Genomic DNA, 576716 nt, shown 5'->3' on the forward strand with positions numbered 1-576716 from the left:
ACTCCTACATGCCAGGCCGATGCTCTACCGCTGAGCCAACTGGCCAGGGCCAAGGAACCTATAGTTTTATGAGTCTGGCTCATAGTTATTAGTTCTCCTCAAACTTCCAAAGTAGAGATACAGGGACAGGGAATGTCATAACAGAAGGTAATTAACTACATGGGGTTTAGAAAACAGATAACCAAAACATAAATATTTTTTGCCAGTCATTTAGCCAATAAGATTCACAGGTATTTCTTCAGCTATTTATTGAGCCCGTATTGTGTGCCATGGCCTTCATTAAGGATGGCTTCAATGGATCTAACGGGAAAGAAAAAAAAAACTGTATCTAGAAAAAGACACACACTCTTTAAGGGAGAAAGGCTAACTTTCAGCTTGGAAGTAAATTCCTCTGAAAACTATATTTTTTTCTTTCTTTCAAAAGTGCTTCTGAATATTAACTATTTTACTTTCCCAGAGACTTTAAGGCCAAGAAGTAGATATCCTGTAAGTGTGGTTATTGTGAATTATTTCCCAGATTTTGGGCTTCCATGAAAAATTACTTTTCTAAACTTGCAAAGATGAAAAACAGATCGAACCCTGATACTTGAGCCTGCTAAGAAGCAGACAGCCGACCCTGTTCAGATACAGGCACAACCCTTGGGGCTCATCCTCTGTGCCAGGCACTGGGCTAGGCACAGGGAGACCAACAGTGAAGCAGATAGGATGGCCCCTGCTCTTTTGGTACTTAGTCCATATAAATTACATAAATAGTCATGCAATGACAAACTGTAACATGTATTCTGTAGGGAAAATGTAGGGATCAAGGAGGTCATATAATAGGAGGCACTGACTAAGTCCAGGGAGTGTAGTAAGGTTGTTGTGAGTAAGATCCCACTTGAGCTGCGATCTCAGTAATGAGTAGTGGTTGACTAAGTGAAGAAGAAAGGAGGGAGCAGATTAGGCAGTGAGAAAAACATAGACAAAGGCCCTGTGGTGGGAGGGACCAAGGCCTAAATACCTGTATCCTCAGGTGTGTGAGAAACATATAACACCTGTAATCTATCTTCAATACAAACCAGCTGATTGAACAAATAATGTTAATAAAAACTGATCTGGTCTGACCTGTGGTGGCGCAGTGGATAAAGCATCGACCTGGAAAGCTGAGGTCGCTGCTTCAAAACCCTGGGCTTGCCTGGTCAAGGCACATATGGGAGTTGATGCTTCCTGCTCCTCCCTCCCCCTTCTCTCTCTCTCTCTCTCTCTCTCTCTCTCTCTCTCTCACTCTCTCTCCTCTCTAAAAAATTAATAAAAGAAAAAATTTAAAAATAAAAAAGCAGATCTGAATCCTGCCCACTACACCAGATGTAATGCCAGTGGCTGAGGCCAGGCAGGTGCACATTGGATTCAGGCAGACGGTAGAGAAACTGCAGAACCAGAAAGCATTGGGCCGTTCCTGTTTAACAGAGTCTCACAATGGTAGTCGAGTAAACAGTCAGAGGAAAACTGCTTCTCCAGCAAACAAAGAGCAAATGAACCCACACAGTGCTGGGCAGGATAGAGGAGTGGTCATTGTTCTCCAGCGTAGGGTTCCCTGTGGCTGTTCTTTTGGGGGCTTTGAGCTGTGTGTTCTTCACAGCCCTGTGAGCAGAAACTAAAAGCTCTGTGAAAGAGACTGCCCGAGGCCAAAAGCTCCATGATGAGCTGCAGACTGAGCGCCAACAGTGGCAGAAACTGCAACAGTTGCTGGGGAAGGAGATTGACCAGGTTTTCAAGCTGCAATTTGTCCTAGAAGCAGAATGTTGGCCCTGGCAGTTGTTAGAGAAACAACTGCAAGTTCAAGAGCTTGAGTTTCAGCTTCAGGCTGAGAGCCGGCAGCCGCAGGAGCCAAAGTGGGCATTGAAGAAGGAGCTGCATTCATGCTGGCGGAGTGGTTCTGAGTCAGCAATTGTAGTAGTTTCTGATTCCCCTGAGGAGAAGGTTTGGGATGAAACTGCCACCTGCAGGCTCAGAGCCCAGCTGGTGGTCACCCAGAAGTTAAAAACCCAGCAGCCAAGAGTCCCTCAGGGGCAGCCACAGCCCTCACCACAGGGAGTGGAGCACTGTGTGGTCTGGCCCTACACCCAGGCAGAGCTGATGGAGTTGGGGGTGAAATTCAGGCAGAAACCCATCAAGCCCCTGGCAGCTTGGCTGCTGTGGTTGTGGAACATAGGGGTGGATGGCATCATGCTCTCTGGAATAGAGATGGAGAAATTGGCTGCCATTACCAAGCACTCCTCCTTGAGGCAGTGTCTTCAGAATTTCCATGGCAACCCAGGAAACCGTACCCTATTAGAGTGGGTGATGGCTGCTATTTGTACAGCCTGGCAGAATGCTGGAGGCTTGCTGAGGGCAGTGAGTCAGTGGCAGCCATATACAGAGCTATAACGAGTCCTCTGGGAACTAGATATGAAGAATCCTGCTTTCAACCTGAGGTCCCATGGGCCAGATGAGTAAGTATTTACAGCAGGGGTGAGAAACCTTATTCTCTGTAGCACCTTGTCAGCCCTTTTTGGGTCATGAGTGACTATCTTGGGCCCCTCTGTGGGGCAGCCCATCAGTGCAGTTACACAGATGGTAGCAGATTTGGGTGAAGTGGAGGCAGCATGAAGTCATAAAGCTGTGGGGGCTGCTGCCTGTACTGCTCCCCTAACAAGAGAAATGGGCCTGTAACGTTTACCCAAACACAGATGTGGGCAGATTTGATTGCAGCCAGGACAAATAGGGAGAAATTAGATGGCAAGTCTAAGAAAGTCCTTTTGGAGTGTTGGCAGCAGCTTAAACCAGAACAGAGGTTCCAGCCGCTGAGACAAATGGCCCCAGCAGCTACCAATAAAACAGTCGATGTGCAGGTAGCACGTTTACAAGATTTTATGATGGAGACAGCTGAGGGAGAGGAGGATCCCCAAGACCAGTTACTCCAGTTTAAATAGGGGGAAGGCCGAGGGACCCATTCAACAGGGACAGGCGGGGAGGGGGAGCAGAAGCTCCATGTGGAAGTGGCAATCCATTGATCCCCTTCTAATGTGCAGCTGGTGTTGGCATTAGAAGGTACTAGGTGCTTCTTTTTTTTCAGCAGCAGCAGCAGCAAAGAGAACTGTCGAGGCAGCACAGGCCTTGAATATGTTTGACTCCACCAGGACCTGTGAGCTTGCTGAGGGGTTTGGATGGAGCTTGTGGCAATGGACAGAGCGCTTATGGAAAGGCGCTGAGGTCTGTTATCAAAGAGCTGCAAGGCTAGTTGCCTGTAATAGATTTTTACCTTGGGTAATTTGCACAGACAGCTGGGCTGTCTATCATGGACTGATCATTGAGTGGTGCAATGGACTCTTGGACTGCGACCAGAGGGGGGCACCAGCTCCCTTGCTGGATGGACATGCCGCTTGAGAATAATACTACAAGAGACCTTGATAGGGGGCCATGGCACCTGTGGAGGCCCTCTTGGACCGGGAAGCTGCTCTCATCCAGTTGCAGAGATGCACCAAGGACACTTTCTTCAATGGACATGGCCCTGTACTATACAGGCCTCCCACTTACTATGTGGTAGGGGGTTAGGTGGGCCTCCCATTAACTCTTTGGGCAGAGTGCTCAGGGAGACATTGTGAAAGGCACGTTTGCAATTATTGTAATTATTGTATAACTTGTGCTGTTGCCGTAGTGTCTGTTTATGTAATGTACCTTACTACACACACGGGAACCATTGTGGAAGATACCTGTCACGTAGATTGTGAAGCAAGCAACCCTAAAGGGGTGGAATATTAGGGAAACAGCTATGTTAGGCTTGCTCGCTTGTATTTTCCCAGATTAGTGTGTGAGCACATGGCAGTGCCACAGTGTGTATGGTCTGTGTAAGGCTATGGGTGCCTGCCCTCAGCACAGATTGTGGATTGCCTGCCCACCACTGTGAGGGTCTGTTTTTGCTGTTTGTTTGCCGTTTTGCTTGCCTGTTTGCTCATCTGCCATTGCAAGAGTCTAATTAAATGGGAATGGCTCAATGCTTTCTGGCTCTGCAGTTTCTCTACTATCTGCCCAAATCCAATGTGGACCTGCCTGGCCTCAACCACCAGGGTTACCAGTGTGGGAGGAGATACTTATATTGTTCAAAGGGAGTTAAAAGTAGGTTGAGAAACTGAATAAAGATAGGGAGTAATTTATAAGGGGCTGGATTTTTTGTGGAGAAAAAATAAAGGAACAGGCACGATTCCTTCCTTTTCTTCTTCCCTCAACCTCACTACTTTTCATATTTTCTAAACTCGATGGAAACTTCCTCTTTAGACTTCGGTCTTTGGAGCAACAAGATTAGGGAAAGAGAAGATGATTTAGAGGGAAACCAAGGAGGCTCTTAAATATGTATAATAGAAAGTTGCTTAGACCAAAAGGGAGAAAAATTCATCAGAAGCCAAATGGCATGCTTTCTGGCAGAACCCAGACTTACAATCAGGCGTTAGAAAGTGTTACTGAGAGATTAGAAAGTCTACCTAAGCACCGACAGATTCTAGAACTGACTTTCAAAGAAGGAGGAGCTCCTTAGTGGTTCAAGGTGTGACAACTCTGGACAGGGCTTGGAGATTTGGAACGGTGAGAGGAGACAATGAATAACAAAAGTAGACAGACTTATTGAAGGCTTCTACGCACACAGACTGCAATGTGCATTGTAGCACTCCAGTCCCTGGGAACTACTAGTGTCACATGGAAGAAACCTACTCAAGACACAAACTTATGTCCAGAGGAAGAGGGGGAGGCCTGCCAAGGGAGGCAAAGAAGACGTCCTGAATCTCCTCCTCCCTTAGCTTTTATTGATCAGAAGCAGAACAGAGGTAACAGGATTTCAAGGGAGGGAGGCCAGGTGCTAAAGGTGAAAGAATGACTAAAGGCCATTTTGCTGACATGGAGAAAGGGCTAATTTGGGTCAGTACATTCTTTTCTCTTGCTAATTAACAAGCACAAAGGAAGGGGCAATCTAGAACCTCTAGGCTAATTTTCTAAAGCCCGTTCACACACATTCCTTTGTGTCTGCACAAAGGTTACTCTCTCACACAGTTTCTTGGTGTTTGCACCCAAGAGACATTCTCTCAGGGCTTTTAACTAAAGTTCCCCAATCCAAGTCATAGAGGGTTCAAGGTTAGATGGGTGATTCCCTATAATGCATTTTATCTGTTTTTAATCATCGCAAGATTTCCATGGAACGTGCACCTCTGTTTGCCCCATCTGCCAGAGGGCACACTGTTGGCAGGTGCTCACACTGGGATTTGGACCCTCCTGGCCCCAGACTGAGTCCAAGCTAGAATAGACATGCCTGAGCTGCATGAAGGCTTTATTAAATGCTGGTGTTTGTGCAATGGAAACACACAGCACAATCAGTTAATTATTTCCCTTCGTCCGAGCATTAAATACTTTCTCCTTCACTTTTGCTGGGCTTCTACTTGGAGAGAGAACCTTTGCCCCTTAAAAAACAATCTGCTTGTTTCCAACTGGAAAGCTTTCTACTCATGGCCAAGGTGAGCCAAGTGAAAAGTTGGTTCTGTTTTCTTCAGAGAGTGACAGTTCACTTAATTCCTGCAATAAACTGCCTTCCAGGGAGAAAGGACTGTTTAAAGGTCTGTGTCAATTACATGGTAATTATGAAATTCATGATATGACTAATCCAGTGGCTGATCCTATGATTATCTGCCATAACTCAATCTATCGTGTCACAAGCTCTGCTTCCCATTGAAGAGAAGTCAGTCTGTGTCTGTGACTATGCTACATACAGATGACTGCCCTCCTTTCTGAGCTCTCAGTGCGTATTTATCGTACGGTTTGGTTTCTGAATTTAACTCAGTGTCCTGGAAGTTATATGAGCTATTTTTCATAAAGGGCTTAAGGTTTGGGAATTCTGGTGTTTTGCCTTATGTAATTCGAAGTGCTGTAAAGACCTTTGACCTTGAGAACTTCCCTTCAGTGATTTGCATATCCTTGCCTGTACTTGGATTATGCAGGATTAGACTACAGTCCATCATGACAAATCTGTGACTTCCCAAAGCATTCTTTACCTTTAGACATTTTATCATTTTTTTTCTCTTAAGAATACTTTGTAGCCTGACCTGTGGTGGCACAGTGGATAAAGCGTTGACCTGAAAATGCTGAGGTCGCCAGTTCGAAACCCTGGGCTTGCCTGGTCAAGGCACATATGGGAGTTGATGCTTCCAGCTCCTCCCCCCTGTCTCTCTCTCTCTCTCTCTCTCCTCTCTAAAATGAATAAATAAAATAAAAATAAAAATAAAAATAAAGAATACTTTGTAAATGGTAACTAAAACCCATTTGAACAAGCACCTATAAACATGCCAGTTTTTAAAACCAGGGAGAAAAAATTATTGTACAAACCCTGAGATCACTGACATTGTTTTTGGAGAGAAGTCTAATGACTTCTAAAACCTCTTGCCACCTCTCAGCCTCTTTCAGAGAAACACGTCTGTGGTTCCTGTGCATCAGGGGCCATGGTTTGAGTCCTGTGGCCATACTTCCATGGCCAAAGCTGGTTGGACCAAGAATTGGTACCTGATTCAAAAGTTGTCCTCTGTTAGTAAGACAGCAGCCAACGCAGCATCCTGATACAAACGCCGGGCAGAAAGAGAGTGCCTTCTGCAGGATGGTATCGGGCTGACTCAGTGGGACTGCAAAAGATAGTGAGATAATCGGTCAGAAAAAAGAGGGAGTAGAGACAGTCATGCTACAGGTTGGAGTCTAGAGTTTCATGCAAAAAGCACCTGCTGCTGAGAGCCCAGCAAGATGAGCAGGTATCTGTGTTGTATCCCAAATGCCAGTTGGTTTTCTTCCTTAATTTTCTATTTTTTTCACTTACTTCTCCTCATAACCATATAGTATGCCCCCACTGGCTAAGGAAACATGGCTAGAACTGTTTCTTGCCACCTGTGGTAATCTAAATAAGCCCTTCCCCTGATATGTCCATATCTGAATACCCAGAGCCTGTGGATGTTACTTTATAGTGCAAAAAATTATTTGAAGATGTGATTAAAGATATTGAGATAGACTATCCCAGGTTATCCAGTGGGTCCACTCTAATCCCAAGGGTCCTCATGAGAAGGAAGCAGGAGAGTCAGAGACAGTAGGAGGAGTTGTGACCATGAAGACAAGCAGGTGAAATGGTTTGAGGCAGGGGCCAGGAGGCAGGAAATGCAGGTGGCCTGGAACACTGAACAGGGCAAGGAAATGGATCCTACCCTGAAGCCTCTGGAAGGAACCAGCCCTGCGGACACTTGGCTAAATCCTAGTGGAACTGACTTCAGACTTCTGGCCTCCAGAGCTATAAGATATAATAAGATAGCTCTTTTCTTGAGGAAGACAGAGACAATGAGCAACTTAAACACTTGACACTTCTGCCTGTTAGTTTAGGGTCATGGGAAGTTCCCTGATCTTATCTGAGGAGATCATTTCATTTTGCCAGAAGGATATAAAGGGGGGGGTATGGGAAATTGGGTATTAAATAAAAATGACAAGGATGTTGTCAATGAGGCCACAGTCAGAGAACATGCCATAAGAGTAGTATTTGTAGAGAGAAAGAACTTGACGTTATGATTTAAAAAAACAACACAAAGATAGATAGATGAGAGACCTGGTAAAAACTGAAACCTTACTTCACCCAGGCCTGTAGCCATCAAAGTCATTTTTCATTAATTCAAAATCTGTCTGGAGATAGAGCTCCATGCTCTTGTTAATTACTTTTTTGAAGGCATTCTCATTGTTGTAATTGAGCACACTCCTGGGTGCCATCCTACAAGTGAGTACATTAATGATCTTATACAACATACTGAGCCAACTACATACTTACACACATTAACTGGCTTTCCGCACACCTTTCAACTCTCTTATTATCATTTATAGAGAACACTCTGCCAGGTAGGCTCACCTGTTTTCCTCCATAAAGACCCAAGTGAGAATTCTCTTCTGTAAAGCTTCAGGTTGTCTAATCAGTTCATTCTGTTAGCTCCTCACAAAAGGCTTTCTACTGCCAAAGGAAATTAAGCCTGAAAAATAAGTTTCCCTTCATGTTGTGTCTTTTAGAATACAAGGCAAAGACTAGGTTTTTGTACATGCTGTTCTTTATCCCTTAGTAGCCTAAATGTACTTAATAAAAGAAACATTTTGACATAGTAATTAAGATTATTCTGATAATTACTGTATCGATCATTTTGATAATTACTGTGTTCTTAGTTGCAGATAAAAGAATTCACTGTAGCTACTTTTAACAAAACAGGATTAGAGTGGGGTATTCTGTAGCTTAGAGGTTTTCCAGCAATGCCAGGCAAACAGGCTAGGATCCCACACAGCCAGAACAATCCCAGGAGAATTGCCCAACCATGAACAGTACTGTTCTCATGGAAATGCCATTGCTGCTGCTCACCACTCAACATCCGTGATGCTAGAAGCTGGACACTGATACTGCTATCAAAGTTTCCCCACCACCATGCTTGCAATAAGACAGACCCACCCACGTGCAGCTGCGACTTCATTTGAATCACTTTCACCTTTCTGGGATACATGTGCATCTACTTGGCAGTTTTTCAGTCATATGCAGAGCTCTAAGTATAAAAGAGTCCAGGCACTGTGGGTCTTAAGAAAGGGTTGGGCCTGACCAGGCAGGCAGTGGCGCAGTGGATATAGCATTAGCCTGGGATGCTGAGGTTCCAGATTCGAAACTCCGAGGTCGCCAGCTTGAGTGTGGGCTCACCAGCTTGAGCTCAGGATCGCTGGCTTGAGAGTGGGATCATAGACATGAACCCATGGTCACTGGCTTGAGCCCAAAGGTTACTGGCTTGAATTCCAAGGTGCTGGTTTGAATCCCAAGGTTGCTGGCTTGAGCCCAAGGGTGCTAGCTTGAGCAACGGGGTCATTGGCTTGGCTGGAGCCCCCTGGTCAAGGAACATATGAAAAAGCAAACAATGAACAACTAAGGTACCACAACATGAGTTGATGCTTCTCATCTCTCTCCCTTCCTGTCTATCTGTCTCTGTCTCTCTCTCTTGCTAAAAAAATAAAATAAAATAAAATAAATAAAAGGTTTGGAGTAGATTTTGTGTGGGCTAATCTGTGGAATTTGTCACAATGACCATATCTAGTTCAGGTAATTTGTATGACAGAATGGTGGCTATCATGAGGGTCACAACGTGAATAACAGCTAGCATTTTTAGAAGGTTTTCTATGTATCCAGCACTGTGCTAAATACTTCATATGCATGATCTCATTCAATACTCAAAGCACACCTATGAGGTAGGTAGTATTTGTATCCTTGCATTATAAGTGAAGACATTGAAGCACAGAACATTAATGAACTTGCCCCAAATTTCATGGTAAGTACAGTCAGAATTCAAATTCACGTCTGTCTAAAACAGAAGTCTATGCTTTTCAACTAGAGTATTGATAATACAACTTTATTATCTTTTTATTATCTTTTTAGTCTATTTGTGAGGGCCAGCTTGACTAGCTCATCTCTGTTCCCCAAGTTTCTGAAAGGCTTTAGCAAACACTGGGATTCTGATACTTGTACAACTGAAAAAAAATTTAGATATTCTAAATGTGAAATGCAAAGGAAGAAGTACATCCATCTCACCTGTCCTGGATTATGTTATCTTTGTGACAGATCTAAGGTGACCAGCCAATGATAGGAGATGAACCAAATGAGAGAAGTCAGCTGAAAAAATTTATCTTTGAAGAGGATGGAAAAAGCATTAAATTTCTGTCTCTTTGTTCGCTTTGGCAGCACATCTCCTAAATTTCTGTAGCTAGTACAGTCTATAGAAGTTGCTTTACCTGAAGTGGGGTGGGAATGGAGGGACCCTTAAAAATATTCATCTTAACTCTAAGCAAAACTTAAATGATTTTTTTCTCTTTCTTTTGTTGTTGTTGCGAGAGAGGAAGAGAGAGAGACAGGAAGGGAGAAAGATGAGAAGTATTTTGTTGTAGTTGCAGCACTTTAGTTCATTGATTGCTTCTCATATGTGCCTTATTCAAACCAGTGACCTTGGGCTTCAAGCCAGCGACCTTTTGGCTCAAACCAGCGACCATGGAATCATGTCAATGATCCCACATTCAAGCCAGGAACCCCGTGCTCAAGCTGGTGAGCCTGTGCTCAAGCTGGTGAACCTGCACTCAAGCCAGATGAGCTCATGTTCAAGCTGGCGACCTCGGGGTTTGGAACCCGGGACCTCAGGTCAATGCTCTATCCACTGTGCCACCACTGGTCAGGCTCTTTTTATTATTATTATTTTTAATTTTTTATCAAATTTATTGGGTGATATTGGCTAATAAAATGATATAGGTTTCAGGCGTACAATTCTATACTACATCATCTGTATTGTGTGTTCACCACCTAAAGTTACTAAGTCTCTTTCCATCACCATTTATTGCCCTTTACCTTTTCCTCTTTCTTAATTTCTAACGCCAGAGCCAGCCAGACAAAACAGGGCTTGTCCTGTTGCACAACACAATGATCCTGCTACATTGTGAGCCTTGGGGCTGAGGAGCAAGTGCAATTAACATTCCAAGGTGCGAACCATTCCCCCACCATATGAGCCTTGCGGCATCTATGGTGACTACAAAGTCTGGGCAGACTGCCGCTTTCTTCACGGAAAGTGTAAACATTAAAGATTTATAGGAAAGTTCTTAAAATTTCTAAATCCAGATATCACATAGAGTATGAAACACACTGAATTATAGGACGGGAGCATGTGGTTCAGTGTCTTCCACCTTTTGTTTAAAGTTAAAAAAAAACTGAGACAAACCTACTCCACTGTAGTCAAGCTTTCATCTCATTCTAAACTTGTGGCATCCTGTTGAATTGAGGCCCACAGGGAGCAGGACACAGAACATCCCCAGACCTCCCTGGTACTTGGTATAGACGCGGTTCCTGCCTGAAATCAGCTTCCTTAAAGCTATTTTCTCTTTTGCATACAGAGTGGTATTTTCCAAAATGAAGTATGAAAATGACCCGTGTGTGTGTGTGTGTGTGTGTGTGTGTGTGTGCGCGCGCGTGCACGCACACGTGCACACATATAAATGGAGTTTAAATGATACGTGAAAAAATTTATTTTTTATTTTCATACTTGTTAGTTTAAAAGTATAGTAAGAAAAATATATAATCTCCAATGTGCCATTCATGAACATTTTTACTTATAACAAGGCTAAGATTTAAAAGAGAGAGAGGATTCACTGCAAAGAACTATAATCACCAAGTAGTGGTTAAATAAATAAATCAAATGGTACTCTAGTTAGCAAAAACAAAAATTATTCAGATGGTTCTCGAGTGATGGAAGTGTGGGAAAGGGTCAAAGGGAACAGCCCTGGATCTAGGTGCCTATTCCATTGTTGTCAAGCTAGGGAGATCTTGAACAAGTCGCCACTCCTCATCACCCATCTTTGCAGGAATTTCAGGCTGTAAAACTAGTGTGTTCTTATTCCAGGAGCCCAGGGCTCCCCAAGGTATCTCAGGTGCTAGCTGAGGAGGAAGGGTGAGGCCAGCTGTCCAGACTGACTCCTGCATCCGAAGCCTCAGCCAAAGCAGCTTGCCTTGGTTTACATGTCAAGCTTCTAACAGGAGTTGCTTTGAAAACAGATTTGACTGATTATTTTTAAAGTCTGAAAATGTTCCCCTCAGCCTAAAAGGATAATAATATTTTTATATTTTGCTTTTTAAAAACCACAACTAACCAAAAAGCTATTGGTATATAAACAAGCTCAATAAGAGTGAGGTTTGTTTCAGGAATTCGGGCCAAATAATAACAGATAACATGCTTTGATCATGTTCTATATACCAGGCACTGTGCTATACAGCTAATGCTCGACTTACAACCACAATTGGTTCTGACAGACCAGTGGTAACACGATTTGGTCGTAAGTTGAGTAGGCTATATGTATAGTACTGTGAAATGATGTTATAAAAATCTTTAAGTCATATTTTATCATAATTTTCTTTCATTATTATTATATATCATAATTTTCTTTGTTCATTTTATGCCATTTGTATCATCTCTACATCATTTTGTTTCTTTCTTTCCTTCTTGGCAGGCTGAGGTGCAAACAAAGACAATTTCCTCTTGGTAGACATCTTGGGAGGGGTTTGATGAAAAATATCCAAGACACAAAACACAAATTGCTGTACCCAGTCTGGGATAACAGTTGAAATGGTGCAGGCGGAGATGGTAGTGCTACCGGAAGCTGGTTCGCACTGTCCTACGCCCAGCTGGGCAACGCTTGCGCTGCCAGACGCGGAGCAGTCGTGGCTAGCGATTGTGGTCGTAAAGTCGAATGGTCGTAAGTTGCATAGGTCGTAAGTCGATCAATACCTGTATATCCAAATGAACCTGCAAAATACAAAAATGAGAGCAAAGGAAGTCACCACTATGAGGTAAGTTTTATAATAAACTCTATTTAATGGATAAGAACACTGAGGCTCAGAGAGCTTATGCACTTGGGCTTAGGTCACCCGGTTTGTTCATGGGCAGGATACAAACCTAGGCAGTCTGATTCCAAACCCTTAACCCATACTGCTGATGCCTCCTGGGAAGGAGAGTCAGGTGCCCTAGTCCCAGGTCCCAGTATTCCTAGGTTGGAGATCTCTGGCAATACAACACACGCAGTCTCACTCACTTTGATTTCATACACAGCTGCTATGCACATTTCCAGTGACCTTGCATTTGTGACCCAATTTCCAAAGACTCTACCCATTCATCTAGTTGTTTGGTAGTTGTGCCCCATGCATGCTGTTTTTAGTCAAACCAGGTTGACTTCCGTTTTGTGTTAGTCTGTGCTCTGAGGGTTCATCTGTGTGTGAGCTCATTGGCTCCTTGCAATGAAGTTACTTGTGTTCTGAAAACTCTCTGGGTTCTCTCAGGCTAGGTTCCTTGGTCATATTCTGGGGACCCACTTTCTGACCCATAGTGACATCCCTGCTCCTGATGTCACTTTGTTTCCTTTTTCCCAGACATGTCACTCACTGGAACATGATTTTCTTTTCTCTCTCCACCCCACTCTCATTCTACTTCTTCTGGGGTGGGGGAGGGGAGCAGAGAATCTCTGAGATTTCCAAAGTGTTTCTTTTCTACTAGTAACAATGAAAGGGACATATCAAACTTTACAATAAATTCATGGATTCCTTATAACACTCCTATGAAGTACTATCATTATTCCTATTTTACAGACGAGGAAACAGAGGCAGAGAGGGGTTAGGAAACTTGTCAAAAGATCCCTTGACTATTAGGTGACAGATCTTATATTCAAAACCAGAATTGTCTAGCTCCACTGTGTTGATGCTTCCCAAGAGAAGTGGATAAACAAAAAGTAACAATCTTCAAGAGGTCCAAAGTTGAAAGTTGTCTTATTTCAGTTTGTGCTGCTGGGCTGTGGATTATTGCTTCACTGGAGTGCCTTCCACTTATTCCCCAGGGAAGGGGTTGTGTAGACTTTCATTAGAGAGGATACCTTTACTGGTAGTCTGCCCATATCCTCCCAGATCTTCTGATCATTGGTCATTTCTCCACAGTTTCAAGTGTGCTTTTGTTTACAATGGCCTGCACCTGTGACTCTTCCCTGGGGACCTGCCCTGGGGTTGCTGGAGCCACTCTTCCCTCCAGGGCAAAGTTCTAGAAGCGCCTAGTAGTTTTCATTTTCCTGAGGAGTGGCCATTAGTGAAAGCCGGCTGGTGGGGGGTGTGATTTCCTGTCTTTGGTTGAAACAGATGTGGGAGTGACTTGCATCCAGTGTCCCCTTAGCATATGGCTGAAAAGGCAGCCATTTTGGATTTTTTTTTTTTTTTTTTTTTGTATCTTTCTGAAACTGGAAACGGGAAGGCAGTCAGACAGACTCCCACATGCGCCCGACCAGGATCCACCTGGCACGCCCACCAGGGGGCGATGCTCTGCTCATCCGGGACATCGCTCTGTCGCGACCAGAGCCACTCTAGCGCCTGGGGCAGAGGCCAAGGAGCCATCCCCAGCGCCTGGGGCCATCTTTTGCTCCAATGGAGCCTTGGCTGCGGGAGAGGAAGAGAGAGGAAGGAGAGGGGGAGGGGTGGAGAAGCAGATGGGCACTTCTCCTGTGTGCCCTGGCTGGGAATCGAACCCGGGACTTCCGCACGCCAGGCCGACGCTCTACCACTGAGCCAACCGGCCAGGGCCTCCTTTTTGGTTTCTTTTCCTTCCCACTCTCCCCATGCCTCTGCTGATTGCTCCAGGGAGCCCTTCCTTCATAAACCATGGTGGCGCACAATTCCTCACCTTTGCTTCTGGGAAACCAAACTTAGAAAAAGAGTTTAAAAAAAGAAACACGCCCTGGCCGGTTGGCTCAGCGGTAGAGCATCGGCCTGGCGTGCAGGAGTCCCGGGTTCAATTCCCGGCCAGGGTACACAGGAGAGGCGCCCATCTGCTTCTCCACCCCTCCCCCTCTCCTTCCTCTCTGTCTCTCTCTTCCCCTCCCGCAGCCGAGGCTCCATTGGAGCAAAGATGGCCCGGTCGCTGGGGATGGGTCTGTGGCCTCTGCCTCAGGCGCTAGAATGGCTCTGGATGCAACAGAGCGACGCCCCAGAGGGGCAGAACATCGCCCCCTGGAGGGCATGCCGGTTGGATCCCGGTCGGGCGCATGCGGGAGTCTGTCTGACTGCCTCCCCGTTTCCAGCTTCAGAAAAATGAAAAAAAAAAAAACCTAAAAAAAGAAACACACCTTTCAGTTTAAAAAGAATCGTTACCCTGTTTTCAATGTAATGTTAGAGAGTCAGGGCTGTTCTTTCTTATCATCCTGAAGGATTTAATGCTCAATTTAGCATTTTATTTAATTCTCATTTATCTTTTTAAGAGTTAATGGTGTGCAGTCTTTATGTTGCTCTTTCATTTCTTTGAAGGGTTTCTGCAGTTCTTCCTCTCTCTAGGGCAGGGGTCTCAAACTCAACTCAGCATGTGGGCCGCAGAGCAAGATCACAGCCGTTCGGCGGGCCGCACTAGGTCTACAAAAGGCAACTGTTACGCAACACTTTTCTCACTGCAGTTGAAAACAAAAAAAAATCAGTACAACAAGCACAATCATACATGCAGTTTACTCAGTGTCACAAAACGACCAGAAACTGTAGTTCGCATCACAGCTGCTGTTAACTAAGCTAATATCTAGCTAGGATGCTAGAGAAATGAAAAATACAAGTAGGCCCCTAGGCTTACTTAATTTTATCCAAAATATTTTGAACTTCGTGGATTAGTCTGCGGGCCGCACAAAATTGTTCAGCGGGCCGCATGCGGCCCACGGGCCGCGAGTTTGAGACCCCTGCTCTAGGGGCTAATTGATATTGATTGTCTTAAACAGGAGTTAAGAATTTGTGTTGCACCAAATCCCCTGCCTTTCAGGAAGCAGCATCTCATGTTGTCCTTTGCCCCCAATACATGTACTTATGCACATGCATGTGCATATACATGCCCATGTGCACACATAAACATCAACACACATGCACACATTATATGTGCACACCCAGAGATCATGTACATGTATGCATATACATATAGACACACATATTTACACACATAGATGCACCACAGTTAGGATATAGTCTTCTGCCTGACTGCCTGCTTGCCTAAATAGTTCTCTGAGAAATTTCTCAATGCTTTTTACTTGTATAGCTTCCCAGCAGACTAGGAAGGACTCTGATGGCTGTCAACAGTGTCAAGTCTAATTCTGGACCAAATGACATAATCTTGAATATAATGAGGAAACTAGAAGACACTGAGAAAAAATGAAGGCAAGTTGTAAAATTTCTTTAGGCAGGTTTGAAACACAACTGGCCTGTTAATCATCCTAAAAGTTTTTCTAAAGTCTAAAGTGACATACAAAATTACTTTTAATTAAATGTTTAGGATAGCTTATATAATTAATGTTAGGTCACACTTATAATACAGTATATTCTGGCCCTGGCCAGTTGGCTTGGTGGTAGATTGTCGGCCCGGCGTGTGGATATCCCAGGTTCAATTCCAGCTCAGGGCACACAGGAGAAGCGCCCATCTGCTTCTCCACCCCTCCCTCTCTCATTTCTCTCTTTCTCTCTCTTCTCCTCTTGCAGCCAAGGTTCGATTGGAGCGAACTGGCCCTGGGAGCTGAGGATGGCTCCATGACCTCCACCTCAGGTGCTAAGAAGAGCTCGGTTGCTCCCGAGCAATGAGCAATGGAGCAATGCCCCAGATGGGCAGAGCATCACCCTTAGGGGGCTTGCTGAGTGGATCCTAGTCAGGGCACATGTGGGAGTCTGTCTCTGCCTCCCCGCCTCTCACTGAATAATAATAATAATAATAATAATAATAATAATAATTCAGTATATTCTGGCCCTGGCCGGTTGGCTCAGCGGTAGAGCGTCGGCCTGATGTGCGGGGGACCCGGGTTCGATTCCTGGCCAAGGCACATAGGAGAAGCGCCCATTTGCTTCTCCACCCCCACCCCCTCCTTCCTCTCTGTCTCTCTCTTCCCCTCCTGCAGCCAAAGCTCCATTGGAGCAAAGATGGCCTGGGCACTGGGGATGGCTCCTTGGCCTCTGCCCCAGGTGCTAGAGTGGCTCTGGTCTCAGCAGAGCGATGCCCCAGAGGGGCAGAGCATTGCCCCCGGTGGGCAGAGCGTTGCCCCTGGTGGGCGTGCCAGGTGGATCCTGGTCGGGCGCATGCGGGAGTCTGTCTGACTGTCTCTCCCCGTTTCCAGCTTCAGAAAAATACAAAAAAAAAACTAAAAAAAAAAAATAATAATAATAATTCAGTATATTCTGAACAGAGCTATACAGGGGGCAAAAGTAGGTTTACAGTTATTTGTATGGAAAATACTACAATGATTAATAAATAACAATATATACAAGAAAAAACTGTTTTGCACAGTCACAACTGTGAACCTATTTTTACCCCACCCTATGTTATGTTGTCTGTACATTTTTAAGTCCTTTGAAGTCCCCTGCATGTGTATTCATTTTTATGGAGCATAATTTTACATTTTATAAGATACAGAAGTTTATAGTTGCTATCTCTGTTTTTCTGACACATTGCTGATCATGTCAAAAATTTATTGGCTTTGTAGTCCTGAGTTAAGAATATTACTTCCAATTATTATACTATTTAAATGAGAAAATGTTATCTTACCTTATGACATTTTTTAAAAAGGTATTATTTATTGATTTTTAGACAGAGGAGAGAGAGAGAAAGGGGCGGGGAAGGAGTAGGAAGCACCAACTAGTAGTAGCTTCTCATATGTGCCTTGACTGGGCAAGCTCAGGGTTCCAAATGGAAAACTTAGCATTCCAGTTTGATGCTTTATCTACTGCATCACCACAGGTCAGGCACCTTATGACATTTTGGCACAATACCTAAATGCATTTTAAGATTAGAGTGTTTTGGTTCAAATCTTGGTTCTCACTTTCTACTATGAACCTGTCTGTCTTTAAATGTTATTCTCCTAAAAGGAACCCTCATTCACTGCTGGTAGGAATGCAAATTAATACAACCATTATGGAAGAGAGTATGGTGGTTCCTCAAAAAACTAAGGCTAGAACTACCATATGACCCAGCAATCCCTCTACTGAGTATCTACCCCCAAAACTCGAAAATGTTGGTATGTAAAGACACATGCACCCCCATGTTCATTGCAGCATTATTCACAGTGGCCAAGACATGGAAACAACCAAGGTGTAACTCGATAAGGAATTGGATAAAGAAGATTTGGTATATGTACAATGGAATACTACTCAACCATAAGAAATGATGACATATTGACATTTTCAACAACATGAATGGACCTTGAGAACATTATACTGAGTGAAGTAAATCAGAAAAAGCTAAGCACTGTATGATTTCACACATAGGTGGGATATAAAACTAAGACTCATGAACATAGATAAAAGTGAAGTGGTTACCAGGGGGAGAGGGACATAGCAGAGGGGGATGGGGATGAGCGTGGGGGGAAGGGTGTAAAGAGAGACAAATATAGGGTGACAGAAAATGATTTGACTTTGGGTGATGGGTATACAACATAATCAACAGTTCAAATGCTATAGGAATGTTTACCTGAAATGTATGTACTCTTATTGATCAATGTTACCCTGTTAAATTTAATTTTCTAAATAAAATTTTTAAAAGAAATAAATATTACTCTCCTGACCTATGAAATAGAGATAACAACGATCAGCACAGGGTTGCTGCCATGTTGCCTGTAGACTACTCAGCATAGTGCTTGGCAGCACTGAGCGGGGTGATGTTATTGATGATATTGATAGTGATGAGAATTTCTCACTGCCTATTCCTCCTTTTTTTTTTAACTTTCTTCTCCATATGACTCACACCTTTCCTCCTCTCACTCTGAACACTTATTTCATTACTCACATTTTTAGTAAGGTATTATTTATTGATTTTAATTATTTTTATTTATTTATTCATTTTAGAGAAGAGAGAGAGGGAGAGAGAAGGGGGTGAGGAGCAGAAAGCTTCAACTCCCATATGTACCTTGACCAGGCAAGCCCAGGGTTTTGAACCAGCAACCTCAGCATTCCAGGTCGAGGCTTTATCCACTGCGCCACCACAGGTCAGGCCTATTTATTGATTTTTAGACAGATTTTTAGATCATTATCACTCATAGTCACTCTTTATATCATGATGGGGTATTTGATAATAATTTATTTAATAAGTTAATGATACAATGTTTCAGGCCCTATAGATTTAGACTGTCTATGTAAATAAGACAGGCAAGTAAAATGAAGGGAGTAAAATAAACATTGAGTTTGATGTTCCTCAGAAGTTTACCTCGCCTGACCAGGTGGTAGCTCAGTGGAGAGACAGCATCGGTCTGGGATGCTGAGGACCCAGGTTTGAAACCCTGAGGTCTCCGGTTTTAGCGCAGGTTCACCAGCTTGAACGCAGGGTTGCTGGTTTGAGCATGGGATCATAGACATAACCCCATGGTCCCTTGCTTGAGCCCAAAGGTCACTGACTTGAGCAAGGGGTCACTGGCTTGGCTGGAGCCCCTGATAAAAGCACATGTGAGAAATTAATCAATAAACAACTAAGGTGCCACAAAAATGAGACCCTTTCTCATTTCTCTCCCTTCTTGTCTGTTTGCCCCTGCCTATCTCCTCCTTCTTTCTCTCACTAAAAAAAAAAAAATTACCTCAATTCAATTATTGGACCCCTCTTATGTGCCTAGTTCTGTGATGGAGAAACCTATTGTCCCGAATTTAAGAAGCTACCACTACTTTAAAATAATCTCGTTTATTCACTTAGTATAATAATTTCCACATCCATTATGTTATCACAAAAGGTAAGGTTTTCTTTCTTTTTTTAGCTGAGTAGTATTCCATTGTGTAAATGTACCACAGCTTTTCTATCCACTCAGCTGCTGATGGGCACTTGTGCTGTTTCCAGATCTTGACTATTATAAATAGCACTGCAATGAACATAGGGGTTCATATATTCTTTTGAGTTAGTGTTTCAGGCTTCTTTGGATATATTTCCAAAAGTGGAATAGCTGGGTCATAAGGTAGTTTCATTTATAAATTTATGAGAAAACTCCATACTGCTTTCTACAGTGGCTGTACCAGTCTGCATTCCCACCAAAAGTGCATGAGGATTTCCTTTTCACCATATTCTCACCAACACTTGTTTGTTGTTTTATTGATGAGCGCCATTCTGGCAGGTGTGAGGTGATATTTCATTGTGGTTTTAATTTGCATTTCTCTGATGACCAGTGAAGTTGAGCATTTTTTTCATATGTCTATTGGCCATCTGTATGTCCTCTTTGGAGAAGTGTCTATTCTGATCCTTTGCCCATTTTTTAATTGAGTTGTCTCCTTGGTGTTGAGTAGTATAAATTCTTTATATATTTAGGGTTTCTTATCAGATGTATTATTAGCAAATATGGTCTCCCATTCATTGGATTCCCTTTTCATTTTGTTAATGGTTTCTTTTTCTGCATAGAAATAAGCCAGTCAGAGAAAGACAAGACATATGTAGTGCTGTGTTAGGGTAATATTGTAACACCAGTTCTTTTTGTAGCACTTCCTAGAGTCTTTGATAAGGTGTTAATATGCAATGTAATTCCCTAACAGGGGGTGGAACTGTGTTTGCTGAAGTTATTTTATCCTTTTCTGAGGAGTATCTTTTGAAGGAGAATCCCATGGACCGTCCCCCTGGGAATGCTAACCTACTTTCCCCTGGGACCTGCATGCTGCTAGGGACTCAGTTTACTTAGTTTGTTATGTGACACTAGCATTTTCCACAAGGGTGACTTCCTACTATAAAGATGATTTTTAAAAACCTAAAAGTTCTCATTGAAGAAAAAAATTTTTTTGCTAACTTTGAGAAATGGATGTTAACTAAACTTACTGTGGTCATCCTTTCACAAGATATATGTGTTAAGCCATTATGCAGTATACATTAAATTTATACAGAGCTGTATGTCAGTTATATCTCAATAAAACTGGAATGGGGGGATAGCATTAAAATTTTTGTTGGTAGAATTCCAGATGAATTAAGCATTAAAGAGAGAAACGTCCATTGAACACCTAAAACCTGTTTAATTATGTTAATCAGCGTTACCCAGTAAATTCAAACAAAGAGAGGGGGAGAGACGTCCACGTGGTGAATGTTGTAGAAGGAGATGAATCTTCTTGGGGGGTGCTGCTTCTCTCCTACCCCATGAGGACCAATAAGTAATAATAAGGAGGACTCTTCTCCCCCACAGGGCACTGTGCTAAGCACTTGACACAAGTTGTCTTAATTCTTACAGCTCTGCTACATGGCAGATGTCATTACTCCCATTTTATAATTTAAAAAATCAGAGGGTTAGAGAAAGCTAAGTAACTCACTTGAGGTGACCAGCAGTTATCTGGCAGGTCTGGATTCGGTCCAGATCTCTTGCACCAAAGCCCATGGCCTTAAATAATAAAACAGGGAAAAACACAAGTATGTATAAGTGGACATCTAGATATTTCTTTACCCCTGTGTGGCTCTAGCTGCCTGGATTTAAAGAAGGCCAGGTCCCTCACGGTGTATGGACCAAAGTGACTGTGTTAATTTCTCATATCTTGGGGTGTGTCACTTAATGATAATAGCTGATAGATCCAAGCACTATTAAGATCTTTACAAGCATTACCTTGCTTGAATCTCAAAGTCCAAAGCTCTGAGGCAGGTACTCTAATGACTCCATTTTGCAGATAAATGTAGGCTGAGAGGGGTTGATTCGCTTGTTCATGGCCACACAGCTAGTATTCAACAGAACTGGCTTCATACCCTGGTCTAATGTGAGTTCAAACCTCATACGTAATCCACTCTTTTATACTACCCCCCAAAGTACTAAGTAAGACAAAATGAATAGTCCACATCTTAAATACGTCCCTTAAAAACCTACCATGTCTCCGAATTAAAACTAGAAGAGTATAGAAATATTAGTCCGTTACATATATAGTGAACACACACATATATATAGTGAACATTTTCTTTCTTCCTTTTTCTTTTCTTTTTTCTTTCTTTTTTCTTTCTTGCCTATGCAGCACCTAAATGTAATACCTATTTAGTGGGAATTCCACTCTTTTGGAGCCCTCAATGACATTGCCACTGCCTTCAGAAGCTAAAACATGCCAGACATTCCCTGTCCTGCCTCTTGATTCGGCCAATGGGATGCCTGCTGGCAATGATAATTATGGACGGAGTGATGACGCAAAGACACAGACACCCTCAGAGAGCACTCAGCAGTGGCTGGGGAGTGGACTGGCTGGTGGCTGTGCTGTGAGTAATGTTCCTGTGTCACGTCTTGGCTGGGTTTCCTGCTGACTCACTTTTACTGGTTCCTGCCTGTTTCCTGGGGCCAGTCCCTCAGCTTCCCCACCTACACTGTGACCCACCAATATCCTTCCAACACACCCCCTATCTGTCTAGGTAAACTGGCGGTGGCTTCCAAGGTGTGCAACCAAGAGCCTGACATGCACAAAATTATTCATGCATTTGGAATTTTATAGTTGAAGCCAAAGATACACCTTTGTCTTGGACTTCTAGAGATGATAGGAAATGTATTCCTTTCTGAGATCCAAGGCTAAAGTCATAGGTGTGGCTTTGTACTTGAGTAACAACCATCTTTTATACATCAGGGTCATGAACGGTGAGATTTATTTTTTCAGCCAGGCCTCCAGGGCTTGGACCAGAATGGCTCCGTGCGTGCTCTATTTTTTTTTTAACTTATTCATTTTGAAGAGAGAGAGAGAAACATTGATTTGTTATTCCACTTATTTACACATTCATTGATTAATTCTTGTATATGCTCTGACCAGGGATTGAACCCACAACCTTGTGTATTGGGATGATGCTCTGACCAACTTAAAACTGGCCAGGGAGCATGCTCTATTTTCTACCCTCCTAGACAAGGCCTATACTCTAGCCAACCTGGCCTCCTGGCTGCTCTGCCGCCATGTTTTGCATTTTCCAACCCAAATATTCACTAGCCCTCTGCAGGTCATCTTCTAACACAGAGAGATAAATGGAAAGTTTGATATCATATATCTTGACTTGTCCATTTGTGAGCACTTCTTACAGTCATGATTTCCCACAGCTCCCAGCTCTGCTGAGGACCACAGCTCTGTCCTCAGCAGTCCGCTAACTCCAACTCCAGGCCTGAGTTAGTCCTCTTGACAGGAGAAGAGCCGAGTCCTCTCTTCACAGGCCTCACTGGGGAATGGGAGAGGGGGCAGCTGTCCTCCTTCACCACAGCCACCCCAGACTATGCTGATGGAAACAATTTGCCTTAATGGCACATTGGGACAATTGCAAAGAGAATTAAAATTTAGTAGAGGAAAAGTTAAAGCTCTTGGGGAATTTGATTATCCCAGAGTCACTAAGGAAGGTAGCACAGGGTTAGGCCTTCACTGGGTTGGGGTGGAGAGTCCTCCTGAGGTTTGGCCCCATGTACCCCACTCTCTCAACCATCTACCATAAGATGCTTAGGGAAACCACTTCACTTCACTTCACTGGGAACCATCCCCATTCTCCCTCCAAACAATTCCTCAGTCAGACTGGGGAAGACGCAGGACTCCCAGCTATGCTTAGCCACATCCGGAGGCCCTGGCAGAACTGGGAGCAGCTGGGGAGGGGCTCTGGCTCCCCAGGGCCTGGGGCTGGGGATGGGTGTGGGTCATTTGTGTCAGATTATCTTCTCGCTATTCCCTTCAGTGGGAGCTGCAGCAGACGTGACTATGTCAGTAATTTTGGAGCTTGCTGGATTGGATGCAATGGAGCTTGCTAGGTTGGATGCAATATCTCCCAACGTAGTCATTAATTAGAGAGGAAACTTCACTAATGGGTGCTTTGCCTTTCCCTTGAAGTCCCTAGGTTCCATTATAATGCACAGTAGGGGTTAGTCTCTTTCTTATTTTGCCTATGAGAACAAAGAGTTACTTTTTAAAAATAATTTTTGTTGAGATATAATTAATGAATGACACAAGTTGTCCATTGAGAGCATACAATTCAATGGTTTTTAGTGTATTCAGAATTATGCAACCATGACCACAGTCAATTTTAGAACATTTCATCACCTGAAAATGAAACCCCACACCTACTGGCCACTCCTCATTTCTCCCAAACCCCCCAAACTTAGACAACCACTAACCTATGGATTTGTCTTCTATAGACATTTCATATAAACAGAATCACACAATATGTGGTATTTTATGTCTGGCTTCTTTCACTTAATATAGTGTTTTCAGCCTGACCAGGCAGCGGCGCAGTGGATAGAGAGTAGGATTGGGATGTGGAGGATCCAGGTTTGAAACTCCGAGGTCATGGCTTGAATGCAGGCTCACCAGCTTGAGCACGGGGTTGCTAGCTTGAATATGGGATCACAGACATGACCCCATGGTTGCTGGCTTGAGCCCAAGGTCACTGGCTTGAGCAAGGGGTCACTTGCTCTGTTGTAGGTCCCTGGTCAAGGCACATATGAGAAAGCAATCAATGAACAACTAAGGAGCCACAATGAAAAACTGATGCTTCTCATCTCTCCCTTCCTGTCTATCTGTCCCTATCTGTCCCACTCTCTGACTCTCTCTTTCTGTAAAAAAAAAAATTAAATAAAAAAATATATATAGTGTTTTCAAGGTTCATCCATGCTATAGTATGTGTCAGTATTTCATCCCTTTTTATTACTGAATAATATCCCAGTGTATGAATATACCATATTTTGTCTATCCTTTTATCAATTTATTTGGACTGTTTTGACTTTTTGGCCATTATGAATAATGCTGCTATAAATATTCACATACAAATCTTCTGTGCACATGTTTTTTCATTTCTCTTGGGTATGTACCTAGAAGTGGAATTGCTGGATCATATGATAAGTCTATGTTTTTGGTTTTTTGTTTGTTTCTTTTTTTTTTTGTTTTTTGTTTTTTGTGTTTTTTTAATGTTATTTTTTTTTAATTTTTATTTATTTATTCATTTTAGAGAGGAGTGAGAGTTAGAATGAGAGAGAGAGAGAGAGAGAGAGAGAGAGAGAGAGAGAGAAAGGGGGGAGGAGCAGGAAGGATCAACTCCCATATATGCCTTGACCAGGCAAGCCCAGGGTTTCGAACCGGTGACCTCAGTGTTCCAGGTCAACGCTTTATCCACTGCGCCACCACAGGTCAGGCTCTTTTTGTTTTTTTAAGTGAGAGGAGGGAACATAGAGACATAGGCTCCCGCATGCGCCCTGACTGGGACCCACCCAGCAACCCCTGTCTGGGGCCAATGCTTGAATCAATCAAGCTATCCTCAGCACCCGGGGTCGATGCTAAACCAACTGTTCCACTGGCTGCGAAAGGAAAAAAGGGAGAAACAGGGGACGGGGTGGGGGGCAGAGAAGCAGATGGTCACTTCTCATGTGTGCCCTGACAAGGGATCAAACCTGGGATGTCTGCATGTCAGGCTGATGCTCTATCCACTGAGCAAACTGGCCAGGGCCAAAGCTCTATGTTTAATCTTTCGAATAACTGTCAAAATGCTTTCTCAAGTGGCTTCACTATTTTACATTCCCACCAGCTGTGTATAAAGGTTTCAGTTTCTCTACATCCTTGCCAATGTTTTTATCTGTCTTTTGTGTGACAACCATCCTAATAGGCATGAAGTGATTCCTCATGTGGTTTTGGTTTACATTTCTCTGATGGCTCAAAAGGTGGTAAGCATCTTTTCTGGTGCTCATTGGCCATTTGTGTATCTTTGGAGAAATGTCTGTTTAGATCCTTTGCCCTTTTTTTTAATTGGGTTGTTTGTGCTGTTGTTGTTGAGTTGTAACAGTTCTTTTTTTTTTTTTTTTTTTTCATTTTTCTGAAGCTGGAAACAGGGAGAGACAGTCAGACAGACTCCCGCATGCGCCCGACCAGGATCCACCCGGCACGCCCACCAGGGGCGATGCTCTGCCCACCAGGGGGCAATGCTCTGCCCATCCTGGGCGTCGCCATGTTGCGACCAGAGCCACTCTAGCGCCTGAGGCAGAGGCCACAGAGCCATCCCCAGCGCCCGGGCCATCTTTGCTCCAATGGAGCCTTGGCTGCGGGAGAGGAAGAGAGAGACAGAGAGGAAAGCGCGGCGGAGGGGTGGAGAAGCAAATGGGCGCTTCTTCTGGGTGCCCTGGCCGGGAATCGAACCCGGGTCCTCCGCACGCTAGGCCAACGCTCTACCGCTGAGCCAACCGGCCAGGGCTGTAACAGTTCTTTATATAGTCTGGATACAAATCTCTCATCAGATATATGATGCGCAAATATTTTCTCCCATTCTGTGAGTTGTCTTTTCACATTATTGATGGTATCTTTTGAAACTAAACAATTGAAAATTTTTCGATAAAGTCCAATTTTTCTATTTTTGTTCTTTAATTGCTTTGATTTGGTGTCATATCTAAGAAATCATTGCCTAGTCCAAGGTCATGGAGACTTACACCTTTGTTTCATTTTAGGAGTTCTAGAGTTTTAGCTCTTACCGTTAGATCTTTGATCCATGTTTCGTTAATGTTTGTATATGTGTGAATTAGGGTCCAGATACACTCATTTACATGTGGATACCCAGTTGTCCCAGCACCATTTGTTAAAAAGACTATTCTTTACCCATTGAATTATCTTGGCATTCTTGTCAACAACAATCAATTGACTATAAGTGTGAAGGTTTACTATGGACTCTCAATTCTATTTTATTGCTTTATATGTTTGTCTTTATGCAGTAGTTACCTTTTAATCATGGTTGCTCTCTTTTCTAACCCTAGCAGAGCTTGTTAACAGTTTACTCTTAGAAAGGGGATATGGCCAGAGACAGGAGAGGCAGTCAATTCTTTATGTCTGTTCTTGTGCTGCTCTCACTTCTCCCAGAGGGGGATCCACAGCATAGAGGTGTTGTCAGTGATGCTTCATTCATTCTTCCATTTGTAATGTAGTATATAGTTTATGTGTACCTAATTAAGTAGATCTATAGATTATATTATCTAGATTCAAATAAACTATATGCTGAACTTTTCTGTGAAGGCCAGAAGCTGTCAGGAATACTCTAAATATTATATTAAAACACACACACACACAGAGTAAAGATATTTGACAATGATTGAGAGAGTGACTAACTGCTTTCCTACAGAAACATACTATGGAGAGGGCATTGTGAAAACAGATCTTTAAATATTTCACAATTATGTGGTTTGTTGCTAAATAATTTCAGTGTGCACTTATAAAAATTCTGATAGCTTCACACTTTTGAAACTGGAAATAAAAATTTCTAACCCATTTAAGGTTAGAAGAAAACGTCTCAGTGACTTTTGAACCCATTTGCTGGTTTAAAACAACAAATTAGGCCCTGGCCAGTTGGCTCAGTGGTAGAGCATCGGCCTGGCATGCAGAAGTCCCGGGTTCAATTCCCGGCCAGGGCACATAGGAGAAGCGCCTATTTGCTTCTCCACCCCTCCCCCTCTCCTTCCTCTCTGTCTCTCTTTTCCCCTCCCGCAGCCGAGGCTCCATTGGAGCAAAGATCGCCCAGGCGCTGGGGATGGCTCCTTGGCCTCTGCCCCAGGCGCTAGAGTGGCTCTGGTCGCAACAGAGCAACGCCCCGAGGGGCAGAGCATCCCCCCTGGTGGGCAGAGCTTTGCCCCTCGTGGGCGTGCCAGGTGGATCCTGGTCGGGCGCATGCGGGAATCTGTCTGACTGTCTCTCCCCGTTTCCAGCTTCAGAAAAATAGAAAAAAATAAAATAAATAAATAAATAAATAAAACAAATTATTGTCCTCAGGAAAAATGGGATATGCAATAACTGCTTTACAAAAGCAACAGCACCCTTGCAGAGTTAGTGAATACAGCTCAAAAACTAATTTTATTACATAATAAGCTCAGCCAGTGACAACTTCATCCATTTTTGTAAATATACATATATCTTTTAGAGGGTACTTTTCAGGCATGGTTGCCATTAAAGTAAGAAAAAACTGAACTGTAGAACCAGAACTTTGCAAAACAATAAGTCAAGGTACTGGAAAATAATAAAACAAGTCCAATCAAAAGGCTCTTAGTAAAAATGTTATTATTATAAACAACATTACTAATATTTCATGTTTTATTATATATTAAATATCACTAATAATATTAATATTAGACATTTTAGTGAGAACAAAAGCAATATATTATTAAATAAAATACAGAATATTTTAGAATATGGGTAGAATGTTTAAGCAAATAGACTTATGTACTGGGCATAGGGACTTAATTTTTTTTCTGATAGAAATTTGCCTTCAAAAAGAGTTTGGGTACCACTGGCCTAAACTATTACATTATAAAGCAGGATTACACAATACATTGCCAATAAGGAGTAGGGTGAGTAGCATTTCTCAAACTCATCTGACCATTGAAACATTTGGAGGAGTGAGTATTTCAAGAAAACTTCTTTGGACAATGCTGTATGACGGTTAAAAGCATGAACCTGCAGTCAGAGTTGGACTTACCAGCCTCATCACATATAAGCTGGGTATTACTACATCTTTTTTAACTTCTGTTTCCTTACCTATATAAAAGAACTAGTAATATCCACCTCATATGCTCTTATGAACTTTAAAAATGATATTGTATATAAATGCATAGCATAGTGCCTGACAGTTCATAACCAGTTCGTGAAAGGAAGCTTCTAGTACTCTGTCACCTATGATAGTTATTTAGAGACCTGCTTTATCTTTCATAACTACACTTCTTCAGAGCAAGGATTAAAACTTTTTACTACAAGTCCCATCTGATACTTAGCTGCAATAGATATTCATGAGTGAAAAACAGAATGAATGACAGAAGGAGAATTCTCTGAAGCCAAAGAGTGGGAGACTAAGTTTATTACCAAAGACAGAAGGAAAAACATTAATTACTCAGCTGTTTGTAACTCGCTTTTTAATGACTAGACTAGAACACTCACAGAGGATGAGTCCTCATAGCAGCTTTTGTTACCAAGGCAGTTGATAACAATTAGCCAGTAATTAATTGTTTCCAGCTGCTCCTCTTTGATTAATCACTCCAAACAAATTTATCATGGTTCTCCTGTGGTTTGGTATTGCTCGGAGCTAGAAGCCTAGCCCACCTGAGCTGAAGGCAAGATGACGCCGAGTGTTTAAAAGGTCAGGGAGGTAAGGACTGGAGTGGCCAGGGCGAGTTCAGCCATGGGAGGATAAGCTAGGCTTCTTCCCACCCTAGCTTTGAGACATACTTGACAAACAAAACTATAATATATTTAAAGTGTACAACATGATGATTTGATTTCGATATATATATTGTAAAATGACTACTGCAACCAAGTTCATCGTTAATGAACAAATCTATCAGCTCGGTTACTTTTCTTCGGTGAGAATGCTTAAGATCCACTCTCTTAGCAAGTTTCAAGTATAGAATGCAATATTATTAACTACAGTCATCAGGCTGTACATTAGCTCCTCACAACTCATTCACCTTATAACTGAAAGTTTGTACCCTTTGATCAACATCTCCCTACTTCTCCCTCCCCCAAGCCTCCGGCAGCTACCATTCTACTCTGTGCTTCCATGAGTTCAACTTTCTTTTTTTTAGATTTCACATATAAGTGATACATACTGTATTTGTGTCTTTCTGGCTAAGGTAGGCGTTAAAGGATTGGCAAAAGACAAATTATTTCAGGCCCAGATGACAAGAGTAAAGGCATTGATAGAGTCTTATTATTTTAATTTATGCCCCTTCCTCCATGTTCCCATTGCAGGGTTTTGTTAGAATAGTCCTCACAATACTACTACTATTCCTAATGACATCATTATTTAACAGTAACTAACCCAAAGAAGTCCTAGGCCTCACGTGCCCAGTTTTGGCACAGTACCGCATTCAGAGAAAGAACATGGCGACCCAAAATGAGGGTAACTCCTATATATAATACATTATTCAATTTACAACCCACAGGAACACTTGGGAAAGTCACCTCCTGTTCCACCCCTTCAGGTCTCCATTCGGCAGTGGCTTACATACACACACACACCCCTTGTAGTTCTTACTTGCCACTGGTATCAGGTAGGGCTGCATTCAGTGGCATAGTGGCATATAACTGAAACATGTATGCATATGCTTAACAAAATGGAGGTTTCATTTTTCTTTTGTAACTGGAACTCCAGAGATAGGCAGTTCAGGGCTCCTATCACAGCTTGAGGAAGTGTCAAGGACCCAGCCTTTCTCTAGTTTCCATCTTTTGTAGAATGTCTGCTTTACCTCGGAGCTTTGAATCTGTCTTGTCAGCGGGAAGAAAAATGAAAAGCAAATGACAAAAGCTTTGTGCATGCCAGCTGAGTTTTTTCCTTTTAAAATCAAGAATATAATAGTTTTTTGGAAACCTGACCCAATAGAGTTCTGTTTATATCTCCTTGGCAGAATTGGATCAATTGGCCATCTTTAGCGGAAAGAGAGTCTGGGACAGATTTGTGTTTGTTTATGTTTTTTTTTGTTTTTTTGTTTTTTTTCTGAAGCTGGTAATGGGGAGGCAGTCAGACAGACTCCCGCATGCGCCCGACCGGGATACACCCGGCATGCCCACCAGGGGGCAATGCTCTGCCCATCCGGGGCGTCGCTCTGTCGCGACCAGAGCCACTCTAGAGCCTGGGGCAGAGGCCAAGGAGCCATCCCCAGCGCCCGGGCCATCTTTTTGCTCCAATGGAGCCTTGGCTGCGGGAGGGGAAGAGAGAGACAGAGAGGAAGGAGGTGGGGTGGAGAAGCATATGGGCGCTTCTCCTGTGTGCCCTGGCCGGGAATCGAATCGGGACTCCTGCACGCCAGGCCGACGCTCTACCACTGAGCCAAATGGCCAGGGCCTTTGTGTTTTTAAAGTAGGCACATTTTCCCCTCAGAAGAAACCTGGAGGAGAAAAGAAAGAATGAAGGCTAGACAGCTGGCAGTGTGTGCTCTATTTCTCCCCACCAAAGTGCTCCCGGAACTTCCTTTAACATGTGTAAACCATTTCTTCTTGCCCTCTCTTTCCACTGCTATTCCTCTTTTCTTTTTTCTTTCAAGGTCAAACTGGATCTTTTCTCTTCCAGCTTTGAGGGTGTTCCTCTCCTCATCTGAGAAACATCTACCGTATTAAGGTGACCAACCTTTTTACAACGAAAAGGATAAAAATAAATTGAAGAAAACAATATTGTAAATAAAAGAAACATTTTATTCATTGCAATAATACACGATAATATGATAAATGCATAATGAAGACATTTGTAATATTTTATATTGTAATTATGCTTACATGCCTATTAATTTTTAATAATAATTGTAAGAAAAAAGTACCCATTTAGATACAAATATGTCACATCACATGCAATGGACTGACTCCGCATCGATTGAATATAGACATTTACAGATTAGTCTTCCAATATCAAAAAGGAGGACAGGTAGGAGGACACTTTTCGAGGGAGGATGGAACTTACAAAAAAAGGAATGTCCTCCCTAAAGGAGGATGATTGGTCACCTTAACTCTATGCCAAGCACTGTGCCACACCCTTCATAAGTATTATTTTATTTAACTCATGACAGCCTATAAAGCAGGTACTTTTATTATCGTCCCACTTATAGATGTGGAAAGTGAGGCGTAGAGGGGTGAGTTAACTTGCCAAGGTCACACCATTAAGTAATTTGAACCCAGATATCATGGGTGGAAACTGACTCTGAGATGGAGATTTGTAGACAGGAAGTTCATTGTGAAGTCCTTTCAGGATTAACACCTGTCGGGGAGCAATTAAGCAGGATTGGCTAGAGGGAGAAGTTAAACTAAGACATAGTTACAAGAAAGGCTTCAGCCAATCACACAAAGAGCTTTGGAGCCGAGAAGGCCCTTCAGCATCAATCCCACCTTGAGGCAAAGGGGCCAGGCCTTTATACCCTTGCAGAAGTGGGGATCCCCAAGACTTGGAGTGGGTTCTTTCTGACCCTGGGTGCGGTGGTTCTCTTTACCTGATGGCAAATTCTGGAGAGGGTCACTCATACTGTCAGCTGTTCACATTCCCAGCAGCAGGGGTGGGGTGGGAAATGAGGGGTTCAGTCCTGAAGTAGACACTATGGCACCTTATACTGCTTAGATCCACTTTCTTCATTTAATAAGTTCTGGGAACAGTTCCTACAAGATTCTGGTTGGTCTCTTCCCTTAGGGAAATTTACAAGTGTAAGGTCAGTAGGGTGAGTTATAGCCCTTGTCACTGTCATTGGTCTTAAGACTCTAACTGATCATCCCCCTCTTCTACCCTTTCTAGATTCCCTGACCCTGAGTTAGCATTTCTGCTGGTCTCAGTGACTTTCACGGTAGGATAACCCAAACCCACATACCTTAGAAGGTTTGAGCTCCTAGTCACCATGTTATTTTTTTTTAGATGTGGCTGATGAACTTGTTTTTCTACCATTATAATCAAACAAGGGAGAACCAAGAGATACCCCATGAATCATCAAACACATTCTTCTCTGCCCCTCATTGTATAATAGCAGCTATAATAATAGGTGTATAAAAAGTGTATAACAGATCACTTCTCAATGACCAGTGTCAATTATTCCTGCAGAGATGATAATGTCTTTCCTTGCCTGCTGATGTCTTTCCTTATCTGCTGGTGTCTTAGTACAAGGAGCCCAAAGTGCCATAACTTAAAGTGAATGGGACTGTTGCTGTGTCCCCTGATGGAAATGTTCTCCCTTTGGGAACCAGGATGTATAGACCTGCAGAGCCCAGAGTTATGGGGATGGGAGACACAAATTCTCCAAGTGGATCACTGGAGACAATGTTAAGCAGGGTCACACCTTCCATCCCTCATCTCCAGGATCCATGAAGTCTATCTAGTGGGGACATAGCACTACATAATCATCAGTGATTAGGGTACATTCTGTGTCCTGGAGAATGGTGCGCTTTCTTCTCAAGGCATCATCTTTTAAGCTGGTCACCTGTTGTGTCTTCAATAGGTCATTCCATCACCATATTGGGCCAGGAGTGTCTGGCTACCATGGTATGTTTTAGGACCAACAGATACAATGGCCATGTACCCAATGCTGCACACACCTCTTTTGCTGTGAGGGGGTTTCCTTGGTCCAATGTTGTTGTATAGGATCCTGTGTCAGTAAATCAAATATCCTGTTGGCCCTTAGACAGTGGTGCTGGCTAAAAACAAACAGCTCCCCCAAATAAACAACAACAAAATACAAAGCTGTGGGCATGAAAAGCAAACCTATATCTTGAATGTGTGTCTATTCAGATCAAGATGAATTATTCTTCCTTCTAGGGTAAAAGAAGACAACTTGCCATGACTGGCTGGATTGTTTCTTGAGGGATAATGGTGCTCTATCAGGGACTCCCTTTTGTTCTCTGTTGCTACTAGGTTGGGTACTTGGTGGCATCAGTAGCTAGACCAGCTGTGGTGAGTTGAAGCCCATGCTGTTGGGCCTACGTGTAGTTTGCATCACTGTGACAGTGGCTACCCTGACCATGCACTCCAATCTCTGATGCTTTCCCAGGGGAATTGGATTTTTAAAAATTTAGAATCTTCAGACCTGACCTATGGTGGCGCAGTGGATAAAGTGTTGACCTGGAACGCTGAGGTCACCAGTTCGAAACCCTGCACTTGCCTGGTCAAGTCACATATGGGAGGTGATGCTTCCTGCTCCTCCCCCTTTCTCTCTCTCTCACTCTCTCTCCTCTCTAAAATTAAAAATAAATAAATTAATAATAAAAAAGTTTTAGAATCTTCACCATGTTGGCAGGGGCCAATCTCAGAATCTTCCATTTGACCTTCCCTACTATGACAGCTCTCAACTCACAGGCAAAGGACATCTGCCAACTACCAAGTATGTCTCTATTCATTACATTCAGGGAGGAACAGAAAATTCATTATTATATATACTTGCTGGGAACCCAGTCTTCTTTTAGTCATCAGGTTCTGGGTCTGAAAATTGGCTGCGGTCCAAAAACCTGTCAAGGGATTATGACTTTTTATTGGGGCATTTTTCTTCAGCCTCTTTCTCGTCTGTCCTTGAGTTTTAAAATGTATACACATTGTACCCTGGTTGGCTGCCCATCTCGGTTTCCTCTAGGTACACAGTGTTCTATTAACTCTATGTGGGTCACATCCCCTTGGTTGCTGCTTAATTCTTGCCACTCAGAACAATGCCGCTTAAACTTGCTTCTGCTGGTTAAGCACGGACACCTGTGTACCTAGGTCTATAACAACATCTTCTACCACCAGCCCCTGCCTCCGGAGGAGAGCCACCACTGAGCTTCTGATTGATGCTAAGGTCCCTTTCACTAATACATTCCTTATTCCTTGTGATATATGGCAAGATGTAGTCAGCTGGTGGGACGTACATAGTAAATCCACTCTCGCATGCCCCCTTCTCTGAGTCTTTTGTTCCCCTCTTCCTTTGTCTGCCATGATGACTCTGGCCTTATTATTTTGCCTAGGGTGGGCCATTCCATTGCATTCTCCAAGTTCCCTAGAGCCATCTTAGCAACCTGTTAGCATTGTATCCTGGGGGCCTTGCCAGGATGCAAATATTGTTGCACAGGGACATGCTCATACCAATAAACGGCTTTGTCTGTCTAGCATTATGCTTTCTTCCTCTGCCTTCCCTCCCCAATTCAGTACTCTGGGACCCAATCCCGTACATACATACACATGCTCCCAGCTTCTGCAGGTATATTTATGTTAGCTCGGTGTAATGCTGGTGGTTGAGGCCAGGCAGTTTCACATTGCATTTGGGAAGTTGGTAGAGGAACTGCAGAGCTGGAAAGCATCGGGCCATCGCCCATTTATTGGAGGCTCGCAGAGATGGGTGAGCGAATAAACAAAGGAAAACTGCTCGTTGCAGTGGAGGGCAAGGAAAAGTGGCCCCCATGGTGGCGGCTGAGGGAATCAGGGAACTGTACCTCGCAGTGGTTGGAGAGCCATCTGGGAGAATCGCCCTCGAGGGAAAGCACCCATAGCTTTTCCTAGAGACACACACCTGGCTTTCTGCTAGGTGCTCGCGCACTAATCGTGCAAAGTGCTTGCAGCCGGGAAACCAGCAGCAAGCCTAACAGCTGTTTTCCCCACACTAGGTCCTTTAGTTTTTTCTGGATATAGTGGCTTTTTTCCTCTGGCAGGGCCAGCATTCCCTCAGTGAAATCAATCTTTGTGACTTGACCTTAGTTATTGGTCTGGTAGACAGGAGGAAAGCTGCAGGTGGAGGCGAAGGAGGGTATGAATTGCCTTGCAAAGTGGATACTTCATTTCTAAGCAAGGTGGATGGGGCATTTGAACAAACCCAGAGTGTTCTGGGTGATGTAAGGTTTTAAGTTTTTAAGTGCATCAACCCAGAGCCCTATCCAAAGTGTCAGGACCCCCCTCCTCCAATGACGACCCTGACCTTGGCATAAGCAGACTTGCCAGAGCTGAGAAGTCACCTTTTTGGAGTTCCACTACTCTTATTAAGTCCTAGGCCTGACCCTCAGTTTTTTTCTGTCCCCATTTATATATGCTAAGGAGGTTCTCTAGCTTTCATCCTTAGCCTTTAATTGGTGACTCATCACCCTTAACTTTCCATTGTCTTTCCTCAAAGCATAGATTTACTCTATCAATACCTACCCAATCCCACAGTTCTAAAATTGCTATTTTTCCCCATATTTAAAAAATGCCTGATAGATTGCACCTACCAGTGCATTGCTTTTTCTTTTTTGTGTGTGTGACAGAGACAGAGAGAGGGACAGATAGGGACAGACAGACAGGAAGAGAGATGAAAAGCATCAATTCTTTGTTGCGGCGCCTTAGTTGTTCATTGGTTGCTTTCTTATATGTGGGGAGCTCCAGTAGAGCGAGTGACCCCTTGCTCAAGCCAGCGACCTTGGGCTCAAACTGGTGAGCCTCGCTCAAACCAGGTGAGCCTGCACTCGAGCTGGTGACCTCGGGGTTTCGAATCTGGGTCCTCCATGTCCTGGTTCGACGCTCTACCCACTGCGCCACCGCCTGGTGAGACTACCACTGCATTCTTGTACCAGTATTCCATCCCATCTGCTAGAAAAACAGTTGTGTTAGGCTTGCTTACTTATACTTTGTCTGATTAGTGTGTGAACACAAGGCAGCAATACGTGTGTATAGTCTGTGTAAGGCTACAGGTGCTTGCCCTCAGTGCAAATGGCTGATTGCCTGCTGGCTACTATGAGGGGCCATTTTTGCTGTTCGTTCGCTTGCTGCCGTAAGAAGCAGTTTTCCCCTGCCTGTTTGCTCGTCCACCATTGCGAGACTATTAAATGGGAATGGCCCAACCCTTTCTGCCTCTGCAGTTTCTCTACCATCTGCCCAAATCCAGTGTGGACCTGCCTGGCCTTGGCCACCGGGATTACATCTGGTGTAGTGGGCAGGATTAAAATCAGACTGGTATGAAGCCACCAACACCCTTGAAGGGTGGGGTGGAGGGGTGGTCATTGTTCTCCAGCATATGGTTCCCTGTGGCTGTCCTTTTGATGGCTGTGGGCTGTGTGTTTTTTACAGCCCTGTAAGCAGACACTGAAAGCTCTGTGCAAGAAACTGCCCGGATTTGAGACCTCCAGGATGAGCTGCAGACTGAGTGCCAATAGCAGCAGGAACTGCAACAGTTGCAGGCTGACCACCCTTGAGAGCTGCAGTGTGAAATGTAGGCTGAATACCAGTGGTGCCTGGAACTGGAATGGTTGCTGAAGAAGGAATTACAGGTTCACAAGCTGCAATCTGTCCTAGAACCAGAACGTTGGCAGCAACAGTTGTTGTAGAAACACTGTGGTTTAAGAGCATGAGCTTTAGGCCTGACCAGGTGGTGGCGCAGTGAATAGAGCATCAGACTAGGATGTGGAAGACCCAGGTTCAAAACCCTGAGGTTTCCAGCTTGAGCACAGACTCACCAGCTTGATTGTAGGGTTGTTGGCTTAAGCATGGGATCATAGACATGACCTCATAGTCGCTGGCTTAAGCCCAAAGGTGGCTGGTTTGAGCAAGAGGTCACTTGCTCTGCTGTAGCCCCTGGTCAAAGCACATATAAGAAAGCAGTCCACCGGACTAGGCAGTGGTGCAGTGGATAGACCATCGGACTGGGATGCGGAAAGACCCAGGTTCGAGACCCCGAGGTCACCAGTTTGAGGGCGGGCTCATCTGGTTTGAGCAAAAGCTCACCAGGGTGGACCCAAGATCACTGGCTTGAGCAAGGGGTTACTCGGTCTGCTGAAGGTCCATGGTCAAGGCACATATGAGAAAGCAATCAATGAACAACTAAGGTGTTGCAACAAAAACTGATGATTGATACTTCTCATCTCCCTCCGTTCCTGTCTGTCTGTCGCTATCTATCCCTCTCTCTGACTCACTCTGTCTCTGTAAAAAAAAAAAAAAAAATAGAGAAAAAAAAAAGAAAGCAGTCAATGAACAACTAAGGAGCTGCAATGAAGAATTGATGCTTCTTATCTCTCTCCCTTCCTGCCTGTCTGTCCCTCTCTGTCTCTTTCACTGTCTCTGTCACACACACACACACGCACACACACACGCACACACACACACACACACACACACACACACACACACACACACACAAAAGAGCATGAGCTTTTGCTTCAGACCAGAAGCTAGCAGTCCCAGGCGCCAAAGTGGGTACTGAAGACAGAGCAGTATCCCTGCCAGTGGAGTGGCTCTGAGTCAGCAGGAGCAAGTGTTTCTAACTCCCCTTCTAACGAGGAGGTTTAGGCTGAAACTGCCATTTGCAGACTCAGAGCCTGGCCAGTGGTTGCCCAGAAGGTAAAAAACAAAACAAAACAAAAAACCCCAGCAGTCAAGAGTCCCTCAGGGGCAGACACGAACCCCTCCACAGGTGGTGGAGCACTTTGTGGTCTGGCCCGACACCCAGGCAGAGCTGATGGAGTTGGGGGTGAAATTCAGGCAGAAACCCTCCGAGCCCTGGCAGCCTGGTTGCTGCAGTTGTAGGACATAGGGGGCAGATGGCATCATGCTCTCCGGAACAGAGAAAGAGAAATTGGCCAACATTACCATGCACTCCTTAAGGCAGTGTCTTCAGAACTGTATGGCAACCCAGGAAACCATGCCTGATTAGAGTGGGTGATGGCTGTCATTCGTACAGTCTGGCAGAATGCTGGAGACTTGCTGGGGGCAGTGAGTCAGTGGCAGACATATACAGAGCTACAGCAAGTCCTCCAGAAATTGGGTATGAGGAATACTGCTTTTAACCTGAGGAACTGTGGGCCAGATGAGGAAGTGCTTACAGCAAGGATGAGGGACCTTATTCTTTGTAGTGCCCCGTCAGCCCTTTTTAGCTCACTATCTTGAGCCCCTATGTGAGGCAACACATCAATGTGGTTACACAAATGGTGGCAGATTTGGGGAAGCTGGAGACAGCATGGAATTGTAAAGTTGTGCAGGCTGCTGCCTGTGCTGACCCCCCCCCCCCCGCAACTAACAAGAGAAACTGGCCTGTAAAGATTACCCAAACACAGATGTCAGTAGATTTGATTGTAGCTGGGCCAGATAAAGAGAAATTAGATGGTAGGTCTAATAGAGCACTGTTAGAGCTTTGGTGGCTCATTAAGACACAACAGAGGTTCCAGCCACTGAAAAAGTGGGGGAAGCAGGCGGTCTATTAGCTGCCAAGAAAATGGTTGGTGTTCAGGTTGAATGTTTGCAGGATTACTTGTTGGAGACAGCTGTGGGAGAGGAGGATCCCCAAAAGCCGTTATCTTAGTTTGAATAGGGGGAAGGCCAAGGGACCCATCTAACAGGGATGGGCAGGGGGCCGGAGGCCCCATGTGAAATTGGCGATCCACTGGTCCCCTTCTAATGTACAGCAGGTGTTGGCATTAGAAGATAATACTGTAGGTGCTTTTTGCAGCAGTAGGAGCAGCAGCAGCAGCAGCCAGAGGTGGATTAAGGTCGGTTGAGGCCCCAGCACAGAAGAAAATATTGGGCCCCTTAAAAAAAAGAGAGGGATAGGGAAATTAAGAATAGATGTTAGTGCAGCCCCATGTTCATTGCAGCATTGTTCACAGTGGCCAGGACATGGAAACAACCAAAAAGCCCATCAATAGATGACTGGATAAAGAAGATGTGGCACATACACACTATGGAATACTACTCAGCCATAAGAAATGATGACATTGGATCATTTACAGCAAAATGGTGGGATCTTGATAACATTATACAAAGTGAAATAGTAAATCAGAAAAAAACAGGAACTGCATTTTTCCATACGTAGGTGGGACATAAAAGTGAAACTAAGAGACATTGATAAGAGTGTGGTGGTTACGGGGGGGAGGGGGGAAAGGGGGAGGGAAAGGGGGAGGGGGAGGGGCACAAAGAAAACTAGATAGAAGGTGACAGAGGACAATCTGACTTTGGGTGATGGGTATGCAACATAATTGAACAACAAGATAACCTGGACTTGTTATCTTTGAATATATGTATCCTGATTTATTGATGTTGCCCCATTAAAAAAATAAAATTATTTAAAAAAAAAGAGAATATATGTTAGCCATATTTTTAAATAAATACAAAATATTATGTACTATTAATGTTAAAATTGCACATATGAAACTAAACTTGGTGTCATTAGAAAAAAGTGTCAAGTTGGGGTTTTGTGGGGCCCTTCAAAAGTCGGGGCCCAGGGCATGCGCCTGGTGTGACCACTGTTAAATCTGGCTCTGGCAGCAGCAGCTAAGAGAGCTATCAAGTTGACACAGGCCTTGAATGTGTTTTACCCCACCAAGCCCTGTAAGTGTGCTGAGGGGTTTGGATGGGGCTTATGACCATGGACAGAGCACTTATGAAAAGGTGCTGAGGTCTGTTATCAAAAAGGTGTGTGGGATGATTTGCACAGACAGCTGGGCTGTCTATCATGGACTGATCATTGAGTGGTGCAATGGACTCTTGGACTGCGACCAGAGGGGGGGGCACTGCTCCCTTGCTGGATGGACATGCCGCTTATGGACAGTACTACAAGAGGCCTTGATGGGGGTGCTGCGGCACCTGTGGAGGACTTCCTGCACTGGAAGCTGCTCCCATCCAGTTGCAGAGACACACCAAGGACACTGTGCAGTTTCAATGAACACAGCCCTGGACTATACATCCCCTCCCACTTACTGTTGGGTAGTGGGCTAGAGATGGGCCTCCAGTTAACTCCCTGGGCAGAGTGCTCAGGAAGACACCATGAAGGGCACCTTTGCAATTATTGTATAACTTGTTCTGTTGCTGTAGGCTCTATTTTTTTTATGTAATGTACCTCATTCCCTGCATAGGAATCATTGCGGAAGATAACAATCATGTAGATTGTGAGACAAGTAACCCTAAAGTGGTGGAATGTTGGGAAAACAGCTGTGGTAGGCTTGCTCACTTGTACATTGCCTGATTAGTGCATGAGCATGTGGCAGCACCACGTGTGTATAGTCTATGCGAGACTCCAGTGCTTGCCCTCAGCGCGGATGGCGGATTGTGGATTGCCTGCCCGCTACTGTGAGGGGCCATTTTTGCTGTTCGTTCAATTGTAGCTGTGAGAGCAGTTTTCTCTTGCCTGTTTGCTCATCTGACATTGCGGGACTCTATTAAATAGGAATGGCCCAGTGCTTTCTGGTTCCACAGTTTCTCTACCATTTGTCCAAATCCAATGTGGACTTGCCTGGCCTCGGCCACCAGCAATCCCCTATCCACCCATCCATCACTGCTGCTGAAAGTTCTCACAGTTGTACCACTCCAGCATGCCAGGGCCTATCAGGGCTTCACCTGGGGGCCTTGCTGCCATGCCAGCTGGCCAGCAGGTGACTCAGCTCTATAGGATCAGATCACACTCTTGGTCTAATTGATTTAATTCAGATTCTCTGCAAAACCAACTCTGAGATGAATATTTGCAAGCAGGACAATTTATTAGGTAACACTCTGGGGATCAACGCTGTGTGGGAGTGAAAGGAATAGGACTGAGCAGAAAGAAAAATTGAACTACATGTAGTCACAGCCAAGGCCTCAGCTGTCCCCTAGGAGCTGATCCTTTAAGGAAAAGCCCTTCAGGGTGGTTCCACCTTGAGGCTTACATCTACCAGCCATGTGTGCATGCTCTCCTGGCTCAAGGTAGCTCTCTTGCTGAGGCTGATTTTGGAAAGAGACTCATTTGAGAGCTGTTGGCCACTGCCATTCCCAGCCGCTGAGAAAATGGGCACTTCAGTCCTGGGAAGTTGAGTGCTCCTTGCGATGATGAAGGCATGAAGAGTGGGTAGAATGGAGGAAATGCTACCAGAAGAAGGTGAAGAAAAAACTGACAGAGATTGTTGTGTGGCCAAAAAAACAGAGGTTGGATGAACGAGATCTTTTTTAAACTACTTCAAACACTAGTAGTTTCCCTGAATATTCCTGTGTTGGACAGTGTAGATTGGGGGATGTTAGGATACAAATCTGTTCTACTCTGCACTTGATCTTAGCCAAAAGGCCAAGAAGCAATAATTCTATTCTACTCTGAAGCCTGTATCTTTCCATTAGACTAGAGGTGGTCAAACTGGTGCTCCATAGGCTAAATTCAGATAGCAAATACATCTTGTTTGATTGCACAGTGTTTCAAAAAATGTGAATTAGCTGCCACTATGTAAAAATGGGAAGAGTTTATATATAAATTCAGATCTCCAGTTTCTCTTCAGTAAGATCTAGTAACATTGTGTCAATATCCTTGCATGGCAGTAACTGATTGGAGTTGAGTGACAGCTGTCCCATCAAATAGGGGGATGTGCTCCTTGGTTCACTAGGGTCTATACATTTCCTTCTTTGGCATTTTTGGTTGAAATTGCTGCTATACTCTGCAATGCCTATCACAGTGCATGATACATATAATAGGTGTTTGAATACTGAATATTGGTTTAGCACAATTGAATGAATTTAATTGGAGAAGAAGTTGGAATGAAGTCTTGACCTCCAAGTATAATGAGAGGGTTGACACTCAGGAGAGGCAAGAGGACAACAAATGCAGATTAGGATGAATTAATGATGTGTTGGCTACAGCCTGAATAAAGCAAGAAGAGCAGAGGACGGAGGCCTGAAGTTAGGATGTCTTACATTAGAGTTAGGAATGGGGAATCAGGGAAGAAATCAGAAAAGAAAGAGAAGCATAGAGGGACCTTGACCATGGAATACCATTGGAGTCAAAGGAGTCAAGGGTTTAGGTAGCTGCATCCAGTCTAGTGAAGATGAAGGGAACAGACAAAAAGCCATGGCAACAGGAAAGTAACTAGAGACTTTCAGAGGACGTGTGAGAAAATGAAAGAACAATTGAGGGTCTGGAGTTTAGCAGTGACGAAGAGGCACTGGGGTGCTCTCTGGAGTATGAAAAAACTTTTTCAGAGGTCCTAGTTGGGAAAGACATAGATGAACATTCACTTAATAATAATCCTTTTCTTCAGCATTGTCATCATTTCTGACATCATCTAAAAGAAATTAGTATTCATGTTTCATTTTTAAAGAATGAACTAAAGAACAATCCAGACCCTGTACTCTTGCTCTAGTGGAATGAAATATTAATATGCATTTTGGACAATTGCCAGCCATCAGAGATTGGACATTTCTCTCATGGACACATGTATGTATTCATGGGCTATTGGATTTGTGGCTTTTCTGTGATAAAATTTAAATTCTTGCTTTGCTCTGCCTTTTCGCTCAGTATTCTTCTCTGTGGCCTAACTGGCTACTAATTAGTGTGTGCTCAGAATGTGTGAACTCACTTTAACATTGGCGTAAGTAAAGAGTATAGAGGAAGATAAACTTAAAAATAACTCATTCCAAAGTTCACGTTGGATACAAATAGATCATCCATTGTCTTGAATGTAATCCTGAAAAACCATCCTGACCAATTCCACATGGAATCATTTCAATTCCGGTATTAGGGGCAGAGGGAACACCTTTGTTTCAGGAGAGCCACAGTCTGTTTCTCTTGTCTTTGGTGTCAAACCACCTGGGTTTACATCCTTACTCTGCCACCTACTAACTGTGACTTCTAGCAAATCACGGAAGCGCCCGTAACCTAGCCTTATCAGTTAGATGAAGTGGATACCTATTGGAAAGGCTCATTGATTTAAAAGAGATGATGAATGTGTCGACTTAATGCATGTCAAAGCCCTGAAAGGCTTTTTGAGGGTGGTGAAACTTGAATCTTTCTATTATCAACCTTGTAAAAGTTTTATTAGCTTGGGTGCCTATCAGTCCAACAGAGGAAGTCTGCACTGGGATTCCGGAGTCTGAGTTTTTTGACTACCATTGGGGATTTAAGAGACCGTTTAAATAAATAAATAAATTAATTAAAACATAATCACTGATTCTCTCTTGGCTTTGCTTCTTTCTTACTGTTCCTCTTAGTAGCTACGAAGGACCTGGAAACCTGAGGCTGTGTGTCTTATCTTTTGGGAGCTTAACACAGAGAGAAGCTCGGCACAGGCCTCCCCAGACCAGCGACAGAGGTCTGCACACTGGGAGAAATGCTAGCCCCAGGGCGCCCTAACTTCCAACTCAGGGAGCAATCCAAACCCGGAGTCCGGCGGGGGAGGGGAGTCTGCTGTGGCCTTGGGGATGGAAGCGGATGCCCCCGGGTCAGCTCACACTTTCGCCCGCTTAACTCGGAGTCCAAGTCTAGGTGAGTCTGGCGGCGATCAGGGACTCGCGCCTCCGGGCCGGGAGGAGTTAGATGACGTCACCTCGAGGAGGACTCGCTTTTTTCATTAATGAAACCGGCCGGCCGGCGCGGACGCATGCGCGGCAGGTCCCCTTCCCTCTCGCTTCCCCCTCCCCTTTCCCAGCCGCGCTCTTAATCTCTCTCTCTCGCTGCTTCTCCCTCTCCCCCGGCCGTGGAAAGGATCCCACTTCCGGTGGGGTGTCATGGCGGCGTCTGGGGCAGTGATGGCTGTGGGGAGACGGCGCTAGTGGGGAGAGCGATCCAGAGGCCCCCTCCCCTCCCCGGGCCCCCCTCCCCCGCCCCCCGCCCCCCAGCCTCCGCGCCAACGCCCCCTTCCCCCGTCCCCCTCCCGGCTCCGCGCAGGGCCCCCCTCCCCGCCCCCGTGGGAACGTTTGGAGCCCGCACTCCTCAGACCCTCTCCTCGCCTCTGCCCTCACCTCAGCCCGCGTTCCCCGCCCTCCGCCCGGCCCGGGGCGCCGGCCGACCCGTCCCTCCGCCGCCCCCCGGCTGCGGGGAGGACATGGCCGCGCACAGGCCGGTGGAATGGGTCCAGGCCGTGGTCAGCCGCTTCGACGAGCAGGTAACGGGCCCCGCGGCGGGAGGTGGGAGCGGAGTGGGGGTGGGGACGGAGTGGGTGCGGGGAGGAAGGAGCGGCGCCTCCCCCGCGGCCGCCTCGGGCTCCGGAGGTGAGGAAGGGGGTGAGTGGGGGTGGCCGAGGGGGAAGTGCGGGCCCGGAGGGGAGCGCCGGCAGCTCCGGAGCCGGGGAGCCGGGCCTTCCCCCCGCCCACCCCCTCGGACCCTCCGTCCCTGTGATCCCGGCCCATCCGCCGGCTCAGAAGGATGAGTGACCTGGGGGCGCTCTCTGGGGCTCTCCATCTGGCTTTAATCATGCCCCCCTTACTTTGTTTTTTTTGGGTTTTTTTTTGAACGGAGGTAGGTAACATTGAGAGGTTTCCTCTCCCCTCAGTGGAACTCGGACTGAGGGCGAGTGAGGAGAGGCAGCTCCAGGCCGGTCGGGTGCACCCTCAATGGGAGAGGATAACGCCCCTCCCCCCGTTCCTGCAGCTTCCTCTCCGGGAGAGGGAAGGGGAGAAGCGAGCCGGGAAAGCACAGGTTTTCTTACTTTCTGCTCCATCCTCTCAGCTTGCCCCTGGAGCTCCAAGTGCACATACACCGCACTATTTTTTTATTATTATTATTTTTTTTGATGCCCACCCGGGCACCCCCCATATCCTCATGAGACAACGCTGGCTTTTACATTACTGTTTGAAGTGGAAACCTGGGTTCTTGACCCCTCCTACTTCTGAAATACTTTTCCCGTTTTTCCTTCCTTGATAATTGCAGTTTCTCCCTTATTAGTATATTATTACTTTTTTTTTTTTTTTTTTTGGCCAGCGGTCTGAGAATGTGAAAAAAAATTTTTTTTTCTTTTCCTTTAGTGAGCTTCTTGGGGAGTAAGGAGAAGGGTGAAAGGGAGAGGTGGGAAACTGCTGCGGAGTCACTGACAACAGAGCAAACAGTTCGGATATGGTCCTAGAGCCCAAAATTCTGCTGGTGCTTTGGTATTGTTTTTAACTCTCACCTCTTGGTTGACAAGAGAACTTTCATTGAGAATATGTGGGATGGAAAAAAAAAAAGGTTTCTTAGTTCTGGGAGGTGCCTTTTTATTCCCTGAGCTTCACACAGTAAATCCTAGGGCTGGTTAGAATGAATGCACACGTAGCCTAGTCAATGGGAATTAGTTTAACTTTGTGTTGCTGCAGGTAAAGTTGGGGATGGTTTAAAGGGATGCTTTTTCTTTTTCGCTACAGTTCTACCACCGGCTTTTGTGATGAGGGCGAAGTGGCCCCCACTTTTATTTGATCCATAAACATTTCCTTACAGGACTCATAATGTTTCTGACCTACCTGAAAGATATTTGGGAATAGGCAGAGGAATTCAGGAGAAATTTAAGAAGAAGCTACATAGATAAATAGAATTACAAAGGTGTCAGTGACTTGAAAGAATTGTTTCAACCATCCTTCTGCTTCCAGACCGAAAAGCATCTGTACTGCTAATCTATCTGAGGAAGTAGAATGTTACTGCATATATTGGATTATATTATTGACAGAGCATTAGATTTAAAATGATAGAAAAGACTTTCTCTGCAGTTTTAAAAAAGGCACAAAGAAGAACCCCAAAGCTGAACCTTGTAGACAGCATAATCTGGATGCAGCAATTTGAAGGATTCACACCACAGTTGTTCCCAATTTTATTTTAGAGGTTTTCTTTTCTTTTTTCCCCATTTTTTTAAATTAAAAATTTTCCCAATTTGTAAACTTTATTTCTTGTTACCTGTTGATCTTTAGGCTTATATGCCACATACAAAAAATACAGTTTTCTAAATTTCCAAAGAGGAATGATTTTGATTATATTCTCAGTAATAGAAGAAAATGTTTTCTTTTTTGTCACAAGTGTTAAAAGACCTTAGGGTTTGTTGTTTGCTTTGTTATTAATATTGTGGATCAAACTCACTACCATCTGTTAAAAATTAAGGACATGACAGTTTTAAACAAGCATTTTTTATATATTCCTTATATTGTAATTAAGAGAAAAATACATAGAACAACTTTATTCCTCATACTTTTCTCTTACAAGGGTAAAGCCCACTAACTTTGAGATGCAAAAGCATAAGAGTTTCAGCGTTTAACATAAAGTACATTATATACACTAATTTATTATAGAAATAATGTTTAATTCAAATTGGAGTTTAGCCCTGGCCGGTTGGCTCAGTGGTAGAGCATTGGCCTGGCCTGCAGGAGTCCTGGGTTCGATTCCCGGCCAGGGCACACAGGAGAAGCGCCCATCTGCTTCTCCACCCCTCCCCCTCTCCTTCCTCTCTCTTCCCCTCCTGCAGCCAAGGCTCCATTGGAGCAAAGTTTGCCCAGGCGCTGAGGATGGCTCTGTGGCCTTTGCCTCAGGCGCTAGAATGGCTCTGATTGCGGCAGAGCGACGCCCCAAGATGGGCAGAGCATCTTCCCCTGGTGGGCATGCCGGGTGGATCCCGGTGGGGCACATGCGGGAGTCTGTCTGACTGCCTCCCCGTTTCCAACTTCGGAAAAATACAATAAATAAGTAAATAAATAGATAGATAGATAGATACAATAAATAGATAGATAGACAGACAGACAGACAGATAGATAGATAGATAGATGATAGATAGATAGGAGTTTACCTTGAAGTGAAAAAGCAAGAAATTGAGGCACAGAGACTTGCCAAGGTCACATAGCATAGATAATAACAAGAGCCCCAATATGACAAGTATTGAATGTGGGATAGTCAGGAATATATTTTTCTGATAAATATCCCATACGATTAAAAAGAAATAATCATTAAGTATTGATAAGAGAGAAGTATTTGTATTTTTACTAAGAGGAGGAAAAGGCTCTACATGTAGTGAGAGATAGTTTGTATAAGAGTCTTAAATGTTTCAAGTATTTCTAAAAGTTTTACATTTTGGATACATGGTATATTCTTTGTTTCCCTGGGTCCTAAAAGTTTTACATTTTGGATACATGGTATATTCTTTGTTTCCCTGGGTCCAGGGAGAGTCAGCTAGCTGCTTTCTTTTATTACAACCAAGACACTGAGTATATATTGAGCATGTGCATGTCTAAAGATGGGAACTCTGTTTATGATTGAATTGATGTTTTGGTTGGACTTGGAATATTTGTGGCGATTAAAGAAGAAATGTCACTAACCACTGTATTTTATCCTGATGGGTATTGCTCAGCAACTTGGTGCAGTAGGTCCAGTTAAAAGGAGTTGGTAGTGTTCCGTCTTGACTTGACAAGCTCAAGTCCTTGTTTCTAGATGTGTAAAATAAAATTCTCGTAACCTGCTGGGATTGTACCTAAACTTAATATTTATGACTTAAGTTGAACTAGTCTTAACCAATTTTAAAAGTAATTACCTCGTTGATTAGGGAAATGGCAGTTGTAAAGGTGGACAGGCAGAAAGCTGAATATATCAGTTATATACTTAACCTGCTTTTATGATGCTCAACAGTAAGTTTCTGAGTTGAAATTGGCAAATTTTAGGTCTGTATTTTTAAATTGTGTTCATTAGCTGGGTTCCTTAACAAATTAGAAACATCATAGATGCCTCACCTAGTTATGCTCTCCAGTCTGTGGAGCTTTGATTCTGAAAGAGAGTAAAGGAAAACTATGGTTTATGAAGAGATTTTTTTTTTTCTTTTTAAGAAATTGGGCCCTGGCCGGTTGGCTCAGTGGTAGAGCGTCGGCTTGGCGTGCGGAAGTCCCGGGTTCAATTCCCGGCCAGGGCACACAGGAGAAGCGCCCATCTGCTTCTCTACCCCTCCCCCTCTCCTTCCTCTCTGTCTCTCTCTTCCCCTCCTGCAGCTGCAGCCTTGGCTCCACTGGAGCAAAGGATGGCCCAGGCGCTGGGGATGGCTCCATGGTCTCTGCCCCAGGCGCTAGAGTAGCTCTGGTCGCAACAGAGCGAAGCCCCATGGGCAGAGCATCGCCCCCTGGTGGGCATGCCGGGTGGATCCCGGTCGGGCGCATGTGGAAGTCTGTCTGCCTCCCCGTTTCCAGCTTCAGAAAAATACAAAAAAAAAAGAAAGAAAAAAAAATTGAAAAAAGGCTCCCCCAAATGATGTATTCATTTCAGCACTTATATATACTGCTTACAAAAATTAGAGGATATTTCAAAAATGAATATGAAGTGATAAAGTATCCCCTAATTTTTGTGAGCAGTGTATTTTCCATATCTCAAGTAAAAAGATTATATAAAAGCCTCCATATCAGAGAATATACTCTTGATTTTTGATTTGTTACATAGCATATTAATTTTTATAAATTCAAGACAAATTGGAATGTTCTTTGAATATGTGGTGTAAAATTCACTGTAAAATGATTGACAAATGTCTTTGAAGTTACAAGCCACATGTTAATTGGCCAAATAGATAGATTTGTTAAACTTTGAGGCTGTTTTGGATTTTAAAAAGTCTGCTAGCCAGCCCTGGCCCATTGGCTCAGTGGATAAAGCGTAGGCTGCGGATGTCCTGCGTTCGATCCCTGGTTAGGGCACATATGAGAAGCCACCATCTACTTCTCTTCCCCTCTCACTCTTCTCTTTCTCTTGCCCTTCCCCTCTTGCCTCTGTTGCTTTGAGCTTTGGCCCTGGGTGCTGAGGATAGCTTGGTTCATTTGAGCATTGGGCCCAGATGAGGATTGCCAGGTTGGGGCCCATGCGGGAAGTTTATCTCCCCTACTCTCACTTAAAGAAAAAAAGTCTGTTAGCTTTGTTTTTTTGTTTTGTTTTGTTTTGTTTTAGGATTTTATTTTATTTTATGGGATAAGAGAAGTGAGAAGTATCAACTTATAGATGTTTCACTTTAGTTGTCAATAGATTGTTTGTTGTGTGTGCCATGACCAGCCAAGGCCAGGGTTTCAAATTCACGACCTCAGCGTTCCACGTTGACACTTTATCCACTGTGCCACCACAGGCCAGGCCTGCTAGCCTTGTTCTTAAATGGTCTGCCATTTTGAACATGACTACTCTTGGCAAAGGGTATTCTATGGTGATTGAGAAAAAGTGCTTATTCTTTATTCTGGAAGTCATTTAAAAAAAAAAAAATTCTTCCTACTAGTTCTCAATTAGTTCTCCATGCTCCCACCTACCCCCCACCTTATCTAGCATCTCATTTAGTCTCTGTGTGATCTCCTTTCTCTACACCTTAATGCTTACTAAGATTTTTTTTTGTCTTAAACATTTGGTTGGTCCTGTAGCTTTCTCTCAGTGGCTCAATCTTTTTCTTCCTCTTATTGCCAGATACCTGTTGCCTCTACTGTTTACCCACCCATTTCCTTTATAATGCTGAAAACTAGCTTCTGCCTCTGCTTTCCTTCTGGATTGCTGTTTTCTTGAAAGTGATTCCTTCTGGCAAAACAGTGGTTTTTTTGCTCAATTGTAATGCCACTGTGGTGTTCCATTACCCCTGGAACCCTGTTTCCTTTAATTCCCAAGACAATGCTTTCTTGTATGTATGCTTGCAGATCTTCATTTATTGATGTTCTCATTGACTCTCGGTCAGATGTGCTCTCTTCATCATACTGTGTTGCCTATTATTGAACTGGGGCTCCTAAGCCATGGCCTGAGTTTTGCTCTGCTTTTTCCCGGCCTCTGTCCTTCTGCTCGCCATTAGCTCTCTATGGATCCTAGATTTCCTCATCTGTCAGAAAAGAATTGTCTAGCAAATCATTAAGGTTCTCTTGCTAGTTTAAATATTCAACGATTTTAATATTTTAATAGGATCTTCATGAGCCACATCAGTCTGTTGGGAGCTGACCCCACTTAATTTACCAAACTATTTCTCATTATGCCTCAGCATGCACCTGTGTTCCAGGCAGGTTGGCTCAGTCTCTTCTGCTTATTTCTGCTTTTCTGCTTCTCAGCCTTCGTTTATGCTAGCCCTTGAATGATTTCATCCCTCCTTTGTGCTTTTCTAATTCCTGTCCATCCTTCAATGTGCAGTGCAAGCTTCATTTTTCCCATGAAGTCTTCCTGGGCTAAACTCACTGCAGTCTCACTTCTTGGTGTGCTTGTCACCCGGGGTGCTACAGAACCACCTGTTAGGGTTTCTTTCTTCAGGAGGGTTCATTGAACACAGCTTAGCATTGTTTTCTTGTCTCTTATCTTTTTTATCAAATAGAGTGTAAACTTTCTGAAAAGCAAGAAGCCTCTGTTAGAATTCTCTTATAGTCACCCTAGTGCCCAGCACACTTATGAGCGTACAGTGTGTCATTGGTGGAATGTTTTTCACAGAATTCTTGGTTGAAAGGTAGACTGGCTAAAATAAGTGGCAGTTTTCCTGACCTGAGGTGGTGCAATGGATAGAACATCAACCTGGAATGCTGAAGTTGCTGGTTCGAGACCCTGGGCTCGCCCAGTCAAGGCACAGAGCAGAAGCAACTGCTATGAGTTGATGCTTCCTGCTCCTTGCTCCCCCCACCTCCGGTTTCTCTCTCTCTCTTTTCTCTAAAAATAAATAAAATCTTTAAAGTAAGTGGCAGTTTAGGCTTTGTTATATTTATTAAATAACCAAATTATAATTTATTTTTTATAATAGCTTAAGTGTTATAAGTGGTATTTTAACTAGGAATAGGTTTATTTTTTTAAAGGCAGTCTAAGGAGGAACTTGTACATAATTTGTATGTCCTCCCTTAGAGCTAACATTCTTTTTGAATCAAGTTTCAGATCTGATTAACAATTGTGATCTTGGATTTGTCTCTTATTTTTAGTGATAAATAAGTTTCTACATAACAATTTCTTTTTATAATGGTCTGATAAAATAATGAAAATAAAATACTTTGAAAAGTTTTAAATTATTCAAATGTAAGATTTATACATTTTTTTACTATTTTGTTTTCACTAAATAAGGGAGATTGACTAGTCTCTAGAGCAGGCTTCCCCAAACTATGGCCCCGCGGGCCACATGCGGCCCCCTGAGGCCATTTATCCGGCCCCCCACCACACTTCCAGAAGGGGCACCTCTTTCATTGGTGGTCAGTGAGAGGAGCACTGTATGTGGCGGCCCTCCAATGGTCTGAGGGACAGTGAACTGGTTCCCTGTGTAAAAAGTTTGGGGACCCCTGCAGAGCCCCTGTAATATGTACTTTAGCTGATATATACCTTACTTTAGCATTCACTGACAAATATTTAGGTAACATCATGCATGGTAACAAATCCTTATGTAACATATCATGGATGTCCGTAATCTATCTGTTTTCTTGCTTCATCATCTAGTTGTGGCATACATATCATAATATAGGTCTTCAAGTTTGGGAAGTGTAATAGAAAAAGCCATAGAGATGTGTGAATTAGTCCAGCAGCATTGTTACAGTAGATTTTTAAATATTCCTACACTTCTTTTTATTTGACTTAAAAAAAAGTTTTTTTAATTGATTTTAGTGAGAGAGGAAGGGAGGGAGAGAGATGGGAACATCAATCTGTTCCTGTATGTGCCCTGACCTGGGATCAAATTGGCAACCTCTGCGCTTTGGGACGATGCTCCATCCAGCCGAGCTATCCAGCCAGGACTTTAATTGACTTTTTGACCAATAGGAAATTAAATTCTAAAATCTGCTAAAGTGTTTAGTATGGAGAATTTTGTTCATAAAGGAAAGGTTAGTGATATAATAGGTAATCATGCATTATTTTTACATCTTTTTCTTTGAATTACTCAGACTGCTATGGGGCATTTTTGTTTTAGCCTCTCAAATCTTTCAAATTTGTTGTTATGGGATTCTATATACACTATATTGTTGTATTATAACAACATGCTTTGTGAGCAGTATATTAAAAATGTGTTTTACACATGTTCTTCATTGGGGGTTTTGTGTGTGTCTGTGTTTGTATAAGACAAGGGACAGGAGGTATACAGGACGGCTCATTTTTAAAAGAAAGTTTAAGGAGGAGAGTGTGCCCTGGCCGGTTGGCTCAGTGGTAGAGCGTCGGCCTAGTGTGCGGAGGACCCGGGTTCGATTCCCGGCCAGGGCACAGGAGAAGCGCCCATTTGCTTCTCCACCCCTCCGCCGGGCTTTCCTCTCTGTCTCTCTCTTCCCCTCCCGCAGCCAAGGCTCCATTGGAGCAAAGATGGCCCGGGCGCTGGGGATGGCTCTGTGGCCTCTGCCTCAGGCGCAAGAGTGGCTCTGGTCGCAACATGGCGATGCCAGGATGGGCATCACCCCCTGGTGGGCAGAGCGTCGCCCCATGGTGGGCGTGCCGGGTGGATCCCGGTCGGGCGCATGCGGGAGTCTGTCTGACTGTCTCTCCCTGTCTCCAGCTTCAGAAAAATGAAAAAAAAAAAAATAAAATAAAATAAAAAAAAAAAGGAGGAGAGTGTTGTATAGAAGTGAAAGGGGAGGTTTGTGGTCAGCTTAAACTGTTAAAAGGCTTAGAATCAATATTGAAGTAGAATATGGGCATCTTAAGCTCTTTCTTTGCTGAGGATTGACTTGTTTTTATAAAAGTATTGGCTATTTTATCTGTCATCTTTTAGAATAACCTGTTTTTTTTTTGGGGGGGGTCGAGAGAGATAAGACAGAGTGACCTTGAAGAATAGAAAAATTAAGGCATTTTACATTATGGTGACTGTATCAAGTTTAAAGTTTCAGTAATTTTATCATACTATGTGGTAGAGTGGTAGAACCTTTAGTAAAACAAGCACTCAGGTTGTGCTGAAGAAAAATTTTAACATCATTGTAAATAACTGGACTTGATAGTGCCCGCATTAAAGTTTCTTTAGGTGAATGCATATTTGACCACTTCAAGTGGTGTGTGCCTGTGATAAAGTTATATTCCTTTGTTCTCTGAGTGTGGGTTTTGAGCCATTGACTATATTATCAAAAGAGCTTCTGTTGAGACAAGAAAGCCCCAAGCTAATATGGAATCTCATCCAATTATAATGAAGAATTGGAATTATCCTCTAAAATCTGACATATTTTTACTATAAATGGTATTAATTACTTTGCAGTAGCAGTAACTTGAGGTGCAAACTTCCAGATTGCATATTTCCTTTAAACCACAGCCTGACACTCTTTCGGTTTGGCTTAGGGTTTGTCACTACAGCCTGCAAGCTATTGCCTGCCCCGTTCATATTTTATAGCTTCAAGTATCTTACCCTATTGAATTTCAGGGAACATACTTTCGTGATGAAATTCTTCTCCCCTCTACTTCACATCCCCCAAGCAGGGTGTTGTATTTAGTGCAAGAGGCTTTAGCGCATAGTGGGACTTTTAGAAACTCTTTTAAAGGACATTTATTTAATTTATTAATCATAGTTTTGTAGCCAGATAATGACCATGTAGGTAATTATGGCTCATCACAATGTTAAGTGACCCTTTTCTGTTTAATTGCTAACAGCTTTCCTTGGGTAATCTTCATAGTAATTTGGACATGAGAAAACAACTCTTACCACCCCCGGTTTGTGATGGCAACATATTACATAGTAAGAGAAAGAGCTTTTGGCTGTGCATTGTTCCCTGTGGCCTTGGGCAAGCCAGTTCACCTCTCTGAACTTCAGTTTTCTATGCATTCATTGGTAAAGTGGGGATAATTCCTCCCTTACTCACATCATGAGCTTGATTAGTATCATAGGTATGAATCTTTTATATGAAAGGAAGCTGTAAAGTTAGTAATAAAAGTTTATTACCATGATTAGCCTGTGCAGTATTTTTTCAGTCAGTTATTATTATTTCTATTATTTCTATTATTATTTCTGTATGAGAAAAAATAAAACTAGAGAGGCAAAATAACTGTTTCATAGTCATATGACATGTAATTAATTGAGTTTAAACTAAAATATAGGTATCTTAATCATTAGAGCAGTAACTTTTCAATAAATAACAGCTTGACAAAAAAATTAAAATTTCTGAACAACTAGCGTAAATAGGTAAAGTAAGGGATGTATTTTTGATTCTTAAAGATAAGATATTACATTTTACCTTTTATGTTCATATGAGAGTATCTAGAAATCTTTTGATTGGTCACATGAGTTAGAAATAGACATGAATTTTGAACATTATATCTTTGATTTCAGTATTTATCATTCTTTTCACCTTATCAAAGCTTCTTGGGTTGTTAGAGGAAGTTGTAACATTGCTCACCTTTTATTTAGTTTTATAACATTGCACTTTACTTACTGCAGATTTTAGGTGAGGAGAGCTGAATTCTGAAGGTAAGAGAATAAAATTTGTGAGAACATCAGTAGGAATTTACAATTATAAGTGTGGAATTATATATTTATTTTATTATTTCATCTTGGCATTTCACAGTCCAGTTTTGTAAAGTTGATTTTCATACGTTAAGACATTCCACTTAGGATTTGATTAAATTTGAGGCAGTCTTTCAGATTTTGGTAGTATTTGTCGGCCTCGTCCTGTTTGGTTCCTCATTGTTTGTTTTTCTTTGACTCTCAAATCTTTCATCTTGTCTTTTGGCATATCTTTCTAACTCTCCTGTCTTTACCAGTGCCTTTTAATTCTATCCCAGCTCAGGGCTGGGAAAATGTTTTGCCTTTATGCTCCAGAGGTCTTCTTCCTTTTGGACTGAGAGGGGAAAAAAAGAAGCATTTGTATTTCCTGTTATGTTTCTGTTTTTGGCTTCTAATAACTGAATTTTCAGTTGGGAATAACAGAGAGATTTTGTTTTGGTCAACCATTGGCAACAAAGATCAATGAAGACCTGTGCTCTGGTTTCTGCCCTGACAAGAACTACCTTTGCAATGTTATATAAATCCCTTAAATTTTGAGCTATTTCATTATCTATAAAACAGGGGAAAAAATGATCTGACAGTCTAAAACTTTTATAATTCTAAAATGGATTGATTTTTGTTTCATGTTTTAGATCAAGTCCTCTGACTGAAAAATTTATTACAGTCACTGATGAATTAGTGATCCTTAGTTAAATGGGATCTGAGATTATTTAAATCCACTTTTGCCATAGTCCTGGCTGATGATTATCTAACCTCTACTTAGACATTTATTTTAAAATACAGTGGTAATTCATGTTTAGGGTCGGAATATGGAAATGCAGCAGGATCACAAAAAATAAGTAAAAGCCATTTATAATACCATGACTCAGAGAGCCACAGTTAAATTTTGGTGTATATAATTAAATGTGCTCATTCTGAAATCAGACTGCCTAGGTTTGAATTCTTGGGTTCAGGCTATGCCACTGCCTACTAGCCCTTGGTTAAGACACTACTTCTTCAAGCTGCAGTTTCTATATTTGTAAAATAGGGTCAATAATAGTATCTACATAGAGATGATTTAAATTAGGGAATATATGTAAAGTGTGTGGCACAGTTCCTGTGGCACAGAAGGAACTCAAAAATGTTAACTACTGTTACTAAGATCAGGTTGTTGGAACTGAGTGAGAAACTTTTTTTTAATTAAGCGAGAGGCGGAAAGGCGGAGAGACAGACTCCCGCATGCTCCCTGACCAGGATCCATCCTGCAAGCCCCATAGGGGGTGCGCTCTGCCCATCTGGGGCTGTTGCTCCATTACTTGGCAACTGAGCTATTTTAGTGCCTGAGGCAAGGCTATGGTGCTGTCCTCAGTGCCTGCGGCCAAGGGCCAACTTGCTGGAATGAGCCATAGCTGAGGGAGGAGAAGAGAGAGAGAGAGAGAGAGAGAAAGAGAGAGAGAGAAGAAAAGAGAAGGGGTAGGAGTAGAGAAGCAGATGGTTGCTTCTCCTGTGTGTCCTGACTGGGAATCGAACCCAGGACTTCCCTACACCAGGCTGATGTTCTGCTGTTGAGCCAACTTGCCAAGGCCCACATTAAAAAAAAAAAGATTTTTATTGCTTTTAGAGCGAAGGGAGAGAGAGAGAGAGAGAAAGGCGGGGGTGGTGAATAGGGGGAGGTACCTTCACTGGGCTTGGAACCAGTGACCTTAGCATTCCAAGTTGACACTGTGTCACCACAGGTCAGGCAAGACATTATTTTATCATCTCTTTTAGCGTAACAGTGTAATATGAACATTTGCCTATTTAATTAATTTTCTTTACATTAAAAAAATTTAAGGGATTATATATAATTTTTATTTTTCCTTAATATTTTAAAAATAAATTTTGATTTTTTTCTACTGAACATTCTGTTTTGCCCTCAGGGTGACCAGGGATACATCTCAAGATTACTCAGTCTATTGGTAGAATTGTAGTTGTTAGAAACTCTTCTCTTAAATAGAGCCTGATTTGTCTTATTAACACTTAAGTGTCTGCTATTTATGGTGGGAAAATATTGGGGAAATAAAGACAAGACATGGTTCTTGGTCTCAAGGAACCTAAAGTCTAGTAAGAGAAACAGACAATAAGAAAATTATGGCCTAACCTGTGGTGGCGCAGTGGATAAGTGTCAACCTGGAATACTGAGGTCGCTGGTTTGAAACCCAGGGCTTGCCTGGTCAAGGCACATATGGAAGTTGATGCTTCCTGCTCCCCCTCTTCTCTTACTCATTCCTTTTCTTTCTCTCCCCTTGCCTCTCTCCTCTCTAAAATGAATAAATAAAATCTTTTTAAAAAAGACAATATTATGGTAAATATATACATATGTATAGCAGCAGTAGGTAAGTAAGATGTACACAGTATGGGTATGTAAGAGGAGCATTTAATTTAGACTGGGCATTTAGAGTGAGCTTGTCAGAAAATGTGAAGCCTGGATTGAGCTGTGAATCTTGTAAGATCTTGTCTGCTGTACTAAAATGTTTAAACTCTTTTGAAGGCTTTGGGCAAATACAATTTCACTTAATGGCCCATCCTTTAGTGCAGCGGTTCTCAACCTGTGGGTCGTGACCCCAGCGGGGGTCGAACGACCAAAACACAGGGGTCGCCTAAAGGCCACAGGTTGAGAACCGCTGCTTTAGTGGAAGAGACTGAAGGATATGATAAAGGGAAATGATGGTATGAGGTACCATAGGAGGTAGAGGAAGATAGGGATCTAAATTCGGGTGGTGGAATTAGAGACTGAGATGGTAGAGAGGGAAAGAATGGGTTTGATTAATAGTAGTTGTTGGGTTGAATGAGAGAGTTTAAGGAACACATCTGGATTTGGAGATTATATATTTGGTATGGTCATAGTCACTAGAATTGAGGCTATCAAGGAAGGTTGAGGACCAGAGGTGGATAGGTGCTCCACCTTGACAGTGAAGTCATCGAGATTAGGTTTGCCAGATTTAGCAAATAGAAATATAGGGTGTCCAGTTAAATGTGAATTTTAGATAAACAATGAGTAAATATTTAGTATAGGTATTTCCCCAATATTGCATGGGATATACTTATACAAAAAAATTACTCATGTTTATTGAATTCAAATTTAATTGGGAGTTCTGTATTTTATCAGGCAACATTAACCTAGATCAGTGGTTGGCAAACTCATTAGTCAACAGAGCCAAATACCAACAGTACAACGATTGAAATTTCTTTTGAGAGCCTAATTTCTTAAACTTAAACTATATAGATAGGTACATTGTTATTAACTTAATCAGGGTACTCCTAAGCTGGCCTTGGTTAAAAAAGTCCTTAAATCTGATTGAACTGCATGTGGCGCGGAGCCGCGGTTTGCCGACCACTGACCTAGATGATACCTAGGTGGTGGTGGATGTGAGGTAGAGGAGAAACTGAGCCTGGAACTAAAATTTTTTGATGATGGGGGAAATATCTAGAAAGTTGGTAGGTGACTGTGACAGTGTTGGTTAGTGAGTAGCACATGAGTCATGAGCCTTAAGGAAGAGTGGGAAGAGTAGGAAAATGGGATTTGGCCTCCTTGAGTCTTCTATTCATTGTTTCTAATTCTGTCCTCTGTAACTCTTCAGAATAAGTTTGTCCTTTTACTTGAAGACAAATCTTAAGTACTTCCTAGGGGTTTTTTTATTTCCAGAAAAATACACATTCAACTATTTCTTATAGGACATTATTTCAAGACATCTTGCCATTCTGGTTGTTTCCCTCTTGGTGCACTCGTGGTGAATACTCAGGTGTACCATTTTTTAGTCCTTCTCTCAGTATTTTTATATAGGGTGGTGTTATGTAAGACTTGAAAAATGGCTTCAAAATGTGAGCTACAGTGCACTATATTTTTGGTGTTCATCTGATTTACTAGTACAGTATACCTATCAGACTGTTAATTGGCATATGTGTACATATCTGTTTTTAAAAGTTTTATTGTAAAAAGTTTCAAACAAATCAAAAGCGAGAGATGATTGTAAGTGAATCCCCATGTACCCATTACCCGTACTACTCAGTTTTATTTCATCCATACTCCCACTCATTTCTTTTCCAGCACCCCTCCATTATTGTGAAGCAGTCCCAGTTACTATCTCATTTCAGCATGACTTTTTTTGCTGCTCATTTTCATTTTTTAATATTAAAATTTTTTTTCAATTACATTTTGCATTTAATATTATTCTATATTAGTTTCAGATGTACAGCAAAATGGTTAGAAAATCATGTACTTTACAGAGAGGTCCCCCACTGCTTCAAGTACCCACCTGACCCCATACATAGTTATCACAATATTATTGACTATGTTCCTTGTACTGTAATCTACATCTCTGTGACCGTTTGGTAACTCCCAATTTGTACTGCTTAATCCATTCACCTTTTTCACACAGCCTCCAAATCCCCTCCCCTCTGACAACTGTCAGTCTGTTCTCTGTATCTGTGAGTCTGTTTCTATTTTGTTTTGTTTTTTTTTGTTTTTTGTTTTTGTATTTTCTCTGAAGCTGGGAATGGGAGAGACAGTCAGACAGACTCCCGCATGCCCCCTACTGGGATCCACCCGCACGCCCACCAGGGGCGAAGCTCTGCCCACCAAGGGGCGATGCTCTGCCCCTCCGGGGCATCGCTCTGCCTCGACCACAGCCACTCTAGCGCCTGGGGCAGAGGCCAAGGAGCCATCCCCAGTGCCCGGGCCATCTTTGCTCCAATGGAGCCTTGGCTGCGGGAGGGGAAGAGAGAGACAGAGAGGAAGGAGGGGGGGTATGGAGAAGCAAATGGGCGCTTCTCCTATGTGCCCTGGCCGGGAATCGAACCCGGGTCCCCTGCACGCCAGGCTGACGCTCTACCGCTGAGCCAACCGGCCAGGGCCTTCTATTTTGTTTATTGTGTTTATTAGATTCCACATATAAGTGAAATCAATGTTATTTGTCTTTCTCTGTTAACTTATTTCACTTGGCATAATACCCTCTAGGTCCATCCACAGCATGACTTATTAACTTACGTTGACTTTTAGAGCTATGTTATATGAAAACAGTACTCAATTTGGAATCAGAAGACTTGAGTTTGTGTCCTCATTTTCTGAAGGAAAAAGAAGAATGAGTTCACCTGGGCAAGTCAGGCTGTCTGAGCCTTAACTAATGTTTTGAAGAGAGTATGTGTGGGTTGTGGAGGGGGTAATGACCATAAGCTACCTGCTTTTTTTCTACAAGGCCCTGTGTGAACCAGAGACATGAAGGAATATATGTGAAAATACTTTGCAAACTCAACTTAAAGCGAAAGCATTTTACTCCAGTTATATAGTTCATCATTGTTAGTAGATGATCCTTCTGTAAGTGCTTAAAAGTTATCTGCATCATAATGTCTTAAAATTATTTGGATGTTGACATTAAATTAAGTACATAGTCCTGAAATCACCTTTTCCCTTTATCCACCCTTGTGTTTTGACAATTGGGGCAACATTTTGTAATTTCCTATGTGGCACGTTTCTCTTTTTCATGATTTCTCAAAGTTTACTACAGCATTTTTCTTTATCACTTGTCTAAATTTTCATCTATACCCTTGGATTAATTCATGTAGACTTGAATTCAAATAAAGCAGGTGAGATCTTTAAGCTTTAAAAGTTCTGATGGCTCTCAGCAGTGTTCTTCAAATTTGAAGATCATTTTGTTTTCTGCTATAACAGAAGTAAAATTGAATCAAGTAGTTCTGTGTTTAATCTCCTGTTGGTATTATACATGTACTCAAGTGGTTCATGTCTTTCCTCCTCCTCTTGATCTTAATATAGTTTTAAAAGCCTTTAAATATTTATTTTAACATATTATCTTTAAAGTTTTTAGTTATTCTGAACTTTTAACTATTTTTATACTATACCATCAATTTGTCCATTGTATATAGTGGAGAGAGAGAATATAGGAGAGAGAGAATATAGGAGAGAGAGAAAAAGCTTTAACTTGTGGTTGTGGCATCTTAGTTGTTCATTGATTGCTCTCTCATTTGTGCCTTGACTGGGGGTGTTCAGCCAAGCCAGTGACCCCTTGCTCAAGCCAGCAACCTTGGGCTCAAGCCAGTGACCTTTGGGCTCAAGCCAGCGGCCATGGGGTCATGTCTATGATCCCACACTCAAGCCGTCGACCCTACGCTCAAGCTGGATGAGCCCGCACTCAAGCCAGTGATCTCGGGGTTTCGAACTTGGGTCCTCAGTGTCCCAGGCCAATGCTCTATCTACTGCACCATCACCTTGTCATTTCTTTCTTTTTTTGTGACAGAGACAGAGAGAGGAACAGGTAGGCACAGACAGGAAGGGAGAGAGATAATTCTTCCTTGCTGTACCTTAGTTGTTCATTGATTGCTTTCTCATATGTGCCTTGACGGGGGGTGGGAGTCAGGGGCTCCTGCAGAGTGAGTGACCCCTTGCTCAAGCCAAGGACCTTGGGATTCAAGCCAGCAACTTGGGCTTCAAGCCAGCAACCTTTGGGCTCAAGCCAACGACCATGGTGTCATGTCTGTGATCCCATGCTCAAGCCTGCGACCCTGTGCTCAAGCTGGTGAGTTCGTGCTCAAGCCAGATGAGTCTGCACTCAAGCTGGCAACCTCAGGGTTTCGAACCCCGGTCCTCCATGTCCCAGTCCAGCTGGACTGCGCCTGGTCAGGCTGTATGTTCATTCTTAAAAGTCCTTATAAATACTGAACTCTGGGGGTAAGGAAGAACAATTGGTACAGGCATATTAATTTTTTTAGATATGCCAGCTTTACTAGATCACTTAAAACTTTTGTTGAAAGTACAGATTTTCTAGCCCTTCTGAACATCTAGGAATTTTACAGGTATAGATAATAAGTTGTAGTTTTAAAAATCTTCCCAGGTTATTTTGATGTAAAACTGGGTTTGTGAATCATTGTTGTATGACGTGCAGGGAGACTTTAGTTTCTGGGTAGTTATTTAGTAGGTTATAGCACAGTCACCTATACTACTGTGACAAATAGAAAAAACACTAGGTGAAGTTTTAAAACCATATTTTAAAATGGAGGGCTATAGAAATAATGATGAATTGATGAATTTAAATTCCAGATGTAGAAGAGCCCTTTAGGTGAAAAGCAGATTGCTGGCATTTGTTGATTCTGGGCACAGACTAAAGAAAAAGGATGAACCAGAGGTGAACCCAAGTCTTATTAATACTGCAGTATAGCTCTTACACAGCTCAATTTCTGGATGGATTGAAACGATCAGCCTCTCTCATCCCTTTTGCCTAATAGAGTACATAGGGAACTCTCATGGGAAGACATTCTGGAGTTTTTGAGGTTCTTTCATATATAGTGTCAAGCATACAATGAACAACTTCCAAAAATTTGAAAGGGTAGGAAACTGTGACTCATAATCAAAAAGAAACATAAACTATAAAAGTAGACCCACAGGTAATTGAAACGAACAGACAAGGACTTTAATATGCTAAAGGATATATAGGAAATGATGGACAAAATGAATGAAAGATTGGAAAATTTCTATACAGAATTGGAATAAAAAAAACAATCTTGGCTGCTTAAGGTCTTTCATTTCTATATTAATTTGAAAACTGTGGTGTAGGACTTTAGGATCTTATTCCACTGTTTGCACTATTCTTCATTGTTCTTAAAAAAGTGGGAAACCAGGTCAATTGAATGTATACTATTTAATTTCTATGAAGCAAGGATTATGTCTGTCTTGTTTACTGCTTTACCCTAAGGGCTTTAGTACAATGCCTGCAATGCAGAAAACAACCCCCAACAGCAAAGAATTATCCAGTCCAAAATGTCAGTAGTGCTGAGGTTGAAAATCTTGATTTAATAGCACAGAGCCCATGTGATCATGAAACAGTTTCAACTTCCAATTCAGTGGACTGTGATGAAATCATTCTTTCCTTGGGAACCAAGACCTCAAAACCAGCAGATAACATACGAACCAGAAGCAAAAATTATGCTAATGGGTTTTTAAGGGTAATGAGAGAAACCACTTCTACCTATGCTGCTTGATTCGCAGACACATGTATTCTCGCTATGGAAAAAACAAATAACGTATATTGGTTGTTAATTCAAAGCGTATACTTGAAGATTTGGTCCAAATAGCACTGTAACTGAGTCTTCAGCAGGCCATTCTATTCTGTTAGGCCAGCTGCTTCCAGATGTTGAGTATGTAGTAAGACCAGTGAATTCCAAGGTTCATAGTCCATTCCTGCACTTCTTTTGCTGTAAAATGAGTTGTTTTATTTTGCTTGTAGGGGGACTATAGCTTATATATTTAATTTTACCTTTCTTCTGCTCTTAAATTGTTGTCTACTAATGGACTGGAGAACATTTCCACATCTCCAGTTTGATTTACACATTAGTTTTCAGATAAATTGAAGACTTATGTACGCTGCTCACAAAAATTAGGGGATATTTAAAAATGAATATGAAGAGATAAATAATCCCCTAATTTTTGTGAGCAGTGTGTTATATAAAGTGTGTATTTTATAATACTGATTTTATTTTTTTCTCATTGACTATAATACAATCATTTTGGCATAAGTAGGAAATAGTTAAAAGTAGACTAATCATGGCTCTGGCTGGATGGTTCAGCTGGTTGGAGTATCATCCGGATATGCAAGGGTTGCACGTTCAATCCCAGGTCAGGGAAAATACAGGAACAGATCAATGTTTCTGTCTGCCTCTCTCTCTCCCTTTCTCTTTCTAGAATCAATAAATAAGTTAAAAAAAAAAAAAAGAAAACTACAGTGGGTCATCTCAATATTTACCTGGAAGGTGAATTTCTGTTGGCTGTATCCTCTTTGTGATAATTTCGAGTTTAATTTGATCTGTGTCTTTTTTTAATGAATGGAATTCTTTCATTCAGCCTCATAGTAGCAAGTGACCATTAGTACATCACTAAATAGCTCAGGCTTATGGCTTGAACTAAGTTAGGTTGTAAACTTAGCACTGTGGCAGGTGCTTGAACTGTGTTATGTGAAAATTCTCTTTCTTCCTTTGATGAATTTAGGATTGTTTTCTATGTCATGCTACAACTAACACATAGAATCTTTGCCATTCAAAACCTGTTTTCTCAGCCTCAGGAAGGAGGTGAAGCCTTGTTTGGAATCTTCACTGACTGTACTAACTTCTGCACTTTTTAATTTATTAAAAATTTTAATTTGCGAATTGTGCTAGAATATTTTTTACTATGATCTTAAAATTTGAATCCCCAAGGTGAACATCATAGACATTTAGCTGTGCCTATTTGGACTCTACTATTTGGATATCTATTTTCATTTTTTACATCAATTGCATTATTTTTTCACATAATTAGGAAAGGATGATTCAGAAATTTGATTGACAGCTTTTTAAAGAATTTTGTTAGGAAAATAATTTTCACAATTGAAGATAATTCATATATTAGCTAAAATGATGACCTGGGGGCAAATTGTTTTGGTAGGTAAACACTACCTTAGAGATCTGGGGTTGCCAGTGTCACTTATGTACTTTTACTTTTTTTTTTTTTGTATTTTTCTGAAGCTGGAAACGGGGAGAGACAGACAGACTCCCGCATGCGCCCGACCGGGATCCACCCGGCACGCCCACCAGGGGGCGATGCTCTGCCCCTCTGGGGCATTGCTCTGTTGCGACCAGAGCCACTCTAGCGCCTGAGGCAGAGGCCAAGGAGCCATCCCCAGTGCCCGGGCCATCTTTGCTCCAATGGAGCCTCAGCTGCGGGAGGGGAAGAGAGAGAGAGGAAGGAGAGGGGGAGGGATGAAGAAGCAGATGGGTGCTTCTCCTGTGTGCCCTGGCCGGAAATCGAACCCGGGACCTCTGCACGCCAGGCCGACGCTCTACCACTGAGCCAACCAGCCAGGGCCTGTACTTTTAATTTTTTAAATAATTTAAAACTTATAGAAAAGTTGCAACAATAGTATAAAAGCCCCTTATAGTCTTTACCAAGATTTACTATTTATATTTTACTACATGTGTTTTATGTTTTATTATTTGTTCTCTCTCTCGCTCTCTCCTTCTTCCTCTCTCCCTCTATTTCCCTTTCTCCTTCCCTGTCTCCTTCTCACCTTCTCTTCTTCTCTCCAGTGTGTGTTTGTACATGGAGGAGGTTTCTGACAGTAAGTTGTAGGCATTAAATTCCTTTACTCCTAAATACTTCAGTGTGTCTTAAGAATAAGGAAGGACATCTCTTACTTAACTATAGTACAATTATTGAAGTCAGGACGTTTAATATTGATAACAATATTCTCTTCAATACATGGTCTATATTCAAAGTTCATCATAGCATTGCCCAAATAATTCATATACTTTAAAAATCTATTTTTTTTTGCCAATTTACTGTTTTATTTCAATAGTGATTTTTGAAGTGGCACTTTTTTTTCTTTTTTAACCTTTGGGTTGCATATGTGGGAATTAATATTCAACAGTGTAAACTGTACATAAATTACATAGCATGTTTTTATGCTTAGGCATGTGCAGAGGCATGTTAAGGTCGATTGAGGCCCCAGGCGCAGAAGAAAATATTGGGTCCCTTAAAAAAAAGAGAGAAGGAAAATAAAAATACATGTTAACTATATTTTTAAATAAATAAATATGTACTTCTAATGTTAAAATTGCACATATGAAACTAAACTTGGTGTCATTAGAAAAAAGTGTAAAGTTAGGGTTTTGTGGGGCCCAAGGCGGGCACCCCATGTACTTGCAATTAAATCTGCCTCCGGGCATTTGTAGCTTAAGTCTTAGTGTGCTAGGCTCCAGCACTTCAGAATACTTTGGCCAGTCTTTTTGGAACATGATTTTACTTAAAACATTTTTTAGAAAAAGATTTTTTTAATTCAAACAATATGGCTGTATTATGTAATAGAATGCAAACTTGACATTTATTTTTAAGGTAAAACATGAGATTTCAAAGAAGTTATTTATCTGTCAATAATTGAGAGTCAGGATCAGGCCAGATTTCCTTAAGGTCGGGGAAGTGTCTCCTAGGTGAGGTTGGTGAAGTGAAGGTGGGGAGAATTGATTGATATCATTTTGATATAGAGGCTTGCTTATTGTATAAGTAATTTATACAAAAAGTGTACATCAAGTGTCAGAATTTTTGTTGCTCTTTGTACTTGATAGTTTTTTTTTGTTTGTTTTTTTACAGAGACAGAGAGTGAGTCAGAGAGAGGTATAGACAGGGACAGACAGACAGGAACGGAGAGAGATGAGAAGCATCAATCATTAGTTTTTCATTGCGCGTTGCAACACCTTAGTTGTTCATTGATTGCTTTCTCATACGTGCCTTGACCGCGGGCCTTCAGCAGACCGAGTAACCCCTTGCTGGATTCAGCGACCTTGGGTTCAAGCTGGTGGGCTTTTGCTCAAACCAGATGAGCCCGCACTCAAGCTGGAGACCACAGGGTCTCGAACCTGGGTCCTCTGCATCCCAGTCCGATGCTCTATACACTGCGCCACCGTCTGGTCAGGCTGTACTTGATAGTTTTTAAAATTGCATTTTCTGAGTGTTTTGTATAGAAATGTATTTTGTTTTTGTATCCAGCAACTCGTCACTAAGTGACTTATCTCTAGAATCTTTGGATTTTCTGTATTGATCTATTACCTGTAAATAGTTGCAGTTTTATTTCATAATTTTCAATCTTTGTAGCTTTTTTCTTTTACTCTGTGAACCATTGAGGTTTTTCAGTGTTGAATAGGAGTAAAGGTGTTGGCCATCTGTTTTATATCTTAAAAGGAAAGATTAAATACAATGTTGATAAGTTTTTTAAGAAAATATTATATTAAGGGAGCTTCCTTGATAATTTTCTTGGTAATTTTAAAAATTCTTAAGTGGATATTGAGTATTATTAAATGTTTATTCAGCCTTCTTTGAGGTATAATTTTTTTTTTTAGTCTGTTTATACTTATTATTTTCTGATTTCTAGTAAATTAACCTTGCATTCTAGAGGCTGTTCTTGGTTGAAATGTATAATTAAAAAAAAAAATTATTGCTGGATTAAATTTGCTGACACTTTTGTTTAGGATGTTTGTACCTATGTTTAGTAAGGTCTATTTGTAATTTTCCTCTCATATATATAGCCTTTGTCTAGTTTTCATATCAAGGTTATTTTAGCTCTGGCTGGATAGCTCAGTTGGTTAGAGTGTAGTCTGGATATTCAAAGATTGCTGGTTTGATCCCGGGTCAGGACACATACAGAAACAGAATGATGTTTCTCTCTCTAAAAATCAGTAAATAGAGGTGGTGGGGGCTTGAGCATGGGTTTGCCGACTTGAGAATGGGATCATAAACATGACCCCCAGGGTCTCTGGCTTAAGCCCAAGGTTGCTGGCTTGAGGAAGGGGTCACTGGTTCAGCTGCCCTTGTCAAGGCACATATGAGAAAGCAATCAATGAGCAACTAAGGTGCTGCAACTATGAGTTGATGCTTCTTATCTCTCTCCTTTCCTGTCTGTCCTTCTCTCATGCTCTCTCTCGCTTAAAAAAAAAATCACTAAATAGTAAAAAAATAATAATAAAGGTTATCTTTTTATGTTCTCTGCATGTTTATGTAGTATTGGAATTATATGTTGATTCAAAGTTTGGCAGAACTCTCCAGTAAAACCACCTGGGTTCAGTACTGTCTTGGAGGGGAAATTTTAATGCACTGAATTTGTTTCTTAAATTATTGTGAGACTATTCTTATTCTTTTTCTTAAATCAGTTTTTAAAAAAGTTTATTTTTTATTAAGTGAGAGAAGGGGAGACAGAAAGACAGACTCCTGTATGCACCCCGACCGGATCCACATGGCAAACCCCCTACTGGGCCATGCTGCCCACCTGGGGTGTTGCTACGTTGCTTGGCAACCAAGTCATTTTTAGCGCCTGAGGCAGAGACCATGGAACCATCCTCAGCACCAGGGCCAACTAGCTTGAACCAATCAAGCCATGGCTGCAGGAGAGAGAGAGAGAGAGAGAGAGAGAGAGAGAAAGAGAGAGAGGAGGAGAGGGGAGGAGGGGAGGGATGGAGAAGCAGATGGTCGCTTCTCCTGTGTGTTCTGACCAGGAATTGAACCCTGGACATCTACATGCCAGGCTGATGCTCTACCACTGAACCAAACAGCCTGGCCTATTTTATTGATTTTAGAGAGGGAGGGAGACAGGAAGAGAGAGAGACAGGAACGTTCTGTTCCTGTATATGCCCTGACTGGGAATTGAACTGACATCCTCTCTGCTTCAGGATAATGCTCTATCCAACTGAGCTATCTGGCCAGGGCTTTAGTCAGTTTTGATAAATTGTATTTATTTTTAAGACTGTCCATTGCAACTCAAATTATTCGTGATACTTTTTAATGACTTGCTTAATTTTAATCTCTCTGGGAACTGAAGTTATATTCTATTTTTCACTCTTATTGTTTGTTTATTCCTTTATTTTTTGATTGATTTTCTGTTTGTGTATTTGATCTATATTTTCAAAGACACAGTTTTTACTTTTGTTTACTTGTCTGTTTTCTATTTTGTCAATTTTGCTCTTATTTTTTTTTCCTTGGGTTATTCTGTCATCTTTTTTGAGTTTTTAATTTTATTTTTAATTGTGGTAAAATATATATCACACAGATTTTACTATCTTTTTTTTTTTTTTTCTGAAGCTGGAAACGGGGAGGCAGACCTACTCCTGCATGCGCCCAACCGGGATCTACCCAGCACGCCCACCAGGGGGCGATGCTCTGCCCATCCGGGGCATCGCTCTGTCGCGACCAGAGCCACTTTAGTGACCAGAGCCACTCTAGCGCCTGGGGCAGAGGCCAAGGAGCCATCCCCAGCACCTGGGCCATCTTTTGCTCCAATGGAGCCTCGGCTGCGGGAGGGGAAGAGAGAGACAGAGAGGAAGGAGAGGGGGAGGGGTGGAGAAGCAGATGGGCGCTTCTCCTGTGTGCCCTGGCCAGGAATCGAACCTGGGACTTCCGCACGCCAGGCCGATGCTCTACCACTGAGCCAACCAGCCAGGGCCAGATTTTACTATCTTAATAACCATTTTTAAGTATAAAGCTCAATATATACTTCAGTATATAGTTCAGTATGTAAGTACATTCACATTGTCGTGCAACTAATCTGGAACTTTCTCATTTTACAGCACTGAAACTGTAACCATGAAATAACTATATACTCCTCATTCCTCCTTCTCCCAGTCCATGGCAGCCAGCGGTCTACTTTGTGTGTGTCTGAATTTGACTACTCTAAGAACCTCATATAAGTGGAATCATATAGTATTTGTCTTTTTGAGGAACAACCTTACTGTTTCCCATAGCAGCTGCATCATTTTGCATTGCCATGAATAGTGCACTAGAGTTCCAATTTCTCTACATTCTCCCCAACACTTATTATTTTATTATTTTGTTAGTAGCCATCCTGTTGATTGTGAGTTGTTTTTTCTGACCTTTGAAGTTGGATTTTAGCTTATTAATTTTGAATGTTTATTTTTGGATTTAAGTATTCAAAACTATAAATTTATTAAATGCTACTTTAGTTGTATCTCACAGGTTTGATGATTGGCTTTTCATTATTTCTTGATTCTAGATACTTCTGTTTTCTATTATGATTTGTCCTTTCATCCAGAGTGTTTCTTAATTTTGTTTTCCTAGTTTTTTGGTTATTAATTTCTATCTTTATACTATGACCAATGAGTATGGTTTATAAGATCCTAGTGCAGGGTTCCCCAAACTTTTTACACAGGGGGCCAGTTCACTGTTCCTCAGATCGTTGGAGGGCTGGACTATAAAAAAAACTACGAACAAATCCCTATGCACACTGCACATATTTTAAAGTAAAAAAACAAAGTGGGAACAAATACAGTATTTAAAATAAAGAACAAGTAAATTTAAATCAACAAACTGACCAGTATTTCAGTGGGAACTATGGGCCTGCTTTTGGCTAATGAGATGGTCAATGTCCGGTTCTATATTTGTCACTGCTAGCCATAACAAGTGATATGACGTGCTTCCGGAGCCCTGATGGGTGTGTCCTGGGTCACCAGAAGTAGTACTGTACGTGAGCGACGACACGCTTTGCGTGCACATCCGCATCCTGTGCTCTTCTCACTGACCACCAATGAAAGAGGTGCCCCTTCTGGAAGTTTGGCGGGGGCCAGATAAATGGCCTCAGGGGGCCGCATGTGGCCTATGGGCCGTAGTTTGGGGCCCCTGACCTAGTGCATTCAAATTTGAAGTTAGCTTTATTGACTTGATCATTGCATTAGTTATTACTATGTAATAAATTTCCCCAAATGTAGCAATTTTGAACAACAAACATTATCTTAAAATTTCTGAATGTTGAGAATCCAGTAGTAGCTTAGCTATGTATTTCTGACTTGGACTCTTTTTTTTTTTTTAAGTGAAAGGAGGGGATAGGGGATCTAAAGAGTTTTTTTTAAGTGAAAGGAGGGGATCTAGAGAGACAGACATCCACATGTGCACCAACTGGGATCCACCCGCAACCCCTGTCTGGGGCCGATGTTCAAATCAACAAAACTATCCTCAGCGCCCGGGGCTGACACTCTAACCAATTGAACTTCTGACTAAGACGGGAAGAGAGAAAAGGGGGAGAGGGAGGTGAAGAGAAGCAGCTGGCCACTTCTCATGTGTGCCTGGACCTGGGATTGAACCGTGGATGTCTGCATGCTGGGCTGATGCTCTATCCACTGAGACAACCAGCCAGGGCTGGCTCAGAATCTTGCATGAGGTTGCAGTCAAGCTCTTGATTTGGGCTGCAGTAATTTGAAAGCTTGAGTGGGGCTTGAGGATTCACTTTTCCTATTTTTTTTTTTTTTTGGTAGTTTTATTTAGACAATTAATTTTAATGGGGTGACATTGGTCGACTAGAGCACATAGATTTAGAGAAAACATCTCCAGATCATTTTGACATTCGATTATGTTGTATACCCATCACCCAAAGTCAAATCGTCCTCCGTCACCCTTCATTTGGTTTTGAGGATTCTCTTCTAAGCTAATCATTTGCGCAGTTCTTAGGAGGCCTCAGTTATTTGCTAGCTGTTTGCAAAAGTTCTTTCTGTTCCTTTCCACATGGTCCTCTCCACAGTGCTGCTCGTGACATGTCAGCTGGTATCTCCCTGAGTTAGTGATCTGAGAAACAGAAGCCACAGTCCTTTATGACTCTTGGAAGTCACATGCCTTCACTTCTGCCATATTATATTGGTCATACTGAACAACCCTGGTACACAAGGTGAGAAAGGTTAATACAAGGACATGGATAATAAAACTCAGGGATCATTGGGGACCACCTTGGAATCTGATTACCACTCACATACAGTCCCATTTTTATAAATATTCCATGAGTTCTTAAAAATAATGTGTAGTCCCTAGTTCTTGGGTATGAGTTTTACCAATGTCATTTTGATCAAGTTTATTAAGCAGGTCAACTCTTCTAAAGTCCGATTTTATACACACACACACACACACACACACACACACACACACACACACACACTGTTGGGTAAACAAATGTTTTTTTAAGTTTGCTCGCTTGTATTGGGGCAGCGTCCTGTGTGTATAGTCTATAGAAGGCTGTGGATGCTTGCCATCAGGGCGGCAGATTGCTAATTGCAAATTGCCTTCCTGCTTGGGAGGGGCGATTGTTTGCTGGAGAAGGATTTTTTCCCCAGCCTGTTTTGCTGGAGAGTGCAGAAAGAAAGAGAGAGAGAGAGAGAGAGTGTGTGTGGAGGGTGAGTCTAGAGAATGAGTCCAGGTTGTGGAACCGGAGACCTAGTCGGGACTTGGGATCTTGATTTCCAGCTGGCCTGTTTGGCTGGGGAGTGCTGAGACTGGTGGGGTCCTGAGATGGGAGAAAGGGAGGCGGTCTTCCCTGCCTGTTTGCTTGTCCGCCATTACAAGACTCTAATAAAAGGAAAGCCCACCATTTTCTGGCTCCACTGTTCCCAGATCCAATGGGAACCTGCATCTGCATGGCCATGGAAACAACCACTGCCCCCATGTGTATGTGTGTGTATATATATATATGTAAAGTTTTTGTTGTTTGCTAGATTTTATTACTGAGAGATCTATACTAAAACATCTTTCTTCTGATAGGTTGTGGTACTGTGGGTAGGATGTCGATCTGGGACCCTGAGGACCCAGGTTTAAAACCCCAAGGTCACCTGCTTGAGCATGGGCTCATCTGGCTTCAGCATAGACTCTCTAGCTTGAGCACAAGGTCACCAGCTTGAGTGTGGGATCCCACGATTGCTGGCTTGAGCTCTAAGGTCGCTGGCTTGAAACCCAAGGTCTCTGGCCTGAGCAAGGGGTCATTGGCTCAGCTAGAGCCCCTTGGTTAAGGCACATATGAGAAAGCAATCAATGAACAACTAAAATGATGCAACCATAAGTTGATGCTTCTCATCTCTTTCCCTTCCTGTCTATCTCTCACTAAAAACAAAACAAAACAAAAAACACTTTTCACTATGTTAGTGGATTTGTAACCTTTTTGCTTCAGTTGTAGGATGTGTTTGTGTGTTTTTAGACACATAGAGATTTATTTATTTATTTATTTTTATTAAGTGAGAGGCAAGGAGGCAGAGAAACAGACTCCCACTTGCACCCAGACTGGAATCCACCTGGCAAGCCCCCTTATCAGGTGATGATGCTCTCTCCACCTGGGGCCACTGCTTCCTTGCTCTGCCTGAGAGGAGACCATGGAGCCATCCTTAATGACCTGGGCCAACCTGCTGGAACATTTGAGTTATGGCTGCAGGAGGGGAAGAGAGAGAGAGAAGGGGGAGGGGGAAGGGTGGAGAAGCAGATGATCACTTCTGTGTGGACTGGGAATGGAACCTGGAACTTCCATGTGCCCGGCCATCGCTCTACCCCTGAGCCAATCGACCAGGCCCAGACACACACAGGTTTAAAATGACATGCTCCAGGTGATTTGATATTCTTGTGTCTTTATGTATTGATCCTTTTTATTCCTAGTGATTTTTGCCTAAGTTGGTTCCACTTTTCTTTTGTTATATTTGCTTGGTAGATCTTTTCCCATTCTTTGACTATCAATCTTTCTCTGCCCATATATTAGTCTCTCTAATAAACAGCACACATATAACCAGTTTGAATTATTTTTTCCTCTGTGGAGAAAGTTTAGCCCATTATATTCATTGTGATTGCTGATATATTTGGATTTACCTACATCATTTTATTATGTGCCTTTTATTTGTCCAACTTAACTTTTTTTACTTGAATCTCAGACTTTCTTTCTAGGTTCATTTTTCTTCTGCTTGAAGCATATTCTTTAGTTTCCTTTAACGAGGGTCTGTTGTGGTTATTGTTCTTATTTTGCTTTCTTGGAAAGTATCTTTACTTCCCCTTATTTTTGAATGATAGTTTTGCTAGATATATAGAGTTCTAGGGAGTGTTTATCTCTCAATATGTTAAAGATATCATTTAACTATCTTTTTGAGCTCTTTCATTGCTGTTGAGAATTTAGTTGTCAGTAATTATCATTACCTTATGGTGATATTTTCTCTCTGGCTGTTTTTTCTTTGTTGCTCTGAAGTTTCACTGAATTGTTTGCAGGTATAATGGGTTTCTTTTTATTTATTCTGCTTTGGATTTTTGGACTTCCTGGAGCTGAGGATTGTCATTGTCTAACAGTTCTAGGAAAAAAAATTTTTTTTTTGTAATTGACCTTGTCTTTTTAAAAATTTTATTTTTGATAGCAGTTTTAGGTTTATAATAACAAAACTAAGAGGAAGATAAGAAGAGATTTCCCATATACTTCCTTCTCCCTACATGCATTGTTATTAACAACATGCATCAGAATGATGTTAATAACATGAAGTTACATCAATACATCATAATCCATTATCCATTATAATCAACCCCAAAGTCTAGTTTACCTAGGGTTTACTCTTAGTGTTTACTTTCTACGGGTTTGGATAAACATAATGACATATATTCATTATTATAATATCAGAGTATTTTTATGGTCCTAAAAATCTGCTTTGCCTGTTTATTACCCAACCACCAGCCCTGGCAACCACTGATTTTTTTACTGTCTTTGTAATTTTATATAATATATTATTGAAATGTCATATAGTTGGAATCATACAATAGCTCATTTCTTTTTAGTGCTGATTAATGTTCCATTGTCTGGTGGTACTACAGTATTATTTATCCATTCACATGCTAAAGGACATCTTGATTGTTTCCCTGTTTTGGCAGTTTTGAATAAAGCTGCTATAAACAAACATCCGTATGCAGGTTTTTGTGTGGACGTACGTTTTCAACTCCTTTGGGTAAATACCAAAGAGCACAATTGCTGGATCAAATGGTATGCCATTACCTTTTTCGACATTGCCTCTTCCCTGTTATCTCTGTTAATCTCCTGGGACTATAGTTAAGAGGTATATAATATTATTTGATGCTTAGTCAAGTAGTGTATGGTGAATAAGTTTATTTGTACAACTTTTTGTACCTCCTAAAGTTGATAATTGCTTTTTTTTTTTTCATTTGCTTTGTTTTTTATGTACCCGTTGTTAGTTCTTAATACCATTGACATTTTCTCCTGTGTTTTTCTTTTTTGGTTGCACAATTTTAATTGTTATTTTATTATTTTAAAATTAAAGTTAATTTCTTACTGACTTTATTGGGGTGACATTGGTTAATAAAATTACATAGGTTTCAGGTGTACAGTTCTAAAATACATCATCTGTATATTGTATTATGTTCACCATACAAAGTCAAGTCACCTCTGTCACCATTTATCTCCCTTTTACCCTTTTCCACTCCCTCCACCCTTTCCCTCTGGAATTATCACCATACTGTTGTTTGTGTCTGTGAAGTGTTCTTTTTTATTACTAAATCCCTTCACCTTTTTCACCCAGCCCCCCACCCCTCCCACCCCCACCCCCTTTAACAGCTGTCAGTCTGTTTTCTGTATCTATGAGCCTCTGGGAAATTTCTTATATTAATTATTTGGTAATTTATTTGTTCCTTGTGAATTTCTTTTTTCCCTTTACTTTTTTACATGTTAGAATTGATTGATCACTTGATTAAGATGGTGAGACAAGCTTCTCCACTGTGAAGTTATTCTTTCTGCCTTGTGTATATACCCCCCCCCCCCCTCTGTATTCTGTATGTGGGTTCTTAGATAGTAAGTATCCCATTCTCATCAGGCTTTCAGTTTAAGTATTTCTATGAGTACAGACTAAGGGTTTTCTGTTATTCAGTGAATGATTATCTGTTTTGTCATTATTTGTTTCCATGTTCAAATTTTTCTAGATTTGGCCAGTGAGAGCCCTTTAGTCTGGCTTCTTTGTCCTTTTGACATGTCTGTCATTCTTTGAGCATTTCCTTTCTTCCTGTAACAACAAAATATTCCAGGCTTCTTAGAACTTTCCTTGTGTCAGGTCTGGAATTAGCTATTTTTCTAAAGAGCCCTGATTTCTTTTAATGGAGAATAGTATTGAGAAACCAAGATCTGGGGGTAGGTGTACCCATTACTACTGAGCTGTCATTGTTTCTAAGGGAAGCATGTATTCATATTCATCTGTTTGTGTGTACAAACTTATACTAGTATTTAATTTTTTATCTCTCTATATTGAAAGCTATGTTTATACCATCTCTAATTTTAGTTCAAAACCAGAGAGGTCTTTGTAAATTTCCCCCTTCTTTATTTGTAGCTTCTGTCTTTGATAGTAAGAAACCTGGCTCTTACTGTTCTTGTATATTTATTTATTTGATCAGTTCCCCTTTACATAATCAATCTGTTATTTCATTTCCCCATAACCACCTACCCCTAAGCACAAATGCCCTACTCAGGCTGCTTGGGTTCCAACACGCCTAGCTATCCCTTAATCACCCCAAACCCTGGTGGAATATCTTCTTTCTTTTCTCGGGCTTATATACCCTATTCTGTGCTGTTTCCCTGTGTGAACATCCTCTTCACCCTGCTCACACTCTGTGCTAGAACATCCCCCTTCCCACCATGCTGAAGCCCAGTACAGTCTAACACCCCTTGCAGGGCCCTACTTTTTTTTGTCCTACTTATGCTTTGACATCCAAACTGTGGCCTGTCCTCCTGATGGACACCTTCCTTTGGGCTCTGACATCCTAATTGGTCTGCTCTCCCATGTAGATAACCTTTCTCACCCTGCGTGGATTCTGACATCCTGTGCCTGGCTTTCCTCTATGGGAGTTTCTCATCCCATTCATGTTTTGACATTCTTTGCTGGGCTGCCCTCCACACGTGGGTACCCTCTTCACCCTTTCATGCTCCATTTCATCCACATGAATGCCTTACTCATCCTGCTCGTATCCTACATCCCATCTCTTTGCCGAACACACACAGATGTCTACCTTGCTCTGTCCTTCCTAATGGTTTTTGTATTGAATTATTACACTGAAGGGAAGGGAGAGGAGGAAGGGAAAAGGATGAGCCAGCATTTTTTTATGGGAACAGTGTTCGACAGAAACAAACTTTTCGTTGCTTTGGTAGTAGATATCTGGATTACCCGGCAAGGGCACGTGGGAATCTGCTTTTGGAGCTTCATTAGTGGTTGGGAGTACTGGTATAAATAGGTTCTTATTTGTGAGTCATGGGCTTCTATGTATGGAAAAATTGGGGTAGTCTATAAGTTCAGAATAAAATAAAGGGAAGAAACTAAGGCAGGAAGTATGATGAAATTTATTTCTTGGCAAGACTGGCTTGACTCTGTGCTAATCTCCTTGCCCCCAAATATCTTTAGAGCATTCTTATTTAAAAAACAACAACAACAACAAAAACCTAGTTAATTATTTAATTGTTTTATGAGCTCAGTATTAAATTTCAGAATGTTATTACACTGTTTCCCTAACGTTAGTTATTTATGTCCTGTATTATTTACTTAGCTTTAACTTTAGATTGGCTTGCCTTTTTCACTTAGCCTTGTCAAAGGAACATCTTTGTAATCATAGGTTCAATATGCTAATTTTATTTTTAAAATCACATGTTAAAATGAATGTAAAACTTAAAAAGTTTAAAGTCCATTAGATGCCACTAAAGTCATATTACATACCAACGGTGCAGAGTCCACCTTGGGAAATGTGTCAATATAACCAGTATAAATATTTGATCCATTTCCTGATTTATGTTATTTGGTATTATAGTTGATGAGCCTTTTTTCTCTAATATGATTTTTTTTCTAGGTGCTTTTCCCCTCTACTATGATTTTGTAGCATTTTGTCTCAGTTAGATTAAAGTTTATATTAAGTGAATTTTAATGTCATCCCCACCCCCTCCATGTCTGAGGGGCCTTTTAGATACTGGTTAAAATGTACACAGAACCAAAGATTTTAGCCTGTGACCTTTGAAGAATTTTCTGAGTGCAACTAGAAACAAATTATCCATTGTTCACTGTACTTTGCTTAATGTTATGCCTTTCTTTTGCTAAATCGTCTTATTTGTTGAAATCTTGTATCTGAAGTAGCTAACAGGTTGTTAATAGAGATCCTAATTAAAAGGTGATTATTTTTCTTTATGTAGTTTAGAGCCTTTACATTTCTGCCACAATATTCAAAGATTTATGTATAGTAGCATGAGATGTTTAAAAAAGAGCTTACTTTACTTTTTACCCAGTTGGAAAAGGAATGCATGCCAACTGAAACTAAGAGGAACTCATAAAAGTAAAGAAAAAGGGAAAAAAACCCTCATTCTTTTCTAATACAATTACTCTATCATTTAAAAATTATTTTGTTTACATTTTATTTTATATTTGATTTTTTTTAAAAATATCTATTCCAGGCATGGTCATTTCCTTATAATTATTCCTAATAGTACTTAGCTTTATTTTTTTTAAAAATGTTGAGTACAAAAATGGACCAATTTTATTTTGTACTTTCAAAATTATTACTGAAATGAGCATATTTTCATATATATATTTACAGGCCACTCATCTTCTGTGGATTGCTTTATATTTCTTCAACTGTTTTTCATTGAATAGTCTGATTAATATATAATACAACCTTATGTATTACTTATGTAAACCTTTAGCTGTTTGTTTTTGCATGTTCTTTTACCTTCTGTTTGTTACTTGTCTTTTTCTTTCTTTTTTTTTTACAGAACTTAGACATTTTTATGTAAGAAGATATGTCTGTTTTTTTTCTTTAAAGCTTCTGGATTTTGTCATGCTTAGGAAAATTGCCTTACCTCAATGTTATAAAATTATTTTTTAGTATTTTTTCTAATAATTTTATGGCTTTTTTTCATATAGATTCTCCTTCCCCTCTCTCTCTTTCACACACACACACACTCTCTCTCTTTAAAATTTGATAGAAGGTTTTTATTTTCCAAGATGGATGGAGAGTTGATCTGGTAATGTTTTATTTTTAATTTTTATTTTTTTAAGTGAGAGGAGGGGAAATAGATAGACTCACGCATGAGCCCCTACTGGGATCCAACTGGCAACCCCTGCCTGGAATCAATGTTCAAATCAACTGAGCTATCCTTAGCACCTGAGACAAACGCTCTGATCAACCAAGCTATCCTTAGTGCCTGGGGCTCATGCTGGAACCAATCAAGCCACTGATTGTGGGGGGGGGGGGGGGAAGAGAGACAGAAGGGGGCGAGGGTGGGGAAGAGAAGCAGATGGTTGCTTCTCATGTGTTCCCTGACTGGGGATTGAACCTGGGATCTCTGCACCCCAGGCCGACTCTATTCACTGAGCCACCAGCCAGTGCTTGGTAATGTTTTGTTGACAGATCAATTAATTCTTTTACCACTAATTTAAAATGTTACCGGCCCTGGCCGATTGGCTCAGAGGTAGAGCGTCGGCCTGGCGTGCGGGGGACCCGGGTTTGATTCCTGGCCAGGGCACATAGGAGAAGCGCCCATTTGCTTCTCCACCCCCACCCCCTCCTTCCTCTCTCTCTCTTCCCCTCCCGCAGCCAAGGCTCCATTGGAGCAAAGATGGCCCGGGCGCTGGGGATGGCTCCTTGGCCTCTGCCCCAGGCGCTAGAGTGGCTCTGGTCGCGGCAGAGCGACGCCCCGGAGGGGCAGAGCATCGCCCCCTGGTGGGCGTGCCGGGTGGATCCCCGTCTGCGCATGCGGGAGTCTGTCTGACTGTCTCTCCCGGTTTCCAGCTTCAGAAAAATACAAAAAACAAAACAAAACAAAAAAACCTTAAAATGTTACCTTTATCATTAAATTTCTATGTACGTACTAATATCTGCTTTCCTCTTGGTTTATGCTTAAAATATACTGGTTTTGTTATGAGAGCTCAATAGACTATTTCAGTACAGTACCTGATAATGCAAATCTCCTCTTGTTCTTGTTTTTAAAAACTTTATTGGGCATTCTCACATGTTTATTTCTTGTGAACTTCAGAATCAACTTGCCATTTTAAATACCACCTCCATCTGACAAATCTATTATAATGTCTTCTCAGTATTTCTCCTCTACTCTTTTTTTTTTTTTTTTTGTATTTTTCCGAAGTTAGAAGCGGAGAGGCAGTCAGACAGACTCCTGCATGTGCCCTACTGGGATCCACCCGACATGCCCACCAGGGGGCGATGCTCTGCCCATCTGGGGCATTACTCCACTGCAGCCAGAGCCATTCTAGCATCTGAGGTGGAGGCCATGGAGCCGTCCTCAGAGTGCAGGTCAACTTTGCTCCAATGGATCCTTGGCTGCGGGAGGGGAAGAGAGAGACAGAGAAGAAGAGGGAGAAGGGTGGAGAAGCAGATGGGTGCTTCTCCTGTGTGTCCTGACTGGGAATTGAACCCAGGACTTCCACATGCCAGGCCGACGCTCTTCTCTACTCTTATTAGTCTAATTTAAGCTACTTTTTTCTCTTGCCAAAACTATCTTCTGATATACAGCAGCAGGAGGCGCTTTTTAAAAAATATAAATCAGTTCATGTTACTTTTTTGTTTGCATCCTTTCAATATTTTCTTTATTTCTTTTCATTATCTACTGCTGTATAACAAACTACTCCAAAGTGTTTTAACTTAAAATAGCTTGTTTTGCTCACAGTTTTGCAAGTCAGAATTTCATGACAAGTTCAGCTGAGTAGTTCCATGCTGTTGGGTGGCATGGCTGGGCTAGCGCATTCCTTCCAGTGTGACTTCTTTTATCACATGTTTGGTACCTCACTGCTTCTTGCTGTCCTCTCTACATCACATCTCTTTCTTCAGAATCTTTCCCTGTGAACTGGACTCTGGTTTCTACAGCCTGGTCAAAGGGTAATCACACTTTTTACATGGTAGCTGGCTTCCGAGAGGAGGTAAAGAAAAACTGTCAGACCAATTAAGGGCTGTTCCTAGAACTGGCACAGTGTCCCTCCTGCCATATTTTATTGGTCAGAGCAGTCACTAGACCTGCCTAGATGCAAATGGAAAAATCGACTCCACTTCTTGATGTGAGAATGGTAGGGTCTTATACAGGGGAGCGTGTGGGATGAGAGATACTGTGACCATATTTGGAAAATATAACCTGCCACATCAGCAAACTCAAAATATATTCAAAGCTTTTAAAATAAGGTTTTCTATGGCCAGACCCACCCGTTTTTCTCACTCACCTTATCTCCTGTTTTCTTCTTTTATTCCCTTTGGTTTAGCCATAGTGGACTCTTTGCTAGGCTTTGAATATGTCACACTTACTCCAACATCAGATCTATTTTACCTGCTGCTTCTGCCATGAGTGCTTGCTCTTCTTCAGATCTTTGCATGGGTCTTCCCATTCTCTTGCTGACTTTATTTAGGTCTCTGCTCAAATGTTACATCTTTAGAAAGCTTTCCCTGACCACTTTATATCTGATAAAATCTTGGTCACTTACTACCCCCTCTACATAGATTTTTGTGCTATTATGGAACCCTAAATACTTGCCTAGCTTCTGAACAAGTCAAGAAATAAAAGAGTAAAGATGGATGCCAAAACACATATGAAATAAATAAATAAAATTTTTACTGATCTGTATGATTATAGAGACCCAAATGAGATTGTTACCTACATCTCAGAGTTAAGGAGACTTGTCCATCCAGCCCCAGGCAGTGTTGGTCACTGTCCTCTGCAGTGCTGGGTCCCTAGGTCCCTGCTCAGCTCTCAGCATGTTGACATAGAGGCAAATTCTTTTAGTCTGTAGCAAGTCTGTTCCCAAGTAAAGAAGGGTAGTGCTGAGTTGTGCACGCCCAGTTATTTGTCTTTTTTTTTAATCAATCAGACTGACTAAAAGGGGATGAAAGGAGATGAAACAGCCTCCTTTTGTTTTGTTTCCTAAAACAAAAGAGGTGAGAAACAGCATGGATCGTGGTACTCTTTACTAAAAGAAGAAACATGGTAGGAAGATTACAAAGTAAGTTTTAGGAACACTGAGTTTGAAGTTCCTTCAAGATACCCATGTTGAGATATCAAATAGGTATTTGGATAGAAGATACAAATTTGGTAGTTGTATTAGTTTTCCATTGCCTGTAACAAATACTGTAAACACAATGGCTTAAAAAACCCCACAAAATTATCTCACGACTTGTGGGTTAGGGATCTAGGTGTTGCTTAGGTGGGTTCTATGTTCAGGCTTTTACCAGGTTGAACTTGAGGTGTTGGTTGAGGCTAAGAGTTTATCTGAAGCTTGGGGTCCTCTTAAGCTCACTGGCTGGTAGAATTTAGGTTCTTACAGTTGTAGAACTAAGGCCCTCAGCTTGTGGAGGCCACTGGCTGTTTCCTGCCATGTGGGCTTCCCCACAGTAATGTAGTTTGCTTCTTCAAGGCCAACAGAAAGCATTTTTTTAAAATTTATTGAATTTAGAAAGAGAGGAAGGGAGACAGGCAGACACATCAATTTGTTGTTCCACTTATTTATGCATTCATTGATTGATTCTTGTATGTACCATGACTGGAGATCGAACCTGCAACCTTGGAGTATCAGGACACACTCCAACCAACTGAGCTATCCCATCAGAGAGCATTTTTGCTGCTTCAAATCTCTATGGCTCAGCTGGTTAGAAAAGGTTCATTCAAGGTGATCGTTTGATCAACTCCAAGTCAACTGGTTAGGGACCTTAATTGCATCTGTAAAGTCCCTTTTGCCATTATAATAGGGAATATGTATATATATATATATTTGTGTGTGTGTATGTGTGTGAAGAGATTTATTATAAAGAATTGGCTCATGCAGTGGTGGGATTCTGCTGGTTCACACCAGTTCAGCAGAACTGATACCTAATTTTTTGTTGAGTTTGGCGAACTGGTTGTTAAAATGACACTTGTAATCAGGGTTCTCTAAGGTGAGCACCTGGGCAGCCGCCCAATGTGGAAATCACAATTTTACATTCCTCACTCTTTTTTAATGTTCATCTGCACAACAGCATATTTTAAGTGCTCGTAGTAATGTTCATTCTGTCCATAGGTGAAAAAAATTTCAAGTGAGGACTCCAATCAAGAAGCAATATGGAAATATCTTAAATAACAGTTGTATTGTTTTTTGTCAGGTATTATTTAATATTTTTTCATTAAAATTTTAGAACTCTTATAATCTAGTTTTGTGTACCTCTTTTATTCCTGTTTAAGTATTAAATGCATGAAATAATAAACTACCCTTCTGTATATCGTTTTTTTATACTTAAAACAGTCATTAGGGCATAGAACTGGTTGTTAAATTATTTGAATCCCACCACTGGGCTCATGTTGTTATAGAGGCTGAGAAATCCCATGATCTGCCATCTGCAGTTTGAGACGTGGGAAAGCTGTTGTTGTAATTCAGACTGAGTGCAAAGGCCTGAGAACCTGGGGAGCTGATAGTGTAGATTCTAGTCTGGGTCTGAAGATCTGAGAACCAGAATTGCCCAGGGCAGGAGAAGGTCAGTGTCACAGATCAAACAGTCAGGTGGACCAGACTAATTCATTCTTCTTTCCTCTGCCTCTGCTCTGTTCAGGCCTTCAGTGGATTGGGTGATGCCCACCCACGTTGGGTGGGGATGGGGATGCAAACTGCTTTACTGAGTGTATCTATTCAAATGCTAATTTAATTCTGGAACACCCTCAGAGACACATCTGGAAATAATGTTTAGCCAAATACCCGTGTACCTTGTGATCCAATCTAGTTGACACATAAAATTAACCATCACAAAGGGATTTGGGGAGAAGAGTCACAGCTACATTACAGCCACTGTCATCTTCTCTTGATCTTTCAGATTTTTTCCCTTTGTAAACTTTATAGTTAACATTATCTAATTCTGTAGCTTCTATTCTGCCCCTCCTCCAAAGTCTAAAAATGCTTTTCCTCTTTTATTTAGTATTTCTTTACTATCAGATTAGTCACCTATTATTAACTGACTAAGCAAACTTGGGTATGCTGCTCAGCCTCTTACTGCCTTTAGTTGCACCATTTAGAAATAGAAAGCTGGACTGAGTTTTGTTTTTTCACAGAGGAACCTTACCAGTGTTCTCGGTTAGCATTATAAGGGTCTAATATTTAAACAGTAAGTATGTTCATGGTACTTTTAACACAGCATGCTACTCTTGAACAGAGCAGACATCAATGTCTTGGTAATGTAGCTTAACTCATTCACAGATGAAGGTAAATGTGGTCCCCTTAAAGGGTATTTTTTTAAATGAGATTTATCTTTGTTCCTGGTTTGTTGTACCTGAGAGTGGCTATCTTACCTGATTCAGTCTTACTCTGTTTATTCTGATTTTTGAAAAATGTGCAGGCCCTGGCTGGTTGGCTCAGCAGTAGAGCATATTGGCCTGGCATGTGGAAGTCCTAGGTTTGATTCCCTGTTAGGTACACAGGAGTAGTAATCATCTGCTTCTCTACCTCACCCCTCCTCCCGCAGCCATGGGTCAAATGGTTCGAGCAAAGTTGGCCCTGGTCACTGAGGATGGCTCCATGGCCTCCCCTCAGGCACCAAAATAGCTCTGTTACAGAGCAATGGAGTGGTGGCCTTAGATGGGCAGAGCATCGCCCTGGTAAAGGGCTTGCTGGGTGGATCCCGGTCAGGGTGCATGCAGGAGTCTGTCTCTCTGCCTCCCTGCCTCTCACTTAATAAAAAAGAAAGAAAGAAAGAAAAATGTGCCATTATTGACTGGAGGTATGGGGCATAGATTTTTTTTTTGTCTGTTTTTGTTAATGCCTCAGTTCAATGTATAAGGAAAAGGATTGTGTGCATTTTATTGCAGACATTCTCTGAAATAATTTTTAGCTGCAAGGAATTAGCTCTATTTCTGTGAGTCATTCTTTCTTATATAGAACTGGGTAGGGATTTAATTTTGTAGATAGAGATTTATGACTTCCAGAAAGAGAGCTGCAAAAATTGAAATTTCCAAAGGGTTTTAGATTTGCTATAAAAGCTATTATATATAAAAAATTGGAACTTGAGATAGTAATATAGTTAACTGTGGTTGATGAATTTTTCTAAAATCTCATGATTTTCATTGTGGAATGGAGTTCTTTTTATTCATTTTCAAATATAAGCTAACTTTTTGTTTGTTTGTTTGTTTTTAGCTTCCAATAAAAACAGGACAGCAAAACACACATACCAAAGTCAGTACCGAACACAACAAGGAATGTCTTATCAATATTTCCAAATACAAGTTTTCTTTGGTTATTAGCGGCCTCACTACAATCTTAAAGAATGTTAACAATATGGTAAGTAACTGGGTTACTGCTCTGTTGGGGAGTTTACTTGGACTTGTTTTTTATTTAAAAAATTTGGATTAGGATATTTTGAAGTACGGAAAGGCATTTGCTATAAACATTCATCTTACTTCACGGATCAGGACAGGTAACCTTTATACTTTCATTTTTGTTTTTGATTTTTTTTTCCCTTATATACTTCTCTTATTTGTGACTTTATTTCCTTCCCATTATTTTCCTGGAATTATGATTTCATATTGATTTTGTGTCATACATGAATTGACTATAGTAATCTGTTATAATTCCTTATCTTCTTATTTGAACATTTACATACCAAATTATCCCAGTCCTAAGTAGATGATAAATAAAATATGACCTTGTCCTAAAATTTGAGATTGCTTTTGTGAAAATACTGTTTTATATCTTTCTTCCTTGTAGCTTGTGACAGACTCTATAGTAGTTAGAGAACTTGTTGCTGAAGTGTCCTCAAATAGCAATTTGACAGTTACTCTACTGTCAAAAGCTTACAATTGCTTCTTTCCCCCCATTTTATAAAATCTGTTTACATTTCCTAAACTCCAAGGTACTCCTACTGTTCTCTCTTTGTACCTTTGAACATATTTCTCCTTTCTCTTTCTGGTAATTCCTTCCTTTCTGTGAACCCCTATCTAAAATTTCCTTCATATTCACTTTAAATCAACTAATCTGGATATTTCTTGACTAAACTCAAAAAGCTCTGATTGTCTTTAGTATTTATAATCACAATTGGTATTGAACTATGAAACTGACTTGTTGTAGATTGTGAAAATTAATCCTATTTTTATAGTCACATCATCTTTGGTGTGTTTTCTTTTTAAAAAGCTGATTAGACAATACCCAAAACTTACAAAATTGATAAATTGGAGGTGTGAACAATCATTTGCCTTACAAAGAAATTTTCTTTTTATGGAAGAAAAGATTTTCTGAAAAAAAGCAGGGCTTTTTATAAATATGTAAAGTGATATACAGAAATACATTCAAGATTTTCTGGAGCTCTTCTGTTACACAGTGTGTGGGGCACAGTGGTAGAATTTTACTTACATAATAAGTGGCTGTGTTCCCAGTTACATCGAAAATATTTTAATATTTTGACCCTTTTTAAAACAAAAACAGTATTATGATACTGACATTCATTTAGTTCTTATTGAGTAAATTGAATTGTGGAAACCATAGTCTCTTGTTGGTAAACAGTGTAGTATTCAATTTAAGAACGATGAATACTTAAAATTCACTGTAGCTGGTATTATAGTGATTTTTGCTGTAAGAATTTAGACTTTGATTATTTTGTGGCACCAAGATATAGTTAAATGCTCCATTCAAGATTCTTGGGAAAGATCTAGATGTGTATGTATATCCTACATATTTTTAAAGTACAAATCTAAGTATCTTTTACTGTTATAAGGCTAATGGCAGACTTTAATGAATGCCAGCAATTTTATTTGCTCGATAATTTATTTTGTGAGCATTAGTATAAAGTCAGAAATAGTAGAATTAAAAGTCATATAATCTGGAAGACTTAATTTTTTTGATCCTTAGTCTCTCATTTTTCAGATGTGTTCTGTTTGGTAGAAGAGAGTAGTAACCAACTTTTAGTGTTCTGAATATCTTTTCTTCTTAGAGAATATTTGGAGAAGCTGCTGAAAAAAATTTATATCTCTCTCAGTTGATTATATTGGATACACTGGAAAAATGTCTTGCTGGGGTAAGTAAATCTATTCTTAAGTGGGCAGGTCTTGTGAATTTAATTTGATCTGATGTACCAAAGTATAGGTATACTTTGAGTTAATCCAGGGTCAGAACAGTTGCATGGACTTTCTGTCTAAGACATGCATATGAAATTTAAAACAGGAGATTGGGTGGCATGAACGAGTTTTCAAGAGAAAATTATTTTCTCATCTTTTGTAATTAGTTTAATTATACATTGAGCCACAAATATCTCAGGTTTTTTAAGAAAAGATTTTATGAAAAAAGGCCACTATTTGATTTTATTAATTTCTTTAGCTATTGTTAGGCCTGTAGCATTGCTTAACTTTGAAAGGATGTGATGCTAAAGACCAAGAGGAGTCTTGTTTCCCATTGTGAATATAATTTTAACATTTCACTTTTCAAGCTATATAAAAACGATCTTAAAAATGAAAACTCTATTACTGATATATCCTACCTGAAGAACTCTTGTTATTTGTAAATATGAACATATAAAATAGACATATAGAGGATTCGTTGAGTACAAAATAGTTCTTCCTCAGGTGTCTTTAAATAGTTATCTTAGTGTATTTTAATCATGAGTTAACTGGAATTTTTTTCAAGAATATTTCTATTGTATAAAGCAAAGTGTTTCTATATTTCAATAGCGTGAATTCTTCCTGGGACATGGTAGAAGTTTATATAAATAAATAAATTTATAAATACCTCCCATTTTAAAGATTTGTCTATCAGTATATATTGGAGTCAACTTATTCCTTATATTCTGTCTTCCTTTGGCACATTACTTGCTTTTATTAAGAATTACTTCTTTTTTCCATATATGTTACAATTGTCCTCTAGTCAACCTAGATGGAAGGGACTTTGCTAAGGGAGGGCTGATTGTGTGGTGAGAAGAGAGGGAATGATCAGAAGTGTTTGGGAGGGGATATAGTAAGGAGTTGGGAAAAATAATTACATTCACACAATACTATATCCTTAGGGAAGAGAAGTATTTAAGATTATAGGTCACAACATGTAAGCATAATGTTTTAAAATTCTTTTATTGACCCTTGGCTATATTCCAGAATTGTGAGATAGTGTTTTTAAGTTTTTTACTTAAATTGAGAGTGAGCTAGTTCTGTTTTAGCTTGGTGCTTTCTATTAATTTGTGATGTGCTGTTGTTCCTTTGTAAAATTGAATAAAAGAGCAAAGAGGTTGTTAAATAGGATGGTGGCATTGTGAAGGTAGATAATTTTTTAACTTCTGAATCAACTCTTTGTAGTAGACATATTGCTTTGATTATATGTACCTGTATATCAGCCACTTCCATGTTTCAATGCGGGGAGGGTGGTTTATGGCCTCTCTTAGTTCTACAGCTTTGCTCTGTTAACATTTATAATTGAGAGGTAATAATAAATGCTTTGGAGATATTATTGGCCTCTGTTAATTTAATACTCTTTCAAAATAGCCTAATTAAAATTCTAATAAGTGGGCATAGTGTAACTTGTATTACACATAAAATGTCACCTTGCTCTGCTCTATGATTGAAAATATGTATGTTTTTAAAAATTAAACTGACAATTTTATGATTTAAGAAATGATACAATTCAAATTATTGAACAATTGTGTTTTATTCATAAAATCAGTGATTTTATGACTGTCTTGATTTTTGCTTTTAACTCAAAGTAAGTTGAGGGAATTTGAGATGAACTGAGCCTACAAGTACATGCTTATCATATAAGTAATTGAAATAGCTAATGAAAGGGAACAAATATTTATTATCTTATTATAAGTAAAATTTTACAGAGTTTTGAGGAATCTTAAATATTTGTTTCTGTATATATGACCATTATTCAAAAGAATAAACATTTACACAATTTTTATTTGTTTATAGTTGGAGTCATTTTCAACATCTGTATTGTTTGGTTAGCCTATAAATGAGGAAGGAATAGGTCTTGTGACTCAAATTTTGTACTTTTTGGTATCATCTATTTATTTACTGTCCATATATTTCAGTGCACGTATTTGAATCTGAAATCACACGGGTTGTAATTACAGTATGGAGCATAGCACACAATTATGAAAATTTTGTTCTGTTATTATGCTTGGCATCATCAAAATTATCTTTGGTACATAGATACTAAAACTGTTAGGTGAAATATTGATTGGAACAGTATAGCTGCAAGATAGTTTATCCATTGATTGTTTTGTTAATTGTAAAGTAGAGATTTATATTCTAAAGTAGAGATACATTTTACAAAGTAGAGATTTCCATGTTAACACTGAAGTTACAAACAGTGTCATTTACAGTGAGGTTAACTGGCATTAAGTACTCCTGATATGATGTAATATGAATTACCTGAAATGTTTAATACCTGAATGTAATCAGACCTAGGTTTAGGCTTCCCACCTTACAGAAAATACAGTAGCTAGAATATAACAAGTTAAGTTACACCACTAAAATAAGTCAATAATATGGAATATTTACTAAGGCAACTGGACCATTTAGAGAAACTGTCAATGTTATGGAAAATAAAGATGATATAGTTTTAAAATAAAGAGACTAAAGGAACATAGCAATCCTGCTGTATGTAAGCTGTGAACCTTTTTTGAAGTTATGAAAGACATTTTGGGGGCAGCTGGGGAAATGTACAGAATGGGTGTTAGCTGATACAGGGGAATTGTTTATTTTTCCTTGGCGTGAAGATTGATTGAAGTTATATTGCAGAATGTCCTTATTTTAAGAGGTGCTGAAATATGTATGGTTGAAACATTATACTTGTAACTTACTTTGAAATGGTTCAGACAAAACAAAAATTATTTCTAATAAATACTATTTATCTGTTTTGGTCAAACTGCTCAAAGGCAGGTGTGATTGTCCATCCAGGAAATTATTTGTCTGTTGGAACAGATGACACAATGCCTTCACTAAAGAATATGAGTAATGATTATTTAGAACTCGCAACAAACTGTGGATTCCCAGGAGGGGGAGAGAAGGGCTTATGTAGGGATTTGATGAACAAGGACAGGCAGGAGTGGGTGTGGGGGCTGGGCTTTTATTGTGGTGAAGAAGCAAAAGGTGGAACCATTCTCTTTATTAGACTAACTGTAGATATAGCAGACATGATGAAATATGAACTATTGAATCTAGGTGATTAGTGTATATATGGTTGTTCATTATTCTATTTCAACTCTTAGGTGTATTTGAAAATTTTTATCATAGAAATATTTACTTGTAAATTTAAAAAAGTTTTAGGATTATGTGATTATTTCTATTTTAGCAACCAAAGGACACAATGAGATTAGATGAAACAATGCTGGTCAAACAGTTGCTGCCAGAAATCTGCCATTTTCTTCACACCTGTCGTGAAGGAAACCAACATGCAGCTGAACTTCGGAATTCTGCCTCTGGGGTTTTATTTTCTCTCAGCTGTAACAACTTCAATGCAGTCTTTAGTCGCATTTCTACAAGGTCAGTGTATAAATTTACATAGGACTGTTGTAAGTAATATATATTTTTGATGTTTTTCTTTAATCTATATAAAAATTAAAGGTGAAAGAAATGAGTTTGACCTGGGCTTTTGTAGAAATTTTATGCATTGATTTCTTTGAAATTGTGGTAGTGGTTTGTACAATTAAATATAAGTACTGTTATAAAATCGGAACTCTCAATTTTAGGAAATATCACCCATGAATAAGCTTTTTTTTTTCCCCCTAAATACTAGGTATGAATTTTTTACTTTTTAACATACTATTCCTTTAAATGAAATTAGCCTATCAGAGAAAATAATTGATAAGAGTAGTCAGAATTCTAAGGGTTGTACAGCTCTGCTCCTTATCATAAGATCCTGAATTACCAAAAAAACCCCAAAACAAAAATCCCCCGAAAAACAAAAAAATACCAGAAATATGGAAACAAAAGGAAGTGAATAATTGACAAATAGAAATCTGCAAAAAGTGGACTGTGTTTTAAGTATATGAACTGTAAAAATTCTCATTTGTTGGGCATTTTTATAGTATATACTGTGCTGTTTTATCTTCTTAGTATCTTTGAAATGTATGTGATACTTCCCCCGTTTTACAGGTAAACAAACTAGCACCCAAAGAAGTAATCAAGGTGATTTGCCAAAAGTGGAGGATCCAAAATTTCTAAGACAGACTGGTTTCACTGTCTATTAGTTTTACTATACCAGGTTTGCTACTTCCCTATACTTCTGTTTTAACCACAATTTGATGACATTTCTTCTGTATATGTACTGCTGAAGCAAGCACAATGACATTTCTTTTGTAATACATGCTGCTTTGCTTTAAAATTGTACAATAAATATAATTTAAGCTTTTACTGATAATTAAAAATCCTCATGTGATCATCAGTTGTGGTATGCTGCAGATGGAGAAATTGGTATAGATGGTGCTTAATGAATAGACTTATAACTGACAGTAGCCAGTAACTCTGGCACTTCCTTTCATGCATATAACTTGCCTTTCTCACGTAAGTAGAATCAAATGGGTCCTTAATTATGACCCAGTAGGAAATATAACATGAATCACTTCTTAGTGATTCAGTGAATCAAAGAATAATACTAGAGAAAACAATTCTCTTTGCTTATTGGAACCTACATCTTTTGACTTGTTTATATTGTGTGAACAGTGGACCTGTATTAGTCAGATTTGTTTATTCTTCTGTTGTTTTCCAATAGGTGTAAATGAGAACATGCATCATCATTTGAGAATTTGTGCTGTGGTATTTGGAGGAATTCGCTAACTTCAAAAACCTGCCATCTCTTAAATAAAAAGCGACATTTCAATAATCATGATGCTAGACATTACTATTCTTTAACCACTCATGCCTGGTGCAAGGAAAATTAAAATTTTATTTAATGGTACAATATGATTAATAATGTTTGGTAATGTTTATACAATATACAGAGTCTTCATGAAATCTTTTGAGTGATGACATTTTATATTGGAGGAATAATACACTGATTAAAGCAGGAAGGTAACAAACACCTAGGGAATAGGAGGCACAAAAGTTAAAAAAACAAAAAACAGCCCTGGGTTGGTGGGTAGCTCAGTTGGTTGGAGTGTCATCTGGATAAGCCAAGATTGTGGGTTTGATTCCTGGTCAGGGAACATAATAGAATCAAACAGTAGCTTGCCTGGTGGTGGTGCAATGGATAAAGCATCGACCTGAACACTGAGGTAACCAGTTGGAAGCCCTGAGGTCACTGCCTTGAGTCGGAGAATGGTCCACATGATCCCAAAGCTCACTTGCTTGAGCCCAAAAGTTGCTTGCATGAAAAGCTCAAGGTTGTTGGCTTAAGCAAGGAGATGTTGGCTCACCCTAATCAAGGCACATGCAAGAAGCAATCAACGTACAACTAAAGTGAAAGTAACTCCAAGCTGATGCTTCTCATCTCTCCTCTCTCTCTCTCTCTCAAAAAAAAAAAAAAAAAGAATCAACTAGTAGATGTATAAATAAGTGGAACAACAAATCAATGTTTCTCTTCTTTCTCCCCCCTTCCCTCTCCCCCTCTCTCCTTTCCTCTCTTTCTACAAAACAAAACCCCTTCTTTGTTTAGATGACTAAACCAGCCTTACTATTTGAAATAATCTTACACTGAAGGTAGAAGATGATCAAAAATCAAAAGAATACCATGTTTTTTAGTCTATCCAAATATGAGTTATTTATAAAACAGCAAATATGTAGATTTTAAAAACAATATAACACACAAAAAATAGATTTCTTTACACTAATGTAAAAAAAAAGAAATTAAAATTTTCTTCCTTTTTTCAGTAACAACTACAAACATCAGCTTTTCAAAAGATGGCATTTGCTAATCTTTTGAATAGTGCTTTCTAATGAGTATGCCTCATTAGAGGCATAGAATTGAATCACTGATTTTCAGAAACTATAGAGAGAGATATGGTACAAAAGTACAAATACTACATGAATTTATTCACAATATTAACTCAGATTATAACCATTTTAGTTTAAAATTGGCATCACATTAAACCTTCAGTTGCTAAAAATGAAATCAATCATATTCTCAAATTCTTACACTTGCTTTGGCCTACAGGTGTATAGCTAACATTAAAATTAAGCACACTAAAGCTTAACAGGATAAGAAAAGTTTAGCAGTTTATCACACTGGGAATAGAAAGTTCCTCAACACTTAAACAAATATGCTAAAAATTCCACAGCTGATGCAAAGAGCCTAGAAATATGAGATGTGACTCCTTAGGAAACACAACTTAATAAATCTGAAAAGCTGGTTCTTGTGGTTGTGAAAAATGGAAAGTTTAACTCCTCATATAATCAGTTATTTCCATAAGGAAAGGGGTATTTTGTGAAGTTTAAATGTCATTTCTGAAGCAGAGAAACCAAAGAGTGGTTTGAGCAAAAGAAGTGAAGTAGAAAACCTGTCAATAAAACATCTAGAAAGACCAGGTAAACTGAACAACAGAAAGATATTTAAAATGTATAGTAATAAAGTGAAACAAACAGCACTCACCAATCCATGCATCCAGGTCCAGAATTGAAGAGGAAGGTGAAAACCAGAGATGGTTTTGAAGGCAACACAGGAATGGTGGGAATGGTTAGATATTTTTCTTCTCTTAAGCCAGGTGTTTAGGCTAACATCACATGGGACTGTATACAAGGCCTTGTACACTCATAATGCAGGGAGTACTGGGGCCTTGTATAAAACATGACTAGAAAGAGCTATGTACTCCCTCCAAAAAGAGAGAGTCAGAACAAGAAATAAAGGAATCAAGTGGAGTGAGGGAGGGAGGGAAAGAAGGAGAGAGAAAAGTAGGGAAGGAGAGAATAGGGAAAGGAGAGAGGGAGGGAAGGAAAAGAAATAACTACCAGCACAAGAATTTTGTCTGCTTTGCCTAAGCTTAGGGTAGGGAAAATGTTGCCCAGGGCTATTACCTTATATTAGATTTTGTGGTCCACATGTATACTATCCATACAATCTGGGGCTCAGAAATGAAAAAATATGTCCAGAATTGGGCACCTGGCAAATGCAAATGCAGATCTATCACTAGGACACTCCTACAGCCCCAAACTATAAGAGATTCCCAAAGAAAGTACAGACTGAACTAGAGATGAATTTGCAATCAGTTTACAAAAGAAGTAACTTCCAGTCAAGATGGCGGCCATAGGTAAACAGTACTCGAATCCCCCCCACAACCACATCAAAATTGAAACTAAGCTACAGAACAACCATCATTCAGAACTGCCTGAAATCTGGCTGAATGGAAGTCCTACAACTAGGGATTTAAAGAAGTCACATGGAGACCGGTCAGAGGGGCAGAAACACTCCATACCCAGAGATGGTGATTTGGTTTAAAGTCGGCAGGGATATCTTGATTTCTTGGCTGCAGAGGTTCCCCTAAGGAACAAGGGGTCCCTGCCCCACACCAGGCCTCCTAGAAGGGTTCCAGAGCCAGGAAGACAAGTCCTCATAACTTCTGGCTATAAAAACCATTGGTATTGTGTCTGAGTGAGATGGAGAGCTTCAGGAGTCCCAGGTGTTCCTCTTAAAGGGCCCACACACAGACTTAGTTGGACTTACTGTCTCTGCTTCAGCACTGGGGCAGCAGCTCAAAAGGAACTAGGGATATATAAGGGGAGGGATTGATTGGCATCAGGGCAAGTGCTGGGGGGGGGCAGTTTTCTGCTAGTTAAAAGTGCTGGCAGAGGCTATTGTTCCTTTTCTGAGCCCTTCCCTCACAGAGCCAGCAGGTGAGCACCTTTTCTGAGTCTCCATTAACCTGGCTCACACCGTTTGCATCACACAGTTGATTCCCTGAGATCCTGCCCCACCCAACTTATGGGCCCACCCAAGTCCTTTCTAGTGGCTTCTCCGTACTAACGGCTTCTCTTGTCTCATTCTTTGGACTTCCCTAAAATCTCTCAAACAAGCAGCATTGGATCTCTTGCATACCCTGTATTTCTTCCTAAGTGGCTCCTGGCCTGGCACTAGTGGCAGCTGGCCTTAGTTCACAGCTTGGCCTCTTCTGGGCACCTCCATGCCCAGAACAAGTAGCAGCCATCTGCAGATCACTCTGTAGCTCATGCTGGGTGGTCTCAAGTGGGGTATTAGGGGTGGCTGGCCTTGCACCACTGGGAAGTCTCAGAGTCAGTGCACCTGTGGACAGCTTCAGACCATGCGCGATTACAACCCTACCACCTCCACAAGTGACACACCCAAGAGGCTGACAGTAAGCATCAGAGCCCCACTGAAGCAAGTCCTACTTTATAGGGTTGATTCCTCCTGCACAGCAGCTCCTCTGCAGTAGTTGCAGCTAGTCCTCGCAGCTGATTAGCCTTGGGGTCCGTATCTCCCTGTGACCCCAACACCAGTCAAGGCTCAGTTACAACAGGACAGTGCACATAGCCCACACAGTGACGCATCTGGAGCGCCCTGCTCAGATGACTGGGGAAACTGTGCTATGTGCCCTACAGGACACCTATTGTACAAGGCCATTCTGCCAAGCTTGGGAGACATAGCAGCTCTACTTAATACACAGAAACAAATATAAGATAGCAGCCAGAATACAGAGACCAAGAAACGTCCTAAATGAAAGGACAGGAGAAATTTTTAGAAAAAGTTCTAAACAAAATGGAGGCAAGCAAATGATCAGATACAGAGTTCACAACATTGGTTATAAGGATGGATGCTCAAGGAACTTAGGACATAGAAATCATGAAAGAGAACCAGTCAAAAATGAAGGACACACTAACTGAAATGAATAATTTATAGGGAATCAGCAGTAAATGATGAAGTAAAGCAGAGAATGAAAACCGATTTGGGATATAAGGGAGCAAAAAACATCCAATCAGAACAGCAAAAAGAAAAATTATCCAAAAGGAGGCAAGTGTAAGAAGCCTCCAGGACCACTTCAAGTGTACCAACATTCACATCATGGGGGGTGCCAAGTAGAAGAGAGAGAGCAGAAATTGAAAACCTGTGTGAAATAAATGACAGAAAACTACCCTAGCCTCATGAAGGAAATAGACATACAAATCCAGGAAGCACACAGTCCCAGACAAAATGAACCCAAAGAGGCCCACACCAAGATACATCATAATCCAAAAGGTTAAAGATAAAATCTTGAAAGCAGCAAGAGAAAAGAGGTTAGATACCCACATGGGAGCTCCCATACAACTGTCAGCTCATTTCTGAACAGAAACTGCAGGCCAGAAGGGAGGGGCAAGAAATATTCAAAGTGATAAAAAGCGAGGACCTACAACAGATTACTCAACCAGAAAAGCTGTCATTTGGAATTAGAGTATACATAAAGAGCTTCCCAGACAAAAAAAAAGCTGAAAGAGTTCATCACCATGAAACGTTAAAAGGTCTTCTTTAAGAAGATGAAGAAGAAAAGGTAAAAAATGTGAACAATAAAATGGCAATGAATACATAGTCTATCAATAGTTGAACCTAAAAAACAAACTAAATGAACTAGCAAATCAGAAACAGACTCCTGGATGTGAGGCTTGGGTTCAGGGCTCCTTTAAATCCAGAGCCCCTTTAAAACTCAAAATTCCCCTCACCCAACCTCCCCCTCTCCTTCTACCACTTCCCTCACAAAGCCTTTGGTTCTGAGAAATGTCCTTGGGACAAGGCCATCAGGAGGGCCCTGAGGGTTGGGAAAGGGAGACAGTCTGTGACCAAGGTCACAACCCAGGATGTGCTAGTCTGGGCATGTCCAGGTGCAGTAAACACCATGCCAGCAAATGCCTGCAGCAAACCCTATATCAAACACCCCCTTCCTGCAGCTTGGGCTAATGCCACTAGGGTCTCAGCCCCTCTGTTTTGCAGATGCATAAATAAACTTACAGAACTCATCAGGCCTGTATGTCCCTCCTTCTGCCAGCCTAACAATAGATAGAACATTTTGATAGTGGCCAGATGGGAGCAGGGTTGTGGGAATGGGTGAAAAAGGTGAAGGGATTAAGAAGTACAAATTGGTTATTACAGAATATACTCAATAATAGTCTAATAAGTATGTATGGTGCCATGTGGGTACCTACAAATATATGAGATCATTTAACAACCTTTTTTTTCTTAGTCGAACTTAAAACTAATACATAAGTTCTAAATTTTTTAATTGAATTTATTGGGGTGACTTTGGTTAATTATACAGGTTTCGGGTGCACAATTCTATAAGACATCATCTGTATATTGTATTGTGTTTCACTATCCCAAGTTAAGTTTGAAATGATTAGAGTCATATAAGAAGAAATTAAAAATGATTAAAAAGAATGAGAAACCATAAAAATCCCAGCAAATTTCTAAACAACTTAAATAGAATTTTTAAAGTCATTGAGCCTTATGCCCCTGTTGGTATGTCAAATTAGATATTCCACAGAGCCCTCCTATGAAAAACAATTAGATTGAGTACAGTTGTTCAGTAATTCTGTGGAGAAAGTAGCTAATCCTCTATATCAGAATATGCCACAGCACGTGGTGTGCTTTGGCAGAATAATAGTTATCTTAAGATCTGCATCCATATTACCTTCAAGAAAAGCAGAGGACTGGAGTATCAAAAGCTAATGTTAATCCTAAAAGAGAAACATCTATACACAGGTAGTCAAACACAACAAATTTTCATAATGTTGATTCATTATTGTATATGAGATATAAAATCAATCTTTAGAAAGAACTGCTATTCTAGATACTTGCATAATTTATATCACCTAATGCTGTGACAGCAATGTCATAAGATATTTCCATCTAAATCAGGGGTCTCAAACTCAACTCAGCATGTGGGCCGCAGAGCAAGATCACAGCCCTTCGGCAGGCCGCACTAGGTCTACAAAAGGCAACTGTTACGCAACACTTTTCTCACTGCAGTTGAAAACAAAAAAAAATCAGTACAAAATTGTTTGGCGGGCCGATTTTTTTTTTTTTTTTTGTATTTTTCTGAAGCTGGAAACGGGGAGAGACAGACAAACTCCTGCATGCCCCCGACCGGGATCCACCCGGCACGCCCACCAGGGGCGATGCTCTGCCCACCAGGGGGCGACGCTCTGCCCACCAGGGGGCGATGCTCTGCCTGTCCAGGGTGTCGCTCTGTTGCGACCAGAGCCACTCTAGCACCTGGGGCCGAGGCCAAGGAGCCATCCCCAGCGCCCGGGCCATCTTTGCTCCTATGGAGCCTCCGCTGCGGGAGGGGAAGAGAGAGACAGAGAGGAAGGAGAGGGGGAGGGGTGGAGAAGCAAATGGGCACTTCTCCTGTGTGCCCTGGCCGGGATTCAAACCTGGACTTCTGCACGCCAGGCCGACGCCCTACCACTGAGCCAACCGGCTAGGGCCTTAGGGTGAATGATATTTTAGCTTCTGTTTCTGGCACAAGCTAAATGAAATAGCTCATGTAATTGTCTGAAATATGTATCTCGTAGATCCCATGCCTGAGGAGCTGTCTGTCCCTTGAAAGCTAAAGGAACTGGTTTATTCCGGAGACAGAGACACTTAACTTCTGTTCTGGAACCAGTGAACTAGATTCAGGAAATACACAAAAGTTGTCTATTTTTACATGTGCAAATGTTGCAAAATCTTAGACAAAGGCCTTTGGTGACAAGAAAGCTTGAGTTTTCAAAGATGACATAGCAGATGGCACAAGATTTCATCATGCTTCACAGAGCGTCATACAATTTAAAACTTAGGAATTATTTATTTCTCGAATTTTTCATTTAATATTTTTTGGACTGTGATTGATCTTGGGTAACTAAACTGCAGAAAGTAAAACTGCTGGTAAGAGGGACTACTGTACCATTCATGTTTCTGAAGTCTAGTTTATGCGAATAGATGTTAATAAAATTTATCTTTATTTTACTTATAATTTGAAATTTGAATTTTAAAAACTTTAGAACAAAATTAAAGATACACATAGCAAAGAAAAGAGTATTTTAAATGCTCATGTATCACTGTGCTTCAACAGTCATCAGCTGTAATGATTTTTCAAAAAAAATTATATATATTTAAAGTATACAACGTGATTTGATATACATATACCTAATGAAGTTTATTATATCATGTTTTTTTCTATCATATCCTCTAAATGATCTTTCTTTAGATTTTCACAAGAAATATTTTTTCTTTTATTTTTATATGTGTATTTTCTCTTCTAAACTCATCATTGGGGTGAGAAGAATCTGTAGAATTTAGAATTTTTGACTGTCCTTAGACTTAAATTGATAAATTATTTTTGGTTTTTACTTTTCAGGTTACAGGAATTGACTGTTTGTTCAGAAGACAATGTTGATGTTCATGATATAGAACTGTTACAGTATATCAATGTGGATTGTGCAAAATTAAAACGACTCCTGAAGGGTAAGTTTAAATTAATGCTATATTTGAATAATCACTGTGGGTAAAGGTCAGTATTTTGAATGTGTTTTTGTGATGAGCTGGAACATCAAACTGGTTTTAGGCCCTGGCCGGTTGGCTCAGCAGTAGAGCGTCGGCCTGGCGTGCGGGGGACCTGGGTTCGATTCCCGGCCAGGGCACATAGGAGAAGCGCCCATTTGCTTCTCCACCCCCCCCCCCTCCTCTCTGTCTCTCTCTTCCCCTCCCGCAGCCAAGGCTCCATTGGAGCAAAGATGGCCCCGGCGCTGGGGATGGCTCCTTGGCCTTTGCCCCAGGCGCTAGAGTGGCTCTGGTCGTGGCAGAGCGATGCCCCGGAGGGGCAGAGCATCGCCCCCTGGTGGGCAGAGCGTTGCCCCTGGTGGGCGTGCGGGGTGGATTCCGGTCGGGCACATGCGGGAGTCTGACTGTCTCTTCCCGTTTCCAGCTTCAGAAAAATACAAACCTCCCCCCCCCCAAAAAAAAACTGGTTTTTTAATGCAAATATCCCTGTGAAATGGATGATAATACTTCTAGTTTAATAATTTTTGAACCTTTGAAAGCCATAGAGTAGAGAAAATTATAGCTTATATCTTGGCAATGGAAAGTTCCACTTTAACTACAATTTTTACTTTTAATAAAGAAAATAAATGGGTGTTGCTATTTAATGTATTTAGAATTTCATCTCTTAAGGATGGATAGCTATAGGTTTTAGAAATTACTGTTTAGCTTTTAGTGCCAACAGCAGATAGTTTAGCAGAATAACAATTTTATTTCAGAAGATGAAGGAACCAGAAGATTGTGATCTTATGATGAGAGGAGTTGAATCAGAAATCTCATTTCTTTCTTTTAAAAAAAATTTACTGACTTTATTGGGGTGACATTGATTAATAAAATTATACAAGTTTCAGGTGTACAACTCCATAACACATCACCTGTACACTGTAGTGGGTGTTTATCCCCCACAATTCAAGTCCCCCTCCATCACCATCTATCCCCCCATTGCCCTCCTTCACCTCCTCCTCCTCCTCCCTTTTCCCTGTTATCTCCACACTGCTGTCAAGTTTCTATAAGTCCTTTATCCTTTGTTTAATTCCTTCACCTTTTTCAGCCAGCCCCAGATCCCCATCCCCTCTGACAACCATCAGTGAGGAATCTCATTTCTATCACTTCTGTTTTCAGCTGTTATTTACTTACTGACTTTGCAGTATTACAAAGTCTCTTATGCTTTTAGTGCCTAGTTAGGCTTCCTTGTAGGACATGTCAATAGTAGTCCCACATAGGGATATTATAATTCCTCATTTGTGATTATAAATCTTTGGGCAATGCTTTTTATGATTATGTTGATTGAAATAAACTGTCAGAAAGAATTGAATCTTTGTGGTAAGTGAGGAAGTGTTGATATAAATCAAATATCAATGAGCAATATTAATAATTTGAGTATAAATACCTAAATTCATTTCACACAAAATATTTATTCTTAGTTTTATGTAATATTGGATCCTGGCTAACTCAAAAGTGAAATGTTATGAATCACCCTTTTTATTTTATTTTGTATATTGATTAAGGAATTGTCAATAATGTTTTTAATGTTTGACCTAAAAGGAGATTTAGTTATATTAATTTTGAAAACCTCAACAGTTCTTTGATGTAATTTTGAAAATATGTTGTTCAGTTTTCTTAATATTTGCTTTAAACTCAATCACTAGTTCATCAGAGATCTAAAGAGACTATGTCTATATAAATGAATATTGTAAGACTGTGTCCATCTATATTACCCTGGTTCAGAATTTATGATTTTAGGTCATTACCATTATAAAATCAAGCAACAGTTAAATCACTTTTCAGTAACTTTAATAAAGGAAAAAATGAATTTTAACTATCTCATCAAGATTTGGACTGTTGCTTAGCAATTATTTTAGATTATAATGCATCACTCAATTAATAGTTGAACTTTCCAGATTATAGTATCTATCATTAAACATGAGAAGTTTAGGAAGTGAATGATACAATTTAGAGATTTCTGTTTAAAATTTAAGAAATGTAAGTGGGATTTTATGATTTTTCTTAACTTTTTAGAAAAAACTTGAATATAAATCTAGGCCAGGCTGCCCATGAATAGGTATTTGTTTAAAACCTCTCTTTTCTTAGAAATGTGTAATCCATAATAATTAATTGAGATAGTTCTACATGTCCAAGTAAGAGAAACTAAATGTGTGGATAAATGACTGTTTTTATTGTGGTAAGGTATTTCCATCGAATACAGCTTTCTCATGAATATAAATTTAGAGTGTATGCTGATAAATGTGTCAAGTATAAAGCCAATATTAAATTGACTAGCAAAAGATGGCTCTAGGTGACAATGGTAAAAGGAATGGAAATTTTCTGTAAAATGAATAGTAAAAAAAATAATGTGTTTTAAGTTCTGTTCAACAGCATGTTGAGAAACTATGGAAGAAACCATGCCAAGTGCTGGGTTTACAAGGATTAATATCAATAATGTAGTGAATCTGTCCCCATAGAGCTCATGGCCTGGTTGATGAGGCAAAGATTTAATTATCAGATTATTTACAAAGCAATGCGGCAAACTCAAATAGGGTGAGCATAAAGTGAAGGAAGAAATATATATATTTGTTTGTGGAACAAAGAAAGGGAGGTACAAGAGTAGATCAGATTATATTAATAAAAATATAGTAATATTTGTTGCATTTTCAGTATGGTCCACATATCATGCTCTGTAGTTTACATACCTTTTCTTTTCCATCTTCACAGTAACCCTATGAAGCAGGTAGTAGTATTATCATCCCCTGTACAGATGAGGAAATTGAGGTTAGGAGATATTTTTCAGGTCATAGAGTTAGTGAGTAGCAGGGTAAAAATTCAGTTCACATCTGTCCATCTCTAGAGCCAGAGTGCTTAACTCCTACACTGTTGTGTTTATGGCTTATGAGGCTTTAATTTAGTGGCTATTAGAAGTGATGAAAAGGCTTTAAGGTGGGATTAATATTTTATTTTAGATAGGCCATTTTGCTTAAAATTTGCAGGATGGCTTGGTAAAAGGTTATATGAAATTCTGGGACTTAGTTGTGTAGTAATGTGAGTGAAAAATGATGAAGATAGTGGAGGTCTGCATAGAATTTGGGAGTAGGGGGACCAATTTGATTTGATATTTAAGAAGTAGAATATATAGCATTTAATAAATACATCACATAACATCTGGTGATTAATTTAGATATCTACTATTGTAGATAGAGCCATCAAATAAATTTATGAAGAATTTTTAATGCTATGAAAAAGGTTAGGATACTATGTGAAATGAAAAGAATAGGTTTGATAGCTTATATGATCTGTTATGGTAAATATATTTGTTGTTTAGGTGCATACGAAAATGGATGTAAGAAAATTCACCAAACTATTAACTGTGATTGTCTCCGAGTAGTAGAATCATGGATGATGTCTTAAATTTCCCTTAGACTATCTTATACTTTTTGATTTTTGTACAATGACCACGTGTTTTATATTTCTTTCAAAAAGCAAGTTATTAAAAACAAAGGAAGAAAAACACATCAACCTTTGAAGTGAAAGGCATATTTACTTTTTTTTTTATTAATTAAAGCTTCAGGAATATCTGCACATACACATTTACATTCAGGTTAATAACATTAATAGTTTAGCCCAACTTGTGGTGGTGCAGTAGCTAAAATGTTGACCTGGAATGTTGACTGAGATCACTGGTTTGAAACCCTGAACTTGCCTGGTCAAGGCACATACTGGCAGCAACTACTATAAGTTGATGCTTCCCACTTCTCCCTCCTCTTTCTCTTTCTTTCTCTCCATCTCTCTCTCTCCTCTTCTCTCTCTAAAGCCCAATAAATAAAATCTAAAAAAATAGTTTAACTTCAATACAAATTAATGTTAAAGAACTCTTACATTTCAAACATGGTCATATATACATGATGTTCGGAATTCTTTTTTATTTTCTAGATACAGATCTTGATAGTGAATCTGTTGATGGCAGGTGTGTAGCTAGCTTGTCCCAGAACTCATGAAGATAATTGTGTGTCGGACAGATATAGTAGGAGATAAGTGGACGGCTGCAAGACAAGATCTCCATGCTCCTCCATAACTGTATTTAGGTTTTTTGGTAATTTCTAAGGCAGATTGCAAGCTCCTCCATTATTTCACAGCAGCTGGCTATGTCAGAAGTCCCTCCATCTGAGATTGGATGATGATGATGAATGATAATTCCCTACTGCTGGTAGAGGTCCACAAGGTTTGGGACTCTATATTTTGACAGTTCCTTTCTGGTGCAGAAAATGATATGTATATCAGAGCTCTTTAGTTCTTCTGTATCTTTTTGAATATTTCTCCTATTATATTTAAATTTACAACTTAGAAGAGCACATAAACCAAGAAACTGAAAACAATTCACCTGTGACAGAGGTAGCCATGATATCTGACTAGAGTCTTTTCATAGGCTCTTCCTCTGATGAATCAAACTAACTTGTTTGCAGTGAACTAGGCTGCCCCATATCTTGACTGTTCATGCTTACTTTTTATGGAGTTTTGTTTTTAGTGGATATAGCCAGTGAGTTTTTGGTTTAGATTGTTTTTGTCTTAAAATAGCTTACAAATAATCCTGGAACAAAAGTGTTTTCTTTGTTGTTTTTTTAACTAGTAGCTCTGAATTGCATTTATTTTAAATAATTAATCTAGAGTTAATTTTAAATCTTTTTCCCCCCTCAGAAACAGCATTTAAATTTAAAGCCCTAAAGAAGGTTGCACAGTTAGCAGTTATAAATAGCCTGGAAAAAGTAAGTTATAACATCTCTGGTATTAAAATTTTGTTAATTTTTAGCTATAAATGTTGCTTTCTTTATGATTTTGATAATTTTACATTAATTTTTTTGGAAGATGCATTGCAATATGCTTATAAAGGAAATTTGAAGTTTGTGATATAATTGGAGTTGTGTGACATTTTATTTACTATGTTAAGAAAATATCCCTGCTTTTATATAAAAATGTATGTTTTATCATTTGCAGGCATTTTGGAACTGGGTTGAAAATTATCCAGATGAATTTACAAAGCTATACCAAATTCCACAGACTGATATGGCTGGTAAGGATAAGATTGTTTTGTTTGTTTTTGTCTTTTAAACTCTTACTTATGAGGTAAAAACTTAACACTTTTCTTTTTCCTTTTTTTATTTTTAATTTATTAAAAAAATTTTTTTAAGTGATAAGCAGAGAGGCAGATACAGACTCCCACATGCACCCCAACCAGGATCCACCCAGCAAGCCCACTAGGGGCGCAGTGCTCTGCCCATCTGGGGCCATTGCTCTGTTGCTAGGCAACTGAATTATTTTTAATGCCCTAGAGCCAACTTGCTCCACCTGAGCCATAGCTGCCATAGAGAAAGAGAGATAGACAGAGAAGGGAGAAGGGGGAAGGGTGGAGAAACAGATGGCTGCTTCTCCTGTATGCCCTGACCGGGAATCAAACCTGGGACATCCAGACACTGGGCCGACACTCTACTGTTGAGCCAACTGGCAAGGGCAGCTTATCACTTTCCAGGTTTTTTTTTTGTTATTAAGGAACTTTTTCATGTTGTCAACTGATATCAGGTAGGAAATATTATCTTCCTCTTATATTTCTGCGTTAGCCTCAACACTTTCTTTTCCTTGAGCAAATAGATAAAGACATTTGAAATGAAGCGCTACTCTTCAGTTAGAGTTGTGGATGGGATGTTTGATGGCTCTTTATTGTAAAGAAGTACTTTATTGTGCTCTGAGGCTTTATTTTGTATTTAGGGAGGTGTATGTAAAGTAGTACTGTAGTTTTACCTAGAATTCTCCAAACACAACAGCAAGGCAGAGAATACAGATCCCTGAAGCAGTCCATCTTCGCATAAGAGCCTGTTCATCAAGACTAAACAAAGTTTGGCCATTCTAAAATGGGGGTTTTCTAGGATGGATCAAGACAGCTCTTCTAATACATATTGCTTGTCTGCTTGCCTGAATGAATTTGTTTAATTGTTTTAGTGAACTTCCAAGTTTATATTCTAAAAATGTAGCCTTTGGATTTTTGGAAAATGCCAGCCTTTAATTTAATGCAAGAGATTTTCTCACCTAATAATATAATTTAATATTTATATTTTTCACATAGAGTGTGCAGAAAAACTGTTTGACTTGGTGGATGGTTTTGCTGAAAGCACCAAACGTAAAGCAGCAGTTTGGCCACTACAAATCATTCTTCTTATCTTGTGTCCAGAAATAATCCAGGATATATCCAAGGATGTAGTTGATGAAAACAACATGAATAAGGTGAGGAAGGCAAAATTATTTCATATGACCAGATGTGAAGCAGTTTATTTTACTCAAAGTGTATATTACTTCAGGCTTAGCATTCTGTAAGCATGATATTTCAGGGGACCATTTCTAATTATAATCATGTTAGGTCTCTATGTGTGCTGTCCTTATCAGAGACATACTTGTACCTAAATTTATTTGGAGGTAAAATAAATGATACCATTTATTAAAGATTTAAAACAATCCTTAGTTTATTTATTTAACTACAAAAGACGAAATGATACTCTGTCAGTGTTAAGCATAGTTTCTCTTACAGTCACTTGCAAGGGTTGCCCTACTAGCACTCATCACTTTTGTGGTGTATTTGCATCTACTCAGGTATGTGTTCACTCAGTGCTAATGAAATTGTCTAGTAACTCCTCTTAGGTATTTTAGAATAGTTGTCAAAGCATTTATTTGGGTAGGACAGCAGAATACCACATATGCCACTTATAATACAAGTGGCACTATAACAACTAGTAATTCTAATGGCCACTATAATTTTTAAAGGTTAAGACCTGGATATTAATCTTACTGTTTTATTTGAATTTCTGTGTGCCATTTGTTTTGCTAATACATTTTTTTTTTCTTTTGCCGATTTGGGAGAAATACTCTTAGCTGACTAAACATGAAATGGGCTTCTGAATGACTTGCCATAGATGATGTTCAGACTCAGCTGAATGAGTCAATACTTTATAGAAATCTTGGACAGAGAATTTATGCATTGATGAGTAAATAAATGAACTCTGCTCCTTGAGAGTCTGTGTTGCTGTAGTACTCCAGTTAGGTCTGCATCTCACCTTTTCTATTGTGAGGACACCATTGTTCCTGGTAGATTGTTTTGGAGCCCTTCAAAATAGTAATTTTTGTTATTCATTGGGAAAATAAATGTAGGCAAAAAGCTAATATAAATTTAGTAATATTTCAGTGAATTTATATTTTAATAATTCTTAATAATTACAACTATATTTTTCCAGGTGTTAATTGATGATTTGTATGTCTTCTGTGAATTTCTCATTTTTACTTAGTTTCTCTTTGTAAACTTTGTGGGTTTTTGTTTTGTTGCTATTTAGATATTTCAAACATGTATGTATTCAACTTAGTCTTGCTTTTTTTTTTTTTTGGTCTCCTAGCTTTTTTTGTCAGACTTCTCCCTGAGGTTTATATTTATTCATTTTATTGAGGTACAATTTATGTGCCATACAATTTACCCTTTTAAATTGTACAGTAAGGGGTTTTTAATACATTCACAAAGTTGTGCAGCCATCACCATATCTAATTACAGAACATTTTCATCGCCCCACAAAGAAAGCGCGTACCCACGAGCAGTTACTCTTTGTTCCCAGCTCACCCCAGCCTCTGGCAGCACAGATCTACTCTTTGTCTCTGGATTTGCCTCTTCTGGACATTTTGTATAAATGGAATTACATAATATGTGACTTTTGTGTCTGGAACTTCCCAAGATATTTTGAAATAGACTTTTACAATTTTCTCTAGTCCATTTTTAGGTTATAAAATTTAGATTTTTAAATCTTTCTGGATTTTAAACAGTATTATTTATTTTTTATGTATTCTCTCTTCTAGTCACATTTCTTATGAATGAGCCAGTGTTAATGGTTGATATGTACCCTTCCATTCAAAACTACTTGTTTGTACAAACATTAATATGAAAATAAACATACATATATAGGGTGGTGGTTGATTTTTTTCCTCTTATTTTCTATTCTCCATTTATCTTTGCTCTGAATCTTTATTATCTTCTAGCTCTAGGTTTTGTTTGCTGTTTTTCTAGTTTTTTAAGGTATACAGTTAAGTTACTGATTAGAGAACTTTCTTTTTTAATGTGAGAGTTTCCAAGTATAAATTCTTAGCACTGCTTTCACTATATCTCGTAAGTTTTATAGTAGTTGTATTTTCATGTTAATTTATCAAGCTATTTCCTAATTTCCTTTGTGATTTTTTTCTTTAAATAATGATGTTTAATTTTCACTTATCTGTGAATTTTCTAGTTTTCCTTCTGCCGTTAGGGTTTCTAGTTTCATTTCATTGTGATCAGAAAAGATATTTTGTATTATTTTAATCTTTTAAAATATGTTAAGATTTGTTTTGTTGCCTAACATCTGGTCTGTTCTGGACATTGTTCCTTGTGTACTTGAGAAGAATGTATATTTTGCTGCTGTTTGGTGAGTTTAGCTTTTGACATGTTGTGCTTGCGAATACACGTAAGTGGAGATACGAACTTTTCTTTTAGGGGAAAAGCCAAAGGAAGAAATGTGTTAGTACAAGGAAGGTTTGAGATCACAAGAAAAGATACCTTTTGTGAGGAATAGAATTTATAGCAATAGATCAGCCTTAGGTATATTCTTAGAAGGCTGAAGGTTGAATATATTGTGGAGTTTTAAATAAAAATGAACAGTTTGGCATAGACCATAACCAAGACAGTATAATAATTAGAAATTAAAGATAAAAAAGGGAATATGATTAGCCGAATTCTGGGTTGAGAAGTCAACTACCTTGTTTGGAAAGGATTGTTTCTTATGTTTCTTTAATAATTCAACAAAGAACATGAAGAAAAGATTCTGCTTTCTGTTTTTTGGATTTGAGAAATATTTAAATGACAGCTACTTAAATTGAGAAATTAAAACCCACAGATATTATATATTTTTAGAGTTCTTAGAGGCTGATAATTTGCTACTCAATTAGATAAATCTGAAATGGAGAAACTTCCTATATTATTTTTTCCCTCTATTTGAATTCTCTAGAAGTTGTTTCTGGACAGTCTGCGGAAAGCCCTCGCTGGCCATGGTGGGAGCAGGCAGCTGACTGAAAGTGCTGCAATTGCCTGTGTGAAACTGTGTAAAGCGAGTACCTATATCAATTGGGAAGACAACTCCGTTATCTTCCTACTTGTTCAGTCCATGGTGGTAGATCTTAAGGTAACATGCTTAGTATTTCTTTACTGTAAGCTTTAAGAAAATTAAATGAGAAATAAACTTCAAGTATAAGTATTAAACTAAATCATTGTCGAAGATCATAGCTAACACTCAAGTTGTGAGTCTTCTTTGATAATTATTCACAGGACCTGCTTTTGTTGTTACTACGTTCCTCGGGCCAAATAAAGTGATGTAGAATAAGAAGAAAACAATTAACCAGTTTTCTTAAATTAGCCTAAGTATTCAGACTTAGTTTTAAAATAATATATAAATTAGGACCTAAAAGGAATTCTGTATGGTTATAGTAAGAATTTTATCAGACCGATGAACCACAATATTAGTGCTTCGTGCTTCTTTGACTACTGACTGTTCCTGCCATCTGTGTGGATGAGAATTTGTTATTTTAAATACTAGTAAAAGAAACACCGCATGACTGTTTAAGGTTTTTGTTTTCTTTTGGGATTTTCATAGAACCTGCTTTTTAATCCAAGTAAACCATTCTCAAGAGGCAGTCAGCCTGCTGATGTGGATCTCATGATCGACTGCCTTGTTTCTTGCTTTCGTATAAGCCCTCACAACAACCAACACTTTAAGGTAAGCATTGCCTTTCATTCAGTTATATTTATTGATGTTATTGATCCTTTATCAATGTGAAAAGACTAGAAAAATGAATAGGTTACACTTGCACTGGTATTGCTCAATATTATATACCATTGTTAATTTCAAGACCTTACAAATTCTATTTTTTAAAAAATCTTTGTTTTTCCTTTTGCCCTTATTTGTGTTACTGAATATTTTTCTCACAGAAATAAACTATTTTTTCCTTTCCTCTGTAGATCTGCCTGGCTCAGAATTCCCCCTCTACATTTCACTATGTGCTGGTCAACTCCCTCCATCGAATCATCACTAATGTAAGTCCAAAAGGTATTGCTAAATCACTTAAACTTTTCTCTTTTTTTCTCTATTTCTTTTTAAGAAAGATGTTCTTCATTTGCAGAAGATTCTGAATTTAGATGTATGATATAGGGAGATTTCTCTCAAGTGGTTATTTATATCTAGTAACTTAAATACAATTGTATTTTTATATTCAATCTTGACCTGAGAGCCCTCATTGGAGAAGGGGGAGTTAATAGGGTACTTGGGTACTTCAGTAAGATAAAGCCCAAAACATTTTACGTATTTGGATCCAAAGTCCTTGAGAACAGTGCCACTGAAAATGTAATTTAACATTTTCATCCCAAAGCATATCACATATTGTTTTAATATTCTTAGCTTTTCCAAGTCAGGTGACAAGTAAGTCACCTTACTATTTAAGTTAAAAGTAGTAGTTATTTATGTTGTAGGCCAGGATGGCACATTAAAAAAATGGTGAGACCGCCTGGCCTGTAGTGGCGCAGTGGATAGCATCGACCTGGAACGCTGAGGTTGCTGGTTCAAAACCCTGGGCTTGCCGGGTCAAGGCACATATGGGAGTTGATGCTTCCTGCTCCTCCCCCACTTTTCTCTCTCTCTCCTCTAAAATGAATAAATAAAATCTTTAAAAAAATGATGAGACCATATTTGATTGTACTTTTTAATCTTCCTTAAATAAGTGAAATATTAACACTTAAAAAGAAGTGTTTACATGTTACAAAACCATATCAGAAAAAATAAGCAAATTCATTGAAAGGCACTTGTGAAACCTTCAACTCTGATATGAATATATTCAATAGAAAGAGTGAAACATTAGATTTGGACCGTAGACTTACACATACAGATCAATAGAACAGAACAGAGAAACCAGAAATAAACCCATGTTGTTATGGTCAATTAATGACAGAGGAGGCAAGTATATACAATGGAGTAAAGACAGTCTCTTTAATAAATGTTGTTGGGAAAATTGGACAGGTACATGCAAAAAAATTAAACTAGACCACCAAATTGAACTAAAAAGCTTTAACACAGCAAAATACACCATTAACAAAATAAAAAGACAGCCCACTCTATGGAAGAACATATTCACTGATATGTCTGATATGAGATTAATAACCAAAATTTATAAAGAATTCATAAAACTTAACACTAGGCAGGTAAACAATCCAATTCAAAAATGGGAAAATGCCTGACCGGGTGGTGGTGTAGTGGATAAAACGTCAGATGGGGATGCTGAGGTCCCAGGTTCAAAACCCCAAGGTTGCTGGCTTGAGTGTGGGCTCATCCGGCTTGGGGTTGCTGGCTTGAGTGTGGGATCATAGACATGACCCCAAGGCCACTGGCTTGAGCCCAAGGTCACTGGCTTAAGCAAGGGGTCACTGGCTCAGCTGCAGCTCTGTGGTCAAGGTACATATGAGAAAGCAATCAATGAACAACTAAGGTACTGCAACTATGAGTTGATGCTTCTCATCTGTTTATTCCTGTCTGTCTGACCCTGTCTGTCTCTCCTTCCCTCCCTCCATTTCTACTTCTCTCTCTCTCTCTCTCTCTCTCTCTCTCTTTCACTCTCACTTTAAAATAAAAATATGGGCAGGCCTGACCATGGTGGCGCAGTGGATAAAGCGTCGACCTGGAACGCTGAGGTCGCTGGTTCGAAATCTGGTTTGCCTGGTCTAGGCACGTGTGGGAGTTGATGTTTTCTGATCCTCCTCCTTTTTCTCTCTCTCTCTCCCCTCTCTAAAATAGATAGATAGATAGATAAATTATTAAAAAGGCAAAGGACCTGAATAGACACTTCTCCAAAAAGGACATACAGATGGCCAACAGGCATATGAAAAAATGCTCAAAGTCACTAATCATTAGAGAAATGTAAATTAAAACCACAGTGAGATATCTTTTGCCAGAATGGCTATCATTAACAAATCAAAAAAAAAGTGCTGGTGAGGGCTTAGAGAAAAGGGAACTCATCTGCTCTTCTGGTGGGAATGCAGACTCATGCTGCCATGGTGGAAAACAGTATGGTGTTTCCTCATAAACTTAAAAATGGGACTGCTGTATGACCCAGCTATTCCACTTCTAGGAATATATCCTAAGAATCCTAAAATACTAATTGAGAAGAAGATATGCACCCCCATGTTCATTGCAGTGTTGTTTACAATAGTAAGATCCAGAAACAGCCCAAGAGTCCATCAGTGGACGAGTGGATAGAAAGGCTGTGGTACATTTACACAATGGAGTACTATGTGGCCATAAGAAAGAAGGAAATCTTAATTAACCTTTTGCGATAGTCTGGATGGACCTGGGGATTATTATGCCAAATAAAATAAGCCAGGCAGAGAAATACACGTACCATATGATCTCACTTATATGTGGAATCTAATGAACATAATAGACTGAGGAACAAAATAGAAACAGAGGTAGGGTGAGAGGGAACAGATGGACACCTACCAGTGGGAAGGGGGAAGAGGGGACGGGATCAAAGAAAGTGAAGGGATTGACCAGAATCATATACATGTAACATATATACAGACAGCAGGGTAGCAATAGCTAGAGGGAAAGGGTTGTGGAGGTAGGGGGAGGGGCAGAAAAGGGAGGAAAGAGACTTTGCATGGGGCACTGGGGCAGCACGATGAGGGATGTAGAGGCTGTTATGTTGAGTGGGACACATGACACCATGTTAATACAATAAATTTTAAAAAAGAAAGGCAAGAACCCAGAGAGGAAAGCTTTGGTCATCTTTGTCCTACAGACATTTTCCCAACCCCAGGGAATTTGTACAAGGATTCCTTGTCCTTATGGGGTAGACTGACAGTAGACAAAATCCAGCCTTTCATATAGAGAGACTAACAGACATAGTGTCTCAACATAAACCTGAGAAACCAAAATCAATGAAAAAATACCTTCCACATGTCTAGAGAAAAGAAGAATCATTCAATTATACATCCAGAGAAAAATATCTTTCTGGTGAGTAAAATGTAAAAAAAATTAGACTAAAAATAGAAGGGGCTTGACAAACACCAGACCCTTGCCCAGAGAAATTCTCCAGGATGTACTTCAAACAAAAGAAAGTGACTCTAGTTGGAAAGTCAGAGATAAAGAATGGAATGATAAAGCAGTAAATAAAACATTTGACTGTATAAAATAATAACAGCATCTTCTGTTATAAAAAAGAACAGTATGTCCAAAAAAAAAAATCCTGTTCTTCTGATTATGAAGTCATGTTTTGAAGGTTCTCAAGTGTTATTTACCATAGCTCCACTTTTATCTATTTATATTATAGATATAATCACATGTATGTAAATTGGCTAACTTACCCATTTTCCTCCTTTCAAAAGAACTTTAGTCATTGATGACTTAGGTGTATTTGTCCTCTTTATTATCATCAGATTACATTTTAACAGCGAGTTAAAAATACATCTTCATCTTTATTTGCCTTGGATTCTGTTGGGTTAAAGGAAAGTCTGCCCAAATTTTCTTTTATCCATTTCTGCAGGGGTAAAATAACTATTAATAAAGCTGCTTAGTGACACATTTAATTTTTTCATGGGGTACTAGTAGCATTTTGGACAGGACAATCCTTTTCAGGGCTGCTTTGTGCGAAGCAAGATGTTTAGCATCACTGGTCCGTATTTCATTAAAATGCTATTTCTGCCACTTCCCTCTTCCCACACCCAGACATTATGAACAAGAAATTGCCTGAAGGAATACTACTTCCCTCAGTTGAGTACCAGTGAGTTAAATTACAGGTAGGAGTAACATTAAATACAATTTGTCCCAAAAGGGATAGTTCAATGAATCTAATTGCAGATAAGTTATGTTTGTATTAAAAACTTGAAAATTTTTTACTTTTACCAATGTAATGAGACAGTACAGTGTACCCTCAGGGTTTGCTTTCAAGGCCATTAGGAAAAAAAAGATCATTTCCCCCTCAATTTTATGTGTAGTTCAGAAATAAAGTATTACTCCCCCTCACCCTTTGGCTTATAATACTAAAAACGTTTCATTTATTAGAGTGGATAATTTTACATAAATGCTTAAAACTTGTATTTAATAAATCCAAGTGTGTACTTTTTGGATATTTTATGGCTAGTTACTTTAATTGTAAAATATTTTTGTCTACAATTGAATATATAGAGCACTTTCAAGCATGGACTTGGCACTGCTGTAAGTGGCTGAGCTGCTCTGTGGGTTAAAGCATGCCTGGAGCGGTACTTCATGCATGCCTCTGTGTGGACGGTGAAGTGGTCGTGCATCCTCCTGTACTCTTAACGGGTACTGCATGTGTGAAGGTGGAGTGTGTCTGTATCAGAAGTCACATCAATAGGACATTTATTTTTATAAATAAAGACCTATCTTGACTCATTTTAAAAATATTAAGCATCAGTAACCTTTCAATGACTAGCTTAAAAAGGAGTATAAATTTGATGTATAGAGTATCTTTTAAAGTTATACCTTTGATAATGATACATTATAATTATAGATTGCCTGATAAATTGTTTCTTTTTGTTTTTTTTTTAACTCTTTGGTTTGAGGCTAATAGATACTGAATCTGAAGTACACTGACCAAAAGGACTGTTTGTAATGCAAATAGGTAAATTTGTGGAACTGATTATTATAGAATCTCACTGGAGACAGGGATGAAAATATTTTCTCTTGAAATCACTTGAAAATTTTCTTAGACATTAGACTCCTATTCTTAAATTCATTTATAGTGTGAGATTTCCTTTTAAATGATTTTTGGTTCAATACACCTCATAAATTTTTTTCTTCCATGGTTTTTTAGCCAATTCATAGATTAAAAAAAATACTACTACATTCTTATATAAAAGTTTTACTGGTGTGTTTTGAGAGTTTATTTAGGAGTAGTAATGGTGTTTGCAGTTTTGTTTTTGCTTTTGTGAAACATACTCATACTTGTTCATAAGTACAGTGTTTAGATCTAAAAGATTACACTGTTTCTTCTGAAGAAATCTGAAAGTCTGTTCACTATTTGAAAATTATTATAATGTAAGCTTTCATCAGTTTCTAAAACGGTACTCTTAGTACTGTCACCTTTCTTATTATGGCATGTCATAAGAGATAAATTGTAGTTACAAGATCTGTGTTAAGTTCTTACTCTTCATAAGCTTCTTTTAGGCTAAATTAGATATATTGTTATAATTGGGAAATTAAGGAAATAAAATATACCTATATGAACCAAATATCTTAGTCATCAATGGAACATGCTAAAGCTGGTGTAGTATTTAGTATTCTGTTTTTTCCTTTTGGCAATTTATTGTAGTTTATTATGGATAGTTCAGATATTGCGAACGAAGTGGGCTCTTTCTCCTGAGAGGTTTGGTTGAAGAAATTATTTTCAAGGCATTTGAGAATTTATATAATCTCTTGAAGTACTGCCACATAGTTTGATCAGATTTTAAAAGTATTGACATTTGTTTGGTTATAAACAATGTTTTCAAGGAAAAAAAAGGAATGGCTACTTTAACTGACTAGTTTTAGAAAGTACACATTTAGTAACTGCTTCAAACAAAAAATTTTGCCAACTACATGATTTCTAGTTTTTAGTGCCTGTTTGAAAGTGTATCTAACATTTACTTTAAAATGAATTAATTTATAAATTATGAAATGTAGAAGTTATGAAAATCACCAAATCTTGTTAAAATTGTTTTATGGCATCACAATACAATTTCAGTAGCTATCAAAATGGCTCTAATTTGAATGAATATATGTACCCCTATATTCACTGAAAAATTATTTACTATAGCCAAGATCTGGAAACCCAAGTGCCCATCAGTAGATGAGTGGATAAAAAAAGCTGTGGTATACTTATACAGTTGAATACGACTTGGCCATAAAATAAAAGGAAATCTTGCCTTAAAAATTTTTTTTAATGTTTATTTTATTAATTTTTAGAGAGAGGAAGGGAGAGGAAGAAAGAGAAGGACAGGAACATCGATCTGTTTCTGTATGTGCCCTGACTGTGAACTGGCAATCTCTGTACTTTAGGACAATGCTCTAACAAACTGAGCTATTGGCCAGGGCGAAATCTTACCTTTCATTACAGCATAGATAGACCTGAAGAATATTATGCTAAGTGAGCTAAGCCAGTCAGAGAAAGACAAATATTCTGTGATCTCACTTTTATGTGGAATCTAATAAATGAGATAACTTAAAAAACTAAATAGAAGCAGAAGCATAGATACATAGAAGAGACTGACAGCTATCAGAGGGTAGGGCTGTTGTGGGGCTGTGTGAAAAAATGATGAAGGGATTAAGCAAAAAAGAAAAATATGTGTATGCTTGAGTGCGCATGCATGCACGCGCGAGCGAGCGCGCGCGCACACACACACACACACACTCACCCCAGTATGGTGATACCCAGAGGGAAAATGGGGTGGGGGGAGGTGGAAGAGTGCAAAGGGGGATAAATGGGAGCAAGAAAATTTATTTTGGGTGATGGGCGCACAATGTATTATGCAGATGATGTTTTGTTGAGGTGTACACTTGAAACCTGTATGGTTGTTAACCAGTGTCACCCCAATAAACTCAATAGAAAAAGACAATTTCAGTAGGATGTTATATGGAATGCACATCTCTTTATAATCAGTTTCTGACAAGATATTTTGGGGTCAGTAGAATGAGGAGGACCCTTATCTAAATGTATTTTATGATTGTTGAGCCTTTTTTATTTTAAACTGATTAATGCAAGCTATATTATTAGTAAATATATGGAAATCATACTATATTGATGACCAAACTGACCAAAGTTTAAAGAATCCATTATAGAACAAACTAAAACTTGATCATTTGTTAAGAATTAGCTTAAATAAAGAGTTGAGGGAAAAGCAAAAAAAACCGTATTATCTCCAAAAATGTATTTGTTTCCTTACCATTGTAGAGTCCCTCCCTTCCTCAGTGTAGTTCAGTATTCAAATTGAGTATTCTAGGTTGGTTGTATAATATCCTATTGAGTAAATGCAGTTTGTAATTTAGAGTTTTAGGTTAAAGTGATTATAAATTGATGCCACTGAAAACATTCTGAGAATTATGGATGAAGAAATTAAATGTTGAGAATTAAACTACCTTAGTTTTGAATAAGAAGGAGCCTGTGAATAGTATGTGAAGGTATTAAACCCCCCTTCTTTACTAGTTCAGTTCTTTCAGGTGTTTTCAATAGCAGGAGTATTACAAATTGCAAGCCTATGTTTTAAGTCATTGTATTCCTTACATACTCTCCATATGTGAAATTTCATCTGGTCATTTATGTGGTAACTGATAGACTTTATAGTTTTAGTGATTTTCACAATTGTCACTTTTTGTAATATAGTAATTAATTAATTTTAACATAAAAGTTAAAGATATACTTTCAGATAAATTAGGCATTGCAAACTAGAATCAAAACTAAACTGGTTAAGTCAAAATTAAAAATATTACATAAAAAGTTGTTTTTTAAAAATATTTAGCTATGATTGGTTTGTCTTTGTGGTGATCATTAATTAGTCTTTTCGTGTATTGTACCTTCACTGCATATTAGTTTAAGATTATAGGTTTACTAATGCCTTTATCTCATTTACTGATTTTATGTTGTAATTATCATTGTTTGTAAGCATATAAGTAATTGTTTTCTACATATTTCTTCAACGTGTGTTGAACCACTAATCTTTTTAAAAGTTTTGATAATCACATTCTTACCTGGGAAAATACGTACTATATATGCATATGTTTCTGAAATGTATAAAACATTAAACTTACAAAAGAAGATTGGCTACAAATTAGCTCTGTGAAGACTTTTTCAAATTCATTAACTTATCAATGAGAAGAGACAATTTGTATGCCATGAAGCAGATAATTTGTCTCATGTTTGTTATTATATTTTTAAATAGATGTATGGTTCAAATTAAAGATATTATTTGAAGACATTGGAAATCATGGTGTGTGTTTGCATGATCTTAGAAAGTTTCTTACAAAAGGATAAAACATAGACTGCAGTAATAACCAGAGCATATAACTCATGTAAATTTGTACTTTTTCTTTCGTTTGGTCTCTGTCCAGTCTGCATTGGATTGGTGGCCTAAGATTGATGCCGTATATTGTCACTCAGTGGAACTTCGAAATATGTTTGGTGAAACACTGCATAAAGCAGTGCAGGGCTGCGGAGCACATCCAGCAATGCGAATGGCGCCAGTAAGATTAATCATGAATTTTGAATCACATCTTCTTCCTATTGCATTTTCAATATCTTTATCCCATTCCTTTATTCAATGTCTTTTTCCCTGTTTTAATTATTGTAGAAAATCCAATGTATCCCTACTGTTCTGTAAGTATTGTGATATGTTGTATACTGCAGTGTTGCTACAATACTAGTTTGTGATGTTGGTTTTTTACTATTTCAGTGAGTTGGACTTGTTTTTCTTACAGAAATTTTCTCACAAATGCTGTTAAAATCTTAATGTCAATTTTTTTCCTTTAATTTTTTCTTATGAATCACAATAATTTGATTAGCTCTTCATCTTTTGGGGTTAAGTAGGGGAAGCTGACTTCTGGGTTAGAGTGAATGTTCCTATTAATGCACATTTTACCATTGGATGCTGAGTATCACACATAGGAATATAGAAATAAAATTTTAAGTTTGTACTTGAAATAAAAATAATTCAGCAAATGTGCTTTGAGCATTTAAAAACTGATAGGCACTTTGATACTGAAGTTTGACTGTATTTAAACTTAATAAAAACAGACTTTTCAAATTAGGTATACTAACAAATTAGTACTTAAAAAAATTTTTTAATGTATTGATTTTAGGAAGAGAGAGAACATTGATTTATTGTTCTCTTATTTATGCATTTATTAGTTGCCTCTTGTATATGCCCCGACCAGGGATTGAACCCGCAGCCTTGGTGTATTGGGACGACTCTCTAACCAACTGAGCTACCTGGCCAGGGAAAATTAGTACTCTTAATATGGAATTTTAAAACTCATGGGGAATCTATTTAAACAGACATAGGTTTGTAGAAGTCATATATTGCTATTAATGTATAGCAAGAGAATTATACATGGCAACTCTTGACATTGATTGGTGGTGCTTTGTCTTCTGCTTCTTATTTTCTATTCTTATTGGCTGCTGTCGCTCACATGATCAGATGCCAACCAGTCACTGTTTTGCATGGCAGTGGGCTTCTGTGGCTGTAAGTATGATCCATTGTAACTACCTCAGAAAAGTCCTTGGTTTCTTTGACTTTTCTGTGCTTAGTTACCATCATAGTCACAACATGTCATTTCAAATGAAAATGTAGCATGTTTTGACCTGTTGATTTTATCGGGTAAACTAGCCACTTCACACTTAGAAGATAATTTAAACAGCTTCTTCCTTGGCATGTCTCTCTTTTTTCCAAGTTTCTTTAGTCAATAAATTATTTTGGTTTTGTATAGTTTTAGTTCACTCTTATCCAGTTGTCAGTAGTTGTTGTGGAGGATTGTTTATCTTAGATGTTCAAATAGAGAAGTTTGCTATGCCATATGTTTGGGGATTACTACAGCCAAAAGAACATGACAATGATGCTTTATTAAATAAAATTCGAGGTTATTTTAGTTGACTTTTTGTAAATGCCAAGTATTTAATTTTTTAAGGAATTAAAATTTTAATCCAAGTATATGGTGAACATCAGTAATGGCTATATTATTTAACTAGATATCATTTAAAAAATTTTTAGAAAGTGATTTGCAATTTATTGTTTAAAAATTATTTACTGACCTATTTAATCATTTCAGATATCTTCTGCAAAATTATAACTTTATTTGACTTTTTGTTTTAAGTTTTCTACCTTTTCTGGTAGAAAATTAATGGCCTCCAATAATACAAATTGGTGGAAAGTTAATACTTGTAATTTAACTTCAATATCGAGTTTACCAGCTGTTCATAAATTACATATTGTGGGTAAGGACTGAAAGAAAATGAAACTAAATTATTCTTTTGAACAAAGACAAAATTTGATTCGTAGTCTGAAAATATTCCTTATATTTAGAAGTTATGTTATTTTTTAACCCTAGTTATTAACTGATTCTAGGAGCTACACACACACTATGCTATTGATAATTATTTCTTATCCCTAACTAGATCTCCTTTGGTCCAAGGATGCCTGTAATATAAATTTAATTTTTACTTCTAATTATTATCTAAAATTATCAGTATACATTTGATTATCAAAATCATTCTTAAGCTGTTTATATACATAGTTATGCATTTATATATGTATGAAATTTTGTATGTATATATATTTGTACATAATTGCTAAAGGACAACTTTCTGGCTATTTTTACCAGGGAAAAGAATTAGGAAATTTGATACAAAATCATTTTTTAGAATAAGAACATTTTAGAATTTGGGTGATTCTTAAGGCAAATCTTACCTCTCTTAAACCTGGTCTGGTAAGTGAACAGTCAAACAACAGACATGGAAGTACTGAGCTCCCACTGGCTGCCAGGCACAGTGTGAATGCCAGGGAAGCATGATGAACTAAACAGACAAAGCACTTGCCCTCATGGTGATGCCAGTCTTATAGCTTTTGTTTGAAAACTTGCGAATAAATAGATCACTACAAGGTGTCATAAAGTCTGGAAACACAGGTGAATATACATAATAAATGGTTTAGAGATAATATGATACATCAGGATGTCTCAGCCTTAGCACTATTGACATTTTTGGAATGGATAACTCTTTGTTGTAGGGGACTGTCCTGTATGATGTGGGTGGTATTAGCACCCCACCGCCTGTCACCCCCCCAATCATGAAAACCAAAAGTATCTCCAGATATTTTCAGATATTCTCTGGGGGACAAAATTGCGCCCAGTTGAAAACTACTGTATTACATGGTCTGTTCAGGGGTTGTCTTCACTTACGTGCCTCAGATGATATGTGGCTTTGATAAACTGGAGCCTTTAGCTTGCTGCAGAAGTGGCAGTCAAGGTGTTCAGTCTGTAGAAAGATAAACTAATGCCTGTGTTTCTAGGCTTTCCAACCACCCTATATTTTGGAGGTAGATATATTTCCTATTGGAAAGAGCTATTTGAAAACTTTTCTTTAGCCAAGGTAGACTTATATTCCTATCAATCCCAGCCATCACTGATCCCCGCTTTTTCTGCTGCTCCATAGAACTGGTTCCTATACTCCTGAGGGTTCTTTGTATTTTTATATCATTTTAACATTGGAAGGGCTTTTATTATTTCACTTTTCTTTGAAAGTGTACATGTGTGTGTATGTTTTGGTTTTATAGCTACGGAAACTGAGGCACAAATATTGTTAAATGAATGGATAAATAGTAATATGTTTAGTGAATAGTCAACATTCACTCCAGTGTCCATCTGGTTCTTCAGCTGTCTTTCCTCACTGCTGTGTTAGTTTCATGAAAACGGGAGTTTTATTTGGCTTGTTCATCACTGGGTTCCTTGGCCCCTAGACAGTATCTGGCACATAGTAGGCATTTAGTACATACATACTTGTTGAGTGAGTAAATGAATTGACCTGCTTTCAAAATCTTTCTCCATCTGGTTTTCTTCTCTTCTGGAAATAATTCAACCTAACTTTTTTTTTCCAATTAAAATGACATATTAAGATTTGATTTTATTATTTCAGATGTGGTGTAATAATTGGTGAAATCTGTTAACCTGCTATATCTCACACTATATTTCTTATAGACAGTCTAAAGTAGCATTATTATCTTAGTTTGAACTTTTAATCATTTAAACTCTAGCCTTTTTCGTATGAATATCGAGCCATAGCTTCCCCATTTTGTGCTTTTGTAATATTTGCCTTAGCACAAATCATTTACTGTTTTAAAACTAAGATAGCCTGTTAATATTAGATGTATGGGTTTTCACAATATGTATAATTTCTGCACATTTTATTTACTTCTTAAAGTAATACTGGCTCAGCAGATGCTCCTTACATGCCTGTAATTTAGTCATGGTCTTAAATAACTTAACAAATGGTTTGGGTTCTTAATAAGACACCTATGTACTCTGATTCATGAATTTTCTTTTCTGGGCATGACAGCCTCTTTTCTTTGACCAAAGCTCATGTGTTTGGATTCCTACTGATATCTGCATTATGGAAGATCAATTTAAAAAAATAATGAATGGGTTATTTTTCTTATATTTCTAGTTAAGAAATATATTCTTTAGCAAGTTGACTAAGAAGTCATTAACTAAGAAGAATTTGAATTGAAAAACTTATTTGAATTTTTCAAGTCTTATATATCATATTTGGCAGTTATACTGGAACAAAATTTATATGCTGATACCTGTGATTAAGAGATGACATAATTAAACTATTATTTTCTTTTCAGAAAGGATTAAGAGATAATTTTTATATCTGTTCATTGTTTTCGGATCTGCATTCCTGTGCAGTGGCCACATCAAGGAAGAGTACTTACACTTAGTTACATCTTAGTAAATAAATTTGTTTGATGAAAATTTCACCTTGATCTAAGATGTTACCTCAACTTAGAATGAATTAAAAAACAGTTTAACAGGAACAAACAAAAATAGAATTTAATAAGTACATTTGGTAAGATGTTTGCAGTCAGATTATAAATACAAAAAGTAAACTGCATTTGTAAGTTTTGTTATTTCTTCTGTGTAGTGACGTTCTTGAGTATTAATATGTACTTTTCTTCCCCTCCGAAGACCAAAAACCTTCAGTATACTTGGGCATAATAACAAATATATTTCTCATACTTAAACACTGAGAATAGTGGCTGTGTGTTATATAGATATTCATCTCTACTTTTTACCTTTGAAAGACAGCCTGTTTACTTGGAGATTTTTATTACAGGTGAATAGATGCTGGATATTCCATCTATTTGTGTGCTCTCATAAAGGCATACATGCCAAAACATATTTTTATGTTCTTTTAAAGGAGAAGAGGAAATGTTGGATAAAAACAGAGAGAAAGGTGGTATTGGATCCAGAAGATAATTGTTGGAGTTTTGGTTGACTAACTAACATCTATAATTACTGTACCAGTACAGGATCCATCATAGTATCTCCATAATTGAAACACATTTTCCATGAATTAACCTTTCTCAAAAAGTTCTTTCTCTGTTTTCTCATTGTTCTTCAGGCAAAATATATATATTCTATAACTTGAGAGAGATGGAATGCTATTGAAGGAAAAACCAAATTTACATTAAACTATTAAATACAGAGGTTGCCTATATAGCATATTTCACCAATTCTCAGATACACTTATTTTTAGTTTTTAACATCTCTGAAATTGAGAGTGCATCTTATCTTTCTGGTCTCTGACATTGTCAGATGTTTTTATTCCTTGTACATTCAATAATGATGCATTTACAGTTGATAATGTCATAGATTCTATGAAATATTTGTGTCTATGTAAGATAAATGTTTGTTAAATGCATTACTCAATGTATTTTGAGAGCTGTAGACTAAATATTTTGTCCCTAATGTTTTAACATTTTGGGAATTGTTTTTTATATAGGAGTCAATCTGATATTAGAGCTTTTAGTATTTTAATGTATTTTCTCTTAAATTTTATTAAATAGATTACATAAGAATAATTACAGTATTGCAAAACTGATTTTTATTTATTTTTTTAAGCTGAGTAACATTAACTTTATATTTATTATAGATTGTTTCTACTAATACCACCCATTTGGTGGTATAAAATACTTGTATATTTTCAAAGCTTTTTTTTTAATAACTTAAAAAGTTGGATGGCTATTATCTTGAACAATGTCTGATTATTACAAGATTATATAATGTTTTTGTTTTTAGAGTCTTACATTTAAAGAAAAAGTAACAAGCCTTAAATTTAAAGAAAAACCTACAGACCTGGAAACAAGAAGCTATAAATATCTTCTCTTGTCCATGGTGAAACTCATTCACGCAGATCCAAAGCTCTTGCTTTGTGTAAGTATTTTTATGAAACCCCTTGAAATTCTTGCACTAACTTAGTTTGTTTTAACTGAAATGCCTAGACCTTGGATATAATTGTTAGCTAAAGATCACATACTAATCCTTTCTGATCATGCTCAAAGACATTCCTAAAAAAACTAACAGAGAATACTGATATAATTAGATCAGATTTTTATTTTACTTTATTTTCCTTATCATTAAATAATATACTTTGGTTTGCTCTTCTGTCCTCACCTTTTAACAGATTATATATTATTCAGGCATTATCCTAGGATGGGGGTGAAGTTAATGAAACAAACTAAATATGTACGAGTGCTTTTTCCATTTATATGGTTGGTTTTTTAAAAACTCTCAACTGCTATTGCCAAACCATTTAGCTTTTCTATTCTCTTTTCTTCCTGTCATCAGCCTGTGTTATTACTGGCTTTGCCTACAAATTCTGTACTGGAAGGAAAAGATGGAAATGGCTGTGGTTATTGTCTGCTTGGCTTTTAATGGATTCCAGAAGATAGCATTAGATTCCAGAAGGCAGCAGTACACAAAAGAAGTAGGAACTAACAGATGTGAATGAGTGATAGTTATCTGAAGTGATTAAAAGCATGGGCTCTGGAGACAGACTAGCTGTGTGATTTGGGTGAATAATCTCTCTGTGCTTTAGTTTCCTCTTGTGAAGTGTTGTGATAATAGTTTTTACCTTAGATCAAGAAGATTGAGATTGAATGTGTTATGTTTTTAGAAACAATGTATAATGCATAATAAGGACAAGTATGTCTTAGCTAGTGTTACTATTAATAAAATAGCTAACATTAACATTAATATTATTAATGCCCCATATGTAAAGATAATATATTGTGAAGTTCATAGGATAACATGTTTAAGTTTTGTGGTGTCTCTCCAGTCTCTGGAGAGCAGTGTCCAGAAAGCTAATTCTTACTGCTTTGTTCAGCAATAGGCCTTGTAAGTGCTAAGGGACTTTCAATTTTGGTGGCATATTTTTCACATTACTATTATAGGAGTTTATAACTTGATATCCATAGTTGCAAGAGTTTTCTGAACCCCCTGAATTTTAAAAGAACATATGTATTTGTATTTTTTCTGAAGAAAAGAGAAGAAAAGGAGACAGAATTCCTCAAAGTATTAGTGATCCCAAAAGAAGGCCTGTGATGTTTTGAACTCTTTGAAAAGCCCATCCCAATTTGGGGATCTAATAGAATAAATTGTTAGAACTTAGGCATGGAAAAATGTCATGAAAACTCTCAATGAGACTCTATGAAAGTAACAAAATACCGTTTTCCTTATTTTTTTGTTATGTAGCACAAGTTATTTCATCATTTGTGTCGCATATAATATACTAGCACCACTTTGTTTGCATAGCTATAATTCAGGATCAGAGAAGACACCAAAGTCATTGGTGCCTTATGTGTTAAATATTTTATTGCTGAAAGAACAAGAATTTAAACAACACTTGCAGTTTTCCAAGTTCAACATTTAGCAAACACAAAAGGGCCATTTAAAACTGAAATTATTTTCTTTGCTGCCATCTAGTGGTTAGACAACTTTTCTCAGAATAACCAAAGGTAAGTTAAAATAGATTCATTGATTATTTCATATTTTATATATAAAATTTCTAAATCTTAGTAAATAATAGAAGTGTATGAATAACTGGTAAATGTTCTTAATCATGTTATTTTTAAAGTAATGCAATTTTATTATCTTTCATCTCTACCATGTCTATTCTAATCCATATTACTGTCAGTTTTTTGAGCCTCCTAATTGCTTAGCTTGCATAGTCTCCTACCTCCTTCTCATCTTTCTGCACTAAACTTATGTTGATCTCCTTAAAAGTAAATCTTATAATGCCCCTGCCTAGCTTAAAACCTTCTACTTGAAATTGATCTTGGGATAAAGACTGAACTTCAGATAGACCTATGAGGTCATGCAGAACCTGACTCCTGCCTACCACCTCTGGCATTGTATTTATCTTTAGTCATGATGGCCTGTTTTTCCATCCATCTTACTTACCCCATTCCTCTATACCTGCCCTTATGCTGCTGTTCCCTCTGCCTACTGTATGTTTCCCTCTCCTCTTGACCTAGTAATTCCTGCTAGTTCTGAGCTGTTATACTGCCCTCAGGAAGCCTCTCTGACTCTGCCGTATTTTCCTGATACAAGTGCTTATAGCAAATATGTATCTTCATAGTTCTTACCTCACTTGTAATCTAATACTTCCTGGTCCGATTATTTTATTGATGTTTGTCTTTCCCACCAGACTGCATACTCCAGGAGGGTAGGAAACACATCTTCTTTTTTACTTGTGTCTTTGGTATCAGGTATTAATGATTGAATATAAATAAGTGTTATTGGGTTGTTACTAATTGAATATGACATTAGAAAATAGGCTAACAGTATTTGAATTATGGATATACTAGGGTGAGGGCTTGCCTTAATTATTATGTTGGGAAAGAATCTATAATTAGCAAAATAAAAATATGTTGCACTGGTCTCACTTAAATGAACCATATATTCTTTTTTTTTTTTTTTTTTTTACAGAGACAGAGGGATAGACAGACAGGAACGGAGAGATGAGAAGCATCAATCATTAGTTTTTCGTTGCAACACCTTAGTTGTTCATTGATTGCTTTCTCATATGTGTCTTGGCCGTGGGCCTTCAGCAGACCAAGTAACCCCTTGCTTGAGCCAGTGACCTTGGGTCCAAGCTGGTGAGCTTTTGCTCAAACTAGATGAGCCCGCGCTCAAGCTGGCGACCTCAGGGTCTCGAACCTGGGTCCTTGGCATCCCAGTCCAATGCTCTCTCCACTGCACCACCACCTGGTCAGGCGAACCCATTATATTCTTTTTTTTTTCTTTTTTTTTTTTTCTGAAGCTGGAAATGGGGAGAGACAGTCAGACAGACTCCCGCATGTGCCCGACCGGGATCCACCCGGCACGCCCACCAGGGGCGAAGCTCTGCCCACCAGGGGGCGATGCTCTGCCCCTCCGGGGCGTCGCTCTGCCGAGACCAGAGCTACTCTAGCGCCTGGGGCAGCGGCCAAGGAGCCATCCCCAGCGCCCGGGCCATCTTTGCTCCAATGGAGCCTTGGCTGCGGGAGGGGAAGAGAGAAACAGAGAGGAAGGAGGGGAGGGGGTGGAGAAGCAAATGGGCGCTTCTCCTATGTGCCCTGGCCGGGAATCGAACCTGGGTCCCCCGCACGCCAGGCCGACGCTCTACTGCTGAGCCAACCGGCCAGGGCCCCATTATATTCTTGAAGTATAAATAGATGCTTCCAAGTTTCAGGAAGCTTTTTAATCTCGTTAAGTAGATAGTCATTTGCATTTATATACACTGTGAGTTTACTTTTCTTAGTGCACAGTGTTCCACAATGAAAAGGACTGAGGTGTGGCTATCTGAAGGTATGGATTCTGGCCCTGTATGGATCTGGGTAGGTCCTGTGTGCTGGACAAGGAGCTGCACGAGATAATTATGCAGTCTTATCCAGCATGCATATCCTTTGCCTTTGATCACAATCATTTATAAGATCAAAACCATTAAGTTCCAAACCAGAGGTATATTATGTAGTCATTGTAATGTGCTAAAAAAAACTATTGATACGATTTCTTATGAAAAGTTAATACTTAATTCATTTTCTTTTAGTTAAGATATTTTTCCTGGACATTATTTACATTAAAGACCAAGTACAGATGTAGACTAAGAATCCTTAACAAAAGCAGTTTCGATTTATTAAAAAATTCCACAATTATTTTTGAGATATTCACATACTATAAATTCACCATTTAAAAGTGTACAGTTTGCCCTAGTGGGTGGTGCAGTGGGTAGAGCGTTGTTCTGGAGTGCCAATGTCACTGTTGTGATCTCAAGAGTGCCAGCCAGACCCCAAGGTCACCAGTTTGAGCCCCAGTCAGGGCACATATGAGAAGCAATCAGTGGGTATATAACTAAGTGGAACAAGGAGTTGTTGCTTCCCCCCTCCTTCCCTCCCTCTCTCCTTTTCTCTCTCCTTCCCTCCCTCTCTCCCTCTCCTTCTCTCCCTCTCCTTCTCTCTCTCTCTCTCTCAAAAAAAGTATACAGTTCACTGTTTTTTAGTATATACAAGGTTGTGCAGCCATTACTGCTATCTAGTTCTAGAACATACTCATCATCCCCAGAAGAAACCTAGTACCCATTAGCTGTCATTCTACATTCCCTACTCCTTTTAGCTTGTCTGATTATTATTTTAATTGAAATTTGTTTTTTACCTTTCAGAATCCAAGAAAACAGGGGCCTGAAACCCAAGGGAGTACAGCGGAATTAATTACAGGGCTTGTCCAACTGGTCCCTCAGTCACACATGCCCGAGATCGCTCAGGAAGCAATGGAGGTAAGAGAGACATGGTTTCTGTGCTCTTGAGGGGAAGACTGGAACTGTGTACATTCTTGACGTTTCTTTGACATGTGGTTTCTGTGGGTGATAAATGTAATTTCTGCACAGCTGTAATGACAGAGATGTCATTGCTGGAAATGGTATGTTTTTCTCTACCCACTGTTTTATCAACTCCATGGAGAAAGAAGGGGTTTATTTGCTTTATATCACACATAGAAAAACATTGTATACATTTTTTTTTCTTTTTTTTTTTTTCTTTCATTTTTCTGAAGCTGGAAACAGGGAGAGACAGTCAGACAGACTCCCACATGCGCCCGACCGGGATCCACCCGGCACGCCCACCAGGGGCGACGCTCTGCCCACCAGGGGGCGATGCTCTGCCCATCCTGGGCATCGCCATGTTGCGACCAGAGCCACTCTAGCGCCTGAGGCAGAGGCCACAGAGCCATCCCCAGCGCCCGGGCCATCTTTGCTCCAATGGAGCCTTGGCTGCGGGAGGGGAAGAGAGAGACAGAGAGGAAAGCGCGGCGGAGGGGTGGAGAAGCAAATGGGCGCTTCTCCTGTGTGCCCTGGCCGGGAATCGAACCCGGGTCCTCCGCACACTAGGCCGACGCTCTACCGCTGAGCCAACCAGCCAGGGCTGTATACATTTTTATACTTAATGAAAAACTCAAAGTTTTCTAATTGTAGTTGTCATTTTTGAATTTTAAATCCAGATACAATTCATGTACCATAAAGTTTACTTTTTTTTTTTTTTTGTATTTTTCTGAAGTTGGAAATGGGGAGGCAGTTAGACAGACTTCCGCATGCACCCGACCGGGATCCACCCGGCATGCCCACCAGGGGGCGATGCTCTGCCCATAGGGGGCGTCGCTCTTTTGCAATCAGAGCCATTCTAGCGCCTGAGGCAGAGGCCACAGAGCCATCCTCAGCGCCCGGGCCAACTTTGCTCCAATGGAGCCTTGGCTGCAGGAGGGGAAGAGAGAGACAGAGAGGAAGGAGAGCGGGAGAGGTGGAGAAGCAGATGGGCGCGCTTCTCCTGTGTGCCCTGGCCGGGAATCGAACCCGGGACTCCTGCAGACCAGGCCGACGCCATAAAGTTTACTATTTTAAAGTGTAAAGCTCAGTGCTTTTTAGTATATTCATAATGTTGTACAACCATCTCCTGTATCTAATCTCCATTCTCCATTCACCCCAGCTGTGCCAACCCCTAATCTGTCTTCTGTCTTGATAGATTTGCTCATTCTAGATATTTCATATAAGCAGGATCATAATGTGGCCTTTTGTGTCTGGCTCGTTTTATTTAACATAATGTTTTCAAGGTTCATCTGTATTTTATTATGAATCACTACTTCATTCTTCATTACCAAATTTTTCATTGTATGGATGTAATGCATTTTTTTGTCATCTACTCATCAGTTGATGGATATTTGGACTGTTTCTACTTTTTGGCTATTATGAATAATGCTGCTGTGAAAATTTGTGTGAAAGTTGTGTGGACATTTCTCTTAAGTCTATAGCTAGGAGTGTAATTGCTGGGTCCATATGGTAACTCTGTTTAACTTTTTCAGGAACTTCCAAACTCTTTCCAAAGGAACTGCATCCTTTTATATTCCCACTAGCAATGTATAAGGCTTCCGGTAGCTTTTTCAGTACTTGTCATTGTTTGTCTTTTTGATTATAGCCATCCTAGTGGGTGTGAATATAGTCAACTTTTAAAAAATTATTTTACATTGATTACTTGATTTACTTTTTTTTTTTTTTTTTTTTTCATTTTTCTGAAGCTGGAAACGGGGAGAGACAGTCAGACAGACTCCCGCATGCGCCCGACCGGGATCCACCCGGCACGCCCACCAGGGGGCGACGCTCTGCCCACCAGGGGGCGATGCTCTGCCCATCCTGGGCGTCGCCATATTGCGACCAGAGCCACTCTAGCGCCTGGGGCAGAGGCCACAGAGCCATCCCCAGCGCCCGGGCCATCTTTGCTCCAATGGAGCCCTGGCTGCGGGAGGGGAAGAGAGAGACAGAGAGGAAAGCGCGGCGGAGGGGTGGAGAAGCAAATGGGCGCTTCTCCTGTGTGCCCTGGCCGGGAATCGAACCCAGGTCCTCCGCACGCTAGGCCGACGCTCTACCGCTGAGCCAACCGGCCAGGGCTTGATTTACTTTTAAGAGGAGTTATCAATTCTTATTATTTGTTCCAAACAGTGTTTCACTGGAATTTTAATAAAAGGCTTCAAAGCCGAGTCAAGAATTGCCATATACGCTAAGGACTGAGAGGAATGTGCAGGGCTCAGCAGTGTCTCTGGGGGAAGTAGAATGCAGTTAGGGTAGGGCTGGTTTGAAGGAAGAGGCTAGTTTACTCTTTATACCTTTTGGAGCTGTAATTTATTTCATAATAGTGTTTTTTGTATGTTCTATATTTCAAATTAATTATTTCCTTTTTATTTTCTGTGAGCCAAATTCCAGTTTCAGTTCTGTCAATTGAAATATTTTAGAATGAAATATTTCATCCTAAATATGAAATGCAAAGTCTATTTTGCTCTCCTCTCTCTTGTTTTTGAAAAATAATTTATGTTTTCTGTGTTTGAAAAGAATTTGTGGCAAGGTATCTTTTACTTTATCTTTTGGCCTAGAACTAAAATATTGTTGTATGTATTAATTTTGCAAGCTCTCCTTACTTGGGGATTGATTTTATGTTTCACAGAGTTCTTTGATACTTATTGAAATTGTTTGTATCTGAAAGCAGCTTTTAGTTGTATATGTTGGTGTTCTGAATTCATCATTTAGCTTCATACATGTATGCCATTCTAAGTAAGAGTGATATGAATAGAATGATTTAGTTATATCCACATACATATGCGTGAAGTTAAATACATATATTTTCCCTTAGAGATTTGGGTTCTGAGTTTTTCTGTTCTGCCTTACACTGTATATATTGAGGCTACAATTAAATAGCTCGATTTGTTGTCATTTGTAAAATAAATAGTCTAGTGTCATGTTTACCAAATATTTTTTGAGTAAATCTTCTCTCTCTTTTTAAAAAATCAGGCTCTGCTGGTTCTTCATCAGTTAGATAGCATTGATTTGTGGAACCCTGATGCTCCTGTGGAAACATTTTGGGAAATTAGGTATATGGACTTTTATATTTTAGTTCAATTTAAAATTTTATATTTTGCCTTTAAGTATTAACTTGGCTTTATTGTAAAACTTTATTCACTTATACCTCCAGAGGTTTTATGGTTTTGTTTTTTATTTGACTTAAAATTATCAGATTGTTTCTTGTTTAAACTGTGGAAACAATGTCAACAGTAATGTAGAAAATAAATTTTTAAATGTTATTACCCAACCATTAACACTGTTATTTGGTATATTCTCTTTTATTTCAGATTTCTATGTAGTTACAACTGTATTTCAAATTGACTTTGTGCAGTTATAAGTTTATAGAGTTTTAAAATCTTGTAGCATTAATAGTTTCTGGGTGTTCTTTTTGTTTGTTTTGTTTGTTTGTTTGTTTGTTTTTTGTATTTTTCTGAAGCTGGAAACGGGGAGAGACAGTCAGACAGACTTCCACATGCGCCCCACTGGGATCCACCTGGCTCGCCCACCAGGGGGCGATGCTCTGCCCCTCCAGGGCGTCGCTCTGTTGTGACCAGAGCCACTCTAGCGCCTGGGGCAGAGGCCAAGGAGCCATCCCCAGCGCCCGGGCCATCTTTGCTCCAATGGAGCCTTGCTGCGGGAGGGGAAGAGAGAGACAGAGAGGAAGGAGAGGGGGAGGGGTGGAGAAGCAGATGGGCACTTCTCCTGTGTGCCCTGGCTGGGAATTGAACCCGGGACCTCTGCATGCCAGGCCGACGCTCTACCACTGAGCCAACCTGCCAGGGCAATAGTTTCTGGTTTTTAAAACTATATGATCTTTCATACATTTTTAATACCAGTGTTTTTGATGACTGAATTAATAATGAACATCTGCTTAGAAGGCAAAAACGTACAGAATTTTATAATTTATTTCCTGGGCCCTATACATTATTCCTTTTTAATGAGCACAAAGGCAATATACATTGAAGACAATTTATGCTCAGGTTTTGTCATTCTCTTATTGCATAACTGGGTGCGCTAAGCCACTCGGCGGCTGAGATAAGTCCTCTACTGTATAGAGCTGTGTTCTTCAGTAGTAACATAATGTAAACCACATGTATACTTTAAAATATTCTAGTTGTCACATTAAATAGTAAAAAAGAAGCAGGTATAATTAATTTTAATATATTTTTAACTCAGTATAACTCTAGAATATCATTTCAACATGTAGTCAATATAAAAGATATTAATGAGATGTTTTACATTCTTTTTTTAATGGTCTTCAAAATTTAGTGTGTGTTTCACACTTACAGCACAGCTCAGTTTGGACAAGCCACATTTCCAGTGTTCAGTAACCACCTGTGGTAACTGGCTGGTAGCTACTGTGTTGGACAACACAGCTTCAGATTAAGGATTAGTGAATTTTTTCTGTAAAGGGCCAGGTATTAAATGTTTTAGATTTTGTAGGCTAGATAGTCTCTGTCATAACTATTCAGTTCTACTATTGAAGCATGGAAGCAGCCACAGACTACATGTAAATGAATAGGTGTGGCCATGTTCCCCTAAAACTTTATTTACAAGAGCAATTGATGGACTGGTTTTGGCCTGTAGGTGGTTGTTTGAAGACCCCCGCTCTAGAGCACTGGGTTTACGTAGTCTGCTGTACACGTGGTCTGTCTTTTTTTTGAGTCCTCCACAAGGATTAGATACATGAATGAAGTAATTAGGAGTTTGGGAAATAGGGGGCTTAGAAGTACTTGATTGGTTTTTTGTTTGTTTGTTTTTTACATATTCTATAGATGTATTTCCTTTGATTGTCATGCTATTAGCATTTTGATAACCATTCTCTAAAACAAATCATACAAGGCAAAATAACCTTCTCTAAACTCAGATTATTTATTGACAATGCTGGTAATAATGAACTTTATGTTATTGCAGCTCACAAATGCTTTTTTACATCTGCAAGAAATTAACTAGCCATCAAATGCTTAGTAGCACAGAAATTCTCAAGTGGTTGCGGGAAATTTTGATCTGCAGGAATAAATTTCTTCTTAAAAATAAGGTAAGCAAAATGACATTTTTAAAAAGGGAAGAATATTTAGAATTGTCATGGGAAGAGATTATCAGCTCCTCCCTCTTACAGAATCTTCAAGGGAAATATGGGCAGAGGCCAATGACTAACAAATCAACATTTAAAAAATTATTCTGAGGCTTTGGTATTAGAGTCGTGATCCTGATTGATTCTAATTGAGTTAAGCAGGTCTCTATGGGCCAGGCCTAGGAGGAGTGGGGGGGCTATAACCAAAGTAGACTGAGGAGCATATTCTTACTCTGCTCGCAAGTTCATACCTAAGATTTGGATCTTATGGCTGTACTAGATCAGGGGATCTTATCTATGAAGAAGCTGAAGGTGGCCTGACCTGTGGTGGCACAGTGGATAAAGCGCCGACCTGGAACACTGAGGTCGCTGGTTCAAAACCCTGGACTTGCCTGGTCAGGGCACGTATGGGAGTTGATGTTTCCTGCTCCTCCCCCTTCTCCCCCCGCAAAAAAAAAAATCAATCAATCAATACATAAAATTTAAAAAGAAGCTGAAGGGGACAGGTATTTATTTATATTCCTGCCATCAAGGTTTCACCTTGAAAGTATCAGGAGCCTTCTTCCTTTGGGTCGAGTGAAAAGTTTGATTCTGAACTTTTGAAGCGTAATAACAAGGTTTTAGCCCTGGCCGATTGGCTCAGTGGTAGAGCGTCAGCCTGGCGTGCAGGAGTCCTGGGTTTGATTCCCGGCCAGGGCACACAGGAGAAGCGCCCATCTGTTTCTCCACCCTTCCCCCTCTCCTTCCTATCTGTCTCTCTCTTCCCCTCCCGCAGCCAAGGCTCCACTGGAGCAAAGTTTGCCTGAGCTCTGAGGATGGCTCTGTGGCCTCTGCCTCAGGTGCTAGAATGGCTCTGATTGCAGCAGAGTAACGCCCCAGATGGGCAGAGCATCGCCCCCTGGTGGGCATGCCGGGTGGATCCCAGTCGGGCGCGTGCGGGAGTCTGTCTGACTGCCTCCCCGTTTCCAGCTTCGGAAAAATACAAAAACAAAAAACAAAAAACAAAGTTTTAGGGGATAGGGAAGAGCCTTGAATTTCTTTTAATATAAGTTTCTATAATTAGTCAATTAAATATTCTCTTATGGGTAAATATGGGAGTTGATGCTTCCAGCTCCTGCCCCCTTCTCTCTCTGTCTCTCCTGTCTCTCTCTCTAAAATGAATAAATAAAATTAAAAACATTTTAAATGTTCTCTTATGGGATAGTTTTATAAGTACTTGATTCAGTGAATTTTTATTTATTTCTAGAGTCATAGCTATGAACAATCTTAAATGTAACAAATTCATATGCTTTTCAGTTGGCCATGCAGCTTGTTAAAATTTTTTTTGACTCATGGTGAATTGGGTTTATTCACATCTGGCTTATCTTACTATGTTAATATAGTGGAATTTGGCATTATTCTAGGATGAGGAAGAACATTAGACTTCAAAGTTTTATGCCTTTGCCTGTGGTAAATTTCTCCACAGTACAGCATTAGCAGTCCAACCCAGTAATAAATCTGTACTACTTTGGTCAATCAAGTCACTCTTGTGACATACTTGGCATAAATGTCAGTGTCAGTTACTGGTCCAGAGGAATTTAATCTCAGAAGAGTCAAGTACCAATTATCCTGACATGGCCGAGATAAAATCTTGTGGAAGAAAATCTTGATAAGTCATTTTTAATTGACTGAGAAGTACGTGTTGATGTTTTACTTGTGTCCATGTTAGATTGAGAAATGTTAATTTATGTTTCTAGAATTTATTGTTTCTGATGATTTGAAGGGTGTAAAACAGAGGTGTTTCAGAGATATTGACCAGATGTTATTTGTGCTCTGGGGTTTCTAGTGAATGCTCTTCAAAGGGAGAGCTGGGCGTTGTGAGGAGAAGTTGTCCAGGGTAGTCTCAAATAGGAAGATAACTTGTATTAAGTATTTATTTCTCTTGGTTAACAGTGCTTCAGAAAGGCTTACTTATTTCTTTCTAGCAGGCAGATAGAAGCTCCTGTCACTTTCTGTTCCTTTATGGGGGATGTGACATTCCTTCAAGTGGCAACACCAGTCAGATGTCCATAGACCACGAAGAGCTACTCCGCACTTGCACTCCTGGAGCCTCTCTCCGGAAGGGAAAAGGAAGCTCATCCATGGTAAGCAGCTGCTTTTCTAGTTTTCCTGTATTGTCGTCGGTGCTCTGTATTTTCTTCCAAATGAACTTTGGTAAATTTCAACTAGGTAATGTAGCATGGTAGAGAACTGCTTAGCAGGCATCCCCAAACTATGGCCCGCGGGCCACATGCGGCCCCCTGAGGCCATTTATCCGGCCCCCTGCCACACTTCTGGAAGGGGCACCTCTTTCATTGGTGGTCAGTGAGAGGAGCATTGTATGTGGCGGCCCTCCAACAGTCTGAGGGACAGTGAACTGGCCCCCTGTGTAAAAAGTTTGGGGACCCCTGGAGAGTCTAGCTCTAGCACAGCTCTCTGTGGAAACTGATACAGGTTCCTAACATATCTGACTCAATTCCTCAAATTTTAAAATAGAGATAACGATAATTCTTACCCCAGAATTGTTGTAAGGATTAAATGGAATCATTTGCAAAATTTGTAAACAGTAGTTGATCAAGTATTTGAGGCTTATGAGCTATAACTGACAGATGTAATTATTATTAAAGCCCACCTCATAAAAGAGACCATTTAAATCTCAGAAGTTTAAAAGTTGTACCAACTTTGAAAAGTACAGCTTAACCTGACTGGTGGTAGTGCAATAGATAGAGTGTCAACTTGGGATGCTGAGATCCCATTTCTGAAACTCTGAGGTCGCTGGCTTGAGCACAACTCATCCAGCCTGAGCATAGGCCTGCCAGCTTGAGCGTAGGGGCGCTGGCTTGAGCACAGGGTCGTCAATATGATATCTGGGTCACTGGCTTAAGCAAGGGGTCATTGCTTGGCTTGAGCCTCCCAGTCAAGGCACATGTGAGAAACAATCTGAACAACTAGTAAGTGACCCAACTATGAGTTGATGATTCTCATTCCTCTCCTTTCCTCTCTCTCTCACTAAAAAAAAAATAGTCCAACTTTACTGGGAGAAAGAAAGCATTTTTCTTCATGTTACAGATAAACGTTTCTATGATTTAGTTGTGTGATTCATTTTAAAAACAAATCATAGTATATGCAGAACATTAAAATCATTAAAATCAAAAAGAGTTTCTTTTCCAGACTAAAGCTTTTTTAATCCCTAATTTTCAATACAACTATAACAACTATACAGTATAGTGTTTATAATTGTCTACCTGCAGAATTTGCATTTGTTTTCTAAATGAGGATTTTTCTATTTCATGCTTTGGGAATATGTAATCCAGAATCACGTATCTTCTACAGCAATATTTAATTCTTGTTTATACCCTCATTTCAGTCAGTATTTCTTCCCTCCAGTAGGTAGATAGAATTTCCTGTTACTTCCTCTTCCTTTGTCATTTCTATTTGGGAAGTGCTTTACATTTTTATGTTGTGGGTGGTTTATTTGTGTTCATGTTAGATTTAATCTACATTTCTGGAATCTAGAATAGGATAATACTCAGTTTGAAATTGGACAGATAAACCCTGGCCGGTTGGCTCGGTGGTAGAGTGTTGGCCTGGCATGTGGGAGTCCCGGGTTCGATTCCTGGCCAGGGCACACAGGAGAAGCGCCCATCTGCTTCTCCCCCTCTCCCCCTCTCCTTCCTCCTCTCCTTCCTCCTCTCCTTCCTCTCTGTCTGTCTCTTCCCCTCCCGCAGCCAAGGCTCCACTGGAACAAAGTTGGCCCGGGCGCTGGGGACGGCTCCATGGCCTCTGCCTCAGGCACTAGAAAGGCTCTGGTTGCAACAGAACAATGCCCCAGATGGGTAGAGCATCGCCCCCTGGTGGGCATGCCGGGTGGATCCCGGTTGGGCACATGCGGGAGTCTGTTTGACTACCTCCCTGTTTCCAACTTCAGAAAAATACAAAAAGGAAAGAAAAAAAAAAGAATTTGGACAGACAGTAGCATTATGTTGATCGAAATAAATAATCTCATTTCTTATTCAGACAAGATATTTGGAGGTTTGAAAATTCTTATCATGTTTAAAGGGGAACGCTTGTTGCATTTTTGGGTTTTATAAGTAAAATGACCTACTTAAAAATACATGCCTGTCACCTCTGACTCCAGGATAGTGCAGCAGGGTGCAGTGGAACCCCACCGATATGCCGACAAGCACAGACCAAACTGGAAGTGGCCCTGTACATGTTTCTGTGGAGCCCTGACACTGAAGCTGTTCTGGTCGCCATGTCCTGTTTCCGCCACCTCTGTGAGGAAGCGGATATCCGGTGTGGGGTGGACGAAGTATCGGTGCATAACTTCCTGCCCAACTATAACACGTTCATGGAATTTGCCTCTGTCAGCAATATGATGTCAACAGGTAAATATGTATGTTTCTTTTCACTGCCTTGAATCACATGATACCTGATTGTGCTAGGAATGCAAGGATGCATTTCAGATGACTACTTTGCAAGTTTACAGGGCTAACTCAGAAGCTTAGCCAGATTTTTTTTCTGCACAGGTAAGGTGAAAATAAATAGCATTTGTAATAAATTGTTAACATCTCACTGAATTTTTAAGATGATCTACATTTGTGTAAAAACTGGCAGTGTAAATTGCTGGCAGTAAATATAATATCATTTACTTGGCCTGAATTGTATGTAGGGTGGCGAAAAGTAGGCTTACAGTTGTGAGTACATGAAACTCAATTTATTCTTATATTCTTATGTATTATTGTGTTATTTTCCATAACTGTAAATCTACTTTTGACCTACCCCATATAATGAAGTTTTAAATACAGTGGCATGTGTTTTCAGTAAATACACGTGGGAATAGCTATTTTATGCTATAGATATCTGTGGTGTCCAAGTGAAATACTTTTCTGGTAAGAGAGATAAAAGGCAGTGTTCAGCTTTTGCATTTGAAGCCTTTATTCCACTCCTACTCTGCTTTTGGATTGGGCCTGCCAGGTTCTCCATCAGCAAGCAGGACTCTAAGTGCAGTAGGTTGACTTCCTGTTGTCTTTGTTTAGGAAGAGCAGCACTTCAGAAAAGAGTGATGGCACTACTGAGGCGCATTGAGCATCCCACTGCAGGAAACACTGAGGTATGCCCTTAGCAACAGAGCATCCCTCCCAGGCCCCGCCCTCAATTTTAGAAGTCTCATGTTATGTGTATTTGACTAGGAATAGCTTTTGAAGCAAATATGCATAAAATATGTGCATATTACAAGTAGGATATTATATTTATGATATGCACCAAGTTTGAGACCTGTCAGTTACTGATTGATTTTTAGCTCTAGGTTTAAAGTTGCTTTCAAGTGGTAATTGCCTTCATTTTAGGCTTGGGAAGATACACATGCAAAATGGGAACAAGCAACAAAACTAATCCTCAACTATCCAAAAGCCAAAATGGAAGATGGCCAGGTGAGTTTGAAGAGTTGATTTTTGTCTACTAATTGATCTGCTAAACATACCTTTACTTCAGTAATCTTTTGTGGGTTACTCTTAGTATAATAAGCATACAGTTGCCTTAAGACTGCTGTTTAGCCTGACCAGGCAGTGGTGCAGTGGATAGAGCGTCAGACTGGGATACAGAGGATCCAGGTTCGAGACCCCGAGGTCGCCAGCTTGAGCACGGGCTCATCTGATTTGAGCAAAAGCTCACCAGCTTGAACCCAAGGTCACTGGCTCCAGCAAGGGGTTACTCGGTCTGCTGAAGGCCCGCGGTCAAGGCACATATGAGAAAGCAATCAATGAACAACTAAGATGTTGCAACGCACAATGAAAAACTGATGATTGATGCTTCTCATCTCTCTCCATTCCTGTCTGTCTGTTCCTGTCTATCCCTCTCTCTGACTCACTCTCTGTCTCTGTAAAAAATAAATTAAAAAAAAAAAAAGACTATTGTTTAGTTGTGCTTCATCTAAATCTACACTGTCTAGTATAGTAGCCACTAGCTACATTGGCTACTTAAATTTAAATTGAAACTGAACTTACATTAATTAAAATTAAATACAATTAAAATTCAGTTTCTTGGTCACACAGTAGCCACATTTCAACCGCTCAATAGCCACATGTGACAATTGGCTACTGTGTTGGACAGCACAGATATAAAATGTTTTCATCGCAGAAATGTTGAGCTGCAGTGAGCTAGAGATGATTTATGGTAGAGACCATTCTTTTATCCTCTTTCTTCTCTTTCTCCATCAGAGTATTTCAAAGAATTTTCATGAAAGGTACAACAGAGGTAGAGAGAAGTAAATTAAAATTGAAGCAATACATTTTACTAAGATATTCTAATTAAGAGATCTGGTCAGCAGATGATTTGAACCTATAGGTTAAATGAAAATTTTAAAACTTAGACATTTAAGCCTGACCAGTGGTGGCATAGTGGATAGAGCGTCAACCTGAGACACGAAGGTCCCAGGTTTGAAACCTGAGGTCACTGGCCTGAGTGCAGCTCATCTGGCTTGAGCGCAGGCTCAACAGCTTGAGCACTGGGTCGGCGGCTTGAGCGTGGGATCATAAACATGACCCCATAGCTGCTGTCTTAAGTCCAAAGGTCATTGGCTTGAAGCCCGTGGTTGCTGGCTTGAGCAAGGGGTTACTGTTCAACTGGAGCCTGCCTTCCTACCCACCCATCAAAGCACATATGAGAAAGCAATCAATGAACAACTCAAGTAATGCAACTAAGAATTGATGCTTCTCATGTCTCTCCCTTCTTCTCTCTTTTTTTCTCTCTAGCAAAAAAACCCCCAACCAAACAAAAAAACCTTGGACATTTAATTCATCAGCTGTTAATCTGTTACCCTGGAAATAAGCAATTAATTGATATTTGTGCATATTTGATTTGTAATAAGCATATTGCTTTCATCATTAGGTGTTTTAGAAACCTGGTTAGTCTCCTATTGCTTTTTCTTGTCATGCTTAATTAGAGTAACAACAAAAAAAGGTATGTTTTTGTAAAGCGAATTATGTACCTAATATCATTACTTGGAGATGGAATGTGGCTTCAGAGTGAAAGCTTTTTTTTTTCTCTTTGGTAACTCTATTGACATCTAAGTCACATACCATGCAATTCATCCATTTAAAACCTAGTATAGTCACAGAGTGTGCCACCATCACTAATTTAAAAAAACTGCATAACCTTTTGCTGTCATTCCCTAATTTCCATCACACCCCCTCACACACCACCCACCTTCTCCCAGCCAGGCCTGGGCAACCACTAATCTACTCTCTGTCTCTGTAGATTTGCCTCTTCTGGACATTTCATATAAATGGAATTATATGTAGTATGTGGTCTCTTGTGTTTGGTTTCTTTCACATGGCATAATGTTTGCAAGGTTCATTCATGTGAATCAAGCTTTTTAAAAGAAATTTTGATATTGTAAGTTGATAATACTAGTCTAATGACAAAAATATATCAGTGACTCTTTAAAAATGTATATGGTAATCATAAGTTTGGACTTTTTTTTTTTCTTTCTTTCTTAAGCTGGAAACGGGGAGAGACAGTCAGACAGACTCCCGCATACGCCCGACCGGGATCCACCCGGCACGCCCACCAGGGGCGACGCTCTGCCCCTCCGGGGCGTCACTCTGCCGCGACCAGAGCCACTCTAGCGCCTGGGGCAGAGGCCGAGGAGCCATCCCCAGCGCCCAGGCCATCTTTGCTCCAATGGAGCCTTGGCTGCGGGAGGGGAAGAGAGAGACAGAGAGGAAGGAGGGGGAGGGGGGTGGAGAAGCAAATGGGCACTTCTCCTATGTGCTCTGGCCAGGAATCGAACCCGGGTCCCCCCCGCACACCAGGCCGATGCTCTACCGCTGAGCCAACCGGCCAGGGCCAAGTTTGGACTTTTTTACTTTAGTTTTTCCACCTTTCATATAGTGTTTTTAGTTTAAGCATAACAAGCCCCAGCCAGTTGCTCAGCAGTTAAGTGTCAGCCTGGCATTTGGATGTCCCAGGTTTAATTCCTGGTCAGTGCACACAGGAGAAGCAATCACCTGCTTCTTAAATTTTTTTTTTTTTGTATTTTTCCAAAGTTTTAGAAGCGAGGAGGCAGTCAGACCGACTCCCGCATGTGCCCGAGTGGGATCCACCCGACATGCCCACCAGGGGCCGATGCTCTGCCCATCTGGGGTGTTGTTCCATTGTGGCCGGAGCCATTCTAGCGCCTGAGGCAGAGGCCATGGAGCCATCCACAGCACCCAGGCCATCTTTGCTTCAATGAGGCCTTGGCTGTGGGAGGGGAAGAGAGAGATAGTGAGGAAGGAGAGGGGGAAGGGTGGAGAAGCAGATGAGCACTTCTCCTATGTGCCCTGACTGGGAATCGAACCCAGGACTTCCACACGTCAGGCCAACGCTCTATCACTGAGCCAGCCAGAGAGGGCCAATCTTCTGCTTCTTGACCCCACCCTCCTCTCCCTTCTCTCTCTCTCTCTCCCTCTCTCTCTCTCTCTTCTCCTCCCATAGCCATGGCTCATCTGGAGCAAGTTGGCCCTGGGCAATGAGGATGGCTGCATGGCCTCACCTCAGGTGCTAAAAATAGCTTGGTTGCTGAGCAGCAGAGCAGTAGCCCCAGATGGGCAGAGCATTGCCCCATAGGCAGCTTGCTGGGTAGATCCTGGCTGGGGAGCATGCAGGAGTCTCTTTGCTTCCTCGCTTCTCACTTAAGAAAAAAAATTTAAATGTAACAAAATCATCTATTAATCCAAATGACAATTTAAAATATTAGGTGGTGAACATACCTGTCCAAGCAGCACCCAAATCAAGAAATGAATCATTACCATTATACCAGGAACATTCATTGTGCCTCCTTCCAGTTATTAACAACGCAAGAGAAACCATAATCCTGACTATTAAATACGATAGTTTGACTGTTTTTAAACTTTATATAATTTTATATAAATGGCGTGATACAGATATACACTATTTGGCTTCTTTCACGCAACATTTTTTGTGAGTTTCATTCACACTATTCTATGTATTCATTGTTATTGCTATGTAATATTTCATTTGACAGTCAATAACTTAATTTTTCTTTTGACTCATTTTTGGTATCAGATAGCTATGCAAAAAATATGTTATTTTGAATAGTGCTGTTATGAACAGTGGTGGGATTCAAATAATTTAACATCCGGTTCTCTGTCCTAATGACCGTTTTAAGTATAAAAAAAGATATACTAAAAGGTAGTTTATTATCTCATGCATTTAATACTTAAATAAGAACAATAAAAGATACACAAAACTAGATTATGTTATAAGAAAGAGTTTTAAAATATTAATGAAAAAGTATTAAATAATGCCTGACCAAAAAACAATAAAACTGTTATTTAAGGTATTTCTAATGACAGCTTGTCACTCCCTAGTTGTTTGGCACTTATTCTCTTTACATTATATGTTTGTTTACTGAAGTAACAAATGTGAGGGAATTAAAATGTAGTATTTCATCAAAGGTTTAATGAGTTTTATGAAATGGATAAATAAATATTACAAGCATAGTTCCATCAAATTTTTTTCACCTATGGATGGAATGAACATTACTATAGGCGCTTAGAATACGCTGTTGCGCAGATGAACGTTAAAAAAGAATAAGGAGTGTAAACTTGTGATTTCCACATTGGGCGGCTGCCCAGGTGCCCACCTTAGAGGGAACCCTGATTACAAGTGCCATTTTAACAACTGGTTTGCCAAACTCAAAGGATTAGGTATCGGTTCTTCCGAACTGGTGCAAACCGGCTGAATCCCACCACTGTTTATAAACATTCTTGAATGTGTCTTTCCCTGACCATCTGGATGTATTTCTGTAAGATATATACTTAGCAGTAGAATTACTAGATCTGGGGTATGCAGATGCATATATGGGGGGAATGTGAATCATTACAGCCACTTAAACAAACTGTTCATTGGCTTCACAATGACTTTAAAATTAACTGTTATTCCTATGTAAGTAATAAAATATCATCCAGCCATTAAACACTTTCTTTTTAAAGAATATATGCCAGATGCGGCAATTGACCCACTGACCAGAGGGCTGTTCGTGGTTTCTGACACCTGCATGGAAGCAGTTTTTCTATTGTGTTTGTTTAAATTATAGCCTTTTGAAGACCAAAAGTAGAAAATAAAATATTGCACATACTTTTCCTAATGCAATTAGGTAAAATATTTTGAAGCACTTAAATATTTAATAAAATTAGATGTATCAGACCTGGGCAGAGGTAACCTGAAAATAATATATGATAAAATAAATATAATATAAATTCAATTAATAACTGAATTTGCTACATCAACATTATTAAAAGCGAGTGGAACAACATTATCAAAACAGTGTGAGACAAAGGAGACCTAAAATTGTACCAATGGAACAAAACCAAAATTAAAGAAACTTGTGGTAATCATTTGAGCCCCAATAGGAAATATATAAATATACAGCAGAATTCACACTAAAGAAAAAACATAAACCTGATTCTTTATGCGCTACAGAAGTCATAGACACAAAAGATCCACCCAGTTGGAAGAACAATGGCATATCAAAATTCTTTATATTTCAGCTTAAATTTAACTTCACGTAGCTTATTTAACTTCCGTTATATATAGTTACAGTTCAACAATATTTAACTGTGATTTTAAAACAGAGTAAGCATCACTGTGTTCCGAGTCGAGAAGAGAATAGTAATTATTATTCCTTTGTTTCTGTTGAAGGAGATCTAATCAGTAGGGCTAACAAGTGCTGAAAAAAAGCAAGACTGAGTGATAAGATATGAACTCTGTGAGGGAAAAGTCTTTAAACCTAATATGAAAACCACAATTACTAAAAAAATAAAAAAATAGGTTGGTCATGGTACATTAAACTGATAAGAACAGATACTACACTTGATCTTAGCCAAAAGGTCAAGAAGTGATGGTCATGGTACATTAAGTACTATGAATCTACCACACCTAGTCAATAAAAGTACACAAAATGAACTTTGACTAATGCAGAAAAAATTTTAATTCCTTTTGACCTGTTGTTTCCTAAATTTTTATGGGAACCTTCAGTGAATCTTACTAAATTCTCTCTGTACATAAACCAACATACTAAGGAACAGAAAAATTTCTCTGCTTCTTTTATTAAGCCTTCAGAAAGATTAATTACATCATCATCTTGGACAATATCTCACAACAAAGTGTTTTCTTTCTTGCAAACATTATCCAAATTGATGTCTGTCACAGCATTACTGTTGAATTGATGTTTATGAACTGCAGACTGTAGACTAAGATGTTCATGGTAAATAGATATAAATTGGGAAGATGTTAGCTCTGCATGTGAATTAATCTGAACTAGTTCCTCTTCACACCCAGATTCTTCACCATCAAAATCAGCCATATTTTTTTTTTTCCTAATTTTGCACTGACCTGGGAGCTACTGCGACTGACATCATTTGCACTTAACATATGACTATATTTGCCTATCATGGTGATTGTGGAGGGGGTGATGCTGTGTGCTCCAATAAACTGCTAACAATTTAGCTTAAAAATAATCTATTCCCAGTCATCTCCCCAGAAAATCCCCAGTGCATGTAATACAAGACGAGCAGCAGTCATTTCTCCTGAAATACGTTCTGGGACTTCAGAGTGTGAACAGACATCAAGCATTTGTATTAGATTATCTACCAATAGCATTGACTTATGTTAAAAACCAGGTCCTTTCCTGTTACCTTGCTTGTGCCACTTCTAAGTATCCCCTAAGTAACTGCTGGACTTTCTAACTTTCTGTTTTGAAAATCTTTATCACAGCTGCTTTTAGGAGGATTTTGACTGTGATCATCATCTTCAGTTTCTTTTTTAAGATCTCAATATCTGCAGTGTCTTTTGACTATACCTCACTGCCAGGGCTCCCAGGTGACTGGCTTGCATGGTTGGGATTCACCTCATTGCTAGATCCATCACTGTGTCCTCTGCTGCTGCCAGAACCACTCTTTCCATCTCCTCACTGTTGTCAGTTTCTTCAGACCTTTCCTGCATGGATTCCTGTGTCTGAAAGTTGCTCTTGTGTATGTTGGTCCTATTAATAAGTTGTTCATCCATTTCCATGTCACTGCCTCCACTTTGATGGATTTCACATATTACTGCTTTCAGGACTAGTTACAGGTAACCAAGGTGATGGAGCTGTTCTTCCAAGCTCTTCTTTCTCTTTCTTATTGCAGTGGGAAGATTAGCATTTGATAAAAGACATGGAAGAACTCTAGATAGCTGAGCTTTAACTGCTAGTTCAATATTCCATAATGCTTTAATCAATATCAATGCCAAGTACTCTGTCTGTTCACTTTGAACACTTGGCTCAGGAGCTAAGACGAATTAAGGAGGGATCTAAGTGGTTCTGTATTCAAGTTGTTGATGAGTGAAGGAAGTAAGTCAGATATGTACCAAGTACAGTGTTTCAACTGTGCTACAGCCCAAGTGCAGTCAGTATGCTGAGTATTCAGTTTGTCCTTCCACTGCCCAAAAATACAAAATCACTTGGCACTCTGATAATCTGAATATATAAATTTGGTCCAAAATGTATGTTCTACTACATTGTTGCTACTAAGCTAGTCTGCAAGTTCTTTTGCTTTGGACGTTTCTGTGTCTGATACCAATGATTCATTATTGCACAGATCATTGAAGGTGTGAAGTTGATTTGTTATCTGACTTAGTTCAACTAACCTCATAGTCAAAGTAGGTAACATAGAGCACTTAAGTGCAAGCTCTAAGCTTTCTTTATTAAAGCATAACGCTATACCCAGTGACTTTTTCTCTGTGTTCCAGACTAAGTCAGCCATATTGCAAGCCACACTCTTGTCTTAACTCCTGACCAAAGAGCTTGCATACCTGATCACAAAGGTCCTAAAAGGGGTAATGTGCTGCACAAAAACAGGGATATAGCACCATATTCTAACAATAGATACAATTATTTTAAAAACATGTACTAGAAGAAATGACAGGCCCTGGCGGTGGTTCAGTGACCATCTGCTTCTCCACCCCTTTCCTTCCCCTTCTTTCTCTCTCTCTCTCTCTTTCTCTCTTTCTCTCTCTTCCTCTCCCGCAGCCATGGCTCAGTTCAAGCAAAGTTGGCCCCAGGCACAAAGGATGGCTCTATGGCCTCACCTCAGGCACTAAAATAGCTCGGATCAATGGACCCAGATGGGCAGAGGAGGCCCCCCTAGGGGACTTGCCGGGTAGATCCTAGTCGGGCGCATTCGGGAGGAGTCTGTGTCTCTGCCTACCTGCCTTTCACTTAAAAAAAAAAAAAAACAGCAAAGTTTTAGGAGTTCATATTCAAAGCAATTCTTCATAAAAGGAGGGCCATTTTTCTCACAAAACATACATAAGAAAGCAATACAGTGGCCCTGGCCGGTTGGCTCAGTGGTAGAGCGTCGGCCTGGCATGCAGAGGTCCCGGGTTCGATTCCCGGCCAGGGCACACAGGAGAGGCGCCCATCTGCTTCTCTACCCTTCCCCTCTCCTTCTTCTCTCTCTCTTCCCCTCCCGCAGCCGAGGCTCCATTGGAGCAAAAGATGGCCCGGGCACTGGGGATGGCTCTGTGGCCTCTGCCCCAGGTGCTAGAATGGCTCTGGTTGCGACAGAGCGACACCCCGGACGGGCAGAGCATCGCCCCCTGGTGGGCATGCCGGGTGGATCCCGGTCGGGCGCATGCGGGAGTCTGTCTGCCTCCCAGTTTCCAGCTTCAGAAAAATACAAAAAAAATAAAATAAAAAATACAGTGATGCTTCTACATCATTCATATCACAGAATGCCCCAAATATATTCCTTTCTTGGGTTAATATATTCACTGTGGTAGAATGAGTATTATGCTTATAAGCAGCATTAAGGGAAATTGAATTTGAAAAAAGTTTTGCCACACATAGTAAGAGTTTTTCCTTCTCGTTTCTGCATATGTATGACATTTAGATCAGGCAGCTTCATCTCGCTGTGGCCTATCTGCTGTGTGTTGATTCCAGATGTATTTTGTTCTTTGTACAGATTTTTTTTATTTTTGAATTTTTTAAAAAATTTTATTTTATTTATTCATTTTTAGAGAGGAGAGAGAGGGGGAGAAAGAGATACAGAGAGGGAGAGAGAAGAGAGAGAGAAGGGGGAGGAGCTGGAAGCATCAACTCCCATTTGTGCCTTGACCAGGCAAGCCCAGGGTTTGGAACCGGTGACCTCAGCATTTCCAGGTCGACACTTTATCCACTGCGCCACCACAGGTCAGGCCTCTTTGTATAGATTTTATTGACTGACAGCAATACTCAATTTGTAGAGCAAACCATAGCTATAATGAAGAACTTACTAGTAATCATAAACTCCATAAACTAACAGGACTAGAACTTTGAATATTTCTCCTCAGATTATAGATTCTCATAGAGTGTGATTTTTTTTTCTATTGATTTTTGTCTTCCTGTACTTTCTCCATTACATTCTCTGTGTTAAGTGGTTCTTCCCCTTGATTACTCTCATCTTCCCACATGGACTCTGTATTAATAGTACAATGTTTACAAAGCTGGCCACAGAGCACTTGAACCTAGGCAGTCACTAAGTTGGTAAGGACATACACTTCTTGGTTTTAAGTCTCCAAATACTTATATTCCTTGAAGCTTGAAGCATCATAGACATTGGTTCTGTGTCTAGGAATTGATATAAGCAAATACACTGCTCACAAAAATTAGGGGATCAGAGAATATGTAGATATACTCCAATACTTTCAGCCTTTTGTATAGTTCATGTTCATCAATGGAATAAAAGTTGGTTTTGCATCTCATTTGCATAATCAAACAACTTTCTTTGACTTGTTTGCTTTTCTGATGTTCTTGTTTAACAAAAAAATAAAATGCTTCTTTTTTTCATTGCTTCATATTCATTTTGAAATATCCCCTAATTTTTGCGAGCAGTATATTTCGAGACTTTGTTTCTTTCTGAGCTGCAGTCCATCACCACCTTCTTTGTGTGTGTGTATGTGTGTGACAGAGAGAGAGGGACTATAGGGACAGACAGACAGGAAGGGGGAGAGATGAGAAGCATCAGTTCTTTGTTGTGGCACCTTAGTTGTTCATTGATTGCTTTCTCATGTGCCTTGATCAGGGGGCTACGGCAGACCTAGTAACCCCTTGCTCAAGCCAGTGACCTTTGTGCTCAAGCCAGCGACCATGGGGTTATGTCTGTGATTTCACACTTAAGCTGGTAAGCCCACACTCAAGCCGGATGAGCCCACACTCAAGCTGACGACCTCGGAGTTTTGAACCTGGGTCCTCTGTGTTCCAGTCCGACGCTTTATCCACTTTGCTACAGCCTGGTCAGGCTTACTTTCTTTATCTGATACTGTACCTGTGCTTATTGCTACCCCCAATTCTGTAAGGCTCATCCTCCTTCAAAAGTAAGAGACACCTTGATGGGACTAGAAATGGCAGAGTGAAAACTTGGATTTTTAAAATGTAAGATACGTGTTTTTGTCATGGAAGAATTGTTGGATAAAAATAATTTGTCAGGTTTCTCAATCAATTTAGGATGAATTTATGCTTCCCATAAAAATTTTGTGTTTAGGCTGCAGAGAGCCTTCACAAGACCATTGTCAAGAGGCGAATGTCTCATGTGAGTGGAGGAGGATCCATAGACTTGTCTGACACAGACTCCCTACAGGAATGGATCAACATGACCGGCTTTCTTTGTGCCCTTGGAGGTGTGTGCCTGCAGCAGAGAAGCAATTCTGGCCTGGCAACCTATAGCCCACCCATGGGCCCAGTCAGTGAACGCAAGGGTTCCATGATTTCAGTGATGTCCTCAGAAGGAAATGCAGATACACCCGTCAGCAAATTTATGGACCGACTGCTGTCCTTAATGGTGTGTAACCATGAGAAAGTGGGACTTCAAATACGGACCAATGTGAAAGATCTGGTTGGTCTAGAATTGAGTCCTGCTCTTTACCCAATGCTGTTTAACAAATTGAAGAATACCATCAGCAAATTCTTTGACTCACAAGGACAGGTAAAGTGTGCTCTGCTTAATTTTTACACCTTTCCCTACGAATAGATTGACTTGTTTAAAATAAGTTTTAGAATATTTTATAAGATATAGGTATGAACATTCACAAGTTTTAAAAGAAATACGGTAAGCAAAAATTTACAGAAAAATGAATGATCTTATGTGGGATCAGTCTGCTTTTTAGGAACTCTAGTGTATGGTATGGGGGTTATAAGTAAGTGTATTGGGTATGGGTATGAGTGTCTCTGTGCCTGGTTGGATGGATGCCTATGGGGGCATTTCTGCATGTGTGTGACATTTAGATCAGGCAGCTTCATCTCACTGTGGTCTGTCTGCTGTGCATTGATTCCAGATGTATTTTGTTCTTCGTATAGGTTTTATTGACTGACACCAATACTCAATTTGTAGAGCAAACCATAGCTATCATGAAGAACTTACTGGATAATCACACTGAAGGCAGCTCTGAACACTTGGGGCAAGCTAGCATTGAAACGATGATGTTAAATTTGGTCAGGTAAGCATTCTACTGAAACGTAGCAGCAACACATTGGTATTAGTAGTTATTAGTGAAGCAATTTGCCATTCTTTTCTTTATTGCTCCCAAATTAGGGTGTGATAATAAGGTAACCAGAAGTTATATATGTTCTCTTTATAAGTAAAATAAAAATCTTGCAGCTTTATTTTTAGTAATTTTTCTAAGAAATTAAAGCATTTATAAAACCTTCTCTTTTGTTTATGTCATGATTTTTTTTTAATGTTTCTGTGTCCAAATAGATATGTTCGTGTGCTTGGGAATATGGTCCATGCAATTCAAATAAAAACAAAACTGTGTCAGTTAGTCGAGGTAATGATGGCAAGGAGAGATGACCTGTCATTTTGTCAAGAGATGAAATTTAGGTGAGTTCTTAAAAGAGCAAAGTAGGGTCTTTTAAATCTTATAATGTTAAATCAAGTGCAGGAAACAGTAGATACCTGGTTATTATGGGAAGCAGAGGGGGGAATGGATAGAAAAGGAGCTTTTTAAGTGCTTGTTTTTCTCTTCATGTCTTTTCACAGTTCCCAAAGCTTTGTGCCCTTGACAGCATTAAAAAAAAATAATATTTTACTATCTTTGAGCTAAGAATTTGGTTCTGTTTCCAGATTGCTGCTAGCTAAGGGCTAACAAGGAGGGACAGTATCCAGGTTGCCTGTGTTTGGTCCTTTCTGTTAGATTTGTGATAGCAATATCTCTTTTATAAAATTGTCCTGTTGCCTGGGTGATTTTGACACATTGTGTGCACTATTAAAATGGTGTATTTATGACTTAAAAAATTGTTATTTTCCTTTTCTCTGCCATTCTGTAGGAATAAGATGGTAGAATACTTGACAGACTGGGTGATGGGAACATCAAACCAAGCAGCAGATGATGATGTGAAATGTCTTACAAGGTAAAAAAGAGAATGGCCTGTAAGCACTAGCAGCGTTGCTCTTGGCATTAGTCTTGCTTCAGTGTAGCTGTTGAACATATATTTTACGTGTATGGAAATTGTTCTTTTGGATATCAACTTTTGCATTTTAATTTTAATTATATACTATTTTTTTTAACTGAAAGACTGACAGTAAAAGTATGTGAGAGTGCTGTTTGGAAAGTTAGTGTTGTCTGTTTAGGAAGGATACTATACAGTTATTGGAAAGTAAAATATATGAAGCTCTAGATTATATTTATTTTGTGAATAGATACATAAATGTATTATTGAGGAATTTAATTATTTTGAGTCACTTTAAAAAGTAATTCACTTTGCTCTAATGATAATAAATACCTATTGCATCATATCAGAAAATAATTAAACACTATGAACTACAAAATAACCATTTACATGTATTTCTTTGGCCAGGTTTGGTTTTGTAGTGCAGTCTTTTGATTTAAGGTGATCATTTTGCCAAGATTACTCTATAGAAAGTCATTATCACCCTCTCCTCAACTTGAAATGTTTTTTATTCTGGGTCTGCATATTAACGCAAATTATTTAGGTTTTTATTAACACTTTGTTTAATGAAGTTGGTAGTTCCTAAAGTTTGTGTCTGTTAGGAAGAAGTTTATCTGAGGGATGGTGGAGTGGAAGAACCTAAAAGACTCATGGTCTGTAAATACTTTTTCTTCAGAGACTTGGACCAGGCGAGCATGGAAGCTGTAGTCTCACTCCTGGCCGGTCTCCCGCTGCAGCCTGAGGAAGGAGACGGCGTGGAATTAATGGAAGCCAAGTCACAGTTATTTCTTAAGTAAATTTCAGTTACCAAAAGCACAAAGCAAAAACCAACTCCCACACAGCAAAACAAAGAAAGTGTAATCAAAGTGCTAAGTGATTCTATTTAGAACATGGACATCACTGCTTTGGTATTATGGCCGTCGGCTGTTATCTCATAAAGTATCACATGTGCATGAAGCCAATATTCCCTGTGACAGGAGTGGGATAGGAAAATAGCTGTTTTGTGGTTTTCAAAGAAAACTAATCAGTGAATTTTTATCGGCACTATAACCCAGATTGCCTTATTAACGCAATATAGCTCAGATTGCCTATTTGGACCACTAATTTTATAGGTTAAAGATGAAAAATGATGCGTTTACGTTGCATCTGTGTGGTGTTTGTGTGATGAACTATGTATTGGGCTTTGCCAGGATGAAATCATATTCAGCAGAGCACACTGCATGATGAACCACACTGGCTGATTACCCCAGGACTGGAGAGAAGCAGATACCCAAGGCCCACTCATTTGTAATACTCATGTGATTTCAGAATGTCTGGTTAGTTTTCTGGTTTATGTGGCTTTCGCTATATAAAAGTCAGTCTTTTTATTTCTCAGGTACTTCACTTTGTTTATGAACCTTTTGAATGACTGTAGTGAAGTTGAAGATGAAAACGCACAAACAGGTGGCAGGAAACGGGGCATGTCTCGGAGGCTGGCATCACTGAGGCACTGTACAGTCCTTGCAATGTCCAACTTACTCAATGCCAATGTGGACAGTGGCCTCATGCACTCCATAGGTGAGATAAAGTGAGAACTTCATATAGAAATTTAAAACTTAGAGAATTGGCATGTAAGACCAGTAAATCTTTTCAGCAAGGTCATGTTAGTAAATTTGCACCTATCTGTCCATATCAGGTTTAGGTTATCACAAAGATCTCCAGACAAGAGCTACATTTATGGAAGTTCTGACAAAAATCCTCCAACAAGGCACAGAATTTGACACACTTGCAGAAACGGTGTTGGCAGATCGGTTTGAGAGACTGGTGGAGCTGGTCACCATGATGGGTGACCAGGGAGAGCTCCCTATAGCTATGGCTCTGGCCAATGTGGTTCCTTGTTCTCAGTGGGTAAGTTGATTGAAAGTGGGAAACAGAAAGTGCCTGCCACGTAGCTGATGGTTCAAAATTCATGTGTTCAGCGAATGTTTATTGAATGAGTTACTAAAACTTCAGAGACTGAAGAAATTTCAGGTATTATTTGAGTGGTTTTCAGTGGTGGGGAAGTGGTTGGAGCTTCTGGTTGTCACTAGTATCATACCTTAAGTGTAAAATTCAAACTCCTTATATGTCCCTCTGAAAACTTTCATTTAAACACCAATTAAAAGAAAATTAAAACCATTGATCTGGGCCTGACCTGTGGTGGCGCAGTGGATAAAGCGTCGACCTGGAAATGCTGAGGTCGCTGGTTCAAACCCTGGGCTTGCCTGGTTAAGACACATATGGGAGTTGATGCTTCCAGCTCCTCCCTCCTTCTCTCTCTCTCTCTGTCTCTCTCTTCTCTCTCTCTCTCTCTCTCTCTGTCTCTGTCTCCCTCTCTCTCCTCTCTAAAAATGAATAAATTTAAAAAAAATTTTAAAAAAACCCCAAACCATTGATCTTCATATACTAAATTAGTGTTAAATATCATATTTAGCTGTTGGTAATGCTAGAACTAGAATTCAATGTGCCTATTTATTATCTCCGATTTATAACTTTTTAAATGATGCATTATATAGTTTTTAAAAAATTTAAGTACTATTTGCGTTTGAAATTCTGATGTTGCGTGTTTTAAACACTGGAGACATACTATGGCTATTTGGCCTCTTAATATAAAATTCTATAAAATCATATATTTATTTATTTATTTATTCAGTGACAGTTGGGGAGACAGAGACAGACTCCTCCTACATGCGCCCCTACTGGAATCCACGCAGCAAGCCCACTAGGGGCTGATGCTCTGCCCATCTGGGACGTTTCTCCATTGCTCAGCAACCGAGCTCTTGGCACCGAGGCGGAGGCCATGGAGCCATCCTTGGCACCCAGGGCCAACTTGCTCCAGTAGAGCCATGGCTGCAGGAGGGGAAGAGGAGGGTGAGGTGGAGATGCAAATGGGTGCTTCTGTGTGCCTTGACTGGGAATTGAACCCAGAACATCCACACACCAGGCCGATGTTCTACCACTGAACCAACTGGCTAGGACCCAAATCATATTATTATTAATAATATATGCTAAAAATTTAGGAAGTCATATCCCTTTCTGTGTTAAAAGGCTATTTCATTTTATTGTACCAAAAATGATCTCAATTTAAATTATAACTAATAAAGTAATCTATCATTGCCTGTAGATTTATTTCCACTTAAAAGCTGTAGGATCTTACTCCTCATACTTAAAAGTAAATCTCAAAAGTTTGGTCTAAAGTCCCTACTCAGTCTGGGTCCTACCTCATCTCTGACATCATCTTATGCCATTTTCCTTGTTTGCCAAACTTAAACCACACTGGCCATGAAACACAGTAGGGTTATTTCCACCCTTGAACTCTCTTCCAGCTGCTGCTGCCTGGAATGCTTCCTCCCTGCCCTCTTACATGGCTGACTTCTGGTTATTCAAGTTTCAGTTCTGATGTCAAAACCACACCCACAGTCATTCTGTCACATTACCTTGTTATATTTTCTTTGCAGCATTTATTCACTTTGTGAAATTAATGTGCTTACTCAATTACTTATTCTAATTCCACCAGAATGTGAGCTCCATGAGAACAGAGACTTTGTCTCCTCCTTTCTCTCTTCCCAGAATGTATGGTTCACCAGTGATTCCTGTCACATCATTTTTCTTGAGTGTACCCCCAAAATACTTTACTATGTAAAATTATGAGGGTTCTCATTTAGGTACTAGATAGGAATTAGCCCTCTACCCTCACTTTGTACATAAATCTTGCTAATTTCTTGGATCTGAGTGCACCAGGTCTTTTTCCTGACTTCCTGCAAGTCCTGTAGTCTTTTCATTGTTGTTGTTTTTCTGCCTTGCCCATGTTCAGATCTTACTGGGTTTCCCCGGCCATGTGAGGAGAGAGTAGAGTTCTTGTTACCAAAGTCTTACTCTTACTCACTTGTTTTCTGAGAAAATGACCTGTGCATATCAAACTAAACTCTTTGCTGTCACCTTCTATTTCTACTCTTTTATTTTTGTCATACATTTTAAGCTGAATCTGGATTTTTTTTCTGTCGTTAAAGCTTAGTCATCTCTTAGCTTTCATAATTAATCCTTAGAATTAATAGCTACTGTAAGTATGTGGGAGTAGTCATCTATTATAGACATATGTACACAAATAGTTCCCCAAGGAAAAATTATCAGTCACCATTTACCTCGATTCAGCATGTGGTTGTCAGTGTTGGATTTGCCTTTGTTTCCTGCTTACGAAAAAAATGGGATTGTTCACGCTAATACAATTTGTTTTGTTCTCAGGATGAACTAGCTCGAGTTCTAGTGACTCTGTTTGATTCTCGGCATTTACTGTACCAGCTGCTCTGGAACATGTTTTCTAAGGAAGTAGAATTGGCAGACTCAATGCAGACTCTTTTCCGAGGCAACAGCTTAGCTAGTAAAATAATGACCTTCTGTTTCAAGGTTTGTATCCGTTTATCTGTTTATGTGTGGAGGTATGCCAAACAGTGATTGTGTATAGCATGTACAGAGCAGAATGTCTTTAATGCAAGATACTGATTCAGGCATAATAAAGTCCTGCTTGTGTATTTCTTTAGGTATACGGTGCTACCTACCTACAAAAACTCCTGGATCCTTTATTACGAATTGTGATCACATCCTCTGACTGGCAACATGTTAGCTTTGAAGTGGACCCTACCAGGTTTGTCATCCTTTCATCTACAACTGCTCACTGTTTTTTCACTACCACTACAATGGTAGGGTCTTGGTATAGGCACTCTATAATAGTAGACCTTTGCTTCACAATTTCTCCCCTGACTTTTTTTTTCCTTTTCCAAGTGAGAAAAGGGAAGATAGACTCCCACATGCACTCCAACCGGGATCCACCTGGCAACCTCCATCTGAGGCCATGCTGACAACCTAGCCATTTTTAGCACCTGAGGCAGAGGCTCCATGGAGCCATCCTCAGTGCCCCAGGCCAATGCACTTGAACCAGTCGAGCTATGGCTGCAGGGGTGGGGTGGGTGCAGAGAGAGAGAAAAGGGGAGGGGGAAGGTAGAAAAACAGATAGCCACTATTCCTGTGTGCCCTAACTGGGAATTCAACCCAGAACATCCACACACTGGACCGATGCTCTGCCAATGGGCCAGGGCCCTCTCCTTGACTCTTAAAATTAGTCTTTAATTATGAAAGTTACCTGCAAATACATTTTTCTAAAAAGCAATTGCAGGTATTATTAAAGGTGTCTGAATACTACTTGTAGAACTTTAGCACTGTTGCTACTTTAGCCTGTTCTTCTGTTCTTCTTCAGTGCATTTGCATGTAGATGTAGTTATGGAAATTATTATAATGTGAGTGTATAATATAAATGGTAACATTGTATAAGTGGTTTTGCAACTTAATATTATTTATTTATTTTGAGTGTGTGTGTGAGAGAGAGAGAAGACAGGAAGGGAGATGAGAAGCATCAACTTATAGTTGTGTCACATTAGTTCATTGATTGCTTTCTCATATGTGCCTTGACCAGGCGTGTCCTGCTGAGCCAGTGACCCCTTGCTCAAGCCAGTAACTTTGGGCTCAAGCCAGCAACTTTGGCTTCAAGCCAGTGACTTTTAGGCTCAAGCCAGCAACCATCGGGTCATGTCTATGATCCCACGCTCAAGCCAGCAACTCTGTGCTCAAGCCAGATGAGCCTACACTCAAGCCGGAGGCCTCGAGGTTTTGAACCTGGGTCCTTAGCGTCCCACATTGATGCTCTATCCACTGCGGCATGACCTGGTCAGGCTTAATCTTTTTAACTTAATCATGTTGTACATCTTTCTCTCTGTGTGTGTATCTTTCTTTTTAACTCTTGCATATTATTTCATAGTTTGGCTACATGATAATTTATTTTGGCAATACTATATTGATCCCGTTGACTTTGGCGATAACTCCCTAATTACTGTCCCAGATTTTTTTTTTTTCATTTTCAGGTTATTTGCTGTAGGAATTGTCCTGAAACACAAATCTTCTTGTCTCTTTTTTTCTTAGAAACCACCAGTTGTTCCTCATTGACTTCACTATGAAGTTTAGAGTTGTCTGCCTATAATCCACCATCACTTCTTCTTGTCATTCTTTCCTATGTTCTGTGTACATTAGCTCCAGTGAAATATGTCTGTTTTATATTTTTTAAGTGGCTCGACACATGGGGTTTGTTGGGGTTGGAGATGCCTAATAAATAATTGTCCTCTTCTCTGGCCAAGTTCAAAACTGAATGAGTAGAGGGAGGAAGGATAGGGGAAGCACTCACAACTCAGCATCCCTTTATTATAAAAATGTTTGGAGAATGCAGCTTTGGATCATGTGGACAAATAGGCTTTCTAAAACTTCACCTTGAATTAAATTCATCTACCCCATCCCTTATACAGGTGGATAACTTCAAACTTCCCTCAGAGTGGCTGGCAAGCTTTTTACCACACAAGGGGATAGCAGAGCAGAATACATCTTTTCTGTAGGCAAACATATTTAGTTAGAATGAAGAGGATGATACTGAGCTGGGCATACTTAATTATCTTCTTTTTTCCTCTTTCCTCATATAATGAGGAGTGACTTAGGGAAAGGAAAAGAGGCTGAAGGGTAATGCAAAGTATAATTTTAAAACTACCCTCTCTGTGAAGCTTTCTCTCTGTCACCTGGTGTCACTGTGTTCACACACTACACATGAACAAATAATCTTTGTTCTGTGTTCTATATCATCATTGTAACAATTGTGTTGATGTATTAGAAATTTATTTCCCATCTGAACTGTTGGCTCTTTTACATTTTGTACATATTCCTATGAATATTTATAGTATCTGGCTTATAGTAGACATTTCATAAATATTTGTTGATTGAGTGAATTTTAAACAATTATGTTATGCTTGCTTTTTCTAAGCCACATCTGTCTGTCTTTCAGTTAGGACCTTAACGTTATTGTTTTAGAGGGATACCTGTAACAGGCTGCAATGTACCTACTACTAAGTTGACTCATTGAGAAAAGTTCCCACAAAGTAGACAAGAACTGTCAAGGTTTCTAGGAATCTCTTCTGGCCTTGTTAAATAAATCGCTATGTTGTTGTTCATCTGTTCTTTAAGATCATAAAACTCCTTGCCCTCAGTAGCTCAGATTTGAATTACTCTTATAGCTTCTTAACTGATCTCCCTGCACACAGTCCCCATATTCAGGCCAGTCTCTTTAGTTCTCCACATATTTCAAATTCATTTTCTGCCTTGGGCTTCCCAGCAGCCAGCAGCCATGCAAATTAATCATATCTGTCTTTGGTTTGCTCTTTTGCCTTTATCCTTGAATTATTGTACTCACTACGTAATGTGTGCATGCTTTTCACCTCTTTGAGAAGATCAGAGGCCAATTATTGTTGAATTCTCTGCGCCTGGCACTAAGATGGCAAATAGTAGATGTGTGTAAATGTTTATTAGATTGAATTAAGTACCCACTCTGCCTAATTTCTTTTTCTGAGATGCCTTTACTTTTTGCCTGTGCAACTTCTGTCCCTCCTTTAGAACTCACCTATCTCATGAAATCTTTTCTGCCTGTATCCACATTAATTTGTCAGCTCTTACTGCATCCATACGCTGTACCACACAGCTGCAAGGACTCCAGAGTGATGACTTGAATGTCCCAAGCATTTATGTAATGTGTAAATTAGTATATAAATAGAAGTTACTAGTTAAGAGATTGAAATCAAGTATTTACTCAGTACTTGCTTGGTAAGATGCTAGTTTTTGAGGGGATAAATATGAATCCTTCCTTCAAGGAGATTAGGGGAGGTAAGACATTTAACAAATAGTTAAGTAGTGAGTTTCATAGGGAATGTGTTGTAAGAGTTCAGATTATGTCATTTGGGGAGCCCTGGGTAAAGCTTCATGGATTTGATAGCTATTGGATGAAATTTAAACCCCATAAAGTAGGCAGGATTATTATTCTTGTTTTATTGATAAAAAAATTTGAGGCACAGAGAAGTTAAGTATCTTGACTAAGGTCATAGTGATCAGTAGTGTTAGAGCTGAAGTTTGTCCTCCAAATTTCTTATTTTCTTAGTGAGAGAGAGAGAGGGACAGAGACAGACAGGAAGGGAGAGAGATGAGAAGTGTCAGCTCATAATTGTGTCACCTTAGTTTTTCATTGATTGCTTTCTGAAATGTGCCTTGACCTGGGGGCTCCAGCTGAGCCAATGACCCCTTGCTCAAGCCAGTGACCTTTGGGCTCAGCCAGTGACCATGGAGTTATGTCAGTGATCCCACACTCAAGCTGGCGACCCTGCAATCAAGCTGGTGAGCCCACACTCAAGCCAGCGACCTCGGGGTTTCAAACCTGGTTCCTCAGCATCCCAGGCGGATGCTCTATCCACTGCTTCACTGCCTGGTCAGGCTTCCTCCAAATTTCTGCCTTTAATCATAATCATTATTTTATGTGAAATGCTACTTATAAAAAAATGCTAAAACTTTAGAGGTCACATCGAATTAGCAGCCCTGATTGAATGTGGGAAGTAATGGAGTACAGCAGGCAAAGGTGACATCAGAGGTCACCAGCGTGATGTGCTTGAGACAGTGGTGGTGCCATTGGCCACATGGGGAGCTCAGGGTAAGACAGAAAAGTAGGAGGAAATATCAATTAATTTTGGACAAACTGAATTTTAGGTACTGGTGGGAGGGACACTAGAAGTTAGAAATATCAGACTGGATATACAAGACAGTTCAAAATAAGGGAACCATGAATGGCCACAAAATGTGTGAAAGCATGTTTAACTTTACCAGAAGTCATGGTAATAAAAGATAAAGATCTCATGAGCCCCTTTATATTTAAAATTATATACTGAATTTGTAAGACTATAAATAATAATTTTATACACAATTTTCAATATTTTTTTTTTTTAGTTGTTCAGATCAGGATGCCAGCAAAGTCCAAACATTGCATTTGGCTGAATATCTCTTAAAGAGGGTTTTTGTTTGCTTTTCATTTATTTTAAACCCCCCCCCCTTTTTTTTGTAGGTTAGAACAGTCAGAGAGCCTTGAGGAAAACCAGCGGAACCTCCTTCAGATGACTGAAAAGTTCTTCCATGCCATTATCAGTTCCTCCTCAGAATTCCCCCCTCAGCTTCGAAGTGTGTGCCACTGTTTATACCAGGTATGCTTAAGGGTAGAGATTACCATTATTAATCCAAGGCTAAATTAACAAGAAGGCTTTACGAAAGAGGATTTTAGCTTCTGTTAGTGGATAATTGGTAATACTGAGCCAATTTAAATGAATAACACATTAAAAATTATTGTTGGAATTGGCTTTGAAAAATATTTAAATATTGCTTAGGAGACAGTGTGAAGTATTTTAAGGAGGTACTTTAAAATAATAACATTTTCTTGCATTGAGAGCAGGATTAAAACGCACCGAATCTATTGGGTATAATGAATGTGGTTGAAATGAGATATATTATGCAATTTTTTTGTTATCTTTTGCCTAAATTACTCATAGGGTCTATAACATATGAGACAGATCTGCTCCCTGCTTTTTGTATTTTGAAGCTTGAATTATTTTGATTTTTTTCATTAAGATATAATGTGTTTGTGTTAGGTTTTCCAGGAAAGACTGACCTGTTTATTTTATGTGAAATGCTACTTATAAAATATATTGCACTGTCATTCAGATCAAATTATTAGACTCTAATACTGGCACTGCAAATAATACCTCTGAGTTCAGCTACTACTTGTTGAGGAAATTGTTCTTTTATGACTTCCACTGTGTTTTTGAATTGCATATGCAGTTTCAGGAATGATTTATTCATTCCAAGGGAGATGAATGCAAATCCACTTAGCCTGTTTACACTGTGATTCTGGAAGAAAAATTAGTAGATCTAGAATTTGGGGCTCTAGGAGAAAGAATGTATGCATTTACCAAAACCCATGCCTTTGTATCTCTTTCTTTGCAGAGTCATCCTCAGCCATTTGTGTTTTAGCACAGGGCTTCAGTTGCCTGGAGACATTAGCAGGATTGGTGAAATTACCATTTAAAAAAAGCTGTTTTAGGCTTTATTTATGTCAAACAAATAGAGTTTAAGTCAAAATAGAAAAAAGAGACAAGAAGGTCATTATGCAATGATAAAGGGGTCAGTATACCAAGAAGATGTGTAGTAATTATATATTTATGTGCCCAACATTGGAGCACCTAAATACATGAAGCAAACTAACAGATCTAAATGGAGAAATAAACAGTAATACAATAACAGTTGGATACTTTAATACCCCACTCTCAACCATGGATGAATCATTTATAGACTCAGTAAGGAAACAGCAGATTTCAACAATACTATATGTATACCAGATAGACTTAACAGACATATACAAAACATTCTATCCAACAACAGCACAATACATATTCTTCTCAAACACATGTGAAATGTTTTCTAAGATAGATTATATGTTATGCCACTAAACAAGTCTTAGCAAATATAAGAAGATTGAAATCGTACTGAGCAAGTATCTCTTTTTTTTTTTTTAATGTGAGGAGGGGAGACAGATTCCCGCATGTGCCCTGACCAGGATGCACCTGGCAAGCCCCCTACCAGGTAGGGATGCTCTGCCCTAATATGGCTGTTGCTTGGCAACCAAGCTATTTTTAGCACCTGAGGTGGATGCTCCATGGAGCCATTCTCATCACCCTGGGACAACTTGCTTGAACCAATTGAGCCATGGCTGCATAAGAGGAGGAGGGGAGAGAGAGAGAGAGAGAAGAGAGCAGGGTGGGGTAGAGAAACAGATGATTACTTTTCCTGTGTGCCCTGACCAGGAATCAAACTGGAGACATCCACACACCAGGCCAACGCTCTACCACTGAGCAAACTGGCCAGGGCCGCAGGTATCTTTTTAGGCCACAATGGCATGAATCTATAAATCAATCATAAGATGAAAACTGGAAAATTTGTGAACACATGGAAATTAATCAACACTCTCTTGAACAACCAGTAGATTAAAGAAGAAATTAAAGGGTAAATGAAAAGGTTTATTGAGATAAATGCAAACAGAAACACAGTATACCAAAACTTGTGGGATTCAGCAAAAGCAGTTCTAAGAAGGAAATGCATGGCGATAAGCACCTCCATTAAAAAGCAAAGAAGGCCCTGGCCGGTTGGCTCAGTGGTAGAGCGTCGGCCTGGTGTGTGGAAGTCCCGGGTTCGATTCCCGGCCAGGGCACACAGGAGAAGCGCCCATCTGCTTCTCCACCCCTCCCCCTCTCCTTCCTCTCTGTCTCTCTCTTCCCCTCCCGCAGCGAAGCTCCATTGGAGCGAAGATGGCCCGGGCGCTGGGGATGGCTCCTTGGCTTCTGCCCCAGGCGCTAGAGTGGCTCTGGTCGCAACAGAGCAACGCCCCCTGGTGGGCAGAGCGTCGCCACTGGTGGGCGTGCCAGGTGGATCCCGGTCTGGCGCATGCGAGAGTCTGTCTGACTGTCTCTCCCCGTTTCCAGCTTCAGAAAAATACAAAAAAAAAAAAACAAAAACAAAAAGCAAAGAAGATCCCAAATGAACAACTCTATACCTTAAGAAATTAGAAAAAGAACAAACTGAGCCCAAAGTTAGCAAAATAAATAAGTATTAAGTATAATAAGTATTAGAGCAGCAGTAAATGAAATAAAGGACAGAAAAACAATAAATAAGATTAAGCAAACTAAGAGTTAATGTTCTTTGTTAAAGATAAACAACATTGACAAACTCTTAGCTAGACTAAGGAAAAAAGAGAAAGGACCCAATCAACAAAAGTATAAATGAAAAAGGAGACATTATAACAGATATCATAGAAATTCAAAGGATCATACACTAACAATTTAGTAAGACTGAATCCGGGAACACTTCTATCCCAATAACCTTTCTAAAACAGAGATGCCTTGCTAACCATCTGTTGAAAACTTGTGCTGTTTCTCTCTTGTCTTCCAGATAAATCCACACTTTTTTGTATAGCATACATGACCTGGTCCTGGTAGGTTCTTTAAATAAATTAATTTAGACTGTCTAGTATGTTGTATTGAGAATTGTTAGACTGTGAGGAAGTTTATGAGAAAGGGTGCTGCTATCAACTGAATGTTTATGTCCCTCCAGAATTCATATGTTGAAGTCTAACCTCCAATGTGAGAGCATTTGGAAATGTGGCCTTTGGAAGATGCTTATGTCATTAGGGTGGAACTGCATGAATGAGATTAGTGCTATTATAAAAAGAGACCCCAGAGAGCCCCCTTACCCCTTCTACCATACAAGGACACAGAGGAAAGATGGGTCTTTCTAAACTAGGGTTCTTACCAAATGTCGAATCTGCATGTACTTTCATCTTGGACTTCCCTGCTTCTAGAACTGTGAGAAATAAATGTTTGTTGTTTAAGTTTAAAAAATAAATTAAAAAAAGACAATCAGAAGGAAATAGAAAATCTGAATAGACCAATTGCTAGTGAGGAGATTGAATCAGTAATTAAAAGCCTCCCAATAAATAAATGTCCAGGACCAGGTGGCTTCACTGGTGAGTTTTACCAAACACTTAGAGAAAGAACCATTCCTTCTTGTCTTGGCCAGGTAGCTCAAATGGATGGAGCTTTGTCCCAATGTATTGAGGTTGCGAGTTCAGTCCCCACATGCAAGAATCAACCAATGAATGCATCAATAGGTTGAACAACAAATTAATGTTTCTCTTTTTCCCTGTCTCCCTTCCTCTCTCTCTAAATTCAATAAATTTAAGAAGCAGTCATTCTCAAACTCTTCCAAAAAATTGAAGAAGGCCCTGGCCAGTTGGCTCAGCGGTAGAGCGTCGGCCTGGTGTGCGGGGGACCCAGGTTCGATTGCCGGCCAGGGCACATAGGAGAAGCGCCCATTTGCTTCTCCACCCCCACCCCCTCCTTCCTCTCTGTCTCTCTCTTCCCCTCCCGCAGCCAAGGCTTCATTGGAGCAAAGATGGCCCGGGTGCTGAGGATGGCTCCTTGGCCGCTGCCCCAGGCGCTAGAGTGGCTCTGGTCGTGGCAGAGCGAGGCCCCGGAGGGGCAGAGCGTCGCCCCTGGTGGGCGTGCCGGGTGGATCCCGGTCGGGCGCATGCGGGAGTCTGTCTGACTGTCTCTCCCCGTTTCCAGCTTCAGAAAAATACAAAAATAAAAATAAAAAATTGAAGAAAAGGCAATGCTCTCAAACCCATTTTACAAGGCCAGCATTATTCTGAAAAAAAAAAAAAAAAAACAAAAAAAAAAACACCCCAGAAACTAACACCAGTAGAAAAGAAAACTACAGGCCAATATTCCTGATGAATATACATGCAAACATTCTCAATACAATACTAACAAACAGAATTCAGCAGTACATTAAAAAGAAGGTGGGTGTGACCCTGAGATGCAAAGATAGTTTAACATATGCAAATCAATGTGATACATCACATTAATAAGAGAAGAACTATATGGTTATCTCAGTAGCTACAGAAAAAGCATTTGACAAAATTCAGCATTCAGTCATAAAAAATAACCTCTTAAAAATTAGGCATAGAAGGAGCATATCTCAGCATAATAAAGTTCATTTAGGACAAGCCGAAAGCTAAGATCATGCTTAGTGATGAAAGGATGAAAGCTTTCCTTCTCAGATCAGGAACAAGAAAAGGTGCCCACTCACCGCTCCTATGCAGCACAGTACTAGAAGTTCTAGCTAGAGCAGTCAGGTAAGAAAAAGAAATAAACGGCATCAAAAAAAGGAGTAAAATTGTTTCTATTTACAGATGACATCATTCTATAGATAGAAAATCCTAAAGACACAACAAAAAAATAGTTCAATCTAATCAATGAATTCAATAAAGTTTCCTGATGCACAATTAATACAGTATTCAAAAATCAGTAGTGTTGTTTCTGTACATTAAAAATGAATTTTTCTGAAAAAGAAATTTATTTCATTTACAATACCATCAAAAATAATAAAATACTTAGGAATAAATTTAACAAAGGAAGTGGAAGATCTCCATACTGGGAACTATAAGACATTAATGAAAGAAATCAAAGAAGATACAAATAAATGGTACAGGTATTCATTGTTCATGATTGGGAGAATTAATATTGTTAAACTATCAATACTACCAAAAGCTATCTGTAGATTTACTGCAATCCCTATCAAGATTCCAAGGGCATTTTTTTATGGAAGTAGGAAAAACACTCCTAAAATTTATACGGAACCACAGAAGACTCCGCATAGCCAAGGAAAACTTGAGAAATATAAATAAAGCTGGAGGCATCATACTTCCTGATTTTAAGCTATACAATAAAGCTGTAGTCATCAAAACAGTATGGTATTGGCATAAAAATAGACAAATAGACCAATGAAAAAGAATCAAGAGCCACGAAATAAGCTGAAGTCTATCTGGTCAACTAATATGTGAGAAGGATAAGAATACTCAATGGAGAAAAGACAGTCTTTTCAATCAATGGTGCTGGGATAATTGGATACTTACATGTTAAAGAATGAAACTGGACCCATAGCTTTACCACTCACAGAAATGAACTCAAAATGGATTAAAGACTTAAATATATGACCTGAAACCATGAAACTCATTGAAGAAAACATAGGAATTAAGTTTCTTAACATAGATCTTGGTAATGATTTTTTGGCTATGACATCTAAAACACAAGCAACAACATAAAAAATAAACAAGTGTGATTACATCAAACTGAAAAGCTTCTGCACAGCAAAAGAAACCATCAACAAAATGAAAAGACAATCTAGAGAATGGGAAAAAATATTTGCAAACTATTTATCTGATAAGGTGTTAATATCCAAAATGTATAAAGATCTCGTGTAACTCTTTAACCAAACAAATAACCTAACTAAAAAATGGGCAAGGGCCCTGGCCGGTTGGCTCAGAGGTAGAGCGTCGGCCTGGCGTGCGGGGGACCCGGGTTCGATTCCCGGCCAGGGCACATAGGAGAGGCGCCCATTTGCTTCTCCACCCCCCCTCCCCTCCTTCCTCTCTGTCTCTCTTCCCCTCCCGTAGCCAAGGCTCCATTGGAGCAAAGATGGCCCGGGCACTGGGGTTGGCTCCTTGGCCTCTGCCCCAGGCGCTAGAGTGGCTCTGGTCACGGCAGAGCATCGCCCCCTGTTGGGCAGAGCGTCGCCCCTGGTGGGCAGAGCGTCGCCCCTGGTGGGCGTGCCGGGTGGATACCCATCAGGTGCATGCGGGAGTCTGTCTGACTGTCTTGCCCCGTTTCCAGCTTCAGAAAGAAAAAAAAAAATACAAAAAAAAAAGGGCAAGGCCTGACCTGTGGTGGCGCAGTGGATAAAGCGTCAACCTGGAAATGCTGAGGTCGCGGGTTCCAAACCCTGGGTTTGCCTGGTCAAGGCACATATGGGAGTTGATGCTTCCAGCTCCTCCCCCCTTCTCTCTTTCTGTCTCTCTCTCCTTGCTTTCTCTCTCTGTCTCTCTCTCTCCTCTCTAAAAAAATGAATAAATTAAAAAAATGGGCAAACAACCTGAATAGACATTTCCCCAAGAAGATGTATGAAAGGCTAACAGGTAATAGAAAAAGTGCTCAACATAGCTAGTCATTCGGGAAATACAAATTAAAATCACAGTGAGATATTACCTCATGCTTTGTTAAAAGTAGCTGTAATAAAAAAACTAAGATAAGAAACACTGGTGTGGATATGACAAAAAGGAAACTTTTGCCTTGTTGATGGGATTGTAAATTGGTATAGCCATTATGGAAAACAGTGTTGGAGGATCCTAAAAAATTACAAATACAATTACCATATGATACAGCAATTCCACTCTGGGAATATATCCAAAGGAAACAAAAACACTAAATTGAAAAGCTATCTGCTCCCCTGTGTTTATAGCAGCATTACTTTCAATAGCCAAGAGGTGGAAACAACCTAATATTCATCAGTAGATGAATGGATGAAGAAATTGTGGCATATACAGTGAAATATTATTTAACCATAAAAAAACAAGGAAATCCTACCATTGTGACAATATTGGATGAACCTTGAAGGCATTATGCTAAGTAAGCCAGATAGAATAAGACAAATGCTGTATGATCTCACTCACTTACATGTGGAATCTAAAAAACAAACTGATAAGATCAGACTTGTGGTTACCAGAGGCGATGGGGTGAGGGAATTGGAGAAAAGTGGTCAAAAGGTACAAATGTTTAGTTATAAGATGTGTAAATAAGCACTAGGGATATAATGTACAACATGATGACTGAGGTTAACACTGCTGTGTTATATATGAGAGAATTATTAAGAAGAGTTCTCATCCCACACAGAAAACAGTTTTTTTTTCTTTATATTGTATCTATATGAGATGGATGTTAGCTGAACATAAATCAAACCATTATGCTGTATGCCTTAAACTTATACAGTGCTATATATCAATTATTTCTCAATACTGGCATGGGGGAGGTATAATATGTTTGTGGCAGATTTTCCCAGGATAGACTGAACTGTTTATTTTATGTAGACTGCTACTTATAAAACATATTACATCATTCAGATCAAATTGTTAGTCTTTCTCACACTAGTACTGTAAGCAATGCTTCTCATTCACATGTCCATAGTTATTTCTACTTGATGAGGAAATTAGGTCTGTTTTTTTATGTCTTCCACTGTGTTTTTGAATTGCATATTCAGTTTCAGGAATAATTTATTCATTCCAAAGGAGATTAATGCAAATCCAGGTAGCCTGTTTATATTATAATTCTGGAAGAAACATTAGTGGGTCTGGAGTTTGTGACAGGGGTGGATACAGGAGAAAGATTATGAATTTATAAAAATCCATGCCTTTGTGTCTGTTTCTTTGCAGAATCATCCCCAACCACTTGTGTTGTTTTTTTTTAGCACAGGGCTTCAGTTGCTTAGAGACATTAGCAAGATCAGTGAAATTACCATTTTAAAAAGCTGTTTCAGGCTGCTCTGTGTGAATTTTCTCCCATTCCTATTTATAAAGATGTATCTGTGGTATCTATAAAAAACTTTTCACTATATACATAGATGGTAAAGTATAATTAGCATTAAAACTCTTAATTTATCAGACTTTTTTTGCCTTTTCAAAATAGCTCAAGGAAGCTCAGGAGAATCCTACATAATTTTTTCTGATAGATCTCAGAATAGAGGTTGTTAGTTCTAACATGAAGCTTCCAACAGTGAATAATATCCAAAGTTTGGGCATTACTCAGGTTTCTCTTTAATTCAGTAGTTCTTCTGTTTAAAAAACAGACAAGAAATGAGCACATGTTAAAAATAGTCTGGGTCAGCTTCTTGGTTAACCTAGTGGTAACTCTTTTCAGAGAGCAGATGGATTTCTAAAGAGGCAGGGGCTTTGACTTTCTCTGGTTAAAAGTGAGTGGGTACTGACTACCTGATTTCTTGGTCTAGTAGATTTCAGTAGAAATCTTTCATGTAAAGATTTCATTTATCATCAGCAAACTTGGAGTCCAGTTTAAGACCATGCTTCTGATAAGGGGAAAGGAACAGGGCTTGACACTTAGTAAGTACTCAGGAAACATTTAATGAAGGAGTAAATTCCCGTATTCCTCCTGTCCAAGTAAACAAGATTCTTAAGAAAATAGTGAAAATAATTCAGAAAATAGAGCCAGATGGTACATTGGTGGCTTGTTAAACACTTTGTGTTGTGCTTTTTAAAGCAGTCCATAATAAAATATCCTGTATTATAATAGACCTAACTTATTACATTAAAATTTTACATAAAACTTTTTTTGATAATACTCTTTAAATGTTGTGTTGTTTTGAAGTATTGGGTAAACTTATTGGAATGTAGAGTGCTATGGAGCAAAGGTATACTATGTTTTTTTTTAAAATTATTTTTTTAATAAGTGACTGATAACAGGCAATTTATATTTACTAGTTAAAAGTAAAGATAGGGAAAAAAACCTTGATCTTAAAATATTCTTTCATTGAATCTTCTTCCAATTGTAGTTTTCTCTTTAGTTTGCTCTTTTATTTTTATTCATTTTCCCCCTTCTGGCTTTTTCCTACCATTTGACTTTGGCAGTAACATAATGGTACCTTTGTACTTTTATGTTCTGTTGGGAGGAATAGTAGACAGTTGTTTTTTGTGTTTTTTTTCCTTCCTGTTGTAAACATGGCTCCTACTTTGGGACCTATTGGGAAAATTTTGAAAGCTAAGTGAGAATTGCTGCTAGCTAATAAAATTTTCTGAGCTTTAGCTCGCTTTATTTGAGTTAATATTTTTGACTATTTAGTCTTTTCAAAATCACGCTTTAACCCAATCTCTTGTTTTATATGCTTTCTTGCTTCGTGGACTGGGTTAGGGTTATATAAGAAGAGCCAGACAACTGTGAACAGTGGAGATTTATAATTAAGGCATTTTTTTGTGCATTTATTTTCACTTTTCTTCCTGGTAGTTTTGGAATAATAAGAAAATAATTCCCAGAACAGATATTCTTAAATTACTCCTTAAATTAGTCTGAGAGAATTCTGAAAAAGAGATAAATATTATGAACCTAAACAAATACTATCTTTTCCCAGAAAATCGGCATCTCCAAACAGAAGTAGTTTATACAAATTTTTTTTTTTTTTTTTTTTTTTTTGTATTTTTCTGAAGTTGGAAATGGGGAGGCAGTCAGACAGACTCCCGCATGCGCCCGACTGGGATCCACCCAGCACGCTCACCAGGGGGAAATGCTCTGCCTATCTGGGGCGTTGCTTCGCTGCAACCAGAGCCATTCTGGCACCTGAGGCAGAGGCCACAGAGCCATCCTCAGCGCCTGGGCCAACTTTGCTCCAATGGAGCCTTGGCTGTGGGAGGGGAAGAGAGAGACAGAGAGAAAGGAGAGGGGGAGGGGTGGAGAAGCAGAGAGCGCTTCTCCTGTGTGCTCTGGCCGGGAATTGAACCCGGGACTCCTGCACGCCAGGCTGACACTCTACCACTGAGCCAACCGGCCAGGGCTAGTTTATACAAATTTTTAAGGCAATAAATGATAGTTACATACCATAATTGAAAAAAGTATATAAAATGGCTTTTTTGTGATATGTTTAATTACTATGCTTTTGTAGATAAAGTTTGTACCAAAGCTCCATAAGAAAAGGACTGTGTCTTGTTTTACTGTTGTCTCCCATTGCCTGGAGTAGTATCTAGCATGTAGATGCACAGTGACTACTTGGGTGGGTGAATGGACAGAGACATGAACAAATGTCAAACTAACTTTAAGCCCAAGTTATGGTGTTGGATGCACAGAATTCTTAGAATAAAATGCCATGTATGGTGGATTAAATGATTCTAATTTGGTTTTTAAGATATTTTAAAAGTCATTTTGTGCCTAGTATAGTCCAATGAGGAATCTTTTAGTTTTAAAATAACTCTGACCTAGAAGAAACTCTGAGCAATGGTTGTTGTTGTTTTGTTGTTTTTAAAATAAAGACATTCTGATAAATGGTGAAATGTAAAAAATTTTAAGTCAGATAGAGAGAGAGGGATAGATAGGGACAGACAGGAATGGAGAGAGATGAGAAACATTAATCATTAGTTTTTTGTTGCAACACCTTAGTTGTTCATTGATTGCTCTCATATGTGCCTTGACCGTGGGACGACAGCAGACCCAGTAACCCCTTGCTCAAGCCAGTGACCTTGGGTCCAAGCTGGTGACCTTGGGGTCTCGAACCTGGGTCGTCTGCATCCCAGTCCAGAGCTGTATCCACTGCGCCACCGCCTGGTCAGGCTACAATTTTATTCTATAATTTTCTCTGCAGTTTCTTCACTTTAATATTAATTAATGCTTATTTCTAGTTGAGCTGATAACATTCTTCTCCCAAATGTTGCAGAGCTTTTAACCTCTTCTGATTAAAACTATTTCAGGAAGTAGCCTGGGAAAAGAAAATTAAAAAATTTCAAGAGTAATTTGTCTTAGAGAGAGAGAGAGAGAGGTGTGCATTGGCCAGATGTTAGAACATCATCCCGAAGCACAGAAGTTGCCAGTTTGATCCCTGGTTAGGGCACATACAAGAACAGATCAGTGCCCCCCCCCTCTCTTTTTCTCTCCCCCTTCCTCTCTCACTAAAATAAATAAATAAAAATTAGAAGAGAGAGGCAGAAAGAGATTTTTAATTCAGAATCTCAAAGTCAATTTTTCTATTGTATTTAGTCATTTAATGTTTAATTTTTAATCAGTAGACTTAAATTAAATGTCAGCTATTGAAAAAAGAACTTTAAGTCAATTGAAGGATACACAGAGAAGTATTTATGTATCAAGAAAAATCATATAGACACATAGAAGTGTTTTTATAGTGTGATCTATTTTTATTCAACATTATATATAAAATTTATCCAAAGTAGGAATTAACTGAAATGTAAATATTAAATATCCTCAAATACACTTGGGGAGAGCTTTTCTGTGATTTATAGCCAGAAATAGTAGATATGATTGTCTCAACATTTCTTGCTGTTTATTTAGTGCTTTGGCTTAAAAAAATGTATAAAAAATTGAAATCCAGAAATAAAATTCATCCCTCTAAATTCAATTGATTTCTAATTTTTTTTGTTGATTCCATTTGTGTTACATTTGATGGTGTAATTTTATGTACAAGCCAACATTGTTTTTGTTGCTGTATGTAGTTGGTGCTGTGACTTGTTTGTGCTCATCTCTGTTCTGTAGGCAACTTGCCACTCCCTACTGAATAAAGCTACAGTAAAAGAAAAAAAGGAAAACAAAAAATCAGTAAGTTTGGAGAACTTTTTATTAGCTGTTTTCTTTCAAAGCAAAACAAAATCTTTTGCTGTTTGTTAAGAACATCTTCACTTCAGCCTATTTGACCTTCACTGTAAAATCATTCTACTAATTCTGGCACAAAATAGCTTTCATTTCAATTAACCCTGGAATTAAGTTACATTGAAACATTCTCTGTGTTCCTTTGGTTTGATTTATCCCAAAAGCGTTTTGGGGGCATTTGTTGCATTGAATATCCCTGGTCTAATTTTACTATTGTTAAAAGAATGCAAAAGAAACTTAATTTCAAGGCCTTAGGAAATGCTGACTCTCTTCATTCTTGCTTCTTATTTGCAAGTATTGTGAGTGGTTTCTTTTTCTGGAGATGAAAGTTTTTCTTAATTGAAAGAAGTATATGGAGGGAAAGTATCACTTTCTAAATTTACCTAAAAGTTGCTGAATTTTATTTTTTAGTTTCTATTTTTATAATCTAGACCATCCTAAACCAGAATTTAGATAATTGTACTTAGACTATAAAAATCATAATGGTGAAACCAGTTTCACCTTAGAGAAAAATCATTATTAAAGTATTGGGACTGAGAACTTCATTACTTTTAACATAAAGGAAAACTCAATGAGTCCATATTTGTAGAGAAATACCCCATTTTGCAAACATAATATGAATACTGCCTGCTTCCATGAACTTACCCTAATTAAAAAGGAAGAAAATTAGGGTAGTCAAGATTATTTTCTTTCCATGAATAGAATTGGTCCAAAATATAACATGAGTTCATTTTAAATTTGCCATTATCTGTCAGTATAACTTATTCTTACCCAGCAAGATAAGATGTGTATCTTTGTACATACAGTCTAAATGATTTTATAGAAAGAGGTAAAGAAAACCTTTAGGAGTCATTTAAGTAGTTTGCTTTAAAAGGTATAATATAAAATTTAGTATACATCTGGTTTCATCTTTCATTCCTTGTCCAAGCTGTACATATAAATTTCTGTTTTAAGCTCTGAACTAAATTAAAATTTGGAGACACATGCTTTTGAGTCCATTTAAGATTTACTTTTTGAGTTTGTTAAGTAAATTTGATCAGCCATGAGCAAATGAATTGGATTGGATGGCCATCTTGCTTAATACAAACATTTCTTTCTAATGCTTCATTTTCAGCCTTTTAATTCTCAGCATTCATAGGTTTAACATAATTTACACCATCACTGTTGAAATTAATTTACTGTTTCTAACACTCTTGTTCAGTGTTTTACTAATGTCATTGTGTAATGTATCACAAATTAAACTTCAGGCTTTCTGTGTTTCTTTACAGCATGGTTTCTAGCCTTCCTAACATTGCTTTATTAAGATTTTGTCTAAAATTGTTCTTGAAATGTTTTTTTTCCTACTAGTGTTATTTTCAGATTTTTTTTTTTTAAGTTTCCGAGTGACATTAAGTTTTGGAATATATTTCTCAATGCTGGTGATATGAGGTCCTCATGAAAAGAGGGGTTATAATTTGAGATAGTTTAGAATATGTTCCAAAGAATAAAAATAGTATAGTCATTATAATTTTAAATGTTGATTTATAGAGTTATTGGCTTAACAGAACCTAATGCTCTTTGAAAAGCAAGCTAACTTTCTTATGGGGGGGGGGTGTATCATGGATGGGAATGTATAAAATATATGGAGAAGGTTGAAGGTTCTAGCTTCTGATATATAGCTTTGTAGTCATATTATAGATAATTCTGTTTATTATACTCAAATATGTAACAAATATAGATTTCCTTTGAGAAGTTAATTGTCTACCTAATCCAGGTAATTAAGTATACATATATTGGAGTAGTGATCCTCTTGCTAATGTATAGTTTATGACAGCATTTATTTGTTACATGTAGTTCAGTTTTTACTAAGGAGAATAAAGCCAACATTTGACTGGTAACTGATTTCAGCATACAGACTGGCCAGTCTTTGACCTTTATACAGAATGCCTTGGATCCAAATTAGATTTTTACAGATTTAAAAAAACAACAACTAAGTATATGTATAATATGAGGTAAAATTAAATAGGTGTTAATTGGTGGTGAAAGAAAAAGAAGTATTTATTGATATTGATTCTATTTTATCAGGTTTTTGTTTTAAAATATACTGATACTATCATCAGTGAGATACATAATTGAATGATACATGAAACAATGTGTGTTCCTGATGTGTGGATTCTTTGAGTTTTGATGTAAATTATTTTTGAAGATGTGGAAGATATAGTACTTTTTATAAGTTTTACAATATTCTCCCTTTGGGAAATAATTTGCTCAAATTTTCATTAAATTCTGAGACCGAGTAGTGTAAAGTGTAAGTCAGGTATAATTGTGAGTCATACTTTAAAACTTTTTGTTGTAGAGAAAACCAGTAAATAGCTACTTTCAAAATGTATTTTTAAAGAACTTTCCATATATGTAGAAATTATTAATTTTTATAAGACATTTTCACAGCAGATTAGTATTTTATAAATTAACTGGGTCTTTGGAAACCAAACAGTACCTTTTAGATTTAAAAAACCGTTTTAGGATTTTAATGGATTAAACTTACTATATGCTAAGTTTTAAAAAAGTAACCTATTTATAGTTAAATATAAAGTAGTTTATAATCTTCTTCCTTCTTGCTAACTCATTCCTGAAGGCTTTAAACTAGGTTTGTTGATATGTTTCTTGTTTTAAAATTAAATTTTGTGAGTTCTAAAAGAGCCACTCAGTAGCAATAGTGGTCTATGAACATTCTGAAACTTTGTGAAGAATTTTGTCTGTGTGTATATATATATTCATTTTTCTGTTCCTACTCCACCAAAGGTTAAACACTGTGCTAGAGTATAAAAGCACTTGAATCTTCTTTTTAATTCTATTTCTAAAATTTTATGTCAGCTAAAAATAACTCTAGTACAATATTTAGGTTTTAAAGCCATTCTACTAAGGCTGCTATATTTAGGTGCTTTCTCCAGTTTCCCCTTATTTAAGAATAAAGTTGTTCTTCATGCAGTGGCACTCCAAGTACTGTAACACAGAGAAAGCTTTCAGAGCTATGTATCGTAAGTGAAGGTGAGAATGTATTAAGTATACGTAACTCACCTCTGTTATCACCTCTCACAAAGGTTTTCTTTTGCTTAAAAAATCATTTTCTTAAGTCTTATTTATATTAATTCCTTATCAGATATGGTAGAAAATTATTTTGAGATTTTAGTGAATAAGAACACATTTAAAATGTATACCACTAAAGAAAATAGAATGAAATAAAATCAGCCTTATTCTTTCCAGAGTTAATCTGGACTCAGTGAGCCCTGTCAATTCATAAGGAGACATTACTTCATTGAGACATTGTGAAGAACACTAGTTACCATTTCTCATTTTCCCCCAGTATCCTTTGAAATGCAGGTTTATCCCTGCAATCCCAGAATACTGGAGTACTGTGGCTTTGCCATCATAGTTAGCACTGCTTTAAGCAGCATTTAGCCAAACTAAGCAAGAAAAATTGTAGAAATTAAAATGTTACCTAAGTGTTCTTTTAAAATAAATGTATTTGTAAAAAAAAAAATAGGGAAATTTCATAATAATTTTCATGTTAACTTCAAGCAGGAGGTAGTAGGAAGGGATGGGAGCTGAGCCAGTTTCATAACACTTTCCCCAATCTAATCTATTACTTTTACCTTCAAAGTAGAATGTTTTATAAAGAGAAAATAAATTCATTTTAAATATTAGGCTCACATTGTTTTTCAGTGTGGGCAACCATTTCTTGAATCCTTAACTTTTTCAATGTGTATATTTGACAGAATTATAAATTGCGGTACACATAGGGGTTCTCTTTTCTGCTGGAGGGATTTCATTTTCTTTTAGGACCCAAGAATTCTCACTCTTCCTTGGTTTAAATAATAGGTAGGTCCTTATATTATAGAGCATTCTGGTGAAGAAAGGGAACGGGCAATAATGTTACTTGTAAGTAAGTTTTTTCTTTTGATAGGAATCTAAGAAAACTAAGTTTTGTATTGTACATGGGAAGCATTTTACTCAAGAAATTTAATTGTACCAGGTATACAACAAAATGTAAGTATTTTTACTATTAGGTATTAGATGTTTAAGGGCTGTGCTGTTGAAAACTTAGCTATGTCTTATGAGTTGACTGTACTCTCATGTCTCTTAATCTTAGTGAAAAATGATTATCTTTGTGTGAAAATTTGGTCTGCTTTTGTTACTCATCAAACCAGTATAAACAATAATAAAAATTAAAATCTTTTTTTAGGTCTCTTCTACAGAACTCATTCATGAGATTTTTCTTTTTTCTTAGATATCTTTCTGGTGCTTTAAAATGATGGAAGGCAAGAACTAAGGATGAACTCTATTTACTGATGTTTTGGGAGTCAGGAAAAAATAGAAATGCATTGTTCACAAGGATTGGTCTAGTCAGAGCTTTTGTGCCAAATTTGACCTTCAAGTTCTTTCTTCCCATTTCCTTGTTGTAATTCAAACCACATATTCAATTCTCAACTCCTTGTTTTTAGGTGGTTAGCCAGCGTTTCCCTCAGAACAGCATCGGTGCCGTAGGAAGTGCCATGTTCCTCAGATTCATCAACCCTGCCATTGTCTCACCGTATGAAGCAGGGATTTTAGATAAAAAGCCACCACCTAGAATCGAAAGGGGCTTGAAGTTAATGTCAAAGGTGAAGAATTATTTTGATAATCTGTTTTAAGTTTATCTTTGAACTAAAATTTCGGAGTTTTATATTCATTGTACTTCTTCTTGAGTTTATTTTTGAAACACCCTGTAGTTTTCAGTTACATGCTTTTGTTTTATTTTTGTCTATATTATAAGAGAATTTATTAGACTGATGCCTGGGTCTTTTTATCATGAGCAAATATTTTAGAAAATGTCTTCTTAAGATAGTTTTTTATGTAATTGTATTGGAAAATTTGAAATGGAGACCAAAATATGTACTGAATGGTTTTTTGTTTAAAAAGACATTTAAAAATTTTAATACCTATTTTATATGTGTAAATATTTGTATGTATATATAATGCTAATATTTATATTAAGGAAAGAATAGAAACAACTCCTAGTATTTATAGACTAGAATGAGGAATAATTGATTTTAACCACCAGTAGAAATTATATCAGTGAGAAAATTTATGTTTTTAACGAACATACAAATGTGCAGACTTCATTCAATAAATAATCTGATTCTTTATAACTTTGTTTTATTGTGTAGATACTTCAGAGTATTGCCAATCATGTTCTCTTCACAAAGGAAGAGCACATGCGGCCTTTTAATGATTTTGTGAAGAGCAACTTTGATGCGGCACGAAGGTAAGCAGCTGGCCACGCAGCTGATGCTCTGTTTGATTCAGATACGTTCAGTTTCACTAAAGTCCATGTGCTGGGTGTTCGTGAAGCTCCCCTCTCTAGGTCAAGAACGTAATTACTCTTATTTTGTTATAAAAGATAGTGATGACATAAATCCATGTTCTTTATTATTTGATAGTGATTTCCTATTTCAAAACCCAGAGGGACCAGCCCTGGCCGATTGGCTCAGTGGTAGAGCATTGGCCTGGCGTGCAGGAGTCCCGGGTTCGATTCCCAGCCAGGGCACACAGGAGAAGCGCCCATCTGCTTCTCCACCCCTCCCCCTCTCCTTCTTCTCTGTCTCTCTCTTCCCCTCCTGCAGCCAGGGCTCCATTGGAGCAAAGTTGGCCCCGGGCGCTGAGGATGGCTCTGTGGCCTCTGCCTCAGGCGCTAGAATGGCTCTGGTTGCAACAGAGTGATGCCCCAGATGGGCAGAGCATCGCCCCCTGGTGGGCATGCCAGGTGGATCCCGGTTGGGCGCATGCGGGAGTCTGTCTCACTGCCTCCCCATTTCCAACTTCAGAAAAATACAAAAAAATAAAAAATAAATTTTTTTTTAAAAAGTAGAGAAAAAAAGAAAAAAAAACCCAGAGGGATTTTTGATGTATTACTAAAAGGATTTAAGGTTGCTACATTATAGAGCAGAGGAAGAATGAAAGGATTCTTTTCAGTAAAAACTACAACCAAAATGGTACAGATAATATGTAACTGTAAGATCCCATTTTTTTATGTTAGAATATTTTTGACACTTCAACTTGGGAGTGTATCTGAACTAAAATGTTACTTTTTAAATCAAGAAATGCAGATGTATACAATTTTGTTTTCCTGAGTAACTCGACAACTGTTGAACTTTTATGGTTTTAGAAAATTTGAGGTCTTTTTAGGTTTCCATAACTAAAGAGTTGCTTTCCACTTATCTCTCTGAGTTGTTGGTTTATCTGTAAACTAGGGATTATACTATATTTGCCTGTCTGAGTTGATTTTAGAGAAATAAATGAGATATATTATGATATGAGATAAGTAAATGAGATATATTATAAATGTAAGTTAATGTCCAGAATTCTATCTTTCCTACAATGTGAATCTAACTGATCTGATTTATAATCTAAACTAGATTGTATACTCTCTTCCAGTTTTTCATTATAATTTATATCAATTTCTTTCTAATTGGAGTTTAAAAGGTATATTGTTCAGCTGCAAACCATATTGTAGAAAAAGTGAATGTCAGTATAGGACTCGTACCTAGCAGATTGGCTATTCATGGGAAGTTAAAAGAGGCAAGGCTCTGATCCTGGCTCTGACCTAACAGGTGATTTGATTCGGGAGAGGTCTTTTGTCTTGTCTGGACCTTCATTTCCTTTTCTCTAAGTTACTGACTTCTCTCCAAAGTCTCGTCCATCTAAATTTTGTTTTTGTCTGACTTCACAGCCTACTCTGAAACCTTAACCAGCTATCAGAAATGGAAAACCCAATTTTTCTTTGTCCCTTCTTTTCTTGTTTAATGACAGTCGCATGTGTGAATAAGCCCTCCATATTTGTCATCTGTTATTTCACAAAATCACTTTATATAAATTTAATTCAGACATAGATCTGAGTGTATCTCGTTTTGAAAATTCTAATGATTTTGTATTTTTTGAAGGTTTTTCCTTGATATCGCATCTGATTGCCCTACAAGTGATGCCGTAAATCATAGTCTCTCCTTCATCAGTGACGGCAACGTGCTGGCTTTACATCGTCTGCTCTGGAACAATCAAGAGAAAATTGGCCAGTATCTTTCCAGCAACAGGTAGGATTTCCTAGTCAGGGGCATACTGAAAATTCTCAGTTTAAATTGATGTTAATAAAACTGTTGGTCACAAATAATGCTTTTTACTTTGTATCGCTTTAGAATAAGAATTCTGGTTTGAAAAAGAAATGTAGAAATGTAGACTCTTTCTAAAAATAGGTAGGCAAAAAGGTTAAGTCATAAATGCTCAACAGGCCTACCTAAGTGCTGCAGAGGTTTTAATGTTAAGCCAGAAAATGACAAATTAGCCCTTTGGGTTTTGGTTTTCAAACTATACAAAATGTGCTACAGGACAGAAGTTTAAGTTTACTAGAAGATCAAATGAGTATTGGCATCTGAATCTGAAGAGCAGCTAATTCTTAGTAGTTTAATAATGAAAACATAACCAATGTTTAAATTTTATAATAACCCCATTTGTGATACACTTAAGTATATGCAAATAAAACTTTATATAGAAAATACTCAAAACTGAAAATTATTTATTTGGCAATTATTTCATTAGCTGTTTAATCTTTTATAGCCTGAATTACTTGCTGTTCTTTCTAGTTATATATGTTTATAAAGAGCCCAAATTCCTGTGTATGAAGAGTTCTTTTACAAAGGTAAAATGAGTCCAGATTATTTTTAAGTGCCAATAAAAGTGGTTTGCTTGCTCATGGGACAGGTAGAAGACCATGAAACTAAGGCTAACTAATAATTAATTACGAGATGGGAGTGTAAAAGAGACCATTTTAACACTTGTGAACTGTTAATGGACTGAAGTAGGCATGGGCATGACAGACGTGTGCTCTCATATAGAAAAATGAAGATACTGAATCTGTGTGACATGAAGTAACTGTGGAGCTTTTAATGGAAACATTTGTTTCTCTTATGTGATTCTCATACATATTTATGTAGTTTGATGCTAGAGTTTAAAATATTTTTAAAAACATACATTTTAAACATACAAAAAAGTATAAAATATAAAAGAGATCCATGTCTACCACCTAGCTTTAACATTTATTTTGCTATATTACTTCAGATTTTTATGTCATTTAATTTCTTTGGGGGGAAAATATTATTCTCTTTATATAATTGACAAAAGGAAATTTTAGGTGTCTATATCGTAGGTATATAATATAGTTTTGTGTGTTCTCAAATTTCATAGAAATGATATATTGAATATAGACTCTTCACAATATTCTGTGAGATTTCTCATTTATTTAACTTAAGTTAGTATTTCATTGAATGACTATTTCACAGTTTATTTTTGCATTTCCTAATTGATGAGTACTTAGGTTCGTTTTCTGTTTTTTACTGTTTCAAATAATGGTGTAATAAATATTTCCATACTTGGCTCCTTGTGCATTACCCAGATGTGTAATTGCTGCATTGGGGGGTGTACACAGCCTCAACTTGACTGGATGCCACTGCCTTGTTTTTCAGAGTGTGTGCGGTAACTTACACTTTGACCAGCACTGCTGAAAGTATCTCTCTATATGCATTCTCACCAAAGTTTGGCAATAGCAATCTTCATATTTTTTGCCAATTTGATGTTTGTGAAATAGTATCTTGATATTCTCATACAGTTTTAAATATTTAATAGTTATTGAAAATCCATATTTACCATGGCTAAGCAGAAAATTGGTATCGGAAAATATGTCCAATTCTTAAATAGGAATTTCTCAAAACGGATTAGTTTCATCCTGAGAAAAAGTGGATCAAAATGTTATTTTTACTTACTGATTGCCCGTTAAATGGTTAAGAATTCTAGGGATGGCCCTTGCCAAATAGTTTAAGTAGTTCAGTGGTTCTCAAACTTTTTGAAGTCGGGCACATTTAAAATCTTACAAATAATTGTAGGCACACTATATACAAATTTCTGAGAAATATGTTATAATAATTAAGTCAAATATTAAAGAAAAAAATATAAAGTCCAAGTGTGCTTTTATGGTAATTAAACAAAATAAATATGACAAAATTAAATTTACTCTGACATTAAAAACATTTTTATGTTATATTTTTTGAGATATGCTTTTTAGAGTTTGTAAAAAAGGGGTTAAAAAATAAAAAAATGATAGCCTGACCTGTGGTGGCGCAGTGGATAAAGCGTCGACCTGGAAATGCTGAGGTCGCCGGTTCGAAACCCTGGGCTTGCCTGGTCAAGGCACATATAGGAGTTGATGCTTCCAGCTCCTCCCCCCTTCTCTCTGTCTCTCTCTCCTCTCTCTCCTCCCTCTCCCTCTCTCCCTCTCTCTCTCTCTCCTCTTTAAAAAAAATGAATAAATTAAAAAAATTAAAAAAATAAATAAATAAAAAATAAAAAAATGACAAAAAAGTTATCTTTTTATATATATAGGTACATTCTTAGTAAGATTTAGTAAATTTGGCAGGTCCTGGCACAAATGTGTTAGTTTTTTTCATTTTTATGTATATGAGAAACATGAGCCTGATGTGTTCTAGCAATTTCTTCAATGTTTGGGCATATATTTGAAAGACAAACTCTCATTTCCTTGTCAATACATTGAAGAATTCTTATCTTTTTACTCTTAATTGTGTTGAGTGCAGAAAACCCCCACCATACAAATCATCTTAACTTTACACCAAACAAAGGATAGAAGAAACTTGCCTCCAGTCTTTCCTGGGAACATGGGGGGTAGTGTAAACAATCCAGCACCACAGCTTAACAGCTGTTTGTAACCTAATCAGGCAAGTGAGGTAGGGGGTTGGGCAGACTGTCAGCTTATAGCCAATTCCCCACACCTCTGTCCTCCAAAAATCTAAACTCCAAAAACCCTGTTGGTTTTTTTGGTCCCCAACAGGGACATATTTCTCTGGAATACCATAGGGTGCACCTGAAAATCTTCTAGGGTGCACACTTTGAGAACCACTGGCTTAGTTGATTTAAGCAATGTCCTGAAGCACAGAGGTTACCAGTTCAATCCCCAGACCGGACACATACAGGAACAGATCAATATTCATGTCTCTCTCTCTCTCTTCCTCTCTCACTAAAACCAATAAGTAAAAATTAAAGACAGGCCCTGGCCGGTTGGCTCAGCGGTAGAGCATCAGCCTAGCGTGCGGAGGACCCAGGTTCGATTCCCGGCCAGGGCACACAGGAGAAGCGCCCATTTGCTTCTCCACCCCTCCGCCGCGCTTTCCTCTCTGTCTCTCTCTTCCCCTCCCGCAGCCAAGGCTCCATTGGAGCAAAGATGGCCCGGGCGCTGGGGATGGCTCTGTGGCCTCTGCCTCAGGCGCTAGAGTGGCTCTGGTCGCAATATGGCGACGCCCAGGATGGGCAGAGCATCGCCCCCTGGTGGGCAGAGCGTAGCCCCTGGTGGGCGTGCCGGGTGGATCCCGGTCGGGCGCATGCGGGAGTCTGTCTGACTGTCTCTCCCCGTTTCCAGCTTCAGAAAAATGAAAAAAAGTAAAAAAAAAAAAAAAAAAAAAAAAAAAAAAAAAAAAAAGAAAAAAATTAAAGACAAAAAAGAAATCTAGGGACAAAAGAATTATGTAAATTTTGTAGTTTAAAGAACAGTTATATTTCTAAGATGTCTCAGTGTAGAGTTACAATCGCTGACCTCTTTTTGGTGCTATTCACAAATCAGTAGAAACACCCAGCTGACAGTAAAAAGAAAAGTGGTGAATGACAACCTGAAGAAATGTGTACTGCTAAATGTGAACTGCTGCTTTTTCCCTAAGTAGTTTGTTCTATCTAGGGATCACAAAGCTGTTGGAAGGCGACCTTTCGATAAGATGGCAACACTTCTGGCGTACCTGGGCCCTCCAGAACACAAACCTGTGGCAGACACACACTGGTCCAGCCTTAATCTGACCAGTTCAAAGTTTGAGGAATTTATGACTAGGTAAAGTACCACAGTGATTGCTTTCTATTTGGTTAAGGTGCAAGATTTACTGCTAGGCTAGTTGTTAGATACCCTTGTATTTTTTATAGAGGATTATCAGGAAAGATGTACTTAATAACCACATTGCCATGGTTTGGGATTTAACTTTTCTCTTACCCTTTATATTGTTGAAATATGCTTTGTTTTATAATTGATTTGCCTATAAAAATAGTAGTATGTTATTGAATATACTTTGTCTTGTTGCTTTGAGGTGTTTTTCCATTAATATATATAAGGGAAGATGGATAACATTTTCATATTATAGTTAAAGGAACTATAATAATATTTTAGTAACTATTTATGGGGCCAGGTGGGTACTTGAAATATTGGGGGGACCACTCAATAAAGTATGTGATTGTCTAAGGACTACACTGTACACCTGAAACTAAAACAGAATAATATTGACTGTGAACTGTAACTGAAATATTTAAAAAATATAAATGGCTCAATATGAAGAACTAATTTTCTGAAGATTCCATATCTGATTCATATGTCCTTTGATTCTAAGTGCTGAACTCTTTATACCACACTGCAACATTTTTTAGAACCTTCTAAAAGTTAATGGTATTTAGATTGAGACTCAGAAAATTAGTATATTTCCATATTGCTCTAAAATTTCTGTGGACACTTGTTTTGAATATCATTTAGGGGGATTTAGTTTGTGAGCTAAAAGATCTTATTACATGTTCACCTCCATGTCATTACAGTAAAGGTAGTGCCGAGCCTTTAGTCTATAAGGCACCTTTCATAGTCCTTTACACTAAGTTCCTTAGTATGTGCCTCATAGTGAGTGTGGGTGAAGTGTGTTCATAGCATGTGCCAGAAGCAGAAAGAAAAAAGCAGAATCTGACATTCAGAAGTTAATTCATCTGAAAGATTTGCATATAATGTGCCTTGCATTATAAGTTTCTGTTATTAATTGTATTACATATACGGTAATCCTCTCTTATCCATGGTTTAACTTTCCACAGTTTTAGTTACCTGTGGTCAAATGCAGACTGAAAATACTGAATGAAAAATTCCAGAAATGAACAATTCATAAGTTTTAAATTATGCACTGTTCTGAGTAGTGTGATGAAATCTCAAACAGTGCTGGTCTGTCCTGCCTGGGATGTGAATCATCCCTTTGTCCAGTGTATCCACACTGTATATACACTACCCACCTGTTAGTCACTTAGTAATGTCTCAGTTATCAGATCAACTGTCCTAGTAGTGCAGTGCTCCTGTTCAAGTAACCCTTATTCTACTTAATAATGAACACAAAGCCATTTTTATAACTTTTATTATAGTATATTATTATAATTGTTCTATTTTATCATTAGTTATTGTTATTAATCTCTTACTATGCCTAACTTATAAATTAAACTGTATTACAGGTATGTATTTATCAGGAAAGAACATAGTATCGATGGGACTTGGTACTATTTATGCATTCAGGCATGCGCTGGGGGTCTCAGCACATATGCCCTGGAAGTGATGGGGAACTGCTGGAGGTTGCAGTTCTGTACACACGACTCCAATTCTTTGATATTGTTACAAAAATGTATGAGTATAAAACAATCTCCTTTCCAGCTTAATGTTTATCTTTAGTTCTATTATATTTTCTCAGTGTAACAAATATTTATTTTTTTACAAATATATATTTCTATTAATTAAAGGAATATTTTCCACACAAAACCTTTATATTACTTTATTGAAAGACACATAATTCAAAAATATAAAACATTTTTATTGAACATTACTGAGAATGTTCTAACGACTTTTCCATTTTTCTAAGGAAACCTCCTATTACCCCTTTTACCTATTGTGGTAAAAGGGTGACACCTTGAACATTTGGGGACCTGTTGCCACATTGCCCTTTAGAGAGGGGGTGAAGGACACACTGTCTACCTCTCAGTATTTTGTCATTTTGAGTATTTTATCATTGATCCAGTTGTAGGCTTTTGTAAGTACTCAGTGGGCAACATAAAGCCTATGACTTACTCTGTTCTTTTTTTCTTGCAGGCATCAAGTACATGAAAAAGAAGAGTTCAAGGCTTTGAAAACGTTAAGTATTTTCTACCAAGCTGGGACTTCCAAAGCTGGGAATCCTATATTTTACTATGTTGCACGAAGGTAAGAAATGCTATATTATAGTTTCTGTTAACAGAATTTTAAAAATGATAGAAAATGTAGAGAGACAGCAAGTTTGGATTTCCCTACTTGACTTTGGTAGAACTGAAAACAAGTTTACCCGGAAGAACATAGCTGGGTAAATAACCATCTAGTCCCCAAATAATGCTCAGTATATTCGATATTGCTTTTCCATTATCTTCTAAAAAAATGCTACCTATTTTCTATTGGCTTCTCTCTTCTGTCAACTTTCTTTATATTACCTACAATGAGTTAATTACCAAAGTAAAAATCACAAAGGTTCTTTTGTTTTCAGGTATATACTGATGAAATAATATCTACAACAGGAACTTTATCTATATCTATAATATCTATAACCAAGAACTTTTTTTAAAGAAGGAATGGAACTTTAAGTGTCTGTTTCTGAGAACTTTTAGTAATATGCTATGTAAGACTGCAGCAGTGTGATTTAACAAATAATTCAGAGAAGCTGTGGGACATTTCTATAACGATGGCATATGTGAATTGATTGTGTTTATTCGTGGTGTCTTCAGTTAAGGCTAGTTCCTAGAAAGTTTTATTTTGGAAATGCAGTGAGCTTCTTCTGAACAGTAGGTGTGATGATTGCCTTTTATCCCCTTCCATTGTTTTTTTTTCTTTGTCTGGTTTTTTTGTTTTGCTTTATTCTGCCTTTCTTTTGAGAACTTATCTGTGACATTTAGTCAATTTTACTTCTCCAGTTTAGCGTGACATAAACTCATGGTTAATTGAACCTTAGAAATAATGTGATGTAATAGACCACTGGCTTTGGAATCTCAAGGACTATTCAGTCTTACTTTTGCTATTCACTAGCTGTAGGAATTAATCTGAGGTCCTGAATTTAACATAAATTGAGGAATTATGTCAGTAGCCTTAATAGCTATGGGTGGCAAAATCTTGGCAGTGTGTGGGAAACAAATGGAGGCTGAGAAATAATGGGAAAGGAGTAAAAAAAAAAAAGCACTGCAGAAGATGGGAAACTCCCTTAATCCGATAATTCGGGTGGCATTAAGATAGCGCAGAAACCTGCAGTTATCCTTAGCTTTCTTTAACAACTCTGAGGAACATCTCTTCACCTTCCCGTGAAAGTCTTCTCTCCAGTTGCTTCTCTCAGTTGCTGCTTCTAAATTGCTTAAGGCAAATTTTTTTAATTTTTAACAATTGAGATGAACTATATTTATACTCCATCCCTAATCTTTAATACAACCAGTGTATTTTGCCTTTCCCTAATGGCTAGGTAATGAAAAGTGAAATGTTGGTGAGAGGGAGATAGATGTGTGTACCCCTCCCTCTGTAATTCTTACTCAGTGTATCAGTAAGGAAGATTTCTCGGAGACCTCAAAGCGGGATTTTCCTTCAGGATAAGAAACTGTAAGATTGTGTTCCTTCTCTGTGGTGATCTGGAAAGGCCAGATGAAAGCAGGATAGGCTAGACACTCCCTGGGGTTTAATCAGTGGGATTGCCAGGAAACCTGTATAATATGGTGACTTGAGGGTGTTGAGGATTCCCAGCTCTACTGCTTGTTAGCTGTGTAATTTTAGGATTTTTTTTTAAAAAAGAGAGTCAGACAGACAGACAGGGACAGACAGGAAGGAAGAGAGATGAGAAGCATCAGTTCTTGGTTGCGGCACCTAGTTGTTCATTGATTGATTTCTCATACGTACTCTGACCAGAGGGCTCCAGCTGAGCCAGTGACTCCTTGCTCAGGCCAGCGACCATGGGGTCATGTCTATGATTCCACATTCAAGCTGGTGACCCCACGCTCAAGCCAAATGAGCCCATGCCCAAGCCAGCAACCTCAGGGTCTCGAACCTGGGTCCTCCTACTCCCAGGTCGATGCTCTATCCACTGTGCCTCCCCCTGGTCAGGTGAGACAAGTTATTCAAAATCTGTTTTTTCATATGTTTAAAAAAGGGGAGGGGTGTGCATATAAAAACTATTCCATCTACCTCTCCCATGAAGTATTTTATGACCTATAAAATTCTGTAGAGTATGTGTGAGGTTTTCTTTTATTATTTTTTGTTTGTTTTTCGATATGACTCTGCTGCTAACTTTAGATTTTTCAGTTCTCTCAGTTTCTTCTTAGACTTAGTAGAGCTCTTCCTGGCCTTCATTTTTACCTGGTGTGAAGCCTTAGGTCTAGGACGGAAGAGCACACAGTGGTTCAGAGCAGAGGGCGGCCCAGTTCCTCCACTGCAAAGTTCCAGAAGGTAGTGAGGGCCTTGTCTCCATACAGCTGACTTTGTTGGGGAATGCTTGGGTTTGACTTTTCTCTGATATTCCTGTGTTCCTGTGACTTAGACAACCACGTATTAGTGCTTACAGATAATCCACAGACATTTCAGTGTCCAAAACTTAATGCAGGCTGTATTCAGATCAACTTCTCACCATATTTTCTTTCTGAATAGCATCACCATCTGTCTCTTCCCACTCTAGAAATCCTAATCATTTAAAATTCTTCCTTCTTTCTTTTATCTTCCTCATTATCAGTTACCAAGTTTTGATTTTGGGAATGAGATCTTGACAGATCAGTTAAGTTGTGTTAGTTAGGCCTTTTGAGATAATTCTCCTGAAATCATTCTCTCATGAAGCTAGGTCTCAGGAAACACATACATTAAGGCAGATCCTATCCAGGTGCAGCCAGAAATGGCTGTCGGTTATGCCCTTTGCTTCTCTTGGCTTCATGGGCTGCTCTGCATCATGATTTTCCTCTTTACGTGTCTTTTCAGCTTTAGCCCCAGTTAATAACTCCTGTATTACTGCAGCACTGAACACTGTGAATTCCAGAAAGAGAATGTGGTTCAGCTAGAAAATATCTCAGTTTGGCAAAACATTTAATGCTAGGTGCTGGCCAGCCAATAGATTTCTGGCTGCCTCTAAGTCAAGAACATGCTCCTAGCCCAGCAGTCTGGTGATTCATAATGACCTAGTGCTATTCCTTCATTAGGAGCTATCCTGAGGTATGTATTTCAATTTTTGCTCTTTTTAAATTGGATCCGAATGGTTTAAAATTAATTTTAGGTACCTTGCAAGCGTGTTTTTGTTTTTTTTTTCCCCAGGGACAGAGAGAGAGTCAGAGAGAGGGATAGACAGGGACAGACAGACAGGAACGGAGAGAGATGAGAAGCATCAATCATCAGTTTTTTGCTGCGACACCTTAGTTGTTCATTGATTGCTTTTCTCATATGTGCCTTGACCGCGGGCCTTCAGCAGACCCAGTAACCCCTTGCTTGAACCAGCGACCCTGGGTACAAGCTGACAAGCTTTTTGCTCAAGCCAGATGAGCCTGCGCTCAAACTGGCAACCTCGGGGTCTCAAACCTGGGTCCTCTGCATCCCAGTCCGATGCTCCATCCACTGAGCCACTGCCTGGTCAGGCAGAAGCGTGTTTTGAAACCATTTTTTCCCCACTGCCATCACTGAGACTCTCTTATTAACTCTTACCTATAATAATGCAACATTATCCTCTACTCCCTAATCCCCAGATAACTACGTCCAGTTCATCTTGACATCATTTCTGGAGGAGGTTTCCAGTACAAGACCTATCTTGTCTCTCTTAGAGTGTTAATAGCACCATTGACTCCCCTTATAAAGCCCAGGTTCTGTAATCGGGCATGCAAGGGGATCCTTAATTTTGACCTTATTTTCTAATATTTTCATGCTATTTGTTTCCATTTAGCTCCCATTTACTTATGCTCCTGGCCTGTAGTAGTTTACCACAAAGACAGGGACAATTGTTGCAGTGTTGCTCATAGTGGCAAAAAAGAAAAGAAAGAAAACAGTATAATTACATTTTAAAAGGGGAATTGTTGAATAAATGATGACAGGTCTGAATTATGGAGTAATATACGATACATTGTGTTAAAGTTTATTTTACTTGTTACAAGGACAAAAACAAAATTGAAAGTTGCGTAAGCCAAAAGGAATATCAGTCGACACATGTACCTAAGAAGATCAAGAGATAGACTGGCTTCTTACATGGCTACATGCAGAGCTTAGAACAGTGCCATCTGGAGAACATCTGTCTTCTCTGACTCTTGACTCTACTTTCTTTTTGTCGACTTTACTCCTAAGCAGCTCTTCCTAAGATGTGGCCTGCAGTGGTTTGTGTTCTCCCAGCTTAACAAACCTGGTGGAAAAATACCGGCACCTGTTTCCCTGTAGTTACAGCAAAATACTGATCTCATTGGCCTGGCTTAAGTCATATGCTTGAGGCAATCACTATGGCAAGGGGGTGGAATTTCATGGTTGTGTAGGCCTGAATTTATGTGTCCATCACTGGAGCTCAGTCATGAACCCAACCCTACTCAAATTTCATGAACTGAAAAGATTATGGGGCAGGGTTTCCCAGGGGAAAACTGGAATGAGGAAAAATGGATTCTGAGCTGGTGAAAGTAGAAGTCCTCTTAATGCTACTTTTTAAAAGAGCCAGAAGGATGATTCTGATGCTTACTCAGGCAAGGTACATAGGTGTGTGTGTGTGTGTGTGTGTGTGTGTGTGTGTGTGTGTGTACTTATATGTATAGACTGAGAAATTTGTGAAAGTATATACATGAAACTGCTCACATTGTTTGTATCAGGGAGTCTGATTGGAGAAGTGGAGGACCAATTATAATGTGTTTTCTATATCTCTGTATTGTTAGACTTGTTGCCAAGAGCACGTATCATTTTTGTAAGGCTAATTAAAAATATAAAACCTAAAAGTTACAATGAAGAGTCTTCCTCTTGAATATTGTAATACCTGGTAATTACTTTTTGGGTTCTAGTAGTAGAAGTAGTTAACAATAATAGCTAATGTTTACTGATTGCCTTTTCTGCATCAGACAAACTGCATATTACATAATTTTTCATTGAACCCTCATAATAACCTTCTGAGGTATTATTAGTAACAGTAACTGGTAGGTGTATAAACAAATTTAGAGAAGTTGTTACTCATTCCAAACCTAGCTATCAGAATGACTAGGAGAATTTAAACAAACAAACAAACAAACCCCTCATCCTACTTTGGCTGCCAAATCAAAATCTCAGGGATAGAGCCTAATCTATATATTTAATAGGCACCTCAAGTGATTCATTTGTAGTCAGTTTATTACCAAAGTTTGTTTGGGAATCCCGCTTGTTCATGTATACTGCTCACAAAAATTAGGGAATATTTTATAGCTTCATGATCATTTTTTAAATATCCCCTAATTTTTTGAGCAGTATATTTAACTCATGGTAGCACAACTAATGAAGAATCAGAGTTAGGTTTCAGACCTTAACAACTGCACTATTAATAGCATGGTTATTGTCACTATTGTTTTTGGGTTAGATTACCCTTTGTAGAACAGCATGAAAATATCACCAATAGTTATAAGGTATATTTGTATAGGGAGGAATTCTGAATTCTAGGCATCTGATTTACAAATAACCTTTTGAAATACAAAACAAAGGTTTACTTAAAATGAGAATCTTTTCATTGGAGCAGCTGAATTATGCACTACAGAGGTATGCAGAATAGATACCATTTTTACTGTAACATTGCTATATGAAATATGATACAGGTGTATTGTTTCATAGAACACTATAGTTTCTACTTATTAGATTAGTATCTGTTTGTCTATTTCATAAAAAATAAACTAATATAAAAACGTTACTCCTCATTCTCCACCCCCATCTCTCGCTCATACACACAGAAGCATACTTTAGTTAAATACCAACATAATCTCTCCCCTCACACCTTTAATGTAAAAATCTGATTTGCAATCAATTTTGCACACATCGATATTTTGTGCCTTTTTTAAAGCATTTATTAGGAAGGAAACAATATTAAAAATTAGGCTTATACAATTAAAATTTGCAAACAATCAAATTAAGCTAAGATAATGATAATTTCCTAGAAGTTAGTTGAAATAAATTTGATTTTCCTAGTGTTCCTGTTATCACTGAGCAGATGACAAAGAACTGAGATAGGAATGCGGATAGTTTAAGTCCATTTCAGCTTCAGAGCACACAAAAGAGCAAAAATATTACATAGAAAAGAACATGAGTCCTTTGGACTCAGTGTGGTGCCACCACTTTTCGTAGTCGCTGTAATCATGGTGGTGGCTATTTTTGAGGCCATGGCTGTTTTCAGAGTTGAGGTTGCCTTGGAACTCAGAGTTGTCTTAGAATTTGGGCTCATCTTGGAACTCAGGGTCATTTGGAGCTTTGGAGTTGTCTTAGAATTTGGGGTTGTCTCAGAATTCGGTATTTTCTCAGAATTAAAACTCATCGTGGTAGTCAAGACTGTCATAGAATTTGAGGTGGTCTGTGTCCCCGAAAAGTTAACAGCAAACAGGAGGAAAAGGCTGGTGAGGAATAGCTTCATCATTTTCCTGTTTCAAAATATTTATAGAAATTTAAGACTTGGATCACAAACAAACTTAAGAACTAGATTTGTTAAAAGTAGGGGGGAAATGAAGTAATGAAGTAACCTTCCCAGCACTGGGGAAATGCCAACCTTTTGGTCCATAGTTTTAAGATAGTAGGGAATTTAGAAGTGATCAAAGTCAACCCCTTTGTTTTACAAATGGACTGAGACAAAAGAGCATAACTTGCCTGAGGGGATATATCTAAAAAAAAATGACCCAAATTAGAATCTGAGTCTTAGTCTGGTGTTTTTTAATTGTGAACTCTGAAGACATACTATAGTTATATGCCAAAACTTTAATAGTAAACCATTTTTAAATTAAAGGCTAATTTTCTTTTATTCTATATTCAAATCTTATAGTTTGCCACATTTGAGATAATTCAGTTAAACCATGTTGAGCATGGCTAACCTTTTTTTAACTTAAAGCTCAAATTTAATTTTAGAAATCTAATATATACTAAAAGTTACATTTGATTTTCATATGTAATTCAGAAAATTTAAATTTCACATTACCTTTTCATGTTTTTCTTTGAAGATTAAAATTCAGGCTTTCTCCAGTGTCCTAGGTAGAATCTAATTTCTTACTGTGTGCTATTTAAACATAATTAGAGAGGAAATCACATGGTCTCAACTTGACCTGCCATTTGCTCTTTGGAAATAGCCTATTGAGTATTGAGTATTTTTTAAACAATTGTTGTCAACGGATGGACTTTGGCAGAGATCAAGGGATTCAAGTAATCTTACTGCTATGATGATGTTAAAATCAAGTAAATACATTAGAGATATTGATTTTTCCCCCCAAAAGCATGTTGTATATATATATATGTTTATAGGGTAGCTTCTGGCCCTGGTTATTTTGAGTATGAATGTAGCATTCTAGCATTCCAGGAATTTTATTTCTAGTAAATAATTAACCTATTTGAAAATGTTAAGCTTTATTAATATAAAACTAACTTAATAAGAAAATGATCGCATATGAAAGTGATACTTTCATGCTGAGTTTACAAAGATTGTTTTAATACATTAAACCAAATTGAAGAAATTTAAGTAAATTCTTTAAAGAAATTTTGTCTTTTGATCATTCCCTTTTCTTGATAACTAGCCCATAGGGAAGCTGGTATTATGCTAATGTTCATTCGCATTTGCCAGCACTCTTTAAAAATTGCAGTCTGTGAACAATGGCTTTGACATACAAGGAAATTGCTACGTTAATGGCCCAAGCACGCGTCAGTACATGTTCTTACTTGCTTTACTTTGCTATGAATTTTTTTTTCTCCCAAAAGAATAGAACCAGTGCTACCTAAACCCCATGTACACAGTACATATATAGAACGTTATTTACCTGGAGGTTAGCATGATCAGACCTAAGAAGTAAACATTAAAAGACTCTTAGCAACCAGAGTAGATACTGAAGTCAGAGTACTAAGATAATGCACAGATAACTTTGTGTCGTTTCAAACTCAACATGTTTAAAATTCAACATTTCCTTCTTTCCATTCTGCTACCTACATATATTCTCATTATTTCTTTCTCAGTCAGTTGCATTATTACCTAGACAAACAGCTCTCCAGCCTTGGATTTCTCATTATCTTTTTCTTACTGATTTTAAGCCGCACAGACAACCTGATAGATAATTGAGTAACATTTAAAGTTCTGAACTTTCCAGCACTCAAATGCTCTCAAACAAAAATCACTTGCCATTATTTAGACCTCTAAATACCTTCCACCTCTGTATCTTTGCACAACCTTCCCCACCTGCCCAAAGTACTTCTTCCTCATTCAAAATGCTGTTCTTCCTTTGGGGTCTAACTTCGATGGCAGTATCTTCGATATGAGCCTTCTCTAATTCTCTTCTTTCCATCAGTCATTTTAGGACTTCATACTTTTAGAGCACTTAAGCGGACTCTGATTTTTACTATAGGTGTATCCTAAATCTTTCTTCCATCATAGTCTTTCTTGTGGTCGGGTACTATCTTTTATTCTTTATTTTGCTCCACCTGCTGACACAGTGCTTGTACAGAATTGGACACTGTAAACACTGAAATTTAGACCTCCTCTTTGTTTCTTTATCTCTGAGGGTTAATATCGTGAATGATGTATAAATTAATAAAAGATATTTGCTTATTTGCAATTTTCCTTGCATCATAAGCATTAATTTACAAGTCACAGGCTGGAGTTTAAGTTCCATTTCTACTTTCTGGCTACTGTTTTGAGAGGATTTCTTCATTTGTGTAATATGAATCATAATGTACATTCATAATCCCTTACCTGCAATTCTGAAATCTAGAATTTGATGAAAACGGTAAGTTTTATCAAAAAAAGTTTGACACCAAAACTTATTTGGTGAAAACACCTAACCTGCATTGATGTGAGGCTTTTCATTATCTTTATTATTAGCATCTGTATTTGTTCCACTTAATGTGAAGAAGATTAATGTTTCACTACAGAAATATCATTGAGATTGATTTTGGGTTGTTATCTTGCCACTACCAATAGACTTGTATTTACATTTGAATTTTTCCTGTTCCTTCTGAGCATATCATCGTACCAGTTCTAGCATCCTTATAGTTAGATGGTGCGATATGACTGAGTTCTCATCAGTAAAATGTAGGTTCCAATAAGGTATGTCACTTCTAGGCCTGGTGTCTTAACTTCTCACCAGTGAGCTTGGGCTTCAAGCCAACGACCTTTGGGCTCAAGCCAGCAACCCTGCGCTCAAGCTGGTGATCCCACACTCAAGCCTGATGAGCCTATGCTCAAGCCGGCGACCTTAGGGTTTTGAACCTGGGTCTTCTGCGTCCCAGTCCGACGCTCTAGCCACTGCACCACTGCCTGGTCAGGCTGTTCCTTAGCATCTTCTACAAGTCTATAATCCTTTATGCTATTCAGATTAGTGCCAAGATTGCTGAACTAAAGCAGAAGATTGAGAGTCATTTTGGTAAGAGGCTAGATGCTAGCCTGTTTCAGAAATCTGATGATGCCACCATCATTGATGTTGTTCTAGCTAAGCCTTATATGCTTTCTGGGCTGTTCTCAGAAAAAATGTGCTCATGCTACATTGCTGAGGGCAGTTGTCAAGAGGACTTTTAGGGGCTGGCAAGGCCACAAAGTCTGCCCAGAAAGCTCAGAATGCCAAGTGAACATTCTGTACATCACCGCCACTAAAACCATTTGTCGCAAAAGTTTAATAATAGGAAACTAGTCATCACAGCTTGTAGGACATTTTAGAAGAATGCTTCAGATTTTGTGTTCTATGCCTCACCTTTGTTTCAGCCACACTGACCATTTGACCATTGCCCATGCTGCTATCCCCTGGCGCCCTGGCATGCCTCTATGGTTTTACCATCAGCTTTGGATGCCCTTCATTTAACATAGGGCCGACTTCTACTTTTGATTCAAGATCCATTCTAATAATCTGATTGTGACTAGGCAAGCTAAAAACAAAATAATAAATAACAGCTTTATTGAGCTGTAATTCACATATTATAAAATTCATCGTTTTAAAGTGTACATACAGTTCAGTGGTTTTTAATATAGTCACAGAGTTGTACAATCGTCATCACTATAATTTTAAACATTTCATTACTCCCAAAAAGAAACCCTGTAGCTATTAGCAGTTGTTTCCCATTACTCCTTCCCCTAGTCCCTGGAAACCACTAAGCTACTTTTGTTTCTATGGATTTGCCTCTTCTGGACATTTCATGTATATGGAGTTGTACAATATGTATTCTTTTATGTCTAGCTTCTTGTACTTTACATACTATTTTCAAGGTTCATAGATATTGTAGCATCAGTACTTGATGCCTTTTTATTGCTAAATATTCTATTGTGTAGATTAACCACATTTTTTAATCCATTCATCTGTTAATGATTATTGTTTTTTTCTTTTTGGGGCATGCTGTTGTGAATCATGCTGCTATGAACATTCATGTACAGGTTTTTATGTGGATATCTGGTTTTGTTAAATGCTTAGGTATATATCTTATGAGCAGAATTGCTAGGTCATATGGTAGCTTGATGTGTATTTAACCTTTTTAGGAACTGCCAAACTGGTTTCCAAAGCTGCTTTATCATTTTATAATTCCACTAGCAGAATATGAACCTTCTAATTTCTCTATATCCCAACCCAACACTTGTTCTTATCTGTCTTTTTAGGCAAATTTTGATAAATACCTTCTTATTAAGCCATTGCAAATCTCATTACTATTTAAGAATGACCATGTTGGAATATAATTTTTCCTTTTTTAAAATTGAGATATAATTGACACATAACATATTAGTTTCAGGTATACAACATAATGATTCGATACTTGTATATATTGCAAAATGATCACCACAAAGAGTCTAGTTAACATCTATCACTACATGTAGTTACAAAATTTATTTTCTTATGATGAAAACGTTAAAGGTTTACTCTCTTAGCAGCTTTCAAATATATAATACAGAATAATTAACTGTAATCACCATATGTACATTACATCCCTAGGACTTATTTTTTAACTAGAAATTTGTATCTTTTGGTCACCTTCACTCATTATTCTCAACCCTCCATCCCCATCCCCCTGGCCAGCCAACAATCTATTGCCTGTATCTCTGCGTTCTGTTTTTGGGTTTTGTTTTTTGTTTTTGTTTTAGATTCCATGTATAGTATTTATATTCTGTGACTGACTTATTTTACTTTGTATACTACCCTCAGGTCCATCCATATTCTCACAAATGGCAGGCCGTTTTTCTTTTTTATGACTGAATAATATTCCATTGTAGCTGTATACCACATTTTCTTTATTCATTCATCTATTGATGAACACTTAGGTTGTTTCTATGTCTTAGCTATTTAAAATAGTGCTGCAATGAACATGGGGGTGCACAGAATATAATTTTTTTTATTCATGTATTTGGACGTATAGCCCCTACATCTTAGATGTCTTTATATGGATTCACAGAGAATCTATCAGAGCATGTCATAGAACATATAATAAGTGAACCTAGCTTTTTTTTCTGAAGCTGGAAACGGGGAGAGACAGTCAGACTCCCGCATGCGCCCGACCGGGATCCACCCGGCATGCCCACCAGGGGCGACGCTCTGCCCACCAGGGGGCGATGCTCTGCCCCTCCGGGGTGTCGCTCTGCCGCGACCAGAGCCACTCTAGCACCTGGGGCAGAGGCCAAGGAGCCATCCCCAGCGCCCAGGCCATCTTTGCTCCAATGGAGCCTTGGCTGCGGGAGGGGAAGAGAGAGACAGAGAGGAAGGAGGGGGTGGGAGTGGAGAAGCAAATGGGCGCTTCTCCTATGTGCCCTGGCCGGGAATCGAACCTGGGTCCCCCGCACGCCAGACCGACGCTCTACCGCTGAGCCAACCGGCCAGGGCCTGAACCTAGCTTTTAATTATTATATATACATAATCATTTAATGATAGTATTAAAACTAATCACCAGTTTTAATTATAGACACACAACTGTAGTTTGAAGGAAGAAAATTTGATTTAAAAGAGGGATTAGAATTGGAGTTCTGGGCCCTGGCCGGTTGGCTCAGTGGTAGAGCATCAGCCTGGCGTGCAGGAGTCCCAGGTTCGATTCCCAGCCAGGGCACAAGGAGAAGCGCCCATCTGCTTCTTCACTCCTCCCCCTCTCCTTCCTCTCTGTCTCTCTCTTCCCCTCCTGCAACCAAGGCTCCATTGGAGCAAGGTTGGCCTGGGCACTGAGGATGGCTCTGTGGCCTCTGCCTCAGGCACTGGAATGGCTCTGGTTGCAACAGAGCAATGCCCCAGATGGGCAGAGCATCGCCCCCTGGTGGGCGTGCCGGGTGGATCCCGGTCGGGTGCATGCGGGAGTCTGTCTGACTGCCTCCCCGTTTCCAACTTCAGAAAAATACAAAAAGAAAAAGAAATTTTTTAAAAAAAGAAAAAAGAATTGGAGTTCTGAATTTAGCCAAAAGATTTCTTGGGTGGTTTTATTTTCTGTGATACTTGGTTTATAGAATTGTAGTGGCCTTGAGTGTTAGTTAAACAAAAGTTTGGTTTGCTCATCAAAGAAAATTTAGTGGTTGATACCTACTAAATAATATGATGGTTTTGACTTGACTCGTACTCCTAGAAAAGATGGTGAGTGGCTGCAGTTTATCTATTGCTATGGAAAAACAGCTGTTTTTTTTAATCAATTGTGGTTCACCTCTTTTAATATATTATGTAATCCTTAAAATAATTTTGAGATATACTCATAAGGTTTGATTTCATAAACAACGTGGAATAATTTTAAAACAAGCATCTAAGATTAAATACAGCCAAATGAATATGGTTCCCTTTGAAGAGCCACTATTAGAGGTGCTGTACTTCAAACCTTGCTGCCTTTGAGCTCAACATTTTAGGGAAATACATTTTTGGAAATAATTTCAGATGACGCATGTTCTTTTTAAATGTGGTAGGAAAATTTTTTTCAATTAGGAAAGATTTTATTTCATATAAGCAATGTACCAGTGGAGAAGGTGCTGTGTGCTATCTGTTGCTCAGTTGAGCCTGTGTATTAGTTTGCTACACTGTGTACAAACACAGTAGCTTACAACAATACCCTCTTACATGCTCACAGTTCTGTAGGGAAATTTTATACTTAAAATTTTTTGACAAACAAAACAAAATTTCAAATTTAGTAATACTATTTTTTTGTTTAAAATGAGTTTTTTCTTTGTGTGACTTATAAACTGGCCCTTAAGTAATATTTGAAAGGAGAGGGGGCCCAAAAGATATTTTCAATAATGACATGTTCATTGGAATGAGTTTAATGACTCAGGCATGACTGATTTGAAGAAAAATACAGAAATTTAAATGTTTCACGTTTAAGACTAAAATCAATTTATAGGCAACACATAGTTAATATATGAAGATGTTTTCCTAGTTTCAGGTGACTCCTGATCCTTTGGTTAATTTTAGTATGTTTTAAAGACACATTAGCTTTTACAGTATATCTCTTAAGTTCATATATAATGTCCTACAGCTTTTTAAAAAATTAGTGTCAGGGCAAGAGATTCATAATACTTCATCCAAGTATACTCTGTTAAAGCAAGAAAGATTTTATGTATCATAATCATTGTAGAAAAGCTGTACCATGAGAAATATTGGAGCCTATAAATAGATGAAATTATTTTTAAACATTTATTTGCTTTCTTGAATTATCTGTCATTGGTATGAGGAAATAGAGCGGCGTTGCTGATGTCTGAGGAGTAGAATGGTGGGGCTGTGGCTGTGTGCCAGGTACTCTGAACCCGTCAGGTGTCTGAGATGCAGCAGTGGTTGCTGAGGCTTCCGCTGGCAAACAAAAGCCTGCCCAGTGGTTATTGTGGTGTATGGCTTTCTTGTTTTCTCCTACTGATGCTTTCTTTTTTTCTTTCTCGATGAAAAGCCATTATATCTTTGTTTATTTTTGGTTGAGGCAAGCACTTGACAGGCATTTGAACTCCTGCAGCTTTCCAGAGTGTTCAGTTTGTTTGAACTGTATCTATGAGCAACAAAATAACACAGAGTGAAAAACTACATTTCCTAGTATGGAGTATTCTGTCAGATTTATTTGATACTTGATTTTTAGATATCCATGTGAAATTTCAGATATCTAACTTTTTTACTGATAAATTATATTTCTCATGGGTTAAATAAATAACAAACCTTATAAACTAGCTATTTGAAGTATAACTAAAGAGAATAGATATGTGGGAATTATGTACCATTGGGATTCAGTCATTTCCATTTCTGATCTTTCTAATTACCCAAGAATCCCTTAAGGAATAACAGTAATTTTTAAAATTTTTATGTAGCCCCTACAAAGTGCTTTAACATACATGATTTTTAAAAAAAGATTTTTATTTATTTTAGAGGGGGGAGAGAGAGAGGGAAAGAAAGAGAGAGGGAGAAGTGTGTGGGAGGAGCAGGAAGCATCAACTCGCAGTAGTTGCTTCTCATATGTGCTTTGACCAGGCAAACCAGGGGTTTTGAACCAGTGACCTTGGCATTTCAGGTCCATGCTTTGTCCACTGCGCCACCACAGGTCACACTTAACGTTCATGATTTAATCTATTCTTTAAAATACTGATATAAATACTTGTTCTTAACTATGTAGATGTGTGTGTGTGTGTGTGTGTGTGTGTGTTTCTGAAGTGAGAAGCAGGAAGGCAGAGAGATAGACTCCCTCATGCTCCTGACCAGGACCACTCAGCATGCCCACTAGGGGGCGAAGCTCTGCCCATCTGGGGCATTGCTCCATTGTAACCACAGCTGTTCTTGCACCTGAAGTAGAGACTATGGAGCCATCCTCAGCACCTGGGCCAACTTTGCCCCAGTGGAGCCTTGGCTGCGGGAGGGGAAGAGAGAGACAGAGAGAAAGAAGAGGGAGAAGGATGGAGAACTAGAGAAGCAGATGGGTGCTTCTCCTGTGTGCCCTGGCTAGGAATTGAACCCAGGACTTCCACATACTGGGCCAGTGCTCTACCACTGAGCCAACCGGCCAGGACTTTTTATTTATTTATTTATTTTAAACAAAAAGACACATATAATTACTTGCCCAAGATAATAACACAGGTTATAAAACCTTATCTTATGATCTTGCTATTATACCATAGTGTGCTTTAAATACACCTAAAATTGTTTTGATCTGAAAAGAACTATATAGTTTTGCTGTTTTTATTGTGTTTATAGATATTTAATTTCTGTGCTTTGAGCTTATTAGTAATTTCCAACAAATTCAGAGTATCAGGCCACCGTTTATAGAAAAGATAAGTGGGTGTACTGAGCATGTATCTCAACTGGTTCTTAAATATGTTGAACAAAATTGGGGCTGGCAAACCAAAATGGCATTTTTAAAAAGTTGAGCTACTTAAAAACCTCACTTTGTACCACAGGTTTTCAAAGTGTGAAGCAAACTAATCTGCTTAACACATTATTAGCACAGTGAGGTGGCATTTGTTTGTACTTCCCTGACTCATTTCCCTTGAGCAATCTATTTGTGCTAAATTGTTCACAGGTATTAGAATGAACCTTTCTCTGAAAATTGTTCCCCACTGCCCAGAACTAATTTCTTATATGACAAGTACCAGCCTAGCCGAATCCTCCTTCATTCTTAACTTTTCTTTGATCTCTCTTTTCTCTGGACTGTGAAGCTATGACTTCAACCTAATGGAAGAAATTTAGACTGTAGAATAGGACTTGGAGGTCTGACTTAGCCTGTCTTAAGGAGGTCATTCATTGTAAGCCCACCAGACACATCTTTGATCTGTATTAATTCATTCTTTTATTTATAAATTCAGGTCAAGGTGGTCAAAAAATCTAAACTCCTAAGAGAAAGTGATATCTAAACTGAAATAAAAAGGATGAATAAGGGTTTTCTAGGGAAAGAAGAGGGAGAGAAGTGAACCAAAGGGTACGTACCTGCATCATCTCTGAACGCTGGTAGCAGGGGAGAGCAGGTAGATTAGAGGGACAAAAAGACATTTAGTTTGAACTAAATAGTGATGGAGCAGGAAAATTTTAAGATGCTACTGTAAAGGAAGCAAGGCCTGGTTTTACAATAAGCCATATTAAGAGTTTAGATTTTATTCTGGGACATGGGAAATTATTGAAGATTTTTTTTTTTTTAAAGGAGAGGAAAGAACTTCTCTGGTCAGATGGGGAAGAATCCTGACAGCAATGAACATGTATAGCTAAAGTAAGCTAATGCAATATAGAAGTGCCTCCGAGAATTCTGGTAGTGTTTTTCTTACTCTGTTATTTCATGAGACGCTCTAGTTTCTTGACTGCCTTACCTATGCACAGTGCATTCTGCATCTTCTCATTTTCCTGTTTTCTACTCAGCCTTAGATCTCTTGGACAGCTATTCTAGTAGTTCCTTTCTTAGATCTATTGCATTTTCCAAGGACAAAGTAGGTAGTAAAACATATTTGATACACAGTATTAGCATTTTGCTATACATCTCTTACATCTCTCTCTTTCTTTCTTTTTTTTTTTTTTTTTCTTTCCTTTTTCTCAATGAGAAGCGAGGAAGCAGAGAGACAGATTCCCACATGTGCCCCTACTGGGATTCACCCAGCAGGCCCCCTACTTGGGTGATGTTTTGCCCATCTGGGGCCGTTGCTTAGTTGCTCAGCAACCGAGCTATTTTAGCACCTGAGGAGAGGCCATAGAGCCATCCTCAGCACCCGGGGCCAACTTGCTCCAGTTGAGCCATGGCTGTGGAAGGGGAAGAGAGAGTGAAAAAGAGAGAGAAGGGAGAGGGGAGGGCTGGAGAAACAGATGTTTGCTTCTCCTGTGTGCCCTGACCCGTCATCAACCTGGGACATCCATATGGCAGGGTGACGCTCTATCACTGAACCAACTGGCCAGGGCCTACTTCTCTCTTTTTGTTGTTTTTGTACATAGTTCAATAAAGATACATGTTTATATCCTGTAATTTTTGCTTATCTTTATAGTATTTGCATTTTCTACATTTCAAACTTAAGAAAAGCTCTTCATACAAATTTTTATTGGACACATAATATTCTTGTCAGTGGATCATTTAATTAACTGATTTTTTCCTAGCTAATAGAAAGAATGCTGTGGTTTACTTAAAAGTTAAGATATTTTAGGTTTTAGATGTATGAGGAGGTGTTGCTCCACCCCCCCCCCCCCACCACCACCATATCTGGTGTATTAAGTATACGCAGCAGGCAGCTCCCTCGGCACCCTCATTCCACTTTGGGAAAGTGAAAATCCTAGAGTCTTTTGATTTGAGGGCTCACACAGAGAAAGTAAAGTTAAAAGATTTATTACTGTCTGACCAGGCAGTGGCACAGTGGATAGAGCGTTACACTGGGACACAGAGGACCCAGGTTCGAGACCCCGAGGTCGCCAGCTTGAGCGTGAGTTGATCTGGTTTGAGCAAGGCTTATTATCAGTTTAAACCCAAGGTCACTGGCTCGAGCAAGGTGTCACTCTGTCTGCTGAAGCTCCCAGTCAAGGCACATAAGAGAAAGCAGTCAGTGAACTCCCAAAGTGCTGCAACAAAGAATTGATGCTTCTCATCTCTCTCACTTCCTGTCCGTCTGTCCCTATCTGTCCCTTTCTCTGTCACACACAAAAAAAGGACTTACTACTTACAAATCATATCATATGGCAGGGACCACAGTCAGCCAGGTGAAGAGTATTCCTCCATCTCACGTCACACGAGTGGGCAAGGTAGCGAGCACTTATTACTTACAAGTTGGTTCAGGTAGTGGTCACTAACTTGTTGAAAACTCTGTTTATTTTAGAAGGTATATCAGGTGAAGCAAAGTGGAAACTTGTGGTGGGAATTCTGAATTCAAGTCCTTATTTAAATATCCAGACTCACCTGACCAGTTAGCTGGGTTGGTTAGAGCATTGTCCCATTACACAAAGATTGCTGGTTCGATCCCTGATCAGGGTATATACAGAAACAGATCAATGTTTCTCTCTCCCTACCTCTCTCTCTCTAAAATCAATAAATATATTAAAAACAGTAAGTTAATATCCAGACTCTGCATATATACAGGTTTATTATACTATGAAATGCCTAGGCAGCAACTCAGGATAGCTGTATTCTTATCATAGTAGCCGGTTGCTGTCCAGAAGAGTTATACCAATACAATGTGGCTATTCATTTTGTCTTCACCAGCATTGATTTTTATTACATTTTAAAAAAATTACTTGCTGATTTAATAATGAGAATGGTATCACATTTTATTGTATTTCTCAATTATTATATGATTGGCTATATTCCCATATATTTATAAAGCACTGTGCTTCCTATCTTTTAAATATTCTGTTTGTGTCCTTTGCCCACTTATCCATTGGGAATCTAAATATTTTTCTTATCATTTTTGAGAGTGTTTATTAACAGTCTCCTTTATTTTTTTGAATATTTTTATCAGGCTCATTGTTTCAGCATAAAGAAATTTTAACGTTTTAGATGGACAAATCTATTGATGATTTCTTTGTGGGCTTTTTTTTTCTAATCAAAAAAGCCACCCAGAGATTTATGTGTATCTTTAAATCTGGCTGTTGGTTTTAAGACTTCCTTTTTTAATGTTATCTTTCTTAGTTTGCTATGTAGGCGTAGTACAGAAGTGAATGTTAAATTGAACTGTTTTTCCAGTTTTCCCAGCATTGCTTATTCAATCTTTCCCTTCCTCTTTGATTTGTGATTCTTTTTTTCTGAAGTTAACAGTGTTTGAGAGCTCACTCTGGGGTGAGCTCCGTTGCATAGCACTAAGCACTTTACGTGTATTTCTTCATAGTCCCTCACAACGCCTCATAAGGAAGTAGAGTCACAGAGAATTCTTAGGTGTACTGTGCTCTCATTGAGCTACTGTTTCTACATTGGGTTATCTTCCTTTCTATTTTATTTATTTATTTATTTAAAAATTAATTAATTAATTTTTTTCAGAGACAGAGAGAGAGTCAGAGAGAGGGATAGATAGGGACAGACAGGAACAGAGATGAAAAGCATCAATCATTAGCTTTTTTGTTGCACATTGCGACACCTTAGTTGTTCATTGATTGCTTTCTCATATGTGCCTTGACCACGGGCCTTCAGTAGACCGAGTAACTCCTTGCTTGAGCCAGCGACCTTGGGTCCAAGCTGGTGAGCTTTGCTCAAACCAGATGAGCCTGCGCTCAAGCTGGCGACCTTGGGGTCTCGAACCTGGGTCCTCCGCATCCCAGTCCGACACTCTATCCACTGCGCCACCACCTGGTCAGGCTCTTCCTTTCTATTTTTATGCCACTGCCATTTTGTCTTAATTTTTTACAGCTATGTTTCCCTCTCAAGAAAGGTTAGGCACCTTTACTAATTCTTCCTTTTTCTTTTCTTGCCTGCTTATTTTTCCAGATGAACTTAAATGTTTAATGTTATGTTCCAAAAAGAATCTCATTAGAATGTTTGTTAGGGTTGGCTTAATCTATAAACTATACTGGAAATAATCGCATCTTTACAGTACTTGTACTTAGCCTTGGTGCCTGGTGTATTTCAGATGCTGAATAAATATTTATGAGTGAAAAAGTAAATGAGTAGAGAGAACTTTGCTGTTTATTTCTATCAAGTTTATACCTCTCATTAACGTTTTTTACCTTTTCCCCATTTGGTCTTACATATTTCATATGAATGTTATTTCTTGGCATTGTTTATTTTGGTGTTTTGTTACTGTTGTGGATGGTATCTTTTTCTTGTAATTTTCTAATTATTTGTTGCCAGCATATGCGAAAACCTTTAATGTTTCCATATTTATTTTGTTATTTATTTAAAGTTATTATTCTGAAGGCATTCCTGAGGAATCCTTTAATTAATTTTCTTTAAATTTATTGATTCTTTTTTTTTTTTGTATTTTTCTGAATCTGGAAACGGGGAGAGACAGTCAGACAGACTCCCGCATGCGCCCGACCAGGAGCCAGCTGGCACGCCCTCCGGGGCGTCGCTCTGCCGCGACCAGAGCCACTCTAGCACCTGGGGCGGAGGCCAAGGAGCCATCCCCAGCGCCCGGGCCATCTTTGCTCCAATGGAGCCTTTGCTGTGGGAGGGGAAGAGAGAGACAGAGAGGAAGGAGGGGATTGGGGGTGGAGAAGCAAATGGGCGTTTCTCCTATGTGCCCTGGCCGGGAATCGAACCCGGGTCCCCCGCACGCCAGGCCGACGCTCTACCGCTGAGCCAACCGGCCAGGACCTAAATTTATTGATTCTTAATTAATTTATTTATTTTGTCACAGTGACAGAGAGAGTCAGAGAGAGGGACAGACAGGAACGGAGAGAAATGAGAAGCATCAGTTCTTCGTTGCGGCACCTTAGTTGTTCGTTGATTGCTTTCTTATATGTGCCTTGACCAGGGTGGAGGGATGGGGGGTGGCTACAGCAGACTGAGTAACCCCTTGCGCGAGCCAGCGACCTTGGGCTCAAGCTGGTGAGCTTTGCTCAAACCAGATGAGCCCGCGCTCAAGCTGGGGACATCGGAGTCTCAAACCTGGGTTCTCCACATCCCAGTCTGATGCTCTATCCACTGTGCCACTGCCCGGTCAGGCCTGAGGAATCCTTTAAATGATTGTTTTCCCTGTTAATAATAGTTTGTTTCTAATTTTCCTATAATTTAATCTGTTGTTTCTGGTTTTTGTTCTGGAATCTCCCAAATAACATTAAAAAGATTGATGACAATGGGTATTGGTGCTTGATTCTGATTTTAATAGAGATATAACTTTTTACTTTTATGTACAATGTTTGTAAATACATGGTATCATACCTTTTCTAGTTCTTAAAATGTGCTTCAAAAGGAATAATCTTATAAAAGATTTTAGGTTGACTTTCTTCTGACATTTTTGGTGTCAGTTAAAGGCATTTGCTATTTGCTTTAGAGCATTGTTAAGGAAGATTATTGAATAGCACATATCAGTGACCCTTTAAGTTAGCTAGAGGAGACCTCTTCTCATTCTTCTGTGTCTGAATGTTTCTGACTTTCTTCTGGATTCCTATTCCACAAATATCTAAATCTGAATTCTAGATGATGGAGTAGCAGGACTGAAGCAAATACACTCTTTCGTTCTTTTGCTCCACAGGTATAAATGGAGCTTGGGTATTCACTGGGCTTGGACATACACAAGTAATATCCTAAGAACAGCAGCAACATTACTGCATATGAAATGCAGGGAGCCAAGACACAGTGATTATGCTTTATGTGAATTACGTTATTTAATCCTCAGAATAAAACCACTGTGAATAAGTCCTGCTAGCCCATTGTATAGACCAGGGAGCTATGATGTAGAGAAGTGGTAACTTGTCCAGGGTTATGCAGCTGAGAAGTGGCAGAGGCAGGATTTAGGCCGAGAACCTTTGTTAACAGTGACTTTATCCCTTATTGCTCAGCTTTTGTGTTTATGTTCTTACTTGAATCCTCTTGACTGGTGAGAAACAACTTACTTGTAAAATAGAAATCTTAGGGTTGGGTGAATGATGCATATATCTAATGAGCTTTAGAGATAGATGCTGAGGACTAATGCATTTTGAAATATTTATGGAGCCCAGTAATACAGTAGTCGTTGTCTTAGTGGCAAATAATGAGCCCACCCCCATCAATAATGCTAAGAACACAGTTTCCTTAGAAGGAAGTATTATCTAACTACTTTTAAGGCTATATAGTACTTCTTTCTATCTAAGGACTTGGCGTCTGTGTAGTTGACATGTACTGTACTTGTAAATTTACTGAGTTTTTCATCTGCATTTTGCAGATATGTCAGTAAGACTGGTATAATCCATACGTGCTGATAATACTGTGATACATAATTTTACTTTCTTGTCACTTTTCCCCGTGGTATTTCTAAGACAACATTTGACTTTTTGGCACCTCCAGAATGAAAGACATTACCTCTGAAAATCTTCTGTGAAACTTGGTATATGTTTGTTTGTTTGTTTGTTTGTTTTTTTAAGTGAGATGCTGGTATGTGGTAGAGTAGAAAATACATAAGCAGTTAGCCTCTGTCATCGAGGCTGAAGATACTAACTAGACCAGTGATTGGGAGGGAGTGGTAACAACTTGCCCCTTTGGAAAAGGGATACATTTGAAAACCTTTTAGGGGATTATTTCAAATAACTCCTTTTCTTCATGGTGAAATTCCCTGATATAGTGAGCCAAATAGGTTTGCTGGAGCAGAGAAATGTTCAAGAGCAACTGTGCTAGTCAGCATAAGAGAGGAATTGCTTTATTGAAGCTAAACAGTAATTTTTCCATAAATCTGGTGCTTAAAAAGAAAACAAAAAGAGCACATTGGAAGGTTGTTATTTCTCTCTCTCTTTCTCTTTAAATAAAATGTTCCTGAACCTGGAAAGAAATATATCTTAATTTAAAAATTTTTTTAGGAAGGAGTATAAAAATTTCTTTCTGTACTCTCTTCTCTAGGAATGCTTGAAATAGCTTCTTCCTTATGTCTCACAAATTAAATACCTCTTTTGTGGTTCACTCATTTCAGTTGTGCTGTCTTGCATTTTAATCCAGCCTTGTTTCAGGGCTTCTCTTTCTGACTCTCGGCTATTATTTATGTTTGTCTCTAATTCATAAGGTGGCTTAATTTTATATTTGTAGAAAATTCTTGGGGTTTTTTTCTGGTTGAAGTTCCAGTGCAGTTGGATTTGGAGTGTTAAGATTTGCCCCGTGCGCAGCCCTAGTCCTGCTGTTTTACTGGGCTCATGATCTGGTAGTAACACCAAGCGAATCCCATCCTCTGCCCCTGCTCCCTTCCTTTTCCTCTCCCTCCCGCTGTTAGCACTGCCCATGTATGTTAGACCCCCGTGACTTTATTCTCCAACTAACCTCATTCTTAGGTAAGTCAGATTCTAATTTCTGGTGTACAAGCGTTAATTTTCCTGTCCTGCACATAAAAGAATTTTAATTTTGTAAGTATTTCAATTTCCGTTAATAAATGATTTGTTAAATAAGACCTAAAACTGTTCCTTTACATGATTTTAAACCTAAATTTTTTATTGTGTTTTTAAGAGTTTTCTTAAGTACAAAAAACAAAACCATTAAACTTTCCTTATTAAAATGCAAAGCCTAGTGTCTTCTAGGTCTTTGAAGAGCTTTTGTCCATTATATAATCTGTAAAGTAGCCAAGAGTTCCTCAGAAGCAGGACATCATTTAGATTTAAAACAATTATGGCTTGTGTTTAAAATAATAATGTGGCATAGTCATTTCTGGGGTGGCAACCACAGTTGTACTTTGGTGGCCAAATCCTTGGTTACCTCCAGCATTTTATTTACCATAAAGATTTCAGCAAGGTACCCAGGACAAAAATGATTAAGTCATTTTGAATCTACTAAGTAGATTAAGTAGATATGACTAGAAAGCCAGATGACACAGTTATAAGCATAGACCATTTATTTTTTTCCCAGATGTTTGACAGTGAAAACATACATAAAATACATGTTAAAGTTTAGATGCTTTATATTTTGTGCAATAAATTGAAGCCTTAAAAGAAAACATTTTATTTTTTAAAAAAGAAATTCATTAGTTTTACTTAAGACAGTAAAATAGCAGCAAGTACCAAGACATTGTGCACTTCGTTTATTTAAGACAAGTTACTTCGTTTACATCAGAGTCAGAAAGGTAACACTGGCTTTCTTGAATACTTAATATAGCTTGAATCACTGGTTAGATAGGGGCATATTTTCCCAACTATACATCAAGGAGGAGTTCTTTTTGTTAGTTTCAGAAAAATGCGGACCCTCAGAGGGCCAGCAGGACCACAGCGTTGAGCATTGAGAGAAACAAAGCGTTCCCTTTCCAAGCACTTGCCACAGAATGTAAGCCAGTCTTTACATTTGTGGTGGTCTCTTCCCTCCGTAAATTAAGGGTTGTGCTTTGTTGAGGCATTTCAGAGAAATTATTTGGCATGCCACTGGTAATACTTAGGGTCATGGGTGTTGGGGATGATTTTGTTGAGCTAGTGAGGCTTGTGTTTGTAACCATTCCATCGTGGAGATGAATAGTTAGAGTTGCTGCTGCTGCTTCATGTGACTTGATCATTTCTGTGGGTGTATCTTCCGGATAGGGCACAAAAGCCTTGTCAGTGCTAGTGAAGGTGGGGGCTTTGCCTCGTGTGGCGCCCAACATTGTTTCCTTTGTTCGGTATTGTTTGGGTATTTTGGTCACTTTGGGTTGAGTTACCATACTCAGAGAGTTTATGGTGTCCACTGTCTGCATCCCACTTACAGTGAACAAGCTTGAGGTAAATCCAGAAGGAGTGGGGTATATGTTATGTTCCTTCAAAGATGATATTTGGCTAGAACAGGGAGTCCCTATGACATGGGCTTTTGTTTGCATCATCCACTTCAATAAGTAAGTAATGTTTTGTCTGTGGTCACATGACCACCTGTTATTGTAAAGAGTTATCTCTTGCAGCTGAAAGAGTTGGTCAAAAGCTTGATCTGGAATGAATGTGAATTTGTTGTTGTGCAGGTAAAGATGTGTGAGATTTGTCAGGTTTATTAATGTTCCTGGAAGGATTTGTGTCAAGGAATTATTAGACAGGTCCACGATATGTAGTTTGGAGGGCATGTTGGTTGGAACTGTCCAAAGTTTGTTACTACTCAGGTTGAGAACCTCAAGGCTTCTTAGTGTATTTTTAATGAGGACAACCTTTTCCAGCATATTCTTAGAAACATCCAGATATTTAAGGTTCCACTGGTAAGCAGTATCAGATTTGTCAAGCAGTTTAATATTGTTGTTAGCAGCAGACATATTCCAGAGGGACCGAGGTAACTGAGCAGGGAGGCTTTCAAGCCTGTTGTTTGAAATGTCCAGGGTCCTCAGGTTGGTGTATTGGGTTAACTGGTTATGCAGATCAGTAAAATGGTTATAAGACAGATTTAAATGGATAATATTCTCTTGCAGTCCAGCTGGTAATGTAGTCAAGTTTCTGCCTGAACAGTCCACATGCCTGTGCCTTTCTGTGCATATACATTGGAGAGGACAAGTGCATAAAATACCAGGTGTGAGAAACAGAAGGACGAACAGACTGGGAGACATTTTCAGTATCTGATATTCCATCAAAGCCTAGAAACAAACAGATACACCCTTCTTTTAATATGCAAATACAATTAGGCATCTGCCTGGGTCAGTTAGCATTAGGCAAAATTTTCAATAAACCTCGTTGTTGTTGAGTCCTTTTATAATTGTTCCAGTGATTAAACTAACAAAGCTCCCCTTCATTTATAGTCCAAGTGCTTAATCCTTCAATTGGGGCTGTGTGGTAGAGAGAGAGAGAGAGACTCTCTCCCCCTACTCTCCTGCATTTTCTCCTTCATTTTCTCTCTTCCTTTACATAGTCTTTCTTATTTATCTTCCCAGAGCCTTAATACTATAAAATGGCATTCTCTGCAAATAATGAGTCGGAATCTTAAGCTATTACTGGCTTTGATAATACCCTTTTTACTCAGATGGGGAAAAAATGGCTGTCGTGTTTCTCTTTTTTAACATCTCTGCAGTAATGTAATAGTCAATGTGTGTGTGTTGGGTGAGATTTGATTTAGATATTAAAGCAATACTTTGAAATTCATATTTGTGTTTTTAGGATAAATATATCCTTGCAAAACATTTTAAAGCACTTGCAAAATCCAAACCAACACTGTACCTTCAAACCTCACATTTTATAAAGTGATTTTTTTCCCTGCATATCTCAGTGCCGATTCCAAAAAAACAAAACAAAACAATGTGTATATTTACAAAGTGAATGAATATTGAAAAGAAATTCCTCCACCGACACTGCAGCAAATTTCTGGTGCATGCACTTGCTATTGAATATATATATTCGTTCCTAACGTTGACTTTTTCTTAGAGAAATAGGAAAAAAATTCCAAGGTCAATTTTTTACTGATTGAAATAACATCTTACCATAGTGTCGTCTTCAGCATCAGCATCTCATTCTGTCCGGGAAACTTAAGCTTAAAGGTCGCCTTGCTCTGGAGAGTGGGAGCCGCTTCTGGCTGTGGGCTGTGCTTGCCTGCTCAGCTGCATTGTGTTGCTGTGAGCCGGGGCTCTGCAACCACCTGATCAGCACCACATAGGAGGACTGCAGAGCTGTCATTGGTGCTGACTCAAATTTATTGCAAGAGGTGCACACGCAACAAAACGAACCAAAAAAAATCTTTTCTAAATTTATAGCGTGAAGCATACCTATGTGTCTCAGATTTGCTCTAGGATGGAATGCCACATGCACTTTAGACCTGGCCCTTATACATTTCTGTGTATTTGTCTGAGCTTAGGGTCCACATTTTAATATTTACCTCATGAAGGATTTGTGGTGTTTTTTGATGCCTATTCTCTTCGCTCTTTTTGCATGTTGAAATATGTTGAAAATAAATTTGACCTTCCTTGTGAATACTTTTCTATGATATTAGTTTAAATATTTTTAACTCCTACCCTTTTGTGTTCTTTTCTTTAAAAAAAAATGGTGCAACTGTTGTGTCATTTTAAAAAATAACATAACACTATGTTTGATTTTTATGTACTCCCCCCAATATGATGGTTATTATGTATAATTCAGCTTTCCAAATTTATCAACTACTTAAATGTTTATCTTCCTTTTGGGGAAGTAAGACATACTTAAATATGATTATTTTGTCTTGATCTTTCTGATATAAAAAGGATACTTTGACCCAGCATACACACCAGCAAGGCTGTATTTTTAAATGAGCATCTTATGTTTAATTATCAGTTTATGTAGTAAAGTAAGTATTCTAGTCTTCTATTTTGTCACCTTTGGGTTAAGGATTCTTTTTTTTTATGAAACTTTGTTTGGCGAGTGAGTACAAATATTGTTTTCTCCAGAGACATCTTATTACTATATAAATGACCATTTGTTTGATTTTTATGTTTTATATACAACAATATCAATTTTAGGTGATTCCTTCAGAATGTTTTGCAATTTATCTTCTGAGAAAACAATCTGTACTTTTAAAATTATGTGAAATAATATAAAAGGAAAAACTTTGGTCATGAGTTTAATAAAATAAATCACTCTAGTGGATGGACTGTATAATCTGTTTAAATTTGTCTAATTTTCAGACTAGTCAGTTTACTTTAGAAAAGAAAGCAAATAAAGTTATGATATGTAATTACAAATTTTTACCATTTAAAAACCAGCTATTATTAACATTTAAGGAAAATCTCTTTATTTCTAAATTACATTTACTATTATTTTACCCCCAATTTACCCCGATTGGACTTTAAATTTAGTATTAAAAATTTAAATTTATTTTCTTAGAAAGCAAACTATAATCTAGGAGTCACCTTTTGTATAAAATTAATATTCCTTGAAAAGTATCTACATTTAAAAAATCTACAGTGTTAGAAATTTATTATTGATTAGGTACTGTAATTCCACTTCACTTTAAGGATTCATTCAGCCTTGGACTCTTAATAAGATTCCTTCTATGGATTTTAGAAACCAGTCATCAATCTTAGGGCTTAAAAGTAATGTGTTAAAAATACTCCATGCAGCGAATTGTTGAGGAAATAAGGAATATTTTGACATTTAGATTTCTTTTGTTTCAGCTCTTATATGCTGTTACACTTTCAAGGGATGCACCTGAGGGTCAGTTTACCAAACACTTAAATCTCACCTTTTAATTTTTAGGAAGTCTTATGTGAAAGTAGAGTTATCCAGTTCCACTATACCTACCAGTACTTTTGTTTGAAAGAAAGAACATGTTATTTCATTAACTAATACAGTGTGTCTGTAAAGTCATGGTGCACTTTTGACCAGTCACAGGAAAGCAACAAAAGATGATAGAAATGTGAAATCTGCACCAAATAAAAGGAAAACTCTCCTAGTTTCATACCTATTCAGTGCAGTTCGATGTGGGCTCATGCACAGATTTTTTAGGGCTCCTTAGGTAGCTATCCCATATAACCTCTACAGACTCGTCACTGACTGATGGCCTACCAGAACAGGGTTTCTCCACCAAACTACCGGTTTCCTTCAACTGCTTATCCCACCAAGTAATGTTATTCCTATGTGGTGGCGCTTCGTTATAAATGCGCCAATATTCACGTTGCACTTTTGTCACGGATTCAAATTTAGCAAGCCACAGAACACACTGAACTTTCCTCTGTACCGTTCACATCTCAACTGGCATAGCCGTAGGCTGCTTTGCTGTATACACAGTGTTACGTCATTATCTGCGCATGCGCACATGCTGCCACATCATCCTACAGAAACTGGGAGGGTTTTCCTTTTATTTGGTGCAGATTTCACATTTCTATTGTCTTTTGTTGCTTTCCTGTGACCTGTCAAAAGTGCACCATGACTTGACGGACACACTAGATTCAGATGAATTTGGGTTTAGGCTATAGTGAGATCAGATTCTGCTGCATATAATAAAAAATTCCAGTATAAAAGTGTTTCTCATTTCTAAGTTTGGGAATATACCAAATTGCTTCTTCTTCTTCAAAGATTATGATAAAATTCCCAAAAAGAAAAAGGGGGAACATTTTAACATACTTGAATTGTAACAAACTGTCCTTATCTTAGACATTCTTATGAAATAAAATAATAGTATGTTATAGTTACTCCAGAAATAATTTTTATTGGCTTAAGTGTTTGTTATAACTTATTTTAAATATTATTCAGACACATTATGTTTTAAGTAAGTCTGTCAAGTCGGGAATTACAGCTATTTAGGCAACTATTATATTCTAGACTCAGTAGTAAATTCATTTACATACCTTTTGTGAAATACACTGTCCTGGGATATACTATATTATCCCAACATTGTGAAAGGTATAACAGATTACCTGCCAGGGAATGACTATCCTATGTTAATCAACAGTTTGGAAACCCAATCAGTTTCTCTTTTTTTTTTTCATCAAAGGAGAGGGAGGGACAAACAAGATAGACAGGAAGGGAAAGAGATGAGAAGCATCAATCATAGTTGTGACACCTTAGTTGTTCACTGATTGCTTTCTTATATGTGCCTTGACCCAGGGGGGCTACATCTGAGTGAGTGACCCCTTGCTCAAACCAACCTTGGGCTTCAAACTAGTGACCTTTGACTCAAGTCTGTGATCCCCCACTCAAGCCCGTGACCCCGTGCTCAGGCTGGTGAGCCCGCACTCAAGCCGGCAACCTTGGGGTTTTGAACCTTGGTCTTCAGAATCCCAGGTCAACCACTGTACCACTGCCTGGTCAGGGTATTTCTTTTTCTTTTTTTTGCAAGAGAGAGACAGATAAGAAGGGAGAGAGATGAGAAGCATCAACTCGTAGTTTTGTCAATTTAGTTGTTCATTAATTGCTTCTCATACGTGCCTAGCCCAGGGGACCCCAGCTGATTCAATGACACTTTGTTCAAGCCAGTGACCTTTGGGCTCAAGCCAGTGACCATGGGGTCATGTCTCTGATCCCATACTCAAGGCAGCGACCCCAATCTCAAGCTGGTGAGCCTGCGCTCAAGCTGAATGAGTCCTCACTCAAGCCAGCGACCTTGGGGTTCAAACTTGGGTCCTCTGCATCCCAGGCCAACACTCTATTCACTGTGCCATTGCTTGGTCACGAAGGCTTTTTTTGTTTGTTTTTTTGTTTGTTTGTGACAGAGACAGAGAGAGTCAGAGAGAAGGACAGATAGGGACAGACAGACAGGAAGGGAGAAAGATGAGAAGCATCATTTCTTCTTTGCGGCACCTTAGTTTTCATTGATTGCTTTCTCATATGTGCCTTGATGGGGGGGACTATAGCAGACTTAGTGACCCCTTGCTCAAGCCAGTGAGCTTGGGATCAAGCTGGTGAGCCTTGCTCAAACCAGATGAGCCTGCGCTCCAGCTGGTGACCTCGAGGTCTCTACCCCGGGTCCTCCACGGTCCCAGTCCAACGCTCTATCCACTGCCCCACCTCCTGGTCAGGCAGGAAGGCTATTACTTAAGTTGATAACATTTGTTGTTCTTAATTGAGACTGTGTTATATTCTCTACTTTTCATAATAATAGTTGGTTCTTCAAGCTAAATTTCCTACTGAAAATAGCTAAGAGTCCTGAATAAGTATTTTAAAAACATGGAAGAACTAATGAGGTAGAAAGTATTAGGTCTTTTCTCCCACCTCCTTCCCCCTTTTCTCTCCATGTTGCCAAAACTCAGTGATTTGCTGTTTAGGATGTCCTTTATCTGGATTTGTCTGTTTGCTTCCTTGTAAAGATTTAATTTTGTTCTCTATCCTACATATTTCCTATAAATGGTTCCTAACAGCATTAACATAATTGCTTATTTGTATCATCCTAAAATAGTTTCAAAATAATACCAGTTTTGCTGCAAACATTAGATTATAAACTACTGAATAACATTTAAGATTTCTTTGCAGTTCTGTTTGTTTTTAGAATATATTTCACCCAGGCTGTAGTCAATTCTGTATTCTAATGCTACATGAAATAATTGTTATCTCTGTTTTTATATCATCTTTACATAAAGTTAGGTTCATGTGTCTCAGTTATCAGTTTTTAGGGACTGTATACGTCACAACTATATAACAAGGTATATTCAGAGAAATCTTTCTTCTGTATTCCTCCTCCCTATTTTTTCCCTCCTCCTGTTGGTGGCTATTTTTGATTGTTTCTTATTAGTATTTCTTTCTGCAAACTTACAAAAATATATATGTATTATATGTTCTTATTTCCTTATATAAAAAGTTGCATATTACATATACTGTTACATATCTATTTTTTTTCTTAATATATCTGGAAGATCACTCCTATCAGTACATAGGGATCTTTCTCATTCATTTTATGGTTAATAGTACTGCCTTTGGGAGTAAACCATGGTTTGTTCAATCAGGCTCCTATTGCTGGGCATCTGGGTTGTTCCAGATTTTTGCTATCACAAATAATGCCACAGTAAATCTACTTGCATCTAAGTAACTTCATATTTTTTTCAATGAATCTTTGAAAAAGTTGTCTAAAATGGGATTGCTCTGTAAAAGGGTAAATGAAGTTGGAATTTTTTCTAAGGTGCCGCAACGAAGAATTGATGCTTCTCATCTTTCTCCCTTCCTGCCTGTCTGTCCCTGTCTGTTTCTCTCTGTGTGTCTCTCTCTGTCCCTGTCACAAAAATAAAAAATAAAGAGAGCAAACCTTTAAAAGGCCCTGGCTGGTTGGCTTAGCGGTAGAGTGTCGGCCCAGTGCCAGTGTGTGGAAGTCTCAGGTTCGATTCCCGGCCAGGGCACACAGGAGACGCTCCCATCTGCTTCTCCACCCCTCCTTCTCTCCTTCTTCTTATCTCTCTCTTTCCCTCCCACAGCCAAGGCTCCATTGGAACAAAGTTGGCCTGGGCACTGAGGATGGCTCCATGGCCTCTGCCTCAGGTGCTAGAATGGCCCCGATTGCAGCGGAGCAACATCCCAGATAGGTCGAGCATTGGCCCCTGGTTGGTGTGCCAGGTGGATCCCAGTCCGGCTCATGCGGGAGTCTGTCTGTCTGCCTCTCCCTGCTTCTCACTTAGGAAAAATGCAAAAAAACAACAACAGAAGTTGGAATTTTTTGGTTATTGCCAAATTCCTCCCTATAGACTGCAGCGTTTTGCAGTCCCACCAGCAGTATGTCAGGGTGTCTAGTTCTGTAGACCCTCACTGTAGACTTTGTTGTTGAACTTCTGATTTATATCAATAAAGCAATAGTGTCTCTGTAATTTTAAATGGATCTCTCATATTATGGGAAGGTTGTATATCTTTATATATGTTTTGAAGGACTATTAAAATTTTTCTTCTGTGACTAAGTTTTATACCTATTTTCTATTGTATTGTGGGTCTTTCCCACCCCCTTCTATAGTTAGGAGTTTTTTGTGTGTTTTTTTTACATTTTTGAGATAGTAGCTCTTTGACCTAATTTAAGTTGTGATTTTATTTTTCAGTTTGCCATTTGTCTTTTGGTTTTATTATAGTGACTTTTTGTATGTTTCTTTGTTTTGGCCACTTAAAAGTTTTATGTATTTCGATTTTTTTTCTTTTTATTGCTTCTGGACTTTGAGTCTCAGCTAGAAAGGTTTTTCTCACTTCTAGATTACAAAGGAATTTACCCATATTTTCGCCTATTATTTAATATTTTATGTGTAAATCTCTAGTCTATTTGGTGTTTATTCCAATGTAGTGTGACATATAGATTCAATTTTATTTTTTTCCAAATATATATTCGATTTCCCCCCTGATTTGAGATTGGAGTCTATTTTTGGACTTTCCATTCATATCATTGATCTGTTTGTCTAATCATGTACAGTATCACAGTGTTTTAATTATAGGTGCCTAGATATTTTGCTACTTTACTTACTGATCAGAACTAGGCAATAATAACAATTACAGGTCACCTCCATCTAATTGATTGTGTCCCCACTGCCAACAACAGATGGAATACGTGTGTGAGGTATGTCTGTTGTAGGGCATGAAGTAGGCATGCTCTGGTCTTGTATTAGTGAGAAAGTGCTGAACCACGAGTCAGGGGACAAACTCATTTTCATACCACTTATAAACAAGTCACTTACTCTCTCTGGGCCCATTTTTCTCAGCATTTAACAAATAAAAGGGGTTGAACTAGATGGTCATCAGGGTTGTTTCTGAATCTGGTCAATGCTAATGTGGTAAGAGCACCACTCATAGTGACATGGAGTTCAGTCTGCTTTTAATCACCCTGGGCCTTGTCCTTTTGCCATATTCATGAAATAAACTTTCTCTTCTGGATCCTTTAAATATTATTAAAGATAATAATAATTATTAACTATTTCTGTAGTTTTTCTTTGTTCCAACATTTTTTTCTTTCCTATATTTCTTTTATTAGCTTGCATTTCTGCTGATTAAGCAAGAATTGCCACTGTTTGGCTGCTCAGCCTCTACTGACCTCAGTGAGGGGAAATTGCATGCAGTAAATGGGAATTATTTTTCTCCTTGGCAGAGAATTTCTTAAAAAGACAAAAGCCAGCTGCTAACAGTAGTCTGTTTTATTATACAAAGAACAGAAGGAGTAAAGCTGCCTGTAGTGTTTGAAGAAATTAGATAAGATTATGGCCATATCATCAGTTCTTAATTTACGAGACTTTATATTTCCTTATTTTTCCTAATACCCATCCTTCAAGAGGTTAGGAAGGAAGGTAATGGAAAGAAAAAAGTGTGGAAGAGGCTGTGGCCGAGTAGCTCAGTTGGTTAGAGCATTGTCCCAATATACTAAGTTCGTGGGTTTGATCCTGGTCGGATCAAACATAAATAAATGGTCAATGCATAAATAAGTGGAACAACAAACTGATGTTTCTCTCTCTTTCTCTCTCTCCCTCACTCCCTCTCCCTCTCTTTCCCCCTTCTCTCTCTCTCTCTCTCTCTCTCTCTCTCTCTCTCTCTCTCACATACACACACACACACACACACACACACACACACACACACACCACACACACACACACTCAATGCCCCAAAGCCTGCTGGGTTTTATTAAAAGATGGAACTTAGTTTCTTGAACACCATGCTACAAATAAATGCTGTATTTTGTTCAGAAAAATCCTGGAACTAGGAGTGTTTCCAAGGTTCAGTTACCAAAAAGGCCAGCATACATCATTCTAAGTGATTGTTTCCCCCAGGTGCTGGGGTGGGTAAGGAGAACGAAGATGTGCTTGTTGGGTAAAGGAGTGCTTCTGTGGGCATGAGCTGACCTCCACAGTGGAGGCCCATGAACACTCTCCACCTTGACTTGGACAGGTTGGGTTTATGCCTACTCTGATACCTCAGATTTATCACTTATCAGGTAATGGATAAAAGATGAATCTTCTGCATAAGAAAGGTGGTTAAAGAGTTTAAATGTATAGTGTTTAAATGCAAAGTATGAATTTAATGAAAGTTGAGAATCATCTGTATTTCAGTACAATCTGTTTTTCTTAGAAAAAATCATTCAAATTTGAAATGAAGCCATAGAAGTGTTTTATGGGGTTTTTTTCCTTTGTAAGATTTTATTTCGTTTGGATTCTTAAGGTGTATAAACAGGTTGGTTTCAAAATTTGTGCTCTCCTAGTAAGACAGGAAAATGTCTACATTTTATGGTGCTTGTTCATTTTTTTTTTTCAGAGTAAATGTTCCCAACCTAACCCCTAATTTGAAACTTGTTTCTTTTTTTTATTATTATTATTAAATGAGAGGTAGGGAGGCAGGGAGGCAGAGGGACAGACTCCCACATGCACCCTGACTGGGATTCACCTGGCAAGCCCCCTACAGGGCAGTGCTCTGCCCATCTGGGGATGCTGCTCCATTGTTCAGCAACTGAGCTATTTTGGCACCTGAGGAGAGGCCATGGAACCATCCTCAGCGCCTGGGGCCAACTTGCTCTAACCATTCGAGCCATGGCTGCAGGAGGAAAGGAGAGAGAGAAAGGGAAGGGGTGAAGAAGCAGATGGTCACTTCTCCTGTGTGCCCTGACCTAATTTGATATTTCAATATGTTTGCTTTACTATTTCCAATGAGAGCTAAAAGGAAATTTCTTCATTTTCAAAAATGCATTTTATCACTCATCCCTGTGAACTTAGAATATTTATTTAATACTGGAGGTATTAATTTAAAGCTTAGAGTTTTGTTTCAAACTTGGAGTACGTATCTAATATTTTATTTCCTCCACCTCAAACTTTGAAATGGAAAAATTAAATTTTATTTATTCAAGGTAACTTGATACACAGCTTTTTTTTGGGGGGGGGGAAATCTATTGATTGGTACTATGTATATGTAGGTTGTTTGTTTCCAAAATGGTTAAGTTATTGATACATATACCATCCACATGTGGAAAATATTTTGTATACTAAAATTAGATGCTATAGCCAGTAAATAGAATACTGTTTCATATACATATACATACACATAGATATATATATTTAAAAATAAGTTTTACCTATGCACATGAATTTCAGTTAGTTCCTGAATAAAAATCAAAATTGGCTACCTCTTGCCATTTAATATATTCCATCTCATGAAGAAAATCAAAAGATAGCGGGTCCTTTGAAAAAGAAGGAAAATCAGCTCAAAAGCAAGCTATAATATTTATAACAGTTCTGCAGGTGGAGGTGGCAGGGATTCGTTGGGATCTTGATCCGAGTTAGGAAGCATGGAGAACTCTTGGCATTGGATCTCACTCTTGGAATCCATCTCCAGGTTTTCCATAAAATCTTCTGGGGGCAGGGGCAAGTTAAGTGAATCAGGGGGAGGTGGAAGGGACTGTTTGAACTCGGAATTATGATCTTCACAGACTTGATTGAGACAGTCCAGAGATGGTGGGAGACTTGTGGCATCATTTGAAAGAGGAGATAAAGTTGTCGTTGTGGGTTTGTCAGATTGGTTACTCTCCTGTCCTTCCAAATCAAGAAGGGGAGGAGGTGGTGGAGACAGATCTGCATCATCTGATGAAGAAACAGCAGTGCCAATTGTTGATCCATCAGCACTATCCTCTGATGTACCATTTACTTGATCGTTTATTTTCTTTGTTTGGGGGTTGTTGGCATCATCAATGTTTTCACTTGATTCAAACAATTTAACTTCTAAGTCATCTGCTAAAAGTGCGCTTTTGCTTGGTTTCCAGGCCATAAGTGAAATAATGGATGTACGTTTTGTGGATACTTCATTTTCTCTGATGTTATCCAAATATATGTCAGGGGTTTCACCATCAGCAAATGGAGACCTACCTGCCCAATTTTGATCATTTGAAACTGGTTTTCTCAAGCATTTGCATAGTATAATCAGGATGATAGCTACCAGCATAGAAACCAGAATTACACCAATTAATATGGCAGCCATTGAATTATGATTGGTTTTATGTTCATTATTGAGATTGTCTGTAATGAATCCTGGTGTGATCCTAGGTGAACTTTTGACAGCTGATGTTGGATGTATGGGTAGATTTTGAACAGTTGGTAGTACTGGTTTTCTAGAAGAGGTGTGGACAGATGATGGTTGTTGAGTGGAAGTGTAGACAGATGATACCAGTTGTCTGGTAGAAGTATGGGCAGATGTTGGTAGCTGTCTGCCAGAGGTGAACATAGGTTGTGCTGTTTGTTGGGAGGAGGTGTTGGCTGGTGGTGTTGGTTGCCTGGTGGTGTTGTAGGCAAGTGCTTGTCCAGCTGGAGTCTGTGCTGCTGGTTCTCCAGAAGAAGTATAGAGAACTGCTGGTGGTGTTCCAGCAGCAGCTTGGGCAGTTGGTGTAGGCTGTCCAGAGGAAGCATTATTGACTTGTGTTGGCTGACCCAAAGGATTCCCTGTTGTGTTTTGAGAATTAGCTAAGAGATATGGCGGTGATCTAGATAAAGTAGACTGTGGTTGCTTCTCTGTTGTAATTGCTGTCTCTGAGAAAAATGTATGGTTCAGGTGTCCACAAAAGAAAATTAAAATGAAATATTTGGGATCCATTTCAGATGTTTCCTTTTTACCATTGGTTTTAAAATGAAAAAAAGAAAGATGGTTAGGTCTCATTTGGTGTTTGGCATAATGTAGGTAAGTATCTGATAAGTACTTATTATTCCTAATTTAGATTTGATACACTAAAGGCTAGTGTAGACAACTCTTGAATATGCTCTAGCTTGTTCTGCAACATTTGGACCTTATAGGCAATGCTTCCTTTTAATTCTTTCATAATATCTGTTCTTGGCCCCGCTGCCCCTCCTGCTTCATTACACTGCAGTCCTTCACCTCACAGTCTACTTCTCAAATACATAGTCTCTGTGTGCCGGTTCCATGGACTCGACTTCTTCTCACTTTATGACTTGAAATACATTGATCCTGCTGTCTTAAAAGACATCAGAAACCGTCTATTATTTTATCCAAAGATCTTTTATTTTTCTCTCTTTCTTCCCCTCTCTTGACCATATTTGACACTACTGACTATTCTTTCACTATTACTCAGAGTTCTTTGTAATAGTCTTCCTTTCGTGTTAATCTCACTAGCTCCTGTTTTTCTCTTGCCTCCTAAATATTGGTACTTCATATGCAGTCCTCATCTTACCTACTTTTCTTTGATCCTGAATCTGTTAGATTTCTGCTCTCACCTTTATGCCAAAACTCCCAAACCTGTGCATCCAGGCCAACTGTCCTTAATTCTAGTAACATTTCTCTGACCTCTTGTTGGGCATTTCCATGTATACATCCCACTATCAGCAAATTCAGAAAAAAAATTTTTTTTTTTTTTTTGTATTTTAGTTGGAAACTGGGAGGCAGTCAGACAGACTCCCACATACGCCTGACCAGGATCCACCCGGCACGCCCACCAGGGGGCAATGCTCTGCCCATCTGGGGCGTCGCTCTGTTGCAACCAGAGCCATTCTAGTGCCTGAAGCAGAGGCCACGGAGCCATCCTCAGCGCCCGAGCAAACTTTGCTCCAATGGAGCCTCAGCTGCGGGAGGGGAAGAGAGAGACAGAGAGGAAGGAGAAGGGGAGGGGTGGAGAAGCAGATGGGCGCTTCTCCTGTGTGCCCTAGCTGGGAATCGAACCCGGGACTCCTGCACGCCAGGCCGACGCTCTACCACTGAGCCAACTGGCCAGAGCTAGCAAATTCAGAATTTAAAGCAGAATTCATCTTCATTTCAAAACTGACTCTTCTTTCAAATTCTCTATTTTTAATGGTACTACCAGTGTGCATTTCTTATGCACAGAGTCTGTTGTTTGAGTAACTTTGCAACACCATCAGTGTTTAGCACTATATCTTTATGTTAGCCCCTAATATTTTGTAAAGGATTCAATTCAACTGAGAATCTGTGGCTCGAAATCCTAAAGTGAGCTTTGGATCTGGATGAGTCCGTCTTACCCAGTTGGCCAAGTAGTCCTGCTGCAGCTTTCATTTACTTCTGGATAAACACCATCTTTGTGTCAGGACCTGTTCAAGGCTTAGAAGATACAAAAAAAAAAAAATCTGGTTGTAGAAACAAGTAATAAATAATTGTAATTTGATTAATTTTCTCATAAATGTATGCAGGAGATACACAGAGGAACTAATCTAGCCTGGGAGGGCTTTAGGGAGAGTTTCTCAAAGAAGTAAAACTTGAACTGAATCTTGAAAGGTCTATAATTAAGCAAATAAAATATTCCAGCCAGGGAATGACACACAAGCATGGGGAAAGAAGGCATGTGTAGAAGTTGGCAGCTAGAGCTTTTCCTGGGATATGGTGGATGCTCAAACTTGAAGAGTTAGTTAAGGGTCTAGTTCTACATCTGTCATCTAATATCCTACCTAACCATGAGAACTACCCAATTCATCTAGCCCGTTCTTCAATGCATTATCCCTAAAGCGAGCAATTACACTAAGTCAATTTTCAGCCAATTTTCTTAGGAAAAGGAAACCTCAGTGTTAGATCCTGATGCACATGATTAGAAACTTTTTTTCTGGTTTGTAGGCCAATCTGAGAGGGATTTAATGTTCTGTGCAAAGTACAAAAAAGGAGAAGAGGAACTCCCTCAACTTTTGTAAATAATAGGTTTTCCACGTATATATATATTTAAGATTTTATTTATTTACTTATTTTAGAGAAGAGAGAAAGAGAAGAGGGGGAGGAGCAGGAAGCATCAGTGCCCGGTTGATGCTTTATCCACTGCGCCACCACGGGTCAGATGATTTTTCCATATATATATTTGAGTAGTTTTCTTTTCTTTTCTTTTCTTTTTCATTTTTCCGAAGCTGGAAACGGGGAGGCAGTCAGACAGACTCCCGCATGCACCCGACCGGGATCCACCCGGCATGCCCACCAGGGGGCGATGTTCTGCCCCTCTGGGGCATCGCTCTGTTGCATCCAGAGCCATTCTAGCGCCTGAGGCAGAGGCCACAGAGCCATCCCCAGCGCCCGGGCCATCTTTGCTCCAGTGGAGCCTCGGCTGCAGGAGGGGAAGAGAGAGACAGAGAGGAAGGAGAGGGGGAGGGGTAGAGAAGCAGATGGGCGCTTCTCCTGTGTGCCCTGGCCGGGAATCGAACCTGGGACTCCTGCACGCCAGGCCGACGCTCTACCGCTGAGCCAACTGGCCAGGGCCTTGAGTAGTTTTCATTGCTTGCTCCTCTATTACTTGGTACACAATGATGGCAAATTACCCTATTTTCATAGAAAAAATACGTAATTTTCCCCCTGTATGGTCTCTTATTTACTCTTTAATACTTCTAGCCTAAATTTAAAAATATTTCTTTTAACTCTCCAGCACTCTGCTGATGAATTAATCTTCTTAAAAGCACATATATAATCAGGTTATTTCTCCCTTGCTTGAAAGTTCCCCATTGCTGTCAACATAAAAATTCTGAACTGAGTTCTTCTCTTCCTCCTGGCCTGAGGTTACCAGTGTTGACTCACATCTCTTAACTGAAACTTCTCATTCAGCCACATGCACCTCTTTTCCATCTTACAGACTTTCTAAACACACACTTTGTTTCCTAAGCAGACTTTTAATTATGCTGTTTTTCACCCATTCAGAATATGTTCTTTTTTATCAAACCCAGCCTTTTCCCCCTTCTGCCTGCTTATCTGAACCTGTCCTCATCTTTCAGACCTCAGTTTACATTCCCCAAGTTCTCTGACTGAACACTGCCCAGAGAGTAAATCAGTCGTTCCCGAGTCCCCCTAGTTCTTGTTGTCTCTATGGGTCCTTAGATAATTCTTCATGTATGTGCTGCACTTATACTTCTAATTTCTTAAGTAATTGTGCTTATTTTTTATTACTTTTCACATTTTATTATCCTCTGTCTCTCAAACAAGACTAAAAAGAACCTTGGAGAAGACAGAAGGAAACAAAGAAAAATACTTATGTAGAACATACTATCCCAGTTTTACAGACTTTAACCTCTAAATGACTCTGTGTGGAAGATGGAAGAATCCTTGATTTACAGATAAAGAGACAAATTAAAGTGTGTTAAGCAATTTGACTAATGTTATATCACTATTAGTGACAGTCTGGTAGTTTATACCTAAGATCACCTGATTTCAGAGCATATTCACTTTCTGCTATCCTCAACTGCATTCTGTTTTTATGTGTTGATTCTTTTACAACAGGGTGCCATATATGTTAGGAGCCCAGTAAAGTTGGTTCCTGTCCATTTCACTTTTTCACTGTTTAAAAATACTTCTACCAAAATGTAAGCAGAGAAGGTGAGACCCAAGTTGTTAGATTCTGCATTTCATCTATTTTATAAAAGGTTAATAGTGAAAAAGTTATAAACTTTTGGCATAAATAGGGGTATTTGAATCATCACTGGAAGGTATCATTTATGCAGTTTCTACCTGCTGTTCTTACAGATTTCCACCCTACCTGCCAAGAAAAAGCCTCATCAACAAGTGTTATTCTTCAAAGTTTCACTTTAGTTTTTAAAAAATCTGTTCAAAGCAGCAGAAATAGAGGCCATGAATTGTCTTTAGCCAGAAATGTTCTCTCTTGTAACTTTGCTTAAAATTTTTTTTAAAACCCACATGGTTCCTTTTTTTTTTAAGTAGCTAAAAAAAAAGTATTAGGGAAGGAAAGAGCTCAAACAGGAGCATAATTATAAAGCCAGTTTAGTTTGTAAGATCCATTCTGATAGGTTCATAGCCTCTATTGTCAATAGGGAGGTCCTAGGACTTGCAGTATATGCTAATTTTCACTAATCATTTAAGCCTTTGTGACAGTATTAAACCAAACTCTAGTTTTTACCAATCCTGCCCCTTTCCCCACACTTCGATTAGTTGTCTACCCTACAAGGGCCTGTTGCTTCATCAGAATGCTTGACTCTGTGATAGAATTCTACAGCAGACCAGAATAGTCCAGAAAAGGGGAGCAGGATTTTTAATAAGAATAAATAGGGAATATAATAGTGATGACACTGATGTATTTTATAGCTCAGAGACAATAAGGCCAGAATTATTACCAATGCAGAAAGCTATTTAATATATGTATTTTAAAAATATATAAACCACGCATATCTAAAGTACCCACATTATTTCTGTAGGGATAGAAGTTAGAACCGTATGGGGCAGAGGAGTATAACCAAGGAGAAAATGTCAGATAAGATGAAGTGAACAGAGATGCAAAGAAATATAAAAATAACACAAAAGAGAAAAATAAGGCAAAAATTATAGTAGCAGCAAATATATGGGAAAGGGGAAGGTCACTTGACTAGAGAAGGTATTGAAAAGAAGAAAAGTGAATTAAAAGCTGAAGAAAAAGTGGTGGTTATGTAGTTAGCAAGAAGTTAGGGCAAATATTAAAGTGAGCAGTATCAGAAGGTTGGGGACAAGATTGTAGATAAAAGAAGCAACCTCAAGCTGCCCTGTCACTAGCCTGCATTTGTACAGGGAGCCAACAGAGCACCTGTCTTCCCAAGGGGGAGGACGTGTGAACCCATCTCAGACTCACTCATCTTTGTTTCAGGCCCTCCTGTCTGTTCTAAATACTCTTAAGATTCTCCTCCCACCCCCCACCGGCACTACCCAGGATCATGCCCCAGTACGCTAAGAACCTGGGCACATTCTATGTAGCATTTTTCTAATGTACTGCTCAGGCAAATCCCAAATTTGCCTATTTTCATATGGCAGTAATTTGCTCATTATTTTAGGTTGGCTCTTTGAGGTTTGAGTGATTTTTGTATTTGATTTTCTTGAAAATTAAACATTTAAAAAATATATAAGCTGCCTGACCTCTGGTGGCGCAGTGGATAAAGCATCGACCTGGAAATGCTGAGGTCGCCGGTTCGAAACCCTGGGCTTGCCTGGTCAAGGCACATATGGGAGTTGATGCTTCCAGCTCCTCCCCCCTTCTCTCTCTCTCTCTCTCTCTCTCCCTCTCTCTCTCTCCTCTCTAAAAAAATGAATAAATAAAATTAAATTAAATTTAAAAAAAAAAATATATATATATAAGCTGTTTCAACTAAGCATTTTAAAGTGCAGTTACAGCAGAGCAAGGGTCCCCATGTATTAGACATGTACTCATAAATATAACACATATGTACATAAAGGGTCCAGCATTTAAAATTAATGCTGTTAAGTTGGATATGATAAATGTTTCATTGTCTTTTAGATTTAGAGAGCATATCCTAGACAAAATGACAAATGGAGGTAGCAGTATCAAAAATATCTTGAGTTTTAGTTACTTTGATATGTTATAGTACAGATTAAAAATTAGTTGTAGTGTATCTCCAACTAATGAAGTTATGAAACCATAAAAGGAATAAATCAGTAACCCTATATCTTGAGGAAGAGGAGAAAAGGAAGTTATCCTTGAAGTATGATAGGATGTATTTGCTGACCATCTTTTATCAATAATAATATCTAGCATTTACTGAGTACTCAACAAATGCAAGGCACTATCCTCTATATTTTACTGACCAAGGTGGTGGTATCTTCATCTTACAGACAAAGATACTGAACAACAGAGAAGTTGGGTAGTTTGCCAAAGTATCCCAGCTCTAAATAGTGGCATTAACACAGAAACCATGTTAATCTTGTACCAGAGAGCTTTCGTTCCATGACATGTCACTATATATTGCTGCACTGCCTTTCACGGTAAAGTTATGAGATAGAAATATTTTATGAAGAAAGGAGACGTGAACTGTCTGGGAACATGTAAGTGACTTTCGGAGGTAGCCTTGTGTAGAGGGTAGGAAAAGAACAGAAAACCGTGTCAGTCCTGTGATTCCATAGAAATAGTTAGGGGGGGTTGAATGATTAGCCTTTAAGCTGTCATATTTGACGTCATTTTTAAAAATGAAAAGGCTCAGATTTAAATATTTAACAAATTCAGACTTATTCAGAACTCATAATTTCCTTCTAGACAGAATTGTTTTTGGAATTAGGTGAAAACTCTAAATTTAGGATTGACCCTTTAAAAATATATAGACAAGTCTCATCTAAAAAAGAGATTAAAATCTTTATTTTCAAACTTCTGTAATAGTTACTTACAGCAGTCCACTTTGGATTTTTTCTAAGGGAAATCATAAGTGTTTATGAAAAGTTGATATAGGATATCACCCACTATGAATTTATTATTCCATGATATTATAAGTCTGAAAAATCTTTGTAATTTTTATTTTGGAGAATATTTACTTTGTAATTTCCTAATTGACTTATAGAGTTGGCACTTTTTATGTATATTTGCAATTTTCTACTGTTTACTCTGGGTGTGTTGTTGTTTTTTTTTGTATCTTCTTTATACTTTTTACCAAAGACTCAGATAATACGTGACATAAACATATAGGTGATATGAATATATATACACACACATTTTATCATAACAGTTTTGTGTTGGTGAACTTTAAAAATGATATTTCATGTGGTCATTATTACTTAAACATAAAATTCTCTGTATAAAAAATAAAACATAAAATAATGATAACCAAGTACCTCATTAAATCTCCATTGGCTTCTTTTTAAATTAAGTGAAGGCAACCATTCTCACTATGGAAACTAAAGGATTAAAAAATAAAAATAATTTAAATCTATGGATTATGTTATGTACAGGAAAAATTTATAGAAAGCAAATTAGAATTTTTAACAGTGATAGTTTGAAGTTGTAAATTCAGTCATATCCATGGATTCTAGTTTTATTTCTTTCTAGCCCTTAGCTTTATCCACCATGGCTACAGTTTATTTCTCTTAATTATGGAACTAAGGTTAGCAAACCTAGGTGAAATTTTTTTCTCCAATGCAAGCTCAGCACTAAATGATTTTTAATTCTATGCAACAGAATCACAAAACCTGTAATAGACATCTTTAGACGATCAGAATTTAAGTTTAAAGCATTAATGTCATTTTAGTTTTAAAAATAAATTTGAAATAAAACAAAGATCAAACCAGATTGCCTGTGTGAAATTTTTCTTACCTCAGCTGTTAACTTCTTTTGCAGGTTACTAAATTCTTGTTCTAGCTGGACATTTTGGTGCTTTGGCTAAGAAAACAAAAGGGGTGGTTCATTTTAGATGAAAAATGGTCCTCTAGCAAACTGAAATGGTTTCTGTAGAAAAAGAGGAAGTTTATCAATAGTTGGTTCCGGAAGTGCAATAAGCCACAAAATGACTCAGAAATGGACTACTTTAACAGAACTTATTTTAAAACACAATTTGGAACTATTTGATGTGAGTGCTTTTAATTAATGTTTGTAAGTAAACACTTGAGTCTCTCTGGTAATGTGATTGTGTGATTACAATATTTAGAATAGAGCCTTAGAGAACAAATTGTATGTTCTAAGGAGAAACTGCTAGTTGGGTTATTGCTCATAGTGCGATTCCTTTCGTAAGAAGTGAATGGTGGTGAATGTGGGTAGGGGAAGTAAGTAGAAGAGAGTAGACGGGGGACAAATGGTGATGGAGGGAGACTTGACTTGGGGTGGTGAATGCACACTACCATTTATAGATGATGTTATACATAATTGTACACCTAAAGCCTATATCATTTGATTAACCAATGTCACCCCAATAAACTTAATAAATCAAAAATATTTTTAAAGAGGAAGTGAGTGATGTGCTCTGTTTACTTCTATGACCTTAGGCAAGTTGCCACACTCCTGAATCACCATCTCCTCCTCTGGAAGAATATTTCTCTTGCTGAGTTGTGGTGAGGATTAAGTAAGATAACAAAGTATGTACAAATGTCTCATACAGAGTAGGTAGCAGCAAATATTAATGTTATTTCCTCAAACATAATTAAGACAGAGACCAAGTAAAAGTACAATTAAAGTTTTTTGGCCAACTACTTTACTTTTTTGAGTTCAGGTCCACAACTCTTTGATTATCCGCCAAGTGGGTACATCTCAGTGGAAAAATCAATTCGGAATCATTTTTTAAATAAGTTAACTGAGCAAGGTTTATTGAAAGTTATGAGTCTGTCTGAATAAAAACTTCTTTGGCCAAGTCACCTTGTACCCTCTTCCCTCATCTGAAAAATGGAGATCGTAATTTCTAATTTATAAACTTATTATAGGATTAAATAAATGTAGAGTGCCTAGCATAGCACATGTTACAGTAGAAAAAAACAGTGAGTATTAAACCATGCCCTGCTTTCCCCTGGTCTGTTCCCCTGTGCTGCAGAGGAACACAGATTATTAAGACCCAGTTATTAACTGCAAGGGACTTAAAAGTTTGTACCCCTCCAAAATAGTTTTTTTTTAAAGGGGTCATACTATAGAGCAGAATATAACCCAAATGCTATAAACTTTTGATACATTTTAAAATCCCCAAATTAAGCATATGGATCATAATACCTATGAGTAGAAAACAAAAGTGTCATTGTTCAAAAATAACTTTAAAATTTTGAATTCAAAGCCTATCTTAACCTATTGGTTTTAAACATTGTCAGGTTTGGAAAGGAACTACTTCTGTTTGCTCATGAGCTATCATTGGATAGTATCATTCTGAGGGTACAAGGTAGTCAGTGATCAACTTTAAGTAATCCTGCAGTAGAAGCTTTCTTGTGTTGAGAGAAAATAATTGACCTGTATGTTGAATATGGAAGTTGTTGCCTAGTTGATTTCTTATTTTTAAAAAGACACTAAATTATTTTAATTTTCTTCAGTATTTATATATGATACTTGATCCAAGGAGTGCTTTGTGTTATCACTGTTCAGTACACAATCTCAAATTTTTAATTTGTATAAAATAGGAGCTCTGCCCAGTTTTATTTCCAGCCTGGCCCCTCTTAACTCTCAAAAACTAGCCTCCTTCCTGTCACCGTGCTTGGCATGAGTCCTCTCTTGCTTTCCTTTGTACTTTGTTGGCATTTAGATTTATCTGAAATAATGTTGTTATGATTTATTGTTTAGGGAATGAATTTTTTTGGCAAATGGTAATAAATTGGTAATAGAAGTGATGCTCTATTATTTCCCTTCGCATTTTAAGATGTACCCTAGATCTTTGGAGCCATGGACCTTCTAAGAAGGGAATTTGATATTCAAGAGCAGTGTCACCTAAGGAGTTATGCAAAAATTGCCCATGCCTGGTGCTCACCCCATTCCAGTTGAATCAGGAGAGGGTGGGAATTAGGCATTGGTGAGTTGTAAAAACTCTTAAGGTGATTCTGATATACAACCAGGATGAGAATTGCTAACCTAGAAGGAAGAGTAAGATTGTGATCATTCTTGGAAAAAATATATAAAATATTTTCTTAAATGGCTAGCATATTGCCTGAAATAAAAGCTTAATAAGGAATGTGACTTTTAAAAAATGTTACTTTGCGGCCCTGCCCGGTTGGCTCAGCGGTAGAGCATCGGCCTGGCGTGCGGGGGACCCGGGTTCGATTCCCAGCCAGGGCACATAGGAGAAGCGCCCATTTGCTTCTCCACTCCCCCTCCTTCCTCTCTGTCTCTCTCTTCCCCTCCCGCAGCCAAGGCTCCATTGGAGCAAAGATGGCCCGGGCGCTGGGGATGGCTCCTTGGCCTCTGCCCCAGGCTCTAGAGTGGCTCTGGTCAAGGCAGAGCGACGCCTGGGAGGGGCAGAGCATCGCCCCCTGGTGGGCATGCCGGGTGGATCCCGGTTGGGCGCATGCGGGAGTCTGTCTAACTGTCTCTCCCCGTTTCCAGCTTCAGAAAAAATACAAAAAAAAAAAAAAAAATGTTACTTTGCATTTAATTAGGATGCCATGTGTCCATTTCAGTAACTAGTTAAAAAATCTCTCAAACCAACTTTTGTAATATCTTTAATTGAAGATGAAAGCCTTGACTTAAATATAAGTCATTATTTTACTTGAACCCACTTTCTTAAAGGGTTAAACATTTACTTGAAGTATCTTGTTTTCCAAATTAGAACCCTCGCATACCCACCTGTCCTTTGCTCATAACCTGTTGATAGTAAAAAAAAATGAAAATGGCCATTCATTCAGCCACTTGGCATCCCTGAAGTTTAAAAATTAATCAGCTCGCCTAACCAGACGGTGGCGCAGTGGATAGAGCGTCGGACTGGGATGCAGAGGACCCAGGTTCAAGACCCCGAGGTCGTCAGCTTGAGCGTGGGCTCATCTGGTTTGAGCAGAAAGCCCACCAGCTTGAACCCAAGGTCACTGGCTCCAGCAAGAGGTCACTCGTTCTGCTGTAGCCCCACGGTCAAGGCACATATGAGAAAGCAATCATTGAACAACTAAGGTGTTATAATGCGCAACGAAAAACTAATGATTGATGCTTCTCATCTGTCTCCGTTCCTGTCTGTCTGTCCCTATCTATCCTTCTCTCTGACTCACTGTCTCTGTAAAAAATAAATTATTAAATTAAAAAAAATTTTAATCAGCTTTTGCATATTTGCTATGAATAATCCAAAGAGCAATATTTATGGAATGAAGGTATGTTATACTCAGGCAGTAAGTAAGATATGCTTTACATTCACACTTAGTCTTCTGTTCTACCTATAACTTGTGCTCTATTTCTCTTTGATCTTTAAATGTATTCTCTCAGATAATGAAGTCAATGCAAATATAGGTAGCCGATTTTATTCTAACAAGTCTTAATTTATTATACAAAATTAAAAGTTTTAATTAAATATTTATAGTAGAAAAACACTTTCTCATATGTATCATATGTAAAGATGGAAACATCGAACATAAAGTTAGCTGTGTTGATACAGAGCTGGTATGGATTTTGTCACGCTCAGCAAAGAAGGTACCATTAAACTAAACAGTTCAACTCTATGCATTAAGAATTTGACTTCTGTTAGGTGTGGAAGCATATTCTTGCCTCTAAGGACACAGTAAAACTCTTCAAAGTTTACTTATATTCAGACAAAGGTCATCTAACTACTGTTGCCAAACAAGAAATATTTAATTGTTCCTTTCTACCTCTGTTAGTTCCTTCAACTTGTCTTTAAAAAGGCCCCTACATTTTCGGTTGTGTTATTATTTGCTTTTTAAAATATTCAGTGTCAGAATAAAAGTGCACAGTTTATGTAATTCAGTAAGCAGGAATACTTCTCCCCTTCTCACCTTCTTCATTCTAAATTGCAAGGGCCTACGATGTCAAATTTCAGACCATCAGACCAACATGTTGGCATTAAATATCAAACTGACTTCGTTTTTACTCTGTAAAATTTCTTATTGCTACTTCACATTTTTCTTGACTAAAGCATCTGTTAGTTGGTGAGTTTTTCAGTTCCTTCTTCATCTTTTTTCCCCCTTGTAGCTGTGAGCACTCCAGTAGATTGCATCATTAGGTTGGGCCCTGTGAACTGTTGTGCTCTTTTCCAAGTGTCTGATTCAGCAGGCCATAGACCACTGCTTGCCAGAAAATCGCCATTGCTTCTAGGCTGACGCTTGCCTGCTTGTTTTGACCGTCTGAGAAATGAGACTTTGTTTGCCAGAACCACCGTTGATAGAAATAGAAGGGTGCAGATAAGAAAAAGCACTGCAATGATAATTAAGCAAACAAGCATAGCCATTTTGTTGTTGTTTTCCTCACAGACATCTTTTTTGAAAATTTCACTGTGACTTTTGCTTGTGTTTTCGATGCTCTGTAATGTTGGAGATTTGTTCCTAGCAACAGAAGTTGTGTCATACTCCAGTTCAGATGTAGGAGTTAAAGATACGAAGGGAGGTGGCGTTCCCATTTCAGGCATGTTTGTAGAATTACTTTTTTTGTCTACTTTAAGGGTTGTAGAGTTTGTGTTAATGTTTTCATTTTGGTTTCTGCCTGTCTGATTTTGAACATCTGGATCCCAGACAGTAGTATCGTCACCCCGCAGTTGGGTATAGTTTGCTTTTGTTCCAGGAGACAAAGAAAAAACTGTCGTCATCAGAAAGGCAAGGTGCAGGTACTGTCCTGTGTGTTTCATGTCCATGAGTATGCTGGTGATCTATTGGGATAGAAATATAATTTGTTAATTTGTGAAAAAGTAATGGTTTCTGGGATTAGTAATTGTAGTTAAAAGATAGACAGCTGATATGTTGCAAGCAGGCTGCCAGCTCAGGCCTGACATCTGTAATCCTGTTTAAATTCCTTCTCAACAGATTTTTTTCTATTAGGCTACATATAAAGAAATAATTTCTGTTATTCTTTTAAGTGCTAGAAGTTAGCATTACAAATAACTATTAATTATTGGAAACGGAATACCATGGTTTTACATAGTTTTCTCTCATGCATGTTAGACGTAGGCTTTGAGTCAGATACTTCTGCTTTTGTTTTTTTATTCCTCCTCCAACCCTCCACTTAAGGATATGTTTTTGCAGAAACTCCCCACCTTCTAACAAATGTGTCATCAGTCTTTATAGTAAAGGAGAAATGTGGCCTTGAACACTGCTTCATGTATGAAAATAAAAAGCAAATAGCTTGTTTTATTCCCTTTCGGTCAGGAAAGGGGAAGTGTGATAGCAACCAAAAGAAAATGCACTTCAAATAGGAATTCAAGTTGTTGTTTTTTTCTTCTTCTTGAGTATTCATCTTGAAGCTTAGAATAAAGCTGGTACTTAGAAGCAGACCCCCAGTATTTGTGAAAGCAATTTTATAGTGGAGGTTCTCTCTTTTCACCTCTCTGTCCCCTGACAAACTGTGGCTCTGTGAAAGCAGAGGCCAACGGCATGCCAGCTTTCTCAACCTAAATATCTGGCATTACAAAAAAAAGACAGAATTCTTCTGAACTTCAAAAGTTCAACAAAGTTATTAACTTTTCATATTTATGTCTAGTATTTTTTTCTTTGAATATTTTGACATAATTATTTAATATTTTTATTGGTTGGCTGTTTTCTTTTCTTTTTTAATTGGATTTATTGGGTTGACATTGGTTAATAAGATTAAATAAGTTTCGGGTGTACCATTCCATAATGCATCATTGTACACTGCTCCACACGTTCACCACCCCAAGTCAGGTCTCCTCCCATCACCATTTATCCCCTTTACCCTCCTTTACCTCCCATAATCACCACACTGTTGTCTGTGTTTATACTTTTTTCTTCTTTGTTTAAATAAATTATACAGTAAATTGAAAGATATAGAGCATCAGGATCATGGGGTTTTAGACTGAAATAGGAAATCAAGGCAGTTGGTAAGCATCTCAACATAAAAATGAAAAAGTTAAATTTCACTTTTGGCTCTGAGCTCCCTGGAAGCCAGTACAAAACGGGGACAAGTCTGTTCTTAATTCTCATTATCTACCATAGGATTGAAGCTTTAAATAGAGCCGACATATCTGTTCAGGTAAACCAGGAAGTTTATCGGCGTTGTTGAGCTCTCTCTTTTATTATCATATTCCTGTTTGTTGGAACTACTTTTATAAGACCTTTTATTGTTAGCATTTATTTGAGGGAACTAGAAGAAAAAACTAGATCATTCTCTTTTTGTTAATGCAGATTTTGATTCCATAGGTCCAGAAAGGGCCTGAGAGTCTTCATTTCTGACCCACTCCCAAGCAACACAGATTCCACTGCTAGTCATGTTCTTATGAGTTTCAAAGTTTTATAAGAAATAGTTTATGAGAAGTACCATATAATAAATGATGCTAATTTGAAATGAACCTCTGAAATAATGTATCTTATTATTATTAGGGAGGAAAAAAGCCTTTATTATGTGTTCTGGAATTAAGATTACTTTTTGGATTATGACCTTTAATAGACAGTGAAAGATATGGTTCACCAACTTCTGTGTAATAGCGTTCAACTTTAAATTTTAAGTTGAATGACATAAATTGCTGGTTACTTTATGATTCTTCCAAAAATGGAAATACTTTAAATTGGCTTAGCAAGTAATTTCCATCCTTTTAATACTGGACTGGCCTTCTGCAGATGCTAAAATAAATTAAGTGGGCAATTCTTGTCACATTGGTTCATTAACAATGTAGTACACACCACAGTATTCGTACTCGTTAGATAATAGGCCTGCTGTTGATTGTCTTCAGCCAGATGTATTGTCATCCCCAAACAAACAAGCCGTTAACAAAATGAGGCTTTCTCTCACCCTTATAAATTCCTGAGAATAGAGAGCTGTCTCTACATCCCTAATTTATGCCATGGAAGCCAGGTTATGTTATCAAAAGTTTTTTTTTTTTAATCTCTGGTCATTTTTAATAAAATTTATAATGCCTAAGCGTTAGTAATAAGGGATTTATTTTTTTAAACTTCTTTTTTCTCTAACCAAACTTTTTAATTCTCTGTGGAGTTTAAATTCAGATCTTTTCTAATCCTAATTTAAAACTCTGTGTTGATGGTAAATCTTTACCATCTCTAGCTTAAACTTTACCTAATAGGATAGAAAAAAAACAGCATACATTTTCAATCACTTACGATTCAACTTTGTTAGTAAGATTCTTAGGTACTATTTAAAGCACTTCCTCAAACACTAATCTGTACAAAGTTATAAGTGAAACAGCATAAGAAAAGCCATATATATTACCTACCTTACAAAATGGTTGGTCAGAATCTGATTTTAACTTTATTTTAATAAGTCACTTCTTGTCTTGAAGCTCAGCTTCCAAGTAATTTAAAGCAGAACACACTTGGAGAAATATGAACGTTAAAGTAAATCTGCAGTAAAAAAAAAAATAAAGACATGAACAGCGAGCTTTCCACTTTTCAAACCAAACCACAGATGACACATTTCCTTTTCACTGCAACTAAAGCACATGTCACAGGGGAAAAAAAAAAAGATCTCCAATTTGTCTAGTTGGCCACTGGCATGACAGGCAGCTTTGTACAACAAATCCCCGCCTCCAGGGCAGGGAGAATTTTCTGCTTAATGTCTTTTGACCTAATGCTTATTGCATATGCCTGCTATATGCTTTTGAATGATATATTAGTATCATTTAAAAAATGAAATGGTATCTTCTCTGCAGCATTAAAATTATCCCTAAAAATTTTATTTGTATGCCACAGACTGACTTGGTAGCATGAGTTTGGAGACCTGGGGTCTTGGTCAGATAATAGAAACAGTGATATACATAACCCACATCTCAACATGTGAACTGCAACAATTTGAGAAAATACATAGTAAATATAGATTATATAGGACAAAATGCTTTTGTTTCTCTCTCCCCCTCTCTTTCCCTCTCTCTCCCTCTTGTTCCCTTTCTTTCTCCTTTACCCTTCTTTTTCCTCCCTTTATCTCTCTCTCCCCAAATGTCCTTTTATCACCTCATATTCAGCATATCTAAAATGTACCTAATTTTTCACCTAAAAGTCACTGCCTCTTATAACCTCTTTGTTTTGCTCATGATAGCAACAATCTTTGTAATCTCAGAGGCTTGGTATACAGCAAGTCCTTTTAATTCATGTCTTTTCTTACAGCCCTAATCAGACCTAAGATAATGTTGATTCTTTCTTTATATTCTTGGGTCAGTTTTTTTACTCTCACCATATTATTTCAGTATTGCACCACACAGTGACAGACCATACTTATGATAATGGAGCTGATAAATTTCAATCACCTCGTAACTATGGTAACATCACAGTAAACATATAACTCATGTGTTGGTGCTGATGCTGGTGTAAACAAACAGCACTGCCAGTCACATAAAAGTATAGCTCATACAATTACAGTATTAGTTAGTTTCTACCGTCCAGGTTTGTGTAAGTGCACTCTGATGTTTGCACAATGACAAAATCACCTAACAGAGCATTTGTCTAAACGTATTCCTGCCCTGGCTGAATAGCTCAGTTGGTTAAAGCATCGTCCCAAAGTGCTAAGGTTGCTGGTTCGATACCAGGTCAGGGCACATACAGAAACAGATCAATGGTCCTGTCTCTCTCTCTCTTTCTCTTTCTCTCTCTCTCCCTTCTTCTCTCACTAAAATCAATAAAAATTAAAAAACAAAAGCAAAAAAAAAAAAACATATTCTATGTCTTTAAGTGGGGCATGACTATATTTTAGATCCTTATTAGAACATACCTAGACTACTATAATACTCTTTTTTATTAGCCCTGACTTTTTATATATCTTGTATATGTTACTTCCTTTGGTTATATTATCCCTTTCTTTCAAGAAAAAAAAAAATAGCTCCTTAACACCTACAGCAATCATTCAGAAATGTTCATGAACATAAATATCAGATGAGAGGTTGTTTAACAACAGTGAAATGTGCCAGGCCCCACTGCATGGATTTATATGTCCTGATGATCTGGGCCGGGGCCAGGAAACTGCATTTTATCAAGCACCACGGCTGATTCTCATTCGGGTGCTATACAGAACATACTCTGAGGACTAGTAGCTCCTAGGAGAAAACCTGAGCCCCTTAAGTTGAACAGTTGTTATGTATTTTTCTAGCTTTATCTCTTAAAACTTTATGTGAATCCTCCATTCTAGCTGAAGTAGCTGACTGTTGCCCCAGCACACCTAGTTACCTATTCCTTTTCCTGTTTACCTCTCTCCGTGAGGCCTGCCAACCCCATCTGTTTGTTGAATTCCTCCTCCCCACTTCAGCCAGTGTCCTCTCCGCTCTCACTGCCGGCCCAGTCTGTGTTAATCCCTCCTTCTGAGCGTAATAGCGGTACTTTTCTCTGCGCTTCCTTTGATAAGTTGATTATATTCTACCTCCTATCTTGAAATATTTTTATTTAAAAATCATTTAACTTGTCATATTTTATCTTACTTCCTACCAACAAGATGAAAACTCTGAGGGGACGATATTATCTTAGCCTAGGTTGGATTAGTACTACGAGAGTCATCAAGTGTGGGACCTTAGGCCACAGTTTATACAGGTTGTTTTGATTGCAGTTCTAGGATTGTGTTCTTCAGGGCTTTCTGATGGTCCTTATCTTGGCTACTCACATTGTTCAGCATTATTTTTAGTATAAGCAACATATGACCTAATAGGGCTAGCTAAATCAAAAAATGGAACTTATTGGCTCATACAGCTGAATAGTTTAGGGATAAATTTGATCCCAAGAGAGGTGTTATCTATGACTCAAACAAAATGGCCAGGGCCCCAGTTTCTTTATTTCTCTGTGTTCATGTCTTCAGTTTTTAGACACATTTTCCTTGATATCTCAAGATATCTCAACTCCCAGGGCTCTGTGTTCCCTTGTTTAGAAACATTAGGAAAGAAAGTATCTCAATTCCTAACAGTTTAAACTACAGTTTTTGAACTGGGCCTCTTTGCCTCTGGTTGTCCAAATTTGTGTCATATGATCAGTACCGGACCATTCTTTCTGGTCAAGGTAGAATAAACGAATTAACTAAAGCCATTTAGTTCTTTCCAGGGCTCCAAGTGGGCCATTCCCACCCATAAGTTCACCTGGGAAGTTTGATGGGCCTGGAGGCAGCTGACCAATGTCCACTGCCTTCTTCCTCAGTTGACTGTGCCAGACAAGTTTGTTGCTCCAAGTTTTTTGTTTTTTGTTTAATTTTTCCACTTAGTTGTTTCATTTTAGTTGTGCACTCATTGATTGCCTCTCATGTGACCTGACCAGGAATCAAACCTATGACCTGGGTGCATCGGGGTGGTGTTCTATCCATGGAGCCACCTGGCGAGGGCCTCAAAGTTTCTGAATTGGAGATTTGTTTCTTTTACTTCAGCCTTACTTCTCAATGTCTAAAGAACTACTGATTTTAAAAAAGGATCCAGACTTTGTATAATTGTTTTGTATTATTGTTAGTTTTCTTTAGAAAGCTAATCAGGAAATTAATAAAATATATTAGTAACATCTATATATCTGTTCAGAACTCTGTTTACAATCTGTCTCCATATTTTTGTCATCTTCCTTAGGTTCAAAACTGGTCAAATCAACGGCGATTTGCTAATATACCACGTCTTGCTGACTTTAAAGCCATATTATGCAAAGCCATATGAAATTGTAGTGGACCTTACCCACACGGGCCCTAGCAATCGCTTTAAAACAGACTTTCTCTCTAAGTGGTTTGTTGTTTTTCCTGGCTTTGCTTATGACAACGTCTCTGCAGTTTATATCTACAACTGTAACTCCTGGGTCAGGGAGTACACCAAGTACCACGAGCGGCTGCTGACTGGCCTCAAAGGCAGCAAAAGGCTCGTTTTCATAGACTGTCCTGGGAAGCTGGCTGAGCACATAGAGCACGAGCAGCAGAAACTGCCCGCGGCCACCTTGGCTTTGGAAGAGGACCTGAAGGTGTTCCACAACGCTCTCAAGCTAGCTCACAAAGACACCAAGGTTTCCATTAAAGTACGTTTCACTCAGTGGTAGGTCATTGCCTTTCTTGACTAACCAGATTGTATGCTGGCCTTCCTGAGTGCCCCGGTGGTAGTGGATCAAATGTAAAGTGAGTACTTAGGGAGAAAAATTAAGCCTTCTGTCTTCGTGGAGGTCCCGTGGATGATATGAGTTGTTAAAATTAATTATGTTCTGGGTTGGATTGGAGGCAGGAGAGCATTGTCAAGAGGGCAGTTTGCTATATATCAGTCAAATGGCAGAATGTGTGGAAAGTGGAAATTATCTAGTGAGAATTCTGATTATCACATGCTTTTTGCAGAGTAAGGAACATGAACCTTCAGAATAGAATCGATAATTGTCTATAGGCTTGTGGACCTTTTTTAAAAACAAAGTACTTTTTTCTGATATTTGCAGCTCTTTTGAGAGCATTTATCACAATAATTATTGAACCCATTTGAATATATAATAGTAGTAATTCTTCCTTAAATGGCAAACATAGTATTTTGGTTGGTTGGTTTTAGGGGTTTCTTACAACTCAGCATAATGAAACTTAATTTTTCTTCACTTGACCCTCTTACCACCATTTTCCAGGTTGGTTCTACTGCTGTTCAAGTAACCTCAGCAGAGCGGACAAAAGTCCTGGGACAGTCAGTCTTTCTAAATGATATCTATTATGCTTCGGAAATTGAAGAAATCTGCCTAGTGGATGAGAACCAGTTCACCTTAACCATTGCAAACCAGGGCACACCACTGACCTTCATGCACCAGGAGTGTGATGCCATTGTCCAGTCTATCATTCACATCCGGACGCGCTGGGAGCTGTCACAGCCCGACTCCATCCCCCAGCACACGAAGATCCGGCCAAAAGATGTCCCTGGGACACTGCTCAATATTGCACTACTTAATTTAGGCAGTTCAGACCCTAGTTTACGGTAAGTTTGTTAAAAATTCACTTCAACTTTATTCAGGGTTTGTTGCTTTTAAAATGAGACCATTTAATAAGCTTTTAAAGCAGCCTCTACCCTAATACTGTAAATTGGAAGGTATGCTATATTGGTTAACCAGCATGACCTCATTGAGTGCTGGGGTATTCACATGAACACTGGAATTCAGAATGGGGTGATTCACACTAAACCAATCTATGTTCTTTGTCCAGGAAACTTTCATCTGAAACAAACAACATTGCAGATTTGAGGGTTTTCTTCTGAAACATGTTGTGTGTTTTTTAAGTCTACTCCTAAATTAAATTTCTCCTCCTCTGCATCTTCTCATTAAGTTTTCCTCTGTTCAAAACTACATTGCTTTTAAGCTTCCTCACAGTTAAAGTAGATTATCATTGTTTTACAAATGAAGGCTTAATGTTCAATAACTCAGACAATATCACTATTGCATACTTTCCAGCTATGTGACTTTAACAAAATTCTTGAAAGAAATCTTAACATAAATATAGCTGTCATCTGAGCAGAGACAGTTGGCTCTGTTTGGGCTTAATAATCTGAACACAAAGCAGGAAAGGGTGTGGTCTGTGGAGTTAGTAGATTTGGTTTAAAGCTAGATCTTTTATGTATGACTTTAGGCAAAGTACTGAAGTTCTCTGAGCTCAAGTTTCCTTATTTTTAAAAGAAAAGTAACAATGCCATTTTTATATATGTATAAATGCGTAATAAATAGTATGTGTTTTAGTATAGTATAGCACCTAGAAATCGTTTATTCTTAGTAAATATTATTTCCTCCCAACTTCCCCACTCTCCCCCCCACCCCCACCCCTGGTATCTCTTTGTGCTCCTTCCCTCTTTTCAACCTCTCCATTTCATGTTAGGATAATTTTTTCTCTCAGGTACCTTGAGACTGTCAAGAGTTTTACAGATATAAATTCTTAGCTTCAAAAAATTCTTCCCTAGGATATAATATAGCCCAGGTTTTATAAGTGGGCCTTTTAGGATTTCAGATCTCCCTTATTTAAAGGGGAAAAAATAATCAAGATTTTATTACCTGGATGGGTCTCATGTTATCTATGAACTCTTAGAAATTACACACAAAATTTTGTATATTCTTAGCTTTTGTTACCTCAGAGGAGTCTGACACCTATCATCAAGTTGAGGGACCCCAGTTTTTTATAGCTATTGAAATACTCAGAGTAAAAGTTAATGTCAAAATAGTATAACTCAGAATTCCTAGGCATTTGTAAGAGATACATGAACTTAGAAACAATATTCTCATTTTAGGACAGTGGAGCTATATGTATGCCTTTCATTTCTAATTCAAAGTTCCTTATCAACAATGTTAACAATCTTAAAAATTTTAGCTTAATAAACCTGTATTCTTCCCTTGTGAAAAAAAAGGAAGCTTACAGCTTCTACTTTTGCTGAAGCATGTCATGCCAAGAAAAAGCCTTTTGGCAGACTTAGATATTAGTGGCTTTTTCTTCCCTATGTGTCTCTTGCATAAATATAATAGCATGATAAAAGTTTCATTTCAGGAAAACTTGAAATTTACTGAGCAGTCAAACCATTTCTTTTGCTTATGAGGGGAGAAGTTAAAATTTTTAAATGGAATCTAAGTTTTTAAAGCTGTCTTCTAAATTGTTTAAAAATATTTTCAAATATTGACAAAGGAATTTTTAGTTCTAATGGAATATGGATATATGTATATTGGGGTTTTTGTGTTTTGTGGTTATATGGAAGGAAGACTAAAGGGAGAATTAATTATGTTTAAATTTTTTTTGACCACCAGTGAAGGCCTTATACTCGCCAGTTTTAGGAGTCTCAAAGTGCTCTTCTGGTTATGTCTAGACCAGGGGTCCCCAAACTACGGCCCGCGGGCCCCATGCGGCCCCCTGAGGCCATTTATCCGGCCTCCGCTGCACTTCCGGAAGGGGCACCTCTTTCATTGGTGGTCAGTGAGAGGAGCATAGTCCCCATTGAAATACTGGTCAGTTTGTTGATTTAAATTTACTTGTTCTTTATTTTAAATATTGTATTTGTTCCCGTTTTGTTTTTTTTACTTTAAAATAAGGTATGTGCAGTGTGCATAGGGATTTGTTCATAGTTTTTTTTATACTCCGGCCCTCCAACGGTCTGAGGGACAGTAAACTGGCCCCCTGTGTAAAAAGTTTGGGAACCCCTGGTCTAGACTCTCCCTTTTAAAATTGCTAAGTGATCAAGGGGTATTTTGGTTTTACCATGGAATCACAACAACTCTAATTGATCATAAATTTTAAAAATAGTTGATTATGCTTTGTAATAGAGTCATAAGTTGTATGTTATGAAAAAAGTTTGAAATTATAAAAAAAAAATAAGTTTTAAAATAACTTTATTTGTGTTTTCTCCTAGGTCAGCTGCTTATAACCTTCTGTGTGCCTTAACTTGTACCTTTAATTTAAAAATTGAGGGGCAGTTACTAGAGACGTCAGGTTTATGTATCCCTGCCAACAACACCCTCTTTATTGTCTCTATTAGTAAGACACTGGCAGCCAATGAGCCTCACCTCACCTTAGAATTTTTGGAAGAGTGTATTTCTGGATTTAGCAAATCTAGTAAGTAATGATAATTTTCTTAAATATATTAACAATGATTCAAAGAAAACCCTTTCGTTTCAGAATTTACCAATGAAATCTTTAATTGATTCTATTTTTACTTCTTTTCCTCTTTTAATTTTTCATCTGTGGTACTCTGTAACTGAAGGAGCTTTCTGGCATACCACATTGAGAAATCCACTAAAATTCTGCCCAATAAAAGCAAGATGGCAAGGTTTTGATATCTCACATGTCTTTGGACCACTCACAAAGTATATTTCTCACCATGTGTCAGTTTAATTAGCTTCAGCATTTCTATTCTTAGATTAGTCAAATGAGTAAAGTATCCACATTTTCTCCTTGACTTTAGGAAAATATTTTCTCTTTTCTTCAGATTGGCTTTGAACTGTGATTTGATTGTTCATGTGCAGTTCCTGAAGAACACAGGGGCACATAGCATAGGGCCGAGTCAACTCCGGACTTGGAAGTCTCATTAATTTAACATCTACTCTTCACATCTGTCTCCTTCATACCCGATAGTAGTATAAATGTTGCTCTTCTCTCAGTTTATTTCCTGACATTTTCTTCCCTTTTTCTCTCCATAATACATACAGCCTGTCTTTCTGCATTCAAACACATTTCTTATTTTTCTATATTAGATAATTGAAAGCTTTGACTATTCATCAAGATCAGGTCACTATATATTTTTTATCTAATGAGTATAGGAATATAACCCTAAAAAGAAAATGTGTAAGATTGACAAAACAAGTAAAGTATAAAGCTTTATTGAGAAATATTAATGTATAAAAGAGATTTGCGTGAACAGGAATATTGTGTTCCTAAATGAATAATTCTTTCCAGATTATTACAAATTCAATGCAATCCAGTCAAAATTCTATGAGGCCTGAGAATTGAGAATTTGGTAGAATTTTAAATGATTATAAGTTTCACTTGAAAGTACGTACGAATAGTTAAGGAAGTATTGAAAGGAAAGAAAACAGAGATTTGTTATTACAGATATCTGAACACATTCTAAGGGTACAATAATTAAAATGGGTGTTCAAGAATCACAGTTTAAGAGAAACGGATTGATAAAAGAAGCATCACAGTGTAATGGGGAAAGAAAGATGAACTTTAGGAAATTATTCATCACAAACCAAAGATAACAAAATTTGTTCTAACTAGATATAAGAATTGAATACAAAATCTGGAACCATTAAAAGAAGAGGAGGATGATTAATATTTAATTGCTTTCTGGGTAAAGATTTATGAAGCAAAAAAGTGACAGATTTGACTACATAAAACTTCAAAGCATCTCTACTTCAAAAAATAAACGAAAGTACCTGATCTGGGGTAGTGCAGTGGATAAAGAGTTGACCTGGAATGCTGAGGTTGCCGGTTCGAAACCGTGGGCTTGCCTGGTCACGGCACGTACGAGAAGCAACTCCTACGAGTTGATGCTTCCTGCTCCTCCCCCACTTTTCCTCTTTCTGTCCTCTCTCTAACATCAATAAATGAAATCTTAAAAATAAAAAGTAGAAGATAAATTTAAAAACTAGGAAATACACTTGCAGCAAATATGAGAAAAGATTAATATCTTTAATCATGAAGAGTTCTTATAGATTAATAAAAATTGATCAGTAGTAACATGCAGGTCATGCTAAAAACTATGTATTAAGAAGTTCAATAGCAAAATCAAAGAAATGTAAACAAAAAAATAGTAAGATTTCTTTCAGCTATCAAATTGGCAAATGGTCTGTGGAGTTGTGAACAGGAGCAATTTTTCTAGAAAGCATTTGGACATGTGTATCAAGATCCTTAAGATCTTTTTAGCTTCATAATTCTACTTTTTAGAATTTTTCTTAAAATATCAATGTTCAGATGTTTATCATAACATTTTTATTTATATATTTTTTAAATGAGGTATATCTTATCAAAAAAGTGTCCAGATTTTAAGTGAACAGCTTGATGAATTTTTACTTGTGAATACATCACAAAACCATCTCCCAGATCAAGCTACCGAACATTTCCAGCATCCAGAGGGCTCTTCTCAGTGCCTACCATCCCCTCACCGAGAGTAACCAGTAGTATGACCTCTTTTGCTAATCTTCTCTGTATTGTTCCAATTTTAGTATATGTGCTGCCAAAGCGAGCACATGACCTCTATTGTTATAGGTTTATTTTCCTATTTTGAAATTCACATAACATTATTTATAATATCAAAAAATTAGAACACTCTAAAGTCAAACAATAAAGAACTTATTAAATTGTTAGATCTCCATGTCATGGAATAATATGAAGCCATAAAAAATGTTTTTAGTACAGAATTTCAGTTTAGGAGGGTGAAAAGTTCTGGAGATGGATGGTGTGACAGTTGTACAACAATGTGAATGTACTTAATGCAATTGAACTGTGTGCAGTTAAAAATGGTAAACTTTATGTTGTATATATTTACCACAATAAAAAATGTTTGGGGGGGTTCTTAGGTGAAATATATAAAGGAATGTTTGTACTATTTTTATATCTTTTCATAAGCCCAAAGTTATTTTAAAATAAAACGTTGAAAATGTTTTTAGAGAATTTTTTATCTCAGTATAATGTTTAGTGAAAAAATAACACTATTTTCCAATAATCATTATTCCAGCCCAGGCTAGGTTGCTCAGAGGGTTAGAGCCTCATCTCAAAGCGCAGAGGTTGCCAGTTCCATCCCTAATCAGGACACACACAGGGACAGATCGATGTTCCTGTCTCTCTCTCTCTCTCTCTCTCCCCCTTCCTCTTTCTCAAAAAAATAAATAAATAAATAAATAAAAAATATGCAGAACATACTGCATATATAGCATACTCCTAATTTTTGTGGAAGAGTTGAGGTGGGTTATATGTGTTCATACACACATGGAAATGTACATTGTCTCTACATAGGTTTGAAAGCCTGAGGAAAGTGGAAGGGATACTCCAGGTGTGTTAATACTGATTTCATTTTCGCGGTGATACTTCCTGCTTGCTGAACTTGCTGTGATTACTACCTGTTCCTTTTACAATTAGAATAAAACTTCAGGTTTTTAAAACTAGAATAAGAATGATTAAAAGGGAAAAAGTGAGACAAAACTTTTCAAAATTGATTTACTGGCTTTTAAAATTATTCAAGGCTCCTTTTTTTTCTTCCCTTCTATCTACAAAAATGTATTTGCCAAGTCTCTCTACTTCAGGTCTGATTCTAGGTAATGGTCTTTACCTTTTACCTCCCTGTCCCAATCCTTTATTTTTAAAATAATTTTAAATATTTAATATTATTTAAAATACTTTTTATGTACTTTTCATTGATTGTTTATGCTAATGGCATCTTTTCCCCCAGGTATTGAATTGAAACACCTTTGTTTGGAATACATGACTCCATGGCTGTCAAATCTAGTTCGTTTTTGTAAGCACAACGATGATGCCAAACGGCAAAGAGTTACTGCTATTCTGGATAAGTTGATAACAATGACCATCAATGAGAAACAGATGTACCCATCTATTCAAGCAAAAATATGGGGGAGCCTTGGGCAGGTAGTGAATTTGCTTAAATATGTATCTCGTACCTCCTTTGTGCAGATATTTGTTTGGTACCCACTTTATGCAAAGCCCTATACTAGGCACTAGGGATAAAACTGTAGAAAAGACAGTCCCCTCTGTCAAAAGCATATGAACACCCACCTAATTCCTGATCTGGTTAAAAATGATAAATGTCTAGTGCATATCTCGGAGCCAAAACAAAACTGGTTATTTTAGCACTCTTCTCCATGGCATTATTGTATAGAATTTAACTATAAAACTCTGATGTCACTTCTAGTAAATAATGCCGTATAATATATTCTAGTAGCTTACATACCATGAATGTCAGTAAATGTTTCTTGATGATGTTATTTGGGATACCAGCTTTCATTTATAGTTCTAGCATAAGAACACTCATATCAAAATATAGAATATAATGTAACATTTTATTTTTTATCATTTCTTCAAAATAATCTCTTGAAGAAGCAATACCCGCCTGATCAGGCGGTGGTACAGTGAGTGTGTCAGCCTGGGACGCTGAGCACCCAGGTTTGAAACCCTGAGGTCACCAGCTTGAGCACAGGCTCCCTTGCTTGAGCATGGGGTCACAGGCTTGAGCGTGGAATCATAGACATGACCCTGTGGTCACTGGCTTGAGTCCAAGGGTCACTGGCTTGAAGCCCAAGGTAGCTGGCTTGAGCAAAGGGTCACTGGCCCAGCTAGAGCCCTCCAGGCAAGGCACATCTGGGAAAGCAATCAATGAGCAACTAAAGTGCTACACATATGAGTTGATGCCTCTCCTCTCTCTCCCTTCCTGTCTGTTCCTCCTTTTCTCTCTCTCTCTCTCTCTCTCTCTCTCTCTGTGTCTCATTCTCACTTAAAAAGAAAAGGAAGCAATACCCTTACTCAAACAATGCTGTGAATCCTCCGAAGAATTTTAAATGATCTTGGAGTCAGTTTTATAGTCCTACAAAACATCTCGGTACTCCATGTGATTTCCTATATTTTTAAATAATTGTATTTTATATTGATAATATATTGTCTTAGAAGGGAAGAGATGCTTTATAAGTGAATAAAAATAAAATAAATTTAAATTTTTTAAATTCCAGTTTTATAATCTCTGAAGAAATTGAGTGAATATCTTTATCCTTTTCTGGATATTTTATGATAAATTATATTTACTGACAGGTCTCTAAATAAAACCTAATATTTTGGAGGCCTTTGGTAAGAGAATTTTTATGTTAGGACTGCTCCTTGAAGTATTTTTAATTGAAAAATTAAGTTATAGAATGGCTAAAAATTATTTTTCCCTCTTCCACTAGATTACAGATCTCCTTGATGTAGTACTAGACAGTTTCATCAAAACCAGTGCAACAGGTGGCTTGGGGTCAATAAAAGCTGAGGTGATGGCAGACACTGCTGTGGCTCTGGCCTCTGGAAACGTGAAGTTGGTTTCAAGCAAGGTACTCACTTTTCCTTTGCCTTCTGGACTTTGGTATAATGTATCTCTTTATCATCCAGACTTTTTTTTTTATTTTTAGTGATAAAACTTTTCTTAACGCCCATGTTTTTAAAATTCTGCTTCCTGCCCTGGCCAATTGGCTCAGTGGTAGAGCGTCCGCCTGGCATGCAGAAGTCCCGGGTTCAATTCCCGGCCAGGGCACACAGGAGAAGCGCCCATCTGCTTCTCCACCCCTCCCCCTCTCCTCTCTGTCTTTCTCTTCCCCTCCCGCAGCCGAGGCTCCACTGGAGCAAAGATGGCCCAGGCGCTGGGGATGGCTCCTTGGCCTCTGCCCCAGGCGCTAGAATGGCTCTGGTCGCGACAGAGCGACGCCCTGGAGGGGCAGAGCATCGCCCCCTGGTGGGCAGAACGTCGCCCCCTGGTGGGCGTGCCAGGTGGATCCCGGTCGGGCGCATGCGGGAATCTGTCTGACTGTCTCTCCCGTTTCTGGCTTCAGAAAAATACAGAAAAAAAATAAAATAAAATAAAAAATAAAATTCTGCTTCCTTACAGGTTATTGGAAGGATGTGCAAAATAATTGACAAGACATGCTTATCTCCAACTCCTACTTTAGAACAACATCTTATGTGGGACGATATTGCTATTCTAGCACGCTACATGCTAATGCTGTCCTTCAACAATTCCCTGGATGTAGCAGCTCATCTCCCCTACCTCTTCCATGTGGTTACTTTCCTAGTGGCCACAGGGCCACTATCCCTAAGAGCTTCCACACATGGATTGGTCATTAATATCATTCACTCTCTGTGTACCTGTTCACAGCTTCATTTCAGTGGTGAGTTCTGGGACAGTAATTTGTGTTTCACCAGTTCCTGTCTCCATTTTTCATCACCTGATTGACATAGATTATCTTATTGTTTATTATAGTACCTTAACACCAAGCTGCTAATTCAAAAAAGAATAAATGATTTCCATACCATATCAGGCAATAGCAAAGATTTTCTGTGCCTATTTGCTATGTAGACTGTTGTAGTTGCCACGCAAGCTAAAGACTGCACCACTTAAAAGGGTTGTATTGCCGGTGTGAATTTGTAGTTTAAATGGTGCTGAAACCATGAGCATTAAGATAATGTATCAGAGGGTGGGTTGAGGGAGCATGGTTATATAATTATGACGTGATATTCGGATTTTCTAAATTCAAATTGAAGTGTGGCACTTAAGAATTAAAAAATAATATCTTTCAAGTCGTTTCTTGTTCCTTTTTCATTTTACAGAAGAGACCAAGCAAGTTTTGAGACTCAGTTTGACGGAGTTCTCGTTACCCAAATTTTACTTGCTGTTTGGCATCAGCAAAGTCAAGTCAGCTGCCGTCATTGCCTTCCGCTCCAGTTACCGGGACAGATCCTTCTCTCCTGGCTCCTATGAGAGGGAGACTTTCGCGTTGACATCCCTGGAAACGGTCACAGAGGCTTTGTTGGAGATCATGGAGGTATATAAGCCAAAATGATAAGGAACTAAGGTCATTTTTTGAAATCACTAATACTGTATCGAAGAAATATTGGTTTATTCTGTTTTGCACTTAATGTTTAAATAAAAACACTTCCATGGAATATATTTATTGGTAACATATATGTTTATTTAATGACATTACAATAAACATTATTTAAATGTTTCTGAAAACACTTAGGTACAGGAATATATTCAGAGTACCTTTCTTTTAGGCATGTATGAGAGATATTCCGACATGCAAGTGGCTGGATCAGTGGACAGAACTAGCTCAAAGGTGTGTACCAAATTAAATATAAGTTGTAAAAAGATGTATTATTAAAAAGGTAGATAATACTGCATAATCAATATTTTAATTATTTATTGTAGATAAACATATAACTTTTCATAAGCTCTTTGGATCTTCTAATTGCAGATTTGCATTTCAATATAATCCGTCCCTTCAACCAAGAGCTCTTGTTGTCTTTGGCTGCATTAGCAAGCGAGTGTCTCATGGGCAGATAAAGCAGATTATCCGTATTCTTAGCAAGGTACCTCTCCCTCCCTCTTCCCCAGTATTTGTGGTTCCTGAGTATAAAGCAAATCTTGCATTTTTTTAAAGGACAAGTTTGAATTTAATATGTGTTGTATGTTACTTTTTGAACCTTTAAACAATGGATTTTGATTATTTTCTTCATTGTAATTCTTTTAAGTGAAGAAATTTTCTCCAAAAAAGATGTCTTAAAAAGAAAATAAGTATTGTCTCTTTTGCTAAGAACGTACTCTTAATACTTTATCAGTTTTCAAAGACTATATGGTAAAATTAGTCTTATATGAAATTATCTAATTTGTAATAACTATAATAATACCTGGTTTAATATATTATAATATAATATAATATAATATAGAAATATTAAAAAATAAAAACCAAATGTGCATTGAGCTAGCTACCAAGATCACCATAGGATTGGAAATAATTCTATCACTTATTAAATAAGAAATTGTTCCTGAATTGATTCCAAGATTTGGTTTAGGAGTTAATGTTTTATTTCAATAAAAGTAAATAAAGAATTCTGTTTCCCTCAAAGGCTCTTGAGAGTTGCTTAAAAGGACCTGATACTTACAACAGTCAAGTTCTCATAGAAGCTACAGTGATAGCACTAACCAAGTTACAGCCACTTCTTAATAAGGTAATTACTGTACAGAAAATGAGTGTATTCATTTCAGGCACTGATGTTAAATCTTATTTTCTTTCAAACAGTTTTGATTGGGAAAGATTGGGAAGAAGTTATAAGAAAAGCTATAGTTCGAGTAGTTATTTGAAATATTGACATTAAGCTCTGGCCAAGTAGCTCAGTTGGTTAGAACATTGTCTTGCTATACCAAGGTTGTGGGTTCGATACTTGGCCAGGGCACATACAAGAATCAACCAGTGAATGCATAAATAAGTGGAACAACAAATCAATGTTTCTCGTTCTCAAATCAACCGATCAATAAAAATAAAAAATTTTAAAAAAAAGAAATATTGACATTAGAAAGAGAATAAGTATGAGGAAGATGTTTTCAAGTGCTTGGTTTTTTTGTTTTTTTGGGGGTTTTTTTTTGTCTCATCAGTGCTAAAGGAAAAATAGGATTATATTTTTAATTCTTTTATCCAGTAAATATTAATAGAGCATCTGCTATGTTCTAAGTACTGTTTAAGTGCTAGAGATATAGTACTAAACAAGCCAATAAAGTTCCCTGCCCTCGTGGATCTTACATTCTAGGGTATGTGTGGGGGTGCACAGTAGGTAGGGAATAAACAAAGCAAGTAAGATATGCAGTATGGTAGTTTGTGATTATTATTGTGGAGAAATATAAAGCCTAGTGAAGTATACCTGATCACCAAAAGAGTTTGGGTCCTAGGTGAAGATGATGTTTAAAAAGAGTATTTAAAATGATGCAGCCACTGTTTTAGGATGGTCTGAGCACATCTCAGCTTTGTGACCTCAAGCAGGTCATTTAACATATCGGCCCTTCATGTTTCCACATAGATACAATGAGTGAACTGAACAATAAACTAAATAATGGCATGGCATTATCTTTCAGCTCTAACAGAGAATTCTGTGACTTAAGTACCAAGATATACTAGACTTGAAAGAGATGACAGAGAAATAAATACTTATGTGTTCCTGGTATTGAGTTATGTAAACATTCTGGTCCTGAATTGTATAAAATGGTTCGCTTATCTTCATCTTACAAGTGAAAATGAAGCTCAGGACTGACTAAGTAACTTGCTCAAAGTTATATGTCTAATAAAAGAAAGAGCCATGAGCCTAATTCAAGACTGTGCTTGTACTTTCCCATGTACAGTACTGCTAAACGAGGGTTCCCCAAATAAATACTTTTAATCCAGAGCAGGAGGAGACTCTTGTACTGGTAAGAGGGACAAGGAAGTTGAAAGGGCAGAGTCTGAGTGAACGTTGAAGAGACAGGTAGGATTTAGTGCCCAGCCTTTGGGGGCGCAGTGGATAAATTGTTGATCTGGAGCGCTGAGGTCACAGGTTCGAAACCCCAGCCTTGCCTGGTGAAGGCACATATGGGAGTTGATGCTTCCTGCTCCTCCCCCTTCCTCTCTCTCTCTCCTCCCTCTCTCTCCCCCCTCTCTAAAATGAATAAATAAAATAAAAAGGAGAGATAGGTAGGATTTCGTGTGGAAAAGGGGAGTATAGTATGTAGTAGGATTGTACAAGAACGCTAGGTCATTGGGGGGATGATGGGTAGACCCTTCTAGTGGTTATGGAGAAACTGTTCAGAAGAAGAGTGACAGGGAAGGTTGTAAAGATTGGATAGAACTAATCTAACATTCACCTTCTTCAGGAAGGAGTTTGGAAATATACTCATACATTTTCAAGCAGATAGCTAATGTGACAAAGGCAGGACCTAAAAGGGTCGTTTTGGTAGTAGTGTGCAGAGTGGGTTGGAGTAGGAAGAAACTGGGGGCAAAAAGAATCCCCTTTTTTTTTTTGGCCCTGGCCGGTTGGCTCAGCAGTGGAGCGTCAGCCTGGCGTGTGTGGGACCCGGGTTCAATTCCCAGCCAGGGCACATAGGAGAAGCGCCCATTTGCTTCTCCACCCCCCCCCTCCTCTCTTTCTCTCTCTTCCCCTCCCGCAGCCGAGGCTCCATTGGAGCAGGGATGGCCCGGGCGCTGGGGATGGCTCCTTGGCCTCTGCCCCAGACGCTAGAGTGGCTCTGGTTGCGGCGGAGTGACGCCCCGGAGGGGCAGAGTGTCGCCCCCTGGTGGGCAGAGCGTCGCCCCTGGTGGGCGTGCCGGGTGGATCCCGGTCAGGCGCATGCAGGAGTCTGTCTGACTGTCTCTCCCCGTTTCCAGCTTCAGAAAAATGCAAAAAAAAGAAAAAAAATTAAATAAATAAAAAAGAATCCCCATTTAGAATAAAGAAGTTGGGCATGGAATAGTGTCATTAGCCATAAGCAGATAGAAAAGAGACTAGTTTGGAAGAATCAACAAAACTTGGTGACTGAATTTGGAACCAAAGTATGAGAAGAAATCAAAGGAGATGCTAAGGTTCTCAGCCCAGCTAACAGTGTCTAGTTTCACACAGAGAATAGATGAAGAGTTTACCCATATATTTACCTTCCTCAAAATAAAAACCACACGTAATTTGAGGATAGCATGCTTCGTTTCATGCAGTAATGTGTTTTGAACGGGACTGTTTTGTGGGTCATGTTCCTAACCTGAACGTGTTTCCTTGGCCAGGACTCCCCTTTGCACAAAGCCCTCTTTTGGGTGGCTGTGGCTGTGCTGCAGCTCGATGAGGTCAACTTGTATTCAGCAGGCACCGCGCTTCTTGAGCAAAACCTGCACACCTTGGACAGTCTCCGGATATTCAATGACAAGGTAAGCAAGCTTTCTAGTGGGATTCCTAGATCATGCATATTTAGAACTATATTGTACTTTTAAAATCAGAAGAAGTCCCTAACTTAAACATGAATTTCTATAATGCAACTAATTGTGTGTATAGTTTCTTACCAGCTCTTTAAAACTATTTAAACTTTACTGCATACTTTCTGAATAAAAATAGCAGAAATTAGTTCTCGCCCAGTACTAGTACACAGAATAGAGATAATACTGAGTAGTAATAACAGCTATCATGCCAGACCCTGTGCCAAGCACTGTACATTCATTATTTTTAATTTTTATAACCCTAAGGTAAAGGTTAGCATTCTCCACCCCTCATTTCACATATAAAGAAGTAATCTAAAAAATAAACTTATTTTTATTGAAAAATGGAACTTAATGAAATACTGTGTATAATTAGAAGATAAGGATAAGGAGGTTGGAGAGTCGAAAGGAAACTTTTGGGTATTTAAGTGTACTAGGTTTTTGTTTTGCCTGACCCACTTTAAAAGGGACCATAACATACCCTCTTAACATTTATCAGCCTTGATTGAGCTTAGTCTTTATAGAAGAGGGAGTATAACAGTAAGAAATTATGTTCCTTTTGTCTTTGGAGGAAAAATGGGGAGAGTCTAGGAGATATGAAGAATTTTTTAAAAGATGGTATGTGTGTCTAATGAGAGAGTTGCTTGAAGTAAACAGAGCTGTGGATACAAAGAAACAAGAGCAAGGACAGGAACATGGGGGGGGGGGTTTGGTGTGTTTTTTTTTTTTTTTCTGAGAAGTTATGTATTTCTTTATTTGAGAAATATCTGCCGTTTGTTGTCATTCCATCACTGATTTTATTTCCAGAGGTTCTACTATAATTTAAAATGTAATTCTGGTCCCAGGCCAGTTGGCTCTGGTACAGTATCAGCCTAGCATGTGGATGTCCTGGTCAGGACACACAGGAGAAGCAACCATCTGCTTCTCCACCCCTCCCACAGCCATAGTTTGATTCGTTCAAGCACATGGATCCAGGGCGCTGAGGATTGCTCTGTGGAAGCTCCATCTCAGGCGCTGAAAATAGCTCGGTTGGGAATATGGCCCCAGATGGGGTTGCTGGGTAGATACCGGTCGAGGCGCTTGCGGGAGTCTCTCTCCTCCGCTCACTGTAAAATGGTATCTTGGATCAGTTCCTTCATAACAATGCCTGAGACGGGGATTCTTGGGCAAGTGGCTTACTTATTGAGGGAGTGCTCTTAGGAATCTGGTGGAGTGATCCAAACCTTTCTTCTTGGTCCGAGTCCTCAATCATCTTGCTTCTTCTGGTTCCTGTAGTTTTTCATTAAGCTTTAATGTTGGCATGGAAGTTTTAGGAGAAACTTTACAAAATCTCCAGATTTTAGAATCATTTGCTGGTTCAGGCAAACTTTTCTCACCACTCAGTGGTCTGCAACTGCATCTTCTCTAACTAACATAGGTTTCTCTAGGAACATGGTTTTAAGTGTGAAGATACCAAGTCTTAAACACTCTTTGTTCAGCCTACCAGATGTAGTGTAGACCCAGAATAGCTGAAGCTCTAGGAAGTGTGGAAACAAAATTTTAGAGGTAAAGGTGCCTTGAAGTCTATCAGTCAGACCTCCCTTTCACAAAACAGAAAAAAACAAAGAAGTAACTTGTCCATGTTAATCCATCTGATTTGGGACTATAGCCTGTTTCCTAATTCCCATTGCTCTTTTCTGCAGTGTCTTAGGACAAAGGCGGTCAGAGTGATAGCTAGCTATTGGTTATTGGTATGTTAAGAATATTTACAAATGAAGTGTTTGTGTCTTGAGATTATCTGCCTTGGCATTTACAAGACCAGAACAGCCCAGTAGCAGGAGCTAATCTTGCCCCAGTGCCCTAGGATACTAGAAACCAGAGTTAATAAAGCTTGTTAAGGGTCACCAGGCTGTAAGATGCATAGGTCTGAAAATCTAAGGTATAACATGGTGACTGTAGTTGATAACACTGTGTTATATAATTGAAATTTGCTAAGAGAGTTGAACTTAAATGTTCTCATGAAAAGCGGGGGTGGTGGTGAGTATGTGAGATGATGCAATGTTCAGTGATGCTCTAACATCTCATTACATATATACCCATGCCTTTATTTCTCGGAGATAGAAATCTAGACAGACCTGAGCATGACCCTAAACACCTTCAGTTGTTTGCTTTCAAAAATTTTTATACATGAGGGAATCACTGGGTTGTTTTTTGGTTTTTTTTAAGAAAAGGCAAATTCCTGGGGCTTAACCACTTCCCATGATTCAGAGATGGGAGCCAATACTTTTCACCTTTAAACAAGCATTCTCAGTGACTTGAAAGCAGATATACCTAGAACCACACTTTCGAAAACACTATTAAAATCTTAATTATCCTGGGTAAGTTGCATAGCATCCTAGAGTTTTAGTGTCTTCCTTTTCCCATTCAAGAATGTAAAGTCCACCTCGGTGAGTAGTTTTTGTCTGTTAGTTATCTGCAGAACCTAGAACTGTGCCTGACACATCAAAACCACACAGTAAGTCTTTGATAAGTAAAAGAATGAATAACTGTATAAATATGTAAAAGGGGGCTAATAACCTTACTGCATAAAATTGCTTTAAGGTTTCAATGTCATAATGCATCTGAGTTCATTGTATACTGTAGGCACTTAGTAAACATGAACTGACTTCAAGCTCGTGAATTTTCTGTCTCTGTCGTGCACAAAAAAAACGACACAATGGTGGTTTTAACTTAAAGCAATAATAATTACAATTTTTAGAAAGTCACCAGGATGTAAATGGACAGTATTTTGCATTTCATCTTTCATCATCGTATCAGTTATATGATTGCCTGTCTTGGACTAATTAATTTATAGTACCTTAAATGTTCTGTGGTTTTCAGTAGTCATCTGAAAATGATTTCTTTCAACTTGAAAGATTACTATCTTGTTATTACTGTTGAACCAGTCAGTGGTCCTTTAAGGAAAGTTCCTATGTAACCACCTCATGATTATCTTTAAGAGTCCGGAGGAAGTATTTATGGCAATCCGGAATCCTTTGGAATGGCACTGCAAGCAAATGGATCATTTTGTTGGACTCAATTTCAACTCTAACTTTAACTTTGCACTGGTTGGACACCTCCTAAAAGGTAGAAGACATTTGTCAGAATATTTTTTATGAAATGGTTTCAAGACTCCAGAAGTACTTAAAATAATTGATTATGTGAAATAAATTGAAATCATTTGGCTCATGTATCTTATTATAAATGCAAGTTTTATCTGCTTTATTGAATTATATTTTGTTTTATATATATTTTCAATAGAGCCTAATTTCCACACCAAATAACAGATTTCCTTTAAACAGCAAGAGTTGATTTTTATAAAATTCCTAAGCACTAAACCTTCTAATAGTTATATTATTAGTTAACAGTACTTACATATCTTTTTGATTATCAAAATAAGACAGACTGCAAATAATTAAATATTATTTTGAGTAACTTATGTTAGAAAATGTAATCTTCGTGATCTGGTCACAAATTTTCTTCCACTTGTTTTATATTTATTGTTGATCAGTCCCATTATTACATCATCTTTCTGGTACTCCACCTGCACCCCTTCAGATTTCTGTATCACTGATAACAGTGATCTCCAGCTATGCCTCAGATCCAGCTCATTCACTCCCTACTCTGGCTTTACTCCCCATTGCTAACTTCACTGCATGTTAGCTTTGGTTTATTAGCATGGTACAGTCATGGCCAGAGATGGCAGTTAACAGGAGCAGCATGTAGTGGTGAGTCAGGCAAAAGTAGTGAAAACGCCTGGAGGAAGGAGCTGGTATGGACCAGTGCTCTTAAGCAGCATTGGATTTGGCCACAATAGAGACTCAAGGTAGAGCTTGAGTCTTTAGTTTTATATCAATTTAAGTAATTTTAGGCTTGAGGGGAGGGATCCTGGAGGTTCCCTCAATTTTTATCTAATATAATGCATACACCCACAACTGTGAATGTATATACAAGGTAGGGTAAACGTAGGTTTGCAGTTGTTTATATAGACAACTGTTTTTTGTCATGTTATTGTTATAAATAACAATACAAGAATAGACTTCCATGTATTTATAACTGTAAACCTACATTTGCTCCACCCTCTTTTATTTCATCACTGTAAAAATATTGACAGTTTGCATCTCTAAGGTGAGTAGGGATTACTCAAAAGATACTACATTTTCTACAGGACACCAGGAAGAGGGATTACAATAGGATACAGTGCTTGCTTATTCTGCATTCTAAAAGAATATCAGATATTTTCAGTGTACAAACCCATGTTTTGAAGTCGAGGAGCATTAGTGATTAAATGCTGTCTGAAAATCAAGCATATCCTCTAATCAACCCTGTTCTTTGAGCTCTGAAAGCATATACTTGTATGTCATTGGGGTTTTTATTTAAGTTAAAAAAATTTTTAAGGCCCTGGCCGGTTGGCTCAGTGGTAGATCGTCAGCCTGGTGTGCAGGAGTCCCAGTTCAATTCCCAGCCAGGGCTCACAGGAGAAGCGCCCATCTGCTTCTCCACCCCTCCCCCTCTCCTTCCTCTCTGTCTCTCTCTTCCCCTCCCGCAGCCAAGGCTCCATTGGAGCAAAATTGGCCTGGGTGCTGAGGATGGCTCTATGGCCTCTGCCTCAGGCACTAGAATGTCTCTGGTTGCAACAGAGCGACACCCCAGATGGGCAGAGCATTGCCCCCTGGTGGGCGTGCCGGGTGGATCCCAGTCAGGCGTATGTGGGAGTCTGTCTGACTGCCTCCTCGTTTCCAACTTCAGGGGAAAAAAATTTTTTTTTTAAGCAATAGAGCCATTTAAAAAAAATTTTAATTTAGCTTCATAGGTTTGTTAAAAATCTATGCTGCTTAGGGAGTGGAAGATCTAAAACACCATCATCTTTCCTAATTTTTCTGCCTCTGAGGTACTGTAGAGTTCCAAGAAGCATTATTCTACGCAACTTGGTATTGAATCCTATGTGTAATTAATTATGCTTCCTTTCTTTGAAGAGTTGCTAGTCCCAGAATAAGAACGCAACAAATACTTGTTGAAAAAACAAATTAGCCCTGGCCAGATAGCTCTGTTGGTTAGAGCATCATTCCAAAGCGCAGAGGTTGCCAGTTCAATCCCCAGTCAGGACACATACAGGAACAGATTAATTTTCCTGTATTTTTCTTTCTCTTTCAAAATGAATTAAAAAAAATTTTTTTTTAATGAATTGCCTGACCAGGTGGTGCTGCAGTGGATAGAGCGTCAGCCTGGGGTGCTGAAGATACAGGTTTGAAATTCTGAGGTCACTGGCTTGAGCCCGGGCTCATCCGGCTTGAACACAGGTTTGCTGGCTTGAGTGTAGGATCATAGACAATAGGCATGACCTCAAAGTCACTGGCTTGAGCAAGGAGTCACTAGCTCAGCTAGAGCCCCCTGGTCAAGGCACATATGAGAAAGCAATCAATGAACAACTAAGGTGTTGCAACTATGAATTGATGCTTCTCCTCTCTCTCCCTTCTTGTGTATCTGTCTCTGTCTCTCTCTTGCTTAAAAAAAATAAATAAATAAAATAATTTCTTGTTTTTATTTTTTGTAGGGTACCGACATCCTTCACCTGCTATTGTTGCAAGAACAGTCAGAATTTTGCATACGCTACTAACTCTGGTTAACAAGCATAGAAATTGTGACAAATTTGAGGTGAATACACAGAGCGTGGCTTACTTAGCAGGTAAAAACACAAAGAGACAAAATTAATCTTACCACACCTCCAAAGAGATATAGACACCTATGGGTCCTATAGCTGGTTGCTCAACAGGGTGAAGAGTTCACAGTCTAGTCCTGTGGTGATCGTTAAAATTTTGAAAAGTTTTGCCAAAACATTTATCCTTATAAAATAATTTGCATTGAATACAAACTGTATTCCCTTTGTCATTATTGATTCCAGACATTATGTGGCTCCCTGTTGTCTGTCATAAAATCTGAACTCTTCAGCCTATCCTCCTGGGCGCTTAAGCAGCCTTCCTGATTCTGTCCTCTTTCTCTAAATGTCAGAAGCCTCATTTTTCATTGCGTCTCCAGATGGATGGACTTTTTTTTTTGGATAGGCTATTTTAAGGTAACATATTTGCCATCTCCTAGAAGTGCCTTTCTGCCTCTTTAATATTCATTCTTGATGCCATTTGTTTTACCTAGAATGTCTGCTCATCCCCACCTTTCCATTAAACCTTATTTGCTCTTACCCGATTTCTCTACTCAGCAATACTTAGTATTCATGTATAATACAGTTCTTGAACAGTCATTTGATGGGAAGTAATGGTTCCCAGTTTAGCAGACTTCAGTTTGTGGCACCTTTTTTGTTTGAATCATTTGACCTTAGGAAAATCATGTAACATCTCAGTATTTTTCCTTATCTAAGAAATGAACCTCATAGTACCTGCTCTGCCTACATTTTATGTTCACTAAGATCAGATGTATATTAGAGGACTTGAAATATAAGATGCTTATTGAGTTTCTTTGTATATTTCATGTTTATGTATAGTGTTCCAAAACAGACTGTAAGCCTGTCCTCTGTTTTATATCCTTAAACCTTGCACTCCCTGGGATTCCTTATATGCAGTTGAACAGCTATTATCCTTTACAGAAGTGTGTCCTGTTTTAAGTCAACTGCTGATTTATAAAATTTTCTAATCTGCCTACTGTTTCCTCTTAGCTCTACTCACAGTGTCTGAGGAGGTTCGAAGTCGCTGCAGCCTAAAACATAGGAAGTCTCTCCTTCTTACTGACCTTTCAATGGAAAACGTTCCTATGGATACATATCCCATTCACCACAGTGACCCAAGCTATCGGTAATTGGACGACTTCTCCCACAATCACATAATCACGATCAAGTCTCAGTTTAATATGCTAATAGAGGCATGCAGCAGAAAATCCAGCAGGGAATACAGAGCTAATCTAGAAAGAGTGTGTAAATCAAACCTAATTTTATAAATATACAGTATTTTATGTGAGTTAGTAGTAGGAATATTAATTCTTCTAATCTCATGTGCTAATGTTGACATTGGTTTGCCTCTTTTAAGCACACACCAGTTGAATAATGAAAAGAAATTATCTTAAAAGTATTAGGTTACAGGAAAGGGACTAGGAAAAAACTAGCATGAAATATAAGCAATATTACATGCTTAATAATTTAAAAGAAAAAGTAAGCCATACAGATTTGTAGAAGAAATATATACACCAGTGCGTTTGTTATATACTGCTCACAAAAATTAGGGGGTATTTTATTGCTTCATATTCATTTTGAAATCTCCCCTGATTTTTGTGAGCAGTGTATTTACTTGTATCACATTAAAATTACTTAAAAGTTTTTTTTAGGTTATAAGATAATAAAGTTATGTCCGCTGGTATATGTGGTTTTGAGATAGTATGTTTTTCTCTGTAACAGAGAAATTACATGACAGTGTCATCAGCTGGGGATTTTTCTATATTTTCGATTAAATGAAAGTATAAGTGTTAAGTATTAAGTAGTACTGAACATAGGAAAGTTGTCATATTTTATCATTCAAGATATTAACATCCCTCTTTTTGACTAAAAGCCCCCAATAATTTCCCACTAAAATCTTAACAATATGTGCAGAAGCTTCCCGGGCATACTTGGTTTTCAGTGGTCTTATTCTTCAGTCATTCCTGTGATTATATTTCTTTGAGATGTGCCCTTTTTATTTTGGAAAGGAGAATGTGAGTTTGTGCATGTTCCCCTGTTCAAGTACAAATTAAGGCTGATTTTCTTGGTTTTTGAACTAAGAATACAATTGCCTTTTTAGATTTTATTTTCTCTGATTTAAAAATCAGTATAGAATGATTTTATTGAGCATCAGTGAGTACCTACTATGGATAAAATACCATGGCAAGGGAGTGGAAAATTTCTGGAGGTACATTAAGAGTATGTACCCTGTACCCTGATTTATTGATGTCACCCCATTAAAATAAAAATTTATTTATTAAAAAAAAACCCATTAGATGTAAGGTAGTTGCAGAGGACTATTTTATAGTGCTTAAATATTCTTTTATTGCTAATTGCTAAGTGTAAAATAAAACTGTTTTTACAATTTAAAAAAAAGAGTACCCTAAAGCCCTTTAATTCACAATTTTAAAATTAATTGATTGCTGTCATAGAACTGCTAATTGGGAGGGGCAACCAATGTTTGTATTCCTCACCGTGTTGTTTAATTCTTCTCAATTGGTTTACTCTCTCAGGACACTGAAGGAGAATCAGCCGTGGTCCTCTCCCAAAGGTTCTGAAGGGTACCTTGCAGCCACGTATCCAACTGTGGGCCAGACGAGTCCCCGAGCCAGAAAGTCCATGAGCTTGGACATGGGGCAGCCTTCTCAGGCCAACACGAAGAAGTTGCTTGGTTAGTGTCTCTTAATTATGTAGAATTTTTTAGAATTATTTTTTTAAATGCTTAGATACTTTCACTTTGGAGAATTATTTAAAGCTATTTAAAATTATCAAAATTTCCTGTATTTGATGCCAATTATAAGGGAGTTTGATAGATCAGTTAAGATAGCAGAATGAAAATGAGATATTAAAAGTTTTTTCTGACTCTTAGACTCAGTACTGTGGCGTCCTTGTTTTGTTCTGCCTTGGCCTGGCAGCAGGGCAGTGGGAGTAGGAGGGACATCAGCTACTCCCGGGAGAGGAGTCTGGCTGCACTCCGATGCGGGGCCTGTACAGTGTAGTTCCTAAAGTTAGCGTCTGAGAGTAGACTACATCAGTCTGGGAGGAAGCTGTAGTAATACTGCTTGCCATCTTTTCTTTAAAGAGACAGAAGGATAAGATTTCTCATTACTATAAGAAGATATTCTTTTTAAAAAAAAATTTATTATTTATTTACTTTTTTAGATTTTATTTATTCATTTTTATTAGAGAGAGAGGTGAGAGAGAGAGAGAGGGAGAGATAGAGAGAGAACAAAGGGAGGAGCAGGAAACATCAATTCCCATATGTGCCTTGACCAGGCAAGCCCAGGGTTTTGAACTGGCGACCTCAGCATTCCAGGTCGACGTTTTATCCACTGCGCCACCACAGGCTAGGCAAGAAGATACGATTCTTGACAGTTAAGATTGCTCAGCTGCATCAACATTTGTCAGTGGAAGTGGACCTAACGTGCTGTGAGACCCTTTCCCTTCTCAACAGCTGAAAGTAAATAATGAGAGAGCTCGCCGATTCCCCTCACCACAGAGGCAATGCAGAGGGGCTCTTACACAACCTTGGCTAAAATGTTTGTTATTACTGCAATACATTGGGATCCATATTTCACTCACCAGCACTAAGGATGGCTCAGTGGGTTTCAGTTATCCATGCAAGTATATATATTTTTAAGTATCTTTAGGTGCTGGGAAAATTTGTGTTCATAAAGAAATCATTAAACAAACATTGGACTGTTTGTTTAAATAATAGCCTGCCAGTAAACCATGAAAGAAATTGAAACTGTGAATGTTAATCACTGTTACCAGTCACCCAAGGCTGTTACCTTTTATTTGAGTTCCTTTCTGTTTACACTTTGCCATAATAATCTTCCAAGAGTTTCCTGGTTACTTTGTGTTTTAAAATTTTGGATTTTCATGCCAAGGAAGTTGTAAATGAAAAACTGATTTCAGAATATTGATTTCATTCAACCCATGTGCTGGATGAAAAAGTTACGGTCTCTGCTCTGAAGAGCTCGTAGTTTGATGGCTGAGACTTATGATCAGCCAATAATAACATCCCCAGGAACCATGGAAGTCATACATCTTGATTAGGGGAATGAGAATCTGGGGAAATTAGGAAAGGCTGCGGAAATGAGGTAATGTTTGAACTGGGTCTTAAAGATTTAATACATTCTTGCCAGGTAGACATAAGACAAGGAAGGAATGCATTTAAGAGGAGGGGAATAACATGAATAAAGAAAAGTCAGGAGAAGCAGTGGGGTAGCAGATGAGGCTAGAAGAGGATTGGAACTCAATTTTGGGAGACTGTGTGCCATGTTAAGAGATTTTAGCCTTATCATATATCTAGCAGGGATCTTGAAGTAGGGAAAGGGACATTACCTAATTTTTTTTTTAAGTAGGTTTTTTGTCTACAATGTGGAGAAATAGGAAGAGACTTTTGGCAAGAGGACCATTTAAGAGGTTAATACAGCATTCCAAACAAAGACTGGTATAGGCCTGTGCCAGGTCAAGAACGGGAGAATGGAGCAGAAGAATCAGGTTTGGGATCGATTTCTGAAGCAGAATGGACAGGTCTTAGTGCAAGTTCGAAATAATCCGGTTTCTATACTTTTACTTTAAATGAGAGAAAGCTATTTAACATTAGTGCAATACATGATTAGAGAAACTCAAAGGCAGCTGGGAGGTGGTACTGTTTGCTGGTTTGAAGCATCTTGCAGTGAATCTATTATTTAGTACTTTCAGGCATGCAGATCTTATTTCAAAGCTTGAAGAATTAAAATCGAACTTTGAACTTGCCTACTTTTGGAAGCTCTTCATATGTTAACTCTTGGCACCAGCAGAATTTCTTAAATTGTAGAAAGGTTGTTCAGACACGTCTTTCCTACTGAACAGTGCATACACCATATTCAGTTATTATCAAATATTGTACTTGTTGGCGGTGTTTCGTTTAGTGAAACGAAACACCGCCAACTGGCGGTCCAGTGTAGTGAATGTAATCTCACTTTAATTTGGATCAATAAGGTGCATCCTGTCCTGAAACAGAAAGCTGTGGGGCCAGAAATCCTTGAGAAGATGGAGAATACAGGAGAAAATCCCTGCCCCAGGGATATGTTTGAGCTTTCTTTGGGTCCTTAAGTGAAAACTTAAATACATTGTGTCCAAATATTTTCTTTTTTGTATAATCCTGATCACAGATGCTGTGGTTAATGAACTTCCATATTCTGTAACTTTTGTTTATAGGAACAAGGAAAAGTTTTGACCACTTGATATCAGACACAAAGGCTCCAAAAAGGCAAGAAATGGAATCAGGGATCACAACACCCCCCAAAATGAGGAGAGTAGCAGAAACTGATTATGAAATGGGTGAGAAACAAAGTTAATAATCAATCTAGATAATTGAAAATGAGGTGGAAGAGCATTTTAAAGCCATATTTGCTTTCTAGCCATTTCTTAGAATCTTTAGGATGAAATATAGAAACACTTGCTCTTTTTCAAAAGATAAGCTATACAGTTCTTAAAATGACTGTTATCCTGAAACCTGTATAAGAAGCAAACTATACAGCATTGAAAACAGATAGCCAAAACTTTTGTATAGACGAATAGTAATTCTGCATGATGTTTATGTTGATATTTTAAGTTGATATTCTACTAAAAAACTAGTGAATTTTAGAAGTAATATTAAAATATGTTAGGTGAAGTGGTATCTAGTGTGTCTATCTGATTAATACCACTGATCATGTTAATCCATATCTTACTGCAGAAACTCAAAGGATTTCCTCAGCACAACAGCACCCACATTTACGTAAAGTTTCAGTGTCAGAATCAAATGTCCTCTTGGATGAAGAAGTACTTACTGATCCAAAAATCCAGGCACTCCTTCTTACTGTTCTGGTAAGGTTTCTTGCTTTTTGAGGGTCCCCCCCTCTCAAGTTTTTGTTCCTGTCTCCTCTTAGGAGGTTCTTAAATATTAAACACGTAAAAGGAAGGCTATCTTCTGTTTCTCCAAACAGATAGCAGTTCAGCCACAGAATACAATGATTTGTGCACTTTTTTTCATCTTGGCAGGCTACTCTGGTAAAATATACCACGGATGAGTTTGATCAGCGAATCCTTTATGAGTACTTAGCAGAAGCCAGTGTTGTTTTCCCCAAAGTTTTTCCTGTTGTGTAAGTATTTGCTTTTGTGTTTAATTGTTGTGTCGGTCTTGAAGCCAAATGTTTTATAAAAGCTTTGGGAAAGTACCACCCAGTAAAGTTCTCTGGCTATGGAGAGGGGAACGTAAGATAGTGTGATAGTGATTTTAGCTCAGAGACAGTGGTTTCATGGGGTGAAGACTAGTTTGGGCATAACAGATATTAGGAAAAGCATTTTTGTTTAATCTTGTTGATTTTCTGAAGTGACTCATCATGATGAGCACTGTTCATTCCCTTACTTAGGAGCAAACCATTAGAGTACTATACACCAGCATACCTGGTTTGTTTTATTTTTCAGTAGAGATTTTGTATTTATCCACAGCTGAGTAGACACAAAATTGACCTCCTCTTTGGAAGATGAATTTTGTTCTCTCTCAAGGGCAAAAATCATATTAGACTCATAGTATTTATTCTCCCTGAAGTTGGGGAAGTTCTGTTTCTAATCTAGGCCTTCTATGTAGTATCATTATTTCCTTATTTTTGTTAAATCTCATTTAAATTTTTCAGAATTTTAAGTAGTTGGCCCTTGGTTATTTTTAGTGGATGGTAGTCTGGTTAGAAATAGTTCATTTCCTCTTACGTTTGAATTGGATCATATACTCCATGACCTCCAAACAATTTTGCTTGCCTTATTTGATCTGATTCAACATTTATTAAGCACTAATTAATATTACATTTAGTTTAGCTTTCTGGATTCATATCAACAGCCTAAGGAAATGAACCTAAAGCATGCTTAGTGGCAGACAGAAGCTAACCTTGTCTTGAGCAAACAGTCCCCAGGTGCAGTTTGGCTAAGTATGGTTATATGACAGTACTAGTTGGTTGTTTTTATCATATTTTCCCTGATGACTAAAAACAACAAAGCAACACATAAATTTATTGTAGAAAACTTGGGAAAAGCACCAGAAAGTAAAAGACACTCCTCTCCCTTCATTTTTATAACATAGTTCTGGGGATTATATAGTATGTTTTTTAGTATATATTTTCGTTTAATTTCTCTTTATAATGTTCCTCTGTTGACTTGTTTTTTAGGCACAATTTGTTGGACTCTAAGATCAACACCCTGTTGTCATTGTGCCAAGATCCAAATTTATTAAATCCAGTTCATGGAATTGTGCAGAGTGTGGTATACCATGAAGAATCCCCACCACAATACCAAACTTCTTATCTGCAAAGTAAATAAATGTATCGGGAGGAGGCTGGTTGATGCCCTTGCTAACATGTGCGCTGTTATAATAGAATGCACTAACTAAAGAATTCTTTATAAGGGGTAGTCTTGTTTATACTTCTCTCTCCGTGTGCCATTCTCTGACTTTTCATTTTATGTTCAATAAATAATGGTTGACCACTTCTTAAAATGAAAATATGGTTTTATACTGAGTTTACTTTAAGTGAGTTTTACTGTACTTTGACACATTCTAAAAATATGTTTTCAGTATGGGGTATCTGTTTCCTGTATTGTCAACTATGTAACTTACTTAATTTCTATTAAGAGTAAAAGAGTCTCTGCTTGTTATAAGAGTAACATTTGATTTGTTGCAGGTTTTGGTTTTAATGGCTTGTGGCGGTTTGCAGGACCCTTTTCAAAGGTAAGAAAAATATATTTTTCTCTATTGACACAATGAAAATTTTTATTCTTGCTAGTGTGCCTGCTTTAACAATACACAGTATGCTGAAAACCAGAGTGGTGATTCACAGTAAACACAGAGTTATTTTTATAAAAGGTTTCTACCACAAGAGCTTTTCTAAGAGGCAGCACCTTTAATATATTTATATATTAGTTTTTACAGAAAACAACTCAGTTCAATTTATGCTGGACTTTTCCGAAGGGTATGATAACCCTGTAAACTTTTCTGCCCTTAGTCCCTCATATATTTGATCATCCTAATGCACACACTTAAATATCTTGTATTTAGGATGGAGCATTACCTGTGGTTATAATCTACCTCATACCCTGGAACTAATGTTATATATTGATTAAATCTCAATTTTTAAAATGTTATATAATGAAAAAAATCTACCTCATGTAAATATTTTGTCTTCCAACCAGTTGGATTAGATTTATTCTTCCCTGAAACTATCTTCATTTGCTTCTATTTAGTTTATTCTTTGATTGGCATGAGTTGTTATAGGGCTAGATAAATGTGTATTTAGTTATTTTTTCTATATATGAACTCTTTCCAAATTGACTGAGGTTCCTTGAAGGCAGGTGTCTGTTTCTTCCCCTCACGGTTCTTTCTTTTTTTTTTTTTGGCAGAGACAGAGAGAGGGACAGATAGGGACAGACAGACAGGAAGGGAGAGAGATGAGAAACATCAGTTCTTCGTTGTGGCTCCTTAGTTGTTCATTGATTGATTTCTCGTATGTGCCTTGACCGGGGGGCTACAGCAGACCGAGTGACCCCTTGCTCGAGCTAGCGACCTTGGGTCCAAGCTGGTGAGCCTTGCTCAAAGCAGATGAGCCCACACTCAAGCTGGCGACCTCAGGGTCTCGAACCTGGGTCCTCCACATCCCAGTCCGACGCTTTATCCACTGCGCCACCGCCTGGTCAGGCCCCCCCACGGTTCTTAGTGCAGTGTTGTTGATACAGGGATGCTAAATCAATAGGAGTTATCTAAACCTTGTTCTAAGTTTTAAGAATTGGGGATTTAAATTATGTTGTTTAGTTATCATCAAATATCTCATGCTATATAAAGGCTACCATTAAAAAAATGGGCTTGAAATCACAGAAATAAGTGTGTCCTGCAGAAATTTTTGTAGTTTGCTTGCAAGCAACTCTCTGAGCCTCTCGCAGTGGGTCTTTAAATGGCAGCTGGAGTAATGGGCTCTGCCTGCTTTCTCTGTTTTGGAACACTGACTAGACATCATTCCTGATAATTGTGTTGTCTCAGAATTAATTTGGACTTTGTCTCTGCCTGGCTTCCAGTAATTGCAGGTTCATCTGGAATCTGAAAGTATAACCAAATAAAATTCCCAGTCATGAGTCCCATGGTAGTCTGTAAATATTACTCCGCCCCTTATTTAAATGTTCTGTAAATACAAAGCAAGGAAAAATAGTAAATTAAGCCCAAAGCAAAAATTGAGTTAATCATTTTTGGCCTCAAAGGTGATTAAAAAGGAAAAAAAAAGAATGGAGCTAAAATAATTTCCTATTTTCCATTACAGCAAACACAAATCCCAGACTATGCTGAGCTTATTGTTAAATTTCTTGATGCCTTGATTGACACGTATTTGCCTGGAATTGATGAAGAAACCAGTGAGGAGTCCCTCCTGACACCCACATCTCCTTATCCTCCTGCAGTGCAGAGCCAGCTTAGTATTACTGCTAACCTTAACCTTTCTAATTCCATGACCTCACTTGCAACTTCCCAGCATTCCCCAGGTCAGTAAATGTCGTCTTTATATCGATCTGAACAATATTATTAACAACATTAGGAATTCCCTTGTTATCAGTTTCAGCAGTTTTTGCTCCTTTTTATCATGAGTTTCATTTTACATTTCTTCCTTACCTTTAGCTGACTGAAATTTTGTTGTTCTATAAAGCTTTCTACTTTCAGATAGTTACACATAAGATAGTGAGATGTTAAGAGCGTTCACATAGTGTCCCAAGGTTGATAAATTAAGAGTGTGAGCAGGAAGGCAATCTAAGGTCCATTACCCTGTAAGTGAACAGAATTATAATCCCTTTACTAGATACACTAACTTTGCCCTAATGGCTTCTGTGTCTCTGATACAGCATTCTGTAAGCAAAAATGTACCAAGTACAGTAGTACCCCACTTCCTGCTGCCAGCAACAACTCAACCATCAAGACACCAACCTGAAAATGTAGAGGAAATAAACAACCAGACAGAAAGGCCATCTCAAAGAAATAACAGCTTAAAGCCCATAAGCAGATTCCCTACTGTGGAGTCACCCTTAGGTCCAAGTGGGAAAAGTAGACCAATTCAGCATGTAGCTAATAGCTCATGGGGCTGAGACTGACAAGATGGCAGGCATGGCATGCCTACAGAATTGCAGCTTGCTCAGTGTGGGTGAATGGCTTCATCCAACTCGGGTCAGCTCTTTTCAGACCTGATGCCATTGAGTGATATGACTGGGTACTCAAGGGAAGCTTCCATTAGGGTCATGTTTTCTATTCAGAAAAATACCTATCTAAAATGTTTTTTAAAAGGGTTTGTGTTTAAAGTTCCGTTATTTGAAAAGTTCACTTATGAAACACCTCATTCTGTAAGGAAAAATTACTGTACCTTTAAGTATTAGCATAGATTTTATTTTAAAATGCCAAATCATGTATTGTAACTATTTTGTGATATTCGTGATCCGTAAATAGAATCACCAGGTTATAATACCAATTTTGCATGAACATTTAAGCATGATAGCTTTGAAGTTTCTGAAGAACTTAGCAAATACCAGTTCACACTATAAACCATTATATTAAATAACTCTATGAAGAGTTATTTATGAAGCTTTAGTCAGAAAAAGAAACAAATTATTTGATCCTGCATTTATTTATCAATCACCTTACTGTGCCTTGCCAGGTTCTACACCAATACTGCCCCCCCCCCAGCCCACCCCTGGCAAGAAATAAACCAGACTAACTTTTCTACCCTGTATAACCACATTCATTTGCCCTCTGTCATGTATTCCCTGGGACAGTGTTTCTCCCAGTAGTCCTAGACCAGCAGCATCAGCATTATTTGGGAGTTTGATAGAAATGCATATTATGATAGAGTCTCATTCCAGACCTCCTGCACAAGAAACCCCAACAAGACTGGGATCCAGCCAGCAAGCTAGGGTTTAGAGAGCGCCTCAGGTGACGGCTGTACACTCCAGTTTGAGAAGCACTGCCCAAGGATATGCCAATAGTCTTTCCTTATGATCTGCTTCCCAACTGTTAAAGTGAGGGCAAAGTTAACATCCAGTTTCTTCTAAATATTGTAGCCTCTGAATTCTTTAAAATCTTAGAATTTTGGAGCTGGGGCATCATAGGGGTTATTTAATTCTAGGCTCACAATGCTATGTGCAATAGGGAGGTGGAGGTTTAGAAGAACCAAGTTAATTGCTTTATCATACAGTTCTTATCTAGAACCAAGGCCCTTTCTACCACAGTCATTGCTTTCTGTAGCTATGGTGTGTCCATTGTTTTCTTCCTTCCCTTCCTTTTTTTATTTCCACTTACTTGATTGTTGATTGCTGTCTCATTACTTCCATCTGCCTTACCTTAAGTCCACCACTCCTTTTCTTCTGTAGAGCTCTCTCTTTTCTGGGTTAGTTCTTGTTTATAATATTATCCACAATGAGAATGTTTATAGACTCTGCCTTTATAAATTCCCTTGTTTTTAAAATTTGGTTCATTTTGAGCAAACTTTATCTCTGTGGCTACTAAAGTGCTATTAAACCTGTCAAAATGATTACTTGAGTTTTTATTTAACTTCTTTTTTTTTTTACCTAAATTAGTTGCTAGGGATATTTCTGCCCATCTTTGCCCACTAATGGAGACAATAAAATAATCAGGCTGAGAATAAAATTACAGTACAGGGTCTCCTGCTAGTTCATTAATTGCTGATGTTCTGTATTGGTTGGACATCAGCCGTATTGTTTGCTTTTTAAAAAAGTATCACTACTCTGCAACTTCTTAGTTAGAATTGTTTATAAAAATCCGAGAATAGCATGTATGGTTTTGGTTACATTTGTAAACCAATGGTGTTGTGTGGCTCCAATGGTTCTCCAAAGATGGCTGCTTGAATAGACTCCTGCACCCTAGAAACCTCGGACTACTCTTAAAAGAAACTGAAGCTTTAAAAGTAATAGAATTAATTAAGTAGAACCACTGTATTCAGCATTTCCAGTCTCTAAATTGTAATTGTGTATCCTTTGGTTTGCCAGATTAATTTACTACAGTTTTTAGAGAAAAGATTTATATTTTCAGTAGTGACTTTACTCTCCCATGAAATCCATTTCTATCTCTAATTGTGAGTTCATCATCTTCCTGAAAGGATCCTGATTTATCTCTGTACCTAATTATTATGTTTTTGTTATTTCTCCCATGGAGTACCTTTTATAAGACTTAATACTTTGCAATTAGGTATACTGTTTTATATCTTTAGCTCCATGTAATCTTATATCCTTATTTCCCTAGTTTATGGAGCTGAGTTTGCTGATACCAGTGGGCTAAAAGAAGTGATGAATCTTAGCCAGATTCGTAATTCAGTCCAACATTTTAGCTTTGCAACTTAGCTGTGTAGAAACCAGACTGTTTCCCTGTCTCCATTCCATCAGCCAAGTCCCAGCATATTTAAAGAAGCTCTGTGTGGTTTGTTACCAAATCACCCAACATCAACCTGTGCCCAGTCTACTGAGCTTTAAGCAGGAGAGTGTTCCATTGCCCTGTGTGAACAAGCAAAAGTTCAGATATGCACACATCAGCCCTTTGCTGCAAACTTGCCATGTCGGTGCAAGACTGCCTTCTAGATCGCTGGTGCTTGGCAGGGTCTGCCTCTAAGCTGTATTTTCTTGTTTCCAACATTCTCTGCTGTCAGATCAGCTAGGTGAGAAACTCATAACTCCCTCCTCCAAGCATTAAACCTAACTTAAATAAAAATTGGGGTGTTAATTCATTAGTCATCAGTTTCTGAGGAAGTGGTGAGTCACTAATATAAAGCAATTGTCTCTGAAAATGCATTCTTCTTGACAAATTATAGCCCACTTATCTATCCCCTTAGCACAAGGAGGACTGTTTTATAAATCTATATTTTAAAATGCATGAATGACTGCTCTTGGCTGATGGCTCAATTGGTTAGAGCATCATCCCGATACATAAAGGTTGCCAGTTCATCCCTGGTCTGGGCACATACAGAAACAGATCAATGTTTCTGTCTCACTCTTTCTTTCTCCCTCCCTCTCTCTCTCTAAAGTCAACAAATTAAAAAAAGAAAAAATTTTAATGCATAAATGACTATCTCCTGACTCTCTCCCTATTAGAAATTGAACTTGGTATCAGTGGACTCTAGTCAGAGCCCAGTGCATATAAATTTGTGTTAATTGTGGTCCTTTTACCCAAGTGGACATAAAACTTTGCCTCTCCAGATTTTCCCAGGTGCCTAAAAAAATCCTGAAGAGACTCCATAACATTTACTCTATGATATATAGGAATATTTTCAATTTGACATTGTGATCTGTTATTAAGTACACTGTACCTGAGCTGGACATGAATTGAAGAACAAAGATTAAAACTAGAAAATAAATCCCACCTACCTAAAAATGCTAAATATAGGACTTTTTAAAGGCCAAACCATGAGTGGTTCTTTTAGATATGAACAATGAAGTCAGTCTGTCCTTCCTTCCTTCCTTCCTTCCTTCCTTCCTTCCTTCCTTCCTTCCTTCCTTCCTTCCTTCCTTCTTCCCTTCCCTTCCCTTCCCTTTCCTTCTCTTTCTCTCTCTCCTCTCTCTCTCTTTCTCTCTTTCTTTCTTCTCCCTTCCCTTCCCTTCCCTTCCCTTCCCTTCCCTTCCCTTCCCTTCCCTTCCCTTCCCTTCTTTATTTATATTAAGTGAGAGACCAGGAGGCAGAGATAGACTCCTGCATGTGCCCCAACTGGGATCCACTCAGCAACCCCCCTAAGGCCCATCTGGGTTGTTGCTCCAGTGCTCAACAAGCTATTTTAGTGCCTGAGACGAGGCCACAGTGCCTGAGACGAAGCCACAGAGCCATTTTCAGTGGCCTGGGCCAAGTTGCTCAAACCGAGCCATGGCTGTGGGAGAAGAGAGAGAAAGGAAAGTGAAAGAGAAGGGGGAGGGGTGGAGAAGCAGATGGTTACTTCTCCTTTGTGCCCTGACCAGGAATCAAACCCAGGTCTTTCACACGCTGGGCCAATGCTCTACCACTGAGCCAACCAACTAGAGCCAATGAGGTCTTTTTTAAAAGCTATATTTTGAGTACATGATACCCATTTCAAGTATGCATTTCAAATACAGTCTCCCTACATCCTCTTTAGATAGTAAACAGCAAGTATATTAGTAATAAAATAAAGATGTAATTATATGACTTAGTACTCATTAAAAAGAAATTAATAGATCCATTTCCAATGTCAAATTTAATTTATATTCTCCCAAGGTCTCCTAACATTTTTCACACTATAATTCAATTAAGTAAACATTTGAACACCTGTTTTAGGTGTATACTAGGCACCCTGATACATTCAAAGTTGAAAGAGACCCTGATCACCAAAGACTTGGCAGTTTTTTTCCTATGGATCTCAGTATTGGGTTCGTAGCTAAAGATACCTCCTTCTGATCACAAATTCTATGTGTATACAAGTTAATAGATTTTAAATACAAGAGTAACAGTACAGTACTCTGTAGAAGATAAATAAAATTCGAGATATTTATCCTACAGATATTCATTGTTTACTACATACAGGGAACTCTGTTAGACCCAAGGGAGTTGAGGGAGCTAGTAGGACATGATACTGCCCTCAAATAGATTTTAGAAGAGTAAGAGCGATAAAGTATGCACAGGTAACTACTTTGACTTGTTCTGTGGTACTTGTCATGTTGTACCTTGTACTATAAAGTAGTCTGATAGTTCAAAGGGGTATTTGTTTAGGAAAACCAGTCAATGATTATGGCGAAAGTTTTATAATATATTTTTTACCTCAAAAAATGTAAGGTGTGTACTACAATGATTTAAAAAAGAGAAGCCTGTGATCTATTTTAAATGTTTTTTACTAGGAAAAGGATCTTTAATTTTTTTCTCTGATCACCTTATTTTACTGTTCGTAAATGAACCCGCAGTTTTTTGGAGCAAAGCCCTGTTTGAGTTTTTTTTTTTGTTTGTTTGGGGGTTTTTTTGTTGTTGTTTTTTTGTATTTTTCTGAAGCTGGAAACGGGGAGAGGCAGTCAGACAGACTCCCGCATGCGCCCGACCGGGATCCACCTGCACGCCCACCAGGGGCGACGCTCTGCCCACCAGGGGGCGATGCTCTGCCCCTCCAGGGCGTCGCTCTGCCACGACCAGAACCACTCTAGCGCCTGGGGCAGAGGCCAAGGAGCCATCCCCAGCGCCCAGGCCATCTTTGCTCCAATGGAGCCTTGGCTGCGGGAGGGGAAGAGAGAGACAGAGAGGAAGGAGGGGGTGTGTGGAGAAGCATATGGGCGCTTCTCCTATGTGCCCTGGCCGGGAATCGAACCCGGGTCCCCCGCACGCCAGGCCGACGCTCTACCGCTGAGCCAACCGGCCAGGGCCCTGTTTGAGTTTTATTTTAAATTTTACTTCTTTCACTTTATTTTGGGGCTGTGTTGGGCCTCTTAGTTACCCATTTACTTTGCTCCTGTAACACAGACTTCCATCCTGGACATTGAAAACCTGGGAGTTGTCCGCACTCCTAAACCACTAGTGCTGACGGCTGTGTGCACAGTGGTAGTTCAGCAAACTGTTTCTCTGAACACACAGGCACACCTCCCTTACTGTGCTTCATGGATGTTGTGTTTTTAGCACATTAAAGGCAAGCTGCTCCACCAGCAAAAAGATTAGCACTTGCTTTGAGATGACGGTCTGGAACCAAACCTGAAATATCTCCAGCGTACGCCTGTAGACTAGTTCTCAGTCAGTAACACTCCTCAGACTTTTACCAGGTTTAAAATGTCTCGCTCTTAGGAGAAACTTCTTTGAGACTACTTTAAATCTCTGAAATGGTTAAATGTTTTAGGGAACTGCTTATGGTATCCCTAGACTTTTATCTAGTATTTTCTTGTTTTATTGTATTTTCTTGTTTTCTTGTTTTTTTTTTTTTTCTTTTTCTTTGTTATTGCCCTGTATTTAAGGGAGAAAAATAACTTTAGACTGAGCAATTGCTTAGTATAATTTCTGGTAATTTTTCAATCTTATTTTTAAGTTTAATTTTTAATTTAAACTAAAATACTTAATTGTAATAAAAATGGTAAAACACATCTGTCTGTAAAGTTGTAAGTTCTACTGTTTATTTGCAGAGTGTAATATTTAGGAAATTAATGTTCAGAGATCAATAATTAAAACTGGATTCCTTCGAAAACCAGGGAACGAAATAATTACCCAGTATCTAATAGTATTTCACCCTTTCTAGAAATCTGTGGCCATCACTCACTTTTGTTTTTTCTTCCATTCTGTGTCTGTGAAGCTTCTCTGCCTTGCTCTAAATCCGCAGTTTTCATGCAGCTGTTTCCTCATCAAGGTACTCTCTACTTTCACCGTCTTTGCACGAAACACCGCTTTCCCTGCGCTCGTCCTGGGCACACGGCATGAGGCCTCGTCACCAGTCCCTGTGAGCACAGTCTGGCTTAGCACCCGAGGAGCTCAAAAAGCCACTGCTTTAAGGTCTGGGTGCTGAGGACCACGTATCCTGTCCACGTCAAGGAGACAGAGGATAAGGAGCTGCTTATCCTCCCCGTGAACACTTAAGATGCAGCCCCAGTCCTCAACTAACATGGGCAGGTTAACAAGAAACTCTGAGAGAGTCAACAGAGAAAAGGGTGTGTGGTTTGGGAAGAGTTTCTAGCTTAGGAAATAATTGTTTTCCCAAATGTAAAACTAACCCCAGTGTTTCTTTATAAATTAAAGCTGGCCGTATATTCTACCACCCATGTTTTAAAAAAAGGATTGTGGTCCTTACACTAAGTATAATACTAAGAAAGAAAAAAATGTGATACACTTATGTCTAATTTATAAAAGATGTCTTTCATTTAGTCTTCTGTAATTATTATGTAGAAAGATTAGACTTAATAGAAAAAGAAGTGTTAGCAATTGATAAAAATCCATTAATTTTTTTAAAATTACTATTATAGCTATTTTGTATACTTAACTCAAAATAGAAATATTTATAAATATATATTTAACATATATCTATGAATGCATTTACTATAGCATAAGCTATAGTTGCCTTTCAAGACGACATTGCTTTTTGTGCTTACTTACATTAGCTTCAGTAATTTTACAAATTCTTGTATAAAATTCAACTTCCATGAATTTTCTTCTTCTTCTTTTTTTTTTTTTTTGTATTTTTCTGAAGTTGGAAACGGGAGGCAGTCAGACAGACTCCTGCATGCGCCCAACTGGGATCCACCCGACACATCCACCAGGGGGCGATGCTCTGCCCATCTGGGCCATTCTAGCGCCTGAGGTGAAGGCCATGGAGCCATCCTCAGCACCCGGGCCAACTTTACTCCAATGGAGCCTTGGCTACGGGAAGGGAAGAAAGAGACAGAGAGGAAGGAGAGGGGGAGGGGTGGAGAAGCAGATGGGCGCTTCTCCTGTGTGCCCTGGCCGGGAATCGAGCCGGACTCCCGCACACCAGGCTGATGCTTTACCACTGAGCCAACCGGCCAGGGCCGAATTTTCTTCTAAAAACTCCTTTCAGTACATCACTTGTTCTTTTTTGTTAGGAGAATTTTAATTTGTATACTAATTGTTTTATCTGTATGCAAAAAGTTTTCTCATAAATTATCTTATCTGATTCCCCTAACAACCCTTTGAAATAACTACTGGATCCTTAATGGCCAGATTAAGAACTAGAACCAAGCCCTGGCCAGTTGGCTCAGCGGTAGAGCGTCGGCCTAGCGTGCGGAGGACCCGGGTTCGATTCCCGGCCAGGGCACACAGGAGAAGCGCCCATTTGCTTCTCCACCCCTCCGCCGCGCTTTCCTCTCTCTCTCTCTTCCCCTCCCGCAGCTAAGGCTCCATTGGAGCAAAGATGGCCCGGGCGCTGGGGATGGCTCTGTGGCCTCTGCCTCAGGCGTTAGAGTGGCTCTGGTCCCAACATGGCGACGCCCAGGATGGGCAGAGCATCGCCCCCTGGTGGGCAGAGCGTCGCCCCTGGTGGGCGTGCCGGGTGGATCCCGGTCGGGCGTATGCGGGAGTCTGTCTGACTGTCTCTCCCTGTTTCCAGCTTCAGAAAAATGAAAAAAAATAAAAAAAAAAATAAAAAGAACTAGAACCAAAGAAGAGTTCCGATCCAACCCAGACTCACACCTGGGTCTTCTGACATGTTTGCCTCATTATCTATATAACAAATGAGTCTTCTGACACATTTGCCTTCTCGTGTGTAAAGACTTTTGAATGGGTTTGCCCTATTAGATATGTAATAAGCTAAGCAGGGCAGAGTCATGACCTGCCAGGGTTGCTGTGCACATGGTGGGAGACTGGGTTTTATGCTTTCACTTTGGTTATAACTTCTCACAAGTCACCTAACCCATTTTCCCTCAACTTCTCAAGAACTAGAAGGGGTCCAATCCTTTTTATTATGTTAGGAAAATAGTAGGTTCTAGTTTGGGAAACCCACTTTTGGTGTTTTAAAAAACAAGTGAATTTTCCTTAATGAAGTGTTTTAATTATTGTCAGGCAGGATCTATGTCCCTAGTTGTCAAAATAAACCCTGATACCTGCCTTCAAGGAATTCATGTTTGAGCAGAGGAAATCAAGCTGTAACTGAAACAGCTGCAATGTAACCTAATCATTTTTCCCATTTACTTGATTCTTTAAATTTTGGCCAAAAACACCTTTTATTTAGAGTTTTATCTTTATCTGTAATCGCCACAGTTGACCGAAGCATAGCGTGTGTTAATCCACCGCGGTAGAGAACTAACTGCCCGCGTCTCCTGCCCTGCATGTTTGTAACTGGTCGCAGGTTTGACCTCAGCGTATGGGGGGGGGGGGGGGGGTAGGCGGGGGAGCGATTTAAACTAGGAAGTGAGGACCACAGGTGTTTTTACCTTTATTTCATTTGAATGGTGACTCCTGGGTCTCTTTTACCTCATGGATTTTTGCTTTTGTGCCCACGGCGGGTCAGAAGGGAGATCAGTGTGAGGAGGCAGGAGAGACCAGAACACGAAGCCTGGGAGAGGCCTTGATGAGACGTGCCACAGGAAGGTCTGCCACTGACCTAAAGGCAGCGTGCACCAGTGCAGGGGGAGTTAGTCTCCATGTGAGCAGTCTAGCTGGTGACCTGGGAGTTTTTCCTACAGAATGTTGAGTCCACATCCTTCACCAAATCTAGAGCAGTTTCTAGATTTTTAAAGGGTAAAAAGAAAGAACGCTGCCAGAATTCTCCAAAGTGAGACTAGTGCTTAAGAACCTAAATGCCATAACCAGATAGTATGATCGTTCTGTTTCATGTGACTGGGCTTTTTCAAGCTGCTGTATTTTGGTATAAGTATAATATATATTTTTTAAATGTCCCTCCAATATTTTTATGTTACCTTCTTCTCCTTTGATCTTTAGTGTAAACAGTTTTTGCTGTGAAGTTGAACTTAGGAGTCCCAGTCATGCCACATTACCTGTGTGTGACTTTGAGAGCTGGGTCACTAACGAGGAAGAAAACACACACAGAGAAACATGCACTGAACTGAGATGGAAACAATCTGAGGGTAGAAGTAGGACTTGAGCCTCTCACCCGGCATTGAAGCTTTGGGTTATGAGTCATGGGGCTGAGTCAGGGACACGGTAATGTTTTTAATGAAAAGGAACACATGCTTATGGGGGAAGGGGGAGAAATTCAGAAGAATACAAGAAAAAAAAATCACCCATAATTCTGCCACTCTTAAGACAATCACTATGAACATGTTGGTTGGTACATCTCTTCCAGTTTCTTTTCCTTACATAGTTGAAGTCATAGCATGTGTAAAATTTTATGGCTTGCTTTTTACCTTTAAATTTTAACAAGAGATAAGGCTTTAAATTTTTTGACTTAGAAGTATGAAGGTAATTTGCTTAACAAAACAGAAAATGGAATATTCTTAGTATTTCTTTGAAGTCACCTTCACCCTAGTGACAGTCTGTGTAACTACAATTTCTATCATTTTAATTCTTAAAATATCACTGAGCAGGCCCTTGTCCTCAGACAGAAGCATTGCCACCTTGCAGTATGACAACTGCTTTACCCTCAGAGGGAAGTGAGCCACAGTCTTACAGTGACAAGTATGCACCAAAGGGGGCCACCCAAGAGAGCCCAGGGCAGCCAGATTGCTGGCAAAATGCTGCAGGGCCACCTAATGGTCACCCATGCTGTGGCCCGCCTGATGGTCATCTAAATGTTTCAAACCCTTCTTTTTTTAAAAGTCTTACTTTTACCAGAATCTTATTTCCTATTTTAAAAATGACCCCAGAAAAGAAACTATGCACCTTGAACTTGTAGGCCTCATGCAAGTTTAAGGAAATGGCAAATCAAATAAATACACTGATGAGTTCGTGATGGAGGAGGTTCAAATGGAGGAAGCTTTAAAAAGAGCTGTCTTTTTTACTAAAATTTTGGCCTTACCCCCTGGAGATCAGAGGTTGAATGCTTTTTGATTCTGAATTACAATCAGTACATTTAAAAAGGAAGCATTCAGTTCAATCAATATTATTGAAAAGGATATCAACTAGGTCTGATAACAAAACAAAAATGAATCTTTTTTTTTTTTTTTTTTAGAGAGAGACAGAGACAGGAACAGATAGACAGGAAGGGAGAGAGATAAGGGATATCAGCTCATAGTTGTGGCACCTTAGTTGTTCATTGATTGCTTTCTCATATCTGCCTTGACCTGGGCATTCCAGCTCAAGCTTGTGACCCCTTGCCAGTGACTTTGGGCTTCAAGCCAGTAATCAACAGGTCGTGTCTATGAGCCCACGCTCAAGCCAGCGACCTTGGAGTTTCAAACCTGGGTCCTCAGCGTCCCAGGACAATGCTCTATCCACTGCATCACTGCCTGGTCAGGCAAAAAGGTGAATCTTTTTAAATGATCTTTTCCCTTCTGGTGTTTTTATTCTAGTTGAGAAAATAAGATATATACACAAGGTGTGATAGTAAGGGCAGAATGTGATAAATATAAATGCCATATAAAATCAAGTAGGAGAAAAGGCAGAGAGGAAGTAGTTTGGGCAGTAGACAGAAGCATGCATCAGGAAGGAAACAGATGAGAAAAAATGCGGCTTGAATTTTATCTTGTAGAGATAGGCAAGGCAGTGAAAAGAGCCTGCACAAGCAAGTTCACGGCACAATTAGGATTTGATGAGCATCCTTCTTTCAATTTTTTTTTAAATAACTGGAGAAAATGCAAATAAATATGCAGAAGAGAATAAAAATCATCTGGAAGTCTTACCCAGAGGAAAGCTCTGTGATCACTGTGGTGTGTTTCCTTCCATTGATTTTTCTACACATACGATTAGATTAGACTAGAACAGATTGTAAGATGCTGGATCACTACGCTTGGCTCCTAGACAAATGTTGCTGACATTTGTCACTCATTAGTGAATACTGACAAATGCCTAAATTCAAGACAGCAAATCTCTACTGAGCCTGTTTGTGATCCAGGCCATGTGCCTGTATCTCCGAATTGAAGTCAAGGCTGAATTCAAGTGAAGGATTTGTGGCTCCTCAAAGGTGTTCATTCTCAATTTTAATGTTTATTTATAAAATCAAATGGTACAGGTAAGAATGAAGTAAAAATTGCCTGAACTAACACCATCCAGAGATAACATATTTGACAGATGTCTTCCCAGCCTTTTCCCCCCTTACTCCTCAATTATGGGCATCTTTCTGTACCAGTAAGTATCAATCAGTACTTTACATTTTGATACCAATTGCTAACATGCTCTCTAGTTATTTGCTTTCCCACCAGTAATTATGCTAAAGGTGAGTGTAATCAGTCTAATTATTTTGGTAAGTTTTACTGAAGTGTGACAGAAAAGTACAGAGATCATAACTTTACAACCTAATGAACTTTCAAGAAATAAACACACTTAAAACTCCAGCATCCAGACCAAGAAACAACATGACCGACACCCCTAGGAAACCACCCTTATGCCCTGTCAATCACTATTTCCCCAGGGGAACCACTGTTCTGTTACCTGTCTAATGTGTCATCTTTGCTAATCTGAGGGGTAAACAATATGTTGTTTTTGCTTCTGGTTACTGTTATGAAGTAACTAGTTAGATTATTTGTAAAATTGATTGAAGGGCCCAGTTTTGGAGGTTTAATCTCCTCCGTGAGAAGAATGAATAGCATCTGTTTAAGGTTCAGAATGTGAGATGACACCATAACGGAGAAGGTCAAAGCCAAAATTCTGCAGGGTGACCTTTGTGATATACTGTTTTCTCAGTAAATGTTTGCGTGCCTTTGGTACAGGCACTCTGATTAAAAAAATAAAAAGCACTGGCCTTACTTTGAAATGCCGAATGTCAGTATCTTGTGCAACTAGAGAGCGTAGATGTCCTGTGTGTGAACACCAGTAAGGATCTGTGGCTGGAAGCTAACCTCTGCTGAGAGCTCTGGGGTGGTTTGCAGGAAGGAGTTCTTGTTCTCCCTGGTGCCTGCTAGCCTTTTCTCAGCTCAAGCCTGCCTGCCTCGGGTTTGTTTTGTTTTGTTTTGTTTTTAATGCTATTTTTCTGCTGCGATAGCAAAATTTGCTTACCAAAATGTGAGGCTTTCTGTGTGACAAGGTCTCCATAAACATTCTAGCAGTTGTTATATAAATGTAATATGCAAAAATAATTCTCCCAGGTTGTAGCTTGTATACAAGTCATAAGATTTGGTCCCAGAGCTTACCAGCAGAGAGGGGGTAACTGGCTGCTCTGTTTCCCTCCAGGAATTGACAAGGAGAACGTTGAACTGTCCCCAACCACTGGGCACTGTAATAGTGGACGAACTCGCCATGGATCCGCAAGCCAGGTGCAGAAGCAGAGAAGCGCTGGCAGTTTCAAACGTAATAGCATTAAGAAGATCGTATGAAGTGTTCTTTCTTTCCTTTTTCAAACAGACTTAACGGACGTGGGCTCTTCACTAGTGGCCCCTTCGTCACTGTGCTGTGATGCTGCACTTCATGTTTATAAAGAGCTGTCCCGTCTGCCATGTTGCCAGATGATCAACTCTTGGAAGCATTGCCTAAACTTAATGCTGCTTTTCCTTTCACTTTTTTCCCCGTCCTACTTTTGGTGTGTCTGGTTTAAGCAAGTGTTCAGAACTTCAAAGAAAGTGGGAGGTCAGGACACTTGAACTACATCCCAGTTGTGAGAGAGGATGGATTATTGAATACTGCTACTACTGGCCAGCTATGAAAGCCATTTGCACAGGGCTCTGCCTTCTATGTGTTCCCCTTCATCATACAAAGTAAAATGTTAGCCTTATTTACACACTTTTCAAGGTAGAAGTTTATGGGAGAAATAACATTATAACCCCAGTATATTTAATCTGACTTTTAGCTGTGGACTTTTTTTTACCTTACAAAACTGAAGGAACCATGGAGGTCAAGCCTCTCTAACTTCACACCGTAAAGCCACAGGCGAGGTACTTGGGGGGGGGGGGTACTATTTTGTAGTGGGTTCTTAAGAAATACTAACACTTGAATATTAGCAATAATTACAGGAAAATAAGTGTAACCACATATATCTTAGCATTACCGAATTAAAGCGATGAGTTCTGAGGCCTTATCCAAACTCAATCATTCAAACTAGTTTTTTTTCCAGCTGATTATCTTTTAATCTTTAAATATGCTAAAAGTTGTTATTTTTTGTTTTTGTAAGCCAAAACTATACAAAGTATAGTAACTATACATTCTCCCCCCCCCCCCTCCTCTTTCCTGAATGATTCTGAGCAGGGTAATCAGTGAACAAAGTGTTGAGAATTGTTCCTAGAAGGTAACCTTTATAGATGTTTGCATTATCTCCATAGCAAAATGGAATGGTACGGAATTTTTTGAGTAGCTATTGCTTTTGTTTAATTTCCCCAGAAACAGGGACTATGGTGTATATTAACAAAAAATGGTTTTGATAAAATATAGTTTAAATGTCGGGCATTCTTCCTCCTCCCCTCCAAAAGAACTAAAAATCTCTTTAGCAAAACATTTGGGTTGTATATGATAGAACTGCATCTAATCACTGTGAAAAGACTGGTCAGCCTGCAGTAGTGTGACAATAGGGGACCTTAAGAGCTGCTGCTGTACCGAATGGGATGGATTACAATGGGGTCAGGGTTTCCATAGTAGTGCAGGTCCAGTTTCTCTGGGGAACCTGCATTATGCAAAATAACTTGACTTCAGTGAGCATATTAGTATCTAGATGTTCTGCTTTAGGACTAAACTATATTTATTACAAAAGATAGTATCTCCCTCATCGCAGGTTCCCCCTATATGTTAAGATGTAATGGCTTTGGGGTGGGGAAGAGAAACCTAGGGGAGGGGGCATTTTCCTGTAGTGCTATTTTCTAAGTGGATTTCAGTAAATTAAATTCCACAGCTAAATCAATAAATAATGGTACATGTAAGTGTTCTGATTTTAATAATATAACACATTTCACATTTATCCACACAGTAACAATGTAATATGTTAATGTAAATAAAATTGCTTTTGATATTCAGAAATAACAAGAATTTAATTTTTTTAAGTTGTTTACAGTCCTGGAAAAGTAAGAACCATTTGCCAAAATAAAAGGAAAAAAGACATTAGTATTAATAGCTATTTTGACATAGAATTATTGGACAATATGGAAGACAGGTGCAATTAACTAAACTTTTGTTTTTAACTATTGTAGAAGCTGCATTAGAATAGAATGTTTATAACAACAGAGTAACTGAGACTAGGGAAGCTCAGACTAGAACTGAGTTTAAAAGTAGGTTATCGACAACCCAGTGCCAAGGACACTCGCTGTTCAGGTCGTGGTCCTCGCACAGCCCAGGGCTCCTGGGACGGGTCTCCCAGCTCCTGGTCCTGGAGTAAAGACAGGTGTGAGCCTGGAATCATTTGAGTTCCCCTTTTTTCCCTCCTTGTTGGTAGGTTTGGTGCATAGACAGCGGGTATTATGCTATTTTGCTTTTCCCATTAAAAGAAATAAACTTCCACAGGTTTACTGTTAAAAATATTTATCTTTCCATAAACATTTTCCAAGGTATGATATTTCTTAAATTTATTCATTATTTCCCTCTAGTGTAATGAATGGAATGAATTCACTTGAAGTACCTCATGAAATGATCAGCGTTGCACAAATCAAAATTGAGCCTTCTTTGAACTGCAAAAATCCTTTTGACCAGTCCATCCTGAGAATTTGAAAATTTACAAAGGTTTAAAATTTTCCTCGTTTAAAGAACTTTTGAGGGAAATCTAGCTTTCCAAGTTATCTAAAATGAACATGACATAAATCTCTTACCAATATGCTTCCCCCCAAAAATGAAATACTGTTGTAGGCCTCATACCTGTAATCTGCATGAGAAATTCTGAAGTTCAGAGCAAGTTGCCCATTTTGTAAAATCTGCTGTAAGTTCTATAAAGAACATTACAGATCATGTGTTTTTAGTTGGTAGATGTTTCCCCTAACTTTTTAAAGAGGAAAACACTAACGCATCACATATTGTTGTGCATAATCGCCCTGTTTTATCACTGCTCCAGCGCCAGGGATGTGCCCTGGTTTGCCAACACAGAGACGAGGTTCCCTAGCTTCGGGGGAAAGTGGGGGTGCTCTGTCCTCCCTCTGCTCAGTACCTGTTCGTGCCCGGTGCTGGCGTGCAGGTCCTGAGCCAGGTGCCGAGGACACCGGGATGGTCAGCTTCCAGCCCACAGTGCGGATGCTCCGGGGGAGACAGAATGAGAGCCAGCAGTTCTCCCTGCTGAGTGGGCTTTAGGGTTTTTCCCTTTTGTTTTGGGTTTTCGTTTGCATTTTAGTTTTGTTTTCACATTTTCCCTTCATCCCGTGGCATAATGAGGCATGTCTTATTCAATGTCATACATGGACTTACACAAAAAATTCACTCTTAGTGTCAGCCACATAATTTTTTTTAATGCAGTATATTCACCTGTAAATAGTTTGTGTAAAATTTGACAAAAGTATATTTACTACCCTGTAAATACATGTGATGATATATTGTATTATTTTGCTTTTTTGTAAAGCAGTTAGTTGCTGTACATGGATAACAAACAAAAATTTGATTGTTCTCGTGTTAGTATTGTTAACTTTTTCCCGCGACTGCGTTACATCATTTAAGAAAATGCTGTGTATTGTAAACTTACATTGTATATGACAACTCCCTCTCCTCCCCATCGGACCTAAACTTTGGCAGTTCCCTGTCTCTGCCCTTGTTAATATTGTAAGCAGCTGCACGCCAGCAGAGAAATACTGCCCAACGGACAAAACCGATCGTTGTAGGGGAAATTGTAGAAATCTATTTCAGGTCATCGTTGTTCCCCACCCCGTTTTCCTCCCTGTGTATGTACTCCCCCTCACCCCCTTTTTTAAGTAAAATGTACATTCAATCTGCTCTAAGATGTGGGGAGTTACTGAATTGCTTCTCGTTCATCAGCTCTGTTGTCTCACTTCCCCCACTCCTTGCTGATTTTTTGAAACATTAAGTCCATTTCCTTTCTTTAAAGGATGTCCCGGCTTCTCCTCAACCCAGCCCACCCTCCTACCCCCGCTGAAGGTTTCTATTTCCAGAACCTCTCTCAACTAAAGGTAAAATAAATAATAATTTTGGTGCGTAGGGGAAGAAAAAGTTTTCCTCTGGTCTCTTAGGGTTCCTGGCTGTGTCTGAAGATGACACTGACAGTAACAGGAGAAACGCATACAGATTCGGTGAATGTACGTTCCACGGGACAGGGGAGCTTTCAGAGGGAATGTAGACTGGAGGAAACAGCCAGATTTGAGCATTTCTATGCTAGGTCTAATGAAGAGCGGTCCGTCATCGTGGGGAAGTGTGGCAGGTCCAAGAGTATGAGCTGCGTGTCGGAACCAGGGGAACTTAGCAAGGCCTGTGTGCTCCTTGTCTTGTCATTGGAGAAAAGGATGCTCTCCTCTTCTGGGTAGAAGGAGGGCTCCGCTCACAGGGGGTTTAGGTCCTGTGTCGGGAAAGGGCAGAGCGACCTTCCTGCCTCCGCTGTCTTCTCAGGCTCCCACTTAAAATATTCAGTATGCCGGCCCTGGCCGGTTGGCTCAGTGGTAGAGCATCGGCCTGGCGTGCAGGAGTCCTGGGTTCGATTCCCAGCCAGGGCACACAGGAGAAGCACCCATCTGCTCCACTCCTTCCCCTCTCCTTCCTTTCTGTCTCTCTCTTCCCCTTCTGCAGCCAAGGCTCCATTGGAGCAAAGATGGCCCGGGCGCTGAGGATGGCTCTGTGGCCTCTGCCTCAGGCGCTAGAATGGCTCTGGTAGCAACAGAGCGACGCCCCAGATGGGCAGAGCATTGCCCCCTGGTGGGCGTGCCGGGTGGATCCCGGCCGGGCACATGCAGGAGTCTGTCTGACTGCCTCCCCATTTCCAACTTCAGAAAAATACCAAAAAACAAAACAAAAACAAAATATTCAGTATGCCAAGGTGACATGTTTTGGAGGTTTGTGTCCTGAACCCCATCAAATGCTTTTTTAGGATCTGCCAAACCAAGGGGCAACTCTATTCTCTGAGATAAGCTACCTTGATTTTTTGATTTAGAAAATTAAATTAACAGGGTGATATTGATCAAGAATGCTTAGACTTCAAGTAAACATCTTCACATCATTTGTACAGTTGATTATGTTGTATATCCATCACCCATAATCAAATCATTTTTCATCACCTTTTATTTGTCCCTCTTTACACCCTTCTCCCAACCCCCTCTCCCCCCTACCCCTGGTAACCATTGCACTCTTATCTGTGTCCATGAGTCTCAGTTTCATGTCCCACCTATGTGTAAAATCATAGTTTTTAGCTTTTTCTGATTTCCTTATTTCACTCAGTATAATGTTCTCAAGGTCCATCCATGTTGTCGTAAATGATACTATGTCATCATTTCTTACGGCTGAGTAGTATTCCATTGTATACATGTACTGCATCTTCTTTACCCAATCCTCTATCGAGGGGCACTTTTAAAGTGAGCGGTCAGTCAGTACAGCCATGACCTTGAGACTGGTCAGTCAGGGGTATGTGTTAGGGCAGTGGTCGGCAAACTGCGGCTCGCGAGCCACATGCAGCTCCTTGGCCCCTTGAGTGTGGCTCTTCCACAAAATACCACATGTGGGCGCTACCTTGATAAGGAATGTACCTACCTATATAGTTTAAGTTTAAAAATTTTGGCTCTCGCCCTGGCTGGTTGGCTCAGCGGTAGAGCGTCGGCCTGGCATGCGGGGGACCCGGGTTCGATTCCCGGCCAGGGCACATAGCAGAAGTGCCCATTTGCTTCTCCACCCCCCCCCTCCTTCCTCTCTGTCTCTCTCTTCCCCTCCTGCAGCCAAGGCTCTATTGGAGCAAAGATGGCCCGGGCGCTGGGGATGGCTCCTTGGCCTCTGCCCCAGGCGCTAGAGTGGCTCTGGTAGCGGCAGAGCGACAACCCGGAGGGGCAGAGCATCACCCCCTGGTGGGCAGAGCGTTGCCCCTGGTGGGCATGCCCGGTGGATCCCAGTCGGGCGCATGCGGGAGTCTGTCTGACTGTCTCTCCCCGTTTCCAGCTTCAGAAAAATACAAAAAAAAAATAAATTTTTTTTGGCTCTCAAAAGAAATTTCAATCGTTGTACTGTTGATATTTGGCTCTGTTTACTAATGAGTTTGCTGACCACTGTTTAGGGCCCCACAATTCTCCCCAACTCTTCAGCTCACCCTACAGAGTCTCCCATGGCACTGCATGTGCAAACACTAGCCGCCCCTCCTGGCTGTAGCTGCTGCGAGTTTTCCCCTATAACGTGGGTTACTTTCAGATGGAGAAAAAATCTGGCCTAGACCCTGTGGTCAGGACAGCTGACCTGTGGAATGGTGACAGTGTTTATCATTAAACAAAGGGCTAAAAAGACCATGAAACAGACACCTGCAGGTCAGAGGGAAGTGCTGGTCTATTTGCGGGAAGGCTGAGAAAGCAGGGGTACCTGACCAGGAGAGGCTCATCCCACACCTCCGAGGCAAAGGCAAACTCTAGCCTTGAGGTCCTAGGCCAGAGAGGGGTTAAAACTAGGGTGATTTCCCTGGGAGCACTGAAAACCCCAAGTACTGCCAATACCTGTTTTCTCCCCTGCAACCTGCAGCGTCATAGTCAAAAGTAGGGATGCACTTGAAGTTATGAGGACATGTGTCATATCGTTTACCTTCTGTGGGCCCCTGTGCCCATGTTTGCCAGCACAGAGTCTCTGCAGGGACACCCTCAGGCTAACCCGGGGATGTTGAACTACCTGGCCCGAAGAGTTCATTACCGTGGGGGGTTGGGGAGAGACAGGAGGTGCTGGAGGAGAGTAAAAATTGAACCTACAACCAAGTGGCAGCAGCACACTGTTCCCCTTTTTCTAGGAAATAACCCACCACCCCCTCCACCCGCAAGGCAAGCCTCTGATGATGGCTGGTGGCTTACGGCATTTCCCCTGACCCCTTGTTCTCTCGCCGTCTCGACCACTAAAACATCTTGGCCTGCTTGCTGCAGGTCAGAACGGCCTCCGGAACCGCTGCATCCAAACTCTCGGGCAGTTCATTGCCCCCAGTGACTCGCCGGGTGGCCTCTCTTCACTAGAAACTCCCTCTTCACATGGACGTCGGTTCCACTTAAGACCCTTTCAAGCTGCCAAGAAGTCCTCTTGAATGTTCCATTTCTATAACTATGAGGTCGGGTCCCTGTTGGTTTGACTCTCTCCCATTCTGTTCTTTGTAAAGTACTGGCTAATCATAAGTGGAAATGTAATGAATTGTAGATTTGGCTTTTTATTTTTACAAAAGCACCTTTTAAAACATACATTTATACACACGTTATATATATGCATGCATATTTAAAATGTCCAAAGCAGCTTCATACATTTTACTTAAATTGGGCCAAATTACCTTTCTCCTTTTTGAATTACAGGCACACCTCGTTTTATTGTGCTCGCTTTATTACGCTCACAGGCGCTGTATTTTTAACACACTGAAGGCAAGAGCCTCCACCAGCAGAAAGACGGCAGCTCCTGACGGCGGTACTCCCTTGACTGTGGTGGCCTGGAACCGAACCCACACTACCTCTGAGGTATGCCTGCAAACCCAAAAGGTCATACTGCAGAATAGTTCTAGGTCCTTGACCCTATGCTGAGAGTCCAGCTCGTCATGAGAAAGACACTTAGGGGTGGGGGTATAGTGTTCTGATCTGATGCTCTACAGGGGCACTTTCTCAATTTAAAATTGGGAAGTCACACTGGAATCTTTTTTTAACTTGCATGATATAGTAAGAAACTTTTTTATTTTAATTGATTTTAGAGAAAGACAGAAACATCCCTCTGTTTCTGTATGTGCCTTGGCCAGGGATAGAACTGGTAACCTCTGGGCAGCAGGATGATGCTCTAACCCAGTGGTCACCAACCTTTTTTGGGCCACGGACCGGTTTAATGTCAGAAAATGTTTTCATGGACCGGCCTTTAAGGTGGGACAGATAAATGTATCACGTGACTGAGACAAGCGTAAAGAGTGAGTCTTAGATGGATGTAACAGAGGGAATCTGGTCATTTTTAAAAAATAAAACATCATTCAGACTTAAATATAAATAAGACGGAAATAATGTAAGTTATTTATTCTTTCTCTGCAGACCGGTACCAAATGGCTCATGGACCAGTACTGGTTTGTGGTCTGGGGGTTGGGGGGGGCCACTGCTCTAACCACTGAGCTACCCAGATAGGGCCACACTGGAATCTTACTAGGGCCCTTTCCTAGTCAGAAGTTCTGGGAGCATTGCCCAGTGTAATGCAGGTGGCTCAGGCCGGGCAGGTCCACATTGGATTCAGACAGACGGTAGAAAAACTGTGGGGCCAGAAAGCATTGAGCCATTTCCATTTAATAGAGCCTCGCAAGGGTGGACAAGCGAACAGACCGGGGAAAACCACTTTTTCTGGCTGCAGGCAAATGAACAGCAAAACTGCCCCTCACAATGGTGGGCAGGCAATCCGCAGTCTAGCTTGAGGGCAAGCCCACGTAGTCTTACGTCGACTATACACACATGGCGCTGCCATGTGCTCGTGCACTAGTAAGGCAAAGTACCAGGGAGCAAGCCTGACAGCTGTTTTCCCAACAATCCACCCCTTTAGGGTTGCTCACCTCACAATCTACCTGACAGGTATCCTCCACTCTGGTCTCTGTGTGAGGAGTGAGTTACATTATATCACAGAAACAATACAGACTACAGCAACAGAATTACAAAAGCACAAGCTATTCCAAAATGACAATAATTAACAAAGGTGCTTTTCACAGTGTCTTCCTGAGCACTCTGCCCAGGGAGTTAACTGGAGGCCCACCTCTAGTCCTTTACCCCATAGTAGGTGGGAGGACCTGTATAGGCCAGGGCTGTGTCCATTAAAGCCATAAAGTGTCCTTGGTGCATCTCTGCAACTGGGTGAGAGCAGCTTCCTGGTGCAGTAGGGGTCCACGGGTGCCGCGGCACCCCATCAAGATCTCTCATACTGGTCACAGCAGCATGTCCATCCAGCAAGGGAGCCAGTGCCCCCTCTTTTCAAAGTCCCTACTTCAAGAGTCCATTACACCACTCAATGATCAGTCCACGATAAAGCAGCTGTCTGTACAAGTCACCCAAGGTGAATGGCCATTACAAGCAACTAGCCAGATAGCTCCTTGATAACAGACCCAGCTTTCCATAAGCACCCTGTCTGTTGTCACAAGTCCCATCCAAACTCCTCAGAAGTCCAAGCTAACAGGGCCTGGAGGAGGCAAACACACTCAAGGCATGTGCCGCCTTGACAGTTCTCTTAGCTGCTGCTGCTGCTCCTGCTGCTCCTGCTGCTCCTGCTGCAAAAAACAAAAAAAAAAAACACCACCTATTATCTTCTAAGGCCAACATCTGCTGCACACTAGAAGAGGACCAGTGGATAGTCTATTTCACTTCCCATTCTTGTTAGATGGGTCCCTCAGCCTTCCCCCTACTCAAACTGGAACAATGGGTATTGGGAATCCTCTTTTCCCACAGATGTCTGCAGCATATAATCCTGCAACCATGCAACCTGAACACCAGCCATTGTCTTGGCAGCTGCCGGGGCTGCCCACTTCCCCCACTTCTTCAGCAGCTGGAACCACTGCTCTGGCTTAAGCTGCCACCAAGGATCTAACAGGATTTTATAGACCTGCCATATAATTTCTCTTTATCTGCCCTGGCTGCAATCAGATCTACCCACATCTGTGTTCGGGGAACCTTTACAGGCCCATTTCTCTTGTTAGTGGGAGGGGGGGGGGGCAAGCACAGGCAGTAGCCTGCATAGCCTTATGATTCTGTGCTGCCTCCACCTCCCCAAATCTGCCACCATCCGTGTAATAGTATTGATAGGCTGCCCCACATAGGGGCTCAAGATAGCCACTTGTGACTCAAAAAAGGCTAACGGAGTTTTGCAAAGAATAAGGCCCCTCATTCCTGCTGTAAATACTTCCTCATCTGGCCCATGGGACCTTGAGTTGAAAGCAGCATTCCTTATACCCTGTTCCTGAAGGACCTGCTACAGCTCAGTATATGACTGCCACCAACTCATTGCCCCCAGCAAGACTCTAGCATTCTGCCAGACTGTCCGGGTGGCAGCCATCACTCATTCTAATGGGGTATGGTTTCCTCTGTTGTCATGGCAGTTCTGAAGATGCTTCCTCAAGGAGGAGTGTGTGATAATGGCAGCTAATTTCTCCATCTCTGTTCCAGAGAGCATGATGCCATCCACTCTATGTCCCACAATTGCAATAACCAGGCTGCCATGGACTTGATGGGTTTCTGCCTGAATTTTATTCCTAACTCCATCAATTCTGCCTGGGTGTAGGGCTGGACCACAGAGTGCTCCACTACTTGTGGGAGGGGGTGTGCCTGCCCCTTGAGGAACTCTTGGCTGCTGGGTTTACTTTCTGGGTGGCTGGGTGGCCACTGGCCAGGCTCTGAGTCTGAAAATGGCTGTTTCAGCCCAAACCTCCTCCTCCTCTTCAGAAGAGTCAGAAATGCTTGCTACCGCCAGCTCAGAGCCACTCTGCCAGCACGAATGCATCTTCTTCAGCACCTGCTTTGGCACATTGCGGCTTCCAGCTCTCAGCCTGAAGCTGGAACTTGAGCTCTAGAACCTGCAGTTGTTTATCTAGCAACTGTCACTGCCAGTGTTCGGCTTCTAGGGCAGGCAAACTGCAGCTCTCAAACCCACAATTCTTTCTTAAACGACTGGTCCAGTTCTGTGTACTGTTGGTGTTCAGCCTGCATTTCACACAGACGCTCTTGAGCTCAGTCAGCTCCTTCTCCAGCAGCTGTTGCGGTTTATGCTGCTATTGGCGCTCAGTCTGCAGCTCCTCCTGGAGCTTTTGGTCTCATGCAGCCTCGCACAGAGCTTTTGATTTCTTCTTGCAGGGCTATAAAAAACACCTAGCCCACAGCCCCCAGTAGGGTAACCAAAGGGACCCGCCACTCCTCTATTCCACCCTTCCAGGGTGTCGGTGTCTCCATCCCGATCTGATCCAATTCCTGCTGACTATGCCAGATGTAATGCCGGTGGCTGAGGCCAAGCAGGTCCACATTGGATTTGGGCAGAAGGTAGAGAAATTACAGAGCCAGAAAGCATTGGGCCATTCCTGTTTAATAGAGTCTCACAATGGCGGACAAGCGAACAGGCAGGGAAGAACCACTTTTCCCGGCAGCAGATGAACAAATAGTAAAACAGCCCCTTGCAGTGGTGGGCAGGCAATCTGCAGTCTGCCCCGAGGGCAAGCACGTGGAGCCTTACACAGACTCTGCACACGTGGTGCTGCTACGTGCTCACACGCTAATTGGCAAAGTATAAGCAAGCAAGCCTACCACAGCTGTTTCCCAACACCCAACTTAAATAGGTTTAAAAGAAGAAAACATCAACAGATGTAACTTCAGCTTACTTATTTGTTTTAAAGAAATATTTTCAGTGGGTTGTACTTACACCAGGTACTGCAGAAGCAAAAATAGAAAAATGATTGGCCTCTGCCCTCTGTGAACTCACAATTTAGTGAGGAAAACAGCCACATAACCAATGACCACAGTGTCCCAAGGTGTGGACTGGGTTCTTGGATGGTTGCGGAGTGACTGGCGGGGTTTGGTGACTGAGGATCTAGGTCTTGAAAAATGACCAACAATTTTGTTCGGTGCAGGTATGTCCATTAAGCAGTTGAGAACAGGGCTGCAGAACCTTGACTGTAACAGGAGGTCACCGAGGCTGGGAGGACCTGGCCCCGCGAGCATGCAGAGCGAGCTGTGTCTGGGCAGAAGGCCACACGCCAGGAGGGAGACCGGCTCATTCTGTCCTTACTTTCCTTCAGTGTTTTGTCCTACTTCGGGGACTACACCCTAATTTTCTTTATTTAAAAACTCCCATAAAGATGTGCCTTAGCCCCAGACTGGCAAAAACCATGGGATTCTCTTTCAGTCTGGCCCAAAGTCAAAGCAGGATGAGAAATTGATGGCTCTTACCAAGTTGGTAATTCATAGATGGAAGACAGAAAGCAATAAGGTGACCTATGCCTTAATCAAAAACACTGCTACCACTGCTCATATCTAGGATTCTACAGGGGACAAAAAAAAAAAATCTTTTTTTTATTAACAAAATACTGAGTCTTTTTTTTTTTTAAGCTATTTATTGATTTTTTTTTTTTTTTTGTATTTTTCTGAAGCTGGAAACGGGGAGAGACAGTCAGACAGACTCCCGCATGCGCCCAACCGAGATCCACCTGGCACGCCCACCAGGGGCGACGCTCTGCCCACCAGGGGGCGATGCTCTGCCCCTCCAGGGTATCGCTCTGTTGCGACCTGAGCCATTCTAGCACCTGGGGCAGAGGCCAAGGAGCCATCCCCAGCGCCCGGGCCATCCCTGCTCCAGTGGAGCCTCGGCTGCAGGAGGGGAAGAGAGAGACAGAGAGGAAGGAGAGGGGGAGGGGTAGAGAAGCAGATGGGCGCTTCTCCTGTGTGCCCTGGCCGGGAATCAAATCCGGGACTTCTGCACGCCTGGCCGACGCTCTACCACTAAGCCAACCAGCCAGGGCAACAAAATACTGAGTCTTAAGTTAGCATTTATTCATTTATCCAGCAAACATTTTTTAGGTTCACAAATGAATTCCAGCATCAGCACCTCTTGGACGTGTTTGCCGGTCACCCACAGGCTGCGTGGTGAGCCCTTCTTGTGATCCTGCGGCAGCTTATTACAGTGTTGTGATCAACAGTTCCGCTCTTCCTGGTTACACTGGGCCTCCAGAAGCAGGAGCCAGGCCTTGTTCAAAGTGCTCAATACAAGTTATCAGGGAACTAAATACATAGATAATAGCAACCCCAAGCAGAGTCTCCCCCAAATTGGAGATGACATATGTAAAGACCTACTGAAAATTCTCACTCAGACTTTGAGATGTCACATGTCGGCACAATTTTCAAATTGTATTTTGTCAACTTCTGCATTTGGGAAAAAAAAGCAAAATAAATTAAAACGGCCATTTCTACCTCATAAGGGAAGGGAGGGAATTGCTAAAGTACAATTCTTTAAAAGGACCCCATTTTGCTTTAGAACAGGGGTTGGGAACATATGGCTTGTGAGCCAGATGTGGCTCTTTTGATGGCTGCATCTGGCTCGCAGACAAATCTTTAATAAAAATAATAATGTTAAAAATATGTATAAAACATTCTCATATATGACAATCCATTCATTTCCTACCGCTCATGTTCATGGTTGCAGGTGGCTGGGGTCAATCACAGCTGTCCTCCGGGACAACACCAAATTTTTTTTTTTTTTTCATTTTTCTGAAGCTGGAAACAGGGAGAGACAGTCAGACAGACTCCCGCATGCGCCCGACTGGGATCCACTCGGCACGCCCACCAGGGGCGACGCTCTGCCCACCAGGGGGCGATGCTCTGCCCATCCTGGGCGTCGCCATGTTGCAACCAGAGCCACTCTAGCGCCTGAGGCAGAGGCCACAGAGCCATCCCCAGCGCCCGGGCCATCTTTGCTCCAATGGAGCCTTGGCTGTGGGAGGGGAAGAGAGAGACAGAGAGGAAAGCACGGCGGAGGGGTGGAGAAGCAAATGGGCGCTTCTCCTGTGTGCCCTGGCCGGGAATCGAACCCGGGTCCTCCGCACGCTAGGCCGACGCTCTACCACTGAGCCAACCGGCCAGGGCACCAAATTTTTATTGGATAATGTGTAACGTACACGGGTCGTTGTATGGTTCTCACAGAATTACATTTTAAAATATGTGGCGTTCATGGCTCTCTCAGCCAAAAAGGTTCCCAACCCCTGCTTTAGAAAGTCACTATTTTGTCTTTATTTTCCTCCTGTTGCTACTAATTCCACCCGCACAGCCCAGAGGCTGAGGGGGCGGGCAAAAAGGAGCCCAGGAGATGGAGGCCGACCATGGTCCTGGATGGGGAACCAAATACTGTTGTGTTCCAGTTTTCCCAAGTGAGTGTGCTGATGTCATAGTTTCAGTCAAGATTCTCATTGGGAGAGAGTGTGTCCGAACTAAATGATCCAAGGGTTCACTTTATAAACTAAGAAAGAAAAACAATTAGGAGCTTAATTGTTGGAAAGTTTTCTACCTTGATAAACAAAAATTATTGATTGATTTTAGAGAGAGAGGAAAGGGGAGAGAGAGAGATCAATTTGTCCCACTTATTTATGCATTCATTGATGATTTCTACATGTGTCCTGACCAGAGATCAAACCTGCAATCTTGACATATTGGGTCGACACTCTAACCAACTGAGCTACTCAGCCAGAGCCAAAACAGAAACTTTGAAATACTTATAACTATGATAACAGTAATCAGACTAAATAAGTAGAATGGAACAGGCTAAAAGGCCCATATTCTGCTATGGTTTTCATAAAAAGCACCAGTAACCCTGAAATCTCATTGACTTAAAAGCCACAACAGCTCTGCTCTCCCTGTTCTTGTGGCCCCAGAGGGACAGAGGGGCAGAGATGGGACGATGCCACCCAGCACTGGGATGATGGGATTGTCACACCTCCACTGTCCAATATTGTGGCCACAGCCACATGGGGCTCTCGGACACTTGGGATGTGGCTTCTGAGACTGAGGAACTGATTTTTTAAAAAATTAAATGTAGGCCCTGGCCGGTTGGCTCAGCGGTAGAGTGTCGGCCTGGCGTGCAGGAGTCCCAGGTTCAATTCCCAGCCAGGGCACACAGGAGAGGTGTCCATCTACTTCTCCACCCCTCCCCCTCTCTTTCTTCTCTGTCTCTCTCTTCCTCTCCCGCAGCCAAGGCTCCATTGGAGCAAAGATGGCTTGGGCGCTGAGGATGGCTCTGTGGCCTCTGCCTCAGGCGCTAGAATGGCTCTGGATGCAACAGAGCAACGCCCCAGATGGACAGAGCATCGCCCCCTGGTGGGCGTGCCGGGTGGATCCCGGTCGGGCGCATGCGGGAGTCTGTCTGACTGCCTCCCCGTTTCCAGCTTCGGAAAAAATGAAAAAATAAAATTAAATTAAATGTAAATAGTTACATGCAGCTAGTGGCTACCAGATTGGACGGCCCAGCATCTGGAGGGTCTTACAGTAGTAATTAAAGGCCAAGGCCAGATGCGCAATCACTTCTGTCACAGTCACTGCCAGAACTTGTCACGCAACTGCACAAAATCACAAAGGTCAGGAAGAGCTCTTCTCCTCAGGCCAGAGGAACTGGAGATACTGGCCAAGAACATGAATGACTCCCGCGACGGGGAAGGGCTTGGAAACCTAGAGCAGTGGGAGAAATCCTAAAGATTACACGCTGACTACCTAATAGGTTAAAATGTCCCTGTGTCAAACAAACAGCTGAAATCTGAAGGACAGCAAACAGGGAAATAGCTCTCATTACAAAGAGGTCAATTTTAAGAAAAGGCCCAAGTAGAAAAAAAAAAAAATTGGGAAAGGAAATAAACCCCACAGAAAGGGAATAGTAGACCAACTGCGAATTACTATCTGATGGAAAAGGTCATCACACTCATTAGTAAACAAAAGATGCAAACCAACACAGCGGAAGGGAAGACCGTTTTGCTCTGTCAGGTTAGCAGAGGTGTACTTGACCACTACTTGGTGCGGGTCAAGAGTGTGGTGTGGTGGGCTCACTGGTACACTTAGCCTCATCTCTCTATCACTAGCCTTAGAAACATCCACACCATTGCCCAGAAATACTGCATCTAGGAATCTAGCTGGGCGAGACAAGGGATCATAAAACTAAGATAGCAGGACCCCCCCCCCCCCCGCCTCTGTTCCTCAGGACCCCAGTGCTAGAGGGATGATCCCAAGACCAAGGAGAGAGCTAACATCAATGGCAGGGCCATGCTCTCATGGGCTGACAACAGTGTGATTCTGTGTGCGCGCGCACATATTCACACTTACCTTTTAAATACAGATTTTCCATTGGGGGCCCATCTTCCTGGGTGACCCAGCTGGAAGGGGGACCTTCGGTCCTTGGCAACTTCCTTTCCAGTTTCTTCTTCCTCAGGGGAGCCCCTTCCTCTGGCCCCTACTGCTAGTGACCCGTACCGAGGCCTGCTGCGTGCCAGGCTCTGCACCAAGGGCTTTCCACTCGTCCGCTCTGCAGCCTCCAACAGCCCCACGAGGTGGTGCTATAATGAGCTCTAGAGTGAGGGAAGTAAAGCACGGAAGTGTCCTGTAATTTGTCCATGGGCCTTTAAGGGGTAAGGAGAGCATCACTGAGCATCATGAAAATACTCACTCTAGGTGAGGCCATGTGGAGTTCTGTAAGAGCACAGTGGTGAGGGCAGCCCATTCAGAGAAGGCTTCTCGGAGGAGGAGGTATTTAAAGAATGGCTGTGGGGGAAGGGAGGACATTCCAGGCAGAGGGAACTGCATGTGCAAGGTAAGCTGGGCATTTCATTGATCAACTTGACGTGGAGTCACTGTCTTGGAACCGAGACCCATGCCACCCACGACTCCCAGAAGACAGAAAGTGCTCAATAAGTGTGTGACAGCGTGGTAGGTTGCGTTACTGGTCTGCAGCAGCTCACAGAGCCGAGGGCACCGGCAGGGATCTGACTGCAAAGGGCCTGCTTGCTTGCTGCCCATGCGAAAGACGTTTTCCTTTTCGGCAGCAGGGGGCAGCAGAGAAGGCTGGAAGCACGGGAAGGCCCAGATTCAAGTAAACTTCAGGCAGGTGAGTGGGAGCAAGAGACTGATCCCAAACCGTAAGGAACCTGGAGGTAAATGCTGGTGGCCTGGCCAGAAGCCACTTTTAGTAGCCATTTCTGCATCTGATGAAAGAATTTGGACCCCAACATAAGTAAGGTGTTAGCATTCTTCTTGGAATCCTGGAAGAAACATTAGCTATCAGTTCATCCAGCTCCCTTCTGAGGGTCAGAGAAGGTTCTGGGTGGTCACCTGAGGTAAGTAAAACCTCTGGCTTCTCAGGCACCCCTCCCAATGAGGAAGGTGAAGATTTCAAAATGCTCTGCTCACCCTGGGCACCCCGAGCCGCGCCACGGCGTCTGCAGGCAAGCTCTGCTGGCAAAGCATTTTACAGGGCAGGTGAGAAGGCAGATGGGTCCACACCACTTTCTTCCTCTCCAGAGCGATAATTATTCATGGGGGAGAGAGAGAGAGAGAGGGAGAGAGAGAGAGAGAGTGGGAGAGAGAGAGAGAGAGAGAGAGAGAGAGAGAGAGAGAAAGAAAGAAAAAAAGAAAAAACAAAAGAAAAGAAAAGAAAAAAAACACCAGCAGGTGAGAGCAGCAAGAAAGTGAATCCTGGCCTGACCTGCGGTGGCGCAGTGGGTAAAAGCATTGACCTGGAACACTGAGGTTGCCGGTTCAAAACCCAGGGCTTTCCTAGTCAAGGCATATATGGGAGTTGATGCTTTCTGCTCCTCCCTCCCTTCTCTGTCTCCTCTCTCTAAAATGAATAAATAAAATCTAAAAAAAAAAGAAAGAAAGAAAAAGAAGAAAGTGACTCCTGCCCCAGTTCCAGACAACATGGATAATGAAGTCAAGCCCCACAGATGAAAATCAGAGATGCTTCCCCTCTCCGTCTGGTTCTAAACCTGTCTGTGCTGACACAGTAGAAACCAGCACATGTCTGGCATGTTATGTTCATTTGCTCATGAAAACCCTGTAGGACCTCTACAAGGTCAGAACTACTGTCCCCACTTTACAGATAGAAAAACTGAGGTCCAGAGATCCAGTTGTTCAGAGTCATAGGGCTAAATGGGCAGCAGACATTGGTGACCAGCTCAGCAGCTCAGTTGTTGGGGATTTCAAAGCCTGGCTCTCTCGCTCTCTCTCTCTCTTTAAAATTTTATTTATTGATTTTAGAGAAAGAGAAGGGGAGCAGGAAGCATCAACTCGTAGTAGTTGCTTTTCATATGTGCCTGACGGGTCAAGCCCAGGGTTTTAAACCGGCAACCTCAGCACTCCAGGTTGACACTTTATCCACTGCTTCAACACAGGTCAGGCCAAAGTCTGACTCATAATTACCTTTTATAACTTCCACATATTTATCCCATACATATTGGTTTTCTGTGGCCACTGTGACAAACTACCACAAACTTGCTGCCTTAAAACAACAAACAGTCTCTCACAGTTCTAGAGCCCCCGCCACAAGGTTCCCAGCATGCAGCTGGGCCTGCTGTGGGTGTCTCAATGCATGTGCTGGGGGTGTCCTAGGAGCTCTCAGATCAGGGAGTTGGGAGCCTTAGGGATCTGGATCCAGGTCCAGTCTAACAACCTGGGAACCCTGGAGATTGCATCATCTCAAAGGGTCCTTCTAAGCGCTAAGAGGGCCCTTCGGTGCTCCCGGAGCCTGAGCTTCAGCACAGACTACATGATGTCGTGAGCTCAGCAGGAACACGGTCTGTGGCTGCTCTCCTCTGTCCTCCACAGAAGGAATGTGACAGCCAGAAGAGTGTCTGTGATAGTGCCTGCTGGCCCCGGAGCACGTGGTGAGCAACAGAGCCAGCCCCAAGGCAACATCTTGTAGGGGAGACAGGCAGCCATCAAATCATTGCTCAACAGAGATAAAATTGCCGAGAGGAACCTGGTCACAAGGGTCAGGCAGAGCTTCCCCGAGGAAGGGACTTTTGAATTTGATGTAAGTCTGTCTTTCGAAGAACCACAAATCTGCCTTGGGCTTTGGTCTAGGTTCACTTAGCGTCTGTTCACGCTCAGATCTGAGGCACCCACCTCTGCCAGCTCAGGGGGCTGAGGTCTTCAAGCTCCCCTGGTCCCCAGTGTTGGGGGATTTGAGAGGCAATTAACAGGGGGTAGCCCTAGCTTCTGCCCATCTCCTTGCTGTGTTGAGCCTCTTGGGTGGGAGAAAATGGGCATGAGCTGACTTTGCAGGAATGAATATGAGGCCTCTGGACAGGGCAGGCCCAGCTTCCTCTCCTTACCTCCCACCAGCTGGCTGGCTGGACACCTCCAGCCACCAGTCTCTTCCCTGTTCCCCTGCTCCCCCTAATTGCTTCTGCCACAGGACAGGTGCAAGGGGAAGGAATGCATACATTAGCTCCAAGCTCCAGTCACCCTAAGAGGGCTACCGCTATTATCCCCATCGTGTGTGTGAGGAAACTGAGGCGAGGAAACTGGTTTCCTGCTGAGGAGCATCCAGCGAGCTGAGAAGACTGCACTCTTCTTCCTGGTCGCACCCCCACCCAGACCACCCCCTTTACTGCTTTCCCACATCTTAGACTCACCACTCCTCAGCTCACAGATCTCTCTTTGTGTGTGGGAGGTGGGGGGTGCCCCTGTAGGAATTAAAGGATCAGTGGGGGAAAGGGCAGCTAACGCCCAAATTTATTCCTGGCGCTGGGCCCTGGAGAAGAGGGGACCTGGCACTCCATCGGAAAAGCACATGGTGTCTGCTGTGTAGGATATACATACTGGGGGTTAGCAGACCACAGAGGTGGAAACTGCGGCCCAGAGAGGAGAGGCCACACAGCTCGTGCACAGAACAGGGCCCCAGCATACCCTGGGGTCCCTGTCTGCGTCCCTGCATGGCTCTTGGCTCCTGAAGCTGATGAGGCAGAGCCCCATCTTCTCTCAGCAGGGACTTCCTCTGGACCCCCTCTTGGCTGTAGATTAGGGACAAGAAGCTGATTAAGACACATCCTGCCTGGAGGGTGTCCCAGCATGGTTGAGGGCATGGGCACTCCACCAGAGAATTAGAAAACTAAATAGGTATCCGGAAGAAGGGACCAGAACTCAAGACTAATAGGTGAGAGGGAGTGCCATCAAGGAAGGCTTCCCAGAGGAGGAAACCTCTGAACTAAGCTGGAAAGCATAAATGGAGGAGGCCTATTTGGGGGTTGGGGCAGCTGGTGCCACAGGGTCTGATATGCTGAGCAACAAAGGTAGAGGGAGGAGAGGAGAGCCAGGCCAGGTCCTGCGGGGCCCCCTGGCAGAGTTGGGTGTTGTCCTGAGCGGCTGTGATCAAGGCTCAGCTGAGCACTCCCGGGAGGAGGCTAAGGTCCAGGGATGGAGGCTGCTGCCAGCCCTTAGGCCAGATTCTGTCCTGGCCTCTGAGACTGGGCCTCTCGGACTCCCAGGGAGGGGTGAGGGTGGGAACTCAAGGAAGGAAGGGAACCTCTATAAGCTGTTGGGACCTGCAAAAGCAAGCCGAGGGGAAGTCCCTAGCTTCTCCCTGCTCTTGCCTGTCTCATCTTCTCTCTACCTCACCTGTCTCAGGGTCTCTGCTCCTCCTCTCTGCACCCTTCCCCAGCCCAGAGCTGGACCTAGAATGCTGGGAGGAGGACTATGTGGTGCTAGGTCTGGAGACTGTTCTTTCCAAGGCAACACAGAGAAGGTTAAGAGTAGGGAGTCAGACTATCCAGATCGGAAATCCTGGCCCAGCCTCTCACAAGCTGTGTGGCTTAGGGTAAATAGTTCAACCTCTCTGGGTTTCAGCTTCCTTGGAGATGGCTGTAACAACCGAACACACTACAGTATGAAGCTCTCGGGCACACTGAGAGCTCCATACCCACAGGGTGCAGAGGTGGTTTGGCCATGGGTAGGGAGACTGAGTGAGGGCTGCTGAGAGGCTTTGGACTCTGGTGCTGGTGGTCCTGGGCTCGGGCCTCACACCTGAGTTCTCCAGAGGAAGGGCGGGGCCCTTGGGCAGCTCTGACTTTTGGGACACTTGTCCTGCCCCTACCCTCCGGGTTTTCCAGGGGAGGAGAAGAATGGTGTTCGCCGAGGGAAACTGAGTCAACAGAGGCCGTGGGGTCGGCACGGGGCGCGAGGGGGGTCTGCCAGCCCACGCAACTGCCCCCCTCTGAACAGCGCGGCTCCTTTTGTCTGCAGTCTCCGCGCCGCCGCCGCCGCCGCCTCCCGCCCCGCGCGCCCGCCCGCCCAGAGCTGCGGCGCCGCGCCTGACACGGCCGCCGCCCCCGGGCGGAGGGAGGCTGCGCGGCGCAGACCCACGCGGGCGGCCGGCGGCCCCGGCGGGCGCGCGGTGATGGCGGCGGCGGCGGCGGCGGCGCGGGGCGGGCGGCAGCGGACGCGGCGGGCGGCGCGGGGCTCGGGCTAGCTGCGGGGCCGGCCCGGATGGCGGGCGGCGCGGGCTGGGCGGGCGCCCCCGCGGCTCTGCTGCGCTCCGTGCGCCGCCTGCGCCAGGTGTTCGAGGTGTGCGGCCGCGACCCCGACGGCTTCCTGCGCGTGGAGCGCGTCGCGGCGCTCGGCCTGCGCTTCGGCCAGGGCGAGGAGGTAGGTAGGGGGGCCCCTGGGCATCTGCGCACCCCCACTGCTCTCCTCCCCCACCAGCCTCGGAACCCCCTCCATTCCCCTTCCAGCTGCCCAGCCGTTTCTTCTGCCGGAGGCGGGGGCTTCCCTCCCGGGGACTCCCGCCAGTGCCACCTCCGGTCCCTGCCCGAGCTGAGGACCTCGGGCACCCCTGCCCTGTTGGAGTCTCGCTTTCCACCATTAGCGCGGTGCTGCGAGCGGCACACGTCACGCCCAGGTTGGCCTCTCTGCCCATCTTCCCTGCCCCGCAGTGCTGGTCCCTCGGACCGGTCGGCAGCCCACTGGATGTTTGGGGGAAGGAACTGTCAGAACCTGGCCTCAAGACCCCTGCCCTTCCCGTCCTGTGATGACTAAGACGCAGAGGTCTGTGTGCACGGAATTCCAGGACGCGGTGGGAGGAGTGCGCCTGGCTGGGCCTAGCCAAGGGCTGGAGAGAACAGCGAGGGGCACTCAGCAGCCGCGGCTCCTGCCTGCGCCCCTGTGCCTAGAACACAGAAGGAGGTGTCTGCTTGTGGCCATCCTGGATTCTCAGCACTTGTGCCTGCTTGGTGACTACCCCATCCCCAATCAAACTGATGGGCAGGCCTGGCTGGCAGCTGGTTGTGTTGGCTGCGACAGATCTGCCAGAGCCAGCCTTGGGGAGCAGCAGCTGAGCAGTGTGTCCTGGGCTGGGCCTGCGTCTGTTTGGGGAAAGCAGAAGTTACGTTGTTTGTTATCAGGGCTGAAATCAAAGGGTGGGTGCTGCGATGGAGTGGGCTGGGAAATATCACTAACTGCCTCCTAGATCAGTGTCCTCTCGTGCCGTGGGAACTGGCACTGGTGTCTAGGTTTAAGGGGAAGGGAAGGCACCCACCTGGCAGGTGAGCATCTCTACCCTTATCCTACTGTGAACTGTAAAATGGTCAAAGGACAGAGCCTTACATAGTGAGTTTCCGAGGCCACCTAAGGTCTTAGGCTGTGCATGGGGAGATGGGGCCACAGGCCTCAGATGGGCACTGGCTGACATTCTGTTCCTGGGACTGCCTAGGCCTAGCATTTCTGAACATGGGAGAAGCCGGGACATGGCTAGATTGGCTTCTCGCCTCCTGTCACCTACAAGTGGGAAATGAGAGATAGTCATCTCTCCCTGGCGGCTGGACATGCTCGACCTGGTGGTCCCAGGGAGCAGTAGGTGGAAGAGAATGAGGCAGGTGTCAAGTTTGAGAACTCAGGTGCCCCATCCCAGGATGATCAGTTAACTGCGGTTCCATTGGAACCCACGAAGTCGTTCTGCAGAACATAGCCCACCGAGCTGTCCTTCCGGGCTTTGCTCAGGGACATTTTCCTGTAGTCACCATGATCCTTCTCTTTCCACTAGGGTGACCAAGCCCCTGCCCTCCCCTGCAGCAGGCTGAGCAGCCCCCTGGCATGGAGTGAGCCCAGCTCCTTCCTCTCAGGACATTGGCTGCAGGGAAGAAGAGGCCACTGGCTCTGGCTGGAACCTGGAGTTCCAGAACCACAGAGCCTCAGTGGTCGGAAGGGCTTTCCCACAATCTCTGGCCAGGGCCACGGAGGGTCAGCTCTGAGGCCCCAACACCCCACCACCTTATCCCCAAGGACAGCTCCTGTTATTAGAACCCTCTCCCTTATATCCTCTTGAGACAAACCTGCTTGTCACTTAGTCATCCAGGTGCCACACAGGGAATCACACGGGTCTGTCTTCTACGAGGCAGCCTTTAAATGTTTGAAAACCATGCTCCCATGCCCTTCACTCCTTCCCACCCATCTTCCCTTCTGCAGGCCCCCAAACCCCCTGTTCCTGGAGCCCCCAGACATCCCGTATGACCCAACAGAGGCCAAACTAATGGCTTCTGGCACGGGAACTGCCATTCACTAATTGTGTGACTCAGTTTTCCTAGTAATAACATGGAGGGGCTAGACCAGGAGACCCCACAGGATCGTTTCAGCCCCAACATGCACATGCACACGCACACGCATACGCACACGCACACACCCGCAGATGGCTCAGGGTGAGGCTGCCTTTTGAATGGTGCACCATACTTTCCACTCGTATTAAGTTTCTGGCGACTAAAACCCCCAGGGAGCTTCTTAGAAACCCCTGCCAAGCAGGATTCTCTCCATCCTGGAGGAGGGTCAGTGATTTCCTTCTATTTAAAGCATAATCTTATATCCTTGCAGAAGCAGTTTATAAGCACTGTAGAAAATTAGAAACATAGACAATTCAAAATAAAAGTATTATGTTCCCATCTCCCAGGGAGCCCCACTGTGACACCTTGGTCACATGCTTCCAGAGCTATTTCTTTGCTCACATGTAGATTTTTCTCTATAAGATGAGATCATGCTGTGCACACTGTTTTGTAGCCTGATTTTCTTCCCTAGTAAAGGATTAGCACTTTTCTGCTTCAATAAATTCTCATGGCATTTAATATGCAGACTTTATTCAGATTTCCTGTTTGGCCCCAACATGTTTATTTTTGTTGCTTTGGTTGAACCAGTTTTCTCTCCAGAACTGTGGAACTGTGCGATGCATTCAGTTGTGACCCTAAGGTCTTCTCTTACTCAAACACAATTCTTTTTTTTTAATAACCGTGACTGTTGAAGAGATCAAGTCTGTCGTTTGTGTCAATAACTTCTTGACTCCAAACCTGTTACTTGGCCCTATTCCTACTAAATTTCATCTTACTCATTTCGTTCCATTGAAAAAGACACAAGCAAGAACGTCAAATTCTACCTCTGTCGCTCTCAGGTGCTCTGCTGCCAGCAGGTTGGGGAAGCTGCTCTTTCTGTTGGAATTCGCAAGGCTGATTATAAACACAGGGCAGGACCACGGACAGGGCCTCCTAGGGCCGCTCTGCTCACCGTGTATCATTGCGACTCATAAAAACACATTTTGCATTCTTACTCACTACACACCGAATTCACTTATGTATTACCCAATAGGGTTGTCATTTCCCTGCAGGTAGGGATCCTTCCCAAATGCTATGTACTCGACAGTTCCTATTTCACTTGTTGATAAACCAGATAGAGACTTTGATTTCCCAACCACAGGGCAGACAACTACCGTTTGTTAGGTATGGGGTTCACTGAATGCCAGTTATCCACCTTTTACCAACTACTCTCAGAAAGCCAGGGATACCAACATCAAATGCTTTGCAAAAATCAAAACATGAAGGGAAGGATTACAAAAGGGCTTCAAGAAACTTTGGAATGTATCTTGACTGTGGTGACTTCTTGATGTAGATAAAAAGAAAAAAGAAAAAAAAATCAAAACATACCCGGTCTCAAAGTATACAATAAATATTCATGAGGCCATACTGATATACATAAGTGATTCAATGAATGAATAAATAAATACACTAACAAACTCTTGTACAGAAGAAATGAAAATAACTTCTATACACTCCTCATCAAGGAGGTGAAGCATATACATTTCTACCCCGTGAGTGTCAGATGTGACGGTGATGTCCTTCTGGAGAGCACAGGGTAGAAAGTGGGGAAGGAGGAACTAGTGGCGAAGCCGGAAGAGCACTGCCTTGGCCAGGGGTCAAAGTCAACAACAGACATAAGTCAAGAGCATAGGATGTGACGAGAATGGCCGTTTACCTCTGTGATCTTCCTCCCCAAACCATCACCCCAGTCTAGTCATCAAAAAAACAGCAGATAAATCCCAACAGAAATATTCTGCAAAACATCTGATTTGTACTCCTCGGATGTGTCAAGGTCATCAAACCAAAGAAAGTTTTGAGAAACTCTCCCGGTCACGCAGAGCCTAAGGAGACATGGCAGCTAAATGTAGCGTGGCGTCCTGCACAGTGTCCTGGGGCAAGGAGAGAATATTCGGTAAAAACTAAGCAAGTCTGAATAAAGTATGGACGTCAGTTAATAATAATGCTATGAGGCTGGTCTTGGATAGCCCCGTAATTTATTGACTTAAGGATCCTAGCAGAAAAGAAAAGGAAATTGGATGGAAACATGAGTAATGTGTGACACAGAAAGCTTGGCCTTTTAAAGAATGCACAGATGGTAGGGGGGACTGTCCTAAGCCTGAGCTGTGATGCAGTGAGACTGAGTCCACTGTGACATGGACATAAAATGATGGCCCAGTGCCTGGAGCCCGTGTTAACCTTGGATGTCTTTTTATTTTACCCAATCTCTCTACTCATCCATAAAATGGGGTGATAATAGCTCCTATTCCATAGGGTTCTTGTGGGGCGTGAACAGATCAAGACATGTAAAGTGCTTAGTCCAGAGTGGCCGCTGCTGTTGTTATTATTTTCTAAACACTTGGAAGCATCTTTGAGAGGCTGTTCCGAGCAGGGGGTTTCCAGGCATGGGAGGTGAAGATCTGGGCCCAGTCCCTGGTGTTCCCAGCCCACCCTCCTGGCCAGCCCCTCTTGTATCCTCCCAGCAGCCTGGGAGTGAAAAGCATTGAAAGCAGCCAGAGATATCCTGGGCTGCATTCTCCTGTTATATATGCTCCCGTTTCCGGTTTGAAGACCATCCTTCTTGCTAGAGAAATGGGAACAGAAGTAGTGGAGTGGTGTGTCTGTCATCGATTAACACAGCATCATTGTCCCTGAGCTGTGGGCATGTCCTTTCTGCTGGGAATGCAGGTCCACTCCAACATCCCGAAGGGGTTGTGGCTTATTTGGGAAGGTAACTCAGCCAGAAGTACTGGAATACCGTACCTCCTTGTTGTTAAGCAGATGAAATGAAGGCCCCGTCTGGGCTCCCTTTAGTCCCTATGTCCCCTCTGGATGAATGGCTGTCATGAGAGAGATGCTGGTCCTGTCTGGCTTCAGCCTGGGGTCTGAACTGGCGAAGGGGTTGGGGTGTCGAATGGTCTGAGGCTGATTAGGAGCCAGCCCCGAGGCAGGGGTCCACCTCTGGGATTCCTGGGCTGCCAGATAACCCTGAACTAAAAGCTGGGTTCTGCGCAGAAGGAGGGGGATTGGCTGCTGAGGATGAAGTAACCGTGTCCCTGCATCTGTGGCTGGAGCTTGGGAAGTGGGGAAGGGACGGGAGGAGAGGCTCGAAGGGAAGGCAGGGCCAGATCCGGAGAGGTTCGGCTGTTCTCTGTGGATGAAATTCAGGTCGCAAGATCATCTGTGTATGCTGGACCCGGGAGGGGACTGTGACACATGGTCAGAGAGGAGGAGAGTCCTGACCCGGGCAGTGGCAGGGGGTGCAGAAATTGATGGGCCAGGAAGTCACTCCTGAGTTGTAGGATTTAAGGTTCTCTTGGAGAACAGGTGGTTTCTGTGTGCCCTGCCCTAATGGGGACCTGGTACAGGTGACAGAGCTGAGAGAACAGAAGGAAGGCTCAGGTTCTGTGTGCCTGGCAGGAAGGGTTGGGGTGCCTATGGCCCGTGAGTGGAGAGCGGGACAGGAGTGGGCCCAAAGAGACCTTCTGCCGCCTGGGTTTCTGTCCCCCTGGGTCTGAGGCTGCGGTCCTGCGGGTCTGAGGCTGCGGTCCCAACCCAGGCTGGAGGTCCCTGACAGCGGGGTCTGAGGCTGCGGTCCTGCGGGTCTGAGGCTGCGGTCCCAACCCAGGCTGGAGGTCCCTGACAGCGGGGTCTGAGGCTGCGGTCCTGCGGGAGTAGGGGGTGAGCAGAGGCACCACGCTCTGGACACGGGGCGGGGAGGGGCAAGCCCTGGAAGGGACACCAGCACCCTCAGGCCTCTGGTGTGCCTGCACCACAATTTGGCTGTGCTGGGAGGAAGGGCACGTGAAGAAAGCCCACAGTCTGGTCCACATGCCTGATGCGCCTGGAATCCACGTGACAAAATGTCTCTGGGTTATAGCTTTGTTCTCAAGACACTGGGTTCTAGAGAAGGAGGAACTTCCGAGTTGGGGAGAGCTTGGGGGGCAGGTATCCTCTGTGCCTCCCTCGGTGAGTTCTGCATCAGGCCTTCCAAATAGCAGGATGCCCTTGGATAGGGTTTTAGCAGGTGGAGAATCTCAAACCATCGACTGAGCTCCTTCGGTGCTGGGCGTTCACCCTTCTACAGGTGGACGCCAAAGGGCCTGGGTCGCCAGGTGGGCATCAGGCAGAGCAGCTCTTAGACCAAGGCCTGCTTCTGAAGCCCAGGAAACTTCCCCAATTTTAGGAAGAGAACCAAAGAAGCAAAGAAGGAGAAAGGAGATGAGGTTGGTGGTGGAAGTAGGTTGGTGGTGCAAGCAGGGCAGAGGGAAGAGCCCTCAGCCCGTGGCTGGTGGCAGAAGGGGCGGAGCCAGGAGAGAGGCTGAGTGGAGAATTTCTGCATGTCCCCCAGGTCGGTGGGCAGGAGCCAGGAACCCGCGAGCCTGGTGGGTGGGGGGTCAGTGGCTGAGAAACGGCTCCTCCTTCCATGGACTGGGGCTCCCCCACCACCTGCATTGTCACCCCTGCCTCAGAGGGCAGGGAAGATTTGGAGCTGTGCAACCCCAGAATGAGTGCAACCACAGAATGATCCTGTCCAAGTGCCCCACCCCGTGCGACTTGGTGCAGAAAGAAACATCGTGTTAATGGTTCCGTTTATATAGAGTTGGGAGATGGGTTCAACCCTAGCCCTGGAGTGAATGTGTATGTGGGGGCTCCTCTGCCTCCAGGCTGCAGTGGCCCCTTTGGCCCACCCAGTGGTCTTCCCCACCCAGGCCCTTAGCAGTCTCACCAGGGGAGGCTGACATCCGGTTGGGATGGACAGTTAAAGTGGGTGAACCAGCCCCAGGCAGGATGGGGAAGAACATGCCTGCTGGCCGGGAAACAGAGAATGTCGTGCTCGGTTCACTGCTGTGCTCCCCACCCCCACATGATTGGGTAAATGCGCCGACATTTTTATGAAGTAGTCTTAATGGAAAATACCTTTTGCATTGGGTGGTTGTCTTAATATATGTTCCCAGGATTTAAAATTTTGTTTTTCCCCTTAACAACTTGCTTACCTATTATACGCCCAAATTCTTCCAGGTATTGGGGAACAGGAGTGGCCTGGAACTTGCATTCTGATGGGGTCGGAGGAGAGACATGCAAAGGAATCAAAATTATACTGGGTGGTGTTAGTGAAAGGCAGAAACTGTGGGCCGAGCCAAAAACACGGGGCTAGTGTCTTCCAAAAGGAAAGTTTATTTTATTTAAAAAAAAAATTTTATAAAGATTTTATTTATTCATTATAGAGAGGGGAGAGAGAGAGAGAGAGAGAAGGGGGGAGGAGCAGAAAACATCAACTCCCGTATGTGCCTTGACCAGGCAAGCCCAGGGTTTTGAACCGGCAACCTCAGCGTTTCCAGATTGACACTTTATCCACTGTGCCACCACAGGCCAGGCAAGGAAAGTTTATTTTAAAAATGCCTGGATGCAAGTGGGCTGGGACCAGCAAAGGGTGTCAGCCCTGAGGGAGGGATGGGGCAGGGGTTATATGGATTTGTCAAAGGGCCTTGGTCAAAGGCGGCTGCGAGACTGCTTCTTCTGTTTTTGCTTGGAGTGGCGCCGCAGTTGTCAAAATTGTCTGCACCCTAATCCAATCGTCCCTTATCAGCACCCAGCTGCTATGGAGGTCTGAGCCGGCTTACTGAGTAGGCATGTCCTTCTTCCTCCTTGAGGCCTGCATTGTTCTTAAGAAAGATGGTGGCTGAGTAGCCATCTTATCTGTCAGCTGGGTACTAGGAAGAAACCTAAAGTACAGAAACCGATGGAAGATCTTTTGAGTTTAGAATGACCATGGAAGGCCTCTTCTGTCATAGATGGACATGTAGGGAGGAGCGCCTGGTATGAAGTGGGGGCTGCACCTGGCAGATCTCTGGGGGTAGCTGATCCAGGCAGAGGCGGGAGGGGGACAGCAGACCGTGAGTGAAGGGGGAGGGGCGGGAGTGGGGAGGGGAGGCAGGGAGAGCAGTAGGGAGGTCATCACTTCATCCAGGTGACAGGAGCAGGGGGGCCGTGGTGGAGAAGTGGCTGGATTTAGATAATAGAGCCCATTGGATGTGGGGTGTGAGGAAAGGAGAAAAGTTGGAGGCAGGAGAAGGTTGGGTGAGGAGTCAGGAGTTTCATGTTGGCCTGTGAACCCAGAGGTGCACCTGGCATCCAAGCGGAGGTGTGGCACCAGCCATGGGTAGATGAGTCAGCCCTGTTCCTCCTGGCAGACCCTTGGCTCCTTCTCCCCTTTCTTTTCCTCCCGACCTTAGGTCTCACTGCCCACAACAGAGAAGTTTACATGAAGGGAAAACACAGAACCTGATTACAGTGTGATCCAGCCCACTTAAGAAGCCAGGCTTTGCCTGACCAGGTGGTGGTGCAGTGGATAGACTGTCAGACTGGGACGCAGAGGACCTAGGTTCAAAACCCTGAGGTCGCTGTCTTGAGCATGGGCTTATCCAGCGTGAGTGCGGGCTCACCAGCTTGAGCACGGGGTCACTGGCTTGAGCATGGGATCATAGACATGACCCCATGGTCGCTGGCTTGAGCCCAAAGGTTGCTAGCTTGAAGCCAAAGGTCACTGGCTTGACCCCAAGGTCTCTGACTTGAGCAAGGGGTCACTTGCTCTGCTCTAGCCCCCAGGTCAAAGTACATGAGAAAGCAATCAATGAACAACTAAGATGCCTCAATGAAGAATTGATGCTTCTCATCTCCCTTCCTGTCTGTCCCTCTCTCTGACTGTCTCTGTCTTTGTCAAAAAAAAAAAAAAAAATCAGACTCAGTAGAGAGAGTGCCAGCCCAGCGTCCGGATGTCCTAGGTTCGATCCCCAGTCAGTGCACACATGAGAAGTGACCATCAGCTTCTTTCCCCCTCCTTCTTCTCTTCTCTCTCCCCCTTCTTTCTCTCTTCCTATCTCATAGCCAGTGGCTTGATTGATTTGAGTGTCACCCTGGGCACTGGGAATAGCTCGGTGGATTTGAGCATTGATCCCAAATGGGATCCAAACTGGATCCCAGTCGGCGTGCATGCGAGCCTCTGTCTCTTTATCTCCCCTCCTCTCAAAAAAATAAAAATTTAAAAAAAAAGAGGAAGAAGAAGAAGCCAGGCTTGAGTTTGGGGGTTCAGGGACAGGGACTCAGCCGGGCTGGCTTGAGACATCTCATCCACCAGAGTGGAAGATGTCCCAAGATGCCTGCCCAACCTCCTTCTGTCTGGGAGACTGATTGCCCATCTTCCCAGCCTCTCGGTCTGCTAACTGCCTCCTTCATCCTTCCTGCACAAAGACCTGGCCAGAGCCATGATTAATTGTGTAAACATGTTGTTGACATGACTGCTGGCTCTCTCCAGGGTATCCTGGTGGGGTAACCACCCCCCAGTTAGAGTTGGATTCTTTGTACTTTTCTGATCCCTGGAGGTTCCCCCAGAGCCATAGCTTACAGCACCAGTACCTTGCAGACTGCCACTCGTGTGGTCGTTGTTTAGGGATCTGTTGTCCATAACTGCATGCTCTTGGGGACAAAGGGAACAGAGCAGCTCAGGATCCAGAAATTTGAATTCCAGTGATCCAAGAGGAGTGGGCCTCCTGGCAGCCCTAGCCCGAGCTATAGCTATAAGAATTTCTGTGTTCCCTCTCATCTAAGACCTTGAGTCTAACATGCTGTTGCCCAAAACTCAGAGAAGGTTGCCAGCTTCCTCCAAAAGTATTTATCGATCGCACCTGGGCTTATAGTGGACGTGGTCCCCAGGGAGATTCAGTCAAAGGCCAGTACCTGGACAGGGTAGGCAGAGGGCAGATTTACACCAAAACAGAAACTGACGGGAATAGAGGTCTATTCAGAGCTTATGTTGCTCTAGAACAGCCCTGCCAGGAGGTGGGGACTCAAGACAAGACCATTCCATCTGGACAGGGCTCTGGCTGAAATCTCTTTTACACAATGAGCTAAGGTCTGTCTCCTAGAACGCCCATCTGCTGCTCATTCTTCCCTCTCCCCATCCATCCAACCACCCACCTGCCCATTCAATAGCATCTATTTATATATTCATTTAGCCATTACATTCATCATCCTCTCCATTCAGACATCTACCTGTCCATCCATCTATCCATCCATCCACCTGCTTGTCTGTCCATTCATTGACTCATCTACTCACCCATTCATTACCCATCCACCCATTTCTTCATCCATCTGCTCACCCACCCTTTCACCAGCCCTCCCCATTTATCCATTCACAATTATCTACCAGGCACAAGGCCTAAGTACAGATGCAGGGATGGGGCATGGCATTTTCAGGGAGTGACAGTTGCAGGAAGGGATGGTGGAGAAGTGGCTGGATTTAGATAATAGAGCCCATTGGATGTGGGGTGTGAGGAAAGGAGAAAAGTTGTTTTCCCTTCAGGTAAACTTCTCTGTTGTGGGCAGTGAGACCTAAGGTCGGGAGGAAAAGAAAGGGGAGAAGGAGCCAAGGGTCTGCCAGGAGGAACAGGGCTGACTCATCTACCCATGGCTGGTACCACACCTCCACTTGGATGCCAGGTGCATCTCAGGGTTCACAGGCCAACATGAAACTCCTGACTCCTCACCCAACCTTCTCCTGCCTCCAGGAGGGTGAGAGCTCAGGCTGGGGCTGGAGTCAGATGGTGGTCTTATGGAGGGCTTAGCAGCTGGGACTGTGTGACTCAGATGAGTTTTGGATGGGCAGCCAGACCCCAGCACATCCCTACCCTCACTGGAGTTAGCTGTCTGTATGATTGCTCAGTTCCCACATAGGCCATTGGGTCTGGTGAGGGCTGAGGCCTTAGTGCAGGGGTCCCCAAACTTTTTACACAGGGGGCCAGTTCACTGTCCCTCAGACCGTTGGAGGGCCGGACTATAAAAAAACAACTATGAACAAATCCCTATGCACACTGCACATATCTTATTTTAAAGTAAAAAAACAAAATGGGAACAAATACAATATTTAAAATAAAGAACAAGTAAATTTAAATCAACAAACTGACCAGTATTTCTTTCTTTTTTTTTTTCTTTTTTTTTTTTTTTTTACTGACCAGTATTTCAATGGGAACTATGGGCCTGCTTTTGGCTAATGAGATGGTCAATGTCCGGTTCCATATTTGTTACTGCTAGCCTTTACAAGTGATATGACGCGCTTCCAGAGCCGTGACGCGTGAGTCCCTCGTCACCGGAAGTAGTACTGTACGTGAGCAATGCTGTGCTTTGTTTCCACATCCTGTGCTCCTCTCACTGACCACCAATGAAAGAGGTGCCCCTTCCGGAAGTGCGGCGGGGGCCGCATGTGGCCCGCGGGCCATAGTTTGGGGACCCCCGCCTTAGTGGAAGAATTGAGGGCCCAGATAATTTAAAAGGTACTTATTATGATGGATGGACCTGAGTTTCCTTAGCTGTAAAATGAGGACCACAGTCCCTATTTGTGGGACTGTATGAGGACCGGAGAGAATATATGAAGACCTAGCTCAGTGCCTGTGGTCATTATTTCTTCTGCCCACCTTCTTCACGACCATGTTGGTGTCCTGCTGTTTTCAACCCTTGGAGTGCATGTTGACCCCTTCCTGCTACCTGGTACTTTCCCAGGCATGGGCCTCTTTGCTCAGTGGCCAATTTCTCTGCAGCCACTTGTAACTTTCTGTGGACAGAGTGGATGAGGGAATGATTTGTGCTGGCTGCTTTTATATTTCTTTTTGTGTGTGTGTGTGACAGAGACAGAGAGATAGAGAGGGACAGATAGGGACAGACAGACAGACAGGAAGGGAGAGAGATGAGAAGCATCAATTCTTTGTGGCACCTTAGTTGTTCATTGATTGCTTTCTCATATGTGCCTTGACCTGGGGGGGGGGGGGAGCTACAGCAGAGCGAGTGACCCCTTGCTCAAGCCAGCGACCTTTGGGTTCAAGCCAGTGACCCAGCGCTCAAGCCGAGTGAGCCCGCACTCAAGCCGGCAACCTCAGGGTTTCAAACCTGGGTCCTCTGCGTCCCAGACTGACGCTCTATCCACTGCGCCACTGCCTGGTCAGGCATCGCAACCACCCTGAGAACCGAGAGGTAGATTGAATTGTCCAGGGTCCCGCAGTAAGTGGAGGAGCTGGGATATGAACCCAGGTCTGTCTGGTTCTAAAGCTGCCTCTGTACTTGCCTGCAGTTGGGGTGTCAGGTTCTTTTAGGGTCAGGAGAGGGGTAGAAAGTTCAGATCCAAGTTTCAGAGAGTTGACACTGGAGAAATGTTAAATTCGAGGCTGCATCTGACTTTCTAAATCTGGAGTGGTCTGGGTTCGAGGTGGGAGCAGCACCTGGCAGGAACTTTAATTAGAAGCAGGTTATGCCTGACCAGGCGGTGGCGCAGTGGATAGAGCATCGGACTGGTATGTGGAGGACCCAGATTCGAGACCCCGAGGTTGCCAGCTTGACCGCGGGCTCATCTGGTTTGAGCAAAAGCTCACCAGCTTGGACCCAGGGTCACTGGCTTCAGCAAGGGGTTACTTGGTCTGCTGAAGGCCCGCGGTCAAGGCACATATGAGAAAGCAATCAATGAACAACTAAGGTGTCGCAATGAAAAACTGATGATTGATGTTTCTCATCTCTCCGTTCCTGTCTGTCTGTCCCTGTCTATCCCTCTCTCTGACTCTCTCTTGGTCTCTGTAAAAAAAAAAAAAAAAAGAAGCAGGTTGTACTCTGCAGGGTGGGCTGGCAAGGGTGGGGGGGCACTGCCAGGAGCCCTGGATGGGCCCTGAAGGCAGAGCTGTGAGGCAAAGGTGGCTGCTGTGGAAGGTGACAAGTGCCAGCAGGGGAGAGGTTTTAGAGCAGAGAGCCTGCCACTGCACCCTGAATTATGTACCACCACCGCTTCCTGTTCAAATGGTGATTAAAGAGCCGGTAGGCAGGTGTTTCTCTGGCTGTTCCCGTTGCCTTCCGGAGCCTCTGCAGTCCTGAGGGTGTGGAGGGCAGGGGCAGTGGCTGCATTCTCAGGCTAGATCCTTCACCCGCCCCTGTGCGGGTTCTCTAGGCTTCTCCATCTCCCTGGCCCAAGATGCAAGCTCTTCCTAGCCCTGGAGACCCTCTGGCCCCAGCCAGCCTTGATCCTTCCGTGCTTCCAGTCCCCTCCATCTCCCTCCAGCTACTCAGTTCAGGCCAGGCCGGCTTAAACATTCTCTGCTGTGGAGAAGTGGTTGGGAACCTGGGTCCTGGCATCAGGAGCACCTGGTTTGAGACCCAGCTCTGCCACTTTCAAGCTGCATGACCCTGAGAAGTTACCATACTTAATCTCTCTGTACCTCAGTCTCTTCATCTCTAAAGTAAGGATAGTATCAGCAATACATGTGAAGCCTGTAACACCATGTGTGACACATAGTACGTGCTATAAATGTTTGTTAATATGACTGTTAGCCCTAACTCTAGATTCCCTTCCTCTCTCCCTCCCTCCCTTCTTTTCTCTTCCCTTTCCCTTTCCTTCTTTCCTTCTTTCCTTCTTTCCTTCTTTCCTTCTTTCCTTCTTTCCTTCTTTCCTTCCTTCCTTCCTTCCTTCCTTCCTTCCTTCCTTCCTTCCTTCCTTCCTTCCCTCCTTCCTTCCTTCCTTCCCTCCTTCCTTCCTTCCTTCTTTCTTTCTCTTTTTTTCTTTTGTTTGAGGAGGGGAGATAGACTCCCACATGTGTCCTGTCCGGTATCCACCTGGCAACCCCTATCTGTGGCCGATGCTCAGATCAACCCAGCTATCCTCAGCACCTGGGGCCGATGCTTGAACCAATCAAGCCACTGGCTGCAGGAGGAGAAGAGAGAGAGAAAGGGGAGAGGGAGGGGAAGAGAAGCAGATGTTGCTTCTCATTTGTGCCCTGACAGGGGATCAAACTCGGGACATCTACACACTAGGCCGATGCTTTGTCCACTGAGCAAACTAGCCAGGGCTTCTAGATTTTCTGGGAGGGCTATCCATTTTGTATTCTTTTACAGATCCTTTTGAGCAACTGCTCTGTGTCCTGTTTGGTGCTAGAGGACACACAGGTGAATAAGATAGGATTCCTCCCCAAGGGAGCTCCTTGAAGGGAAGAGGCTTTTAAGGTAGACAGACACCTTAGTTAACACCTGTGACAAAGGCAGGGCTGGAGGTGTGGTTGGGGTGTGAAGACAGCTGAGTCACTCTGCCCAGAACTGGGAAAACTTTCCAGATGTGATGCTGGGCCTGGTCCTGAACATGGTCCACCAGGGCAGAGTGAAGGACAGCTATGCCAGAGGGGACCTCAGCAGGGATGCAGGTGAGAGGGGGCGGGGCAGATGAGGCAGGTGGAGACCAGGTGGAGAGGACAGAGTGGCCTTTATCCTGAAGGTTGAAGCGGAGAGGTAACGTGGCTCCGTTGCATTTCATTTATTTATTTATTTTAAGATTTTTTATTTATTCACTTTAGAGAAGAGAGAAAGAGAGGGAAGGAGGGAGGGTTAGGAATCCTCAACTCCCACATGTGCACTGATGGGCAAGCCCAGGGTTTCGAACTGGCAACCTCAGCGTTCTAGGTCGACGCTCCATCCACTGCACCACCACAGGTCAGACCTCGGTTGCATTTTAGACAAACACACCTGGAAGTACTTGGGGGCTGGGAAAGAGGAGAGCAGGGCAGGAGGCCAGTTCCCCAGTCCAGGGGCAGGGAGAGGGGTGTTAGAGCTGATGGAGAGAAGGCGAGGGTCAGAGAGTGGCTGGCATCTGCAGGACTTCACAGCCACTGTGCTGGATGAACAGGGAAGAGCATCATTTCATGAACCTCCTGTGAGCCCCCCCGCCACGCGCAGATAACTGGGGGTGGGGACCGCTGCACAGCTCCGGGGACTCACAGGCCTGTACGCACTCCCAGGAATTTTCTCAAAGGCAGCTACTCACACAAAAAGACACAGATGTTGTTCATTTATAAATTTGAAAAACTTGATAGGACAAGAAGGGTAGCTAGTGCTAAATTGCAGTATTTCTATACCTTCAAATCCATGCCTGTTCCTGGCAGTGACCCACATGTGGTTGTAATCAGTGCGTAACAGCTGTGTCCCTTTCCACCTAATGATATTTCCTGTGTCTGATTCCCAGGCAAAGCCCTGTCACCCTTCTGCTTACTTGTAATGTCTCCACCAGGGGTCCCCACACTGTGGCCCCCTGAGGCCATTTATCCGGCCCGCTGCACTTCTGGAAGGGGCACCTCTTTCATTGGTAGTCAGTGAGAGGAGCACAGGATGCATCCACATCCTGTGCTCCTGGAGTACTGTATGTGGCGGCACTGCAAAGCGCTGACTACTTCCGGTGATGCGGACGCACGCGTCAGGGCTCCGGAAGCGCATCATATCACTTGTTACGGCTAGCAGTGACAAATATGGAACCAGACATTGATCATATCATTAGCCAAAAGCAGGCCTATAGTTCCCATTGAAATACTAGTCAGTTTGTTGATTTAAATTTACTTGTTCTTTATTTTAAATATTTTGTATTTGGTCCCGTTTTGTATTTTTACTTTAAATAAGCTATGTGCAGTGTGCATAGGGATTTGTTCATAGTTTTTTTTATAGTCCGGCCCTCCAACAGTCTGAGGGACAGTGAACTGGCCCCCTTTGTAAAAAGTTTGGGGACTCCTGGTCTCCACGGTGTTCTGTTCTGCCTGGGATAGCTTGCTGAGCCTGGCCACCCACAGGAACCTGGGCTGGCTGGTCAACCCTGGCCTCCTCAGCAGCCTGAGCTGGTGTAGGCAGGACATGGCCCAAAGGGAGAATGCTTGCGGGAGGAGTTCTGGGCATCCCCAAGCCTTCCTCCTATACTCCATGCTGGGCTGGACCGCTCTCAGTGCTACTGACTGTCCCTTGGGTCCCAGCTTGCCTTGGCTCTGTTCCCAGCCCAGCTGCCAACCAGAGGAGTGGCCTCTGATGTGAGCTTTTTAAAACTCCTGACCCAGAGTGGGTACTGCCAGGATGTGACACCTGCTGGCATGTCCTAGACACTGAGTGGGTCAAATAAGAGCCTGCTTGCCTACTCCTCTGGCCAGAGGCATCTGGGCTTCTGGCCACCCGTTCTGGGGCCGTCCAGTGGTTCCTTTGTCTGCCCTCTGCCTTTCTCCTCTGTCTCCCCACTGTCTCCAACCTGACTTGTCTCAAGGAGACCCCCCCAAGGTTTGAGGGTGTCCATTTATGATGCTCTGTTTCCCCATCATACTCAGCATTATTTTAAATTTGTTTCTGCCAGTTTATTTTATTTTTTTGCGGGGGGGTTAAATTTTTTATTTATTCATTTTAGAGAGGAGAGGGAGAGACAGAGAGAGAAAGAGAGAAGAGACAGAGAGAGAGAAGGGGGAGGAGCTGGAAGCATCAACTCCCATATGTGCCTTGACCAGGCAAACCCAGGGTTTTGAACCGGCGACCTCAGCATTTCCAGGTCGACGCTTTATCCACTGCGCCACCACAGGTCAGGCAATTCTGCCAGTTTAATGGGTAAATAATTTTATTTTAAACTTGTTTAAATTTTCATTTTTTTTTTAATTTTCATTTTTAATTGCTAATGAGACTTGGCATTTTTTTCACATTGCTATTTGTTCTTAGTGCCTTCTGCATAAACTGTTGTATCCATCTCTTTTGAGTACTTATTAAGGGGAATTTTTATTTCAATCTTTATAGTTTTAAGTCAGTTCTTTTAGTTTTTTTCAGTAGTTTATCATTTTTTTCTTGCTCTGCTGTTGTCCTTTTACATTTAATTACATTTATTATTCAAAATTTTCCTACATTTGAATATTTTGTTCAAGTATATCATACCTGACTTATTTCTAATTATATGTATTATTTTTTAGTGGTCAGAATCTTATTTCCCCATCTCTAGCAAGAATAAATAAGCTATTTTGTCTACAACCCCCAATCTGTAAAAATAGTTATGTTTTACCTATTTGGAATGTACTATGAGGTTCATCCAACATTCAGTTCTATTAATAATTTTAATTTGTTTCTAAACTAGAACTGAATTCCATTTGATTTATTCCTCACTTTATTTTGAAAATGTTCAAACAGAAAAGTTGGAAGAAGAATATGATGAACACCCAGAATTCTTCACCTAGATGCACTGGTAGCATTTTACCACATTTGGTTTATCTTTCATTCTATCACTGATTAGCTATCATCCATTTTTTAAATTTTTTTAAGTGAGTGGAGGGGAGACAGAGAGACAGATTCCTCCATGTGCCCCAGCTGGGGGTCCACCCAGTAAGCCACTAGGGTGCAATGTTCTGCCCACCTGGGGCCATTGCTCCATTGCTCAGCAACTGAGCCCCCCCCCCTTTTTTTTTAGCACTGAGGTGTTGGCTCCATGGAGCCATTCTCAGCAACTGAGGCCATCTCACTAGAGCCAATCAAGCCATAGGTGCAGGAGGTGAGGGAGAGAGAGAGAAAAGGGGGAAGGGGGAGGAGGGGGTGGAGCAGATGGTTGGAATCAATGTGTGCCCTGACCAGGAATTGAACCCAGGACATCCACATGCCAGGCCGACGCTCTACCACTGAGCCAACCAGCCAGGGCCTATCAACCATTTTCTTTAGTGTTGTTTTGTTCTCTCTCTCTCTCCCTCTTTTTTTTTTTTAGCAAGAGAGAGAGAGAGACAGACAGGAACAGACAATAAGGGAGAGAGATGAGAAGCATTGATTCTTCATTGTGTCACCTTAGTTGTTCATTGATTGCTCTCGCATATGTGCCTTGACTGGAGGGCTACAGCAGAGCAAGTGACCCCTTACTTAAGCCAGCAACTTTTGGGCTCAAGCTAGTGACCATGAGGTCATGTTTATGATCCCACGCTCAAGCCAGCAACCCTGCGCTCAAGCTGGTGAGCCCGCACTCAAGTCAGTGACCTCAGGGTTTCGAACCTGGGTCCTTTGTGTCCCAGACTGATGCTCTATCCAGTGCGCCACCACGTGGTTGGCTAGTATTTCTTTTTTTTTCATGAAAGCATTTTAAGTGAGTGGAGACATCTCTACATTTTCCCCACAAACACTTCGGAGTGTAAGAACAGAGACAGTCTCCAGCTTAAACAAGGGCCACCATCACACATAAGACTTAATGTTAATTTGATGACATCCTTCGATATTCAGCCCACACATGTCTCCAGTTGTCCTCAAACTGTCCTTTGTCTCTCCTTGTTTTGAACAGAATCCATTTGGGGTCACATACTGCATCTGGTTTGTCATATGCCTATTTTATCTCCTTGAAATTTAAACAATCTGTTTTGTTTTGTTTTTTTATTTCCATAACATTGCAATTTTCTGCCAGGTCCAAGACAGCTGTGGGCTGTCCCATCCTGTGATGTGTCTGATTGTTTCCTCCTGTGTTTGGCCAGGAGAGGTGGTGGTGGGTACTTCTGAGGGCATCGCGTAAGGAGCCGTGTGACGCTCTCTGTTCGGATGCCGAGTTTGATTAGTTGGTTAAGATTGTGTCTGCTTGAGCTCTTTGATATAATGGTACTTTTTCTCTTTTATGATTAATAAGTAATCTGTGGGGTCGTACTTGAGACAGTGGGAATACTTGTTTTTCCAGTAGCTTTTCACACAATGGTTTTAGCATCCAATGATGTTCCTTGCCTGCATAAATTACCTTGGTGGCTGCAAAATGGTGATTTTTCTAATTCTGTCTTTTCTAGAGATAGAGCATTCTTCAGTAAAGATCTTTCCTTCACCCTCCTTTTTTTTCTTCTTTTTCCAAGTGAGACAAGGGAAGATAGAGAGACTCCTGCATGCACCCTGACCAGGATCCACCCAGCTATCCCTGTCTGGGGCTGATGCTCTGCCCATCTGGGGCCATGCTCGCAACCATGCTGTTTTTTAGCACCTGAGGTGGAGGCTCCATGGAGCCATCCTCAGTGCCCAGGGCTGATGTGCTCAAACCAATCGAGCCATAGCTATGGGAGGAGAAGAGAAAGAGAGAGAGAGAGAAAAGAGGGGTGGGGGAGGGTGGAAAGCAGATGGTCGCTTCTCCTGTGTGCCCTGGCCAGAAATTGAAGCTGGGACATTCACACTCTAGGCCAATGCTCTATCACTGAGCCAACTGGCCAGGGCCTCCTTCACCTCTTTTTTGAGTATCACTATGGACTCATAGATTCATTTCAGTGTGTTATATAATCCATTATCATCATTATTCTTTTTTTTTTTTTTTTTAATTTTCTGAAGCTGGGAACCGGGAGGCAGTCAGACAGACTCCCGCATGCGCCCGACCGGGATCCACCCGGCACGCCCACCAGGGGGTGACGCTCTGCCCACCAGGGGGCGACGCTCTGCCCACCAGGGGGCGATGCTCTGCCCCTCTGGGGCGTCGCTCTGTCGCGACCAGAGCCACTCTAGCGCCTGGGGCAGAGGCCAAGGAGCCATCCCCAGCACCCGGGCCATCTTTTTGCTCCAATGGAGCCTTGGCTGCGGGAGGGGAAGACAGAGACAGAGAGGAAGGAGGGGGGGTGGAGAAGCAGATGGGCGCTTCTCCTGTGTACCTTGGCCGGGAATCGAACCCGGGACTCCTGCACGCCAGGCCGACGCTCTACCACTGAGCCAACCGGCCAGGGCTCATTATTCTTTTTGATGTCAAATATTTTGTTTTACTTTTAAGGCAAAATTATAGAATTTTGATTATTGTTATTTGATGTAATATATTTTATTACTTTTTAAATTTTTATTTATTGATTTGAGTGTGAAAGAGACAGGAGCGCTGATCTGTTCCTGTATGTACCCTGACCAGGGGTCAACCCAGCAACTTCTACACTTTGGCACGATGCTCTAACCAACTGAGCCATCTGGCCGGGGCATTGGTGTAATATATATGTATTTTTAAAAGACTTTATTCATTTTAGAGAGGGGAGAGAAAGAGAGAGAAGGGGGAGAAGGAAGTATCAGCTCACATATGTGCCTTGACCAGGGAAGCCCAGGATTTTGAGCCAGCAGCCTCAACGTTCTAGGTTGAAGCTTTATCCACCGCACCACCACAGGTCAGGTGGTATGATATATTTTAAAATTGAGAAAGATCAACCACCATTGCCTTTTTAAAAAAGGTTTCTGATAAAAAAATAATAAATAAATAAATTTTCTGATAGTTTTCACCATTTATGGATTTTTAAATATGTAACATTTTCAAGGCCTTTAATTGTATTGCACTAAGTTTATTAAATTAGAGAGTATTGCTTTCTATTATATACTTATTTCTGATAGAAACAAAATATTAACATTAAAAATAAATGTCTTGCAATTAGGGTAATGTTTAATATTTAATGTGCTTTGTTACTACTGAGAATGAAATACTTTTTCCATTGGTTTTTTTTTTTTTCTAGCTGGATGTCCTGACATGTATAAATGCAATTGGTTTTGTAAATTTATCTCATATCTCACCACTGGCAAGAACTCATTTATTACATCTAATAATTTCTGGTTGATTTCTTTGGATTTTCAAAGTGAGCAGTTGTGTCCTCTTTAAAAAGTAATAATTTTATTATGTCTTCTTGTCCTGCATTTATTAGTCTAATTACTTTTCCTTCTGAGTTGGGACTCACCAGCATTTCTAGAATTAGTTGGCATGTGGTGAGCACTGGAGACATCACCCTTATTTAGCAGGGTTTGGGAGTGAGGTATTCTGGGATGCTGGCCATGTGGCCCAGTTGCAAGTTAAGGAAAACAGGCTGGGGTGGGTGCCTGGCCTGCAGTTGCCCTGGGTGGTCTCACAGACGGTGTCCGAAAGGCAGTAGTGAATCCTAGAGAGACTGAGGCTGTTGTTGCTATCGGGGGTGGGGGGCTATTGTAGAGGGAAGGAGCTGGGAAGAGGCAGTCTGGTGTCTTGGCTATAGATCACGGGGGAACTCCAGCCTCCAGAGGCAGAAGCAGTACAGCAGGGGGGTGGACGAACTGAAACTTCTGAGCACAGACAAGCAGAGACGGTCTCGGGCAGCGGAAGCAGCTGGTGGGCGGCGGCTGTCCCCTGCTCTCTGCTCTGGTCTTGGACCAGTTGACAGAACCAGCAGGTATAAGGCGTGTTGGGGCTGGAGGAGGCAGGACTCCTTCCTTCTTTTCTTCTTCTTCTTTTTTTCAAATGAAATGACTGTTGTCTATGACCATTAGTATCATATTGGTACTTGAATTTAGATTTATAATCATTAGCATGTGAATAAAGACCACCTCCTCCTTGCCCCATTCTCCTTTTGTTAAAGTTTTATTTAAGACCAGATAGTAAATTGTACCAAGTATCTACCCAACATCTTTTCTTTTTATTTTTTTTTTTATTTTTCTGAATTGAGAAGTGGGGAGGCAGTCAGACAGACTTCCGCATGCGCCCGACCGGGATCCACCTGGCATGCTCACCAGGGGGCGATACTCTGCCCATCTGGGGTGTTGTTCCATTGCAACTGGAGCCACTCTAGCGCCTGAGGCAGAGGCCATGGAGCCATCCTCAGCACCCGGGCCAACTTTGCTCCAATGGAGCCTTGGCTGCGTGGGAGGGGGAGAGAGAGACAGAGAGAAAGGAGAAGGGGAAGGGTGGAGAAGCAGATAGGCGCTTCTGTGTGCCCTGGCTAGGAATCAAACCCAGGACTTCCACACGCTGGGCTGACGCTCTCCCACTGAGCCAACCGGCCAGAGGTCTACCTAACATCTATTAAATATTTTAATGATGTTTGCTGTTTTTCCAGTTGACACAAAGAATTATGCTGGGAGGGTTACTCTCTGATTGGCCAGGCCTGGTCAGGTGACATCCCAGAGGCTGGCCATCCAAACTACCTGGAATGAATGGAGAGGGTAGTTCCCCAAAGGGAAGTCAGGGTGCACCAGGTGAGAAGCAACCTGATTTTGGGCAGAGAGATACAATAGGTGTGGGCCAACCCATCTCTTAGCACCCAAGGACTCTCAGCCTGCCCAGGAGGAGTGGGGAGGAGTGTTCCTTTCTGTGCTTCTCCCAGCAAACAGGCTGTGAGGACAGGAGCTATGTCATGCACCGCTGTGCCCCCAATGCCCAGCCAAGAGTGCTACACACAAAGGCACAGTAAATATTACTTGAACAACCGAGTGAATAAATGAGGTGCAAGGGGACCACCTCAGAACCCAGAAGTCCCACTCCTCCAGAGCTCTGCCCTGAAATCATGTGATTTTTAAGCAAGTCCCTCTCTGCTTTCTCCAGGCTGCTCAGCTGAAGGCTTGAGGGGCAGGAGGGCTTTGTGGTTCTGGGCTGGATAGGTCTTAGGTCAACTCTCATGTTCTGAAATGCTGGCCCTGGGACTGTTTCTGTGAGCCTCATGTGAGAACCGGGATGCAGTAGTGCTGTCCTCCCAGAGATATGGTGAGTGCGGAGGGAAAGAACGGGGCGGGCCGCCTAGCGCAGCGCCTGGTGCGTCCTCAGCGCTGTATACAGAGGACTCTGTATCTTTTTGGACTCTGTATCTCTAGGGACATTTTGGAGAGGAAGCACGGCACTGGTTATAGACTGCTACTAGTGTCCCTGCTGCTGCCACCCACGGGACCCCAGGTGTTGACGGAGGAGGAGCACATGCGCACCCGCTCTGAGACAGGCTCCGTGTCTGCCTCTGCCCGTGTGAGAGTACACTGGAAAGAGGGCATCGCACAGCAGAAGAGAGTGCGAGCTCTTCAGGTTTGAGCTCGGGCTCCGTCACTTCCTGCCAAGTCCTTCATCTCTCTCTGCCTCTGCTTCTTCATCTGTAAAGTGGGGATAGTAAAAATAGTTCTTAGGCTTCTGAAATGTAGACAAGTTAATATATGTAAAGCTCTTAGGATAACGCCCGGCTCGGAGTATCTGCTCATAGTGGTGCTGGTTATTGTTTCATTGTCATCATCATTATCATTGCTATTACTCCAAGGAGCTCTCGGCCCAGCGAGGGGGCTGGTGGGGATCCATCTCACCCCTGGGGAGGTTGTCACCACTGTAGGCTGGGCCAACCTGACACGGTGATGGTCAAACCCTCTGTTTTCACTGAAGCTGCTGCTGGAATATCCCCCACCCCCCCACACACACACCTAGCCACCTAACCAGCCTCTTGCCAGCCTCAGAGGGCGTGTGCCAGGTTCAAAGCCCAAAGCCCCCAGGGCCATGAGTTAGGACCAGCTCACTGTCCCTGCCTATGTGAGGTCTCCCACCACTCTCTTGGGATTACCCTCCCGGGTCTCCTCACTCGATTCTCCAGGGGCCCCCGCTGCCTGCCAGACTCTGCAGACTCGTGCTGGGGTGACCAGGTTGGGACTCTCTGTCCCTCTGCCAGGAGGCCACAAAGGCTTGCTGGCTGTCCTCACAGAGAGACCTCCTTCAAGTCCCGGACTCCCCCAGGCCTTGACTTCCTGGTCTAGAAACTGAAGCCAGGAGCCCTCCCTTCAGGGGCTGGCATTCGGGTAAATGGGGTGCCACAGCCCTAGTTCCTCCGCTGCCAGGGACCCTCTTACAGAGAGGGCTGCCCCCTGGCCTCTAACCCATGTTCTTGGGAGTGAGGCATCTATAAATAAGGGTGTGAGTCATGTGTGAGGTCTCTTGCCTCTGTTTTACTTTTCGGGTTTTTTTTTTTGTTTTTAACTGCTGTGCTGGCTGGAAAAAGAATTTGCCTTTGCAAAGAGCTCTCTCCAGTGAATGGTCTAGAACCTCTTCCACTCCACATTGGCCCTGAGGAATTTCCTCGGGTGCTTGCGTGGGGCCCAGCCCTGGGAGTGGAGGGCTCCTTTCCCAGGAGGAAGGACGCTGCAGCAGAGAGGAAGTGGGGAAAAGGAAGCCCAAGGCCTGGCAGCCCTTCATGTTCATAACCCTGCCACCACCAGCATCGGGGCGCTCGGAAGGCCAGCCGGCTTCTCCATTCTGTAAGCTGCCTGGGTGCAGGAGGACCCGGGGGGCCCCACGGAGAGCTCCCCTCCCCAGGTGGATGCAGGCAGAGGGGTTTGTCCAGGGTTTCATGGCAAGTTTGGGGTGAGCTGCTTTTCTCCTCTCCCTAATTTATGGGTTTTTTTAAATTTATGGATTGATTTTATTGAGAGAAGAAGGAAGAAAGAGAGCAAGACAGAAACATTGTTCTGTTCCTGTATGTGCCCTGACTGGGGATCAAACCCACAACCATTGCGTATCTGGGACAATGCTCTAACCAACTGAGCTATCCAGCCAGGGCTCCTCTCTCCAATTTAGAAATAACATAATGGGGTTCCAAGAATTCCATTTACCACCGCCTGACCAGGTGGTGGTGCAGTGGATAGAGCATAGGACTGGGATGCGGAAGGACTCAGGTTCGAGACCCCAGGATAGCCAGCTTGAGCATGGGCTCATCTGGCTTGAGCAAAAAAAAAAAAAAAAGATCACTAGCATGGACCCAAGGTCACTGGCTCGAGTGAGGGGTTGCTCAGTCTGCTGAAGGCCCGTGGTCATGGCACATATGAGAAAGCAATCAATGAACAACTACGGTGTCGCAACAAAAAAACTGATGATTGATGCTTCTCATCTCTCTCCGTTCCTGTCTGTCTGTCCCTATCTATCCCTCTATCTGACTCTCTCTCTGTCCTTGTAAAAAATAAAAATAAATAAATAAAAATAAATAAATAAAAAAAGAATTCCATTTACCACCTTCTGTTCTGTTGACAGCAACAACATTGAAATTCTAGCTAGAGCCACCACATTTTGCTTTGTTTAGAGTTGCTACATCTCAGTTCACTGGAAGACTGAGATGCTCCGGTTAACTCCATTCTTTGGGTAACTAGGGTGGGAAAGCATTCCGGCGTGAGTCTAGTTGAAGTGTCAGTGTGTGGGGGAGGGAGGTCAGCCTGGGGCTGAGGCCTGAGGTGTTAGTGGGGGGATCAGAACCAGAGCTGGGCCAGTTGAAGGACAGGGGGGCGGCATGGATAGGAGGGGTGGGGTCCAGGGGCCACAGCCTGGAGGGAGCGCCAGGGAGGGGCTGTGTTCCCAACTCCCACAGGCCAGAGGTGCCCTTTGATGAGCAAACAGTCCCATTTGATATTAAATAATAAGCCCCAAACCAACTGAAGCCCTAGAGTGAGTAGCACCCTTCAGACTACTCCAAGAATCACTGACGCTAACTGAGGGCCTAACGCCGGGGCCAGAGACAGTGGCAGATGCAAGATGCCCCCCTCCCATTGTGCTTTGAACACTGTGCCTCCCCTAAAAGCAGTGTCCTAGGATAGATAGGTGCCCCTCCCCTTGCAAGGTGAGCTCCCCACCCCCCATGGCTAGGACACCTCCCCCAGAGGCAGGACAGCCTTGGCTCCACCACCCACCTTTATTAGAAAGGAATAGCCCGCCTGTCCTCGGAGCCACCCCCACTTTCCTTCCAGTGCTGGCACCCCAGAGTTCCAAGTGGCATATACAGATTGGACTTTCTCTTGGCCACTTGCTTCAAAATCCTGGAAGGATTCTTAGAGGTCACCCAGACCCGGCCCTCTCCCAGAGTGGCCCAGGGACCAGTGGCACCAGCCTCTCCCAGAAGCCGGTCTCCAGGCCCTCTGTTTTCTTGGGACTCCCGCAGCCAGGGTTTTGAGAGGCACCTTCTAGGGTTATGTTATGGTGGATTCTGCCTTATGTAACCCCACAATGCTATGAGTAAGTTTTTCAAGAATAAAAAAGAGCTTTATTGTTTTTGTTTCCTGAGTTTAAAAATGATCCAGTATATTTTTCCAGCTGGTGCCCTGAACACCCCAGTGTGCAGAGATAACAGCTTCTTCACTAGCTAGCTTCCAGGCATGGGCTGCCTGCCCATTTTAGAAAAGGAAAGGAAACAAGCACTCATTTACCTAGAGTTTGCTCTGTGCCAGGTTCTAGGCTGTCTTCAGAGCTTTCTCTTAAATCCTAGCATTCCATGAGACATTATTGCTCAGAGAGGTTAAGTTAGTTTCTCTTGGTCACACAGCTGGTAAAGGAAGGAGGAGGGAATTGAGCCCTGCTCTGTCTACTCCAGAGCCTGGGAGTGACATTATACTGCCCCTGGGCATGTGGCAGTATTAACAGTCACCTACATGCTTATATGCTGTTCCCTAAGCTATTTTTATTTCACTCAGAAATATGGCAGGGCATATGTCCTTTCCCTGGGAGCTTCGTTGGACCAGTCTCCCCACAGGGCAGTGTCTGGCTGTGTTGCTGAGGAAACGTTTCCTGAAGGAATGGACAGACGCAGACAGATGCCTGGGCCAGTCCACCTCAGAGACCACCCAGGCTTCCATTCCTTTCATTCCTATTCAGAAACCACACAAAGCCCTCTTGGGTGGCCTCAGAGGTTCTGGTGGGCAGCAGCGCAGGGGTCTCCTGAAGGAAGGCATTTTCAGCCTAGGGGTGGTGGCCTGGGTACCATGTGACTGGCCACCCTGGCCGCATGGCCCCTCCCCATTGAGCATTGAGCATCTTTGCTCATGAAGCCACCTTCCCACCACCACCTGCTACCCCTGCACTCTTTGAGGAGGGGTCCTTCATCAATTAGGGGCCCCCCAGCTTGAAAATCAGGAACCAATGCAAAAATGGTTTAAATGCTGAGGAAAATGTAGTCTTTCTCACAGCATGCAGGCTCAAGGTGGGGCACCTTCAGGGCTGCTTCCTGCAGGGGCTCAGGGCATCACCCAGGACCCGGCCCTCTTCCTCAGCTTCCCCATGTGGGCCCAGGATGCTGACCACTTTCCAGGAGGGTAAGGAGAGTGGGGTGTACTTCCTATGGATGCCCCCACCCCCACCATCATCAAAGAAAACCTCTTCTAGAAGCCTCCTGCAGATATTTTCTCATTTCTCATCGGTCAGAAATGTATACCATACTTTCGCCTAAACCAATCACTGACAAGGGGATGAGCCCACCTGACTGGCTTGGTCCAATCAGGACTCATGCCCTGAGGTGCCCAAAGGCACCTGCCCAAATAGGTGGTGGGCATATCAGCCACATCGGGGCTTCTCAACACAATAGGAGGGGAGAGGGTTTAGTGGTGACCAACAGGATCTGTGTATGCCACTTAGAGTTTCAGTTCTTGGATTTATTTCATGACTTTATAGAAGAGGGGAAATAAACGGGTCAGAGAGGTTGAGTAACTCCCCAGGATCATACTTGAGGGTCCCCAAGCCATATATTTACCGTCTCTAGTAAAGGCATGTTGGATGGAGACATTTGCCTTCCAGCCCTTTACTTCCATCTGTTTATCTAGTCTGGTTTTCTTCTCTTCCTCCCCCTAACCCCATGCCCACCCCAGACATCTCTGGAAAAACAGTGCCTTCAATGTTAATGTCATCCAACATCCTCATTTTCCAAGTGGGTCCCAGAGAGGGGAAGGGTTTCCCTAAGACCACTCTAAGTAAGATTGTTGATAGCCTGGGACTGGACTGAGGACCAGGGAAGTAAGTATAGCATTCCCGGGCTGCAGAGGGACTGGGTGCCCACACTACTCTATTACCTCAGCCCGTGTACGACAGCCCTGCAGCCTCCTTGCTGGCTGGGTGCCCTGTGCCTGCTCCTGCCATTCTGGGGGCTCACCCTCATGTCCCTCTTTCTAAGCCTTTGCAAAGGACACTTCCATGGCACTCTCCAGTCTGTGATGCCCTTTACTCAGCCACCATCCCATTGCTCTCACAGTTGTCCTGTGAGCTGGTGACAAATGCATATAGATATGGAAGCTGGGAACCAGAGAGGTGGCATGCCTTGCCCAAAGTCACACTGTGAGTAGTACTGAAGCCCAGGCAGAGCCAGCCTTATTGGCATGTGACCTGTGCAGTAACACAGGGTTCAATGTTCTGTGGTCCCCATCCTGAAATTCTGATAGTTTTTGCGCAAGAGCCTGGCATTTCCGCTTTGCACTGGGCCCCACACATTACAAAGCCGACCCTGTGCCCCTTGGCTTGTGATGCTATAATAGCATGTCACCCTTCCCTATCTCCTGGGAGTTCTAGGGGACAGCCCTTCACAGGGGAGAGCAGGCTTCTGGAGGGTGGGCCTGGGCCCCGGGTGCAGGGACCAGCAGGACCCCCTCTGGAACCCTGTTCTCTGGCTGGTTTTGCTGAAGCTCTTGCCTGACTTCCCTCCTCTCTTCTCTCCTCTCCTCCCCTCCCACAGCCACTGAGGAGGGCAGTGCCTGCCTCCCCCTCCACCGCTGTGCCCTTTGTCCCTGAGGTGGGAGTGGGGGTCCAGAAGACTGGCCCCATTGTGTATCCCGACATCAGGCAGCTGGGCTGCCTGGGAAAGTGGCTGAACAAGCTGCGGAGGACCCAGGGGAGTGCAGGAGCCCCCTGAGGTGGCGGGAGGCGGGGCCCACAGGCTGGGGGTGGGGGTGGGGGCGGGGTGAGGCCAGGCGCTGGCCTCGGGTTCTTTGACTGTGAAATGGGAACGAGCAGCTCTCGCACAGGTCAAGGGGGGTTGGCCTGGAAGGAGTGACTTGGGTGTGAAGTGCTCACAGGAATCCCGGCTCCTAGGAAGAGCTCACCACCTGTGAGCGCAGCGGCTGCGATCCTCGGAGTTGTTACCCAGTTCTGCCGTCCAGACCTTCAGGAGAGGGTGCGGCCGCCTCAGCTCGGAGCCTTTCTCCTTCTGATCCTGTCCTCTCTCTCTGGCTTTTTTCCCTCGGCATGATGTGTCTGAGATTCATTCATCTTGTTGCATGTCAATAGATTGTTCCTTTTTATTAAAAGGACGGTTTGTTTAACCATTCACTTGTGAAGGGACATTTGGGATATTTCCAGGTTCTTGGAGATTATATCTGTAATGCTGTTATAGATGTTTGTGGACAGTATTTTTGTGTAAACCTAAGTTTTCATTTTTCTAGGGTAAAGAAGTTCTGTTCTGAGTGTGCTGGAGTTTTTATCATGAATTGGTGTTGAATTCTGTCAGTGGCTTTGTCTGCATCTGTTGAGACGGTCATGTGTTGTTTCTTGGTTAGTCATCTTTAGATCGCATTAGTTGATTTTCAAATGTTGACCCAGCCTCAATGGACAAATCCCACTTGGTAGTGGCCGTGTTGTATTTATTCACACATACACATATATTCTAATGGCATTATATACTGTAATATTTTCTTGAGGATCATTGTGTCTGTGCTTATGAGGGATATTGTCTTCAATTTTCTTATGAGGTTTTTGTCTGGTTGTAGGATGAGGGTAATGCTGCACTAAGTGAGCTGAGAAGTGCTCTCCCCGTTCTATGTGTATCTTTTTTAAATGTTTGGTAAAACTATTTGGACCTGAAGTTTTGTGTTTTGGAAAGATTTAAACTGTGTACTTTATTTTTTTTTAATTGTTATGTTACAATTCAGATTACCCCTTTTGGTGGGCTTTTTATTGACTTTATTGGGGTAACATTGGTTAATAAAGTTATAGGTTTTAGGTGTACAGCTCTACAATATAATACAATATCTATATGTTGTATTGTGTGTCCAGCACCCCAAGTCAAGTCTCCTCCCGTCACCATGTACCCCCTTACCCTCCTCTACATCCCCCACCCTTCCCTCTGGTATTCACCATCCTGTTGGCTGGGTCTGAGTTTTCTTTCTTCCTTTTTTTTTTTGGCTTAATCTTGTCACCTTTTTAACCCAGCCGCCCTGACAGCTGTCAGTCTGTTCTCTATATCTATGAGTCTGTTTCTAGTTTGTTTCCTAGTTTATTTTTTTAGATTCCGCATGTAAGTGAAATTATAAGGTATTTATCTTTCTCTGACTGGCTTATTTGACTTAACATGCATGATACTCTCCAGGTCTATACATGCTGTCACAAAAGATAAGATTTCCTTTTTTTTTTTTTTGCTTTTTAACAGGTAGGTAGTATTCTATCATGTAAAGGTACCACAGCTTTTTTACCCACTTATATACTGACGGGCATTTGGGCTGTTTCCAGATCTTGGCTATTGTAAGTAATGCTGCAGTGAACATAGGGGGGCATATATTCTTTTGAATCAGTGTTTCGGGTTTTTCCAGATACATTCCCAGAAGTGGACTTGCTGGGTCATAATGCAGTTCCATTTTAAATTTTTTGAGGTAACTCCACACCACTTTCCCCGTGGCTGCACCAGTCTGCATTCCCACCATCAGTGCATGAGGGTTTTCTCTCCACATCCTCACCAACGCTTGATGTTTGTTGATTTATTGATGATAGTCTTTCTGACAGGTGTAAGGTGATATGTTATAGTGGTTTTAATTTTGCATTTCTCTGACGATTAGTGAAGTTGAGCATCTGAATTTTCGTGGTTTGTGGCTTTTAAAGAATTGGTTCATTTCATCTAAGTTGTAGAAATTATGAGCACAAAGGTGTTTATGATGTTCCTTTATTAATCTTAAAAAGAAAAATAAACTTTATTCTTTTTTTAGAGCCATTTTAGGTTTATAACAAAATTGAGAGGGAAGGACAGAGATGCCTCATTCACCCCTTTCCCCCAAATGCATAGCCTCCCCCATTATCACCATCACTCACCGGTGCCGGTGTGGCACAAAGACGAGCCTCCACTGACACAGCATAGTCACCCGAAGTCCGTAGTTGACCTTAGGGTTCACTTTTCTTGGTGGTGAATGTTCTATGGGTTTGCACAAATGTATAACGACATTGCCTATCATTATAATAATATACAGCCCATTCTCACTCCCAAGTCTCCCACCACTCTTTACTTTACAGAGGCCTCATAGAGTCACTCTATGTATTCTGTCCAGAGTTTTAATTTATAACCAGTGGAAGACGTATATGTAGTGCACTGACTCCATCTTAACCCCAGCCGGAAGCCTTCCTTGGTTTTTTATCTCAGCATCTCATTTTAAAGTTCAGCTGCCTACAAGCCACATGTGGGCTTCTCATCGGAAACCTCTGCGTTAACAACACATTTGAAATACTTTTTCCTTTAAATACAGCAGATCCTGGCTCAAATTGCATAGTTTCATTCAGTGTCATTTTGTTATAATAATGATGAGATGCCACGGGAACTTAACTCTTGTTTATATCAATTAGCCTATGGTTTCCTTTACATCATTTCACTTAAAATCGCAGAACCTATTGATGGCTTTCAGTGAAGACTTTCTGTGTTTAAATGATTAAGCGACGTTTCTCTGCGGAAAAAACCATGCCAGGTTTTCTAGGTGAGGAGAGAGCAGAATCCAAATGTATTTTTTCTGTGGTCACAGCAAGCCCCAGACTTGTGATAATAGCTATAGTGATTATAATGATATTAGTAGAAATAATAATTATTGGTAAAGAGCATGAACCCTTGAGCTGGGCTTGCCTATGTTCAGATCCCAATTCTGCCTCCTACCAGCTGTGGGACTTTAACCCTAAATAACTTAGCCTTTCTGAGCCTCAGTTTCCTCATCTGTATAATGGGAATAAAAGTAGTACCTACATCTGAGGTAGTTGTGAGGATTCAATGAATGCATATGTATAGAGGGCTTAAAACAGGCCCGGCACAAGGGAAGAGGTACAAAGCCTTTGTCTTGATTAATAATAATGGCTAACATTTATTAGGCACTTCACCTGCAGACGGAGCCAGCTTACCTCCCTTGTTCGGATGAGGCAGCTGAGACCTCAGAGAGGCAAATGGCTTGTTTGAGTCCATCTGGCTTGAAGATCTCAGAATGAGGGAGGCGTGGGTGGCTGGGCACAGGCTCAGGGAGGGTCTGGCTGCTGATCAAGAGAGCGCAGCAGCGAAGAAACCGAGAACATCGTCTGGCCTGAGCCAGGAGAGATGTGACCCAGGGGAATGAGTGGGCAAAGAATCAGCCTGGAGAGAAAGGCAACAGAAATAGAAGGGGAAGCCTGGTAATTGAGTGGCCCAAAAAAGGAAAGATCAATATTTTACTGCCAGCAAAACAACCAGTTTCCCTGGCAGCCAGCCCCGTGGCCCAGCTGTGTGTCCCTCCGTGACAGCAGCTGCTCGCCCAGCTCCTGCCAGGCCTGCCCGGCCCAGTGTGCACACAGCCCCTGCCCTGGGAGCCAGTGCCTCCCCCGGGGCGGCCCAACCGTGCATGTGTGCACCCCAGGTCGGTCCCCAGCGCCTGCGTCCCCGCTCACCATGAAGACCCCATGCAGGTGGTTATTTGCTGGCTTCGCTGTGTTACCTTGAGCAAGCCCTCCCCTGCTTGGGCCTGGGCCTCCCTGACTATAAAATGAAAGGCTGGGTCACCTGAAGGCAGCCCCTGGGCGCACTGGCAAAAGGTTATCTAGTGTCCAGCAAGGTTGAGGCTCTTGGTGATTGCCGTGAGGGGTTCCAGCCGTAGAGGTAAAGCTCCTTCAATACATGGGGGGTGGGGATTGGAATGACACTGTGGTGCAGACAGGCGGGTGAGAGCCTACCTCTGCGGGAGGGCAGGAGAGTGCAGGGCCAAGGAGAGTTCCACTACGGTGTCCTCTGTGTCTACCCTCTCTGAGCCCAGTCTCCTCAACCGTCAAATCGGAGCGCCAGTAGTAGGCTTAGAAGAGGCTAGTTATGGCCAGAGTGTAGCACCACACTGCAGCCTTGTAAGGATTGTTACTACTTTCCTGTGTAAGTTATGCAATTGTTTGTTTAAAATCTCATCGAGCCTATAGTTATGGCATTTATTGATATAGTTGGTACTTATTGTTTTAATAATTTTACAATGACTTGCCTGATCTCCATGGCACTTGCACACCCAATGCTCTTTTAAAAATTTTTTTTAATTTTATTTATTTATTTTTATTTTTATTTTTACAGAGACAGAGAGAAGGATAGACAAGGACAGACAAACAGGAACAGAAAGATGAGAAGCATCAATCATTAGTTTTTCGTGTTGACACCTTAGTCGTTCATTGACTGCTTTCTCATATGTGCCTTGACCGTGGGCCTTCAGCAGACCAAGTAACCCCTGGCTCGAGCCAGCGACCTTGGGTCCAAGCTGGTGAGCTTTTTGCTCAAGCCAGATGAGCCCGTGCTCAAGCTGGCGACCTTGGGGTCTCGAACCTGGGTCCTCCGCATCCCAGCCCGACGCTCTATCCACTGTGCCACCGCCTGGTCAGGCTTTTTTTAAAATTTATTGTGACATGGTTTCAAGTGTCCCACTTAATGTAACACCCCCTACCCACCACATCGTGCCCCTGCCCCTGTGCCCCATGCCACCCGCCACACCCACTGCTCCTTGAAGAGCCCTGTGGGAGTCACCACAGCTCAGGGTGTCCCAGTGACTTGCAGTGGCCCTCAGGACCCCATCTACCTACTGTCGTCAAACCCCCACACCTCAAGCTGGCTCGTGGGGGTGGACAGCCTGGCCCTGCCATTGTCTCCAGCCCCAGAGAGTAACTGACTGTGCGGATCACAGACGCTAACCCGCAGCCTGCTGCCCCTCAGGCAGATGCCGGGTGGGGCTCCTCAGCAGCTATCTGGCCTTTGACTTGCATCAGAGATAATTAATGGATAGCCTTTGATCTTGGAAAGGATTGTAGAGATGAGTGCCAGTGGCTTGAGGGTACCCAGCGCATCCTTCCATTCATACACTCCCTGCAGGGCTGGTAATGAGAGGACAGGAGCAGAGGAGGCAGGACGTGGCTGGGGTGGCGGATGGTCTCCAGAGCCTGGAGGTGGCACCTGGCCATTGCTGGAGGTGGCACCTGGCCATTGCTGGAGGTGGCACCTGGCCATTGCTCTTCTCAGAAGCCCCGTCAGCGCCTGGCCGTGTCAGAGGCGGTCTTGGCTGCAGGGAGTGAAGGGAGGGGTTGTGCAGCTGCAATGCTGAGGAGGCTCCAGTAGGACGGGGCAGGAGCTGGTCGAAAGTCACCTTCCTCACTTCTGGATTCTTCTGGCTTTTCCTAAGAGCCTGTTAGGTTCCAGGTTCAGGGGGTCACCCTCCAATTCATATCTAAGAGGACAAGCAGGGTCAGCAGGAACAGAGGTACAAGCATGAAGCCACCAAGCTCAGGGAAGGAGAAGGGATGGGTGTGCCATGTCCCTCCTTGCTCACCGATCATCTTCTAAAGCCCACTGGGCATATCCCCTCAATGCTAGGCCGCTGGCCGTGACCGACACTTGGACCCCTGCTGCAGCTATTATGCTGGAAGTATCCTGTGGGCACGCAGGAAACGTGGTCGTTATGAATAGATGAATCCCCCGCATGGCCTGGGCTTCAGAGCATGTGTGTGTGTGTGGCAGAGGGGTGGTGTACCCGGAGAATGGCTGCTCTGACAGTATTAACAAGAAGAATTGTGACAGGAATCGCTTTCCTGCATGCTGTGCACTATGCCACAGTGCCTTTATATCCATCACCTGCTACCCAGCTCACACAGAGTCTGGGAGGGGGCTCAGGGTGCCTGGCTGTGTTTTATTTACTTGTAGTAGTTATGGTGAGTGTAGGGGAGCACCTGATGATGAGTGTGTGTGCGTGTGAGTGTGCACGACTGTGTGTATGTGTGGGTAGCCCTCAGCCCCAGCACGGTGCCCGGCATGCAGGAGGTGCCCGGATGTTTCTGTGGGATGAGTGAATGAGTGAATGAACGCACGGATGAACACTTTTGTGTGGCTGCCATTCAGCTACAGGCTGACTTAGAAGTGGGCTTCTAGAAGTGATATCAAATTTCAGGCGCTGGGAATTGAAGGGGGGTGGAAAATGGCTCCAATTAATTAGAAAGGATAGTTCTGACAAAATTGACCATTGCCAAAAACTAGGAAAAAATACCGAAGCTTGCAGTTTGCTCTGATTAAAGACTTAATTAAGGCATTTTTACAGAGAACGATTTGAAAATTGTCATCAAAAGCCTTAAAAACTTAGATGTTTTGGAGAATCATTTGTATTAATTTATTCAGCAAATATTTATGAAGTGTCTACCCTGTGCCAGTCGTGGTGCCAGCTACCAGGTACACGGTGGTGATTAAGACAGACATGATCCTTGCCCTCAAGGAACTTCTTTTCTAGAGGGGAAGATATAAATTAATAAAATCATTGTATAAACATATAATCACTCATCACAACAAGTGGTTTGAAGGAAAAAGGACAGGATGATTGGATAATAGCATAATGGGCCTAATTAGGTAGAAGTGGTCAGGACAGGCTTGTCTAAGGGAGGAACATTTAATAGAGGTACCAATGGAGACCTGAAGGATAAATAGATCTTGTCAAATGATAAATGGGGCAAATAAGCATTTAAAATCTCGGGAGCAGCATGTGCAAAAGCCTGGAGGCAGACCAGAGCTTGGTTTGCTAGCAGAATTGACTGCAGGCCTGGGTGGTTGGCATGCAGTGAGTGACAGAAGAGTGGGAGGAGCTAAGGGCTGGAGAGGCCAGATTAGATAGGGCCTTGTAGGCCATGTTACAGAGTTGGATTTTATCCTAAGAGTAGTGGGCAGTCACTAGGAGATTTTACGCAGAAGAGTAGATGGCACGACCCAGCAGGAGGGGAGAATGAATTGGAAGGGGCTAAACGTGGAAGAGGGTAGATGAATTAGGAGATTTGCATAGTCAGGGAGGGAGATGATGATGGTTGGGACCAAGTGGGATCGCAGGAGTGATGTGGAAGGGACGGTAGCTTTGGGATACAGGACTTGGGTGTGGATTGGGTGTCGGTGACAGAGATCAGTCCCAATGATGCTGACATAATTATTTCTTCCCGTAGACACAAGGGAATTGACTAAGGGTTTCCCAGAACTATCAATGTTTTGTTTTGAATGGTTAAAACTATGTGTTGAAAAGATCAGTGGGAAATGGCAGGGTTTGGATTTATTCTCTTTTCTAGAGTGTCTGCAGTGCGTGTATATTGTTTTTGTATGAAAGAAACCATTAAGTTAAAAAAAAACATAGCGTTTGCTTTCCACGTGCCAACCCTTGTGGGAGGGACTTGGAGAGAGAAGCTCACCCAGCAGACTATGCACGAGTGACAGTTCTCACTCGTTCTGTCAACCTCAGGGGACTCAAGGGGCCCCGCTGCTGTCTGGGGCCGGTGCTGGCCCCAGGTTTAGGGGTGAGTGCTAGGAGAGGACCACACGCGGACCCTTGGCTCAGCTGAGGAGCCCTCCCTTCACCCCAGCCTCCTGGCCAGCCTGCCAGCCTCACCCCAGCTCCATGAACCCCCTGCAATGTCTCTGGGGTCCTCACACCTGCCACTTCTTTCTTCTCACAGGTGGAAAAACTTGTGAAATATTTGGATCCCAACGACCTGGGGAGAATCAACTTCAAGGACTTTTGCCGAGGGGTCTTCGCCATGAAAGGTGAGGTCTTCTGGGGTGCAGGGTCCTAGGGGCTCTCAGCATCTCCTGAAAGGCTGGCATGACTTGGCTTTCAGCTCTAACTCCCCCCTCTGAGACTCTGAGGAGCCTGGATGGTTCCACGGGAGCCGAGGGCAAGGGTGTTGGGCTCCTAACTGTGGAGGGGCTGTGGGTGTCTTTGAACATCTACCATGGAGTCCCATACCCGGAGCCGGGCGTGCCTAGATGACCCAGACAGTCATTCCTACCCTTCCCATTGTGTCTCCTTCCTTTTTCTCTTTCTCCCTCCTTCTCCCGAAGGAGGTCATCTCTTTCTGGATGACCTAACTCCTGACAAATTTCTCAGGACATGGGACTTGTAGTTTTAAAAGCAGGGTGATTCTGGTCAAACCTGGGTAGTGCTGGACACCCTATCACCCTCCATCCCTCCTAAGTTTCCTTCATTTCTTTTCTACCTTCCCTCTTTTTCTAAACTCTTCCTTTCCTCCCTGCCCTTCCCCTTTAATGGGGCAACATAAATTTCCTTCCTTTTTCCCCCAATTCAAAGGCCAGTTGTGAGAGACCCCGGCAAAATGGTCTCAGAATGTGACAACTCCTACAACTCTTACTAGACAAAGTAGCTCAGGTCGCTGCAGGGGGTGGACCCGCCAAGGCCGCCCCCTGGCCGCGGAGAGAACATGGCTGGCTTCTCAGGCCTCCTGAGCCCTTCCTGTTATCTGTGAAGGAAGCCTTGTTTCCCTGTCCGTGGGGATCATGTCAGGATGAATCCTCGGTGGGGTAACCCTGAGGTCTGGGAGGGTGGGAAGGAAGCAAGAGTTACTCACATGAAATGAGGGGCATAGGGAGGTGACCGGAAAAGTTGAGGGGACTGTGCACAGCAGTCCCCCAGTCAAGGATTCTGGATGGAGTTGTCTGACCCGGTGGGTCCACCACTAATTGCACCTGTCGTGTGCCTATGCCAGTCTCTTTGCAGGTTTGACCTCCTTTGTCCGCTATGCTTTGGGGGTATTTGCTCAGGGACCGAGGAGGGAGGCCACCCAGGTAACTGAGTCAGCAGGATGGAGAGCCATCCTGAGGGTGGCCTCCTAGACGTTCGTGAGTTTGCAGGGCTGCAGAGGGCCTCAGCCTCAGGGTGTGTGTGTGTTTGGAGTCCCTGTGAGCCAGGCATGGAGTACCAGCTTACATCCCTTCCTCCAGGAAGGCCTCCTTGATTCCCATTGCCACCAGCTTGCCCTCTGCACTTGGGAGTCTCCCCTCTGTGTGTTCCCGTTGGGGTTAGTCCTGTCTGGAGGGTAAGGACCTGTCTCAGCTCCCTCCGCAGAGCCCTGGGCTGGCTTCTCCACGGCCCGGTTGTCTCCTCTCTCTCTTTGAATGATCAGCTGGTCTCCTGGAGACGCAGGCTATCTGCCTCCCCACGGCCCTTCCCACCCAAGGGCTGTTAATCAGAAGCAGAGCTCCCATGCCAGGCTGAGGCTCTGACCCTCCACCGTCTGTCTGTCTGTCTCTCTGCAGGGTGTGAGGAGCTGCTGAAGGACGTACTGTCCATGGAGAGTGTCGGGACGTTGCCCTGCACCCCAGAGATCACAGACTATATGCAGCAGGTAAGAGTGGGCGGCCTCGGCCCCACCTCGCTCAGGAGGAGTGCGGGCACCCTGGCAAGCCCCTTGTCCTGCTCCGTCTTCTTGCCTCGGCGCCACCCTTTTAGTGTCTGGGGGCTCCAGAGCCTCCTCTGAGGACCCTTTGACTTCAAAATCAAGAACTGGTTTTTGGATCCAGAGTAGTGAAGCCCCTTGGCAAGCCACCACAGAGAACATAGGTACTGGGGACCCTCCGAGAACATAGGGGCTGGGGACCCTCACAGAGCTAGCTCCTTTTCTCTCCCTCTGTGGTACAAGGAGAAACTGAGTCCAGAGAGGAAAAGGGACAGGCTCAGGCTTAACAGCAGGCAGGGTGACAATTCTTTCTTTTCTCCTGTGCCATAACCCCCTGGGCCAACAGGTCCCTAATGCTTTTTTGTTTTGTTTTGTTTTGTTTTTCCCAAAGAACAACCACCACTTCGATTCTGAGACTAACTACCGGGAGTTAGTATAGTACAGACCCCGGGTCAAGGACTCAGTTCCACAAGACTGCCCTGCTTGGGGGCAGCCACAGAGGGGGCACCCAGGCTCCCAGTGCCTCTGCTGGCTGACCACAATCGCAGGGGTTCCCATGACCCTCGTCAGGTGCAATAGTTCACTAGAACAGCTCACAGAACTCAGGAAAACACTGTATTTACTGTCAAATGAACTCAAAAAGAGTCAGGAGGCTTTGGCTAGACATAAACGATTAAGATTTTTTTCAAGGATCTTTAGGATTTGCAAACTAGAAATACATACTACTAGGCAATGCCCAAAAGTGTTCCGAAGAAGAAAGGAGAAGCTAAGAGTTCTTATAGTAAAAATTTGCATTCTTGAAAAGAATTAGTCCTGCATTCTTAGCCTCTGGCTTGGTCCGAGATGCTAATCCTCTAGGTGACTGGTGTTCTAGATAAGGGATGTCGAGTGGTCTGGATACAGGAGCATGCCTTCCTTCATCCTCCAGGGGGTAATCAGAGTGTTATCTGGAATGTCTGATGTATATCCAGGCATTGATGTTGGACTGGAAAGTTCAAAAGCTTAAGTTGCCAGGCTAGTTCAAACAAGAATAGAATCATTTCCTTCTACCTCAATCTACTTGATTTTTGTAATTGAACAGCTTGAATATAGTGACTCCATTTTATTTCTTCACTCTTTTCCTCATTGTTATTCCCTTTTATTATAAAGAACAGAACTCAGGGACAGCCAGATGGGAAATTTGCACAGGGCCAGGTATGGGAGTGGGAGGAGAGGCGGGGTGGGCTTGGGACGGAGGTCCTGTGCCTTCTCCAGGTACACCACACTCCCAGCACAGCGGTGTGCTTACCCACCGGGAAGCGCTCCAAATCTTGACTCTCGTTATGCAAAAGTGTTTATAACCCACTCTCCAGCCAAAGGGTTGGATTGTTTTTAAAGCAGTATTGTCTTTTTCCAGAATAGAAAATCGGAACTTTATAGAAAAGCAAAGAGCGCGTCAGTTGAATTTCAGCAGCCCCAGTACTCTCCTCTCCTCTCTCTCTCGGGACTTTGCACATGGATAGGTTTCCATTTTGGGGTATAAGCCCCTTCTGAGTGAACTCTTTTCTGCCCTCTCTATAGGTCTGGCCCTTACAGGTGGCCAGAGCCCAGCAAGATGGGGACGGATCACCGGACACAGTGGGTAGCCTTGTTCATGAGGACCTGGTAGGGCAGCTTGGTTGGCAGGGCTCTGCTCCTCACCATGGGTCCCATGTGCTGCAGGGAGATGCAGAAGGGCAGTTCAAAGGCCAGCCTGCTGGGCCAGTGGGTGCCTGTGGTGATGGATTGTGAAGGCCCAGAGGCCCCAGGTCCCCTGATATGAATGAGTCTCCTTCCTGCCTCAGGCTCCAATAATGTTTGACTCGGGGCTCCATTTGGCTAAAGGCCAAGAGGGGTGAGACCACAGCTCCTCAGATGTGGGGATTGGAGGGGACCAGCCTGGGACAGGTCCTAATCCTATAAGCTAGGCCCTCAGTGCCCTGTTTGTCCCTGCTGTCCCCTAGGGGTCAGCTGAAGACTGACGATAGCCAGGTTCACTTCCCAGGCATCACTAGGGGATGAAAATATCAGGAGTGGTTTGGGGACCATGTGGAGATGACAAATGATAGGATTGCAGCATCATACCCCCTCCCGCCCTTCCTGCCCTCAGGGTGGGGCAGGGGACCTCTGATGTCAACACAGGATGAGGGTCAAAGTTAAAATAGGGATATGCATTAGTGTTGGCGGGTGGTGAATAGTTCCAACCCAGGCATTCTGGGGGCACCCCACTCACCCCTGACCCAGGCCCTTTGAACCCCCACTGCTGGGCTGCACACAAGGGGCTCTCAGGCTGCCACCCAGACTTGCGGGCTAAGGCATGTCCATCCAGAGCAGGTGGCCCCTCTGACCTACCAGTTCTAGGACTTCCTGGGTGACGCCCTGGCCTGTGTCCTCAGAGCCTGTGGTACCCTGGCACAAAAAGCCACTTTGAGGGCTTGGTGAGCCCCACTGCTGGGTAGGTTTTCTGAGGCAGGGGATTTGGGTTTGGTCAGAGGGGATGCCGGGTGTCTCTGGTGTCCATGGGTGGGTGTCCCGAGGCTTAGGTCTCAGGAGACACCCTGAGAGTCCCTCTTGAGGCTGGCCTGTTCAGCAGCTGCCCACTGTTTTTCCCTTCCTTATGGTGTGGGGGTCTCTGTGGGGTGAGGCCATGGTGGGTGTGGAGAGCCCACTCCCAGACTTAGAAGGCAAGGGGGCAGTGAGGTGAAACCCCACAAGTGCTGTGAGATCCTGGGCCTTGGGTATCCTGGACCCCCTCCCTTGGGGGCCAATCAGTTAGGGAACCCCATAAAATGAATAGGGCATTGAATAGGGCCACCTGCTTCTCCTGTGTAACCGCCATCTCAGCAAATGCTGTTCCCATTTATCCAGCCCCCAAGCCAGAAAGCCATCCCTGCCCCCCCCAATCCAGCCCCCTCAGTCCCCTGGTTCCCACCCACCCCTCCTCCTGCTGCCACCGATGGGCTCTCTTCATCGCCCCTGCCTTCCTCTCGCCAGACCCGCCTTCCACGGCTGCCTCTGCCTCGCATCTTCCTAAGGAGCTGCTCTAATTGTGTCACACGCCCGCTGTGGCCCCTCCTCACTGGTGGGATAAAGTCTGTCGCCTCCTACCCATCTCTCAGCACACTCCCACCCCGGACAGAGCTGCTAACACCCGTCTGCTTCTCGTGTTTGAAAAGGCCGCGTTCTCTGTTGCCTCCGAGACTTTCAACAAATGGTCTTTCTCCCGGGTTGTCCTTCACCCACTACTATCCCTGGGCGTAACTTCCGCCTTTCATTTAAGAGTTACATAGGCACCTCTCCTCCAGGAAGCTTCTCCTGGTTCCCTCTGCTCCAGCCTGGAGGAGGCCCTGTGCTGAGCTTCTACGGGACCCTGTGCCCTTCTTCACTGCCTTAACCTCACCGTCCAGGCTGCCTCCTTGTTCCCTGCAGACAGCGCTCTAATTCAGCTGGGCTGGTGGAGATACGGGTGGTGGCTGCAGGCCTGGCTGGCAGGGGGAGGTGGGAAGGGGGTTTCATTGTTCAGGGAGCGGCCTTATTTGATCTGTTCTGCTTATATATGGCCCCAGTATTGTTTCTGTGTTCCAGAACCCCCCATCTTCCAAAAAGAAAAATAATTTCCTTATTCTGAGCCTTAGGGTTTCTGTAAGAATAAAAAGATCATTCTGTCGTATCTTTGGAAGGTAACTGAACCCTGATTAAAGTAAATGTGGTTGAAGCAAAAGCAGAACAGATGTTCAAGTTTTTTTTGTTTGTTTGTTCCCTACCCCTGGTTGCCCTGGGCCATCTGTCCCGCACTGTCCCACACCTCTTTCTCTGACCGTCCTCACCCTAAGGAGACTGGGCTGAGCCAGCCGGATAACACAACTTCCCTGGATGGTCTTGCGGTCTGCACCCTGCCTAACCCAACCCTAATGCTCACATTCACACGGATCTCTAGAACTAAGACTCACTGAGTTAGGACTTGAGCAAATTTTGGAGAGCGACCACTTATATCCTATCTTTTTAAAGTGGAGCAGAAGGAAAAAGATTTGGTTTTTATTACCCTGTAGGATATTAACCAATTTTGTGTCTAACTTAGAATCTTATGTGGCATTCTTTCTTTCATTGACTACATGCTTTGATCTCTCCCATTCTCCTTTGAAATAGCTAAGTGAGGAAACACACACACACACACACACACACACACACACACACACACACACACCCCACATCAGGACAGATCTTAGTTTTCAGAAACAGCACAGTCTAAGTTACTGATTCTCACCTCTGTTGACACATTGGAATCATATAGGGTGCTTTAAAAAAAACCACTGATGCCTGGGTCCCACCTGCTAGAGATTCTAATTTAATTAGCCTGGGGAGGGGGTCCATTCATCTATTTTGAAAATTTTCCCAAGTAATTCTAACGTAGACCCAAAGTTGAAAACCAAGTATCTAAACCAGGATTTCTCACACTTAGCTGCATATTAGAATTACCTGGAAGCTTTTAAAATTCTGGATACCCAGGCTACCCCTCAGACCCGCTAACCCAGAACCTCTAGGATGGGACCCAGCTATCAGCAGCTCCTCAGCTGGGAAGCCATGCCTGTCACACAATGTCCCAGAGTCTGGCCATTCCACACCACCACTTCTTTTCCTCAGGTGGAATGCAGAGGCCAGGACGGAGGAAGTCTTATCCCCTGAAGACGGCCAATGTCTGGCACACCATGTGAACTCAACAAATGTTGGCTGCCCTTTTCACGTGGCCCCGGAAGGCACCCTCTGGGGAGAGTGGTTTGGGATCGCAGGGCCCTGGCCTGAGGTGCCTGTCCCTGCTGGACCTGACTCCTTGGGTGCTCAGGCGCAGACAGGGGGCACTACTGGAGTCCACTGAGCCATGGCTTTGCTTTTCCAGCGAGAGGTCTGCAGAGGCCCACAGGGACTTGCGTCAGCAGGGTCAGGGGTGCTCCATGTGTCAGAGCCTAAGTGGGAATCTCATTAGGGAGATCCTCAACTGCCCCCCATTTTAGAACCTTCTGCAGGGCTCAGGGTCCCGCTGTAGAAGGTGCAAGAGTGGAGAGTACATCACAATGACTTAGCAGAGAGCTAGCAAGTTTCCTTGTCCTCCAATTTTTTATTTCAGGAAAGTTGTAATAGAAGTACAATGAATACCCATACATCTGGCATTCTGGATCCACCAATTTTTAGTGTGTTGTTAATATGCTTTCTTTGCATATGTTTGTGTGTTTATGTGTACTTTTTTCTTTTTGCTGGCTCATTTGAAAATTAGTTGCAAGCATGACACTTTATTCTTAAATATGTGACCATTCCTAAGAGCAGGACTATCCTCTCACATAACACAATACAGTTATCATTTCTGGGGATTTTAACATTAACTCTGTATTATCTAATATAAACTTCATATGCAAATTTTCCAATATTTTTATAGCATTTCTTTTTGCTCTCATATCCAATCCAAGTTGTCTCAGCCTGTCTTTCTTTCTTTCTTTCCTCTTTCTTTCTTTCTTTCTTTCTTTCTTTCTTTCTTTCTTTCTTTCTTTCTTTCTTTCTTTCCTTCCTTCTTTCTTTCTCTCTCTCTCTCTCTCTCTCTTTCTCTCTTTTCCTTTCCTTTCCTTTATCTTTTCTTTTTTTGCACCCTTAGTGACATTGACTTTCTTTTATTAATTCAAGCCAGTTGCTCCAGGGAATGCCTTTCTGTTTGGATTCACTCTTACTGATTGTCTAGCCCTTTGGGGTGGTACAGTTTAAATCCAAATTAAAATGCTGTGGGAGGAGGGGCTCAGGACGGGAATCTTACTGTGTCTGCTTCTCTGCCCAGTGCACGTTGAAAGTGCCTCTCCATGGTGCCCACTCCTCAGGCCTCAGTCTTCCCATCTGCAAAGCAGGCAGCAAACGGTGTGAAGGAGATGGGGCCCACCACTGGGAAGAAGGGCTTGTCTGTGGGGAGTAGATTGTTCACTCTTTGGTGCCAGTCCCCAGAAGTGGGAGGAGGCAGCAGGCTCTGAGAATATGTGGTGGGCCCTGTGGGTTACTGTGATATGTGGGGCGCCCTGGCACCTGGGAACAGCGTGAGGAGATCTGAGTCCGTGCTCCATACTGTGGCCACATCATCTTCTCAAATCCGCACAGTTGCCCTTACCGTCAAGTTTCAGCACAAATGTCACCTCCTCAGAGAAGCCTTCCCTGACCACCATCTCAAGGAACCCCTCCATACCCATCTCCGTCACTGTCATAACACCCTTAGTCATCGAGGTGTGTCTTGTCCCTCCACTGGACTGACCATTTGCCTGCCTCTTTCACGGCTGTGCCCTCCGCACCCAGCACAGTGCCTGGCACGGAGAAGCTGTCAGGACATATTTGCTGCACAAGCAGATGGCTGAGTCTCAGAGGTAGAAGGACTACTTTGCAAAGAGGGATGGGCAGCTCTTCTCCCACCTGGGAGCAGGAACCCCATCTTCCAAAAGCTGTAAGAGTCATACTCTGCCTCCTTGGTTTGGGCACTTAGATAGGAGCTGAAAGGGAGGTGACTGGTTGCTCTGACTCTACACCCGGGTTCTCAGACTCCGTCTAATGCAGGGGTCTCAAACTCAACTCAGCATGTGGGCCGCAGAGCAAGATCACAGCCGTTCGGCGGGCCACATTAGGTCTACAAAAGGCAACTGTTACGCAACACTTTTCTCACTGCAGTTGAAAACAAAAAAAAATCAGTACAACAAGTACAATCATACATGCAGTTTACTCAGTGTCACAAAACGACCAGAAACTGTAGTTCACATCACAACTGCTGTTAACTAAGCTAATATCTAGCTAGGATGCTAGAGAAATGAAAAATACAAGTAGGCCCCTAGGCTTACTTAATTTTATCCAAAATATTTTGAACTTCGTGGATTAGTCTGCGGGCTGCACAAAATTGTTCGGCGGGCCACATGCGGCCCGTGGGCCACGAGTTTGAGACCCCTGGTCTAATGTGTGTGTGAATCACTCCAGGTTACCAAATTGCAGACTCAGTAGGCCGAGGGTCGGCCTGATCCTGCGTTTCCTGCAGGCTTCCAGGTACTGACCCTGCAGGTCCGGGACCACACTGCGTAGAGCTGTCAGTGACTGTGGGTCCTGCCCTGAGCCCTCCCCATAAATGCCGCAGAAAGATGCGGAAAGAGCTCGAGGGTCCCTTCATGCCCTCCTCTCTCCCTCCTCCCACCCTCTGCCAGCGAGTGTTGTTTCTAGCAGTGACTGTCACCTCCCCGTGTGGTGAAGCCTGCTAGGTTTCTGTCGGCACATTTCTGCCACTGTGACAGACAGCACAGGGACTCTGCCAGGAGTTGTGCTTGCTTCTGTCACTGCTCTGTTCCCTCCCTGCTCCTTCCGTTAAAGCGGACTCCTTGGGGGTGCTGTGTCTGCCGACGACGTCAGGCCCGCTGCCAGCCCAGTGCAGGGTGGGATAGCTGCCCTGGCTGGCACCAGGTTTGTTGCCATCCAAACCTGGAGGCTGAGGGGCTTCCGAGCTTTGGTTTAGGATGTAGGTACATATAGGCGTGTCTGACTGGCCCTGGAGGCAAAGGGTTAATTTAAACATGGGAAGAGCACAAGCGTTAGGGTCTGAGGGTCCTGGGTTTGCATCTAGATCCTGTCACTTACCAGTGTGGCCACCTTATGCAAAGTACTTAACCTCTCTGAACTTCACTTTCTTCCCTTGCTACGTGGAGGTCGTAACTGGTTCTTCCTCTCAGCGTATTGCAAAAATGAAAAATGAGAAGGCATGGGAAGCACTCGGTGCCTAGAAAATGCTGTAATCTCTCGAGTCACAGAGCATAGATTGTGAGACATCACGGAGCCTGCCTCATTGACAAAGTGCTGATCAGTGATCCCCGTGTCCCAAGCCTCCTTCCATACCTGTGAAGCACCTGTCGCTCCTGCACTACTAGGAAATAGAGCCCCCCTGGGGCACTCCCAAGAATTGGGCCCACCCCTGTGTCAGAGCATTCTCCAGAGGAGGGGAGGCCTGAGGACACACCTGCTGAGCCTCGGGGAGAATGCAGAATTGTTCATCAGAGATACTGTAATCAACTGTTCCTGTGCTGCATTCCTGACAGTCAGAATGACTGAGAGTAACATGACCCAGCAGAAACTCGGATTTTCGAGCTGGAACTGTTGGTGGGGGTCCAGGGCCTGTCGTCAGTTCTCCCCAAGCCTCTCTGATTACCAGCACCGCACTCACGGGCAAGAGGAGCACTGAGCAAGGCCCTGTGTTGGGCGGATAAAATGTATTATGCTCACTTTGTTAAAGATGCCGTCGCCCAGGTGATATTAATGTGTGTTGGAGGCAGACAGGATCATTGTAGCCTGGGGCTTGGTTTTGGGATTAAGCCTCTCCCACCCGTCTTGATGTGGGGTGATACGATCCAATCATGCCTCAGAGAAGTGACTGTGTTAGAGACTTCCCTATTTTGTATATTGGATTAAAGGGTTTGAATCTACAGTATAAAGTGGGGGTAGAACGGGAGTTTGGGCTCTCGGTTCCTGGGATCATTAGAAGAGAGAGCAGAGGAGAGCAGAGAAAGGCCACGTGGAGGAGGCCAGGAGAAGCAGCCAAGATGGTGGAGTGCTGAGTGAGATGCCAGTTTGTGTAGAGTTTGTATTTGGGATAAGGAAGGAGATGGGGAATAAGTCTGGTGAGCTAGAAACCTTTGATTCTAGGAAACTCGGATAAGTCAGTGGCTTTGTGAGCACTGAATGTGACTGGGTTTTGGAGCCCAGTGTGTATTTTTACTTGCCCGCCGAGTGCAAGCTAGGATTAAAGACTATGGCCCATCAGCTTTTGGCTCCGTTGTTTCTTTGCCGACTGTCCGAATCCAATGCGAACCTGCATGGGCCGGGCTGCTCTGATGGTGGCCCTGGCCCTGCCTCCTGGCTTTACACCCTGCCCCCGTGCCTCGCCGCCCCGCTTTGTACACGCTCACTGTATCTAGTTGGACACAGAAGGGGCTCTTTTGACCAGAGGGGCGGGGAAGCTGAGCTTCTTCTCATCTCTGATGCTGTGACTTCACATCCGGAATGTGTTTCAGGACAGTCACCTTTACTACACCCAGCCTCGTCTTCCTGTGCTGAGTGACTTGGAATGTTCTTGCTGTCCTCAAGGGAATTCTTAATCCAGGCTAAAAGGACCCCTGAGACACGAGGGAGGGCCAGCACCCAGGTGGAGGCACGGCAGGACCTTTGCGTGCTGCGGTGACCATCAGATGCCGGAGGCAGCCGCACCCGGGTTCTGAATTTACAGGCCGGGGCTCGGATAGGTAACGATATGGGAGAAAGCCATCCTGAGGACGACTGACCGTGTTCCTCTAGATTTTCTGTCCCTGGTATCGAGTTCCGTGTCAGAAAGCGCTGTTTTTGTTTTGCCTTCTTGCAAAACCCTCTTCATGGATGTATATTTTATTTCCTGGCCTCGGTATAAGCCAATCCTAAACAGAATACTTCAGCTTCCTTCAAATTGCTACTGAAAATCTTACCCGATTTGCTGTCTTCTTGTACACTTTGATCTAATACATTCTTTTTAGAATTTTTGCACCAAAAATAAGGTCCTTCCTGGTGAAATTATAGCCTTTTCTCATCAGATAAGAATTGTAGCATAACTAACTGTTCCTTGCTTCTTTTTTGTCTTGGTAATTAGAAAACTTAGTGCCAATGGTGAATTGATAACTTTTAATTTACTTATTTACCTCCTTTCTCTTTATGGTTTATTTTTATTTTATTAGTTCAGCTGTAGATATCTTTTTTTTTTAATAGGAAGATTTTTTTTTAAAGATTTTATTTATTCATTTTAGACAGGAGAGAGAGAGAGAGAGAGAGAGAGAATGAGAGAGAGAGAGAAGGGAGGAGCAGGAAGCATCAACTCCCATATGTGCCTTGAAGGCAAGCCCAGGGTTTTGAACCGGCGACCTCAGCGTTCCAGGTCAATGCTTTATCCACTGCGCCACCACAGGTCAGGCAGCTGTAGATACCTTATTGTACATAATTTCACGGATGCTCACAACAACAAAAAAACCAAACCTGGATAGTGAGGAGGGGGCTCTTTGAAAGGATTATTCCAAGGAGGGGAAGGAACTGTTGAAATAGGGAGAAAGCTCTGACGGGCCCTGGTCGGGTAGCTTTGTTGGTCAGAGCGTTGTCTTGATATGCCAAGGCTATGGGTTTAATCCAGTGGTTCTCAAACTTTTTGAAATTGGGGTGCATTTAAAATCCTGCAGATAATTGTAGGCATACTATATACAAATTTCTGAGAAATATGTTGTAATAATTAAGTCAAATATTAAAGAAAAAAGTATAAAGTCCAAGTGTGCTTTTATAGTAATTAAACGAAATAAATATGACAAAATTAAATTTATTCTGACATTAAAAACATTTTTATGTTACATATTTTTTGTTATGCTTTTTAGAATTTGTAAAAAAGAGGGGTTAAAAAATTAAAAAACAACAAAAAAGTTATCTTTTTATATATATAGCTACATTCTTAGTAAGATTCAGTAAATTTGGCAGGTCCGGCGCAAATGAGTTAAGTTTTTTCATTCTTGTGTTTATGAGAAACATGAGCCTGATGTGTCCTAGTGATTTCCTCAATGTTTAGGCATCTATTTGAAAGGCAAACTCTCATTTCCTCGTCAAAACATTGAAGAATTCCTCTCTTTTTACACTTAATTGTGTTGAGTGCATAAAACCCCCACCATACATATCATCTTAACTATACACCAAACAAAGGATAGAAGAAACTTGCCTCTAGTCTTTCCGGGGAACATGGGGGTAGTATAAACAATCTAGCACCAGTCTTTTGCAACCTAGTCAGGCAAGTGAGGTGGGGGGTTAGGCAGACTCTTAGCTTACAGCTGATTCCCACACCTCTGTCCCCCAAATATCTAAACTCCAAAAACCCTGTTGGTTTTTGGTCCCCAACAGGCACATATTTCTCTGGAATACCAAAGGGCGCACCTGGAAATCTTATAGGGCGCACCAGTGTGCCTTGGCACACACTTTGAGAACCACTGGTTTAATCCCTGGTCAGGACACATACAAGAATGCATAATAAATGCATAAATAAGTAGAATTGCAGATCAATGTTTATTTCTCTCTTCTCCCTTCCCCTCTCTAAATAAATAAATAAAAATGTAATAAAGAAAGCTCTGATGGGAAGATCTTCAAACTTCTCAAGGGTTAGGCTCAAGGGGTTTTCTTTATAGGGAAGAATGAATGAGGCTAGGAGGAACCGTGTGGGGAAGAGAATGTTTTACCCTGAGGCCAGCCTCTGCTCAGGTTGCTGCTAAGAAGGGACTGAATGCTGGCTCAGGCAAGGTTCACAGACCTGATGGAAGAAGAAAAGCTTAATCAAAGTTTGGTTAACAAGCTTTTTGTTCTGGTTGATGGTAGGGACCAGCAGTTCAAGGAAAGAATGGGAATTTGGAGGGTGAAAAGTATTATTTCCCAGGTATCCCTTTATTTAGACTGTGCCCTCCCCAGGGGCAGTGACCAGCCTCATCAGTTGCTGTACCCTGGCCAAGCCTGGACCTGACAGTGTTAGGTCAGTGTTTGTTGACTGGCTGAATGAGGGCCTTCCTAAAGTTATGAGCTCACCTTCTTGGGAGGTCCAGGAACATCAGGATGTTCTCCTACTCATCCCCTGAGGGTTCTCACCTCCTGACTGTGACCCCTACCCCTCCTTCAGGGGCTTCTAGCTCCCCATTCTCTAAGAGGGTCCCCAGTTCCCAACGGGCCCCCCAGCCCCTTCTCTGAGGTGTACTAGCACCCCGTATCCTCTAGAGGGCGCCCAACTCCAGGCAGTCCTACTGGTTCCTGCTCCCACTCAGTCTGTTTCCCAGGCTGAGGCAGGGTGGAGGTGCGAGTGGCAAGGCAGAGGACGGGCCACCCTTCAGGCCCCCAGGGCTGAGGACAGACCTAGAGGGAGCGTCAGGACTGCAGCCCTGGGCGTGGGAGTGTCCAGGGCAGGGCCCTCTTCTGCCTGTTTGCCCAGCCTGATCTCCCACAAGTGACCATACCCTTCCTGCTGTGTGGACCCTCTCTCAGCTTGTCTCTTTCTCTAGTTCTGTGCTTGTGCCCTCCCTCTGCTCTGTCTTTCCCTGTCTCTGTATGTGTCTCTTTCTGACTCTCTCTTTGTCTATGGCTTTGACTCCTCCTCTCTGCCTGTCTATCCAGTCTCTCCCCCTCCCTGCCCCTCCCTCTGCCTTTCTCTTGTCTCTCTCCATCCCACCTTGACAGCCCCAGCCCCAGCACCAGGAGGCCTTCCAGTGGGTTCCAGGTGTCAGCAGGAACCAGACCCAAGGGCTGCGTGGTGGCAACGGACTGGATGTCAGGTGCTTTCCTTGATGAATCTCTAATCACTGCCCCACGCCCACTCCGTCTACTTAGACTAACCCTGCCACGTAGGTGCTGTTGTACCCATTTTACTGATGAGGAACCAAGCCTCAGACAGCAATTAAGGTCTCAGGACTACTGTGTGCAGAGCCAGGATTTTAATCTGCACCTGTCTGACGCCAGATACCTCAGATAGCCAGCTCTGTGTCCACTTTTCCTGAGGCTTCTCGAGTTTCCCAAGCCTCTCCTCGCTTCTCTTGTCCCAGAAGCCTGGGAGAAAGGACTAGAAGGACTCACTTGCTCTGAGGGGTTTGTGTAGCTTCAGAGATGACTTCTCAGAGCATCTTCCTTGCTGGAGGACAATCTTTTACCCAAAGGAATGAAACTCAGTATTTCAGGAGTGGGGTGAGTCCTGGACTGGGGTGAGGAAGCCGAATTCCCCAGCCCATTCCTAGGAACATTTGGAACCCTGAACATGGGCAATGACCTGGACATAGAGGGTCCTAAAACCAAAGCCTTCCGGTTGGCTGGAGGAGGCAGGTGGCCCAGAGCCCCCAGTATAGGGCTGTGTGAGTGGTTAAAAAGTGTTCTCAGAAACGGAGTTCTCTGCAAGGGAGTCTGGGAAACGCATCACAGAAAGATGAGGCAGCCTCTCAGCTGTAAGACTTCAGGAGCCGGCGCACCTCTGGGGCCCCCGGCAGGGCGGTGGAGGCAGTGTGCCAACCTCCTTTGTCCTGGGAACCTTTCATGCACCAGCATCTTAGTGCCAGAAATGCAGAACCGGGGTGTGGAGGTATGAGACATGTTTGAGGCAGAGCTGACCCTCTTTCCCCAGAGGAAGCAGAATGTAGCCCTGTGATGACAGTGTGACCTTTAGTCAACAGCTATTACACAAGGACCAAAAGGATGTGGCTCCATACACAGTCATGTGTGAGTCTGGTCCCTCTGTCTACCAGCCAGGGTCACTGTGCTCCACAGCTCCCAGGGCACTATATTATCATGATCCATAGCAGTGGCACCTCTGGGAGGTGTGCAGCGCACAGCCTGTGCAACCAGGCATGATAGTCCTTGTCCCGGCCCTTATCATTGTGGTCTCGGTCTGACTTTTCCAACAGCCTCTCTGTTGACTTTCTGTTCAGCCTGCTACCTGTGGTATCTCTTGCAGCCCTCCTGTGGGTACTCTCCCCTCAGCCAGATGCCAGAGTTCTTGACGGGTGCCCTCCAGCCGCGCAGGGGCCCCAGGAGAGAGTCCTGTCTCTAAGATGGATGGTCTTGGGCAACTCACTTAACCTCTCTGGGGCCAATGTCCTCATTTGTAAAATGGGGATAAAATACCCGTCAGATTATAGGTTTCTTAATCGCCAGATACTGGGCTTCAGGAGGCCAGAGGCTGCTTCTTATTCTTCTCTGTCCCCCAGTCTCTGACACATGCTTGGTCCTGGTGAATGTTTGTTAAATAAGCGAGTGCATGTCACTTTGAGCAAAGCCTTTCTTGTCTGTAACTTCTCTTGTGCTTGATTGCTTCATGCAGGATTTCTCCCACGCGGCTGCCCTTCCTATTGCCAGGCCTTTGCCTGTTTTCTCTCTCCTCGAGTTCTTGTCAGCTCCATCCACAGCAGGAAGCACTTGGGGGACAGCTCAGCTGCCAGCCCAGAGCCTTTCTCCGCCCTCCCCCCATTGGAAACAACCTTCTCCTTCCACACCAACCCCTCCCACATGGCCCTGACACCTCTGCCTGACTGAGGGGGGGGTCATTTGTGTCTCTGTGGGGCAACTCTGATCTCTGGTGTTCTCTAGGCAGGGTGGGGAGTGGGGGATTGTCACCTGATGGCACCCTCTGGGGTTCCCGGAGCCTGCATGGTGAGAGGTACAGAGCGGAGCCCGGGCGGGAGGCCGCAAGGTGGACTGGAGACTGGTAGTGGCCACAGTGCTTTTCCCTCCTTTCCAGTCACCGCCAGCGCTCCCAGAGACCCTGACGAAGGGAAGAAATCTCAGGCGGGAGGGACAATCCAGGCCCAGGCCCAGGTGGGCTGGGACAGACTGGCTTGTTCATGCCTGGCTTGAGGCCCATTGAAAAATTAGTCTTTGGGTCTGGTGGAGAAGTAAGCACACTGGAGACCCATGGTTGATGTCTTGGCTTACTAAACTCTCTGTTGTTTGAAAAAAAAAAGTGCATGTGAAATGCTTTCTTCGGGACCTAGCCGAGGTAAGCGGTCACCGTCTGCTGCCCGCTGGACAAGGCGGCACAGCTTCCCACCGAGGGCGGGGACTTTGGAGTCAGGAGGGCCTAGGCCTGGGTCACAGCTCCAGCACTTCCTGGCGACTCCAGCTGTGAAATGGGCGTGACCCTGGTGCCCCCCTCAGGCTCGGGTGAGGACTCAGGGAGGCAAAGTAAAAGCCCTGGGTGTTAGGAGGAGCGGGGACTGATGAGGGACAGAGCTCTAGCAGTGGTGGCCCCTGTGAATAATACTAGTTTGCTTCTATTTTCTGGCGAAGAACCATTCATTTCTTGGACCTTTTCATTTTCTCCCAGTTTCCATGACTTGCAGTAGTAGGTGGCTTTCTCTCTGGGGCTATTTTTTCCACAGAAACGGAATTGTGGGTTTTTCTTAAAGCACTTTATAGGCGTTGTCACACATGACTAGGAAAGAATAACACTGCTGTAAACCCTGGCTCGGTCACGTACTAAGCCCCCAACCTCTCACAGCTCCCCACCCGTGACCACCTGTATCCACAGCGCTTTCACCCATGGCCCCCTACCGACACCCCCTACAAAGCCTGGCTGCCCATGGACCCCACCCCCACCCCTCGTAGCTCCCCCACCAACCTCGTGGCCCCAGAGCCCCACCTGTCTGATAAATACCTCAAGGCCACTTGCCACAGAGCACCAGGCACACAGTGAGGCAGGGGAGCTCTCCCCACACAGAAGCCCAAGCCTGGGCCTGGCCTTGGACTCAGACCACGCCTCCATCCTGTTCACGTCTCCGTCCTCCCCGCAGACCCTCAGCTGGTCCCTGCACAGATAAGCTTACCGCCCCCTGCTGCAAGCCCGTGGTCAAACAAAAATAAATGGGCACAGGACCCCTCAGAGTTTAGTATGCTCATGTCCCTCGGGATGGTCAGAGCAGGTGATGAGACTTCGCTGGTGAACCCTTTTTTCCCCTTGAGCATCTGTGGGAGCTGCTATCACAAACATTCTCAGTCCTTCCTTTTAGAGGGCGAACTGTAGATATCATCACCTGGGAGCTTGTTAGAACTGCAGCATCTCAGGCTGGACCAGACCTACTGAATCTAAACCTGCATTTTTTTTTTTTTTTAAAGGTAGAGGAGTGGGTTTAGTGAATGCAGGGAAAGATAAGGATGGAATTAGCAGGAAATCAAAGTTGTTTGTTTTTTTTTGTATTTTTCCGAAGCTGGAAACGGAGAGGCAGTCAGACAGACTCCCGCATGTACCCGACTGGGATCCACCCGGCATGCCCACCAGGGGCGATGCTCTGCCCATCTTGGGGCGTCGCTCTGCCGCAATCAGAGCCATTCTAGCGCCTGAGGCAGAGGCCACAGAGCCATCCTCAGCACCCGGGCAAACTTTGCTCCAGTGGAGCCTTGGCTGCGGGAGGGGAAGAGAGAGACAGAGAGGAAGGAGAGGGGGAGGGTGGAGAAGCAGATGGGCGCTTCTCCTGTGTGCCCTGGCCAGGAATTGAACCCGGGACTCCTGCACGCCAGGCTGACGCTCTACCACTGAGCCAACTGGCCAGGGCCTGAACCTGCATTTTTAACAAGACCCCAGGTGGCCCATTCACATGCTTCTTAAAGTCTGAGCCACATTGTTGCAACTCCCTAGGTCCCCACCTCATGGCAAGTTGAAATCACGCCTGTGAAATTTTTTTTTTTAAAGATTTTATTTACTGATTTTTACAGAGAGAAGAGAGAGGGGAGAGGAAGAAAAATGTATCAACTCATAGTTGCTTCACTTTAGTTGTTCATTGATTGCTTGTTGTATGTGCCTTGACCAGGCAAGCCCAGGGCTTCGAACCAGCGACCTCAGCGTTTCTGGTTTACACTGTACCCACTGCGCCACCAAAGGTCAAGCCTCCCCCCATAAACTTTTTTTTTTTTTTTATTCATTTTAGAGAGGAGAGAGGGGGGGGGAGAGAGACAGAGAGAGAGAGACAAGGGGGAGGAGCTGGAAGCATCAACTCCCATATGTGCCTTGACCATGCAAGCCCAGGGTTTCGAACCGGCGACCTCAGCATTTCCAGGTCGACGCTTTATCCACTGCGCCACCACAGGTCAGGCTCCCCCCATAAACTTTAAAAACACTGATGCCTGGGTCCCATGCCCACATCCAGATTTGATTGGTCTGAAGTCTGGCCTGGACATGGGAAGTTTTAAGAGCTCCTTGGGTGATTTTCAGGGCAGAGAGGTTTGGGAATCACTGCTCTGTCTTATTACTGGGTGGATAAGGTGGCTGATGGCCAGCGCATGGATGCGTGAACATGGGTGCAGGAGTATCCACTGGGAAATGTGCGGGGACGCATTTGAGGCCTTGGGACTGCCCCCGAGAGGCACAAGGACAACAAGGCCCTGTCCCAGGGTCCCACTGGCTGATGCAAAGCCTGACCTGGGACTTACCCTGTTTTTTGCTCCATTATACACACCTGACCGTAAGACATATGTAGGGTTTTAAGGAGGAAAATAAGAAGAAAAAATATTCTGAATCAAATGTGTTAAAACATTTAATAAAATACCATATTTTTCACTCCATAAGACGCACGGGCATTTCCCCCTCCACTTTGGGGGGGGGGTGCGTCTTATGGAGTGAAAAATACAGTAGTTTCCTGACACCAATTCCCAGGCTCATAGAGTCACCCCCTCCACACCATCTCCTTGAAAATTCTCTTTTCTGGACCTACAACCATGCCTGGTCCTCAAGCCAAAACCTTGGCTGGGTTTTGATCAGGATGCGTTCTCTGCTCTGCCTTTGCTGGCTGCTGGCTCCGGACTCCAGCATACTGTCTCTGAAGCCAGTCGAGATCAACCTAGCACCATGGGGAGTGTTAACACATTGCGACCAGTGAGCTTCCTCCCATCCTGTGACGAACGCCAGCTGGAGGCAGCTCAGTTGAGGGGCGAGCCTGGCTGGCCCTCCAGGCCGGCTGGGTCTGGGCCTCAGTTCCCTCTTCTGTGAACTGGACCCAGCAGCACGCCCCTGCTTCAGGCTGGTGTGTGGACTGAGCGAGATAAAGAAGGTGATGGAGCCCCAAGCAGAGCCTGGCACGTGGTGGGCACTAGACCATAGTTAGTTGGGGTTGCTGAGGGCATTCATTGTCACGTAGGATGGACACAGGGGGCCCGGGGTTCTGAGCTGGCCCAGGAATCTCAGGCCCCTGCGGCAGGAACACCTCGGACCTCCCTGGCCAGCATGTCCCCTTCTGCTCTGCCAGACGCACAGGCTCCATGTAGTCCCGTGTGTGTGTTTGGTGGCTGCGAGGAGACCTGCTTGTCCCTGTGGGGACTCCTCAGCCTTCCTGGGCTGATCAAGCAGCACACGTTGGCCGTGCTGCCAGGTGGTGGCGCTCTTATCTCCCGTGGCCCCACTTGTGACAGAGCAGTTGTTACTATCAGCCTATTTTATTTTTATTAAGAAATAATAAAAATATATTATTTATTTTAAAAATAAAATAAAATATATTATTAAAAAAATAAAATAAAAATATATTATTATTCTGAGCCCAGAATCCAAGGAAAACCTTAGCTCTGCTGCCTTGTTAGAGAGAGCAGAGAACTGGGCAGGCCGCTGAGTTGGATAGTTTAGCCAGGGCCTGACAGACTCGGGGTCCCACGGTCTCAAAGGACAGGGCCCAGGGAGACTGTCTAGTGCAGCGCTGTCATCTTCCAGATGGGGAAACCGAGGTCTCAGAGGGTCAAGGACTTCCCCCAGAGTGAGCTGGGTCCGCTGGAACCTGCTTCTCCTGCCTCCTGTGAGTGCTGCCGTCAGGGAGGCCCTGGGGGTGGGGCTCCAGTGTTTCCGTGTGCAATGCAGATCCCTGGGCCCCAGTGACCGACTCAGCTTCCGGGGTGGGCCTGGGGGGTCTGCATCCTCAGCGGGTCCTGACCAAAGCTCCGGAATCACTGTTGCGGACTCTCCCCATTGGTCCCAAAGCCCAGGACCTGAGTTCTGGCCTCTCCTCGCCTTTCCTGCATCAAAGTCACCACTCGGGGAATCCAGCCCCTGACTTACCGACTTTCATTTAAAGTATCAGGCACACCGGACGACAGTGGGTCCCAGATGAAGGGGACAGAGGCCATGTCCTGTCACAGAGAAGCACACGCACCCCAGACCCAGGCAGTCTGGGACTGAGCCTCTGCACGTTGCCTCACCTTCGTTTCCGCACCTGGAGGGTCAGTATGGTGACCGTGAGGACTACATGAATTAGTACAATAGAGTGCTTAGGTTAGTAACTAGTACGTGGAAAGAGCTGTATAAATGTTTGCCATTATTATGCCCATTTTACAGGCTGAGAAAGTTATGTTGAGAGAGATTAAAAGACTTTCCCAGGGTCACACAGCCACTAAGTAGCAAAGGTGGTCGGGATTTCTACCCCTGACCCACATAATCCTGCCGGGCTGACCCCTGCCTCCCCTCCCCTGCTGTCGGACTCTCAGCTGGGGGGCCGTGGGTTGGAGAGGAAGGACCACCCCACCCCTCCCGACCCTCCCTCTGTCCCTAGGAGGGACAGAGGCTGCTGTGAGCGCCACCGCTCTGTCTCGAAAGCTCGATTTTTGTCATGCCAGTGTCCACTTATGCTCAAAGCTCATTTTCATTTTCTGGAAGAAATTACACTTAAAATCTCTGCCTTTCGGTCTAAGAGAATATTTTCAAGCAGCAACTCTCCTGATCCTTGTGTCAACAAGTTCACTTCCTTATCCGGGGAAGAGCGTTCAGGCCAGGCATCCTTAAACTGTCTCTCTGCCGCTATTTTTTCCAGAACTCAGAAAGGTGTCTTTGTGCAGTGTCGTCGTCCCCGTCCAACCCCCCCCCCCCCCGCCCCCTTCTCGCTTAATTCTCTCTCGGAGCGGTTCTGACAGAATTGGAAATTTTGGCCCAGCATCTGGCTGTTGCTCACCATCCAAGTGGGCTCTGAGGACCGAGGAAATGAGTGAGGCCATTGGAGCCCCAGGAGGGCCCGGCAGGCACTGCCCTCCCCTCAGCCCGCTGCCCGCCCCTCTCCCGCAGCGGCCTGGGGCAAGGCAGCTCCCTTACCACGCTTTCTCTCTTCTTTCACCCCTGCTGTGATAGGATCTGCCCTGAGTGGCCAGTGCCCAGCCAGCTCCTGGGGCCCATTCTAATGAAGGTAACTAAATGCCAGGGTAGCTGAAACTGACCCTTTGCAAAACAGCCGGGGAGGGCCGCCCTTGAGGGCAGAGTGTGCCAGCTCTTGTTTGCCCTATCCTGGTATTAGAGACAGGCTTGGCCCAGCAGAGGGGCCCAGGAAGAAGAAGGGGACAGAGAGAGCAGGTTTATTTGGGGTGAGCTGGGCTGGCTCGCTGCAGTTTGTATTCAGTGCTTTCAGGAGTTGGAAAAGCAAACAGTAGATTTGGGTCACAAGGGGGTGGGGTGGGGTGGGGGAGGCGATGGTCAGATTAACCAGGATTCTGACGCCAAATATCTGGGGCTCAGGGCTCAGGCAGGGCTCAGGGCTTTGGACTTGGGACCCTTCTTTTCAGATCTTCTCTTTCCCTCTTTTCCTCCCTCCCTCCCGGACTCCCTCTCATCCTCTGCTCAGCAACCACAACTGCAAAGCTGCCCTCGGGTAGACTCGTGTCATCGCTGTCCAGAGCGCCTGTCCCTAGACGTGAGAGGCTTGTGGCGGAGTAGACAGGGATTTGGCAGGTTACTTAAGGTTTTTGAGCGTCAGCTTTTTCATCTCTCCTCATCTGGGGAGGGTAGGCGCATACTCAGGTGAGACCAGAGGTTGTGAGACTCAAAACTCTTACAAAATGTGGAGTTACCTTTAAGGTAAAGGACCTCAGTGTATCCTACTTTTGCACATTTTACGAACCGCACGACTATGTGAGCACTCTGGTGTAGCCCCGCCCAAGCACACGAGAGCCCTAGAAGTTTAAGCTTCATTAGCTTTACAGACAATTCAGATGTGAACACATCTACCTGGGGGGACTGTGAAGGGTTAAATGAGCTAATATCTGTAGAACTCCTAGAACAGTGCCTGGCACAGAGTAACCTTTCTTTTGATTACCCCTCAGAGTTGTCGTGAATATTAGATGTATCAGTGTGGTGCAGGCAGCACCAAGCACGGTGCTGGTAGAGGCCATGCCCTTGATATGTCCATTCATTAGCTCACCTAGAAGCTAGTGCTTATGATGGGCCAGGTGCTGTGCTGGGGTCAAATAGTCCCTACTGGCCTGGCCTGTGGTGGTGCAGTGGATAAAGCATCGACCTGGAATGCTGAGGTTGCTGGTTCGAAACCCCGGACTTGCCTGGTCAAGGCACATATGGGAGTTGATGCTTCCAGCTCCTCCCTCCCTTCTCTCCCTGTCCCTCTAAAAATGAATAAATGAAATCTGAAAAAAAAAAAAAAAAGTCCCTACTGGAGCCTTCAGTCTCGGATGGGTTACCCCCACAGCTGTGCCATCAGCTGATCACACAAATAGGCAATTCCCAGTGCAGTAGTGATGCTATGAGAAAGCTATGTGATACTGAGGGGAAATAATTTTGACAAGGGCTATAAGGAAAGGCCTTTCTTGAGATATTAAAAAAGAAAAGGCCCTGTCTGAGGAAAGCATCCGGGTGGTGTGGAAAGCGGGGTTTAAGGAGTGAAATAACTGTCCAGTCTGCAGACTTCTCCAGCCCACTGCTCGGCCCCAGGTCCTGGGCGGGAGCTGCATCCGCCAGCCAAGTCACCAGCCTCGGGTCAGCCCTGCTGTCTGCTGTCCCATTGCTGTAGCAAAGGAGGGGCTGCTAACAGCAGCGTGGCCAGCACCTCGTTTTCGTTCTCAATAAAGTAGTAATTGCCTTCAATGCACAAACCTCATTTCCTTACAGCCCTTACATTGCAGAGCTTTGGATGTGAGGAGGCCAGCAGTTCATTGTGGTTTCAGAGTATTGTAAATAAAGTTAGAATCCGGAAATGCAAAAAAAAAAGAAAAAGAAAAAAGATTTTTTTGTGTGTGTATGAGAGAGACAGATAGGGGCAGACAGACAAAAAGGGAGAGAGATGAGAAGCATCAGTTCTTTGTTGCGGCACCTTAATTGTTCATTGATTGCTTTCTCATATGTGCCTTGACCGAGGGGCTCCAGCTGAGCCAGTGACCCCTTGCTCGAGCCAGTGACCTTGGGCTTCAAGCCAGCGACCTTTGAGCGCAAGCCAGTGACCATTGGGTCATGTCTATGATCCCACGCTTAAGCTAGCGACCCCGTGCTCAAGCTAGTGAGTCCACACTCAAGCCAGCGACCTTGAGGTTTTGAACCTGGGTCCTTTGCATCCCAGGCTGATGCTCTACCCACTGTGCCACTGCCTGGTCAGGCAGAAAGAATATTTTTTGGAAAAAAAATTTAATTGATTTTTAGAGAGGGAGGAAGGGGGAGAGAGATAGAGAAACATCAATTTGTTGTTCCACTTATTTATGCACTCACTGGTTGATTCTTGGATGTGCCCTGACTGAGGATCGAACTTGCAACCTTGGCATATTGAAACAATGGTCTAACCAACTGAGCTACCTGGCCAGGGTGAAAGAATTTTTATTATTCTAATTTCTGCTTTGCTTATTATTTCTGTATGGCCATCTGTAAGGCAGGCTGGCATATTAATAGCAATTACTAGGTTCAACTAAAAACTAAGCAGATGTCATCTCATTTGATCCTCTCGACAACTCTGAGATGAGGAACATGGAGCCTTGGGTGGAGAAGTGGTTTTACTGAGCTGTGTACTAAGTAGTAGAGCTGGGATTTAAACCTCTCCCCACTGCCTTAAAGCCCTTTCAGCTACCCCACATGGCTGACACAGAGGCAGAGATGCCCTTGCAGGCTCATGTGGCTTCATGACCTTCTCAGGTCATATACTACCACTACTACCAACAGGGTTGTGACCTCCCTGGGGCACCAGAGTCCAAGAGCAGTCCCCCAAACTTGAGAAGCCCTCCGGGCATCCTCAGGCACCTGCTGGATGAATGCAGCACGGGCTCATCTGGCTCGAGTGCGGGCTCACCAGCTTGAGTGCGGGGTCACTGGCTTGAGCATGGGATCATAGACATGACCCCATGGCCGCTGGCTTGACCTCAAGGTTGCTGGCTTGAGCAAGGGGTCACTTGCTCTGCTGTAGCCCCCTGGTCAAGGCACATATGAGAAAGCAATCAATGAACAACTAAGGAGACAAAAGAGCCACAATAAAGAATTGATGCTGGCCTGGCCTGTGGTGGCGCAGTGGATAAAGCGTCGACCTGGAAATGCTGAGGTTGCTGGTTCGAAACCCTGGGCTTGCCTGGTCAAGGCACATATGGGAGTTGATGCTTCCAGCTCCTCCCCCCCCCCCTCTCTGTCTCTCCCTCTCCTCTCTAAAATGAATAAATAAAAAAATTAAAAAAAAAAAAGAATTGATGCTTCTCATCTCTCTCCCTTCCTGTCTGTCTGTCCCTATTTGTCCCTCTCTCTGTCATACACACACAAAAAAAGCAATATGGAAATATCTTTATTGTTTTTTTGGTCAGATATTATTTAACCCTTTGAGTAGTACGAACGTTCATGTACGTCCTCATTCAAAGGGTTAACAAAAAACTCACTACTCAAAGGGCTAATGTTTTTTCATTAATATTTTAAAACTCTTTCTTATAACATAATCTAGTTTTTTGTACCTCTTTTATTGCTCTTATTTAAGTATTAAATGTGTGAAATAATAGACTTTCTGTATATCGTTTTTTTATACTCAAAACGGTCATTAGGGCAGAGAACTGGTTGTTAAATTATTTGAATCCCACCACTGACTCAAACCATTAAAACAAAGGTCAGAGTTCAAAAAACAAAGCAGAAGGAGCCCAACTATTGGGCCCAGAAACCACAGTGGGGCAATAAGCTTATCCCTGGGCTTCTAGACAGGCCTGGCAGAAGGGGGAATGGGTGACACAGAGCTTTCATGATTCAACGGAAGGAAGCAGGTTTATAGCGGATGGGCTGGGGTGGGGTAGGTGCGGCCTAACGCTTCTCCAGCTCCTGCTGTGCACCACCCACTCTGCTAGATGCTTGGAACCTGTTTTGGGGTGGTTCTTACAACAGTCTTGTGTCGTAGGTACTTTCATCTCTGTTTCACAGATGTGAACACTGACGTTCAGAGAGGTAAATGAAACTTATTAAGATTCTTATCCCTGAACCTGACAGGAGTTTTTGGGGAGGGTCATTATAGAGGAGACAGTCAGCCACATAGTAGATGAGTTTTCTGTAGACGTTTTATTTTTAATTATTTTTAATGTTTAATTTTTATTTATTCATTTTAGAGGGGGGAGGAGAGAGAAAGAGAGAAGGGGGAGGAGCAGAAAGCATCAACTCCCATATGTGCCTTGACCAGGCAAGCCCAGGGTTTTGAACCGGCGACCTCAGCATTCTGGGGTAGACACGCTTTATCCACGGTGCCACCACAGGTCAGGCTAAGACATCTTATTTTTAAAATCAATTTTATTGTGTTTAAATACAGAAACTTTTCATATTTCTTTTAGCCCTTATTAAAAGCTGAAGCAGATGTTTTAAAATCATATGTGAAGAAGTATGTTTGTGGGAGATGGGGGTTTTAAAAAGTGCTCAGAACTGTAGTGTTTGCGCACATCACTCATGACCAGGGCAGCACTAGCAGGTGCAGATAGTGAGGTCGTGGGCACCAGGCCCTTTGGAGACTTCACTCTGTCCAACCCCTCCCCAATGAGAGACACTCTGGAGAGAGATGCTGTTATTACCCTAATTTTCCAGTCACCAGGACTGAGGCTCTGCTGTTATACAGGTTGACCAAGGTCACCTAGCTAAGTGGTGGAGCCCAGACCCAAAGTGAGAGGTAGCTGCGTCCCCAGTGCTGCCCTGAGAAGGTCTTGACAGGAGCCGCTGAGGCAGGCTGGAAGTGCTGGGTGACAGTCTGGTGTTGGCAGAAGCAGTTACCCAAGCTCTCAGTGCCAGGTGTGACGGTGGCAGTCACCACTCTGTCACCGTCCAGCTGGCAAGCCCCTTGCCTGGAGCCTAAGTTGGCAGTGAGGTCTGCAGGCTAGGACTTGTATCCAAAACCAGGTAGCGTGGGCTAGGGGTGAGGGGCTGTGGCTGAAGCCCTCAAATGCTGAGTCAGGAGGCAGAAAAGAGTGTTTGCCTAAGGTCAGTTCCCCAACCCTGCACTGAGCGTGCCTCCCGGGGCCAGGGCGGGGATATGTCCTGGTCCTCCTGGAAGAGCTCAGCCGATGGGGGAGACGGACACCTAGGGAGCCACAGTGCAGTGCTGTGTGCTAAACGTTCCAGCTGCCGCCGGCTCCTGGGAGCCTGGTGAGGGAGCAGCTGGGTCTGGTCTGGGGATCGTGCTACGCTGGCCCTTGACCGCTGAGTCATGGTAGTCGCTATAAAAGTGCCCATCAGTCTTCATTGCCAGTTCTCACACCCACCCCAGGACGAAGCTCAGGTCACAGAAGGGCTCTTCCACACACTCATGCAACAGTCACTTGTGGAGCACCACAGATCCAACTGCCCATAGGAGACAGGGTCCGGTTCCTCAAAGGGGTTCCTCAAAGTGGGGAAGGCAAACCAGAGACAGGAAAATGAGTCAGTAATGCAAATACAGACGGAGAGAGTGGCTTTGGAGAGAGTGGCTTTGGACGAAGTAAAGCAGTGACTCTCTTTTTTATAAATTGATTTTAGAGGGAGAGCAAGGGAGAGAGAGAGAGAGAGAGAGAGAGATTAGTCTGTCCCTGTATGCGCCCTGACTGGGGATTGAACCCGCAACCTCTGTGTACTGGGGCAACACTCTAACTAACTGAGCTATCCTGCCGGGGCTAAGCTGAGTGAATCTGAGAGCATGATAGTAAGGGTGGGGGTGGGGACAGAGGCAGGTGAGGGTGCGATGGGCCCAAAGCAGGAAAGTGTAAAGGCTCTGAGGTGTGGAAGTGTGTGGTTGGTTTGAGAGATGGCAAGAAGGCCACTGTGGCTGGAGCGGGACAGAGAGAGGAGACATGGAGGAGGACCGGGGCAGGCGTGCCTGAGAGCGTGGGGGCGGGGTCTGGGACTTCTCCTGGGAGTCAGGGACCAGGTAAAGGTTCTCAGCTGGGAAGTCACATGACCTGCTTGGTGTTTTTAAAGAGATCCCTAGGCTGTGTGTGCATGTGTCTGTGTGTGAGTGTGAATCAGGATAGGCAGTTAGGTGGCTGTGCATTCATCTAGGAAAGAGTTGGTGGCAGCTGGGTCGAGGATGGTGACAGGTGGGGGAGGGGGGAGAGGAAGCGTGCTTGGCTGGAGCTGACTCGGCATGCCCACGTCGGCTAGAGGACAGAGCATCATAAAGGATAGTCCAGCTTCTCACCTGAGCCCCTGGGTGAGTGTCAGTGCCATTGGCTGGGCCAGGGGGCGGGTACCAAGGAAGGTAGCGCGTTCGGAGGGAAAGTTGGCAGTTCCATGGTGGCTGTGTTGCCTGAGAGGCCTACCTAGGTGGAGGTGAAGACACCACGCGCTGTGGGTGCACCACGTCCAGACGTGCTGTAGGTCCGAGGCCCTCATTCTCTCACCTGTAGAAAGTGCCACTGCAGCTGACCCTCCCCAGGGGACAGGGTGCTGTCTGGCCCGAGGTTACAGACCGTTCCTATGGGCAGCCTTTATCCCACAACTGGTCCGTGTGGGGATACAGGGTTTGGCCCCCTTGCCTCTTTTTGGGACAACTCTGAGGGCTCTCCTGGCTCACCTGTGGGCCCCGCTGAGGCCTCGTGGCATCGCATTCCAGTTCTCTCCCAGCCCCATCCTGCTCCCCTCACGCCTCATGGGCTCGATCCCTAAAACACTCCCCAATCACCTTCCTCCACAGGCAATTGGATAAAGAAGTCTGGAGGTTAGGAGAGAGGTCCAGGCTGAAGACATTCGCATTTGATGGGATTTAAAGCCCCGAGCTAGATGAGACCCCCCTGTTACACCCTCCCCCAATCAATACTGGCAGCGTTTTCATAATTATTTGTGGACATGCTCAGAGTGTTGACAATTTGAGTCAGCCCGCTGAGGTTGAACAAGATGTTACTCCTCCTCCTTTCTGCTCATCCTGTAAACGTGCCTTTTTAGTTTTTTGCATTTGGGGGCTTTTTGTTGGTGATTTCATTGTGTTAATTCACCAAGCGTGGTGCTGAAGTGCTGCCTAGTGTTCCTAAGTGCAGGAGGGCTGTGGTGGGCCTTATGGAGAAAATATGTGTTGGATAAACTTTGTTTAGGCATCGTGATAGGGCTGCCAGCTAAGTTCAATGTTCACGAATCAACAACATGTATTAAATAAGGTGTCTTTAAACAAACACACATAAAGCAAAGCTTTGTATTGATTGGTTGCTAAAAATGTTGTAATCAGAGGCTTGTAGGAACATAACCCCTAGGAGCAATTGTTCAGTATTGACTGATTTTGTTGCATGGAACGAGAATTGACTATATGCAAGCTATGGGGAGTAAGTGGCAGAGCTGGCCTCAAACCTGGGCTGGCTGGGCACGGGAGCACTTCACTCCCGTGAATGTGGCCTTGTGGTCTAGTGGGACGGCTGGGGGCCTGGCCTGGAAGAAAGGTTTCTTTTTTAAGGCACCCGGAGAGCAGCCCCCCCCCCCCCCCCACGCACACACTGGCCTCCTCTGGGCTTGGGGCGTCTCCAGTGTCTACCTGAACACAGCAGCTCCTTCAGTCTCCCGGTCTGTGGCCGTAGAAGCTTGCTGGTATGTGGTTTTCCCTAAGTGGGAGGAACACTGGCTCAGTGTTATGGGGCCAGGCGCCCATGGTTTCCTTTTGCCAAGCCCTGCCCTGGAAGGGGAGCCACAAAGGAGGTGTGTGTGTGCCTGAGACGGGAGGCTAGCTCCAGGCTCCCGATGAGCCCATCCAGTCTGCTGCTGCGGCTGCCTGTTGATTCATGGACAGCCTGGCCCATCCTGGGTGGGTCCAAGTGAGCTGTTGGCCCTGGGCCCTCAGGGAAACACCTTCAGGACCAGGCTGCTGTCTCCCCAAGCCTCCCTCACTGCCTTCTCACACTGCAGAGCCCACAGCCCTACTTCTGTCATTTATGGGGTGGCTAATTTGTTATGGGTTTTGGATATTTTTTAATTCCACGTCTCTACGATAATTTCAGATGCAGTTATAGGGGTGGGGTGGGAGGGGACTGTGTTTGCTTTTAAAGTAGAATTACAAGCCCTTCGGTGTATGTCCTTCTGACCTGAAATAAGATGTAAAGTTGTCTTCATCCACTACCATCCTTGTCTAAATGTTATTCTCTTCTCAGGAGGAGGGTAAATTTCTGAGATTAGTGACCACCACCCTGGAGTGACCCTTGCAGTAGGTCCCAATTATAGGCTGAGAATGAGGATACAGTCACAGGACATGAGGAAGGGGCAGGAACCAGGGTGAGTGGGGCTCAGAGGGCCTCAGCCTTTCGGAGAGCTCCTGAGGGCAGGTGGTGGGCAGGGCTGCTCTCCAGGGCGGCTCTGGAGAGGGCTTGGGTGACCCAGCAGAGAGCACAGCCCAACCGCCAAGCTGCGGGGTTGAAGAGCCGGGTGGGGGGGGGGGGGTTAAAGTGAGAAGAGCTGGGAACAGACCTCACAACCCTCTCTGACCCATTTACCAGTACATAGAAACCGCAGCTTGAGGATGCAGCTGATAGGGAAGCCGAGGCAGCGTTTGGACCCAACACCTCAAGTGTGGGGTCTCACTGGTGAGTCTACATACCCAGTACATATGTGTGCACACGTGCTGATGACTGGAAGGGCACCTGCTTACTGCATAGCCCTAGATGCTCAGTGGCGCTACGAGGAGAAGGCTTTCTGTACCTGGTAGGTCACATCTGAGTGGGATTTTGAAGGATGAATAGGAGTTTGCTTAGTGGACAGAGGAGATGAAAAGCTTGATATTGAAAGAGCATCCTCAGTCTACTCCCAACCTCTCCTCCTCTCTGGGGTCAGTGTGGATCCTCTGCCATTAACAAGCTTTGTGACTGTGGGCACATCATCTCCACTCTCCAGACCTCAGTTTCCCACCTGGAAAACAGGATCTTTGCCAGCTTTCATGCACTGTGATTTCATGTCTGTGTAGGCCTAGATGATAATTTCTAAAAAGTTCTCATATTTGCAAAACACTTTCCAAAAGTCTTTGACATTTTTTCTTTTAATGCTGATTGATCCTAGTCTTATAGAGTTGGTCAGAGTTTTTCCATTTGACTGAAAAGGAAAACTGAGGCTTGGAGAAGTGAAATGACTGGCCCTTTGCCAACAAGTGACAGAGTGAGACCTGGTCTTCTGACCCTGAGTTTGGGGTTGTCTCCACTGTTCCATCTGACCTCCCATGCACCCAACTAGACTAACATCCCTCCGTGCCATAGGTCTAGTGATTCTTGATAGGTCGTTCACCTTGCCCAGGCCCTGGGTCCGATGTTGTTGCTGACAGAGGGGAGGAGGAGGAGTCAAAAGCGATGTGTGCAGAGGATGCCAGGCCCTGAAGAAATCTAAGGACAGGAGGTATGCAGCAGGGCCCCGTGACAGGCGGGAGGCTGTTTTAGCCAGAAAGTGGGATCAAGTCTGGGACAGCAGGGAGAGGCACAGCTACCCTTTCTTGGAGCAAAACTCAGTGCCTAAATCCAGGGCGAAAATAGACCTCTGCCACCAGACTTTCTCTATCGCCTGCCCTGGTTTGGTTTTCTTCATAGCAGGTGTCATGTTTATCATTCACTTATTTGTTCATTGTCTGATTTCTCCCATCAGAATGTAAGCTCCATGAGCACCGAGACTGTATTGATAACAGCTCTGTATTGATCAAGGTATCTCCAATACCTTGAACAGGGTCTGGCACATAAAAAGATCTTCATTAAATATTTGTGAATGAATGAAGGAAGGAAGGAATGAACAAATGATGCCTTCACCTGTGATTGCTTCAACTCCCACTATAGTCAGCAAGCCTTTAGCAAAGAATTTCCCCATATTTATTGCATTGTAATCACCTGGGAATCTTCCAAAACAGCTAACACGTGGCTGCCACCCTAGACTTTTGGGTATGACCTGCCCATTGACATGTTTTTAGTTCCCTGAGTGAGCCTAGTGTGCAGCGCAATTTAGGAACGACAGCTTTACCACCCACTCCTAAAACCCTGAGACGCAGGCTGCCTGGTGGTCTGGGAGGTGGCGAGTGTGGGGCACTGTTTGTAGGAAAGGAGAGTGGTTTACACTCTCCTGGTGTTGCAGTCACATGACTTTATGAAGAGTAAAGGAAGAAGGAGTTTTTCCTTGCCCTCACCCAGTTCAAGTCCAAAGACTGGTGCGACATCTTCCTTGCCTGCTCCCTCCTCCTCTCAGAAGATTGAATGAGTCATAGGAAATGCCAGGGTTCTCCCCATTTTCCCTCTTGTTGGGTTGGCATGAGTAAGAAAATCCATTGTTCCTATGTACACAAGTTGACAAAAATAGAGTGTGTCCTCTCTGAACATTCAGTCTGGGGCCAGAGTCGGTGAGACCCGGTACCACCCCGTCTGCATGGTGTCCCTCCAGACACCATGAGGGCAGACTGCTGAAGGCATCCTGGCCAGAGGACAGTCAACCACCCTGAGGTGCTTGCTAATGGAAAGAGGCTCCCATTTTCAGAAAGTGTACCTGAATCCAAGATCTGTTCCTGGGCTAGCGCGGGGCTGTAGCAATGGGGCCTCCAGCAATGGGGCTGGAAAGGGGCCTTAGCAATGTGTGGTCAGTCTCACAGCTTTCCAGAGGAAGGAGTGGTCCAGATGGCCTCCCCTTCCCAGGCCCCCTGCAGGGCCTGTGGACAAGCTCCCGCTGGAGCGGGAGGCTTCTGGGATTCAGGCGTCTCTCCCATTTTCTTCTAAGCGAGAGATTGGGAACGACCTTCCCTCGGGACCAGGAAACCTCTGCAATCCCAGGGACCTGCCTATGTCCTTAGCACTTATTTCCCTTTCTGAAGCCACTGCTTAAGCCATCAAAGGCTGAATTTGTCCTCTGGGGTGGGAAGCTAAGGCTTAACGTTCAGGCCTGATGCTTTGACTGTGGAGTCAGGGGTCCTCTAAAAGGGAGGTGCTTAGATGGTGTTTGCAGCGGTCTGAGCCAGCTACCTGGAGGGCTCTCCCGCACCAAGCGCAGTAGCTGATGACGTGGTGGCTGGGCAGAAATAATGTCCAGTGTGTGACCGCGTGTGACTGATGTGGACAGTCCCGGCTGATGACGTGTGACTGATGTGGACAGTCCCGGCTGATGACTGGTGTCTGTCTTGGAGAGCACTAGAGAGAGTCATGAGGCTTGGCCCTCCTGGCTCTGCCACGAACTGACTGCCACTGTGAGGCGAGAAGCCGTTCTGGCCTCTGACGCCCCTCCCAGTTTGGGAAAGGAATGGTTATCCTAGACCAGTTATTTGAAACACCTTTAAAGCCACAGAACTTTTTATTCACATGAAATCTTACGTAAATACTTTGTTCACAGGAAGTGTACATGTAACTCAGACCAAAGTGGACCTTTTGCTTACCTAGAGCATCCCCTCCCTTTTACAGGGTCCCCCACAGAACCCCCAAAACCCAGCTCTTTTTAAACATATGTCTATTTTTAAAATTTGTTGATTGATTTTTTGAAAGAGAGGGGCGGGGAGAGAGAGAGAGAGAGAGAGAGATACAGAAACATTAATCTATTCCTGCATGTGCCCTGACCAGGGATCAAACCCAACGAGCCACCCGGCCAGGCAGGGCCCTGATGCTTTTTCCTTCAGTTCTGGTATGATTTGTGCAGCTCTTTTGTGTTTGTTCAGTTGGCTAATGTTGGTTGGCATCAGTGGCTTGGCTAATGTCAATACTTCTGTAATGATCAGCGAGTACTTTTCCTGTCACTATGATGCCATGTATGCTTAGCCGATCCTTCCATATGGCACATGTACAGAACGCTGCCTCTTTACTCTATCTGATGTGGAGCTAACTCCTGCATGGTGACAGCAGGAAATAAATAGACATAGGTAGGTAGCGATGGTACAGAGAGGACTTACTATTCTCTTCCTTCACCTGGATCACCCAAGTGACCACATCTGTTCTGCCCCCATCAGTTTCTAGAGGAGAGTAACTCCTGCTTGTCAACATTCTATCTGCTTCTCTCTGGCATTGGCTTTCAACATCATGGGAGTATTCTCATATGACAATGCAGAGTCAGTTTTATGATGTAAAAAGAATTAATCAGAGTGATTTCCACTCTGAAAATTATTCTTGGGTACATTCCCTGGGAGAGGGTTTCTGGATTTGTTGTTGTTTTAGTGAAAGGAACAAAGAGGGACAGATAGGGAAAGACAGGCAGAAAGGGAGAGAGATGAGAAGCATCAGTTTTTGGGGTTGGAGCACCTCAGTTGTTCATTGATTGCTTTCTCACATGAGCCTTGACCAGGTGCTACAGCAGAGCAAATGACCCCCTGCTCAAGCCAGTGACCTTTGGGCTCAAGCCAGTGACCATGGAGTCATGTCTGTGATCCCACGCTCAAGCCAAGGACCCTGCGCTCAAGCTGGTGAGCCTGTGCTCAAGTCGGATAAGCTTGTGCTCAAGCCGGCTACCTCAGGGTTTCGAACCTGGGTCCTATGCATCCCAGTCTGACATTCTATCCACTGCGCCACCGCCTGGTCAGGCGGGTTTCTGTTTCTAATGAGATGGTTCTTTCTCCTGAAAAGGCAAGGCTCTGTGAAGGAGCCCACTCTCCACCACTCCCCCAAACCCTGCCTCTCTTACCTCATCAGTCAAGCATCCCAGGCAAGTGGGAAGGAGAAGAACCTGCACTGGTAGTCAGGAGCCTGAGTTTCAGTCCCTGCTTGTCTGATCTCTTATTGTGTGGCTTTGGAAAAGTTCTCAGCCTCCTCAGATCCTGTCTTTCCATCCACAAAATAGGAAGAGTTCTTTAAATATTTGTAGAGTCCTCCTAGGATAACATGATTTGATTCCATGACATGTAAAACACATCTATGCTAAGGGACAAGGGAAGCTAACTCAAGAGCCCCTTGCCCTCAGGCTCATGGGTGGGGCTGTGCTCGGGAAGCTGGACTGTATTTCCTAATAACTCCCTCCAAGCCCCCATGTGAACACAGGACAGCCCTGGCCTAGGCTGAAGCTTGCAGTTCCCACCTTCCATTTCAGACAGTCAGCCAACCCCCCAAAACACAAAACAAAACAATGATCACTGCTTCCCTGAATCCTGTAAAAGATGTCAGGGCTTCTCCAAAAGCCAATATCCTAAATACTCCCACAAGCCACTTCAGGTGTTAACCCTCACCTCAGTTCTTCCCAGCCTCGTGCAATATGGTGATTGATAATGGCCACTGTTTATTGAGCACCTGTTATGTGCCAGGTCCTGTGCTACGTATTTGGGGGGGGGGGGTCACTATTATTTTGATCCTCATAATGTCCCTAAAATGCATACTACTGTTATCTCCAGTTTACAGGTGACAAAATTGAGACACTGGGAATTAAATTTGCCTTGGGTCATCCAGCTACACGGGGGTGAAGCCTAGATAGGATCCTCAGCTCTGGTGCAGGAGCTTATGCACCTAATCACTGAGCCAGACTGGGGCTCATTCATGCTGCTGGCAATACCTAGGAGCTACTAGTTATCCAGAGCCTGCAGCATGGGAGGCATTGTACTAGACACTTACTATATCATTTCATTTCAACCTCACAACTGGAAGAGGAAAGATATTGTTTTCATTTTATAGAGATGAAAACTGAGGCTTTGAAACATTAAATGACTTCCCCACTTTAAATTGTAGAACTGGGCAAGTTTCAAACTCTCTGCCATGCTGCTTTTCACAACAAATACCTGGAAATGCTCCCCCCCACCACTTTTTTGGGGAAAAAAGGGGACCACTAGTACCACCTCCTCCATAGAGCTCTTGAAAATGTCAATCAGGCTATCTTTGGGGTGGGGCAGGGAGGGGACTTAACAAGTCTGATTTTCTCCATTGACCTTTGCTGGGACAATTGCCTGGACCCAGAGAAGCAATGATCACCTTAGGTTTCTGCTACTCTTCTTCAGTTCTGGGTGATTCTGTCATGTGACCTGCTTTCTGGAGCCTTGTAGTCTTTAGGAGCAACATGAGCCTCAAAAAGGAAGAAGGAAAACTGAGATAGAACCCGTAGACTTAGCCATACCCTTAAACCTCACAGAGGTGGCAGTGCTAAGGTCTCGGGCAGAGCTGGGAAGACAGGGAGAGCAGGCCCAGAGTGCATGGGCCCATTCCTGTACCATGCCTTTGGTGAGTGCCTTAAATTAAGTGTACCCACTGTGCAGGGTGCACAACCCATGAGGCAGACTGCTGCCATTCCTATTTTTCAGATGAAGACACCAAGTCTCGGGTTACATAACTTGTCCCAGGACTCACAGCTGGCAAATAGGTCTGTATGAGTCCAAAGCCAGTGCTCACAGTGCACCTGTGTGTTAGGGACTGTGGGGGTGGACACGAATGGTCTGTGTCCTCCACACATAGATCTCTGTACTGCAAGGTGTAAGCAGTGGCAGTGGAGTTTCCACCTTTCCCCTACAGCTCCAGCTAAGAGGTTTCCCTCGGGTCAATGCCATTCTTTTTGGAGAGTGCCCAGCAAGTCTGGGAGCCCCAGTGCAATGCTTTGCTGTAGACACAGATCCTGTCAAACAAAGAGGCAACTGGAAATTTATTTGCAGGAGAGATATTGGGGGAGAAGGAAGTTGAGAGGAAAGAGCTAGAGAGAAAGGGCTGAAAAAGCTATGTGTGTGTGTGTGTGTGTGTGTGTGTGTGTGTGTCTGTGCGCATGCGCTACTGACAGCACCCACCTGGTGACAAGCCTTGGCCACACCAAAGTGCTACCTTGTTGGTCAGTGAGAGCTCAGGGAAGGCAAAGGTGGGTTCATGTCCACCTTAGCCAGACAATTAGGAAGATAAATCTGCTTCCCCCAGTGCAGTTACACAGTGTAGTCTCAAGTCAAAGGAAACCACATTTACAATACAGGGTGGGGCAAAAGTAGGCTTACACTTGTAAGTACAAAAACCAGTTTATTCTTGTATTATTTATTAATTATTGTATTATTTTCCAAATGAACAACTGTTAACCTACATTGCCCCATCCTGTATTTACTGTTTTGCTTCTTTGCCTTCTTTTAATACAGAGCATAGTGGAGTTATGAGAAGCGCAGGTTTTAGATTTAAATTCTATTATTAGGATTCAACAGAAAGGGTCCTTCTCTTTTTAGTTTTAGTTCTTGTTGTCTCTGTTCCTTGTATTACTGGGCTGGTTATAAACATGGCTTTGACTTTACACGACAAAATTGGGACGGTTGTGGGATTCAGGATGAGAATCAATTTAGGAGCCACCCGACTCAGGCTGGTGGCAGTGGTGGTAGGAGTGACGGCGAGGGGTTGACAGGTCTTGGTTCAGGTTAGCAAACGTGAGCCCGGAAGCTCTGGCTAATATCTCACAAACAGAGTGAACTGGAATGGACAGCGGTGGTGACAGAGCCCGCCAGGCAGACGCATGTTTACAAAGTCCGTCTTCCGCAAACCCAGGGCCCGGTGGCCCAAACCCGGGAGGCAGTAACCTTGCGGCGCGGGTTCCAGAAGTCCCAAGCGAGCTCCACCCACCGAGGCGTGCCCTGGGAGGGGTGTTGCCTGGGCTCGCCTCGCGGCCATTGGTCGGCGCCACTCCAGCCACCTGCCCCTACCTTAGGGGGCGGGACTACCTGGGCCCGCCCCTGTGGCTCGGGTTCTCAGGCTGCGCTTCCGCCTCCTCAGGCCCCGCCCTCGGCCTCGGGCCCCGCCCCTTCGATCTCCGATCCCGGGCGCCTGGTGATGTCACGGCAGCTTTGATACAAAGAACCCTTCGGCCCACGCGGGTCTCCCGGCAACCGGCGCGGGTGGGGGCGGGGCCGGCGCCTCGGACTAGTGCCGAACCGTGAGAACTGCTGCGGCGGTGCGTGGGCTGTTCTTGCCCTCTCCGCGCTGCCCGCCACGTCCCGTCGGTGTCTGCCTGCTTTTCGCTGTTCTGCAGCGCACCGACACGCGGCTGGGCAGGGGATGCGCACCTCGCCGATCCCCGGGGGCCAGGTAAGCGGCAGCCGAGGGTGTCGGGCTCGCTGGGCTCTGGCGACGCGCACCTGGCCGGGCCCGTCGGCCCTGGGGCCAGGGAAGTTGCCGGAGCGCGGAACTTCGCTCGCTGCCTGGGCTCAGCTCCTGCCCCGTGGTGTCCGCCCTCTCGGCTTTGACTGGGGAGGTCAGGTTACCTGCATCCCGGCCCGCTGGGCCACGGCAGAGAAACCGCTGCCCACTCCGGGGCCTCTGCCTGCACTCAGGTGCCAGGGTTGGCAGGACTGACTTCGGCGCGCGGAGAGAGGTGGCCGCTTCTCTTTTAGACGCAGTTTTAGAAGTTGTTTTAGGAAGATGTAGTTGCCTGTGAAGGGAGCTTGTTTGTCCAGACGCCTCCTTTAGGACCCTCTCTACCCCCATTCCCAGCGCGCCTGCCCTCTCCAGACCGGTGTTGTCGCACCTCTGCTCCTGTCCCGGCCGAGTCTCGAAGCGGGCTGTGCGCGAGCGAAGTTTTCCCGCAGCGCTTGGCGGCTGCACCAAGACTGTTTTCCTGTCTCACCTAATTTCTCTGAAGGGTTCTGCCGCGCACTGGGGAGGGCCAGCCTAGTTATGGGTTTGGGGACAGGGCCCTACTGCTTCCCAGCGGCAATACTGCTGAAGCAGGAGGAGTGCTTGACACCTACCCCTTCGCGCCCCAAGAGTGGGTCCGTCCCGGCATTAGTTGCTGTTGCCACAGCCGCTTTTCTGCGGGCGACAGGCATCTCGGCGGAGCAGCCTCTGAAGAACCGTGTCTGTGCTGTGGGAACCTGGTCTCTATTTAGCCCCGGACTTTTTTTCCCTTTTATCCCTGTACACCCACCAGTGTACCTCTTTCCCCAGTTCCACTTCTCCCTATCCTTGCTCTTCCACAGATGGCTGGATGCGACACATCACTTGGCCCTGAGGGACATGTCAGTGTTGCTTTACTGACTTATTTCTAGGTCACCTTCCTGCGCTCAGCCTCTGAGTCCTGGTGTGGCAAACCCCTGGGCTATTTTCTGGAGATCTACCAAATCATTGCCCACCCTTCCTGGAGGCAGCTGCTAATCGCTTGAGATCCTGGGATGGGGGTGGGGCAGGCATATCTATCCTCTCTGGAGCATCCCCTGGTCCTCACCCTGGTGAAATATGGTTACAGTGATGCCAGGTTATGGAAAAAGGAATCTTAAAGTGGGCAGGGTTACCAATCTTGTGCCTCTCAGACCTCTGCAGTAGGGATCCCTCCCTCCCTGTAACCATTTTACTCAGTCTTGGAGGAGTGCTGTGAGTCACTACCAGTGACCAGGGACTTGCCACCTCTCCAGTACCAGCTTACGCAGATAGACTGGCCCCAAGCCTTAAAATGCTAAGCTGACACCCCTGAAGTGCTAATTATGTGTCCAGGGGCTATTATACCAGCAGTTTCCCTGCCCTTCAGATGTTTGTAGGCGTTGGGAGATGCAAACTTGAGTCGAATTACTCCCTGCCTAACTCCTCTGAGCAGTTGGGCAAGTTGATCTGGGTTGTCTTCTGAGGTCTCTGTGAGGTCCCCCATGTGTGGTCTGGGGGAGTGAGAGAACCCAATGAACTTGAGACTTGAGTAGCAGGTAGCACAGCTTGGGCAAATGCTTACTGGGGAACAGTTTTGTAGTTTTGGGGACCCTGGGCTTTAGTGGAGGGGGTGGGGTGGATGACTAAGGACAGCATGTGAGATAAGACTGCCTAGGGAGGGACTAAATTAGCCAGGCCAGGTGAGCAGGCTGGGAGGTGTGACCTTTGTCCGGAGGAAGATCAGTAGGAGAGACTGCCTGGATTCAATTCATGGAAAGGACTTTTAGTCAAGTGGGGGAAGAAAGAGGAGAAGAAATTAGGGGACCTGGAGCAGCCTGTTCTGGGGAGGCTCCGGGCTGCAGCTTGAGAACGCCTGTCCTTTCCCTCCCACTCCCTCTCTTCAGAGCAGTTGTGCCCTTCCCTAAAGCAGTCTTGCCCCTAATTCTCTCCCCTCCTGGTGAAACCAGCTGCCCCCACACCCAGGGCTTTCTCTTTGGCTGTTCACCAGGGACCCTCACAGCTCGTTCTGCAACCCCATACACCAACCCCCCCTCCCACCAAAGTCACTAGAAACTTCCTTCCCAAGGGCTGCAGTTCCTCCTCTGATGTGGCCTGTTATGCCAAGAGCTATTTCACAATTGATTCTGCTTTGAGGATTTCACCTCCCTTGATGTGTTTTAGGTGTGGGTAGGGAGGAGGTGAAGGGGGTGGGAGAGGCTCCCAATAAAGTAACAGGAGAGCAATTCTGGAAGGCAGGCATCTCAGGGACTGAAGGCCAAGCTTGGCCAGGGGAGGGATAGCCGGAATGAAGGGTGCCCACCCTCTGACCCTGGGGTAGCACTCCTTGCATTTTGAAAAGGAAGCATCTTTATCTAGTCTATCTGCTGCCTGCTATTGATAGAGGGGCCTAATGCCTTGACCTGGCCAGGTGTTCAGAATCCGGGGCTGGGCTCTTGTTTTCCTCCAGGTCCACTCTGTTGGCTCTTGAGTCAGTAACTGGGCATTAAATTACTGCCCTCTCCACTGAGGAGGAATACACAGGTCTTCCGACTGCTGGTCTTCCTGCTGGATGAAAGGATGGTTCTGCCCCACTAGCAGGGCACCACGGGACAGGCACGTTGACTTGGCAGGCCCGCCTTGTATCTTACTGGACATTGTGTCATTATCTCCCCTGGATGTGCTGTGGCAGTCTTCTCCATCAGATGGCATTCCAGGGCACAGACCCTTCCCCATTTCTGTTTGCCCAGCCCCTACCCACCACATGCCCAACGCAGGCAGTTTTTTTATCCAACAGATATTTGAGCATCTAATTTGTGCTAGATTCGGTGCTGAGCACTGGAGGTGCTACGGTGAACAACAGACAGCAGTGCCTTCATGGAGCTGCCGTGATGGCAGAGACCCAGGCAGACAGGTACACCGGCAGTGTGTGGGATGGTGGGAGAGGAAGCAGGGCGCTGAGGCCTGCTGAGCAACATATTGTGATTTTAAAGGGTTTTTTTTTATTATTATTATTCATTTTTTAGAGAGGAGAGAGGGAGAGAGAGAAAGGAGAGAGGGGGGAGGAGCAGGAAGCATCAACTCCCATATGTGCCTTGACTGGGCAAGCCCAGGGTTAGAACCAGTGACCTTAGCGTTCCAGGTTGACACTTTATCCACCGTGCCACCACAGGCCAGGCCATATTGTGTTTTATTCAGTCTTTTTTTTTTTTTTTGTATTTTTCTGAAGTTGGAAACAGGGAGGCAGTCAGACAGACTCCCGCATGCACCCGACCAGGATCCACCCGGCATGCCCACCAGGGGGCAATGCTCTGCCCATCCGGGGCATCACTCTGTTGCGACCAGAGGGGGCGATGTTCTGCCCATCTGGGGTGTTGCTCTGTTGAGACCAGAGCCATTCTAGCGCCTGAGGCAGAGGCCATAGAGCCATCCTCAGCGCCTGGGCCAACTTTGCTCCAATGGAGCCTTGGCTGCGGGAGGGGAAGAGAGAGACAGAGAGGAAGGAGAGAGGGGGAGGGGTGGAGAAGCAGATGGGCGCTTCTTCTGTGTGCCCTGGCCGGGAATCGAACCCGGGACTCCTGCACGCCAGGCCGACGCTCTACCACTGAGCCAACTGGCCAGGGCCCAGGCCATATTGTGTTTTTAAATGGAGTGGGCAGGGAAGTCCTTGCTGAGAAGGTGGTGGCACCTTGACCAAAGAGGTACAGGCAGAGGGAACAGCAAATGTAAAGGCCCTAAGGTGGGACCATGGCTGGTGAGATGTGCCCACAGAACTGCAGGCAGGCTGCTGTGATTGCAAAGGAAGGCTATTAGAAATTGGGGGTGTGGGGAGCAGGCGCCTGATGTGGCCAAGACACAGCCCAGAATCCCAGGAGGACATATGTATAGTTGATTCTAGAAATCCATTGGCACAAAATGCATTTCATTGCTCTGCCCACTTCAGACTGTTACTGTTGAGGGGTTTGGGCATTAAGGCATTTCTTGGGAGAGGTGTCAGTGTGTGGTCGTTGCTGCTGTGGACTTCCCTGCCCTCAGCCTGGGTCAGATCAGATAAGCCTGTCCACATGAGTGTGAAAACAGTTCCTGCCAGACTGTTATTTCCACCACACAAATCAACGGCAGCGAAGCCCAGCCAGGTGCTGTGCACTAAGCTGGCGGAGCCCTGCTGGCGCAAACTCCCTGCCCCACCGTCAGTGTTGCCTGGGCTGCAGCAAGTTCAGCACACGAGACCCACAGAGTAGCTGGCAGCCTCTGGCCCAGCTCCCCTAGGGCTCTGTTTCCTCATCTCCTTCTTGGGCCCCAGGGTGCCAGGCTTTTCTTCTCCCACCCTCTACTCATGGGCAGTTGGCGGGGCAGTTCTGTGTCCGGGTCTCTCTCTCCTGAGGGGTCTCTGTCCAGCCTAGACCCCGAGAGTGTGTGTGTGTGTGTGTAGAGGAAGGAAAAGTAGGCACCCAGAACCGTGTGCATCCTAGGAGTGTCACGTGGAGGTTTGAGGAGGCAGCATGGAGTCCAGGTGACCTCTGACCCCAGCGCTGTCTAGCAGACCAGTACTAGTAACACCAGTGTTTCTAACCCTACTTCTTGACTTCTTTCAAGAAATGGGAAATTTTCTGACTGTTGGGTATAATTTTAATTGATTCAACGTGCTTCATCTTCCCAGAGAAGTAGGTTCTTTTTTTACAATGTAAACATGATTTGAAAGAAAACAAAAGCTCTGTAGCTATTATCATTAATATCTGTGGCTCTGCTCCTAGGAGCTTTCTCTTTTAGGGCATGAGAAAGAGGAAGACCTAAACAGAACTCGAGTGTAGGAGAGTGGGTGGGAGCTCTCTTATTCTTGAGTCATTTTTTGTCACCCCCACTCTCGCTCTGCAAGCCTATTACCATAAAAAGGGAAGCCACGTTTCATGTGGCTCGTGCTGTCTGCGGTGGACTTGGAGTCTACTCTTTACCACTGGACTTCCGTCTCCCTCTAAGGATGGGAGAGCTGGAGCAGATTTGTCCTTCCGATCACTGGCCTTCCTAGGAGAAATACCTACCTCAAAACGCAGGTGCCTTCATCTCATGCTCAGTGCCTGTTTAAGCAGAACAAAAATTGGAGACAGAAAATACATGGGTCTAGATCTTGGCTCTGCTGCTTGCTAGTTGTGGGCCTTGGGGCAAGCTACCTCACCTTTCTGAGCCTCAGTTTCTCCATCTTACAATGGGGTTGATAACAGAATCTACCTCACTGGGTGCTGGTAAAGATAAAATGAGTCACTGTGACCTAAACTGCTAGAGTGGGTTTGACACTTGCTCTCTTGGGCCCTGATGGGTGGTCAGGTAGCTGGAGAGACAGGATAATGTAGTGCCCAAGAGCTTGCACGCTGGAGTCAGGCATCTGGGTTCAAATCCCAGCTCTGCCAGTTGCTCTTTGTGGAATCTTAGAGAAATTATTTACCCTCTCAATGCCTCGATTTCCTCATCTGTGAAATGATGATGATGTTAGCACCTCCTTCCTGTGGTTGTTGTGTGGATCAAATATGTAAATGTTTGAAAAGCACTTAAAACAGTGTCTGGTGTATGTGTGAGCTGTTATTTTTCGTTCTTGCAAGCTTCTACTGGTTTGATTCTTGTGACTAATAACCTAGCACCTAACAGAACTTCTTGCAGGGAGGATGTCAACCCTGAAACAGGAAGGTGGCAGGGCAAAGCCTTCTCTACCTGGGGGCCGTTGCAGGAGGAGCAGAACTCCACTTCCGCAGCTGCTGTGTGCTTCAGTAAACCAGCTCCCCCTCTGCAGATGCAGAGTCGGGGGCCTGGGCGGCTGGTGCCCGTGTGGCAATGTGAATGAGATGCAGAGCACATTCCGAGGTGACAGCCATCTCCCCAGGGCTTGGTGTGGGGCTGCATCTGGTCCTTCCTCCTAGAGGCTGCCTGCCAAGCGGAGGGCGGCTGCACCCCTGCCCCGCTCCCCTTCACCGCCACCCTGCCTATCCACCTATGCCCAGCTGGAAAGCCAGCTTGGAGTAGTGCTGCCCGTCTGCCAGCCCACACTGTCTGCCTCATTCAAGCGCTGTGGCTCTGGCTGGCCGCAGGCCCCGGGAGACATGGAGAGGAGCCGGACAGAAAGGTGACCACGTGGGGTGACTGCCTACCTGTTCATCTGAGCCGGACTGCTCTCCTCAGTGGAGCGTGGGGGTCAGGACAGCCTCTGCCTAAGTAACCTTGGATTGATGGTCCCCTGGCAAAGGGTGGGTTCTTGTCGACAAGGCAGGTCTGGCTAACACGCTGCTGTGTGATTATCTGCAAGATCGCGTCAGTTCTCAGCAAAGAAAGGTCTTGCATACAGCACCTCTGTGTGTGTGCACTTGTGTGTACATGGAGTTATCACCTACCCCTCAGTGCACACACGCCGTCTAAGGAGCTGTGACTGAGTCCCCACCCCGCACCCCCACTTATACTCACACCATATTTTATAGATTCAAAGATACAGTTTTTTCACATTTAACATCTCAAATTGGTATGTGTTGTGCATTCGCTGTCATGTTATAATTTAATTGACAGTGCCTGTTTTTTCTTGGTGTACTCGAAATAACAGTGCCTCTTAAAATCAAAGGCATCTTGGATTTAATGAAACACAAAACTAGGTAACCTCAAGAGAACTTACATAATTTGCCCAGTTTCTTCAGGGAAGGGAGTAGAGCCACCTTACAGTGGTGGTAGGATTTATGAAAGGACATTATACTGTGACTCAAGAAAATGAGCTTGAACACCAAGCAGACCAGGGCTCAGATTCCAGTTTTACAACAGATCACCAGCTGTGTGACCTTGGGAAAGTAGAGTGACCTCTCTGAGCCCCAGGTTTCTTCTTCCACAGAATACGGATCATGGCTCCATAGTCGTCATGATTATACACAAAGCACCTTTCCCTGTTTCTCTCTTCCTGGGTATCATCTAAGGTCACATGTCTCCTTTCTACCTGGGTTGGGTTCAGAGGGAAGATGAAAGCAGGGGGTGGGTCACTGCCTTCCACGGCAGAGAGAAACTGGTGTTGTGTACCAGGGCTTTCTGACTCAGTTTATAACCCTTGACTATCATCTTTTCCTTCCATCTTCCATTTTGCCTTAGTTTTTATTTTCACATCTGTTTCCTTTTAGCAATTTTCTTTCAAATCTCTCTGCTCTCCCTTTTTGTAAAATCCTCCCACATGTAGCCCTTTGAAGCTCCTTGTGGTAGGAAAGGAGACAGGGCTGTGCCCCATGGCCAGGGTGGCACAGGCCCCAGGAGCCTCAGCTGCCAGTAGTCAGTGTTCTAGAGCGCTGTGGGCCCTGTAACCTTCAGCTCAGGTCCAAGTTCTGGTGCCACCAGCCTTGCTAATTCCTGTTCCCATGGCCTGCAGGGCTCAACCTGAGAGGCCACTCTAGTGCTGAATGTTGGACACTGCCATTGCCAAGAGTATTTAGTATTCCCTGCACTCTCCTTGCATTAACATCAGACCTTGTTCAGATCCCAGCCCTCCTAGCTCTGTAACCTTATTTATGCAAGTTACTTAACCTCTCTGATCCCGTTTTCTCATTTGAATGGGGACTGATGCACAAAATCTTCTGGCACAGGACAGCTGCTTAATAGGTGTATTTTTTCCTGGTTTTCCTCAAATGTGTAAGATTATTTGTGTTTCTTTAGCTAGGCACAGGTACCGAAAGCTCTGGGAGCACCAGCCGACAGTGGTGCTCCACGTAGACAGATGGAGGAGTTCTGAACAGGGAACAGTGCCGGTGAAGGCACAGGGGCCTGTGTGAGCAGGATATGTCCTCAGGGTGGCTGGGCTGCAGGGAGGGAGTGGGGTGCGTGGTTAGTACCTCGGGACCTGTCAGGGTGAGATCGACAAGGCGGGGACTGCTCACTAAGGTAGGAGGAGGACTGGGGGAGCAGTGGGCTGAGTTTGAGGCCCCTGGGGACACCCACGTGGGGATGTCTAGCTGAAACGTGCTGACTAAAGGGAGGCCTTCAGAGCAGGTTGTGGTCTTACACCGTGTTTTCGTCAGAGGTCCCCTTTCTGCCTCTCTCCCTTTTGAGATCCTGATGGATCTCAGAGCCAGCAGCCAAACTTCCTCAGGTTGGTGCACGGTGTCCAAAGTCGCAGTCCCCTCCTTGATGAGGTGGTGGTTGGTCTCTGGCACAGGGATGGACCGCAGTCCTTCCCGTCCACGTACCAAGGGGTGTAGTGCATTAAGCCAGTACTGAGAAATGGGGTGCTGGGTGGGACGGGCTTTGCTTACAAAAGACCCCGTATAAGCTGCTGCGCCGGCTCCTCTGGGACCCCCAGGAGGTAAAGCTACCACACAGCTCCTGGCTGAGGACAGAGAACCATGGATTAGCTGTGCCAAGGCTGGATGGGCAAGTTTCCCCACTAGGTAATTCTTCTCTCCCTGAAACGGTACATACAGGCCCTGGCCAGCTAGCTCGGTTGGTTAGAGCAGTGATTTTCAACCTTTTTTGAGCCGCGGCACATTTTTTACATTTACAAAATCCTGGGGCACACCACCTACTAAAATGACACTCTGACACAGTACATATTATACATATAGTTAATAATATAGTTTCTAAATGTATTTATACTCAGTGTGAAACCTGGGCCTGTTTCGATGAACACAAAAGGGATATCCTGGCAGGAATGGTAGAAAGACACACACGAAGCTCTTCCTCAACAGTTCTCAGTCTCTCTCTGTTTTTAGTTTTTATCGCAGTCAAGCTTGAGAAGCTCAGCTCACATAGATATGTGGTTGAAAACGGGAGCAATGTCAAAATAGCTTTGTTGGCCAGAATGGGGAACCCCTTGGCAACAGATAACCAAAAACTGTCCAAAGGAAGATCAGCAAACTTTAGCTTTAAAGTTAGATAACACTGTGATGCATTGTATATCACCCTCTGTGGGGCCTCTTTTAAAAAGGTCAAATATCTATATACACCATCAGGATAGACATAACCAGCTGAGGCTGAGGCTTCATCTAGTAGTGGCAACATTTACCTCCAGTCCTTACCAGGATTAGAAATCGGGACCATGGGGAGGAGTAGCAGCTTCAACTACTCGCCAGGGCCACACAATGACAAGTGCGCGGCAGCCCGAGCGGGGACCTTCCTGGGTGTGGATGAGAGGCGGCCTACTATTGGTTCATCGCTAGTGGTCGGGATGAATCCTAGAAGGTGATTGGTCAGCGTTCCCTGTGCTTCCACTCTTCCTGTCGCTGATAGCTGGAGGGATTGTGAGGGGAATGTTTATGTTCGGATGGAGGCAGCTGGCGGCAGGCCGGATAAATAGCCTCCTCCGGCCGTGTCGGGCACACCGGCCGTAGTTTGGGGACCCATGTTTAATTTCCCCATGGCACACCTGACCATGTTTCGCGGCACACTGGTTGAAAAACACTGGGTTAGAGCACTGTCTCGAAGCACAGAGGTTGCAGGTTCAATCCCCGGTCAGGTCACATACAGGAACAGATTGATATTCCTGTCTCTCTCTCTCCCCCTCCCTTTCTCTCTCACTAAAATTAATAAATTTAAAAACAAAACAACAACAACAAAAAATGGTACATAAGGGGTGGGGGACGTGAGCATGAGGTCCCAGCCTGGAGTGTGCCACCTCTCCCAGTGTCCCAGGGACAGTCACAGGAGAAAGAGGACTGACCGGGGGAGTGTGCCCAGAGATGGCTGTAGGGCTCAGGGGCTCCGTTCTGGGCTCTGGGGGTGGGATTGGGAGGGGGAGTGTGCAGTGTCTACAGGGGGCTTGTTTGGGGGCAGGCGTTTGTGGCAAAGGGAGGAATTGTGTTTCAGGCGTGAGGAACAGCATGTGCCAAGGCAAGGCGGTGGTGGTAACAGTGGACAGGAGCGTGGGTTCTGAGGGGAGGGTGCGTGGCACTGTCATGTCCCAAGGCTAACGCTGACTGGACAGGGCTTTGTGCACTGGTCTGAGGAGTCAGGGCCTGGCTCTGTGACCCTTTGAGGAGGTCTAGATGGACTTTAAACAGCCTTAGACTCCCTGGGGGGCCTCTTACCTTCTGAGCCCCGAGCTACGGCTTGTGGTCACGGTGCTCTCTCACCTGTCCCCACTGCAGCAGAGCCTGGGAAGGGACCTGAGCCAGTTCAGCCCGCCCTGGCCTGCAGCCCCAAAGCTGAGCTCCGGCCAGCTGGGCTCCGGCCAGCCCCGGTGCGAGGCAGCGGCCCCTGGAACATGCAGCCTGGGTAGCTGGACCTGGCGAAGGCTGAAGGACGAAGAGGGCCACCTGAGCTGAGCCTGTGGGAGCATGCGGGGGTGCTGGGCTGGTGGGCGCTGGGAGGTTATAACAGCAGAGGGCTCCGGGAGGGGTGCGCCGGGCCTCCTGATCCTAGGAGGAGAGTCAGGCGCTGGGAGGTTATAACAGCAGAGGGCTCCGGGAGGGGTGCGCCGGGCCTCCTGATCCTAGGAGGAGAGTCAGGCGCTGGGAGGTTATAAAAGCAGAGGGCTCCGGGAGGGGTGCGCCAGGCCTCCTGATCCTAGGAGGAGAGTCGCCCTGCCCTGCGCTGCCACGGGCCCTCCTGATCCTGTTCTGTCTGCTCCAGGAGGGCGGGTCACGCGGAGCGGGGCCTTTAGCTGCAGGTGAGCATTGACACTCTGCTTGACCTTCCAAGGCCGGCAGGTTTCTGTAGCAAAGAAGGGGTGGGGTGGGTGCCTGCCCTGGCTTTAGATGGTCGGACAGGGTCCGTCTGTCCAGGTGTGCCCTCCCTGAGGCAGATAGTAGTGGCCTCTTTCTGGGAAGTTCATGTCGCCCCATTTGAGTGTGTCCCACGGAAGAGTGCTACTCCATCCACCCGGTGGATGGTTGAGAGTGGGGGAGCTGGCCTGGGACACGCTTTCTTATCGTGATGATAAACCATGGAGCCCCCAAAGCAACCCCCGCAGGCTCTCAACTGTGTGAGTAATTAAGCCCTCACTTCAAACAGCCACGTCTTAAAAAGCTATAATTTGTAACCCACAATAGCTGCCAGGAGATGTTCAGAGAGCCAGGAGAGAGCCCTTGATGTGTGCCCCTTTCAACTCAGAAGCCTGGTAATTGGCTTTTTGACATTTGAGTTGTTTCATACCTGGGTGGGAGCTGGAGCTTCCTGGCAGGTACTTGGGAAGGCTCTTTTGAGAATTTAGATGGAGTGGTTGAGGTTAGGAGTTCTTGACTCAGGTCCAAGCATGGCTCTACCTTTTTGTGTGATGACAAAGGGGCTTAGAGAGAAAAGCCACAACGTAACTTCAGGGAAAAGTAGACTAAACTCTGGACACCATGTCCTTGACTGTCAGGAGGAGGCAGTGTTTACTTGCGGGGACTTAGGGGAGGAAAACCAGACCACCCCAGTAAAGCACGGAGTGGGCCTGGCCCTATGGCCGCGGCTCCCGAGTGTTACCTTCCCTGCTCTCAGGTGTGGCTCCACCGGCCACCGATGGAGACAGAAGGTCTTGTGTGTGGATTTGGGTAGGTGGATACAGGGAACACAGCCAACAGGAAACACCTCCCTGACCTGTAGCGTCTGTTGGCTGACATGCCTGGAATTCTTGGGGCTGGCTGCTGGGTTTGGTTTCCAGATGTGGAAGCAATTTAAGTTCTGTTTTCATAATCCCCACAGTTTGTCTCCAAAGTCCACGTTCTCATTTGAAAGTCAAGACCGTTGGCTCTATGTAAGGGGAAGGGAGTGGACTGCTGTGGTGTGGGGGGGGGGGGGTAGGGGGGCGGGGAGCCCTCTGAATCCTTTTTGTTCAAGAGGTAGGCTCACTGGGGCACTCAGATCTGGGACCCAGGGCTTTGTTGGAACGGTCACCTCTATCAAGGGCTTGGTCCCTATGGGAGCACAAGTTGATTCTGGGGCTGCCTCCTGTGTGTTTTTCTGGACATGGGTCACTGAGCTGAATTTAGTTGTAGTATCTGCCTGGCCCCTCAGTCACTATCACTGACCCTGGAAGGACACCCTGGGGTGGGGAGGAGGAGGGGCTGGTGCGACAGCCGAGCAAGGTGCCCACGTGTCCCGGGAGTGGTAAGGGCCCTTCTTTCCAAAGTGACCACAACAGAGGGAAGAAATCTGCTCTGGATTTTAAGTAGCCAGAAATACTGCCTGGCAGGGAGAGACTGGTAATCTCTGCTCAATTACTGGGCACTGCTGGCCACAGAGGTGGCCCAGCCCAGGATTGGAGGGTCTGTGGTGCCAGCCTGCGGTTCCAGGGTGCTGCTGGTCTCTTCTCTTGTAAACCAATCACCGTTTAGGTAAAATGACTTGTACATTTGTATTATAGCTACACGAAACACAGTTCTGAGCAAACAGAAGTTGCCTTTGCAGTTTTCAACGTCTCTGGCTGAACTGCACATACACTTCTTTTAAAAGTAAAACACACCTGGATTATTGAAAGAACACAAGAAATGGTAATAATTTACTGAGACTCATATATAAATAGTGTTTTTGAACATCATCCTGAAAGTCATCAATTCATCAGGCCTCAGTTTCAGCAAAATAGAGTCACTTTAGCAGCAGCAGTATCTCAGAATGACCGTGAAAGAGAAGTCAGTATTTCTGTTCAGGAGAGACCACAACAAACAGAAGCCCACATCTCCTGATGAGGTTCTGGAGATCCAGGGGTTCTCCCTGGGGGTCGAAATGAATGGACAGAAAATGATTTGACTTTCGGTAATGGGCACACGATGCAATCAATAGTTCTATTGCCGTAGAGATGTTCACCTGAAACTGATGTACTCATTGATCAATGTCACCCCATCAAATTTAATTTCTAAGGTAAAAAAAAAAAAGAATGGATCTTAAGAAATTTGCTTTATTTTCATGGTGGGAAGGGGTGACAAGTCCAGCCCGAGCTGAGGGGTTCGCAGGCTCCTTAGGAGAGGAGGGAAGAGGGCCCTTGTTCTCTAGGGCTCTGTAACACAGTACCACAGTCTGGGTCCCTTCAGTGACTGAAATCATTTTTTTTCACTATTCTGAAGTATAATGTCTGAGAGCAAGGTATCGGCAGGGTTGGCTTCCTCTGAGGCCTCTCCCCTTGGCTTGCAGGTGGCCGTCTTCTCCAGTGTCTTCACATGGTCTTGTGTGTGTGTGTGTGTGTGTCTGTTCATCCCCTTATTTTCTTGCTAGTCATATTGGATTAGAGCCCACCCTAGTAACTTCATTTTAATTTAATTACTTTTGGGGGGGGGTATTTTTCTGAAGTGAGAAGCGGGGAGATAGGGAGACAGACCCGCATGTGCCCAGCTGAGATTCACCCAGAAAGCCCACCAGGAGGTGATGCTCAGCCCCTCTGGGGCATTGCTTCATTGCAACTGGAGCCATTCTAGCGCCTGAGGAGAAGGGTATGGAGCCATCCTCAGCGCCTGGGCCAACTGTGCTCCAATGGAGCCTTGGCTGCAGGAGGGGAAGAGAGAGACAGAGAGAAAAGAGAGGGAAGGATGGAGAAGCAGATGGGTGCCTCTCCTGTGTGCCCTGGCCGGGAATCGAACCTGGGACTTCCACACACTGGGCCGCTGCTCTACCACTGAGCCAACTGGCCAGGCCTAATCACTTCTTTAAAGATCCTATCTCCAAATACAGTCATATTCTAAGGCACTGGGTGTTGGGACTTCAACAAATGCATTTGAGGGGAACAGAAAGCTTCTCTGGAACTGTTGTCCAAGGGGAGGAGGGTGAGCAGAGCGTGGCATCCCAGGAAACCTGGGTGAGGGGAGGCGGCTCTGCCTTTGGGCAAAGCTCACCTTTGGTGAGGGCCCATTGGGGAACTCTTGGCCACATACTGTATTGGGGAAAGTTTCTAGTAATGTTATGACTTGTGGTTCCCTTTCTAGAGATGATCATTCTTAGGACTTGAGCCACATGGCCCCCTGCATCCAAATGAACTTGAACAGATTATTTGGAACCTGCACTGCTCATCATTCAGTTCTTCCTGTAGGCTTGTTGACCCTGGGCGGTTGTGTTGGGCTTCCAGCCTCCCTGCTGCTGTTGACTCGCCCTCTTGGGTAGTGTTAAGGATGGCTTCACTTCTTCATATTCCTTTTTAATTGAACTAAACGTGTTGGGGATTTTATACTTTTTCCTTAACCAGATCAGTGAGTTTGGGGAAATTGTCTTTCACGCTTTATGTACATAAGGTTTACTTCTAACATACCAAAAAAATAAGACCTGTAAGAACTGAGAATGGGAAGTCATGGAGGGTGGGGCCCAGCCACAAACCTGTGTAGCTCACCAAGGTTTTGCCTAAAGCAGTGCTCTACAATGGCTAACAACACCCCTCCCCAGGCCTTGTGCCTCCAGAGCCCCCCATACAGCCCCTCCAGTAGCCGTGACTCCACCAGCCCCCCAGGAGTACCCCAGAGCTTCGCCCAAACCACCCCCTGCAACCAAGACAGACCATCACGAAGTGGTCGAGGAGGAAAGCGCACCGCGGAGGCTCTGAATGCCCCTGGCGCTCTTTAGTGGGGCGACCACATCTGCTTTATCTCTGTGCATAACTTTTCTTTTGAGCCATTTGAAAGAACATTAGGCAAGGTGTTATCAAAATTAAGGCCATTTCTCCTTTATAACTATATATATATACTATTAATAAACGGACAAAATTAAGCATAATTTCCTAATATCACCTAATCTGTATTCCAGCTTCCCTATTTGTCTCTAAATGACTTCTACAGGTAGGTGGTGGTTTGCTTGTTTGTTTGAACTGGGATCTAATCAAGGATGACATGCAGTTTTTATGTGTCTTAATTAATCTAGAACGGTGGTTTTTACACTATGGTCCGGGGACCAGCAGCACGTGAGATTTTGTTGGAAATGCTCTAGAAAAGAAAAGAGGCAGCCTGACGCGTGGGGGTGCAGAGGATAGTGCATCGACCTGAGACGTGGAGGTTGTTGGTTCGAAACCTTGGGCTTGCCCGGTCAAGGCGCACATGACAAGCAATCAGTGAAGTAACTGCAAGTCGATACTTCTGCTTCGCTGCCCCCCTCCCATAAAATCAGTAAATAAAATCTTAAAAAAAAAAAATAGTATTTCAACTTATAGAAGCACACATTTTCAGACCTCACCCAGAACTATTGAATCAGAAACTGATTCGATCTGAGTTTTAACAATCCCCCCACCCCCATGTGCACATAAAAGTTTGAGAGCAACTGGCCTAGAAAAGTCCCCCTCCCTCTTTTCTATGACATTCTCTTTTCGAAAAGACCAGGCCAGTTGTCTTGTAGAGGGTCTCCCAAGCTTTGTCTTACTCTTTTACCTGTGGTGATGTTATAACTTGTTTCTTTGTCTCCTGTTTTAACGCTTTAGTAGAAGTTAGATCCTCGGGCTTGATGAGAATTAAGTGTTGTTAAAATGACATGATAGGTAATATTGTGTCCTTCAGATTATATCATGTCAGTAGTCTAATGTCTGGTTGTTCCCAGTTAGTGGTGTTTTCTCCATGGTAGAAGTATGGAGCAGGGCAGCTGGTAGGGTGACGCTTTGGTACTAAGTATCCAGTTCTCCATCAACCGTGATCTAATGGTTTTAATCCTACGTTTGTCCGATGTAGTGTTCTCTGGTGTCAGGTCAAGCTTATGGTGTTTTTCTGTCTCCCTTCTAATTCTCTTCAGTGCTTGCTCCATCGAATACTAAAAGAGGTGAATTAAAATCTCCAACTTTTAGTTCTGATTTTTGCTTTATATATTTTGAAATGATGCTACTAGATGCCTAAATGTTTCAAGTGTCTTGTTAAATTAACTTTTATCATTCCTTAATGTTTCTCTTACCTTACACTCTTACAAGTGTACTTCGTCTGATATTAATACAGCTCTGCCAACTTTTGGTTGGTGTTTTCATGGTATCTCTTTTCATTCTTTTACTTTGCAGCTGTGTCCTTATGCTTAAATTATATCTCTTGTAATTGGCATGTAGCTTTTTTTTTTTAAGCTGACAATATTTGCCTTTTAATAGGGCAGTATATTCCGTTTTCATTTAATGCAGTACTGGTGTGGTTGAGTTGTTATGTATTTGATCCAATCTGATCATTGTTCTGCTTTTTCTCCTTTTATCCTATATCCTTTTGGATGACTTAAGCATTTAAAAAAATTTTTTTTTCTCCATTAGATTTTTAGTAAGACATTTTAATTTTTTCACTGCTAACTTTTGATGCACTTGAACATGTTATTGAAATAGAAATGGTGTGGTGGGCTTGAGTGTCTCCTGGTGAGGGGTATTTTTAGTGGGTCCAGGGTCTGGGCCGTAGCCTAATAGACTTGAAAGTCAATGATGTTGGCTCTCCCCACACCCCTGGGACTCACGTCGCTCATGCCCACAGATTGTCCCTAGCTGGACGCACAGAGCCAGGGGTCGGCTGATTCATTTACAGCGAGAGCTGCTCTCTGGCAGCGAGGTTGTCCAGCCCTCCTCGCCAGCCGCCAGCAGGCTCCAGGGAAGTCTGCCCTGATCAGAAGGGTGGTGGGTGAACTTGGACACGGGAGCTGATTAGAAGGTTTGAATGGACATTGTGTGGTCTCATGCCCTGGTGCCAGCTAAGACAGGATCAGGCTGGACATGTTAGCCGGACAGAGCACCTCTGGTCTGTGCCTGCTTCAGACCCTCCCTCCCAGCCCCTTCCTAAGGACACGTTAGATCCCTGGACACTTCCAGTTCCTCTGCTCTGCCACCCTTCAGGGTGTTTGCCCAGCTCTGCTCTCAGCTGAGTTGCCAAGAGGCTATATGACATCCCTTGTTTCTGAGTTTTCTGGGAGCTGCACGGGGCCCCCCGCCCTTGTACTCCTGTGACACTGCCTATCAGTAGCACGTGTGTGGGGGAGGATGTGAGAGTGGGACAGAGACAGCTCAAGAGTTGCCACTAAAACGTTGAACTCAAGGCAGCGTGGGCTTCCACACCCTTCTCTGGCGGTGCTGGCGTAGCAGAGCACGTCGCCTCACTGCCTTCGCTTTGTGCCAGTGGCCTGGGACTTCTCGAGAGACACCAGAGTGGCTTCCTCTTTCTCTCTGCTTCACGCTGGCCTGAGGCTCCGCAGCCAGTGGGGACAGAGCCGGGACTGAGCCAGGTCTGCCTGAGAGCCTCCGTCTCCATTCTGTAGAAATGGGGTGACTCAGTACCTCCCTCCAGGGGGTGATGTGAAAACCAACCCCTCTTCGTATCTCTGACTGAGACTAGTGAGCTCCTGAGGAAACGCCAGTTGTCACTGCTGTCCCCTCTCCTGGGATCTGCAGATCCGCTCTGTGACAAAAGTAGAGGGCAGGCCTGACCTGCGGTGGCGCAGTGGATAAAGCGTCAACCTGGAAATGCTGAGGTCGCCGGTTCGAAACTCTGGGCTTGCCTGGTCAAGGCACATATGGGAGCTGATGCTTCCAGCTCCTCCCCCCTTCTCTCTCTGTCTCTCCTTTCTCTCTCTCTATCTCTCCCTCTCCTCTCTAAAAATAAAAATAAAAAAAAAAAAAAAGTAGAGGGCAGCCGTTGGCTGTCCACCCCAAGATCTGCTGGCAGACGCTGTGGAAGCAGGAGTGGTGGGCCCAGTGAAGGGGTGGGGTGGTCATGGGCCGCCAGTGGTCCTCTCCCTGCTGTGAGGGTTCAGGAGGTGGACCCACAGCCCCTGGCTGGAGAGAGCGCCTGAGAGTTGCCTTGGCTGCCACCCCCCCCAGCCCCCACCCCCGCCAGGAGGGAGGCTGGCTAGAGGGGGTAGTTCCTGGCCACTCTGTGATCTGGCCCCTGGCGACAGGAACATGGCAGTCTCTCCTGTCTTTCTGGCCTCAGCCTCCCCATAACAGCGGGAAGCGTGGGCTGCGGAGCTCTGCTCTCACAGTATGAGGTCAGTCCCCATGGCTGGCCGAGACGGGCAATAAACTCTAAGGGTTGGGAGGTAACCTGGCCCTCCCATGTTTGCCCTTGCCCTTGTGTCTGAGCCAAGGTTACTTCTGTTCAAAAGGCACGCCTGAGACACCAGTCTGCTTGTGCAGATGCTTAAATACCCCTTAGTTCCCACCCTTGTCCCTGGATTGGCACCTGGGAACCCTCTGTTGAGTCAGGATCTCTTTATCAGGCGCTGATGAGCACCTACACCCAGCAGCAGAGCATGGCCTGGCTTCAGGGCAAGGGTTGGCAGCCACAGACAGGAGTCGGGCACAGCCTGGCTTACTCGCTCATCTCTGCTGCCACCATCTTTGCATGATGACAGTGGTCAAGCCACAGTGGCATGTAGAGGATCCCACCCTGTCTCCTCCCTATGGACCTGGGGACATTGGCATCCTCAAGTTCCTTAAATTGGATCTTCTGCTTAGCCATGAGAAAGACACAGTGAGACCCTGACCAGGCCTGTCGCTGTTCCTGGGCTGTCTCCTGGCTGGGAGTGTGATGAGGGATTTCACCCCAGCCCAGCACCCGAGCCTGCTCCTCCTCCTGCAGGCAGCAGGCTGGCCTCTTCCCCCACAGGCTCGGTTAGTGTTTATCACCCCCACACCGCCCCTGCAGTGGGCTTCCACGTGTGCCTGCTGGTGCCTGGCTGCTAGGGAAGCTGGGATGTGCCTGCCTGAGCTATTTTTACCCAGCCCTGTCCCCACAGAGCTGTTCTTTGGCTCTGAGTTATTACTTGGGGAGCAGAGCTGTTGCCAGGGTTGGGGGTGGATGAGCTGGAACCTCGGAGCCTCCCGATTCCCTTGCCCAAGCAGCAGCTCATCCTAACACTCATTGAAGGTGATAATTATCATGCAGAGAGACCTTCCAAAAGAGTGGGCAGAAGACCCTGGTGGGGAGAAAAGAGGCACCTGGCATGTTTGGAGGGCAAACTTTGCGGCTTGTGAAAGTCTGGAAGTGAACCCAACCTGTCTTCTTCCAGTGTGCCACCAGGTTAGAGGGACAGGGTCCTGGGGGCTGGATGGTGGCCGTTAGGCCCGAAGACACCCCTGGTTGTCTTTTCTACTTACAGTGAAGACAGTAGCTCAGATTTACTGAGCACTTAATGTGTGTGCTTAGAACACATATCAATTCATTCTATCCTAATATGTAGTTCACTCCATTTCACAGCTGGGGAAACTGAGGCACTGGGAAGTTTAGTAAACCTAAGATCTCGGAGCTTGTAAGTGGTGGAGCTGGGATTTGATCCCAGTCAGTTCCCCTCCAGAGTTGGCTCTTAATACTGCTGTGCCCTCTTTTGGCCATTTTCCACCCTCTGTGAGATGCACAGCATTGCTCTAGATTCTCTGGCAGTTCTGCCAAGTAGGTACCCCCATCCCTGTTTTTATATGAGGCTCAGAAATAAACAGATTATGCAGGGTCACACAGCTCACCAGTGACCAGGCAGGGGTGGACATCCAGGCCTCAGGGGTGCCACGTTGGGCTCTTCCCAGTTCACCAGTCTGTAGTAGTGCAGTGTAGTTCCACCACTGCTGGCTCATCGCCTGCTGTGCGCGCCCTGCGGCGGTGACCACTGGGGCTCCGATGTAGAAATCCCCATGGTTACCCTTTAGGGCAGGGTTTTTCAACCACCGGTCCACGAGAAGTTTCATGCCAGTCCGTGAAAGAGTTAACCACACCTATGTTGTATGAAGACTATAGATCTTAGTCAAATACACTTATGCTCAGGGTGATTTTTGCCATAGCAGTCCCCAAATTAATTTTTCTATTTTCATGGATCCCCTACATGTAGAAAGATTGAAAAGCACTGCTCTAGGGTCTCTTCTCCCCCAGAGAACATGGAAATGGGATCACCTGGAGTCAGTGCCCTCCATACATTAGCTTCCAGGAACATTCAGATATTTGTGTGTGTGACTTGGGGGTGGGATTCCACTGAGGCCAGGCAGGTAAAGGGAGGACCAGATGACGTCATCGAGTCAGCGCCCCCCACGCCGAGAACATGGACAGCAGGGCATTGTTGGCCACTCTGAGGCTCGGGTGGTCCCCCTGGGCATTAAGACTTGGCCTTTCACCAGCCGTTGAATTCAACCCATGCCAGCTTCCAACAGAGGAAGGGGTGACTTGGGGCCTGCTGGCTGGTGAGCACTGGAGCGGTGACCCACAGGCCAGCTGTGTGCCTCCTGGCTCCCACTTCCAGCAGGGCCAGCTTCGTCCAGCCCCAGCTGGACACGGTGCAATGTGGAGGGGAAACAGGTGGGGAGACCTCCCCTGCCAGAGCAGCCTGTTTCCCCAACCTGGAGCCTTAGAGCTCTCCACAAACTGCTGATCTTGGATAATTCCCCAGGTCTGTCCTCTTGAGGAGGGCATAGCTGCTGGCCTGCGGCCTGACCAGGACCTCGCTGGCTGACCAGCTGGGGCAGCTGTGTTTCTACAGCCCACAGCCCCTAACAAGGCTGAATCAGGGTTTAATATTCCCCTGGCTGCTTGCTGTCTCTCTGGTGCTTGTGATAATGATCATGTGTGGCCCTGACTCTGAGGTTCAGGTGACTGTCCTCATTCTATAGGTAAGGAGTCAGGGGCTCACAGGTCATTTGTCCCAGGTCTCTTATGAGTGGCCAGGCCAGCCAGGACTAAAATCCAGGCTGCCAGGGTCCAGAGCCCTGCCCTCACTCACCCTTATTCGTAAGGATGTTCCCTGGGGAGACTGTGGAGGAATACTGCATCTGTTTCACCTTCCTTTACTTCTGGGATCCCTCAGCAGGGTGGGAGGAAGTGACCTAGAGTGGACTGGACATGTCACCCGCAGCTGTGTGGCCCACAGTGGCTGGCTGTGGGTCTAGAGGGAGGGTGCTAGGACTAGGGTTCACCCACAGATGTTGCCTGCCGAGGAGACAGTCTTTTCCCTAAAGCCCCCTCCCCCAGAGACTTATCTTTTTTATGAAAATCCATTCCTCACTCTCCTGTGCCTGCTACCCTTCCAGAGAGGGCCTCGGGTGCAGGGCCCTGCCCGGACAGCCTCTCGTACCCTGAGGAGCGCAGCACTGCGGAGGCAGTCTGGACACAAGATCGTACGGCCTGGAGAGCAGGCAGCTCTCGGGGCCTCACGGTTCTCAGCATAGAAAGGCCAATGAGCATGAGGTCCCCTGTGGAGTGATGTCCTTTACTACCCACTCCTCCCACTGGCGTGGGGATGACACCCCTGCCATCCCAGGGGCCTCGGCAGCCCGGGTTTCCTCTGCCTGGGGTCAGCCCTGGGTCTGTCTGGGAACTCGCTGGGACCTTGCAGTTTCCGTAGAATTTGCCTCACCACTCCCACGAGTTAATCTTTAGCTCGTGCACATTCCCCAGAGATCTCCCTCTTCCTGGAAGCACACGCGGCCTGGGGGCTCCGTGCCGGGCGCCACCTGCCCAGGAGGCCTGGCGGGAGGGTAACGTAGCTCTCTGGAAGCCCGAGCCGTCTTCCCAGTCCTCCTAGAACCCTGTGAGGAAAACATCTTTATTATGGAGAGTCGTTCCTTTTTCTCTGTAACTTCACCTAAAGAAAAAGTAAAAGGAAGAAACGGACCTGGCCTGTGGTGGCACAGTGGATAAAGCGCTGACCTGGATCGCTGAGGTCGTCTGTTTAAAACCCTGGGCTTGCCCGGTCAAGGCACATAGGACAAGCAAACAATTAACTGCTAGAGTGAAGCAACTAGGAACTGCTGTTTCTCGTTCCCGCTCCCATAAAAATCAATACATAGAATCTTTTTTTAAAAAAGAAATGAGCTTAGAAGGGTTTGTAATGTGACTTTGGTCCCCCGGTCAGTGAGGAGTGTCTCAGGGGTCTGGCTGAGAGGTTGCCTTCTGCAGCCGCTGGGCTTTGCCTCCCAGTCTGAGGGGTCTGACATCGGAGCCGGCTGTCCCCAGCCCCAGCGGCATCCCTTGCAGGCCCAGTACTGCACCCAAACCGTCCCCCAGAGAGCCCAGGGGAATGGGAGCCAGGCTGGGACCGGGCCCTCAGGGAGGAACACGGGCAACAGGGACGCTTTTGTCCAGGACAGCTGCCAAAGCGCTACTGTCCCAGACTAACGAAGATGCAGTTAATTTTCTTGTAGCTGTTGTTTTGTTGTGTGAATTGAGGGTGAAACTAGAAATGGTTTTGAAGTTGCAATTAAAATTTCCACTTGCCTTGGGCAAATACTTGTGGGTTGCATGAAAATGTGTTAAGGTAGGGAGCAGCTAACTTGAGGAGAAAAAGCTGGTGTGAGGGGGGGAGGGGAGGAGGGGAGGAGGGGAGGAAGGGAGGAAGGGAGGAAGGGAGGAAGGAGGGAGCTGGTGGAGAGGGGGGGAAGTGAAAGGGGGGGAGTGCCTGGCCTTGGCCGCAGGAGCCTGGCTTTAGGTCTCTGTAGCTAAAGTTCAGAGCAGCCCCTGCCCACTCGAGCCTCATCTTCCTGTGTGTCCAGTGGTGATGATGAATCCTTACTGTGCTTTGTGCACCTCCCAGAACTCTCCCGGGCTGCCGCGAGAGGTGTGAACGGGAGCTTGTGAGAGAGAAACAGGATGCTTTGTCAAGTGCGCAGGGCCAGTGTAGACTCTGCTCAGTCAGAGGGTAAGAGTACACCTCAGCAGGGGGCAGTCTTGTTGGGGGGGTGTGGGGGCACCGGATCCTTTCTACTGCCCCACCTATGGCTGAGGCAGGCCACTCGAGGCCACCCTGGTTGGGACCTTGGGCGAGCTGCCAGGCGTTGGGTTTGTTGCTGTGGAACGTCAGATGTGAGGGGCCCTCTGGTCCCCACCTGCATGCCCTGAGTTGGGTGTCTTCCGGCAGAGTGCCCAGCAGAAACTCGGCCTCCGTGACTTGGTGTCCAGTGAGGCAAACGTGAGTTGTCTGGAGTCCAAGCCGGACACTTGAGCTCAGATGCTGGTCTCCCTTGGTGCCCTGCCGGCCTTCTGGGGAGGGGTGGGCAACAGTCTCTTTAGGACCCCTGCTGACATGGTGCTGTGGGGAGAGAGGGGTTGATGGTGACTCACAGTCCAGTCCCAGCCCTGCCACTAACTCCCGGAGGCTCCAGGCAAGTCACTTCACCTACACAGAGGCGGAGAGGAGACCCAGCTCACAGGGTTGTGAAGGCCCGAACAAAAGGCCCATTTGCAAAGTGGCTGAGCGCTCCTGTAAGCCACAAAGCTGGGGTTTCTAGCAGCACAGACTTCCCTGCTGTGGGTCAGGGAAGGTGAAAAGCTTTTAGGCAAATAGAGCACGCAGGGTGCCCCTCCAGGACCCCAGCCTTCTAGGAAGGCTCTCTCCCTCCTGCCTTTCTCTTCGGTGGCTGCTGGGGGTAGGAAGTGGGAAGTTACAGTATCAGATGTGGTGCCTGGGCTTCACAGTTAGTAACATGCCCCTGTAATGTGTGCTCTGCTCATTGTCACCATGAGGTTTGAAAATTCATGAAGTGTGCGTTGCCTCAGTGATAAAGAGAAACAAGCATGTGTCCAGAGGCAGGTGGGGACTTCAGGGGCAGGCTGGAGGACTTCTGGCAGGTGACTCTCTGAGCCTTGGTGTCCTCATTAGTAAAATGGGGATAGGAATCGCTGCCCTGAAGAGCTGTCACAAAGCCCAAGTGGGATAATATATCAACTCTCGGCACGGTCTCCAAGACTTGGCAACTGCTCCATAAATGTAGTTTCCCTTTTTCTCCTGCAACGCAGCTTCAGGCTTGCAGACGAAGAGCTTGCTTAGGATACAAGACCTGATCAAGTTGAGAGCCATGTGGGATCGGATTAGTGCCCACAGGTGGAAAGGACTATGTGAACACTAGGGGTGATTTTAATTACATTGCCCCTCGGCCGCCAGTCAGGAGGGCCTGGCTGCCTGACCCCGACTTTATTGGTCCATCTGGCGCTCAGCTGGAGTCATGGCACCAGCAGCAGACAAGCTGATTAATTAACATCTCCTCTTTATCCAGGGTGTCTTGGTGGGTATAGACCCCCAGGGGGGCTGCCTCCTCACCACTGGCTGCCCATGTCTGATCTTGTTTGAGACACTTGGAGGCTTTCGTAGCCCTTGTTACTGTTAGCCTTCTTGCAGTTCTGGGGTGGCACTTTTAACAGGGGCCCCTGCCGGCCCTCTCTAAGGAGCCCATTCAAGAACCTTGGGAACAGGTTGGCTTTTGATGGGAGCAGATAGAAGCAGTGCTACCTGGGAGGTCCCTACCTCCTCAGAGAGCAAGCGGCCCCAAGAAGTGGTTTGCAGAGAGCTAGCTGCCCCTCAGACTGGGGTCAACTCTGAATAAAGCCAGACCTCCTCTCCTGGAAGATGATTTTAATAAAAGATTCAGGCAAATCTTCATCATGCACCATCATCGTGCCGGGCAGTGTGCTAGGCACTGGGGACCAGCCCAGAGCTCAGAGGTGAAACACCTGGTATTGCTCCCCTGCATGGCTGGGACAGGGCCAGGGCCAGGGCAGACTGTCCTTCCCAGGTTGGCATCAGGCCCTGTGGCCGGGATTTATTCACTGAGGTCCTACTGTGACACGGTGATCCTGATCCTGTAAGATTTCCTTGTCATTCCCAGTTTGCAGAGAGAACCGAGGTTCTGAGAGGTTATTGGATGTGGCCGGAGTTGTGGAGGGTGGATCCGTGTCACATTGTTCACACGTCCCTGCACTGTGCTGCAGCCAACTCTGCGAGGTCAGGGTCATTGTTCTCAGTGGCCATTCGTTGTGGCTGTGGCCTGAGCTCCATCACCAAGAAGCCTTCTCCCCAGTCCTTTGGCTCCCTGTACAGACTTTGTGATGGAGACCCTGACAGTCAGCCCGGGGGCCCTGAGCCCTCGAGCTGGCCTGGCTGTGGCCTGAGCTTCATCACCAAGAAGCCTTCTCCCCAGTCCTTTGGCTTCCTGTGCAGACTTTGTGATGGAGACCCCGACAGGCAGCCCGGGGGCCCTGAGCCCTCTAGCTGGCCTGGCTGTGCCCTGGGTCTGTGGGTGGCTGTCCCCAGGGGGTTCTGACTCCTCACTGGGCTCTCAGGAAGCGAGCAGTGTGAGAGGCCCTGAGAGAAATCACCTGGTAGGTTTTCTCACACTCCATTCCCCATTGTCATTAGGTGGTGTGCCTGGGCTTCATAATTAGTGGCCTGTCCTTGCCAGCATCCTTATCATCTGATGACGAATGCTGAGCTCTAGGGAGCCAGCCTCACTCATCCTGTGTCCCTCTGTCTTTCCCAGGGCAGTGAGGTGCCAGGCCCCACCTTTGCTGATGGCGAGCTCCTCCCCAGAGAGACCGGCTTCTTTCCTGAGGACGAAGAGGAGGCTATGACCCTGGCCCTGCCCGAGGACCTCCCGGAACCAGACACGGACAGCCCCATGGAGAGCACCCAGAGCCTGGAGGGCTCCGTCGGGAGTCCCGCCGAGGAGAAGGACGGGGGTCTCGGGGGCCTGTTCCTTCCAGAGGACAAGTGAGTTAAAGCGGTCAGGAGCTCCGCGTGTGGCCCCTGGGCCCAGAGGTGCCGTTCTCAGAAGGGATCTCCCGGAAGTAAACGTGAGACACACTCAGGACTTGCATCATGGGCATAAGTTTTGTGGGTGTTCTAGATAGTAAAAGGGTCTAAGCCACCTACATGCTTAATAATAGGGCTAGTTCTGGAATTTTATGCAGCCATATAGTGTCAAGTTTAATTGACTAATGATGTGGGATATTTATCTCAGTTTTTAAAAGGAAGGTTACAAAGATGTCAATGAGGTATGATCTTAGTTTTGTTAAATTATATACAGATAAGTGCCTAGGAAAAATTATTCTAGAAAAGTATCAGTTCTTTCAGGATGGTGAGATTTTTAATCATTTTAATGATCTCCCATCTACTGTGCTATATATTCTCTATTTTATTGCTCATGTGTTCTCATAATCAGAAATGTCATTTAAAAACAATGTTAGGACCTAGCGACTTCCCAGTGGGACACTGTCGTCTTTTAGTTGGTGTCAGCAGAGGGAGTCCCTCTCCTTCCAGCCAGCACTCCCTCTCTGGAGGGGATGACAGTGTTTGTGGGGTGCTGGGCAGCAGCCGCTGTGACAGCTGGGAGTTGACAGCCCACGTGTCTGGAGAAGCTGATGGTCACAGCTGACCCAGAGGTTTGGGGAGGCAGGGGAGAGGTTCCCGTGTCTTATTGAACTATATGAAACTGCCAATCTCTAATCATTTTCAGCCTTTAAGAAAAGACGATTTCATGTGGCTCAACCTACTATTATTTCCTCAGTGCAGGCGTTCTCACCTCGGGGTCTCGAGGAGTTCTCGGCGGGCCCTGTGGAGTTGTTTATCCAGGTGCCTCCTGGGAGAGGCCCATGTCTGTCCCTGTGACCTACCAGCCCAAGGACAGATGGTCCCCGACTACAGACTCGTTGGTCTTTTGGCTAATCACTTGCCACTGGATTATTCCCATTGATTTCTGGGACCAGCAATCACTCGGAGGCAGCCGGCAGCCGGCAGCCAAGAGTTTACGTAAAACTTATAGGAGTAAGGAGGGAGGAGTATGATGAGCTCATCTTGAGGTGCTAAGGAACCTAGGGAAGATAGGTAAGTAAGTGGATGGAGAGGCTGGGAGACTGGATCTTTAGCGCTCTCTCATGAACACTGTGGTTCTTAGAGAGAACCTGGCGTTCCTCAGGGACACAAGTTGAGAATCACCGCCTTAACCCATCACACGCTTCCTTCAGGTCTCCGAGTGTGGAGGCTTAGGAGGAACAATACCCAGGGAGTGCTGCAGAGCGAGCAGTGGGAAGATGTGTCTTGTCAGGCGAGGAGCTGTGCCCGTCTGCTCTTGTTTTATAGCCAGGCCTCAGCCAGCGCTGACGCTGTCACAGGCCACACCGTGGGTCCCTTGCGAGGCGCAGGGTCCGTGCCACCTGTTCTTTGAAGTTAGGCTTCTTTGGATTAGAAATTCCCTTTGTAAACTGGGATAAGCATCTCACCTAGTAGTTCATTGTTATTTATTTCAAAACAGTTTTATTAAGGAAGTACAAGCCAATTAAATTGAACTTGGAAAAGTTGGGGAAGTGAAAGTGGAGGGGAAATAACTAATTTTACTCACAGTCCCAGCACCCAAAGCCGAGCTCTGTTACCACTGAAGTATTTTTATTTCCAACCGCTCCTCATTCTGTACAGACCTTTATCATGCTCCCTCTGACTGGATCTAGAATGTTGTAGCCAACTTTAATATCTAATATTAACTTTTCCACATGATTGCCAATATTCTTCTAACTCTTTCAACAATGGTTTGATAGTCCATAATTTAATTTACTAATATGTATTATAATTTAATTAGTGTAACTTCAGATAGCTGGAGGTGAACCATTTGGTCATAAGCATTGCCCGCCGCCCGCCCTGGAGTGGCAGTGGTTTGACTCTCTGGCAGAAGCAGTTTCTTTTTTTTTTTTTTACAGAGACAGAGAGAGAGTAAGAGAGAGGGATAGACAGGGACAGACAGACAGGAACAGAGAGATGAGAAGCACCAATCATATCATTAGTTTTTCGTTGTGCATTGTGACACTTTAGTTGTTCATTGATTGCTTTCTCATATGTGCCTTGACTGCGGGCCTTCAGCAGACCCAGTAACCCCTTGCTCGAGCCAGCGACCTTGGGTCCAAGCTGGTGAGCTTTTGCTCAAACCAGATGAGCCCGCACTCAAGCTGGCGACCTCAGGGTCTCGAACCTGGGTCCTCGGCATCCCAGTCCGAGGCTCTATCCACTGCGCCACCGCCTGGTCAGGCCAGAAACAGTTTCTATAGTGAGATTTTTCCCTTAGGATAAGATCTCAAAAGAGGACTTACCAGGTGACAGGGTCCAAACTTAATCAGGCTCCCGGCATCTGGAGCACCAGTCAACCTCCTGGGAGGACTGGTAGGTTTGCCCAGCCCAGGCTGTGGCCTCATTAATGGGCAGCCCTTCTCCAATACTAGGTCCCTGGGCCACACTCCGTCCATGACGACATCAGACCTCTCCACGCACTCCACCACCTCGCTCATCAGCAATGAGGAGCAGTTTGAAGACTACGGGGAGGGGGACGATGTGGACTGTGCCCCCAGCAGCCCCTGCCCCGACGACGAGACCAGGACCACCATCTACTCGGACCTGGGATCTTCAGTGTCTTCCAGGTGGCCCCTTGGTCTGGAGTGGCATCTGGGGTCCAGGAAAAGTGGCAGAACCAGTCTTGCCTCATCTCCACGGGGTGCAGTGGGCAGAGTCCTGAGCTGTGTGGGTTCTGCTCCCGGGGCTTGCGGGTGCTGCATTGCCCCTCAATTGGGAGCCTAGAATTCATCCTTCCTCCTCCCATCTTGGGGAGGAGATAGAATTCACCAATTTGGGAGGCTGCCCACTCAGGGCGGCAGGGGGTGGGGGGCGAGTAGTCTTGTTGCCTTGTTTTCTAGAACCTCAGGGTTGAAAGGTTCTTCCAGGTGGCATACTTACACCTTCCCACATACCTGAGTCCTTACTTAACTCTGACACCAGCTCTCAGTTGCCTTATCTGTGTAGTGGGTACAACTCATTGGCTTCTCTTTGAGAGTTTTAGAGGAGGGGAGATCTGGTGCTGTCCTTCCACTCCCCACCCCCGAACCACACACACACTGGCCCCCAGCTATAGGGGGTGCAGAAAGTAAGCTCGGCAGCATAGGGTGGGCACCGGATTGGATGGCAGTTAAGAAGGGCTTGCCTTCTGTTTCCTGAATCAGCGCGGGGCAGACCCCCAGGAAAACGCGGCATGCGTACAACAGCGAACTGCTGGATGTGTACTGCTCCCAGTGCTGCAAGAAAATCAACCTGCTGAATGACTTGGAAGCCCGGCTGAAAAACCTGAAGGCCAACAGGTGAGGCCTCTGGCCCAGCATGGGGGCGGGCGGTCCGGGTGGGGGCCAGAGGGGGGCAGCAGACCAGGTGGCCCCATGCCCTTTTGGCCGGTCAGGGCACTCAGAACGGGTTGATCCTAAGGGGCCTGCATTTGTTTGCAATGGGAAAATCAGGGTGCTGCTCCTCAGGCCGAAGGCTGACTAGTGGGACCCCTTCAGCGGGCAGGGAAAAGGCCCGCCCTGCACTTCGGTGTCATGCAGCCGGGGCACAGTAAGGGGTAGACTAGAGTCCCGTTGTTCAATGACCCTTTCTCCCCCTTCTCTCTCTTTGTAGCCCCAACCGGAAGATCTCTAGCACGGCCTTTGGACGGTAAGGCCCCCCTCAGGGGAGGACAGGTTGAATGCTGTCCCGTTTAACTGCTCCTGCTGCCAGGACAGCGAGCTCTGTGCCAGCCGCCCAGGCGGTGCCCTGACCCTGCCTGTGGCTGAGTAAGCAGAGGGGGACGAGGTGGCGGGCAGTGCAGGTGAGGCAGCCCAAGGGGACACACTTCTGAAAAAGAAAGGCCGGCCCGCTCTCGGTCCGACCCCTTCTCCCCTCTGCAGTCACTGGCATCTCCAAACCCTCAGCTGCCTCAGCCTCAGGCTGGCACAGCAGGGACCCGGGAGACACACCCCACCTCCACTGTCTGTGCCCGGCCCTGGGCTCTGGAGCTGGCAGCTGTGCTAACAGAGCCCCTGGGCTTCCTGCTGGCAGAGGTAGGGGCGTGGTGGCTTTGCATAGTGGACTTCCTGTGACTGCAGGGCCCCGCCCTGGTTCTGCAGACTGGCCCAGGTTCATACTCAGGTCTCTGGGGGCTGCTAGCAAGTGCCCAGGCTCTGGCCCAGGAGCAGGGGCGAGACAGCCTCTTGGCAGAGACCCTGGCTGCTGCCCGTCAGGGAGTGGGAACTGGGAGCCCCTGGGGAGTGGCAGCAGGGTTTGCCTCAGGCAAGAGCTAGCCGTCTGCCTGTTTCCATGTTTCCAGTGTCACCCACCACCCTCTGCCCAGCACGATCTGGGTGGGTCTTCTTCCCTTTGCCCCCCTCCAAGTCCCCAGAGATGCTGCAGGAGCTGGCTTGGTGGAGGGCCCTGGGGCCCAGACTTCCTGCTGGGATGGATGAGATGGAGGGGCCTGGCTGCCCTCACTGGGCGGTTTTCTAGCGGAAGGCGTGGGGGACTTAGCCACCAGCTCCGGTCACTTGTAGCTGCGGGCCAGGCACCTGTGCGGAGAGGGTTCTGAAGCCTCAGGCGAGAGCGGTGATGGATGAGCCTTGTCTGCCAGGGGCGCAGAGGGGCGTAGCAGCCCATCTGCTGTTCTCTGAGCCGATATCTCCTCAGTTCAGAGATCAGCCAACTTTTCTCCCCTGGGTGAGGGCAGCGTCCTTAGAGGGGGTTCTGGCACCCCGACCCCGGGGCACTGGGTGCCCGCCCAGCTCAAGGCCTGCGTGTGGCCCCTGCAGGCAGCTCATGCACAGCAGCAACTTCAGCAGCAGTAACGGCAGCACCGAGGACTTGTTCCGGGACAGCATTGACTCTTGTGACAATGACATCACGGAGAAGGTGGGCCCTGCGTGGAGGAGGGGCTTGCTGTGTGCCTGCTCCCTGGGGAAGCAGGGAGCACTTCGGGATGCTTTTCTGGGGCCTGGGGAGACCCCGTCCCTGATCACACGGGCACATCTATCCCCATCGTTTCTGCCACCAAACATGACTGTGCTCTTCATCCTCAGTTTTGGAGGACCTGGCCATCAGTCCCATAGTTTCTAGGTTCTCAGTTCTGGGGACTCAGATTTTATCCACCCCTACCTCTGTATCCCTCTGTAGGTGAGCTTCCTGGAAAAGAAGGTGACAGAGCTGGAGAATGACAGCCTGACCAATGGGGACCTGAAGAGCAAGCTGAAGCAGGAGAACACCCAGCTGGTGCACAGGTCAGGGGCCTTCCCCTCGGCTCTGGGGGCGTTGGCTGCGACTAGGGAACAGAGCTGTCTGTGGCTGAGGCCCCGAGAGAAACTAGCAGGGGTAACCTGCACATCCTCATAGCATTTTTGACGCTTCAGTCCCTTGCTTCATGGCTCTGCCCAGGATGCCTGGGACAGGGAGATGGGGGGGCCTGGCCTTGACCCTCCCGGTCTGCAGCCCCAGGGCACTTCTAAGGCAGGAGTCAGGGTCCACTGGCCTGTCTCTCTGCCCCACAGTGATGAGAGCTTGTCCTCCCTTCCTGGAGACGAGCTCTGCAGAGAGAGAGGTTGGTGTGGGTCGGGGGCCACACCTCCTACCCATGGGAAAAGTCCCAGCATTGCTGTTCCCTCCTGCCGATGGAGGCCCACTGAGTAAGACATTCCCCAGTGCTGACTGTAATATGTTAGTGGATATAACATTCGGTTGTCCTCATGGGATACCCAGAAACTTGTTGCCCCCTCCCAGGTACTGACCCTCAACCTTGTAGGGCCCAAAGGGGGGCCTTTTTGTACCCTGTACCCCCCAGAAGGTGAGCCTCATGAAGGGACTATTGCCAATGAAACGTGCCCCAGACTGATGTACCATCTAGACCAGCTGCAGTGGGTTTTGACACCCATCATGGGGCCTGCCCTTTCCCGGGTTTGACATGCCCAGGGCCACTAGCCAGGAGTCAAGGTGCCCAAAAGCAGAATTATTGATTAAGGGGGTGCCAGCCTGGAAAGGGACAGGGCAGAAAGGGGTGGGACCTGAGGGCTGTTTCATTCAGCTCTGGTGAGGCCTGTCATCCCTCTCTCTGTCCGTCCAGGAGGCCCCCTCTCAGGCACAGCCTGGACTCCCTCTGGACCCTCCGCAAGGCCTGCCCCTCTGTGGCATGTGTGGCTGACTCACCTCTCCTGAGGTGCCCTAGTCTCCCAAACTCACCTGTCAGCAAAGCTGCTGGCTCCCAGGCCTGACAAACACGCTGCCACCTTCACAGCAGGGCAGTGACTTGGGGTCCCGGGCTCCCCCCGGCTACAGTCTGGGTCGGGGTGAGAAGACAGGCCATGAGAGCTTGCCCCGGACTGGCATCCATCCCCTCTCCTCAGAGTGCACGAGCTGGAGGAGATGGTGAAGGACCAGGAGACCATGGCTGAGCAGACCCTGGAGGAGGAAGTGCGGCGACACCGGGAGGCCTATGGCAAGCTGGAGAGGGAGAAGAGCACGGAGATCGAGCTGCTCCACACCAGGTGGGCCCCGCAGGGATGCTGGGGCTGGGGCGGGGCCTTTCCATGTGGATCCTGCAGGGATGCTGGGGCTGGGACAGGGCCTTTCCACGTGGATCCCGCAGGGATGCTGGTGCAGGGATGCTGGTGCTGGGGTGGGGCCTTTCCATGTGAATCCCTCAGGGATGCTGGGGCTGGGGCAGGGCCTTTCCATGTGGATCCCTCAGGGATGCTGGGGCTGGGGCAGGGCCTTTCCATGCGGATCCCACAGGGATGCTGGGGCTGGGGCGGGGCCTTTCTACGTGGATCCCGCAGGGATGCTGGTGCAGGGATGCTGGGGCTGGGGCAGGGCCTTTCCATGTGGATCCCTCAGGGATGCTGGGGCTGGGGCAGGGCCTTTCCATGTGGATCCCGCAGGGATGCTGGTGCAGGGATGCTGGGGCTGGGGCAGGGCCTTTCCATGTGGATCCCACAGGGATGCTGGTGCAGGGATGCTGGTGCTGGGGTGGGGCCTTTCCATGTGAATCCCTCAGGGATGCTGGGGCTGGGGCAGGGCCTTTCCATGCGGATCCCGCAGGGATGCTGGTGCAGGGATGCTGGTGCTGGGGTGGGGCCTTTCCATGTGAATCCCTCAGGGATGCTGGGGCTGGGGCAGGGCCTTTCCATGCGGATCCCGCAGGGATGCTGGTGCAGGGATGCTGGTGCTGGGGTGGGGCCTTTCCATGTGAATCCCTCAGGGATGCTGGGGCTGGGGCAGGGCCTTTCCATGCAGATCCCACAGGGATGCTGGTGCAGGGATGCTGGTGCTAGGGTGGGGCCTTTCCATGTGAATCCCTCAGGGATGCTGGGGCTGGGGCGGGGCCTTTCCACGTGGATCCCACAGGGTTGCTGGCGCTGGGGCGGGGCCTTTCCAGGGAGCCTGTGTCTTCTAGCACACCTCTATGCTCCGTGGGCAGCCCTGTGGGGCAGGTGCTGCCATCCGCATTTTATAGATGGGAAAACTGAGCCAGAGGGAAAGCCTTGCGTCCCAACAATTCTACTTTTGCTACCTGAACACATGGACATGTGGAAGCATGTAAAAGAATATTCACAGTAGCATTGTTCAGATCAGGTAAAACTGGAAACAACATACATGTCTATCAAGAGAATGGATTAAAAACCCAAAAAACGAGTGGTGTTGCCCTGATGCCTGGGCTGGGACTCATGTCTGGGCTTGGAGCTCCCCCTGCTGTCAGGTTCTTCGCTGGCCCTGGGTCCCCTGGGCCAAGGTAAAGGGAAAAGCTGGGCCATTTAAAGAACTCCTGGGTCTTGGGTATAGACGCTAGAACCCGAGGCCCTCCGGGAGAGGAGTACTGCCCTGGGATTCTGGGTTGGTCACCCATCAGTTCCATGAGCTTAAACATACTGTGTCACTTCCCTAAGCCTCAGTTTCCCCATCTGGCTTCCCTCCCTGTGAGGTTGAGCGAGCTGATGCGCATTAGAACATGGCTGACAGGTGAGGGCTGTGATGATGTCCCAGGGCTGCCTTCACCACCCACCCAGGCCAGGGAGGCCACCAGGGCCCCGGCGGAGGGGCAGCTGCCCCCCATACTTCTCGTCCTCCCTCAGGCCCCAGCGTCGGAGCTGAGCCCTGTCGGCGTCTGCTGGACCCAGCCTAGGTGGAGGGTGGGCTGGGAGGTAGCTCCCACCTTGCACCCCATGGCTGCAGCAGGTGCTTCCCCGCCAGCCGAGGTCAGGCGGGACCAAAGGGACCTGGTTCCCTGGGTGCCCCTCTCCAGTCGGTAAGGAGCCCTCCTAACTCCACTCCCTTGTTCCTGAGACCCGTTTTGTTAATTGTATCAACCAGGGCTTCACCTAAGTTCCCACTCATGTTCTAGAAGCTGCTGTTTTGCATCTGTTTTGGAGGCTGATACTCAGTAAGCATCCCTGTTCTGTCTGCTGACAGCTGGCCATGTTGGCTGGCCTGAGCGAGGTGTCGGGAACAGGTGGTGGAAGAGGACAGTGAGTGTGGGAAGACAGCCCTCTTGGGGACTGTCTTCTAACCCATGCCCCTTGCACAACTCCAGGGGACAGTGCTCCCAGAGTCTCGCGGTCTGCTTTGTTCCTCGCATCCTCCACCATCTCCAGTTCCCCCTGAGGGGGCTCATCGAAGCGTGTGTGAATTCCTCTCTGGCCTGGCCTGGGGGCCCCTCCTGGGCAGCCTGGAGGGCAGTGGAGGCCAGGAAGCCCTCTCTACAGGAACGAGGAAGTGACCGTGGGAAGGGAAAGGAATGCTCTGCCGTAATCGGTGTCAGAAGTGACCCTGCACAGTTCTGGTGCCACTGACTCCCAGCTCATCTGCCCCTCTTCTCAGGACCTTTAAAACATCCCTGGGCACCCAGGCTGTCTTCATGGTGTCATAGGAGGACAGTCCCTGATGAATGCTAACATAGAGGATTACGGCTAGTCCTGTGGGTGTCAGAGGGCAGAGCCCAGAGCCCAGAGCCCAGGAGACGCTGGGGGGAGGATGGAAAATGAATATGGTCGCTGCATTCAAATTGCAGATCCGAGCAGCAGGGCCCTGTCAGAGAACCACGGAAAGACTCTCTCCCCCTTAGAGAAAAACATGCCCCCTCTTTCATTTCAGGCCCTTTAGGTTGCATGCAAAAAGAATCTCATGTTGTTCTTCAGAAATGAGTGTTTCCTTTTATTAGGAAAAATAAGAATGATAAATCAGTGTCTACCATTTTGCCCTGGATGACAGGAAGCTCAGGGCTGGGTTATCATTTGAAATAATTATATTCGCTCTCTTCCTTGCTGGTATCTTTCCCCCTCCAGGGAGCAGAGGATCGCTGCAAACTGTCACATTGTAAGGTGATCTCCATTTCTGATGTTTCTGTCCTCCTGCTTTCCTAGGGTGCAGCAACTGGAGGAAGAAAACACAGAGCTTAGAACGACGGTGACTCGACTCAAGTCGCAGACAGAGAAACTGGATGAGGTGAGCAGAGGTGCAGGCTTCTGTCAGGCTTGGATCTGGGCCGAACCCACAGAAAGGCAGTGGGCCAGCAGAGGCCTTTAGTTCTGGTTTCTGAAGTTCTAGTAAAATTGTCCTAGACAAAAAAGGCAACAAAATATGAATAATAATTGGTCTTTCTATATTTCTGATTTTCCAAATTTTCTGCAGTGAATATGTCTCCTTATATAATGGGAGAAAATAAAAAAGAGACAAAGGTTAGCTTCTATTTGGGCTGTCGCTTTATAGCCAAGTTTCATCTGGCATTTAAGATTTCAGAGGCCTGAGACTTTTCTAGTTGTGTTTCTAGAATCCTAGGGGACCTGGACTTTTTCTTTTTTCTTTTTTTTTTTTTTTAAGTGAGAGGTGGGCAGGCAGAGACAGACTCCCGCATGTGCCCGGAATGGGATCCACCCGGCAAGCCCCTACCAGGTGATGACCTGCCTGGCTGAGGCCGCAGCTCCGTTGCTTGGCAACCAAGATATTTTAGCACCTGACATGAGGTCATGGATCCATCCTCAGTGCCTGGGGCCAACTTTGTTTGAACCATTCGAGCCATGGCTGCTGGAGGAGAAGAGAGAGAAAGAGAGAAAGGGAGGAGGAGGGGAAGATAGGGAGAAGCAGATGGTTGCTCTCCTCCGTGCCCTGACCGGGAATTAAACATGGAACATTCACACGCCGGGTGGGTGCTCTACCACTGAGCCAACCGGCCAGGGCCTGGATGTTTCTTTAAGCTGTGACTAGAAGGGTCTGTCTAGGGGGCTGGTCTGATTGCCCGTGTGTTAAGGTGGCTGACACAGACCCTCAGGAAGTCCGTGGGGCACAGTGGGCCCCTCTGGACCCACTCCTCCACTGACCTGGTCTTCCCGAGTCAGGAGCGGCAGCGCATGTCCGACCGGCTGGAGGACACCAGCCTGCGGCTCAAGGATGAGATGGACCTGTACAAGCGCATGATGGACAAGCTGCGGCAGAACCGCCTCGAGTTCCAGAAGGAGCGGGAGGCGACACAGGAGGTGGGTCCCAGGCCAGAGGGCTCCGGTGTTCCCTCCTGCGCCCCTCCTCCCACCAACCGGCCTCTCTCCCACGCAGCTCATCGAGGACTTGCGGAAGGAGCTGGAGCACCTGCAGATGTACAAGCTGGACTGCGAGCGGCCAGGCAGGGGCCGCAGCTCGTCCTCCAGCCTGGGCGAGTTCAATGCCAGGGCCCGCGAGGTGGAGCTGGAGCACGAGATCAAACGGCTCAAGCAGGTGCGGCCCGGGAGCCTCTGTCTGGCAGGATCAGGTGTCCAGGCCCCCCCGGGTGGGTTTCCCACCAGGGGCCAAGAGCTGTAGCACCCCCCCTCACACACGCTCCTGTCTGCTCCACTCACAGCCTGGTTGTCGGGCAGCTTGCCCTCATCTCACAGCTCGGGCAAGGCGGCATACCTCTGTGCTCCGCCTGGTGGAGATTTCTGGGTCTTTCCTTGGCATCCATAGTAAAAAGTAGACACCACTCTTCTGTCCTGGGCACATGAAGAGGAGAGTGAGACTGTGCTATGGTCTCCCAGTGAATCCTGAGCCCAAGGCGCCATGTCAGATGGTCTCTCCTACATAGGTCTCTCCTATATAATTGGAAACCAGTCAGGGTGGGGGTGGCGGGCCCAGGAGGGGCAATGACCAAGTGAGGGAGTGATGGTTGCTGAAGCCCCACGCTTAGCCAGTTCTGTGGGCGGGAAACTGCTGTATAAATCACACCCCTCAGTTGGCTGCACCCAGGTGTTCTCACTCCCACAATAATCTTAAGACCCAGCTCCCTTCGTCCACTAGGGGGAGCCCGAGGTCACAGGTGTGAGCCAGTAGGTACCTTTAGGCAAAAGCTAGGCTAGAGCCTGGGGCGGGTAGACGGGTCTGTTCTGGGCACTGTGGGCACCGGGTGCCGTGGGCGGTGTGCTGGGGAGTGACGAGGCACCTGGAAAGTGAGCTCCCACGAGCAGGATTCCTGAGCCCGCTGCGGGAGGAACTGAGGAGATGAGCCAGTCTGCCAGCCCAGAGGGCCAGTGTCGGAGGAGCCACTGGGTGGGCAGTGTCCCCACACAGGGCCTTGGGGCTCCACTTCTGGTCCATTCAGCCCCAGGGAAGAAGGGGGGGCCAGAAACCGTGCTCCTGCCTGGACACTTGGCTCCCCTGAGCAGGGCTGTGACTTCTAAGAACCCCTGGACCTCCCAGGACCCAGCTCTGCCCCCACCCCAAGCCTGGCAGAGACCACATCATCTGGGGGTGTCCCGACGAGACGCACAACTGCGGGGAGGGTACTGGTGGGAATCAGGGGACAGTGGATGCAGGCAGTGGGTTCCAGTGGGTTCTGGATGCTTCTTACTCACAGGAGAATCATAAACTACGGGATCAGAATGACGACCTGAATGGACAGATCTTGAGCCTTAGCCTCTACGAAGCAAAGAACCTCTTTGCCACCCAGACCAAAGCCCAGTCTCTGGCTGCGGAAATAGATACAGCCTCGCGCGATGAGGTAACGTGCCCATTCGCTCGCGCTCTCACTTTGGGGCCTGGCCCTCCTCTGAGTCCTGCCCCATCCGCACCTGCCACAGTGTGGAGCCCAGCTGCCCAGAGCAGGAAAAGAGAGCCAGGGTCTGGCCCCCGAGAGTCCCCACCTGCAGCTACCCTGAGTGACATGGCAGAGCTGCCGGAGGAATTATGTCAGCTCTGGTTTCCTGCTCGTGGTGGGAGGAGCTCTCAGATTTGGGAGCAGGGTAGAGTTTAAGTCTTAGCTAGAAATGTGCTAAAATGGCCAGTGGATGTCATTAACTTTAGGGGAGTCTATAACTCCTCTCCTCCAAGCCAAGTGGGCAGGGGTCCTAGCATTTCCTGAGTACCTGCTGGCAGTATGTCTTCACCTTCTGAACAGATTGAGACCAGGACCCAGGATCCCTGAGCCTGTGGAGGGAGAGGAGCCCAGGCCTCTAGCAGCAAAAGTCCTGTCTTTCTGCCCCACTGGGGTGTGGTTATGAAAGTTCAGGTCTCCAAAAATACTTCGGCTACATTTCACATGAATCTAAGTCACTGGCCCCTTACACAGAGCTAAGCTGAGCCCTGGTCTCTGGGAGTTCTCAGATGAGCCGGGGCAGATGCAGCATTTCAGTGTCATCCTAAAGGACTGGTCAGGAGCTGATCTGGGGAGGGGCACTGGCAGGGCCAGGGGTTAGGGGGCCATTCCAGGCAGAGGACACAGCCTTACAAGTCTTAGGGCCCTGGGACTTTGGATGTCAGTCTTGGTTATAAATGCCGTTGGCCAGTGTTCTCAGCTTTTACCAAAAACTTACCCACACCTGGGCCCTTCCACAAACCAGTTAAGTCAGAATCTCTGGGGTGGGGCCTAGGCATCTGCATAGGTCACCTCCTCAGATATGAGCTGAGCTGAAAACTTTAGACTCATGTCCTGGCATCCAAGTGCTGAGGCTGGTTTGGAGGCTGCCTTGCCCAGGGTCTCCTGATCTCTGTCCTCGGGCACTGGCTCTGACCGTGTCTCCCATCTCCCTCAGCTCATGGAAGCCCTCAAGGAGCAGGAGGAGATCAACTTCCGGCTGCGGCAGTACATGGACAAGATCATCCTCGCCATCCTGGACCACAACCCCTCCATCCTCGAAATCAAACACTGAGACACGGGTGCTGGCTGCAGAGCGGCCTTGGGACTCCAGGACCAGAGGGCAGAGCCTGCCTGAGGACGCGGCCCGCACGGGCCTCACATGCACACTGTAGATGTATCTCTGGCTACCACATGACGTGTGCTGGTGTGGATGTGGGAGGTGCACAGCAAGGGGCGGCCATGCTGCTGTGGCTGGGGTGACACCTGCAGTTAGCTGTCCATGCACCTCGTGGTCCTTTTGCGGGGGCAGAGGGTCCTAGAGGTTGCGGGGGGCAAGGTCAATCAGGAGTTACTGTAGTAACAAGAACTGGAAGCTCATGTTTCAGATACTGGATAAAATGATTCTACCTCTGGGGGTGAGAAATCCGAAATACCCGAGGGAGATAGGCTTTGTCGCCCCACCCCATTTCCCCTGGGGGTAGGAGCAAAATCATCTTTTCTGGGAGGTCAAATGCCCAACAGCTGCGTCCTCGCCCATCTCTTTGGCCACCTTTGCAGCCCAGGTGCTCGCGCTCAGAGAGGAAGAAGGGGCATTTAGGGGAACACGAGGAGGGGCCCTGGCCAGCCCCCTCCCCGGCTGGCAGCCTGTGATGCTTGTGCACAGTGTCTCAAGGACTCGGGCCTGCCGACGAGCCACCTTCATTCCGAGAGTTCTCGAGTTCTCGGCAGTTTGAGAGTCCTCCGTACACTTCCCCACCCCTGCTCACCTACCTCTCCCTGTGTTTTGTTTTTAAGACAATGTTTTGAGAAAAGCAGCATTCACTTGGCCGGGAAGCAAAGGGACTGAAAGAACGCAGAAGGAGGCTGAGGGACGGGGCGGTGGGCGGGTGTTAAGGTGGTGTTGACATGGGCAACCCAAAGACGCGATTTTCAGGGAGGACCACGCTCACCTCCCCATCGGCCCCCTTCCCCTGGCTGCATTTTAAAAAAGCCAGGATGGACCGTCTGGCTGCCTGTGCGGACTGGCAGTGGGCCTTGCTCACCAGTCCCGGTTCTGGGCCCAGCCTGGTGACAGCAGGCCTCGGGTTTGGATGTTCAGAACCAGGGCTCTGGGTTAGGCTTAGCTCGTAGTGAGGCCCCTGCGTTCCAACTTGGAGAAACACACCTGTGGTTCGATTGTCAGCCCCGGGGGACGCAGATGTGGTGGGAGACACAGGCCAGGAAGTTTCAGGGGAACCCCGTCTTCCATCCTCGTGACGCGTGTGGGAATTCACCTTCACTCCGGACTTGCAGTGCAATCTTTTTCCAGGCAGCTGGGAGCAGACACGGTACTTGTCTTTGAGTTTGTCCAGTATTTCTCAGTTTCCCATGGCTGTGATTCGTCTTTGTCATCCAAACATATGTGAACACGGATGGTCTTTATTCCCCCCCTGCAGTGTGCTTTCATTAGCACTTCTAGGGAGTGTAAAAGGGAAGGTGTGGGCACATGGGGCCGGACGGAGGGGAGTCTGCGGAGAGGACAGGGCGGTGGAGGGTGGCGAGGGCACCTGGGGTCGTGGGTGTGCTCCCTGCGCACAAAGGCAGGGTGCTGGCGCTGTGGCCAGGATGCAACCTTCATTCCGTTCCAATCAGCTTTTATTTTTGTTGGCTCTTGTGACTTCTTTTTAAGCAATACGTACAGGATTTGTTTCTTGCTGCAAATAATAGGGCTGCGTTAGTCTGAGCCAGGAGTTTGGGGCCACCCACACCAGCAAGACTGGGACAGGGGTCAGACTTTAGGGGAGTTTCTCAATCCTTCAGGACACGTGCGTCCCTGGCCTCCCCTGAGGGTCTGAGCAGTGGCGGTGGAAAGAAGGCATGAGGAGTAGGTCTCCTGAGAATTTGTGAATAGGAAGGTGTGGCCATGAATTATTGAAGAGGACAGAGGAGTCGTGACATGGTCTTGGTCTGGGTTTGACTTGGGAAGGAGTGCGGTAGAGAGGCCAGCCAGGTCAGGTCCTGGGCTGCTGGGGGCTGGCCCCGGGGAGGAGCAGTTTACGTGTAAAACTCTACGAGCTCTTCAGTGGCACTGACGTGGATAGCGGGCCACCTTCGAGGGCCTGAGTTGCATCCGATCACCAGAGGAAAAGGAATTTCTGTGGGGTAAGAGGGCGGGAAGCGCTGTTTCCTGAGGAAGCACCTCGTCTGAAAGGCCCCCTGGGACCTGGCACAGCGCTTGGGGTCTCTGAAGGAGGGCGACTTTAAAATGGGACTGAGTTCCATGTCATACACCTCAAGTTAAACCAACCTTCTAACTTCGTCCGGAATATCTCAACCGAGTCTGTCAAATTGGCTTTTTAAGATAACTTTTTAAACATACTCTCCTGTGCTTGAAAGCTAGCCCGAGGGGGGCAGCCGCCCTGGGGGTCCAGCCTCCAGCCTCTGGGCCGTTCTGGGTGGGGGGAGGGGCGCTGGGGCAGGCCCTGCTTTCTCCCGGCGTTTTCTCCTCCCTCGTTTGTTTCAGAGAGTTCTGCTCTTACTTCCCAGTACCCAGCCGGTTACATAGAAAACAAGATGCGAAGTGCCCTTGCCCTTCCCCCTTCTTCCCCCACTAGATGGGTTTTCCTTGCTTCTCTTGCTTCTAAGCTTTAAGGCAGTGGTTTTCAACCTTTTTACACTTGGGGGCAGGTGAAATTAGAATTATGTTGGGAACCACTAAGGCAGAAATAAGATCATACAACATCAGGATGGTTGACTCGTTAGCAGACCATCACCCTGGTGGTTGAAAAAACACTGCTCTAGCCCTGGCCGGTTGGCTTAGCGGTAGAGCGTCGGCCTAGCGTGCGGAGGACCCGGGTTCGATTCCCGGCCAGGGCACACAGGAGAAGCGCCCATTTGCTTCTCCACCCCTCCGCCGCGCTTTCCTCTCTGTCTCTCTCGTCCCCTCCCGCAGCCAAGGCTCCATTGGAGCAAAGATGGCCCGGGCGCTGGGGATGGCTCTGTGGCCTCTGCCCCAGGCGCTAGAGTGGCTCTGGTCGCAACATGGCGACGCCCAGGATGGGCAGAGCATCGCCCCCTGGTGGGCAGAGCGTTGCCCCTGGTGGGCGTGCCGGGTGGATCCCGGTCGGGCGCATGCGGGAGTCTGTCTGACTGTCTCTCCCTGTTTCCAGCTTCAGAAAAATGAAAAAAAAAAAAAAAGAAAGAAAAAACACTGCTCTAAAGGACCCGGCAAGACTTGCAACCCAGGGAGCCGTGGGCAGCAGCAGCTTGTCCTGGGCTGACCCCCTGGACCTGTCCCCAAGGCCCCTTTTCTTTACACTCTCAGTCTCTTCTGAGTGTGTATTCCTGCACCACCGATAAATTATTCCTTTACTTGTTTAAAAAAAGAAAAGAAAACAAGATGCCCAGTTGCAATGCCGGTGGCCGAGGCCATCAGGTTCACACTGCGTTCGGGCAGACGGTAGAGGAACTGCGGAGTGGGGAAGCGTCGGGCCATTGCCCAGTTATTGGAGTTCGCAGAGACTGGCGAGCACATGAACAGAGGGAAACTGCTTTTTGCGGTGGAGGACAAGGGATGAGGAAAGTGGCCTCTCACAGTGGTGACTGAGGGAATCGGGGAACCGCACCTCGCAGTGGCCGTGACAGGAGAGCCATCTGGGAGAATCGCCCCCAAGGGGAAGCACCGGTAGCTTTTCCTAAAGACACACACCTGGCTCTCTGCCACGTGTTCCTGCACTAATTGTGCGAAGTGCTTGCAGCCAGGAAACCAGTGAGCAAGTGGAACACAGCTGTTTTCCCCACACCAGTTAGATTTGAATTTTAGGTAAACGACAATAATTTTTTAGTGGAAGTAGGTGCCGTGCAATGCTTGGCATGTTTTTAAAACAGCGAGATTTTTGAAATTCTGATACTTGGGCCCAATCCCCAGAGGTTCTGAGGTGTGGCCTCGGTGACTATAATGTAACTGGGGGTCGGTGTGGGTGTTGGTTTTGTTGCTGTTTCCGCTAAACCCCAGTCAGGATTCGCCCGGCCTGGTGTGAAGTCGGGAAGTGTTGGGGAAGGGGCTTCTGCATCACACTCACACTGTGTGACACAGGGCTGACCTCGCACTCAACTCAGAGCCAAACAGAATTCGCGGAACCAGCAAGTCAGTTTTATAAACAGTTGCTGATAGAAAAGGAAGCACTTGCAGCTCTAGCCAGGCCCTGTTCCGCGGGAAGGTATAAGAAACAAAGTTCCAGTAAAAAAAAAAATGTTTTTAAACTTAGACTTGGCCAGAGTTGGACAAGGTATTTTATTTTAAATGTGTTAGATTATTTCCAAATTTTAAGAAGGGAAATTTCCTTTAGCTTTATTTCTGACCTATTCAAAACACAAAGCTCGAGAACCTTCCAAAGGTTTCACCTGGACCTGAAACAGTGGTTCTCAGCCCTGGCTGTGTATTGGAATCACCTGGAGGTATTTTTAAAATTCTGCTGGCTGGCCTGACAGCTCCCTACACACACACACACACACACACCACCCCCCAGCTCCCTACACACACACACACCACCCCCACACCACCCCCCCCCCCCAGGTTGGAATTCAATGAGTGTGGGTGTGGCCCAGGTATCTAGATGTTTAAAGAGCTCCCCAGGTGCTGCTGATGTGTAGACAAGCATTTGAGGCCCTGGCCATGAAGGTCCCTGGTCTGAGATAGAGAAAGGGGTGGCTGTTAATCCAGGTGCTGGGTAATAGTGAGTTCTGCTGGGTTGTTGGTGGCTTTTCCTGATAGGAGGTCGGATGGTAAGAAGTTAGCAGATCCCTTGCCCAGAATGGGAGGCCAGATGCCTTCAGGAGCAGGTGGATCCAGCTGTTCTTACCAGCCTGGGGGTTAGCAAGCTTGAGTGGGCAGGCCTGCCTGGTGCCCACGCAGTCAACGGGTGGCACGTGGCGGGAGGTAAGAGGGGGGGTAGAATGGTGGGGTAGGGAGCTGACAGCCTCAGAAACAGCAGTGGCTTACTCCCACAGCTGGGCGGGAGGGGACACTGGCTTTGTGGGCGTTGCCCCTGATCTGTTTTCATCTGGGTGGATGAGGGTCGTCCCAGCTCCTCCCCTTAGTAGTCAAACCACAACCAGGCTCCAGGCGCTACTACCCTGGTGAGTCTGATTGATTCCCGGGCAGTCAGGAGGGCACAGCGTGGACGCGTTTGTTGCAATGAGGGACTTAATAACTGACAAAAGTCTGCAGGGACAAATGGGGCCTGTGGATCAGGGAGAAATTAGTCCCTTTTTTGTGCTCTGTGGGTTTGTGTATTTAATGCATTAGCAAACTTAAAGCCAAAAGCTAATTTTAGATGTGATTGGAACAGGAGAGGTTGTTGGATGGTCACTACCCAAGGCAGACGTTGTTGCCCGCACAGATCTGCAGTGACTCTTTTAAAGGGCGGAGGTGGGTTTTAGATTGAGGAGGGGCCACTCAGTGGTGTCAGCCTCCCAGCCTTCCTTCCTTTGGGCTTCGAGCAGCCCCTCTACGGTTATGATTCAAGCTGGTGAGACTGAGCCATGCCTGCTGATAGGCCGCACACTAGGGGCCACTCTGTTCATGGTCACTTTAAGCAAGCCCCTTCCTTTCACTGATCTTAGGGGTCTCCAGGCCCTGCCCTCCTGCTCTGAGTGTGTGCATGAAAGGGCAAGAGCAGGAGAAGCCCGGACCACAGGCCTGCCCCAGCTGCATGGCAGGACCTTCTGCCACACTGCTGCCCACCTGGAAAACCAGGCTGCTGTCTAGATAAGGTTTGTTTCTAAAAACGTAAACCCTGGTGAAGCATGATGCAACGTGATTCTGATGCTCCTACCTTGTACTTCTCTTTCCATTATGACTGTAACAGGGATGTCTTCCCCGAGCCACCAGGAGGGGCTGGCAGGGGGTGGCATCCCACGGCCACCCCTGCGGGATCTCAGTGCTGCTGTCCCAGGAACCGTGCCTCCTCCGGGGCCTCTGTTCTGCTGTGCTGCACAGGCTGTGTATTGTCTGCATGGTTTGGGGTCATTGTCCTTGTGCCTTTTTCTTCCCTGTCACCACTGTACAGGATTTTCCATGTTCCCACTGCCCCCTTTTCTACATCCTCTCATTTACCCTGGCCCTTCCCGAGCCCTGTACATGTGTACATAGTGTTCTACTGTGTGTCCGCGTGCCTCCGCCACGTCGGTCTGCTCCCCGCCGGGTCTCCTGGCCACTCACCCACAAGGATCAGGCTCTGCTGCCCCTTTGCTCAGTCAGCTGTGCCGACACGGTCACTTTGTACAGCATTTTTCATTATAGTCTTAAGCTTGGGGGGCTCGGACCCACTTAGTCCCTCATTGGCCTGCTGCTCGTTTAGAAGCCTTGCGCACCAGAAGAGGGTGGCTGTGTAAAGCGACTTCTCCCACAAACCTCTCCCTGTGTTGGTGTCGGTATTTATAGAAAGCAGAGCGCACCGTCCTAACCTAGGGCTCCAGCCCGGCAGGGATGTCATAGGTCTGCAGCAGCTCCCGAGGTCACCGGAGGGCGTGCCCCTGGCCCCAGAGGAAGCGCTGGCTGTGTGACTCCCAGCACCTGGCATCGGGCTTGGGTTCAGGCCGCTGCCCTCCGGTGTCTCAGACAGCTTCAGACCAGTGGGCAGAAGGAAGAGGCTTCTTGCTGCTGCCCGTCTGCTGTTAACAACTGCCAAGCTCTTCCTCGTCTGCTGAAGGTGCTCAGACCAGGGTGCCATTAAATACCTGACCGATGTCGGGACCGCCGTCCAACCGTGCATTGCTGCGACTCGCAGCCTGTTGGCTCCCTCCGTTCCGGCTCTTCCTGCTTCCTCGGCTGGGTCTCCTGGGGGCCCATGTGGAATAAGCTGTACGTGTGGCCTCCTGTGCAAGGGTTGGATGGCTTTGTCTCTCTGGGGTTCCGCCTGAGTCTTCCCCGGGAGCCTCCGCCTGGAAACAGGCTCAGCTTTTGGGACAGGCGAGACCTCCACCTCCAGGCCCCCAGGTGGAGAGAGTGGGGTGAGGCCCCGAGGCTGTGTCCCAGGGTCCCAAGCACTCAGCCTGCTTCTTAGCCAAAAAGGAGCAGGCTCTCAGAGGTGGGCTCCTTCAGGAACTAGTGTACAGACCAAGGTGTAAATAAACAGTTTGCTTTTCTTGCCTGACTTGATGGTGAGTTTCTGTGGTGGGGGAGGGAGGGCGGGAGCGGTGAGGCCTGAGTCCAGGGCTCCTGGGGAAGAACGGGCCTCACCCAGTGTGTCAGGGTGTCCGGTGCTGTCCCCCACGGCTGGGCGTCACCCTGAAGACTTTCAGCCTGCTGTCCCTAGTACAGGGTTCAGGAACCTTTTTGGCTGAGACAGCCGTGAACGCCACATATTTTAAAATGTAATTCCGTGAGAGCCATACAAAGACCCGTGTACCTTACGCATTATCCAATAAAAATTTGGTGTTGTCCCGGAGGACAGCTGTGATTGGCTCCAGCCACCCGCAACCATGAACATGAGTGGTAGGAAATGAATGGATTGTAATACATGAGAATGTTTTATATTTTTAGTGTTATTTTTTTATTAAAGATTTGTCGGAGAGCCAGATGCAGCCATCAAAAGAGCCACACCTGGCTCACGAGCCATAGGTTCCCGACCCCTGCCCTAGTAGGCGCAGGGCCGACCCCAGAAGCTCCAGTAACTCCACCATCCGGCCACGGGGCTGTGAGGTGCGAAAAGTTTGTCCTCACTGCAACCATGTCCTCTTTCCCAGCAAGGGCCTCCGCTTACTCTAGTCATTCTCAGGTTCCAGTGCCATCCACTGTGACTCCCCTGGGTCACAGGCCCAAGTCCTTCACTCGAGCCTGGGTTCGTGCTGACCTGCTGGCACTGCCACGCCCTGGAGTATTAGGGGGGCTCCAGTCAGGTGGCCCAGGCCCCAAATTTCTATGCCCTCCTTGTTTACCCCTTCCTCTTGGAATGGGATTCCAGGTGTCAAAGGGGTTCACAGGTCACCCAGGCCCAGCTTCTGAAGATGAATCTGCGCTCCCTATTGGCCAGACCCTTGTGCTTTCCCTAAAAGGCGTGTGTGCCACGGGTCTGCCGGGGCTCCCTGCCCACTGGATTCCCGTGGCCGCCTGGGCTCCCAGGGGAGGGGTCTTCCAACGCTGGGCGTGGCATGTTCTTCCGGATCTTTACTCCTTCCCACCTCTTAACGTGCCTTCTTTCCTTTCCAATGAGGGTTGCCAGATTTTGCAAATAAAAATACAGGAGAACCAATTAAATTTGAATTTCAGAAATTACTTTTTTTAGTTTATGTCCCATGCAACTCTTAAAAATTACTCATTGTATGCTGGGAAGACAGCTGTGTTAGGCTTACTCGCTTGTACTTTGATTAGTGCACGAGCACATGGCAGTACCGCATCTGTGTAGACTGCGTAGGCTGTGGGTGTTTGCCCTCGGCGCGGATGGCGGATTGCCCGCCCACCACTGTGAGGGGCCCCCCGTTTTTCCTGCTGCCATGAGAAGCGGCTTTCCCTGCCTGTTGTTCGTCTGCCATCGCCGATGCTCTATTAAAACGGGAACGGCCCACCACTTTCTCTGCCTCCTCCGTTTCTCCACCGTCTGCCCGAATCCAATGTGGACCTGCCTGGCCTCGGCCTCCGGCAGTACATTTTATAATTGAAATTCAAATTTAACTGGGCGCTTTTTTATTTTTTTTGCTTTAGCAATTCTATTCCCAACCCTTGCCTGGGCCCCTCGACTGCCAGCCAGGCGTTTCCAGTTCCTGGGTGCTTGCCTCGCCCCCATTTCAGAAGCACGCTCCTTCTCCACCACAACTTTCTTTGAGGCTGGTCTGCCTTCCCCACCCCAGCCATCCGGAAGCAACCGCTGGCGTTTCCAGAAGCTGTGGCCCCCTTGCGCCCTGTCTTGGGATATGTGTAGAGATCTGGAGCCCTGGAAAGGACTTGACATGGAGGTGAGCACAAGTATAGTCAAGGAAGTAGAAGGGAGCACCATGGTGTCCTGGGGACCGGGGTCGGGACGGGGGCGTTGCTAAAGAATCCCACTGTTAGCTCCCAACTTGCTCGTGTTTCACAGTAAGCCATTAACCGTTTCCTGAGCACCGACTCTGTTCCTGGAAAGATTCCTGGACTTGAAATCAGAGGCCTAGGTTTGGACCCCCACTCCCTGCTTCCTGCGTGATGGAGCGAGATACCCGCCTCTGTGAGTTTCAGTTACCTTGACTATAAAGCGAAGGAGCTGACCGTTCCTTCCGTGAAGCTGCATCGAGGAGTAACTGAGTAGCACGTGTGCAGGCCCCAGATGGGGATCTAGTCAGTGCTTGCAGAACCTGAATCCAGATTTTAGGAGCTAAGACCCACCTTCTCCCCACAGACTCTTCTCCAAGTGTCTCCGCTATTGTATTTCTTTTCTGGAGTGGTCATAAAAACGTAGCACAAACTAGGCAGCTTAAAACAACAGAAATCGATTCCCTCACAGCTCTGAAGGCCAGCAGCCCAAACTCAAGCAGAGTTGGTTTCTTCTGGAGGCGCTGAGGGAGAAGCAGTCCCAGGACCCTCCCAGCTCCTGCTGCCGCCAGCAGTCCTTGGTGTTCCTTCGCTATAGTTGCATCCTCACATGGCCATCTTCTATCTGTGTCCAAATTGCCCCTTCCTTATTAGGACACCAGACAATGGATCAGGACCCATCCTGATTCAGTACAACCTCAACTTGATTACATTGGCAAACACACTATATTTTCAAATAAGGCTATATTCACAGGCACCATGGCTCAGGACTTCAGCGTGTTTTATTGGGGGACACAACTGAGCCAAATTTACTGTTCTGGACAGCCGTGGGAGCACACACTGCCATGTGTGCGGGTTGTGCCCTCTGCACAGGTACGTTCCCACTCACCAGTCCTAGAGAACGTTTCCTGACCATAACATGTCATCCTCATGGCCCCTAGGGGTCACGGTTACTGCGAAGTATTTTGTCAGATCCTACCAACTCACTGGGCCCTCACGTTGAGGGACTTTTAGAGTCATCTGTGACCAGGTCAAAGTCTCCTGAATTGGTCAAGAATACCTGGGCACGAAATCCCTCAACCAAGAAGAGAATTTAATCAGCTGAGCAGTGCTGTGTGTGCCAAGCCCTGCGCCCATCACTGGGAGTCGGTACAGAAGAGACAGCAGAGGCTTCTGTCCTGGGGGAAGGGAAGAGGCAGCAAGGGAAAAGTCCAGAGGGCTGTGGGAGCTGAGGGCAAGGGACTGCAGCCAGCTGGGGACCAGAGACAGCTTCTTCAAGGAAGGGGCGTTTCAGCAGAGCCCTGCAGGGTTGCAGGACTTCGGAACCACACAGTGGGGAGGCTCGCGGGAAGGACAGCCCCTTTGGGGCACTGTGGCTGGGAGGTGGGGCTGGGGAGGCAGCATGGAGCCTGGTGCACTAAACGTAGCTTTCATTCATCCATTAAGCAAATGTTTCATCAGCACCTAATGGATGCCCGGTGTAAGGCTCAGTGCTGGGCTTGTGGGAGTGAGCAAATCAGACCCACTTCCCTCACTCGTGACACAGGTTGCTTCTAGAATGCTGGACGGGAGATTCTCAATGCTGGCTGCACATTGAATCACCTGGGGGAATTTCAAACCACGCAGTCTGAGGCAGACCTCAGGGCCATCATAGATTTGGTTCCAGACCACAGCAGTGCAGTTTAGCCAACATCACAGCCAAGGGCATTGTCATCTTTTCTGATGGTGGAGAGCCTTGCCTTCAATTTGTAAAAGCGCAATAAAACGAGGTCTGCCTGTTTGAGTGGGGCCCCGCCCACCGGTCTGGATTCAGGTGGTAGGGTGGGGCTGGACATTGTGTTTTGGTTTTGGGGGGGTCTTTTTTTTCTCCAAAGTTCCCCAGGTTATTGCAGCATGCAGCCAGGAGTGAGAATCACTGGTGCATAATCATTCCTGAAACCATTTGAGGGGTCAGGGGAGACTTCAACCGCTGACTGAAGGAGGAGAAGGAGGTGCCGGTGAGGGCGGGTGGGGAGGACACAGGAGCAGGAACAGGAGGCGTGGAGGCCTGAGGAGAGCCTGCAGGAGTGGAGCGCAGGGCCGGCACCTGCTGAAGGACGGAGCCCGCGGCTCACACCCCGGCGTCGGACCCGCTGGGCTGCTGCGAGACGAGTGAGTGACGGAGGCAGCCTGGGCTCAGGTGAGACCGGGCTGTTGTTGTTTTCTGAGTGAGATGAGGGGCTGGAATCATGAGGTTTTTGTGGTCACTTGGAAGGGGACCCAGGCTTCTCACAGCCCTATGGGGAGAGCCTTGCCCAGACAGCCCCTCTCCAGAAAATGACTAAACTACAGCCCAGAGTGGGGAAGGCTCGTCTTGCAGCTCCTCACTGTACGGCCCCGGCTGCAGGCGTGGCACCTCTAGCCCTTGCTGGGTCCAGAGGCCCGTGGTCAGCAGGGGCGTGGCTGGTGGTCAGCAGGGGCGTGGCTGGTGGTCAGCAGGGGCGCCCAGTGGTCAGCAGGAGTGCTCAGTTCTCAGCAGGGGGATGCCCGGTAAGGGTCAAGGCAGGTTCCCTTCCAGTCAGTCCACCTGGACGTCTGCGTTTTGATTTTCTAGCTGTGGACCTGTGGGAGTTGGCGTCATGCCTCCCTCTCTTCGCCCCTCTCCTGTTTGGCCTACAGGAGGCTATGATGAGGTGGTTCATGTTAGCTTACCTAGTTAGGGCTTGCTGCATTCCGGGCAGTGTTCTAAGTGCTTGCCACGTTTTAAATCATTTAATCCTCATAACAACCTCAAGGTGGGTGGTGGGAGCATCCGCATTTCACAGACAAGGAAACTCAGACATATGGTCAACCTAACTAGCTACAACTCACCCAGATTCACACTCAGGTGTCTGGTGTGAGAAGAATTGTTCCAGAGCAGGACTCAACTGACTCACCCAAGGAGTGGGTTGCTAGGGGGTGGGGTGGGGTCCCCTGCCGGCTGGGAAGACTTCAGAGAGAAGGCAGCCATATGCTGAGCCCTGGAGCCTGGGTCGGCTCTCTGTGAGCTCTCTGGAAAGAGGACCTGGCAGGGGGCAGCTTGTGCATCCTGTTTGCATGGAGCAGGAGCAGAGGCCCAGGAAGGATGGTGCTTCCGCTGCGGGTCAGCCCAGCTGACTGGGCTGCACTTTAAGGTGGACAAAGGGGTCACCAGTGCTCCAAGCCCGTGGGGCGAGGATGTGGGCCTGCTAGGGCCCAGGAAGTTCAGAGCCAGCCTCAAGCCAGTCCTGCCTGGAACTAACCAGGTGGCTGGGTTGGGGCTGCAGGAGGTTCCTCTCTGTCTCCTGTTATCCTTGGTTTGTCCCTAGCTTTCACTCCAAACCCTGACTTTGATATTGGGTTCATGACATTGGTGTGGCCTCTGGGTTTAAAAAAACATTAGTGCTTCTGAAAGGGCTAAACCCAGAGAGCAAAGGTGCTGAAGCGGATGAGACTGCTCTCTCTAGCCCGTCTGATGGATGGCAGTGAGCCCCAGGTTGCCGTGAGAACCTCAGCCCCCGTGTTCTGCCCAGCAGCCCCCCTCTGCTCCCACTCGGCTTTCCCAGGGTCTCCAGGCCAGCATGCTGCCCCAGAGCAACAGCGAGCTCTGCTGGTGGCTGGCAGTGTGTTTTGGCCTACAGTTGCGGAAGGGGGTGTTGTGAATGTCGACTCTGGAGGCAGTCAGGGCTGGAAGAAGGCCTGTCTCACTAGAGAGCCCTCCAAATGAGTCTATTTTTTGAGCTGGTGGTGAAGACAAAGGAGACTCACCTCATCTGTAGGATCCAGCCCCAGTGCTGAGCATCGGTCAGTGTCCGCACTCACCGTATTCAGGACATATAAAGAACTCCTACAACTCAAAATTGGAAAATAAGCCAATGACTGATCGCTATGGGAGAGCGTCTCCAAAAATAGTCACACTGACTTATTCTCTTCCTACGTGCAGGCCACTACCTATTGAGAGGTGGAGTTTAGTTCCCCTCTCCCTGAATTTGTCTGGCCCTGTGACTATTTTGATCAATAGATACAAAAATGCATCAGTTGCGACAGAATGGACATTCTGAGATTTCTCAACTCTGGCCTTAAGTAGCTTGAAGGGAGCTTCTGCCTGCTTCCTCCTGAAAGGCCCCTTCTTGGAGGCCAGCTGCCATGCTCAGGAAGCCCCAGCAGCCACACGGGGAACCAAGGTCCCGAGCAAACAGCCCTCACTGAGCTCCCAGCTGGTGTTGGCCGTGGGAGCGAGGCCTTCCAGCCATCCCAATGCCCCGGCCAACACCAGGTGGAGCAGAACTGCCTGTGCAACCCAGAGAAACAGGTAAAACAATTAAGTTCTCATTTGAGGCTTCTGTGTTTTGAGATGGTTGGTTACATAGCAATAGATGGACGAAACAGCAGGCCTTGAGCACCTTCTCCTCTACTGGGCTTCCTGCCAGACGTTCCAAAAGGGAATCTTTCCCAAAAGGAATCCAGCCAAGCAGGACCCATCTTCGGGGGGATGACTTGGTCCATAAGTTCTCTGACCTCAACCAGGTAAATCTCCTCTAACTGTCCAGGACCGTGGAGAACTCTGCCCGCCCACAACAGCAGGTCATGTTCAGGGAGAGTCCCGGGGGCTGCAGCTGCTTAGCAGGGAGCTCGCTGAGGCTGCAGCCTTGTTTGCAGGCTTCCGAGGAGCCTGGTTTTTTTTTTTTCATTTTTCTGAAGCTAGAAACAGGGAGAGACAGTCAGACAGACTCCCGCATGCGCCAGACCGGGATCCACCCGGCACGCCCACCAGGGGCGACGCTCTGCCCACCAGGGGGCGATGCTCTGCCCATCCTGGGCGTCGCCATGTTGCGACCAGAGCCACTCTAGCGCCTGGGGCAGAGGCCACAGAGCCATCCCCAGCGCCCGGGCCATCTTTGCTCCAATGGAGCCTTGGCTGCGGGAGGGGAAGAGAGAGACAGAGAGGGAAAGCGCGGCGGAGGGGTGGAGAAGCAAATGGGCGCTTCTCCTGTGTGCCCTGGCCGGGAATCGAACCCGGGTCCTCCGCACGCTAGGCCGACGCTCTACCGCTGAGCCAACCGGCCAGGGCCGGAGCCTGGTTTTATCTAGCTCCCATGAGGCACTTGTGAGCTCTCTCAGCCCCTTTGAAGTACACAGCCACCTGTAAGCTTTGTGTTAAGAGTGATTATCTACAAGTGGAGGAGTCAGGAAAAGGTAATTGAACTAAACACTGAGGAGGGGAAGAAAGAGAGAAAAGCCAAACTGTACTAACCCGCAGCATGAAGAGCGGGCTTAATTTAAATGTGAACAAACGTGGCCATATGCCCTCCACAAAGGGTTCCAAGTCATGTTTACTTTTTTCTCCTATTAACAGCAGCCTTAATTTAGAGCTTTTGTGCCCACAAAGGGACTGTGAAACTTGACCAAAGGGACGAGTGTCATGTTGCCACTACACCCAAGGAAAAAGGGTTCGGCCAGCATTTCAGTCCCCTGCTAACTTTAACAGAGAATAATGAAGGTGGCTCAATGCTTAACTAACTCGCCCATTTTGTGGATGAGGGAACAGATTAAATGGTCACTGGAGGGCATTGGGCATGCCCCCTGCCACACTCAGCATCTCTAAAGTTTTAACTATTCCATGCAAATAATACCACCTGCAAACCTAGAACCCCAAAGTGTGTTAAGTGTATGTAACCTCCTATATCAGTGGACTATTATTGCAATGTAACAAACCACTCTCAAATTATAGTGGCTTGCAACAAGAACATTTTATTATTTTTATAATTTTGTGAGTCGGCTGGCAGTTCCTCTGCTGGGTACACATGTAGCTGCCTTCAGCTGAAGGGTCAGCTAGACAGGAAAGCCCACGATGGCCACATTTGCATGTCCAGCAGGTGGTATTGGCTTTCAGCTGGGAAACTTCTCATGGCCTCTCATCCTCCAATAGCTAGACTGTCTTCCTTACACAGTGACCTCAGGATGGGGTGCTAAGACAGTGAAGGCAGAAGCTGTAAAGGTCTCTTGAGACCTAGGCTTTAGCATTAACACAATATCACTTCTACCACATCCTATCGGTAAAGGCCAGCCAGATGGCCAGCCCATATCCACAGTGGGAGGAAAAAGACTCTGCCTTTATTTTTTATTTATTTATTTATTTTTTTGCATTTTCCTGAAGCTGGAAACAGGGAGAGACAGTCAGACAGACTCCCGCATGCGCCCGACCGGGATCCACCCGGCACGCCCACCAGGAGGCGATGCTCTGCCCATCCTGGGCGTCGCCATGTTGCGACCATCCTGGGCGTTGCCATGTTGCGACCAGAGCCACTTTAGCGCCTGGGGCAGAGGCCACATAGCCATCCCCAGCGCCCGGGCCATCTTGCTCCAATGGAGCCTTGGCTGCGGGAGGGGAAGAGAGAGACAGAGAGGAAGGCGCGGCGGAGGGGTGGAGAAGCAAATGGGCGCTTCTCCTATGTGCCCTGGCCGGGAATCAAACCTGGGTCCTCCGCACGCTAGGCCGACGCTCTACCGCTGAGCCAACCGGCCAGGGCCCAAGACTCTGCCTTTAAAAGGGAAAAGCAGCAAACAATTTCTGACCTCATTTACTCTATACCTCCAGAACTTTCTATCCTTCTTTGCTGCTCTGTTTTTCTCCTCAGTACTTACCACTACTGATATACTATGTTTTGATTATTTAAAGATGGAAGTGCCAGGAGAGCAGGGATCTGTGCTACTTAGTCACTGCTATAGTCCCAGCACCAAGAACAGGGGCTGGCCAGTAGTAGGTGCTCAAGGAGGATTTGTTGAAGGAATGAATGACTAGCTCTTACAACCGCACTACATGGAGGTGGGTATGGCCTGATTTTTGCCCAGTAGGAGCTCTGTGTTCTGGAACCAGCTCTCACTTTTTGGTCAAGTGTCAGAGAATCTTTGCCAATGCAAAAGCTCTATATTAAAAATGGTATACATAAGTTTAGAGAACAGAAATTAGACCACACACTTTCAACTGCTTACTCCTGGAATAAGGACAAACCCAGGCTCGTGGGCCTTCCCACCTAAGAAATAGACCCGGACAGACCCCCATCAAGAAGCAGCCCAGGGTGGCCATCACTCATATCAGGTGGGTCAGAAAACAAAGAAGTCAAGCCTGACCAGGTGGTTGTACAGTGGATACAGCATCAGACTGGGATACAGAGGACCCAGGTTTGAAACCCCAGGGTTGCTGGCTTGAGCACAGACCCATCCGGCTTCAGTGCGGGCTCACCAGCTTGAGCATGGGGGCACTGGCTTGAGCGTGGGATCATAGACATGATCCCATGGTTGTTGGCTTGAGCTTAAAGGTCGCTGGCTTGAGCAAGGGGTCACTTGCTCTGCTGTATTCCCCTCCCCCCCGTGGTCAAGGCACATATGAGAAATCAATCAATGAACAAGTAAGGAGCCGCAAAGAAGAATTGATGTGTCTCATCTCTCTCCCCTCCTGTCTGTCCCTATCTGTCACCAAAAAAGAAAAGGAAATAAAGGAGTCAAGAATTATCTACTTTTTTTAGTGATTTTTTTAAAGGTGTTTTTGTTAATAATTTGACTTTATGTTTTAGAGAAGTTTTTGGGCTGTAAAAAAATTGAATAGAGAACATAGAGTATTCCCACATTATACTCCACCCACCCCAGGTGCAGCTTCGCCCACTGGCAACATCCCGTACCAGAGCAGTACTGTACATCTGTTACAATCGGGGAAATGATCCACTGTTAGGAACATGGAAAATGCACATCCTACAACAGGAAGAAAACTCAGGATGTCATGAAATATGCAACTGTGAAAATGGGTCTGATTCTCCAAACTTGCTGATTTAAAAAAGCTATTATGTGTCACTGAAAATGAAAATAATATGGCCTATTAATTGTGAGACTCCAACACCTGTAATCAGTTGTCACCCTGACTTCTACTTTAAAATGCAACAAGAACATGTATCTCAGAATAAATTAGTGTGTTTTATACACACAAGAATACAGGCACTGTGCTTCTCTCTGGTGGTAAGACTGCAGACCCATTGAATTCTCCTCTTTAAAGTGCTGTTAAAAACTTTCCTGTTTCTTGAACAAATGGTGCAGGGAAAACTGGATATCCGCATGCAAAAGAATGAAGTTGGATGCTTATTAACACCATATATAAAAATTACCTCAAAATGGATTAAAGACCAAAGCCTAAGACCTGAATTGATATCTCTTAGAAGAAAAAAAAGGGGGGAAAGTTTCATAACACTGGATTTGACAATGATTTCTTGGATATGACACCAAAAGTGCAAGCAATGAAGGTAAAAATAGACAAATGAGACTACATCAACTTTAAAACTTGCAGAGTAAAGGAAACAATCAACAGAGTGAAAAATCAACCTACAGAGTGGGAGAAAATATTTGCAAACTATTATCATAGGAGGCTAATATCCAGGACATAAAAAGAACTCCTACAACTCAAAATTGGAAAATAAAAAACAAACCTGGATTAAAAAAAATTGGCAAAGAACTTGAATAGACATTTCTCCAAAGAAGATATACAAATGGCCAAGAAGCATATGAAAAATGCTCTACATCACTAATTAGGGAAATGCAAATCCAACTACAATGAGGTACTGTCTCATACCCACGAGGATGGCCATTATGTAACAACAGAAACAAGTATTGGCATGAATATGGAGAAATTGGAACTCTCATGCGATGTTGGTGGGAATGTAAATTGGTGCAGCCACAAAAAGCAGTATGGAGGTTCCTCAAGAAATTAGAACTACCATATGATCCAGCAATCCCACTTCTGGGTATATACTCAGAGTAATTGAAGACAGGTATTCAAGATATTTGCACACCCATGTTCATTGCAGCATTATTCACGACAGCCAAGAGGTGTAAGGGAACTAAATGTCCATTGTAGGATGTATGGACAAAGAAGCATGCAATGGAATATCATTGGACCTTAAAAAAGGAAATCATGTCATGTGACAGCATGGATGAACCTTGAAGACTTTATGCTAAGTGACATTACACAAGTCACCAAAAGACAAATACTGTGTGATTCCACTTATATGGATGGAGTACTTTGAGTAGCAAAACCCCTAAAAACAGAAAGTAGATTGGGAGTTGCCAGGGACTGGAGGTAGGGGAAAGGAGTTGTTGAATGAGTACAGAGTTTCAGTTTTGCAGGATGAAAAGTTCCAGAGATCTGCTTCATAACATTGTGCATATAGTTAGCACTACTACACTGACACTTAAAAATGCTTAAGGTGGTAAGTTTTGTGTGTGTGTGTTTACCACACACAAAAATAGCTTTCCGGGGTTTTCCCCAAATCGCCACAACCTATAATTTTTTAAAAAGTTCAACAAATAAGCAAGAATAGCTGTGGCAGCGGCAGCGGCAGCGGCAGCGTGGGCAATGGTCTGATTGGTCTGGTTTGTGTTCACTCCCCGGTTACAGTATAGAGGAGGCGGGGCCTAGAGGGAGTCTGACAGTTACCCCGCCCATCCTGAAACGAGGGCTCCGCCCCTCCTTCATCCCCACGCGACTCTCCTAGAACAGACGCTGAGGCCAAAGCACAGACACAGAGGGACCCAGTTTCTCTTTCTCTCTCTCTCTTTTTTTAATTTAAATAAAATATCTACAGTACCATAAATAAGCACTCATATTTTCACTATTTCAGCTTTTTGTCACTTTCATAGAATGAAAGTATTACCAATAAAGTCCCCTATCCAGTCTCCTTTATATGCTTTTACTGCTTTGTCTTTCTTTCACTTTAATAAATGATATGCATTGTCCTATATGTTGCTTTTTAAAATAACCTGTGCTTCCCGTGCTCTATCTGTGCCTATAAACATTCCTTTGACTCTAGCTCGTTCCTTTGATTAGTGACCCACCATGGTACAGGCAGACTTAGGTTGCCTCCCACTAGTACTGTCACCAGGAACATCTCTGAGGCATCTCCTTATGTTCCCACATGGGCCCCTCCTGGGCAAGGCCATCGCATCTAAAATTATATTTATTCGGAGTCCCGTGCACAAGGCCAGGGCCAGGGGTTGAAGGGCAAGGCGGGGAAGGTTTGTTTACAGAGAGCAGTTCCTGCAGGGTAAGGGAAGGTCACCTCCCCTGACTCATGCAGCCTGGCTCCCATCCCTCCCCTCCCAGCTCCCTGCATCTTTCTCCGATGCTTGCATTCATGCTTGCATCGTCCTTCCTGTCCCCTTGGCTGTCCCTCTACTTGGCCTTAGCTTGCACTGTTCGTGTAACTTGCCAACTGGACGGAAATGCCCCGGCGAAGGTCACATGGCGGCTCGCAGAACGGGCAGAGACGCCAGTGCGAATGCCCGGCCGTGGCTCTGTGGCGGCCGCGGTCTCAACTTCCGCTCCGGTGGTAAGAGGCACCGGTCGTGGTTTTTCTCCTCCTGGGCTCTCGGCTTCACCCCGGGCTCTCTGCGGGCGCGTGCCCCGGGGGCGCTGGCGACAGGGTGAGGTGGGGCTGGCAGTAGGATGCGGGCGCCTGGCTTTGGCCATAATGGGCAGGAGAACTGGGTCCCGGCTGGCGGGTCTGAAGGAGCCCGTCGCTGGGGCGGGGTCAGAGGCGGGGCGTTGCCCCTCCAGCGCCTGCGCCACCTCCCCTCCACTGAGAGCTTCTAGCGCCTGCTAGGCTGTCAGGCGCGGTGGCCAAGTGGTAAGGCGTCGGTCTCGTAAACCGAAGATCGCGGGTTCGAACCCCGTCCGTGCCTGTCCCTTGATATTGGGGTTTGGCAATGGGGCTCGTCTGTGCCGCTTCTCCCCCTTTCTGCAACTTGGCTTTTTTGTTTTTTCGCTTTCTGGATTCTGTTCAGGCGTCCTCCTGTCCCTCCTCTACCCAGCCTACGTGGTTTTAGAGAGCTTTGCTGGAGGGTCCCCGAAGCTCCAATCCCCCAACCTCACTGCACAGGACAGACTTGTTTGGAATCCCTGTGCCACATGCCAGAGGTTAACAGCTCACTGGGGTAGACAGCCGCGGGCAGGAGGGTTGGGTTATGCTGGTTTTGCATGTCTTAAGGTAGGAGGACTTTCCAGAAAGGGCGTTTAAGTTTCTGGAGATGTGTTTTGTGGTTTCTGTTTGTTCCTTGAAAGGTGAATTATCAACACTGTGCTTGCAACCCCTGCCTTTTCGTGTAGGTCAGGAAGCCAACCACTTCGTTCAGCTGGTAGGTGATTATTCCTTTCCCAGCCTTTGTGAACCGAACCTTTGAATGGTCCCTAGCCATGGCACTCCTCATCTCTAGGATAAGCTGCTCACTTTAAAAAAAAATTTATTGATTGATTTTAGTGAGAAAGGAAGAGAGAGAGAAACAGGAACATCTATCTGTTCCTGTGTGTGCCCTGACCAGGGATCAAACTGGCAATCTCTGTGCTTTGGACTGATGGTCTAACCCAGTGGTCCCCAACCTTTTTTGGGCCACGAACTGGCTTAATGTCAGAAAATATTTTCACAGACCGGCCTTTAGGGTGGGACGGATAAATGTATCACGTGACTGAGACAAGCATCAAGAGTGAGTCTTAGACGGACGGATGTAACAGAGGGAATCTGGTCATTTAAAAAAAATAAAACATCGTTAAGACTTAAATATAAATAAAACAAAAATAATGTAAGTTATTATTATTTTTTTTTGTATTTTTCTGAAGCTGGAAACAGAGAGAAACAGTCAGACAGACTCCCGCATGCGCCTGATGGGGATCCACCCGGCACACCCACCAGGGGCAACGCTCTCCCTGGCCGGGAATCGAACCCGGGTCCCCCGCACGCCAGGCCGACGCTCTACCGCTGAGCCAACCGGCCAGGGCCAATAATGTAAGTTATTTATTCTTTCTCTGCGGACCAGTACCAAATGGCTCACGGACTGGTACGAGTCTGCGGCCTGGGGGTTGGGGACCACTGGTCTAACCAACTGAGCTATCCCACCAGGGCTAAGCCACCCAATTTAATATGATATTATGTGAGTACCTCCCATTCCTGATACAGTCCAGTCTGTCCCCTTCTTCAACTGTGACAACCAGCACTGAAAATACTACTCCAGATATAGTATCATTGATGGAACTTAATCTCCCTCATTCTATATTCCATACTTCTGTTAATATAACCCTGTTGCACAGTTCACAACAGGAAGCTTTGGGTGGATTGAAAGTCTGCAGAGTCTCTTTGGAATGTTGTCTAGAGTTATTAGAAGATAGGATGTGGGGCTCAGACAGCAGGGAAATATATTAATCATTTCCCTAAGATTCCAGTAAATGAAAGAGATGCTCTTGGCTTTTGAAAGGAATGCTGAGCTATGGTGTCAGTGTCATCATAGAATTGCTACTGAATACAAATAAAGGCAGATTCCAAATATCCAGAGATGGGAAGGGGAAATGTTCTGAACTATTAGAAATTGCCATAAACCCTCTCCCTTCATTTGGAGTACTGATCATTGAAACCCTGAGGGTGGACATTGGGTTTCCTGCAGTAGTAGCTGGAGAAGAGAATTTCACCCTAATAGAGGGGCCTGGATAATCCAAGCCAAAGTTAATGAAAGAGGGTCAAGGTACAGAAGTAATCAACATACAGATGTTGGGGAAACGGGCCCCCAAAAGTGAAGGGCCAGAGGTACAGGTCAAGGTTGGTTAGACAGAAGCACCAGGATGAACATGGGATCAGAGAGATCTTGTAGTTATCTTGAAAGCCTTTGGGTATCTGTACTCACCTTTGTGGGGCTGAAGACAGGTTATTGGCTTAAAAAGGGTAAAAGCAGAGACAGAGGAGACACCTATGTTGAGTTACTTTCACGGCCTCTATTAAACCACTTACATACACCCTGGACTTCAACTTCCTTAGTTGCAAAATTTGAAAGTTGAAAAAGATGGTTCCTAAATGCCTTGTAGACTCAAATTCTACATTTCTACCTCAAAACCTGGGCCTTAGACAAGCAAGGGGACTTCAAGCTGCCCCACCCATCTCGCTCATGGCTGCCAAAGGTGGCAAATCATAGTAGCCCCTTTCACAGTGGGGCTTGGTCATTGCAACTCCACGATGGGATGTATTGTATATGACTCTGCCTCCCCATCGAGAGAGTTACGACCAATGCTCCCTGAAGGGCAGGACTAGAGCAGTAAAGGCCCTGTCCTCTGCCAGTTTCCCCTTGCTCAGACCTGCCCCCACCTACTCCCCACAGGGTCTAGAACAGAACACGGGGCCTCTGGTACTGTAGTTTGAGAGCCACGCAAGCAGACACAGCCATTGTGGGCAGCTGAAATCTCCAGGATATTTTTTAAAATATCATCTACTTTAGGTGAGGCCTCTTCTTCCTTCTGTGAATGAATATCATTTAACTTAAAAGCAGAATTTTGCAAGTATATATTTTTTGTCTCATGCTATCAGTTTTAGTCCAGTATTCTACCCTGGAGAAATATATATATATATATAAAATAATTTTATTTTTTTAATGGGGCGACATCAATAAATCAGGATACATATATTCAAAGATAACAAGTCCAGGTTATCTTGTCGTTCAATTATGTTGCATACCCATCACCCAAAGTCAGATTGTCCTCTGTCACCCCTTTCCCTCTCCCTCTCCCCCCTCCCCCCGTAACCACCACACTCTTATCAATGTCTCTTAGTCTCACTTTTATGTCCCACCTACGTATGGAATAATGCAGTTCCTGGTTTTTTCTGATTTACTTATTTCACTTCGTATAATGTTATCAAGATCCCACCATTTTGCTGTAAATAATCCGATGTCATCATTTCTTATGGCTGAGTAGTATTCCATAGTGTATATGTGCCACATCTTCTTTATCCAGTCATCTATTGATGGGCTTTTTGGTTGTTTCCATGTCCCGGCCACTGTGAACAATGCTGCAATGAACATGGGGCGGCATGTGTCTTTACGTATCAATGTTTCTGAGTTTTGGGGGTATATACCCAGTAGAGGGATTGCTGGGTCATAAGGTAGTTCTATTTTCAGTTTTTTGAGGAACCACCATACTTTCTTCCATAATGGTTGTACTACTTTACATTCCCACCAACAGTGGATGAGGGTTCCTTTTTCTCCGCAGCCTCTCCAACATTTGCTATTACCTGTCTTGTTAATAATAGCTAGTCTAACAGGTGTGAGGTGGTATCTCAGAGAAATATATTTTTAAATCTTTTATTTTACAATAAAATAGATTCAAAAGCCACACAAATCAAATGAATGTCTTAATGAATTATAAGAATACCACCCAGGTCAGGGACTTTGCCAGGCATCTGAGAAACCTCATTCACTTACCCCTTCCCAATCACAGTCCTTCACAGCCAGAGGTAGCTATACCCCTACTTTTATAGTAATCACTTCCTCACGTTTTTACTTATCACCTAATTGAGCATTTTTGCATCTTTATGTCTATAGTTTAACTTTGGACATTTTGGAAATCGATATATCTTTTAAGCTTTTTATTTCACTCACTGGGATACTCTTCTTCCCTTTCCTGTCCTTGCAGTGTGTCGTATTAAGGAACCTGGTAGAGTTTCCCACAGATCAGTGGTTTTCAACCTTTTTACACCAGTGAAAATAGAATTATTTCAGGGAATGTTAAGGCAGAAATCACCCTGAGCATAAATGAATTCAGTTAAGATCATTGGGTCTATAATCTTCATACAACATCAGGGTGGTTAACTCTTTCGTGGACCAGCACAAAATTTCTGGTGGACAGGTCCACAGACCGGCAGTTGAAAAACACTGGTCTAGACTTTGCTGCCTGCAAGCTCTTGGTGCAGTTTAACACGTTCCTCTGTTCTCCCCTGTATTTCCTATAAATTAGCAGCTGGATCAGACGTTGGATCGGAGTCAGGTTCAATTGCTTTGACAAGACTCAGGTATCATCTCAGAGAGCCCTCTGATTCCTGAAGGTAATAGGGCAGCTTCTTGTCTGGACCCTCTGTGTGTCTCACAGCATTGCTGGGAGGCACCAAGGGCAGGGCAGTGTCTCACTTAGGACTGTGTTCCTAGCACCTAGTATACAGACAGAGCTCTGGCACAAGAGATGGCCCTAGTTGAAGGGTGGAGGAAGCCTTCCCTGAGGACGTGACATTGTGGCTGGGCTCTGGAGAATGCACAGGGACTTGCCTGAACACCACAAGATATTGGGTATTTCTACCCTCATTCAATTATCTTGTTCTTTTTTGTTTGTGGGTCTTTTTTGTATTTTTCTGAAGTTAGAAGCGGGGAGACAGTCAGACAGATTCCCGCATGCACTCGACCGGGATCCACCCAGCATGCCCACCAGGGAGCGATGCTCTGCCCATCTGGGGCGTTGCTCTGTTGTGGCAGGAGCCATTCTAGCCACTGAGGTGGAGGCCATGGAGCCATCCTCAGAGCTCAGGTCAACTTTGCTCCAATGGAGCCTTGGCTGTGGGAGGGGAAGAGAGAGACAGAGAAGAAGGAGAGGGGGAGGGGTGGAGAAGCAGATGGTCGCTTCTCCTGTGTGCCCTGGCCAGGAATCGAACCCGGGACTTCCACACACCTGGCCGATGCTCTACCACTGAGCCAACTGGCCAGGGCCCCTCATTCAATCATCTTTGACACTCAAATATCATGACCTAGGTTGCAACTAAGTAGGATAGGGTGCTTTTCTTTCTTCTGTGGACTTTCTCTCTTTTTCTTTTTATTTATTGATTTTAGAGAGGAAGGGATAGAAAGAGGGAGACAGGAAAATCTATCTGTTTCTGTACATACCCTGACCAGGGATCAAACCCAAAACCTCAGTACTTTGGGACAAAGCTCTAACCAGCTGAGCTATCTAGTCAGGACTCTCCCATGGACTTCAAGCCTTGCACATAAAATGGAATTTCAAATTAAGAAACAAATGTGCATTCTGTGTAAATAGTTTTATTAGCAAACACTAAAGTTCCAAGCCCCATCCTTCTGGATAAAAGTTACCAATCAGTAATGACAGCAACCATCCAATTCTCATTTTGTAGCCACAGAAACAGGCAAATAGAAAGGAAGTGGTTTGTTCAGGTCATCCAGAAAGATCTACCTTCATCACATGAACTAAGCTCTTCTGTAGGATGAGCACAGATGTGTTTGGGAAAGTCATTTTCATTACGACTTGACACATGCCCGGGAGATGGCCCATCTCTTTGCCAGCCTGTGAGCCAAGCAGCCACTTCCCTTGTCTAATGTTCACCCTGACCAACAGAAGGAGCACAGAGTGACCAAAGCCAGCAGGCCTGACCACAGTACGCAGGCTGTGGAGGCAGGGGAGGGGCACAGGTGGGTTTCCCCAGGAGACAGACTCCTACTTTTTCTGGAACAAGTGCTCTAACATTTTCCATGGAACTTACTCCGCCCATTGAAAGCCTTTCAGAGAATCCTGAGTGAGATGGCAGGAACTATGACCCAGGGAAGCTTCCTTGTGTGATCTTTTTTCCCAGGAGTGGCCCTCCACCCTCTCAGGCTCACTCCTTAGGTCATGTTCAGAGGCCGCAGCTCAAGCAGCGAGTGTCAGACCGCCTGCCTCCTCCCCGCCTCCCATCATGCAGTAGAACTGAATCTAGCTCTGCCTTAGCCTTACACCTGGGGAGAATTGACTTCTTTCTGAGGAACTGACCTCACTGTTGCTTCTTACATGCAAGGGATGTGGCTTCTCAAGTGGCCTAGATAGATAAAGGGGCTCTTTACATGTTGGTGAATGAATGAAGGTCATCAACAACAAAGTCAGGAACTTCAAAAAACGGTCTCTTCCTACAGCGATGAAACAGTCAGGCTGGGAGAAATCACAGAGAAAAACCACATTCCAGTTTTGCCAGTGATGAAACAAAGGCCCAGAGCCAGAGATAACTCATCAAAGGTTGCACAGGAGTCAGGAACCCAAACAGGCCTCAAACATTGATAAGATACCCCAGGGATACCAATGGGGCTTTCCTGAAATGAAGATGTCATGCCCAGCCTGTCTTTCCCTTGAGCTCTGGGGCACTCCCTCTATCCTAGCCATCTGGACCCAGAGAAACAAAATCTATATAAATTACCATTTGAACAAAATAGGCTGAGAAAATAAGGCCCATGAATTCCATATAGAAAATACTTCAGGTTATTTGCAGCCTTTTTCTCCCTATATCAGAGCTCTTTCTAATAGCAGGAAGTTGAAAAGAACCCAGCATAACCATGACCATAGAAGTGGTTGGTTAGAGTGTCCTCCCCATATGCCAAGGTTGAAGTTTGATCCCGGGTCAGGTCACATACAAGAACCAACCAATGAATACATAAATAAATGGAACAACAAATTGTTTCTCTCTCTCTCTCTCTCTCTCTCTCTCTCTGTCTCTCTCTATCTTTTCCTCTCCTTCCATTCTCTCTTTAAAAAAATCAATAGACCCTGGCCAGTTGGCTCAGCAGTAGAGCATTGGCCCAGCATGTGGAAGTCCCCAGTTCGATTCCCAGTCAGGGCACATAGGAGAAGCGCTCATCTGCTTCCCCCTCTCCTTCCCCCTCTCCTTCCTCTCTGTCTCTCTCTTCCCCTCCCACAGCCAAGACTCCATTGGAGCAAATTGGCCCGGGCACTGAGGATGGCTCTGTAGCCTCTGCTTCAGGTACTAGAATGACTCCTGCCACAGTGGAGCAACGCCCCAGATGGGCAGAGCATCGCCCCCCAGTGGGCATGCTGGGTGGATCTGGGTCTGGTGCATGCGGGAGTCTGTCTGACTGCCTCCCGGCTTCTAACTTCGGAAAAATATAGTGTGTGTGTGTGTAGAGAGAGATTTAAAAACAAACAAACACATGGCATCTAATAGGCTGGATGGTCCCTGGGAGGGAGTTCAGTGGCAAGGGCACAGCACTGAGTGTCCTTGGATAAATCATTTCATCTCCTCAAGTCCAGCTTCCATATCAGTAAAACAGGGGTTCTTCTCCCACTTCATAGCACTTTCTTGTGTTGCTAGAGATTTGGCAGGTGTTCATTATGAGCAGAAGATCGATACTGTGCCGTGGTGCTGATATTAAATACCTGGAACAGTTTGGGCATTGTAGGCCACTGTGAATGTTGGCACTCCTGCCCTTGGGGGATGTGGACACCCTCTGAAAGGAAAGTAGTGAAATGAACAGGTGTTGGATGGAGTGCCTCTGGCTGTGTGGCTCAGGCCCGGGGTGGGGGCTGTGGGGAGGCTCTGGGGTAGCCAATGCCACCCAGTTATGGCAAAGCTGGATTCGCAGCAAATATTTGTTGAGTATGTGTGATATGCCATGGGTGGGATACAGTAATGTATACTTTAGGGACAAAAAAACCCCTATCCCCATGGAGCTTACAATCTGGGAGCTGGAGGCAGAGATCAGTAGCCAGGAGACAGAATATATTCAAATGAGTAAAATATATGGCATATTAGAGGGGACAGGGCTATGGAAGGAGGAAAAACCTGGGTTGGGGAATAAAACATAATGGAGAAAGGAGCTTCAATTTAAAATAGGGCAACTAGCCTGACCAGGTGGTGGCGCAGTGGATAGAGCGTCGGACTGGGATGCCGAGGACCCAGGTTCGAGACCCCAAAGTCGCCAGCTTGAGTGCAGGCTCATCTGGTTTGAGCAAAAGCTCACCAGGTTGGATCCAAGGTCACTGGCTCGAGCAAGGGGTTAGTCAGTCTGCTGAAGGCCCGTGGTCAAGGCACATATGAGAAAGCAATCAATGAATCATTGTGTTGCAATGCACAACGAAAAACTAATGATTGATGCTTCTCATCTCTCTGTCCTGTCTATCCCTCTCTCTGACTCTCTCTCTGTCCCTGTAAAAAATTAAAAAAATAAAATAAAATAGGGCAACTAGGGACGGTTGATCCCTCCTAGCCAAAGAGATAGATGTGTGTGGCACTCTGGCGGGGTGGCTGGGACCTTAAGATTGTCCACGTCACACTACAACTCCACCTCAGGGGCTCTGAAGCCAGCTTGCTAAGGAGCCTGACTCCTGGAGGTTTTTGTGGAGGGCAGAAAGGACAGAAGCCATGTGGCAGATTTGGAGAGCTATACTACATTATGGGAAGGGCAAACGTGGCATGAATGTCCTGGAGACGGGGCCTTTCTGAAATATTTACTAGACAAGAGAGTAGAAGGGCTGGTCTCAGGCCTGAACTTAACTAAGTAACCCCGGCAAGTAATCTCACTTGTAAAATGTGGGTTATAATGATACCTACATCCTCGGGTCATTGTAAGAGTATAAGAAGAAGCTCTTAGCACACAGTCTGGGCACCTAGGAAGTTTTCACTAATTAAAAGCCATCATCATCATGGCATGTTCTCTAGAGCAGGGGTCCCCAAACTTTTTACACAGGGGGCCAGTTCACTGTCCCTCAGACCGTTGGAGGGCCGGACTATAAAAAAAACTATGAACAAATCCCTATGCACACTGCACATATCTTATTTTAAAGTAATAAAACAAAACGCAAAACAAATACAATATTTAAAATAAAAAACAAGTAAATTTAAATCAAGAAACTGACCAGTATTTCAATGGGAACTATGGGCCTCCTTTTGGCTAATGAGATGGTCAATGTGCTCCTTTCATTGACCACCAATGAAAGAGGTGCCCCTTCCGGAAGTGCAGCGGGGGGCCGGATAAATGGCCTCAGGGGGCCGCATGTGGCCCGCGGGCCATAGTTTGGGGACCCCTGCTCTATAGCACTATTTTTCAAATTTCAGGAGGTAACCCATTAGTGGATCATGAAATAAATTCAACAGCTTGCAAACAGCATTTTTTTTTAATGGAACAGAATAGGATAACACATATATACTTGTGTGTATTAGAATTGTTTCAGAGGCCCTGGCCGGTTGGCTCAGTGGTAGAGCGTCGGCCTGGCGTGTGGGGGACCCGGGTTCGATTCCTGGCCAGGGCACATAGGGGAGGCGCCCATTTGCTTCTCCACCCCCCCCCTTCCTCTCTGTCTCTCTCTTCCCCTCCCGCAGCCGGGGCTCCAATGGAGCAAGGATGGCCCAGGTGCTGGGGATGGCTCCTTGGCCTTTGCCCCAGGCGCTGGAGTGGCTCTGGTCGTGGCAGAGCGATGCCCCGGAGGGGCAGAGTGTCACCCCCTGGTGGGCGTGCCGGGTGGATCCCGGTCGGGCGCATGCGGGAGTCTGTCTGACTGTCTCTCCCTGTTTCCAGCTTCAGAAAAATACAAAAAAAAAAAAAAAAGAATTGTTTCAGAAAACACTTTATATATTCTCACAAAAATTAGGGGATGTTTCACTGCTTCATATTCAGTTTGAAATATCCCCTAATTTTTGTGAGCAGTATACATATATATCGTAGTTTCCCATGTATAAGACGCCCCCCCCCCCCCCCATGTATAAGATGCACCTTAATTTTGGGGCCCAAAATTTGAAAAAAATGTATTACATAAAGTTATTGAACTCAAGTTTTATTCATCATAAAATTCATACAACCAACCCCTCATCACTGTCAAAACTCCCATCCATTAGCTTGTCCTCACCTGTGTCTGATGATGAATCACTGTCTTCAACAATGAGTGCAAGAACAAGTGCGAAAAAGTGGAAATGGAAGTAAAAAATCTACAACCACTGTATAAGACGCACCCAGTTTTTAGACCCAAATTTTTCACAAAAGAGTGCATCTTATACATGGAGAAACACGGTAGATGTTTCCTACCATGGAGCATAACTGAAAGTTTGAAAGCCACTGTTCTAAGGCAGTGTTTCTCTAAACATGGTCATAGGGAGTGGATTTTCACCTTTAGTAATTAGCATCAGACTGTCACCATTTTTGCCATATCTAAATACCACTTGTATTATTTGCTAAATACTTGCCTTTCAGTTGGTTCACACTCTGATCATTTTAGCCACAATAACACTCATAAAATTTACATTTGAAATATACATATGTTTATTTTAACATATTGCATCTGAACACTGACTGCACTTTGGGAAACACTAGTGGTAAGAAGTGTGATTGTGAAAGCACTTTGTCCAAGTACAGCTGGGGGCCAATAGCACTGTGAGACATGGACAAGTCCCAAACCCTCGGGTCCCTTTCTGCCCCTGGAGGTAGGCCCAGGCCCGCTGCCCAGCTTTGTGAGTTCTTGTAATTGACTTTTCCACAGTGATCACCTCAAGAAGCAAGGGACGAGCCCCATCTACTTGTGGACTGGCTTGGGATCTTTCTTGGGATGTGACCCCCAGGAGAGGAGGCCAGGGCTCTAGAATCTACCCTTCTCTTGTGAGCTGTGTCCTGCCGCTGCACCAAGTTTGCAAAATTTCCTTTCTTGTTCAGTTTTGATTCCATTGATGGGATTAGGTGCCCCCCATGGCTATGTCCTTTGATGTGGTCAGGGGGTAGCAGGGAGATTTCAAGCTTAGGGAGCAAATCTTAATCTTCTGCAGACTACTCTGGGATCAGCGCTAGGGTAAACCCATTACATCCCGGCCCTTTCATCCCCCCAGGACACCCGCTCCTCCAGGCTCCTAGAGTCTCAGAGATCCAAAGCATTTGTCAGATATAGAAACAGCAATAAAAGAGGAAGAGAAAGCAGAGCTCGAACCCCAGGGCCCCTGCAGCACCGGCAGCATCACCAGCAATGTCAGGACATCATCTTCTTTCTTCCTTTCTAATCCTGGACTCCCACAAAATGGGGATTACAGAGGCTTGGAACCAGCAGCCCACCCTGCCCCCAGCACTGAGCACCTCTGTCCCCCATCCCTCCTGGAGCCGCACTGTGCTGGGGGCATCTGGTCCTGCACATCTGTCTGTCCTCCTGCCCTGAGCTCTCTCTATGGGGGTATAGGGGGAACTGGCAAATTAAGCGGAGAAACTACTCAGCCCCTATATCAGTGTGGCTGTAAGGCATGATTTGGATTGGTGAGGCCAGAAACAGAGCCAATATCTATGTCAGGCCACAAACTTGTATGTCTCTTATTTTCTTTAAATTAAATCGAACCCAAGGGCTCCATCTGAAGAGAGGCAGGGGGAGCTCTATCTCAGTCGTTATTCAAGCTTCCCCTTCACTCCCTCTTTCATGGTCCCTGTAGTGCTGGCCAACTTGAGGATAGGGATGTTGGCAGAGGCCTATGGATGCTCTAGACTTCTCTCAGACTCAGAGACCACGACCTGGTCTCTAGAGAGTGGGGGCAGCAGGTCCTCACAATTCCACTCGCCGCTGACCCCTCTCCAGTCTTGGGAAAGCTCCCCTCTGCCTCGCAGTTCTTCTGTCCCGCCTTCCTCCCCGGAGTCCCGCTAAAGGAACAATGGTTTTCAGAAAGCCATTCGGAGAGGTTGAAGGCAGGCAACTGGAACGGGGAAATAGAAAACACAAAATTAACATCTTAAGAAAACATGCTCCTGGATACTCGGCGTTTTACACTTATCTCCTTGGTTTGCCACCAAAGCGCCGCTGAAGGGCCTGGCCAGCTCCGGGCTCCAGATGGGGAGGTTGAGACCAGCTGCAGGAGCGCTCCGCTGGGGTGGGACAAGGCCCAGGAGTGGAGCGGCCGGCAGGGGGCTCTCGGCTCCGGCCTTCGAGGGAGGAAGCACTGGCAGCGGCTGGGACCGGTCAGTAGAGGAAAGGGGAAAATTACTGGAGCTCGGGGGCGGGAAAGGCTGCGTGACTGGGAGGAAGGCACCGGAGACTGTCGAGTCGGACTGCCTGTGTCTGGACTCGATACCAGGGACGGTTAGAGCAGCTGGGGAGAAGGCGCCGAGGCCATCTCCCACCCCCAGCCTGGGTGTCCTCCCGCTGGTGCCGCAGGCTGGAGCGGGAGTGGGCGCCGCAGGCTGGTGCAGGCGCCGCAGGCAGGAGCGGGTGGCGCCACCGAGGGGCGGGCGGAGGGCGGGCCGGGGCGGAGCGCCGTCCGCTTGGCTCCCGGAGGCAGTGCAGGCGGGCGCTGGCCGCGCGTCCGTCCTCCAGGAGCCGCGGGGCGCGGAGCTTTCCTGACGTGTCACCAGCACGTGGAGCCAGCTCCGGCAGCTGGAGCGAGCGGGCGGGCGGGCGGGCGGAACTCCCCGAACTTTCGAGGGGTCCCGACACCTCGCTCCTCTCCCTGCTGCGCGGAGCTCGTGCTTCTTGGGGCGAGGGCGGCGACCGCCCCAGGTCCCGCGCAGGTTGAGCAGGGAGCTCGCCCGGCGGGCGCGGAGCGCCCGGGACGTCGGGGCACAGGGCCCAGCGAGCAGCGACTTCCCCGACCCCCGCGAAGGCTCGGCCCCGGCCCCGGCCCTGCGCCTCGCGGATCTGAGCGCAGGTAACTGAGGCGGCGTGGTCGGGCCTCGCGGTCGCGGCGTGGGATCTTGGCGAAGTTTTTAGTGTAACTCTGGCGCTCGGCTGGGCGTGGGACAAGGCTAGGTCCCCACACCTCCCTTATCCCGATCCCTTCGGCCTGCGCCGGGGTGACCTGGAAGCCGCCGCACGCCGACGTCGTGTAACCCTTCCAGGGCCGGTTTCGGAGCCCGGCAGGCCGAGGTCGGGCGGGGCGGGTGCCTTCTTTGGAGGACGCCGATCGGAGGAAACCCGGAGTCCCCGCCGAGCAGCGGAAAGCGGGCGGCCGGCCCTCACCCAAGGGAGACCGTCCGAGGCGCGTCTGCACCCCGAACTCCGAGACGGGCGGGAGCTGAGGGCTGGGTCTTTGCGGGCGAGATGAGGATGTCGGTTCAACTGGCCTACAAAGTCCCAGTCCTCGGCTCCCGGGACCGGCGGCTCCTCCGAGCTCCCGGCCCGCGCAAGCTCAGCGCCGGGGCGAGGACATGGACCCTGGCCGCGCCGCCACCTCCCAGGTCCACGCTGGAGAGGGGGTGGCAAGGCACATTTGCCGTGAGCTCGGTGCGGAGATTCGAGGGACCCCTGCGCTTACCAGAAGCAAAGGGAATGCGCTGGGAAATTTGAGTCGGTCACTGTGTGCGGTCTGTGTCCTCCGGGTGGAGGGGGATCCCCGCCAGGGCAGACCAGGAGCGAGGGCAGAGAGACGCCTCCCTTCTCCCCAATGGGCCAAGCCCATTCGCCTACCAGGGCCTACCCTGCAGCGCATTCCAGGGTGGCAACCTTGAACTTTGGGGTGAGGAGGACCTCCGATTTCTAGAGTTGCTCCTGGGCAGATGGGACGGGATGCGGAGGTTTAGCCCCTATGGACCCGGAAGCTCCTGTCCCTCCCGCCCCCCACCGGTTTTGTTTTTTTTTTAAAGATGCGTTTTTTTGTGAGTATGTTCCTAATGGCTGGTCTTTTGTTCCCTGGCATATGCCACACAGTGCTGACCCGCCCTAAATCTTCTTCAAGGTTTATGCTGAGACTCCTTTCTTAAACCTTCTTCTATCCAATAACTTTTTCTATAACCCCCCTCCAAAGAGAAACCCCAGCAATCACTGAAACCTTGGGTTTGCTTGGTGTTGGAACTTTTATTTATTTTGTATTGTGTTTTGGCTGTCTTGGCAGTGGGGGCCTTGGAAAAACATTTGGGAACATGCAGTGAGGTGACCTGAACTGAGTGAGGGCAAGTTGACAAAGCAGTGCTTCTTGCTTCCCCTTCTTCCTGGCTTTGGAAAACAGGAGAGGTTTCTAGATGCAGGGAGGAGGGAGAGGGAAAAACCAGCCCCGCCAGGTTGGCCCACCTCCCTCCAAGTTGTGCAAAGGCCCATCCTGGAATGTTTTTCTACAGGCTTCCCTGACTCTGTGGGCTAGTGTGAGTACACCTTGCAGGAACCCTTTGATGCCTCTGTCCCCATTTTGGGGGCCATGTGAGGGCTTGAGCCGAGGGGAGCCCTGTGGGCTATGGAGTCACTGAAGCAGAGTTGGACCTGTGAGCCCAGGAGAGAACACAGCGCTGTACACAGCAGTTGGCCCACGTTTTTTCAGTGTGAGCTTTGTCCCAAAGGCTCTAGTCAGTGAACGGTGGGGACGCCAGGATCATGGGAGAAAGGAATTTCTTTGGTCATGTACATAAATGTACGTGCAACTTGACCAATTCTCAGTCTTAAGAGTGGACTGAGGGTGGGGGTGGGGTGGGGGGAGCTTCAAAGGGGAGGCCTTGCTGTATTTAAGAAAAATGCTTTCTTCGGAGTACTGAATCATATTGAGAAAACAAAGTTCTCCCTTTGAACCCATGCTTCTCCCAGGCCGGTGGATCAGCATTGTACAGTAAATGAAGTGGAAATCTCCAGAATATCGTGTGGTCATAAAAACACGATTGGGCTGGAGCAATGTGATGCAGATAAGCAGGCAGAGGTGGCTGCTTTGTACCTACCCTGGAGGGGACAGGCTGTGGGGACAAAGGACATAAATCTCTGGAAATACCGCACAAGGAGCCTGGCAGCGCCCCTGTCCTGGTCCAGGAGGCAGGCAGCTTTCCCTCAGGCTGTGCCCCGTTTTCTGGAGCTGATCAGGGTTTCAGAGATTTTTAGGGAATGGCTTGGCATTTCATTTCTTTGCGGGGAGGGAGCCATTAGTTTTTTTCTACTTGGGATTTTTCCTTTGCAAAAGGTGGCTGTATCAGTTACCCAGAGGGCTGGCCTGGCCTGGCCTCCAGCAGTGGATTTGTACTTTGAAGCCATCAGATTTAGGAATTTGTATTTTAGTAGAGCTTTTTGAATTTGCTCTCCCTCTTGAATTCTCCTAGTGTCCTGAAGCAGATGCCTCCTTCCTCCCCACCCCTGTTCATTCCTCTAAACTGGGCACCTCAGGGCTCTGTGAAGGAAGACTTGTTTGCCCTGGAGCTGGCTTCGGGAAGCAGCTAAATGCAAGGTGGAAAGCTGGTGGGAAGGAAGGATTTTAGCCAGACCCGCAGAGAGACTCGTGGAAGACCCGAAATCCAGCCTGCACTCCCTGTCTTGCCTACTTGCATTCCCTCAACTCTTAAGTAAATTGCAACCTGGTGAATAATTAACCTCACCCTTGTAGCTGTTTTTTTTCTTTCTTTCTTTCTTTTTTAAAGAAAAATAAAATCCCAACCTATGAAAGATCAACTTCTGTCCAGGAGGATTGGATTGACAAAGGAGGTGTTGGGAGAAACAGACCCTCCATCTCCACTCCTAAGTCTGAGCAACTCCAGAAATTCTGATGCTTAAAAATCCCTCCAGAGTTTCGCTGGTGGCCCTTGAGGGTGGTGGGGAAGAGGAGGTGCTCTGAGCTGTGTCCCCAGACCTTCAATGTCTCTTTGCCCAAAGCCAGGCTGTCAGCCCTCGGTGATGGGCAGGCTTTGATTCTGTCCTCTCCGTTGGTGTAGCGACAGCTTGGCCTTCATTCCTGCACAGAGCCGATCCTGCTGCCAGGCCAGTTTGCTGCTCTCTGCGCAGGATGGTAAATATTTGGCCTGTCTCAGTTCTTTTACACAAAAGAGCAGCGCTCCTAATGGGTGACAAGTATGAAAGAGCTGTCAGAAGGGAGGGATCAGTTGGGTTCCATGAAGAGTTTTTCTCGAAGCAGCCGAGGGTGAGGGCCGTGAAGGTGGAGTTTGGGTCTTGATGTGCTGGAGTTGGGAATCCTAACTGCCACTTACCAGCTGGGTGGCCTTTGACAAGTAAGTTCTCTGTGCCCATTACTTCCCTTGTGAACGAGGGTTATGATACCTACCTTGTGAGCTTGTGGTGAGGCTTATATGAAAAATGTAGGCACAGTGCCTGGCACCCAACAGTAGACCTTTGACTGGTAGTCTTCATCTCTTCAGTTCTCTTACTTTGAACGTGCTGGTTGAGATGGGTGCGGTGTGATTGACACCTCCGGCTGTGAGTCTCTGTTGCTTGCTAGCGCATGGCCATGGGCAGGTTACCTGACCCACTGGCAACAGCCACTTTGTGATCATAAGGCTGGGATGATGTCTGGAACTCCCTTCCCCTGCCTGAGTCTCAGTCTCTCAGTTTTTATTGTCCACCAGCCACATTCCAGCGGCTGGGCCAGGCTGGATGGGGCTGTAAGCATGGGTAAGGTAGGCATGGCCTCTCATTGCGCAGTCGCATTTGTACCCCAGCTCTGAGAGCAGCTGAGGGGTGCTGTGAGTCCTCTTGTGATAGCTGAGGCTGACACTTGAGGGGGAGAAGCTCCCTGGGGGGACCTCACAGCTACCTTCGGTGCTGCGGGAGCCTGACGCCCAGCCTAGTGTGTATAGCAGGGCCTCCCAGCTTGGGAACAAGCAAGCTTGAGCTGTGGAAGAGGAGGTGAACAAGCCGGGATTAGCCGGGGGGCACAGATGTGGCCCCTCGCACATCTGCTCTGCAGTGCAGCCAGCTGAAAGGCCCAGACTCCAGTCTGACACTGAGCTCATTGCACGGAAGGGCCCCAGGAGAGGTGAATTGCCACGTCTGCTCTTGGCTTGCTCGCTCATTGACCCAGTGGGCAAGCTAGGAGCTCTCCAGTGGGACCAGTCAAGCAAGGTACAAAATTGAAGTGGGGGGTAGGGGTGGAGAAAACAATTATATATTCCAAGAAAATACTGAAGAGTGATCGTCATGGAAAAAAAAAATCAGAATTTCGTTGCCCTTCTGTATACTTTTTATGGCTCAAGGATGTTTTTGATTTTGGATTTCTAACAGGAGGTGGAGATAGACCATAATCTTTTCAGTGCTTTAGAGTCTTTAGGACTTCTAACTGGCCCCAAGCTGTGGACAGGACGCAGAGACACGGAGCAGGTGACTTCTCACCCACTGAGTGGCTCCCTTCCACCTCCCTTTGGCAGAGTCTGGGGAATTTTGAAATCGCCCTGTAGCCAGACCCCTTGTGTTTTCGGCCCAGGAGAACCCGGGAGAGCGGTGCGTCTGTGGAAGGAACCATCACCTGATTACATTCAAAGCTCTGCTGCTTTGGGCCTGAGAGCGCCGTTCTCTGTTCACTGGGGGGTTGGCCTGAATATGGTGTGCACCCCTGTAGACTCTTCAAAGGTTCTGAGCGTGGAGGCGTGGAGAAGGGCACGAGGCTGGAACCTGGGGCTGTGGTTTGGAGGAGAGGGAGGGGAGGGGAAGAACTCATAGAAGTGCAGCTGGGAAATTTGGATCCCTCTGTGAAGACTGCGGTTCATTCTCATGAAACTCACTTCCTCTTACTGGATTTCTGCCCTGGGGTGTGCGGGGGTCAAGGGAAAACACGGGCTTCTCCTTCTTGGTGACAGGCGTAAGTCCTGGTCTTCCCAAGCAGACACGGAAGAAATAACCCTCTCCAGCCCCATTTCCACTGTCGGGGAGCCCTCTTCCCCCACCCTTCTGTCGCTTACATGCCGGTGGCACCTGGCTTTCTAGGGGCGACTGGTGGCAGACAGAACGCTTTCCTGCTCAAGGCGGGCATTAGGGAAAGAGGGTTGGCTTTGTATTCAAAAACCTGGCTCTCCCATGGACTAGCTAGGTGACCGTGGGCCAGTGACACGCCTTCCTGAGACCCGTTTCGTTGTGTGAATCCACACCCACTCTGTAAGGCTTTGAGAGAACTGGGTGAGAATGCTGTGTGAAGCGCCGGGTGTGCGGTGGCCAGGAGTCCATGGGAGCTGTTCTCAGAGGACACCGAGGTCTGTGAGTCTGCCAATGCGTAAGTGGTTTTCCAGCACCCCGGCACTGCTTCCCTCTACCCCCATCTATATAGAAAAGGCCTATAGTGAAAATGCAACATAGTGCATCCCAGAGTCCATGGGGCCCAGGGAAGAAACTCCAGTGAGGTCAGGGGAGGACAGCCTGGGCCTGGCGAGCCTGTTTGTTGGCTTAATATTTGGGGAGAAAATATGGGAAGAAAAGCAAGTCCTTGCTGTGTATGCTGGGGAGTGGGCGGAGTTTCTGCTTCAGAGAAGCACAGCCTGGTACGGGGCGGGAGGGGTCCAGGCCATCTCTGTGCTCCAGCCTACCTGAGGGGACGCGTTAGGATGAGAGTCAGGGGAACATTCTCTTGAATTACTAACTCCCGTGCTCACTGTTGTCAAGCTTAAGAACGTGAAAAAAATTTAGAAAGAAAGTGTGTCTTTGCTCTTGAAACTTTGAGGGCAATTAAACAGATACTTGGAACCAGGACGTGTATATAAGCAAAATGTTGGTCTCCAGCTTGCCTGGCCAGACCATGTATATCTGGGAAAAGTCAACCACTTGCTCCCAGCTGGTGAGTGTGGAGGGTTCATCCTCTCCTGGCCTAAGCCTTTCTCCCTCCCCCTCCCTCCTGTGTCTGGTGATAGCTAGCGTTCATTGTCACTCAGGTCTGGGTGCACGCTAATATTGGCTAGATTGCTGAATGTTAAACCATCTGGCAAAATATCACATTTCGACAATGGGCCTTTTCTATATAGATGGGGGTAGAGGGGGGCAGTGCCGGGGTGCTGGAAAACCACTTACGCATTGACGGTAGACAGGGGCAGGGTCCAGGACCCTGACTTTAAACGTAAGGGGTGGGAATGGAGCAGGGCGCCTGCTCCTTAAAACGGAAGTCGGCCAGAGAACCAGCACCCCTGCCCGTTTTCTGGAGCCCGAGTGGGGGAGGGGGCTGCTGGCAACCTTGGCATCCTCTCATCCTTTTGGTGGATTTTGTTGTAATTAGACAAGTTGTGACAAATATCCCATTGCCCTTTGGGCTGGGGAGTTGTGAGGAGCCCTGCCTGGAAACCCAGCCTCCTTCACTTGGGAGCCATAATTAGGCAACAGAACAGTTCATGGGCCCTTGATTCAATAAAGACCCTTTTATGATGTTGGTTTTTCCCAGAAAAATAATACCACTTTGCCCCGTTTATTGCATTTAAATGTGTAATCATATTAGACTAAGTAGCCCCAGGGACCGAAGTTACGTAGTTAGGGTTTTCACCAAAGCCTGTTTGTTACCCATCTTCAGAAGAAAACAGTGTCCTCAGAAAAAAGGAAAACAACAAGGAACATTTTTGAGGAGTTTCTCTCTTGGCATTTAAAGAACATTTTCTTCCATCAGTGTGAGAAGCGACTCAACTCGGGGGAAAAAAACTAGAAAGTGAAACTCACTGGACTGGCCTGCGTGGGAGCAGCCCCGCCCCAGCCCGGGCGGGCGCTGTGCGCCCAGGTCTGCTGCGGCCAGTGCTGTTGTCTGTCAGGTGGGTAGCACGTGTCCTACAGCGAGCTGGAGGACATGCCAGGGGGATGCCGGTGTATCTCCACAGGGAGCTGTGATGTCCTAGCACGTGTTCCTGTCCACGGTGGTGGCAGGACTGTGGATGGCAGTTCTCTGTCTCCCCCAGGCCCTTCCCCGTTAGGGCAGGCAGCCCCGGAGCGCGTGGGCAGCTTTCAGGGGTGAGGAGGGTTTACCTGGCCCTGCCCCCTTCCACCAGACACACTGTCCAGGCATTTGGTATTGGGAGGAATGCAGGCCTTCCCACCCACCCGTCCCCTCTGAACTTTTACCCCCAGGAGGAGGCCGTTGGGTCAGGCAGGCGAATCAGCATTTCCCAATCACAGTCAAATCCCTCCTCGAAATCTTCCCAGTGCCGGGGTGAGGTGGAGATCACCAGTGGCATCCAGAACCTCTTTCCCAATGCGGGGTGTAGAAATCTTAGGCACTGAGGAGATTTCTGGGAGTCGTTCATAGGAGTACTCTCTTAAGAAATAGAGGTTATGACATTGTAGACTCCTAAAAACGTGGTGCATCGTGAAGGGGGAAAATGTATTCTAGGACGGTTGATGAGTGTTATTGCCGAAATACTTTTCAGACACCATCCTTTTACACAGAAGAGCAGCATTTTATGGGAGGTGGTTTGTCTATTAATGCATGGAGTGCATTAAGATATTTTTTCAGTATCACTTAAAGTTTGAGTTGATATTTTTAAACTTTAGAAAAAATATTTTTTCAATTACAGTTGGCATTCAATGTTATATTAGTTTCAGATGAAACCTTTATATTAGACTTTCTGGATATTTGACACTTTTTGGAAGAAGTGCTATTATATTATATATATGTATGCGTGTGTGTGTGTGTGTATAAACAATACATAATTTTTTTGATTTTCCACTCCAAGGAGTATAATTAGAGCATATGAAACCTGATTATACAATCTGTACATTTTTCTAATTAGCTGTTAGGAATTTGCAATGAAGTAAATTATTTTAAACTTCCAAATGAAACTTTGGCCACAGGGAGGCTCGGAGAGTACACAAGGGGGAAAAAGTCACAGGTTTTCAGCTTCGGCTGCCCCTCACTCACTGCTCCCCAGAAACACCTATCCGCCAGCTCATCAGGCAGCAACTGTGACCGGAAAACAGTCTTATTGTCCTTGTCCCGAGTAAATGGAGTTGGAAAAAACTGCTATGTTGGCTCTTCCCTGGCCCTGACAGCGGAGCGGGCAGATGCTGTGCCACATTTTTCAGCAATAATGTTATCTGTGCTCTGGAGGAGAACTTCTGGTTCACTCCGCTCCTGCTTTCTGTGCGCCTCACCTGTGAGCTTTCTTTTCTTTTTTTTTTTTTTTAAAGATATTCATTTATATCTATCTTTTTTTTTTTAAATTTTATTTTATTTATTCATTTTAGAGAGGAGAGGGGGGGGAGAGAGAGACAGAGAGAGAGAGAGACGGGGGGAGGAGCTGGAAGCATCAACTCCCATTTGCGCCTTGACCAGGCAAGCCCAGGGTTTTGAACCGGCGACCTCAGCATTTCCAGGTCGACGCTTTATCCACTGCGCCACCACAGGTCAGGCTCGCCTGTGAGCTTTCTTTGTGTGTGGTGGCCAGCGGGGCGGTCTGCAGGGGTGGGGTCGTCCAGCTAAGGCCAGGGACGAAGTCAGGACCAGCCTTCGCACGTTGCTGGTGCAGACACCATCCTTGATCTGAAATTCTGAACTCTAAACAACTCTGAAAGACAAAAATCGTTTCTGTAACTAATTTTGTGGGGAACCCTGACCCAAACTGACTTGAGACTCAGTGTTGCATAGTCTATATTTATCTTGGGGAGTGTGAATATTTCTGGGTTTCACTGCAGAGGCATTAATGTATTTGATTATGGTGCTGCCCTGCTGGGTGGGGTGTTGTGTACTATGTGGTATAAAGTGCCGCATTACTTTCTAAAACCTGAAAATGCGGAAAGGCTTGGGGCACGGACAGCAGCCCTGCCGTAGGGGCATCAGCTTAGTGACCATGGCAGCTCTGCGCCCGCAGGTGGGGCAGAGGCCCAGCCTGTCCAGGGCTTTCCCCTCCAGCTGCAGGAGCAGCCTGTGGGCTGAATGGAGGATGCCCAGGTGGCAGGCCCTGTGGCCCGAGAGGCCGGCCCTCACCAGGCCTTGAACTCCATGAAGGTTCAGTGAGTCTTGCTCACTGTTGTATCCTCAGTGCCCGCCACGTGCTAGGCGCTGGGTGAATGCTGTGCTGGTCAGAAGCAGGGTCAACAAATGTTATCCGCTTAGAGCCAAACAGGAAATAATCTAGGCTTTGAGGGCCACAGGGTCTCTATTGCAACTCTTCTAGTCTGCTCTCGTGGCATGAAAAAGCAGCCATAGATAATTCATAAATGAGTACACTTGTGTGGTAATAAAACTTTATAAAAACAGGTGGTGGGGCCCTGGCCGGTTGGCTCAGTGGTAGAGCGTCGGCCTGGCATGCGGGGGATCTGGGTTCGATTCCCGGCCAGGGCACAAAGGAGAAGCACCCATTTGCTTCTCCATCCCCCCCCCCTTCCTCTCTGTCTCTCTCTTCCCCTCTCGCAGCCAAGGCTCCATTGGAGCAAAGATGGCCCGGGCGCTGGGGATGGCTCCTTGGCCTCTGTCCCAGGCGCTAGAGTGGCTCTGGTCGTGGCAGAGCGACGCCCCGGAGGGGCAGAGCATCGCCCCTGGTGGGTGTGCTGGGTGGATCCCGGTCGGGTGCATGCGGGAGTCTGTCTGACTGTCTCTACCCGTTTCCAGCTTCAGAAAAATACAAAAACAAAACAAAACAAAACAAAAAAAACCCAGGTGGTGGGCCAGGTTTGGCCTGTGGGTCCACAGTTTGCTGACTCCTCGTGAGATGGATAAAGGTGTCCTTAAACATAGACACTTTTCTTCCCCGTTAGACCTGCTGTCTGCGTGCCTCCCTGTCTGTCCTTGTCCTTCCTCCAGTGGAGTTGCCTTTAGGGAGATAAAAATTGCAGCTACAACAGCAGCAACTCACCTCTGGCTTTGGCTCCTGGACCGTCTAGAACTGTGGGCCAGAGGAAGGCACTGCCCTCCCTGGCCTCATTAGTGAGAGTGTGTATTTGTGTGGACAGATGCATTCGGGCTCCCGTCCAGCCTTGCCAAGGGGCACTCAGACCTCTACCCACTGATGAGTTTTGGGGGCTGAGCCAAACCTAAGGATCATTGGCCACCAGCATTGGACCAGGAAGGGCTGGAGAGTTTGCAGAGGATGGTGGGAGTGAGTGTTTAAGAGCCAAGATATTCTTAGCAAAAGAATTTCTGGCAGAGAGATTGGCTATCATAAATTCAGGGGCTCTGATGGGTGAGATTCAGGTCTCCTGGCTTTGTTCATCCCAGGTCCGGGTCAGCCCGCGAGTCCACGAAGGCTTTCCACTGCCACAGGGCCTCCAGGCCAGTGAGCCCCCTGGCTCCCGCCTCCACAGCGGGCTGGCCTGGGGCGGGCTGGGTCTGGGGCGGGCTGGAAGGAGGGCAAGCGGCTGCAGGGCCCAGTCCCCTAAGCTAAGTGCTGGGAGCATCAGCATCCCTCCACCTTGCCTGGCCCAGCTCTCTGTTCCAGGGAAGTGTGGCCCCTAACCGGAAGTGGGTTTGGCCTCTCAGGCCCTGGGGCCAGACCTCAGCCAGCCCCTGCTCAGGCCTTGTGTGTGCCCAGCGGCATCTCTGTAGGAGGGTCCCCCCAAGACATTTTGGGACTACTACCCTTTGCCCAACCCCCTCCTGCCCTAGTCAGGGTGGGACTGGTGCATAGTTTCCTTTCTAGAGCAAATTCCAAACCAGGGTGATAGCTCTGCTTGGCTTTCTTCTCCCTCCAGTGTGGTTTTGCGGGTTGTTGGCTATTTTAGGGACTCTGTGTTCAGAGTGGAGCCTTCTCACTCTGCAGCTCCTCTGGAGACCCTGATGGCTTTTCAGCCCCCAGCCGAAGGGGCAGCCCCTTCCTTGGTCATCACTACGTGTTCAGGAGAGGCCAGGCAGGGCAAGGCTGAGGGAGGCCTGAGGAACTGGATTGGGGGGCCGGTGGTTTGGTGACAGGTTAGCTCTGCTGTCAGAGCCAAGCCCAGGTGGGTCCTTTTACCCACCTAGCACGGCATGGGGGGGGTCCTCTGACTGCAGGTTAGGACGGCCCCCCTGGCCTCACCTCATTACTGAGCACCAGGCCAGGTACTACCGCTACCATGGTGATAAGATGCCCAGAGCAGTGGTTCTCAAGTGGGGGTGTCTCTGAGAACCACTTGAGGAGCCTGTTAGGATTGCAGCCTCCCTGAACCCCCAGCCGACCTCAGGGACTCTGGACTCAGCACTGTTAGTAAGGGATGTGATGCAGGTGGTCCCGGGACCATGCTGCCTCTGGGCTTACAGGTACAGCAGTGTGATGGTGACGGGGTGGGAGTGCTCAGGAATGTACCTAAAGCTGGGGGTGGTCATGATAGCTAACCCGATCCGATGCTTTGTGCCAAGCACAGTTCTTAGCCCTTGATGGGAATGAATGCATTTAATCCTCCCAACATCGCCATTGATCTCAGAGAGGACTGGACTAAAGCACAGAGGGGTGAGGCAGCTTGCCCAAGGTCCTGTGGCTAGGACGTGGTGGACTGGGTCTCACCATCTTACTCCCTCCCACTGCCCCGGGGCCAGGGCACCTCAGCTCCAGCCCACTTAGAGGCTGTGCAGACCTGGGGCTGTGTAGTAGGCGAAGCATGGTGCGGTGATGTCGTTGAATGGCTCAGATGGCTCTGATCCTAGTGTGTGTGGGTAGCTTGGGTTTTGCTGGTGGCGTGTATGGCTGTGATCTTGGCAGAAAACTTCAAGTGAGGTGACAGTTGCCATAATGTCATTTTGAGAGGGCTGTGGCTGTAGTTGGGAAGCTAGGGTTCAGGTTCCTAGCTTGTTTTCTCTCGGTCTGAACAAGACAGGACCTGGGGTATGGGGTGAAGGCGCAGCATTGGTGCTCAGGGTGCAGTGAGGCAGGAAGAATTCTCCATGACCCAAGTCCTTTGAGACCCCGGGGAGCCTGGCCCAGCCGCTGCCCTTGAGGTCTGAGGGGCCGAGAGAAAGGTACTGGGAGGGAACACACTATTGTTAAGGAGCCAGCTAAGGGTTCTGTATATGTCTTCCCTTCAGTCCTCACGTCCCCCTGCAGAGTGGGCTTATCTCTTTCTATTCACAGGTGTGTAGGCTGAGGGAAGTACAGAGAAGCAAGGTGACTTATACACAGTCAGCCTGAGTAAGCGGATAGTAGCACCAGGTCTATCTGCTCTGGATTTTGCTTTTCACCACAGTGGGGCCACCTCAGGTCCTGCACCCACAGCCAGACTGCTGACCAGGCCCCAAGGAGTGGGTACAGTGCCAGGCAGGGTGGGCTAGGCTCCTGGTGGTCAGCTGGGCAGGTTCCAGCTGAACCAGAGCCCTAGGTAGAATGGCCTCACTTCAGGGGACAGGTTACCTGTGAATGGGTGGCATTCCTCGTGGAGTTCAGAGGAGTCAAAGACCCGGGTCTGTGCATAGTCAGCGTCCCCGATGCTGGCGGTTGAGCCTCTGCTGCCCTGGAGGCCTGTGGGCAGAGGGATTTGCCATAGAGGAGGCCTCTAAGCCAGGCTCTGGTTCCAGAAGCCCTTTGCATCCTCTCAGAAGAAAAGCACTTTGGTCACCAGCCCCCTCCCTCCCTTTGTAGTTGGCCACTCTGACCCTCCCCCTCACCCCGTGTCTTCCAGCCCGCACTTCCCAGACGGGGCTGCCAGCTCATTGGCTTCCACCTGAAAACCATGGGGACACAAGGAAGTCTTTGCTCATCACAGGCTGTTTAGGTGGAGGAGGGGGAGGACCCACCTTCCTACTCAGGCCCACGGGTAGATGTTGCCTTTTCTGATGAGGGTGGGTTTGGACTGAGGGGGGCTCAAACTGCAGCTCCCCCAGGGCGGCTGTTTCTCAGGTTGCAGCCTTTTGCGTCCCACCAGGAACAGAGGGTCCGTGACTACAAGCTTTTCAGGAACAGTTCCTATGGCTAGGATAGCTGAAATTCTGTTATTTCTTCTGCTGCTTTTCCTTTGAAATGGGAAAGACGGTGGTGGGAGCTCAGCCCCGCCTGGGCCCGTTTTATAGGCCGGGAAACCAGACCACGAGAGCTGGAGGGAGACTGACCCGCGCTCAGGGCCGGTCCCGCTGGCTGGGAATCTTGTCTTGAAGCTGTTGTTTCGAGGGGTTGGGGTGGGGGTGCAGCACCTCCCCAGGTCTTCTGGGGCACCTCCCAGGGTTTTCTTCTCCACCCGAACTAGGCCTGCTGTCAGAGGACATTAAAGCTGGCTCTCTTCTGTTCAAGCATCAGTGTCGAGCCTGCGACCATCGTTTAGGTGCTCAGTCTCTGCGAGGTGGGTCCACACCCCACCTGGGAAGACAGAGGCCTGATGCCCCTTTTCCTAGTCTTACTGCATTTCCTGGTTCCTGGGCTGTGCTTGTCCACTTGGGGTTCAGCCGGGATGTGTGTCCCTGTGGGCAGAAGGCATGGGCTCCGAGTTGTCTCTGGGTGGAGCAAAGGCTGGTCATTCTGGGGGCAGTGAGGCCAGCCACTGGCCAGACCAACCCCTGGAAAAAACTGCCACTGTGGAGACCCCACAGCCACCGACCCACCACAGAGCTTTCCCTGGGCTGTGGGGAGGTGGGCCTGTGTAAAGTGAGGGGACACTATCTTCACTCACCTGGGCCAGCCAGTCAACTGCTGACTCACCTGGAGTATTTAGACAGCAAGAAAAATAAGGGACTTTCAGGGGCAGCTGTGTTTTCTGACTCAAGTCATAATGCCCCTAAAAATCCTTATTGCTCTTGCGGTGGGCATCGGGCAGTGGCTGCCAACCCAGCCCTCACCTATCTGGCCACTAAGGGATGGGAAGGGCTTCCTGGGGGTCCAGCTGGGACTTGCAGATCATTAAAAGTTTCACTGGGCTGACGCATTGCTTTGCTTATGTTTACAAGTTTCTGGTGGAAGATTGGGCATTAAGGTATCCCCGCGTGGATCGGAGGGTCTCCCTGGTTTGTGGGGGTGAAGGTACAGGGTACGAGGAAGGGCGGCTTTGGGGCCAGTTATGTCAGGGGCCACAGTGTTGGGCTGGCCAGGGTGCCCCACCTTTCCTGAGAAGCTGGAACTGTTCAGGGGCGCCTGGGCGGGAACTTGCGCTGTGTTTTAATGCAGAAGGAGCCTCAGTCCACTTTCTGAGACCCAGTGCGCTAGCCATGTTGCAGATACTCTTGCAGTGGGTCCAGGTACTCCCTCCCCGGCCTCCCCGCACTGTGACCCTGGAGCTTGCTGGGGGATCTATCCCTGTCGTACTTCTTGAGTCTCCTCCATTATCAACAGGTGCCCCCACCCCACCTTTTCTACCTCCACCCCACAGGTATTTTGGCGAAGCCAAGGCCTTACCTTGGGTGGATTTGGAGTTCTTGGGGGGATTATTAAGTAGCCAATACACCAATTTGTGACATGCTCCACCCCCACCTTCACCCGAGAACACCAATCCACGGGCATGTCATCAGCTCCCACAGCAACAGAATCTTCCTCTCCCGCTGAGGCGGAGCAGGTGCCTGTGGACAGACAGACGGGGCAGAGGACAGGCAGCAAAACCCGTCTCCTGTCTCGTTGACCTCCCAGGTCAGCAGGGGAAATTCATCCTCCAGGTATCTCTCAGGTTTCCTCCCAGGTGCTGACTCGAAAGCTCTCGTCACTCAAGAAGATGACCGTGTGTGGAACCCTGACCGCCATCATCTCATTCCTGGCCAGCCGGCCCTGGCTGTCCGCGCCTGCCTCCCACCCGCTCCCCCGGGGACAGTGTCTGAGGGGCTGGCTTTGCTCTGGAGCCTCCGTGTCTTCCTGCCCAGGGATGGGGGCAGCTCCCAGGTAAAGGTTATCAAGGGCGTGGGGGAGTGATTGTCCCTCCTCGGTAAGAGGTGGGTGGAGCTCGTGGAATGAGAGCCTCACAGCGTACAGTGGACACAGGGCGAGACAGCGTGTTCCATACTCATCAGCTAAGCCTGTGCTAACTTCAGCTGTCTCTGAGGCCCCTTCTCTCTCCCTCAAAAACTCCTTGTTCCTGAGTGTGTTTCTCCGTCTTTACCCCAAAACATTTGCAAAAGACACTGTATCAATTTTTTGCAAGGCAGTAAATCAATATATGAAACAATACTGTTTCCCCCATGTATAAAACAACTGCCTTGCACTGTAGAGCATTTCGAAAATAGAAAAGGATAGAAAAGGTTATAAATGCCCATAGCTGGGGATAATGTCGGCTAATGAAATCTATCCTTCCAGCATTTTTCCCCGTGCCAGTTCACCCCCATCCAGTCAGCAGGATTGGGGCTTTTAAAATGGCGAGGCTCCTGACCCCTTTGAGTGATGGTTCTGTGCCCTGGGGGGCCAGAAAATGTTTTCTTTTTGCCAAGTGGGATGCACTGTGGGCTGAAGCTCACCTCCGGACAGGGAGCTTGGAGACCTTGTTGGAGGGGTTTGCAGCCGCCCTGCGTCTCTCTGAACTAACTGATAGATGAAGTTGTTGGGCCGGATGCTGGAAGTGTGGGCTACATCCCAGCTGATTTCTAAGTGGGCTGTTGCATTGCTTCTCAATCCTGTCACCTAATACTTGGAGAGTGTTAACAAAACGACAGTGCCTGCCACCCGCACCCCCTGCACCAGACCAGTTGGCTCTGAGTTGTTGGGGAACCCGGGTTTGGTATCTTCTTGTTTTTCTGGTGCTCCTCAGCTGATTCCGTGAAGCAGCCAGGGAGGGAACTGTCCACCACGTGCCCGCAGGTTAGAGAGGGGCGCGGCTTCCCCCGGCTTTGCCCTCCGAGTCTGCCCAGGTGATGTGACCATTTGCAGCTGGCAGATTTTCGCTTCCGCGATTGTTTCTGCTGCTCAGAGTCTTCTTCTGATCCTCATTTTACAGGAGGAGGGCTGAAGGCGAGGAGGTCAGGAGACTTGCCGGAGAGTACATGGTTAGGACGTGGCCGAGCTGGGCCTTCCTCCGCAGCTTCTGACTCCCAAGGTCAGTGCTCTTTCAGTAATCATTCTTATTTGTAATTAACTTATATAACTCTATCAAGCGTACATGCTTCCTAGTACTTAGGTTACTGTGCTGACGGAACCCTCGAGGTGGGTGGGTGGGTGGGTGCTGCTATCTGCTGGTGGAGGAATCAGCCCCACACCGAGACTGGGTTGCTGCCCCTTCGTTTCCCCGCAGCGGATGTGCACGTGGCCGGCCTGGACCCACAGTCTGCCCCGCTCAGTCTGCTGTACTGCCCAGGGTCCCAGCTCCGGGGAGGGCAGCATGCAGCCCCATTTTGAGAGCATGCAGGAGGCCTGTGGCCCAGGTCCCCCAGCTGTGGGTGGCAGATGACCACTGCTTCCCTGCTTGCTGCCTGGACAGAGGCACCTCAGAAGGGGCACAGCCTGTGTGGGGCTTGCTTATCTGGGCCCTGCTCCAAGTTGGTGGCCTTTAGGATCAGGACCCCTGCTGGGGTGCCTAGACCTACAGGGGGCTGTCCGTGCGCCTCCATCTTTCCTACAGAGCTGGACCCCGAGGGCCTGGCCTGAGGGTCAGCTGGCAGGGTTCCAGCGCAGGGACCTAACCGCAGGCGCACTGGCAGCTCCAGGAAGGGCTGGCTCTGTCCCGGGCTAGTCTGAAGAGCCAGAGGGCCAGCCTGCCTCGGATATGGCGGGCGGAGACGGAGTTAGGAGCTGGGAACACCACTTTCCCAGAGCCCAGCGGCTCCGGGCCAGGCCCATGGGCTTCCTTTGGCAGGGAGGGCCCGCCCGCCCGCGCCTTGGCCACACCTCCCCTCGCTGAGCCTTGGCTCTCCTTCCTCTGTCTGGCTCTCACCCTGCTCCCCGCCCAGCTCTTTGCTGCAGAGCTCACACTCTTGGCAGTGACATCCATTTAACCTGCTTCCCAGAAAGCAGGATGGCTAGGCAGGCCGACTCGGCCAGCACCGTGATGGGAAACGGGGTGATGGGCCTCTCCTCAAGCTTGTCTTGCCTGTATTCCTTGGGGAACTGGATTGGGAGATAGTCCTAAACTGCCTTGGCTTACCTAGGTCAAAAACACCCTTAGCTCAACTAGCAGCCATGAGGGGAGACAAGCCTTTGCCCAGGAGTCTGATCGAGCACAGCCACTTAGCTGGGGCCTTAAGCTCCTGGCGCTGGGGCATGAGCACCTTTAGGAAGGTGTCTACTTTGTAGGTTTATTCTGAATATAGATATGACATTGTCAATCCCTTTCCCTCCCCTCTGGGAGGACACTTCACAGAGAATTCTGAGTATGTCTGGCTTGGAGAAGATGCTCATTTAATGCTAGCTGCACTTCACTGCTCAGGAAGTGAGCTGTGAGTTTCAGTGTGGGATGGGACTTCACTGTTCTTGATTTCTGCAGGGACCCTCTTCGTCAGTTTTCCATCTGACTCTCCTGCTCGGGCCAGACGCTGCTTGGTGGTGGTTCTGGATTGAGAAGCTACAGCTCTCACCCCTTTGCCCTGCATTCCTCCCTTGTTCTGGCCCAGCCTGGCCCATGGAGGCGTCCTTCACCCCCTTAAGGTTCATCTTACAAGTCCTGACACCATCAGTTGCAAGGCATTCCCTCTGGCCCTGGGCCAGAGTAGCTGCTACAGAGCTCCACCTACCTCCTTGGGGTGCAGCAGCCCAGCACCGGCAGGAAGGGCTTTCTGTTTGGCTTGGCTGGTGGGGAAGAGATTAGCACTTGCTTTCTGTTTTGATTTTTGTATCTAACAGGCAGAGCCCTGTGGCATTGCAGGAAAGCAACCTTGGACCTCGAGCGAGTCTGGGGCCTGTCCCTGATGACCTGGCCACTGCAGGGATGTCTGGAGGTAGGACTAGGTGATAACATTGCCCGCGGGTAGGTGGAGGGAGGTGCTAGCTACTTATTGGCTTTGTCTGCCCAACGTCCATGGCCCTTCGGATAACACCTATCTTTTCCTTCAGGGGCCCACACCTCCCCTACCTTGTACCCTTGGGGTTCAGGTCGGGCTAATCCCACTCCCTAGCTTCAGAGGCAGGCATGTGTCCCAGGCTGGACACTGAGACTCCTCTTGGGACTTCTGCAGCAACTATGAGGAAAGAGGCATTTGCTTTTTGTGGGAGTTGCCAAGTTGACAGAAGTTTCCAGGCTTGGACTGCTGGTGGCCATCCTGTTCTCTGCTTGAAGATAAAGCCACTGAGGAGGAAGGAGAGCTAAGAGAAGGCGAATGTGTTCTGTCCAGGCCCCAGTAAGCCCCTGGATCAAGCCATGCCTGAAGCCAGCTGCATCCCTGGACTTACCTGATTATATGAGCCAATGCAGTTTTTTGTTTGTTTTTTTTTTGTATTTTTCTGAAGCTGGAAACGGGGAGAGACAATCAGACAGACTCCCACATGCACCCGACTGGGATCCACCCGGCACGCCCACCAGGGGCGACGCTCTGCCCCTCCGGGGCGTCGCTCTGCCGCGACCAGAGCCACTCTAGTGCCTGGGGCAGAGGCCAAGGAGCCATCCCCAGCGCCCGGGCCATCTTTGCTCCAATGGATCCTTGGCTGCGGGAGGGGAAGAGAGAGACAGAGAGGAAGGAGGGGGGGGGGTGGAGAAGCAAATGGGCGCTTCTCCTATGTGTCCTGGCCGGGAATCGAACCCGGGTCCCCCGCACACCAGGCCGACGCTCTTCCACTGAGCCAGCTGGCCAGGGCCGAGGCAATGCAGTTTTTGCCCTAACACTATCTGGAATTGAGCTTCTGTCATAGAAAGAGTCCTAATAAAGGCAATGTTTTTCTTTGATCTCATTTTTAGAAAATCAACTTTGAGGTATACTTTACATGCAATAGAAACCACCCATTTTTTGTGTCCAATTCATAAGTGTTCTCTAACACGTGCACCCTCATAACTGCCATCCTCATCAAGAACATTTCAAGTTCCCTCACTTCCCCAACCCCAGACAACCACTGACCTACCTCTAGAGATTCATTTTGCCTTCTAGAAATCCGTGTAAATATCACATAGTGTGTGCTCTTTTGTGTGAGCATGGTTTTGAGATTTATGCATGTTGTTGTGTGCACCAATAGTTCATTCCTATTGCTAAGTGGTGTTCTGTTGTATGGCTGTACCACAGTTTATCCATTCACCAGATGATGGACATTTGGGCTACTTGTTGGCCAGATTTTGGCTACTGTGAATAAAGCTGTGAATGTTCACATACAAGTCTTTTGTGTGGGCATGTGTTTTAATTTTTGTGTCTAGAGACACAAGTCTCATTTTATAGTTGAGGAAACTGAGGTCAGAGAGTTAGAATGACTTGTCCAAGGTCACACAGCTGATGGGCCCTGTGCCTTACACTGGGAACACAGTAGGGGTGGTTATGTGACTGGAGAAATGGAGCATGGTGTTTGAGTGTTCCTTAATCAAGGGCCCCTGGCGACTGCTTGGTGAGGGAGCTCCTGGAATCTGAGTGTCCAAGTATGTGGTTGCTGGGAAGGACTGTCAAGATGACCTCTAGTCACGGTCCTCACCTTGTCACCAACCCCCCCCCCCCCGGGACCAATGTCAGTTGCTTTTCCCTATGGATACCATGGTTTGAAAGATTACATCTATGAAACACACCGCGTTTATGAAGTCACAGTCCACCTTCCCAAGCATATATCTCAAACCTGCAAAGACAAACTGTGTGTCTGAGCTGACAATCACTGTGAGCAAGCTCATGTGAAGTCATGGAGTTGAGATCTAGCCAAAAAAAAAAAGGTGATCTGCTTTGGGTTTTTGTTTTTGTTTTTTGGCTTGGGACCAACAAACCATAGACCCATCCTAGAGGTTCAGAGGATGTTAAGTCGGTAACCCCCAATTTAGTCCAGCCTCTCACTGTTTCACAGATGCTTCAGCCAGATCTTCTCTCTGCTCAGGTCAGCCCTTGGAGGTCAAGGAGAATGTTTTCCCAGTGCTCTTGTAGTGAAGTCACCACATCCCTTGGGACTCAGTCACCCCTGAGTGCTGAAGCCAACACCTCCAGGCCTTCCAGTTTTGTGAGCCAATACATCCTTTCCTTCATGTGAGCCAGCTTGCAATGGAAAAAGTCTAGGCTAACATAGCTTAACCAGGACAGCACCCCCGAGCTTCTCCAGGAAAGATCAAGACTGCCAGTCCAGTTGACCTCATAGGGGCCAGATACTACTAAGTGCTTTGCATGCATTATCTCAAATCTTCTCAACTCCAGAGGAAGTACTACAGTTCCCATTTTCTGAGGGAAACCGGCATGAAGAAGTCAAGTCACAGAGCTGGAATGTGGGTGTATCACATGCATCTTGCGTTCCTCTGAAGATTCGCTCAGCTCCCGTCCACCTGACTGCCGCTTGCTCTGCCTCTGGCTGGAGGACTCCACGGGGTCCTCACAGATCCACAACTGCCGCTGGCCAACGCCTTCCCAGAGGCTGACCCTCCCCAGACCACATCCGGGGTAAGGGTCTGAGTGCTGAACTGCTGCCAAAGGGGCTGGAGAACTCAACCCAGAGCGTGGAGGGAGGGAGTTCTTGGGACAAACGTTGTGCAGCAGGAGACGAGGTGGGAGGAAGAATTCCTTCTCTCTCCCTTCGACCCTTCGAGGGACACTTTTCATGTGCAGTTTGTAGTGTAGTAGCGGCGGTGTGGCTATACATCATCTCACGTTGCTTCCCATCCCTCCCTGCCCTCGAACTGCCCTGGAATTCCACCTCCAAGTTCAAGTATCAGCATTTAATCCATGCCAAAAGCTCCGTTTTCAGGGAACCCAGGCAGTCTGGCTCCTCGGTCTGCACTACCTGCTCCAGTGAACATTGAACAAGATGTCATTGCCATGAGATTGGGGAAGTGGATAGGGGACAAGGATAGTGCCACATTCAACAGATTATTCCATTTGTCTCTCTCTCTCCATTCACTGGATCAAATCAATACAATCCACTCTGACTTCCCGCCATATTTCAGAGACTATGACCTCTCCCACTAACTTTTCTGGTACAAAAGAATCCATGCTCCTTGATCCTCCACTTGCTAGGTGTGCGATCCTGGCAAGGTACTCAGCCTCTTTGAGCCTCTTTCTGCATCTGCAATGGGGATCAGAATGGCCTCACTACAAAGGACTGTTGGGAGGCTTCACTGACACTTAGTTTTGTAGCTGGAGCCTAGTAGTTGTAGGTCATTGCAGAGGTGGCCTCTTTTGGAAACCACCTTCCTTCATTCTCCATCCCTTCTGAGTAAACGGGGCCATCCTCTATCCCACCCCATTCTCACACTTGCCACCAGCCCCCCGCCATTCAGTACTTCCCAAGCATTGGCTCAGGCCTGGGCGGCAGACCTAAGTTGGACGGGTCCCTCTAACACTGCCGTCAAGTTTCCAGAACAATAAGGAAAGAGGTGCTTCCTCTTTGCTGAGATCGTTAGCCTGGAACTACCAGAGGCCTTTTTTACTGCGTGGCTGTTTGAGAATGAAGTCAGTCGTGTGAAGTGAGAAGCAGAGCCAGGAGATGGAGCAGGGCACAGGGCAGAGAGTCCTGATGATATCTTTGGAGCTCTTGGATCCAGTCATGCCAGAAGCTAGTTAATCTCTGGTATTTTTAGACATGAACACATAAACCAAATATTTCCTTTTTATTTGCTTAGGCCAGTTTGCATTAAGTTTCTATTACTTCAGGCTGAAATGGTGTTGACTGATACAATTGGTTCTCTATAAAGGGTTGCTGCTGTATTGCAATTAATACTCTTAGTATAAGCACATTAGCAGGAAGATGTAGCCATGCGGTGGCATGTCCAGGTTCCCCCAGGGGTTACTGCTGCTCTCACACATGATACCCTGGGTATCAGCTCCTGGAGGGCAGGAGGACCCATGTTTCCTCCTGATAGATCCCATGCCTGGCGCCTGCCACAGTGCAGGCGGTTAAAACCACCTGCTGAATGAACAAATGAAGTAGGCCTATTGCCTGCTGTCTCCTCCAATGTGCTCTGTCGTCTAGCCCCCCTGCCGGGTACACATATTGCCTTCTCTGCTTGTCCTTGGCTGACACCTGAACCCACTGGGGTGTCTGCCAGGAATCCATGTTAGCAAACTGATCTTTTATTTTTCAGTGTTTTTTCTAGGGCCTCATTTATCCCCTTCTCTGTTCATATATTCAGTTTAAAAATCTGTTAAAAACTCTGTTGTAGATCCCTACTTTACACCACTCACAAAAATTAACTCAAAATAGATTAACAACTGAAATGTAAGATCGGAAACTATAAAACTTCTAGAAGAAAACATAGGGGAAAAAAGCTTCTTTATATGGGTCTTGATGGTGATTTTTTGGATATGACACCTAAAACAAGCAACATAAGTGGGTGACGTCACACTAAAAAGCTTCTGCAGAGCAAAAAAATGGTCAACAAAATGAAAAGACAGCCTACAGAATGGGAAAAAATACTTGCAAATCATATATCTGATAAGAAATAAATATCCAAAATATATAAAGAACTCTTACAACTAATAGCAAAATAATAATAATAATAATAATAATAATGATAATATAATCAAAAAGGACCTGAATAGGCATTTCTCCAAAGAAGATAAACAAATGACTAACAGGTACATGAAGAGATGATCAACATCACTAATAATTAGGGAAATGCCAATCAAATTACAATGAGATAACACCTCACATCTGTCAGAATGACTGTCATAAAAAATACTAGAGATAAATGCTGGAGAATATATAGACAAGGGGAGCCCTTTTGTACTGTTGGTGGGATTGTAAATTCGTATAGCTACTATGGAAAACAATATGGAGGCTCCTCAAAAGAAAAATATAACTACCATGCGATCCAGCAATTCCACTTCTTGGAATCTATCCAAAGGAAACAAAAACACTGTGTCAAAGAGATATCTGAACCCCCATGTTCATAGCAGCATTATTTACAATAGCCAAGACATGGAAATACCTTAAGTATCCATCAAGGAATGAAGAAGTTGTACCTCAACATAATAAAAGTCGTATATGACAAACCCACAGCCAATATCACACTCGGTGGGCAAAAACTAAAAGTGTTTCCCTTAAGACCAGTAACAAGACAGGGATGTTCACTTTTATCACTTTTATTCAACATAGTCCTGGAAGTTCTAGCCATGGTAATCAGACAAGAAAAAAAAATAAAAGTCATCCAAACTGGAAAGGAGGAAGTAAAACTTTCATTTGCAATGACATAATATTGTACATAGAAAACCCTAAAGACTCCACCAAAAAACTACTATATCTAAGAAATGAATTTTGCAAAGTAGCAGGATACAAAATTAATATCCCAAATTGGTGACATTCTTATACACCAATAATTATCAGAAAGATAAATTAAGAAAACAATTCCATTCATGGCCCTGGCCAGTTGGTTCAGTGGTAGAGCATCAGCCTGGCATGTGGATGTCCTGGGTTCAATTCCTAGTCAGGGCACCCAGGAGAAGTGACCATCTGCTTCTCTACCCCTTCTCCTCCCCCTTCTCTCTCTTCTTCTCCCTCAGCCATGACTTGATTGGTTCGAGCACATTGGCCACAGGGGCTGAGGATGGCTCTGTGGAGTCTCTGCCTCAGGTGCTAAAATAAGCTTGGTTGCGAGCATGGCCTCAGATGGGCAGAGCATCAACCCCAGACAGAGGTTGCTGGGTGGATCCTGGTCAGGGTGCATGTGGGAGTCTGTCTCTCTTTCTCCCCTCCTCTCACTTGGAAAAGAAGAAAAAAGAAAAAAGAAAATGATCCCATTCACTACTATAACAAAAAATAAGGTACCTAGGAATAAATTTAAGCAAGTAGGTAATACTTGCACTTGGAATATTATAAGATACTATAGAAAGAAATTGAGGAAGATACAAATAAGTAGGAGCATATACCATGTTCATGGATTGGAAAAAAAAACCCATCATTAAAATGTCCATACTACCCAAAGCAATCTATAGATTCAATGCAATTCTTTTAAAATACCAATTATATATTTCACAGATCTGGAACAAATATTCCAAAATTATACATGGAACCAAAAAAAAAAAATATTCTGAATTAGCCTCAGTAATCTTAAGAAAGAAGAACAAAGTTGGAGGTATCTCACTACCCGATATCAAACTATACTACGAGGCCACTGTCACTAAAACAGCCTGGTGTTGGCATAAGAACAGGCATACAGATCAGTGGAACAGAACAGAGCCCAGAAATAAACCCATGGCTTTATGGTCAATTAATTGACAAAGGAGGCAAGAGTATACAATGGAGTTTGTCTCGAGAGACAAGATGGCGCTGGAGTAGGCGGACGTACCAACATCTACCTCCCAGAACCAAAATGGATTACAAACTAATTTTAAGAACTATCATCTGGAAAAACCAACTTTGGACTAAACTAAGGAGTTTGTCTCTTCAATAAATAGTGCTGGGAAAACTGGACAGGTACATGCAAAAAAATTAAACTAGACCACCAACTTACACCATTCACAAAAATAAACTCAAGATGTATAAAAGACTTAAATGTAAGTTGCAAAACCATAAAAATCCTAGAAGAAAACATAGGCAGTAAAATCTCAGACCTCTCTTAACAATATTTTTGCCAATAATCTCCTTGGGCAAGTGAAATAAAGGAAAATAATGAACAAATGGGACTACATCAAACTAAAATCTTTTTTACAGCAAGAGAAACCACCAACAAAATGAAAAGAGAACCCCCTGGATGGGAGAACATATTTACCAATGACACAGCTGGTAAGGGGTTAATTTCCAAATATATAATAAAGAACTTACACAACGCAACACCAGAAAGACAAACAACCCAATTAAAAAGTAGGCAAAGGACCTGAACAGACACTTCTCTAAAGAAGACATACCGATGGCCAATAGACATGAAAAAATGCTCAACTTCACTGATCATCAGAGAAATGAGAATTAAAACCAATCAGAGGCTTACAGTAAGTGTGCAGATGATGTTTTTTGAGGTGCACACTTGAAACCTGTACCCCAACAATTTAATAATAAAAAAGGAGATGTGTGTGTACACAGTGTGGGCAAAAGTAGGTTTACAGTTGTTTGTATGGAAAATAATGCAATAATAATAAATAATACAAGAAAAACCTATTTTTGTTCACCCCTTGTGCATATTCAGCCATTTAAAAAAATAAATTCTGCCATTTGTGACAGCATGGATGGACCTTGAGGTCATTATCCTAAGTGAAATAAGTCAGAAAGAGTAAGATAAATACTGTGTAATTTCACATGTGAAATCTAAAAACAAAATACAAACATAGAGCTTGGCCTTTGGTGGCATAGTGGATAAAGTGTTGACTTGGAATGCTAACGTCACGGGTTCGAAATTCTGGGCTGCCTGGTCAAGGCACATCTGACAAGCAACCAACGAGTAACTGAAATGAAGCAACTCTGAGTTGATACTTCTTGTCCCCCCCACTCTCTGTAAGAACTAATCAATAAAGTTGTTTTATTTTTAAGTGAAAATCTTAAAAAAAATAGAAAAAGAGATCAGATTTGTGGTTTCCGGAGGTGGGGTGGGGGTGGGGGCGTTGGATGAAGGTGTTCAAAAGGTAGACTTCCAGTTTTAAGACGAGTAAGTACTGGGGACTTAATGTACATCATGATGACTAGGAAATACTGCTCTATGGTACACTTGAAAGTTGTTAAGAGTAAATCCTAAATTCTCATCACAAGTAAAAACTTGTTCTTTTTTTGATGTTTATATCAATATGCAGTGCTATATGTTAATTATATTGCACTAAAATGGAGGGGAGCGAGTGTCCATTATTCTAGGTATACGAGGGAGATGCAAAAATGAATAATGCTTTGCCTGCCTTCAGGGAGCTTCTGTTCTAGTGGGGATATATGTTCACAATTTTTGTACAATTAGGTTATTTTAGGCATTTGGATAATTTTCTGGTATTCTTCTACAGACTGGATAATGAAACAACTCTAAGGACTGTCTTGGTTTTAAGCTAAATTAGAACTAATCAATTTATCTATGTATCTTCAAAGAAAAATTGACAATGTGGGTGGGTGGCCCTGGGACCCTGGGAGGGTAAGGAAGTGCTTACTATGTGCCAATCTCTGTACTCATGAGCTTCCCAAATCAATCTAATTGCTAAATTGAAATCTTTGTCTCAGTCCTCTGGAGGAACAGGCTTAAAGAGGTGAAGTAACTTCCTGAGAAGAAACGGGACCCGGACCCAAGTCCCTGTGCTGGGAGCCTCTGGGAGGCCTTTGGAATTGATAGAACTTCTCCATGCCCCAGCTGGCAATGTGTCATCGTCTGCAGCTCCTGTAGAATCTTGTGTGAAGATCATGTGACTCTTTCCACATTCTCCCTTGGATAACACCAATTCATTTCCTTGTGTCCACCTCCCATAACAATTCCCAATAAGAGCTCCATGTTGCAGTCATCAGTTTGTCTTCTATACCTTGTACCAAAGTCTGGCCTATGGAAGTCTCAGGGTCATGGACATCTGTTGGTTTGGTCCTCCAGCATCCCTTCTCCCTTTCTTCCCATAACACCTCTGGCCTTCTGTCCAGAACTGCTCCTCTACCACTCTGGTTCTGGAGTATTTCAATCTTCCTGACAACCACATGATTCTGGTAAGGCCAATCACAGTCCAGTACACCCTTGATTGGTCCAAAGGGTGAGCATGTGATCCAATCAGAGCTGTTCCCTCCCTGGAATATTCTGAAATTTCCCCTTGGATCATGAGCTGTAAATATCTTACTCCAGAGCTATCAGTGGCCTGGGAGAAAGAGGCCCTAAAGCTGAGATCAGCCGCTCTGCTTTTCTGGGTCTGGCAATTGATTCTCACCTGTTTTTTATTTTATTTTATTTTATTTTACTTTACTTTATCTTATTCTATTTTATTTTATTTTTTTAGCGAGAGAAGGAGAGAGAGAGAGAAAGAAAGGGAGAGAGATGAGAGCCTCAACTCAATTGCAGCACCTTAGATGTTCATTGATTACTTTCTCATATGCGCCTTGATTGGGGGGGCTCCAGCCAAGACAGTGACCCCTTGCTCAAGCCAGGGACCTTAGGCTTCAAGCCAGCAACCATGGGGGTCATGTCAATGATCCCACACTCAAGCCAGGGACCCTGCACTCAATCTGGTGAGCCCACGCTCAAGCCAGATGAGCCCACATTCAAGCCTGCAACCTTTGGGTTTCGAATCTGGGTCCTCAGCATCCCAGGCTGATGCTCTATCTACTGCCTAGTCAGGCTTCTTTTTAATTATTATCAAAATAATATAGGAATACAGTAACAAAAATACAGTACAAAAGAGCTTATAAAGGAGAGCAGTAGGCTACACCCTATACTTTCCTCTCCATTCAGACACAAACTATTGACACATTTCCATTTGTATTTTTTCTGATAGTTACCTCCATAACTCTAAAAAGTAAGCTTATACATTTATTTCTTGATTTATAACTTTTGGCCAAATCCATTGATTTCTCTGTAAGGTATGAGAGTAGTTAGCTCCCTTACAGTCCTACCCCCTTCTCAACTTTGAAATTTATAGTCCATCTAGTATTATATCTACTGATTACCTGTATATAAATAACAGGCCCCTCCTCTGCCTGTTAACATGCCAACTTGGTCGGCAGTACTTTCTTTACACTGTGTTATTGACATTCATGTTTTCTTCTGCTCCACACTCAAGTTTTGCTGTGTTGCTCCCATGTTGACTCAAAAAATTAAAAGCCATGAAACAGCATTTGCATGACTCTAATTGTTAAGTACTGTTTACTGTCTTTTAACCAAAGCTAGTTGGATTGGGGTTTGTGTTGGCTATGGCTAATGTGTCGCCATTTACACACTCAACATTTTGTTGAATTGGATGAGATATTCCCACATGCCACTGGGACAGAGCTCCACCAGGGCTGGCTTCAGGGGCCGATGACCTGTGCCATCCCACAGGGCTTGTCCCATAAGGGCCCTTTGCTTGGTTTGATACTTTGCTGTCACTGTCTTGAAATTCATAATCATTTTAAAACAAAAGCCACCCCCATTATGTGGCCAGTGCTGTGCTCACCACCTTGCTGATAGAGGCCTGAGCTTTCTGAAGGCCACTGTCCATGGGCGCCTGCTGGGCACCTGGGAGGAAAGGCAGGGTCCTTAGGCAGGTCCAGAAGCAACCATGAGAAATTAAAGTGAGAGGCCATGGACCTTACTTAGCATTGGCTGGTGAGTGTATCCACATTGGGAGGGGAGGCTGGGCTTCTCCAAGTCCCTTCTTACAGAAGGAAAAGTTGCTGACCTTGGGCTGTACAAAAGAGGTTGAATCCTCCTCACATTACCGAGAGCATCAAGGCTGAATGATCTGCCCAAGGTGCCATTGGTTCTAAATGGCAGGTCCCAAGGCTGGGCCTCTGATTCCCAGACCAAGCCCCCTCCGCGCCACCCACTGCCTCCAGACCAGTGCTGCGCACAAGCCTGGGTTTGAGTCCTAGGTCTGCTCCCAACGTGCTGTGTGGTCGTCAGTGAGGGACTTGGCCTCTCTAGACCACTAACCCCAGGGTCCACTGGCGGAGTGGGTAAGCTTGAAAAGTCCTTCAAACAGAATCACTGCATAATCAAATTGTAGACAGATTCTAGTTAATAAATGCAGAAAGGATGAAATATAACACTATTTTGCAGCCCTTCACAAATTAATTGCTTGAATAGCTACTATTATCACAAAAGAATCAGACACTGTATACAACCCAATAGAATTCAACACTACCTAACAACATAGTCTTGCCAAAAAAAAAAAAATCAAACTTGAATGTGTTCAAGCCTCTGCTTCTGACAGGAACGTGCTCAACTTCACAACAGGGCAGCAGTCAGCAGAGTCTGGCTGGAGCAAAATGCCAAAAGACAAACAACTGTTTTCTTCCAATTAATAAATAAAAATAAACAAAAAGAAACTCTAGACCTAACAGAGTCAAAAGACATACTGACCAATTGCAGTGTGTAAACCTTATTTGTATCGAAATATAAACAAATTATAAAGAAGCAATTATGTGACAATTGAAAATTTGAACATTTATTGGTTCTTTGACATAAAAATTATTTTTTGTGTGATAATGATGTAATTATGGTTGTTTTTTTGTAAGGAAGAGTCCTTTCAGAGATATACCACTGACATATTTATGAATGAAATGATGTCATGTCTGGGATCTGCTTCAGAATGATACAGGAGGAGGGGTGGGGCTGGGGGGTGGGGCTGGGTGAGGCAGGATGGGCCATGGGTTGATGACTGTCACAGCTGAGTGATAGTGGTAGTGGTGTGGGCATTTGTTATATTATTGTCTCTAGTTTTGTGTGTAATTCGCAGTTTTTAAAAAGTTTATTCTGAAAGTTCCTCCAGGGGTCCATGGTGGCCCAGGCTGACGGTGGGAGATGAGGGGAAGGATCAGAGCAGGGCTGGGGGGCTGATTTAGGGGACACCAGGTCTTGCCCCTCCCTCTCCACCTCTCATGTCTAGGCCCTAAAGTGTTGTGGTCACTAGTGTCCAGGCTCAGATCTCAAGGGTGACTTTCTTGATGTCTAGATGAGCTCACAGAGCTGGACACTGTAATTGTAGGGCTCTGGGCCCGTCCCACAAGCCCAGCTCGCCCTTCCCCAGGGGACTCTGGCTCCACATTCCAGGCATGTCCTTGGCTGCAGCCACGTCAGGTGGCCAGCGTGGGCGGGAGAAGGTGTGGCAGCCGATGGGAGCTTTGGGCATTCCTCATCACATTTCCCATGACATCCCTGGCACTGGCAGTGGCCAGGCCAGGGCCTGAGGACCTAGAGGTCAGAGCACTCCCCCATGGGAATGGGAAGCAACCACCTTGGTGCCCAGTTAGCTGCGTGACCACAACAAGATACTACCCACCCTGGGCCCTGGGTTCCCCTTCTGACAGGAGGCAGCTCAGTGTTTCCCAGTGGGCTGCTGTTGACCTTTGAGACAGATGGTTCTTCCTAGTCAGCATTCCTGTCCACAGCCCATTAAATGCCAGCATCAATCCCTGTCACTCTGGCACAAAAAAATGCCCAACACATTTCTAAGCACTCCGGGGATGCAAACTATTATGGGTTTCTAAGGACATCACCAAGCCCATGGTTCTGGGCATCTGTGTTTCTAGAAAATTCAGGACAAGCTGGGGAAAGAAGGGGCAAAAACTGTTAATGTTGCTCACAGTCTAGCAAGGAGATGATATCTGGATGGGCGTTGAAGTATATATAACTAGTACTAGGGGCTTGCAAGGTGAGCAGAGTATGGGGACTGGGCGAGGGGAACAGAGCACATTCCGGGAGGAAGGGTCAGCCTGGGGCCTGGGGTGAAAGCGTGTGACAGAGGGGAACACAGCTTATAAACAACAGGGAACCAGCAAGGATTTTCAGGTGGGGCGGGAACAGGGTTCTTCAGCCTGGTCCCCTGGGCTGAGAAATCACTGCCTCCCACATCTGCATCGGGAGAGCGTGTCACTGCTCCTCGGAAGGACTCAGGCAACGCTGCAGAGCACGCGATGCCACAGCTGGGATTCCTTGCCCCCCGGGCACCCAGGTGGGAAAGATGTGTGTGTGTGAGAGTGGGTTTGAGTGCATGTATGTGAGAAGTACAAGTGTGTGTGAGTCTGCATATGAGATTATGTAAGTGTAAGTGAACGAGTGTGGGAGTGTGTGTGTGCCCCCAAGCACACAGGCTGTTATTCATAAATTCATTCATCTAACAAGTACGTGCTTGGCACACAGTGGTAAACGGACACTGACCTGGCCCTTGCTCAGGGAGCATATAATCTAATCGGATCCAGTAGGAGAGGGAAGTAGGTAGGAAAAACCCAAGCACATTCCCTAAGTTAGATTGTGACCTGGACTAGAACGAAGTCAGCGGGAGCGAGGGGCAGAGAATATTGAGGTGTGAATGGGGTTCCCCTGGGGGTGGGGGTGGGAAGACCTCAGAGAGGGACAGAGAATATTGGGGTGTGAATGGGGGTCCCCCTGGGGTTGTGAGTGGGGTGGGAAGACCTCAGAGAGGGCAATGCTCTGAGAACTGACCTTGGATAGTTGCTGGGATTTGGTGTGGGCCACCAAAAGCTCTCTCCTTTCTAACGGACCTTGGATTCCTTGGGGTGTTACCTCTTCCTCACGGACAGAGCCTACCATGCTCCCTCCACCCTCCCCTAGCCACAGGGTGGACGTGGGATCCCAGCATGGCCAGCTAGAAACGCCTTGTCTCGGACTCTTGGAAAGAGTGACAAGAGCGTAGGAGACCCCACTGTCTCCCACCACACGCTCCTGCTCCGGTCGATGCCTGCCCTCCCTGCCACTTGGCCCTCTGAGCTGTCTGGGTTCCTACCCATGCCCAGGCCTGTTTCCTAGCCTTCCCATTGATTTTCTGAGCTGGGTGGGTGTGTCTCTCTCCGTGTGGGTTTGGTTTTGGCTTTAGAATTAGCAAAGCCAGAGCAAGATTGCTCGGAGGACAGACGAGGCTCCTGGGGAGTCCCTCCTCCCATTCCACTCAGGAGAGGGGCGCTGTGCTTCCTACAGCCCGGCACCTCTACCTGGCACATCCCCGTGCGCACTCAGTCCCGAGCCAGCCATCGGGCCTAGCCCTGGCAGGCCTCCCAGCGAGGAAATGCCAGCTGCATTTCTGCCAGCCTCCCCAGGGACTCCCCACTGCCCCAGTGCTTCCTCCAAGGCCATGTCAGCGGTGCAGGCCTGGTCCGCCCGGGCGGCGGGCCTCCTGCGGGGGCTGTGACTCAGGGCTCAGTCAGACGGAGGCAGGATGTCAGCGCCATTCACTGGGCCACGAGGAATCTCACTCTTCTATTTATAGGCAGTGCAACTGCTGGCCCAGCCTGGCTGGGAGGAAGTGGCCGCCGCTGCCCGAGGATCTGGGGAATGGGAGCAGCGGGCCTGGGGCCCAGATGGAGTGAGTCCTCACCAGCCCCGCCGCCCACCTCGGGGGTATCCGGTTCGCTACCTGGATTAGCTCTCTCATTTCAGAATGGTCAAGGCTAGGACAGGCAGGACAATGACCCCTGAGCCCACGCGGTCCATGAACTGAGCCACAGGAGGTGGTGGACACACCAGGTGGTTGGCCTGCTATGGGCCTGGACAGGTGGGCAGAGGTCAGGTGAGCGTAGTACCTGCAGGCCTGGCATCCTGAAGTTTGGCCCCAGAGAACTCCCCCTACTTGTCCGGCACTGGGTCCTAACTTGCTTCCTCGGTCAAAAATCCTGGCTCCCACCAACAGATCTTGCCCCATGGCCAGGATGCTTCTATTCTTAGGAAGCTAAGATTTGGTACCTACTATGAACCAAGCCCTGTCACATATTCATTCAGTCTCACTTATTGTAACATCAATAAGTATCCACAAGCCCACTGAACAGAAGTCAAGGGTGTGACTTGGGAGCTCAGTACCCTGTCAGGGCTCTGTGTGGGAGTGAACGTTACTGCATTGGCCGTTGGTATTTATCACCATGTCCTTGGGGAGCACCTGTCCACCTGTCCACCCATCCATCCGTCCTCAGCTGAGCTCCCATCTTTGATTGAACGGAAGGGTTCCTGGGCTTGAGTTTGTCTCTGTACTGGGCAAGGTTGCGAGGGTGTCCTGTTCTCCCTGTGGCTCCAGGCCCAGCGTGGAGCCGGGCACAGGGCAGTGCTCAGTAGAGCCTGCTGCTTCTCGGCCTCTTTGTCCTGTGGGCCCCACCTTAGACTCTGCCTCCAATGCAGCAGCCTCCTCCCAGGCCCTCTGTGGGATTCACACACAGAGCACATACTCAAGAAGGGACACCGCTTCCAGAGGGGCTATGAGCTCCAGGCCCTCAGGCCTCGTGTCCTTCTGGTGGGAACCAACTTCCTTCCAACTGAGCCTAGTGGGGCCGCTTGACAGGAAACCAGACAAGGGCCGCAGTGAATACTGCAGGTCTGTCCTCTCCACCAGACAGTGTGCAGGGAGCCCTCACTCCTCCCTCCACGTTCCATGGGGCCACCTCCCGTCCTTGGCTCCCTCCGGAGGTCCAGATCTGACCGTTCTCTAGAGCTGCTATGACCACCCACTAGTCCACCATGCCCATGTCCCGACCAAGGGGTAGGTGACACCTTCCCCGCTCTGCCAGTCCTCCCTGATCCAACCCATGCCGAACCCTGAGGACACCTGAAGCAGTTGTTAGGACTTTGTCGAAGAGCTCAGGCCCCTGTCCCAAAGCCAGGCAGTGTGGACGGAGGGAGGGAGAGATGGAATGGGTAGAAGTTATTGCGGTCACCATGAGGTAGGTTCTTACTGCCTTGACCCCCCCCAGAGGGGGTCACTGCAAGATTTCTTGCCGTCCCTGGCTCAGCCTCCGCACCCCTCCTCCTGGGAGCCTCGCCTACCACCCCAACAAAGTTCTCACCCTTCTTCCCACCCCATGAGGTCTATTCCTAAGGAGACCGACATGCCTTGGGGCCTCTTCTGAGCCTCACAGAGGTTACCCCTCTGACAGTCTCTGAATATCACTGGCCTTTACAAGCAGGATGCAGTGAGGGTACACAGGGGAGAACAGGGGGGGGGGAGAAGAGGGGGAGCAGTCGAGAGGTTCCCTGAGGCTGAGGAGGAGTGGGTCTAAAGGAGAGAAGAGTCCGAAGGGGTAAAGGTCTTGGGGAGGGAAGGTCAGCCTCAAGCCTGTGGAATAAGCTCTGCGGGTTTCAGGGCTGAGACGTGGGGTCCCGGGGCATGGTCGGGAGGCAGGCGGGGCAGGGGCCGGTGGGCGGGTCTCCCGGGCCTGGGGTCAGGCTAAGCTTTCCTCGGAGCACAGTGCTGGAGACAATCAAGGGTTTCAGGCAGGATGCTGCTTAGAAAGTTCCCTCTAGCCAAGGGGGTCAAGGGGTTGGAGGAGACAGGCTGGTGGCAGGAGGGCCAGTTAAACAACAACTGCAGCTTTCCTGGTGAGAAATGCCACGAGTGAACTGGGGAGAGGAAGAGGGAGAAAATGGGGGCTGTGAGACGGCTGTTACGTGGCATTGACTGGCTTTGGTGCCCTCCCTGAGGCCCACACACACTGGTGAGGGTTGGGGTGACCAGAGTGGGGAGGGGAGGAGCCCCTGATGGGGCCCAGAGAGACCTCGTCAATGGTATCAGCTGGCTGGGTACAGGAATGACATCATTTTTGTGTACTTAACACAAGGTAAACAGAGGAGAGAAACCCAAATACTCATTATCTAACTTGGTAGCTCCTTAACAACCAGTTTCCTGGGATTCTCCAGGGCTCATGCAGAGCAGAGCCAGACAAAGGGCTTGCCCTCCCCGTGTGCAGCGACTGTGGCACTGGCCCCTCGGTCTAGGCCTCTTCCTACAAGTCACTTTCTATATATTGGCCTGCTGAGGGCCGGGACCAAGCAAGCCACTGTGGAGGGCAAATGCCAGTGAGGTCAGGGGGTTGTATTCTAGCGACCCGTGTGCTGAGACCCCAGGAGCACAGGAAAGAAGGTAGGCGACCAGTGGGAGGTTGTCATAGCACTCAAACATGAGCTGGACAAATCCTAGAAGGCACCTTGGAGAACATCCAGTTCAACCCCTGATTCTATGGATGGGGAAACTGAGGCCCAGAGCCTCATATACTGAGGGGGCAGGGGCAGGACTAAAACCCAGGTGTTCTGATGTCAGTGGTTTTTTCTGACAAATACACTGAGAAACAGACTCAAGAAGAGAAAGAAAAAAGCATAAAATCCAGCCTTCCCCTTCAATTCACCACTCAGATCACACCCATGCGGCTCCCCAGCGGGTCAAAGACAGAAGGAAAAATCTTCTTGTTGGGTGAGGAGTCCCACATGCTTTCCCTTCACCCCCAGAACCAACCCTACAGCCCAAATTCCAGGCAGGAGCAAGAGCTTTCTTTTAGTAGAAATAGCTGAAGGATGACCAAGAGCGGCCAGGTGGCCTCATTGAAACCCACCATTAGCCACCGCTCCCTGGGGCAGCCCTGGAAGCAGCCCCCCCCCACGTTCCCCCTGTAGAAAGCCCCAGTGAGGGGAGACCCTTCCAAAGAGCGCAGAGATACAGCAAGTCTCTGCAGGATACTCGCACTCGGGGGACTGGGCTTTCCCTTGCGAAGCAATCCCCACCCAAAACAAATGCAGGTAGATTTTATTCTCTGCTTTATACAACGGCAACAACAAACACTACCACCACTTTCTTTCTTGCTTTTTTAAAAATAGATTTGACGGGGGAAGGCAGGAGAGAAAGGAAGAGAGAGAGACAGAAACATCAATCTGTTCCTATAAGTGCCCTGACCAGGGATGGAACTCGCAACCTTTGTGTAGCAGGATGACGCTCTAACCAACTGAACCATCTGACCAGGGCCCACCACCACCTTTTTCTAATGTCAGTTGAGTAAGACAGTGTTGGGAAAAGCTGGAGAGCCAGCTCTGCGACTTCGGACAGATTCTTAGTTCCTCCGGGGCCTCAGTTTCCCCAATTGTATTGAACCCTGTGCCCCTGAGCTTCACTAAGCTGTGAGGCCGAATGACCACTTAACATTATTGCCCAAAGCCTACTGACTCCAAGCTCCTATTCTACCCCCTGCAGTGCCAATCCTTCCAATCTTTTGAGAGCCCTCAGGAGATTTCCTGCCGCCTTTAGTTAGGTAGGTGGCTTAATAATGGCCCCCAAAAGAGGCCCACATCCTAATCCCTAGAACCAAGAAATACACTAAACTTATATGGCAAAAGAGAATTCACAGATATGATGAAGGATCCTGAGATGGGGAGATGATCCCATCTCAGGATCTCCAGATTATCCTGGTGGAGATTATCCAGGTGGGCTCGCATTCTTATAAGACGAGGTAGAGCAGGGGGTCGGGAAACTTTTTGGCTGAGAGAGCCATGAACACCACATATTTTAAACTGTAATTCCGTGAGAGCCATACAATGACCTGTGTACGTTATGCATTATCCAATAAAAATTTGGTGTTGTCCCGGAGGACAGCTGTGATTGGCTCCAGCCACCCGCAACCATGAACATGAGTGGTAGGAAATGAATGAATTGTAATACATGAGAATGTTTTATTTTTTTAACGTTTTTTTTTTTTTTAATTAAAGATTTGTTTGCAAGCCAGATGCAGCCATCTAAAGAGCCACATCTGGCTTGCAAGCCATAGGTTCCCGACCCCTGAGGTAGAGGGTCAGAGTTAGAGATGACCACATACTGACAGGAGCAGAGGAGAGAAGACAGAGAAAGGTCAGAGTGATTTGAGGAAGGGGCCATGAGCCAAGGCAAGCAGGTAGTCTCTAGAAACTGATAAAAGACAAGCAAATAGATTCTTCCCCCAAAGCCTACAGAAGAAACACAGCCCTGGCAACACCCTGATTTGGGGACTTCTGACCTTCAGAACTGTAAGAGAATAAACTTGTATGAGAATAAACTGTGAGAATAAATTTCTGCTGTAACAAACTAATATGGTAGTTTGTTACAGCAGCAACAGGATACTAATACTGCTATAGCAGACCAGCATGGACAGATGGCCACTCAGTGCATCCCAGGCCACTCTGTCCTCTTCTGCCCCTTCTAAGCCACTGCCACTTCCTTGGTGACTCCAAGACAACTCTCTCTGTTGGCTGCAGTCTATACATGGGCTTCCCCAAGGAGCCTGAGTCTGGAGGTCTCTGCTCATTCAATCCAGCAATGAACATTTGCAATCTTTAAGAGCAGCACAGGGGTCCTTGGGTTACAACAGTCTTTTTTTTTTTTTTTTACAGAGACAGAGACAGAGAGAGAGTCAGAGAGAGGGATAGACAGACAGGAACGGAGAGAGATGAGAAGCATCAATCATCAATTTTTTTCATTGTGGCACTTTAGTTGTCCATTGATTGCTTTCTCATATGTGCCCTGAGCGTGGGGCTACAGCAGACCGAGTAACTCCTTGCTCAAGCCAGCGACCTTGGGTCCAAGCTGGTGAGCTTTGCTCAAACCAGATGAGCCTGCGCTCAAGCTGGCAACCCTGGGGTCTTGAACCTGGGTCCTCTGCATCCCAATCTGACGCTCTATCTACTGTGCCACCACCCGGTCAGGTGGGTTACGACAGTCTTGACATGACATTTCGAGTTTACTACGCTCACTCCCATAAAAACTTTAAAAAATTGAGATGTGTTTCAGCTGTTATGAATGCCTTGCAATGCTATATGCAGGTTTTGGAAGAGAGATCATCAACCTCCCAGACTAGCCTGGAGCAATTATTTAAAAAGGTAGAGAGGCCTGCAACTGGTCCTGTGCCCTCTACATCAGCTGCTTCTTGAGCTGAAACACCTGTAGTACAGGTAGAATCATCTCCAGCGTCTCCTGCATGTTCCTTAGGCAATCCTGATTCACCTGACCCAGTACCTCCAGCACCTTCTGCAGGTTCTCCTGCCTCCCCAGCTTCCTCCTCCTAGTAGGTCACTCTCTCCCACCTTGCAATGCCCCTTCCAGTGTGCAAGCCAACCACAGGAATAAAGGTAAAGAATTTCTTTACACTCATTTTTTGTCATTTTTTTCTGTTACTACAGTACAGTGTACAGTACAGTATATTTATGTCCTTTTCCTTTTTCTGAAGCTTAGTTGTGTTTTTATGTTCTAGATTATGATTTTACAACTGTGTTAGGATAGGTAAGTGACTTAGGCTAGGGTGTGTTTCGACTTACACCAAAATTCAGGTATTTCACTGTCGTAGGAAAAGAACTGTGTCACAACCTGAGAATCCCCTGTATTGTTCCTTCCTTTCCTGAGTGTCACACACACGCACATGCTCTTACCCCAGAGCACAGACCCACCCCAGGCAAGAGCAGCTGCCACGTGTTGCACAGGATCATCCTCGCCAACAACCAAGGCCTGTTTCTACATGGTGCCCCCAGTGCTGGAAGCCCCTCACATCTTCATGAGTTCTTCTCAGAGACCCCCACTCTCTACCCAGCTCATCATGTCCAGTATGAATGACCCTGGATGTGTATGTGGTTCAAGGTCTGTGTGTTTCTTCCCAAGAGTCTTCTCAGCCCCTACAGAAATCAACTGATCCACATAGATACGTAGTTGGGGCCAGGGGGTGTGGCAGGCATGCCATAAACCAGCCAGCGACCAGCTTAAAGGGCATGATGTAACATGCCCATGTATCTTCTCGAATGGGTTATCTGTGAGTTGGACTCCTGGTTGTGTGTGAGCCCTCCCCGCCACCCTATTTGTGTTCTGGCCCAGCCCTGATGTTGACGTCCCCCAGCCCTTCTCTCCTCTAGGTCCCATTTACTGGTGACATTAACCAGCCCTTTCTCCAAGACTCAGTTCAGCACTTCCTTTTTGGGGAAAAACACTGACAAGCATCAGTTATGCAGGATCTGGGGAGCTCTTTTTCTTTGAAAGACTTTTATTTATTTTTATTTTTAAATTTTTGTATTTTTCTGAAAGACTTTTAAAACTTTCATTTAATTATGCAAGTGACATATGTTCCCTGAAGAAGAAAATAATTAGGGGAAAAAAACAATTAAGAAAATAAAAAGAATAAAAAGGAGAAAGAAATAGAGAAAGAGAGAAAAGCAGGAAATACTTAAGTACCCATTGACAGATGAATGACCAAAGTTGTAGTGTATATATACAGGAGATATTATTCAGGCCACAAAAAAGAAGGAAATCCTGCCATTTGTGACAACATGGTTGGACCTTGAGGGCATTATGCTAAGTCAAACAAATCAGATGGAAAAAGAAAAAAACTGTATGATCTTATGTATATGTGGAAAAAATACCCAAACAAACCAAACTCATAGAAAAAGAGATCATATTTGTGGTTACTTGAAGTAGGAGGTTGGGGAGGGAGTGAGGAGGAGGAATTGGAGAAGGTGTTCAATAGGTTATAATATGATAGTTATGAGTACTGGGGACATAATGTATAACATGATGACTATAGTTAACACTGCTGTTTGGGACATTTGAAAGGTGAGCGAAAGTAGATCTTAAGAGTTCTTATCACAAGGGAAAAGAACTTTTTTTTTCTAAAGTGAGAAGCAGGGAGGCAGAAAGACAGACTCCTGCATGTGTGCTGACCAGGATCCACCAGCAAGCCCACTAGGGGGCGGAGCTCTGCCCATCTGGGGCTGTTGCTCCATTGCTTGGCAACCAAGCTATTTTAGCGCCCAGGCAAGGCCATGGAATTATCCTCAACACCCAGGGCCAGCTCGCTCCAACCAAGCCATGGCTGCAGGAGGGGAAGAGAGAGACAGAGAGAGAGAGAGAGAGAGAAGGGAGATGGGGAAGGGTGGAGAAGCAGATGGTCACTTCTCCTATATGTCCTGATCAGAAATTGAACCTGAAATATCCACACACCAGGCCTACACTCTACCACTGAGCCAAACATCTAGGGACAGAAAAAAAAAACTTAAAAAAAAATCTATATGAGATGAGAAATGTTAACTAAATTTGCTGTGGTAATCATTTCACAATATATGCAAGTCAAGTCATTATGCTGTACACCTTAGACTTATGCAGTGCTATATGTCAATTCTATCCCAATAAAACTAAAAAAAAAAAATAGAGTGAGGTATAAATAGTCAGCCTGGTTAGATAAATGGAGAAAAGACAAGCAAATCAAAATGTTCTCTGATCCCACTGTATGAGATAATGATTCAATAATCCATTGTCAATGTTTTGGTGGGCATGTGATATACAGGGGTAGGCAAAAGTAGGTTTACAGTTGCGTGTGAAACAGTTTATTCTTGTATTATTTACTAATTATTGTATTATTTTCCATATGAACATCTGTAAACTTTTGCCTACCCCTGTATATATATCTCTTATCACTGCTGGAATATTATTTATTTGTTTAACACACTGCAATCATATCATACATGCTATTCCAACACAGGCTTTTTCATCACTCAGCAAATGAGTGATGAAGTGTTTCCTATCAGCAGACACACATCTACATCCCTATTTTTCATGGTTCCATGGTATTTGCCTATATGAATGTGCTATATTGTATTAGGTCTATTGTTGAACAACTATGTTATTTCTAGTTTTTCAAAATGTTAATGATATTGCCTTGCAAACACTTCTTGGCTCATTTACTCAGCTATTTTGGGAGGATAACTTCCTAGAGGTGAAATTACTGGGTCAGAGGGTGTGTGCATTTTTAAGGCTTTTGGTGCATATTTGTAGCCTGTTCTTAATTCCAGACCTTTTTTTTTTCATTGATTGATTTTTAGAGAGAGGGAGAGAGAAAAAGAGGGAAAGAGGGGGAGAGAAAGGGGGGGAAGGAAAAGGATAGAGGGAGGGGAAGAGGGAGGGGGAAGGGAGAGGGAGGAGGAAGGGGGAAGGGAAGGAGAGTGAGAGGGGTTGTCCCACCTAGTTGTGTATTCATGGGCTATTCCCCATATGTGCTCTGATCAGGGACTGAACCCACAAACTTGGTGTTTTGGGATGATGCTCTTAACCACTGAGCAACTGGCTGAGGCCAGACCTATTCTTTCATGCTGTGGATTTGCCACCCACTTTAGCCTTAGCTCAAGGACAAATACATTTAGGTGGTGAATCTGCTATTTTTAATTCTTTATATTAATATGTATGATTGGGGAGAAAAAAAAAGGACTATAGTTTACATTTTAAAAATGCTAAGACTAGTCTCACCCTAATGTTCTAGCATGCCCAGCTCTTCCTGATAATACTGGGAATTGGGTTAATTACTGTCTTTCCCTTCTAGAGTGAGAAAAGAAGTACCTAAATGAAGCCAAAGATGGTGTAATTTTCCTGAACCTCAGTTTACTCAGTCTGTAAACTGGAAATATTAACAGTACCTTGCAGAATATTCATGTGGGAGAAAGGAATCCAGCTCAATGTCTGCCACACGATGATACTTTAGTTTCGTCCCACCCCACCAGGGGCCAGGTGGTGTGCGATGGGCTCTCTAGGCCCAGGTGTCCCATTGAACACTTGTTTCCCCTGGGCCCTGCTCCCAGCCATCTCTACCCACAAGTCCAGCCACCCAAGGCTAACTGTCTCCCTCAAAACCACCCCCAGATTTGCTCCGCCTTAAAAGGCCCTTGAGCTCTCAGAAGGACAACCAAACAAGAGAACAGAACATTAGAGAAAATTGCTTGTCTATTTTAGACAAATAATTTTCATTTCATCTGTCCCTCTGCGCAGTACTTTATCTATCTCCTTGCTGGCTTTCTTTCTACATAAGCCAGGCATGAGGACGATATTATTCTTATAAATTCTCAAGATGGATTATGTAATAACTTAGACTGGAAACTTAAAAAAGAAAGGCAACCACTTGGTAAATGGACAAAAGGCTTTGCAACTGTTTAAAGAGACAACGCACAGATCATTCCTTGCCTTCTGACAGTAAAGAGCTGACTGGCCTCATTCCTGAGTATTCCAAAGAAAAGTCTCAGCTCAGGCTGTTCAGAGCTATATCACCCAGCTTCTCGGATGATCAGAACCATCAGGATGCTTGTGGAAATGCAGGTTCCTGGGCCCCAGGGCAGATCTCCTGAACCATAATTCCCAGGAGAAGACTTATATATTTACAAATGTGCATTACCTGTAACAGGTAATTTCTCACATCAGGAAAATATGGTCAACACTATTTTAGGGAAAACATCAGTAATTTCCAACCTTTGCTGCAAGGTAGAGTCTCCTGGGTCAAGTTAAACTGAACCCTGATCGTCGCGAACCATATGCAGGAGCATCAGGCAAGCGTCTGGCTATACGTGGACCAAGAGTCCAGGGCGCTAGCACTGGCATCTCACGTCCCCAGTCTCCACTCGCGCAAAAGGAGGGACACGGGCTAACGCAGCGGGAAAATGCTTTCTGTTGTGTGTCAATCTGATGGATTGAGAGTGGCTGCCTGAGTCACAATACTGAGACTTCTGGGGTTGAGGCCAGGCTCACCCGGCAGAAGTGCCTTTCCTGATGATCAGGGATGTCTGCCGTGCAGAGGAGAGGGTGTTGGCTCACGTGCCCCGGACTTGCTATCCCTGGACTAGGTCATCTTTTTAAGGTCTCCTCTGAACCTCAGTGACGTAATAACGGTAATGCCACCAGATTTATTGTGATGGATAACTGAGATAATCTATACAAATAACATCTTGAAACCGATAAGGTGCTGTGTTGATACGAGGTATTACAGTAGTAGTTATTATTTTTAGTTCTAGGGTGCTATTTTTTCAACACTGTTTAAGGCACGGTCATGAACAGCAAGTGGTCTGCCTGAGCCAGGGCAGGGTGGAGTGTCTGTGTCAGAATACAGCAGACATCACATGGGATTATAGGAATAAAGCATTGAAATTACTAGGGGTTTCAAAGATAGAATTTTTTTTTTCAATCTAACTGAGAACTAAAATAGTAGAAGGAAAGCAATAATGAGGTTCTGGATTCTAGAGAACATTTCTGCCCCAAGCAGAGCTTCCTGGACATACAGTCTTTCTACTCAGTCAGTATTACACTTCCATCTGCCCCATTCACCCATCCACCCACCCATCCCTCTACTCATCCACCTGGACATCTATCCATTTATTTATCTATAGTTATTGAGCAATTACCCTGTACCAGGCATAGTCTAGGTTCTAGAATATAGTTGGGGCTTCTAGATAGCACAACTCTCGGGAGCAGCGTTTACACAGATGTTTGCATAGACTCACTGGACACAGAAGTGAACAGGACAGACAGGTCTTTGGCATGGATCTTTCATTCTAGAAGGAGGACAGGCAGGAAGCAGGCAAACAAAATGAATGAACAAGTTCATTTTACATAGCATAAGTTCTAAGAAGAAACCAAAACAGGGTGGTGTGATAGTGAGATAGGGGACCAGGTAGGTACCCAGAAAATGTGATATTTGAATAAAGGCCTGAACAACAAGAAGCTTGCCATGTGAAATTCTGAGTCTAGTGCATATCAGATAGAAGGAACTGCAAGTGCAAAAGTCCTGAAGTGGGAAAAATTCTAGAAACCAAAAGAATACCAGTGTGGCTAGAGCCTTGTGTATAAAGGGGAAAGTGGTGGCCCTGGCCGGTTGGCTCAGCGGTAGAGCGTCGGCCTGGCGTGCGGGGGACCCGGGTTCGATTCCCGGCCAGGGCACATAGGAGAAGCGCCCATTTGCTTCTCTACCCCCACCCCCTCCTTCCTCTCTGTCTCTCTCTTCCTCTCCCGCAGCGAGGCTCCATTGGAGCAAAGATGGCCCAGGCGCTGGGGATGGCTCCTCGGCCTCTGCCCCAGGCGCTAGAGTGGCTCTGGTCGCAACAGAGCGACGCCCCGGAGGGGCAGAGCATCGCCCCCTGGTGGGCAGAGCGTTGCCCCTGGTGGGCGTGCTGGGTGGATCCCGGTCAGGTGCACGAGGGAGTCTGTCTGACTGTCTCTCCCCGTTTCCAGCTTCAGAAAAATACACACAAAAAAAAAAGTTATAAAGGGGAAAGTGGTAAAAGATTAATGAACTTTTGGCTGAAGCAGCTGGGTGAATGGTTGATGCCAGCTACTGAGATGGAGAAGGCTGAGGGTTGAACAGATGGACAGGGAAGGTAACCAAGAGATCTACTGGAGTCATGTCACCCTTGAGGCACACATTAGAGATTGAAGTGGAGATACTGGGTAGGCTATTGGATTTAGTAGTTTGGAATTGAGAGGTCATGATGGAGGTATGAATTTGGGAGTTGTTGTAAGACATAAGGATTGCTGTCCAATGACCCTTTTCATGACAATTACCCTAATTTATGTTTCTGTGTCCATGTTGCCACGTGCTTGGGGGGAATAAGTTTGCACTAGGAGTGGGACAGAGCTCAAACCTAAGCCAACAATACATTCCATCCTCTGGCCATGGAACTGGTCTGAAGTGAACACTTGACCGTATTTAAGGCACTGAAACCAAAGAAAACAAGTGTTAGGTTTTCTGGCTTTTTCAAGAGCACTGTGAAAGAAACCCTCTCTCTCCCTGAACATGAAGAATCTGGAAGTCATTGGCAGCCACCTTGCAAACATGAGGGGCAGCCAGGATGACAATAAGATTGACACAATGGAAGGTAGATCAGAAAGACAAAGGGGCCTGACCAGGTGGTGGCACAGTGGATAGAGCATCAGACTGGGATGTGGAGGACCCAGGTTCGAGACCCCAAGGTCGCCAGCTTGAGCGCGGGCTCATCTGGTTTGAGCCCAAGGTCGCTGGCTCGAGCAAGGGGTCACTTGGTCTGCTGTAGCCTCCTGGTCAAGGCACATATGAGAAAACTGTCAATGAACAACAAAGGAGCCGCAACGAAGAATTGATGTTTCTCATCTCTCTCCCTTCCTGTCTGTCCCTCTTTCTGACTTTCTCTGTCTTTGCCACAAAAGAAAAGAAAAGAAAAAAAAAAAGACAAAGGGGAAAAGGGGAAAGGGGAGGCCAAAGTTCTGACATTAAGTCACAGTTGCCCACCCTACCTCAGTTTTGTGAAACAAGAAATTCACCCCATCATCTAAACCAGACTGGGTGAGATCTGGTTCCTTGCAGCTGTACACAACCCAAATGATAATGGCCGTGCGGCTTGGTGCCATCTTGTAGGAAGAGAGTGTAGCTCTTTTCCACCCACAGGAAGCGGGTGGAGCCAGGGGAAGACTACTGAAAGTTTTTCCATAAAAGGGAGCTGTGATCCCTGAATGCAGCGATCCCGGAAGTGTTCCTGGGTAGAGACTGGGTCTCTTGGCTAGAGAGGAAGTGAATGCACTGGGAAAAGCGGCAGAGAAGCTAAATTTGGCAATGGCTGCCACCTGCCAGATGTGTGTGTTTTGGCAACTCTCTGAGCCTCGGATCCCTCCCCTGTGAAGAGTCCATAATAATATCCATATAAAGGGATTGTGTGAAGGTGACTGGTGTGAAGAATGTGTTGGGTTCTGGCATGAGATGTTTTCTGCCCCCTCCCTTTTGTCTTCTCCTTGGAGGCATAAGCTGCTCTCTCTCTCTCTCTCCATGCATTATGAGAGGCTCTGAGTCATTTTATTATAAAACTAAAATTTTTAAGTGCTCCCTCAAATCACTGTCTCCAGAGAAGCAGTTGATAACCAGGCGCATTTGTTCCTCCTTTTCATGCATCTACCACATCTTAGCATGGAAATTGATGCTCTAATTAGGAGAGGAAGAAGCATCAGCTCCAGTCTGGTGGCTGCTAAGTGATGACTCATGTGGGACAGGGAAGAAAGGCTGTTTCTAACAGGAATCACCCTGATGAGACCACACATCATCATGAAAGGTCCCAGAGGGGCATTTCTGAAGATGGGAGACACAGAGCCTCTTCGGAACTGAGTGTGACTGGCAGAGGCTGAGGCAGTACCAGGAGTCCGACGCTGCTTGTGGAGGGGCTGAGTATCCTCCCCAACCCATCTCCTAAAAGAATGAGTACAGAAGTCCTCCCATGTCATTGCCAGGCATCTTATTATCTACCAGAAAAGTATTTCTTACTGGGTCCAAGCTCCGGCTCTGCTACTTAACAGCTCCATGACTAGAAACCCTATTTTTACCTGGGAATAATGTTGCCTGGAAAAAAGAACTATTTTCCATCCTTCATTGCAGCCAACATGGTTGCATGACTATATCTCAGCCAGTCAGAAGGAAATGAAAATGTTGTATGTGACTTCTGGTAAGTTTTATTGAAAGGAAGGGGAATTTCCCTCTTCTCCCTCACTTTCATGCTGTTTCCTGAAACACAGAAACAGTGGCAGGAGCTCTAGCAGCCGTACTGGAGCATAAGGAGAAGGCTCCACATCCTTGGAATGGCAGAGCAAAGAACTGGAGGGAATCTACATCTCTGAAATCGGTGACATCATCAAACCAGCTCTAGGCTGGCTACTTCCGAACTTTGTAAAAGAAGTAAAAATATGAGTAAAGTAAACTTCTATCTTCTTTAAGCCAGTGTTATTTTGTGATTTAAAAAAAATAATCAGTTTAATCTAATCCTAATTGATACGTCTTCACACACACCCCAGCCCAACGCTGCCCACAACAGCAGCTCAGAAGTACCTCTGCAGGGCCCCAGACTATAGGACACCACCACTCTGGTGAAGGGAAAAGAAGCTGGTCATTTGTGAGGTGCACTGGCTCTTAAAACTAACTTGGCCCAGAACTAATACATGTCAATTCTGCTCATCTCATTGACCAAAGCAAGTCATGTGGCCAAATCAGATGGCAATGGGCAGGGATACATACTCCTCTGAGAAAGGAGCAGGAAATGTTTAGAAATAAGACCTAGAGAAGCAAAGTGGCTTGCGTAAGTTTGCCCAGGCCAATAGGAAGTAGAGCTGGAACCCAGACAGGGCGATTTTAAGTCTAATGCACTTCCATTACACTTTACGGTGTCTCAAAAAGAAACGTCATTTTGGAACTTATTACGGCTCCAAAGAGGCAGTGCGTGGCAGTCAGGCTCACACTCTAGACCTCTGTGTCCATGGACTTATTTCTTTCCTGCACTCTTCTTGGGAGTAGCACTTATAACTTGGCTTCTTATCCTATCTCTCCCCTCTTCTTCCATACTTTTGAGGTCCAAAGTGTTAAACTGTATTCCTACAGTAAAGACTAAGAAGTATAACCCTGCCCTTTGGTTAGGAAGCATTACAAAACATGTGGAGGAAGTAGCTTCTAGGTCAGGGGTCTGGAAACTTTTTGGCTGAGAGAACCATGAACGCCACATATTTTAAAATGTAATTCCGTGAGAGCCATAAAATGACCCGTGTACATTGCGCATTATCCAATAAAAATTTGGTGTTATCCCAGAGGACAGCTGTGATTGGCTCCAGCCACCCACAACCATGAAAATGAGCAGTAGAAAATGAATGGATTGTAACACACGAGAATGTTTTATATTTTTAACATTATTATTTTTTATATTAAAGATTTGTCTGCAAGCCAGATGCAGCCATCAAAAGAGCCACATCTGGCTCGCAAGCCATAGATTCCCGACCCCTGTTCTAGGTACAAGCATGGATATTCCCAGGGGCAAAAAGAAAAGAGTCCTTTAAAGAACCCAATACGGCCATCTTGGGAAACTTTCAATGAACTCAGATATTTTATAGATAGAGGCAAAAATTGGGAGGACAGGCATACTCCCAAGGGATATGGAAGAAAGAACTGCAGGAGAGTGTATGTCTTTACATTTTTCTGCAGTAGTATGAGCTGTTTCTACTCCTTGAATTTCCAAGCCACTAATTTGATTTTCCACAGTGACCAATCCACCTTTCAATAGTCAATATATTTTTAATATTTAAATTTGTATCTTTTTAAGTTTCAGAAATTTTTAATGCTCTAATTGTATCTTCTTAAGAGTTCCTTTCACTCTTCTATTAGTTTTCTCATATAATTCTTTCACCAGTTCAAAAGAAAGGAAAATAAATAGTAAAAAGTAAAATTAATAGCGGACATGAAATAGGGTTGATAGGAATTAAATCAATAATAACAGTTATAATATCAAGAGGCAAATACAGACAGAGTAAATTTACAAAATAAAATACCATACATACAAGAGTATGGTAAAGTAAAATGGTCCCCAAAAAGGGTAGGAAATAAAGGAATGAAAGAAAAATAAAGTAAGAGTGGTAAGGTGAATAAACAGGTGAAGTGGAATCAAGAACATTATCAAGAACATTAAATTGGTCAGAGAGAAACATTAAGTAATGGTAAGAAAATATTTACGAAGAAGAGTCGTAAGCATAAATCTTTATGTAACTATATTTAGCAGGTAAACATGGAAAGCAAGTATTCCCAATAATACTGAGAAAATTAGATAAAATTTACATGTGGTAGAAGATTTTTAAATATGCCTTTAAGAATTTGACAAGTGTAAAAATTAAAATATAAGAAAGGACTTATAGAATATGAATATTATCATTGATCGGCTTGGTTTAATAGATGTGCTATAATTTTGTAGTCTATTATTTTTGTGAAACAACTCTCGAAATCCATTCTGAACAAATAAGAATAGGATGAGAAGACCTGATAGCAATCTCCCAAAATTACTTTATAAATTTAATGCAATTCCAAAGATATCTTCAACAGTTTTTGAAGGGGGAAGTAGAAAGTGACCTCAAAGTAAATATAAAGATTAACTCTTTCGGAATAGCCACCCAAATGATGAAGATGAAGAGCACTCAGAGGAGATTTGCCTTAACATATATTAAAAAATACAGAGATAAAAAGAGATCAGTGGAAGAGGCTAGAGTCTAGAACAAATTCAAATAAATAGGAATATAATGTATGTCAAAGGTGGTTTTTCAATTTTGCTATTATTGCTAGGAAATAATCGTTTATTTAATAAATGGGGCTGGCACAATTGCCTATCCACCTGAAAGGAAGCTAAAAATGACTCCTTCGCATTATACTAAGTTCTGTTGGATTAAAATTTTAATGTAAATATAATATTTTAAATTACCAGAAAGGTAAGATATTTTGTATAATTTTAACAAGATAAGACATCTGAATGCTATAAAGAAAAAGAGAGGTTATATTTGACTATGCAAATTTAAATTCGCATGTGTTTAAAAAGCCATAAAATCAATGATAACACTCTGGGGAAACTACTTTCAATACATATAATGGATAAAAGATTAAATCTGTAAAATTAAGAGCTCCAAAAATTGATAAGAGAAATACTGGTAGAAATAAATGGATGTAAATAGGCAATTCTTAAAAGAGAAACTTCAAATGTCCAATGAATATGTTGAAAATGATGTCCATGTTCTCCAAGTCAAGAAATGGAAATGAAGACAACAGAGAAATATCATCAGATTGGCAAAACAAACCCCAGAATGATAATGTTTGATCTTGGTAAGGATGAGGGAAATTGGGCACTGATCCATTTGCTGGTGGAAATGTCAATTGCTAGAGACTTTTTGGAAGGTGATATGGAAATATCTAGTAAAGTACAAAACACATTCTACATACCATGCTTTTGTATATCTGAGAAATTGGCAACACTGGTAAGTCATCTATGGGAAAGAAAACCATGTTCTGGAAAACAGGGCTGGATGAACAACTTTTATACAATTAATAGACTTTTGTACCTTTTGAATTTTATATCATATATATTATATATCTATACATGTATATAAGCAGTTTAGTCAACAAATATCTTTTGTAATATTTTTGATTGAAGAGCCTTCTTCTTTTCAAAATATAGGTGTTTACAGCTATAAATTTCCCTCAAAGAACTGTTTTCACTGCATTCCATAAGTTTTGGTGTGTTGTAATTTCATTTTTATACATTTCAAAGTATTTTCTAATTTTCCTTGAGATTTCTTCTTTGACTCATTAGTTATTTAGGATGGTATTCATTTCCACATATTTGTGAAGTTCTCCAATGTTTTTCCTATTACTGAGTTATAATTTCAATCCAGTGTGATTGGAGAACATACTTTGTATGATTTCAATTCTTCTTCTAAATTTATTAAGACTTATTTTATGGCCTAACATAAGACCTATTCTGGAAAACGTTTCAAATGCACTTGAGAAGAATGTGTATTCAGCCATTGTTGGGTGAATTATTCTATAGCTCTAGAGCTATATGTTAGATCTACTTGGTTTATAGTGTTCAAGTCTTCAATTTTCTTGTTGAAGGTCTGTCTAGTTGTTCTATTCATTATTGAAAGTAGGGAAGTGAAGTCTTCAAATATTGTTGAATTCTGTCTTTCTTCAATTTTGTCACCTTTTTGCTTTGTGTATTTTGGAACTCTATTGTTTTTGTGTGTTTTTTTTTTTTCAGTTGGAATCATTTTTATTTAAATACAAAAGAGAGCACTGACTTTTTTCCCCCTCTTTTAGACATACACACAGTTCTAACAGCCAAAAAGTGCAGTGAAAGTGAGTTTCTGCTCTGCCCTCCACAGTCCCCATCCTGTGGTTGAAGCTGCTGCCAGCCCCTGGCCCCTCCCTTTTCCAACAAACATAGAAGTTCACAGTGGCTGCTTTTACACTACAGCTATAATGCATTTTGTATTTCATATAGTGTGCATATCAAAATAAAATAGTCATTAACAGTCAGGGGTACATCCTTCCCAATGGCGTCAGTTCCTACCCCACAAAAGATACAAGATCTGGGCCCTGGCCAGTTGGCTAAGTGGTAGAGCATCGGCCTGGCATGCAGGAGTCCCAGGTTCGATTCCGGCCAGGGTACACAGGAGAGGCGCCCATCTTCTTCTTCACCCCTCCCCCTCTCCTTCCTCTCTGTCTCTCTCTTCTCCTCCCGCAGCCAAGGCTCCATTGGAGCAAAATTGGCCCGGGCACTTAGGATGGCTCCATGGCCTCTGCCTCAGGCGCTAGAATGGCTCTGGTTGCAACAGAGCGACGCCCCAGATGGGCAGAACATCACCCCCTGGTGGGCATGCTGGGGTGGATCCCGGTCGAGCGCATGTGGGAGTCTGTCTGACTGCCTCCCTGTTTCCAACTTCAGAAAAATACAAAAAAAAAAAACCAAACAAACAAAATAAAAAGATACAAGATCTGGTGAGGAGTAATTTAGTGAAAGAGGCAAGATGGCCAGGGCAGAGTAACCATCTGCATTGCTGCACTTTGGTATCTAAGTGAGGACAGAAGTCAGGATAGCGTGGAGGGCACAACTGCAAGTTGGGAGTCTCTCCATGAGACAATGTGGGGGAAATTCTCTCAACCAGGTTTAGATAGGTCAATGCCAAAGTTAAAAAAAAAAAATCAGCAGTTCAAACACTATTTTCAAACTTCATCCACCAAGACAGGCTAAAGATAGTAGTAGCAATCTAGATCTTCCCAGGAAGTGAAGGTAGAGCCCCTGGCATTCCTCCTGACAGCCCTGTGTTAGGCCCCAGAAGCATCTGCTGCTGCTGCAGTGGCTGCTGTTGTTCCATTTGCAACTTCTCAGTCTCAAAGACAACAGGAAGAACCAGAATCATGAAGGAAGTTGTCCCAATCCACAAGGCTGCCCTGGAAAAACTGTACATTTTTGAGCCACAAAGAGGGAGAGATCAAAAGTGGCTCCGGCCGCGGACCGGATCCTCTCTGGTAACATCTCCGTCAGATCCCACAGTCTCTCCGACAGGGTCTCATCTAACTCATCGTCTTTGTCTTCTTCCAGCTCCTCCTCAGTTTTCTCAGCATCGCCTTTCGGAAGCAATTCCTCCGGGGACAGGGGAGCTCCAGGAACAGCAATGGCAGAGGTGGTGGCCATGACTGGGGTTGGGAGGGGCGGGGAGGAGCCCTGGAACTCTATTGTTAAGTGCATGTTTCTGTTATATTTTCTTGATAATTTGGACATTTTATTCTCATAAAATATCCTTCTTTGTATCAAGTAAAATATTTTGTCTTAAAGTCTTTTTTCTGACATTAGTATAGCCACTCTAGTTCTTTTTTGTTACAGTTTGCTATCCTTTTACTTCAAATACCTTTCTGAGTCTTTGAATAAAGATGTTTATTTTCTTTAAAGCTGTTTCTTGTAGACAGCATATAGTTGGATGTTTTTGTTGTTTGTTTTTTTACACATGCTTTTGATTTATGTTTAATGCATTGATATTTAATGTAATTACTGGCAAGGTAAGATTTATAGCTACCATTTTGTTATTTGTCATCTATATATTTTATGCCTTTTCTATTAATCTATTTTTATGTTATTGCTTTTTTGTGTTAAATATATTTTTTCTATCATTTTAATTCCCTGTCATTTCTTTTATTATATTTCTTGAGTTATTTTCTCAAAGGTGGTTACCCTAAAGACCACAATATCCTAACTTATCATAATCTAGTTTAAATTAATTCCAACTTAGTTTTAATAGTATACAGAAACTTTGCTCTGTATGGCTTCATTTTCTTTCTCTCTTTGTGCTGTATTGTCATACAGGTGACATCTTGACATCCTTATACATTGTTTGCCCATTACCACAAGTCTGTAATTACTGTTTTATGCCATTTTTAAAATAAGATAGAAGGAAAAAAGTTACAATAAATTTATATTGCCTTTTACCTATGTAGTTACTCAAATAAATATTCCTTATTTCTTCATGCAGATTTAAGTTATTGTCCAGTAACCTGTTATTTTAGCCTGAAGGACTCTTTTTTGTATTTATTGAAGGGTGGGTCTGCTAGTGATGAATCCTTCATTTTTGTTTATCTGGGAATGTCTTTATTTCTGCTTTATTTTTATTTTTTTAATAAATAAATTTTTATTAAATTTAATGGGGTGACATCAATAAATCAGGGTACATATATTCAAAGAAAACAAGTCCAGGTTATCTTGTCATTCAATTCTGTTGCATACCCATCACCCAAAGTCAGATTGTCCTCCGTCACCTTCTATCTAGTTTTCTTTGTGCCCCTCCCCCTCCCCCTCCCCCTCTTCCTTCTTCCCTCCCCCCACCCCCACCCCCCGTAACCACTACACTCTTGTCCATGACTCTTAGTCTTGTTTTTATGTCCCACCAATGTATGGAATCCTGCAGTTCTTGTTTTTTTCTGATTTACTTATTTCACTCCGTATAATGTTATCAAGATCCCACCATTTTGTTGTAAGTGATCCGATGTCATCATTTCTTATGGCTGAATAGTATACCATGGTGTACCACATCTTCTTTATCCAGTCTTCTATTTTTTTTTTTTTTTACAGTGATTAAAGCCTTTAAGCAAACTCTTGGCCAATACAGCAAGAATCCACAAAAGAGTAGTGTCCTCAACATGTTCACCAAATCCAAGTTGGCCCCAACACCATGCCAAATCCCTGAAAAATGCAACCCAACCCCAGTTCAGTCTGTTAGAAGCTGTCACAAGGAGCAGGAGTCCAGGAAAAGTCCACATCCAGGAAAAGTCCACATGGCACTGGAATCATTGTCACAATTCTATACTTTGCAGCTCACGTCCAAGTCCCAATGACTGCTGCTTCTAGCTAGTAATAATTCAGGTAGACTGGAAAAGCCATCTGCAGCATGTGTGGAGATGGAGCTTCTGTTATCCTCTGCCTGGAGAGATGAGACCAGGTTGCTTTTCCCTGGAGCTCTGAGACTGTGGCTTGGTAAAGCAAACCTTGGGATACACTAAGCAGTCTCAGTGTGGCTTCTTCAGTGTTCCTTGGTTGAAGAGTCCTCTTAGTTTAGTCCAAAGTTGGTTTTTCCAGATGATAGTTCTTAAAATTATTTTGTAATCCACTTTGGTTCTGGGAGGTGGGTGTTGGTACGTCTGCCTACTCCAGCACCATCTTGTTTTCCCTCTGCTTTATTTTTGAAGGATAGTTTTACTGGATATAGAATTCCCAATTGACTGTTTTATTTCAATACTTTGACTATGTCATTCTTTCCACTGCCTTCTGGTTTCCATAGTTTCTGATGAGAAATTAGCTGTCAATTTTATTGAAGATTCTTGTATGTAATAAATCATTTCTTTCTTGCTGCTTTCAGGATGTTTTTGTCTTTTAACAATTTAATTATGTTTTTATGTGAATCTCTGCACTTATTCTACTTGCAGTTTATTGAGCTTCTTAAATGTATAAATTAATATTTTTCATCAGATTCAGAAAGTTTTCAATTATTTCTTTATATATATATATATATATATATATATATATATATATATATATATATATATATATTCTCCCCTTTTTTTCTCCTCTCTGGGATTTCCACAGGTCTCTGAGGATCCAGGTTTTTTTCTTATTTATTTTTATTTTTCTTCCTTAAACTGTATAATTTAAATAGACATGCACTCTCTGCCTGCTCAAGTCTGATGTTGAGCATATCTAGTGATATTTTAAAATTTTTCAATTATTGCAATTTTAACTCCATAATTTTCACTTGATTATTCCTTATATATAATTTATATTTCTTTATTGGAAAAAATCTATTTGGAAAATTATTGTATTCATATTTTATGTTAGTTTTAAGAAATAATTTCCTTTTGTCTTTAATATAGTTTAAATGCCTGATTTAAAGTCTTTGTCTAGTAAGTCCAATGTCTGGGTTTCCTAGGGATCGTTTCTATATGGTACTTTTTTCCTAGGTATAGGTCATCTTTTTTTTTTTCTTTTGCATGTCTCATGATTTTTTTGTTGAAAATGGACATTTTCAAAAACTTAATATGGCAATTATGGAAACCAGATTCTCTTCCCCAGTTTTTGTTGTTGTTACTCTTTGTTTAATGACTTTCCTGAACTAATTTCATATTTCTCCTATGGCTTCTGAACTTTGAGTTATAATTGCACATGCTTTCTCCATTTCAAGGGAATAAAGAAGTTTTCCTATATTTTCTTGTATTACTTTTATGGATTAAAAGACATCTTTTTGGTAAGATTTCAACTTTGGTTTGTTTAGGCATTAACCCAACAAAAAGTATGAGATGCCTGAGTAGGTAGTGGTACAGTGAATAGAGCATCAGCCTGGGATGCAGAGGACCCAGGTTTGAAACCTGAGGTTGCCAGCTTGAGCATAGGCTCATCTAGCTTGAACATGAGCACACTAGCTTGAGCAAGGGATCAAACACATGACTCCATAGTCACTGGCTTGAGCCCAAAGATCACTGACTTGAAACCCAAGATCTCTGGCTTGAGCCCAAGTTCACTGGCTTGAGAAAAGGGTCACTAGCTTGGCTGGAGCCCCTAGTTAAGGCACATATGAGAAAGCAATCAGTGAACTAAGGTGCCAAAACAAAAAATTGAGATGCTTCTAATCTCTCTCTTCTTCCTATCTGTCCCTCTCTCTCTCTTTCATAAAAAAAATATGAGATATATATCCAGCTTTATTTCTAGATGGCTATTTATTGTCCCAATATGATCGCAAAGTCCATCTATCTGTCAATAATTTGCAATGCCTCCTTTATTATAAACTAAATTTCCATATGAATGATGGGTTTTTGGACGTTGTTTTGTTCTCTAGATGGGTATGTATGTTCACAGAATAGTATCACATTGTTTTCATTATTAAGACTCTGAGCCTGATAAGGTATTGGCACAGTGGATCAAGTACTGGCCTGGGGTGCTTTAGCATGGGATCATAGATATGACCCCATGGTTGCTGGTTTCAGCCCAAAGGTTACTGGCTTGAAGCTCAAGGCTGCTGACTTGAGCAAGAGGTCACTGGCTCAGCTAGAGGCCCCCAGCCAAGGCACATATGAGAAAGCAATCAATGAACAACTAAGGTACCGCAACTATGAGTTGATGCTTCTCATTTCTCTGCCTTCCTGTCTGTCTGTTCCTGTCTATCCCTCTTTCTCTAGGAAAAAAAAAAGACTTTGAATTATATTAAAATAGTCAGTAAAAATATTACGCTCTCATTGTTCTGCTTTTTCATAGTTTTTTGAAATCTCCTTGCTTGTCCATTATTTTTATATAAATTTTTAGGATCGATATGTCTGGTTAAAAAACCTTTCCAGTATTTTTATTTAATTTTCTTTGAATTTACAAATTAATTATATAATTATATTAATATTATATATTGAAATGAAGTTGCATATAAATAAGTTGGGAAGAATTGTCATCTTTAGAGATGTGAGCCTTTGAGTCTTTTTTAAAAATATTTTATTTATTGATTTTTAGAGAGAGGAAAGAGAGAGAAAGATGGAGACGGGAGGAGCAGGAAGCATCAACTTGTAGTTGCTTCTTATATGTGCCCTAACCAAGCAAGCCTGAGGTTTCAAACCAGCGACCTCAGCATTCCAGATCAACAATTTATCCCTGCACCACCACAGGTCAGCAAGATGTGAGTCTTCTTATTTAAGATTATAATATGTCCTTGTCATTGCTATTGTCCTTCAATAATGTGTAAGATTTTTTTTAAATTTCCTTATATGGGTCAAGGTTAGTCCCAGGTATTTCATTTTGCTATTATGTTAAAAGGGGCCTTTTATTTCTGATGTACTTTTTAAAAGGAAGGAAGGAAGGAAGGAAGGAAGGAAGGAAGGAAGGAAGGAAGGAAGGAAGGAAGGGAGGGAGGGAGGGAGGGAAGGAGGGAGGGAGGGAGAAAGGAAGGAGAAAGAGGAAGGAAGGAAGGAAGGAAGGAAGGAAGGAAGGAAGGAAGGAAGGAAGGAAGGAAGGAAGGAAGGAAGGAAAAGGAAGGAAGGAAGGAAGGAAGACATACACTCAACCTTTGACCCAAAAATCTCATACTTAGGTATCTGTCTTTTGGAAATAAAAACACAAATATGTCAACAGGTGTACAAAGTCATTTGTTATAGCAATGCTTATAATAATAAAGACTAAAAATAACTTTATATAATAAGGGAGTGATTAGCTAAAGTATGGAAAATCCATAGTGTGGTATAATATAAAGCTATATAAAAGCTGAATTAGAGCTGTATCTTTTAACCTTAAAAAGCAGTGATGGTATTTATAAGTGTAAAGTAGGTTTCAGCGAAAAATGTACCTGATAGCCTGACCAGACGGTGGCATAGTGGATAGAGTGTCAGACTGGGGATATGGAGGACCCAGGTTCGAGACCCTGAGGTCACCAGCTTGAGCGCGGGCTCATCTAGTTTGAGCAAGGCTCACCAGCTTAAGTCCAAGGTTGCTGGCTTGAGCAAGGGGTCACTTGGTCTGCTGTAGACCCCTGGCCAAGGCACATATGAGAAATCAATCAATGAACAACTAAGGAGTCGCAACAAAGAGTTGATGTTTCTCATCTCTCTCCCTTCCTGTCTGTCTGTCTGTCCCTCTCTCTGACACTCTCTGTCTTTGCAAAAAAAAAAAAAAATGTACCTGATATAATCAGTGGTGGGGTTCAGCCGGTTCACATCAGTTTGGCAGAATAATACCTAATTTTTTGATGACCTTGGCGAACTGGTTGTTAAAATGGCACTTTTTTTTAAATTTTTTATTTATTTTATTTATTGATTTTTTTAGAGAGGAGAGAGACAGAGAGGGAGAGAGAGGAGAGAAAGACAGAGAGAGAGAAGGGGGGAGGAGCTGGAAGCCTCAACTCCCATATGTGCCTTGACCAGGCAAGCCCAGGGTTTTGAACCGACAACCTCAGCATTTCCAGGTCGACGCTTTATTCACTGCGCCACCACAGGTCAGGTTAAAATGGCACTTGTAATCAAGGTTCTTTCTAAGGTGGGCACCTGGGCAGCTGCCCAATGTAGAAATCACAAATTTACATTCCTTACTCTTTTTTGACATTCATCTGCACAACAGCATATTCTAAGCACCTGTAGTAATGTTCATTCTGTCCATAGGTGAAAAAAATTTGATGGAACTATGCTTGTAATATTTATTCATTTCATAAAACTCATTATACCTTTGGTGAAATACTGCATTTTAATTCCCTCACATTTGTTACTTCAGTAAACAAAAATATAATGTAAAGAGAAAAAGTGCCAAACAGCCAGGGAGTGACTTGTATTGTTTCTTGTCAGGTATTATTTAATATTTTTTCACTAATATTTTTAAACTTTTTTATAACATAACCTAGTTTTGTGTACCTCTTATTGTTCTTATTTAAGTATTAAATGCATGAAATAATAAACTACCTTTCAGTATATAATTTTTTTTATATTTCCAATGATCATTAGAGCAGAGAACCAGTTGTTAAATTATTTGTATCCCACCACTGGATATAATCTCAGTTTTATAAAAACAAAACAGAGATAAAAATTCCTGTATAAATGTGTATGTGTTTGTATGAACATGGGGAGAGATGAAAAAGGATCCACAGCAAACCATTAATATCAGTTATCTAGGGTGGGATGTAAATATAGAGAGGAAATTAAAATATATGCCAACAATTAGCATATAAAAAAGAGCAGAATAAATAGAGCAAAGGGGTTCTAAGGTCCTTGCATTGCTCAGGAAGTGAATACAAGTGTCAATTAACATTTAATTTTGATAAATCAATGCTACGTATTGTTTATCTTTAGCATAACCTTTAAAGTAATTGTAAAAGAGTTTATAAGTTCTGAGCTAACAGGGAGATGGAAAATAAAAAATTCTCAATCAATCTAAAAGAAGTTAATGAAGGAGAGGCAAAAACACATGAAACAGTAGAAATAAGTACTAAACACTTAGCAAGATGGTAGCTTAAAAGCAATATATAGTCATTATAAAAATATAAATATAGCAAATACTCCAATTATTGTAAATTAGATAAAAAGTAAACAATTGTAAACAATTGTTCTAAACAAGAAGCATATTGAGCAGACAAAATACAGAAAGGTTGAAGGTAAAAATATGGTGGGGGACGGAGTCCTATAAAATACTAACCAAAAGAAAGCTGGTGTTGCTATACTGGTATTTGTCAAAGTAGACTTTAAGGCAAAAATAATTAGTAGAGATAAATGGAGATAAATTAGTAGTTTATAAATATAAAAATTTCAATTCACCAAGAAGCTAATTCCAAATGTGTATTCAACTAGTAATACAGCCTTAAGTATATGAAAGCAAACATTAAAGATATAAGTAGAAATAGAAAATTCCACAAAGAGATTTTAAAATGCAACTCCCAATTACTGATGTTTTTAACAAGATCTGAATCAAGATTTGAATCTAGATCAAGATTTGAATACTACCACCAGTAAAATTGACCTAGTGAAAATATATGAAACACTGCACCCAATGACTTTGTAAAAAATACATTTCTAAGGCATACACTAAACATTTTACGAAATTATCTATTTGCTGGACCATAAAGCAAATCTTATGAACTTTGAAAACTTTAATATTGCCTGACCTGTGGTGGAGCAGTGGATAAAGCATTGACCTGGAACACTGAGGTTGCCAGTTTGAAACCCTGGGCTTGCCTGGTCAAGGCACATATGGGAGTTGATGCTTCCTGCTCCTCCCCCCTTTTCTCTCTCTCATATCTCTCTAACAATGAATAAATAAAATCTTTAAAAATAAGAAAGAAAGAAAAGAAGCCTTTTAAAAAGAACTTTAATATTATACAGGGAATATTTGTTCTGTAATCATAATACAATTAAACTGAAATCAATCTTGAAAAGAAAACATAAAATCCTAAAATATTTGGAAAGTAAGACATATAACCCAACCAACTACTAAAAGAAAATACAAAACATGTATAATAATTTTTTTTAATATTTTGAACTGAAAAATATAAAAACACTACATATCAGAAGTTGTCAATGCAACTAAAGACATACTTAAAGGGAAACTGAGAACTCTAAATGCATATATTAGAAAAGAAGAAAGACCAAAAGTTAAGCTTTCATCTCAAGATGTCAAACAAAAAACAACAAATTAAACTCAAAGAAAATAATAAGGGGCAGAAAATAGATAAAATTTAGAAAACAGACAGACTGAAGAATATCAACAAAGATAAAAGCTGTGTGTGAAAGTATGAAGGCAACTGATAACCCCAGGACTGAGAGAGAGCGCAGGATGTAAAAGACATGAACAACGAAAGTCAGCAATGAAAATGGGAATCTCACCATAAATGCCCCAGATATTGAAAAGGACAAAATAGTGTGAACTACTTATGCCCATAAATTTGAAAATATACATGAAATGGACAAAGTTCTTGTAAAACATTAGTTACAAAAAACAACACAAGAAACAGAAAACCTGGATATTCGTGTAACTATAAGACACACTTGATTCATAATTTAAAATGTTCTGACAAAGAAAACTACAGATGGTTTTACTGGCAAATTCTGCCAAACATTTAAGGAAGAAATAATTCCAATCTTGCATACTCTTCTAGAGGATAAGAAGTATTATCCCCCCACTTACTTTGTGAAACTAGAAAGATTTTGACAACTAAATCTAGCTGGAACATTTGGAGAAAGAAAAATGATAGGGCAATCTCATTCATAAGCATAGGTGTAGAAATTCTAAACAAAATAATTCCAAGCCTATTTATAAATGACCAAATTGGGCTTATACTAGGAATGCAAAGTTGGATTAACATTTGAAAATCAATTCATGTAGTTTAACACACTGAATAACCAATAAAGGATAAAAACCATATTATTATCTCAGTAGATGCAGGAAAATATTTTGATAAAATTTATCATTCATTCATGATTCATAGCAAATTAACATGGACTAGAGCTTCCTTAAGTTGAGAAGGGCATCTTGAAAAAAAACCTACAGTAATTTTGATACTTAATGGTGAAATGTTGAAAGATTTCTTTTTGAAATCAGTAACGAGGATGTTTGTTAGCCCCAATTTATTTAACATTGTATTAGCCTAGTACAGTAAGACAAAAAAAAAAAAAATGAAAAGGGAGAAATAAAATTGTCATTATTTGCATATAATATAATATGATGTGTAGAAATCCAAGAGTTACAGATAAATTTTGAGAATTGATAAGCAAGTTTAGTATGGCATTAGAATCAAGGTCCATATACAAGAATTATCTGCATTACTATATGTCAGGAAAAGGACAAATAAAATTAATAAAAGTACATTATTTGCAATAGCATAAAAATGTAAAACGCCTAAGAATAAATCTAATAAAATAGGCATTTTTTTATCTAATAGCAAGAATTACAATATTATTAAAATACCACACTTAAGACAGTGTGGTATAAGGACAAATTAATCTATGTAAAGTAAAAAGCTGAGAAACAAACCCAGAGGTATACATATGTGTCATTTATGATGAAGGTAGCACTGCAGAGCAGAGAAATGGAAGTCTTTTCAGTAAATGATGTTAGATAACATAACTATACATTCTTTCAAAGCAAGACTACATACTATGTAATTCTATTTATGTGGGCTAAATGTGAAAGGCAAAGGAAGGAAAGATGGTAGGAAGGAAGGAAGCAACAGAAGAAGAAATCCTTCTAGATAATGTAAATAAAGTTCTTTAAAACCTCATGGAATGGGGTTTTAAAAATTTTCTAAATGGGCTGTAGGAAGTACCAGCCATAAAGGAAACAATTGCTAGATTTGACTACATTAAAATTAAAAACTTTTGATAATCAAAAGACATTAAGAGAATAAAATGGCAGGCCACAATGGGAGAGAAGATATTATCAACACATAACCACCAAAGGCTCACATTAATATCTTTTTAAAATTATTTCAAATCAATAAGAAAAAAATAAACCAAAAAGAAAATTGGGCATGGAATTTGAAAAAGCACATTATAAAAGAGATATCCAAATGGTTAGGTTAGTAAACAAATGAAAGGAGGCTTCAACTTGTTTATTAATGAGAAAAATGCAAAATAAAACATAATGTGATACCATTACATACTCAAAAGAATGGCTAAAATTTAACAGTGACAATAACAAATGTTAGCAAGGATATAGAGTAATGATTGGAGTGCAAGTTGATATGACCATTTTGGAATGCTGTTTGGCATCACCTACTACAGCAGAACATCCACACAGTCTCCAACCCAGATTCATTCCTGAGTATACACCCAATAGAAATGTGTGCATATATGCACCAAGAAACACACAGAACATTTATAGCAACATTATTCACAAAAGCCCATAATTAAAAACGATCCATATAGCCATCAAAAATAGAACAGATGGCCCTGGCTGGCTCAGCGGTAGAGCATTGGCCTGGTGTATGGAAGTCCTGGGTTTGATTCCTGGTCAAGGCACACAGGAGAAGCACCCATCTGCTTCTCTCCTCCTCCCCCTCTCACTTCTTTCTCTCTTCTCCTCTGCAGCCATGGCTTGATTGGAGCGGGTTGGCTCTGGGCACTATGGATGGCTCCATAGCCTTGCCTCAGGCACTAAAATAGCTTGGTTGCTGAGCAATGAAGCAGTGGCCCCAGGTGGGCAGAGCATTGCCAGGTAGGGGGCTTGACAAATGGATCCTGGTCAGTTGCATGTGGGAGTCTGTCTCTCCACCTCCCTGCCTTTCACTTAATAAAAAAAATTTTTTAAGTGGAATAGATAAGTACATTTTGGTATGTTTAGACAATGAACTACAGCCACATGCAGCAACCTGGATGAATCTCCCAAATGTAAGTTGGAAAAAATAAGTCAGCACAAAGGAGTACATACTTATAATTGCATTTATATAAGGTTCAAAAAACAGGAAAACCTAAACTAGCATTTAGGAGCATGTGCTTAATAGGTAAACTCATAAAGAGAAGTGAGGGCAACACCTTCCTTTTAAAAAGACCACAAAAACTTCAAAGCCAGACAGCCCTACCTAATACACAGACAAAATGGGAAGACAGAAAGATGACCCAAATGAATCAATAAGAGAAATCCCCAGAAAAAGAACTAAATGAAATGGAAGTAACCAAACTACCAGATTCAGAGTTTAAAATAATGATTTTTAGGATGCTCAAGGATCCTAGAGCAACAATGGATGGTTATAATGAGAACCTAAATAAAGAGAAAGCAAGCATCAAAAAGAACATTAAAATCATAAAAAAGAAACAGTTAGAAATGACAAATACAATATCAGAAATAAAGATTGCTCTAGAAGGAATCAACAGTAGCCTGGATGAAGCAGAGGATAGAATCGGAGATTTAGAAGACAAGATAAACAGAAGCACAGAAGCAGAGTGGCAAAATAAAAAGAGGCATAAAAAGACTGAGGAAACTCTAAGAGACCTCTGTGACAACATGAAGAGAAACAACATCTTCATTATAGGGGTTCCTAAAGGAAAAGAGAACAAACAAGGGATAGAGAACCTGTTTGAAGAAATCATAGCTGAATATTTTCCTAAAATGATAAAGGGAAAAGTCACACAAGTTCAAGAAGCACAGAGAGTCCTATTAAAGAGGAACCCAAGGAGGCCTACACCAAGACACATCATAATTAAAATGCCAAAGTTAAGAGACAAAGAAAGAATACTAAAAGCTGCAAGAGAAAGGCAGCTTTTAATTACTTACAGAGAAGCCCCCATAAGGATCACATCTGACTTCTCAACAGAAACACTTGAGGCCAGAACGGATTGGCAAGAAATATTCAAAGTAATGCAAAACAAGAATCTACAACCAAGACTACTTTATCTAGCAAGGCTATCATTTAAAATTGAAGGAGAAATAAAAAGCTTCCCAGACAAAAACAAAAAACAAAACAAACAAAAAAACAACCCTCAAGGAATTCATTACAATCAAACCAGTATGGCAAGAAATGTCAAGGGGCCTGTTGTAAAAAGTGCAAAGAAAAAAGAGAAATTGAGAAAAAGAGTATTGTAGATTTAAAGGATAAAATGACAATAAATAAGTACATATCAATAATAACCTTAAATGTAAATGGATTAAATTCTCCAATCAAAAGACATAGGGTAGCTGCATGGATAAGAAAACAGGACCTGTACATATGCTGTCCTCAAGAGACCCACCTCAGAACAAAAGATACACACTGACTGAAAGTGAAGGGATGAAAAAGTATTTCATGCTAATGAAAATGAAAAAAAAGCTGGGGTAGCAATACTTATATCTGACAAAATAGCCTTTAAAACAAAGGCTATAGTAAGAAATAAAGAAGGTCACTACATAATGATAAAGGGAGCAATCCAACAGGAGAATATAACCATTGTAAATATTTATGTGCCTAATATAGGAGCACCAAAATATATAAAGCAGATTTTAATGGACATAAAGGGTGAGATTGACAGCAATACTGTAATAGTAGGGAATTTTAATACCCCAATAACATCATTGGACAGATCCTCCAGACAGAAAATTAACAAAGAAACAGCCACCTTAAACGACATACTAGATCAACTGGATTTAATTGAGATCTTCAGAACCTTTTACCCCAAAGCAGCAGAATATACATTCTTTTCAAGCACTCATGGTACATTCTCTAGGATAGACCACATATTAGGACACAAAACAAGTCTCAATAAATTTAATAAAATTGAAATCATATCAAGCATCTTCTCTGATCACAATGTCATGAAACTAGAAATCAACTACAATAGAAAAACTAAAAAACATTCAAACATTAGGACGCTAAATAGCATGTTATTAAATAATGAATGGGTTAACAATGAGATCAAGGGAGAAATAAGAAATTTCCTTGAAACAAATGAAAATGAACATACAACAACTCAAAATTTATGGGGCACAGGAAAAGCAGTCCTGAGAGGAAAGTTCATAGCACTACAGGCATACCTTAAGAAGCAAGAAAAAGCTCAAATAAACAACTTGAAAAGTTGAAAAAGCTCAACTTTAACCCTTCACCTAAAAGAACTAGAAAAAGAACAACAAATAAAGCCCAGAGGAAGTAGAAGAAAAAAAATAATAAAGATCAGAGTGGAAATAAATGACATAGAAGCTAAAAAAAAAAAAAAAAAAAAAAAAAAAAAAAAATCCACAAAGATTAATGAAACTAAGAGCTGGTTCTTTGAAAAAGTAAACAAGATTTATGAACCTTTAACCAGACTCATCAAGAAAAAAAGAAAGAGGCCTGACCTGTGTTTGCGCAGTGGGATAAAACATTGACCTGGAACGCTGAGGTTGCCGGTGTGAAACCCTGGGCTTGCCTGGTCAAGGTACATATGGAAGTTGATGTTTCCTGCTCCTCCCCCTTCTCTCTCTCCCCCTCCCTTTTTCCTTCTCTCTTTCTCTCCTCTCTGAAAAGAAATTAAATAAAGTCTTTAAAAAAAAAAGAGGACTCAAATAAATAAAATTAGAAAGTGGAGAAGTAACAACTGACACTGCAGAAATACAAAATATTGTAAGAAAATAGTAGTATGAAGATCTATATGCCAAAAAATTGGACAACTTAGGCAAAATGGATAAATTTCTAGAAACATACAATCTTCCAAAACTCAATCTAGAAGAATCAGAAAACCTAAACAGACCGATTACAACAAATAAAATAGAAACAGTTATCAAAAAACTCTCAGCAAACAAAAGTCCTGGACCAGATGGCTTCACAGGAGAATTTTACCAAACATTGAAAGAAGAACTAACACCTATCCTTCTCAAGCTTTTTCAAAAAATTCAAAAGGAAGGAAGACTTCCAAACTCTTTTTCTGAGGCAAGCCTTATCCTCATTCCAAAACCAGGTTAAGACACTACAAAGAAAGAAAACTATAGGCCAATATCCCTGATGAACATGGATGCTAAAATTCTCAACAAAATATTAGCAAACCAGATCCAGCAATACATCAAAAAGATCATACATCATGATCAAGTGGGATTCATTCTGGGGAGGCAAACCTGATACAACATTCACAGTCAATCAAGGTGATTCATCATATAAACAAAAGGAAGGATAAAAATCACATGATATCAGTAGATGCAGAAAAAGCATGTGATAAAATCTAGCACATATTTATAATCAAAACTCTCAGCAAAATGGAATACAGGGAACATACCTCAACATGATAAAGGCCATCTATGACAAACTGACAGCCAACATCATACTCAATAGGAAAAAATTAAAAGCAATCCCCTTAAGATCAGAAACAAGGCAGGGGTGCCTCCTTTTCACCACTCTTATTCAACATAGTTCTGGAATTCCTAGCCACAGCAATCAGACATGAAGAAGAAATAAAAAGTATCCAAATTGGAAAAGAAGTAAAACTATCATTATTTGCTGATGACATGATACCATACATAGAAAACCCTAAGTCTCAGTCAAAAAACTATTAGACCTGATAAACGAATTCGGCAAGGTGGCAGGATATAAAATTAATATTCAGAAATCAGTGGCATTTTTATACACCAACAATAAACTGCCAGAAAGAGAAATTAAGGAAACAATCCCCTTCACTATTGCAACAACAACAACAAAAAAATAAAGTAACTAGGAGTAAATTTAACCAAGGAGGTAAAAGACTTGTACTCAGAAAATTATAAGACATTGAAAAAAGAAATCAAGGAAGATATAAACAAGTAGAAGCATATACAGTACTGTGTTCATGGATAGGAAGAATAAACATCATTAAAATGTCTATACTACTCAAAGCAATCCATAAATTCAATGCAATTCCTGTTAAAATACCAATGGCATACTTCAAAGATATAGAACAAAAATTCCAAAAATTTATATGGAACCAAAAAAGAACACAAATAGCCTTAGCAATCTTGAAAATGAAGAATAAAGTGGGAGGTATCACACTTCTTGACATCAAATTATACTACAAGTCCATTGCAATCAAAACAGCTTGGTACTGGCATAAGAACAGGCATATAAATCAATGGAACAGAACAGAGAACACAGAAATAAACCCATGCCTTTATGGTCAATTGATATTTGATAAAGGAGGGAAGAGCATACAATGAAGTAAAGACAGTTTCTTTAATAAATGGTGTTGGAAAAATTGGACAGGTACATGCAAAAAAATTAAACTAGACCACCAACTTACACTCAAAATGGATAAAAGATAATGGATAATGTAAGTCGTGAAACCATAAACATCTTGGAAGAAAACGCAGGCAGTAAACTCTCCAATATCTCTCGTAGCAATATTTTTGCCAATTTATCTCCACAGGCAGGTGAAATAAAGGACAAAATAAACAAATGGGACTATATCAAACTAAAAATCTTTTGCATAGCAAAAGACACTGTTAACAAAATAAAAAGACAACCCACACAATGGGAGAACATATTTGCCAATACATCCAATAAGGGGTTAATAACCAAAATTTATAAAGAACTTCTAAAACTCAACACCAGGAAGGTAAACAATCCAATTAAAAAATGGGCAAAGGAACTGAACAGACACTTCTCCAAAGAGGACATACAGATGGCCAATAGGCATATGAAAACATGTTCAACGTCACTAATCATCAGAGAAATGCAAATTAAAACCATAATGAGGGGGATGTTGAGGGGAACACGAGGGTGGGGGGTATGTATTCAGTGGGACACTTGAATCTATGTAAACACAATAAATTAAAATCAATAAAGTATACAATTCAAAATCACAACGAGATACCACCTGACATTTGTCAGAATGGCACTCATTAACAAATCAACACAAAGTAAGTGCTGGTGAGGGTGTGGAGAATGCACTGCTGGTGGAAATGCAGACTTGTGTAGCCACTGTGAAAAAAAGTATGGAGTTTCCTCAAAAAATTAAAAATGGAACTGCCTTTTGACCCAGCTATCCCACTTTTAGGACAATATCCTAAGAATAACAAATCACTGATTCAAGAGAAGATATGCACCCCCATGTTTATTGCAGCATTGTTCACAATAGCCAAGATCTGGAAACAGCCCAAGTGTCTGTCAGTCGACGAGTGGATTAAAAAGCTGTGGTACATAGACACAATGGAATACTACGCAGCCTTAAAAAAGAAGGAACTCTTACCTTTTGCAATGGCATGGATGGACCTGGAGATCGTTATGCTAAGTGAAATAAGCCAGGCAGAGAAAGAAAAATATCATATGATCTCACATATATGTGGAATCTAATGAACAAAGTGAACTGAGGAACAGAATAGAGGCAGAGGCAGGGTCACAGGGAGCAGAGGGACAGCTGTCAGAGGGAAGGGGAGAAGAGGATGGGACCAGAGAAGGTGAAAATAGTAGTGAAACTATATATACATAACATATAGATACAGATAACAGGACAGGAATCCATAGAAGTAAGAGGGGAAGGGAGTTGGAGGGGGCAAAAAGGGTGTCATGGGGGACACAGGAGAGGGGGTGAGGGAGTTATATTGAGTGGGATACTTGAATCCATGTTAACATAACAAATTAAAATTAATAAAAATTTAAAAAGAAAAAAAAAAGAAGACAGAGTGGGGAACTGGAGACTTTCCCTAAAGGGTGAAGGGCAGTGGGACAAGACACCTTCCACAGAGTGCACTAGCGTGAAAGCACAGGGATCCATTTATGGATGGGCAAGGAAAGGGGACAGGCAACTAAGAAAGGGGGCAGAGCAGAAGAAACAGGAGACCCTGAAAAGGTGCAAAGTGGGGGTGCAGTGGGAATTGGGAAAAATAAAGGTTAAGAAGCCAGGCAGAAAGTCAGAGGACCCTGAAAAATTCATGGTAAAGGAAACAAGAAAGCAAGCTTACAAAACGAAAGAGGACGTGAAAGACAGAAAAGTCAGGAGTAGAGTGCATTATGAGGAGGTTCCGGTCAGGGTGGCATGGGACCACAGGAATGTGGGGCGGGGACAGTGAAATGCTCATGGCTGTGGGAACACTGTATTTTGAAAAAGGGGCAAAGCTGTAGAGACACAAAAACACAGGTGGGGGTTAGTCAGGGGGACAGAAGTCTCTGGGAAAGGTCAGGGCAAGAGGGACAGGACACCCTCCATAGAAAGGGCGGGGCAGAGTAGATAAGATACCCTTTAGGAAGGGAACACAGCAGAAGAGACAGAAGAACATCCATGAAGGAAACAGGGCCAAGGAAAGGAAAAACTTTATTGAGTGTTTTCCCCAAGGTGGCAGGGGACCTTATAGAGTAGGGACACTGCGGTGGTTCCTTGCATGAACACTGCCCTGTTTGCTCCATTAGGGTTTTATGTTGTTGTTGTTTGTTTTTATTTTTGCCCTGCCTTTTTTGCGGGGCCACTGTCCCCTTTGCCCAGCCCCAATTTAAAATGACGTGTTTTTTTCCCTGGACTGCTGTCTGATGCCTGTTGCCATCAGATAAGATCCTTTTTTTCTGCTTTGAGAAATGCAGTTAAGAGCAACATGCCACGATAGGTGGTGGTCACTGTGGAGTACTAAGAACACTGAGAATGGGCCAGGCAGGCCAATCAGGAGACCAGAGATGGAAGACAGCAAGAAGTGCACATTCTGAGTACACTTTCCTCTGGCTCACCATTTATCTCATCTCACAGCCTCAGTTTTCTAATCATGTAATATTTTTAGGGGTGTCCTAAAGAGGATTAAGAAATTATACATTAATGAAACAGTTTTATTATGAAAATTAAATTTTACTAAGTCAGGAAAGAAAACATGAGGGTGAGATTAATAGCAAGATTATGGTCAGTTATATGGAGAGGGAGAGGCAGTGGTTGGGAGGGGGTATGAGGGAGGCTTCTGGGTGCTGGAAATGATCTATTTCTTCTCTTGATCTAGGAGAGGGAATCTGGTATATTGGCGTTTGCTATGGTAATCCACTGAGATATATGTGTTTGGTTTTTTTCACTTTATGTATCCACTATGTTATATTTCAAAGTTTTTAAGTGTTTGATACAGATAATATGGGTTCCAGTATTTAAAAATAAAATATGCAGAAAGGTAAGAATAGAAAACATAGGAAAATCTTTGGTTTAATAAGGTTACCCATTATAAGCAATTTTTATTTTGGATATCTGTTGTTATTTTAGCAATGCTTTTATTCAATAAAATAACTTCTAAATGAATATTCGGGAACAAATAGTATTAGGCAAAATGAATCCCGAATGAGCTGAGGCCTGTGAAATGTGCTAAAGAAAAGGAGTTTTTTAAAGGTCTATTCAGAGAAAGAAGAAAAAGTCAAGGCTAGGCCAGGACTTGGGGATTTGGATATAATGTAAACAGATGATGGAGAGAAAGCAGAACCACTCAGTTTTCTTACTTGGCTTCTGTCTTTATCCGGAAGAATAATCTCCCAAATGGAAAAGAGAAAACAGACATAGGAAAGAGGGAATTAAAGGCCAGGGTGAATGAAAAAGCTGTAAAAACTCGTAGTTGTGATCACAGACTAGTCAATGTGGTTTGTGAGAAATCAGACCACTGGAGAGGAGACAGAGGAGACAAGGCAAAGCAATAGAATCATAGTGTCATACAGGGAGGGTCCAGTCAATGTGTGTCCCGGCCGACAACCCAAAGCAAGGTATAAAGGGATTGTGGACATTTCTGAAGGCAGGGTGTACACTTGGGGCCTCTAGTGAATCAGCAAGGATAAGTCTCACCAAATGGTTTTATTTTATACATTTATATCAGTTTGGACATGTCAGACATAGTTTATGTGGAGTAAATTTTAGGAGTTTTAGAAATTTTATACGGTTCAGTATTTTCTAAAAAAGTAGGGAGCCTATCACAAATGGGAAATTACCCTGTTTGGGGGAACCTAGAATTTGATTGGGACAACGCAGTGTGAGAGGGTAGGTCATGGCTCAGTAACAATATAACCCCAAGTCTCAGCAGCTTTAGCGATGAGGTTCATTCTAACTCGTGTCAAGGCCACAGCGTGTCACCCAGATTCTCTGTCTTGCCTTCCCCTCATTCTGAGACCCAGGCAGAGGGAGCAGCCCCATCTGGAGCATTGCTGGCTGCCGCGGCAGGAGAAGAGAGAGTGTGGTGAGCCAGTATTGGCTGTGAAAGCTGTCACCTTGGAGTGACAAAGCAAGTCTTATAGCCAAGCTTAACTGCAAAGGCAGTGGGAAGCACAATCGTACTGTGCTTTGAAATTGAAGAGCCAGGAATACGTAGTGACTAGCACTCCTGACCTCCGCAGACAGTCTTTAGTCCTTTTGACTGGCAATGTAAGCTAATCCAAGCAGGCTCTGGACAAGGAGGAGTACCAGCAGCCAGGCAGGGATCCAGCACTTTGGATTCTGAAAGCCTACAGGTTTCTCTCTCCTCCTGATCAGGATCCCAGGAGTAGGAGCAAGTCAGAAGCATGGACCAGACTAGCCCCTGGCTGGGGATAAAGACAGAGGAAAGCAAAAGCTAGTAATTTCCTGGTTCCACCCATCCTTCACACTTGCCCTTCCTCATCTCCAGCACCCCCTGGCTCCTTCTCACTTCTAGTTCTTCTCTTTCCCAACCCTCAGGACATAAGGCCCTGAAATGATGCATCCTTGTCTTTACAACCTCTATGCCTCAAAAACCACCATGAACAGAAACAACCTAAAAATTCAGCAGTAGAGAGGTATTTAGATATTTGCCAGTTTAACTATATGAATGTATCATTACAGCTATTTATTTTTCAAATTTTTTTAGATTCTTTTTTTTTTTTTTACAGGGACAGAGAGAGGGATAGATAGGGACAGACAGACAGGAATGGAGAGAGATGAGAAGCATCAATCATCAGCAATCATCAGTTTTTCGTTGCGACACCTTAGTTGTTCATTGATTGCTTTCTCATATGTGCCTTGACCGGGGGCCTTCAGCAGACTGAGTAACCCCTTGCTCAAGCCAGCGACCTTGGGTCCAAGCTGGTGAGCTTTTTGCTCAAGCCAGATGAGCCCGCGCTCAAGCTGGCCACCTCGGGGTCTCGAACCTGAGTCCTTCCGTATCCCAGTCCAACGCTCTATCCACTGCGCCAACGCCTGGTCAGGCAGATTTTATTCTTTTTAAAATTTTTATTTATTTATTTATTTATTTACTTATTTATTTATTTATTGGAGAGAGAGAGGGAGAGATAGAGAGAGAAGGGGAAGGAGCAGGAACCATCAACTTCCATATGTGCCTTGACCAGGCCAGCCCAAGGCTTTGAACTGGTGACCTCAGCATTCCAGGTCAATGCTGTATCTACTGTGCCACCAAAGGCCAGGCCTCATTATAGCTATTTAAAATGACATAATAAATGAACATTTATTTTAAAATACACCATGATAGATCATCTATAAAAAGTAAATTGTGACAAAATCCAATACTCATCCATGATAAAAACTGTCAGTAAACTAGAAATAGAGTGGAACTGCCTCAACCTGATAAGAGTATCTACAAAAATCCTACAGCTAACACACTTGATGGTGAGAAATTCCAAACCTTCCCTCAAGAGCAGATACAAGTCAAGGATTTCCACTCTCCCCACTCTTTCTCTGTAAGGTATTTTCCGCCGTGGAAGAAAGAAGGATGAGGCCACCAAGTGTGGACAAACAAGCAAAAGCTTTATTTAGAGAGCTCTCGGGTGAGGTTTACTGGTCCACAAGACAGGGGCCAGGGGACTCGCACAGCTTCTCCTGCCCCGAGGGTAATTTATAGCGTTGGTAGGGTGGTGGTGGGTGGCGAAATTTCATTGGCTGACAGACATTGTTCTTTTTTTTTTTTTTTTTTTTTTTTTTTGTATTTTTCTGAAGCTGGAAACGGGGAGAGACAGTCAGATAGACTCCCGCATGCGCCTGACCGGGATCCACCCGGCACGCCCACCAGGGGGCGACGCTCTGCCCACCAGGGGGTGATGCTCTGCCCCTCCGGGGCGTCGCTCTGCTGTGACCAGAGCCACTCTAGCGCCTGGGGCAGAGGCCAAGGAGCCATCCCCAGCGCCCGGGCCATCTTTGCTCCAATGGAGCCTCGCTGCGGGAGGGAAAGAGAGAGACAGAGAGGAAGGAGAGGGGGAGGGGTGGAGAAGCAGATGGGCGCTTCTCCTGTGTGCCCTGGCCGGGAATCGAACCCGGGACTTCTGCATGCCAGGCCAACGCTCTACCACTGAGCCAACTGGCCAGGGCCATTGTTCTTTTTCAAAATGCTCCTGGGCCATTTCTTTTGGCGGGCATGGGTGTGGCCGTTTCTTTTGGTGGTCATGGGTGTAGGTGGTTCCATCCAAAGTCCCCAGACCTGGTTCTCCAGGTGACTTTCCCCTATTGCCAACTGACCTCACATTCTCAATATTTTGTTGGAAGTTCTAACCAATGCAATAAGATAAGGAAATAAAAGGTATACAGTTTGGGAAGGAAAAAATATAAAGCAGGTTGTAAGGTGGTAAAGCAACACTATGCACAGAACAGGGTATTTGCGGATGTGCTCTGGACAGACAGGGACTGTTCAGGGTGAATGCTGGTTCAGAAGTTAGAAAGCAGAAGGGTTACCATCAAGACAAGGGGATGGTATCAAGGCCTGTGGTCAATGAAACTTGTTTGTAGCTCAGAGCTGCAGGTGAAACACTGTGTGTATAAACATCTATGAGTAAGTCACCTCGGGTTGCCCTGTGGCTGACAAGACAGAAGGCTTCTTTTTTCACAGAGCCCCCCTGGTTAGAGACCAACTAAGCAGGCTTTTTGTCGTCCGTGTCTAGCAAAGAACTTGGAAGTAAGAAGCACTGACCAAGTATGACTGAATATATGAATATGAGCATTTTCTTGACATGACCATCTGGTTTTCCTATTCGTCAAAACCTTCACTCCTGCAGTGAGGCCATACATTGTTGATTAATGGCACAGACCACTGGGGTTCAAATCTAGACTCAGTGTCACATTGTGGGACCTTGAGTTAGCTACTTTATCTTTCTGGCCTCAGTTTCTCCAACTGTAAAATAATATTTCAGAGACTTGTGTTGAGATTTTAAGTGTTAAAAAATAAAGGACGCAGAAAAGAGCCTGGTATGGAGAAACCACCCAATAAATATTAAACATGGGAAGCTTCAAGTGTATCTGTGAGGTTAATGATGTTCTCTCTCTTTTTTCTTATCTGAAGCAAATATGGTAAAATATAAAAAGATTGGCAGAACTGGGAAGTGAACAAGGGTGTTTGTTATTCTGATACTAAAAATACTTCATTTAGAAATGCTAAAAAATAAAAGGAAGGGAAGCAGGAAGAAAGGGAAAAAAATGAATGAATTCTCCCTTGGTTTCAGAGAGGTTAAGCAGCCTGCCTAAGGTCACACAGCCTATAACAGAAGAGCCAGGTGGCATCTCTGCAACCCAGTATTGAGTCCATTGTGTTCTGCAGTTCGATCCGCCCTACCAGGAGGCAGCTCCACTGAGGACACACCCCCAGGTTTGACTGGGTGCAGTCTGGGGGTTTGACCAAGTTTAAGATTTAAACCTAAGAACTTTTACAAGTTGTTCCCACTTAGGCTCCTGGGGTAGCCAGGATGCCCAAGAGGAGCTAGTGTCTGAAGGATACTAAGGAACATCCTCTCAGGACAGGGCAGCTCAGTGGTGGAGGCTTGGGGCAGGCGGGGGGTCCTTTCTCCCTCCCTTTCTTTACTGCATACCCTCCTATCACCTGACATCCTGGAACTGAGAAATAGCAGGCTGTGATTCTCCAAGCCCCCCACAGAGGGGGAGTCAATTAGAAACAGATTCTGATCCCTTCTCTGCTCTTTCAGAGATGGGCTCATTGTGGGGTGGGTGATCACTAGGACCTCCATCAGCCCCAGCCAGCCTCCATCAAGACTCTGGGAGCTGCTGCTTTAAGAAACATGAAAAATGCCCAGAAAGACCCATTTTTCTCCTTTCTTCCCTCCCTCTACTCTTGCTTCCAGCTACACCCAGCACGCCCTGCCCCTCCCAGACTCCTTCCAAAGTCTCCCTAAGTTCTCCGAGGCCACTGACAATTCCTCCGGCTTGCTGGGGATTGGTGCTTTGGGGTGTGTCTACCCAAGAGCCCAGTGACCTCCTGAAGAGCTCAGCACAGTCATTGGCCCATTTTACCCAGAGGCTTGGGAGAGGCGGCTTTGAAGGCCTTGGAAAGAACTTGGACTCTGGAGCCTGGTCTGACCAGATTCCAGTCTAGTGCCTTCACCTCCCTGAGCCTCGGGGTCCACATCTGAAAATGGGGGGAAATGCTAGGCTTCTCTGAGGGGGATCAGGAGGCCCAAATTTATCTCCTGCCAGTGTTTCTCAACAAGGGCGCTGGTGGCCGCTTAGGGGAGGCTGTGTCCTTATTATCCAGGATTGTCCCCTTTGTTATGGGGCATTTGATATTCCTGCCCCCCCCCTCAGTGCCCCCAGGCACTGGCACAACCTAGAAGCCCGGGGCATTTCTAAGTCATCCCTAAGCAAGGACTTCTGTTTGAGGCTCTAAAGTCCCCCAAGGTAAAGACCATGTCTTTGTGTCACCAAACCTGGTTGCTCAGTAGGGGCTCAACAGGACTTTGTCTCTCTTGTGTATTTTTAATTTTAAAATCCCAGCTGGGGCCACCATGTGACTAGGATGCAAACATAGGCAAGGTGCCTATGGTTCTTACCCAGGCTGCTGCCACACTGAGGGCCAAGGGGACAGGCTGGGCACACCAGCAGCCAGGGGAAAGGGGGGACAGACTGCCACCACCTTGTACGTCCTGGAGCTCAGCTCAGTGGAACTTGGTAGGATGAGGTTTCAGGGAAGAGGGTGCCAGGGCCCAGAGCAGCACCACAGAACCTTCAGGGCAGAGTGACATGACACTTGCAGTCAGACTGGCCTGACTCCAGGCCTGAATAGCCTGACCCCACCTGCCACCCAGCCTGTGTGCCCTAGTTAGTGGGCTCTGCCTGGAGAGGGCTGATGGTCACATCCACCCCAGGGACCAGGTTCTCAAGGCGCATACCAGCTTCTGAGAACGCACTTAGCTCAGGCCCCTGGGGCACAACGCCTCACCCTCTGGGCCTGAGTCCTAGTCTGTAAATAGGAATCCTGGTGTTCTCACTGACATCACAGAGTACATCCAGAGACCTGGGGATGCCACGCCGTCCATCCCCCCTCCCCTCCTGCCAAGAGGCAGCTGGTGCATCAGAAAACCTTGACAGATGAGTCTTGGCTCAGGTATTTTATTAACCCAGTTGCTTCTCCTATTTGAGCATCCATTTACTTATCAGATAAACAGAATAATTCTTGATCTTCCTACCTCCCAGGAGCTGTTGTGACAATCAAATGAGCTAATGTCGAGAAATATTTTTGCAGACTCCCCAGCCAGCACACCCTCCCCTCTAGCTGCTCTCCACCCGCCTGGCTGGGACACTGATACGGTGGCCCAGGAGGTGAGCGGTGCCTTCTGATCCATTCCTCCCCTCTAGCTGCTCTCCACCTGCCTGGCTGGGACACTAATACGATGGCCCAGGAGGTGAGCGGTGCCTTCTGATCCATTCCTCCCCTCTAGCTGCTCTCCACCCGCCTGGCTGGGACACTAATACGATGGCCCAGGAGGTGAGCGGTGCCTTCTGATCCATTCCTCCCCTCTAGCTGCTCTCACCCACCTGGCTGGGACACTGATACGATGGCCCAGGAGGTGAGCGGTGCCTTCTGATCCATTCCTCCCCTCTAGCTGCTCTCCACCTGCCTGGCTGGGACACTAATACAGGGCCCAGGAGGTGAGCAGTGCCTTCTGATCCATTCCTCCCCTCTAGCTGCTCTCCACCCGCCTGGCTGGGACACTGATACGATGGCCCAGGAGGTGAGCGGTGCCTTCTGATCCATTCCTCCCCTCTAGCTGCTCTCCACCCGCCTGGCTGGGACACTGATACGATGGCCCAGGAGGTGAGCGGTGCCTTCTGATCCATTCCTCCCCTCTAGCTGCTCTCCACCCGCCTGGCTGGGACACTAATACAGGGCCCAGGAGGTGAGCGGTGCCTTCTGATCCATTCCTCCCCTCTAACTGCTCTCCACCTGCCTGGCTGGGACACTGATACGATGGCCCAGGAGGTGAGCAGTGCCTTCTGATCCATTCCTCCCCTCTAGCTGCTCTCCACCCGCCTGGCTGGGACACTAATACAGGGCCCAGGAGGTGAGCGGTGCCTTCTGATCCATTCCTCCCCTCTAGCTGCTCTCCACCCGCCTGGCTGGGACACTAATACAGGGCCCAGGAGGTGAGCAGTGCCTTCTGATCCATTCCTCCCCTCTAGCTGCTCTCCACCCGCCTGGCTGGGACACTGATACGATGGCCCAGGAGGTGAGCGGTGCCTTCTGATCCATTCCTCCCCTCTAGCTGCTCTCCACCCGCCTGGCTGGGACACTGATACGATGGCCCAGGAGGTGAGCGGTGCCTTCTGATCCATTCCTCCCCTCTAGCTGCTCTCCACCCGCCTGGCTGGGACACTAATACAGGGCCCAGGAGGTGAGCGGTGCCTTCTGATCCATTCCTCCCCTCTAACTGCTCTCCACCTGCCTGGCTGGGACACTGATACGATGGCCCAGGAGGTGAGCGGTGCCTTCTGATCCATTCCTCCCCTCTAGCTGCTCTCCACCCGCCTGGCTGGGACACTAATACAGGGCCCAGGAGGTGAGCGGTGCCTTCTGATCCATTCCTCCCCTCTAGCTGCTCTCCACCCGCCTGGCTGGGACACTAGTACATGGCCCAGGAGGTGAGCGGTGCCTTCTGATCCATTCCTCCCCTCTAGCTGCTCTCCACCCGCCTGGCTGGGACACTAATACAGGGCCCAGGAGGTGAGCGGTGCCTTCTGATCCATTCCTCCCCTCTAGCTGCTCTCCACCCGCCTGGCTGGGACACTAGTACATGGCCCAGGAAGTGAGCGGTGCCTTCTGATCCATTCCTCCTCAGTTCCCCTGCAGAGACCACTCTCTGGCTTCAAGTGACTCTCAAGAACTTTGGAATTGGACATTTTTTCAATGATTTTATTTCCTTCAACAAGATGGTTTGGTTTTGTTTTTCTCAGCTAGGCAAAAATTCATTTTTCTTTTCTTTCACTTTGTCATTTTAGGCATTTTCTCCCCTTTTTGTGTGTTTTCTGTTCCTAGAAGAACCCTTGGCACGGCCAGAATCTGTTTCAGACACTTCATCTTCCCTCCACCCCTCCTCCTGCCCTGCATGGGGTGTGGGCAGGGCGGATGGCTTGCTTGGGCCCACAGTCCAGTTCAGAGACCAGTGGGCTGACAGGATCAAATGGCATTGGTAAGGGAGGGCCCACACCTCTGCAAGTAGGGAAGAGGAATTTTTTTCAATTCACTTAATTAGGAACAAATCTCTAAGCCAAATGGCTAACAGTCCCCATGGAAAACAGAGCATAGCCCTGCTGAACTGGTGGCCCAATGGTCCTATCCCCTCAGCCTGCCAACTCTGAGTACCCTTCTTGCCAGAAGCCGCAGTGGGTACTCTCCCAGATAAAAGATCACTCCTTCCAAAGCGGGCGCACAACCAAGTACCTGTGCCTCCTTCCCTTTTAAAAAGATAAAAAAGAGAGCAGGCGAGACTGCAGCCAAAAGTAGGACAGCTTTAACTGATGTAACTTCATCCTACCATGCTTGGCACATAGTAGGTGCTCAAACATCCAAACGTTTGCTGGACTTGTGTAGCAGAACGGAACGTGAACACATTCAGATTTCTGCAGAAAATGGCACTTCTTTCTTTATAAACCGGTCTGCATTTCTGATGAGCCCTCTGGGAAGCCAGGCCAGCTCCAGCTTACCAATGAAAGACAGTCCATCCTACAGATAGAATTGCTGGATAAATGGCCACCTGCTTGGGGTCTTCAGGGTCCCCATACCTATTTATACATTTCTTATCGCAAACAGGGGACCCTGCATACTTAATAAAACCCCAGGGACTGCAAGGGGTAATATATATATACGCTCTTTACTTCCTCTGTATTAGGGCCACCGTCTGGCCCAGAGCAGTGAGCCCTGGCGCCCACCCGCCCATAGAGAAAGCGATGACAGGGTCCTCTATGCTAGATGCTTCCTACGCCAGAGAGATTGAGAAGAACTCCTTGCTCTCAATCTTATTGTCTTCCTAAGGGTTCAATGAAAAAATCTACCTGGACAACGTTGCACAGTGACTGTTGTTCTGGTAGACATCACCTGTCCCCTGAAACCAAGACAACCTCAAGGGGTAGGAGACCTCACCACAGCAAGAACTATAGGTATGGGCACACGTATGGAAAAAATATTATATACAGTAAAATTGTACTTACAAATAGATGTATATTACATATTTAGCCAGCCCTCATAATTCACAGATTTTGTATTTTCCAATTTGCCTACTTGATAAAATTTATAACCCCCAAACGGACAGTTGTGGTGCTTTCACAGTCTTTCAGGGACATGCCGAGAGAGGCAAAAACGCCGAGCTGCCCAACGCCAATTCCCAGTGAGGCTACACAAGGTAATGCTCTGCCTTCTTCTTTCAACTCTTCTGCTGTAAACAAAGTGTCCTTTTCATAGTCTATTTAGGGACATGCTTTCCGCATTTTTGTGTTTTGGGGGGGTGATTTTATCACTTAGAATGGTCCCCAAATGTGGTGCTGAAGTGCCAGCTGGTATTCCTTAGTGCGAGATGGCTGTGATGTGTGCGCCTTACAGAGAAAACACATGTGCTAGAGGGGCTTCTTTCAGGCATCAGTTACGGTGCTGTTGGCTGTGAGTTCGATGCTAGTGAATGAACAGTATATAGTAAATAAGGTGTCTTTAAATGGAAACACACATAAAACAAGATAACATTTGGTGCGCTAACAAAAATGCTGTGACGGAGCCAGAGGCTTGCGGGCACTCCCTGTGCTTCCCGCGGAGCAGTGGGTCAGCGTTTGTTAGAGCGCTGCTCACAACGACTTCTAGGACGTCAATGCTGTGAGTAATGAGAATTTTAAAAACCCAAGATTACACACCACACTACATCTAGCAGATATTTGTTATGATTTTTGCCTACTCAGCATCTGAATCCCTTGGTATAATTTGGGGGATTATCCACCTTATGGGTTTTGGTGAGGCCAGGAGCCCACTTCCCACTCCAAAGCCAGGACACCAGTATGTAACCCAGGCTTGGTCAACTGGACCCACTGGCCCAGAGTCTAAACTAGAGCTAGTGCCACAAGGACGAGGTAAGGAGCTTGAGGCCTGATCTGAAGTGTCTCTGGCTGCGGGTAGCAGCAGCAGGGGCATCGTCCAAGGGCCTGTGTGGCAGGGTTGGCAGTACAGGTTCAGTACCCATGGTGTCCCGCACCTGGTTCCAAAGGCACCATAGAGCACCATGGGCGGCTGCAAAGCTTGGAGCCTAGTTTCCCAACTCTGGTCATTCTGGACATGACCCAATATCCAATGTCCTTTTAATAAAGTCCTTTTCTATTTAAAGTAACCAGAGTTGGTTTCTATTTTTTGGAACCAAGAAGCTAGTGTGTGTGTATTTAGTTGCAGCGTTTACAAATGAATGGATGAATGCGGGTCCAGGAGTGCTGATAAAAGTGGGCTTCATGGAGGAGGAGGTCCCTGGGCTGGGTCCTGGAGGATGGCTGAGGGTTTGCCAGAGGAACCAAGAAGCAAAGAGCATCCGAGACAGTGTGACAGCACGTGTGAAGGGCAGGAGAGCATGGCATCCTCGGACACGAGGCACTCAGTGAGGCTGGAGCGAGGGGTTTGTGGGAGGCGAGGGCGGAAGTGGAGTGGTTATGACTGAGGCTCCCATCCCTCCCCCTGTTCTCTGAGAGTCTAACCCACACCTCCTCCACACCAGCACCACCTGCTTTCACCAGCCCGATGCAACCCAACACAGTCAGTCAAAACCAATTCATTCTTGAGGGTGGAAAACACCAATTAATTCACTTTCTATGGGGCCAGGGAGAAGAGGTGTTTTTTTTATGACAAGTTCTCAAAACACCATGTGAGGACATCTGGGTTCCTCCATGGATGCTGAATGACATCAAAGAATGTCTTAGTCTGCTCAGGCTGCTGTAACAAAATATCACAGACTGGGTGGCTTAAAAAACAGAAATTTATTTCTCAGTCCTGAAGGCTGCGAGTCCAAGATCACGGTGGATGGTCAGGTTCTGGTGAGAGCTCTCTTCCTGGCTTGTAGGCCACTGTTATGTTCTCAGATGGCAAGGGAGAGCGCTCTCTCTCTCTCTCTCTCTCTCTCTCTCTCTCTCCTTTTAAGGCCACAGTCCTGCGGGATTAGGGCCCTACCCTAAACGGGACCTTATTTATCCTTAATTACCTCCTAAAGACCCCAACCATCTCCAGATACAATCACATTGGAGGTTAGGACTTCCACGTACGGCAAAAGACAATTCAGTCCATAGCACGGGCCTGTAAGGAGCTTCCTTCAGTGGACTGGAGCCTGTCCTGGGAGCCCTGAGGCCGGGATTCTCACCCCAGCCTGCTCTTAACTGGCAGTGTGCCTTTGGGCAACTTATGTGCCCTCTTGGCATTATCTGGAAACATGAGCAGCTCAGGTTGAGCCTTAAAATCCCTTCTCTCACTAAGGTTTTATGAGAATCACTGGGCGCTTTGCTTGGGGTTGGCATGGAGAGGCTCTCTCCCAGTCCACAGAGTCCCTCCAGAAAAGGTCGGGTCAGGAAGAGCTTGGCTCTTTTCTTTCCAGCTCTTCTAATGAATGCACTTGGCGCAGGGACTGTCTGTTGCCATGGTGAGAGCTTCCTGTGGTGCTGGGCCTGGGAGACCCACTGCAAGGACTGTACTGTGCTATTGGGGGGGGGGGGATGTTGGGAGCAGCGGGTTGGGAGGGGTGTCTGTGGAAGAGAACTAGAATGAACGGATTTTCTAGCAGCACTGGCCGAAAGTGGAATTTGGGGAAACAAAGGGATTTTGTAGTTCATCAAACCTCACCAGCTCCACTGCTTTCTACTCATGGCTTTGGTTGTGACTTGACCATTTCTTTTCTGCAAGAGTTGGCTCTCCTGGGCTGGAAGTTTATCAAGAATCAACTGGGCGGACAAATGAGTGTGAACAGTGTGGTCAGAACCTCACTACTCAAAGTGTGTTCCGGGACCAGCAGCACTTCAGCAGCTGGGAGCCTATTGAGAATGCCGAGTCATGTGAGCTGTGGTGGCCCAATGCATAGAGCGTCAACTTGGAATGCTGAGGTTGCCAGTTCGAAACCCTGGGCTTGTCTGGTCAAGGCACATACAAGAAGCAATGAGTTGATGCTTCCTACTCCTCCCCCTAACATTTCTCTCTCTCTCAAACCAATAAATAAAATATTTTTTAAAAAATACAAAGAATGTTAAGTCTTGGGCCCCATCTCAGTCCCACTAAATCAGAATCTGCATTTTAGCAAGCCCCCAGGGATATATGTATACATGAAAATTCCAGAAGCCCTGGTATAGTGGGAAGATTGCCAGCCCAGAGCTAGCAGACCTGGTCCTAGGGCCAGCTTTGCACTCTGCTGTATGACTTTGGGCAGGACGCTGTCAGACACCCTCCTTCCCCCGCACCCCACTCCCAACTTTAGATGCCAATTGCAAGCCCAGTTTATCACCTGTGCTTCTGACAACTGGCTATGCACTGGAGGTTCCAACAGAATCAGTCTTTCTGACTCCATCTTGCTGGAGCCTGCCCAGTTCTGTAACCTGTGGTTAATAACTCCTCTCTAGTCCTGCAATGAGATATGCTAATCATTAAAGGAATCTAACCGGCCCTGGCCGGTTGGCTCAGTGGTGGAGCGTCGGTCTGGCGTGCAGGAGTCCTGGGTTCAATTCCCAGCCAGGGCACACAGGAGAGGCGCCTGTTTGCTTCTCCACCCCTCCCCCTATCCTTCCTCTCTGTCTCTCTCTTTCCCTCCCGCAGCCAAGGCTCCATTGGAGCAAAGATGGCCCGGGCGCTGAGGATGGCTCTGTGGCCTCTGCCTCAGGTGCTAGAATGGCTCTGGATGCAACAGAGCAATGCCCCAGATGGGCAGCACATCGCCCCCTGGTGGGCATGCTGGGTGGATTTCGGTCGGGTGCATGCGGAAGTCTGTCTGACTGCCTCCCCATTTCCAGCTTCAGAAAAATGAAAAAAAAAAAAAAGGAATCTAACCTTCAGCCTAGGAGAACTGAAACAACCCCCATGCCCGCAACTACCTCCCCATGGATATAAGAAAGGTATGTACAAAAAAATCTTTATCAAAAGATTTATAGGGGCCCTGGCTGGTTGGCTCAGTGGTAGAGCATCAGCCTGGCAAGTTCAATTCCGGTCAGGGCACACAGGACAAACGACCATCTGCTTCTCCATCTCTCCCCCCTCCCTTCTCTCTCTCTCTCTTCTCCTCCCGCAGCCATAGCTCAATTGGTTGGAGCGCATCAGCCTGGGTGCTGAGGATGGCTCCATGGAGCCTCTACCTCAGATGCTAAGAATAGCTCAGTTGCAAGCATGGCCCCAGATAGGCAGAGCATCAGCCCCAGAGAGGGGTTGCCGATGGATTCCAGTCAGGGTGTACGCAGGAGTCTGTCTATCTTCTCTCCTCTTACTTGGAAAAGAAGGGAAAAAAAGATTTACAGAAATATCATGACTGGGAGCACAGTAAATGGAGTTGCTAACCAAAAGCAAAGAAGATTCTGGCATCTAGATGTCTGTGCTCATCAATCACCTCCTGACCTCAAACCCCTCCCGTCTCCTTCCTCTGACATGAAAGAAGCCGGGATTCTGTACTTTGTCAAGGTAGTTCTCTAGGACTCTGGTCTGCCATCTTCTCAGCTCATGAGCTTTCCAGATAAAGTCACTGTTCTGGCCTCAGCTCCTTGTCACTCAACTTACTGGCTGTCCGCAGCCAGCAGTACGTGCTTTCACTCAGTTACACTTGAATTTGATTAATCTGCTTGAGTGGCTTATAGAACTCAGAGAAACATTTTACTTGCTAGATTACCTGTTGACTCTAAAGGAAGACAACTCAGAAACAGTCAGGTAGAGGGGACACACTGGGCAATGGGAAAGGATGTAGAGTCTCCATGTCATTCTCCCCCAATTTTCCATGTGTTCACCAAACCAGAAGTTCTCCAAACCCCATGTTTTTGGTTTTTTTGTGGAGGTTTCATTACATAGACATGATGGATTAAATCATTGGTCACTGAAGTTGATTTAACCACCATCCTCATTCCCCTCCCCATCCCCTCCTCAGGTCAGGTGGGTGTGATTAAAAATTTCACCCCTCGGCCCTGGCTGGTTGGCTCAGTGGTGGAGCGTCAGCCTGGCGTGCAGGAGTCCCAGGTTCAATTCCTGGCCAGGGCACGCGGAAGAAGCACCCATCTGCTTCTCCACCCCCCCCCCCTCCTTCCTCTCTGTCTCTCTCTTCCCCTCCCGCAGCCAAGGCTCCATTGGAGCAAAGTTGGTCCAGGCGCTGAGGATGGCTCTATGGCCTCTGCCTCAGGCACTAGAATGGCTCTGGTTGCAACAGAGCTATGCCCAGATGGGCAGAGCATCGCACCCTGGTGGGAATGCCGGGTGGATCCAGTCGGGCGCATGCAGGAGTCTGTCTGACTGCCTCCCCATTCCAGCTTCAGAAAAATACAAAAAAAAAATTTCACCCTTTTAATCACCTGGTTGGTGCTCCTGGCAACCATCCCCCTTCTTTCAATTCAGTCCAAGAGCCACTTTATTAACATAACAAAATACCTTTATCACTCTCATCACTTCAAAGATTTAAAAGTGTTTTAGGAGCTCTATGCCAGAAAAAGGTCCAAAACCAAATAGTTCTTATTGTAAATAACATCACAGAAGGGAAAGGCAGAAGAAACATGGCAGATGTTGGCACACTAGGTTGGGCTGCTGTTCTTATTCAGAAATAATAAGAAGGAGCAGCCAGATGAATAGGTTTCACCTCTGGGGAGCAAGGGATGGAGCAGGTATTGGGCTAGAACAGCACCCAGACATGGAAAATGGGAGTGCCCAGGGGCTCAGCCCCAGGAAAAAGGAAGATGCTAAGACATGAGATCTGGCAGGGAGGCTGAACAGGTGCTAAGACACCCATAAATCTTCTGACTGGGCGGAGACTGCTGAGAAGCCAGGAAGCCCATGTCTTCAAGTCTCTGGGACCCAGGAGCAAGGTGTGGGATGGGAACTCAGACATGATAAATCCCAGCTGTGCTCAGTTTGGGCTGATGTTACCCCTAGGCTCAGACACTGGGAAAGCCACAAGTTAGCTCTCCCTTTCAGGAACAGGCTTTCCCTTCATTGTCCTCCCAAGGGCAGAAGTCAGTGAATTCCAGTAAGCTGAGAACTGGGATTACTCACGTGCAAAGGTCAGAAACCTGTGCTGTGCCAGGCCAATGTGGAGGTGGGGCGGGGAGGCATTTCTCAGTGTCTGGGTTCCAAAGAAGATCCACACAGCGAGCAGCTTTCTGACCCTCAGTCCTTTTCTTTACAAATGGAAGTGAGCCCCAAACCTTTGAGAGCTAAAGGACCCTTACAGACCACCTTGCTGACATCTCATTTTTAAATATATAATCAGTATGTTTGGGAGTGCAGCTCTGTTGCAAACTCTTTTTTTAGGAATTGCCCTTCTTTCCCTTAGCTTCTGCTGGAAGGGCAGCCCCAGGCAGCCATATTCCTATCATGTGATTCACCAATCCGATCCACTCATATCTGACTGGATGAGAGCCTGTCACCGGACCCAAAGGGAACCATCTATTGGCTGGCCAATGACCAATCAGATTCAATCTTTCTCAAAAATTTGAATTTAGAGAGTCAGTCATTGTTGTGTACTGGAACTGGAAAGGCACTGAAGTGGCCGTGTTGGGCCATTTCTGAGCAAAGTAAAGCGATTGAGGGCAGGGGGAAGGAAAAAAACACCTCCTCCTGGATGTCTCACAGGTATCCCAATGCTATTATGTCAAGAACCAAACTCTTTCTCCACCAGTCTAGGTCTCTTCCCACTATCATTAGGCTTTGTGAAAACCTCTACCACCCATCCAGTTCAGCAAGCCAGAAACCTTAAAGTCAAAATTGTCACCTCCTTCCCCGTGTTCACGACATCCAGTCAACCACTGCACCTTGTTTTATTTGCTTAATCTCTCTCAAGCCCGGCTTCTCTTCCTATCCGTTGGCGCCCCCAAGCCCAGCCACTACCGTCCTCTGCCTGGAGCTCTGCACTGTCCTCCCCAATCCACTTTTGAGTCTGTCCACTTTTTACTCTCTCTACAGCCTCTGATCTTTTAAACAGGCAGGTCTGATCATATCATTGCCCTGCCACAGGGGGCACAAGCCCATGTGACCCACCCTGCCTAGCTCCACTTCTCATGCCTCTCACCACCCTGTTCTCTGCACTCTGGACACACTTAAGACCTCTCATCAGGAATGTTCTTCCCTTTCTACTCCAACTACTGTTTGAAAATGGACCCCATACAGAATAAGCAAGCAGAGACAGAGGGAGGACTTGAGCCCACATCACACTGTACCTGCAGCTAGCCCTAAGCCTGCAGGGCCCCTTTGCTTCAATCTGCTGTGAATGGGGTTTGCTCTCATTCTCCATGCAAAGAGCTCTGACTTAGTCTGCCTCCTCTACTCAGAGCTCCTATAATCGAGGCTTCTGCCTTATTCTTATTCTTTTCCATTTCCCCAGCGTTTTAAAGAAGACCCGGCATTTAGCCCTCAAATGTTTACTGAACATTGAACCTAAGTAGTGGTGCTGGAGGTTGTACTGTAGAAAGAAGAACCTGGCAGAAGCAGAGGGATGCAGAGAAAGAGGAGCCCTCTGCCTGCCCTAGGAGAGCACCCAAGAACTATCCCAGAACTGAAGTCCCCACACTCCTCCAGGGACTGAGCTTGACTTCTTCACAGTTATATCTTCAAGGTCACCCAGTCCCTTCCCTGCCTCCAGAAGAGCCGTACCTCAACCACCCATCTCCTTACACACTGCCAGACTAATGACCAAACAGACAGAGTGAAAGCATCTTGATTGAATAGATTCCAAAGACACCCCACTGAAGTCGGAATAAGAGAATCAGGGTCCAAGCCCTGACTCTAACTCTTCCCAGCTGGGGGTCCGTGGGCAAGTCACCAAAGCTGTCTGTTATCAGCTTCCCGGTCTGTAAATTCAGAGTAATGAGGTCTGACCTGACCTCTGCCCAGGGTTGACTTAAGATGTTGTATGTGAATGTGAGTTCTAAATGCTATGCTATTATTACTGTTATCATGTCCTCCTATGGTAATAGTGGTAGTTAAAAAACACTAAAAAGTAGAGACCTGTGCTGCTTATAATAATGAAAAATATATACATGTCAAAAAAGAAAGAAAAATATGTATATGTTAATTTATAACATTTAAAATGAACAGATAACATAATGAGCTTGAATGCTTAGTAGAGTCTTTCCCATTAAAATCACTTAAGTAGCTACAGTAATTATTCATCAGGAGTATTCCTATCTCATGTTGTAAAACTTGAGGACCTTTAACTAGATTGCCTGAAAGTTCCTGCCACGGTTTAACCTAAACCTCGTCTCGTTAAATAGTTCTTCTCTCTACTGACTTGTACCTATAATACAGATAGAAAAATCAAGCTAGAAATCAGAAAAGGGCAACAACAAAAAAAAAAACAACCATAAAAAAAATAAAATTCTGCAAGCTGTTCAGTGCCTTCCTCTTCTTCAACGGCACGCTGGTCACCACCTTGAACAACGCCAGGAGAGCAAAGGTGAAAATTGAGGGGATGCCCACCCTGCCCAGGCACCAGGAGACAAACATTACCAAGACACAGGTCTCCCCTGGAGGACTTCCCTGGCTGTCATTAGGGTCACAGTCACCTGGTGAATGGGTTGAGTGTACAATCCAGACAGGAGGACGATGAAGATTTACTAGGATGATTATATAAATGAGAAGGGGATGCCCCTTTCATCTATTAAAGTTACAAAAATTGAAAAAGTCACAATGCTTTATAGTGGTGATGAGGTGGTTAGATGCCACACCCCCACATTGCTCATAGGAGTATAAACTGTACAGGATTGGGAGGAGAGCAGTTATGTGATATCTACTAAAATCCTAAAAATGTTCATAATTTTGACCCAGTAATCCCACACTTCAGGATCCCTATATTAAGGAAAAATATATAAAATTAAGAGAAATTTGTGAACACAAAGATATTCACGGCAGTGTTATACATAACGATTTTCCTATAGCTCAAGGTTTTCAGGGCTTCTTTTCATGTTTATGTGTTTTATACACATGTGACCCATGCCTGTGTCAGGCTCGTCACTGGCTGTGTCACTGCTTCTCCTCCTTCTAGTGGCATGTGGTCCCAGCGCCAGTCAGGGCTGTGCTGCTGCTGCAGTGCAGACCTGCCTGAGCATATTTGATAGACAGGTGGGACCAAACCTCAGGGGTCAGAGGTCAAAGGGGAGGGGTGAGTCTGAGTCCTGCATGAATCCCAGGAAAAAGACAAGGCTATAGGTAAAAATTGAAAGAGCTATTTCACCAAAATCTTTGAATGACACTGGTGCAAAAGGCTAGTCCACTTAGACCTAGATCTTAAGGTGTTCCACAAAATATGGAATGAGGCCTTCCTCTCACTTCTACGTAGGGCTCTGTGTGCTTCCGCCCTAGCAAGGGGCTCAAGAGTGGGTTCCAGGCCCCTCCACATCCACCCTGGAGGCCTCAAGTGTCTGATATTGATGCTGATGATGCCAATGAGATTGAGTGATGCCATTGAGATTTCCAGAAAGAAAAGAGGAGAGCTGGAGGCCCTGCAGGTGTACATGAAAACCAGAGAAATACTGCCTATTACTCACAGAGTGACAGTCACTCGGGGAAAGCACTAGTAATACAACCAAAACTCCAGAAGTTTTACTCTCTGCAAAGCACTTTTATGACCATCATTTTATTTGATCCTCAAAACAAGTTCTTCCTCTTAGTTAGGAAAACTGAGGCCCAGAGGCCACCATCCTTGCCCAAGACCCTCCTTGGGGCCATTGGCACAGCCTAGCATCTCTGGCTCATTTTGATACACACCCGGGGGGGACTTTATCCTGGGCTTAACTGTAAGGCAGAGACTCATACAGATGTTGCAACCCTCAGCATAGGGCTGGCTGTGGAGAGAAAGGAACTCTTTTTGAGCCCCTGCGCTCAAAGATCTGGGCCATATCTTCTTTAAATCTCACAACAGACCCTTATATAGCACTCACTGTGTATCGGACACTGCTGGGAGTGCTTCGCAAACACACACTCCTCCAACCCTCCGGCATTCCTAGGGGGTGACTACTGCAAACACAATCACCGAGTTACCGAAGAGGAAACAGAGGCTCAGGGGAGGTTAAGTAAGTGGCACTGACTTCGCAGCTCACAAGAGCTGAAGCCAGGACTGAACCTGGCAGTCCACCTCCGGAGTCCGAGGTCTGAAATGTTATGATTTTAGTTTTAAAGATGAGGAAACTGAGGCTCAGAGAACTTGCTATTCTAGGTCTCAGAGCCACGAGTCAAATTCAGAATGTTCTGCTTCTCAGCCATGGTGCTTCATAGGTCCTTTCTCAGGGGACCAATGGGTATGGCCACCTGCTTTCCCTTCTGTCCACCTTGCCTTCTCTTCCCCCCCTTGCCTCAGCCCACCCCCCATATACCTGCTTATCTGCACAACAATCATCCTTCCCTGCTTTACCCTTCAGCAGGAACAAAAGGCAGGAAAAGCCCCTGGACCAGACCTTCCAGGGACCATCCAGGTGTATTTTTAGGGCTTGATGAGAAAGGAGTCCAACAAGGCCTGGAATGTGCTCAGAAGACAGGCCCTTCGGTGCTCCCCTCTTGCCCTCAAAGAGCCTCAGATATCCTCTGAGTTATCCTCAGCCCAGGAATGGGGGTGAGATGGGGGGTGGACCTGCTGTGTGTCAAATGCTACAGATATAACCCATGAGGTCGGTTTTGCCACTTCTACCTTCTAGATCAGGAAACTGGAGCTCAGGAGTAACTTTCCCAGGGTCCTGTGTCCAGGTAAGCAGCGAAGCTCCTACTGGACCATAAGTAACAACTGTGAACTCTGGAGAAAGATTTTTTTTTTTTAATCTGCCTAAAGGCACTAGAAAGCAACCAGAAACAGACAAAAACTAGAAAGGGTCTACTTACAAGCAGATTAGAGACAACAGAAAGAAGAGTCAATGAACTGGAAAACAGATCAATAGAAGATATTTAATATAAAGAACAATAATAACAACAACAAAAATGAAGAAAAAGAGAATAGAGCCTCAGTGACTTGTGAGATAATGTGAAAAGGTCTCACATACGTGTAATTGTAGTCTGAGAAGGAAAGAGAGAATGGGGCAGAAAAATTTGCCTGAAGAAATAATGGCTGGTTTCTTCTTGGCCTTTTGGCTAGATCAAGTATAGAAATAATGGCTGAAATTTCCCCAAATTTAGTAAAAGTCATAAATTTATATATCCAAGAATCTTCATGAACACTCCAAGCAAAGTAAGTACAAATTACACAGCTAGAGATATAATCAAACTACTAAAAACCAAACACAAAGAGAACATTTTGAAAACAGCCAGAGAAAAAACAGAACATATTACACACAGGAAAACGACATAAATATCACTGACTTATCAATAAGAAAGAAACGGAGGCCAAAAGACAGTGTAACAATATCTTTAAATTACACCTGCTTCACAGGGATGTGTTCCGAGAAATGTGTTGTTATGCAATTCTGTTATTATGTGAACTTCAGAGGGTGTACTCACACAAACCTGGATGGTATCGCCCACTACACAGCCAGGCTATGGGGTACGGCCGATTGCTCCTAGGCTACAAGCCTGTACAATATGTTACTGTACAAAACTGTACGAGATTAACTCAAGCACAAGAGAAAATGATGTAATCAGAGACTTGGTGAACACCAGATGTATGAAGCTGCTGCTGGCATAACATGTCATGCTGTTTACGGCAAACTTTTTTAATAAATAGAAAAAGTACACTCTAAAATAATAATAAAAAGTATAGTAAACGCATAAACTGGTAACATAGTTGTTTCTTACCACTGTCAAGTGCTATGCACTGTACGTAATTGTGCATGCTATACTTTTCCAGAACGGACAGTGCTGTAGGTTTGCTCATACCAGATCACCACAAACACATGAGTAACACGTGTGCTAAGGCATGAGGGAATTTTCCAGCTCTATTATACTCTTATGGGACCGTCATCATCTATATAGTCCACTATTGATCGAAACATCATTATGTGGCACATAACTGTACTGGGGGGAAAACCCTGTGAACTCAGAATTTTATATCTAGTGAAAATATCTTTCAAAAATGAAAGTGAAACAAAGACATTTTCAGATAAATGAAAACTAAGGGAATTACTCACTAGTAGACCCACCCAAAGGAAATGTTAAAGGAAGCTCTTCAGACGAAAGGGAAATGATACCAAATGGAAACTCAGATTAGCAGGAAGGAACAAAGAACATGAGACATGGCAAATTAGGGGCAAACATAAAAAGACTGTTTCCCTTTTAATTTTTTAAAAATGCATGTGACTATTTAATGTAATAATTGTAGCAATGCATGTTAGGGTTTGTAGTGTATGCAGATGTGACATATATGACAAAATATATCACATAAAGAATGGGAGGGTGGTCATAGTTACAGACCTATAAAGCTGCAAGGTTTTTATATTTTATAAGAAGTGCAGTAGCTCACTAGTGTGTGGGAAGCGGCGGAACAAAGTGTGACTTATGTCTAGATCCCATTCTCTTTCTTCTACTTTAGACAAGAAAAGTGAGTGATCGGAGGAGAAAGCAAGACAGGGAAGAGAGTATGACAGCTTCAAGTAGCCTCGGGCCCAGCAGCTGCTGAACCCAGACACTTCCCAGGCTTCAGAGTCTGGCCCAGGAGTGACAGGCCTGATGTGCCAGGGCAGGGCTGGGGCCTCAGTGAGGGATGGAAGCAGAGCCCCACCCTCTCATCAAAGCTTGACGTCAGTCCTTGTGTCAGAGCAGCCAAGCCTGTGGAAACGTGACCTCCAGAGAGTTCAGAAGGTGCCTATTGCCACAGTGAATCCTGCCCCTGCCCCTGCCCCTGCCCCCTGGCCAGAGAGCAGCCAGTTCTCTGTGGAAACCACCTTGCCAGCTGTCCACACTCACCAAGACACCTGGAGAAGAGCGGGATGAAGCGGGTGGGAGTTTGCACGGGAGGGAGCTGGAGCAGGGCCAGGATTCCTCCGGCACCCAGAGCCTGCCTCTGAGCCTGGAGAGTCTACTCCCGCACTTCGTGCACGCAGTGTACCTAGATGGAGCCCCAAACCTGGATTCTGAGCCCAAGGCCCCAGAAGCAGCCTTCCGACCACTGCTCGGCAGCACCTGCAGAGCTGAGCGATACCCCTTCTCCACATCAGAGCTCCAGGGGCCCCTCTGAACTCTTAGATTCCGGTACCCCAACTTCTTCCCTTGGTTCCCCCACCACCACCTTAGAGAGGAGAGCTACTATCTATAGTTATTTTCTCTGGGTTTCCTCAGGAGTCCCTTGTTTCTTTTTCTGCCCTGTGTAACCAAATCCCCATATTATGTTTCCTCTGTTGAAATCTTGGCATGATTTCTGTTTTCCCAATAGGCTCCTGCTTATATGGAAAGAAACAGAGGGGCTTCTCCCAGGAGCCTGCCACGGCTTCCAAGGGACAGTATGAACAGAGGAAGGGCACAGGCTTCTAGCTACGGTGGTCCTAAGTCCAAACCCCCGCTCTGCTTCTATTCCCCTAGGGACTTCGGTAAGCCTCAGTTTCCCCACTTGAAAATAAGGTTAATAACACAAACCTGATTAGTCAGTCTCTTGGTCACAAGAGACAAAAACAGGATTTGAACTAAATTAGGCAAAAGGGTGAAGACTATTCTGGAAAGTTTCCAGAATAATAATTATTAAGTACAAAGGGTAAGAAGGTAGGAGTAGAACTTGTCTCACATGGAACTGGAGCCAGACCTCAAATCCATTCGAGATCTTGATCTGCCGCTCAGTCTGTGGACTGAATTCTTACCAAAGACTCATCTTCCCATGTGATAGAGGAAAATGGCTTCTAGTAGCTTCCAGACTCTTGCCTTTAGAGCAGATTAGAAAGAAAACTTTTTTCATGGGCCGGATGAAAAATTAAAATAAAAAAATGTTAAATACAAAAATGATTTGTTTAAGTAAACAAAACTTTATTATGTAATTTGTTTATGAATGACTGTGAGCGAAAAAAATTTTAATGTACAATATTATTTTAATAAAAATATAATTATATACCATATAAATATCCAAACTGTATCGCAATCAATTGAAACAATATTTAATTAATAGAATGAGCTTGAAGGGGTTATATTGCAAATAAAACAATTATTTTATTTTACAAACAGCCTGGACACGTTTTCAGTTATCAACTGCAGCTATTGTCTATGCTACAATGCCACTTGATTCAGCACACTTGACCACAAAAATAACCAACTGTTTGACCTTGGGTGCACACTGGCAAACTCCGCCTAAAGGAATGTGGGTTTCACATCGCTGCTAAACGTCAAACAGTTCATATCAAGTACAGATGAGTACAAAAGTTGTAAATCTTTATAATGGAATTTTTTAAAAAATAAAGAAGCATCGCAAATTCATTTGACCAATTATTGGAAGTTAATCCTAGATTAGTCACACGTTGAATTCTTTTCCATGTATCACTATCTTCTTAAATATCTCGATTTCCAATAATCAAAGATACTTCCGCTTCTGAGTAGCTGAGATTTTAAAGTAGCGGAGAATATTAAAAATTTAATCGCGGGCTGCATAAACTCATTATGCAAGCCATATGTTGGCCATGCCTGCTTTAGAGCCTTGCGCACAGACAAAAAAGGTTCTTCCTGGATAGACCCAGCTCAGTAGCTGTCAGGAAAGGGCTCTGACTGGCCAGGATGGGTCACTGTGACCTGGAAGCAGGGTCACATGAGGGAATGACAGCCATCATTCAGCTATCTTATAACCACGTCTTACAAAAACTCAGCCATTTCTGGGAGGACTGGGTAGGTAAATGTGGGAGAGCCCTGCTCCCTCCAGGAGAGTGGGTTGTGAGGTTGACTCCATTTGAAAACAAGAAGAAAATGAGGGCTCAGAGAGGTTCAGTAGTCAATCCCAGGTTCCGCAGCTTAGCAGCCGAGCTGGGATTCCAACCTGAGCCTGTGTGATCTCTGCATTACCCAGCCCAGTGTCAGCGTGCCCGGTGCCCTCAGGAAATGTCTTGCTGCTGGATGGGCTCAGGGTCGGATCACCTCCCCTGGCTCCTCTTGCTCTTGGATGCCGGCAGAGTACAAGGTCCCTTCGGGGTCATGGCATTTGAAAAAATGTTGGGAGAAGTACAGAGAAACTAAAAATGATGGTGAGGGGACAAAAAGGGTCCTCTGAGGACGGGTGCAGACAAAGAGGACGGGTGCTGAGCCGCCAGGAGAGAAGGCACTGAGAGACCATGGCTGAGGGCAAAGGGTGGGCCCAGGGGCCATTGGGGCTCCCGGGGGGCCAGCCCGCTGCCCTTGGCAGGCCACGCCCCGACTTGCTGGGCCTCCACACACATGACAGAGCCACTGTTTCATGTTCAAAGAGGCACGACCCTGAATGAGGTGGGCCCTAGGTGAGAGTCAATGCCTCTACCCGCTGCCCACTGGCCAAGAAGTCAGTCACATTCAGTCTGAGATGCAGGGGAAGCGAAAGGCCCCATCTGTTCTATTCATCTCTCAAATACCTGAAGTTGCTTCCCGGTTCATTCCTTTGGCATAGACATAGAAGGCCAGTTTTCTTGTTCCTGTTTTTGGTTTTTTGTTGTTGGGTTTTTTGTTTTGTTTTGTTTTGTTTTGAGAGAGAGAGAGGGAGAAAGATAGACAAACACCAAGTTGTTGTTCTATTTATTCATGCATTCATTGGCTGATTCTTGTATATGCCCTGAGCAGGGATTGAACCCACAACCTTGGCATGTGAGGACGATGCTCTAACCAACTGACCTACTCGGCCAAACTAGAACATCTGTATTAAAATGCAAGAACATAAGGTCATTATCAGCCTACAGTAAGCAGTGCGGCTCCAGCCTGGGCTTCACACCAGGTTTTCTGAGGGACCCTGATTAGTCACTTTCCCTTTCTGAGCCTCTCCCTCATCTGTCAAGTGAGGAAACCAGCAACATGACTGTGAGAATAAATGGTGGAAATGAAGACAGACTTAAAAATCCAGGTGACATTGTGCAAATAAAAGAAATGAAGGGCTCACATTTGTCCCAGGTGGAGAAACGAGTGCTGCCAACAGAGGGTGGGAGCTAAGGAAATGACAGAAATCACAGGAACACAAAGTGTCAGGGTTTATAAAGCGGGCAGACCGCACTGGCCCAGAGAAGAGAATCTCAGTCTAGACACCTCACCTCTGCGGGATCAAGTCCAGATCTTCCTTCTGACCTAGTGTCCTGGAGCTGGTATTACTTTAGCCCTACCTCTCTGCCTGACCCTTTCGCCACACTAAATTGTTTTCCTGAACACGTCTCTGTTTCCTGCTTCCATACCTTTGCAAAAACTGTTTCCTTTACCCCAAACCTCTAACTGTCCTAATCCCATCCAAACCATGTCCTCCCGGAAAACTCCTACACATCCCTCAAAATCTATTTCAGTCATCTTCTCTGTGAAGCCCTGTTTTTCAGCAGTGGCCCCTCCCTGCTCCGTTCACCAGGGTTGATCGCTCCCTTTTGTTTGTACACCAAGCCACCCAACGCCTCCTCCAAGTGAACTGCGGTTGTAGCCCCTCATCTCTAACTCTGTCGCATCAGAATCATCTCAGGAGTGACTTTAAAATGTTCCAGCCCAGCCCCCACCCCGAGCCCAGAGTTGGACTTAGGGAGTCTGGGCTGGGTCCAGATGTCAGAAATTGAAGTAGATGCCCCAGATGTTTGTGACTGTCAACCACGTGTCACTGAGGAGTATCCCTTAAAAGCAGGGCCTTCTCCTCTCTACCAGAGCCTGGCTCAGAGGGGTGCTCAGTGGATACGGAAGTAAGTAGAAATGAAAGGAAAGGAAGGGGGGAGGGAAAGAGGGCAGGTGAGTCGAGGTAGGAGTAGGGGATGAAAATGAGCATCATCCAGTGACAGGCAGGAAGTGGCCCTGTACTGAGCATTGTGTGTGTCCGGCACCGTGCTGAGCCCTCTGCACGCCACCTCACTGAGCAGAGGGAGGCCTCTCCTTTGCCGAACTTGAGCCGCAATGACACACATTGCTTAGACCACACTGTATGAGTTTCCTGCAGCTGCTGTAACAGATGACCACACACAGAGAATTAAAACAACACAAATGAGCCTGGCCTGTGCTGGCACAGTGGGAAGAGTGTCAACCTGAAACGCTGAGGTTGCTGGTTCAAAACCCTAGGCTTGCTCAGTCAAGGTACATATGACAAGCAAGCAGTGATCAACTAAAGTGAAGGAGCTATGAGTTGATACTTCTTGATCCTCCCACTCCTCTCTCTGTAAAATCAATAAAATCTTAAACACACACACACACACACACACACACACACACACAAACAAGCTTACAGTTCTGGACGTCAGGAGTATAAAATGAGTGTTAGTGGGCTTAAGTCGAGGTATTGGACAGAGTCGGTTCCTTTTGTGGGCTCTGGGGGAGGATATGGTCCTTGAGTCTCCCAGCTTCTAGAGCAGTGGTTCTCAACCTGTGGGTTGCGACCCCGGCGGGGGTCGAATGACCAAAACACAGGGGTCACCTAAAGCCATCGGAAATACATATTTTATTTAAAAATGTATTGTATAATAAATATGTATTTTCCGAAAAATGTATTGTATAATAAATATGTATTTTCCAAAAAATGTATTGTATAATAAATATGTATTTTCCGATGGCTTTAGGCGACCCTGTGTTTTGGTCGTTTGACCCCCGCCAGGGTCGCGACCCACAGGTTGAGAACCATTGTTCTAGAGGTTGCCAGCATTCCTAGACTGGTTTCCAGTGTTACCTCACCTTTTCCTCTCTCTGACCGATTTCTCCTTCTTATAAGGATGCTGGTGATTGCATCGAGCCCACCCAGATAATCCAGGATAAACTCACATGTCAAGATCCTCAACTTTATCAAACCTGCAAAGTCCATTTACCATGGAAGGTAACACTCACAGGTTCTGGGGACAAGGAAATGGACCTCATAGGGGCCATTACTCTGCCCACCACAACAACTGGCAGACCTCCTGAGTCAGACCCCCACAGCAGCTCCGAGGTTTCTCAGCATCTCCAGACACCAAATCTCCCATTGCAGTCCTTTCAAAGACTAGGCTCTGACCTGCCAGCAATGGCCAGTGAGGGTGACTTCTTCTACTGGCCATTCCTTAGCATGACCCTCAATGCTCCCTGCATGAATCTTCCCAGTGTCAGAGGCCGAAGGAACAGGGCCAAGGTCATGCTGCTCCCTTGAGCCCCAAGCACATGCTCACCATAAAACACACTGCTCATAAACATCAGGCCAGAGGTGACCTCTTGGTGGCAAGAGAAAACTGGCGGGGGTTGGGGGGCAGACAGAAGTGGACAGAGTACTGGCCAAGCAGGCAGAGTAGACAGTCATTGACAAAGAAAAGAAAGCTGAGAACAACAACAACAATCTAGCCCACTCTCTCCTCAAACAGTTATTGCCTTAGCCCCATGGACTCTGCCACATTGCTGCAGACTAAGCCCAACTCAACAGATGGTCACAGGTTCTGAGCCTATTAATGGCTTGTTGGAGCAAACTCTGTGACAGGTGCCTATTCCTGCCAAGAGTCCAGCTCAGAGGGTGGGCCCACAGAGCCAATGGAGCCACCCCTTGGCCTGTCCACTATCTCTATCAATGTAAAGACTGTGCTCTGAACTTGCAGATAGGGGGACTAACCATCCAGATTTTCCTGGGAAAAGGCATTCCTAGTAACACTAGGATAAATTGGTCACCTACCTACAGGCAGCCCTACACACCCCAGCAGTGGGCTTGGCTGCCGTCTACCCTCCAGCCCTGGCCAAGTTGGCAGGCTTCCTAACCCCATCAGCTGACAGGGTTCATAGTTATTAAGAAAGACTATCTATGTGAAGCAATGTCCGTGGGTGACAGTTGGTGCTAAGGGGCCCTCTCCATCAGGGCTGCTGAGTCACACTGACTCAAGGTCTGAGGGATTCAGAAGCTTGATTGTTTTCAAGTCACTGGGGTTGAGGTAGAGGTAGGGCTCTCAGGCTGGAAGGAGGGAAGGAAGGAACAACTCCCCAGAGTCAAGACTCCACTGCTCAGTCAGAAGCCTACAATGGGGCGTGTCTTTCCAGGGTCAAGTATACACCTCTGAGAGCCCAGGTCATGATGCTGGGAGGACGTGTGGTGTGGCAGACATAGGATGTTGGGGTCAGACAGAGCCTGGAGTCCCCACTTCCCAGCATAGTGGCCTTGAACAAACCCTCTAATGTCTCTGAGGTTCTGTTTTCTTATTGACAAAAAGAGGCTAATGAAACCTGCATGCAGAGTTAAAATCAACACTAAACAACCAATATGTAAACTTGCCTAATACCCACGAGGTAGCTCCTGTCCCCTGGCTCAGACCAAGGTCAATAGGGAAACAAGGCCTGGTGAACCTTGAATTAGAACAAAGAGAGCAGCACAAACCTAGAGCTTTCACCCCAGCTCGGGCCTGGGGCCCTTCCCTCCCTTAGCCAAGTTCTCCCTTCCCCTTCTTCAGTCCTCTCCCCAGTCCTCTGGCTCCCATCCTTCCAGCATTACCTCACTCTGGCTGTGTTACACATGAATTAGTTGCTAGTTCCATTATATGACACTCAGACACTCTGCCAGGGTTTTGTTTTTTGTTTTTTAACACAAGTGATCTCTTTCGACCATCCTAACAACCCTTTAGAAAGAGTAGGTGTTACTCTCCCCATTTTACAGATGTGGAAACTGAGGTTTGGAGAGGTTGAGGAAGTTACTTAGACTCCCACAGATTCCCACCCACATCTCCAGACTCAGTGCTTTCCCCACTGAAGCAGACCTGTGACATTGGTCACGTTAGTGGACAGCCCACCCTAGCTGACACCGTATTCACATAATACCTAGAAGCACTCCCATTCTTTGGGCAACTTCCTGACTGACCATCCTAATTACTTGACTGGTAGAAGGTTCTTTCCAGAGGAATACAGGCCTCCGTCCCAGCCTCCTCTCAGCTGCTGAGAGCCAGCATGGCCGATCTCCTGTCTGGCTCACCCTCCCATCCCTCTCCACGGGCCCTGAGGGTCGACACTCCTCTGCCTCTAAATATGGAAATGACAAGTTCAGCTTCCTTTTATGAGAGAAAGGAAATTTATTAGACTGGGCAGAAGAGGATCTGCTCTGGTAGGAGTATGATGCATGTCAGCTGTGGACGGGGAGGAGTCCCCAGACACGTGGCTGGCTGTAGGGGCCTGAATCACGTAGCCCAGCTCTGGACTACAGTACCTCCCAATAAGGCCAGGGATCCTGGGGGGGTCCAGCCAGAGGACGGGTCATGGTCAGGCTCTGGACTATATATATTGACCCCAGGCTCCAGAACTATATATATTGACTTCTGCAAAGTGGGAATTCTGAAGCCCAGAATTGACCAGCACTTTGATCTATGAAGAAGTGTCCAAGCATTTTGTCACTAGATGTGGTTGCACATCTGATCAGCCTCACAGCAGGGGAAGGAAGGGGGCGAGAGGGGAAGGCAGGAGAATAAAGCAAAGCAGGGGTAGAAGGTAATCTCCCAAACTCAAAGAGGTGTGTCAGTGGTGCTCACCGCACATCCTGGTAGGCTCTGGGACAGCCTACCTGCCCATCAATAAAGGAACCACTAGGTGGACTATTAACACCACACCCTTCTCATAGAATCCTCTGCAGTATTAAAAAAAAATGAGGACTATATAGAGGTTCCTCAAAAAATTAAAAATAGAACTATATGGTTCAGCAATTTCACTTCTAGGAATTTATCTTAAAAATAAATGAAAACACTAACTCAAAAAGAGATCTGCACCCCCATGTTCATGGCAGCATTATTCACAATAGCCATATTATGGAAACAACCTAAGTGTCCACTGATGGATGAATGGATAAAGAAGACGTGTTCACACATACAACAGTATATTGCTCAGCCATAAAAAAAATAAGAAAATCTTGCCATTTGTGACAGCATGGGACTTGGGGGTATTATACTAAGTGAAATAAGTCTGACCGAGAAAGACAAACATCATTTGAATTCACTTACATGTGGAATCAAAAACCACAAGAACCACCACCCAGAAAACAAGCTCAGCAACCCAGAAAACAGACTGGTGGTTGCCAGTGGCAGTGGGTGTGGGGTGGGTGAAATGGGTTGAAGGTGGTCAAAAGGCACAAACTTCTATTTATAAACTAAGAAAGCCCTGGGGATGTAATGTGTACATGGTGACTATACATTATATATATAAATATATGCGATAATACGGTATTGTATTTGAAAGTTGCTAAGAGAGTAAGTAGATTTTAAAAGTTCTCATCACAAGAAAAAAATTCTGTAGTTACATATGGTCATAAATGTTACCTAGATTTATCATGGTGATCATTTTAATATACAAATATTGATTATGTTGTACACCTGAAACTAATATAATGTTATATGTCAATTATAATTCAATTAACAAAAAGAATGAAGATGATTACATGGATGAGAATGATCTCTAAAACTGACTTATTTTTTAAAGCAGATTGCAAACCAAAATGTAAAGTGTATACTTTATATTTAACAACTTAGACAAAGCAATTATATATAATTAATGTATATAAAGTCATTAAAAAGAGACTTGAGAGGATACATCAAATTGATGATAAAATCCCTGTTATCTCTTGAGAGGGAAGTGAAATTGGAGTGGTGGTCAAGGGGGAATTTATCTGTAATATTTGGATTTGTATTCATGTATTAGGCAATTAAAATAAATGACTTTTAATAAAATAAAGGATTTAACTTTGGACGGTGGGCACACAATGCAATATACAGATCATGTATCATACAAATGTAACTTCAATCCTATATGATCTTATTAACAAATGTCACCCCAATAAATATAATTTTAAAAATAAATAAATAAAATAAATGCTTTAAAAAGAAATCAAGTATGGTCTCCTGCTGGCTAAGTGCATTCCAAGCAGCAAAATGATGGGGTGGGATTAGGGGAAGAGCCTCAGGGTGGATCTCAAAAACCTGGCTTCGTTCTGTCCTGGGTACTAGACTAAACACAGCTCCCAGAGCCCTGAGGTCTTGCCTACCCGCTGGGTCAAGTGGCAAGTGCCTCACACCATGGTGAGCCTAAAAAGGAGAGTTCTCCTCTACTATTACACTCCTCTCGGCCCCACCTGATTCCAGTAAACGAAGGGTCCTCTAAACTGTCACCCCCACCTGGGGCAATGGCGTCTGTGAGCATAAACTGAGCTGCTTTGAGTTCTCAAATGATGTGAATTCCTATATGTAGCAGGTAAAGGTTGACTTGTCCATTCTCTGCTGAATCCAGCTTGACCTCTGCCTGTTAGTGCTACTCTAGGAACAGGACAAAGGAAGGGGAACATGGAGAAGAGAAAGGAGAATTGAAGAGCTATCCTGCTTTGCAGCTTTGCAATTGTAGCAAAATAAGAGACAGAGAAAGGGACAATTACCTGGAGTCATCATTTCTCCAACTAAGGAGTGAAGAACCTTAGCAGTGTGTGTGGGGGGGGGAGGGCCGGCTGATCCCCCTCTCATGGTGGGGAGGGGGCCCAAGGCCAGACATGGAGAACTAGAACACAGGTCTCCCACTAAGGAATAGAGATGGAAAATGATCTACCTATGATGTCTGGTGTCCAGCATTGACAAGCTAAGTTTTTGGACCATCACTTAAAGCAGTGGTCCCCAACCCCTGGGCTGCAGATCGGTACCGGTCCGTGGGCCATTTGGTACTGGTCCGCAGAGAAAGAATAAATAACTTACATTATTTCTGTTTTACTTATATTTAAGTCTGAATGATGTTTTATTTTTTTTAAATGACAAGATTCCCTCTGTTGCATCCGTCTAAGACTCACTCTTGATGCTTGTCTCGGTCACGTGATACATTTATCCGTCCCACCCTAAAGGCCGGTCGTGAAAATATTTTCTGACATTAAACCAGTCCGTGGCCCAAAAAAGATTGGGGACCACTGACTTAAAGCATGACAGGAAGGAACCTGTGGATCCCAACCACGAAATAACCACGAATGGCAAGAGAAGAAGACATCAAAGCTGGCCACGGGACTCTGCTGAGCTATAGTGATTGTGACCTTCCAAACTCTGACAACTGCGTGGGCACGAGGGACAAAAGATAAAGCCTAGGGCCCACCAAGGTAAGGAATTTAATAGGACGCCCCACGTAAAGCTAGGCCCCAACAAGAAGGATGAACAAGAAAAAGTTCTGTTGGCTGGTGGCTTGGCACTAGGTAGAGGCAATGAAGGAAATTTTCTCTGAAGATTTATAACAACAAGTGGGATTGCACACAGGCTGACGGTCTGAATTCATGTCCTTTTGAGATTCAAGCAAACAAAACAAAACAGCAACCTTAAGTAGAGACTTTTATTTAAACGGTCCTAGTTTAGTAGCATCTCCTTTCTGTAGAACAAATCGCCTCTGAGAGACATTTGACTCAGGCCTCAAAAATTGCCGTGGATAAAATTCTCGGGAAAATGAGCAACTTGGAGGAAACATACACAACCCAAAGAAACCAGCCACAAACAAGTCCCCAGAGGGAACACATCCCTGCTGACACCTGGTCTCAACCCTAATTTCTGACCTCCAGAAATGAGAGAAAAAAATTCTGTTGTTTTAAGTCACCGAGTTTGTGGTCATTTGTTATGGCAGCCTCAGGAAACTAATGCAGGGGATGAGGAAATATTATAAGAAATAACGTCTGGGAAATTTCCAAAACTATTGTAAATCATCAATATTCAGATCCAGTGAGCTCAGTTAATCCCAAGCACAGTAGTTAAAAGGAAATCCACACCTAGACACATTTAGGGAAACTTCAGAACACCAGAGACAAAAAGAAGATCTTAAAAGCAGCCAAGGCCCTGGCCAGTTAGCTCAGTGGTAGAGCATCAGCCCAGCATGAGATGCCCCTGGTTTGATTCCCAGTCAGGGCACAAAGGAGAAGCACCCATCTGCTTCTCCACCCCTCCCCTCCCCCTCTCGCCTCTCTCTCTCTCTCCTTCCTGCAGCCATGGCTCAACTGGAGTAAGTTGGCCCTGGGTGCCAAGGATAGCTCCATGGCCTCTACCTCAGGCGCTAAGAAGAGCTTGGTTCCTTAGCATCAAAGCAATGCATCAGATGGGCAGAACATCACCCACTAGAGGGCTTGCCAGCAAATCCTGGTAGGGGCACATGCAGGAGTCTGTCTCTCTGACTCCCCTCCTCTCACTAAATAAAAAAAAAGTAGCCAAAGAAAAGACATACCATCTGAGAGTGGGTTTCTCAACAGCTGCAACGGAAATAGAAGGCAGTAGAATAGTATCTTCAATGCACTGAAAGAAAGAAACTGACAGTCTAGAATGCTATATCCAGCAAAACTGTCATTCCAGAATGAGAATATAAGAAAGCATTCTTAGATAGATAAAATTACTACCAGCAGATTCTAAAGGAAATTCTGTGATCTATAGCAACAGAAGAAAATTATTCTGACTGGAAGGTTTGAGAAAAGAATAAAGAGCAAATAAAGTAGTAAGTATGGGATAATTCTAAATGAACATGGATTATACAAAACACTAATTATAAAAATGCCTTGAGATGTGCTAGACAGTGCCAGTATTAGCTTTATTCAGTCTTGTAATATAGAGTTAGAAGACTAGCAGTTACACCATTCAGACTCCCATGCCAGCAGAATTCTAACTTAGGTCTGACAGTGAGAAGCATCCACAAGAGGTTTGAAGGTGACAGAGATATAGAAGCCATTCTGTCTCTAGCAGTGGTGGCAGAAACAAACTACAATACTGAGGTGGCAGGTCCAAGGAGTCTGGCTCCATAGTGGCGGCATCACTGTCCTGCAGTTTCTTATTCTGGGTAATAAAACCCTCCAGTTTTACTCCTCTAAGGCCTTCCACAAATTTTGTAACCAAATTTTCTGATTAAAGCTTCTGCTTGACATACCTAGAGTAATTTGTTTTATTGACTAGACTCTTACTGTTATATCAGATCAAATACACACAGAGAAACACAAATAATATAGAATTAAAATACATGGCAACAATAGCGTCTCTGCCGGGAGGGGATTAAGTGAAGTCAAACTGATTTAAGAATTTTGTATTGTTTGGAGGAAGGCAAAGGTTTTGATTAACTTTGGGGTTTCATAGGTTAAGAATGCATGCTGTACTTTCTGGGGGTAATCACTAAAATAATAGAAAAAGATGTTTTTAAAAAGTGGAATTAAGTTTTGTTATAGATACACTTACTCCAAAAGAAGGCAAGAAAGGAAAGAAAAATATGGAACAGGCAGGGCAAATAGAAAACAAAAGTAAAGTAGTAAATTTAAACCCAAAGTTATATATATATATATATATATATTTTCATTTTTCTGAAGCTGGAAACAGGGAGAGACAGTCAGACAGACTCCCGCATGCGCCCGACCGGGATCCACCCGGCACGCCCACCAGGGGCGGTGCTCTGCCCACCAGGGGGCGATGTTCTGCCCATCCTGGGCGTCGCCATATTGCGACCAGAGCCACTCTCGCGCCTGAGGCAGAGGCCACAGAGCCATGCCCAGCGCCCGGGCCATCTTTGCTCCAATGGAGCCTTGGCTGCGGGAGGGGAAGAGAGAGACAGAGAGGAAAGCGTGGCGGAGGGGTGGAGAAGCAAATGGGCGCTTCTCCTATGTGCCCTGGCCGGGAATCGAACCCGGGTCCTCCGCACGCTAGGCCGACGCTCTACCGCTGAGCCAACCGGCCAGGGCCCAAAGTTATATTTTATATTGATTGTATAATTAATCCAAATAAATAAGGATTGTCAACATGCATTTAAAAGAATCCAGCTATGTTCAATTTACAAAAGATGCATAGATATACATAAAGGGTGAGTGTGGGATAGAAAAAGGTAAACCATGTAAACACTAACTGAAAGAAAGTTTATGTATATTGTGCTAATTATTATACTCATTCTATTAATATCAAACAAAATAGATATTAACAAAATATTACAAAAGACAAAGAGGGTCACATCAGAATGATAAAAGGTTCAATTCACCTAGATAATAGAACAATTATAATTTTATGCAAAAAAGAAAAACAAAAAGATTGTAGAGGTAAAACAAAACCATCAATTTCTTGTAAATAATATAAATTTTGCACATAAAATGTCCAAAAGAGGAGAAGGAGATCAGGGAGCTGGGTGAAAAAGGTGAAGAGATTGAGAAGTACAGATTGGTAGGAACAAAATAGCCACAGGGCTGTCAAGTACAGCATAGGGAACATAGTAACATCGTAATAACTATGTATGGCGCCAGGAAACATCAGGGGGAACACTTTATATGATACATGATTGTCTAACCACTATGCTGTATTCTTAAAACTAATACAAAATAATATAAAATTTAAACTATATTTGAAAAAAATTTTTAAATAAAAGAACATGTAAAAAAGGACATTCCAAAGGATCTATAATAAATTAAAATTAATAAGAAAGTTTGACAGTATTGCTAGATACAAAATTAATATATTACTCATGTTTAAAGTAAACATGAGTACAGTTACTCATGTTTCATATACTAGCCACCAAAAATATAGAAAAATATTTTTTAAAACATACTATTTACAAGATCATCAAATAGGAAATTACTGAGAGTTAAAAAAAAAAAAGGTGTGTAGTCTCTTTGGGATATAATTCTAAATCTGTTCTGAGAGACATTTAAAAAGACTTCAATGAAAGCAGAACTATATATAAGTTTTATTTTATTCCTACCTAGCATCACATACAAAAGTTAACTCAAAATGGATTATAGACCTAAATGCCAATTTTAAAACCATAAGAAGAAAACATTGGTGAAAACCTTTGTGACCTTGGGTTAGGGCAGCAAAGTTTATAGATATGACAACAAAAGCACAATCCAGAAAAGAACTAATTGATAAATTGAACTTCACCAAAATTAAAAGTTTTGCTCTTCAAAAGATACTGTTAAGAGAATGAAAAGACAAACCGTGGTCTAGGGGTAGGGTTGGGAGACAAGAATCTTTGCAAAGCAAATACAGCAGGTCCTCAAATAATGCTGTTCCATTCAACACTGTTTTAACACTGAAGGGGGGGGGGGGTAATGGGTTCCTGGCTGGGGCTACTGTCTGTGTGGGCCCTCAGGTGTCCTCCCACATCCCACAGATGTGCATGTTCCGTGAACTGGTGTGTCTACGTTGTCCTGGTCTGAATGGGTGTGGGTGTGTGTGAGTGTGAACCATGACAGAACAGTGTCCTGTCAAGGACTGTGTCCTGTCTTGTGCCTTAAGATGCTGGATAAGATCTGGCCACCTGCAACCCTGAACTGGAATAAGTGGGTTAGAAAATAATTCTCTTACTTTTATTAATCTTTCTTAAATGTATGTAAGTCACATTTATTTCAATGTTCAATATTGGAAGTTTTCTGGGTCTCTATTCAGAAGTTTGGTGATGTGTTTATGACCAGAGATAAGCTATAGGAACTTAACTCTTAGTTTATATCAATTAGCCTATGTTAACATTGGTTTCATTATAAGTTGTTTCACTTAAAGTTGCAGTTTCCAAGAACCTATGGATGACTTTAAGTAAGGACTTACTGTATCTGATAAAGAAAATGTATTCAGAAAAGTCATGAGCTACATAACGATATTTCAGTCAACAACAGAATGTAGTCCCATAAGTTTATAAAAGAGCTGGAAATTTCTTATCGCTTAGTGACATTGTAGCCATCATAATGTCAGAGCACAACACTTGTTAGAGCACAAACTCCCTTGTTTGTGGTGATACTGGTTTAAACAAACCTACTTCCAGTTGGATAAAAGTATAGCACATACCATTTCGTACAGTGCATAATACTTAAAAACGATAATAAACAACTGTGTTATTGGTTTATGTATTTACTATATTATACTTTCTTATTGACATTTTAGCATCTACTCTTTCTACTTATAAAAAAAAGTTTGCTGTAAAACAGTAAGCTGTTACACCTCCAGCAGCCTCATATGTCCTGTGTTCACCTCCTCTCTTTATTGCATCATTTTCTTTTTTGCTAATCTCATGCTGTTTTGTACCATAACCTGCTGTCCAGGCTTGTAGCCTAGGAGCAATAGGCTGTGCCATATAGCCTAGGTACAGTAAGCTACACCATCTGGGTTTGTGTAAGTACACTCTATGCTGTATGTACAAGGACAAAATTGCCTAACGACGCATTTCTCAGAATGTATTCCTGTCATTAAATGGCGCATGACTATATAAATAATTCTCAAAACTCAATAATAAGAACTCAGTTAAAAAAGAAGCAAAGGATTGGAACAGACACTTCACTAAACAAGATATACAGATGGAAAATAAACACATGAAAAGAAGCGCAACATCCCTGTGGGGGGAGGCTGGGAAGGACTGGGGAATGAGGAAAACTTTGGGGGCTGATGAATTTGCTCATTATCTTGTTTGCAGTGTTAGTTTCATGGGTGTTAAAGATGTCAAAACTTATCAAAGTGTACACTTTAAATATGTACAGTTTACTGCATGTCAATCATATTTCAAAATAATGCTGGGTTGTTTTTTTTAAGGCTTCAATTAAAGCAGAAATATATCATGTTTGTGGGCTGGCACACTCAGCAGTCTCCCCAGTGTGATTTATAGATTCAATGCAATCCCAATAAAAATCCCAGCTGCTTTTTTTCTTTTGTGGAATTTGATGAGATAATTCTAAACTTTATATGGAAATGCAAAAGGGCCAAGAATAATCGGGACACTTAACATTTTTCCCACAGTGTGGGAAAATTTGGCCGATGAAATATAGATTATTGTAAATCTGTAGTAATTAAGACAGTGTGGCGTTGGCTCAGGGATAGACCAACAGACCAAAGGAACGGAAGAGAGAGCCCAGAAATAGGCTCTTGCTTTTATGAACACTTGAGATGGATTGTAGAGCAGGAGGGAAAGGGCAGACGTTGCAGCAGACGGTGCTGGATGGCTGCACGTTCTTATGTGGGGGTTGGGAGAAGTAAACCCCAATCTCACACCATACGCAAAGATCAATTCCAGACAGAGTAAAAACCTAAATGTCAGAGACAACAATTTTAGAAGGTAATGTAAGATAATGTCCTCAAGATGTTGAGATAGAAAAGAAAAAGAAAATTTTCTTTCTTTTTTTTTTTTTAGCCAGAGAGACAGAGAGAGAGAGAGAGAGAGAGAGAGAGAGAGAGAGAAGAACAGGAAGGGAGAGAGATGGGAAGTATCAACTTGTAGTTTCGGCACCTTAGTTGTTCATTGATTGCTTCTCATACGTGCCTTGACTGGGGGCTCAAGCCGAACCAGTGACCCCTTGCACAAGCCAACAACCTTGAGCTTCAAGCCAGCAATCTTTGGGCTCAGCCAGCAACCATGAGGTCATGTCTATGATCCCACACTCAAGCCAAAGACCCTGCGCTCAAGCTGGTGAGCCTGCTCTCAAGCTGGATGTGCCTGCGCTCAAGCCAGTGACTGTAAGGGTTTCCAATCTGGGTCCTCAATGTCCCAGGTCGACACTCTATCGCTGCAGCACCACCTGGTCAAACTAGAAAAGAAATTCTTTTCCTTTTTTAATTTAGACAATTAATTTTAACAGGGTGACATTGATCAATTAAAGTACATAGATTCAGAGAAAACATCTCCAGATCATTTTGACATTTGATTATGTTGTATACCCATCACCCAATGTCAAATTGTCCTCCGTCACCTTTGGTTTTCTTTATGCCCCTCCCCACCCTCCCCCATCCCCTCCCCCTGGTAACCACTGCACTCTTATCTATGTCCATGAGTCTCAATTTTGTGTCCCACCTATGTATGGAACCATACAGTTCTTAGTTTTTTCTAATTTACTTATTTCACTCAGTATAATGTTATCAAGGTCCATCCATGTTGTCGTAAATGATCCGATGTCATCATTTCTTATGGCTGAGTAGTATTCCATAGTGTATATGTACCACATCTTCTTTATCCAGTCACCTATTGAAGGGCTTTTTGGTTGTTCCCACGTCTTGGCCACTGTGAACAATGCTGCAATGAACATGGGCTGCACGTGTCTTTACATACCAATGTTTTTGCATTTGGGGGGTATATACCCAGTAGAGGGATTGCTGGGTTATATGGTAGTTCTATTCTTAATTTTTTGAGGAACCACAATACTTTCTTCCATAATGGTTGTACTATTTTACATTCCCACCAACAGTGAATGAGGATTCCTTTTTCTCCACAGCCTCTCCAACACTTGTTGTTATCTGTCTTATTGATAATAGCTAATCTAACAGATGTGAGGTGGTATCTCATTGTAGTTTTTATTTGCATTAGAAAAGAAATTTTTAGCCTGACCTGTGGTGGTGCAGTGAATAAAGCGTTGACCTGGAATGCTGAGATCGCTGGTTCGAAACCCTACACTTGTTTGGTCAAGGCACATACAGGAGTTGATGCTTCCTACTCCTCCCCCCTTTCTCTCTCTCTCTCTCTCTCTCTCTCTCTCTCTCATTGTCACTCTCCTCTCTAAAATTAATTAATTTTTTAAAAAAGAAAAATTTAAACACATAGAAAACAAAATAATAAAGGACAACATTAATAATCTTAACTATATTAAAATTAAGAACTTCTTAAGAGAGCAAAAAAACAGTTCACAGAGAGGTTTCATAATTCACAGGCCAAAAAAGTAATTATCAAAATTATATAAACAACAGAAAACGCAATAGAAAAAAGTGGCAAAAATTTTTCTAGGCATTTCATAAAAGAGGAAATCTAAATGACTAATAAACATATGAAAAGATACACAGTGTAATTAATAATCAGGAAAATGCAAATTGTAACCACATACATACATACATACATACATACATGCCATAAAGACAATCAAATTCTGACACTATAAAGTATTTTGTGAGAATACGGAGCTGCAGGAACTCTCATACCCTGCTTATGAGGTTAGTTGATGGTAACGCTTTGGTGAACAGCCTAGCATGTTCTGGTAAAGTAAATATTAGTATGCCTAGAGACTTTCACATGTAACTGCACCAAGAGTCATAAACAAAAATGTCCACAGCAAGTTTCTTGTTAAACCAGAAACAGCTCAACTCTCCATATGGAAGATTGACTATATTCTTAAACAGGGTACTACACAGCAATAAACATGAACAAAGCAAAATTGTATGAAACAACACACATAAAGCTTACAAATATAGTGCTAACCAGACGATGACTACAGAAGGATACAGTTAGTATAATTCCATTTCTTTTCAAATGTGTTAGTATAACTCAATTTTTTAAAATGTATATGTTAAAATATGCAACATAAATTCATATTGGGTTTTGTAACGTTTTTATTTCATTTATTGGGGTGGCATTGGTTAATAAAATTATATAGGTTGCAGGTGCACAGTCCTATCATATATCATCTGTATGTTGTATACTGTGTTCACCACCCCAAGTCAAGTCTCCTCCCATCACCATTTATCTCCCCTACACCCTTAAATTTATATTATTTAGGGATACATAGGTTAAAATCAAATGAAAAACATGAAAAATATTATGTTAAGAGTCTGGACAGCAATTATTTCTGAGAGGAAAGAGGGTGTTATCAATGGAAAAGGTTCAGATAGGAGCTTCTTGGAATGTTGGCAATATTCTAGGCATTCAAGTCCAATAAGCCTCTTCCTTAATCATGGAATTGAAGTCTTTCCATTTAGTCTCATTGGTCCTGCCTATACCACGTGCCTAGCACTGACCAATAACTATGGTTAGAGGAATTTCTTGAGCTGATTATTGGTTTGTGTCTAGAGTACTGAACCAATTCCTGACAAGAGAGATGAGGTTTCTTAAATTGAGACCACTCAGGTCCACCCCGAAGCTGGGCTGGGATCAGCCTTCTCTAAGGCAGTGGTCCCCAACCCCCGGGCTGCAGACTGGTACCGGTCAGCAGAGAAAGAATAAATAACTCACATTATTTCCGTTTTATTTATATTTAAATCTGAACAATGTTTTAGTTTTAAAAAATGACCAGATCCGTCTAAGACTCACTCTTGACTCTTGTCTCGGTCACATGATACATTTATCTGTCCCACCCTAAAAGCCAGTCCGTGAAAATATTTTCTGACATTAAACCGGTCCGTGGCCCAAAAAAGGTTGGGGACCACTGCCCTAAGGCACATGGGCCACTTAGGGAAGGAATGGATATCTGAATAAAATCATGATTCTTTAAAGAAGTAAAAAGGAGAAAATGAATGCTGAGAAAGCACCCAACCATGTACTGTATCCTTCATCAGTGCTGTTGCAATTAAACATGCATAGTTGTCATTCCTGATGCCACCAACACGGAACTGCTGACCTCTCTTCTACCACCACTACCTTAGAAGTCTCTAACTCTGCCTGGCAGGGCAGGGGGTCTTTGTGTTACTTTCTGAAGTCAAAGACTCAGGCAAGAGCACAGAGTTGAGTCTAGGTCATCAGCACTCCCGATGTGCCAGAGAGTGGAGAAGATTTTTCCTCTTTGGTTATCGTAGTGGGAGGGGCTTGCTTCCCATGGACTTCAGGATTTCCCTAAAATAGAAGAGGTACTTGTCCTTGTGGTGGACAGCCAGTGGGGAAGCAGGGAGACATTCAGATCAACAAACCACATTCAGGCCCATTCCTCCCTTTGCCGCCCTCTAACAGCTGTTATGGTAGATAGTGCATTCGTATTTCCACTGGCAGATGAGGAAACTAGTCTCAAAGCATTTAAGTGCCTTCCTCAAGTTCACAAAGCTAGCAAGAGGCAGAAGCGGGGCTCGCATCACTCTCTGACTCTGAGGCTGGTTCTCTCCCCACAGGCTCAGGCTGCCTCTCATTAATGAGCTTCAGATCATTAATGATGCGAGCAGGTTTGATTGGGAAAGCAAGTGGCTTCTCGGGAAATGGTGCAGAGATGGGAGGCTGGGGCAATTCTACTTGGGACCTTGCCGGAAACCTCAGTCCTCCTGAGGCTGGTGAGACCACGGTTCTTATTGACCATTTTGGTCTGTAGCTGACTAACCTGCGAGTCTCAACCCACCCACACCGCCATCCCCACTCCCGCCCATAACTCAGGATCCAGATTAAGACTGGCATGGATGATACGCCATAGATTAGAATGAGGACTCACTCCTTAGGAGAATCAGAATCAAAGAATCTTTCTCTAGCCCAACTTCCTACCCAACACAGGAATTCTCCAGGACCGTGAACCCATGACTGGGCACCTCCATGCACAGGGAGCCCACCTCCTCTGTCAGCTGCCCAATCTAGTGTCAGCAGGTAAGCCCCACTGTTAGGACCCCTGGACCTCCACTGAGTCAAGAGTCTTCTCCATGTGATGTCCAGACACTTGTCTAGTTCTAGCCTTCTGCAGTAGCATAAGCAAAATGTCTCCATGATACCCCTCCAGGGGAAGACGGGTGAGGGGAAGGGGAGAGTAGGAGAAGGAGAGATGAAGGGCTAAGGACAAAGCAGAGAAAAAAGGGAACTTCCTTCCCAAGATTAAACACTTCTAGTCTTGCAGCCCTGAAAGCCGCAAACTTGACCAGAATCAACCTGACACCAGATAAGAAGGGCCCCCAACACAGGCTGAACAAACACACACAAATACCTTTATTGACAAATATTTGAGTGCCTCTGTCACTCGGGATCTGGCCCTCAGCCCTGGCACAGGGCAGCCCCAACCCTGGACATCTGCTCTCGTGTCTGACTGTTTGGGCCCCAGAAAACATACCAGGAAGGTTTGTGGGTTTTGCCACCGCCAAGGTTGGATGCCGTGCAGAGAGGATACACGGAACAGACACACATGGGATGTGGGTCAGAGAGAAGACAAGTTAAATAACCTGAGGAATCTTTCCTCTCACGTGGTAGGAATGTACCCTTGCATTCCATGTTATCATTTCCAGGAATGCTGAGTAGTTTTCTTGCTTCTTTTTGTGTTTTGTTTATTGTTGTTGTTTTTTTAATTTTATTTATTCATTTTAGAGAGGAGAGAGAGAGAGAGAGAAAGGGGGGAGGAGCAGGAAGTGTCAATTCCCATATGTGCTTTGACCAGGCAAGCCCAGGGTTTCGAACTGGCGACCTCAGTGTTCCAGGTCAACGCTTTATCCACTGCGCCACCACAGGGCAGGCTCTTTTTGTGTTTTTATGTGTGGTTCTAGTAGGTTCATGAATTACTATGGAATTCCCAAGAGCTGCACAAGAGTATGGGGAACACTGTGCAATATTAATTTAACAATTCATATTTATCTTAAATTTGAATATCTCTAGGTCTAGAGCTACTTACACATGAAGCATGATGCCAATTATTTCCATTGTCAACAAGACAGACATTGGACTGTGGAACTGCAAAAAGTCCTAAATTCAAATATTTAGTAAGATTTAATTCAATTCTCAAAATACAAATAGTTTCAGCTTTAAATAATTTTAATATTAAGATGTAAATTATAATTTGCATTTCACCTTTCATTTTAAATCGATCATTTTGAATGACTTAGAGCACAGGCCAGCAAACATTTTCTCAAAGGGCCAGAGACTAACAGCTCTGGGCTCTGTAGGCCATTAGGGCTCTGTCACCAATGCTCACCGGCCGTTAGACAAAATGCAGATTGATTGGCGTTTCAGTGAAACTTGATTGACAAAAACAGGCACCTAACACGTGGGCCTTAGTTTGTTGATCCCCTGATTTAGAAGATAAAAAATAAACTGTTTTTAAATTTTTGATCAGTTTTTAGAGAGAGAGAACGGAGTAGGAGGAAGGGACAGAAGGAGGGAGGGAGGGAGGGAAGAGAGAAAGAGGAAGGGGGAGAGGGAGAGACATTGATTTGTCGTTTCTCTTACTTATATATGTATTGGTTGATTCTTGTATGTGCCCTGATAAGGATCAAACCCACAACATTGGTGTATCAGGACAATGCTCTAGTCTAGCCAACTGAGCTACCCAGCCAGGGCCAAATTGTTTTTAATTTTTTATATTTACTTTAACTTATGCATTTGATGAAAATATATTTAAATGTCATACATTTTTAGTACATTTTATTTATTTATTTCTTTTAATAATTTTATTTTTAATGGGGCGACATCAATAAATCAGGATACATATATTCAAAGATAACAACTCCAGGTTATCTTGTCGTTCACTTATGTTGCATACCCATCACCCAAAGTCAGATTGTCCTCTGTCACCTTCTATCTAGTTTTCTTTGTGCCCCTCCCCCTCCCCCTATCCCTCTCCCTCTCCCCCCTCCCCCCGTAACCACCACACTCTTATCAATGAGTACATTTTATTTTTTAAAGTAGATTACTACTATAAATAGAACACAAATTAAGTGAAATATTAGCTAAATTTTGCTTAAAAGGCAAGAAAATAAATGGTATGGAATAAATATGTAAATAATAAATTATGCATGTTTTTATTCTATCACTCATCCAAATATCGCTGGCCCATCAACAAAGCAAAAATAGTCTTTCTTTTAATTTTAATTTTGTCAATTACATTTTGAACTTATTGTTACAGAGGTGTATTTGAATGATGGGAGGATGAATCATATGACAGTTTGTTAACTTGATTTATAGCTAAGTTAGCTATTTATATGATGTATAAGTCTCTGTTATATTTATTTATTTATTTATTTTACAGAAAGAGAGAGTCAGACAGAGGGATAGATAGAGACAGACAGACAGGAATGGAGAGAGATGAGAAGCATCAATCATTAGTTTTTCGTTGTGACACCTTAGTTGTTCATTGATTGCTTTCTCATATGTGCCTTGACCGTGGGCCTTCAGCAGACCAAGTAACCCCTTGCTCAAGCCAGCGACCTTGAGTCCAAGCTGGTGAGCTTTGCTCAAACCACATGAGCCCGTGCTCGAGCTGGTGACCTCGGGGTCTCGAACCTGGGTCCTCCGCAACCCAGTCTGATGCTCTAGCCACTGCGCCACCGCCTGGTCAGGCAAGTCACTTTTAAATAAACTATTGATTTGTCACCTTTAACTATTTTGACATGTGGCCCATGAGCATCTCCTTGCTCTTTTGCTCTGGGCTCCACCAGCTGTAGGGGGGGTAGATCAACCCCCAGGATAGGACCAGACGAAAGGGTCAGAGCTATGGGGTTGTATAGTTAAGGGCATATACTTTGGAATCCAATTTCCCAGGTTCAAATGCTGGTTCTGTCTGTCATCTGCCTGCTCTGGAACTTTAGGCAAAACCTTGAACTTCTCATTTTAGTTTCCTCAAGCTGTAAAACAGGGATAAAAACAGTACCTGCCATGCAAGACAGGATTCAGTGGGGACTGAGACACTGCAAGGAAAGGCCTTATCACAGCTCTTGTCATAAATATCATATAAAATGTTCCCATGCTGTGAATGATGCTAGATACGGAGCCCAGTGATAAAAAGGAGTAAGGGAGGCAGTTTGCAGAAGAGCGCATACAGTATTCCACCTTTAGTGTATAAGGGGAAAAAATGTTTAAAAACTTATGTTTATAGTTTCTTATATAAGTTTAGAATAAATCCAGAGACTGTTCAAGGAACTGATAGCAATAGTTACAGAGGGCACTGATTAGGGATGGGGCAGTGCAGGGGAGGGGGGGGAGTCACGGTTTACCTGTTTATATATTTTATTTTTGTATTTAAATCATGTGGGCCCTGGCCGGTTGGCTCAGTGGTAGAGCGTCGGCCTGGTGTGCAGAAGTCCCGAGTTCGATTCCCGGCCAGGGCACACAGGAGAAGCGCCCATTTGCTTCTCCACCCCTCTCCCTCTCCTCCCTCTCTGTCTCTCTCTTCCCCTCCCGCAGCCGAGGCTCCATTGGAGCAAAGATGGCCCGGACACTGGGGATGGCTCCTTGGCCTCTGCCCCAGGCGCTAGAGTGGCTCTGGTCGCGAAAGAGCGACGCCCTGGAGGGGCAGAGCATCGCCCCTGGTGGGCGTGCCGGGTGGATCCTGGTTGGACGCATGCAGGAGTCTGCCTGTCTCTCCCCGTTTCCAGCTTCAGAAAAATAAAAAAAATAATAAAAAATAAAAAATAAATAAATAAATCATGTGAATGTGAGTTTTATTTCAAAAGTTTAATTTAAAAATGTAATATTAAAGGCCCTGGCTGGTTGGCTCAGCAGTAGAGCATTGGCCTGGTGTATGGAAGTCCTGGGTTCGATTTCTGGCCAGGGCACACAGGAGGGGTGCCCATCTGCTTCTCCACCCTTCCCCCTCTCCTTTCTCTTTGTCTCTCTCTTCCCTTCCCACAGCCTGGGCTCCATTGGAGCAAAGTTGGCCTGGGCACTGAGGATGGCTCCATGGCCTCTGCCTCAGGCACTAGAATGGCTCTGGTTGCAACAGAACGACGCCCCAGATGGGCCCAGCATCACCCCCTGGTGGGCATGCCGGGTGAATCCGGGTTCAGCGCATGTGGGAGTCTGTCTGCTTCCCATTTCTCACTTCAGAAACACACACACACACACACACACACACACACAAATGTAATATTAAAAATGTGTTCTTAGAACTGAATGTGACATTGTGGCAAATCACCACAGAGCAGTTGTCTCCCCTGCCTTGACAGGGAAGCTCTCGCTGTTAACACACCCTGAGACTGCACCGGCCGGGTTTGCCTCTGCAGGGTGCACTTCATTCCACCCAGGGTTCCAGTCAACCATTTCAGCAAGGCCCCAGGCCTGGCCCCTGGCTGCAGTCACCTGTCCTGGCTGGGCTGTGCCATTCCTAGGGAAGCAGTCTCACAAACAGCTCTTCCCCCACCAGGAAGGCTGCCCAGAACCCAGGCACAGGGCTCACACTTCTGCCAAGCCTCATGACACACCTCCTGCCCAATCTGGGCTCACCTGTTTGGACTTCATGGCAGCACCTGCAGGCCCTTGACTCCAGCTCTGCTGCCCTTCCTTCTCCTCTTTTACCTGCGTTCCCAGATGCCTCCTGTCCTGGAACCCGTGCTCAGACCCCCGGCTTCCTTCTCCTCTTTTACCTGCGTTCCCAGGTGCCTCCTGTCCTGGACCCCGTGCTCAGACCCCCGCTTCCTTCTCCTCTTTTACCTGCGTTCCCAGATGCCTCCTGTCCTGGACCCCGTGCTCAGACCCCCGCTTCCTTCTCCTCTTTTACCTGCGTTCCCAGGTGCCTCCTGTCCTGGACCCCGTGCTCAGACCCCCGGCTTCCTTCTCCTCTTTTACCTGCGTTCCCAGATGCCTCCTGTCCTGGACCCCGTGCTCAGACCCCCGGCTTCAGCCTTGGCCCCTGCCTGCTTGGCTTCTCTGAGTTCTGGCCCTGGCCTACCAGCTTGTGCACTGAACCTTGCCCAGCCCCTCCAGGCCCCCAGCGGCCTCTCTGGGACACGTATTGGAGAAAAAGAATAGTTAGAAGTACAATTCCTTTGAGGAGCCAGTAGTTTTGAGTTTGGAAAGATAGCTAACAAAGATACTTCGGATTCCTTTTCACCGTTTCTGACAGAGCTATCTAGTAGAGGAAAACCTTGCATCTACTGTGGAAGCTGAGAAGCATCGTTCACCGGCCAGGACTTCATGCTAGATGCAGAACATGTAGGAATAAATTAGAGGACTTTGCAGACCAGCCCCTAAGCCACCTCGCCTGGGAGAGGCCCAGCCTCACAAAATCAATTGCTCTCCAAAAGGGAGAGGAGTAATCAGACCGAATCCTTGGGAAGCAGGGTGTAAAAACAGCAGAATTTAGCCAAGAAGTGAGTCCCTGCTCCCCCCGCCCCAGCATTCTGAAGTCAGGGTGGACCTAAGAGAACCAGTTTCAAACATCATGACGTGGCAGCAGGCCCACCAGCGCCCATAAATATTTTTCTATTGACTTTTGTTTTAGTCTTTAACACTATCCTATGAACTATTTCAATAAACAGTGTCCGGCAAAGGAAGAGAAGTTTCAGAGGGCAAAATAAATCTTTGAAATGTTAACATAAACTGCCAGCCAACTCCACCTTAGGCTGCCAAGGAGAAGCTTAGGGCATGGAGGGAGACGTGGGGCACAGAGACCAGGCTCGGATGTGGCCAGCCGGGCTCTGCCAGCATCTCCCGCAGCATCGCCAAGTGGAGAGGAAAGGAAGGTTCCAGAACTAGGGAAGAAGGCCAGCTGGCGGAGAGAAAGAGAGAGAGCCCAGCCAATCACAGAGTTGTGAGGTGCCTCTGAGACCCTCTGGTCCTCCTCCCCTGCGATGTGGACTTAAACACTCAGGCTGAGAAACCCAACTGCCTGGGTTCAAATCCTGGCTTTACCACTTACTAGCTGTGCACCCTCAGGCCTCAGTTTATCTGTAACTTGAGGGTAAAAGCAGCATCTGCCACACGGGGCCAACGTCAGCATTAAAGGAGACAATTCACACAGCCACTTAGCAACAGGGAATGACGTGCTCGGTAAACTGTGCCTGATGTGATTTTACAGGCCAGGCTTTGGGGGCCTCTGAAAAGTCTCAAGGACATGCCACAAGTCAGCCTCTGGTTCCAAAATGTCTTTCATTTATTTTTGTCCCCAGTTCTCTCAGGGATGATCAAGCTCTGGGAAACAGGTTGCCACCGAACAGTAATTTATTTCCACTGTTGCTTGTGTATGATGGGCGAGGACCACCTGGCCCGAGACAGTGAATACTACTCCTGGGAGGGCAGGCCCCCCAGGAAGCCAGGCCAGGGATCAGTGGGCGGCTGGTGAATGTGGAGACCAAGTGGCCGTGTGCTGTGTTGGAAGGAGCACAGCTCTGGGACAGAACCTGGCTCCCACCACTGCTCGTGTGGGCCCTGGGCGTGTCCTGTCCCCTCTCAGACCTCGATTTTCTCATTCACGCAATGGACATGATCATACCGTCTCCAGGATTACCGCAAACATAATGACCAATGTGAGGCGCCAGGTGCAGGCAGGTGCAACTCCAGCCTTGAGGAATCGAGTGAACGGTGTGTCCACACTGGAGTTCAGAAGATCTGGTAGGATTCCCAGCTCAGCTGGAACCTCAGGTAAATCACTTCTCTGTCAGGATCCAACTGAATATGTCTGAAAGTGCTTTAATGATGACAATAATTTGCTAAGCACCCTATTGTTTACCTATTGAAACCTCGGAGGCCCAGAGAGGTGAAGTGATTTTCCTAAGGTCACACAGGAAGTAAGTGGCAAAGCAGAGCAGACGATAGCTTTGCAACTCTGAATCCCTAACCCTTTCTCTCTGGGGACTTATAACCTGATGTGCAGGCTCGGCCCACACCATCCTCAGGCCCTGGCATGGAGAGCCTGGCTCGGTCCTGCTGACCGGCTTCTTCCCCACTGGTGAAAGGACCCAGGGAATACCTGCTGCTGCCACCCCAGCGTCAGACACGGTGGGCCTGGGGTTTGAGCCCTGGTCCACCTGACTTTATCTACAAGTGTCAAATGGGATGATACTCAGAAGCAGTATAGCACTTCACCCCTGCTGGTCCTCAATGGCGTCTGCAAAGTCTGGTCAGACCGGAAGCTCTTGTGGGCAGGGAGCATGTTTTCTGTGCCTATAAATCTGGCAACCACAGACTGAGAAGCACATGCACAGTACTTTGCAGAACAGGCTTTAGGACTGTAGCTAACAAATAACACTGCATGAAAAGAGAGCAGAGTCTGACCTGTGGTGGTGTAGTGGATAAAGTATGGACCTGGAATGCTGAGGTCGACGGGTTCAAAACCCCTAACGAACTTACGAGAAGCATAACGAACAACTGCAAATTGATGCTTCCTGCTCCCCCTTCTCTCTCTCTCTCTCTCTCTCTCCTCTTTCTAAAATCAATAAATTTTTTTAAAAAGAGAGAGAGAGGCCTGACCAGGCGGTGGTGCAGTGGATAGAGTGTCGGTCTGGGACACTGAGGACCTAAGTTCAAAACTTCAAGTTCTTGCAGCCCCATGTTTATTGCAGCATTGTTCACAGTGGCCAGGACATGGAAACAACCAAAAAGCCCGTCAATAGACGACTGGATAAAGAAGATGTGGCACATATACACTATGGAATACTACTCAGCCATAAGAAATGATGACATCGGATCATTTACAGCAAAATGGTGGGATCTTGATAACATTATACGAAGTGAAATAAGTAAATCAGAAAAAACCAGGAACTGCATTATTCCATACGTAGGTGGGACATAAAAGTAAAACTAAGAGACATTGATAAGAGTGTGGTGGTTACGGGGGAGGGGGGAGAGGGAGAGGGAAAGGGGGAGGGGGAGGGGCACAAAGAAAACTAGATAGAAGGTGACAGAGGACAATCTGACTTTGGGTGATGGGTATGCAACATAATTGAAAGACAAGATAACCTGGACTTGTTGATCTTTGAATATATGTAACCTGATTTATTGATGTTGCCCCATTAAAAAAATAAAATTATAATTAAAAAAAAACAACTCCAAGTTCTCCAGCTTAAGTGTGGGTTCATCAGCTTGAGCGAGGGGTCACTGGCTTGAGCAAGGGGTCACTGGCTTGAGCGAGGGGTCACTGGCTCAGCTGGAGCCCCCGGTCAAGGCACATATGAGAAGCAATCAGGGAACAACTCAGGTGCTGCAATTATGAGCTGATGCTTCTCATCTCTCTCTCCCTTCCTGTCTGTCTGTCTGTCTGTCTCTCTCTCTGTGTCCCTAAAAACAAAAAAGAGAGCAGAAATGGCCAGTGAAGTGGGAAGGGAACCAAGGGGGCATGCTAGCCCAGAAATGAAGGGAGGAAAGTGCTCAGAAGGAGTAGGCCGTGCTGCCAAATGCTACAGAGAAAGCCTAGAGGGTTAGAAGGAAGAGGCCTTTGGGTTTTGGGTTTTGCGATCAAGAAACACAGAAAGCCATTGCAGGAGCAGAGTCCATGGGGGATCCGTTGGCAGGGGTCGGGGTGGCTGTGGGCGGGGACAGGGGATGGGGTGCTCACCCTGGCACAACAGGAATGGCTAATATTTATGAAGCAGGGATTGCATGCCACCCACTGTTAAATGTATTTTTGTTATTTTAGTCATTTTTCTCAACAACCTATAAGATGTGCTACTGTCCTCATCTTACACGTGGGAAGATCAGAGAGGTTAAAATCTTTCCCCACAGTCACACAGCTAGGAAGAAGGAGATCCAGGAATTGAATGCAGTTCTCTTTGATTTCCTAACCAAAGTCTCAATCAATACAGAGGAGAGGGTGAGAATAGAGGAGAAGAGGGGAGGCAGAGGTGGCGGGCACCCGGAATCCAGGCCACAGGGCTGAGGACATCCCTTTCTGGTTTCTGCCCATCTGAACCACTTAGTCTGAACCAAGGCTTACTCTGAGGACTCCTACATAGTTTTACAGACTGAAGAAAATTTTCTGTACCCTGATTATACAATAGAATCAGGCAGTTTGGGCCAGTAAAGAAGCTGGAAGAGAGTGGGGCCCAGAATACATTAAAGATAAAAAGAAAACAGCCTGACCTGTGGTGGCGCAGTGGATGGAGCGTCGACCTGGAAACGCTGAGGTTGCCGGTTCAAAACCCGGGGCTTGCCTGGTCAAGGCACATATGGGAGTTGATGCTTCCTGCTCCTTCCCCCTTCCCCCTTCTCTCTCTCTCTCTCTCTCTCTTCTCTCTCTCCCCTCTCTATAATGAATAAATAAAATCTTTAAAAAAAAAAGATAAAAAGAAAACACACACACACACCATTTATATGAGTATAGCGTTCAAACGTCCATTATGGCAGCTTGCCCTCCGACCAGCCCGGGTGGACACACACGGAATCCTCCCCATTTAGCAGATATGGAAACTGAAGCTCGAGGACTCTGTCGGACACTGAGGCATCAATCAGCGTGCTAAACTGCTCCACCGAGAGTAGGTTTTAATCTTGTTCTCAGTGATCAACTCTGCCAAGAGACCAAGGAGAATGAGATCAGAGGAAAAAGTCCAGGATGAGTCATTCATTCTACATTCATGTATTGCCCACCTACAAGGAACAGACCCTGTTCCAGGTAGATTTTAGAGACAGAAAGACAACAATCTCCATCTTCAGGCTGGGAGACAGATGAGGACACAGACCGGTGATGACTTGTTCTATCATTGCCAGGAAAGCCAGGGGCCCTTGAAGCAAGAATACTGGGATGAGAAGGGACTTACTTCCAGGGAAGGAAGGCTGCTCTCTCTCTGGGGCTGGGATAGCCACCCTTCAGCCCTGACTATGAGTGGCATCTTAACCATCCTGGTGCTCTTACCATGACAGGGCAGCCAAACACCCGGACACCTGTGGGTGTCCTGAGCCCAGACAGCCCAGGTCAGCCGGCCCTATGCTTTCTCCTCTCTCCCTAGCAACGTCACTGGCAAAGCCTGGCCAGACACTACTCACGGGCTGGGCTTTGACAGTCTCGTCTCTGCTACCAACTCTCTGTGACCTGGGGCCACTCGACACACATTCCTAAGCCTTGATTTCCTCATCTGTCCAACACAGCCTGGCCCACCCCACAAAACTGCCGCGACAGTGAAATGGGATGGTGCCCGTGGAAGTGCTTTGTAAGCCGTAAATCTCTTGACAAAGAGCAGGGGCTTTTCTAAGGCTTCTAGTGGATTCCTACAACTGAGGTCCAAGACAGTCATCGCCTCTCCCGAAAGGCAGTGGACGAGTTAATTCTTAAGCTCTTCAGCCCACGGGGAGCAGAAGCAGAGCAAAGGGCAGGTCTGGAGGCCTCTTTTGGAAACGACAAGATCCATTTAGCAATCAATTAGCACAGTCCCCAGGCTCCGGCCTGCACGCTCGGCAGAAAGAATGCGCCCCACCATGCTGATTAGAAACAGATGCGCTGGCAAACAGACCTGGCCGAGGAGGGCCGGAATTCCTGGGCACCCAGCTCCTGGCGGGGAGACGGGCTCCGTTATTACATTCTGGGCACCGGTGTGGGGAGGGCGGCCAAGGAAACCAAGCTGAGAGAGCAGTCTGCCTGGAGAACGTGTTACCTTTGAGGTGATTCAGAGGCAGGAGAGGGAAGAACGTCGACTCCGTCAGAAGTGATCTGGGATAAAATTAGTTCCACCAATTACAGAATATGACTTTTGAACAACAGATGCCGATTCCAACCATGACCTGGCCGACACGTGAGGAAATGAGTGACTTCGAGGCTGAGCAAGTTGCAGGAGGTCTGGGATTGCTGGTGCCCTGAAAACTAACCCACTGCCAGCAATCTCATTTATGGGGCTCTTACTGTTTACAGGGCCCTGCACCAAGCCCTCTAGATACTCTCTCATTTACTTATGACAGCTACCCTGCTGTTACGTCCATTGTGCAGATGAGAAAACTGAGGTACAAAGAGGTTTGGTAACTTACCCGTGATTGCACGGCTGCTTAGTAGTGGATCCAGGACTTGAACACAGCTGTCTGACTTGAAAGGCCCCTCTCCTCACCGTGATGGTAACTATTTCTCTACCTGCAACTTTCCCCTTCTCCTTCAATACATGGAAGGGGATTCTGAGCTCCTCTACCACAGTCTCAGCACTGCAGAAAAGCTCACCGCAGTGTCCCTGACAGTGGTCCGCAGCCCTGCCACACCTGCCCAGTGACACAGGGCTCACCCACCACCTCCCAAGACAGTTGGCTCTAAGCTTGTCAATTCACAAGGCCAACCAGTGTTACTTCTATTCAGCCAAATGTGGGATCCTGCGAGCGTGAGGTTTCCCCCAATAGTTCCACTTCTGCCGTCTGGATCCCCTTGAAAGGTATCTAATTCCCTTTCCCTGGGACCGTTTCAAGGCACGGCATGACCCCGTCCTTACCTCTCCGAGCTCTGCAGCCTCTGTTTGACAGCTGCTCCTGCACTCAGCTGTGCGGCTCCCACATCTTCATGACACCCTTCCCTGGATGCTGTCCAGCCCATGGCCCTCGGGAGCCAAGAATGTGGACTCGGGGCCACAGGTCTCCCATCCCCCTGTAGCACAAAATAAACTACTCTTTAAAATATTGTTTTAATACAGTTCATCTGCCATTAGAAGAGTGATATATTCTCACTATAGGAAATATTGAAAATACAGTGAGCAGAGCAAAACTGCCTACCCAGAGAGAGAGAAAAATCATCTATTGTTTCACCTCTAGCCTTCCTTGTTATGTTTAATTTTTCCTTGGCTTCACTGATGCCGGATCTACAAACTTGTGTTCTGCATCTTCTCTTGCCATTATAGCATAATAACAGTTTGCTATGTTATTAGAAAGTCTTTGAGCTTGACCTGTGGTGGCGCAGTGGATAAAGCATCGACCTGAAATGCTAAGGTCACCAGTTCGAAACCTCGGGCTTGTCCAGTCAAGGCACATATGAGAAGCAACTACTATGAGTTGGTGTTTCCCACTCCTACCCCCTCTCTAAAATCAATAAATATTAAAAAGTCTTTGAAAATGTCATTTGTAATAGTCACATAATAGTGAAATGGATGAACCTACTTCACTATTTCTCTCATTTGGGACATAGCTATAAATCCACACCTCCGGTTCTTCCTTGCTACAGAACCTCAGTTTTGTTTAAGGTCTCCACAAGATGTCACCTACATACTAGGAGATAGGGCCCTTGACTCTAAACTTGCAATAATGTCAAGCCTCCCCCCCCCCATGTTTGCACCATCAGACAGACAGAACCTATGTCAGTCCTGAGCAAAGGGCACCAATAATGTGCAGACCTGCATGCTAGCCTGTCCCCTTGTTTGATTTTGTGACCTCATCATGTCGTAGCTAGAGAGTCTTTTAAAGATCAACCTCTCAAGTTTCAGATCATAAAACTCAGTCCAGCCCAAGGTCACACAGGGGAAATGCTGAACCAGGAACTAAGGGCTCCTGACTCGCACTCAGGGCTCTCTTCATAGCTTCCCCCACACTCCCCAGGGTCAGTACAGTTCCCAGACAGCTAGGGAAGGCTCCATTAGGGTAAAATTTGTGATTCTTTAACACCAAGAAGAATAAATAAAGCAAGTCATTTTTAGCTAATGCCAACTGGCCTCTTAACAAGAGTTCAAATTTTTTTTGTTTGTTTGTATTTTTCTGAAGTTGAAAACAGGGAGGCAGTCAGACAGACTCCTGCATGCGCCCAACCGGGATCCATCCGGCACGCCCACCAGGGGGCGATGCTCTGCCCATCCAGGGCGTCGCTCTGTTGCAACCAGAGCCATTCTAGAGCAAGGCAGAGGCCACAGAGCTATCCTCAGCGCCCGGGCAAACTTTGCTCCAATGGAGCCTTGGCTGCGGGAGGGGAAGAGAGAGACAGCGAGGAAGGAGAGGGGGAGGGGTGGAGAAGCAGATGGGCGCTTCTCCTGTGTGCCCTGGCCGGGAATCGAACCCGGGACTCCTGCACACCAGGCCGATGTTCTACCACTGAGCCAAGCGGCCAGGGCCAAGAATTCAAATTTAACAAAAAAAAAAAAAGAAAGAGAGGGAGAAGCTGGAAACTGACAACGGCATGTAGGCCATTTGGAAGCACACAGGGCATTTCTTTCTTACTTGTCTTTCTTACTTGTCACCCCGGATCTCCAACTTCCTCTCTTCCTCTCCCACAGTCTCAGCCACCACCACCAAGAACCCCTCCGGGATCATCAGACTTGCAGCTCTTAGGCTGAGATATTGATATTCCGAACCCCAGAGACGGGAAGGACAGGGCAGGACCACACTCCCCAATAAGATCAGATCCAGAGGGCAGGACTAGAGTATTTCTCATGACTACAGGAATGGATGGAATGGCTTAACTTGTAGAACATACAAATAGAGGAATGACTATCCCAGCTAGAAATCACCTTTACCAATACTAACTGCCAGAGACTTAAGTCACTTCACATCCCTGGTCTCCGAGTCCTCACCTGTAGAAAGTATTCTTTCAGTTCATTCCACAAACATTTCCTGAGTGCCTGCAGTGTGCCAGGCTCTGCACTGGGCACTGAGGGAGGCCAAAGGATCTCAATTACCAGGAGAAACAAAGAACAAAAGAAGAGAAAGTTTATGTAATACCTTTTTCTCCCCCAGGCATTATAATAGGTAAAAGGGTCACAATGATTAACAAAAACAAATAGTAAAGCTTATAATTTTGGAAATATAATTCATGACACCCGAAAACCCTCCCACTAATAAATACTTAGAAAGTCTGTATCAGATGTAATGGACACTTTTCTAAAAGCAGAGCTAAATTCTCAAGGAAGAAAGAAAATCAATCCTTGGGAAACTGATGGGAGATTAAATACCAATAGAATAACTTTCTGAGTTACTACTGTTGCTGTGTGGTGGAGCAAGGGGACCCTCACCTTTTGGTCCAGAAACTCCCAAACTGCTAAAGTAACATAGTGACATTAGTTTCAGGAGAGTGATACCCTAGGATTCCCGTCAGCTGAAACTGCTCTGAAGAGCACGCGGTTAACCACGGTTGCACAGGATTCCCACAGACAGAGCGCTACTGTGAAAGAGCTCAGAGTCCAAAATGACAATATGGGTGCACAAGAACCAGACAAAATAAGCAACAGGATTTGATTCCTCACCATGAGGACTTCAACTGTCAGAACAAACAATATGTGGACTACAAAATAAGCATTTTTTAAACAATTAACAACCCAAGAGAAGGAGCTTGAGAAAGGAAAATTAGCAACCCAGTGAATGAGTTAAATAGCAAATTAAATGCAACCAAAGAGATGACTGGTACACCAGTGGGTAGCTCTGCTAAGAATTTACCTTATTGCTTCTTTGCACAATAATTTTTGAATAATATTATGTTGTTATAATTTGTAGTATTATTTTGAGACTAATTAAGGATAAACAAAAAAAATTATTTTAAATACCAATGTGATGAGTTTTTTTAACATTAAGTGTCAAACATGCCTCTATCTTACTTTTTAACAGATTAGCTTCTGGCATTATTCATTTCTCTTTCAATAACCACATATTTCCAATGCTGACTTGAGTATCATAAGACTTGTTATCATAGTACAACCTCTGGCCGGCCCCTGCGGCCAACTGACACAGTGGGCAGTAGTATTATTCCTGGAAGACATTCCCAAACCAGGATGGCTAGACATGCCTTACCTGTACATGGCAATGGCTGCAAACAGCACAGATATACCCTATCAGGCTGCATGGTCTACTGTCAAATGGGAACCACCCATCACTTCTTTGAAGTCAGAGAATTACTTTTCTCAATATGGCTCCAGGTTAGAGTTTGTCAGTGAGAGAAACTTAAACAAGAACTGAAAGGAAAAGACAAACAAGGTATAATAATAGCCTTTTTTTACCCCCAGGAGATTGCAGTGGTCAAATATGGCTTCAAAATTTCTCCACAAACTACCAATTTGAGGTTGTGCAGAAGTAGTTCGCAGCCTTTCCACAAACGCATACTTCACAGTCATAGTGGAGGATACGATGGTTTCTTAGATTGCCTCACAATCAGTGGCATCTCCCAGCCTCTTCTGCCTCCCCTTCCCCATGCCGGGCCAGAGGTAGAGTATCACATTGATTCATAGAGAAAAGCTAAGAGTCCGGCTGGATGGAAGGGACACTGAAAGAGTAACATTGGAAAGTTGGTGGCGCAGATATAAGAGGTGTGAGAACAGAGCTCTCCAGATGAGCATATATGTGGAGGGGTTGCTCAGCAGAAAAGGGCTCCAAAAATCAGAGAAGAAAACCCATTGCGTGGAGGTCAGCCAGCCTCTCCCCCCAGCTACTTCGGCCCTTGCTCAGGATACTCGGCTACAAAATAGCCATGGTGGAAAGGATAGAGATTATGGATGGGCTTAGCAAAATAGGGACCCCCACTCACCCAGGCTGATCTGGATAAAGCCCTTGCTGTATCCAACCTGCCCAGCCTGTCAACCTCAAAGACTAACACTGAGCCCTGAATATGGCACCATGTTCCATGGGGACCAACCAAGCCATTAAATGATGATCCTGAACAAATTCCATCACAGAAAAGGTATTTCATGGAAACAGAGAAGCTGATTCTGAAATCTGTATGGAAGACTACACGACCTAGAGGTGTATCCATAAAAGTATATATTAGAAGAAGAAAATGAAGAAGTAGTGGATTAAGCACCACATTCAAGATGTTATATACAGTATAGAATAACTCCCAAGAAAATAGAAGAAAATCATAAAGAAAGGATCAGGTATTAACAAAATGGAAAACAGAAATAATAGAAGAAGTCATCAGGTTTGGGTCTCCGAAATTACCAATAAAATAGCCAAAAATCTGACCTGACTGGTCAAAACATGACAATAATATTAGGAAGAAAAAAGGGACATTAACTAGAAACAATAGAGAATTTAAGAACAAGAGAATAGCATGAAATTATGCCAGTAAGTTGAAAAACATTTAGATGAAATAGAAATTATTTTTAAAAATTATCAAAACATATTGAATAAGAAATAGAAAATTTGGACACACAAGTAGTCATTAAAGAAATTAAATCTATGTTTTAAAAACCTACCCCACGTACACAAACACAAAACCTGGCCCCGCTGGTTTCACACGTCAGTTCTAGCAGAAATTCGAGGGACAGTTCATCCGACATCAGGCAAACTACTCCAAAGACTAGCAAAAGAGCCTGACCAGGTGGTGGCGCAATGGATAGAGCATCAGACTGGGACATGGAGGACCCAGGTTCAAAACCCCAAGGTCTGGCTTGAGCACTAGGCTCACCAGCTTCAGCACGGGGTCACTGGCTTGAACGTGGAATCACAGACATGACCCCATGGTTGCTGGCTTGAGCCCAAAGGTCGCTGGCTTGAGCAAGGGGTCACTCACTCTGCTCTAAGCCCCCTGGGTCAAGGCACATATGAGAAAGCAATCAATGAATAACTAAGAAGCTGCAACGAAGAATTGATGCTTCTCATCTCTCTCCTTCCTGTCTGTCCCTCTCTCTGACTGTCTCTGTCAAAAAAGCAAAAAAAAAAAGACTAGCAAAAGAAAGAAAATTCCCCCAAACAATCTACGAGGTAAGTATAATCTTGATACCAAAAGGGAACAAGGAAAATTGTAGTACAACCTCACTTTTCAACATATATACAAAAATTTTTAAATGTTCACAAACCATATGCAGCATGATATACAATAATAACCACCACCTACATAAACCAACATAGATGATTTAACAGGAGAAAATCTGTTAACATCATTCACAGAGCAATGAGGGAAATGAGATGATGATTCAGTAGACATAGAAAAGTCCTTTGAAAGAAGTCAGCATCTATTTATGATAGAAATTTTAAAAGCTCGTAGCAATCTAAGATTTGAAGGGAACTGTATAACTTAAGGTGTATCTATAAAAACCTCAGCACGAACCTCACACTTCATGGGTAATTATTAGAAGCATTTCCGTCAAAGGCAGAATCAAGCCAAGGCTGCCCATCATCTCCTCCTCTATTCACCATTATTCTGGAGGCCCAAGCCAGGGCACAAAGACAAGAAAGAAAATTAAAGGGGTAAAGATTTGAAAGAAAGAAGTGAAACTGCTGTTCTCTACAGATGATAGGACTGTCCACATAGAAAACCCAAGAGGAGCTACTACCAAAACTATGGGAATAAAGGGGTTCAGAAAAGTGCTGGACAAACGCCCACTGAACAAAAATCAGCTGTGCCCCTACCATCGGCAATAAATGACTTAAAATGTAATTTTTTTAAATCCTATTTATAATAACCCCAAAGTATAAGATACTTAAAATAAATCCAACAAAATAATATGCAAAGATCTCTACAGAGAACAGTATATAACTTTATTAAAAGACCTTAGGAAAAAAATAGAGAAATAAACTGTGTTCTTGAGTGGGAAGACTGAGGGTCACAAAGATAAGCCTCCCTCCAAATAAACAGTAAATATGGACAAATGCAAACAAAATTTCCACTGTGTGTGTGTGTGTGTGTGTGTACACAGACCCACATACATGCAACCGACACCTGATCTTCAAGTTTATGTGGAAGAGTAAAGACCCTAAATAGACAAGCTGATTTTGAAGAACAATGTAGTAACTTACCCTACAAGATAGCCAGACATTTTATGAATTATAGTAATTACCACAGTGTGGGATTGACACAGGGATAGAAAAATAAACCAACGGCACAGAATGGAGCACCAAAACAAGTCTAAATTCATGTGGAAACCTCATACGTGACAAAGCATTTCAGTTGGGGGAAGGGGTGATGTTCTAGTCAACAGGAGTGTTGGGGATATTGGCTACTCAAGTGGGGAATGGGGAAAAAACAGACACCAGTGTCACCCGGTAGACAAAATTCGATTTCAGGTAAATTAAAGACCCAAATGTGAGCTTGACCAGGCGGTGGCGCAATGGATAGAGCGTCGGACTGGGATGCAGAGGACCCAGGTTCGAGACCCCGAGGTCGCCAACTTGAGCGCGGACTCATCTGGTTTGAGTGAAAGCCCACCAGCTTGAATCCAAGGTTGCTGGCTCCAGCAAGGGGTTACTCGGTCTGCTGAAGGCCCGCGGTCAAGACACATATGAGAAAGCAATCAATGAACAACTAAGGTGTTGCAACGCGCAACGAAAAACTAACGATTGATGCTTCTCATCTCTCTCAGTTCCTGTCTGTCTGTCCCTGTCTATCCCTCTCTCTGACTCACTCTGTCTCTGTAAAATAAAATTTAAAAATTTTAAAAAAAAGACCCAAATGTGAAAGGCAAAAATTAAAACCTTCAGAAGGAAATATCGAAGAAAATCAGTACCATCTCAGAAAAAGATTTCTAAAAGCAAGAATAAATCATGAAAGAAAAGATTGTTAAATCTGACAACAGATAATGTCCTTAACAGAGTTAAAAGATGACACAGTGTTTCTTATCAAATTAAACATGCACCTTTCCCTACATTCCTGTGATTCCACTGAGGAATCACAGTGCAAATGTGATTTACCAAAGAGCAATGAAAACACAGGTCCGCAAAAACATAGGTACAAGAATATTTATAGCCATTTTATTCTTAACAACCTCAATGACCATCAACAGGAGAATGGATAAACATAATGACAGTATATTTATTTATACAATGGAAATCTACCTGACAAAAGAAAGAAATCTATGCAACAACGTAGATGAATCTTAAAATATTACGCTCAGCAAAAGAAGCCAGGCGCACTTACTGTGAGATTTCATTTAGATGAAGTTTTAAATCAGGCAAAATTAATATACGGTAAAAAGAAATCAAAACAGTAGTTCTCTGGGAGGTAGCATGAACGATCTTCCTGGGGGGATGGAAAATATTCTATAATGTGATAGAGGCCTGAATTACATGCCTATATGCATTTGTCAAAACCCATCAAACTGCAGCAATTAAGATTTAGTATTTCACTGCATTAAAAATAAACTCCCAAATCCTCCCTCCCATCCCCATCCCCTTAAAAACAAAAGACAAACTACAATCTGGGAGAAAATATTTGCCTGGCAAGAGATTCATGTGCAAAATCTACTATAAAGAACTCCCACAAATCAATTCTGGAGGAAATTTCACCAAATAGCATAGGCAAAAGCTATGAACAGGCAATTTACAGAAAGCGCGTGAAAATATGCTCAACCTCAGCAGTCCAGAAACAAGATAGCACTCCATCCCCATTGGATGCGCAAGGCTTTTGAAGTCTGGGTGCACCAGGCACTGGGGAGAGTATTCCACAACCGGAATGTGGATACACTAGGTGCGCGAATACAGACTGGCAGCATCTAGGAAAAGTGAAGATGTAGGTACATACCTTACGACCCCGTCCTTCCCTGCTAGGGGTGCTCCCTGGTGGTCTTCAGCTGGACAGCATTTGCCACTCTTGTATATGGACAAGAGAGATCCTTGCTGCAAGCACTGTTTGTAATAGGGGGAAAAAGAAAGGCAGGTAGGTGAGGAGGGAGAAAAGGCAAACTAAAAGTCTGTTACGTCTATCAAGGAGAGAATAAAGATAGTATGGTACGTCCGTGAGATGGAATAAAAATCAGCAATGAAAATAAATGAATTTCAGGGCACACATATTTGAGCAAAATATTAACCAAAAATAACAGGTCACAGAAAAACACAAACTCTATGTTTCCATTTTATAAAGTTTAAAAAAAAAAAACAGGAAAACTAAACTACCTATTGTTTAGGGATACAAGTATATTTGGTATAAGTATTAAAAAGACAAGGAAATCACACCCACAGTTCAGGATAATGATAACTTTTGAGAGGGAGAGGGGATGGGATGGGGAGGGCTTCAGAGGGACTTTAAAAGTCATGCTAATTTTCTTTGTCCTAAATCAGGTGGGGGGGGTACGTAGGTGTTCACTGTTTCATTAATCCTTAGACATTACACATATTTTATAAATATCAATACCTACTAAATATTTAAACATTTAATAACAGCAAAATATTATAGGCATGCATTGAAACTCAGAGGCCTTCAATCATGTTTATAATCTTAGCTTTACAAAAGCTTCTGAAGCAAATATGACAGGTGATGAAACAAAGTTGGATATTGGGTACACAGGTATTCAGCAGTCTCTTAAAACACAGCAGGTCCTCAAATAATGTCGTTTTGTTATAACACTGATGAGATGCCATGGGAGCTGAACTCTGGTTTAAAGCAATTAACTTATGGTAAAACAGGTTTCATGACACATTGTTTTGCTTCAAGTTGCAGAACCGACTAACAATATTAAGTGAGGACTTGCTGTATTTAATAGAAAATGTTCTTTTGTTGTTGTTCTTTTGTTTTGTTGTTGTTGTTTTTTGTGGGGTTTTTTGTATTTTTCCACAGTTAGAAGCAAGGAGGCAGTCAGACAGTGCCTGACCAGGATCCACCCACC

The 576716-nt window shown here is 43.9% G+C and overlaps 6 protein-coding genes, 2 long non-coding RNA genes, 3 other non-coding genes and 3 pseudogenes across 18 annotated transcripts; 6 read left to right on the forward strand and 8 right to left on the reverse strand.

Annotated features, from left to right (window-relative positions):
* Positions 1-43552: 43552 nt before the first annotated feature.
* On the forward strand, positions 43553-282539 carry NF1 (neurofibromin 1). Of its 5 annotated transcripts, XM_066363768.1 has the most exons (59): positions 43553-43777; positions 70042-70185; positions 83426-83569; positions 85215-85298; positions 88562-88752; positions 97524-97630; positions 102389-102456; positions 102686-102761; positions 103809-103966; positions 106753-106926; positions 107395-107517; positions 107760-107834; positions 115888-116019; positions 121627-121761; positions 126029-126142; positions 129194-129273; positions 131159-131282; positions 133283-133441; positions 135475-135724; positions 136376-136449; positions 136685-136768; positions 146900-147340; positions 147712-147851; positions 148112-148234; positions 148681-148764; positions 149480-149596; positions 150179-150360; positions 150479-150690; positions 153064-153225; positions 153360-153463; positions 157790-157925; positions 169425-169487; positions 174020-174178; positions 174725-174822; positions 176498-176644; positions 180343-180489; positions 182533-182643; positions 237158-237590; positions 238170-238510; positions 240911-241113; positions 244448-244641; positions 245949-246089; positions 246641-246920; positions 247360-247574; positions 247807-247868; positions 248007-248121; positions 248659-248760; positions 251328-251468; positions 254492-254618; positions 257086-257217; positions 258199-258334; positions 259743-259900; positions 262438-262560; positions 262958-263088; positions 263263-263363; positions 264423-264565; positions 264933-264979; positions 266556-266772; positions 279983-282539. In XM_066363768.1, exons 3-59 carry the CDS (start codon positions 83567-83569, stop codon positions 280123-280125), a joined length of 8322 nt encoding a protein of 2773 aa, XP_066219865.1. In that variant the 5' UTR covers positions 43553-43777; positions 70042-70185; positions 83426-83566; the 3' UTR covers positions 280126-282539. The 5 variants fall into 5 exon arrangements, with proteins under 5 accessions (XP_066219865.1, XP_066219861.1, XP_066219862.1 ...); XM_066363764.1 differs by lacking the exon at positions 70042-70185; XM_066363765.1 differs by lacking the exon at positions 70042-70185 and having other exon boundaries at positions 133286-133441.
* Positions 51684-51759, forward strand: TRNAT-AGU (transfer RNA threonine (anticodon AGU)). Its single transcript has one exon. It is a non-coding gene; the product is annotated as a tRNA-Thr (tRNA).
* LOC136394368 (cyclin-dependent kinase inhibitor 3 pseudogene) lies at positions 101616-102174 on the reverse strand (annotated as a pseudogene).
* TRNAT-AGU (transfer RNA threonine (anticodon AGU)) lies at positions 126711-126786 on the reverse strand. The gene has a single exon. It is a non-coding gene; the product is annotated as a tRNA-Thr (tRNA).
* LOC136396287 (U2 spliceosomal RNA) lies at positions 142117-142244 on the reverse strand (annotated as a pseudogene).
* Positions 188786-189648, reverse strand: LOC136393650 (uncharacterized). The gene is made up of 2 exons (XR_010749116.1): positions 189584-189648; positions 188786-189035 (listed from the first exon to the last, which is right to left on the reverse strand). It is a non-coding gene; the product is annotated as an uncharacterized lncRNA (long non-coding RNA).
* On the reverse strand, positions 205978-208867 carry OMG (oligodendrocyte myelin glycoprotein). The gene is made up of 2 exons (XM_066366276.1): positions 208466-208867; positions 205978-207628 (listed from the first exon to the last, which is right to left on the reverse strand). The coding sequence occupies exons 1-2, from the start codon at positions 208466-208468 to the stop codon at positions 206300-206302; spliced, it is 1332 nt and encodes a 443-aa protein (XP_066222373.1). The 5' UTR covers positions 208469-208867; the 3' UTR covers positions 205978-206299.
* Positions 211173-226500, reverse strand: EVI2B (ecotropic viral integration site 2B). Of its 2 annotated transcripts, XM_066363762.1 has the most exons (4): positions 226378-226500; positions 225900-225962; positions 220361-220439; positions 211173-218981 (listed from the first exon to the last, which is right to left on the reverse strand). In XM_066363762.1, exon 4 carries the CDS (start codon positions 218967-218969, stop codon positions 217611-217613), a length of 1359 nt encoding a protein of 452 aa, XP_066219859.1. In that variant the 5' UTR covers positions 218970-218981; positions 220361-220439; positions 225900-225962; positions 226378-226500; the 3' UTR covers positions 211173-217610. The 2 variants fall into 2 exon arrangements, with proteins under 2 accessions (XP_066219859.1, XP_066219860.1); XM_066363763.1 differs by lacking the exon at positions 225900-225962 and having other exon boundaries at positions 226378-226499.
* EVI2A (ecotropic viral integration site 2A) lies at positions 229965-234065 on the reverse strand. The gene is made up of 2 exons (XM_066366277.1): positions 233855-234065; positions 229965-231322 (listed from the first exon to the last, which is right to left on the reverse strand). The coding sequence occupies exon 2, from the start codon at positions 231305-231307 to the stop codon at positions 230603-230605; it is 705 nt and encodes a 234-aa protein (XP_066222374.1). The 5' UTR covers positions 231308-231322; positions 233855-234065; the 3' UTR covers positions 229965-230602.
* LOC136395980 (U6 spliceosomal RNA) lies at positions 243193-243248 on the reverse strand (annotated as a pseudogene).
* Positions 282540-300768: 18229 nt separating the features above from the next.
* On the forward strand, positions 300769-419928 carry RAB11FIP4 (RAB11 family interacting protein 4). 3 transcript variants are annotated; one of them, XM_066363770.1, is made up of 16 exons: positions 300769-300972; positions 336910-336997; positions 338507-338595; positions 399416-399645; positions 402141-402335; positions 402912-403046; positions 403360-403395; positions 404523-404622; positions 404884-404987; positions 406104-406244; positions 409116-409197; positions 410088-410225; positions 410302-410460; positions 411575-411718; positions 412749-415552; positions 415971-419928. In XM_066363770.1, exons 1-15 carry the CDS (start codon positions 300814-300816, stop codon positions 412863-412865), a joined length of 1917 nt encoding a protein of 638 aa, XP_066219867.1. In that variant the 5' UTR covers positions 300769-300813; the 3' UTR covers positions 412866-415552; positions 415971-419928. The 3 variants fall into 3 exon arrangements, with proteins under 3 accessions (XP_066219867.1, XP_066219868.1, XP_066219869.1); XM_066363771.1 differs by lacking the exons at positions 300769-300972; positions 336910-336997; positions 338507-338595 and adding an exon at positions 374037-374304; XM_066363772.1 differs by lacking the exons at positions 300769-300972; positions 336910-336997; positions 338507-338595 and adding an exon at positions 384838-384961.
* Positions 419929-432060: 12132 nt separating this feature from the next.
* LOC136392297 (collagen, type I, alpha 1b-like) lies at positions 432061-445699 on the forward strand. Its single transcript, XM_066364386.1, has 4 exons — positions 432061-432242; positions 444143-444426; positions 444502-444991; positions 445182-445699. The coding sequence occupies exons 1-4, from the start codon at positions 432061-432063 to the stop codon at positions 445627-445629; spliced, it is 1404 nt and encodes a 467-aa protein (XP_066220483.1). The 3' UTR covers positions 445630-445699.
* Positions 432429-432500, forward strand: TRNAT-CGU (transfer RNA threonine (anticodon CGU)). Its single transcript has one exon. It is a non-coding gene; the product is annotated as a tRNA-Thr (tRNA).
* Positions 445700-459554: 13855 nt separating the features above from the next.
* On the forward strand, positions 459555-463459 carry LOC136391884 (uncharacterized). The gene is made up of 3 exons (XR_010748894.1): positions 459555-459695; positions 460555-460839; positions 462579-463459. It is a non-coding gene; the product is annotated as an uncharacterized lncRNA (long non-coding RNA).
* Positions 463460-576716: the final 113257 nt, after the last annotated feature.

The sequence above is a fragment of the Saccopteryx leptura genome, chromosome 2 (assembly GCF_036850995.1).
Source record: "Saccopteryx leptura isolate mSacLep1 chromosome 2, mSacLep1_pri_phased_curated, whole genome shotgun sequence".
Taxonomy (NCBI): Eukaryota; Metazoa; Chordata; class Mammalia; order Chiroptera; family Emballonuridae; genus Saccopteryx; species Saccopteryx leptura.

Excerpts from the sequence above, each read along its gene's own strand:
- RAB11FIP4 (XM_066363770.1), top strand. The coding sequence starts at position 300,814 with ATGGCGGGCGGCGCGGGCTGGGCGGGCGCCCCCGCGGCTCTGCTGCGC. Across the intron at positions 399,646-402,140 it reads CTGTTCCTTCCAGAGGACAA|GTCCCTGGGCCACACTCCGT; the intron begins GTGAGTTAAAGC and ends CTCCAATACTAG. Across the intron at positions 404,988-406,103 it reads AACACCCAGCTGGTGCACAG|AGTGCACGAGCTGGAGGAGA; the intron begins GTCAGGGGCCTT and ends CCCTCTCCTCAG.
- EVI2A (XM_066366277.1), bottom strand. The coding sequence starts at position 231,307 with ATGGACATGAAACACACAGGACAGTACCTGCACCTTGCCTTTCTGATG.
- EVI2B (XM_066363762.1), bottom strand. The coding sequence starts at position 218,969 with ATGGATCCCAAATATTTCATTTTAATTTTCTTTTGTGGACACCTGAAC.
- LOC136392297 (XM_066364386.1), top strand. The coding sequence starts at position 432,061 with ATGGCGGCTCGCAGAACGGGCAGAGACGCCAGTGCGAATGCCCGGCCG. Across the intron at positions 432,243-444,142 it reads CCGGGGGCGCTGGCGACAGG|CGCCGCTGAAGGGCCTGGCC; the intron begins GTGAGGTGGGGC and ends TTGCCACCAAAG. Across the intron at positions 444,427-444,501 it reads TGGACTCGATACCAGGGACG|GCTGGAGCGGGAGTGGGCGC; the intron begins GTTAGAGCAGCT and ends CTGGTGCCGCAG.
- NF1 (XM_066363764.1), top strand. The coding sequence starts at position 43,718 with ATGGCCGCGCACAGGCCGGTGGAATGGGTCCAGGCCGTGGTCAGCCGC. Across the intron at positions 116,020-121,626 it reads CAGCAATGCGAATGGCGCCA|AGTCTTACATTTAAAGAAAA; the intron begins GTAAGATTAATC and ends TTTTGTTTTTAG. Across the intron at positions 266,773-279,982 it reads AACTTCCCAGCATTCCCCAG|GAATTGACAAGGAGAACGTT; the intron begins GTCAGTAAATGT and ends GTTTCCCTCCAG.